Below are 576,716 nucleotides of genomic sequence, written 5' to 3' on the forward strand. Positions count from 1 at the left end.
GAAAAAGATACTGGTGTTAATAACAAGTCAGACACACCACAAATAGAATCTATTTTGGGGGGTTTATTTGATAAGAAGGGGGATGACGAAGTGTTTAATGGAGCCAAAGACTCAATTGCTGAGATTCAGATACATAGGGGGAAAACTGAAGATGGGGTTGTTGTGGAGGAGGAGGAAGAAGTAATAGAGGGACATTTAAATAATGATCCTAAATAAAGTGATGTTATTGATGAGAGTGTGGAGGAAGAAATAAAAGTATTTGTGGAATTGAAAAGTGATTATGTGGGAAAGGTAAGTGATGTGACAAACATGGGTAATAATGAGGTTAATTTAAGTGAAATGCAGACTAGGGAATGTGTATCTGAGGACAAGCTATTGCCTATTGGGAACTATGAAACACTAATCTATGAGAATGGTAATAATAATAATATTAAAGAAAATATAAAGGGATGGAATGTAAATGTGTGTTTTCAAGAAAAACGGAAAAAGTTTTTAGAAGTTTTGTGGAACAACTATGGAAACTGTATAAACAAAGATGCCTTTTGGAAAGAATTAGTAAAGGTAAGTGCAACCTTGTATCCTACATGGTGGACAAGAATCCGTAGTGGACTTTATAAAAAAGGGGGTGAAAACAGTAGTTTGTTAAGTGACAACACAGTGTTAAAAGGAACAGATGAAAACAAAGGATTATGTTTAAATGTCAATGCTTTGCAAACAGAGAGGGATGTGTCTAAGTGTAGGAAAGAGACATTAGACTTAGGAACTAAAGAAATTGAAAATGATCTATTGTTTGAAAATACTGAAATAGACAAAGATGTTGAGCTAGGTTGTCCATATGTTAAAGTAAGTATTTACATTGGTCCATTTGAAATAAAAGAAAGCCCACATCCTAATGCGTATAGACTTATCTTTCCCAGATCAAGAAGGTTATTTGGATTAAGAAACATCACTGAACTGAAACCATACAAACATGATTAAGCACATTTCCCTGTTTGAATACAGTTACTTACCCATTTTCCATAAAGCATGTTATCAACAAAGTTTTTACTGGGTGTGTCAAATAGCAACTACCACTCATCCTACAGACCCTGAAGAAGTTCCAGATCTCTGAGAGAATGTTTTTATATTTTTATTGTCACTATTGAATATTAAATTTTGAGACATCTTCTTTACTTGCAACGGGCAAGAAGGTGACAAACATTTATTACTTTCCTTTTGTATTGTTGAATATGGGACATACTTGCACCAAATAAAAGACAATGAAAAAATTGTTGTGCAAGACCCATCATTTTGTTACTATTGTGTTCTTAGGCATAAGATTTGTGTACAATTTTCTACAGCTAATCAGATGTTCACCAAGTTTGATGTTTGTGTTACGTTGTGACCAATTTAAGTGTTCAATTTTAGTATTAATATGTTCTTGTACTGTCTTGACTATGTGTCTCAATGGGAGACAAGTTTTTTAAATATTTCCTTTTTTTCAAATGCATATTATATTCATACATGTGACTTCTCTAGTGTTTGTGTTTATATATCATGTCCATACTTATAATTATGTTCTTTGTTTTCATTTCTTTTATGTGGCTCAAAAAGAGCAGACAGTTGCAATATTTTCCTATGGACATATGACCTGTCCATCTATGTAATATATTTATGTTCCTTCTATTATCTTGATTAATCTGTGACGCAATGAGAACTGACTTTGAAATAATTTTCATATATTTTTTTATATATCTTAAAATTGCTTGTGATATATTTGTGTCTGTTTTTGATCATTTTCCATGTGACTCACTGGGAGCAAAGATTAACATTTTTTTTTACTTTCATATATTACTAAATATTTTTATTATGCTGTCATACTGAGAGCCATAACACAAAGTGCATTTGAAACAACACAACTAAAATATTTGCAGGAAAAAGTCATTTTGAAACGGTGTAACGGTCATTGCATACATACACATTATGCATAGTAAAACAAAAAAAATATTGAAGTAGTACTTTTCCAAATTTTAACCATTTGACACATTTGTCCTAGTCGGCTAATATCATTAACGTTCTGTAAATGATATTACCCGAGGGGGGTATTGTAATGGAACATATTAAAGGCTTTACTTTACTGAAGTATACGATACCCTCCAAATTCAACTAGTTTAACGAGTTTTTATGATTATAGAAAAGTTATGGTGTATGTTAACAATGATTGCATAACATGTCTGCATAAACAGTCAACCCATTAAATTATACTGAGTAACTGACCCACACAAAAGTTTATATCACTTGATCACTGATACAGCAAGTGTCATCATGTAAAAACACTAAGATCATCTTAAATAATTAATATGAAGTACGAAAAATAGTGGCCAACTTAGGTATTTTGGATCTCCTTAAATAAAAATCACCCAGTGAAACCTATTTGTTCACTAGGAGCGTTTTCACTCAGTATTCACGTAAGCAATCCTATTTTAGACGAAAACCAATGTAATTCTTAATAATTCATGTATTTACTTATTTATGCAAATTAGAGAAGTCAATTGACAAACTTCTAAAAAACAGCCTTTTTGTAACAAAGAATTATTCTGTCAAGTCAACAAATCTGTCTGTCATTTTAATAACATGTTAAATTATGTCACTCGATGCAAATTAATAACTTTTCTGCACAAATTATGATAACAGATGTACATGTGACTTGTAAACTATATCTCTTTTTAGTAGTTCTTTGAAAATGTTATAAATACAAGCAGCAAGAATGGTCGGAGGCAGTCAGAATGTCACTTTGGTAAAGTGTGTTTGTGTGTTATTGTTTGAGGTGGATAAACAATGCAAAGAACATGTAACGGAAGTACTACTTTGTGTTGAGTCATTGTCTTTGGTGGGCAGTGGAATTAAGATGGCCACCAGAGTAATAAATATTTGAAGTTTACATATTTGTTGGTTTCGCTCGTTCTTTATCATCAAAAGCACATAAAAAACATGGGACCTCATGTTTTTAACCCTAGACAACCAGATGTACAGCCAGCATCAGCATCGAGAGACAGCAGCGATCCAGCAAGTAGCAGCGATTACTACAACACAATGCATTTTAATGGCGCCAACCTAACATCAAGTGCTAACAAGCTCCGTAAATGGGAGTGAAATAGTGCGATTATAGCAATTAGCAATATCTATGACCAGGCGACTATTACAGTATCCTATCCCAATCTGCAGAGTCTTTATTTTTTAAAGAGAGTAGACATTTTCAACCAAATTTGTTGAGACTGTGTTGAATTTTTTAAGACATTCATTGATATAGTCTTTCAACATAAAACTATTTACTTTACGCTCATAATTTGCTACATCTAAATCAGATTTTGTTACATTTATGAAGTACTCATTGAAGCACTCAGATATTTGAGCTGGATCTACAACAGATTTTTCCTCAAGTTTGATTTTTGAAATGTCTTGCTTGTAATTTTTCACACCTAATTCAGACTTAACTACAGAACATTTTGCCCTTGTTTTATTTTTTGCCCTAGAATGAATTTATTATTTGCCATTTGTCTTCAAGCATTTGCAATTATTTTAAAATAGTTTTATAGTTGCTAAAACATTTTAAAAAATCAGGATCTGATTGTGTAGCTTCCATTTCCTCTCACTAGAAATTTTTATTCCTGGTGTGATCCATCGTATATTACTTATTTTTGATTGTAATATGAAGTTTCATTAAAAACTTCAAGAAAACTGTTTAAGAATGTAGTAAAGTTTTCATTTGTTGAATCACCATCCCCAACAGACCAATTGACTTTACTTAGTTTCTCGTGGAATATTCCAGTATTTGTTTTATTGAAACTTCTTTTGATGTAAGTTTTACTTGCATTGTGTTTATTGGTTTTTAGCTGTGAGGCAAACAAAGCTGAGTAATCAGAAAGTCATCTGTCTAGACAGAATTTATGTATATTATCAAAGTAATAATTTGTTACAATGATATCAATGCATGTTGCTGAGTGAATATTTTCTCTGGTGATCTCCAAAAACTTTAGTTTAAAACAAGACTTTTTAACTGAGTGAATCAAGAAATTTTGTTGATTCTTTATTGTCATTTTCAGTGTTTATAATATAATCAGCTGCTATTACAACTTTTTTCTTCTTTGCTTTCTTTAGTTTATTTAGCAAGCACTGGAATTTAGAGAGGAATGGTGTGACGCCCCCTCTGGAGTTCTATAAATTGAAATGACTAACATGTTAAGGTATTTAAGCTCAACGTAACAGCTTTTGAATATACAATCTTCATTTAAACAATTAAAATCTGTTTTTCACTTCATAACTTATTGAAGAATCCAGGAGTATGCAGCAACTTCCGTAAGATTTTTTGTCCCCGCAATAGAGGCTTGCAACAATGAAATTTTCAACTGTATTTAAAATATTTATTGTATTAGGGCTAAGCCACTGTTCATTTAAACAAATAATTTTTATGTTTTTACATTCTGAGAGAAGAATTTGTAAGTCATCAAGTTTGTAGCTTTGGTTGCTGGAAGATTTCGAATTCAAGCAATTTATATTCCAGTATAGCAAATAAGAATTTTTATATCCAAAACCAAAGACGATGAGACTTACCAAACAAAAGCGCTGGCAGGTCGATAGACACACAAACAAACATAAACATACACACAAAATTCAAGCTTTCGCAACAAACGGTTGCTTCGTCAGGAAAGAGGGAAGGACTCTATTATATTCATATCATAAATAAGAATTTTTGTTTGTTTTAAGATTGTGGCTCCATCTACAAAGCCAAACATTTGCAGTGAGCATCTCAACAAAGTAGTCTCTAGTTGGGGGAAATGTGTTCATCACCAGGGTGACTGTGAGAAATAAATATGTAGACATGAAGAATAAAAATGTAGAATGTTTATAAAGTTTGTTTAAAAAATAAAAGTTTTAACAGTTTTCACATAAAAAATTCCGAGGCATTAGTTTTCAGCATGCCCATGTAGGATCTGGTTTGGACTTGTAAATTTTTTGCTAGCTTCACAAACTTTAGGTTGAAGTAAAAGCCGCTACCTGAGTAACAGAAACCTGCCAAATGGCTCTAGATCAGATTTTAGTCAAGAAGAGTTTACACAACACATCACTAAAAATTTACACTCCAGGTTTTAGTGACCATCTTGCTCAAATATTAAGCATAAAAGTACAAGGCAGTATTATTAACATGTCTTTCCTTCATGTAGAAGTTATAATTAGGATAATGTGAACTACGTCAACGACTCATTACAGAAAGAAAAATGGTCATAAGTGCACAAAATGAACAATGTAAATGAAAAATTCAACACTTTTATTGATACATTAACCCATTTCTTTGAAATTGCATTCCCGCTGAAAACATTAACAGTACAGGGGAACTCTAGAACAAACAGCTGGATCACAAAGGGAATAAGGGTGTCATGCCAGAAGAAAAGACTACTTCACGAAATATGTAATTTAAAAAATTCCTCACTTGTAGTATGCACATTATTATTATGTAGTATTCTGCCTAGTGGCAGGTCCATCTCTTTGTACGGAGAATTTCTGATTCCACTGTTCCCTATCTTCAGCTTCTTCCTTCAGTCTGTTGTATCTCCTTCCATCTTTCATGTCGTCCAGGTGTTGAATTCTTCTTCTTCCTCATCCTGTGTTTCCTCTGAGTTTCCCTTCAATGACATCATGAATGAATCCCTCGTGTCTAAGAACATGTCCAATCCAGTTGGCCTTTCTCTGAAGAATTGTACGCAGAATGCTTCTCTTCTTCCTACTCTTTGCAGTACATCATCATTTTTTATGCGATCTGTCCACTTTGTTCTTTTCCATTCTCGTCCAGCACCACATTTCAAAGCTCTCTAAGTATTTTTTCTCCTTCTTTCTCATGGTCAATGTCTCTGATCCATACAGTGCAATGCTCCAAATGTAGCACTTTATCAGTTTTTTCCTCAATGCCAAACTCAACTTGCTGGTCAGCAGAGTCCTCTTCTTATTGAAAGCAGCTTTGGCCATGACGATTCTTGCTCGGATTTCATTGGTGCAGTTGGCATCATTTGTGATAAAACTTCCCAGGTATTTGAACTGCTTCACATTTTCCAGTTCCCGATTGTCAACAGTTATCTTCAAGTGTTTCTCACATTTTGATATGTGCATCACATTTTGATTTTTCGATGTTGATTTCCATGCTGTATTTTCTTCCCATTTCCACCAAATTGTTCATCATGTGTTGCAGCTGTCTCTGATTTTTGGCGAGCACTACCAGGTATTCTGCATACTTGATGGTGTTGATGAGACTTCCTCCTACTTTGAAGTTTCTGCATCTTTCAGCACTTCTCTCGCCAGCATTTCTCCATACGGGTTGAAGAGACTTGGTGACAGACAACATCCTTGTCTCACTCCCCTTCCTATTTCCACACTGTTCGTTTCTCCATAGTCCAGTCGTACCTTTACCCTTTGCCCCAGGTACAAGTTCCTTATAAGTCTCCAATCTCTCCAGTTGATTCCTATTTCCTTAAGGATGTTCATCAATATATTCCAATCGACTCTGTTGAAGGCCTTCTGCCAGTCTATAAAACAACTGCAAACTTCTTTGTTAATGGCCAAAACTCTCTCTGACAATATCCTCATCATGCCAATGGCGTCTCTGGTCCCATTTCCTTTCCTGAAGCCAAACTGGTCTTCTCCCATCACTTCTTCAGTTTTGTTTTCCAACCGTCTATTCAGTATTCTTGCAATGATCTTTGCCACATGCAATATCAAACTAATTGTTCTATAATCACTACACTTCTTGGCTTGCTTTTTCTTCTCAAGAGTAACCATTGTGACATCCAAAAAGTCGTCAGGCCATTCTCCAGTTTCATAGGTTTTGTTTATGAGTTGTGTCAGAACTTTCAAACTTTCATTTCTGATTTCTTTAAGCAAATCCACTGGTATGTTGTCATCCCCTGTAGCTTTCCTACTCTTCATGTCCTTTATCGCCTTCTCAACTTCCCTTGTCAGTATACTGGGCCCTTTTTCATCTTTGTCAATAGCTTCCTCTGACTATGTCGATGTCATATGGGCAATGTTCTGTACCATATAGTTTCCTTTTATATTCTTCCCATGTTTTCAGCACTTCCACTTGTTCAGTAATCACTTGTCCTCTAGAATCTTCTATTCTGAATGTCCTTACACTTTTGTTCTCTACTTCTCCCAGTTCCTTCGTTTTCTGGTACATGAGGTTGTACCTTCCTCTTCTTTGTAGTTCTTCTATTTCATCACACATTTCTTCTAAGTACTTTTCCTTCGCTTTGTTTTCCTCCTGAGGGTGTTGTTAAGTCTTCTGCATTCTTCTTCATTAGCATTTTTACATTTCCTCCTTTCCTCCATCTTCTCCAGTATCTCATTGGTGATCCAGGGTTTTCTTGCTCTCTTTGTTTGCCTCCCAACTTCACTCTTCCTAGTATTTAACAAAACCATTTTAACATGTTTCCACTGATCTTCCGCACTTGCACTTGTAATTTTGTGTCTCACTTTGCTAAATTTTTTCTCTAATGATTCTCTTACTGCCACGTTATTCTCTCTTAGCTTTTCCAAGTCCCATCTCTGATTTCTCCTCCCATGCTGTCGGATCGTCTTCAGCCTTGTGCTGATATCTGCAACCAAAAGGTTGTGATCCGAGTTGATGTCGCCAGCCGGCATAGTCTTGGCGTCCCTCACACTGCCCCTAAACCTCTGTTTGACGAGTATGTAGTCTATCTGATATCTGTTCGTAGCTCCTGGGCTCTTCCATGTGTACAGTTTACTCTTCCTTTTCTTGAACCAAGTGCATCACCACCAAATTATTTCAGTGACAGAATTCCACTATCATTCCTCCTCTTTTGTTTCTTTTTCCTAATCCATATTGTCCAACAATGTTTGCTTCATTGCCTTGTCCAACCACACTATTCCAGTCACCCATGATTATGGTATTTACTTTTCCTGTTCCTTCAGACTGAATGATGTCTTATGTTTCATCATACATTTTCTCTGCTTCTTCATCATCATGATCTGATGTTGTCATGTACACTTGGACTATTAGAATGTCTACTGGTTTTGCACTTATTTCCACAAACATTAAATGGTCACTATGACACACAACTTTATTCACACTTTACACAAATTCATTTCCCATCACTATTGCTACACCACGTTCAAAACTTTTATCACTGGAATAAAACTTTGTGTAATTACCTGGTACTATTTCACCATTATCTGTCCACCTCACTTCATTTAAACCCATTATGTTCACTTCACATTTGTCCATTTCTCTCTTCAGATTTTCCAGTTTTCCTGCTCTTTGAAGTGTTCTCACATTCCATGTCCCAATCCTGAAATTAAAATGTTCATATCTTTTGATGACACCACCTGAAACACTCCCCACCCAGAGATCTGAACGGGGGAGTAGTTTATCTCTGGAATATTTTACTCCAGGAAACGCCATCATTATCCTCTGTCTTCCAACATCCAGGAAATATAATAATGTAGTAGTCTTTCCATTTCCTTTCCACACCGCAGTATCATGGCCGAAGAACCAGACTATTGTTGGTTTCGCCCATGAGTCTTCGATCTTGATCCATTTGAAGCATCATTTGCTCTGTGCATCAATTCGATACTGGTGCCCGCTGCTGCCTCGTACCAGAGGAAGTATAGGATTTGGAAAAGAAAGACCCCTAGTCCTCAAAACCGAATAGTGCCAGGGTTGGAAAAAAACAAGAGTTGGCTGAGGACGGCCAGACAGGAAAGATAAAAATGAGGAACCTGGCATAAGTAAGTGGAAGCAATGCCAGGACTCAGCTCGGGGCCCCATGGTTGCCAGCCACATACTCGCTAGGTGCGAGTCCCCTGGAGACAGTATGCATATACTATAAAAAAAATACTCCAAAATATTAATAAAAATAATAAAAGCAGCAAAAATAATGCATAATGATGAATACATTTATAATTCAGCTAATAAATCAAAGGCTATGTGGAGTGTTACATATATATATATATAAAATAATGTGAAGAATACAGACGATCTTGCAAAAAAATAACACTATCACAAAAAATAAAAAATGTAACAAACCCCTTAGAAGTAGCCAACACATTTAACAACTTTTTCACAGGTGTTGCTGATAATACGTTACAGTCATCCTTTAAGAGCACCCAGGAAAATGAATAGAAAATAAGTGCACGTAGAGGATCAATGTACATCAGTTCTGTTTCACAAGATTAAGTAGCTAAAGCAATGAAAGGACTAAAACCTTCCAATTCTCCAGGCAACGATACCTGCAATGATATTAAAGAAGAGTGCGGCAAACCTAATTGAAGTACTCACACACTTGATGTACTGAAAACATCAGGAGTTATTCATTTATATAAAAAAGATGAGAAAGTTAATGTAAATAACAAAAGACCCATCACAATTTCCTCCTACATCTCTGAAGTATTAGAAAAAGTTATGTATGACAAACTTATGAAATTTATAAATAAAAAGAGCATCCTATGTAATGAACAACATGGATTCAGAAATAAGAGGTCAATGATAACTGCTATTTATGACTGCATCAATTCCATCCTAAACCTGATGGACAAAAAACAGGAATCAGTGAGAGTATTTATTGACTCGTCAAAAGCTTTTGACATGGTGGATCATAAAATTCTCCTATCAAAGCTTGAAAGATATGCTATTCAAGGTCTGTCCAAAAACTGGATCAGTTTATTTCTGTCTAATCTAAGCATCAAGCACATAAATATTGGACTAAAAATTGTATCTGAACACTCACCTGACTCTAAACAAATTAAATGTGGTGTACCCCAAGGATTAATAATGGGACTCCTTCTGTTCCTTCTGTAGATAAATGATCTAAACTTAAATGGTGATGCACATAAAACACTCATATTTACAGATGACACCACAATTCTACTAAAAGGGGACAGCAGTGAACAGTTACAGCAGACAGTAAATGTGGCCATGAAACAACTTAGCAGCTGGGCACAGAATAATCAGCTCATAATAAACAGTAAAAAAACCTTTGCACTAAAATTCCACAATGCCCCTAACTAGGACATGTTTATCCTATCGGCCTCTATCAATGACGAACTAGTTGATAACAGTACTGAAACCAAATTCTTAGGACTCTGGCTCCAGAGCAACACCAGGTGGAATAAGCATATTGAATATCTCGATGCAGAACTGAGCAAAACATGTTACCTTATTTGCTCATGTCAGGTATGGGTTCACCTTCTGGGGAAACTCTGAAACAGCTAATCAGAATCTTGTTTGGGTACAAGCCTAGAGTCTCTTGTAAACCTCTGTTTAAGAAATCTGGTTTTCCTCTATTGCCATGTGTATACATTATGGAAACCCTTTTATTCTTTAAAATAAATGTAATAGGCAAGGACTGCAGACTGCAAAAAAACTGTGATTTACATGATCACTGTACCAGACAAAACAGAAACTTACATATAAATCAAATCAGCACAGCTCTGTGCCAAAAAGGTACTTTTCATATGGGAGTTAAGCTTTATAACAAACTTCCTGAAAACATTGAAGCTATTACTGAGGTCAATACCTCTGGAAAATCTCTAAAGTCATATTTACAGCATCACTGCTTTTACTCCATTGAAGAATATTTAAATTTATGAAGTTTAAGTGTATTCTTGTAACCTTAAACACATAAGCCTAGAAATGACTTTCAGCTGTATATTTATAACTTGAGTTGTCCTGTGTCCTATGAATTAGCTGCATTGTGGACAACAGGGGCAATATACAACAACAACAACAACATCATCATCATCATCATCATCAACAACAACAACAACAACCAACAACAACAACAACACTGAGCAGTAATGTGGTGTGCCACACTTATCACTTCCACAATAGTGACTGACCCTATCTGTTGTCGTCTTGCTCCCATGATAACAAAATTTTAATAAACAGTTTTATTTATAAATGTTAACCAGCTGGTGTTCAGAAAATTTTTATTTATACCACTGGCCATAAATCTGCTTGAAATTAATAATTATGAAGAAGTTAACAGAACTATTTATTGAGTAATGTGACAGGCCTGTGACCATCTCCTAGAGACCATTGTAGCCAATGAACATTAAATTAGTCATACAGTTAAATGTTTTTGCTTGCCAGAATACTGTGGGAATCTAGGGAGGCACACACATTTCAAAGGGGGCTGTTGTATATTCCTAGGTACCTTACTTCATATGTGTACTGAATCTCTGTAAGTAGCATTTCATGTGATAGTTGATGTTTACCTTCCACCACCTGACAATTCAGGTTTCACAGTGTTTCTGTGACACTCTCTTGTAAGTCTAAATAAAACTGTGGTCATTTCTTTGTATGTGTTTAGTATACACTTTTAGTACTGTCTGGTATATGTCCTCACACACTCAAGCAGTATTCTAGGATGGGTCGCACAGAGTTTTATAAGCAGTCTCTTTTGTTGACTGCCTGCATTTTTTCAGTGTCATAATAATTAAATTATGAATGAGCCTATATGATCATTTCATTTCATATCCCTATAAATTGTTACATCCAGATATCTCTATCTATAGTACTACGTTTTGTTTTACACCCACTGTCTAGCATTTGTATGTCAAGAATGATCCTTTCCATGATGAACAGTTCTGCTAGGTACATATCCATCAAGAGCTTAATAAGTTATTGTCCTACAGCTGAACCACAGTTTCTCTACATGCTTCTGCACCAAACAAAATGTTTCAGTCTCCTTTTTGAGATATCTCCATTATTACACCTGTATATTTTTCTACTTGCTGCTACAAATTCCTCATTGTCAATGCCGACAGTTTCATTCTGGACATCCTCAAATAGGACAGGTGTCTTTGTTGCCTGTGGATCTAATACACGAGTAGGTTTCTCAACTCTCTCTTATATGTAGTTTTCAGACTGTGAAGGCAAGAATGCATTTACAATTAATAAATATTCACAACAGAGTTGTTACGTATGTAACACAGATATTACTAAGTACCCAGTTAGTAATAATGGTTGCCACACACCAGTACACACACTACCAGCCACTCACTAAGCTACATCCAAGCAACTTCTTAAACTAGAGTGCTCACTTGTTGTTTGTTAACTTTAAAGACCAACAACAGCATTTACAACCATGCCAATAAGCATTTACCTTATGATATCACTCGAGTACCACTATCACCATCACTATCACTAACTGGCACTAGCCAAAGATTAATCTAGATTTTCAGTTTAGAGCAGGGACTTAGCCCGTTTATAACTAGACAGGAACTAGCCTGTTCAGCACTGACAGTAATGTAAAAGCTTACAGCAATAGCCCTTGATTGTAACTGAGCAACCAGATGAACCACAGCAACACTCCTTCATTGTTCCTTACAGCTGGTCTTAATGTCCAAACTCACGACAGCAATACATAAGCCAGACACTGGGGAACACAAGGCACAACATAAAATATATACACAAGTGTATGTCCAATAAACATAGCCAGAAAGATTAAGAAACAAGACATGCCACGAGAATATTAGAGACAAACACAAGCAGCACAAGGCAACAACATAACTAGATACCTACCAAGTTCATTCAGTACACAGAAAGCCAACAAGATTAAAATAATTCATAAAACACAACCAGCCGAACTCAACATTCATTCTGACACAACTATCGTAAACTGCACATCCTCAGGCAACACTGGGTCTGAGTAATAGTTCGAACGACAGTGGTGCAGTTGGTCTTAGTTATGACAACCACATCCAAGTAAACTTGCTCGAGCTTCTAAATGGCATACAGATGAGACTTATTAGTCATTTCCTCCTGAATGACATCCAAAATTCATTTCTCCATGAATAAACTCACTAATTGTATCACGTGACCACAGATACAGGGATCAACAGTAGTTTTCCATTGGATTCCACAAAGTCAGTGACCTCAAAACAAAATAGCTAGTACAAAATGCCAGACAGACATACTATTAGTGATCATCCTCCACTCGGTTTGCCTGGGAGGAAAAAGCAAGACATAACCATCCTGAATCACCATCAATGCATCATTGCTGGAACAGCTGCAAGATGTGATACACAACTGATCAGGAACACATATACACACCAAACTTAACATTGAATCCCTCACAGATCAGCTTATTGGTGCCTGCAGCTGGAAACGAACACTAACCTGCTACTCACAGAACATGATCGACACTATCGAGTATTTTCACAGTCCACATGTGAATTACAAAGCCATGTAACACAGAGAAACAACTCATAAACACTCCCAATAACACCCAGCAGATCACTAAACTCATGACATAAGTGGTGCAATCACTGATGTATGGAATCAGTACAAGAATTCAGTGAATTCCACCAAGTCAAAGAAGTCAATTGATGATGGTACAAGGCATCAGACAAATTAACTTTTGGCCCCTTATCTCACACATGGTTCATACACGCACAGAGAGAATATAAATGTCTCCATTAGCAACATGTCATTGTGGTAAAAGTTGCAAAGCAAGCCAGCCCCATCAAATATGATGAGTATAGCCAATGTTTTACCAATTTGCAAGTGTGTAACCACACCATTGGATAGCTGACCAAACTACACTAAGTACTTCCACTTCTTAGGAGAATCCTGGACAGCATGCAACACCATTCTGCTACACATGATGAGGTAATGGGAACCTGTCACAACTACATCTACATATCTGACTTTATGCCTCAGCCACTGAAGGAGGAAAACCTATCTCCACAGCTGCTAGAGCAGGTGTATATTACTGGCTAGTCCCACTCTACTGGAATTCACAAGAGGTAAACACTATATCCCTGGCCACTGCAAGCTGCAGGTCAAGAATACTGCCAGCAGAGTGAGTCACTTCAACAGAGCACAATGTGTGGGATTTTAAAATCTTCGGAAGCCAAGATCACTTTGCTCAAGAGAGAAAAAGAAAGTTTTTTTTTGTTTCACAGAATGTCTGCCATGCCCACCATTTATCAAACTGTAATTGTCTCAGTTGATTATTCCATGGTTAAAGAACCTTTAAATAAAGACAGTATGATTGTGGAACATCTGTATTAGCAAGCTAAGATTTCTCTAAATTTTCAGTTACAATGGGGAGTGAGTCTGATGCTTGAGAAGATCCACATACACTCCGTGATCAAAAGTATCCAGACACCTGGCTGAAAATGACTTACAAGTTCATGGTGCCCTCCATTGGTAATGCTGGAATCCAATATGGATGTGACCCACCCTTAGCCTTGACAATAGCTTCCACTCTTGCAGGCATACATTTAGTCGGGTGCTGGATGGTTTCTTGGGGAATGGCAGCCCATTCTTCACAGAGTGCTGCACTGAGGAGAAGTATCAATGTCAGTCACTGACGCCTGGCACAAAGTCGGCGTTCAAAAACATCCCAAAGGTGTTCTTTAGGATTCAGGTCAGGACTCATTGCAGACCAGTCCATTACAGGGATGTTACTGTTGTGTAACCACTCCGCCACAGCCCGTGCATTATGAACAGGTGCTTGAACATGTTGAAAGATGCAATCGCCATCCGCGAATTGCTTTTCAACAGTGGAATGCAAGAAGGTGCTTAAAACATCAATGTAGGCCTGTGCCGTAATAGTGTCACACAAAACGACCAGGGGTGCAAGCCCCCTCCATGGAAAACACAACAACACGATAACACCACCATCTCTGAATTTTACTTTTGGAACTATGGTGGTTCCACTTGGCATGATGTCCACAATGTTCCATCTTGGGTGTTTGAGTTTCTTGTCTCGTGACAAACACAACCCCCTTTTTTGATAATCCTATCCTTCAGACATACATTTATATTTACCTAAAAAAATCTCACTGGTGTCAATACAGATGGAACTTGAAGTTGTGTCGGAAACAATTTGGGCAAGACTCTGTATCAAGGGTGGACATAAACTTGTACACTATGTGACCAAAAGTATTTGGACACCCCCAAAAATATAAGTTTTTCATATCAGGTGCATTGTGCTCCCACCTACTGCCAGGTATTCCATATCAGCGACCTCAGCAGTCATTGGACATAGTGAGAGAGCAGAATGGGGTGCTCTGTGGAACTCATGGACTTCGAACATGGTCAGGTGATTGGGTGTCACTTGTGTCATACATCTGTATGTGAGATTTCCACACTCCTAAACATCCCTAGGTCTACTATTTCCAATGTGATAGTAAAGTGGAAACGTGAAGGATATGTACAGCACAAGAGGGTATAGGCCAACTTCATCTGTAGACTGACAAGACCACCAACAGTTGAAGAGGGTCGTAATGTGTAATAGGCAGACATCTATCCAGACCATCTCACAGGAATTCCAACTGTATCAGGATCCACTGCAAGTACTATGACAGTTAGGTAGGACGTGAGTAAACTTGGAGTTTCAAATTTCTCATCTACTGTGCACTTTCTTTGCAATTTATTAGATTCAACTGAGGTGGCATGATCTTAAATAGCATTAAGCAGACTAGTGATACTTTATCATTAATTCAGTGTATAGATAAGTTTCTATGATTTGTTTGTCATTTGTTAATGTGTATCACTGAATGTTCTCATTCTTCAATGCAATGTACAGAATGTGGTGAAGGAATGGATGAGTAAATGATTGTGCATCATTGGCACATTTCTTCTCATTGTTCATGCAGTAAATTCTCTCCAAATATAATGACTGTGGCAGTGTTTTTTTGATTTTGTGGAATTGTAAGTTTTCCATTTAGGTAACCGTGATTGATGGGTGTTTTATTATTGCTGCTGGTTTATCATCATGATCATACCAATAATTTATTTTTTTTATGTAAAATAAAGGTGGTACTTTTCACAAGTGCTGAGACTTAAACTGTGATGATTTATAGATATGATCCTTGAATCATTATTACTAAGTGCGAGACTATACTCTTCTTTATCAACATAGTAACACCAACTCAGCTCTTTAACATTTTGCTATTTGGGATGATATAACCATGCTATCTCATTGGGAATGCAATGTGTGCTTACTGGATGAATTCAGTGAATTACATATTGGTGAATCATTTACAACCTAAACTGTAAACAAAAAAAGAAAAAAAGAAAAGGTCACACTGTGAAGGAATTGTCCAAATGGGATGGAAATTGGTCGATGTGCTGTACTTTTACAGACTAATGATGATTATAATTTGAGAAAAGTTGTATGATTTATTCAACAGAAAGAGCATCATAACTTGAGTATGGCAGTAATGCATTGGTCCACCTCTGGTCCTTATGCAAGCAGTTATTCAGCTTGGCATTGATTGATAGTGCTGTTGGATGACCTCCTGAGGAACATCATGCCATATTCTGTCCAATTATCTAATTAAATCATCAAAATCTTGAGATGACAAGAATGCTTGCCCATAAAGCTCCAAACATTCTCAATTGGGTGAGGTCTGGCAATCTTACTGGTCAAGGTAGGATCTGACAAGCATGAAGTCAAGCATTGGAAACTCTCACTGGTTTGTGTGTGCAGGTGGAGGTCGGGAGGGGCATTACTTTTCTGAAGTGTAAGCCCAGGATGGTTTTCAATGAAGGATAACAAAACAGGGCATGGAATATAGTCAACATACTGCTGTGCTCTGAGGGTGCTGCGGATAACAACCACAAGGATTCTGCTATGAAAAGAAATGGCACCCAGACCATCACTCCTGAATGCCAGGCCATATGTTGGGCAACAGTCAGGTTGGTATCTCACCACTGTCCGGGGTGTCTTCAGACATGACTTCACTGGTCATGAGAACCCATTTTGAAGTGGGTGTCATAACTGAAGACAGCTCTACTTCAGTCAATGAGATTCCAGGCTAAAGCATCAATCAGAGAAAATTAACAAATATGTTTTCTCTTCATTAGAGGATAAAACAATATTTAAAAAAAGAAAAGATTTTTTAATGAAACTATGCATTACAGATTAATAAAAGTTTTCCATTTTTCAGAGTTCTTTCTGCACCAGAAGTGTTTTGATGTGTGACACATACTAAATAACAGAGTGAAAAAGAGAAGGATGGCTACAGATGTAGGTGACATCGCCTTTTTGGAGGACAGATGATGAAGAAAATAATTTAAAAATGTATTAAAATACGCAGTTACCTTGTAAAGTCAAATGGCAAAAAGTATACACGGACTTCTCTGTCGTCATAAAGCACATGGTGTACGCTTTGAACTGGAGGGCTATCCAGGGAAAAGATAAAAGATGATTGCTAGATGTGATATTCATTAATTCATGTATATGGAGGATACATACACAAAGAAAATATGAGTTTTGTATTTTTGAAAATAAATGATTTATTTAAATTTATTACAATAGTAGTTTAATTATTTTCTTCTTCTGTTTTGCATAACAGATAGTTATATTACTTGGGATTAAGTATTCAATTGCATTTTGCGTGAATTTTCTACTCTTTTTGGTGAAATACACAACATTCTAAGGCAAATTGCTTTACTGAAGTTTCTCTTGCTATTTGAACATTGACATGAAAAAAGATAATGCACTTAGTTACTTCTACGCAGTGAGAAAGTAGTGCAGATGGCTGGTGTCTTAATAAATGGTAATCACTGATAAGAAAGATTAACAGAAGTTTGTTTGACAAAAGCAGTAACTTATGGAAAAATACAGAGATTATATCTCTTTAAATTCTGTTTATCTACTGATCTACTCCACTTGAGTGGTTAAAAATCAACTTTTACAAAATACTGATTGCAGTAAATGCAGCATGTTATGCCTCATAACTTCTTGAAAAGAAGCTGATCCTAAGCTTTAGGTAAATATTCTGGCCCTTTCATGTGGGACTCTGAATTACTGAAGAACTGGGTTCATTTATGAAAATATCATTATATATTTCACTTCGACACTTCTGGAAATTTTCTTTTATTTCCTTTATATCTTGATTTGCATCCAGTACCTTAACCTGTAAACAGAAAGAAAGGACAACTTACTTTACATGGAACATAAATTGGGGAAAAGCTTTACAAGAAACAAGTTATGATTACACCACCCAGCCAACAACAATGTCTGTACACAAACAGTAAGGTTCTATCCTTGTTCACTAAGAAAGTGAAAGCATTCTTGTATTTTGTACAAAGTTCAAATAAATAAATACGAATCACCAAATACAGTGGAAACTCCAGAATGGAATAACAACAATCTGGAAAGGAGAGATTGCTAATCACAACATAGAGGAAGTATTGAGTCGCAGACAGGCACAATGATAAAGAATGCTATAGATATTTAAGCATTTGGTCAAAGTCTGTCTTCAGAAGTAGAAAACTCGCACACATTCACATAAGCACAACTCGCACAACCTAAAGATAATAGTGACCAAATGCAGTTTGACGTGAAAAAATTTACTGTGTCAAAATTACACCACAAACATGAATAAAATAATTTCTAATGGATTCTCTGATGACTTCTTATGAGGCCAAGTTCATATTTTTGAATGAAATGTAAATGATTTGCATTTTGTTCAACTAATATCTGTAAGTTACAAACTGATTTTCAGCTTATCATTATTTTCAGCTTATCATTACATATCAACTCACTTAACAATGGTCTAATATGTTGAAAAGCAGTTAGTAACAAACAAATATTTTCGAAACAAAATGAAATTAGCTTGCTCTCACCCTTAAAAACATGTTTTATAGTTCAGTGAAGCCTGCCATAATATTAAAAGATAAATATTCTTTTCAAGACTATACAGCTTTCTCCTGTTTTTATCAACTTGTTCTTGCTCATTATTAATACCTGCAAAAGCTTCTGGATGGAGAGTGGCAATGGCATTCAGCACAAAGCAGATGCTAAACATATTTTTATTGGGCCAGAATATTATGATTCTGACCATTGTCTTTGCTGATTCTAAGGGCTCTACAACAGCTGTCACACAGAAAATAAATATGTGCAGGATGATTGTTGACTGACTGTCTTTTATGAATATTTTTATATTGTGAAAAAGGTTATCTTCAATATGAGTTCACTCCAAGTTTTATGAAATAATCTGTTTCACTTTTATACTTTAAGACAATGCCGCTGCCCCCCCCCCCCCCCCCTCTCTCTCTCTCTCTCAGATGCGGGTAACCTTACAAGATGTTAAATGACAAGATATAGTGGTTTATTAATCAAAAGGTAGTTTATTCCTAAAGCAGGTAGTTCATGCCCTGGTTGGTTTGTTAGGCTACCAGCCAGACTTCTCTCCCTTGATCCCTATTGGCTACACACAGTGACTAGATATCTACATCTACATCCGTACTCTGCAAGCCACCCGACGGTGTGTGGCAGATTGTCAACAATTCAAGTTTCGCATGAACAGGCAACCCCTGCTGAAGTTATAACCTTACTTGGCACATGGGTCACACTGAATTACAATTGAATAATTCAAGAAAATAATTTAAGAACAATTTGATGAAATAATTAAATGCCTAGGTGACCTGTAAATTAATTACCTTCAGGCCATTTCAAAAAATGACAATTTCTTTAAAAAATTTTTAATTCCTCACGTTATATTTGATGCATATTAATAATACTATTACAAGCAGGAGAGAAGAAGAAGAAGAAGAAGAAGAAGAAGAAGAAGAAAGTGTGTCTTTAACTTATGAAAATGCTAATAACGTGCAATAGAAGAAGTCCATCTATCAACCAGCAAAGAGATTAGGACTTACACTGAAGCACCAAACTGGTCTAGGCATACATATTCAAATACAGAGATATGTAAACAGGCGGAATACAGTGCTGCGGTTGGCAACAGCTATATAAGACAACAAGTGTCTGGCACAGTTGTTGGTTACTGCTGCTACAGTGGCAGGTTAGCAAGATTTAAGTGAGTTTGAATGTGTTGTTATAGTGGTGTAGGAGCGATGGGACACAGCATGTCCGAGCTAGAGATGAAGTGGGAATTTTCCTGTACGCCCATTTCACAAGTGTACTGTGAAAATCAGGAATCTGGTAAAACATCAAATTTCCAACATCGCTGTGGGTGGAAAGACATCCTGCAAGAATGGGGCCAACGAAGACTGAAAAGAATTGTTCAGTTAAACAGAAGTGCAACCCTGCCACAGATTTCAGTGCTGCCTGCCACAGATTTCAGTGCTGGGCCATCAACAATTGTCAGCATGTGAACCGTTCAATGAAACATCATCGACGTGGGCTTACGGAGCCGAAGGCCCACTCGTGTACCCTTGACGAATGCATGACACAAAGCTTTACGCCTCGCATGGGCCTGTCAACAACCACATTGGACTGTTGATGACTGGAAACATGTTGCCTGGTCGAACAAGTCTTATTTCAAATTGTATTGAACGAAAACCTCATGAATCCATGGTCCCTGCATGTCAGCAGGGACTGTTTAAGTTGGTGGAGGCTCTGTAATGGTGTTGGGCATGTGCAGTTGGACTGATATGGAACCCCTGATATGTCTCGATATAACTCTGACAGGTGACACGTATGTAAGCATCCTGCTTGATCATCTGCATCCATTCATGTCCATTGTGCATTCTGACAGACTCTCATAATTCCAGCAGGATATTGTGACACTCCACACATCCAGAATTGCTACAGAATGGCTCCTGGAACACTCTTCTGATTTTAAGCACTTCCACTGGCCACCAAACTACCCAGACATGAACATTATTGAGCATATCTGGGATGCCATGCAACATGCTGTTCAGAAGAGATCTCCACCCCCTCGCACTCCTATGAATTTATGGGCAGCCCTGCAGGATTCATGGTGCCAGTTCCCTCCAGCACTACTTCAGACATTAGTCGAGTCCATGTCCCTTCATGCTGCAGCACTTCTGTGTGCTCCGAGGGGGGGGGGTCCTACATGATACTAGGCAGAGGTGCCAGTTTCTTCGGCTCTTCAGTGTATTTAATGTGAAATGTTAGAAATACAACAGCCAACCACAAAAAATGATTTAAAAGTTTGCATTGCCAGCAGTCTGAGAAGTACAATAAAATGGCTTAAACGTCTTAATTCCATATAAAGTACATAAAGAAATGAATAAATTCTTTCATCTTTACATGAAGAACCTTGGGAAGTAATTGAAATTCCCATCCCAAAGCATCACTGTTGCAAGACCCTTTAACAGACATCATAAAAGTATTATAGAATCAAGAGAATGCCAGAAAAATATTGGGAACTTCAGTATAAGCACCTAGTTTGAAAAACCAGAATACCCATGGACCTGAACCCAACAATCAGAACAATAGCAATTGTGACATTTTTTTTTTGGTACTTTTATAGCTCGATTAATGGCTAGTAGTTTTAAGAAGAAAAGGGAATATTATGTTGACAAATATCTGTTTGCTAGCGGTAGCTGACCTCATTATTATAATAATTCAAACACATTTAAAGTTCATGTGAAGAGAGTAATTACATACTAATAATATTATAAATGATGGTAGTATCTGTTCCCGAAAGAACAGTTACTGTGGATGACCATGCAGCTTTGCTAGAAATGAAATGATAATTAAATGGACACCCTAAGCTGCAAACAGGCGTTGATGTACTTCATTGGGGACATGTTGAAAATGTGTGCTCCGACCGGGACTCAAACCCGGGATCTCCCGCTTACATGGCAGACGCTCCATCGAGCTGATCCATCGCGGGCACAGACGATAGTGTGTCTGCAGGGACGTATCCCTTGCACGTTCCCTGTGAGATCCACATTCCCAACATGTCCACACCACTACATTCGTAGTGCGCCTAATAGATGTTTGCCCATCATACTCATTACTCGTGGCAGATTAATCTACCAAGTCCCGTACGAGTTCGGCCATAGCGTGTGCGTTCGCACAAGAAGGTCAATGGCCGGGAAGCCATATTTCAACTATAAATGACGGTAGTATCTGTTCCCAAAAGAACAGTTACTGTGGATGACCATGCAGCTTTGCTAGAAATGAAATGATAATTAAATGGACACCCTAGCTGCAAACAGGCGTTGATGTACTTCATTGGGGACATGTTGAAAATGAGTGCCCCGACCGGGACTCAAACCCGGGATCTCCCGCTTACATGGCAGACGCTCCATCCATCTGAGCCATCGCGGGCACAGAGGATAGTGCGTCTGCAGGGACGTATCCCTTGCACATTCCCCATGAGATCCACATTCCCAACATGTCCACACCACTACATTCGTAGTGCGCCTAATAGATGTTTGCCCATCATACTCATTACTCGTGGCAGATTAATCTAACAAGTCCCGTACGAGTTCGGGCATAGCGTGTGCATTCGCACAAGAAGGTCAACGGCCGGGAAGCCATATTTCAACTATAAATGACGGTAGTGTCTGTTCCCAAAAGAACAGTTACCGTGGATGACCATGCAGCTTTGCTAGAAATGAAATGATAATTAAATGGACACCCTAGCTGCAAACAGGCGTTGATGTACTTCATTGGGGATATGTTGAAAATGTGTGCCCCGACCGGTCTGTTCTTTCTGACATGTCTGAAAGAACAGATACCATCTTAGTATATATAATGTATTGCAACCAATCCAAAGCACACAGCCGACAGGCCCCTACTGAGGCAGCCATGTATTCTATTCAGAGAGAGAGATATGGAAGCCACATGATACTGGAGGAGGAGCAGTGACAGGACTCTTCAACATATTATGAAGTTGTGTGTGATGTTTTAGATTCCATATACCACCCTGGAATTTATTTTTGACAACCACCAGTTAAATAATTTTTGTGTACTGTTCTATCTGCACATAATCTTTACACTGATCTTTACATCAATATTTTGTTTTCTTTAATATGGATACACACCTACATTGTTTGTTTTTGGGTAAATACATATGGAAAAAGTAAAATCCAAAATATTGGTACAATATGATTTGAGACTTACCTTGGTGTTATTAGAGGTCACTCATCAAGGCTCACACATTCCCTCCTGTTTGTGATAGTGTAATGAATGTAAGGAGTAATCATCTGTTTGGCTCTAGATAAGACTCCTTTCTCATCTTGTAGAATGTGAGGAATTTCGAATCTGACCCTACAGTTCTTTTACAACAACTTGTAACCTACAATTTATATTATTCTCAGTGTAAGGATGACCCCACAACTTTCTCACTTTTCTCCTACTGTACCAGCAGTTATAATAATACAGTATTATAATATCATCATCACTACTAGAGTAACCAGACATTGTACTACTGGAAGCACGGTACACAAAGAAACATGCTACATACATCCTTTGCCCACAGCCAACGAAATTGACTTAATTTTCTGTTCACACTGCAAGTGATTTGGTAGTGTGGGAGATGGGTGTTGTGCCTGTGTGAATGTGATCGGCTACTTGAGTCATCCAGTCTCCCACTCTCTTGGGTATCAGGTAACTGCAGAGCTGATTTGAGTATCCCCATGTGAATAGGGCCTCAAGTTTTCCAGATCGGAATTGTGGAAATACTTCTCACTGTTCATTTCAAGATTTTCAGCATATAGGACAGCCTGTTAATTGAATTGAATGGCTTTCTTAGCTACTAGACAGTAAATTATCAGAACAAAATAAGAAAATGGGTCATAATTTTAAAAATGCTGATAAAAATATGGACCAAAAATGTTAAAGAATGGGTGTAAAGTTTGAACACTAAATAATAGCCTAAACTCAATTAAGTAGGATATTGTTGAAGTAATAAGTGAGTAGGTGATGTAGAATTAGAAATTGATTGAAGAAATTCACAGATATTGAATTAAACTTGGTTAACGATGAAGTGAATGTAGTTGAAGAGCAAGTAAAAGAGAATGAAAGTTAAACAAGAGTAAATCTGAGTTCTAAACAATGCAATTCTATATTGAGACTGAGAGTAATTATACTGAGAAAAAATTGAAATTAAATTCAGTGCTTGTTACCAAACAAATTTCTTTCATTAGCAATAAGGTTTACACTGTTGCTCGAAATGCTCAAACACTCAACTTCAAAGTAGACAATTTGGAAACAAACATGTTTAGTAGCACCTATAGCAGTGGCAGGATGTTTGTAAATAATTGTAATAATGTTACATTGAAATTTTTCTGGGGAGATTTTAAATTACATCCTGCGGATTTTATATACCAGTGCAAGGGCAGCTTTGAATCTGAATGCCAGAACTGCCTAAAATTAAATTAGAAAAGCATTATCTGGATGAACCTTTGTCCTGTGCTAACCAGCATGTTAACCCAGAAATGACTTTTGTCAGTTTTGAAAGATTATTTTTGAACAAATTTTGGTCAAAAAGCAAAAAGGCCAGAATTAAGACAGAATTTCTAAATAGTAACAGATGTTGTGAAGAAATATGAGGATGTATGAATTTTGTGAAAGACAGCTTAGGACAATAGTGCACCTTGACAAGCCATTACATGATCCCATACAAATTCACATACTGAAATGGCACTTGCCTAATCATGTTCAGTGGGGCCTGGTCTATAAACCAGATGATTTCGCAGAAGAATTTCTTAAATACTCATATGTTGACAAACTGGATCATGTCTGGGAAAATAGTGATAGGTCAAATAACAGCCGTGGTCATAGAGAGAATCAGTTCCAAGTTGGGGAGGTCCTCTCAACAACAGAAATAGGTATAATAATAATAATAATAGAGCAAAAACAATTAAGGTAATAACCATCACACTCAGAATAGGAATAATTACAGTATTAGTAATAACCACAGAAATAACCAAAGTAATAATTATGAGAGGAGAAACGATACTAGGTCAAATGAGAATAGGAAGAATAGTCAGGAAAACAGGTAACAACCTCATTCCTCATTCAGAGCCTGCCAGTTTGAGGTGAGAAGGATTGCTAGAAACCAGGCTAATAGTAGAAGAGGTAGCAGTAGTTCATGTTACAGACACCACACCAGTCACAGTAGTGATTATCAGATAAACACAGTTAATTTCAGGAGTGAGTTTTAGGATTTCATGCTACTAGAGATGAGCAGAGATGATACACCAGGAGAAAAGCAGTTTGAACTTTATTGTGATGAGTTGACTAGTATTTTTGATGATCTGTGTGTGTTTCTAATGATGTTATGTGTAATGATGTTGATGGATATGGTTTACCCAGTTTGTTATGTAAGGATGCAGTGTTAGTCTTATCTGAGGTAGATGTGGCAGAAGTTAATAATCTTGTGCTACGGAGGCTGAGGATTTGATAATTAATTATATCTGTATGTCTGCTTGCACAAACAAAAGTAGTACTGATGATGATTCACTTATAGAGAGTTTCGAATTAGAAGCAGATGTTTATATTGATGCTAGTGATACTACTGTTAATTTTGATAATGATTTTAATAAATGTGATAATATTCTTGATGTTGACGCTGATGCATTGCTCTGTGATGACTTAGATGGTATGATTTTTTGTAGAAGTGTTGGATGATGACGTAAGTCATAAGATTATAGGATTTGATGATGCTTTGATGTTGGTGGAGAAGGTACATGGGAGTCAATGAATCCCCACTGATGTCAGTGAGATTTTGACCAGGTGTAGCAATAAATATGAACAAACTAGGCAGATTAGTAACAATATACTTGAAGTTTTGAACAGATCAAATGATGTTGAAGTTAATTGTAACACAGTTTGTGATACAAATTTTAATTTTGATGAAAATTTTAAGCACACACAGACACTTTGTGATACTCTGAATACAGATAGACATAGTCTTTCACTTAATCAACTAATACCCACACGTGAGAGTGATTTGTCAGTTTTAGAAGGTACCTAGTCTAGTTGTAAGTTGCCATTGAGTGTGTTACAACCGACAGCAGCAAGTGACCTACAGTTGAACCCGATTTAAATTTTAAGGAGATTGAAGATGATTTACTAGCAGAAGATGAAAATATTGATAAGCATGAAATACTTGGTAGAATTGTAATATCTCTTTATATTCGATGAATTATTCTGATATAATTCTACCCTTGAATGACGTTTACTAATTTTCTATCTTCATACTCGCAGAATCCATGCGCAAAGTAGTTTCATACAATAGCTATGCCATGAGCGCATAATTATTCTTTGTAGTACTCTCTCTGGTGGTTGTTAAAAGGTGTGTAACAATTTACATTATTTGACATTTGAGAATTAATGATATTCATCGATATATTGCGTAGTTGTTAATCAGAAGGGCACTTCCGAGAGACTGGATACGAACCTGCATTTAATAATCCAAGAGCTCCATTAATTCTTCAGAAGGTTAAACTTCATCAAAGCCAAATATCCACTTGATCTGAGGTTTCCTAACTGATTATACAACGCTCCCAAAAATACGAGGCATTTTATTTGTACAGATTAGCAGACTGCCGCAAAGCACGAGCCTGCAGATAAGAAGCATCATCGCCTGATTTCATTCTAACAAGTAAAATTTCTGAATCATTTCAAGTGACTGAGTTATGACTGTGTTTCCTATCATGAATGACTGATTGCTCGAACGAATTGAGAATTACATATCAACGTAATTACATAGATAGGAGGAAAAATTACAGTGGTGACCGTGACAGGACTCTCTTGGATTGTTATATAATATATGTATTTTTTGTTTCATGAAAACCAACGAGAATGAGAGGTAACTAATCTGAAGAGAGATTTGGTGCCCATAGTAAAAGATTGCTGATACCAAGGAACGATTTCAACTATTGGACAAGATCTATACTGCAGAACAAGGCCAGATAATCCCAATTTTTACATTTTGTAGTTATAATAGTTTGAAATTAATTTAGAAAGAACTTTTTTCCAGATAGTAGTTAGATTGTAGAACTGTATATTATGTGATTTTCGTATCTGGACATTGAACTTTATACCATCTGTGAAGTAATTTGAAAGTTAAGTGTGTCTATGACAGCAAATTTGAAACTGTATTTAGTGAATAGAACCTGATATAGACTGTTATTTAATGGTATTGACTTGAGCGGCATTTAAAATGTCATTGAATCAGCAACGAGACATGCAACAGCCTTCAGCTGTTTGCGCAGAAGCTGAGGCCACGGATAGCAATTCTGAGACTGTTGTGACTAGCGGTAGCAATATAAATAATCCTGCTAGTTCAGCAAACATTCATACAACAGCTGATCAGACTGTTGTTGACCCATTAGTTGTTGTTATGCAACAGTTGTCTCTATTAGCCGAAAATGTGTCAAACCTTGCGAAGGCTCAAGTAGAAATTAAACGAGATTTTGCAGAAGCCCAATGGGAAGTAAAATGAGACTTATCCATTAAACAGTCTGAAGTAAAACGAGACTTGTCCGTTGTACAGTGAGATTTTGCAGAAGCCCAAGCGGAAGTAAAACGAGACTTATCCATTATACAGTACGAAGTAAAATGAGACTTGTCCGTTGTACAGTGAGATTTTGCAGAAGCCCAAGTGGAAGTAAAACGAGACTTGTCCGTTGTACAGCGATATTTTGCAGAAGGCCAAGCGGAGGTAAAATGAGACTTATCCGTTATACAATCTGAAGTAAAACGAGACTTATCAGCCATACAAAATGAACTCCAATATCAATTAGTCAAAAATCAAACGGAATTACAAAATCAATTAAGAGCAACCTTTTCCAAATTAGATCAGAGATTAAATACCCAGACACAGGAAATAAAAGAACAGGCAGAAAGGACCGAACAGAATCTTATTGCTCAAATTGAGCAGGTCCGCCAACAATGCCAAGAAAACAATAGTAAATTAAAAGCGGAACTAACCGAATATGTATCCGTCAAAATTGACACAATACAAAAACAAATAGAACTGTTTCCTCAAGTAATACATGCTCAAGAGCACATACAGTGTTCCGTACCTATGATTCCAGAAATTATAGAATCCCAAGATAATCTAAAGAAGCAATTTGACGAAGTGAAGGAAAAACAAATGACAGTGGAACATAGAATGAATGTACTTGTGGGAAAGTTTTCAGAAATGACATTAGAGCGGCAAAATTTTCCTTCGGAAACGATAGAAGAAACTGTGAATGTAGCTTTCCAGTCAATTTCAGAGAGTTCCGAAGATAATTTTTTCCACAAAGGGTTAAAGGAAGTTTGTGAACAACATGGCGAAGAATTCTCGTGTTGGAAAGAAAATATCGAAAGATCACTAAATTTCTTGCAGGAGGATTTAGAAACAGCGAGAAGTAGGAAACAAAATTCTCAGTCTGTGCGTGACATTCCGTCCACGTCAAGATCCGATGTAGACAGAACTGGAATGTCACAAGTTAGATTCGATATAACGGATAGCCACAGGGAAGAGTATGAACAGGATGGTTTTTGGAATTGTAGTACCGTTGAGGGAAAGATGATAAAACAGAGACAGTTTCAAATCTTTAACCCTGACAAAAAGAATGTTCATCCTGTAGTCTTTATTCGAAGTTTCAGAGGTCTATTTACACGATCTTGGACAGAATGGCAAAAGATTAGTTTTGTATCTGGATATATACAAGGATCAGGAGCATTGTGGGCATTCGAGCAAACATCATCTTGTAAATGTTATAAAGAATTTGAGCAGGCTTTTCTAGCAACATATTGGTCTGCTGGAATACAAGAAAGACTTAGGCAGGAAGTATTATATCCTGAGCCTTTCCCATTTTCTAGAGGATCTCTAAAGAGGTATTTTGAGAAATACATTAATAAATCTTTGTATTGGGATGTACCGATTCCTTTGCCGGATATACTTAGGATATTCAAGTCCAGACTACCCACCAGTATAAGGAATCAGCTGTTATATATAAATGATAAGGATATAGACTCATTTATGACTATGCTTGATCATATTGATATAATTGAGGAGGACAATAAAAGGTCAAGAGAAATGTCATATCAAAGAAGAGCAACAGAAGCGAATCCGAGCTGCAACTTGAGTGGGAATGGCAGTAATGGTAGCAGTAACAATAATCATAACCAACTACACTATCCGAGGAGACTTAGAAATGGACAAAATGCAAACAATAATTATTACCATAATGGAAACTTTAGTAATGGTGCAGCGAGGGGCTATTTTAGGAATAATAGGAATTTTAATCGATATAATCCAATGTATGGCAACACAAGACAGTTCTACCAACACCAGCAGAACAGCAACAATAATTAAATGAATCAAGCAAGACAATATACACCGAATTCACCACAACAACCGATAATCACTAAAGTACCTGAAGAGACAAATACCAATTGGACCAACAATCAGTCAAACTAAACATGACCGCATCATGCCCCGGAGGAGCGGTCAAGGGATCTGTTAGGGGTGAAACAGTAAAATTACAATTGTTAAGATATAATGATGGTGAGCTGTTGACTGAAGAGTTAACAAAAGATTTAATAATGTGTCATAATATCAGATCGAGTGTTCCGGTATTGGAAATATTTGTTGAAATAGAGGAAGTTCCCACAAATGTGATATTAGACACCGCCGTTTCCGCCAATGTCATCTCAGGCGCTCTTTTTAGGAGAATTATTAAGAAGAAGAAGGTACGAATTTTGCCGGTACAGAACTGCAAAATCATTGGAGCTGTTGGAGCATGCTCTCCCAATATCAAACTGCAAACACAATTAGAGATGAAAATGGGAAATGTAGCAATAAAATGCACATTCCTTGTAGTGGAGAAGTTATTAGTGGACTGTATTCTTGGTATTGGGAGTATGCAGGAGTACGATAGTCAGATTGATTTTTTGGAAGGAATAGTTAAATTAAGATTAAATGGAGAAGAGATAGCACTGGATTTAAATAGAAAGGAGACGGTGCATGAGAAATATTGTCGCGGTGCCATAATTCAATTAATTGACACTACAAACGGTCGTTGGAAGGAGCTTTCAAAGGATTTGATACAACATGAGGACTTTAAAAAAACAACAATGATGAAAGCTAGTGAATCAAATCAGCTTACCGGAGAACAAAGGCAGCAGCTTCATTATTTGTTAGAGGCATATGAAGAGATTTTTGATGAGAAACCAGGAATTATTAAAGGGTATATTTGTCACCTACAAGTGAAGCCACATCAGACTTACTGTTACACGCACTATCCAATCCCCTGGAGTTTAAAACAATCTGTTCAAAGGGAGATAAATAGAATGTTAGAATGGAACTTGATTGAGCCATCAACTAGTCCATATTGTTCTTCGCTCTTAGTCATTCACCGAGCGAGGTGGCGCAAAGGTTAGCACACTGGACTCGCATTCGGGAGAACGACGGTTCAATCCCGCGTCCGGCCATCCTGATTTAGGTTTTCTGTGATTTCCCTAAATCGTTCCAGGCAAATGCCGGGATGGTTCCTCTGAAAGGGCACGGCCGACTTCCTTCCCTGTCCTTCCCTAATCCAATGAGACCGCTGACCTCGATGTTTGGTCTCTTCCCCCAAACAACCCAACCCAACTCTTAGTCATTCCCAAACCTGGAGGCAATGTAAGATTAGTTATGGATGTGAGAGAGATTAATAAAATAATAGTACCTGTAAGAACTCATCCGGAAAATATAGATGAATTAATTCAAAATTTCCAGGATGTTTCATACTTAACTAGTGTTGATTTGAGAAGTTCGTACTGGCAGGTCCAAATGGATGAAGAATCTAGGAAATATACTGCATTTATCTATGCCGGGAGAAGTTACCAATTTAGAGTTGTCCCGTTTGGACTTAATATTAGTGCCGGAATATTTATTTCAGCGTTGGATTATGTTCTTGGACCAGAATTGCGTAGTCGTATAACTGTGTTTGTTGACAACTTATTAATAGCCACGAAAACATGGGAAGAGCATTTGCATATTTTGGAAAGGATTTTTGCTGTTTTCAAGAAAACCGGAATTACAGTAAACTTACAGAAGTCTCATTTTGCTTTACCACAAATTAAGTTCATAGGACATATGATAGATGCGAAAGGTATCCTGCCTACCGAGAAGAAGATAAGTGCAATTCGAAATTTTCTATCACCATGGAATAAAATACAGCTGAAGGGATTTATAGGTATGGCATTGTTCTTCCATCGTTTCATAAAGAATCAAGCCATAAATTCTGAGGCATTAAACTGGCTTCTATGGAAGGATGTGCCATGGCAATGGACTGAAGAATGTGAACTAGCTTTTCGAGACATTAAAGACCAACTCGTTAACGCATCCTTATTATATCACCCTGATATGAATTGTGAGTTCTGTCTGTCCACGGATTCGTCGGATGTTGGATTAGGTGCTTGTCTCTTCCAAATAAGGAAAATAAAAGGGGTACCAACATTCTGCCCGATAGCATTTGCTAGTCGAGTGTTATCGACCTGTGAAAGAGCCTATATGACTACAGAACTTGAAGCACTTGCAGTTATCTGGGCATTCAAGAAGTTTAACTATTATTTATATGGTTTGAAAACGATTGTGTATTGTGACCATCAATCACTAACCTTTTTGCAAACATGTAAATTATTAGATCCCAGACTGTCACGTTGGACAATGACACTACAACAGCACCAATTTAAAATTATTCATGTGTCTGGCAAAGAAAATATTATTGCGGATGCAGTGTCAAGATCCCCAGTAGGTTTAACACCAGAAATAGAATCAGTAAACACTTCGGATTTTCCAGTATTACTGTTGCAGGACAATATCTACAAAACTTATTACGTACACCTTTGTAGAGATATGAGAAATTTACAACGAAAAGACCCTCGATGGAAGAAGATAATTCAGCTAAAGGAACAACAAAATTTAAGGGCTAGTTTAGATCATTATAAATTAGTAAATGAAGTATTATTCTTCAGCTGTGGGAAGGACAACAATCCATGGTGGTGTGTGTGAATCCCGAAGGAATATGAGGAAAAATTAATTTGGTTTACCCACTTATCATGGGGACATTTTGGTGTGATCAAATGTGCCAATAAAATAGGAGCATACTGTTATTTTCCGAATATTCAGAGAAAAGTGCACCAAACAATACAAAACTGTTTACTCTGTCAAAAGGCAAAACCGGATAATAAAGGTAGTAAGCATGTTCTGCATTCAATTATTCCACGAGAGCCAAGGGCATTAATTTCGTGTAATATCTGCAGCCCTCTCCCACGATCAAGAGGAGGAGTCAAATTCATTGTTGGATTCTTTGACGTATTTACAAAATATTTAAAACTATATCCATTAAAGTGTGCTACTGCCAGAGCTGTTGTAGTGAGATTGGTGCATGACTATCTTCCGCATGTAGGTTTACCGAAATCCATAATTACAGATAATGCCAGAATTTTTACCGGACTTAAATGGAAGCAAACATTAACACAGCTTGGTATTCGACAAATTTTGACATCATGTTATCATCCACAAGGTAATCCAATAGCACGAGTTTTCCGAGAATTAAACCGATTCATGCGTACATACTGTCACATTAAACAAACATCATGGGCTGATTATTTGTCAGAATTTGAACAAATATTTAATAATCTGACACATACCTCAACTAACTTTACTCCAACGGAGCTTATGTTTAGTCAGATTGAAAAGAACTTCTGGATAAACCATCTGCCAAAGTATGAAGACCAGAATTAAAAATGGGAGGAAAAGATTCGACTCGCACTTGTCAATTTAACTAAAAAGGCAATACAATGGAAATTGACATAGAACATAAAGAAATGGAATCTTATTTATACCGGACCATATGTTATTGTAAATATACCAAATCCTGGATCATACTTGTTGGCATATCCCGAATCGAAAAGAATAAAGGGATTATTCCCACATAATGATATTAAGAAATTTTTTGAAGGATCGTAGATCTGTGATACCAAATATGGAGAAGAATTTAGAGTGGAATTTGACTATGAGTCGAGTGTGTGTATAAATATCAAGATGTTTATGTTGTTTAGAGGGTAGAGACAGTGAGATTACAGCTGTGATAGGTTAAGAGACAGTGAGATTACTCCTGTGATAGGTTAAGAGACAGTGAGATTACTCCTGTGATAGGTGAAGAGACAGTGAGATTACTCCTGTGATAGTTTAGCACAAAATTTTAAGATAGGTAGAAGAATTTGTTAATTACTAGTGTTTGTAAGTGTGGACTATGAGCAGAAGCCATAGTGTTATACAATGAAAGCGCATCTACATTTCCTCAAGACACGGCACTTATGTGAGAATTGCGTCTGAAACTTGAACAGTGTGGGATATGTAGGTAAATACGCTGTGTGTATGATGTGCACTGTTCGCGCAAGAAAACAAATGAACTGTGAAATGAAGCAACAGTCGATAATGTCACTGCTGCAAACAATTGAAGAAACTATAATTTTTAGATTTTTCATTATGCCGTCTCTACCAGGAGAATTAATTTAAGAATTTTAATTAACATTTTAAGAATAGCAATTTGTGTGTTTCATATTATGGACATAATTGTTGAAATATATTTTCACAAATGTTCCTGAGAGAATGAAGAAGATTCTGCGAGTAGATGATTTGTTAAATGAACATACGTCATCATTAACGATATTTATTGGCATGTGGATCTATAAATCAATTAATTATAAGAATAATGAAAATTTTTCAGAGAATTTTTTCTAGAAATTATTCCTTTTGTGGAGTCAGTGTCATATGCCTATGTTTAAAATTTTTCATCAGGTGTAAACTTAAATTTCATCCATAATTTCGTAATTGAAAGCAAACTTCAGGCAGATTCAATTCTCTACTTGCACCTGCACTATAACAAAGCGAAGATTAGATTAAAAAATTTTTTTTGAGAGGAATACATTCGATATGAGCTACAACAAAATTTAAATGCCCACAGTCTATTTGGCAATGTTTTGGACAATCAGCAGTTGTAATGCAAAACAACTTTGGTATTGAGGACTACAAAAAAATTTGCGATTGTCAGGACTGATGGATGTTCCAGTCTAGTACAGATGGAAGAATATAAGAATCCACTCCGATTTTGAGTTCAACGATGAAATATGGACTTCATTGCCTTAATCCACTCCCTTCCAGTTACTTATTCAGTCAGAACTTTTTCTTATTCCACTTTAAACCTGTTCCATGTTCACGTCCCTGACCATCTGTTCCTGAGATCATCTTGCTGTTTCTACGGCACACTACCAGCTTCTGTCCTGTGCCATAAGCCATCGCCTGTCCTCCGTACTGCCTCCACCAAACGCTGTACGTCGCCTACCTGCTGTCCATACCCAGTGTTCCTGTTCCATCGACTTCACAACAAGATCGCCGGCTACATCGTCGAAAGAAGAATTTTGCAAATTTTTTTGGAGCACTACTGTAAAATGTTTTTTGGCTATGAGGCACATTTCCGTCGATCTAATCTGTGGAGCTTCTATATATTTCAAAATTACTGGACTTAGGCTTTCCTATCTTCTTTAATACCCGAGCTGGGGTCTATTCTTCCGGGTTTTCCAGGGTTCCCCTGTGAAGGCCAGTTCCCAAATGGGTACACCTTTCTTGTAATTACACCAATCTACATCTTCCCTGGTTATGTACTCAGGATGCGGGTATACCCCAGTACATGTAAAAGCTACAGCTTAGGTATTCTCGTAACTTACTGTCTTAACATGTTACCCATACTCTCTATAGTAAAATTCTATTAATTCAAAATATTCCTCTTTTGAATAAACAACCCAACAAATTTATTCTGTTAGCTCGAAAAGTGTATTATCATTAACTTTGCTCGCTGCAAGGGGCAATTGTAATATCTCTTTATATTCTATGAATTATTCTGATACAATTCTACCCTTGAATGATGTTTACTAATTTTCTATCTTCATACTCGCAGAATCCGTGCGCAAAGTAGTTTCATACAATAACTATGCCATGAGCACATAATTATTCTTTGTAGTACTCTTTCTGGTGGTTGTTATGAAAAAGCTTCTGAGATTGTCTTCGTGCCGATTAGCCTGAGCTTGTTTGAAGAATTGTAATCTGAATATTGAGATTTATGACAAAAGATAACCTATTATGAATGATTGATTATATATATATATATGTGTCTGTGTATGTGTGGATGGATATGTGTGTGTGTGCGAGTGTATACCTGTCCTTTTTTCCCCCTAAGGTAAGTCTTTCCGCTCCCGGGATTGGAATGACTCCTTACCCTCTCCCTTAAAACCCATATCCTTTTGTCTTTCCTTCTCCTTCCCTCTTTCCTGACGAGGCAACCGTTGGTTGCGAAAGCTTGGATTTTGTGTGTATGTTTGTGTTTGTTTGTGTGTCTGTCGACCTGCCAGCACTTTCATTTGGTAAGTCACATCATCTTTGTTTTTAAATATATTTTTCCTTCGTGGAATGTTTCCTTCTATTATAACTATATATATATATATATATATATATATATATATATATAGTTCAAATGAATATAATAGAGGGAAACATTCCACGTGGGAAAAATATATTTAAAAAGAAAGATGATGAGACTTACCAAACAAAAGCGCTGGCAGGTCAATAGACACACAAACAAACACAAACATACACACAAAATTGTAGCTTTCGCAACCAACGGTTGCCTCGTCAGGAAAGAGGGAAGGAGAAGGAAAGACAAAAGGAAATGGGTTTTAAGGGAGAGGGTAAGGAGTCATTCCAATCCCGGGAAATTGCACCACAGCAGAATTACCAGGTGGGCAGTAAACTTGCAACAGTTTGAGTATATAGAAATTTCAGAATAATCTATATTCAGGGAATAAGGGACAAAGAGAACTTTAAAAAAATTGTGAACAGTTAAGATGAAATCAGAACCAAGACTATGAGTGGAATTTGGCATGTTATTTAGGAAAAAAAGGTCATTTCGATGACACTGTTTGGATTCTGATATCTGAGCAACAAAATGACACTTTGATGATATACAGAAACCAGTTTCAGACATTGTGGTACAGTGAAATGTATTCAAAAGATTCAGGACAATGTTTATTTCAACAAAATTGCTAGGAGAGTTAGAAAATGTTTAAGCAACAAGTGACAGATGCCAGAGTGTGAAGCTTACTAATCAAAAACACGATGGTTTTACGTAGAATATTATTCCAAAAGGTAAATCAGAATTAGTAGGCATTGATTTATCTGGACAACTACCCCACACTAAAGAAGAATACACCTATTTGTTTGTTGCTGTGGATTTATTTTCAAAACTTGTCAAACTATGTCCCATGAAGAAAGCTACAAGCAAAAAGATAATACGCTGTTTCACAAATGATTATTTTCAGAAAGTAGGTGAACCACATGCTACCTTATCTTTCAATGGAGTCAGTTTACATCAAATGTATGAAAAAGTTTGTTAGTGATGAAAAAATCCAACTGAAAGATATATGAGAGAGATGTTGAACATCTTTGTGTGTATGATTGTGTTCGTTTGTGTGTCTGTCGACCTGCCAGCACTTTCATTTGGTAAGTCACATCATCTTTGTTTTTAGGTATATTTTTCCTACGTGGAATGTTTCCTTCTATTATAACCATATCATTATTATGAATTAATTAGTTATCCAACATGACAGAATTATCTGCAGATGAAAGAAAGAGACGAGATTGTTAAGAAAACAATGGAATTGTATGATAATAAAAGAAAACAAAAACGTGATAGGAAACTGAAAGTTACTCAGTTCAAAGTAGGAGATCTTGTCTTAACTAAAAGCTATGAAATATCTAAAGCCATCACCAAAGAGAGAAATTTTTTGACATCTATATTGGACCATTTGAGATCATGGAGATTCCACATCCAAATGCATACAGAATGATATATCCTAAATCATGCAAATTATCTGGACTAAGAATATCACTCAGTTGAAGCCTTATTATCATTAATGACAAACCCTCAGGGGGTCCACACACTTTGTGTACCATGTGTGTGGCTTACACAAAGTTCCCCAGCCAATGTGAATTTGCTTCACAGGAACAATACCAATGTCATATTTTTTGTTCACTCTTTACTTACTCACCTATTTTAGCCTGCATCATATTTCATCACAAGTATCTAGCTGACTGACATTTATCTACACTTTGTCAGTTTACTTGTGAGAATTTTACCAACTAAATACCATTTCTACAAATGTTAGCATACAATTTTCAATATCAGACCCTTGCGGGGTTTTATGATTGTAAGATTTTCTACACGTTACAATTACACTATGCTTACATACATTCTGTGCTTCTCTGCAAACCAACAAAGAAGGGTTTTGCTATGAGAGGGTGGATCACAATTTTTAGAAGATACATTTGCAGGCGTGGTCCTGATATATGTACTTATCTGCACTGAATTCTCTGCTACACACATTGGTTGCTCGTGATGCTTACATATATTGCATACCTGTCTACAACAAAACAATACATACATACACTTTTATTTGAGATTTTCTGATATTACAATGATTTTGTAGAAGCTTGTGGAAGAATATTGATGACTGAAACTGAGGAATAAAGACACTATTATGCTTATGCTTTTATACACATATACTGTGATGGCATTATACTATGACGATGTATTGCATATTATCTTACACCATGCTGATGTGAGGTATGCTACAGTCAAATTGATGATTATAGGTTCTTAAGCTGAACTTGACTGAATGGAATGAGCTTGCATGAAGGCGTTAGAATGAGATACTGTAATGAGGAAACAGAAAGTTACACTCTTATGCTAGACATCAAAGACTGATTTTACACTGACATAAAATAATTATGAAACTTGATTGATTTGGGGAGAAATGAGTTACTCAGTTTTGTTTGTTGAAGAAGAGGATGTATAAAGAATTGATTACATGATTCCACTGCTTGCCTTTGAGCTTACACTTATATAAGAGGTTACATGACAGATAAAGATATTCTAACCAATAATTACTTTGAGATTGAATATTTTATACCAAGGATATTGCTTGTTTGCTTCAATGAAGTTTGAGAAGTAGTTTTCACAATTTTGCAGTTGGCATTGATCCAAGAAACTGAACTGGGTGTCTGGCATACTATGGTACATATCCTCACATATGAGAACACACTTTGTATTGTAAGTATGTAAATCCTCTTGAAATTTATGATATTATTCTTTCACACTGATGTTTACTTTAACAAAAGTTTATCCAGTGCTATAATTATTTGTGAGAAGCCCTCACATATTGGAAATTTTAGTATTAAGTTCAGATTTTCTTACACCTATATTATGTGACAATGTTTTGTATGATCCATATCATTTGAATTATCTTAGACACAAAATTTTGTATGTGTTATTTAAATATCAATTGTACTTTCATATGCTATACTGTGACTTTATAACATGATGATAATCTTACTAGTTTGTATGTCAAGCTGATTCAAGCTGTACATTCCAGAAAACTGAAAAAAACAACTTTCATAAATACAATATAATACACAGATGTAAATGAAATAGTTATTTAAAACTTTTACTTTAGTCATGTGCAAATTTTACATTTCTTTATTCTGTGTACCTAATGTATTAATATATTGAACAAATTAGTCTGTATGATTATTCCAGATTACAGTTTTCTTGTATTCCTACATTTATTTTATCCTTAATTAATTGTTTAATGAACAGTGCTACAGTGCACTCATACCAGTAATTAATCTGTCTGATGTAACTTACATAAAATCTCAGTTTGCTTTTGTATTTTGCACTCAGCAAACATGTTTATGAACATGGTAGGAATATTTTGGTTTCAATAATTACTAAGTAATTGATCTAAACCTGCCATGCCAATTAGTGCAAAATGTATTTTGCAGCTTACAATTTTATTTTTGGCAAATCAGCTGGCTATTTTTCATAAACATATTATCTGGAGTTCACACGCATGGTACGAATACTTTTCACTTTTTTCTTTTGACTGTAATTAACTGAAATGTAATATATTGTTATTTTCTGGAAACCTGTAAATTATTTCAGAATTATTAATGAAATCATGTCTGCATCCACACACAATTGTTAAGCATTATTTTTGTTATTTTTCTATGAATGTGAATTACTTTTGTTACCCACTTTTAATTGTCATTTCTTAAAATTTGTAAATTCTGATTGTCAACTATTGTCGTAAATCGTATAAATACCAGCAGTTTGTGAACAGCAGAAAGCCTGTTTTGTACCAACCGTCAACAGCACAGCACGTAGACTTTTGTACACGTTTTTCGCCACCAAACATCTTGTGTGCAAATAAACCAATTTTGTGGAAAACCTGTACCTGGAATTTATTTCTAGGTCTGCATCTACAAAGATATTCTGCAGGCCACTGAAAGGTGCATGGTGGAGAGTGCCAGTGCCACTACTTGTTATTTGCTTTCCTCTTTCATATATTACACAATGAGGTTTGTAGAGCAGCACAGAGAAGAACTCAGGAGTATATGCACCAAAGCTACACCTCAAGAATGAAGATCTAAAAGTTATGTAATTCCATGAACATTTCTGGTAACAAAATTTCATCTCTAAATTAATGAACAGTTCATTTTTCAGTTCAATCAATTTGTTGAGATAACTGCATATAAGCTGGTGGAGAGCGATTTTTTAAATTCCTACGGTTCACGTAGTTATTGTGGTCAAAAAACATTCGACATAAATGTTCAACTTTTGTAAGTTTTCAAATACTTCAGCAACTACTATGAGAAGAAAAATTGCTACTCACCATATAGCAGAGATGCTGAGTCGCAGATAGGCACAAGAAAAAGACTCTCACAATTAAAACTTTTGACCATTAAGGTCTTCGTCAACATTAGACAAACAGGCACACACACACACACACACACACACACACACACACACACACACACACGCAACTCATACACACGACTGCTGTCTCAGGCAACTAAAACCACTCTGCGCGCAGCAGCATCAGTACATGATGGGAGTGGTGACTGGGGTAAAGAGGAGGATGGGGCAGGGAGGGAGAAGGATAGCATGGTGGGGGTGGCGGACAGTGAAGTGCTACAGGTCAGACAGATGACAGATGGCAGGGGAAAGTTGGGGAGGTGGGGGGAGGGGGAAATAGTGGAAAAGGAGAGAAATAAAAAGAGTGGGTGTGGTGGTGGAATGATGGCTGTAGAGTGCTGGAATGGGAACAAGGACGGGGCTGGATGGGTGAGGAAAATTGCTAATGAAGTTTGAGACCAGGAAGGTTACGGGAACGTAGGGTGTACGGCAGGGAAAGTTCCCATGTGCACAATTCAGAAAAGCTGGTGTCAATGTGGAGGACCCATATGGCACAGGCTGTGAAGCAGTCACTGACATGAAGGATGTCATGTTTGGCAGCATATTCAGCAACAGGATGGTCCACTTGTTTCTTGGCCACAGTTAGTTGGTGGCCATTCATGTGGACAAACAGCTTGTTGAATCTTCCTGGCAGATAAAAACTGTGTGCCCGACCAAGACTTGAACTCGGGACCTTTGCCTTTCGCGGGCAAGTGCTCTACCATCTGAGCTACCGAAGCACGACTCACGCCCGGTCCTCACAGCTTTACTTCGGCCAGTATCTTGTCTCCTACCTTCCAAACACAGCTTTTGGCTGTCATGCCCACATAGAATGCAGCACAGTGGCTGCAGCTTATCTTGTGGGCCACATGACTGCTTTCACAGGTAGCCCTGCCAATGTTGCGATAGGTGATGTTAGTGAATGGACTGGAGTAGGTGGTGGTTGGACGATGTATGGGACAGGTCTTGCATGTAGGTCTATTATGTGGGTATGAGCCATGAAGTAAGGCATTGGGAGCAGGGGTTGTGTAAGGATGGGCAACGAGTACATTGTGTAGGTTCGGTGGATGGCAGAATACCACTGTGGGTGTGTGTGTGGGGAGGGGGGGGGGGGGGGGGTGGAAAAGATAGTTGGCATGACATTTTCCTCATTTCAAGACATGATGAGAGATAACCAAAACACTGTCAGAGAATGTAATTCAGTAACTCCAGTCCCGGGTGGAACTGAATTACGAAGGGAGTGCTTCCCACCTGCACAATTCAGAAAAGCTGGTGCTGGTGGGGAGGATCCATATGGCACAGGCTGTGCAGCAGTCATTAACATGAAGGAGGGTGTCCAGCAACAGGGTGGTCCACTTGTTTGTTGGCCACAATTTGTCGGTGGCCATTCATGCAGACAGACAGCTTGTTGGTTGTCATGCCTACATAGAATGCAGCACAATTGTTGCAGCTTATCTTGTAGACCACATAACTGGTTTCACAGGTAGCCCTGCCTGTGTTGCGATAGCTGATGTTAGTGACTGGACTGGAGTAGGTGGTGGTTGCACGGACTAAAGACTGTCAAGACGCATTTCAGAAACTCAAAAATGCTTTTCTTAGATGTTTAGTGCATTTTGACCCTGCCAAGCCGGTAGTTTTGCAAGTCAATGCTTCTTCCTAGAGAATTGGCGCTGTGCTTTCACACAAAATTGGTGCACAAGACAAACCTATTGCTTTTGCCTCAAAGTTGTTAACTCAAACTCAGTGCAATTATTCTCAAATTGAAAAAGAAGCTCTTGCTATTGTATATGGAGTGGCAAAATTCCACCACTATTTGTATAGTCGCAAGTTCTATTTAGTGACAGATCACAAGCCTTTGCAGTCCTTGTTTCATCTGTCAAAGCCAGTTCCTACCCACTCTGCTCAAAAATTGCAATGACAGACTTCACTGCTTTCACAGTATCAGTATGAAATTGTGTACAGACGTATGGCAAAGCATGGCAATGCAGATGCCCTGTCTCACCTTCCGATTGGCCCAGACTCCAATTTTGATGAATCTGCCACATCTTGTTGCCAAAAGGATACACAGGACTCTGAGTTGCTGGTAGTGTTTCTCTTGCACTACAGAAAAATTGCACAGGCCATGGAAGCAGATCCAGACCTCAAGATTTTGTTGCATTACATTCGTACATCTTGGCCTTGTTCATTGAACAGTATCCAGAAATCAGCTGTGAGCCAATACATTGTTTGTTGGCATAACCTTTCTGTACAACAAGGTGTGATTCTAGTTCAAAATGACAGTGGACAATTGCATGTGCTTATTCCAAAAGTATTGCAAAAGTATGTGTTGCAATTGCTCCACCAAGTACATTGATGATATGTTCACACTAAACAGTTAGCGTGATGGCACTGTACTTGGTAGGGCGTGGACATCCACATTGAACAGATGACATCACAGTGTCATGCATCTGCAAAAAACCAATCCGCTCCACCACAAACATTCTCAACTTGGCCTAAGACTCAATGCGCCATGACAGCAAGTGCACATAGACTTTGCAGGGCCATTCTGGAACACTCGTTGGCTCATAGTGGTAGACTCTTTTAGCAAGTTTCCAATTGCGATGCCTATGAACTCAAGTGTTGTCCTCCATATTTTACATAGAAGGTTTGCCAGAAGTACTTGTGTCAGACAATGGACACAGTTCACTTCATGTGATTTTGACCAATTTTGTGAACTAAATGGCATTCATCATCTAACAAGTGCTCTGTTTCACCCGCAGTCCATCGGAGAAGCAGAATACTTTGTACGCACTTTTAAGCAACAGATGGCCAAATGGCCAAGCTTTGCACCACCCACACAAGGGAACAGGTGCTGCAACCCTTTCTTGCCTCCTATCGATTCCACCCATGAGGCAGATTATCACGGGTGGAACTTCTGCATGACCACGGCCATTGGATGCTGTTACACTTGCTACATCATTCACAGCATCTGGCACCGCCAGTGGTCTACAAGTATTGCTTTGTGCTGCATGAGCTCGTTCTTTTCAGGGTTTATGGCAACTGTGGGTGCTGGGAAAGAGGCATGATCCAGGAATGCATTGGTTCTTTTATGTATTTGACTGCAGGTCCTGATGATTTTACAGCACCGCCACCATAACTAAATTTGTGCATGTCATTTGCCCAGTGATTCTTCTGCTTTTCTTTCCCCAGATTCATGGCCTCATGGGGCCACAAAGCCTTCGCAGCTGCCCACTGGTGCCACCACGGCACCCCAGGAAGAGCAGATGGATGCTGCATCCTCAGCTCCGCCATGTGAACTTGCCGACCCAATGGACCTGGACCCACCACTGCCGTTGCTGTCACTGTCATCATCATCCCAAGACATGCCTTCAGGCCTGAACATTTGCTCTGGGAGCAGTTTTCCAGAGGATGTTTCTGTTGCCTCGCAAGCCAGTAAGCCAAATGATGGGATATGGTTCCTGGCTCATCTCTATGTCCAGCATCCTGCCTTCCTCCCTGTTGTTGTTTGCACCCTCACTATGCGACGACAGTACAGCATTCTGGGGGGGGGGGCGGGGGGGGGGGGAGGAATGTGCAGGCATAAGCTGTCACCAGCACACCGGTTGGCAAAGAGGTTGCAAGATAATAGGTGCTGAATAAAGTCCGGCTATCAGGAGAGAGGCCAAAGACAGCCTTGCAAGCAATGCGTCACCAATGCCCTCTCGACCGCAAGCATTTAGATTACTGTCGCGGACCAGAGGGATCGGCCAGTTGCAGAGTCACAGTCTTTAGCTTAGAGTTAGTCAGTACATAGTGACCAGAGTAGTGTACATAGCAGGACTTGTACTTCACCAGCAGTGAGGCTAATGTGGACTATCACAGGAGAGCTTGTACCTCAACACTTGGACTAGCTTAAAGATAAGTAGCTTTCTGTTCTGGTTAATAAAGAACACTGTTAATACATGTGTGCAGTTGTGTTGTAGAAAGAGGATACAGGCAACCAAACAATATCCTCTCCCTGCTTCCCATGGTGCAAGATTCTACAGTGGCAACGATGACACAAAATGTCCATTGATGACTTCTCTAATCAGCGACCATGTAATTTGTGTTGAATGCCAGTGACATCATTTTTAAATGGTAATATGATGCCTGAAATAAAGGCAGAGTACAGTAATAATTGGATTGTCACTGACAATCTATTTGCTGAATCACAACATCAGACATTGGAATATGAACCAGCTGTAGAGTGGTGAATGTATACAGCGTAAATAATGACTTTAAAAAAAGTAGCAGCAATAAGAATGGCAAGATGTGAGACAACTGTAACTTATCTTCTTGTTGCAACTGTTAAGAGTTATGAAGAAGCTTATCGCTTAATGTGCATACAGTTGAATTGGTGATTTGTAATAAGACTGCAACTCATGTTGTTCTTGTAATTGTCAAAACAGTAAAGAAAACTTAGCATATCAGGTGCTGTAATTGATGTACAAAATTATTTAAAATAATAATCTTAAAGACGTGCATTGCTCAGTTAGGAAGGGGGATATTTTTAGAATTAGGGAGACTGTCAGTAACACTGCTGCCTTTTCCGTGATAACTTTCAATACAGTTACAATAAATACTTATTTATTCCAATGTCCTCATGCAAATGCGTTTTTTGCTGATGAGGAATTAACGGGGATCATGTCAACGTAGCATCATCTTTTTCACTTTATGCAGGTCTTTGCAGTACCAGTCACCACAATGAGATGATAATAAAATTATTTTTGCAATCAAGACTAGCGTTTTAACATTTAGTGGAAATATAGTCATCGATCTCCTTAGAGGTTTTTTGTCAAAGGCAATGACACCTAATACAACAGTGAAACTGAAGGAGATCCCTTGCTGGAATGATTCCGTTCAGTGCTACAAAAAAGGAACACAGCAGGTTAAGGAGAACCAGAGAGCTGCAGAAAAGAATGTGGCTGAGCTTTGAGAATTAGATAAAAATACAGAGACGTGACACTAAAGCTAAGAAAGGTATTAATTCTGAAAAAAAAAAAAATAATAATACTGGACAAAATTTTGTGAGAAACTGGAAGGAGACTGTAGAAACAACAATAAACTGCTGAAGCATCATATCGAGGTATGAGGGTATATGAAAATGGATGGAGAAATATTTTTTATGTTGGAATGGATCTAACAGAGAAAGAATCAGGAAAATCTGAAACTCAGGGAGGTGACATGCCACTGACTTGAAGTTGAAAAATACCCTGAAGAGCATGAAGAAAGGCAAATCATCAGACATATATGAAGTGAGAACAGACGTGATCAAAGCTGCTGGAATTCATGAGGTCCACTGGCTGTACAAAGTTATAAATACTGTTTGGAAAAAAGGAAAAATACCAGTAAATTGCACAAAAGATGTCTAACACTCATCTTCAAGAAAGGAAGCAGGCAGAAATGTGGCAACAATAGAGGAACCACACTCCTGTCTTGTGGACTTAGTTGAAAGAGAAAATTACTGAATGCTATATAAGAACCACTGTTGAACCATAGCTTGAGGGAGATCAGTATGGTTTTAGAGGTAAAAAAAATAATTTTTGCTGTTATAATAATAATTGAAATATACTGAGAGAAAGGACGATATACAATCTTTATCTTCCTAGTGTTAAGAAAGATGATAGTTTGCAAAGAAACAAATTACAGGAATGTCTGGCAAGGAGGAATGTACCAGACTCTTATCAACAAATGAGTAATGTTGTACAACCACTGCTAGAGCTACATTCAGATGATTTACCATAAACAAAGGAGTGCAACAGGGAGTTCGTTGTAACTTTTCATCACTGTCACTGATGAAAAATAATGAAGAGTGAAACAAAAAGCTGATAAGGAATTCAACACATTGCCTTTGATATGGGAAGCACAGAAGAAACTAATTATGTGGAATCACCAGCTGAAGCAGTTTGGTCTTAATAATCAGGCACACAAAAATAATTCTGATGACAGCCAACAAAGATTACATGTGACCATCAATCTGGATGGAAATAAGTTAGAAAATATTAACCTCTCCCAGTGCCTTGGTAGTATTGTAGCTAAAGAAGAAAAGTCTTCTGCAGAAATCATGAATAGAATTCAAAAAGCAGCTACTTTTACCACCAAGTTAAGTCCCTCCTTTGGGTTAACCTACTCCCTGTAAGACCAAAAAAAAGTCAGTATCAGACATATTGTTTAACACTATCTATGAATGGTCTTGGCAGCCAGAGACTGTGGTCACATGTGTTAGAGTTGCATTTGTGTGTGTGTATGTTTTTTGTTTAATTCTGATGAAGGCCTTTTCAGTCGAAAGCTTACGTGTTTGACAGTCTTTTTGTTGTGCCTACCTGTGGCTCAACATCTCCAGTATATAGTGAGTAGTAATCTGTCCCTTTCATAATATTATTGTTATGTCCTTGAAGTGAGTAACATCAACAGCAGAGAAAATGGTAGTTCCTGGCTATAGAAATGGAATTCCTAAGATCAGTGCTCCAAAAAATAAGAAAATCCAAGGGACAAAATGAATAGATCTGTCAAGAAACAAGCAAAGCAACCATTATGCAAAAACATAAGAAAATCAAGGTTGAAATTGTTTGTATGTGTAGAGACAATGGATCAAACAATTATAGTGAGAAAAATAACTCAAAAATAAACTTGGAGGCAAGAGACCTAAAGGTGGCCCAGGAAATGTTGGATCACTCAAATGAACCACAGATTTTGAAGGATAAGGAGTGGAATGGTACCAGGTTGAGACAGAAGTATACACGGACAGACAAAGATGGAAAATGATCTTATACCTCACCCATACAACTGGAGATGGTTAATGGATGGTGGTGGTGGTGGTGGTGGTGGTGGTGGTGACTTAATATACACATATTTAATGTGATCATAGATAAAGTTTGGAACTTTCATTTCTACTCAGATTCCACACTGATATATTGTACAATGTAATGATTTAATCTAACTGACAATGTGTTTTTTATTTATAACTGACACAAAAATGGTATCTCATTTCTTGTGACTTACTATTACTTTTGTTATATACCCATCAAAATAAGGCAAAAGAAATAAACATTACTATAATTCAAGTCATTGTTTGCTCAACTGCAGGGGAAAGGACAATTGTTCTTGAGAGACTGATTACACATTGGATATTTTCAGTTCATACTTCCAAAAGATCATTGGAGATGTTAATAATAATAATAATAAACCCCGTGGAGGCCCGGGAAAAGAATAGGCCTCCGGTATGTTCTGCTAGTCGTAAAAGGCGACGAAAAGAACAAACCACTAATAGGGCTAACCCCCCTTTTAGTGTGATTACTTGGTTCAGGACAGAACTAAAGGAGCCTCGGACAAGCGCCGTCATGGTCGGGGACGACGCTTGAACCCTATGCCCGCCCACAATGGTAACGACACTGCTAGCCAACTGGAAAATGATTTAAATCCAAATAGAGGTGTTTTGCAGGATATGCTTCCTGCAACCACCCTAGAAGGAAAACAAAGACAGAGGATGAGATGGTCAGATGAAGTTAATCGACACCTCATGTTCTGTTATTACCAAGCAACAAACCTAGGAACCAACACAACTGGATACAGATCACAGGTATACACAACATTTATTACCAGATACCCAGAATTAAAATTTTTAACAGAACAACGACTAGCTGATCAGATCCGTGTAATAATCAAAAATAACAGGATACCCCAGTCAGAATTAGAAAACATCAAACAACAAGTACAACAAATACTGGAACAAAATAATGTGCAATCAGAAGAAGAAGAAAATACAGTAATGGACTCAAACATCCCAGAGCAAACAAACAAAGACCAACGTGCATCAATTAAACAATCAGAGGAAAACGAAATCTTAAGACAGCCACCAGAACAAGCACAAATAGAACACGAAGTGACACACATGTTAGATATAGAAGAGAAATTTCAGCTGACATATATAGAATACAAACACACAAATACAGACATTAGATCATTCTTGCATAGACCGCCAAATAACCCACAAGTCGAAACAACAATAAAAACTATCAACACAATCATACACAACAAAATAAATGAAAACACAGCTATGGAAGAGTTACAACAACTGGTTTATATAGGAGCACTCACTACACTAAATATACATAGTAGGCAGAGATCAGAACCAACCAACACACAGAAGAAACCCACAAAACCAGCATGGCAACACAGGCTACAGATCAAAATAGAAAAACTGAGAAAAGACATCGGACAGCTAACACAATTTATAAGAAATGAAATGTCAGAAAAAAAAATGAAAAAGGTTAGGTAAAATCTCACAACAAGAGGCGATAGAGCAATTAGATGAAAAGAAGCAGAAATTACAAGCATTGGCCAAATGACTTAGAAGATACAAAAAAAGTGAAAATAGAAGGAAACAAAACCAAACATTCAACACAAACCAAAAGAAATTTTACCAGACAATAGATAACACACACATTAAAGTAGACAATCCACCAAGCATAACAGACATGGAACACTTCTGGAGCAACATATGGTCAAACCCAGTACAACATAACAGGCATGCACGGTGGATACGAGCAGAAACAGACACAAACAAGATGATACCGTGGATGCCTGAAGTGATAATTTTGCAACATGAAGTCACCCAAGCAATTAATTCTACTCATGATTGGAAAGCCCCTGGAAAAGATAAAATAGCAAATTTTTGGCTAAAGAAGTTCACCTCAACACATTCACATCTAACTAAATTACATTGCAGACCCATACACATTCCCTGATACACTTACACATGGAATAACTTATCTGAAACCTAAATATCAAGCAGACACAGCAAACCCAGCTAAATATAGCTAAATATTGCCCCATAACATGCCTACCAACAATATACAAAATATTAACTTCAGTCATTACACAGAAATTAATAACACATACAACACAGAACAAAATTATAAATGAAGAACAAAAAGTCTGTTGCAAAGGAGCACGAGGATGTAAAGAGCAACTGATAATAGATGCAGAGGTGACATATTAAGCTAAAACTAAGCAAAGCTCACTACACTACGCATACATTGATTACCAAAAAGCTTTTGGTTACTACAAAGCTCATGGTTACTACAAATATTAGAAATATACAAAGTAGATCCTAAATTGATACAGTTCCTAAACATAGTAATGAAAAATTGGAAAACCACACTTAATATACAAACAAATTCAAATAATATCACATCACAGCCAATACAGATTAAGCGTGGAATATACCAAGGAGACTCATTAAGTCCTTTCTGGTTCTACCTTGCTCTGAACCCACTATCCAACATGCTAAATAATACAAATTATGGATACAATATTACTGGAACATACCAACACAAAATCACACATTTGCTATACACGGATGATCTAAAACTACTGGCAGCAACAAATCAACAACTCAACCAATTACTAAAGATAACAGAAGTATTCAGCAATGATATAAATATGGCTTTTGGAACAGACAAATGTAAGAAAAATAGCACAGTCAAGGGAAAACACACTAAACAAGAAGATTACATATTGGATAACCACAGCGACTGCATAGAAGCGATGGAAAAAACAGACGCCTATAAATATCTAGGATACAGACAAAAAATAGGAATAGATAATACAAATATTAAAGAAGAACTAAAAGAAAAATATAGACACAAAGACTAACAAAAATACTGAAAACAGAATTGACAGCAAGAAACAAGACAAAAGCTATAAATACTTATGCTATACCAATATTGACCTACTCATTTGGAGTAGTGAAATGGACTAACACAGACCTAGAAGCACTCAATACACTTACACGATCACAATGCCACAAATATAGAATACATCACATACATTCAGCAACAGAAAGATTCACATTAAGCAGAAAGGAAGGGGGAAGGGGATTTATCGACATAAAAAACCTACATTATGGACAGGTAGACAATTTAAGAAAATTCTTTCTAGAACGAGCAGAAACTAGCAAAATACATAAAGCAATCACTCATATAAATACATCAGCTACACCACTGCAATTTCATAACCACTTCTACAACCCTCTAGATCACACAACATCAACAGATACAAAGAAAGTAAATTGGAAAAAGAAAACACTACATGGCAAGCACCCGTATCATCTAACACAGCCACACATCGATCAAGACGCATCCAACACATGGCTAAGAAAAGGCAATATATACAGCGAGATGGAAGGATTCATGATTGTAATACAGGATCAAACAATAAACACCAGATATTACAGTAAGCATATTATTAGAGATCCCAATACCACAACAGATAAATGCAGACTTTGCAAACAACAAATAGAAACAGTAGGTCACATCACAAGCGGATGTAAAATACTAGCAAATACAGAATACCCCAGAAGACATGACAATGTAGCAAAAATAATACATCAACAGCTTGCCTTACAACATAAACTTATAAAACAACACGTTCCCACATACAAGTATGCACCACAAAATGTACTGGAGAATGATGAATACAAATTATACTGGAACAGAACCATTATAACAGATAAAACAACACCACATAACAAACCTGACATCATACTCACCAATAAAAAGAAGAAATTAACACAACTAATCGAAATATCCATACCCAATACAACAAATATACAAAAGAAAACAGGAGAAAAAATTGAAAAATACATCCAACTGGCTGAGGAAGTCAAGGACATGTGGCATCAGGATAAAGTTGACATTATACCAATTATACTATCAACTACAGGAGTCATACCACACAATATCCACCAGTACATCAATGCAATACAGCTACATCCAAACTTATATATACAACTACAGAAATCCGTAATTACTGATACATGTTCAATCACCCGAAAGTTCCTAAATGCAATATAACATATACCGTACAGTTAAAAGGAAGTCACACTTGATCAAGGTCCGTGTCACTTTCCATTTTTGACCAGACATAACGTCTGAGAAAAGAAAGAAAGAATAATAATAATGATCACAAGTCTTTCAATTGGTGCCACATTGGCGACTTGAATATCATGAAAACCGACAGCACCCATTTTTTTCCTGGCAGTCACCCACCCAAGTATTGGCTGTGCACAATGTTGCTTAGCTTTGGTGATCTGGTGGGAACCAGTGACACCAATGTGGCACAGCTATTGGGTTCGTAAATGTTGAATGAATGAATGAACATATGGGTAATGAGCAAAGTATGAATTCCCTCTGAACGCTGAGAGTGATTTTTCCTGATTCATCCAACCACCCAACATTTAAAGTTGAAGCAAAATCTGTTTTTGAGATAAATTACTTTTACTTTGTGACATAATACTGTACTTCAACATTTTTTAATAAATTGTAGCCTAATCTACAAGTACTTCCCATTCTTCTCACATAAGTTTAATACTTACAGGAGCAGGACAAGAAAACGCACTTCTCTCATACAGCCATTTCTCATGCAACTGGTGAAGTTTCTCTAAATACTCCAATGAAATGTTGGCCTCTTCTTTACGACCTCTAGATACAATTCTTTTATGAACAACCTTTGGATCTGTTCTGAGATAAACTGCAATGATACACAACAAGAAATAAATTTAAAATAAATGAATACTTTCTGTAAATGCATGGTACATTTCCCAAACATGTTACAAACCAATCAGGTCACAGCGCAGATCTACTCTGGACATAAGCCACTTGAACCACTCATCCAGCACAACATACTCAGCATCAGCCAGATTCCCATTATTTTTTAAATTCTCAACAAAGCAATATCTGTTAAATGAATAAATAACACTGTTCATTCACTGTAAACATGGATAAAACTTCCAAGTATCCCTAAATTTGGATACTGCACTCATTAAAAAGCTGTTGTTAAAGTTACAGTTGATTAAAAGTTTAATTTCAGTGCATCTGCAGTTGAAAAAGTGTTAGCATAAATATATTTACAGTAACTAAGTGTGAAATAGTGATAGTAGTCAGAATTTTCAGGACAATGAAGCTAACGGCTACTTACTATAGTATTATTACAAACAATAGTCAATATTTTCTAACACATTATTTATAAAAAAGCATTTGCACTCTTTTTATTAATTAAGAGGATAAAAATAACAAACTGTGTTACTATATTTTAGTAAAAAGTTGTTTCACATTATATCTGTGCAGTAAATGCAACTTAACCTGATCTCAGTCTCCGGAATAGCCACAATTAAATCAAGTACAGGAAACATCTTTTATGGAAAATATTTAATAATACATGGTGTCCCACTCAAACCTCCCTGATTTCAAGGTCTCGGGAGAGAAAAAACACAGTAGATATGACAATGAGAAATGCACAACATTGTAGAGTGTATCAAAGAATTTATATTCCCACATCAGAAGTGCAAAGTATCGTCGGCAGAGTGCAGCAGGGTAGCATGAAGTAAAAATGGCAACTCCATAGCAGTGCGCGCAAGCAGTAATGTGGTTTGCAGAAACAAAATCGCCAATTACTGTGCAAAGAAATTATCATCGTGTGTGTGAATATGATCCACCTGATGTGAAAACAATTAAGGAATGGTATAGGAAGTTTCTGGTGACAGGAAGTGTTCTGAAACATTCTGGCAGTGCACATCACGAAGTTTCAGAAGCGAAAGTGGAGGACATCAGACAAACATTTCTCAGAAGCCCACGTAAGGCAATTTGTCAAGCATCTAGGCAACTTGATGTACCTTGATCAACATTGCATCATGTAGTTCACCAACGTCTTCATATGTGTGCTTACAAAGTGCAAATTCTGCAAATCTGATGCTGAACAACAAACCACACTGACAACAATTTTCTGCAGATATGCTGCAGCATATTGATATGGATACCAGCTTCCTGGAAAGATGTTTATTCTCAGATGAGGCAACTTTTCATCTATCAGGAAGAGTTAATAGGCATAATGTTTGGATTTGGGGTTTGCATAATCTGCACGTTGTCATTGAACATGTTCATGATAGCCGTAAACTAAATGTCTGGTTCAGGCTAATGCACGACACGACTGTAGGACCGTTCTTCTTTGTGGAACAAACAGTGAATGGGACAGTGTATCTGGACATGTTGGAGCAGTTTGTGTACCCTCAGATACGAAACTTGCCACCCAACATCAGTTTTCAACAAGATAGAGCTCTGCCGCATTGGTAAATGGCTGTTCGTAAGTTCCTGGATAGGAAATTTCCCAGTCGTTGGATCAGATGCGGAGGACCTGGCCACCAAATTCACCCAACATTATGCTGCTTGATTTCTTCATGTGGGGATTTGTGAAGGACCATGTGTATGTAACCAAAGTAGACAATATTCCTATGTTGCGACATCAATATCACTAATGTGATTGCAACAATAACAGAGGAAATGTTACTAAGAAATTGGCAAGAAATTGAATATAGACTTGATATTCTTCATACTACAAATGGTTTACATGTAGAGGTGTATTGATGATAAATAAATAAATTATTTGAGATGCTCTACAATGTGGTGCATTTTTCATTGTCATATCTACTGTGATTTTTGTTTCCTGGGTCTTTGAAAACAGGGAACTTTGAGTGGGACACCCTGTATAATATTTGGCTAGCTCAATGATGTGTGTATATCATATACACAAGCTTCTTGCATAAATGACATTTCATTATCATGTCAGTCATTCTTTAGTAAATAAAATTACAAGAAGTCATGTAATAAAATTTTTCATTGAACTGTTACCACACTGCAATCTTCTTAGACAAAAAACTACTTTCATAATGCACAAGTTTGGAAACTGCTGCAGAGTAGTGAGAAGTGGTCAGCTGTGGAGGTGTGAAGTATGTGAGTTTACAAGCCTAGCTGGCTCCTGGCTTGGCCTAGGAGGCTAATGCTTTGGCAGGGTAGATTTTAATAAGCTTGATCACAGCAGGGTATTGAGTACAAAGGTGGTCTAGCATAAGTAACAGCTGAAAATAAGTGAAAGGATACCGATACTCGAGCCAGCTATGAACGCATGCTCAACTGCCAGTGTCACTTTCCAGCTTTGAAATATTTCTCACCAAAATTACATACGAAAATACAGAACTGAATCCAGTGGACCTATGTAATAAATGAGGATACTAAAGTGTGTATATGAGTTCAGTGTAGCATAGCATGATGCTGCAAAAACTCTCATGTTTAATTAACTTCAAGTTTTATAAGCAATGGTAGCAAAACCACTTTAATTTACACTATTGGTAAATCAAAATTGTCACAAAGTAATGACAGCAAAAACACTTAAAATTACACAACTAGTGAATCAAAACTGCCACAATCATAAACATTATATCAAACAGAAGATGAGCTGTACAGTGAATACATACTGACATGGTTTGTTTGGCACTTAACTGGATCCAGAGTATCAATGATTTGATTAAAATAAACTAATTAAATTGAACAGAATGAAACATACTCAACAGTCACACATTTACTGATGTCAGCATGTGTTACCCTATACCTTTACCACTTTCCTAAACGAATTTGTGTTTAGATATGTAAGATATTTCTGTGTCAAATTAAGTATTTTGCAATTAGATTGTGCCTCCAGTTAAGTCGGCTATGATTCAAATTTAGTGTGTGCAGCATAAAAACCAATAGCAACACATAAACAAGCAGGGAATTGTGCTCTGTTTTAAGATGCCACAATTGTAAGTATAGAAATATTTACTTGTATTTGCTTATTTTAAAAGTTGTGCATATGGCACCATATAATGTTTTCATCAATAGTTAGTGTAATAAGTATGTTGGTTTTGTAAGGTCAGCAAGTGACCACCGTGAGCAGGTGGCCATTCCAATAAGTTTTAAGAGAAATTACATACTTCCAGTTATTAACATTTTGACATAATTTTGTAAGAAGTTGTAAACATGATTAGACTATATTATGCTTCTGCCTAATGTCAAGCAGATAGTTACCAAGAGAACAATCACCTGCCAAATGGTGATGGTGATATAAGCAGATGCACCACTTCATTTAGTCACTTAGTATCAACAATACCACAAGGCTGCATCAGGACAATGTGTACAGTTGCCACCCCAAAGAGCCCAAGTGGACATTATGGAGCCAATGTTCACGGATAGCTCAGTGCATGTGAACTTTCAAAAACATTGCCACAGATCATCTTCACACTCAACATACTTAATCAGGGTGTATACGCGGACAAGGAAAAAAAAAATTATCAGGTTTCTCCTGGATTTCCCAGTTAAAAATACACTTTCTCCTGGGTGAAAACATACTTTTTCCCTGTTAACTGACAGGATATTTTCTCTCGGAACTGTATAACTTATCAGTCCTTTGAATGATTATGGTTTTATACATGGGCATAGAATTTCCTGGCACTTTAGAAAACTAAACACAGGGGGAAAAAATGAGTTTTGGAAAGATCTTTGATGTGCAGCAACATGCACGCTACATATTTTCGTATTACGAAAGTATAAATTCGAATTCCACCAAACACCGCATATAACTTTCCGAAGCATTGAAATCGAGATTGCAATGCACTTTTGTACGCCAGTCATAGCTCATGTCACTTGATCTCACCAGCCGATGACGGCGGGTATACAGAGCATAGGACATGTGATGTAGTCAGCCAATAGCAACATCACTGTTAAGTAGTGCGAACACACAAATAGAAAAAGTTAATGGTTTAAATTAATATACATAGTGTTGCTACACAAAACGCAAAGCTTTCACATATAATATTGGTATATAAGATTAATATGCTGCAAGAGAAGGTAAGCTTTCACATATAAAGTTAGTCTTTTATGCACGTATTACACTTTAAGGTATATCACACAAATGTGCCAGTAAAATTTTTAATAACGGCATAAATGTCTGATCTTCTGGGCTCGAAATTCATCTAAATGGCTCATCATCAAAGAGTCAATTTTTAAATGAGAGTCAAACTCTCTGTGATTTAAGAAATTCATCATACATTCTCGCACAGGATACAGTAATATCCTTTGTTGGAGTATCGGTTCTTACCAGTCACAATTACAAAAATTTAACTGATAACAAAAACAATGGAAGATCCCCGGAATTCTAAAAAATTCCCAGGTTTTTCCAGTTTTCTCCCGGATGAAAAAATTCCCGGGTTTTTCCCAGATCTCTCTGTTGTCCCGGGTCATATACACCCTGATAATGTATATTTTCTCTAAATGAATTACTGCAAATTGTTGCTAATCTGCGTTTCCATAATTCTGCCGTAGTTTGTACAAACCTACTAGGCCCTTTGAGGAGGCTGTATAGCTGTTGCATGCAAGAAAGCTGCTTCATAATGGCAACCACATTTCTTGGTAAGGGGTTCTCTTCCTGCCACCTATTTATAATGGACACAAAGTATATTTGTGAATACAATACTATGGTTTCAATTGGTTTAAATAGGTGGGGCTGCTGTACCTCATGGTCTTTTGCACTTAATCACTATCACTTGATTGTGTCTGATGGACAGTCGGTTGTGAGTCTGGGTAGCTTTTGGCACGATTTTGAACCTGGTCTCTCAGAGAAATCCAGCATCACCATTTCGACACTTGAAAATTTTATGGGTGGTAGAATCTTTGAGCAGTGCATGGGGACTTAGGCATTTTCTAGCTGCTTTTGAATGTTGTATGTTGTTGCAACTGGAAGAGTTTAGCTTTGCACAATTGATAGTTCTGTTTTGTACTGAAGTTTAGTGCACTGTGAAGTAGCATCACTGATAACTTTAATATTGACTTGTAGTCAGGAAGAGGATTTTGGTTCAGCTTTTGTGATAGGTGATCAAACTGGGGAATCTGCCAAATCTTTTTCACTATTCACGCAATCTTAACTGCATTTAGCCATCATCTTAATTCTTTAACCTTGATGCAGAAGCCTATACATATTTGAGTAAAATTTGATATAAAATGAGAGTCTGGAGAGCACTCCTACATTTTACATAATATTTTATTTAACAGTCTCGATCGCAAAGTTTAGAACAAGATTACTGGTTTCAGCTAAGCAGTAGCCATCTTCAGAATCTACAATAAAACTCGAAGGAGAAAACATTACTCTCTGCTACATTAAAACATTACAAAACAAAACAGAAATTATAATAAAAACATGATATATCTCTCATTCTGCTGCACTGCAAGATGTCATAAACACGTAAAAATAACATGAGTTTAAGTTGCCATGCATGCTTCAAGTGTATATATACTGTAGGATGCAAATGCTGTTCTGGATGTCACTGATGCACGCAGATAATTGTACAATGTAATTAAAAGAAGGTCCATTTAGAGATACATTTCTTAAAAATATTTTCAGGTGTATATAAGTGAGCAAAAGAACTTTTATATTTCATTACATATAGCTGCCGTTGCAGTTTGTCGGTTGACGGGCAGTGCTATGGTTGTCGATTCACACATACAAATGTCCCTCACCCCATTACTGCCCCAACATGATATGTTGTCCAGATCATCCGGCAACAGGGCAATCCCACAGCCAATCGGAGCACATGGTGCCAAGTTTCCATAGTTCAAAAATTGTGCGTTGTCGACCTACAGAACATTAGTAATTCTTGTTCCTACTGGTATCAGCTATCCAGGGTTAATATATTGTGACACAATTTTTCTCCACCCTGTATATACTGGTTGAAGTATGCATGGTAACTTTCACTCATGTTTATTTTTACATGTTTATGATTTGTCGTAGTGTAGCAGCATGAGAGGTAGATTGTGTTTATATTATGATTTCTGTTTTGATTTGTAACCTTTCAATGTAATAGACAGTAATGCTTTCCTCTTCTACATCTGTTGTAGATTTTGAAGACAGCTATTACATAGCTGCAACCCATTATCTTGTTCAGAAAACTTTGCAATCAAGACATTTAAATAACAAAGTATCTTTACACATTTGATAATTTTATGTCTGTTTATCATATTTATTCTTGTGGTTTTAGTGAACAGTCTTCACTAAATTATTTATTATTTTGTTTCTACAATATTTTCATTCATTTATTTAAATTATTTCTTTGTTCATTAATTTCTACAGTATGTGCTAAACTTCATACATGTAAACCATGTGTGTGGAACAAATCTATTGTAGATTGCTGGTGCTGTTATTGGAGCATATACACAATGGTGGATGACCCACTCTTATGACTGTAGCACCATACTTTGTTGTCAGGGTCATTCACTAGTCCACACCTGAATAAATCCTAGCACCAATTCAAGAACATTGACACAACATGAATTGCACAATTTTCTTAACTAGATGGTTCAGCTTGCATGCAACCAGCTGAGATAGAGACATGGCTTTTGACACTGTAGTAGTTGCGACTGTCACACCATGATTATGGAGAATGAGCAGCTGATCTTGAAACTCAAATCTGAACTGGATGTAGCACATTTGGAATAAAAGAGTTGATAACTGTAGTTGGTAGCCATAAAGTTACATTAGGGGGGATGGTTGGACTCTGGCCAAACCTGCCAGAGCAGGGAAGGGATTCAACAGATGCTGCAAGTCTCCCTGTTTGAGTCTAGATCGCTTCAACAACTTCACTGTTTTGGAGACTGAAGACACAAGTGTGCATATAACCCATGGAGTCAGGAACACTGTGACACAACAGGGAACAAAGTGCGAGCTAAGGTTAGTAATAGTCAGAGGATTAAAACCAACGAGGAGCTCCTGCTAGCGAGTATTCATATCTTAACTAATACAGAACTTGTCAGGTAGTGATTATTGGATGACTACCATTTCTAAACTAAGTTCTAGGCTCAGTGATGTCACCTGTCATTTAGGCTCTCTGTGGGAAGATCATATACTGAACAATTGGAAGTCCAGGTAGGAATATCAACAATATTACAAAAAGGATAGATGTTGTAGGGAGGCACAATGTAAAGACTGATACACATTTTGGGCAGAGCCTTCTCCAGAAAGAAACTCTCTCTCTCTCTCTCTCTCTCTCTCACACACACACACACACACACACACACACACACACACACACACAAAATCATGTATTAGTCTTTTGCCAGGAACAGTTTGGAACATAGCCTCAACTACACTATGGGGGATGACATCAGGCACATCACTGGAAACGCTCCTCACACGAATGTGAAGATTCTGTCACTCCTTGAGCAGTATGACAAGCCTTGGATGAAGTGTTCTGTTTAACAAGTAAATGCAGAACTGATGCATCACAATTCACACAGTCATACCACACACCGCCTGGTCTATGTCTGAATGCTTTCCGGTAAGAGGTTACTTGGACGACTGGTTTCTAGAAGCATTCAATGTAACCAGAACACTCTCTGTCCAATCCTGTGATCTCCAATGTTTGCACTAGGACATTTTTAGGGTAAATATTTCCAAAAGGCAGAGCTGCTCAATGACTGGACTTAACTACAATAATAAATGGACATACAAAAAATGATAGCTTGGACAGGGCAAAAGTTAACAATCATAACACACTTGGACTATTGCACTGAAATATAGCAAACTTGTTCAATAAGAAAAATGAGCTTCTTAGTCAGTAAAAGACACTTAAAAATATTAAGGTATTTCTACTGATGTGCTACGTCTAATAGAACATCATACAAAAGTTACAGAAATTAAACACATCTACCTAGAAGGATACAAGTTGGTATCACATTAATTTCAATATAACTTGAGGATAGGGGGAGAGGGTGAGTATTTACACAAAAAAGGGAATAAAGTTCTAGGCAACAGACTTTACTGAATACTGCACTGAACAGCTTTCTAAGTGCTGTACTTCAGAAATAGACTTGTAGGAGGAGGAGGAGGAGGAGGAGGAGGAGGAGGTTAGTTTTTAACGTCTCGTCAACAATGAGATCATTGGAGATGGATCACAGGCTCGGATTAGTGAAGGATGGAGAAGGAAATCGGCCATTCTCTTTTGAAGGGACCATCCCAACATTTGCCTTGAGTGATTGAGGGAAATTATGAAAAATCTATATCAGAACCGTCGGACACGAGTTTGAACTGTAGTCCTCCTGAATAACAGACTCAGAAACATATAAGACAGCAGTTCTAATAGTCTGACTTAAAAGAAATAACTGGGAAGTTACTGTGTGTGGAGCTTTCAATGAAGATTTCATCTTATATAGTTATGATTGAGGGTACATGGAGTTACTGATGTCCAACTTTGGCTTGACTCACACAGTAACACTCCCATCAAGAACAGGACAATGTGCAACAGCTATTGATTTATATATAAATCCATCTGTCTTTAACAAAATAGATGTGAGCACCATAATAAATGGTTCATCTGACTATGGAGATTAAATGATAGTAATAAAGAACCCTGGTCAATCATGTTTAACCAAGAAAGGAAAAGGAAAATTTCACAGGCTGTAAATAATGACTCAGTAACACTATTCAGAGACTATTTACAGGAAGAAAAATAGAAAGAAGTTTTCCTAGAATCCACAGCAGATGAGAAATTTAACTCTTTCCCAAAAATATTCTCACAACATTATGTTTTCTTTCACAGTGGGTCAGGGATATTTACAATAGAAGCTGAGGAATAAGGTTGCCAATATCTGGGATCAAAATATCTACACTGGTGTCCAAACTTAGAGCAACAAACAGAAATTTTACAAGGTTACATTTATTTTGCCACAAAATAGTATAAGCAGGTAACAGTAAAGTAGAAACAATGGAAAAACACAGAAAATAAAAAACTACAACATGTGTAACAGCAGACAAAAATGTTCTTCATTTTTTTTAACTTAACGGATTTGCACATGTTCCGACAACAGGTTAATGTGCTCAGTATGGAGCACGACCACCTCTGGCACCAATACAGGCCTGACAACAATGGGGCATGCTGTGAATGATGTCATCCATTTCTTGCTGGAGCAATAACGCCCATTCTTTCTGCAGAACTGCTCACAGGTCTTGGAGAGTGGTTGGTGGATGCTGCAACTCATCTCCCTAATGCATCCCAGACATGCTCTGTGGGATTCATATCGAGAGAATGAGCAGACTACACCATGTAGGCAGTATCTTCTCTGTTTCCAGGGAAATATCAACCACCTGTGCTTTATGAGTTCGAGCATTATCACCCTTCAATACAAAGTCTGGGAGCACAGTACCACACAAAAACCGCACATGAGGTCCCAAGATCTCATCACGATACCTGACAGCAGTTAAAACTTGCCAATTCACCTTTACAAATTCATGAAGAGGTGTCTGAGTGGTCAATATAATCCCTGCCCACATCACAAGGGATTCTTCACAATACTGGTTTCTTTCCACAATGTTTGGATCCCAAAATTGTGTTCCACATTCCCTCCAGATGTGATCCATCGAGAATAACTCTCCAGACCAAATTGGGACTCATCTGTGAAAAGAACATTGGCCCACTGTTCGACTGTCCAGGTGGCATGTTGGCGACTCCACTTTTGATGTTCCCTTTTGTGGAGATGTGTCAGAGGTACACAGACAGTAGCTCTCCAGCAATAAAGGCCACTCTACCAAAGCCTTCTGTATACCATTTGCCTTGATGCAACATGTCCAGTAGATGCTGTGAAGTCAGATGCCAGTTGCTGTACAGTACTAGGTGGTACTCTTGTGCCCTTACAGCCAAATAATGGTCCTCTCTTTCTGATGTCACATGTGGTTGGCCTTGGAATGGTCTTTGGGGTACAGTTTCGGTCTCTATAAACTGTTGGGAAACAACAGAACAATTCATATTAAGCCATTGGGTCACATCAGTTTGTAAGCATCCAGCTTCCAGTCTTCCCATGGCCCTCCACTGCAGACAGTTGGGTAGGGATTTTCTCTGTGCCATACTGCACCGCATGTGACTGTGTACCCAATGACTGTGGATGTGGGACTATATGGCAAACGCTATCCCGTTTGATAGGTTCCCAGACGTCATCATTGGCATGGTTCTCCATTACCTGGGATACCATTTTCTGTGCAGAACGTGATTGTGTAGACATCTGTTGACAGTTTGTATTATTATATCATGAATTACGCACAGAATGGGGAAATAGCAGTTTGTTGCTTTAATTTTGGACACCAGTGTAGTATTAGTAAGAGAGAGCTGTTTTTCCTGCAAAGGACTAGCTCTATTCAAGACAAAAATGCACTACAAGTAGTAATGCAAAATTCTTCAGTCTGTCATGAAAAAGGTAAAACCCATGTACTATAAAAAAAAATTCAAAATTTCAAGAACAAGGCATGACCAGTTTGGGGCATTATTAGGTCTGAAGCAAATACATTTGAAATTGGTAACAAAAATGTTATTGAGCTCTCAGATGACAGTACCAATGAGATAGAGGAATGAAATTCAACACTTTGGATACTAAATTCAATTTATTCTTTCTAACAGTAACTGTATAATGGATAAAGAACTGGAGAAGAAAGAATCTGATGGGGAGCTGCATCCGATAGAATAATTAAAGTTGGGATAATGATGGAAGGAAATATCCTTGATGCAAAACAGGTTTACACTCCAGAAATAAGATGCACGACAGATGAAAAGGAAGAGATTACCATTAAACTGGATGATGCTGTAACATCCAACAAAGACTGTGATTGTTGGAGAATTTGATGCTAGAGTTGGGAAGGTGATATAAAATAGTCATAGCAAGCCACAGTGAAAAGCATGATATGATGAAGGGGAGGTATTATTATACATATTTGATAAATAAATGGATCATTGGTAATGGATGGTATAAGGAAAGAGATAGGAACAAGTTCACTAGATATGATTGAATTTTACAACAGAAATCTGTAGTAGAGTTTATAACAATAATTGCAGAAATCAGAAGATGCCAGACAGAAGTGAAAATAATACCAAGCATTAATTTTGGTGGGACCAAACTATTGCTAGGGCACTGAAGATATTCAGAGAGTGTAAATACAGTGAAAGAAGACAGGGAAAAATAAAATTCTGGAAACTGGAAGAAATAGAAACACAAGAGACATACAGAGAAACGATGGAAGGAAAGATGTAGAAGAAGAATGGAGGAGATTCAAACAGTCTGTTGTGCCACAAATAATTGACTGGGCACAAGTGAATACAATTAAGACAACTGTCAAAACTAATGCAAGAGGACACACAGGCAGGTCGGACCAGAGCTGACCAAATGTTGTTATGTCGGGGGCTGTCTGCTGGTACAACAGAAACTGCCATTACAATGCCAGGTAGTTACCACATTATCAGGTGCAGCTGAGGGACCAGAGTTGGAATATCACCAGCTCAGCAAGAATGTGGCACTGCTGTAGCATCAGTGACCCCGTTACTTCATATCTGAGGTACAGACTTGTTCTGGCTTATGTGATCAAAACTGATGCTGTGGCAAAACAAGGGCAAACCAAGTCTGTATAAATACTCATAACCATATTATGTAAAGGATAGTTGCTACCCACCATATAGTGCAGGTGCTGAGTTGCAGATAGGAATAATGATAAGACTTTCATAAAGTGAACTTTCAGCCAACAAGGCCTTCATCAAAAATAGACAACATATGCATAGACACTAACACAAACGCAACTCACACACATGACCACCGTCTCTGGCAGATGGGTACTAGTTCATCAGAGACTGTAATCATGTGTGTGTGAGGCGCGTCTGTGCGAGAGGCAGTGTCTATTTTTGATGAAGGCCTTGTTGGTTGAAAGCTCACCTTTGAAAGTCTTTTTGTTGTGCCTGTCTGCGACTTAGCATCTCCATTATATGGTAACAACTATCTTTTTCATAATATTGTTACATTCCATCCTGGATTATCCATTGTTTAAATACTCATAATCTTTAGTCAAAGCTATTGCAGTCTGCCAACCACCAGTACCGAGGAATTGGAGGGGGGGGGGGGGGGGGGAATTTTATGTCAGTCCACTTGTTTACAAGTCTACATGGCTCAACCAATTACCCTCTGTGTACTCTGCCACTGCTAGCTGTGGCAATGCTGCTAGTATCAATTCCAAAAGGTCTACAGCTCAATCCTGGGTCTGTGTAGCCTTTCAATTGCCATTGCCCGTGCAGGCAAACTCCTTGTCTGCCTCTGCTCAAGTGGGCAGACACTAGTGTTGTTAGATGCTCTTTCTACACTGGGTCCATGGTGTGATCCCACGTGCCATGACGCACTGCAAGAGCTGCTTGGTTGCCTCTAGGAAGAATGGCTGTCACTGTGGAGAGCCGTCTTGCTGGTGTCAGCAGCTTTGCCATCACTTCCCCATCTGTGTGGCACTGCCTGCTGCCTGTGACTAGGAGCCACATGTGACAGTAGCATCTTTCTCACCAGATGTGTATGGCTTGTGCTCTGCAAGAGCTGGCCTCTCTGGGCATCACTGTTGTAGTACTGCATAACAAATGAATGGTTTAACAATGCTGTTTTCTTGGTGACACATAAGACAAGTACCAGGTGTCACTCACCATTCCACCCAAGGTATTAACTATTGGCATCCCAATCTCCGACTACCCGTTCCACCACCCACTGTAGACACCTACTACTATGGCCTCTATAATGCCTTATCGAGCCAGCAGAAGGAACATGTGGGAGGGCATCAATAAAAGTCAGACAAAATAAACTCCTTGGTGAATTGAATTGAGGGAACTGCAGAAGCAGTCACAAAGAAGAATAACACATGTGGAGAATAGTTCAAAAATATAATTGAACATAAATGAGAAGTGGAAATCACTAAGCAGAGCAGCAAGGATAGTGACAGAATTGGCTATGATGATGTCCTGAGAAAAATTACAAAAAAAGGAATAGAAGAGAATTTCGAGGAAGACAAGAAGATATCATATTGCATTTTAGGTAACAGAAGGAAAAATGTGGACACCACTTCAAAAAACAACAACAAACAAGGAAAGCTTGCATAAGAGGAAGTAGTAGCTTTGAAGGTATGGAAAGAATACTTCCAAAATCTATATGATGGACAAGATGAAATAAATACACATAACAAAATGGTAGGAAATGGAAGAAATAGCACCATTATGGAGGAAAATATGTATAAACAACACGGTGAAACAGAACAAGAAGATCTACGGGTATCTGACATTGAGAAAACTGTAATAGAAATATGGCAAAGTTCCTGGAGTAGATGACATCACTGAGAAACTTGTCAAAGCTGCAGGACTTATTAGACTTCAGTGACTGTATAGAATAATGATGATAGAATGAACCTATGGAGAGATTCATGATGAATGGACACAGACAATTATTGTAACTATTTTTAAGAAGGGAAAATCAAATGCTCTGTGAGAACTACAGATGAACAGAATTAATATGCATTGCACAAAAATTGTGAAAAGCTATTTTTTTTTTTAATAGAAAATCAGGAACTAGATAGAATCGCAATTAAGAGAACAACAAAGATTTTAGCTTGGAAGATCAACTATAGCTGCCATGTTTACAGCTTGACAGGTAGCAGACAGAAATGGGAATTCAGGAAAGACACCATAGTTGGATTCAATGATATAAAAGAGGGGAAGAGATATGGGAAGGTCTGAATAGACTGGAGGTGCCAAATGGAATGAAACTCAGAATCAGAGACATTTATAACAAATACCTGAACTGTGTTCTAATAGTTGGCATGTTCTCACTATGGACATTATATGGAAAGTTTGCCAAGAGTCAACAGCACATTGTATAAAAATTATAGCATATGTAGATGATGTGATTATATGGGAAGGCAATGAGCAGAACAACTAAATACCTTCCAGAGGGTAATTGACAAAGCAAGCATAGAAGTAAACTTAACAGAAAGTGAGGTAATAAAATCAGCAGGGGGGAGGGGGGAAGAACAGAAGCAGCAATAGAAAAAATATTAAAGAAGTAGAAGGAAGTAAGCTAACCAAGAAAGGAAACATCAAGCAAGACATTTCAGAGGGGAAAGAAAATAGCTACAAATTTTATTACTGTATATTTGACACAATTAGGAATTGGAAAATACCAGCCAAAGCAAAGATCATGATATAAAAATTGTATAATCTATGAATTGTGACTAGTTGATCAGGATGTTGCACATGGGCAAAGAAAGATCTGAGTAGAATAAAAATGAAAGGGATGTGGTTTCTACAAGAGAGCCCGGTAAGATGAGAAGGGACAGGACAAGAAATGAAATAATACAAAACACACTTCAGATTAATCCCCTAAAAGAAACTATGGAGAGAAATAGGCTGAAATTGTTTGGCCATGTTAATAGAATTGGAAAAGAAAAACTACCATGAACAGATCTGGAATGGGCAGTAACTGGAAGAAGATCAACTGGAAGACCACGAACAAGATGGAGACACCAGGGCAAAGATGATGTGAATCACAGAGGACTACAAGGGGAGGAAATGGTGAACGGCAGACTCTGGAAAAAGAGAGAAGATTAGAAGAGGCTCTGTGAATGACCTACATAAGCAGAAATATTTCAAGAAGGAGGAGGAGGAGTAACTGAAAACATGGTGACAAAAATGGTCTATTGAAAGCAGACCCATAAACTTACCTAGAAGGACAGTACGTATCCCACCATCAGATTTCAGTTTTGAAAACTCATCTGTTAGAGGGATCTCAAAATCAATAGCTTACTGGCAACAATACACTGGCTATGGTGGTATCCCAGCCAAAGTACTACAACTGATAGTGCCACCCTTGAGTAACCTTTGTAATCAGTCAACAACTCAAGGAGTATTTTCTGAAAGACTGAAATAAGCAGCAGTACTTGGCAAAAAAAGCAAAGCATCCAGAAGTCATGTTTTGACATCAGTGTAACTTTGTGCACATACATACCATTGGCGACTATGCAAATGATTGGAGTTGCGCTCCTCTGTGATGTATAGAATGATCATCAAAATGCATTAGTGTTGTTCATGTTTAGTGTTGTTACCAGACCTGGTAGGTTATATAAGGAGCTTCAACAATGTCCGATACATGGTGAGCACTGTAAAGGTCATGGAAGTGCCCCATACTCCTGTGAGACAGCATTATCAGCATCTGATAGAGTTTGAAAGGGGTTTTGATAGTGGACCTCCATTTAGCCAGTTGGGTGAATCATGCAATATCCAGATTTGTCTGGCATTCAGATGTGACAGTAACCTGATCAAAGGTTCTGATCGACCACGTCTGAACACCACAAGATAGGATTGTCATATTGTGCACGAAGCACATCTTAACCTCTTACATAAGTGACTGTCACCTGAGAACAAGTAATGGACTTCCTGCAACATTCTGTGTCATCCTGAACCCTTGGTCAGAGATTAGCAACGGCAGGACTACGGAATTACTGTACCATGCACAGGCTGCTACTACCATCACAACACAAAAGGCTGCATCTGGAGTGTGCTGTGACCAGCACAGACTGATGATGAACGGTGTTTTACTGTGCACACTACTGAACCACAGTTCTGCGCTACCCTGATGACCAACATCTGTGAGTTTGGTGGTGATGTGGGGAGAGGTCCCATTCTTACAATGTTTTGGAGAGAGATAGCTGTGCTACTCTTGGTATCATGATGTGGTGAGCTGCCAGATATAACTTCAAGTTGTGACTGATAATGATTGAGGGAATTCTGACAGCACAATGGTCATGTGTTATCTCTCATGTGACAATATCATGATGCCATTTCACAAGATAGTGCTCACTCAAATATAGCATGTGTCTCTATGGACTGTCTTTCTGATGTTGAGGTATTGTTGTGGCTAGAAAGATGCCCATATCTCTCTACTATAGAACATGTGTTGGACCAGCTCAGATTTCAACTCTGTCCCAGTGTCAATAACCAAGATTTCAGGGATAGCTGCATCAGCTTTCCTCAGGAGAGGATACAATGGCTTTATGACACCCTTCCCAACCATGTCAGTGCCAGCATGCAGGCCACAGAGGGCACAATGTAATACTGATAAGTGGGCTCATCCTGCTGAGTTAATTGTATGTTTGGCTCAGTTTTGTAACCAGTGAAATACCATCACATAGCATCTCAAATTGTGAAGTTTCATTTCATACTCCACTTCTGAGAGCTTCATTTTTTTGTCAGGCCATTTATACAGGATGTTCAGAAATTCCCTTATGGAGTTCTATGATTTATAGAGGGGAGTGAATACAAAGTATTTTGAATAGAAACACATGTATAGAAAAATACAATTTCTGTTCCAAGATGGTTTTAATTTAGATGTTTAACCCATCCACTTCTGTTTGAGGAATTGAATTAGGTATGATGCAGTACAGTTATTATGTAACAGTTCAAAAGAAAACACAATGAAACATCCATATATCACTTAAGCCACTTGTTTGTATTATCACTTTAACATTACTTGTTCACATTATTCCAAAACAAAAAAAGAACCCAGAGTACTGTATATACAGAATGTAATGGTTGAGTTTTAATACAAACAAATGTGCTTAAGTGATATATGGATGCTTCATTGTGTTTCCTTCTGAACTGTTATCTAATAACTGTACTGTCATGATTAATCCAATTCCTCATGCAAAAGTGGATGAGTTGAGCACCTGAACTGAAACCATTGTAGAATGTAAACGGAAAATTTCCAGACATGATTTCCTATTCAAAATATTATGTACTCACTTCCCTCTACAAGTCCTGAAAGTTTGTAATGGGAATTTATGAACACCCTGTATAAGTGGATGGAAGCAATGGACCTGTAATTATTGGCCCACATACCTCCTTCCCATGTTCCCAAAAATTTTTGAGAAATTAGCTTAAAACAGAATACTGAACCACTTTTTAAGACTAACTTTTTGACAACAACTGAGTTGGGCTTCCGTAAAGGCTTCTCTAGCTTTGGATTGTGCAGATCATAAAACTCTGCCTGGCAAAGCTAAAAGGGTGACATTAAAGATCTTCTTTTGTGAATAAAGTCATATTATAACAACAGAAAACAGTGTGTTACATTAGCAAATGATGCAACAGGAACAAGATTAAATTCAGAGTTGAGAAATGTTAATACAGTGTGTTGCATAGTGTGGTTGCTCCTGTTCTTTTCCTATATAAATGATTTACTTGGGACATTCGAGGATGCTTCAAAAACTGTAATGTTTGCTGATGATGACACAAGTATATTGATAACAGGTTCAAACACATCCACACTAGGCACATTTTTGGGGTGTTTGGGTGCTCAACAGCAAGGTTATCAGCACCCTAACAAATATTAAAAGAAATAAATATAGTTAAAAGGGCTAAAAATGTTAGCACACCCACTCACCCACACACTCACAAAATCTTAAAACTTTGACCATATTCAGTGCCACTTAAAATAGAGGGCAGGTATGCTGGCAAATCTATTGCTGCCCTCTGATCAAAAAATAAGAGACAGTTTACTGAAATTTGATACACTGTGATCTGTATGCCACAAGCACCACACACTGGAAAGCCCTCTCACTGGTGCAAGAAGCTACATGTTAGAGGACTATGGCCCATGCAAAAGATGCGTAAGGAGGACCTCATCCCATCTTCGTGGCTGGAACGAGGTATGCCATAGCCGTGTAGTGTGCTTCACTAGTCACAGCTTATTACCTGTCACTTGCACTCACTCATCTTCCCATCAACATGCAACTCTGCACCTCAACAGTGAGGTGATAGCATGTCAAGGGATGACACGCAGAAATAACTGAGCATCATGACACACCACCTCGACTGCTACATATGCCCTTTCATTTCCTGCATTACCTGTGTGCCCTGGTAACCAACAGAAAAATATCTCCCTTCCCAGCAGCTGATGCCAGATATAGTTAGGCAAATAATGGTGCAGGCTTACAACTGGTTTTCAGCCAACAGATTAACCCTTAACCTTCCAAATACTCTTATAATGCATTTCTGAAATAATAAAATGACTTACAGGTATCAGAAGTAGAGATCAATGGGTACACACTGGCTGAGGGTCCACGTGTGAAGTTCCTAGGCATCCAGATGGATAATTAACTGAGGTGTCACCAGCATGTGGATAAGTTAACCAAAAAATCTCAATTCTGCCTGTTTTGACACTCCCACTGTGTTGATCTGCATACAGGAGCACTTTCATACTTTCATTCAGTTCGATCCTGTGGCATAATATTTTGGGACATGGCAACTAAGATGCAGAAAGTATTCATTTGATTGAAGTGTGTGATAAGAACATTGTAGAAAGTTGATAACCAAACATCTTGCACATGCCACTTCAGAATAAGCTTACATGCCAGTACATACTCTCCCTAATGATATTTGTGGTTAACAACAACACTGAATTTAGGATGAAACCAGTAATTCACAACTACAACATTAGAGGGAGCAATAATTTCCATATAGACTACACATTCCTCTTTACACTTCAGAATGGACCTTTACTCTGACGCAAAAAGTCTATAACAGGTTCCTAGTGGACATTCGGAAGGAAACTGAGCATTCGCAAATATTTCGATCAAAGTAAAATAATACTCCAGTAGCCTCTCCTCCCACAATTTATAAGAATAATTGGACTCAAGCATGTATATTCTGCATAACACTTAATATTTGTGCTAGATAGATTATGATTTTGCCAATATATATACAGCTGATAGTGCTTTTTGTGAAGTTACATATATGCTTTGTATGAAGTTTACGTATGAACTATGAGCAGCAACTAAGTAGTATAGTGAGTGGAGCACTGGCTTTTTTCAAAGCAGGTATTTTTCTCCTTATATACATATATAAATTAATATAGAAGTAATTACCATAATTAACAGTTGAGTGGATTAGCACTAGTTAGAATATATTGTTAGTGTACTTCAAAGAAGTGACTGCTTCTGCGTCTTGATGTATAACCCTTTACAGCACAGTGGTTTCAGTCTTAAATCATATTTTTACTTCACTTCCTTAACCAGCCCTCTGGTTTTATCTTGAAGCCTGCACCATACACTGATTGCCAATTAGCTGCATCAGCAAACTGATTGTTGAAGGTTAATCGCCTTTTCAGTATAGTGTTGTATGATTAGTTGGATGTATACTCAATTTGTGACATTTATACAGCAGATCTTCAAAATGTCATGTAGTGCTTTGTTCTCATACTTCACTTAATGATTTTTGAAGATGTTTTTTTATTTACAATTATAATAACCAGTTTTGTTTCTCACAAAATTACATGCAGTTTCATTCTGGACAGCGGGGATGTAACAGTCCTCATACGGTCAATATAGATGCAGAATCTTTTTTCTTTATAGATTGTTAATATAGATAATAGACCACTGCCAAGAGGAAACATAAAATTTAGACCTTGTGACCTCAGCACAAATATGCTAATGGAATACTTCCTGGAATTTCTAGTGCTCCAAAGTCAGTTGCTTCAGATATTGACACGGAATCAGATGGACTGATCAACAGCCACAACTTATTGCACATGGTGAGAACACAATTGAACTTGGAGGGGATGTTGAAACTGATTCTGTTCACATTAGTAACGGCATCAATGTCAATGCTGTGTGTAATGACAATGCAGAACTAATAGAGCAAATAGAATGAGTGCAAGAAATACTTGCTAAAGAAACTATCGAACTCACGTATAAATATGATTCAAATATACTTTCTGACAAAGCAAGCCCCACTAAAATACTTGGCTGCTTATTTGGTGATGATTTACTAGAACAACCAGTCTTCCAAACAGATATGTATGGAACTCAAAAGCTTGGAGGTTCAACAGCTTTCAAACCAACTGATATTGACAAAATAAAGAAATTTATTGTTATTAATTTATTAATTGGTATTGGGAAATATCCTTCATACAGGGATTATTGGTCTTCTGCCCCAGCATGCATGATACCAACATTTCAGTTCTCATGCCTCAGAATAGATTTTTGTGGTCGTTAGGCCATATACAGGGTGTTACAGAAAGGTACGGCCAAACTTTCAGGAAACATTCCTCACACACAAAAAAGAAAATATGTTATGTGGACATGTGTCCGGAAACGCTTACTTCCCATGTTAGAGCTCATTTTATTACTTTTCTTCAAATCACATTAATCATGGAATGGAAACACACAGCAACAGAACGTACCAGCGTGACTTCAAACACTTTGTTACAGGAAATGTTCAAAATGTCCTCCGTTAGCGAGGATACATGCATCCACCCTCCACTGCATGAAATCCCTGATGCACTGATGCAGCCCTGGAGAATGGCATATTGTATCACAGTCATCCACAATACGAGCACGAAGAGTCTCTACATTTGGTACCGGGGTTGCGTAGACAAGAGCTTTCAAATGCCCCCATAAATGAAAGTCAAGAGGGTTAAGGTCAGGAGAGCATGGAGGCCATGGAATTGGTCCGCCTCTACCAATCCATTGGTCACCAAATCTGTTGTTGAGAAGCGTACGAACACTTCGACTGAAATGTGCAGGAGCTCCATCGTGCATGAATCACATCTTGTGTCGTACTTGTAAAGGCACATGTTCTAGCAGCACAGGTAGAGTATCCTGTATGAAATCATGATAACATGCTCCATTGAGCATAGGTGGAAGAACATGGGGCCCAGTCAAGACATCACCAACAATGCCTGCCCAAACGTTCACAGAAAATCTGTGTTGATGATGTGATTGCACAATTGCATGCAGATTCTCGTCAGCCCACACGTGTTGATTGTGAAAATTTACTATTTGATCACATTGGAATGAAGCCTCACCCGTAAAGAGAACATTTGCACTGAAATGAGGATTGACACATTGTTGGATGAACCATTCGCAGAAGTGTACCCGTGGAGGCCAATCAGCTGCTGATAGCGCCTGCACACGCTGTACATGGTACGGAAACATCTGGTTCTCCCGTAGCACTCTCCATACAGTGACGTGGTCAATGTTACCTCGTACAGCAGCAACTTCTCTGACGCTGAGACTAGGGTTATCGTCAACTGCACGAAGAATTGCCTCGTCCATTGCAGGTGTCCTCGTCGATTTAGGTCTTCCCCAGTCGCGAGTCATAGGCTGGAATGTTCCGTGCTCCCTAAGACACCGATCAGTTGCTTTGAACGTCTTCCTGTCAGGACGCCTTCGTTCTGGAAATCTGTCTCGATACAAACGTACCATGCCACGGCTATTGCCCCGTGCTAATCCATACATCAAATGGGCATCTGCCAACTCCGCATTTGTAAACATTGCACTGACTGCAAAACCATGTTCGTGATGAACACTAACCCGTTGATGCTACGTACTGACGTGCTTGATGCTAGTACTGTAGAGCAATGAGTCGCATGTCAACACAAGCACAGAAGTCAACATTACCTTCCTTCAATTGGGCCAACTGGCGGTGAATCGAGGAAGTACAGTACATACTGACGAAACTAAAATGAGCTCTAACATGGAAATTAAGCGTTTCCAGACACATGTCCACTACCTTCTTTTCTTGATTTGTGTGTGAGAAATGTTTCCTGAAAGTTTGGCCGTACCTTTTTGTAACACCCTGTATACGAGGTCTGTTCAAAAAATTCCGGAACTTTGTCTACAAAACTTTTCTACACTTGCCTTTCACTTATTGTGCATGGTCTCTTTTGAAATACTCTCCTCCACAATTGGTACTCTGCTCCCAATGGCATTACCACATCAAGAAACAGTCTTGGTATGCCTCTTGCTGGATCACACAAAGTGCCACCTGCGAATTTTCTTTTATCTCATCTGTCGCTGGAAATCTTCATCCTTTCAATGGGATTTTCAACTTGGGGGGGGGGGGGGGGGGGTACAGCGGCCAGGTCTGGATAGTACAGGGGGGCTAAGGCAGCACAGTGATTTCGTTTTTTGTGCAATAGTCATGCACCTAAAGGGATGAACGTATGGGTGTATTAAGGTGATGCAAGAGCCATGAATTATCTCCCCACATTTCAGGCTGTTTCCTTCTCACATTTTCTCACCAGCTTTGCAACATGTCCCAATAATACCACTGATTAACGGTTCGTGCCTGCGGCATGAACTCATGATGAACTCATCCTTCAAAATCAAAGAAAACTATCAGCACGGCTTTAACATTTGACCTGACCTGATGAGCCTTTTTTGGTCTTGGAGAACCTTTCCCGACCCATTGCGAAGACTGAATCTTGGTCTCAGCATCATAACATTAGATCCACATTTCATCACCAGTTATGATTCTCTTAACGAACATCACATTCACATTTGGATGATCCAAAAGCTCTTCACAGAGTGCGAGGCAAAGTTCTTTCTGATTTTGACTCATGAGCTGTGGGATGAACTTGGCAGCAACATGATGCATTCCAAGATGCTGTGTCAGGATTCCATGACATGATCCAACTGAAATGTTATATTCTTCTGCAGTCTCTTGCACAGTCAGTCTTCAATCAGCATAAAAAATTTCATAGATGTTACCGACATGAGCATTGTTGGTAGACATTAAAGGGTGTCCTGAATGAGGGTCATCATTAACTTCTGTCTGGTCATTTTTAAACCGTGTGAATTATTTGTAATATTAGTATGGCTTAAGCACTCATCACCGTAGGCTTCCTGCATAATTTGGTGTGTCTCTGTAAAGGTTTTCTTGAGTTTCACCCACAATTTAAACCAGACACATTGCTCCTCTAACTCTGCCATCTCAGAATTTGCAAACTCTGTTACACAGTGTTCTGCTCAATACGGCACTGAACAGTAACTAATAGACATAAAACAATGAAAATCCTGGCAATTACACATTAAACAAAGGCATGTGCAAGGATGCAAAGCAAATTTTGCTCCAACACAGCATTGGCATGAAATTATGAATGTTCTGGAATTTTTGGACAGATCTCATAATCACATAACAATAACAGCCAAAAAAAGTGGGAGAAAGACTACGAAAAATGGTTCAAGATAGCCCATTGCTGGACTTTTTAGCAAGAGCTACTACGAAAGTTATAAACTAACAGATCACCTTATCAAGGATGAATCAATGATTTGTTTCAAAGGGAGGTGAAGCCTCAAGTAGTATATGTCACAGAAACATGTAAAATGTGGATAAAAAGTTTAGGCACTGTCAAATGAATCTGGCTTCTTTTCCAGATGTCAACTCTATGCAGGGAAAATTGGCCTGGAGACAGAAAAGTGCTTAAGTTCCCAAGTTATGAAACATCTTAGTTCAGAACCTACAGTAAAATATCACAAGCTGTAGTTTGATGATTATTTTACTTCTGTACCCTTTAAGCTTGATCTGAAGAAACAGGGAACATATGTCTGGGGGAAGTGAGGAAAGGGAGTTGGGTTTCCAAAATACTTTGAGAATGAAATGAATATGTCCTCAGGAGAATTTCGGTTTCAATGTAGTATCCAATGTATCACAACAATGGTTTGGAAAAGTCACAAACCAATATAGTTTCTTTTAAATTTCCATAATATTGAAAATGTATGCACAGCTTATCAGAAATGTAAAGATGGTTCCTATGTAGAAATTTCTTGCACAGATATTGTAATGTGGCTTGTAGGCAAATCCAACATGTTAAAATCAATTTATGAGATTTATAGAGAAAAATTAGCAGCACAGAATTTTCTGGCATTTTCTAGGTGTCACTGTTGTAAATGCCGTCACACATTTATAATGAACATTGCAATCATGGATAAATATCCTTGAAGTCATTCAGACACTTTTTACTGCTGCTGCAGTTGGAGTATCTTCATCAACTCCTAGTCACAAGAGGTATCAGATACAGCAGAACTGATTCAAACCATTCATTGCACAAGAAAAGCATTCTGACAATGCATCCAGTGTGCCGCAACAATGACTAGCTCGAAGATGTGTACACTGTAGTACTGCTAAAGTACCTCACTGCACACTCTCAGAGTGTAAAACATGCAATGTAAATTAGTGTATAATGAATACAAAGAACTGTTTCACTCACTTCCACAAAAAATGTAGGCATTAAAATCATCATAACGGCCCAGTGTTTTCACTTTAAGATCACCCAAAATATTAGGTTGGTGCCTAAGTTCATAGCGTTTCTCCATAAGCTGAATAGACAAAACAGATACACATAACAGAAATTTTAGTCATCAATAATATATTCTCCTTCACTATTTACACCAATCTGCCAATGCTGGGCTTAACTTTTCGATTCCGCAACTACAGAAATCAAGTGGTTTTGAGGCGAAACACTTGTCGAGCCATGTTCAGAGCACATTTTCATTCAGAAAGGAAGTTCCTTGAAGGTTGTTCAATAAAGAGTGGAAAAGATGAAAATCTGAATGTGGAAGATCAAGTGAATAAAGTGAAGGGAAAATGGCTTCCCAACCCAGCTCGTGTATACTCTGTTTTTTGTCAGTCTAGCAGAATGTGGGTGGGCATTATTGTGGAATAGCATCACTTCACACAGTCTTCCTGGTAGATGTTCATGGATTGTGTCTGCCAGACACCTCAGTTATTGGCAAGAAACGTCAGCAGTGACATTACACCTCAGGCAAGCAATTTTCAGCACACCACACTGTCGCCATTTCACCAGATGCACAATGTTATCTTTTGTGGAGGTGTGCAGGTCTTTGTACAGGGAGTTGCTGCTTCATTTGGGTTCAACCATTCCTTTCTTTGCCTTACATTAGTGTAAAGACACAATTTCTCATCACCAGTAATGATACAGGATAGGAATGGTCAGTGTTGTTCATGAGCCAATTGATGACGAGCAAGCTCGTATGGCCACCCATTGATTTGTATATTGTATTGTATTGTATTTTTATTGATCCAGGCAATCATAGTATTGTACAGCTGTGCATATGATATTGGACAGGTCAAGAGAGCTATTTACAAGTAATTTTTACAAATTGATTTTTACGTTATTTTGTAGCAAGGAAATTATCTATCTTAAACAAAACGGTTAATACAAATCATAGAATTGTAAGGTTGTACATATGATATTGGACAGGTCAAGAGAACAATGTGTGACTTTGGCTTAGAGCTCGTGGTATCCACACATCCACTTTTTGAACCCCCCTCACTGCATGCAAATACTGCATGATGGAGGAATGATCACAGTTCATCACATTTGCCAGTTCTTGAGTGGTGTGGATCGTTGTGTACTAATGTGTTAAAATGGCCTTCATCACACCCTACAGGTCTCCCTGAACGTGAAGAGTCACTAATGTCAAAGTGTTCCTATTTAAACTGAGAAAAAAATTTTCTTGCCATGCTCTGTCCAATGGCACTATTCCCATACACAGTGCAAATGTTTCTGGCTGCCTTCACTGCTGTCTCCCCTCTATTGAACTCAAACTGAAGAATATGTTAGAAATGTTCTTATTTTTCCACATGACACTCAATTTTATAGCATCCACAGCTCCAATCACTATCTCCAAATGACAAAATGGCAAATTGTAAACTCAAATAGCAACAGTGAACTACAAATAAAAAATGACAATTGATAACCTGAATATCAACAAACAATACAAAATGCTATGAACTTATGCACCAACTTAGTATTATGAAATTAAAATTCTATTGTTATTATATCATATTATTGCTTTTTGTGACAGTAAAGCTAGATTTTGAAATAAATTGTTATATTTTACTTCCTATGTTTATTCATGGGCTGCAAATGGGTAACTTGTGCTCATTCCTAAAAGCTCTTTCCCATGAAGGGATTTGCAGATCACAATGTGCGAATAAATATGGTACAGAAACACTTTCTTAGTGCAGGTTTTGTGTATCAGTCCTTACTAAAAATTATATAATCATTACAGGCATTTCACTTTCTTGATTGAAAATACCATCATCACTAGTAATTGTTGCATAGTATAGCTTTTTGCTTTTATTATCTCTGATTGTTCTTTTGTAAGTGTGTATATGTATTATCTTCGAGTGTATTTGAATATGTATCTTTGGTAATGCATTCAGTGTAGACAAAAAGTTCCTTAGTTATTGTCTATTTGTAGCACCATGTGAAGTGTCGAATGTAACTGGGTGCTCCAGCAATTAAACAATATGAATCATGTTTCAAAAATCTGTTACAATTTACTACCGCTTACACAACAGCAATTCTTATGTTTTTCTTGCCAGTGATATACAACAATATGCTTTGGGCATATTCTTACTTCACTAACATAATTTTTCTCTGGCCATGATTTCCTTGTCCAATATTCATTTTCAATACTCACTGACTCTACATTTTCCAAGTGCACACATCTGGATAAACATATAAAAAAAAAAATCTATATGTCAAGCAGATCCACAATTGGTTACAGGAGGAGGAGGAGGAGGAGGAGGATGAGGAGGAGGAGGATGAGGAGGAGATTAGTGTCCAACGCCCTGCTGCAATGAGTTTTTAGAGACAGAGCACGAGCTCAGATCGGGGAAGGATGGAGAAGGAAAGTGGCTGTGCCCTTTTGAAGAAACAATCCTGGCATTTGCCTTAAGTGACTTAGAGAAATCACAGGAAACCTAAATCAGGATGGCTGGATATGGGTTTGAGCCTGTCATCCCCCCCGAATACCAGTCCAGTGTGCTAACCACTGAACTACCCCACTCGGAACAAGTGGCTACACAGAGTCACAGACAAGGTTTCTTAACCATGGGTACTATGACTGGCAAAGGAGTGGAAGAGGAATAGGAAATGACAACAAACAGTCGAGGTCACTAAGGTCCTAAATTGGGGGAGACACTGTAAGATGGGAGAAGACATTAACTAAAAATGAAATACTAGTATACGAGATCTGGTAACATGACAAGTTAAAAGTGAAGAAGAGGGAAGTTAACAAGTCACAGAAGACTTGATTTCTGAGGTTTTCTCAGCAAGATTGATTGATGGTATAATTTTGGATCCAACAATGTTGCTGATGTCAAATTTCTGCACAGTTTTTTGACAATTGATATATCTTCATCAGGTTCTGTGATTGTGGTTGCCACATGTGCTTATCAAATGAAAATGTCTACTGTGCCAGCAATCGAAATACTGTCCATAAAATTTTTTGTCTACCTGAAAAGTACCACTGTACATCAGTCTAGATGTCCAGATTTGATTTATTGTTCTTATTTACCAATGAAGTAAGATATGGGGTAAACCTTAAAAGAATTTATCAAAAAATATGGAATCATCAGCCTGTCTAGTCACACAAAAACATCGTCTAAGAAAATATAAGAGAATATATATGTAACTCAGAAAGCTGCTTGCAATTGAATACTGATTCATTTGCCACAAATAACATTCTAATTGCCTTTCAGTTTAGGTTTTGCAGACGATTCTCTACAGATAAGGCTTGATATGATCTAACAAATGAAGTCCTAGCTGATGGGAACAACAAAAATCATCACACATATATTCTGCAGCTTTGCCAAGGAATTTGAGTGTGTGAACCATAAAATCCTGCTTTGGAAACCAGAATACTGTAGCTTTAACAGCATTCTTGTTGCACAGTTGGTATCATATAATCATAACTGAAAACAGAGGGTCAGATTGACTGTTTATACCATGTGAATAAAAATAAACTAAGAATGGGGGAATAAAAAATGTGAGGTCCCAAATGGTTCAGTGCTAAGTCCACTCTTGTACCTGACCTCAGTACAATAATGACCTTCTAGTAACTTAACCTGATTGTTTAAAAGTAGCAGACTAATCAAGTTCCCAAATACAAATACACAAAACGCAGTCCAGATTATATCCGAACAGCATCAGAGTTGGTTTGCGACTGACAGTCTTAATTTCACAAAGACCCATCTTATGCAACTTTAAATAAATTAAAATGACCTGCTGGTACCCAAAATAAACACAAATGGTGATGCAACACATGAAATGATACATGTTGAATTTCTGATAGTCTGGCTAGATAACAAGCAAAAATAGATTCAATATAAAAATCATCTGAGGTGGCACACTGATAAAACACTGGACACACATTCAGGACAGTAGTTCAAATCTCTGTCCAGCCACAGGTTTTCCATGCTATCCCTAAAATGTTTCATGTAAAGGCCAGAATGGTTCCTGTGAAAAGGACTCAGCTGATTTCCTTGCCAATCTTTCCTCAATCTGAAGTGCTCTCCACCTCTAATGGTCTCGTTGTTAATGGGTTGTTAAATGTTGATCTTCCTTTCTTTCTAAACAGAAAAGCAAACTAATCAACACTGCAGTCCAGAGTGTTCTGCACATAGAAGCACATTGTGAAATACAAGCGAATCCCATAACAACAGGGTCAAATGGCAGCATTAAATCATCCCCATCAGTCACATTCAGCTATGGGAAAAGTATAGTTTCACATAATCATAAATGCCAACTCATTCACATTATCCAAAGAAAATTTAGTAGAATACCAATAGAAATAATTTTGCAAAGAGTGTTTGTGAATGAATGTAATTTTCACTCTGTAATTGAGTCTGTACGGCTCTGACAATCTCTGGTATATTAAAACTGTGATGGACTGGTACCAACTGAACTATCCAGGCATGACATACAAGCCACTCTCACAACTTTACTTCTGCCAGTAGCTCTCTCCTGCCTTCCAAACTTCACAGATCTACCTCATATTTTGTGGGACTTGCACTCCTGGAAGAAAAGATACTGTGGAGAAATGCCTTAAGATCCATCTAAGGGAGTGTTTCCAGAATGGGTCTTTCATTCCAATAATTGCTTAGTTAATAATGCCATCCGAACAGCCCCCTCCCCCCTTTCCCCAAATACCAGCTACTATCAATTACGTAGATTAGATTTGTCCGTACAACACATTCTTCAATCTTACAGTCCTCCTGGCTTCAGTCTCTGGACGTACCTCTCCCTCACCTAAATCTAAATAAGCACCAAAACCAATCTTCCCTCTTCATTCCACTAGTCTACACCCACAACACTGCTTTCTCTCTCTTCCCATACACAATGTCCCCTGTCCGAGCCACTGGCACCACATTCCTGTTCTCTTTCTGCCTCTCCTCTCAGCCATCACTCCCTTCCAGTCACCCCTTTCTTCCTTCCCTTCCCTGTCTCCTTGTTCCTCTTACCCACTCCAGCTGACACCATCCATAACCCCAGTGGTCTTGTTTATGTGCCAGTGGACTACTCAAAGACTGACTTGTATTGCATATATTTTAAGAGCCAGACAAATGATGTGCAACTCTGTATTCCACCCACGACTTCACAACATGTTATGCTCTCTTTATGTGACAGCAGTATTTTACAATATTGTAATGGAGTTTTAACTTTCATTAGTAACTTTTAGTGATTTCTCTTTCTGATACAAGACACTTTAAATTATTAGTTATCAATTGTTTATCGTGCTTTGCTTTAATTTTACCTTTGTGTTATTGTACAGCTGGTCTAAACAAATACTTTTAAGATAGAGTTACTTTCTTCATCAAATCTGTCTGCTTTGTAAGCATCTTCCTAGTGTTCTTCCTGCAAGTTTTCTCTAAACATCTCAATCAAACCATTGATTTGGACATTGACAACTCTAGGTGTCTGTGATCAGAATTATCAGTTAGAATATCAAAAGTTACATCTCTATAAATAATGATTCTCTACTGAAGTTGACTTTACTTTATAAACATTACACAATTGAACTGTCTAATGGACATAATGCATTTCCTGCAAGTGGCCTCCAAACTTCCAGTACAGCCAGCCTGTTTTGTTTTGAATCTACTGTTGTTGCACAACACTGAAAGTGCTATTTAACACAATTTATTTAATTTATAGAGCTTAGAACTTAACATCAGTTTCTCTATACGTAGCCACTTCCCTTGTATAAGGTATTCTTTTATGAAGCTCAGCAATGTGTGGACTCATGCCAGAGGATGGATGACATATATCATTTAGCGTTTCATAAATAGACTACCAATCTTGAATGACACACAACCAACATTGGACAACAGAATCACCATAGTCATGATCATCATATCTCCTTGCTGTTCACAAGATTAAATGTCAAGCAGGTTAAAATATGCAGTGGATTTTCTTCTTCAATTATCCACTCTGAGCAGTTGAAGAGTGGGGTGGTAAGATTTGAACACAAGGTCCCCGAAGTGATATAGTTTGCATTCTATGAATGAGTGGCCGTAGTTGACTGTATGATGAGATAGGTTATTACAGCTGGTTGCTCATAAATACAGGTAAGTATGTGTTGGTTAACATGTCATGGCCCAAGGCAGTGGCAGATACAGAAAAACCTCAAGGAGGGGGCGCTAAAGATAACTTGAGCTAACTTTACTTTTACCAAACAAAAAATAATAAAGTCACATGCAAAGTTTAAGAAAGTTTTATGTAAACTGGTTGTACACATGTACAAGACAAAGCCATCTTATGATATAAAAAAGTTACAATTGTAGTTTTCTTCCTTAAATGATGATTTCTATACACCAACTGGCAGGGGTGGCAATGAAGCAAATGCGAAGAAACAATGAATTATAAGAATAAATATTGAAAGTGTGATCAGAACAGGTGACTGAAATGCTTTAACCTCAAATTCTTCCATAACAGGTCAGCTGTTATTGGAGACAAACAGCTATCTACAGTAACTTATCAGTTTGTTAAAAATGGATGTGGTTTTATAAAAAGTAGGTTTAAAGTGAGCAGTTTGCCCCCTCTGTTAACTGAAATCTAACAGAGATCCCTCGAACAAAAAGTTGTGCCCAGAACTTAGAAGAAAGCACAGGTCACACCCATTTACAGAAAGGATAGCAGAAGGGATACACAAAATAACTGTCCAATATCACTGACATCCATCATCATCTTCTTCTGCACTTTCCATATTGGGACAATTGTAGCCTGTGGTTCTGCATAATGAATAATGTTCACAAGAGATTAAGAAAAACAACAGGTTTCCTCAAATAACTAAATTACTACAGGGAGCTCTGAAATGATCTCAAAATTTAATAGCTCTAAGTGAACGTCACTTGTGATCTGTCAACATTAACTAAAAGGGTGGTGTGGTAAGAATAGCCTCCTCAGTGCTGACTTGCTAAGATAATAAATGCTTTATGAATTAATAGTCTCTTGTGGGAAAAATCGCCAGGACAAGATCCAAAGGAATGGAACAATGTTATCATGTGTATGTACTTCAGTGATGGGAGGATTTTGAATCTCTGTTAATACTCATGTTAGCACTAGCACTTGTTAGTCGGATTTAATGCCTTGCAGCACAAAGCAATGTTCTGCATTCGAAGTTGCAAGAAGCATCTCAGATATGAAGTGTGTCATCATTTGCTGTGTCCATCATGGTACATGTGTGGGGCCAAAATACAATTTTATCACCATGGAGGGGAGATTGTAACTGAAGACAACAACAGGCAGGTGGAAGCCTATCTATCTCCAGAACTATGGTCTTGGTCCCATAGCCAGCGACCATAGATGGGTGTCTGCTCACATGGCAGAATTGAGAGCTTTGGGTGGAAGTAGGCACACACAAAGAAAACTGGTGCCTTAACACATGGCCACCTTGAGACAGGCATGTATGGAATGGGGCAGGACTGCTAAGACTGATGGATGGTGAAAGGCAACCACACAGATCCCTCTTACAAGGGTGGAGGAGAAGAAAGGTGGTGATGAATGAGGGCAGTACCAGTGGGGTGGCCACGTGTCTGTAGTGTCAGGCCAGTGCATGATAGTAAGGGCTGGTGAGATGCCAGAAGCAAGTGCAAGTGATGTATCAGCTGATGGTGCAGCAAAGGGGGCTGGAGTCGCATTGGGGGGGAGGGGGGGCAATGGCACAGTTGGCTGTTGGTGACAGCAGAGGTGAAATCACTACATCAGATGTAGGCTGCAGTACAGGTCGAATGGCAAGGGTATGAGTGTTCCGTATGTTGGAGGTGCTGCCACCTACATTGTCAATGACCAGTGGGTCAGGATCGCATCATGGGGGCAATGCCAGGGTAGCTTGGTTGGTTTCTGGCTGCTTCCTCAGCAATGGTACAGTAGGCTGGTGGTTTTTTGGGGGAGGGAGGCAGTGAGGGAAAGGTGTGAGGGGGTGTACCGAGCAGAGTTGGCAATGACAGTGGTTGACAATGATGGTGGATGGGCTGAGTTGTTTCAGTTCAGGCAGCATATAGGTGGACTTCAGCCTGTCGATTGAGATGCTAGGAAGGGTGCTGTGAAGATGTAGGATGAACGTTTTGGAGTCCCACCGTAGGACCTAGTGGGACCAAGTGTCTGCTGCTAAGCATCGATGTGCAGCAAGACATAGGTTCATGAGGCGAGGCCACTGTGAATGAATGTGCTGCATTTGCTGTGGCGCTGGAGCTGGTTTGGGTTGCAGGCAAGCCATGCAGTACTGCAAGCTGGTGATGAGCTCAGGCATGGCCTCATCTGCTGGTAGGTGAGTGAGCTCCAGGAAGTTGTCCAGCAGGGTGAGCAGCCACAGAGAACATTAGTGGCCGACATCTCCAGGTCAGCCTTATGAGTGACATTGAGGCCAAGAAGTTCCAGAGTCGGGGCAGCAATCCACCTGCTGTTGAGGCATGCAAGGGCAGCCTTCAAGGCATGGTGGAGCTGTTCCACCATACCACTGGCAGCTGGATGAAAACTCTATGTCAAGTGCAAGTCAGCCACACAGAGGCTCCTCCTCAGTGTGCAAAAAAGGGAAGATGTTAATTGACAGTCATGGTCCGTTGTGATGTGACACTAGCAACTGAAATGGGTAATCCACATGGAGATGAAAGCAGTGGCTACTGTGAAGGTGGTGATGTTGGGTATTTGTGTTGCCTCAGGCCAGTGGACGAAACTTTCCACTATGGTGAGGATGCAGCGGCAGTTGTCAGATGAAGGTTGAGAGCTGACGACGTACATATGAACACGTGTGAAGTGCCACCGGATGACTGGGAATGCTGTGATGGGGATATGTATGCCATCAACCATGATGGCAAGTGGGGCAGTGGGGTGGGGGTGGGCAAGCAGGGTAGCATCTCCCAAACCAAACATGATGACAGCAAGGCTGTCTTCCATTTGTGCTGTCCTTGGCACTGGCTTCTACTGCTTTCTTTTGACGCCGTGAAGGACAGCAGTTGGTGGCTCCTGCATAGCAATGGCATTCCTCTGGTGGCAGCAGAAAATGTTTAATGTGCCAAGGAAATGCCATAGGTCTTTGAATGTCTCAGGATGCAGAAACTGAAGGCTGGCTTGTACCTTGCCAGGCAGGGAATGAGAAGTTGTGGAGGAGATGGTATAGCCTACGAATACCACTTCAATGACACCAAAAATTCACTTTGCTGTGTTGACAATGATGCTGGTGTCCTGGAGGCTTTCAAAGATTATGCAGAAGTGCTCACAGTGTTATTCAGGCGTTGAGGAGAAAATGAGGATATTGTAGGCAAAATACCAGGGCAAGCCTCACAAGACGCTGGCCAGGAAATTCTGCCACATTTGGGCATACAGGCTATAGGGCATGATGATGGTAGTCTTCTGGATGCCCTTGGGTGCAACAGTGGTCTAGGTGAAAGCCTGGGTGCAGTTGATCATGCCAAAGTGCTATAGTCAGTGTAGCTACATAGAGGTGACATTGGATACCAGTCAGGAATGGCACAGGAGTTTAGCACCTGGTAATTTCTGCATGGGTGGCAGGAGCCATCCTTGTTCTTGACAAGGTGAAGGACAGATACCCACGAGCTCTTCAAAGGATGCTGAATGCTGATGGCGATCAGCTCATCAAACTCCGTCTTTGCAATCTTGAGACTGTCTTCTGGTAGGGGTAGTGATCGGCAGAAGACAGGTGGTTCAGGGATGGTATAGATGTGATGGACAGTTGAATGACAGATATCTCGAGGAGGTGTGGGGATGGATATGTAAAAGCAGGAAACTACACCAAAAGATTGGCATGTGGGCCAAAGTATGCCACTTGCTTTATGGCTGGCGACATCACGGAGGAGATGATAGTGCCCGATGAAGTTCATTCTGATAATGAAGTCAGTGATGTCCGTGACAGGGAAGGCCCAGTGGAGATCCTGTAATAGGCAGAGGTCAAACACACAATGATGCATGCTGCAGGAAGCAATTGTAGAGTTGTTTGTTGTTAGGAGGATCACTGAGACAGTGCCAGGATTCTGTATGAGTCACTGTAGGATGACAGACAACTCTCTGCCACTGATGAACAGGCATGGAGTGGCAGAGTGGGGCCCAAGAGCAGTTAGTAGCATCTGGGCCAGGTGTTCACAGTAGTAGTAGAGACCAGCCACATCGTGGGAGGCATCAGCGAGGTGAGTGGAGCTGCGGTGGTGGTAGCAGTCATTGTACTGACAGATGACGCTGTGCAATTGGTGGTGGGCAGAATCCAGGCCGGCAACAATAGCCTGCAGCATTGCCATGTCAGTGCTGAGGCAGACAAGAATGTCATATACTTCCAGTTGCTAGGTGCTGTGCTGTGGTTTGGCAGAGATGGGAGCTGACAGTGACACCATCAGCACCATGTCAAGCAGGGAGTGCCACTCCGTGGTGGTGTCATCATCAGTGTTAATGACCAGTGGAAACGAGCAGGGCAGGAGCTGGTGCTTGGAGGTGTTGGCAGTCGTACGTAGGGAGGCCAGTGTCTCTTTTACCCTGTTAATGAGGCTGGTAATGCCAGTAAGGGGGAAATCGGCGTGCAACACCACAGCTGTCTGTATCAGGACACAAGGCGAGCTAGCCAGATGTTGTACAGGAAACAATTGGAGACTGTGTGTGACTTTGTTGGGCTTTGGAGGTGGCACAGGAATTGCAAGGGCTGCCAGTCCCCGCACTGCTTGAGGGAAAGAACGACCCAGATTCACTGCATCTCAGAGGACGTGAGTTGCACAAGAGTGTCTCTGGATTGTCTCACAGCGGTCAGTGATTGGGGGTGATGAGATGACACTGCAGATCTCCACTGTGTATGTCAGCTTGAGCTTGCTAATCACCATTGCAAACTTGGTGTCGTCATGGGTGATGTCACAGCCAGCAAAGATTGTCTCACAGCAATGCTGATGAAAGTCACAGGTGCAGATTCTGGGGACTGAAGGGCAGCAATGAGCTGTGGCATAGGTGGACGTAGTAGTGGCAGTGGGAGGAGGTCTTGGGTTTTGGCACTTCGAGACCTTGTGGAATACCAGAGATGCACAGGTAGGTGAGGGCATCAGTGTGGAGACTGGGCCGCCAGTCACTGTGTCACCGTGAGGTGCCTAAGCACGCTTATGTTGCAGTTCTGCGAGACATGCGCTAGGTCGCTGATGACATCAGGGGATACTGGAGTGCCAACTGTGGGCAGTGAGCTGCTGGTTGGGCCAGTGGTGGAAGTCTTATGGTCGTTAGGTTGTGTGGAGGTGAATACACAAAATGCACATGAGGGAAATAGCTTGTGGTATTAAGCACAAAATATGGGTCATGGTGCAATAGCATGCACAGCACAAAAATAATTCATCATGCAAACATTCTTAGTGTGACAGAGTTCATATGACAGAACTGGAATTTGCTCAAGGGGTGCACAGGAGTGGGAGTCTGAATGCATGTTTAAAGGAATGAGGCAACCAACAACATACCAAATTTGAAAACTAAGTCACCTGAGTTTAATGTCAGTCATCAGTGTAGGAAAATATTCCTTCCTAACTTAATAAAATAATGACAATAACTAGCTGAAGTTGAAGGCATGAGAAATGGCTTATTGGGTACTGCACAATGAATAATGATCATAAGAGGTTAAGAAAAACAAGTTCATTCAAATAACTAAATTATTACAGGAAGCAATGGAATGATATCAGAAAATTATCTCAGAATTTAACAGTTTTTAGCAAAAGTCACTTGGTGATATGTTAGCACTAAATAAAAGAGCAGCAGTAAGAATAGTATCTTTGTGCTGACTCATACAGAAAATAAATTTTCTGCAAAAATTTCACACAATTATGGGACACAAAACAAAGGCACTAACTTGTAGCCAAGTATTTACCAGCACAAACACGATTTTTACTGACACGAAGTGTGGAATTGATCGTCTCTCATGGGAAAAATGGCCAGGAAGATCCACAGGAACAGAATACAGTTATCACTCAAGTGCACCAGCTGTGATGGGTGGGAGCTCCAGTTTTGGCTAGTGTAATGTGCACACAAGCACTTGCAGGCTGGATTGAACATCTTACAGCATGAAACACCATTTTACACACTGAACTGTGGTGCATGTATGGAGAATGGTGTGGCACAGGTGAGTTGCAATACTTTGCTACAAGTGTCTTGGATGTGAAGTACATTCCCATGTGGCATGTGTGTGGTGCTGATATTCAGTGGTGTCACTGTGGAGGGAAAATCAGAAATGAGGATGATATTAAGGCAGTGGAAGCCTAGCTAGTTCAGCAGCTATTGTCTCAGACCTATTGCCCAGCAATTATAGTAGATGGGTATCAGGGTGCACAGCAAAATTGAGAGCTTTGGACAGAAATAGGCACATGAAGAAAGAGACTCGCTGCCTTAGCAGGCGGTTGTAGAGAGTTAAGCATGTATGGTATGAGGCCGTACTGCTAAGACTGATGTGGGGTGGCAGAATGTCACAAACTCCTTCAAACTAACCAATGTGGACTCCAAAAACATCAGTCCTTTGAAAACCAACTCTCACTTTTCTCATGTGGTATAATGAAAGCCATGATTCTAGGCAGTCAGTAAGGTGTAGCAATTATCGACTGAAGACGTAAGGTCTGTAAACAAGTCTGCAATAATGTGTGGCACTTTATTAATAAATGTCCATCTTGATCACATATACTACACAATTCACAATGACCTGTTTCAGCTTACTGCCACAAAACAGGTATCAGCATCAAAACATTGGTACATAACAAATGCTGGTGATGGCCATGGGGCATCCTATAGCCTACTTGTACAAACACAGCTATAGCCAGTAAAGGGTACTAGTGCTGAGGCACATAAGGAATCAGCATCATAAATTCAATAGCTTAAAACAGAATATGTATAGTCATTTTAATTAAAAAGATTTAACACAGCAAAATGTGTCTAACAATAAACCATAAAATGTACTATGTATAAAGCAAAAATCAAGACTGTGTAAAAACACACACACATGAGACCACTGCCTCTGGCTGCTGTGGTCGGGTTGCATATATGCTTGTGAGAATGTATGTATATTTTCTACTTCAGAAGAAGGCCAAAAGCTTAAACGTACAGTAGTCTTTTTGTTATGCCTCTCTGCATCTCAAAGTCTCCTCAACATGGTAAGCAGCACATGTCCGAAAGAACAGACACCACATGTTCATGTAACTGGTTCACCTTGATGGGCAATGAATCCACAACCTTCAGTGTGGATGCACATCTTTATATGACCTCCAGTGGGTGCCTAAAATTAGTGAACATGAAGGACATGGACGGAGGCTGCAGGTAGGTGGCACTGGGTGGGAATGTGAGTCGGCTGCCTGGGGAGCTTGCCGAGATGATCATCGCATTTCCAATAAATACTGTGTCTGGATAGCACAGTGGTTAATGCAACTGCCTAATAAGCAGGAGATGCTGGGTACGAGACTCAGTCTGGCATACATCACTGTTGATTCCATACAGAGTCTCCATGCAGCTGATATCATTAGTTCCCTACCATTTCCTTTCCTTTTGCTGCCCCCCCCCCCCCCCCCCTTCAATTTACATACTTTATGCCTTGCAGATGGGAATATATACAGTTCATTTCCTCTGAATGCCTATGATTTGAATTTAACGCATGCTTAGTTTAATCATGAAGCTATACATATGCTCAAACTTTTGGGATTGAAAACATCTCATATGGTTTGGTACACAGGGGAATGTTAATATAAATTCCAAATTCTGTTGTAGAGATCATTTACATTTTTCATGATGTCCTTTATGTCTGGACAAATGACCATTCTTATATCTCTGGGTAAATTTTCATTATATTATGAGAATTTCTTGCTGGAACTAAGGGTGTTATTCATATTAGTTGCTATAGGCGAATTGTCTGATTTCTAGACTCTAAACACTTAACCTAAGAACTGCACAGACCTCTATAAAGCCATTTCAAAGACATATTTCAAAGTTTCATAAGATGCTTTCAAAGACTGCAAAAACTAGGAGCTGATTTGAAATGATCCCTCCTCTCTCTTGATTACTGTACATGAAATTTGCCTTGTTGCTTGCATTACTGGAAGCTGTTCATAAAAAAGTTTGACTTCCTATTATGCTGTCTGTCAGACAAAAAGAAGAAGTTATTAATCTGTGGTGATTCCAATGTAAACTTTCTAAGTAATTCTGATAGGAAAAGTGAACTAGAAGTGTTATTAACAACATATAACTTAGGATAAGTGATCAGTTTCTGTTTATTGAGCTCCCAAAAGCAAATAACCTAAAGCCTCCAGAAGTGTGTATAAAAAGGGATCTCAGTAAAAGTAAAATGGATTTATTCCGCAGTAAATTAAGTATAATAAGCTGGCCTGTAGACTACAATAGTTCAAGCTCGATAAACTATGACAAATTCTTAAATTGTTTCTTAGAGGTGTTTAATGAATCATTTCCTCGTAGATATAAGCAAAAGAAAGTTAATGGTAAACTCAAATGGATTACAACAGGAATAAAGATCTCTAGTGCCAGAAAGAGAGAGCTCCGCAATGAGTTAAAATCAAACAGAAATCCAGATTTTGTTATTTATGTCAAACAGTATAAAGCTGTATTTAGGAAAGTTGTAGCGGCAGCTAAAAAAATGGCAAATAATAAATTCATACGAGAACACAGAAATAAGACAAAAGCAGTGTGGTCAGTTGTTCAGTCTGAACTAGGAGCCAAAGTAAATATTCATGAGATTTTGAAAATTAGACATGAAAATGAAATTATAGTAAACCCTGTTCAGATGTCAAGTAGTTTCAATGAATTCTTCCTACACGTAGTAAGATCGGATGTGGATGACATTCTACCAGGGCATCACAAATTTGGAAAACAGCCAGAACACATCTTTTAAACAATTTGAAAAAAAATAACCCAAAGGGATGTGGAAAAGGAAATATTGTCTCTAAAAAACAAAACCTCACATGGGTGGGATGAAATAACAACATCTGTAATCAAGTATGTTACGATATTATTTCCCAACCACTGTCAACTATTATAAATCAATCTTATGAACAGGGATGCTTTCCAGAGGTATTGAAATATGGTGAGATCAAACCTCTATTCAAGAAAGGATCGACAGAAGATAAGGGGAATTACTGCCCTATCTCTCTCTTGCCGGTCTTCTCTAAAGTGTTTGAAAAGATTGCAGTAAAACAAATTAATAACTTTCTTACTGTAAATGATATAATTTTTAAAAACCAGTTCGGATTCCTACAGGGTAAAAGCACTGCGAATGCTATAAATGAGTTTATCCAAAAAATATGCTCCACGTTAGATAAAGGTAGAAAGGTCACAGGTATATTCTGTGATCTGACTAAAGCTTTTGATTCAGTGAACCATGCATTACTCCTCCACAAATTACAGATGTATGGAATCAGACACACTGCTTTAAAATGGTTTAGCTCTTACCTGTCAGGTAGGAAACAAAGAGTAATTTTAACTTCAAATGGAACCAATTATTCATCAGACTGGAAAACAGTTCCCCAAGGAGTCCCACAAGGTTCGATATTGGGTCCCTATCTGTTTCTTTTTTACATAAATGACCTACCACTTGCTATTGATGTTCATTCAGTCTTATTTGCTGATGATACATCAGTTCTAATTGAAAATGAGGTATCTGAAAATATTCCAGAAAAAGCCAAAAATACTTTAGAAAAACTTGAATCTTGGTTCTATCAAAATGGACTAAAACTAAATGTAACTAAAACCAAAATGATGCTATTTGAAGCTAAATCAGAAGAAAGGAGTGAAATAAAGATAACTTGCAATGATCAGGATATCACAGAAGCAAACCACGTGAAGTTCTTAGGCCTAAATCTTGACAAAAATTTAAATTGGAAGGTACACATAAATTACTTAGCAAATAAACTGAACAACTTAGCATTTGCAATGTGTATTTTGTCAGGTGCCACAAACATGGATACCAGAAAGATAGTTTATCACTGCTACTTTGAGTCAGTTATTCGTTATGGCATAATCTTCTGGGGAAATTCAGCAAATGTCACTAGGCTCCTAGTATTATAAAAGAAAGTAATTAAAAACATGTTGTTGTTGTTGTTGTGGTCTTCAGTCCTGAAACTGGTTTGATGCAGCTCTCCATGCTACTCTATCCTGTGCAAGCTTCTTCATCTCCCAGTACCTACTGCAACCTACATCCTTCTGAATCTGCTTAGTGTATTCATCTCTTGGTCTCCCCCTACGATTTTTACCCTCCACGCTGCCCTCCAATACTAAATTGGTGATCCCTTGATGCCTCAGAACATGTCCTACCAACCGATCCCTTCTTCTGGTCAAGTTGTGCCACAAACTTCTCTTCTCCCCAATCCTATTCAATACTTCCTCATTAGTTATGTGATCTACCCATCTAATCTTCAGCATTCTTCTGTAGCACCACATTTCAAAAGCTTCTATTCTCTTCTTGTCCAAACTATTTACCGTCCATGTTTCACTTCCATACATGGCTACACTCCATACAAATACTTTCAGAAATGACTTCCTGATACTTAAATCCATACTCGATGTTAACAAATTTTTCTTCTTCAGAAACACTTTCCTTGCCATTGCCAGTCTACATTTTATATCCTCTCTACTTCGACCATCAGCAGTTATTTTGCTCCCCAAATTGCAAAACTCCTTTACTACTTTAAGTGTCTCATTTCCTAATCTAATTCCCTCAGCATCACCCGACTTAATTAGACTACATTCCATTATCCTCGTTTTGCTTTTGTTGATGTTCATCTTATATCCTCCCTTCAAGATACCATCCATTCCGTTCAACTGCTCTTCTAAGTCCTTTGCTGTCTCTGACAGAATTACAATGTCATCGGCGAACCTCAAAGTTTTTATTTCTTCTCCATGGATTTTAATACCTACTCAGAATTTTTCTTTTGTTTCCTTTACTGCTTGTTCAATATACAGATTGAATAACATCGGGGAGAGGCTACAACCCTGTCTTACTCCCTTCCCCACCGCTGCTTCCCTTTCATGTCCCTCGACTCTTATAACTGCCATCTGGTTTCTGTACAAATTGTAAATAGCCTTTCGCTCCCTGTATTTTACCCCTGCCACCTTTAGAATTTGAAAGAGAGTATTCCAGTCAACAATGTCAAAAGCTTTCTCTAAGTCTACAAATGCTAGAAACGTACGTTTACCTTTCCTTAATCTTTCTTCTAAGATAAGTCGTAAGGTCAGTATTGCCTCACGTGTTCCAGTATTTCTACGGAATCCAAACTGATCTTCCCCAAGGTCGGCTTCTACTAGTTTTTCCATTCGTCTGTAAAGAATTCGTGTTAGTATTTTGCAGCTGTGGCTTATTAAACTGATTGTTCGGTAATTTTCACATCTGTCAACACCTGCTTTCTTTGGGATTGGAATTATTATATTCTTCTTGAAGTTTGAGGGTATTTCACCTGTCTCATACATCTTGTTCACTAGATGGTAGAGTTTTGTCAGGACTGGCTCTCCCAAGGCCGTCAGAAGTTCCAATGGAATGTTGTCTACTCCGGGGGCCTTGTTTCGACTCAGGTCTTTCAGTGCTCTGTCAAACTCTTCACGCAGTATCGTATCTCCCATTTCATCTTCATCTACATCCTCATCCATTTCCATAATATTGTCCTCAAGTACATCGCCCTTGTATAGACCCTCTATATACTCCTTCCACATTTCTGCTTTTCCTTCTTTGCTTAGAACTGGGTTTCCATGTGAGCTCTTGATATTCATACAAGTGGTTCTCTTATCTCCAAAGGTCTCTTTAATTTTCCTGTAGGCAGTATCTATCTTACCCCTAGTGAGATAAGCCTCTACATCCTTGCATTTGTCCTCTAGCCATGCCTGCTTAGCCATTTTGCACTTCCTGTCGATCTCATTTTTGAGACGTTTGTATTCCTTTTTGCCTGCTTCATTTACTGAATTTTTATATTTTCTCCTTTCATCAATTAAATTCAATATTTCTTCTGTTACCCAAGGATTTCTACTAGCCCTCGTCTTTTTACCTACTTGATCCTCTGCTGCCTTCACTACTTCATCCCTCAAAGCTACCCATTCTTCTTCTACTGTATTTCTTGCCCCCATTCCTGTCAATTGTTCCCTTATGCTCTCCCTGAAACTCTGTACAACCTCTGGTTCTTTCAGTTTATCCAGGTCCCATCTCCTTAAATTCCCGCCTTTTTGCAGTTTCTTCAGTTTTAATCTACAGGTCATAACCAATAGATTGTGGTCAGAGTCCACATCTGCCCCTGGAAATGTCTTACAATTTAAAACCTGGTTCCTAAATCTCTGTCTTACCATGATATAATCTATCTGATACCTTTTAGTATCTCCAGGGTTCTTCCATGTATACAACCTTCTATCATGATTCTTAAACCAAGTGTTAGCTATGATTAAGTTGTGCTCTGTGCAAAATTCTACCAGGCGGCTTCCTCTTTCATTTCGTAGCCCCAATCCATATTCACCTACTACATTTCCTTCTCTTCCTTTTCCTACACTCGAATTCCAGTCACCCATGACTATTAAATTTTCGTCTCCCTTCACTATCTGAATAATTTCTTTTATCTCATCATACATTTAATCAATTTCTTCGTCATCTGCAGAGATAGTTGGCATATAAACTTGTACTACTGTAGTAGGTGTGGGCTTCGTATCTATCTTGGCCACAATAATGCGTTCACTATGCTGTTTGTAGTAGCTTACCCGCATTCCTATTTTCCTATTCATTATTAAACCTACTCCTGCATTACCCTTATTTGACTTTGTGTTTATAACCCTGTAGTCACCTGACCAGAAATCTTGTTCCTCCTGCCACCGAACTTCACTAATTCCCACTATATCTAACTTTAACCTATCCATTTCCCTTTTTAAATTTTCTAACCTACCTGCCCGATTAAGGGATCTGACATTCCACGCTCCGATCCGTAGAACGCCAGTTTTCTGTCTCCTGATAATGACATCCTCTTGAGTAGTCCCCGCCTGGAGATCCGAATGGGGGACTATTTTACCTCCGGAATATTTTACCCAAGAGGACGCCATCATCGTTTAATCATACAGTAAAGCTGCATGCCCTCGGGAAAAATTACGGCCGTAGTTTCCCCTTGCTTTCAGCCGTTCGCAGTACCAGCACAGCAAGGCCGTTTTGGTTATTATTACAAGGCCAGATCAGTCAATCATCCAGACTGTTGCCCTTGCAACTACTGAAAAGGCTGCTGCCCCTCTTCAGGAACCACACGTTTGTCTGGCCTCTCAACAGATACCCCTCCGTTGTGGTTGCACCTACGGTACGGCTATCTGTATCCCTGAGGCACGCAAGCCTCCCCACCAACGGCAAGGTCCATGGTTCATGTGTGTTGCAAAAAAACGGGAATCCTGTCGACCACTGTTAAAAAATTTAAAAGTACTGTCTATCCCCTCACTTTACATATATGAGATGGTGGTGTTCCTATATAGAAATCAACATACACTAGACAATTTCCGTTTTGACCACAACTACAGCACTCGCCACAGAGATAACTTCAAACTTCCAACACATTGTTTAAAACTTTATGCCCAAACGCCAGAGTATATGGGGTTAAAAATTTTCAATAAAATAATAGGCAGTAATATATTTAAAATGGAGATTGGTTCACTGAAAAGATTGCTCTTTACTCTCCTGGTGGAAAAGTGTTATTATTCTGTCGATGAATTCACTGAGGACAGCTTCACATTCTGAACACAGGGATTGTAATACATTTATTATTTTATGTACATGTGTAGCTGTAACTTAGAATTGTAAAATATAATGTAAACTTTTGTATTTCTCTTAAAAAAGTGAAAAAAGTTTCTTTTGTAAACCTTGACATGTCTCCTGTACATCAAATCAAATGATTTGAAAATTGTATGTAATGAGATGAATAAACCACATAACACATAACATAACATACACATAAAGCTCAGGACAGTAGCACTCTAATAGATAATGTATTTGTACAGAAAGAGGATGTAAAACAAACACATACTTTCCCTGTGGTAAATAGATTGTCAAGACCATGATGCACAACTGATTAACTTACAAAACCTAACAGGGCGTACAGTTCAGAAACCATTAAGTAAAAGTGTGAGGTTGCTCAAGCCGGTATCTATAGAGCACTTCAGAGAAAACTTAAGAAATGTTAGTTGGGGAGATGTATATAATGGGCCAAATGCTAATGATAAATGCAACATATTTCTTGGTAAATTTATATCCCTTTTTGAACATTGTTTCCCAAAGAAAATTAATAAATGTAACACCACACACTTTTCAAAGAAACCTTGGATTACTACAGGTATTAAAGTGTCTTCAGAAAGGAAAATAAAACTGTATGAGACAGCAAGAACTAGTAAAGATCCAGAAGTAGTTTTAGATTATAAAAATTATTGTAACATACTGAGAAAAGTTGTAAGAAAATCAAGAAATATGTATGTTAGAGAAGAAATTAACAATTCTGGCAATAAAATAAAATCAATACAGAATGTTGTTACGAGGGAGACAGGAAAAGTAACCACTGGGGTAGGTAGTATTACCATTAAAGAGAACAAGACCATCCTAACCAACAGTATACAAGTAGCTAATGTATTTAACAACCATCTCTTAAGTGTAGGAGAACAAATTGGTGAGAACAGTTCAAAAGAAAAAGCCAGTCTCTTTTGAAAAGATTTAGTCAGATTAACTTTCACCTAACAACCTCTTGCGAAATAAGTAAAATTATTAAAGCTTTGAAAAATAAATGTTCTGTTGGAATAGATGACATCTCTAATAAGATATTAAAACAATGTGGAGGAATTACAGCTGATGTTCTGACTCTGTACTGCTTCTGTTGATTGTGCTGCTGCTGACGGTGCTGTGTCTGCTGTTTCTGGTACTGCTGCTTTTAGTGCCACCAGTGTCACTAAAAGCAGCAGTACCAGAAACAGCAGACACAGCACCGTCAGCAGCAGCACAATCAACAGAAGCAGTACAGACAACAGGAGCAGCAGCAGTTCCAACATCAGCAGTGGCAGAAAAGTACACAACCTCACATGGAGCAACAAGCAGACGGAAGAGAGTGCCTCCCTCCCATCTGCAAGATTTTTTAGTCACAAGCATGATGAAAAAGAAACCTCCAAGATAAGTAACATTAAATCTCTAACAGTGCTTCACCACAACATTCAGAGTGTAAAAAGCAAAGTGCAACAGCTAGAAGTTGAGTTACAATCCTTAGACAGTCCAGTTATCTGCATCACAGAGCACTGGTGCAAAGTCAATGAAATTCAATACATAAATTTGCCCTCATATGTACTAGCTTGTTCTTATTGCAGAAACTCAATGAAAGGTGGAGGATCATGTATTTTTGTTAAGAGTGGTATTTCATTTAAAGTTAGGAATGATATTATCCTACTAAGTGTAGACAAGCATTTTGAAGTGTCAGCAGTAGAGATACCAGCTGTAGATATGCCCAAAAAACTAATTGTACTATGTGTATACCGTTCTCCCAGTGGTGTTTTAGAAACATTCTTTTCAAAACTTATGCAAAGCCTAGAACAAGTGTCATCCCTGAAAAGTAATATACTCTTGTGTGGTGACTTAAACATTAACACAGCTAAGGCAGGTGAAACCAGTAACACTTTTCTGAATATTCTGAATAGTTTTGGCATGTCCTCTTTAGTTAATTGTGCAACAAGAATAACCAAACACTCAACATCTACCATTGACCATGTAGCTACAGATATAGGTGGGGAAAACTGTGTCATAACTGTCAAAAATCTTGGACTGTCAGATCATTTATGCCAAATCATAAAAGTAAAAGCTTCTGTAGAAAAACCAGTAAACCTCCACATGTTTAAAAGAGTCTACTCAGACGCAGCAATACAAAAATTTTGCTTACAATTAAGACATGAAAGGTGGGAAGAAGTATATTCAGAAAATAATGTGAATCAGAAATTCTCCAAATTCATGTCGGAGTTTAAGATAATATTCGAAGAAGCCTTCCCCAAAGCACTAAGTTCTACTGGAACATCCACCAAAAATAAGTGGATTACCACAGGAATTAGAAAATCTGCCCAAACTTTTAAATACCTAAACTCTATAAAAAACAACAACAGTGATCCAGATTTTCTTCATTACTACAGAAACTACAAAAAAATCTATAGGAAGGTGCTCAATGTTGCAAAAAAAAGGCCAATGATAGACTAATAAATCTAGCTAAAAATAAAAGTAAAGCTACATGGACTATAGTGAAACAAGAGACAGGAACTGCAACACAAAGGCAAATAAACACCCAAATCAGGAACAAAGAAAACCTAACAAGTACCCCAAAAGAACTAGCAAACTTTGTTAATTCTTACTTTAGTAGTATAGCTACAAAGTTACAGGAAATTTTTTCAAAATCTCATAATCCACGAACACGGGAATATACATCAAATTCAATGGTATTGCTACCCACTACTGAGGAAGAAGTATGTAATGTGGTAAGGAAATTAAAGAGCAAAAATTCAGCAGGTTTAGATGAAATTCCAATGTCTGTGCTGAAAAAATGCATAAATAGTATCAAAGCCCCCCTAACCAATATCATAAATGAATCTTTCAAAGCCGGTTGTTTCCCTGATTATCTGAAACATGCAAAAATTTTACCTCTACACAAAAAAGATGATGTAGAAAACATTGAGAACTACAGGCCAATTGCCCTACTGTCATCATTTTCCAAAATAATAGAGTCCATAATGAAGAACAGACTTATGAGCTATCTAAACAAATACAACCTTCTTTCAAATGACCAATTTGGTTTCAGACCCGGCAGAGATACAGAAATGGCAATAGCACATTTCACTAAAGTGGTTTTAGAAGCACTGGATGAAGGCAACTATGTATCTGGCATATTCCTTGACCTGTCAAAGGCCTTTGATACAGTTGACCACCAGAATCTATTACTTAAGTTAGAAGCACTAGGAGTAAGAGGGGTAATCAACAAATGGTTCCATTCATACCTAAAAAATAGAGTACAGTGGGTAGAGATCTCGCATGTCTCCAGTAGATCAAAGTTCATAGAAAAACACCTGTCAGATCCACAACATATTAATATTGGGGTCCCTCAGGGAAGTGTGCTGGGTCCGGTGTTGTTCTTGATTTATATAAATGACTTTCCACAATATATCCGACATGGAGAGAAGATATTGTTTGCCGATGACAGCAATATTATAATCACCAGTGAGACATCAGCACAAATGTTGGAAAATTGTAATGAATCACTGAAAGATGTCTACAAATGGTCTACAGAGAATAAAGTGACCTTAAATATTAAGAAAACAAATAGCATACGCTTTAGAATAAACAGAAAAAACAGTCCCCTAAAGTTAAAGCTACATAACACCTCTGTAGACGAAGTGCCCACCACAAAATTCCTAGGGTTGCATATTGACAGCCAGCTTAGGTGGAGTGAACATGTTAAAAAACTCACAAAGAAGATATCTACAACGTGTTACGCACTTAGAGTTCTCTCGTCAGTATGCAGCGATGAATGTCTAAGAACTGTATATTTTAGCTATGTACATTCAGTCATAAGCTATGGGATAATTTTCTGGGGAAATAATGTACTCAACCTACAAACAGTTTTTAAAGTGCAGAAGAGAGCAGTGAGAATTATAACTAAAAGCAGTAAGTGGGCTCACTGCAGAGAACTATTCAAAATACTTGGTATTCTAACTGTTCCCTGTTTATTTATGTTCCACACTATAGTATAAAGAAAAATATAGTGAATTATAGTACAAACAGCACTTTACACAGCTATAGCACAAGAACAAGCCACTGCCTTCATCTAGATAGGAGAAATAAGCATAAGACCCAAAAAAGTTTCTTGTATCAGGGTGTAAAATTGTATAACAAGCTGCCACAGGAAATCAAAGAAATTAACAGCATGTACTGTTTCAGAAAAACTCTTAAACTGTATTTTCAGGAACACTGTTTTTACACAGTAAGTGAATATTTAAATGTTTGAATGTAATTTAAGTGACATAATGACATTGTATTGTATATTCTGTAAATGTATAACAAGCTGCACAGGACATCAAAGAAATTAACAACATGTACTGTTACAGAAAAACCCTTAAACTATATTTTCAGGAACACTGTTTCTAAACAATAAGTGAATATTTAATTGTTTGAATGTAATTTAAGTGATAAATGTCATTGTATTTGTATACTCTGTAAATGCATATGAAAGTGTCAATGTATCTGCAAAAATCACTGTATCCAAACTGACAACATCCATACATTGCAAAATGTCTACGGATGGCTAATCAAATAAATAAATAAATAAATCATATTAATGCATCACTAACTCAATGTATTTTCCCAGGCAGGTTAAAATAGGTCATTGTCAGGCCTCTCTACAAAAAGGAGGACACCACAGATGTCAATAATTATCGGCCAGTATCCTTGCTTACAGCATTTTCAAAAAGCTTCGAGAAAGTAATGAACTCGAGAGTGGTTAGCCATCTCAACAGTAATGGGATACTTAGTAAATCAAATTTCGGATTTCAAAAATGCTGTTCCACCGAGACAACAATATACAGTTTTACTGTCCACGTAATACAGTCTTTAAATAGTAAAATGTCACCCATAGGAATTTTCTGTGACTTGTCCAAAGCATTTGATTGTGTGAACCATGGCATTATGTTACAGAAATTACAATTCTATGGTATAAAGGGAATAGCATATGAGTGGTTTAAGTCATACCTACAGAACAGGAAGCCAAAAGTTTCCTTATATGGGTCAAGTGATTTAAATAAGTTTACCACTTCATCTAACTGGGGTGAAATTACATTAGGTGTTCCACAGGGTTCAGTCATGGGTCCCCTTCTGTTCTTGATATATGTGAATGACCTCCCTTCCTATCTGAAACAGGAAGGTGAACTGACACTGTTTGCTGATGATACAAGCATCATTATTAATCCAGTTCAAACTCCAATTGAAAATGATACAAATAAGGTCTTTGGAAAAGTCATTAATTGGTTTTCTGCGAATGGGCTTGCTCTAAACTTTGAAAAAACACAGTACATCCAATTCTCTGCTGCAAAAAGTACAGTTCCTTCAATAAATATAATACATCAACAGAAGTCAGTAAACAGGGTAGACATACTAAGTTTTTGGGTGTACATATAGATGAGAATCTTAAATGGAAAATTCGTATTATGGATCTTCTAAAGCGACTAGGTTCAGCAACTTTTGTAATCAGAATAATTGCCAATTTTGAGGATACAGAAATTAGTAAGCTAACATACTTTGCATACTTTCACTCTCTGATGTCATATGGAATAATATTTTGGGTTAACTCACCATTTAGACAAAAAGTATTCACTGCTTAACAGAAAGAGGTTAAAATAATGTTTGGGGTTCATAGTCGCACGTCTTGCTGGAATCTTTTTAAAAGACTGGGAATTCTTACAACAGCCTCACAGTACATTTACTCACTAATGAAATTTTTTCTCAACAACATGGACCAGTTTAAAAACAGTGACATTCATGATATAATAGCAGAAAAAAGGAAAACTTACACTATCCTTTACTCAACCTATCTTGATATGCATTGCTTGTGCACTTGACACGCCCATCATAACGACTACCGGTACCTTGCAATTGATCAACTGACCATCCAAGTTTTCTCTGTCTGTCTGGCATTATGGTTCACCCTTTTTCTTGTAACTTTGGCATAAAAAATAATTTTGTTCTTAAAAGATTCTAGGGAAATCAATGTCCTCTAAGATAAGAGTCCCAACTAGCCTGAATAAGCGTAGTTAGTTTCCCCTTCACACAGTCCCTTGAGGAAGACATAAATTTTCTATGGCCTGACTAGTCAAGTGTAGTTACTGATTGCAGTGAATAAAATTCTGCCTCTGCCACAATGTCCTTTAATAATAATTTTAGCAGTTTAGAGGATTAATCCTCCGTCCTGAGGCATCAGGAAGCTGAGCATGCTGTGCAACATGCCGAAATTCCTTTTGAAAATTAATCATGTTAATTTTGTTACACTACAGCTAGGTGTACAGGCTGGTTACGCCTTATGTTTGACATTGTGATGCCGGAAGATTATGGATCAAACCTTGGTAACTGGCTTATTAACAGAAGACCTCATGGCAAAACTGGAAGTTGATTCACTAACATTACAGTAGTTTTTACCATCCTCACAAGCCGGATAGTTAAACCAAGATTATTGCTTTCTGAAGCACGCTATTTTATACCATGATGCCCCTTGATGGTCACTGAAACATGCCCGGAGTATACAGTAATAGGAAACTGGCAACATTGAAGAGCCCACAATGTATGCACACCAGAATTGCTATGACCTTACACATTGATTACCAACTATGCCCCTATGGGAATACAACAGTCCGAGATTAGGCTTGCAGAATGGAGATAGTACTGCCAAGGCTGGGTGTCCTGTGTTTACCATACACATTCTCACTAAAGAGTTGTGAGACCCTCAAGAGGGAGTCACGGTATCGTAGCACGCATACGAATTTGCAGGCAGATGTTGTCTTTTTAAGCTCTTATGGCCTTTCAGTCACTGTATATTAACTAGCTTGACCCAAATTTTTGTCGCACAATTTCTGTTATGCTCATGCTAATAAAGTATACATACTCCACTGGTGACTTTCAGCAATGGGAACACACCATTAAAATGGATCTATGAGCATAAATGGCTGAGGAACTGACATGAACTGAAAAAGATGCGTATGATATTAAGCAATGCATTGTGATTCACTGAAGCAAAACAAACCTCTATGTATAAAAGGAAATGTTCTGACTGGTTTGACTCCTCACTGCCCATTCCAAACTACCATGTATAGGAACTTGAAATTTAGAGCGGGTGTTGATCTTACACTGTAGGCATTGATAAACAAGGGATCTTTCAAAATTTCACCCCTCATCCCTAACGGGCTGAAATAAAGGACAAAAGGTTTTTTTGAAAATATGTCACTATAACTGCAATTTTGAAGCTGGAACTACGAAAACTGGTATTGCATCTCATGCTAAAGAAATACATGTTTCAGCTTTTTTTTTTTTGGAAATTTAACCCCTAAGAGTAAAACAGTTGGTGATAGTTTTTTTGGAACGAAATCATTATTAAAGAACTACTGAAGCATTTTTAAAGCTACATCTATGAACATGGGTATTTCACTTCCCAGTCTTTTTAAAAGCTTTAGTAATTTTGGAAATTCAGCCAATAAGGGGGTAAAAAGTGAGTGAAACCTGTTTTGGAAAATATATCATCATTAAAGCACCAATTAAACATTTTTAAAGCAAGATATATGACAGTTAGTATTTGAAATAATAAAAAATGTGTTACAGTGTTTTTGGAAATTCAACCCCCAATGGAGCAAAATATGGGATGAAAATTTTAATAAAATCATTTCATTACGAAAGCATTTTAAGTTAAATCTAAGAAAACCGATATTTAGCTTCTTGTTTGGAAATAAACGAATTTGTTTCAGTGTTTTTCAGAAATTCTGCCTCTAAGGAGTCGAAATAGTGGATGACAATTATTATCATGTCACAAATTTTTAAAGTTAAATCTATGAAAATTTTTATTTGATTTCCATGGAAATATCAGCATAAAGACTGTAAAAGGCAAGATTAACGAAGACCTCTGACTATAGCTGCCAGAATCATTTTTTTTTGTCAGAAGTACAGCCCTGCTTCTATGACCTTAATTAGCATGCAAAGTTTAGATGTTGCCGTTTGTGAGCAATAAAAACATTCGACTAAAGGAAAACAAAAAAAATCTGCGCAGACCACACAGTGCGAGCGAAGCAACATGGGATAAGTGAGTATAAGATAAAAGAATGGCTGTATAATGAAACAGAGAAAAAATTGTCATAAGGAACAGAAAATTTTATATATTTAGAAGATATTATAATATGGGAAAACCGAGCTGATATGCAGATGATCTAAGTGTACAAAGAAGAAATAATTCTAAAATCTTGCACAGCTATTTCAAATCAGTGTAATTCCATAATGCAAAAGAATGACTGAGCATATATATTACGTGCAAGCAATGATATGAATTGAGTTGGAAACAAGTCTGGATGAAGCACTCGAATCAGAATAAAACTATAAGAAGATTTTGGGGCAGTTGCAAAACTTGTCATGTATGTCAGTATGGAGGTAAAAGCTTGAGAGAATGTCCTTTGGAAGCTTACTCATATACATATGAAGAGTGCACGAGTGAGAATATGGAATGTTGGTCTGTAGAAGACACGTCTTTTGCTTAGATATCAAGTTTGCAAAATGTGGAAATTCACAGATGTGCTATAGTGTTGTATGAACTGTATTCCAGACAGCTTTATTCAAAAGTGTTTGCTAATCTTGCTCAACCTCTTTCTCACATGTTGCCAACAGTTAGGACACTTAGGTTTTAATGTCAAGTTTTTGACAAGGTTATTAGAGATGAACATGTTGGATGGTGGGAGGATATCAGCCATGTTACTTGCCAGGGATCCAATCTGGCATTTGCCTAAAGTGATTTAGGGAAATTGTGGCTTATGTCTAGATGGTCAGATGGATATATGCAGCACCACATCCTCAAATGCGAGTCCCGTGTTTTAATTACTGCATCACCTTGCTTGGTGACCCCAACCATGTCATGTCAACAGTATTATTAATACACAGCCTTGTGTACAAAGCATTTCCTCCAAGCAACAAGTACAGATAAAGTTGAAATTCAATGTAACAGTTTTTATGATTTTTTACAACACATGAAGAAATTTTCACTATTCTAAGGAACTTAATAATTGGTTGATTTCATCCTAGTTGTGGTAACTCATTTTTTTCCATTAGCTTTTTAAAGGTTATTCTCTTGTAGTATGGCCGGATGGAGATATGCAGCACCACATCCTCAAATGGCAAAGAAGTGTACAGCAGTATTTCTGGCGACTAGAAATGAATGTTCTACAGAAGATTATTTCATGACTGTGCAAAATGAATTAGATGCCATATCAAATTTTGTCTAATAAATCTTGTCAAATATTTCCTACTGGGAAGTGAACAAATAATGGCAAATTATTAACCTCGCACTATATATGGATCTTTCCATTAATTTCAGACGATGATTCGAGCGTTGCATATGAAAATCCAACATAGTTAACTGCACATACGATTGGAAAGCGTGGGCCCACCGCGTTGGATTTTCGTACAACAGACCCTGAAACACAAATTCATCATCGTAGCTTTAACATTGCATCAGATTTTTTGTAAAGCAACTGACTCTGCCTGCGTCACACTAACAAGCAAATTATGTCCTCTTAAATTTCTCCATCTTTCCACTGGTTCTGAAAGGATTAAAGCATCATCATTCGCAAAATGGTTTAAAAATGTCGTTTTTCCACTCCCTATGTTCCCTTCCACGAGCACAGTAAATTGTGTTTGCTTCTCTTTTACTCCTGACATTTTTGCTTCCTGTATAGAAATTCCGACAAAACTGTTACGGAGACATAAAAGAAGCCTCAATCGCTTACGCATACTAGCACTCATGAAACATGTTATCACAACCACGGCGCCGTTTCGAACGCGATAAACGTCAAAATACCAAGTCACGTGCGTAAACAGCAGTCGCACCGCGCTCTCACAGAAAAAAGGGATAACGAAAAATTTCTTGAAAAGAAGCAAAATGATTTATTTTTACAGTAACAAAATTTTACACTAAGAAGCGCAACTCCGACTCCTCTACACTTCTATGACATGCAGTGCAGCAGTGCCATTCACGCATGACACATATTACGTTACTTGCCACACGACTAGCGTTTGGACACTTCACGAATGTTATCTTTGACGAATCAGCTGAGATACATCAAAGATAATGACACAAACCAACAAACACTGTAGATAGTTCAAATCTACGTTAATGTGAAACATGGGAGTAATGGGGGTTAGGGATAATATGAAAGTGTTAGTAGTGAAAGTGCAAAAAGAAAAGACATGCACCTGAACTATGGTGGGAAAGGCATGATCGAAGTAATACCATAACCTGTCATTTACCGGGACGACTGTCATTAACGCTACGAAATGGCTCAGTGCAAGTTGACACCCCATGAATTCATCCAGAATGCTTTTTCGCCACTTATAGCCGCTATGTGTAGCCCCTTGGTCGATCAGGCATGCCAGAAAAACAACTTATCTTTTACAGAAATGATTCAGCCGTTTTGCAAATTGAATACAGAAGGTTTGTGTTAATTACAGGTGTGATAGTGACAACGATAAAGTGTGCCCTCATCAGCTTACAGTTTAGCTGAATTAGTTTACAGTGATACTCAAGTTTCAATTGGCCGTATACAGGTTGTGTATGTTGTTAACTGTTATGTTGCAGCCCATTTCCGAGAACCATCAGGTGGTGTTATACCAGTGAGAAACTTAAGATTTACAGTGTTGGATGTTAACGCTCGTCCACCTCAGCCAACACTGGCAAGGAAGTTTCTTAATGAATCTGTAAGCTTTGCATCTAGTGAGCGAAACTACCCCATCAATATAGGTAATATGGTATTTATATTTTCGTTTTTTAACTCAACATTTTGCCAAATGAGACTCCTTACTTGGTTTCTTTTATGTCTAGAAATTCTTGCATGTATTTGGACATCAAACTAATGATCCACTCACATTTCGATAATTGTCATGTACTGTGATGTGACAGCCTATCCTGGAAGACCTTATCTGTACACTTCCAGCGTCAACATGCATAAGCTTATAAAGAATGGCAAATCTGTTGTTTTACTGACGGAAAGGACGAACATTATGTGGACCACAAGAAGTACCCCTGTTTTGCATCTAATGACAATGGGCAGTTACTGTGCAGTCCATTGTCAACTGATATTGTCACCACAGTTGTACATATAGCCGTACAAACACCATTAGTGTTGCCCAGTGGTAAGACTAATATTTGTGTTCTCTGCACAATTCTCCAAATTATAGGTAGTGTCTGATGTTTATTTGAGCTGCTTGACTTTTTTATGTATACTCCTTATGCTACTCTAGTCTCAACTGGAGATTAAATCTGTATATCAGATCTGTTGTATGGTGTACAAATTAGAAGATCTGGAAATAAATTAATTGCCTTCATTCCAATTAATAGGTATGATGTGTAAATAACACAAAAACACTACACTTTTGGTTTCACTTCAGAGTCTTCGAAATTATGGCACGTACTGAGTTTGATGTATTTGACAGTGAATCTTTAAACCTCATACAATGAACTCGGCTGCCAACATTTGATTTCCTGACAGCATTGTAAAAGCACAATAGTGCCTAAGTGTAATTCTAATTTATTGATCAAATGGTTAGCCTGTCATTAACCAAGCTCTTTACATAAAGTGAATGCTGTTCATGAATGGCTACACAACAGACTGAATCACTAAATTAATGTGCAAATTTTCTGTTAGTATGCACGGGATAACCACGAGAGTGCTCCTGCTGTCATATGAAATCACACCCCAGGCCATAACTCCAGGTGTAGGTCCAGTGCATCTAGCACACAGACAGGTTGCTTGCAGCCTCTCAAGTGGCGTCGTCCTAACCAAAACATGGTCATCACTGGCACTGAGACAGAACCGGCTTCCATCAGAAAACACAACAGACTTCCACCCTGCCCTCCATTGAGTTCTTGCTTGACATGACTGAAGACGCAAATGGTGGTGGTTTGGTGCTAGTGGAGTGAACACTATAGGGCATCTGGCTCTGCGCTGTCCTTGAAGTAGTAGATTTGTAACAGTTTGTTGTGTAACTGTATTGCCAACTGCTGCTCAGATTGCTGCTGCATATGCAATACAATGCACTGGAGCCATATGCCGAACATGGTGGTCTTCTCTCGATAGCACCATGTGGCCATTTAGAGCCCAGACTTCTTGTGACCGTACATTCATGTGACCACACTTCCCAGGAAATATGTGTAGTGACTACATTCCTGCCAAGTGTTTCTACTGTACCGCAAAAGGAACATTCAGCTTCTCAAAGTCAGTGAGGTGTTGATGATGGTGTCTTTGTCATCTTAAAGTCATTCTTGACTAACATCAGCTCGCCATGTCCAGTCTCAAAGATAAATGATGCTCGTGGCCATCACATCGTGTATTTAAAGCAAACCTGATTTGCACCCTCATAGTGGTGTATTTTTTTTCCATCGGTGTATAATACCAATAAGAGAAATTTTGTGTATGTCGCTCAGTCATATTATGACACAGAAATGAATGAGGTATTCAGCCATAAAATACATTTTAGCAGCTTTCCAGTGATATAAGGAATTTAATGGATATTTGCACAGTATGTCGTGTGTGTGTGTGTGTGTGTGTGTGTGTGTGTGTGTGTGTGTTTGTTTTTGTTTGTTTGAACATAGTAAGAGGTCACAATTTTGAAGACTATTTCCTCCTCCATCAGCAGTAAAATTAACTTAGACATTTGCTGTGCATGTCTCTCTAAATATACACTAGCTCTGCTGTCATTGGCTGACAACTCTTGCATGTTGGTAAGACAAGGATGGTATTTCCTTGCACAATACACAGGATCATTATGAGGTGAGGTCTGACCATAGTGCCACTTGCGGTGAACACAGGTTTATAACATGTGCATTATTTATGGCACTTTTCAGGTATTGTGATCACTGGATAATGCCCTGAACACTTGCAATACATAAATTTCAGAAACGTTGAGAAATCTGTTGTTACAGAACAGTTTGGCAAAAAGGGTACAAGATCTAAAAACAAAACCATAGAGTTACTGGTGTTTGAAATGGTGATAACAATTTGTTTGTGACAGTGATGTCAATAAAGTGAGAGAGATCCTATTGAGCACTGCTTGAGAGCAGTTGTGGATGTTGAATACTGCAGGTAGCAACTTTTTTGGGTCAATGGAGGCGTCCAATCCCACCCGTCGGCTTTGACCCATGACGTAAGGTTGTTGTGGCATGTGACGTCATGACTGCGCAGAGTTTAGTTTGAGTGTGTGGTATTTATAGTTGTTATTTTGTTGCGGTCGGTGGTGCCGCCTGGTGGTGTGTTTGCAGTTTGCGTGTTGTGTGGTGTATTGGCTTCATTCTGGTATTGCTGTTTGTCCTGCAAGGTATCAGTTTGAGTGTGTCTTGACAGGAATTGCTTTCAGTGAGTGACCAATTTAGTTTTTGTTGTGTCCAAGTTATTGTAGTGCTGTTTGCTGTATGCCATGTGTTACTTTGTTTAATTTAATTTGTGGCTGTTTTCGTTAAATATGGATATGATGGGTAAATTCAACAGCGCTCGTTTGCCTGCAGAAAGGGGGGTCAGTGCTTTTTCTCTTATAAAGTTTTTGCTATTGTATGGGCTGCTGGCAGAAGTGGTTAAGTGCAGCATGTGTCTGCATGAAATACGATTGGCAAAAGTTCCGGCGTCTCAGACCAGCGATGGCTACACGTGGCAGTGCCGTAGGGACAACCTATGACGCTCCATAAGGCGTGGTACCTGGTTCGAGAGGTCTAGGTTGGGCTTGCGAGAGATTGTGTTGATGACGTATTATTTTTTTTATAGATCCTCTCACAGTTTTTGTGCGCATGAGACTGGTGTGAGTGAGAGGACAGTTCTTGACTGGTTTTCATTTTGGAGGGAAGTGTGTTCTGAGTATATTAAGTACAGGGGTAAGTGGGGTGGGCCTGGGGTGGTGGTGGAGGTTGACGAGTCACGGTTTGGGAAGTAGTAGTATGGGAAGGCTAAGTCTCTGGTTGGTTTATGGGTGTGGGGGGCTGTCGTATCTGGGGGTGGTTTTTCAGAGTGCATTTTTAGGGTTTGGGAGGGGCGGATGAAAAGGGAATTGTGGAATTGAGGCGTTTATTGAAGAGGGCAGTACAGTAGTTTGACACTTTTTCGTTTTATAATGGGTTGGACGAGAGGGGGTATCAGCATTTAGTAGGTAACCATAGTTTGGAATTCAAAAATTATGAGACTGGGTCTTGTAAAAATATGATAGAGGGGTTTTGGGGGCGGTTAAGTCAGTTATTGGGAGGGGGAATAGAAGCTCTTCTAACCTTCAGTCTCATTTAGATGAGTGCTGTTGGCAGAAGAGCACCCTGAGAGCTACTGGTTGGGTAAGGTGGTGGTGTGAGGTTGGGTGTCTGTGGCTCGTAGGGGGTGGGGGTGGGGGGTAGGTGTAGTTGCTGGTAATGTTTGTGGAGGTAGGTGGGTAGGGGGTGGTGGTTGTTTTGTGATTATGTTGTGGAGGATCTATTTTGTTGCAGTTGTATCTATGTATTGGTATTGTGAGCTGCGGTTGAGCTATATGGGTGAAGTGAAGTGACTGATTCCAGAGGATATTGTGTGTAATAGAATTTGGGAATTTTATGTTGTTGATTTATTTCGTCATTTTGTGTCATTTGGTATGGTGGTCTGTGTTTGTGTGTGTTTAAATTTAGTTTGTCCCCACCCAAAAACCCCCAATTTCCCACACTTGTCCCATTGGTTTTTTTATATTTTTGGAGGAAGATGTGTGTATTGTTGGTTTTTTGATTTATTTTCGTCTTTGTTATGTTTATGTAATGACGTCATAGTTACCGTATCGGAGTTGTAGTGAATGGTCTTGTCCGCCATATTGGTCACGTCATGGGTCAGAGCAGACGGGTGGAATCGCATGCTTCTGTATTCCCAATTTTTTCTTTCTCTCTCTTTTTTATAGTGGTAGGATGAGGAATCTTCACCTATAGTGATCCTGGCCTGTAAGTACAGTGATTGTTGCAAAAAATGTTGATGTGTTATTTTCATAAAATATTGCCAGTTATATTTTCTTTCATAGTATTGATCCATTTTCCATTGGACACATCTGGAGGAGCATAATTTTACATGTTGATTTTTAAAAACACAAAGAAAATAATCAAATTTGTATGTTTTCAGGTGACCAGACTGTAGAAATTCCAGCATCTGCTCCGTGGTTTGAAGCATGGAGAGAAACGTTTCTTCAGGTTCAGTTTCCCTCTGACCATGAATTCACAAAACATTTCTTGGGCTGTATCCTTTGACAAAGAAATGTCAAAACTGTAATAATGCTTCTTTATTGACTTACTGAATTTCAGAGGTGAACAGAATCAGGTTTGCCTCTGTGTTTACAATACTGAGTACAGACAGGTGTTGAGCAATAAACTAGTGTTATCAGAAAGAGTTTTCTCTCTCCTTCTCCTCCTCACCCCCCTCACCCCCCCCCCCTCTCTCTCACTCTCTCTCTCTCTCTCTCTCTCTCTCTCTCTCTCTCTCTCTCTCTCTCTCTCTCTCTCTCACACACACACACACACACAGTGTGTCTGCCTCTTTCTTTACACTTTGTGCCTTGTTTTAAACTGAATCTTTTATGTCCGCTATGGTTTTGTTGTTGCAGATTATGTGAAGTAATTACTAAAAGGTTGTATCCACTTACATTCTCACCTGTTTCTCATAATTTTTCTTTCCATAATTTCCGTCTCCCTTTCCATCACCCTATGTATCTATATTTTTAATTTGGATCATTTTCTTTATTCCCACCCCTTTTACTTTTTCAACTACTACAAGCTGCTGATGCTTGCAGTAAACTATTTTTGTTCTGATTTTCTGTTGTAGTGTGGGAGATAAAATTATGACAGGGAGACATCAAAGCAAAATAATACTTCTGTTATGGTCCCATCTTTGGAGGGCTGTGACAGAGTTAGGCAAGTAGCAGCACTTTGTTGGCATTATTAGCTGTTACCGTTTATACAGAGGGGGCTAGTTGTTAAGTACAAAATGGAAAATGTACAGAATGGTGCAACAGTGTGCTTAATCATTTGTTAGTTTGTAAGTTAGCCGCTTTTGTTGCAAGATAAATTATGGCCGGTTTTCATAAAACACAAAATCCTATAAGTTTTCTTGCCCATACTGTTGCCACACCCTGCGGGTTCGGGGGTTAGAATAGGCCCGCGGTATTCCTGCCTGTCGTAAGAGGCGACTAAAAGGAGTCTCACATGTTTCGGCCTTATGTGATGGTCCCCTCTCGGGTTTGACCTCCATCTTTCTAAATTATTCCGAAGAGCGAGCCAATTGGGGAAGGGCGCCTTACGTGGTGCACTGTATCCGTCGAGCATTGAGACCTTTAGCCGGCTTTTTCGTCGTTGCAATGGTGTCCCGCTCGTTTTCCATCTCTTGGGCGAGGATACGTCCCTGGGTGCGATTCCCACGCTGCACTCTGCAGTGTTTCTTTTAACTGCGACGACGACCTTGGACAGTTTTGCACCTAAGATCCAGCACGGTAGCCAGTCCGTTGTGGTGGGGCCGCCATGTACCCTCTTGGTTGTAGCCCCCTGACAACACAGGGATCGCTCTACTGATGCCTGCGCCGTTAACTCCCCACGTATGCCAAGGAGTAGATGCCCGTCTCCCTGGGGCATCAGGACTCCCGGCAATGGCCATCCTGCCAGGTGGCTATTGCTGCGGCTGGGTGGCGCCCGTGGGGAGGGCCCTTGGTCGGAGTAGGTGGCATCAGGGCGGATGACCCGCAATGAAGCGTGGTACATCTTCTCTCGCTGGCGGCCAGCCGCCAGCAGTCTCTAAGCGTTCTCGGGCTCAATTTAATGCTGAAAAGTACAATCCGCAAACGTTCCCCTCTCTGGCCACGCCGTGGGAGGAGCGCAAGTCTCAGGATGGAGGTAATAGTTATTCGCCCCGATTTTTAGTTTGTACGAGAGCTGATGGGGAGTCTTTTCTCTCCACAAAGCCTCAGTTCTTCGTCGAGCATTTAGAGGACAAGTTTGGAGAGGTGGAGGGCTTGTCAAAAATGCGCTCTGGATCGGTCCTGATCCAAACGGCATCCTCTGCCCAGTCATGACGGTTGCTTGCTTGTGACAAGTTGGGGGATGTTGCTGTTACGATCACGCCGCATAAGAGTTTAAATATGGTTCAGGGAGTTATTTACCATAAGGACCTTCTTTTGCAGTCTGATGACGAGCTGCGCGCCAACTTAGAGCGCAGGGGTGTACATTTCGTCCGGCGCGTTCATCGGGGTCCGAAGGAAAATCAGATAGCTACCGGTGCCTTCATCTTGGCCTTCGAGGGAGATACGTTACCGGAAAAGGTCAAGGTGATGGTCTACCGATGTGACGTCAGGCCCTATATTCCTCCCCCGATGCGGTGCTTCAAGTGCTGGAAGTTCGGCCATATGTCTTCCCGCTGCACTTCCAGCCTCACATGTCGAGATTGCGGACGCCCGTCTCATCCCGATACTCCATGTGCCCCGCCTCCCATCTGTGTCAACTGCGGGGAGCACCATTCACCTTGCTCGCCTGACTGCAAAGTCTTTCAGAAAGAGCGCAAAATTATGGAATATAAGACCCTGGACCGGCTGACCTATACTGAGGCCAAAAGGAAATATGACAGACTCCATCCTGTGAGAATGACATCTTCTTATGCAGCTGCTACGACAACTGTGCTAGCCCCATCAGTTTCGAGACTTCCAGCCAGCTCGATAAGCAGTAAGACTCCTCCTGCCCCCTTGCCTGTGGGGGGCTCTACCCAACCGGTTGCTCCTGCACCACCTACCTCAGGAGCAACCTCCTCCCACCTGTCGGGGACGTCCGTCCCCGCTTCTCAGCCGGAGAAGCGTCTAACTTCTTCGGCTACTCTCGCCCGTAAGAGTTCCCTTGGGACCCTCCCTTCCCAGGGTTCCACCAGCGGGAAGGATGACGGCCGCCAGTGGCATAAGTCCTCACCAGCGGCCGGGTGTAGGGCTTCACGATCCTCCTCTGTCCCGTAGACTGAATCGGTGAAGCCTTCCCAGCCGGTGCAACCCAAGGTTCAGCGAGAGAAGTCCAAGAGAAAGACCTCTAAGGCCAAAGAACTTACGGTGGCGCCAACCCCACCGCACCTTTCGCGCTCTGCGTCTGAGGATGCAGTCGAGATTCTAGCGTCCGCTGAGGACCTTGATCTCGCTGGTCCCTCAGACGCCATGGATGCCTCTCGTACGGGTACTGAATCGGTGGCAGTGAGTGAACAAGCGGCGTAAATTGCCTTCCCAGTCCTTTCACGCCTTTCTCAGCCATGGACAATATCATCCTCCAGTGGAACTGCGGCGGTTTTTTCCACCATCTAGCTGAGCTCCAACAACTTATCAGCCTTCACCCTTTCTTCTGCATTGCTCTTCAGGAAACTTGGTTTCCAGCAATGCGAACCCCCGCCCTCCGTGGCTATCGGGGTTATTATAAGAACCGGGCAGCATATGAAAGGGTGTCGGGTGGCGTCTGCCTCTATGTCCTTCACACTCTGCACAGCGAGTCTGTCCCTCTCCACACACCTTTAGAGGCTGTCGCTGTTCGGGTGTGGACGCCACAGGCTGTTACCGTCTGCAGTCTTTACCTTCCACCGGATGGTGATGTCTCGCAGCATGTCCTGGCTGCGCTGATAGCCCAATTGCCGCCACCTTTCTTGCTATTGGGCGACTTCAACTCCCATAACCCTCTGTGGGGTGGGTCAGTGGCAACAGGTCGAGGCACCATCGTTGAGCATTTATTGTCGCAGCTCGATCTCTCGATTTTAAATGATGGTGCCTTCACACACTTCAGTGTGGCGCATGGCACATACTCCGCCATTGACCTTTCAATATGTAGCCCTAGCCTCTTACCGTCTGTCCAATGGAGTGTGCATGACGACCTGTGTGGTAGTGACCACTTTCCGATCTTTCTGTCACTACCACAGCGTCACTCTTCTGGGCGCCCTAGCAGATGGGCTATGAATAAGGCTGACTGGGACTTGTTCTCCTCCACTGCCGCTCTTGAGTCTCTCTCTAATGACGACATTGATGCGGTGGTTCAATCGGTCACCACCGGCATCGTTACTGCCGCCGAATCTGCCATTCCCCGTTCTTCTGGGTCCCCTCGGCGGAAGGCTGTGCCTTGGTGGTCGCCTGAGATCGCTGAAGCGATTAAAGATCGCCGGCGGGCACTCCAGCGTCACAAGCGACATCCCTCCTTAGACCACCTTATTGCCTTCAAACGGCTGCGTGCGCGGGCCCGCCTCCTTATCCGCCAAAGCAAGGAGGAGTGCTGGGAGCGGTATGTGTCCACCATTGGCCTCCATGTCACTCCTTCGCAGGTCTGGGCCAAGATTCGACGCGTCTACGGCTATCGGACCCCTGCCAGCGTCCCTGCGCTCTCACTGAATGGAGCAGTTTGTACTGACTCCGACGTCATTGCCAATCGCTTAGCAGAGCATTTTGCTATGAGTTCCGCTTCTGCGAATTACCCCCAGGCCTTCCGCTCCATTAAAGAGCGGATGGAACGTCGGAGCCTTTCGTTTCGCACCAACCACCCAGAATCTTACAATGCTCCATTCAGTGAGTGGGAATTTCGCAGTGCCCTAGCTGCTTGCCCTGATACCGCTCCTGGGCCAGATGGCATCCACTGTCAGATGCTGAAACACCTTTCAGTGGACTGCCAGCGGCGCCTTCTCGATCTTTACAACCGTCTTTGGGTCGAGGGGGTGTTTCCGTCGCAATGGCAGGAAGGCGTTGTCATCCCCATTTTGAAACCTGGAAAGACCCCTCTGGAGGTGGACAGCTACCGCCCCATTAGCCTCACCAACGTTCTTTGTAAGCTTCTCGAACGGATGGTGAGCCGGCGCTTAAATTGGGTACTGGAGTCTCGGGGCCTTCTGGCTCCGTCTCAGGATGGGTTCCGGAAAGGCCGCTCCGCCGCCGACAATCTGGTGAGCCTGGAGTCGGCCATCCGTACTGCCTTTGCCCGCCGTCAGCACCTGGTCGCTGTCTTTTTCGACATGCGGAAGGCGTACGATACGACATGGCGTCATCACATCCTTTCTACGCTTCATGGATGGGGTCTTCGGGGCCCTCTGCCGATCTTTATCCGCAATTTCCTGTCGTATCGTACCTTCCGCGTGCAAGTCGCAGCCTCCTATAGTTCCACCCATGTCCAGGAGAACGGTGTGCCACAGGGTTCTGTTTTAAGTGTCTGCCTGTTTTTAATAGCCATTAACGGGCTCGCTGCGGCCGTGGGAAATTCTGTCTCTGCTTCCCTGTATGCTGACGACTTCTGCCTTTATTACAGCTCTACTGGCATTGCAGCTGTTGAACGTCAGCTACAGGGCGCTATCTGTAAGGCGACAGTCTTGGGCTGTAGCGCATGGGTTTCAGTTTTCGGCAGCCAAGACCCGCGTTATGCATTTCTGCCGGCGCCGAACAGTCCATCCTGAGCCATGGCTTTATCTTGCCGACGAACTCCTTGCTGTGGTGGAGACCCACAGGTTTTTGGGGGTGGTTTTCGATGCCCGGTTGACTTGGCTGCCTCATATCCGGCAGCTTAAACAGACGTGTTGGCGGCATCTAAATGCTCTGAGATGCTTGAGCCACACCCGCTGGGGCGCCGACCGCTCTACCCTGTTGCGGCTCTACCAGGCGTTAATCCAGTCCCGTCTGGATTATGGGAGCCTGGCTTATGGCTCAGCATCCCCATCTGCGTTACGGGTGCTGGACCCAATTCTCCACAGCGGGATACGCCTTGCCACTGGTGCTTTCCGCACCAGCCCTGTGGACAGCGTACTAGTGGAGGCAGGTGTACCTCCACTGCGGTTCCGGCGCCAACGTTTGCTGGCCGCTTATGCTGCCCATGTTCTAAGCTTGCCCGGGCATCCAAATTATCGTGTCCTGTTCCCACAGTCAGTCGTCCATCTGCCAGACCGTAGGCCCCGGTCGGGTTGTCCGATCGCCGTACGCGTCAAGGAGCTTCTCTGCGGGCTTGGGTTTTTCCCTGTTCCACCTGCTTTCCGGGCGCCTCTGCGTACACCCCCGTGGTGTGTTCCTCGCCCTTGCCTTCGGCTCGACTTGGCACAGGGCTCGAAGGACTCGGTCCCTCCAGAGGCCTTCTGCCGCTGCTTTTATTCCATCCTGGCCACGTATCAGGGCTCTGGAATTGTTTACACCGACGATTCGATGGTTGCTGGTCGTGTCGGGTATGCGCTATCTCTAGGGGACCATTCAGAACAACGGTCCTTGGCGGCTGGCTGCAGCGTTTACACTGCTGAGCTAGTCGCCATCTTTCGAGCCCTAGAGTATATCCGCTCCTGCTCAGGTGAGTCCTTCGTTATCTGTAGCGATTCCCTGAGCGGTTTATGAGCTCTCGACCAGTGTTTTCCTCGTTCTCGTCTGGTGATGGCTATCCATGAGTCCCTGCATACTCTTGCGCGTTGCGGCCGCTCTGTGGTCTTTGTGTGGACCCCCGGTCATGTCGGTATCCCGGGCAATGAACATGTTGACCGCCTGGCGAAAGAGGCCACGAGTAAACCATCTCTGGATGTTGGCCTCCCAGAGGCTGATTTGCGGGCAGTCCTCCGCCAAAAAGTTTTTGCGCTTTGGGACGCTGAATGGCGCGATCGGATTACACCCAATAAACTCCGTGCCATTAAGGAGACGACAACTGTGTGGCGGTCCTCCATGCGAGCCAACTGCAGGGACTCTGTCGTCCTTTGTCGGCTCCGCATTGGCCTCTCCCGGCTAACACACAGTTATTTACTGCGCCGGGAGGACCCTCCTGTATGTCGCTGCGGGGCGGCTTTGACGGTGGCCCACATTCTGTTGGCCTGCCCCCTTTTAGCTGTGGTCAGGCAGACATTTGCGCTGCCTGATACGCTCCCTGCCGTTTTATCTGATGACCCTGTTATCGTTTTAGTTTTACGTTTTATTAGGGCAGGGAGTTTTTATTCTTTCATCTGAGTGTTTCTGTTTTATTTTATTTTTTGTGTTGATTCTGGCCCTTGGCCTATGATTTTAAACTGATCTTTTAATGTGTTTCTAAGTGGTTTGCTTTTCCTTTTTTATTTCTATGGTCGGCCAACCACTGTCACACTCTGTGTGGTTTTAGTTCGTTTTGTCTTGTCCTTGTCTCCGTTTCTCTTGTTCTGTATCGTCTGTGATCTATTCTGTTCCTCGTTTTTATTCTCTGTGGGTGTTCTTTGTATTTGGAAAAAGGGACCGATGACCGTAGCAGTCTGGTCCCTTTCATCCCCCAAACCAACCAACCATACTGTTGCCATCATCGGTGGGTGTTACTTCTGTGGTATATCAGAGATAATTTAATGTTTGGGCTCTAAGAATAATGTCTTACAGTTAAGCATCATCATTAATGGGTGTTGTTACTGTTGTGTTTTTTACCTTATTGCTACTTTGTTTGCTTTTTAGAACTTTCATTAGATTTGCCTGGGGATTGGTTACCTACAACAACATATTTATAGGAAAGTGTCAAAAAGTAATGAAAAACCATTTCAACTGTTTGCAAAGTGATTTTTTTTTCATGATTACTTATGAATTTTTTATGTTCTCCTCCACCTCATGTTAAAACAGACAGAACAACACTGTGCATGTCCTTTATCAATGATTCTCAAATTTCTTAGGCACTAAATGTATGAAATACAATGTTTGTGTAGGCATGTGGCTGAAAGCGATTTTAGATTGACAAAACTCTTCTCTTCCTCCCGTTCCTTGTTCATTTTTGTAAATCCTACTGCAAATGTTGATGAAATGTTGTTAAAATGTGTCCCTACCGATGCCTGGATCATTCTTTAAACTTATTTCTGTATCTTCTTATACATGTTTGAGTGTTTTGCAAATTTAGGAGGGGATATGCGAAATTGGTGTACTGCAGTCCTACAGTTGAGATGTGTGTGTGGGTCATGTATAATTCCTGTTATATATATTTCAAACAATGGAAAACTCCAGATTGGAATATCAACAATGTAAGGAAAAGGTAGATTGCTACTCACTGTAAAGGTGACATGTTGAGCTGCAGATAGGTACAATGAAAAGACACTTAGACTTTAGCTTTTGGCCACAGCCTTTTTCAGAAAAGGAAATGCATGCACTCATTCACACGAACAAGCACACCTCACGATGACATGACCACCATCTCGGGCATCTCAGACCAGAATGCAGCTGTCACATAGAGCGGAAGCAGCAATTGGATTGGGTGGGGAATTGGAAGGGACAGCAGTGTATAGATGGGGGAAGAGAAGAGCGTAGTCTGGCAGTGTGTGCAGGGACTAGACTGCCAATGGACGCGTATATTGGGAGGCTGTGGAGTGGGGAGGGGGGGGGGGGGAAGTAGAGTAGTGCGGAAGAGGAAAGAAATGGGGGTGCATTTACAGAGGGTGCTTACAAAGAAGGTGAGGGGACAGGGGTGGAAACTGTTGGGTGGATGGTGTGGGGACAGAATGTTACTGTAGGTAGAGGTCAAGATAAATACGGGAATGAAGAATGTGTTGTAAGGCTAACTCCCATCAGTGCAGTTCAGTAAAGCATGTGGTGGAGAGGAGGATCCAGATGGTTTGGGTAGTGAAGCAGCCATTGAAATGAAGCATGTTATGTTCAGTTGTGTGTTGTGCTATAGGGTGGTATATTTTGCTCTCGGCCACAGGTTGGCAGTGGCCATTCATCGTGGGGACAGGAGGTTAACAGTCATACTGATATAAAAAAGTGCAGTGATCATAACTGAACTGGTATATGACTTTGCAGCTTTCACAGGTTGCCTGGCCCCCTCAGAGGCTGGTAGAGCAGTGTCCTCATCAGCAGAGGAAGGCTGGCATGCTCTCAGCTTTGCAGTTTCCCCAGCGCAGTGAAGCATTGGGTGGCAGTTGTTACATCACAGGGTGACTGTTGACCCATGGATGCCAGTGGCCCCCCAGCTCTACATCCAAAGTGCTCTTGTTGACCTCTGAGATTTGCACTTGGGAGTCACACTCCCAAGTCCACATGAAGTACTTGCTTTCTCGCAGGAGTCAGCTCTCAGCCCCCAGTTAGGAGACAGAACCAGCAGCATCAGTGTCTGCCACAGGAATGGGATGAGCAACAGCAGTGGGCATCCCCCTCAAAGATAGATGACAGGTAATATCCAGGTCATGCAGGTCAAGCCTCCAGCAGACGTGTAGGGTGATGGCAGCCTCCGCACCCCATCAGCGTTGCCTCAGAAGTTGGCAGTGCAGCTGGCAGCAGCAGTGTCTTTCCAGCTGGAGTCATGGTTCCATAGGTGGTTGGAGGCAGCTAAATGTGCAGAGGGTCAACCTCCATAACCTGGGCTCTCACTGGATAGCTGCAACTGACACAAGGGCTGAGATTACACACTGGGAAGTTGGCAATGGGCACTCGGCAATCGGCCAATTGTTAAGAAGGGTGGGAAGTTTATTTGGTGCTTCCAGTGCACTCTGTGGTGACGGGAATGGCTATAATGACATACGTAAAGGTTTTCCCTCACTGTTAGGTCTCCTAGTGACTTCAGACTTTCGTAGCTTCACTTTTCAGAAGCTTTTTTCTGCTGGTTCACCACCTGAATACTTATTGTTGCGTTGTACTTAGCCTATCGTACGACACTTTGCTTTCCACTAGTGTGACGGTATCTCTCAGCTTCCATGATATTATTATGCTTCACTTGTGGACTTGGGTGCCCAGTCGTTACCCCGTGCTGTGATAACTTCCCTGTTTGCTGTAACTCGCTCAGCATTTCCCCATAGCTGGCAGTCTACTGATTCGGCTTCTGGGAACTGCCAAGGTAGAACTTGGATGAATTTTTAGTGTACCCCCAGTGATACTATCCTGGGGCATAACACTTATATTAGAAAAAGTATAATACAGAGCGAATTTTCAGAAGTATTTGCACAAAAGTCAGATCTAACACCTTCAGTGAACAAATAACTCTGAACACTATGCTTGAAACAATAGCTGTTAGAAAACAAGCATAATTATGACTATTTGTAATATACCAGTGACTTACCTTATCTTTGCACAGATAGCACAAAGTATTTAAGACTGGAAAACTTGTGTGGCATGACAGTAATTCTATTTATAGACCACTGTGTTGAGCTACGATTAAAGTTCAGAAAAAGCTTCCTTCAGGATGGAGCTTGTATGTTTACAAACACCAAAAGAGAGTTGCAGGCTTCCATCCTATGAGCTAAGTTGGAGATTTGGTCCCATTCACCTTGTATGCTGTGGCAGTCTTCATACCTTAACTGTGGCAAAAGGCCGTTACAAGATACTGGATGCTGAACCAGTTGGATCAAGGTATTTTTAAGGAAGTATTATTCTATAACCCCCCCCCCCCCTCCATCTTCCCCCACCTCCCTCCTCCACCCTTCCTCTTTATTCTGGCTTCTAACAAGAGCTTGGCCTCCTGAGAGAGGTTCATTAAGTTTTATAACGTGTAGCATTACTTTTGTTTTCAGGTACAGGATCGGACACTGGCCTAGTTTTTGTAAATGACTAGTGTGTGACTTATTTTGCCTGATGTCACACCACAGAAGTGAAAGAGCACAGTGTCAATCACTGCCTTCTAAAATAGTGTAATTACTACCTTTATTTAGCTTCATAGTAAGTTTGATAAGTTATGCACTTTTCTTCATGTGATTGATAGTGTTGTCACTAGTCTACATCCTGACATAAAGCTTATGATAAAAATTGCTGTACCAAACGAGAAGGCACAGTGGTTAACACCCTGGACTCGCATTTTGGAGGATGATAAATCAAACCATGTCCAACCATCCAGATTTGGGTTTTCCTAGATTTCCCTAAATCGTTCCAGGAAATGCCGGAGGGTTCTTTTGAGAGAGCACAGCAGATTTCCTTTCCCATCCTCAACACAATCTGAGCTTGTGCTCAATCTGTAATGACTTCAATGTCGAAGAGACATTAAAACCAATCTTCCTTCCTTCTTCCTATATAAATTGAGACAAAAGTCTTATTGAGAAGTTTTATAGGTACCACCCCTCTCCTTCCTCAGTTTGTTTTTTTAAAAATGACTTCATTTTCTTGTCAATTCTATGCTATACTAAATGTCACTCTTTCTTAAATCATAACCTCCTCCTCAATTGACCGTTCCCTTGTATTTGGCAGTCAAAGACTTCTCCTGTTAAACAACTTATGCTGAAAGGAAACGTAATTTAACAATTTCTACTCTTCTTCCATAATTGTTTAGACACCTTTCATTTGTGTACTCCATATATTGTTTGTAAGCATTTACTGTGTCCATCAGATAACAAAAGATTTCCTTCACACTGTCCAACTTGGAAACGCTGTGTCAAAGTTCCATTTACACAGCATCAAGGATTCAGAATTAACCACGACCATTTAGAATGACATATAAATACATAGTTTGTTTATTTCACTATCAGTACAGCAACTGCCATATTTTATGCATTAATTCTGGGAATGACATGCTGGCGAATCTCTGAGCCTCTATATCTCACCTGCACAGACACTTCCTCATGTGAAGTTACTGCGAATGCTGTCCCATCTAGCAGACACTTTGTCCATTGGCCTCGTTCTCCATATACAAATAAAAATAAATCTGCACAGTCGTTGTGCTCTCCTATACACTTGCCGACAGGGACTCAGAATTCGTTTGCTGGATACAGGCTTGGCAACCCTGGGTTTGCGAGCTGGGGGCTGGTTAGTGCTGCCAGTTCTCCATCGCCATAACCGCTGGGTGTGCTTCATCAAGCATTGTAAGGTGCATTGGTGGAATGTTGTGTGCCTTAGGGAAAGGTGATTTTGGGTTGACCACCTGGATTGTGAGAATGGTAAAACCCTTTATAAAAAAAAGAAAAAAACATCCCTCAATCTTAAGATGTGCTGCATGCTGGTGAGATGAGTGGCTGTTGAGATGTAACAGTTGGTAGGAGGCAACCTCTGGGGGAACTGTTGCACCTCAGTTGCGTAAGGCTTACCTAGGCATGTGGGGTTGTGTCTAGTTGGATGTTTATTTCCCCAGTGAGCAAGGTGACACATTGGTTAGCACACTGGACTTGCATTTGGGAGGACGACTGTTCAAATCTGTGTCTGTCCATCCTGATTTAGGTTTTCTGTGATTTCCCTAAATCGTTTCAGGCAAATGCCAGGATGGTTCCTTTGAAAGGGCTCAGGCGATTTCCTTCCCATCCTTCCCTAATCCGTGCTTGTGCTCCGTCTCTAATGACCTTGTTGATGGGATGTTAACTCAGAAATTAATTCCAAAAGTTTTGCATCTAGCAACAGAATGTATGCTGATAATCAGAATGTGTTTTTGGTAGTGAAAAGGGGAAAGGGCAGCTTCAGGAAAGTTTTGCCTTTCTATACTCAAAAAAGTGCATTGCTGGCACTTTAAAATTAGTCATGCAGTTGTGTGATAGGACACTGTTGGTAGAAACTTCTAGTTCCCAACAAGTTAAGAATGTACAAAACGCTCAATGCCTTGGGAAGGGCTGTATAAACTGAGCTTCACAACACCTCAACTACAGCAAAGCTGTTGTTATGCAGGGATCTGGTAGATATTCCCAAAGAGAAATTGAAAGTTGAGCGGACCCCAGGAGGCATTGTTGATGTGCAAAATATAATGAAAAGGGTGGATGATGATCTGCTCAAATCAGACTCATTTATACTTACATTTAAGATCATGAAACTTCTAGAGCATGTCAAAGTAGGTTTCCTTCTCCAAAGCTTGCAGCCTTATGTCTCCAACCCAACACATGGTTTTAAATGCCAACACATTACTCTAGGTTCTTAGGGAGAACCAACTTGTAGCAGATGTGGTCAGGCAGCTCACAAAGGGGCCTGTTGTTCGTCTCCTCCAAAGTGTGTGACTTGCTTTGGGAAACACTGTCTGGATTAGGGAATGCAGTGTCTTCCTTAAAGAAAGGAAGATACTAGAGCTTAAAACTACAAAGTGTATCCTGTATGGTGAAGCCAGAAAGATGTAAAAGACCATGCTTCCCCCCCAAATGTTCACTAGCTTCTTTGCTTCGGTTATTAAACAGCCAGTTTAGAAAGCTGATGCTGCTACACAAGCGGAGGTTGCTGTAGTCCGATCCACAAACAGTAGCAGTTCACCCATGTTGAGGCACGGACGGGAATGGCATTGTTGATGATTACAAGTGACAGCTACGGGCATGTGCATCCTTTCTGCTTAAAGGAAGCATATATCCTGCAAATTATGTCTCTCGCTTGTTTATTCAGAATTGATCATTTACCATCACCTTCTGCAATGACAACTCACAACAAATGAAATATAAATTCACAAAACAACTTTGCTAAAATCATGTTTAATGCTCGCATTAGCAACGGCATTCAGAGCAGAGCTCTCGGAACACTACTGAATGCTCACTGGCTGTTGGAGTACATATGATATAAGTGCACAGAACGAGCCTAAACCCGACCGCCATTGTTCATGACACCAACTACAGTGTCAGCACTAGTAACTGCATTTGTCAGTGCACTTGTGCTGCTGCAGTTATTTCAATGCCTGTATCTCTCTACAAAAATTCAGAAAAGGCTGCAGTTACCAATGTTACGGTGCTCCCTGCCCCCCCCCCCCCCCCCAAAGATTGTCTGGTCCAACATCCAGCTCTACCACCACCACCACCACCACCAATACTACTACTACTACTACTACTAATACTACTGTGGTTGTGGCTCCAAAGATTCCCCAGGCCAAAAAATTAAAGACAAAGCACCTACTGGTAATGGAGACGGGCAGTAAGCAATATGACGAATTGAACGCCTCTGTGATGTTTTTCATGCTTCATCTGTATAACAGATGGACCTTGATATCGGCCTGGGGCACTCGTCTTGCCTCAAAGAGTGAGCCTCTACCCATTCTGAGCTCACCTCCCCAGTGGAAAGACAGGGTGAAAGTGTTGCAGGAAATGCATTTTAAAGCATCTGATGCTTCTGTGATATGGGACTACAATCTTCATTGCAACATTGATATGACTGGGGAAAGGGCCATGGGAGGGTTTGATGTGTTTGTCAGCTATGCGCACCAATCCTCTGGACTCCCCCTGTCTACTGAAATGCAAGCAGTTGCAGTTGAAATTCAGTTGTGTCAGAGGATCACTGTTTGCTCATTGTACTAACCTCCACAAGAGGTGATAAGACTCCAAGGCTCTCACAGGCCTCGTAGCTCAACTCCTCCGGCCGCCTCGTAGCTCAACTCCTCCAGCCATATCTTGTACAGGGAGACTTCAGTGGCCATTATGTATTGTGAGGCAAGGCTTCTACTTGCCTCGGAGTCGGGTTTTGGAGAGCCTTATGAAATCTCACCTGTTGTGCATCCTGATCACAGAGACGTCCATTCATTTCTGTGCTGCTAAAGGATCATTTTCAGCCATCTTTCTGCTCTCCAGCCCTCACAGACTCCATCCAGTAGGAAGTCATTGATGACCTACATTCCAGTGACCACTTCCCACTCCGCATTCACCTACTGGATGCAGCTCTCCCTGAAAGGACGCAGCCACAAACGATGGATGATTAGCAGAGGTGAATGGATGCTGTTCACCAAGCTGACTGTGTTTGAATACTGCTACAGCATCCAGGAGTGTGTGAACTTCATCACATGAGTAATCTACCGTGCTGTTGCTTTCTCCAGATCATCGTGGAGGCAATCTGACCCTTCGTGAACTGCTGAATGCCATTCAGTAATCCAGGTGAGGCATGTCACTCTGCTGCAATTTAAGTGTTCCCCAACAGTGGAAAACCTTGCAGCCTTTTGCTTAGCAAGGGCAAAGGCTCAACACATCATCAAGGAGAGCAAGAAAAGGTCTTGATAAGTGTTTCTGGACTCTGTCAGCCATTGCACTTATTATACAATAGTATGGGAAGCCATGAGGAGAATTTTCAGTAAAGGCAGTTGATTACCTATAGCAACATTGTTGAAATGAGTGTTCCCAAGCAACCCCTGAAGACTTTGAACAGACATTTACAGAGCATTTTGCACTAATTACTGCCACTGCCAGCTGGGATCCAGTGTTCCATCGTTACTGTGCCACCATGGAAAGGGTTGAGTCGGACTTCAGGTCCACCGATTCTGAGTCCTGCAATTGTCCATTTGGGAGTTTGATTTGGCAATGTCTGATGCTTGGGATACGGAGCACAGTCACAGCCAAATACGTTACTGCATGCTGGAACACTTGCAAACTGTGTTCAAGGAAATCCTCTTATGATGTTTTAATTCAATATGGCTGACAGCCCAATTCCCTGACTTGTGGCAGGATACCTGTTCTCAAACCAGGAAAGGACCGAACATGTCTGAGTAGTTATCGAAGTCTCACCGTAACGAGCTGTGTAGGAAAGACCCTAGAGTGCATGTCAACTGTTGTCGGGTCTGGATATTAGAGACCAGGCAGCCCCTTAGCCGGTCTCAGTGTTAATTTAGGAGATGTTGATCCACTGTCAACCACCTGACACTGCTAGAAGTGGAAATCCAGCAGGATTTCCTATGTAAAAAATATTGTCTAAGAGTGTTTTTTGACTTCAGTAAAGTGTAAGACACCACTTGGAGGTATAATATTCTGTCAGCTACACCAATGAGGCTTCTACATCTACATCTGCATCCATACTCCGCAAGCCACCTGACGGTGTGTGGCGGAGCGTACCTTGAGTACCTCTATCGGTTCTCCCTTCTATTCCAGTCTCGTATTGTTCGTGGAAAGGAGGATTGTCGGTATGCTTCTGTGTGGGCTCTAATCTTTCTGATTTTATCCTCATGGTCTCTTCGCAAGATATACGTAGGAGGAAGCAATATACTGCTTGACTCTTTGGTGAAGGTATGTTCTCGAAACTTTAACAAAAGCCCGTACTGAGCTACTGAGCCTCTCTCCTGCAGAGTCTTCCACTGGAGTTTATCTATCAACTCTGTAACGCTTTCGCGATTACTAAATGATCCTGTAACGAAGCGCACTGCTCTCCATTGGATCTTCTCTATCTCTTCTATCAACCCTATCTGGTATGGATCCCACACTGCTGAGCAGTATTCAAGCAGTGGGCGAACAAGTGTACTGTAACCTACTTCCTTTGTTTTTGGATTGCATTTCCTTAGGATTCTTCCAATGAATCTGTCTGGCATCTGCTTTACCGACGATCAACTTTATATGATCATTCCATTTTAAATCGCTCCTAATGCGTACTCCCAGATAATTTATGGAATTGGCCACTTCCAGTTGCTGACCTGCTATTTTGTAGCTAAATGATAAGGGATCTATCTTTCTATGTATTCGCAGCACATTACACTTGTCTGCATTGAGATTCAATTGCCATTCCCTGCACCGTGCGTCAATTTGCTGCAGATCCTCCTGCATTTCAGTACAATTTTCCATTGTTACAACCTCTTGATACACCACAGCATCATCTGCAAAAAGCCTCAGTGAACTTCCAATGTCATCCACAAGGTCGTTTATGTATAATGTGAATAGCAATGGTTCTATGACACTCCCCTGCGGCACACCTGAAGTCACTCTTACTTTGGAAGACTTCTCTCCATTGAGAATGACATGCTGTGTTCTGTTATCTAGGAACTCTTCAATCCAATCACACAATTGGTCTGATAGTCCATATGCTCTTACTTTGTTCATTAAACGACTGTGGGGAACTGTATCGAACGCATTGCGGAAGTCAAGAAACACGGCATCTACCTGTGAACCCGTGTCTATGGCCCTCTGAGTCTCGTGGACAAATAGTGTGAGCTGGGTTTCACATGACCGTCTTTTGCGAAACCCATGCTGATTCCTACAGAGTAGATTTCTAGTCTCCAGAAAAGTCATTATACTCAAACATAATATGTGTTTCAAAATTCTACAACTGATCGACGTTAGAGATATAGGTCTATAGTTCTGCACATCTGTTCGACGTCCCTTCTTGAAAACGGGGATGACCTGTGCCCTTTTCCAATCCTTTGGAACACTACGCTCTTCTAGAGACCTACGGTACACCGCTGCAAGAAGGGGGGCAAGTTTCTTCGCGTACTCTGTGTAAAATCGAACTGGTATCCCATCAGATCCAGCGGCCTTTCCTCTTTTGAGCGATTTTAATTGTTTCTCTATCCCTCTGTCATCTATTTCGCTATCTACCATTTTGTCATCTGTGCGACAGTCTAGAGAAGGAACTACAGTGCAGTCTTCCTCTGTGAAACAGCTTTGGAAAAAAGACATTTAGTATTCCGGCATTTTGGTCTGTCATCCTCTGTTTCAGTACCATTTTGGTCACAGAGTGTCTGGACATTTTGTTTTGATCCAGCTACCGCTTTGTCATAAGACCGAAATTTCTTAAGATTTTCTGCCAAGTCAGTACATAGAACTTTACTTTTGAATTGATTGAAAGCCTCTCGCATAGCCCTCCTCACACTACATTTCGTTTCGCGTAATTTTTGTTTGTCTGCAAGGCTTTGGCTATGTTTATGTTTGCTGTGAAGTTCCCTTTGCTTCCGCGGCAGTTTTCTAACTCGGTTGTTGTACCACGGTGGCTCTTTTCCATCTCTTACAATCTTGCTTGGCACATACTCATCTAACGCTTATTGTATGATGGTTTTGAACTTTGTCCACTGATCCTCAACACTATCTGTACTTGAGACAAAACTTTTGTGTTAAGCTGTCAGGTACTCTGTAATCTGCTTTTTGTCACTTCTGCTAAACAGAAAAATCTTCCTACCTTTTTTAATATTTCTATTAACGGCTGAAATCATTGATGCAGTAACCGCTTTATGATCGCTGATTCCCTGTTCTGTGTTAACTGTTTCAAATAGTTCGGGTCTGTTTGTCACCAGAAGGTCTAATATGTTATAGCCATGAGTCGGTTCTCTGTTTAACTGCTCAAGGTAGTTTTCAGATAAAGCACTTAAAAAAATTCACTGGATTCTTTGTCCCTGCCACCCGTTACGAACATTTGAGTCTCCCAGTCTATATCCGGCAAATTAAAATCTCCACCCAGAACTATAACATGGTGGGGAAATCTACTTGAAATATTTTCCAAATTATCCTTCAGGTGCTCAGCTACAACAGCTGCTGAGCCAGGGGGCCTATAGAGACATCCAATTACCATGTCTGAGCCTGCTTTAACCGTGACCTTCACCCAAATCATTTCGCATTGTGGATCTCCGTCAATTTCCTTTGATACTATTGCACTTCTTATCACTATAAACACGCCTCCCCCTTCACTGTTCAGCCTGTCTCTGCAGTATACATTCCAATCTGAGTTTAGGATTTCATTACTGTTTACGTCTGGTTTCAGCCAACTTTCTGTCCCTAGTACTATATGGGCATTGTGACCGTTTATTAATGAGGTCAGTTCTGGGACCTTTCTATAGACGCTCCTGCAGTTTACTATTAGCACATTAATATTGTTATTCCCTGTTGCATTTTGCCTACTCCTACCTTGCCGCGTCTCAGGAGGCGTCTTGTCTGGCCTAGGGAGGGAATTCTCTAACCTTCTGGTTTAAGCCTTCGACTCAGCTCCAAACCAGAGGACCGCGATCGGTTCTGGGAACGATACTACAAATAGTTAGCTCAGATTCCACCCCACGAGCGAGGCTTTCCGCCTTCACCAATTCCACCAACCGCCTGTACGAACTGAGGATGACCTCTGAACCCAGACGGCAGGAGTCACTGGTGCCAACATGAGCAACAATTTGCAGTCGGGTACACCCAGTGCTCTCTATCGCCGCTGGCAGGGCCTCCTCCACATCTCAGATGAGACCCCCCCCCGGCAAGCAGACGGAGTGAACACTTCTTCCCCGACATTTCCGCTATTTGCCTAAGGGGCTCCATCACCTGCCTAACGTTGGAGCTCCCAATAACTAATAAACCCCTCCCCCCGTGTGCCTGCTCGGACCTTGCTGAAGGAGCGGCCACATGTCCACTCACAGGCAGAGCGGGCGATGCCACATGGCCAGCCTCCACATTGACCCTCCGCCTCGTGCGCCACGAACGCCGCTGAACCCGCCACTCCACTTGGGGAGAGGAAGGCCCAACCACGCCCGGTACCCGTGTAGGTGTCTTGACAGCAGGGACAGAGGGTGAAGCATGTGACGCCTGGGGTGTACCACCTCCCCACCTTCATTCAATCCTTCCTCACCAGATGCCTTTTTAGGCACAGTGTTGATGACATGCTGTCAGATAGTTTTGTGCTGGAGAATGATGTTTCCCAGGGCACTGTTTTAAGTGTCACACTCTTTGCCATAACCATTAACAGTATCCTGTTCATGGTAAGGTGTCCTGTCCAAAGCTCCTTATTTGTGGAAATTTTTGTGGTTCTGCTCTTCTTCTAGCACTGCAGCAGTGAGTCATCAGTTGTAACTTACAGTGAAGAGGTGGAAGGTGTGGGCTACAAAGATTGGTTTTACATTTTCTGCAGAAAGGTGTGTGTGTGTGTGTGTGTGTGTGTGTGTGTGTGTGTGTGTGTTTCAAAATGGTTCAAATGGCTCTGAGCACTATGGAACTTAACACCTATGGTCATCAGTCCCCTAGAACTTAGAACTACTTAAACTTAACTAACCTAAGGACATCACACAACACCCAGTCATCACGAGGCAGAGAAAATCCCTGACCCCGCCGGGAATCGAACCCGGGCGCGGGAAGCGAGAATGCTACCGCACGACCATGAGCTGCGGATGTGTGTGTTTCATTTTAACTGTTCTTGTCATATTTTTAATTTACCTGAATTGTGAATGTGGGACACCATTCTTCCATTTAAAGACTCTGAGATTTTTGGGCCCCATTTTTTACTCCAAAATGTTGTGATTACCATACCTACAAGATCTGAATGCAAGGGTCTAGAAGGCACTAAACATACTGAAGGGTGATAGCCACAGGTGTTGGGGAATGGACAGGTTGTGTCTGCTCCAGTTTTGTAGGGTCTTCTTATGATCAAGACTGAACTATGGGTGCAGAGTATAGGGGTTAGTGAGACCTTCTTACCTAAATATCATTGACACTATACACCACGAGGGGATCAGGCTGGCCACAGGTACTTATGAGACTAGCCCAATACCCAACCTCTTTGTGTAGGTTGGTGAATTGCCACTCACCATATGGTGGCAGCTCCTCATGCTGCAGGAGGTGTGTACATTCCTCACTGCTCCTACTTTCCCTACATACCATACCACTGCCTGTCCGGATATGGAATGCCCTGTTAACAATCGTCCATGGGCAACGAGGCTGTTAGGGATCTGTACAAAGTATGTGCTGGAGTCCCTTGGTACAGGGCATGTATAGGCTGAAATCAGAGGTTTTAAGTGACTGACACTCTAGTTACTGCAGAGTCCCAAGTAATTTTAGTTTTAGTGCAGTATGGGAGATTTTGCACTTCTGCATACATTTTTAATAATTTATTTACAGCCATCTTAGATAAGCATCACAACCCTGTAGCTGTATTTGTGGATGGTTTTAAATGGGGGGATTCTGCTGGTTACTCTATTGTTTTGCCTGATTGTGACCTCGGGATCATTAGCCTCGAGACCTTAGTGTCTACAATATGGTATTATATGCGATATTGTGGGCACTGGAGCAGGTGAGATGTTTGAGTGCTAAATTCCTTGTCCATTCAGATTACTTGAGTAGCCTTCATTCTCTCCAATAGTTGTATCTAGTAGATAAAGTAGCTCAAAATACCCAGGACATCCTCTTTTAACTACAAAGGCCGGGCAAGGAAGTGTCTTTCTGCTAGGTGCCAAGGCCCATGGATATTGCAGGGAATGAAAGGGTGGATGTAGCAACCAAGGAGGCATGTTGCGATCCTCGGTTAGTTTAGTATGCTATCCCCCTGCATGCTATCGTCTATCTGTTGAGATACAGAGTCAAGCGTTGATTGAGGGGGGGGGGGGGGGGGGGGTGAGTGGGTGGAAATGACGAACAATAAGCTCTAGATAGTTAAGTCTACAATAAGTTTGTGGGGTACCTCCTTCCAGCCACATAGATGGGATGAGGTCCTCCTTGCTCATCATTGCATGGGCCACTGCCCTATGGCGCATCGATTCTTACTTTGGTATGAGGACCCTCCAATGTGTGATTCTTATTGTGTGCAGATCAGTGCACCCCATTTTATTAGACTGACTTTTCAATACGGAGGGCAGCAGTAGATTTGCCAATAGACATGCCCTCTAGTGACTTTCAAATGGACATGATTAGAGTTTTAAAGTTTTGTGAATTATCCAACGTTTCCTAAGGTTTTAGGAAGACACTCTGAATATGTTAACAAGATGACTGGTTCACCCATGGTTTTTGTAAGTGGTCAGTCAATCACCTTCTCCTGTGTCTTTCTTTCAGCTACTCTGTCATTCTACATAATTTGCAGACGTGCCAACTCTCCCGATTTAAGCAGGAGACTCCAATTTTTCCTTCTTCCTCCCGATCTTCCTACCGTGAAGACCGATCTCCTGATTTTCAGAGCAGTTTCAATACTTTCCTTACAATTTGAAAACTGTGCGCCTTCGATATGTTGGTGGATGACAAGGTATGGCTGCTACTTGACTATGTTAACTAATATTCTGACTAGCGAAAGTGAACACTTAGATAAAGAAGTTGATATTCTCCACTCTCAGTTCTGTAACTTTCAGCTGGAAGAAACCAACTTGGCAACAGAGAGAATTGATGTTCAGTGGACGTTGGTAGGTCATATGAAATCGGCTGATGGCATTCTTCAATATGATAAACTTGCAAAGGTGATGCTGGCTATTTTGTCAATTCCACGTAGTAATGCGGAATGAGAGAGAATTTTTAACACAGTTACAAAGAGCAGAACTCAGTTCAGGTCCATGCTTCCAGAATGTCTTTGGAGAAATTTTTATTTTAAAATCAGTTCAAAAAGGCAAATGCTTTGAGTAGAAATTTAGTTCAGGGTTTTTGAAGAAGGCTAAGTCAGCTCCGGGTGTGCTGAATAAGTAATTACCGCAATCAAACAAATTCAGACTGAAAAACTATTCAGATTATTTGCTAAGCCTAACAGGTACATCCTGCATAAAATTGATTTAAATTAGGGAAAGATGCAAATATGGGTTGCATTATGAAATGAAAACATGTGATCATTTAACAGTGATTTATTCATGCAAAAGTGTGCTGTTGTCAAAACAGGAATCTAATAGATGTTAATTTGTTTTCTCGGATCGTAATTTCGAACCTTAGTTCTCTCGAGAGTGCTTCACTTGAATGTGTGTGAATCCAAAGAAGCCTGCAGAGCTCATCATTCATGTTGTTCAGCATGTTGAATGATAAATTATACAGTCTGAAGGCTCAGGTATGTCCATTATTTAGTACTTACATGTAAATAATAAAGCAAATGTAATTGAGTTGTTAGAGGTATTGAATTATTGCAACTTTAATCGTCAGGGATATGTTGTTATTCACAATAGTACACCACTAAAATTCTCCTGATTTTTCACTTTTGAAAGTTGGCATATCTGAATTTGTAATTCTTGGTATAGCACATTGCATTTCATCCTTTCTCTGTTGTCTTAACATGTGCAAGATAGAGTGATTGTGTGTGTCAGTGCAAGTGAGGTGGGAGTTAGGGGCATCAGTGTCTTTTTGTAGGGTTGATGCTCACTGTGTAACAATTTTAGTGATTTTATCCTCATTTGTTTTCTCTTAATATGTGTAAGGTCTCTGATCAAGACTGATGTATAACACCACAGACAGTTGTGATTATTACTTCAAATTTGTGAGTTTTTCTATCAGATTCTCTGTGTGTTATCTTTTTAAGTATTGTCATTAGTTGCATCTATCCTTGACACTGAAATACAGGTATATTGGTTGTCTCTTCTGCTGAAACTAACCCTCTGGACATGTTGGTGCACATGGGACAGCAACTCCAACAGCTGCAGAATGTTACTCCCGCAAAGCTGCCCAAGTGGTTTTGTCCTGATGTTCTTCGATATTATGTGCTGCTGCATGATGTATCAGGCTCTACCAGTGAAAGGGCGGAAGCCGTATTTGAGACAATGAAAACTACGTATGGAATAAATTCTTGCTATATGTTGCAGATAAATTCTAGAGTTGCAGGACATAAGGAGGATCTGAGTCACCTTCCAGACCCTTGGTGCCAGTTTCTCACCCGTCAGCATGATAGTCAGGTTCGTACTTTTTCATGCTAATAGTAGTTCTGATATATTTTATTGTGGAAGTTTCTTTGTGTCACTCAGCAGCAAGTCCCAGGAAAAATTGATAAGTAGATTTTTATAGGTGGTATGTATTATATAAGTTGATCTTTGCATTTTTAGTGCATGAAATTAGATTTTCTTCCATGTTTGCAAATATTGCACTTCATTGATTTACGTATGAATGAGCTTTGCATTACAGTTACATAGATTCATTTTTCAAGACATGAGTGCTGAATGCTGCCTTGTTTAATTAATTATATTTTTAATTTTTTCACCCTCCATCTAGTATCATTTCTGAATGTTTGTACAAGGAAAGAACAACATTTTGTGGTCTGTCCATGAGAGATAGTGTTTTACAGTTGAAAAATATTTTTTTACTTGATTCTCATTGTGGTCAATTATCTGTGTCTAAAGATTTTCCATCTCCAGAGTATGATTCTGGAAGATCTCAAAAATACCCTGCCTTCAGCTTTCATAATATTTTGATTGAGTTCAAAACATCTTCCAGCCACAAATTCCATGAGATGGAAATACATGGTAATCAGAGTGGTCAAAATGTGGTGAATATGGAGGATGTTCTAACGTTGCTTACTTAAAATCCCTTATTTTTCCATTTGTCAAAGCATCTTTGTGGACGTGTATGATGTCCTAAAGGAGGATTACTCTTTTTACATTTGCAATCATGACCACTTGAAATGTTTTGTAGCTATTTCATCTGCAAGACTTAGGTAATATTTGTAAGTTAGTGTTCATCAAAAGAATAATTGCTTCTCCATATCAGAAAATGTTGCCCATATATCTATCATTTCTGACTTGAAATAGTGAATCCTGTCTCATCCACAGTAGGAAATCAGCACACACTATCAGTAGGATTCTCTTAAAAATTGTCCTGACATTCATTTCACATCTAATTTTGGTCAATATTTGACTAATACTACTTTTCACAGATTTTATCAAAGCTGATTTTTCAAGGAAGATGCAAAATGGTGGTTATTCTGACATGCCTGTGACATCGTCTGTTTAATACAAATTGCTGATTGTCCAGCATCATGTTGCACACTTTTGTAATATTTTCATCTATGGTTGCAGTTTTGGGATGTCCTTCAAGTGGATTATATTTGTATTGTGCCAGCGATTTCTTAACTGTTCAGTGATAAAACAGCAGACAGGTTAAAAACCTACACAAACATTGAATGAATTTTCATCAACCAAAAAATCACCCTAAGCACATAATTTTGTGATAGCATGCAGTTTCAGTTTACCCATTTGGATGAAACACACACAGTTACTGTAAAATTCCACACAAACAATGATATTAAGTAGATCAAATTGACAGTTGATTTACGTTATTGTGCAACATGTTCAATAACAAAATTTTGTATGCAGCTTAACAACTAATGGAGTGGTCAGTGCTGCCATATATAACTAGAATGTACTAGTGTGCAGAAAACACAGTGCATATAATCTGTGTGTCAGTTATTCATGCTATATGCCTCTGTCCATTTGCATAAGTCAGTTAATAGGTACCATTGCCATCTCCATACCAGGTCAAGGAACATTGTACTTATCATGTTAGTTATGAGTGTACATAATTTTTTTAGATTCCATTCCCATTTTTGTGTCTTATTCCTTCACTTAGTTGACTAATTTTTCAAGTATCATGTATGTTAATTGATGCACAGTGTAATCTGAAGTCACTTTTGCATTGCGCTATTGATAAATTTTCCCCTTTGCAACAATATTAAAATAACACTTCAGTATTCTTACTAATTTCATTTAAAATATTCTCATATGTCACATAATTTCTGTGTCACTATTGAAGATTTGTAATTTTTAACTGAAATAACACATTTTTCAAATAACAGGAATCAGATGTGTTTCCTTGCCAAGTGATTGATATGGTCCCTGACATAATGTCATGTAATGTGATTATGCTGTTATAAAGCTCTGGTCGTTTTTTGATTTTGGATGGTATATCGTACAATTTTCCATGCGTTTAGAGTTTTCTCTCTCTAAAAATCCAGGTAATTTTCTACTTAGGTGTCACATTAAAATGTGGGTCTCTGTAATTAGTGGGTAATGTAATGGCAGCACATTGTCTATACATTCTTCCAGCCAGAAATTCGCAACTATGTTACATGCACTTGTATTATAATACGAACGGTGACAGTTATATTTTCATCATTGGCAAAGCCTTCTGAATAAGAAAAATCCAGGTCATGCATGGTTTGAATTCAGTGATAATGCTGAGTAAGGAAAATCTCAATTTGGAGAAAGGTAAAAGCTTACCGTATCTGACATCACCATCCTAGTAAAAACTGTGATATTAAAACTAAAACAGATATGTAAAAATGCATTACTCTGCATGTAATAAGACAACTGAAGTGAATGAAGCATGTGAAAATTTGTGCCTACAGATATGTAGTAGTTAGTGATTTGAGCAGCATTGAAAAGTAATATGTATCCTACCATTTTACAGTTTCTAAAAAATTAAATACAGCATGGCTGGAGATTGGAAGCAGCAGATTTGAGTAGGAGAATGGTTTCTCTCAACACAATTTTTTTATACATTAATCTTTGTCTTTGCCATTAATAATGTAAAATCTGTATTAATGTGTCCAGTAAAATTCTCCTTATTCTTGGACAACTTTTCAGTTTATTTTGTTCTTCCTTCAACTTTGCCACACCGACTTGACTGTTGTAGCCATGTTAGATGACTCTTTGTGTTGGTTTTAAATGTTCCCATCATGACATCTTGAGGTATCGTGTGTCCTGCCAGATATCAGTATTATCCAGGCACAATATTTCAACAATGTGACTCTTACCTTCATCAGGTGCTAACTGAGACTGCTCATGGAGCAGAATGGGTCCAGTATTTATATCTATTGACTTTACCTCCATTGCCTGTTCCAGGTGCTCCATCTACAGTCTCTTTCCCCTAGAAATGTCCTGAGATGTAGTGTCTTCAAACCAGTGCACATGGCCGTGAGCTGGCATTTCATTTCTGTCTGGTGCACCTGTTAGCAATCTGGTGTTCTAATCTCGGTATGGTGTATCTGGTGCTCTGTCTGAGACTTGTTCCCCATGTCCACATACTCAGTTCTTCACTATGCATAGTTGCATCTTTTAGCAGGATCCCAGACTCCACTGTGTTGGAATCCATTGTCATTATTCATGAGGTTTTCTTTGCAAGTCCTATACAACACCATCCCAGTATCTGGGGGTTGTACCAGAAGACTCGCTCCTCCATAGATTATGGTATGATTAAGTTCCAGAAGTGCTCGGCAGTGTGAAATTCAGTAGCCTGTCTCAGCCAGGTGTGCCTCTGGTACTCTTGGTATCTGATGTCCGCTGTCCTATTTTGGCCAATGTAGGACATGCTCCAATGCCAAGGTATATTATAAATTCCTGATGTTTGTAAACCGAAGTAATCTTTCACAATTCTTAGTAGCTGTTTTATTTTGATAGGTGGACAGAATGCATTCTCAAGTTATGCTTCTTGAGAATCCTGTTGATCTCTGCAGAAATAGATCCTGCATAGGACAAGTAAGCCACAGTGTTTACTTCATCTTGCTCTTCTTCTCTGTTGTGTGGTAGAGTGGCTGATTGAAAGACCTTCTGAATGTGCTTGACTGTAGATGCTCTATTTCTGGTGTCAAACAATCTTAGTCTGGCAAGATAGGTGCCCTGGGGACCAGTGTCTTCATAACTCCATTTTTCTGTGCTCGAGATTACACCTGCTAGCCTGCAGTTAAAAATCAGTGTTTGTTGGTTTGAGGTGCACACAATGGGCAAATGGCCCATCTGCACTCCTTTTGACTAGAACATCCAGAAATTTCAGCTGACCATTCTTTTCCCCCTGTGGGTCCGGGGTTAGAATAGACCTGAGGTATTCCTGCTTGTCGTACGAGGCAGCTAAAAGGAATTTCACACGTTTTGGTCTTTATGTGATGTTCCCCTGTAGGGTTTGACCTCCATTCTTCAAAATTTTCCTGAAGAGCGAGCCAATTGGAGAAGGGCGTCTTACAAGGTGCATCGTGTCCATCGTGCATTGAGATCTTTAGCCCACTTTCTTGTCGTTGCATTGCAGTCCTGCCCATTCTCCATCTCTTGGGCAAGGACACCTTCCTGGGTGCGTTTTCAACCATCCACTATGCAGAGTCAATTCCTGCATTGTTGATGACCATGGACATCTTTGCACCTGATATCCAGCACAGTAGCCAGTCCGTGGTGGAGCCGCCATGTGCCCTGTTGGTTATAGCCCCCTCACCACACAGGGATTGCTCTGCTGATGCCTGCGCCGTTAACTCCCCACTAATGCCAAGGTGTAGATGTCCATCCCCCTGGGGCATTGGGACTTCCGGCAATGGCCGTCCTGCCAGGTGGCCTTTGCTGCAGCTGGGTGGCACCCGTGGGGAGGGCCCCTGGTTGGAGTGGGTGGCATCAGGGCAGATGACATGCGATGAAGCGTAGTCCATCATCTCTTGCTGGTGTTGAAACACCGGCAGTCTCGAAGCAATCACGAGCTGATTTCAACGCACAGAAGTACAACCCCAAATTGTTCCCCTCCCTTGCCATACCATGGAAGGAACGTCAGGCTAAGGATGGCAGTGGATCTTATTCGTCCCGGTACCTTGTATGTTCAAGAGCTTATGGGGAATCTTTCATGATGATGAAGCCTCAGTTTTTTGTTGAGCATTTAGAGGACAAGCTCAGGGAGGTGGAGGCTTGTCCAAAATGAGATCTGGCTCTGTCTTGATCAAAACAGCATCCTCTGCCCAGTCACGGGAGTTACTCGCTTGTGACAAGCTGGGGGATGTTTCTGTAACCATCACGCCCCATAAGAACTTAAATATGGTCCAGTGTATCAAATTTCACAGAGACCTTCTTTTGCAGTTTGACGATGAGCTGCGGACCAGTTTAGAGCGGCAAGGTGTACATTTCATCCAGTGTGTCCACTGGGGTCCGAAGGATAATCAGGTTGCCACCAGTGCCTTCATCTTGGCCTTTGAGGGTGATAAATTGCCTGAGAAGGTCAAGGTGATGGTCTACCAGTGTGATGTAAAGCCCTATATCCCTCTCCCGATGCGGTGCTTTAAGTGTTGGAAGTTTGGCCATATGTCTTCCTGCTGTACATCCAGAGTCACATGCCGAGATTGCAGATGCCCATCACATCCCAATACTCCATGTGCCCCACCTCCCATTTGTGCCATCTGTGGAGAGCACCATTCGCCTTGCTCGCCTCACTGCAGGATTCTCCAGAAAGAAAGGAAAATCATGGAGTAAAAGACCCTGGACAGACTGACCTACACTGAGGCTAAGAGAAAATTTGAATGCCTGTATCCTGTGCGTATGACATCGTCTTATGCCGCCGCTACATCTGTTCTGGCACCATCAGCTCCGCCAGCCCAGGTCACCTCTCAGAGCTGGAAGACTACACCTACCCCCTTGATGGTGGGGGCCATTTCCCTCCCTGTTGCTTCTGCACCACCTACTTCGGGACCAACACTGCCCCAACCATTTAGGACATCCATCCCCACTTCTAAGCTGGAGAAGCCTAAGTCTTCTTTGTCTTCTTTTGCTAGGAAGGGCTCCCTTGGGTCACTCCCTTCCCAGGTTTCTTCTAGTGGTAAAGATGACACACGCCAGTGGCTGAAGAGGCAAAAAGCAGCTGGTTGTACGGCTTCACACTCATCCTCAGTCCCAGAGACTGAGCCAGTGAAGTTCTCCCAGCCAGGGAAACCTAAGGAGCAGCAAGAGAAATCCAAACAGAAAACCCTTAAGACCAACGAAACTGTGGTGGCACCCACACCACCGCTACGTACAAGCTCTGTGGCTGAGGATGGGGTGGAGATTTTGGCGTCCGCTGAGGATCTAGATCTCATCAGACCCTCAGACACAATGGTTATAGACTGCTCAGGCAATATATCTGTGGCAGCAGGTGACTGAGGTGTAAATTGCCTCACTGAATGTTCCACACCTCCCCAGTCTCAAGATGTCATCCTCCAGTGGAATTGCAGTGGTTTTTTCCACCGCCTGGCTGAGCTATGACAACTGTTAAGCTTTACACCTGCTATCTGCATTGCCCTCCAGGAAACCTGGTTCCCAGCAATGCGGACCCCTGCCCTCCGCGGCTGTAAGGGGTAGTACAGGAACCGTAGCGACTATAATCGAGTGTCAGGTGGAGTTTGCGTTTATGTCCTAAACTCGGTCTGTGGTGAACATGTGCCCCTTCAGACCCCTCTTGAAGCTGTGGCTGTCAGAATAAGGATGACACAGGAAATAACTGTCTGCAATGTATATCTTCCTCCAGATGGTGCAGTACCCCTGAATGTATTAACAGCACTGACTGTTCAACTCCCTAAACCTTTCCTACTTCTGGGAGATTTTAATGCCCATAACCCCTTGTGGGGTGGTGCTATGCTTACTGGCTGAGGCAGAGATGCTGAAGCTTTACTGGCGCAATTTGACCTCTGCCTGTTAAATACTGGGGCCGCCACACATTTCAGCGTGGCTCATGGTAGTTACTTGGCCATTGATTTATCAATTTGCAGCCCAGGACTTTTCCCATCTCTCTACTGGAGAGCACATGATGACCTTTGTGGTAGTAACCACTTCCCCATCTTCCTGTCACTGCCCCAGCATAAGGCACTCAAATGCCTGCCCAGATGGGTTTTGAACTAGGCGGACTGGGGAACTTTCACCTCTGCTGTCACTGCTGAATCTCCCCCACACAGTAACATCGATGTGATGGTTGAGCAGGTGACTAGCACAATTGTTTCTACTGCAGAAAACGTGATGCCTTGCTCTTTAGGGTGCCCGAGGCGTGAGGCAGTCCCTTGGTGGTCGCTGGAAGTCACTGAAGCAATTAAGGAGCATCAGCGAGCTCTACAGCGGCATAAGTGGCATCCTTCCCCGGAGCATGTCATAGCCTTTAAATGGCTCTGTGCCCGTGTTTGTTACCTTATCAAACAATGAAAGGAGGAGTGTTGGGAGAGTTATGTCTCCACCATTGGGTGCCACACGTCACCTTCCCAAGCCTGGGCAAAGATCAAACGTCTTTACGGGTACCAGGCCACAACAGCTGTCCCTGGTGTTACCATAAATAGCGAGTTATGTACTGATGCATGCACAGTTGCCGAGCACATTGCTGAGCACTGTGCTCGAGCCTCTGCATTGGAGAATTACCCCCCAGCTTTTCGCACAGTCAAACGGTGGCTGGAAGGAAACGTCCTCTCATTCACTACATGCTGCAGTGAATCCTATAATGCCCACATTTACAGAGTGGGAGCTCCTCAGCGCTCTTGCACATTGCCCCAACACAGCTCCTGGGCCTGATTGCATCCACAGCCAGATGATTAAACATCTCTCATCTGACTACAAGCGACATCTTCTTGTCATCTTCAACCAGATCTGGTGCGATGGCGTCTTTCCATCGCAGTGGCGGGAGAGCACCATCATTCCAGTGCTCGAACCTGGTAAAAATCTGCTTGATGTGGATAGCTATCAGCCTCACCAACATTCCTTGTGAGCAGCCGGCACGTATGGTATGTCGGCGGTTGGGTTGGTTCCTGGAGTCAAGTGGCTTGCTGGCTCCATGTCATTGCGGCTTCCGCCTGGGTCGCTCTACCACTGATAATCTTGTGTCCATCGAGTCTGCCATCTGAACGGCCTTTTCCAGATGGCAACACCTGATTGCCATCTGTTTTGACTTACGTAAAGCATACGACATGACTTGGCGACAGCATATCCTTGCCACATTATATGAGTGGGGTCTCCGAGGACCATTCCCGATTTTTATCCAAAACTTCCTGTCACTCCGTACTTTGCGTGTCCATGTTGGTGACTCCCATATTTCCTTCCGTATCCAGGAGAATGGAGTCCTGCAGGGCTCTGTATTGAGTGTCTCTCTCTTTTTAGTGGCCATTAACGGTCTAGCAGCAACTGTCAGGTCCTCCATCTCACCTTCTCTATATGCAGACTGACTTCTGTTGTACCGTTGTTGCTTAGCGGCGCATCCAGGGAGCCATCCACAAGGTGCAGTCATGGGCTCTAGCCCACGGCTTCCAGTTTTCAGCCGCAAAGTTGTGTGTTGTGCACTTCTGTCGGTGTCATACCGTTCATCCGGAACCCACACTTTACATTAATGACGATCCACTGACTGTAGTGGAGACATATCAATTCCTAGGACTGGTTTTTGATACTCAATTGACTTGGTTCCCTCATGTTCGTCAGCTTAAGCAGAAGTGCTGGCAGCACCTCAATGCCCTCCGTTGCCTGAGCAACACCAGTTGAGGTGCAGATCGCTGTATGCTGCTGCAGCTCTACACAGCCCTTGTCCAATCTTGAATTGACTATGGGAGTGTGGTTTATGGTTCGACAGTGCCTTTAGCATTGCATTTACTCGACCCTATGCACCATTGTGGGGTTCGATTAGTGACAGGAGCTTTTAAGACGAATCCGGTGACCAGTGTACTGGTGGAAGGTGGTGTCCCTCCACTGCAGATCAGACATGTGCAACTGCTCGCCAGTTACGCAGCACACATTCATAGTTCCCCTGAGCATCCGAATTACCGTCTCCTTTTCCCACCCGCGGCAGTCCATCTCTCGCATCGGCGACCCAGATCGGGGCTAACGATTGCGGTTTGCATGCGGTCCCTTCTCTTCGCACTGGAGTCCTTTCCTTTACCACCTCTACTTGCGGTCCATTCACATACGCCTCCATGGTGTACGCCTTGGTCGCAGCTTCGTCTGGACCTTTTGCATGGCCCTAAGGACTCTGTTAACCCTGCCGCTCTTCGCTGCCACTTCCTCTCGATTCATGATGTGTTCTGGGGTCCTGAAGTGGTTTACACAGACGGCTTTATGGCTGATGGTCACCTAGGCTTTGCTTATCTTCATGGAGGACATATTGAACAGCACTCCTTGCTGGTTGGCTGCAGTGTTTTCACTGCAGAGCTGGCGGCCGTATCTCATGCTCTTGAGTACATCCGCTCATGCCCTGGCAAGTCATTTCTCCTGTGTACTGACTCATTGAGCAGCCTACAAGCTATCAACCAGTGCTACCCTCGCCACCCTCTGTAGTGTCTGTGGTGTTTGTGTGGACCCCAGGACACGTTGGAATTCCTGGAAACGAACTTGCCGACAGGCTGGCCAAACAGGCTATGTGGAAACCGCTTCTGGAGATAGGCATCTCTGAAGCTGGCCTGCATTCTGTCTTACACCACAGGGTTTTCCGGCTTTGGGAGACGGAATGGGCTAACAGCACACACAACAAACTGTGTGTCATTAAGGAGACTATGATTGTGTGGAAGTCTTCCATGCAGGCCTCTCGCAGGGAATCAGTTGTCCTCTGCTGGCTCCGCATTGGCCATATGTGGCTAATGCATGGTTAGCTACTCCATCGTGAGGACCCACCTCAGTGTCGCTGTGGCTCCCAAATGATAGTCGTCCACCTCTTACTGTATTGCCCACTTTTAGCCGCTCTGCAGCAGACTTTTAACTTCCTCAGCATGCTGCCTTCGGAGTTGGGCGACAATGCCTCCACGGCAGCTTTAGTTTTGTTTTATCCGTGAGAGTGGGTTTTATACTTCTATGTAGGTTTCAGCACATGTCCTTTGTCCCTCTGTCCCCTCCATCCTAGTGCTTTTAGGGTGGAGATTTTAATGTGTTGCAGAGTGGCTGGTTTTCCCATTTTATTCTCGTGGCTGGCCAGCCACTGTAATCTGCTTTCATGTTTTACTCTCTTCTGTTTCTAGCATATCTCTGTTATTTTCTTGTCCTCTTTTGTTCCTTTTAGTGTTCGCTGCCTTCCTTTCATTCTTGTGGCTTTCCCTTTCTTTCCATTTTGTGTTATATGAATCGTCTGTTTTATTCTCACACTTGTGGTATTGTTTTATTAGGAACAAGGGACTGATGATCTCGTAGTTTGGTCCCTTCCTGCCTTTAAACCAACCAACCAACCAACCAACCTACCTGACCGTTATTTTCCACTTTCATAGTGAACTTTAGATTTGGGTAGTGTTCCAAAACTCTCCATGCCATGAGGACAGACCACAAATGTATCAGCCACATACCTGAAGAAGCATGTGGGGTTGTACCTAGCTGTCTCTAATGCTTCTTCCGAAAATTTCTCCACGAGCAGATTGGCAACCACTGAAGATGGGGAACTGCCCATGGCCATTCCTTTTTATCTGCTCATCTATTTATAACATTTTGAATCGGCTGAGCTTACAAAGCTATTCTAAGTTTTTGATTTGAATCAAAGCTATCGCAGTTATCCTAACTGAATGATTTGAACCCAACGTCCTTGAAGGCATTGACTGTCTTCAAGCACCTTAGTCACAACTCCTTGAAAGTAAACAGACAGAGTCTACTCCAGTTTCATGAAGCTGTTGTGTTAATCTGGCTGAATTATGGACCCACAGTATACAGATTGGAGATACATATATAAAGGCTATTGACTCAAACCTCCATGAAGATATTAGGCTGGTCTCTGTGCCAAGGCTGGAGGGCTGCAATGTGTCATACAGTGGCAGATCCTTGTGGTTGTAGAATCACTGGTATTGGCATACTGTTGGTTGCCATTCATTAGGATCTAATTTCAGGACTGTGAGTGTTCAGGGCATCCACACAAAGTACCACATAGTAGCATTAACAAGGGGACCACACCTACTCATCATCACCGATTTTGCCCAAATTTGTGGTGAATGTAAGGCTTGGTCAGAAATATAGGTACAGAAGTGGGAGTTCCAGATGGCTGGGCATTAAGAAAAAATAGCATATCTGGCATGTGTCAGGTCAGGCATGAACTATTTGTGTTACCACAGTTTCCAGGCAGTGCCTGGCGCAACAGAGACAGTATAACCTGATAATCTGAGGGTCGTGGGGTCGAGTCTCTGATTTTTTTTTTTTCCCCCAGTCCAGAGACTGGTTTGATGCAGCTCTCCATGCTACTCTATCCTGTGCAAGTGTCTTCATCTCTGAATAACTACTGCAATCTACATCCTTCTGAATCTGCTTACTTTATTCATCTCTTGGTCTCCCACTATGATTTTACGCTCCACACTTCCCTCCAGTACTAAGTTGGTGATCCCTTGATGCCTCAGAATGTGTCCTACCAACTGATCCCTTCTTCTAGTCAAGTAGTGCTACAAATTCCTGTTTTCCTCAATTCTATTCAGTACCTCCTCATTAGTTATGTGATCTACCCATCTAATCTTCAGCATTCTTCTGTAGCACACATTTCGAAAGCTTCTATTCTCTTCTTGTCTAAACTAATTATCGTCCATGTTTCAGTTTCATACATGGCTACGCTCCATACAAATACTTTCAGAAAAGATTTCCTGACACTTAAATCTGTAATTGATGTTAACAAATTTTCTTCTTGAGAAATGCTTTCCTTGCCATAGCTAATCTACATTTTATATCATCCATACTGCTCAGTATTTTTAAAATTAAGTGGTTCTCTAGGCATAGTCTCTTTTTTTTTTTTTTTTAATTTTTATGTTATGCTGCAAATAAATCAACATAATGCTCAGTATATTACATTTATTAATATTTTCATAAAAGGCGTGAAAAGGAAAGGCAGAGAAAAATTTGAAATCGCAAATAAATTTCCAGGAAAGTATTGTAAAGCATACATGAGAACTTCGTGTATAAAATTAAATTCTTTTGTTGTTTTGGTGTTGACTTACATGTGCTGGGATGATATTCATAGTAACTACAGTGGAAGCAATAATTTTCTCCATATTTGCACCCTTTTTAAGCACTATACTTTTAAAATTACATTGTTCTTTTTAAGTTTCTGTAGGGAAACAAACTTGGTTTACATTCATGAAACTGATGAAACATGAAGTCCTGCCTTTCCTGTAATTACAATCTTTCTTGGAACTTATTTGAAAAGTCTATGTGGAAGCTGTAAGTGTAATCCTTTCTTGAAAATTTGTTTGCAATCCCAAAATGTCCTCTGCCTTTCCATTTTATGCCCTTTATGAAAATATTAATAAATACACCATATGGACATTATAGCAGTTTATTTGCAGTGTGAATAATGTAAAAGTTGGAAAAAAAAAGAAAAGAAGTTTCTGCTTAGAGACTCAACCCCACGACCCCTGGATTACTGTTCGGTGCTCTTTCTACTGTGCCTGCTACTGCATAGAAACTACACAGCATAAGTGGCTTGTGCCTTGTCCGACACATGCCAGAAATGCTATTTTTTTCTAAATGCTTCATTATCTGGAGCTCCTGCTTCTGTCATTTTCATTTCTGGCCAAGCCCGCATGTACCATACATTTAAGCGAAATTGGTGATGATGAGGAGACATAGTCCCCTTGTAAGTGTCTAACAAATACCAACTCTACTCAACTCATGATTAGAGCCACGTAGAAACTGGGTGGCTCTAGCCCTGAGCTATGTAAAGAATTATTTTAGATTTAATGAATTGTAGGGGGCGTCACTCCTGGATTTGTTGTTATTAATGCATTGTTTTGTAGTTTTTTAATGTTTACCACAATTACATGACCATTTCCACAATCTGCCTAAACAGGGGGCTGTCATGGCTGCTCTGTGATTTACGCTATGACCTGTAGATCCATTTACCAATCAAATTTACTGTGTTTGATTCAGAATTATATAGGATTTTGATAACACTGGAGCAAGTGAGATATACCAGGACTGTGGAATTTTTCATCAGCTCTTACTCCTTGAGTCTACTGCTGTACAACAAATGTACTCAAGCAAACAAACAAATCTAAGCTATCCAGAATATCCTTGAATGTCTACAAAGGCATGGGTCAGTGGTTCAATTTCACTTGGTACCAGCCTGCATTGGCATTCAGGATGAAAAGCAGATGATATCCAGGAAAGCATACACTGAAAATCATTTTGTTGAATTTGTTGTGCCCCTAAATACACTCTCTTCACTATTAAGGTACTACGTTGTGCATAAGTGGGAAGAGAAGTGGCTGGAAATGAGAAACTATAGCTGATTTTACCAGCTGCTGCTTACTCAAATTTGGTGTGTCACCTTTTAAGTACGAAGCTGAGATAGTCTTCATCTACAAATAATAACTCCTCCAAAAGAAATTTTTTAATAAAAATGAGTTGTCAGTTACATACCTGAAATTACTATTTATATTGCAGTCGCTGTAGAAACAATATGGAGCAGTTGTAATATATTTCTAGATTTCTTACTAAATACTGGTTCTCAGAACTTCATAATGCTGGCTTTCATGGGATACTTGGTGTCCATTTTCAAACATTGGCCAGTTCAAATATTTCCCTGTCTCTGTGGGTCAAACAAACCTATTACCATATATGTGCTGCCCTTCTTTGTGTACATTTAAATATCCCATGTTTCTGTGGGTCCCACACACTTGAGCAATATTCTAGCGTCCTTTGTAGACCAAGTGCATGCTCCCCATATACTATCCATGAATCAAGGGTGATGATAACCTTGCCATTGAGTTCCCCTAAACCTAAATCTCCCCCCCCCCTCTCTCTCTCTCTCTCTCTCTCTGACACACACACACACACACACACACACACACACACACACACACACACACAGAGATTGAGTCTACCACACGCTTTATCTACAACTGAGTTTTTGTGATCATTTCATAACTGGCATTAACTATGGATACTAGATTTGTCATGTTATCCACTGAGTAATGTCTTTTTGTCATATTAATTGTCACATTTTCACTACTGATACTGTACATTTTGTTGCTCTGAAGTTCAGTAGTATGCTGCACCATTTTTGGTAAATTTAGTTGTAGCTTTGTGTGTGTCTTGTTTGTAGGATGCCAGTGATCACGATAGTAGTCCACGGACTCCTGCAGAGGTTGGCGGGGTGACGGGTATGCCGAGCTGTGTGAGTGCCGACGTTAGCTGTGACAGTGCCTCTCCAACTGAGGTAATAAAGTCTGGCAGTGCTCTTGAAGTGGCCCAGGAAGCGGGCGAGAACTCACCTGTCCCGGTCACCCACCACCCCCTCAGCCCTGATGCCGATGTCCGAGATTGTTTAGTAGTTAACTCAGACGAGGTATTACCTTGATAGTAAAATTTTTTTCTTCAAACTTGGTAAATATTGGGAAATATTGCATTAATTACCTAATCATTGTTTGTTTTTCTATTACTGCCCACATACTGCATATTGTTTATATTTGTTGTGAAAATCTAGCGGAAAACTATCATTGCTCAAGGTGTTAATAAAGAGGGAACTAGGTAGTTTCTTCGTCTTGTGAGAAATGCAGCTAGTTATTTACTTGGAATAAGTATAGAGAATTTAAAACATTTTTGAACTGATCTATTTTTAATACTTCTGTCTTGTATTTCCTTAAGTGTCACCTGCCTTGAAGTATAACAGAGGCTTGAGTTGTTTAGAACATGATACTTGTTTCATTGCCTGTTGCATTGGTGCATGGAGATAAGTTTTTGTTCATATTCTATACCACAGTAGGCTTCCATGACAGCTGCAGAAGTGCCCAAAGTTGAGTACAACATCCAAAGGTACAGTAACACTGTTTTTGAGGCAAATACTTCATTCAGTTATATTTGGAAATTTTATAACAACACATGCTTAGCCTTTAAATTAACGGACTGGAATATAAGGTCACTCGGATTTTGTTTCCTGTTACACTTAGTGGTAAGTCATTGTTGCTGACCTTTCTAGGCAGTACCTACATAAAAAGTATATTATTAAATATAAGTTCCAAGGTACACAGGCAACCCAGTAAGTAAGTCTGCAGTCCCAATTTTCTGAGCATACTCTTTCAAAAACAAATGTCAAATATTCTTGTTTATCTTTTTGCAAGAGTGCAATTCTGATTGAATTTATCCACAGTAAATAAACATTACCACCTAAAATTTGGTATCTGTCTTCTATATTAATAGTGAGCTTACTTTTGTTAATCTGACTTTAGGTATCTAAAGCTTTCTCTTGCTGGCATGACATTTTCTTTGTATAATCATCTTCCAATATTGTTTGCAATAAATATGTGCACTTTGCTTCGGGTATGCTTTAGGTGTGAAACAGTTATCCCACTTTCTGCTACAGAAAAGCAATTTTCTCTAAAGTAATGTCAATAGAAATATGCTATATGGGAGTCACTTCATCATTTTAATTTTCTTTACTCCTGTCATTAGCACATACTTACGTGATCCATAATAAAATGGAGACATCTAAAAGCCAAGGAGGTAAGTACAATTTTTGGGTACCTGGAGTTGATTACATCACTGAGTGGGTAAGAGTTCTTGTGTTGACATAACATGGGATATATGTTGTGATGAGAGGTTCAGAGATCTAGCAGAAGAAATAAGTAGCCCAGCCTGATTTAAAATGTATTCCTTGGTTGCTAAGGAAAATAAAACTGCATAGCCAAATTATTCTCAAAATGTTGTCCCCTTGGCAGTATGCTGTGGCTCAAAAGTGATAAATATATATGCTGATATGGACTTTGAAGTTGAAAATGTTCTAAGAGATAAGATTTTCAAGCTTAATTACAGGGAAAATTGCAAATATATTCGCTTAGGTAATGGTTATTAAGAGTATGGATGAATTTTATTTGGGCTGCCAAGAAATTATTTGTCACTTGTTGAAGTTGTTTTAAATTTTACCTCTTGTTGCAGGTATGAATTTCTACCTCTTGGTTGTGGATGATACAGTTTTTGAAACCGTAGTTGCTGAGTGGACTTTTTTTAACAAGATTTATTTTATCAGGAATTTGGCATCATTGGGAAAACTGTACATTATTGTCAGTGAGAAATTTTTATTCCAGAACACTAGTAACAGGTAGTGGCTACAGCTTCTGAAAGGTTTGTTGTTGAAAGGGTGAATGAGACAACTTCTAAACAGTTGACCTTCTGAAACAGCATATTAAGAACACTGTGGAAAGGCTTTCACAACAAGCAATGGATTTTTTTTAAATTTTTTAGGAAGGGTAACTAACACTACTGTTTTATGGTCAGTCATTGATCACTGTATTCTGTTGTCAAGAACTTGAACTGTAACCACCATCACTGGGGCAGCATAGACATGTGATTCCAAAGGAACCCCACTGAAATTGCCTTCAGCTGAAGATACACAAGAATCTTATGGACTAAACTGTGCTATATTTCACTAATCTGATATGGACTTCGAAGTTGAAAAATGTTAAATTTTCAAGCGTAATTGTGGGGAAAATTACTTTTGCATCTGTACTCTGTAAACCTCCATGAAGTACATGGCGGACGATAAGCCATATTGTACGTTATTAGGGTTTCTTCCCATCCCAGTCATGTATGGAGTGCAGGAAGTTCCATGTGTCAAGTTCTTCTAACAATGTATTGTCATCCTGTAGAGTGAAATTACCACACTGCACAAATTGAGCACTCCACATAGGAAGTGATGGAGATCTGGTGAGCAGCAAAATATCCACCACTCTTACACACGCTGTCCTTTCCTTTGATGGATAGTAATGGCTTCCAGCTTTTTGCTGGAGGCAAAATACTTTGTCATTTTCAAAGCTAAACTGCCACTTATTGGAGATGGTAATGTCGTTTGATTAAGCTGCAGTCTGCAGAAAGCACTTAATGAGAACTTACTTTCTTCGAGTGCATGCCAACACATATTGGCAGTATTATGAAAAGAATAGATTGCTACTCACCACATAGTGGAGATGTTGAACTGCAGACAGGCGCAACAAAAAGACTGCTACACACTGTCTATGGCTGCTGAGCCCAGACTTTGAGCAACAGTGCGTGATGTGAGAAGCAATACGGGTTGTGGGGTTAAGGAAGAGGCTGGGGTGGGGAGGGTAGGGGGTCAGTAAAGTGCTGCTTGTGGAAGCATAAAGTGGTGAGGAGGGGAGAGAGTAGGGCAGGTAGGTGCACTCAAGAGGTTAGACGGAAGGGGGCGGAAAAATGGAGTAAAAAGACTGTGGATTTGTTGGTGTAATAGAAGGCTTTGTAGTGCTGGAGTGGGAACAAGGAAGGGGATTGTGGATGAAGTGGCTAACAAAGGTTGAGGCCACAAGGGTTTGGGGAATGTCATACATATTGTAGGGAGGGTTCCCACCTGTGCAATTCAAAAAAGCTGATGCTGGTACGAAGGATCCAGATGGTATAGGCTGTGAAACAGCTTAACTTGTATATCACATGACTAGTTTCACAGGGAGCCCTGCCTTTCATGGGATAGGTGTTGCTTGTGACTGACAGGACTTGCATCTAGGTCTATTACAGGGATATGAGCCATGAGGCAATGGGTTGGGAGCAGGAGTTGAGTAGGAATGAAGGTGGATATTGAGTAGGTTTGGTGGGCAGTGGAATACCACTGTGAGAGGGGTGAGTAATACATTCCTCATTTCAGGGCATGACAAGACATAGTTGAAACCCTGGAGGAGAACGTGATTCAGTTGCTCCAGTCATGGGTTGTACCGAGTCGTGAGGGGAATGTGGCCAGACAGTGAGACTTTGGGAGGTATGGATGACTGGATAGGTAAGACACGGTAGATGTGTTTCTCTAAAAGTTTGGATGGGTAATTACAGTCTATGAAGGCCTAAGTGAGACGCTTGCTATATTTGGAGAGGGACTGTTTGTCACTGTAGATGCAGTAGCCACAGGTGGTTAGGCTTTATGTAAGGGACTTCTCGGTATGGAATGTGTGGCAGCTGTTGAATTGGAGGTATTGGTATTGGTTGGTAGGTTTGATATGGACAGAGGTACTAATGTAGCCATCTTTGAGGTGGAGGTCAATATTGAGGAAGGTGGTTTGTTTAGTTGAGAAGGATCAGATGTAGTGAATGGCGGAAGGTGTTGAGGTTCTGCAGGAATGTGGACAGGGTATCCTCACCCTTCATCCATATCATCAAAATGTCAGCAATGAATCTGAACTAGATGAGGGGCTGGAATTCTGGGAGGTTAGGAAGGATTCCTCTAGATGACCCATGAATAGGTTGGCATCGGATGGTGCCATGCAGGTGCCCATCGTTGCAGCATGTATAGGTTTGTATTTGATGCCTTCAAAGGAAAGTAATCGTGGGTAAGGGTATAGTTGATAGTGGTGAGCAGGAAGGAGGTTGTATGTTAGGAATCCATCAAGCATTGGGAAAGGTAGTGTTAAATAGCGGCAAGCTAATATCCTCTGCCAGCTCTTCACAGTTCCTGTTCCTCTACCACATGATGTCCTGCTTTTCAGTATTGATACTACTTCCCTTTACATTAACTTCCCTAGTGCCCATGGCCTTGCCATTATTGAAGAATACCTTTCTCAATACTCGATGCGTTCCAAACGTACAATGTCCTTCCTGCTCACCATGACCAACTATACCCTCACCCACAATTACTTCTCCTTTAAAGGCATCAACAACAAACCTATACATGGTACAGCAATGGGCACAGGCATTACACCATCCTATGCCAACCTATTTGTGTGCCATCTAGAGGAATCCTTCCTAACAATCCTGAATACCACCCTCTCCCCTGGGTCAGATTTGTTGTTGAAATTTTGGTGATGAGAGTGAGTATACCCTGTCCACACTCCTCCAGAACCTCAACACCTTCTCTTCCATTCACTTCACCTCTTCCTCCTCAACCTAACAAGCAACTTTCCTTGATGTTGACCTCCACCTCAAAAATGGCATCATCAGTACCTCTGTCCATATCAAACATAGCAACCAATACCACTATCTCCAATTCGACAGCTGCCACCCATTCCATACCAAGAAGTCCCTTCCAAACAGCTTAACCACGTGTGTCTGTCACAGCCAAAGTGACAAGCAGTCCCTTTGCAGATATACCAAGCATCTCATTGACACCTTCAAAGACTGTAATTACCCGCCCAACCTTGTAGAGAAGCAAATGTCCCATGCCTTATTTATCCAGTCACCTATACCTCCCAAAGTCTCACAGCCTGGCCACAGAGGAGCATTCCCCTTATAATTCAGTACCATTCAGGTCTGGAGCAACTGAATCATGTTTTCCACCTGGTTTTCAACTACCTCTTGTCATGCCCTAAAATGACCCTCCCGCAGTGGTATTCTGCTGCTCAACGAACCTACACAATATCCTTGTTCATCCCCACTCCCCCCCTGCGGGTCCGGGGATTAGAATAGGCCCGAGGTATTCCTGCCTGTCGTAAGAGGCGACTAAAAGGAGTCCATCCCCCTCACGGGGGTAGTTAGCGCCTGCGTCCGGATACGGACGGTTCCACCACCTATAATCGTGGTCTTTTTGGTTTTTCACTTCTCGTTTCTTCCTTCCTTTTGTTGGTTCCTTTCTTTGCTCTTCTCCACCTCACTGTCTTCCTTACTCTTTCCCTTGACTTCTCCTTGCCTTCTCATTGCCTTTTTCTCCTTGCCTTCTCATTGCCTTTTTCTCCTTGCCTTCTCATTGCCTTTTTCTCCTTGCCTTCTCATTGCCTTTTTCTCCTTGCCTTCTCATTGCCTTTTTCTCCTTGCCTTCTCATTGCCTTTTTCTCCTTGCCTTCTCATTGCCTTTTTCTCCTTGCCTTCTCATTGCCTTTTTCTCCTTGCCTTCTCATTGCCTTTTTCTCCTTGCCTTCTCATTGCCTTTTTCTCCTTGCCTTCTCATTGCCTTTTTCTCCTTGCCTTCTCATTGCCTTCTTCTCCTTGCCTTCTCATTGCCTTCTTCTCCTTGCCTTCTCATTGCCTTCTTCTCCTTGCCTTCTCATTGCCTTCTTCTCCTTTCCTTCTCATTGCCTTTTTCTCCTTGCCTTCGCATTGCCTTCTTCTCCTTGCCTTCTCATTGCCTTCTTCTCCTTGCCTTCTCATTGCCTTCTTCTCCTTGCCTTCTCATTGCCTTCTTCTCCTTGCCTTCTCATTGCCTTCTTCTCCTTGCCTTCTCTGGTCTCCGCCTTGGTGTTTGAGACAGTCTGTCCTCTTTCTCCCTCTCTCTCTTCTTTTTCCTCTTCTTCCTTCCTCCCTGTGCGTGCCTGAAGGCCGACCCACGCGTTCGCACGCGTAGCCGGTGACGGGGTAACGCGTAAGTCCCCGCCCTGGGTAGACATGTAAGGCACGCGCGTACCCCCTGGTAAAGGCCAGGCCCGGGGAGGGGTGATTGCCTGAGCTGATACCTTCTGACCATGCCGATTGGTCCCTCCGTCTGTTTCTCGGGAGGTGTGACCTGAGGTGTAAACATTCACCTAAGGTGGGAGTGCCCTCTGAGAGGGTCCCCACAAGGAAGGAGCGCGCCATCGGAGACGCTGGCAATCATGGGGGATTCCTCCGCAATGGATTCTACTCCATCTCTCTCGACTTCGACCCAAAAACGGAAACGTGACCAGCCAACAGTGACAAAAGTACTACCGCCTGCCCCACAGTTCCTCGTAGTTTCTCGATCTGAGGACGGAAAGGATTTTTCCTCTGTCAACCCTTTTGTTATTCAGAAGGGCGTAGATGCCATAGCCGGATCTGTCAAATCTTGTACCAGGTTGCGTAACGGCACCTTATTACTAGAAACTGAGAGTGCCTTTCAGGCACAAAAACTGCTTCGGGCCACCCTCCTGTACACGTTCCCTGTCCGGGTGGAGGCCCACCGAACTTTGAATTCGTCTCGTGGTGTAGTCTATACTAGCTCCCTCGACGGATTGACTGACGAGGAGCTTCAATCTTTCCTCGCTGAGCAGGGCGTGACGGCTGTCCATCGGGTCATGAAAAAGGTCAACAATGACCTTGTACCGACCCGGACACTTTTCTTGACCTTCGATAGTGTTAAGCTGCCATCGCGCATCAAGGCGGGCTACGAGGTTATTTCTGTTCGCCCCTATGTCCTGACACCTACGCGCTGCTACCAGTGTCAGCGTTTCAATCACACTCGACAGTCTTGTTCCAATGCGGCTAAATGTGTCACTTGTGGCAGGGATGCCCATGAGGGTGACTGTCCACCTCCGTCTCCTCGTTGTGTGAACTGTCAGGGTGACCATGCCGCATCCTCCCGCGACTGTCCTGTCTATAAGGAAGAACGCTGTATCCAAGAAATTCGGGTCAAAGAGAAAGTGTCCACCTCGGCTGCTCGCAAACTATTGGCTAGTAGGAAGCCCACGCTGCTCCCAGCGGGGAAATACAGTACTGTCCTCGCCTCTCCTCGGACTACCCGGGAGGTAGCAACCCAGACATGCGATCTGACCTTCAGCACCACAGTCGTCCGTTCGGCCAGTGCTAAGATCGCGCGGTCGACGTCTCCTCTTCCTCCCATCACCCCACAGACACCAGCCCCTTCCTCAGCTTCTGCTAAGTCGAAGACCCCGAAGTCAGATGCACGGGCCTTCAAGAAGGAACCATCCCGTGCAGACTTCCTCCGTCCCTCGACCTCCCAGCCTTCGACCGGTACTTCCACCAAACGTCCTTCCAAAAAGGCGCATAGGAAGCACAGTTCTCCTTCTCCGCCACGGCGCATTTCTTCTCCTGCGCCACCCAGCGGTTGCCGCCCCAGGCCGTCATCCGTTTCGCCTGGCCGCACCGCTGGTAGCCGTACATCTGGCCGTTCACCAGCGGAGGAAGCTCCCCCTCCCGGCCATCCTCCCGAGATGGCCGATGAACCTATGGACCCAATGGACGATGACTGTCCGCCTACTGATAGCGGCGGCGGTGCTCGCTCGAAGCCATGCCCTCAGCGGCCTTCGAGGTGACCCCTTTTTTCATCTTCCTTTTCTTACGATGGCACTTATTCACTGGAATATTCGCAGCATTCGCTCCAACCGAGAGGACTTGAAGTTGCTGCTCCGCTTGCATCGTCCGCTCGTTAGCCCTCCAGGAAACGAAGCTACGCCCATGCGATCAAATTGCCTTGGCACACTACACCTCTGTGCGTTTTGACCTACCCCCTATGGTAGGTACCCAGCTCATGGAGGGGTTATGTTGCTGGTCCGGGATGATATTTACTACGATCCCATCACGTTGCACACCGGCCTGCAGGCAGTTGCCATCCGCATTACTCTCCCCACTTTTACGTTTTCCTTTTGTACCGTTTACACTCCATCGTCATCTGCCGTTACCAGGGCAGACATGATGCAACTTATTGCTCAGCTACCTGCACCATTTTTGTTAACTGGAGACTTCAATGCCCACCATCCCCTTTGGGGCTCTCCAGCATCCTGCCCGAGGGGTTCCTTGTTAGCAGACCTTTTCAACCAGCTCAATCTTGTCTGCCTCAATACTGGCGCCCCTACTTTTCTTTCGGACACATCTCACACCTATTCCCATTTAGACCTCTCTATATGTACTCCCCAACTTGCACGCCGGTTTGAGTGGTATGCACTTGCTGATACATATTCGAGCGACCACTTCCCGTGTGTAATCCATCTCCTGCAGCATACTCCCTCTCCGTGCTCCTCTAGTTGGACCATCTCCAAGGCAGACTGGGGGCGCTTCTCTTCCAGGGCGACCTTTCAGGATCAAACCTTCACAAGCTGCGATCGTCAGGTCGCACACCTCACGGAAGTCATTCTCGCTGCTGCTGAATATTCCATCCCTCACCCTACTTCTTCTCCACGTCGCGTACCGGTCCCCTGGTGGACCGCAGCATGTAGAGACGCTTTACGTGCTCGTCGACGTGCTTTACGCACCTTTAAACGCCACCCTACAGTGGCGAATTGTATTAATTATTAACGATTACGTGCTCAGTGTCGTCGTATTATTAAAGAAAGCAAGAAAGCCAGCTGGGCTGCTTTCACAAGCACCTTCAACAGTTTTACTCCTTCTTCTGTTGTCTGGGGTAGCCTGCGCCGGCTATCTGGCACTAAGGTCCACTCCCCAGTTTCTGGCTTGAAGGTCGCGAATGAAGTCCTTGTGGCCCCTGAGGCTGTCTCCAATGCCTTCGGCCACTTTTTCGCAGAGGTTTCGAGCTCCGCTCATTACCACCCTGCCTTCCTCCCCTGCAAACAGGCAGAGGAGGCTAGGCCACCTGACTTCCGCTCCTCGAATTGTGAAAGTTATAATGCCCCATTCACCATGCGGGAACTCGAAACCGCACTTGGCCAATCACGGTCCTCCGCTCCAGGGCCTGATTCTATTCATATTCAGATGCTGAAGAACCTTTCTCCTGCGGGTAAAGGTTTTCTTCTTCGTACATACAATCGCATCTGGATTGAGGGACATGTTCCCGCATGCTGGCGCGAGTCTATTGTTGTCCCGATTCCTAAGCCGGGGAAGGCCAAGCACTTGCCTTCCAGTTATCGACCTATCTCGCTTACCAGCTGTGTCTGTAAAGTGATGGAGTGAATGGTTAACTCTCGATTGGTTTGGCTGCTCGAGTCTCGACGCCTACTTACCAATGTACAATGTGGATTTCGTAGGCGCCGCTCTGCTGTTGACCATCAGGTTACCTTGTCAACCTTCATTATGAATAACTTCTTGCGCAAGCGCCCGACCGCGGCTGTGTTCTTTGATTTGGAGAAGGCTTACGACACCTGTTGGAGGGCGGGCATTCTCCGCACCATGCATACATGGGGCCTTCGCGGTCGCCTCCCTCTTTTTATTCGTTCCTTTTTAATGGATCGACCGTTCAGGGTACGTGTGGGTTCTGTCCTGTCCGACACCTTTCGCCAGGAGAATGGGGTGCCACAGGGCTCAGTTTTGAGCGTCGCTCTCTTCGCCATCGCGATCAATCCAATAATGGATTGCCTCCCAGCTGATGTATCAGGCTCCCTTTTTGTGGACGATTTTACCGTCTATTGCAGCGCGCAGTGTACACGTGTCCTGGAGCGCTGTCTTCAGCGTTCTCTTGACCGTCTTTACTCCTGGAGTGTCGCCAATGGCTTCCGTTTTTCTGCCGAGAAGACGGTCTGTATTAACTTCTGGCGCTACAAAGAGTTTCTCCCACCGTCCTTACGACTCGGTCCCGTTGCTCTCCCAATCGTGGAGGCAACCAAATTTTTAGGCCTTACCTTTGACAGGAAACTTAGCTGGTCTCCACATGTGTCATATTTGGCCGCCCGTTGTACCCGTTCTTTAAATGTCCTCCGTGTTCTCAGTGGTATGTCGTGGGGAGCGGATCGAACCGTCCTACTTCGTCTATATCGGTCGATCGTCCGCTCCAAGCTGGATTATGGGAGCTTCGTTTACTCCTCTGCATGGCCATCCATCTTACGCCGCCTCAACTCCATACAACATCGGGGTCTACGACTTGCGATCGGAGCATTTTATACCAGTCCCGTAGAGAGTCTTCGTGCTGACGCTGGCGAATTGCCACTCACCTACCGGCGCGATATACTGCTTTGTCGGTATGCCTGTCGGTTACTGTCAATGCCCGACCATCCATCTTATCGTTCCTTTTTTGACGACTCTCTTGACCGTCAATACGGGTTGTATGTCTCTGCCCTGCTATCCCCTGGAGTTCGCTTTCATCGCCTCCTTCAACACCTTAATTTTTCACTCCCTGCAACCTTTCGGGTGGGCGAGAGCCGCACGCCACCTTGGCTCCAGGCTCAGGTCCGCGCTCACCTTGACCTCAGCTCGCTCCCAAAAGAGGTCACCCCCGGTTCGGTCTACCACTCCCGTTTTTTGGAACTTCGTTCGAAGTTCATCAACATGCCTTTAATTTATACAGATGGCTCTAAGACCAATGACGGGGTCGGGTGTTCCTTTATTGTCGGGGCACAAAGTTTCAAATACCGGCTCCATTGCCATTGTTCGGTCTTCACAGCTGAGCTCTTTGCCCTCTACCAGGCTGTTCTTTACATCTGCCGCCACCGAAATTCTGCTTATGTCATCTGCTCAGATTCCCTGAGCGCCATCCAGAGCCTCAGTCATCCGTACCCAGTTCACCCTTTTGTACACCGGATCCAACGCTCTCTTCAGCAGCTGGTGGACGTCGGTTCTCCGGTTAGCTTTATGTGGGTTCCTGGCCATGTCGGTATCCCTGGGAACGAAGCTGCAGATGCCGCGGGCAAGGCTGCGGTCCTCCAGCCTCGGACAGCTTCTTGTTGTGTCCCTTCGTCCGATTTTAGCAGGGTCATTTGTCGGCGAATCTTATCGCTGTGGCATGCCGATTGGGCTGCACTTACCGACAACAAGCTTCGGGCCTTAAAACCTCTTCCCGTGGCTTGGACGTCCTCCTCCCGCCCTTCTCGGCGGGAGGAGGTCGTTTTAGCCCGGTTAAGAATTGGACACTGCCGGTTCAGCCATCGCCATCTGCTGACGGCTGCGCCGGCGCCGTTCTGCCCATGTGGGCACTTGCTGACGGTTAGACACATTTTAATGTCCTGTCCAGATCTTAACACACTGCGCCTCGATCTTAACCTGCCTAATACTTTCGATGCCATTTTAGCGGATGACCCACGAGCAGCTGCTCGTGTTCTTTGTTTTATCAATTTGACAAACCTCGCTAAGGACATTTGATGATGTTGTTTTTTAATCCTATGCCTGTCAGTCTGTCTTTTATCGTGTTTTCCCTTTTAGTTGTTGTTGTCAACTTGTGCATCGCGGTGCATTCTTAGAGTAGTCAGGGCGCTAATGACCATTGAAGTTGTGCGCCCTAAAACCACAAAAAAAAAAAAAAAAAAAAAAAAAAAAAAATCATCCCCACTCAACCCCTGCTCCCAACCTCTTGCCTCATGGCTTATACCCCTGTAATAGACCTAGACACACATTCTGTCCCATATATCCTACCACCACCACCACCACCACCACCACCACCACCCTCACTTCAGGCAAGTGTCATGTAACCTATGAAAAGCATGGCTATCTGTGAAAACCAGTCATATGATATACAAGCTAAGCTGCAAGTACTGTGCTGGATTATATGTGGGCAGGATAACCAACAAGCTGTCTGTCCACATGAATGGTCACAAACAAACTGTGTCCAAGATATAGCTGGACCACCCAGTTGCTGAGCACACTGCCCAAAACAACATTCTTCATTTGAGTGGCTGCTTTACAACCTCTGCCATCTGGATCCTTCCTACCAACAACAGCTTTTCTGAATTGCAATGTTGTGAACTCTCTCTGCAATATATACGAGATTCCTGTAAACTTCTTGGTCTCAAGCTTTGTTTGTCACTGTCCTTCACCTGCCATCCCCTTCCCTAGTCCCACTCCAGCACTACAAAGCCTTCTATTCCACCAATGCACTCAGTCTTCCCACTCCCCTCTTCCACCTCACTCCCCCTCCCCACCCCCCCACCCCCCTGCACTCCATATAACCTCCTAAAGCACCTAGCTGTCCTACCTTCTTCCCACTTCATCCCTGTGTGCTCCCGCAAGCAGCTCTTTACCGTATCTCACTATCGAGACTGCTTCACTCATCATATATTGTTGCTTGCAGTCTGGCCTTGGCAGTTGAGACAGTGGTGATATGTCTATGAGTTGTAGTTGCATGAATGTGTGTGTATGTATGTTGTCTAAGTCAAGAGGAGGCCTTTTGGTCAAAAGCTTACTTGTTTAGCAATCTTTTTCATTGCACCTGGCTGCGACTCAACATCTTCTCTATATGGTGAGATGGTGAGTAGCAATCTATCATTTTCATAATATTGCCGTTATTCCATCCTGGATTTACCAATGAATCTTTTTATGTGTAGATGGACAATTTGGATGTCATATCTGTGGTTAGCAGTTTCTGCAGCCAACTTTGAAAATCAGGAGAGTAAACATTTAATTACCTTGACATCTCTGAATTTAGGTGTGCTTCGATCTGCCAAATTTCTACTATTGTAGTTCAGATACTACAGTCTGCAACAGTGTTGATGGCCTCTGGGCAGGGAATGCACAGTAGACACTGTGCAGCCAGCCAGTCGGTTTCTGCACTCTGTACTGTGTGAACTTCCATTATATTTGAATGTTCTATTGAGTTTTACAAGCACAAAACTAAGATTGGCTGATTTCTGTGGTATTCCGTGTGTTCTGTAAGTTTTCTTATGATGGGTAAAATATCTAGAAGGCATCAGGCACTTAAAACCAGGCAAGGGACCCTATTTTTAAAGTGTACTCGTTCTTCAAACATGAGATGAGCCAGTCTGTGCAGTCGCCAAGGTGCAGGAACACCCTGCAGTGGCCTGTGGTGATTTTGGTGAACATACTGCCAGATGAATTGAATTGTGCAAGAGGTCAAGCTGTGTCAGCAGACAACTGGAAATATGGAATTTTGATCTCCACGGAATAAACATAATGTGCCAAAGCAGGTAACAGGAATAGATGACTTCAATCAGGCTGTTTTGTGTAAAAAGGTTTTCAAATTTTATGAAATAGGCAAGTTCCCCATGACAATGAAATTGCTAATTGTTATGGGTCAAGCTACTGGGTTTGAAGTAAGTTCAAGATCTGTCCAAAGAATATTGAAGAACATCAGATTTAAATACGTAAAATCTAATGACAGGCAGAAATTTTTAATGACACGAGCTAAGAACAGTGCGTGACATCAGACCAAAATGAATGGCACCTGTGCGTTACTTGGACAAGACTTTGGTAAATCAAAACTGCACTAGAAATTTTATTTTGCAAACAACATAGGGACAAGGCATCTTGAAAGTTCCAATGGGAAAAGGAAAGCATCTTATGTCATACTGGTTCTGCTGCTACCAAATTTGTGCATCAAAGTTAACTTATATTCCAGTGAATTTCCAAAAGTGACTCTTATTTCGAAATGAATGGAGAAACATTTTGAGAATGGTTTCAGAGTCAGCTCTTCACTTATTTTAATCGAGGCACTGTTATTGTTATGGACAATGCAAGCTGTCACTGTTATTCTCGACAAGCATCCCACTACAAACACGAGAAAAAGTGATATTCTTTCACGTCTGTGTTGTAATAATATATGACATACTGAAACACAAGCAAGAACAGACCTCTTGAAGCTGATTAAGATTCCAAAAGTCAGTCTGGCACCCACTTGTACTTAGTATGTGCAGTACTTCGGTTCCTGATGTTACATTGCCCTTATAATTATTATGTATTAGCTTTTCTAATTAGTCTCTTAAGTATATTTCGCAACAGTTATCAGATGGTGACTCAAAACGCATCAGAAATAAATTTTTCTATGATATTTTGTTTCCATGGAATTACTACATGCCAGTTTGGATGGTCTCATACCTTACAAATGGAAGACTTCATCAGTGAAATGGAAGGGTAAAAAGTATGCAACTGGTTCCATAACACTGTAATGTGGTCACGGGGTGATAAGAGAACCTCCTTATCATTGTCAGTAGTAGTGATGTGGGCAACGATGAAGGGGTATGTAGCAGATAAAAAATAATGCATTTAGGGGAGTCAGCACTGAAAGGCTGATCCATGAAGCAATTGACAAAAATTGGTACTGTTGATTGGGAAGGTTGCTTACATCCCACTGACAAACTGAAAGAAGAAGATTACCAGAAAAGTCGTTAGAGGCAAAATAATGGATTTGGGAATTGTCAGTGTGGCATCCACATCCAGCGGTTTCAGTTCTGAAGGCAGTGACAGTGAAACATCTGAATAAATATGTATGTGAATGGGATGTAAATTTATTTTGTAATTTTCATAGAACATTTACTTTCTCGTCAAGCTGTCTGTGCAGTAAAAAGTAGTTCAGAGCATAATCTGTTCTGTAACTGACTTTTTATTTTACTTATCTCACTTTTCTGACTAAAATACAACACAGTTAAAAATGCTGTTCATCCTGCTGTGAGTGTTTTAGAATTGATTCTTTCATTTTGTTGATAAAGTAGGAGGCAACAGAGGGTGTAATCCATTCTTTAAGGTGCAGTTCATTATAAAATCCATTCTGCGGCATGAGAATCTGTATTACTGGTTTTTCTTCATGTTTTTATGGCTGGAAAAGCATGAATATGCATTACATTCTGTAATGTGTATCTCATACTTATTAGATACACTTCATTTATTATGAAATGGTTTGTAGTGCATAATGAACCAGATTGTAGGGAAGTAGATTACACTTCAACTATTGCAGCTGCCTGTAAAAGAAAAGGTAGCTGCTGTCTGTGCACATTCAACCAAGTTGATAACACAGCAGTCTTCATGAGCTGAACGACCAGAGGCCATTAATGTTGTTGCCTAGTGTTAATTTGACTGAGTTGACCAACTTATGTTGCCCTGCTAGCATTAGCTCCCATCTTAACTCCCAAAAGCACAGCTGCCTGCTATGTACAATGATGCAGGTGGATTCATGCAATGCTGATGTGCTTTTGATCATTTAGTGGTGTTATACTGTGATAATATACTCGACTTCCTGTCAGCTGTGTTGTTTTTCAGGGTTGGGTTACTGTTTTATGATTTTTCTCTGATGTAAACATGTGTAAATAATTTGCTTTGAAAGTTCATTATGATTTGTGTCCACCCAGAAAAGAAGTCCAATGGTGGATAAATTGGCAGATGTCTGCCACTGAACGAGGTTTATCAGCAAATAAAAATGGGTAACACATGCTTTCAAAGAGCAATTATAAATACTGTACACGTGCATTACACCATCACGTACTTCATAACCCTCAAATAAGAAATGTATGGTGTCGATATTCTCAAGTGAATAATGGAAATGGAAGGTGATCAGTATATGTGATGAACATGGAATCAAACCATCCATCTGGTATAGTCCTACTTCGTGTAGAAACAGTTAATTATAATAGTACGAGCATAGAGTATCACTACTTTCACAATGGATGTACTCAAATAAAAGTATCATTGCACTATATTCCAGTGTTATTAACATACGAAGTCAGGTGTATTTGGCCGGCACAATCTAGGGACACTTTTTGTGTGTGTGTGTGTGTGTGTGTGTGTGTGTGTGTGTGTGTGTGTGTGTGTGTGTGTAAAGGGGGGGGGGGCATGTTTGTACTCGGGTTTGTCAAAGAATCTCTTCCTAAAGCTTGCAATTCTTCATTGTCTTTTGTGTGTGCCTTTTGATGACTCAGTACTTCTGCTGTTTGGTGAGTGGTCTCCTTTACTGCTAAATTATGTAATGGGAAGCTTGGTTTGCACCTTAGAAGTATTGCATACTAGGATGAAGGTGGTTGGCTGTAATTTTCTGTTCTGGAAGTCTGTTTTTCCCCACATTAATTAACACACTAGTGTAATTAGCTACTGTGTAACATTTCCTTTATTTGCTTACAGAAACAGCACAGTGAAGTTCTCTCTGCTCCATGCCACATTAATGACAACGTTTGGGCTGGCCATTCTGCAGCTGGTGCCAACAACATTGTTATTCAGCATGGCAGCTGCTTGAGTGCAAGCGATTTGGAGCGGCTAAGATTATTTGCCCAAGATTTCTGCCTTAAATCTCTTCTCCCCTTTGTTGAAAAGCAAATTCAGCTATTAAGTGATATTGTAAGTATAAATATTAGAAGGTAGTGTTTTTTTAAGCTATGTTAGACATGCTAATTTATAGATTAAATGCACATTGGCAGCTTTCCACAACTTTGTAACAAAACTAATATTTCTCAGTAAGATTGGTACTCTCGCAGTCTGATTAGCAGTGCGTAATTCGCTTGCATATAAACTGGAGGTATAACAACAGTTTAAATCAATCAATTTGTGATGTGTTTCAGATTTCCAATAAGAAAGGAGTCAGTAGGTCTCTTTTTAGTGCAACAAAACGTTGGTTTGGAAGCAACAAACCAGGGACACCAGGTGCAAATAATCCAGTAAACGCAGTCATGTAAGTAGTGAATCACTGTTTCATTTTATCCGTGATGAATATGAGGTCAGTTATTTAACTCGATGTTAAAATGTAGGCTCAACCATCTTTCACCTTTAGCGGTAGAATTATTTTTGCAATAAAATTCTGATGATGAAAGCTTGCTCCTTCAAAATGTATCAGTTTTAGTGCTTTTGCATTCCACAAGAATAATTCTGATGACAAAAGCTTGCTCCTTCAAAACATTTCAATTTTAGTGCTTTTGTATTGTGAAAGGTGGCTAAGTGTACATTTTAAAACTGAATATGACAGTTGTATACACACCATTAACCCTTTGCACTCCATAAAATACTGTACACGTGCATTACACCATCACGTACTTCATAACTCTCAAATAAGAAATGTATGGTGTCGATATTCTCAAGTGAATAATGGAAATGGAAGATGATCAGTATATGTGATGAAGATGGAATCAAACCATCCATCTGGTATAGTCCTACTTCATGTAGAAACAGTTAATTATAATAGTACGAGCATAAAAAGACACAGTGTGACTCCACGCATTCTTATTTAAATCACCTTTGCCTGGGTGGCAATCACACCACAGAGAATTGCGCAGTTTCTCTATGGAAACAATGACGCCACTGACCAGCAGCTAGGGTATACATTAAAACAAAAAGTGCACTTTCATGCAAATATATTTCCAAAACATTACAGTACAAAACTTTTCAGTGTATGATATTTTTTCAAACACTCATCAGGGTGGAGAGCTGGGTTTCATGTGCATGATTCACAGTAATACACAATTTCATTCCTGCCACCTTTCTCTTTTTCTACCTGAACACACTGCACAATCCTTATGCTTGTTCCCAGGAACTTGTTGATAATGTGCAACTGTCCATTCAAGCATTCCTCATCATGAGAAGTTGAACGACATACTTGTTTCTGTCCTGGATTTTTTTCTTCACCAACTAAGTATCTTATAAGAGTTTTACGGAGTACTTTGTGAGACAGTTTTCAATTTTTCAAGTTCTTTTTCTCGCAGTGATTCTTGTGTAACGAATAGGTATTTACAAGTCCTACCTCCAACAAACAGAAGTACAGTTTTTGTCACCACTTCAGACTTTCATTAGAAAACCATAACTGGAATAAAATGGTGAGATTGATCAGCTCCACCCATCTTTGAAGTATAATCAATAATGACATTTGGTTTCATTATTTCTTTCCGTTCCTTTCTGTATCTGCTTTCTATAAGTGCCACTGAGTTATTTACTGTTGTAGAAAGCATGAGAACTGTTCATGTATCTTGCCATGCTAGAACCATCATTATTTTTATTGCGGATGCATTTTATTTTGTGCTTCTTCAGACACAGAACTTCCTTCTTGATTGGAGCTGGAACATTTTTGCTATTGTCTTGGACTGTTCTTATGAGGTGCACATTCTGTTTCAACAGTTCATCAGCTAATGCAACACCTATATAAAAACAGTCAGTGTACAAATGATACCCTGGCTGGCCTGTAGCATTTGTGATATTAGCCAGCAATTGAAGAACTATTCTTGGAAACATCTGAGTCTGGACAAATTGATGACTCTGTTGTCACAGCTCCAAAATAGGGTATCAAATTGCAAATATAACCATTTGATGAATCTGAAATCACATAAACACCGAGTCCTCATTTTCTTGTTTTTTTTGGGATTGTACATTTTGAATAGCACAAGGGACTTGAATGATACTGAAGATTCATCAGCAGCTAAATACCTTTGATAAATTTTGAGGAATGTGTGGGACAAGTAGCCCAACACATTCTTCACTTTACTCAGTTATGGATGAACCTGAGTGTTGACATGTGTAGCACTCTCTGGATTAGAAACATGAAGTGCCCAAAAAATTGGCATAAATCGCCTGTGTGTAAAACAGTCTGAAAAGAAGTCAGGTGATTATAACCACTCTCCTGAAAAAAAGTCCTGCAAGTTCTTACTCTTTTGTAATGCCGTATTCAGTAGCACACCACGGAAGTGTTTCATTTCTTCCTTGGTAACATTTCTCCAATCCCACCAAGCAGAATGTTGTGGAAGTGGTGTTACGTTACATATTTTTGCTGTAGCACATCTGTTTGTTTATTCTGGTATTTGTTGAAATAGGTTGTCTGTAAAAATTATCTGAAAGAAACAAACTGGCTATGATGGAACATTATATGTTTCAGGGATAAAACCACACTTTGAATTGTCGAAAGGAAAGTCTGTGAAGTCAATGTCATTTTCCCTCAACATCTGCTTTGACTCTTCTGGTGAATCACTAGAAAAATGTGCATTTCCTTGGTTTTCATCATCTTCTTCATTAGAATTGTTTAGAAATGGATCACACTAATCATCCAAATAACTCTCAATATCAGTGTCACTTAAAGATTCCTCTAAAAGCTGTAAATCTCTTCCTCAGAATGAACTGAATGTGAGGAATTAGCCACTGTGCATGCACAAACTTTAATGTAATAATTCCAACATTCCTTTCAACACAGCTGCAACAGTGTGACACCAGTTAAGGCAGGTTCCCCTAGATGGCAGCATTAAGCACCAGTGATGCCTAGTACTGTTGGAATTAAGAACTGATCATGTGAGAGCAGTAAAATCGTGTCTAATAAGGTTCGACATCGGAGCGGAAAACAAAATTCGCAATGTTGAGCGCCACTTGACGTTGGAGTGGAAAGGGTTAAACCATACAAAAATAGACTCAGTCTCATAGGCCTTACAAGCATTGAGTCCTTAAGAGGCATACTTGAACTGAAATATAATGTTCCAATGTCCCTATTAAACACTTCTGATGTCTGAAAAGTGCAATAAGCAATAATGTCGCAGGCATCAAAAGACTCAAGGCCAAACTGATATTTAACATTACCACACTGTACAATTGTGGCTGTTATCCACCCACATCCATGTTGAGCAGTATTATTCTTCATAAACTTAAAGTTCAAAACTCCTTCAGCAAAAACAGATAGCCCAGAAGGAAAGGTGGAGCTCCTAATTGGCCCTGTGTAGTAATTGATATATTGTCAACAGACTTATAAACAATACCACGGATTCGCCCTGTCCTGCTATAGTAATGCGGCATCTCTGTAAGTCGTAAAATGCTGTTGCATGAACACCTGGACGACAGCTGACTCCTTCCTTTCAGGTACATTACTTACGTAGGCGTCACTTATCGCTAACCACAACTTCTGGTCTGGCTTCCTTATCTACTTCCAATACGTCAGCAGTAGCAAGTGTGGTGCCTAGTAAAATTAGTGTTACGTCATTGGCCCCACCACCTCCCCTCATGTCCCTCCTTTCATACGGCTCAAAGTTGTGTGGCAAATCATGAGCTGTGACTCACAGAGAACAATGATACTGCTCAACATGGGTGTTGGTGAATAACAGCGACAATTGTATGTTGTGGTAATATTAAAGATAAGCTTGTCCTTGAATCTTTAGACACCTGTGACATTAATGCTTATTGCACAATTCATATATCAGAAGTAAACTTAATAGGGACATTTGAACATCATATTTCAGTTTAAGTATGCCTCTTGTTGTAAGTACTGGTAATGTTGACACCGAGTCAATTTTTGTATGGTTTAAAGTTGATGGCGTATGTGCACTTCACTTTTAGTGGTTTTGTATTGTGAAAGATGCCTGAGCATACATTTTAAAATTGAGTATGGCAGTATGCGCAGAATTGGAAGACAGTATGCTGCTTGGTATTTAAAAAGCTTGTTTCGGCTTCATTGCCTTCATCAGTACATGTCCTGTAGTAGATGGACATATGTCAGCTTTGAGTAAACCATTATTGCTGTCTGTAGTTGTTGGGTGTAATATTTTTTCAGCAATGTTTTTCCTGTTGCTCACATATATTAGAATGCATTTTATTATCTGAACGGTTGTAGAAATTTAAGCTTGACAGCTAGTTGTTTACTAAAAGATATGTGCTGCAGATCCCACAATAAAGAAAAAAGAATGACAGTGTTGCTGTTCATTTCAATTGAAGGGATTGAACAGTGAGTGGAATTGTACCATGAGCCCCACACACATCTTGTCATTAGTGATGAACTCAATAAAAAAGTGTATTTCAATTTGATGATAAAAATAATGGTTATTGTTGCTGCCATTGTCCTCTTCATGCTTTACTGACATGGAATGACAATGCATGTTACAGCACTATTTCTCAGTTTTAAATGGAACTTTTGATCGTATTATACAGCAGCTGAAGCTTAACAGTACCACTTCCAGCAATTTCCTTTAAATTTGAAAGAGTGAAAGAATATTTCCAGAATGAATTTTCACTTTACAATGGAGTGTGTGCTGATTTAAATCTTTCTGACTGATTAAAACTGTGTGGTAGACCAGGACCTGAATCTGGGACCTTTGCCTTACATGGACAAGTGCTCTACTGACTGAGCTAGCTGACCACAAGTCATGACCTGCTCTCATAGCTGTATTTCATCATTTCGTCATCTCCTCTATCTTCCAGATTTCACAGTTCTTCTCCACATCTGGCAGGACTCACACTCCAGTAAAGTAGGATGTTATGGAGAGAAGGTTGATAACTAGGAGATGAGGTAGTGATGGAAGTAAAGCCGTGAGTGAGTGTGGGTTGCGATTTGTGCTTGGATAGCTCAATTGGTGAAGTACTTGTGTGTGAAAGGCAAGGGTCCCAGGTCTGAGTGCCCTTGTGGCACACAGTTTCAATTTCCCAGGAAGTTTCAAATCGGCACAATCTGCTGCAGAGTGAAAATTCAGTCTGAATACTTTAGGCTGGTGCTATGATTACAAGCCGTGTATTTATAAGGAAGATGAGTTCATTTTTTCCTCTTAAGACAAATGTTTGAGATTATAAAATGGAAAGATAAAATATATGAAACAGGTGATTTCATGTACCTGATTGCCAGATCTATTCAGAAACCAACACATCACATTATTGTAGTCTGTCTTTTCACTAATATTGCTTGCATAATTTTCTAATCTTGATTTGATTTGAACCGCGAGGTAAAAACATAAGTGGTCCTAGCCCACTATTGGCCGGGCTGAAACAGGGTTATAGGGTGATTTTGCTCACTGTGATTCTAGTAAAGCCAATCTGTACTCTTAAAGAGTAGTAAGAGGCCTTTTACTAGTTCTTTGTTAGATGCAGTTTCTTCAGGATTTGATTACTCGAATATTCTCTGTCTTTTGGCCTGTAACACTTCACATTGGAAGATTAGGTGTGGAGCACTTTCATCACTCTCACCACACAGCTTCTTTGAAACGTGACTTTGACACCATTAACTTGCCAGCTTCTTGTTTTTGGATCATAGTCCGATATTATGCACATGCTTTCTGATCCAGTTTAATAGTTTTTGCTTAACCATAAACTTAGTGATGGTTAGGACAGGTTCTGGTCCAATAAATGGAGTGATGACACCTGTCCTGGCCAACCTATCAGCTTGTTCATTGCCACTGATTCCTGTGGGATCAGGGGCCCACAGCAGGTTTATCCTGTTTGCTTTTCCTTATTCTCAGAAGGGCTTTGTGACATTTTGCAATGATCTTTGATCTTTCTGCAGAGGCTGAAAAAATTACAGAGCTGATTGACTGTCTGAAAAAATGTAAATACTACGATCTTCTATTGCCTATGGAAATTCTCTTCTGCCCATCCCTGGTAACAGACATTTCCACCTGGAATACTCTGGCCAGCTTGGCTAGAGAAATTGCTCTCTGTAGTCTAAGCCGTACCCCACGTACCCCAGCCCCAGTGCCTTCATCTGTTTTCGACTGATTAGTAAACCAGACTACATGTCCTGCATGATGTCATGGTTCATACTTCCACTGCTATCTAGCTCCAGTTGTTGCATTTAACCCTTGAGCAGTTGCACCATTTTTTATGAGTAGTTATGCTGTGATCTTCTTTGTACACATGTATAAAGAATAGCAGCTTTGTTACCGAGGTATGCAGAATGAGCATAACCACAGTTTAACCATAGTTTAATTGAACAATGATAAAATAAACTTACATTATATTATCTAAATCGCTGTTTAATTAAACAATAATAAAATAAATTTTCACTATAGCTCTCTGTTGCCACATAAAAGTGCTACCCCACAGTAATGACCCACTCAAAGCATTAAACAGCACAGTTGCATCAGATCCCAGCCAACCACTTATTCAGTTACTAATTACCTCACTGACAAGTGCCTCATTTTGGGGTTGTGCTGCTAGCTCAGAATCTGGATCACTTTCTTGCATGTATCGTAATTTTTTTCTTACCGAGATCGCTGTTTATTTTATATTACTGCTGCTTATTTTGATGTATGACAGCGCAATTCATCACTGTGTTAGCTGAAGCAATAATGAAGGACTAGATATGTGATCCCTATTGTAAAACAGCAATGGAACAGTACAAGTCAATATTTTTTGGGGTTGACGCACTTTATTCATAGGTACACCCACTTGACGGTTAAAGTTTTACTGAACCAGCTGGAAGTTCTTGTATAGTCAGCCAGCGTTTCTTTGACCATTCCTGTTTTTACCATATTCACTGTATGGTGTGGGATTCAGGATATCCTGAAAGTATTTGGCTTTTATTAATCTTTTCTGCAGAGGCAGTCAATTTATTTGAAACGAAGTGTTTCATTCCACACCATTGGTTAATTCCAACTGTTTGCTGAATTTCAGGAGAATGTTTTCATCATCTGACATGTATGGCATTATGCCATAATAAAGAATCAAACATAAGATATTACAGTACTGAAACTGCTAGAAAATTTGCATCCTGAAAACCACATTGAAAAGCTTAATATCAGATTGGGGCCAACTTCATTGTAAATCTGGACATATGAATGTGCACTTTAAGCTGTATTCTGCATTTTAGTATGGTTTATGTAATTCTGCTGCTCTTGGAATATCCTTTGATGTCTTGTTTCTTCTACAATGTAATGTAAGATCTCTTAATGCTATATATGTATGAACAAACAGGCTTCCTATGTCATCGTAGCTGTGCATGCACAGTAATGCCTGTCTTCTGTCATTCTCTGGCAACTGCTGAAACAAACATATTTCTAACAGGTTGCAGGAAAATACTGTGAATGGTGGTTTGAAAAGCATTGCTTTTGAAGTAAATTTCATTTTTCGCAAAATTAATTATGTTACATGTGAGAATGTGCAATAAGTTTCTTAAATTGCAGAGCGTTTGACTCTCATGTAAAACTTAACATTTTAAGGACCTGCAACTTAGAAAGATTTTGAGCCCTGAAGACTAGAAATTTGTCATTAACTTCTGTAATACAAAAATATGCAGTGTTCATATTGCTGCTCATAAAAGATCTTTCCAAAACTCACTGTTCTAGTGCTGGAAAGTTCTCCATTGGTGTATAAAACCTTAACCATTCAAAGGATTGATCAGTTTTACAGTTCTGAGGGAAAGTATACTGTCACTTAACATGGAAAAAGTGTATTTTTAACCCAAAAATCAGGGATTTTTTTATTTATCTGCATATACAGCCTGTTACAAGAGTATGTTTCACCTTCAAACATGTATTGCTTATGTGAGGACTCCATGATAGTTTCTTACCCTGAGTTGCCCCTAGATACTTCACTATCCACTCCACTGGTAGTTTCATTGAGAATCCCAAGATTCCAGTTGGTAAGCTGGATATGCTTTCCTCATACATTGATGAGACAGAACATTATGACCACCTACCTAATAGCCAGGATAACAGTGGAGACTCATAGTAGCATGGAAGCAGTGAGGCCTTGGTAGGTTGCTGGAGGGAGTTGGCACCACTTCTGCACATATAAGTCACCTAATTCCCCTAAATTCCGGGGAGGTGGACAATGAGATCTGATGCCATATTCAGTCACATCCCAGATGTGTTTAATCGTGTTCGTATCTGGTGTATTGGGGGGCCAGCACATCAATTGGAACTTGCCCGAGTGTTCCTTGAGCCAATCCACCACACTCCTGGCTGTGATACATGGTGCATTATTTTGCTGAAAAATGCTACTGCCACCGGGAAAAATGATTGTCATGAAAGGGTATACATAGTCTGCAACCACTGTATGATACTCCTTGGCCATCGTGGTGCCTTGCACAAGCACCACTTGACCCATGGAAATGTTCCCCAGAGCATAATAGAGCCACCACCAGCTTTTGTCCATCCTGCAGTGCAGGTGTCAAGGAGCTGTTCCTCTGGAAGACAATGGACTTGTGCGCTCCCATCGGCATGATAAAGGTATCGGGATTCATCAGACCACGCTACTCTCTTCCACTGTGCCAATGTCCAGAGCTGATGGTCACGTGCCCATTTCAGTCATAGTTGCCGATGTCATGGTGTTAACATTGTCACATACACAGGTTGTCAGCTGTGGAGGCCCATCATTCAGTGTGTTCACTGCGCTGTGTGTTCACACACATTTTGCTGTGCTCAGCATTAAAGTCTGATGTTTGTTCCCTCACAGTTTGCCGCCTGTCCAGTTTACCAGTCTGCCCAGCCTCCGACGTCTGACTTCTGTAATGATGGGTGGCTGTCCAACCCCACAATGTCTGAATGTGGTTTCACCTTGGTTTTGCCATATACGGAAGACACCACAGCAATCACTGAACAAAATTTGTACAGTTTGCGAATTCTAACAGTACTATGTGCCATTGTTTTCCAAGTATTGCCCTGACTGTCATCTGTGTATCAGTGGCAAAATCAGCCTCTAGTATTGCACTGTTCAGTGAGTTCATTCATCACTAGGTTCCACAGTAGTGGTGACTAAACCCTCTTTGTGGGCACCCTCCAGTGGTGGTCGACCCAGTGAGAATGCTGGCACCTCTGTGGATCTCATGGAACTGGATCCTCCAGCCTGGATGCCCAGTTGCAGTGAGTCTTTAAAGGCTGCAGTTAGGCAGCTGCTGAGGTGACAACCTTTCATTTTTTCCCTCCTCTCCTTTCCCCATTGTGACTCCCCCAACAAAACATTTTCAGCATTAGAACCAACAATGAGGAATTGCAGATGCTCTTGGAATCCCAGCTTCCACTTGTTTTATGCCTCCAGGAAACAAAATTTCAGCCTTGTGACTGCTTTGATCTCTCACAATTCTTTCCAGTCCACTTCACCCCAATAATGGCATTCCATCTCATGGGGGAGTTGTGCTGCTCATCCAGAATGATGTTCATAGTCAAACCATCTTACTGAGCACCATGCTTTTAGTTGTTACAGTCTGCATTCTCCTACTTTGCTTTACCTTTTCTCTTTGTACCTTCTGCATCCCTCTGTCATACGGTGTCATCAGGACAGACTTCCACCAGCGTATTGGGCAACTCCCTCACCCCTTTCTGCTGCTCAGTGACTTTTAATGCATACCGTCCCCTTTGGGGCTCTTCGAGAACCTGTTGGCTTGCTTCTTTCATTTTCTCCTGCTGTGTTGTTACAGTTCTTTTTATGTACTTTTTTCCTTTCCACAATTTTAAGTGGTAGGATTCATTTGGGATATGGTTTTCATTTGAGACCTGTGTGACCTCAAAAATGGGGACTGATAATCCAGCAGTTTATCCCTTTACTCCCCAAACAAACCAACCAACCAGAACCTAATCTGAGAGGTGCCCTCTTGGCTTACCTTCTCAATCAACTCAGCCTCATCTGCCTTTACACTGGAGCACCCACATTTCTTTCAGGCTGCACGTACACCTGTTTCCATCTGGACCTTTCGTTCTGCACTGCCCACCTTGCCCATCAGCACATGTGGCCCATCTCTCTGACATCGACTTGAGTGACAATTTCCCTTGTGCTACCCATTTGCTGACTACTATCTCACTTACATGTAAATCCAATTGGCAGTTTCTAAGGCGAAGGCGGTAATTATTGATGGTACGTTTGTGTACACTGTTTGCTCTCAGACTGACAGAGGTGTGGGGCGTGCCATCGCCATTGGCACTGATGATTTTTGCTATCAGTTTCCTGAATGCTGCCCAGTATTTATAACAGAGCTCTTTGCCCAGTATCAGGCCTTACAGTACATCCAGTGGCACAGGCTTTTCAATTGTCATCTGCTCCGATTCTCACACTGCACTTCAGAGCCTGCAAGAAAGCTTTCACTTACTCACTCTTTGAGGGAGCTACTGTGATGTTTATGTGGGTTCCTCGTCACATAGGTCTGACAGGAAATGAAGCTGTTGAGCCTGCTGCCAAGGCTGCACTCCTCCTATCTCAGCCCAGTAGTTCACCTATTTCTTCTGATCTCCATGTTGCTGTCTATTAGCATGTGGTGTCACTTTGGCATCACCACTGGTCTTCCCTTCAAGGGAACAAGCTCCGGGGAATTAAATCTTACCCAGCAGCTTGGCCGACATCCCCTTGGTCCTCTCAACGTGAGATCATTTTAGTTAGGTTGCATATTGGGCACTGTCACTTTAGCCATTGCCATTTGTTAAGTGGTGATCCCCCACCACTTTTTGCTCATTTTCATCAACTTTTGAGTTATTCTTTATTTGTAACAGTGGGAAATGTTTGATCACATCAAGTTTTCCTGGATCAGGTATTATACCCTGTGGCAAGGTAGTGTGACCCAGAAATTTGACCTTCTCTATTCTAAATTTCGATTTTGTTAAATTAGCTGTGACCCCATATTCTCATAATTGGCATAATACATGTGCCAAAAACCTCAGATGTCCCACCCATGTGGGATTAATTATTAACCGGTCATCAACGTAGAGAGTGACTCGGCTGAGGAGTTCTGGTCCCAAAACTTTGTCCAATGTGGAAATGAAAACACCTGTGCTTACTTTCAAGCCAAACAATAAAACACAAAATTCTTAGCTCCTGTCCCCACACACAAAGGCTGTGTACTTCCCACTATTTTCATGTGCTGCTGTTCGCCAATATGACTCTTTTAAATCAATTATAGTGAGGTATTTAACATTGTGAAATTTCATTAACTATTCTTCAAGCTTGTCAGGCCATGTCCTGACAGGAACAATGATTTTGTTTGTACTTCAGGCGTCAAGTGCAAGCCTGATGCCACCTTTGGGGTTGGTGACAGCTAAAATAGAGCTACAATATGGGTATGGTAATAGGTGTTAATACCTGAAGTTTAATTGCTTTTGACTTGCTCCCCACTGCAATCAGAATACAACAATTCAGTACCGGAAAAGTTGGTTATATATCATCATCTTTGTAACTTGTTATACAGACCTTGTGATATTAGATTTGTTGATGCACCCATATCAAATACCACAGGTACATCTAGATCACATATCCCAGCATTAATTACAGCTTGCAGTGACTCCTCATTATCCTTGTCTAAGTTGTTTACATCTTCCTGAAACAGTTGGTCTTTCATATCTTCCACTCAGTCATATCTGGGAAAGTAATTTGGAATAAATTGCATGTCACCATCCCTTCTATTGGTTTGCAAGTGGAGGATTGTTGTGACCTGTTAGTTTTCCTGACCCGAGGGGTTAGCCTCTTCATTGTGAGTAACTTCAACAACTGGCACTTTGTAGGTTTGACCTCGCCAGTCTGTGTGCTGTATTGCCCTAGAATTAAATTATCTTTGATCTTGACGCACACTGGGTATATGATTGCTATTGTATTGATTGTAATTCCCAGGCAGAGGACTGCTGAATGGTCTGTTTGCAGTTGGTTCCTGCCAATTAGTGTATTGGTTATTGCCACCTGCTGTGTGCACATTGTGAACTTGTTGGTTATAGCTGTTCTGTTCAGTATAAGCTGGTCTGTTGTAGTTCTGTTTGTGATTTCCTTTGAAACCTTGTGTGTTCTTTCAGTTTCACCATTACTATAATTATTTCTTGTATTATTGTTGTTGCACAGGGCATGTGGGTGCCAACAGTGTTTGTTATTGCCACCGTCGCCATTCTGCTGTTGACTATTTGGCTAAGGTGCACACTGCACTGTGTATTAATGTTCTGTGGTTGTGACGGCCTCTCTTTATGAATTATGTCAACCGAGTTGAGTACGAATAAGAAGTACTCTATATCTTTCCAGGTGTTGTGATCAGCTTTTTCCTGATTTGGGCGGGCAGGCAGGCAACTTTTCAGTATTTTCATTACATCCATGTGGGAAACTGGGTTTGTCCAACACCTAGGTTTGTTTAAGTATTTTTCAAAATACTTCCTCAGTCTCCTATGTTTACTACTGAATGGTGGTGAGTTGAATGCCTCTCGATGTGGCCTCTCTTGGACTGCTGTGGACCAATATTTGTCCAAGAAAGCCCATTAAAATTGCTCATACATATGGCATCTCTGAGCCATATCTGTTGCCCGCAATAAAACATCACGTTGTGTGTAACCCACAATGAACCGGAATTTTTATGGTTTTGACCAGTTGCAGGGTAACATGTTGTGAAAAGCTCTGATAAACACTATGGATTTTGTTGTCTTACCCTCTGTTGAAACAAATCAAAAATTGCCCATGACGGAGCAGACCCCCATTCATTAATGAAGTAGACAAGCACACAGTATTGTCTGTTGCTGCCATGGCATTGTTCGGAGGCACATGATTGTACTCTGGATATATTTGCACAACTGGTATTGCATTGGCAGTGCCTGTTACATTTTTTAATTCCTTTCTTCTCCGTCTGAAGGGTTGGTAGCAAATGATTGATAAGTGTTACTACTATCTATCCTTTCTGACTGCACCTGATTGCTTACTATTGGCATCTCTCTTGTGACATCTGCAGCATTAATTATACTGCTCTGCAACTTCTCATCCACTGCCTCAAAGCTTAGCTCAATCCTAGCAGTCATTTCATTTTCCCTTTCCTTTACTACCTCTTCACCTGCTTTGATTTAAGTCTTATGCTCTTGTGCTCAGTTTTACTGACAGCTTCTGTACTGCTTCCAGCAACTTTTATGTGAAGATTGCAACTCATTAACAATACTCGTTTCAGTTTCTAAATTTCTGCGAATTTCTGACTGAGCCTTTTGTTTCTGAGTCTGCACTTCACTCACGATTTTTAGTTTACCTACCATTTCCTCTTGTGCCTCATCTATAGATGACACTGCTTGATCTAGGTTGTCAATTTCCTGAGACAAATCAGTGGATAATTCCACCTTTAATTTCTTCCCCATATCTGTAAGTTTGTATGTTAAATCATTAGAAATGTAGTGTGTAGATTTTGACGTAAATTGTTGAACCTCTGTGATAGGTCAGTCTTAAAACCATCAAACATTTGTTTTTGTTCATTTTTAAATCATTAAACTTTTGGTCAGTTTTTTGTGTAGCAAAATTGTTAAATAAATTCTTCATTAGGTCAGTGAGGCCTTTATACATGTCCTCCATTGAATGCACTATGATGCATTAGCATCTTGTGTACCTGTGTCTTGTTCTGTCACATTTGAGACAAATTCTCGTGACATGGGGAAATTGAAACTTACTGACTTCACACTAGCATGTCTTTCACTGGCTTCATGCGAGAAAATGTATCTCTGTGAGAATTGGGAATTAGTCTTGTGTACCGTGAGCATGGTAGATCATGAGGTAAGACATTATTGCCATTAGCATAAACTGAATTTATGTAGTATCCCCAGCTGTCGTTGATGTGATCAACGTTTCCGGTGTCACTATCATTTGTCATCACATTCATTGTGGCAACATTTTGTATCTCTACACTATTTTCATTAGTTGGCACAACCTTTTTAACTGGTTACATTTTGTAAATATGAAGTAAAATCAAATTTTGATCTTCAAACTGATTGCGAGAATTTTCCTGATCAGTACGTGATGTATGCTATACCAGTATTGCAGCTTATTGTTGCTGTTTACAATTTTTGTATCCACATTTCAAAAAATGAAAATAATTTAAACTCATATCTCTATTGTTTTACATAAAGACATGCTTCGTTTATGAATGGACAAGGTAAGATATTGATATTACTTTTGATAGAGGCATTATCAACAGCAGTGATTGGAGCTATAAGTTGGAGTTCTTTCTTACCATGTAGATAATCATCTTAAATGATGTTGGTACAATTCCTCTGGTTAACCATTTGTAATTTATGCATTCCATGTAGAGTTTGACCTTACTTTTCTCTCGGTGTTATTCCAATCATGAAACAAAGTAAATAAAAAACAATTACTACAATATAATGTTTCACAATATGTTTCATATCATTTAACTATTGGACCTGTGTAATCTATTTGGCCCCATCCAGAGAACAGTCACCAGTTATATATTAATAATTTTAAGAATAATAATTATGATGTGCAATCTGGAGTTTTTCCGGCGTATTTCCAATTTGAACAATTCTTGGGTATCCGACCAGGTAGCGTCGTAATTTCTCCACAATATTTCACCAGACATACACACTGCCATCTTCAGATGGTTCCTGCTGAATGCTGTGCCATTCCTCTCAGCGCCCTATATATACTAGCCGTTACCCCCTCCACCGTTCCTCTCCTGGTGTCTTTGGTGTGGCCGGCGTGGCGGCTACTGGAGGTGGTGAGGGAAGCGGCGCCTGGGTCTGAACTGGGGTCTGCAGTCTCCCTGCTGCCGCCATCAGGGGTGGTCCTCGATCTCTGGGACTGCATCTTTCTTTCCAGGCTGAGTGCAGGGTTCCAAGCCTGACTAAGTTGAAGGCCGCTGTCTTTATTAATTAGATCGTCCTGTAGATCTTTAGAAATGCAGTCCCAGAAGTGGGAGGATTGACAGAGTATTTTTGTTTTTTCATAGTCCATAGTATGGTCAGTCTTTATAAAATGGTCAGTCACAGCTGATTTAGTGGCCTGGCGTAATTCGGTATGGCGCTTGTGTTCGCGGCAGTGCAGACTGTCTCCCCACTGTATGATTTTCTGCGCTGACAGGGAATTTGATAAACGCCTGTTTTCGAAGGCCTAGGTCGTCTTTCACTGAACGCAGTAGTCAAGATTTTTGCAGGGGGTCGGAATACAAATTTCACATTGTGTTTCTCCAGGATTCTACCATTTTTTCTTGAGGTGTTTCCTACAAACAGAATGCACGCCAATGACTTGTGTTCTTCTGTTTCTTCTTGTTCTCTTGGCGCAGTCTGTCTGAGTGCATGTCTTATTTGCTTCTGGTTGTACCCATTTTTCCAAAATGTTGTCTCGAGGTGCTGCAGTTCTGCTGGTAGGCTGTCCTGATCGGAGATCGATCATGCCCTGTGAACAAGTGTGCGCAAAACACTTTCACGCTGGGAGTTGTGGCAACTGAAGGCATTTAGGTACAAATCGGTGTGTGTAGGTTTTCTGTATACACTGTGTCCCAGCTTGCCGTCAGGTTTCCGTTTCACCAGGACGTTAACAAATGGTAGGGCACCATCCTGCTCCACCTCCACTGTGAACTGTATGTTGAGGTGCAGCAAGTTGAGGTGTTCGAAAAATTCATTTAAGCTGTCCCATCCATGTGAACAAACAATGAACATGTCATCCACATAGTGGAACAAACAAGTTGGTTTTTGTTTGGCTTGTTCTAATGCCTTCTGTTCGAAATTCTCCATAAAAAAGTTGGCTACAACTGGTGAAAGCGGGCATCCCATGGCAACGCCATCTGTCTGTTCATAATAATTTCCGTCAAACAGGAAGTATGTTGAGGTGAGCACGAACTCGAAGAGCCTTGTTAGGTTGTTGTCGAATTTCTTGCTTATCAGATTGATGGAGTCTTTCAGTGGTACCCTAGTGAAGAGGGACACTACGTCGAAGCTCACTAACAAGTCGCTATTCTGGAGCCAAAGTTCTTGTATACGCTGCACAAAGTGGATGGAATTGCGAATGTGGTGTTCGCATTTTCCCAGAAATGGACTAAGGGCACACGTCACGTGTTGGGCCAGTTCATAGGTTGCTGCTCTTAATTTGTTGCATATTGGACACATAGGTGTCCCATCCTTGTGGACCTTCGGTACCCCATACAGCTGTGGCGGTGCAGCCGCTTGTGGTAGAAGTTTCTTGACAGTTTTTCCATCAAAGGTACTGTGAAGAAGTTCAACGGTTCTTCTCTGAAGGCGACTTGTCGTGTCTCCTTCTATCCTTCTGTACACTGCATCATCGAGAAATTCGTACATTTTTCTCTTATATTCTGAGTGCAGGAGCAGTACTGTAGCATTGCCTTTGTCAACAGGCAAGGCCACTAACTCAGGATTGCTGCGTAACTCGCGGATGGCCGCTCTCTCCTCCTTCGAGATGTTCTGTTTCAGTGGTATGGGCCTGGTGAGCGCACGGCACGTTTCTTGACGCATTTCTTCTGCTTCATTGGCTGGTAGAGTGTAGGTGGCCTGCTCCACACTGCTTATAATGTCCACAATCGGTAGAGGTGTCAGGGTTGGGGCGAAGTTGAGTCCTTTCTCGAGCACCGACATGCTGCGTCATTGATCGTTCTTCCTGTAAGGTTGATGACAGTACACTTAGGTGGTTCTTGCGTAGTCTTCTGTCCTGCTACAAGGCGTTCAAACTTCGATGTCTGCTTACTTGTAGCTTTTCTTCGTACGCCATCTCCTTGTGTCCAGGTGGCAGCGTCAGCCCTTTCCCATGATATGGGAGATAGAACTGAAGATATCTTGAGACGGACATCCGGCAATTTCTTCGAAGTGTCATCCAGGCAGCGGCGAGTACAATGAATTCTTTCTCTTACCAGCGCTAAGCTGGCTCATCTCGTGATGTGCCTGGCCGCTGCAGTCCTTATGTGGTGAGTTATCTTGGCGAAAGGCAGCACGACAGTACCGTCTCGGCATCTAAGCAGGAACGCAAGTGAGCACAGCAGTTGCTCCTTCTTGTTTCACAGCTTGTCCAGCATCTTCATCTGTTGAAGCATTTCCTCTCTGTAGAGGTACTGGATATGCGATCTGAAGTTTTCCCAGCATATTTCCAATTTGAACAGTTCTCGGGTATCCGACTGCGTGTCGTAATTTCTCCACAATATTTCTGCAGATGTACACCATCTTCAGGTGGTTCCTGATGAGTGCTGTGCCATTCCACTCGGCGCCATATATATACTAGCCGTTACCCCCTCCACCGATCCTCTCCTGGTGTCTTCGATGCGGACGGCGCAGCAGCTACTGGAGGTGGTGGGGGAAGCGGCGCCTGGGTCTGAACAGTCGTGTGAAGTTAGCACCCCTTTTTCAAGAAATATACATTTTTTTCACAGTTCTTGATAGATGTAGCATAGTTCTAGAGTTCTTTGTACAAAATTTCAATAGTTCTGCAGAATTTAGCGACGAAAACACCAATACTTGAAAAAATTTTTGTATCGAAAACATTCTTTGGCAATTTCCGCAAAATGTAAATAAGTACAAGAGTTCTGACCACAGTTCTGAACAGAGCTCCAAGAGTTCTTTCGAAATTCCAAGTAACATTTTTTTTGTGCAGCTAATAGTTTACGAGATAATTTCATTTTAATGAGAAAATCTTTTCACTTACTGTGAAGCTGGCACCCTTTTTTTTTTTTCAGAAATATAAATTTTTTTCAGAGTTCTTGATAGATATGGCATAGTTCTAGAGTTCTTTGTACAAAATTTGAATAGTTCTGCAGAATTTAACGAAGAAAACAACAATACTCGAAAAAAATTTCGTATAGCAAACATTCGCAATTTTCGCAAAAAGTAAATTCGGACAACAGTTCTGAGGGCAGTTCTGAACAGAACCTCAATAGTTCTATCGAATATCCTAATTACAATTTTTTGTGCAGCTAACACGTTACGAGATAATTGCAATTTAAGGAGGGAACCTCTTCACTTACTGTGAAGTTGGAATCCTTTTCTTCAGAAATATATATTTTGTTAGAGTTCTTGATAGAAATGTCACAGTTCTAGAGTTATTTGTACAAAATTTGAATAGTCCTGCAGAATTTAGCGAAAAAAACAACAATACTCGAAAAAATTGTCGTATCGAATACATTCTTTGTCAATTTTCGCAAAAAGTAAATTCGTACAACAGTTCTGAACAGAACACCAAGAGCCCTATCGAAAATCCTAATAATACTTTTTTGTGGCGATGAGAGTTTATACGGTAACTGCTTTGATGTTAGACCCACTTTCTCCACAGAAAAAGTACATTCGTTCAACAGTTTTGATGAACAGTTGTGGTTAACACCTCAAGACTTCTATCGATAATCATAATAAAATTTTTTGTGGTTATAATAGTTTGTATGGTAATTATTTAATTGTAGGGCACACTTACTTAAAAAAAAAAATTATGTCTGTTCGTATGTTCTGATGCCAGCTCTGGACAGCATTGTAAGAGTTCTATAGAAAATACTAGTAACATATTCTGTGCAGGTAATTGTTAACGTAGTAACTGCCTTTATTAAGGAATGCTTATGAGCATTTCCCGTGAAGTTTGAACCCATTTTACGATAAATATACATTTTTCATAGTTCTTGATATATATGCAATAGTTCTAGATTTCCCTGCTCAAAACACGAATAGTTCTGCAGAATTTCGGGAAGAAAACAATAACTCAGCAAAATTTTGGTATGGTAAAAAATTATTTGTCGGTTTGGAAAAAATAAATTTGTATAACAGTTCTGTTGGCAGTTCTGGATAGCACCGGAAGAGTTGCATTGAAAATGATAAGAACATTTATGTGGCGATAATAATTTATACAATAATTGTTTTAATCTGATACTCACTTTCTCTACTATAGCAAAATTCGTAGAATAGTTCTGATGACAGTTCTGAATACCACCCACAGAGTTCTACCAAAAACTATAACAACATTATTTGTGACGATGACATATGAGATAATTAATGTGGGACTCACTTTTGTCATGTAAGACTAATAAATTCGTACAAAAGGTGTGATGGCATTTCTTAATACGACCCTAAGAGTTCTACCGACAACTGTAATAACATTTTTTATGGGGATACAGTTAATGAGATAATAGTATTTTCGAGAGACCCACTTGGTCTACATTATAATAAATTGGCACAACCCTTTTGCTGACAGTTCTGGGTAGCACCGAAAGAGTTCTTTTAAAAACCCTCATAACATTTTTATGGTGCCAGTAGTTTATGAAATAGATTGTGTGTTCACTCTGCAGTGGGTGTGCACCGATGTGAAACTTACTGGCAGATAAAAACTGTGTGCCGGACAGGGTCTCTAACCCCAGGCTATGACGAAGGAATATAGTCACAATATCCTTTTGTCCAGGAGTGCTTCTTCTGCAATTTTCGTAGGACAACTTCTACGAAATTGGGAACGCAGGAGATGAAGTACTGCTGGAAGTACAGCTATGAGAACGATCGTAAATTCTCACTTTTATTTTGGAAAACCGAAAATCGAAAACCCGGATGTATATTCTACTAATTACAGAAAGTCTAAATGTTCAGCACTATACAAATGCCAGTACACCTTCTTAAGACTGACCGTAGTAACTGTAGATGGATGCGTGGGATGTGCACGCTTAGATGATTCAAGGAGAGAAGGCTCGTCAGTTCAAAACAAACAGATGGCTGAGAGAGCAGATACATTCACACGCGCCACTAACCAGATGGTGTCATACCTGTCGAGAATCGCACCAGAGGTACAATGACCTATGGTGGAGTGCTGTTGGAGTGCTTACTATGCAACTTAATTGATGGGCATCAATACACCGTTATATTAATGTACAATACTTGAGAAACAATGTCATTCACACACTCAGAGTTCCTTATCACTCAGTACTAGACTAAATTACCGGCCTAGTGATAAGCAGCCTATGTACCTCACCGACTACACATCTTCGTGATATTATAAAAAAGAGAAAAATACCAAGGGACACAAAATATGAATCCGGATAAACCGGAAATCCGGATTACTGAGGACCAAATAAACGAGGTTCTTATTTACAAATTTCGAACTTCTTATTAACTTTAATACTGTATCCCCTCAACATAATAACACCTCTATCAGTCATGCATTGAATTAGGATTTAAACATACTACTTAGTTCATTTGTACAATATATTCAATAAATATACTTACATTTCTATACATTGTAAAGACTTTTAACTCTCGCTGTAGTGTAACTCATCAAACTTCCACACTTTCTTTCTAACTAGAACAAATGTTTGCAACAATATTAACCACAGCAATTTCAAATTTATTCGTTACACACAGCACATGTTTTTATGTATCCTAGCGTCTGGTGATGTTGCCACATAACTTTCATCCATGAGTGTCCTGGGCATATTTTTAGCTGTTAGTGGGTCCTGGATGTCATGAGAGCTCAAAACAATTACTGTTTTACGTAATAAAATTCATCTGGTTTTTCCTGATTCTAAAAATATACACTTCATGTATGCCTTTCATTGTTGTATGATTCAGTATCAACGCTAATGCTCTCTTGATGAGATATGAGCCGATTGCTCGTTTTTATCCACTGTGCCCTTTCGTATTTCATTTCAGAGATTAATTTATTTGTTTATCAACGTAGTAAGTAGTACAAAGCTAATCCAGAATGTAAACTGCACTTAAATTCTGTTTGAACTGTTTAATCGTCAGTGTCCACTGTGTGAATGTCAAATATCAGATTAATACACTGCGCCTGGTTGCGTTATTTTATAGGAATTTTATTATTTTAAGTGGGAAGTACTAGATAATGTTGAAGAAATCCAAAGCATATTGTTCGAAGAGCATAATATTATTTGAAATTTACCTGTACCAATAGGTGCATCCAAATCAGCATTTGTGATGCTGTAATTACCTCATAGATAACGATATTTGTCTATCGTAGTTTTGTATTCCAATCAGAATTTTGAGAGCATCACAGCCTCATTTCAGCATGAGAGAGGGTTAAATCAATAGATGATATTGAATTGAAAGCCTTCATCAGTCTCTTGTTTTTAATTGTTGTTAACAAAAGTAACAGATAAAGCCTGGAAGATCTATGTGGAACTGATGGTGATGGCATTTAAAAATTACACCTCGCAAATGAACATAAAAAGTTTCAAATTTATTCTGGAGAGCCTTAGATTTTACAGTCGCGCTATTCGTGATGGAAGGAGACAATTAGACAAGCTAACAGCTATTCGGGAAATATTTACTGTGTTTGTACGCAACTACCACAAATCTTACACCCTTGGAGAAAATGTTACAGTAGACAAGAAGCTGGAAGGATTCTGTGGAAGGTACATTTTTCGCCAATATGTATCAATCAAAACAAACGAGTATGGATTCTTAAGTATTTTACCTGTACAATTTGGAAATGTACGCTGTGTTGCAACCAGAAGGATTTACCAACTGAGCAATAAACATTTTGATGTTGTTCTGTGACTGTGTAAACCTATATATCAGTCAGGTCGAAATGTGAAAGCGGACAACTGGTTTACTAGTACTGGAATGATAATAGAGCTATGAAGGGAGAATTTTTCTTTTGTTGGCGTGATGAAGAAAAACTAGCGTGGAGATTTCTCTAGAGTTTGCTATCAGTAAAAGAAGGGCTGCCCACATTTCCTTTTTTGGCTTCCACAAGACTGAACTCTAGTTTCCTCCGTACCTAAAAAGGGGAAGTGAGTGATCCAGGCATCACGTTTGCATGAAGATAATTCGATATATGCTGACATTGTAGATAAACGGAAGCCATCCACCATACATTTTACAATAGCGTTAAGTGTGGTATTTTCACAGCGGATAAGCCGAATGCTTTGTACAACGCTGCAAGAAATGTCCGCCGCTGGTCAATGGTTATATTTTTGTAATGATCAGTACAGTTGGAATCTATGCACAAGTGATTTATTGTGGCAACAGTAAGAATTGTATCAGAAGCAAAGGGTTCCTGAATCAGCTATGTTATACAATGTTGTTGTCTTCGCTAAATTCTGCAGAACTATTGAAATTTTGTACAGAAAACTCTATAACTATGACTTATCTATCAAGAACTCTGAAAAAAATATATATTTCTGAAAAAAAGGGCGCCAGCTTCACAGTAGGAGCTCTTATGGGGTTCTTAATTAATTAATTACCTCTTAAACTATCAGCTACACAAAAAAATTCTACTAGGAATTTCGATAGAACTCTTCACGTGGTGTCCAGAACTGTCATGAGAACTGTTGTACGAATATATTTTTTCCATAGACAAAGTGTGTCCCACATTAAATCAATTTATCACAAACTATTATCGCCATAGAAAAATGTTATTAGGATTTTCGATAGTGCTCTTGGGGTTCTGTTCAGAACTGTCCTCAGAACTGTTGTACAAGTTTAATTTTTGCGAAAATTGACAAAAAATGTTTTCGATACGAAAATTTTTTCGAATATTGTTGTTTTCTTCGCTAAATTCTGCAGAACTATTGAAATTTTTTACAAAGAACTCTAGAACTATGGCATACCTGTCAAGAACTGTGAAAAAAATATACATTTCTGAAAAAAAAAAGGGTGCCAACTTCACAGTAAGTGAAAAGATTTTCTCCTTAAATTGCAATTATCTCGTAAACTATTAGCTGCACAAAAAAATGCTACTTGGATTTTCGAAAGAACTCTGGGAGCTCTGTTCAGAACTGTGCTCAGAACTCTTGTACTTATTTACATTTTGCGGAAATTGCCAAAGAATGTTTTCGATACGAACATTTTTTCGAGTATTGTTGTTTTCTTCGTTACATTTTGCAGAACTATTGATATTTTGTGCAAAGAACTCTAGAACTATGGCACATCTAACAAGAACTGTGAAAAAAATGTATATTTCTCGAAAAAGGGGTGCTAACTTCACACGACTGGTCTGAACTGGGGTCTGCAGTCTCCCTGCTGCTGCCGTTGGGGCGGTCCTCGATCTCTGAGACTGCATCTTTCTCTCCAGGCTAAGTGCAGGGTTCCAAGCCTGTCCAATTTGAAGGCCACTGCCTTTATTAATTATATCGTCCTGTAGCGCGTTTTGCACGCACTTCTTCACAGGGCATGATCGATCTGCGATCAGGAGAGCCTTCCAGCAGAACTGCAGCACTTAGAGACATTTCGGACAAATGGGTACAACCAGAAGCAAATAAGACATGCACTCAGACAGACTGTGCCAAGAGAACAAGAAGAAGAAACAGAAGAAAACAAGTCATTGGCGTGCATTCCATTTGTCGGAAACACCTAAAAGAAAATTGGTAGAATACTGGGGAAACACAATGTGAAATGTGTATTCCAACCCCCTGCAGAAACCTTGACTCTACCGGGTTCAGTGAAAGATGGCCTAGGCCGTTGAAAACCAGGCGTTTATCAAATTCCCTGTCAGTGCGGAAAATCATACAGTGGGGAGACAGTACGCACTGTAGAAGAGAGGTGCTGCGAACACAAGCGCCATACCGAATTATGCCAGGCCACTAAATCAGCCATGGCTGACCATTGTATAAAGACTGGCCATACTATGGACTATGAAAAAACAAAAATACTGTGTCAATCCTCCCACTTCTGGGACTGCGTTACTAAAGAGGCCATCGAAATCCGACTACAGGATGATCTAATTAAAAGACAGCGGCCTTCAACTTAGTCAGGCTTGGAACCCTGCACTCAGCCTGGAGAGAAACATGCAGTCCCAGAGATCGAGGACCGCCCCAGACGGCGGTAGCAGGGAGACAGCAGACCCCAGTTCAGACCCAGGCACCGCTTCCTCCACAACCTCCAGTAGCTGCCACACTGGCCACACCAAAGACACCAGGAGAGGAACGGTGGATGGGATAACGGCTAGTATATATAGGGCGCAGAGAGGAATGGCACAGCATTCATCAGGAACCATCTGAAGATAGTAGCGTGTACGTCTGGTGAAATATTATGGAGAAATTACGACGCTACCCGGTTGGGGTGCCACCCAAGAAACGCAACAATAGTTAGTTCACTTGGGAGAATGTGTGTCAGCTAACTTATGCACAGCACTGCACACTCCAGACAGTCAGGCTTATGATTTTTCATATGCATGAAAAATATAATGTTATTATTTGATAGTTGTTTGAGCCTCAAAGCTATTTACCTACTCTTATTCTTTAAAGACAATGCTACAGTGTCCAGCTTTCTATGCTTAAATTTCTTGTTTCTCAGAAGTATCACGGGTACCTGTGACAGATAGATCAGGTGAAATAAGGAGCTAATAAGTGACATTAACTTTGTACCATAAGAATTAATATATTCCATATTATTAGTGAACTAAACAGAAATTTGCTTCATCTCTCTGTCATGGACGGCAAAAGGCACAGAACAAGATTGATGAAACATATGGCAGGAGTTTTTACAAACATATGAAAATTAATGTTCTTCATCTCTCTTCGCTAGCTTCATAGGCTTCATTGGTGTGGTCATTTTACTCTTTTTCATAAACTACTTAGGCGAATGAATGGATAAAATTAGATGGAAAAAATAAAACAGGATATGCCTCTCTGTCACAGGAGATGATGCCAGTAGCTGCAGTACCCTTGGCTTAGCCCTCAGCTTCTTGCAAACATACGAGCTTCTCCATCTGCATGGAGAAGGTGTTAAACACCGTGAGGATGTTCCTTTATCCTCAGGGTCTGCAGTGTACTTCCAGCATGATGGAGTCTCTTCACATTGTATTAGATGTGGCAGTAAACTTCTCAACCACACTTACTCCAATCATTAGATCGATCGTGATAGTACAGTTAACTGGCCACCAAGAACACTGGACTTGACACCATTAGATTTTTGTTTATGGGATTCAATGAAGTATAGAGTGTACAAATGAAAGATGAATAAATGAGATGAACTGCTTGAACATGACATGAAAATCACTTAAACTGAACTGATTCTTCTTGACGGAGACAAGCTAATGCCGTACAACTGTAAAACCAACAAGAAGAAAAAGGAGAGTGACTATATATGGTAAAAATAGAGCTGTGTGGTAGGCCCTTCAGTTTAGTGAATATTGTTTAACAACTTTGCTTGCTGTGCCACAATAGTATATCAAGAAACAAACCAAGCTTGTAGTACTGACAGTTTATAGGCCATTAACAGAGAGTATTGTGAGCTTTACAAAGCAGCTAGAAACAGTTTTAATGGGATTACACAAACTTAACAGGAGAATCATTGTTTGTAGAGGCTTCACTCTTGGTAAAAAGTTTTTGATAGTACTCAGGCATAGTCATGTAGAATTTTTTGAAGCAATAGACCACCATTTGACTGTTTATTACTGTATTTTTCTTCTGCACTATCTAAACTTTGGCTTTTACACCATTATCGAAGACAATGCTAAAAGTTCTTGTGCAATTAACGTGTCATATCTGATAGTCAGCCCAAATCAGATAAATGAGACTAGACATGCCTTCAAGATGTGATTACTTTTAGCATTGTACTCGATAATAGTGTAAAAGCTGAAATGTAGATTGTACAGAAGAAAAATACAGTAAAATACAGTCTGTCACAGAGCACTGACTGAGAGCACCTAGGGTTGATATCCAGCTTTGCATTATTTTCCACAATAAAATTCTGTATGAAGATGGAAGCATGTAGTGCAGCACCTATTTACATTTTGTTTAGAGCCAACAACTTGCAGTGATTTAGCTGTAAAACCAATAGTCAGTGGTACATCGGACCATGATGGTCGGAAGTTAACCATAAAATATGCTGGCCCGTTAGTTACAAATCAGATGGATTGTAATATAGAATCGACAACTATGGCTCAATTCCAGTACTTAGTGAGAAATTATGGGAAGAAATATTTGGGAGAAATTTACAAAGCCAGATAGAGTAGATAGAAAATTTCACTCTTTCTTAAACATATTCCAGTAGCACCTTGTCTTGTTTTCCTCTGGAACAAATAATTATAAAATCAAACAGAACAAAGATGAGGGATAGGTTACTACTGAGATTAAAGTATCTTGTTCTAGGAGGAGAATACTTCTACATACGAGGCATGTTCAGAAAGTAAGTGTACTGTTATCGTAACAAGCTGTGGTTTTTCAAGGGTTGGCAACACTGAGGGATAGAGGCGGTTCCTCTGAACAGAGCAAGCATCGCAGGAATGTGGTAGTACTTAAAATCACTTTGTAGTGTCCAGTTGCATGAAAGATGTCAGTAAGGATTTCCGCCAAGTGTGAGCCAGTTGCTGTGATCCGCTTCCTACTCATGGAAGGGGTGACACCTACCCACTTTTTTGTGTGAATCAGAATTGCTTATAGTGAAAGTGTGTTCTTAAGTGGTGTAGGGAGTTTAATGGTGGCAGAACAAATGTTCATACACAGTGACAATTATATACTGGTATATAAATAAACATAAATTCGTTACAAACTATGGCATGCACAAACATTATTCAACATTTAAATGTCACTATAGATATTGAAATTTTGATTATGACATGTTTGGTATGCCTGCCATTATTGGTGGTGATGTGGTGCAGATGAATAGCAAAATCCTGCATGACCCACTAAAGTGTCGGAACAGTGATGCTGTCAGTGACCCCCTGAATGGCTGTTTTCAGCTCAGCAATGGTTGTGGGGTTATTGCTGTACACCTTGTCTTTAATATAGCCCCACAAAATGGAGTCGCTTGTGTACAGATCTGGAGAATATGGCCACCAATAGAGGCCCATGCCAGTGGCCTCTGGAAACCCCAGAGCCAGAATGCAGTCCCCAAAGTGCTCCTCCATGTCATCAAACACTCTCCTGGTTCGATGGGGTCGAGTTCAGACTTGCATGAACCACATACCGTCGAAATTAGGGTCGCTTTGGCTAATGGGGATGAAACCATCTCCCAAAACCTTCGTGTACCGTTTGGTAGTCAGTGTGCCATCAAGGAGTATTGCACCAATTATTTCGTGACTGGACACCACACACCACAGTCACATGTTGAGGGTGAAGAGACTTCCTGATCATGAAGTGCGGGTTCTCAGTACCCCAAATGCGTCAATTTTGCTCATTGATGAACCCATCCAAATGAAAATGGGCTTCATCACTAAACCAAACCATATGCACATACTAATTCCCGTTATGCCCCACAGTCAACAGTGCAGTTTTAATGTCATAATGCAAACAGTTCATAAGTTATGACGATTTTATTTCACATAGTTGAATAATTGTCTCCCTGTAACAAGACAGAGGAGTGGAAGACCTTCCATTTTGACTGATTAGTTGGTGGCAGAAATCAAGGAAACTGTTCATGAAGGCCACCAGTTGACAGTGGATGAAATTTCTGTAATATTTCCAATACTCTCCAGAATTATCTTATACGAGACACTGACAGAAATGCTGGTATACTGGAAACTGTGTGCAAGAGGGATCCCAAAACAGGTGACAGAGGAGCACACGACAAATCGTGTCGGTAGTGCCTGCTAATTTCTTGGACAACTTGAATTAGAAAGTGAGGATTTTCTGAGTTCTATTGTGACTGGAGATGAAATGTGGTTGGCTCATTACAGCCAGAGACAACAAAGACAGTGGCGTCACAATAATTCCCCACTGTAGTGATAGTTTACTTTTAATTCAATGTACAGATTAAGTTTTTGTGATTTGCTTTTGTTTTGTTAATGTGTAACTTGACTAATTACACAGCCATGCAGGGTCTCATTGGTGGGCTCTACAGAACATGATTAATGAAAGACTATATGAATTACAATTCAGTGTTGTGTGTTTCTTTCAGCTATAGTACTGACTCACCAGAACTGCAACTGAGAAGACTCGGTGATTTGTGCTTCATGTTTGGCCACTACACATTGGCTTTCCAAGCATACCATTCTGCTAAGCGGGATTTCTCTGCTGACCAAGCGTGGCTTTACTATGCAGGAGCATTGGAAATGGCAGCACTGTCTGCCTTTATGCAAGGGGAGCCAACGAGAAAGGCACAGGAGTACATGGAGGAGAGCATATCGACTTACCTCAACTCGTGCAAGTATGTTCACAGAAGTTAATTCCTTCCCATCTCTAAATCTCAGTTGAAGAGTTATCTTCTGCTGATTTGAATATTTTTTTTATTTAGCATGACTTCATATGCAGGGCAGTTATAAAGTTCATGAAGCATTTCAAAAAATTGATACAGATAAATGCCCAAGAACGATATAACAGGTGATACATCATGTGAAAGACACACTAATTTTTTTTACAGTATTTATAAATGTTCTGTGTGTTCACCCACATGACACTCACCCACATGACACATATTTAATCGATAGTCAAATTCTCCCCATACCTGACCGAGCGTAATGGGAGTGATGGTAAGAACAGCCGCTGTGATGGCGTGTGATGAGGTGTTACAAGTCTTCGAGTTTCTGTGCTAGAGTTGGAGCATAAATGTTGTCCTTGATGTAACCCAGTTAATAAAAAAAAATAATTATAAGGCATAACGTCGCAGTGGCGGCCCCTTGAGTAGTGGCAGGTCAGTGGCCACAGCATGGCTTGTACAGCAGTATAGCAACGTGTCCCGCACACAACTGCCAAATGTAGTTGGGCAGCCTCTTGTTGAAAGATGAAATCCCTGTTACCAGCTTCATCTTGTTGCATGAGCGACAATTGCATCTTGTCGATATAGGTGATACCATGGATAGTCCTCTCAGTGAAGAAGGAAGGCCTGTGAGTGTTGTTGGATATGGCACAGAACACCTTAACTTTCTTGGCGCCCTTTACAAGTTTAACAGTTGCTTAAGGATTTACTGTCCCCCATACACATGTGTTGGGTTGGCTGACCTTGCCAGGAAGATGAAAAGACTTTCTCACTGAAGATTTTCAAGATGTTTTTGCATATCTGTGTGGAAATGCAGATGGCAAAATTTTATCATCGTGGCTTACGACTTGGAGTGTATGGCTTCACTCTAAATCACGTACAAAGGATATTCCACACTGTTTGCTGAGAGATGTTCAGTTTGTATACTAGCTCAATATGTAGATTTTGTGGGATATCACATCATCATGTCACTCACACTATCCATTATCTGTTCTGACATGTGCTGTTGGCTCCATTGTTTTACATCGCACAAACGACTTTCGTCCTCAATTTTCTTGTACAATTTCACTGTGCTGTTGTAAACTGGTGTTGTCTTGCCATGGAAGGCTCTCCGCACACTCACTCCCAATTGGTAACAAGTAAATTCTATCACACAAAATGCTTTCTCTATCTTATTCACTGTCTTTTTTTCTGCAGTCAGTGACACTCCCATCAGTGGATGATCGTTCTTTTGCACTAACTTGCTGATCCCACTTAAAAAAGTTAAGTTATGTTTAGTCCTTTACTTACACTGACAAAAGCTTCGTAGATTTATAATTACCTTTAAAACCTAATTTTGGGCTAATTGCTCAAGTTCACAAACTAAGACAAATGAAAGAAATTCTGTTAGTGTTTAAAATAATTTTTCTGTTTCCTCAGAGAATAGGGTAATTAGTGAAATCAAAGGAGCAGAGGAGGAGGAGGAGGAGGAGTGAAATTGTGCTTAGTAGTTTTGAGAAATACCCTTAATTAAATAGAGGTGGTGCATTTGAGTGTTGGTGATGGTATATGCTCCACGCTGTCTAATGCTCTTCGTTTCCCTTTAGAACACCGTACTTCTGTACCTTGTGTGAAAGGGAAATACTATATTACGTTTTCAGTTTCAGGGATGAGCACTGACAATCTTTCTTTAGAAAAATACAATGCATACTTTCTTTTAAAAAATAATTTTCAAAGTAGATGCCTATTTGTATGCTGTCAGTACATCTAAAACATCCTTGCTCAGAAACATTCTTATATGGATGTTGTAAAATGGTTGTTTATTTTATGGTTACATCCTTAACTTGTGGTCATAAAATTTAATTGTCTGCTCATTACTAGTATGTTTTTAGTGCTTGTTCACACAATTTCTTGAAGCTGCATCTAGATTTTGTTGAATCGTGCCAGTCCTACTACAGGCTTTGAACAATTCCTATGGATTTGTGATGTGTTTCCTACATTATCTTTACTTGACTGAAGCTATATTTATAATTCTAAACTACTACTGTTGATACGTGTGTGTGATACTGATACTGTGGCTCTTGTGGGCAAAACCTAATTGTCCCTACTGGAACTTGAATTTGCTGGTTCTATATGTGTGTGTCTAGTGGCCCAGAAATGAGGTTGTCGTATGTACTGCTTTCATCTTCCACACTGACCTTATATTTAACTGAGGGAATAGGTAGTCAACTCTAACCATTAGTGAACAGAAAATTGTGCAAGTGGGAACATTTTGTTAATATCTACTAATTTATTGACAACCATCTTAATTCATCTAAGCCTTCATATGATCTTGATGCAACAGATATTCAGATTATACAAACTGTAGATGAAAACAAGCCAAGTCTACACTGTGCACTACATAAACAAAGTCCAAACTGTCCTTAAAATATTCTGAGTCCAAAACCATATGGGAATTATTAAAAAAGTCTGAATTGTGCAGATGTAATGCTGCATGTGCTGATAATCCGATCACTAGGACGTTGTACAACAGATTTCCCCCTAGGAACTTTTGCAGAAGACTGACACCATGCTCACTGTCCACTGCCTTTTATTGTAGAGAAGGGAAATATTTCTTATTGACAGTTACAGAAGAAGGGAGTTAGATCAAATAATGAACTTGAAGCAGAGAATCATAGCATCACAAGAAGTAAGATGGACCAGATGTGGAATCCTAGAAAAGAAAGAAGCAAACATATTTTATAGCTGTAGTGAAAGGAACCATGAGTTTGGGACAGGATTTGTGGTGCATCATCAAGTAAAGCATTTAGTAATTGGGTTCAACCCCATAAACCCAAGACTATCAACACTTAGCATAAAAGGGAAAGTCTTCAATTACTCCATGATTAATGCTAATGCACAAACTGAAGAATCAGAGGATGAGAAGACAGATGATTTTGACGAATATCTGGAAAGAGCATATGATGAATGACCAGGACAAGATATAAAAATACCAGCTGGAGACCTAAATGCCTAGATGGGAAGAGAACAGATCTGTAGAGCAATAATTGGCATCTATAGTAAAAATGCCATAAGTAATGACAACACGACAAGATTGATATTATTTGCAACATCTAGAAACATGATGGTAGGCTCACCATTGTTACCACACAAATAAAAACATAAGGGAACATGGGCATCACCAGATGGAAATACAGTACATCAGATCGACCATGTACTAATTGACGTGAGGCACAAGTCAGACTTATTGGATGTAAGGAGTTCAAGAGGTCCAATCGACATGGATCACTTTCTAGTTTGGGCACGGGTGAAGGCAAGACCATCAAATGCAGTGAAAGGAACCTGGCCCAATACACAGAAATATAACATCACAGCTTTAGAATCAGAGGAAGCAAGGGAATGATACCAAGAGAGAATAATTCAAGCCATTGGAAGTTCTGTAGAATGTAATAACATTGAAGATCATTGGGAAAAGATAAAAAAGACAGTGCAAATAGCAGCAAGCGAGATACTTGGGAACAACATAAGGCAAACAAGAACCTCGTGGTTTGATACTGAATGTGAAGCAGTAACAAATTAGAAAAATGAAGCATAGAGAAGGACATTACAATCACGTTGTACCAGGAGGATAATGGAACAATACAAAGAAAAACGGAGAATTGAAAAAACGACCCATCAAAGGAAAAAGATGAGGTAGATGGAGGCAAATACTGAAGAAATGGGGTTCCTGGGAAGTGTGGACAAGGCAAGGAAATTTCATAGGGAGGTGAAAAAGGCACGGAAACGTTTTAAGGGTTGAACAAGTTTCATAAAAGATAATGACGAAATTATAAATGAAGGGAAGGAGATATGTGAGATGTGGCATCACTAATTTGATAAAATCCTGAATCTGAGACCAGTTTTACCAGGGAATCCAACAGGGATGCAGGAAGAAGAGGACTCAGATAGCAGTGTGGACCCACCTAACTTAGGAGAGGTGAGAACTGCAATGAGGAAATTAAAGAACAACAAGACAGCAGGAACTGACGGCATACCAGCAGAACTTTTCAAGCAAGGAAAGGCTCTGAATTGGAAATGAACATAATGAAACTGGTTAATTCAATATGGAAAGAAGAGGAAATGCCTCAAAACGTGAAAAGAAGAAATTATATGCCCTATATTTATGAAAGGAGACCAGATGGAATGTGGCAACTATAGAAGGATCACAGTGCTTAATCTGGGATATAAAATCCTCTATAACATACTGTACAACCGTCTCCTTCCAATAATAGTGAGGAAACAGGGCCATACCAGTACAGACTTATTCCCAGTACGTCAACTATCGACCAGCTATTTACCCTAAGACAAATTCTGGAAAACACATAGGAATATGGGGTCAAAACATACCTTTTTATTGATTTTAAAGCAGCTTATAATAGCATAGATAGATAGCAACTATATCAAGTTCTAGGTAAATTGTGTATTCCAAAAATACTGATAAGGGTAGTAAGAATGACACTGATAGAAATGCAAGCTTGCATAAAAACTGGAGGAATATTGTCCAATACTTTGGAAATTAAAAATGGAGTGTGGCAAGGTGAAGCAATGGCATGCCTCCTATTCAGTGCCGCTTTGGGAGAAGGTGATGAGAGAAGCAAATAGCTTGAATAGGGGAAACAGATTTTTCATAAATCTGTGCAGATGTGGATGACATTGACATAGTAGCAAGAACTATGATGACAATGGAAGAGACATTCACTGCACTTGAAAAGCCCGGCAGGAATGTAGGACTAAATATCAATGGGCAGAAAACAAAATACCTAGCTTCTGGGAAAGTGCACAGGGAGAATATACCGCCCAAAATAAGAATGGGTAGTTTTGCCATTGAAAGAGTCAATCATTTCAAGTACCTGGTTTAGATTGTAACCAGCCTAAATGATTCCTCATATTAAATAAAGAAAAGACTAATTGTTGCCAATAAAGCTTATTTTGTGTTCACAAAGCTTCTATGTTCAAGGCTCCTGACTAGGAGCATAAAACTAACCATTCGTAAAACACTGATTAGATCAGTGCGTACATACAGCCTCTGAGACCTGGGCTGTGGTAGCAAAGGATCCTGAATCTCTCGGTGCATTCAGGAGAAGGATACTCATGAGAATCATCGGCCCAATTTGCGAAAGGGAAAGATGAAGGAGGAGAGACAACCATGAATTGTACGCCCTCTACAAAGACCAGCTTGTTAGAAGAATTTTGAAGTCATCTAGGCTGAGGTGGGCTGGACACATGGCACAGATGAATGGTGCAGAAATACCAAAAAAAAAATTTACAAGGAAAGCCAGGTGGACAGAGAGAACATGGTCAACCAAAAACTAGATGGGAGGGTGGAGTCATGGAAGACCTTCAGAAGATAGGCTACAGGAACCGGAAAATGCTAACAAGGGACCGGGATAAGTGGGAGGAGATAGTTGAAGAGGCCAAGACTAATCATGAGTTGTAGAGCCACAGAAGAAGAAGAAGAAGAAGGTGACATGTTGAGCTCTGTCTGCAGGGCAGTCTTGAATCCAGTGGCAAATCTGGTCCAATACTCAATAAGTCTTATTTGTTTCACTAACTGGCTGTACAGGATGATGTCAAATGTCTTCCTGAAGTCAAGGAACATGGCCTCAGCATGAGCACTGTTGTCTACAGCACTGGGCATCTTGTGGAGGAAAAGAACAAGCTGAGTTTTGTAAGATCTCAGATTGCAGAATCCATGTTGATTTTTATAGAAGAGTTTTTCGTTCTTCAGAAATATTGTAATTCTTGAATATAAACCATGTTCTGTAACTCTACAACATGTTGACATAAATGACATAGACCTATAATTATGTGCATATGTCCTATGGCCCTTCTTGAAAACACGAACGACCTGTATTTTTTTTTCTAGTTGCTAGGTAGCCTTCGTTGCTTCAATGATCTAAGAAGTACAGCTGCTAGAAGGGAATCTTATAAGTATCTCATCTGGTCTTCATGCATTTCTACAACTAAGTGATTGGAGTTACTTTTCTATTCTGCAGTCTGTGGTATTGAACATTGGCAAGTATTATGCCCATGTTGCTAATGATAAATGGATGGAAGATGCCCGAAGGATCTGCAGCCATAGGAATCTGGACAGTCAAGCAAAAAGAGTAATTAATGCAAATGCAACGTGAATAAATATATTGTACTAAATGTAATCTGAAGAACTGCTCACTATTGCCAACTTGTTGCAGATGTGGCTAACAATGAGCAGGGCCCTGACATAGACATGTGTCTATAAACACCTAATGTTTGTCAATAGAGCTACTATCAGCAACCTGGAGTAATGTTTGGCACCAACTGGCGACATGGAACTCTCAGTAGAAGCAAGGAACTACAAACCGAAAAATAAGCAGAGACTGGTGCCCAAGTGGCTGCCACTTATAGCACCATCCTGGCATTCTTCATTGGTTGACAGACTAGAGGTTATTCATTGATGGCAATGTTCAAAGACTGCTAGCGGCACATGCAAGAATCTTCAAGATATTGGCTCTGGCAGTATCTATAACGTACTGATACTAAGCTATCATTTAACTCGGTATCTGCCGTTTTGGTGTTTGTTTGACAGTTGAAAGGAGGGACCGTGTTAGAATCTTTCATGGTGAAACAATTTTGGAAGACCAAATTCTGTATTTGAGCCTGCTCTCTGTTATCTTCCATTTCAGTGCCAGTATGGTCACAGTGAAAGAATAGAGGATTCCAAACCACTTACTGATTTTACCCAAGAGCAAAACAATTTATGATTTTTATGCAAGGTTGGTTGACAAAATTTTAGTTTCAAAGTCACTCATTGCTTCTCTCATTGCTTTCGTTATGCTCATTTTCACTTTTTAAAGCTAGGTTCAGGCTTCTCTTGAATCTCTAATGAAGCGCTCTATGTTTATGTAGCAGTTTTGACACAGCTATTAAAGCATGATGGCTGCTCAGCCTTACAATCATTGATCTCTTTACACACTATTTAAAAACTCTTTTCAATAATGTTTCCTTCTGTTTTGAGTGTATCCATCTTGCATGCAGATCATAAATGTACTATCACTCAGTTTAGAGTCATACTCTCCAAAATATGATTTCACACTTCTACTCAGCCTAAAATGCACTCATTACTCAATGGTATGAACAGTAAAGTTAATTTTAGTAGAAATTTCTCATACAAAATTATAAAGCGTAAGACACAAAATCTGTGTAAATAAAAACCAGTTGCTACATGATGAAAGATCACCACCTGATAACAGTTGACCACTTTGATTTTTTGTTGTTATTTATATTATTGCCAGGACAATTAACATCTAGTGCTGCATGTATGAAATATCATCAATTATGAATGGCCCAACAGACTTGGTTGATTTTTGTCTTCGTTGTGTTCGTAATTGTCAGGACAAGATTTGTACAAAAGAAAATCTTTGGCAAATCCACTTGAAAAGTCAGAAATTATAATCAGTTGTGAAAGATCATCACTTGAAAACTGCTCAACCAATTTGGTTGTTGCGTTTCTTCTCCTTATGTTAATGACATTCTTGGTATGCAAAAGAAAGTAAAAAAACGTTATGTTCAATTTGGCAGTTCTGCTGTCACATGTTTTCATTACAAGAAATGTTGTTACCAAAAATTTCTTCTTATTTACTACAAATTTTTCCATGTCACTCTAACGAATGCTGATTTAGGTTTTCCGTGATTTCCCTAAATCGCTTCAGGCAAATGCCGGGATGGTTCCTTTGAAAGGGCACGGCCGATTTCCTTCCCCATCCTTCCCTCACCTGAGCTTGCGCTCCGTCTCTAATGACCTCGTTGTTGACGGGACGTTAAACACTAATCTCCTCCTCCTCCTCTAACGAATGTTCTGATTGACTTGGGAAGCACAATTACCAAAGATCTTGAGAAGTTTTTGACTGATTTGCTTCAGGTTTTACATGGTACTCTAACATTGAAATAGGTAGTCTACATATTTTTGAAAAAAAAAAATATATATATATATATGTGTGTGTGTATATATGTGTATATATGTATGTATATATGTATATATATATATAATAGAGGGAAACATTCCACGTGGGAAAAATATATTTAAAAAGAAAGATGATGAGACTTACCAAACAAAAGCGCTGGCAGGTCGATAGACACACAAACATACACACAAAAATCTAGCTTTCGCAACCAACGGTTGCCTCGTCAGGAAAGAGGGAAGGAGAAGGGAAGACAAAAGGATATGGGTTTTAAGGGAGAGGGTAAGGAGTCATTCCAATCCCGGGAGCGGAAAGACTTACCTTAGGGGGAAAAAAGGACAGGTATACACTCGCACACACACACATATCCATCCGCATATACACAGACACAAAATTCTAGCTTTCGCAGCCAACGGTTGCCTCGTCAGGAGAGAGGGAAGAAGAGGGAAAGACAAAAGGATTTGGGTTTTAAGGGAGAGGGTAAGGAGTCATTCCAATCCCGGGAGCGGAAAGACTTACCTTAGGGGGAAAAAAGGACAGGTATACACTCGCGCGCACACACACATATCCATCCGCATATACACAGACACATATATGCGGATGGATGTGTGTGTGTGTGTGTGTGTGTGTGTGTGTGTGTGTGTGTGTGTGTGTGTATACCTGTCCTTTTTCCCCCCTAAGGTAAGTCTTTCCGCTCCCGGGATTGGAATGACTCCTTACCCTCTCCCTTAAAACCCAAATCCTTTTGTCTTTCCCTCTCCTTCCCTCTTTCCTGACGAGGCAACCGTTGGTTGCGAAAGCTAGAATTTTGTGTGTATGTTTGTGTTTGTAAACACAAAATTGCTTCAGATTTTCACAAAACTTTTTCTGCTTGTTACTTTCTACATGGCAATAGGCAATGCAAACTTTCTGTGCATATTTCACAAAGTTTGAGGGGAAAAATTTGACATTTTCTACAAACGTAAATGCTGTAACTGAAGTTTATCATTTGGATTGCATTACTTCAGACAAAAATAACAACAACAACAACAACAACAATAATAATAATAATAATAATAATAATAATAATAATAATAATAATAATAATAATAACAACAACAACAGACAGTATCTTATTTTCAACACATCACTGTCATATTTCCCCAGATGTCACAGAAGGGCTGTATCTTTATGGGAAAAAATTAATAACTGTACCTGATATATGGGAATATAGAAAATCAACTTAAGCTGTTGTGGTCCAAACAATGATTTTTAAATATGTAAAATACTTTCTGATAGCTGATACAAGATTTATTTTTATCAAAACTCTAATATTGTTAAAAAAGAAAAAAAAAGAAGCAGCACCCTGAGTTTTGATAGATATTGGATGTTTAATGAACATATATCACATCATTGTTCAGAACATCATTCAGATCAGTTTATGTAAACTGAGGACCTTAGTAAGGCTGCCTCTTGAAAGAACAGAGCCAAAAGTTATAAATTTAATTGAAAAATTTTCATTACACATTATTTAGTGTGTCAAATTATCATCTTTAAACAACAGTTATTCTAGCCTCGCTAATGTTAATTTAAAATGTACATGTTCAGCAGTGAATATCTGTGAAACCACCAATTAAACTTCTTAAAAGCATCTCTGTTTTTAATCCACTGTGACAAGTTAACTTTGTATCTTTTCATTAAAGTAATACATTCCATCTAATGATGTTGATTTAGGTACACCAACAGCACATAAAATGTTTTCCAAAGGCACAAAACAAGAGTCTTCCTTCTCAGGCCAAAAGAATGACACTGCTGGTTCAAGTGTGTGGAGAGAAAGTAGATCAATGTCTCCTCATTCATCACAGTAATTTCTGACTAAGGCAAAATACCACCTGTTATCATATAAACCTGCTACAAAAGAATTTTGTGGAGGACAAGTTCATGTCCATTGCTGCGCATTTTCATTGAATGAAAAAAATCAAGGTAGGCTTTTCAGAAGAAGCTACTCTTCTGATCTTTAAAAAAATCACAAAATAGTGGTTTGTTTGGTGAAAATTCCTGTTATCAGGTATTGTGCAGGTTGTCGAAAGTCTCTTCTTGAGTTTATTGCATAGGAAATCTACATAGATTTTCTCTGGGAAGTGAAAAAAGTATTAGCTTTGCAGAAATGGTAAACACCAGATACAGTTATGCGTGTGTCAGCTGCTAGTTGAAGGCTAGCTCTTCTCAATATACGTTTATAGTTCTTCCCCAACCATTGCACACAGATTTACCATGGCTAGTAGCAAAAAAGGAATGCTCAGCATCAATAGAAAAATCGTTTTTGTGCTCACACACATTTTTAAAGCTTTTTCTATTTTTATATTGAGCAGCGCACCCATCAGTGAAATAATGCACTTTCTTCGCATGTTGGTAATGCTCTGCCAGCCGCTTTACCATTACTTTGTGGACAGCATTTAAAAATCCTATATCATGTTCCATATCATCATTTATAAAGCAGTGGTTCACTTTTATCAATCTACTTTCTTCATTTGTCACATAAACACACACAGGAGGGATTGTACAGCTGCTTCTTATCCAGTGGTAACTCTGAATTTCATTCTGAATTACGGCAAGAGTTAGAGTCTCGGTCAGGCACAAAGTTTTAATCTGCCAGGAATTTTTCAAAACTGTAGTTTTCTGCAAAGTCCATTAACAGAATTGCTTTTTCCAGGATTAGATTTTCTTTATATACAGGGTTATTACAAATGATTGAAGCGATTTCACGGCTCTACAATAACTTTATTATTTGAGATATTTTCACAATGCTTTGCACGCACATACAAAAACTCAAAAAGTTTTTTTAGGCATTCACAAATGTTCGATATGTGCCTCTTTAGTGATTCGGCAGACATCAAGCCGATAATCAAGTTCCTCCCACACTCGGCGCAGCATGTCCCCCATCAATGAGTTCGAAAGCATCGTTGATGCGAGCTCGCAGTTCTGGCACGTTTCTTGGTAGAGGTGGTTTAAACATTGAATCTTTCACATAACCCCACAGAAAGAAATTGCATGGGGTTAAGTCGGGAGAGTGTGGAGGCCATGACTTGAATTGCTGATCATGATCTCCACCACGACCGATCCATCGGTTTTCCAATCTCCTGTTTAAGAAATGCCGAACATCATGATGGAAGTGCGGTGGAGCACCATCCTGTTGAAAGATGAAGTCGGCGCTGTCGGTCTCCAGTTGTGGCATGAGCCAATTTTCCAGCACGTCCAGATACACGTGTCCTGTAACGTTTTTTTCGCAGAAGAAAAAGGGGCCGTAAACTTTAAACCTTGAGATTGCACAAAACACGTTAACTTTTGGTGAATTGCGAATTTGCTGCACAAATGCGTGAGGATTCTCTACCGCCCAGATTCGCACATTGTGTCTGTTCACTTCACCATTAAGAAAAAAATGTTGCTTCATCACTGAAAACAAGTTTCGCACTGAACGCATCCACTTCCATGAGCTGTTGCAACCGCGCCGAAAATTCAAAGCGTTTGACTTTGTCATCGGGTGTCAGGGCTTGTAGCAATTGTAAACGGTAAGGCTTCTGCTTTAGCCTTTTCCATAAGATTTTCCAAACTGTCGGCTGTGGTACGTTGAGCTCCCTGCTTGCTTTATTCGTCGACTTCCGCGGGCTACGCGTGAAACTTGCCCGCACGCGTTCAACCGTTTCTTCGCTCACTGCAGGCCGACCCGTTGATTTCCCCTTACAGAGGCATCCAGAAGCTTTAAACTGCGCATACCATCGCCGAATGGAGTTAGCAGTTGGTGGATCTTTGTTGAACTTCGTCCTGAAGTGTCGTTGCACTGTTATGACTGACTGACTGACTGACTGATGTGAGTGCATTTCAAGCACGACATATGCTTTCTCGGCTCCTGTCGCCATTTTGTCTCACTGCACTCTCGAGCGCTCTGGCGGCAGAAACCTGAAGTGTGGCTTCAGCCGAACAAAACTTTACAAGTTTTTCTATGTATCTGTAGTGTGTCGTGACCAAATGTCAATGAATGGAGCTACAGTGAATTTATGAAATCGCTTCAATCATTTGTAATAGCCCTGTATTTTTCAATGATTTTGACGGACACTTAGATATAAATGAGTGGTGTTTAAGTGACTGTAATTTTGTTACCAATGAGACTGCATATTTACCAACAGTTGCAGACTACTTTACCAGTTCTGCCTAATGATTTGTGTTTATCTACTGGCTGAACTCAATTTCATCATCAGCATCTTTGTAAGCTAATTTCTGTTTTTAATTATTCTGACAGTTTGTCATCACTGGGACAATTACCACAATGATTAAGCATGCAGTCAGTGTTCAGAGTCACATACAAGAAATTTTGTAAGTTCTTTGTATGTTTCTTTAATGTGTTCTACATTCAAAAGCAGTTTTACATTTTCATGGAAACACCACACACACACACACACACACACACACACACACACACACACACACACACACACACACACACACACACTCTGAATGAGTACTGGCAGCACCAGCTGAAATACACGACTTTGGTCTTAGTGAACAAAATTTAGAAAGACCAGTGTTAATGTTTGGATTCTCCCATTTAAAACAAGAGAACAGTTCTCTTAAGTTGCAAAGGATGAGTCTTTTTTTGTGTATACACATTCTTCTGAATGCTAACTTTGTCTTTTCCTCCTGGTAACATTCGGATATATCCATCATTTTGGTAGAAACTACTGGCAACCTTAGCACTTCATCAGCAATAACTTCCCCTTTTTGCTTTAGGAATTGATGAAATACTTATGTTTCCAGTTTCCTTGCTTGTCAAGCCACATATTCACTAACACTGAATTCTGACATTGTTTTCTTTTGACCAAGAGAGTGGGGCTAAATTTAAAATTTGAGTTTTTTCAGGTCTCTTACACTAGCCACTTTTTCTTTCATTAACAATATCATGGAATCAAAATCTTTGGCTTTCTTAACAATTTCGTCATCAATTTTTTCTTCTCTATGGTCAGAATCTTCAATACTGCATTCTAATGCCCAGCATACTTTTCTTTCCGAAATATGCTTCACTTTTTCTAGATTTTTTTGTTATATGAAGTCTTGCTGTGATTTGGAATAGAGTGAAGTTTTAAGGGAGAGCACCCCAAACCATGTAAAGTTTTATTTGCATCCCCAATACTTAGATTTAATAGTACTGATTCGTGAAATGTCACCTCCGGGTCATCTGCATCACTTTCATATCTATCACTGATGTCAGTTTTCTGTTCACAAATCTTATGGCTTGTTGTGTACAGTTTTTGGCCTGGTTTTACATCAATTCTTTGAGCACTTAATGTTTTGGACAAAGACAAGCAAACTGACCACTAAGATCTTTTTAACTGTTTGTCTCTGTTTTTTGGAAGGATCACAAGAAGTTCTTTGATAACTTCCAGAAACTTTCAAGTAATGGTATCTGTGATGTCCACATATAGTAGCACTTCGTTGATCCTGTGGAAAGCTTATATTGGATCATAGCAATATCAAATCTCGTTGGTCTTAACTCAGCTCTTCTTTTGTTTGTAGAGTTTTTACTAAGGTATAGGTTATTAAATGACAGGGTGTTTTTAGTAATTTTCCAACAGTGCAAGAATTCACATTTTTCATTGCAATTAACTGAGCACTACTTCATTTAAAACATACTCTATACAAATCCCCCCCCCCCCCCCCCCCCCTCCCCCATGGTGGGGAGGCTTGCGTGCCTCAGCGATACAGGTGGCCGTACCGTAGGTGCAAACATAACATAGAGGTATCTGTTCAGAGGCCAGACAAACATGTGGTTCCTGAAGAGGAGCAGCAGCCTTTTCAGTAGTTGCAGGGCCAACAGTCTGGATGATTGACTGATCTGGCCTTGTAACACTAACCAAAACGACCTTGCTGTGCTGGTACAGCGAACGGCTGAAAGCAAGGAGAAACTACAGCCATAATTTTTCCCGAGGGCATGCAGCTTTACTGTGTGGTTAAATGATGGTGGCGTCCTCTTGGGTAAAATATTCTGGAGGTAAAATAGTCCCCCATTCAGATCTCCAGGCGGGGACTAATCAGGAGGACGTCATTATCAGGAGAAAGAAATCTGGCATTCTACAGATCAGAGCATGGAATGTCAGATCCCTTAATCAGGCAGGTAGGTTAGAAAATTTAAAAAGGGAAATGTATAGGTTAAAGTTAGATATAGTGGGAATTAGTCAAGTTCGGTGGCAGGAGGAACAAGACTTTTGGTCAGGTGAATACAGGGCTATAAATACAAAATCAAATAGGGGTAATGCAGGAGTAGGTTTAATAATGAATAAAAGAAATAGGAGTGCGGGTAAGTTACTACAAACAACATAGTGAACGCATTATTGTGGCCAAGATAGACATGAAGCCCATGCCTACTACAGTAGTAAAAGTTTTTATGCCAACTAGTTCTGCAGATGATGATGAAATTGATGAAATGTATGATGAGATAAAAGAAATTATTCAGGTAGTGAAGGGAGACGAAAATTTAATAGTCATGGGTGACTGGAATTCGAGAGTAGGAAAAGGGAGAGAAGGAAACATAGTGGGTGAATTTGGATTGGGGGAGAGAAATGAAAGAGGAAAGTGTCTGGTAGAATTTCGCACAGAGCATAACTTAATCATAGCTTAACACTTGGTTCAAGAATCATAAAAGAAGGTTGTATACATGGAAGAATCCTAGAGATACTAGAAGGTATCAGATAGATTATATAATGGCAAGACAGAGATTTAGGAACCAGGTTTTAAATTGTAAGGCGCCGGCCGCAGTGGCCATGAGGTTCTAGGCACTGTAGTCCGGAACCGCGCGACTGCTATGGTCGCAGGTTCGAATCCTGCCTCGGCCATGGATGTGTGTGATGTCCTTAGGTTAGTTAGGTTTAAGTAGTTCTAAGTTCTAGGGGACACTGATGACCCCATATGTCAAGTCCCATAGTGCTCAGAGCTATTTGAACCATTTTTTAAATTGTAATACATTTCCAGGGGCAGATGTGGACTCTGACCACAATCTATTGCTTATGACCTGTAGATTAAAACTGAAGAAACTGCAAAAAGGTGGGAATTTAAGGAGATGGGACCTGGATAAACTAAAAGAACCAGAGGTTGTTGAGAGTTTCAGGGAGAGTATAAGGGAACAATTGACAAGAATGGGGGCAAGAAATACAGTAGAAGGAGAATGGGTAGCTCTGAGGGATGAAGTAGTGAAGGCAGCAGAGGATCAAGTAGGTAAAAAGACGAGGGCTAGTAGATCCCCTTGGGTAACAGAAGAAATATTGAACTTAATTGATAAAAGGAGAAAATACAAAAATGCAGTAAATGAAGCAGGCAGAAAGGAATACAAACGTCTCAAAAATGAGATCGACAGGAAGTGCAAAATGGCTAAGCAGGTATGGCTAGAGGACAAATGTAAAGATGTAGAGACTTATCTCACTAGGGGCAAGATAAATACTGCCTACGGAAAATTAAAGAGACCTTTGGAGAAAAAGAGAGCCACTTGTATGAATATCAAGAGCTCAGATGGAAACCCAATTCTAAGCAAAGAAGGGAAAGCAGAAAGGTGGAAGGAGTATATAGAGGGTCTATACAAGGACAATGTACTTGAGGACAATATTATGGAAATGGAAGAGGATGTAGATGAAGATGAAATGGGAGATACGATACTGCGTGAAGAGTTTGACAGAGCACTGAAAGACCTGAGTCGAAACAAGGCCCCGGGAGTAGACAACATTCCATTAGAACTACTGACGGCCTTGGGAGAGCCAGTCCTGACAAAACTCTACCATCTGGTGAGCAAGATGTATGAGACAGGCAAAATACCCTCAAACTTCAAGAAGAATATAATAATTCCAATCCCAAAGAAAGCAGGCGTTGACAGATGTGAAAATTACCGAACTATCAGTTTAATAAGTCACAGCTGCAGAATACTAACACTAATTCTTTACAGACAAATGGAAAAACTGGTAGAAGCCGACCTCGGGGAAGATCAGTTTGGATTCCGTAGAAATGTTGGAACACGTGAGGCAATACTGACCTTACGACTTATCTTAGAAGAAAGATTAAGGAAAGGTAAACGTACGTTTCTAGCATTTGTAGACTTAGAGAAAGCTTTTGACATTGTTGACTGGAATACCCTCTTTCAAATTCTAAAGGTGGCAGGGGTAAAATACAGGGAGTGAAAGGCTATTTACAGTTTGTACAGAAACCAGATGGCAGTTATAAGAGTCAAGGGGCACAAAAGGGAAGCAGTGGTTGGGAAGGGAATGAGACAGGGTTGTAGCCTCTCCCCGATGTTATTCAATCTGTGTATTGAGCAAGCAACAAAAGAAAAATTCTGAGTAGGTATTAAAATCCATGGAAAAGAAATAAAAACTTTGAGGTTCGCCGATGACATTGCAATTCTGTCAGACACAGCAAAGGACTTGGAGGTGCAGTTGAATGGAATGGACAACATCTGGAAAGGAGGATATAAGATGAACATCAACAAAAGCAAAATGAGGATAATGGAATGTAGTCGAATTACGTCATGCGGTGCTGTGGAAATTAGATTAGGAAATGAGACACTTAAAGTAGTAAAGGAGTTTTGCTATTTGGGGAGCAAAATAACTGATGATGGTTGAAGTAGAGAGGATATAAAATGTAGACTGGCAATGGCAAGGAAAGCATTTCTGAATAAGAGAAATTTGTTAACATCAAGGATAGATTTAGGTGTCAGGAAGTCGTTTCTGAAAGTATTTGTATGGAGTGTAGGCATGTATGGAAGTGAAACATGGACGATAGATAGTTTGGACAAGAAGAGAATAGAAGCTTTCAAAATGTGGTGCTACAGAAGAATGCTGAAGATTAGGTGGGTAGATCACATAACTAATGAGGAAGTAGTGAATAGAATTGGGGAGAAGAGGTGTTTGTGGCACAACATGACAAGAAGAAGGGACCGATTGGTAGGACATGTTCTGAAGCATCAGGGGATCACAAATTTAGCACTGGAGTGTAGCGTGGAGGGTAAAAATTGTAGAGGGAGACCAAGAGATGAATACATAAGCATATTCAGAAGGATATAGGTTGCAGTAAGTACTGGGAGATGAAGCAGCTTGCACAGGATAGAGTAGCATGGAGAGCTGCATCAAACCAGTTTCAGGACTGAAGAGCACAACAACAACAGCAACAACATCATTACGCAAGTAGAATGATAGTGTCACATCACATACGGATATGACCTGTCTCACAGTAAGACAAAGAGCAACTTGCCAAATAGACTAATTGTTGCATTGTTTCCATGCCTATAAATGTTTCAAATGAGCTACTGCTGCCTAAGAACACTTTTTAATCAGTGTGAGCAGCTTATTTGGCTGATTTCATAAATCATATCGATTATAGTCTTTAAAAAATTACTGAACTGATCAAATCAGAGGAAATAAATGTTGACTCTTAAAGTTAACTTGCCTGCCTAGAATGAGTTATACATGAGTATGCTAATTTGACAACCTTGCATCTGAGGCAGTGAGACAGTGAGTGGATAAACTTATTTAAAATGACCCTTTTCCAACACAGCACAAGTATTTTGATTCCAGATGTGTTTGTCAATTAGCAGAAGTCACATTAAAATTTTATTTTATTAGGAAGCTTACAGTCAAGGAGATTATTTACCACCAAAATCAGGTTCCCAGCAGGTTGGAGAAATGTAATATAAGCATTTTTCCACATCCTTGCAATTTTTATGAAATCTAAAATTTACATATATTAATATTTTTTTAAAATTTTCTTTGTAACTTTACTGCTTCAATAACTGGATATCTGTTAACTATATGCCTTACTTCTGAAAAAATTCCAAATCAAAAGCTTCATAAACACCTGATTTATGGGCATTTACCATTTTGCATTGACGTTCTTGCAGAGCCCAGTTATCAGACTATCACTATATTTAAAATTATAAATAAAAAAAGTTTTAGTCTGAGACCAAAAAGATTTTGCAAAAGTTTCTATGTTATAAGTATAAGCAAATGTGCAAAATTTTGTGAAAATTTGAGATAAAGGGTTACAAAGCCTTGAGTGTTTTGACACGGAATGGCCCAGTTTCTGTTACCCAAAAATCACGGTTTTAGAGGGTTTTCTCAGGGACTGTCCATTAACCACATTTTCACATGTGGCTTTTTGGAACAAATGCGCACCATACACTGTCTTGCACACATAGATTACGATAACTACTATTCTGGCTACCCACGTAAGTCAAGTAAGTGCTCTTGCAAGGTTTGGACCAGCTTGTTACTCTGACCAGCACCAGATGGCATCATCCACGACACTCAACTGGTGCTGAGACTGTTCGTGTTTTCTAATGGTAGTTGTTTATTTCTTGGATTTTTTTTTTTTTTTTTTTTTGGGGGGGGGGGGGGGGCGTTTGTAAGCAAAACTGCCAATGAAAATTACGTATGGACATCAACTACACACCTTTGTTCCAACATGCGTGAAATAGGTGGCGTTGTAACCTGGTTTCCAATAATGGTGTGTGGCAATTGCAGGCCTTTCACGACAACATGGAGCAGTGGCCAGCTTTCTTTGTCCACTGGAACTGTTTTTAAGGCCTCTGTAAACTGTGAAGACTCTCATTACCAATTGTTTCTCTTCTTCTGGTCCAGCTATTTGGCATTTATTATCCTTTGATCTCTTAACCGAGGGGTCGATCTTTCCTCTGTTTTGGTAGTGCACCTGTGGGACCAGGTCACAGCCTACTATGCTGTCCTTTGTCTGTTCCATTTCCAGGGCACTCGGTGTCATCTGCTACCCCAGGATTTGTTGACACAAGTTCTGACACCCGTCAACACAGTAGTGTTGGTCTGGGGCAATTGTGGAGATACCTTCTCCTCTGCCACTCCTGACACTGGCTTCAGGTGTCAACAAGTTTACACCTGCCGTCTCCACCACTGTGGGGAGTGCCTCCAACGCTATTGATATATTTGTGCCCTCCCTAGTTACTGCATCAGTGTTAGCCTGGGTGACTGCAGAGACATCTTCACCTCCGCGTCTCCCAAAACCAGCTTTTGACAACTCACCACCTATTGCCACTTTAGTGGCCACATCTGCCTCCACTGTTGCTGCGGCCTCTTCCTGCTGTTTGGCATATATTATCCTTTGATCTCTTAACCCACCACCTGCACCACCAGCTCTCATCTTGAGCCCAGTTGACACTGGTCCTGTTCTGGACAGCCTTGTCTCAGCTGGTGCCGACCCGTCCTCCATCAGCTTGGTCATTGTCAAGCCTATTGCAGGTGGTCTTTGCCCCACCTTCTCAAGTTTTGTGGCCACAATCCCTGCCACCACTGCAGCCAACCCTGTGGCCGACTAGTCGCCCATTGCTTAGGCACTGTTGGCTTCTTCTCGCACCTCATTTCCTCTGCCTCTTGGGCCCACTTTGCACACACTCTCAGGGGACTTCTGCCTTACATTTAATGCTGCTCCTTTCTTTGGCTGTGCTGGTCACGGGCTTCTCCTCTCTGTCGCCGTGCTTTCGTTTTAGCATTCGTGGAAATTTCACTGCAAATCTGGACCGATGAAGGGCTGTGCCCTGTCATTACTCACCCCTCTCCTTTCACCCTACCCCCGGTGGCTGGATGATCTTTCCCTATGCTGTCTCCCTGTCTACATTTACATCTACATTTACATTGATGTATTTCACTGAATCTCTCCCCCCTATTTCGCTATAATACAAAACGTGCTACCCTTCTTTGAACTTTCCGATGTACTTCGTCACTCGTATCTGGGGCCCTATTCTATATCATTCATACCGATTGGTGCTGTAGGTTAGTCTTGGTAGTGACATCATTTTTGGTTCTTTATCCAAATTTCCTATTCAGCAAGTTTCTAAAGGCTGTTACCAAACGTTACTCTCTCTGATTTTTTGACAACTGTACCGAGAGTTTTTGGATTTCGGTATGGCCCTATCGTTCAGTTAGCTGTGATTTATTTAAACCTATAATTTGTTATTTTAAACATATTTGGCAGTTGTAGTTTTGGATTTAGTGATTGTGGTACTAAAGAATCACCACAGAACGCGCCTGGTTCGTGAGTGAGTTCATAATAGACCCTTTATTAGAAATATGGTTAGGTTAGGTTTTTACTGTGAATGATTACAACATAAAAAAAAGTTTTTGGTCAATTTTCTCTCAAAATACTTGTTATTTTTATGCAATTAAGAGTTTAAAGATCATTAAATACCAAGACATTGGCTCTGCTTATGTATATTACATGAGTGTTGGCTGAAATTACTAGTGACTTCACATACTCTCTTCCACAAATGGTTAACATATTAACTATCAAAACTTTTAAGTAACAGTGCAAAGAAATTTTGTGAAGTCTGATAGAGGAAACCTTCCATAATCTCATGCATTTACAGCTTACGGCCACATCATTTGGCAACAAAGTTAGCCTGCGTCTCTCACAAATGGAATTACATAGAATAAAGCACCGATGTCATGCAAATTGTAGTAGTGAAGTTGGTAAGGCGAAGAATTACTGTGGCAGGGTGTAGGTTCGTATACCACTGGGTACAAAAATATTTTTTTTCCTCTCCATGTTTGCAACTTATTCTGAGACTTCATTAATCATCAGAGTTAAGCATTTTTCTGAAATATTCATTGTAATTTACAAATAAGAGTGAACTTTCTCAGTAACGGATCGGTTTGGTACGTGAGTGCACCGAACAGTCTTGTTTCCGAAACAGAGCGCCAACTTTATTCAGTAAGCAATTTGAAAGTGATGCCAAACAGTCTTAGTGAACCGAAACACAGTTTTCAGTTCTCCTCGCGTCAACCAATGAAAAGCAATCTGCCTCAGATCCAAGCATGCGCACTGCAGCGCCACAGTGGCACGAACTCGAAGCAGCTAGCAGCCGACTCGGGCATACTATTCTTCACAGTACCAAAAAGTGTGGTTAGAGAATGTAATAATGTTCAGATTTCACTGACCGTTGGCTTCCATGAATGCATGATAATGATAGAAACTGACTGTGTTCTGGAAACTCGTAAATGTCACATTATGTCATTTTATTCTCATTCACATTGATGTCTTGTTTTGGATTTTACGTTTCGGAATGAGTGTTAGAAATGGAGTGTAGTACCACATTGTACAAATACATCTATAGAAACACTTAAAAATTCATCATTTTTTTTGTTTTCCGTCATTCCTTAGTTGCTTCAAAATTCATGGAGGTACATTCTGCCTATGCCACTAATTGAAGGCAGTTTGTTTATTGCCATACATATTTTGCTTCCTTTATTCATGATGATGCTTCACAAATAAAAGAAGCAAAATGTGTATGGGAATAAATTGCCTTCAATTAGTTGCATAGACGGAACACATCTCCATGAACCGAAAAATTGTTTGAGAGAGTGTCAAAGAATAAGACGATGCATAGAATATGGTTGAAGCTCACTCCTAGTATTCCAAATGATGAAGTAGCCTACTTCCCTATATGATACATCAACAATTTGGTTCATAAAAACAAAATTTAAAAAAATTGCCTTTTCAAGGGCGTGTGGCTAGTGCAGCTATAGAAGTTTGTAGTTTATAACATACATCTGATGAACCAAAATGTCTCATGTATGGTGGTGTAGTCTGAAAATAGCTGGCCGCTGTGGCCGAGCGGTTCTAGGCATTTCAGTCTGGAACTGTGCTGCTGCTACGGTCGCAGGTTCGAATCCTGCCTCGGGCATGGATGTGTGTGATGTCCTTGGGTTAGTTAGGTTTAAGTAGTTCTAAGTCTAGGGGACTGACGACCTCAGATGTTAAGTCCCATAGTGCTTAGAGCCATTTGAACCATTTTTTTAGTCTGAAAATATTATGGCATGAACCTTTTAGCTCTGTTTACTGTTGTCAACGATTCGATCACAAATAAGAGTATAAAGACGATTGCTGCTAGTTTCATTCACAGTAATTTACATTGTGCACTTATAGATTCCTGTCTGACCACACTCTCGGAAATAGCTACGTATTCCGAAAAAAATGGTCAATTATTTTTGGCATGAAGTAGTATAAATGTCACTGTCAGTTGTTTCACGCAGAGTAATTTCATCTTTCATTTCTTGAACGTATGGAAGTCACAAAATCGGAGATACTCGTTACTGAGAAAGGGCACTCTTATGTGTAAATTACAATGAATATTTCAGAAAAATGCTTAACTTTGATGATTAACGAAGTCTCATAATGCGTTGCAAACACAAGGAGGACAAAAAATATTTTCGTGTACAGCAGTATACGAACCTACGTCCTTTGCCACGGCAGTTCGTCACTTTACCAACTTCGCTACTACAGCTTGCGTGCTACTGATGCTATATTTTATGTAATTCCAGTCAAGAGAGACACAGGCTGACTTCGTTGCCAAATGATGTGGGTGTAAGCCATAAAGGCATAAAATTTTGGAAGGTTTCGTCCATCAGGGTTCACAAAATTCCTTTGCATTGTTACTTAAAAGCACTCAACACTTCATGCAAGTAAAGAGCTAGTTGTGTTTCACAAGAATGATGTTTTCTAAATCCGTGTTGCTGTGTGTCAATAGACCATTTTCTTCAAGGTAATTCATAATGTTTGAACACACTATATGTTTCAAAATCCTGCTACACATTGACTTTAATGATAAGGGCCTGTAATTTAGTGGATTACTCCTACTACCTTTCTTGGAGATTGCTGTGACCTGTGCAAATTTCCAGTCTTTGTATACAGATTTTTCTTGTTAAGTTTGGAGCTAACGCATCAGCATACTGTGAAAGGAACCTATTGGTATACAGTCTGTACCAGAAGACTTGCCTTTTGTTAGGTGATTTGTTGCTTCACTACTCCAAGGCTATCTACTTCTATGTTACTCATGTTGGCAGCTGTTCTTGATTCGAATTCTGGAATATTTACTTTGTCTTCTTTTGTGAAGGCATTTTGGAAGCCTGTGTTTAGTAACTCTGCTTTGGCAGCACTGTGTTTGATGGTATCTCCATAGCTATTGTGCAGAGAAGGCATTGATTGTGTCTTGCTGCTAGCATACTTCACATACGACCATAATCTCTTTGGATTTCCGCCAGCTTTTGAGACAAAGTTTCATTGTGGAAACTATTATAAGCATCTCGCATTGAAGTCCACACTAAATTTCGAGCTTCTGTAAAAGATGGCCAGTCTTGGAGATTTTGCATCTGTTAAAATTGGCATGTTTTTATTGTTGTTTCTGTAATGGTTTCTGACCCGTTTTGTGTACCATGGGGGATCAGCTCCACCATTTGTTAATTTATTTGGTATAAATCTCTCAATTTTTAAATTCAAGCCACATCTGATCTAAGCTTATTGTTAATTTGGAAGGAATGGAGATTCTCTCTCTGGAAGGCATCAAGTGAATTTTTAGCTGATTTTCTGAATAGGTGTATTTTTTGTTTATTTTTGGACGATTTGGGGGTTGCAATGTTCACTCTTACTATGGCAACCCGGTGTTCACTAATCCCTGTATCCATTTGATGCTCATTATTAACTCAGGATTATTTGTTGCCAAGAGGTCAAGTGTGTTTTTACAACCATTTACTGTTTGTATGGGCTCATTAACTAACTGCTTGAAATAATTTTCAGAGAATGCATTTAGCACAATTTTGGATGTTGTTTTATGCATACCTCTGGAATTAAACATGTATTTTTGCCAACACATTGAGATTAAATTAGTCACCACCAGCTATAGTTGTACTAGTCAGGTACATGTTTGAAATCAAACTCAAGTTCTCTTTGAACCATTCAGCAAATGTGTCATCTGAATTGGGAAGTCAGTAAAATGATCCAATTATTATTTTATTCCGGTTGCCAACAATCTCTGCCTGTACTAACTCACAGGAACTGTCTACTCCAGTTTCGCAACAAGACTAACTACTTCTAACACCAACAAACATGCTACCATCAGCCGTGTTTAGACTATCCTTTTGAAACAACATTAAGTTATTAGCAGAAATTTCAGCTGAGCTAATCTCTGGCTATGGCCAGCTTTCAGTGCCTATATCGATTTGAGCATCAGTGCTTTCTATTAGCACTTGGAGCTCTGATACTTTCCCAACACAGCTACGACAATTTACAACTGTTACATTGATGATTCCTATATGTACATTCTTCCTGTGTTCGGTCTACATCCTGTTTGTGTTTTCCTGAGACCCACTAACCTAAAAACCTGCCCAGTCCATGCCACACAGCCCCTGCTACCCGTGTAGCTGCCTCCTGCCTATAGTGGACTCCTGACCTATTCAGTGGAACCCGAAACCCAATCATACTGCAGCATAAGTTGAGGAGTCTGCAGCCTACATGCTCGAAGAACCATCTGAGCCTCTGATTGAGACCCTCCACTTGGCTGTGTACTGGAGGTCCAAAATTGGTCCTGTCAAATATGCTGCAAATTTTCAGCTCTGCTTTTATCTCACAAGCAAGACTGGCAGCCTTTACCACTCTTTTTAGCCACTTGAAACCAGATAGAATCTCTTCTGATCCAAAGTGACACACATCATTGGTACTGACGTGAGCCTCCACCAGCAGTTGGCTGCACTCTGTGTTCTTCATGGCATCCGAAAGGATCCTTTACACATCTGGAATGACTCCACCTGGTATGCACACGGAATGTACATTGGCTTTCTTCCCCTTCTTGGCAGCCATGTCCCTAAGGGGCCCCATAAGATGCCTAATGTTGGAGCTCCCAACTATCAATAATCCCATCCTCTGTGATTGACTGGATCTTGCAGGCTGAGAGTTTTCCTATGAAACAGGACAGGCAACGGCATCTGGCTGAGCAACAGTGTCAGTCACAGGCAGCACCTGGAACCTGTTTGTCAGACTAACCAGTGAGGTTCAAATAACTTATGGGTTTGCTGCCAGGTGATGTTTGATCTGCCTCTCACTATAACCATTCTGACGAAAGGTGACTTCGAGATGTGATAGCTCAGCTGCCAAACTTTCAGGGTCTGAGATAATGTGGGCCCTGTGAACCAAGGTGCGAAGTACTCCTGCATGCTGAGCTGGATGGTGACAACTATCAGCTTGCAGATAAGTCAGTGTGGGTAGGCTTCCTATAAACAGACTGTCCCAACGTACCATCAGTCTTCCTTTTGAGCAACACATCAAGGAAGGGAAGGCATCCATTCTTTTCCACCTCCATAGTGAACTGAATATTCGGGTGGATTGAATTCAGATGTTCCAAAAACCGGTTTAAATTCTCACTACCATGAGGCCAAACAACAAAAGTATTGTCTACATATCTGAAAAAACATGTAGGTTTCAAGGTTGCTGACTCCAATGCACGTTCCTCAAAGTCCTCCATAAACAAATTGGCCACAATAGGTGACAATGGGCTTCCCATTACAACTCCATCAGTCTGTTCGTAGTACTGACCATTGAATAAAAAGTAAGTGGAAGTCGGCACATGTTGAAACAAATTTGTTAACTCGACACCAAACTTAACCTCAATTAGCTGCAACGAATCAGAGAGGAACGCAAGTGAAAAGAGAAACCACATCAAAACTGACTAAAATATCAGAGTCATTCAAACGCAATCCCTGCAATCGACGTAAGAAATCTGCAGAGTTCTTAATGTGGTGTTCACACCTATCTACTAGTGGGCTCAACAAACTAGCATGATGTTTAGCTACACGATATGTCGGAGCACCAATATTAGAAACAATATGCCTCAACGGGTCAGCCTCTTTATGGACCATAGGGAGGCCATATAATCTAGGTGGTACAGCACAGTAAGAATTAAGACTCTTGATAGTCTCCTGTGACAAAGAACTTTTCTTCAGGAGGTTATTTGTCTTTCTCTCAACACACTTAGTAGGGTCAGCACCGATCGGAAGGTAGTTTATAAACAGCCTGTTCGATAAAATTAATAAATTCAACGACTGGCAAACTATTAGGCGTCAGTGCGAAGTTCAAACCTTTCGCCAGCACAGACAAAGCTGCGTCGTCAAACGTTTTCTCCGTGAGATTGATCACAGAACGTCGAGAATTAGAATTAGACACTGAGCCAAAGAAACGTTCAAACTTCGCCGAATGACAAGCAGTTACAGTTTGAAATTCCCAGTCAGACTGCGACCAAGAGGCACCGTCCACCCAATCCCAAGAAAATTCAGAAACATTAGACGCCATCATTAAATGAAGCTGAAATAAGTCCTTAAAACAAAATCTAATTGACGGCGAGTATAGTGCATACTTTCACGAACAAGAGCTAAACTAGCACGTTGCTTGATGCGATAGGCGGCAGGAGAATTAATATGATGCACAACCTTAGCAAACGTTGGAACCACTCTATTATTTCAACACTTCAATAAAAACGATAATGCACATTCCAACCTTACTCTACTGCTGCGAAGTTTATCCAGCCTCCGCAGGCAACAATACATTTCCTCCCTGTAGAGGTAAACAATGTGAGACCTTAACTTTTCCCGACGAATTGACTGTTCAAATAACTTACGGGTTTGCTGCCGGGTGACGTCGTCGAACACTGCCGATATTTCGACAGGAGCACATCCTGCCATTCTCAAGGCACAAATGCATGGAAGAAGAAATGTGCAAGCAAATTTAATACCTCGATTTGCAGAGGAGAAACAAGGAAGACACCACACACAGAACAAGTGTCAACACAAACAAAGATTACCAACATCAGAAATATCAATAGTTACTGTTAATCAACAGGTGAGGTAGCACTAATTCTGTCCCTCTGTTTTTTTATGAGAGACAGAGCTGAATTCCAAGCAGCATTTAAACAAAATCCACCATCTCTGTTAATAAGGTTGCTTGATAGTCTGATTTCAACAGCTTCCTTAATAACACTATCCCATTAGTTGGATGTGCAAGCCAGAATCTCCGTGCTGTTGTATTCCATAGGATGACCGGTGTCAAGGCAATGTTCTGCAATAGCGGATTTGCTCGGCTGTTGTAAGCGTGTGTGACGCCCCTGAAGTTTTTCACCGCCTGCTGTGCACCAAGGTGACCTGCCACTCGACCACAAGTGAGGGGGTCAACCTCAGTGCGAGCAGTATCTGGGCTGGCCACCAGTGAGGACCAAGTGGAGGACTCGGACATGCTGGACATCCATTGAATCCCCTCGGCCGGCCTGCAACAGTGGTGCCTATCCACTGCAGCTTCAAGCTGTTAGCTGACACCATCACAGCCTGGAGCTGAGACCGAAGTGTTACCAACTTGGCTCACATCTGCACACAACAATCACAGTCCCTGTCCATACAAAAAGACAGTGGAAAACTAAACTACCAAGATAGACTATCAGTACGTGCTACAGAACTCTACAGTAGATCCTGATGAAAATGCAGAAACTGTGTCTAATAAATTAGATTAATACACAGAGAATCAAAATCCTAGTTACTGAAGCACTCAGGTGAAACTAAATAATCCGCCCCTGATTAGGAACTTGTAATAAGTCACAAAATCAGTATACCTTCCGACACAAACAAAAACATGAGAACTGAGGCTATTAGATATTAAATTAACACACAGAAACTCGAGAAACTAAACTATTAATGCACATGGATATTATAGAATTCGCTCCTGGTTAGGAATTTGTAAAAGTCACAAAATTGGTTGCTTCCCTGTTACTGCGTCTGTCTTGGCTGGCTGCTGCTACCTAACTGGCTGACTAACACCAACAAGCAGTCACTAGCTTAAAAGAACAAACAAACAAACAAATGACTATTGACTCACACTATGGAACTCTACTACAGACTCTGATGAAAACGTAGGAACTGTGTCTAATAAATTAGATTAATACACAGATTCAAAAATGTAACTACCAAAGCACTCAGGTGAAATTAAATAATTTGCCCCTGATTAGGAACTTGTAATATGTCGCAAAATCAGTTTACTTCCCGACACAAACAAAAATATGAGAATGGTGACTATTAGATATTAAATTAACATGCAGAAACTAGAGAAATTAAGCTATTGAAGCACACAGGTGATATTATACAATTCATTCCAGGTTAGGAACTCTTAAAGGCACAGAATTAGTTACTTCCCTGTTGCAGTCCCCCCTATGAACCATGGACCTTGCCGTTGGTGGGGAGGCTTGCGTGCCTCAGCGATACAGATAGCCGTACCGTAGGTACAACCACAACGGAGGGGTATCTGTTGAGAGGCCAGACAAACGTGTGGTTCCTGAAGAGGGGCAGCAGCCTTTTCAGTAGTTGCAAGGGCAACAGTCTGGATGATTGACTGATCTGGCCTTGTAATAATAACCAAAACGGCCTTGCTGTGCTGGTACTGCGAACGGCTGAAAGCAAGGGGAAACTACGGCCGTAATTTTTCCCGAGGGCATGCAGCTTTACTGTATGATTAAATGATGATGGCGTCCTCTTGGGTAAAATATTCCGGAGGTAAAATAGTCCCCCATTCGGATCTCCGGGCGGAGACTACTCAGGAGGACGTCGTTATCAGGAGAAAGAAAACTGGCATTCTACGGATCGGAGCGTGGAATGTCAGATCCCTTAATCGGGCAGGTAGGTTAGAAAATTTAAAAAGGGAAATGGATAGGTTAAAGTTAGATATAGTGGGAATTAGTGAAGTTTGGTGGCAGGAGGAATTAGACTTCTGGTCAGGTGACTACAGGGTTATAAACACAAAGTCAAATAGGGGTAATGCAGGAGTAGGTTTAATAATGAATAGGAAAATAGGAGTGCGGGTAAGCTACTACAAACAGCATAGTGAACGCATTATTGTGGCCAAGATAGATACGAAGCCCACACCTACTACAGTAGTACAAGTTTATATGCCAACTAGCTCTGCAGATGACGAAGGAATTGAAGAAATGTATGATGAAATAAAAGATATTATTCAGATAGTGAAGGGAGACGAAAATTTAATAGTCATGGGTGACTGGAATTCGAGTGTAGGAAAAGGGAGAGAAGGAAATGTAGTAGGTGAATATGGATTGGGGCTAAGAAATGAAAGAGGGAGCCGCCTGGTAGAATTTTGCACAGAGCACAACTTAATCATAGCTAACACTTGGTTTAAGAATCATGATAGAAGGTTGTATACATGGAAGAACCCTGGAGATACTAAAAGGTATCAGATAGATTATATAATGGTAAGACAGAGATTTAGGAACCAGGTTTTAAATTGTAATACATTTCCAGGGGCAGATGTGGACTCTGACCACAATCTATTGCTTATGACCTGTAGATTAAAACTGAAGAAACTGCAAAAAGGTGGGAATTTAAGGAGATGGGACCTGGATAAACTGAAAGAACCAGAGGTTGTAGAGAGTTTCAGGGAGAGCATAAGGGAACAATTGACAGGAATGGGGGAAAGAAATACAGTAGAAGAAGAATGGGTAGCTTTGAGGGATGAAGTAGTGAAGGCAGCAGAGGATCAAGTAGGTAAAAAGACGAGGGCTAGTAGAAATCCTTGGGTAACAGAAGAAATATTGAATTTAATTGATGAAAGGAGAAAATATAAAAATGCAGTAAGTGAAGCAGGCAAAAAGGAATACAAACGTCTCAAAAATGAGATCGACAGGAAGTGCAAAATGGCTAAGCAGGGATGGCTAGAGGACAAATGTAAGGATGTAGAGGCTTATCTCACTAGGGGTAAGATAGATACTGCCTACAGGAAAATTAAAGAGACCTTTGGAGATAAGAGAACCACTTGTATGAACATCAAGAGCTCAGATGGAAACCCAGTTCTAAGCAAAGAAGGGAAAGCAGAAAGGTGGAAGGAGTATATAGAGGGTCTATACAAGGGCGATGAACTTGAGGACAATATTATGGAAATGGAAGAGGATGTAGATGAAGACGAAATGGGAGATACGATACTGCGTGAAGAGTTTGACAGAGCACTGAAAGACCTGAGTCGAAACAAGGCCCCCGGAGTAGACAACATTCCATTGGAACTACTGACAGCCTTGGGAGAGCCAGTCCTGACAAAACTCTACCATCTGGTGAGCAAGATGTATGAAACAGGCGAAATACCCTCAGACTTCAAGAAGAATATAATAATTCCAATCCCAAAGAAAGCAGGTGTTGACAGATGTGAAAATTACCGAACAATCAGTTTAATAAGCCACAGCTGCAGAATACTAACACGAATTCTTTACAGACGAATGGAAAAACTGGTAGAAGCCGACCTCGGGGAAGATCAGTTTGGATTCCGTAGAAATGTTGGAACACGTGAGGCAATACTGACCTTACGACTTATCATAGAAGAAAGATTAAGGAAAGGCAAACCTACGTTTCTAGCATTTGTAGACTTAGAGAAAGCTTTTGACAATGTTGACTGGAATACTCTCTTTCAAATTCTAAAGGTGGCAGGGGTAAAATACAGGGAGCGAAAGGCTATTTACAATTTGTACAGAAACCAGATGGCAGTTATAAGAGTCGAGGGACATGAAAGGGAAGCAGTGGTTAAGAAGGGAGTAAGACAGGGTTGTAGCCTCTCCCCGATGTTATTCAATCTGTATATTGAGCAAGCAGTGAAGGAAACAAAAGAAAAATTCGGAGTAGGTATTAAAATCCATGGAGAAGAAATAAAAACTTTGAGGTTCGCCGATGACATTGTAATTCTGTCAGAGACAGCAAAGGACTTGGAAGAGCAGTTGAATGGAATGTATGGTGTCTTGAAGGGAGGATATAAGATGAACATCAACAAAACCAAAACGAGGATAATGGAATGTAGTCAAATTAAGTCGGGTGATGTTGAGGGTATTAGATTAGGAAATGAGACACTTAAAGTAGTAAAGGAGTTTTGCTATTTGGGGAGCAAAATAACTGATGATGGTCGAAGTAGAGAGGATATAAAATGTAGACTGGCAATGGCAAGGAAAGCGTTTCTGAATAAGAGAAATTTGTTAACATCGAGTATAGATTTAAGTGTCAGGAAGTCATTTCTGAAAGTATTTGTATGGAGTGTAGCCATGTATGGAAGTGAAACATGGATGGTAAATAGTTTGGACAAGAAGAGAATAGAAGCTTTCGAAATGTGGTGCTACAGAAGAATGCTGAAGATTAGATGGGTAGATCACATAACTATTGAGGAAGTATTGAATAGGATTGGGGAGAAGAGAAGTTTGTGGCACAACTTGACCAGAAGAAGGGATCGGTTGGTAGGACATGTTTTGAGGCATCAAGGGATCACCAATTTAGTATTGGAGGGCAGCGTGGAGGGTAAAAATCGTAGGGGGAGACCAAGAGATGAATACACTAAGCAGATTCAGAAGGATGTAGGTTGCAGTAGGTACTGGGAGATGAAGAAGCTTGCACAGGATAGAGTAGCATGGAGAGCTGCATCAAAGCAGTCTCAGGACTGAAGACCATAACAACAACTGTTGCAGTGTCTGTCTTGGCCAGCTGCTGTTGCCAGTCTGTAATTTTACAGGTCCCTTATCGAGGTCGCCTTTTGTTGGGCACATCAGACGCTCGCTGGCCTCTTGACAGCATCACCCTCTGGCTGACTGCTGTTGGTTGAATGTTGTTCCCATGGGTCATAGACCCTTGTTGACACCGTTGCCAGCACATCACTTCCATGACGCCTTCGGACTGACTATACCTCCTCTTGTAAGGGGAGGGGGATATTGCAAACATCTATGTCTACACTGCATCATGTACCAGGCATGTATTGTGGGGTGTCACCTGTCGAGGGGGCATGAGTAAACGGTTCACATCAATGTAACCATTTACAAGCCCAACCTCCTGTGGGAACTGGCGGTGCCAACCTCACTGATAAGTGACATGCCTATTGCATTGAGCATGCTGTTGTCAAAGCACCACTTTCTTACGCCATATTGTGTACCCACTCTGTGCCACAGTGTTATCCCTTTGCTGGACAGTATTTAGGCCACTACTGGACATGCTACAGCCAGTACCCCTCTGGGCTTCCTGCTGGCCACACCAACATTCCTCGCCATAGGCATGTGCCACTGACACTACACCAGACAACTGTCTGCCAATCCCAGGTGTTGTGCCTCGCTGCACTTCATCCCACCAGTAACTGCCATTGTTGAGCCATTGCCTCTGACTTTTGTCGAGCTACACCTATGAGATCTGCTGATGCCCAACGTCCTTTAAGCACGCTCAGAGTAGGTTGGCTTGTACTGGCTATCATCCTGTTCTTCTCTGCTGTGCCACCTATTGTAACTCATGGATTCTGTTGTGTAGGTGCATCCCTGGGAAAGTGTTGGATTGACATTTTGTTTTGTACTTTCGTAATGTAGGCAGTCATTCATGAACTCTGTATTTGAGATCTGTTTCTTATACAGACAGTAAACAATTATTGCACGTTTCATTGTTAGTCCAAAGCATCTTTCTGCCAGAGGTAGATCCTATTGGATCACGTAGAGCTCGTATGTTTCAGTCTACGGAGTTTTCAAGCACCTCTAATTGTTTCTTGATGGACGCATTTTCCTTTTTCAGTACATTGTGTCACTGGTCTGCCACTGACTTTATTCTATGGTGGTACTTCCCATTTGCTGAGTTTTTGTCTGTATGACTTTCTGGTAATAATGTTTGTTGGACCTGTATGAGAATTTTCTAAATCCTTTTTGACCTGATCTATCCTGTGTGTGTGTGTGTGTGTGTGTGTGTGTGTGTGAGAGAGAGAGAGAGAGAGAGAGAGAGAGAGAGAGAGAGAGAGAGAGAGAGAGAGTATTTTTTATGTAATTTACAGGTATTTGTGTTTGTATGTATGTAGGTATGCACATCTATTAAAGGTTTTGGAAGACAGCTGTAAATTTATTTTAGTATTTAATGTCTAGTCCGCAACTCGTGGTATCACGGTAGCGTTCTTGTTCCCGAGCACAGGGTCCTGGGTTCGATTCCCTGCAGGGTAAGGGATTTTCACCTGCCCAAAGATTACTGGGTGTTGTTGTGTCATCTTCTTCATCATCATCATTCATCCCCATTACGGTAGGAGGAAGGCAATGGCAAACCACCTCCATTAGGACCTTGCATAGTACGGTGGTGCGAGTCTCCCGCATCTTTCCCCTATGCTCTGTCAAGTAGCATGGGGCTTCATTTCCATTCCATTTAATCTCTCTTCAGAGAACATCTAACAATTACACTGATATACACACACTTTTGACATGTTACGGAGTCTATGATGACAGTATAAGAAGAATGTTGTTGTGAAATATGAACCAAGCTGTTTGTAACATGTTAAGTGACCCTCACACAATTGCATTGCTATCCAAATCACGCAAGTGAGAGCACTGCATGTGTAAAGAATTCTTGGCCATTTCTGATTTATGTGATTCTCAACATTTCTTGTTTTACAAATATCTCACATTTGACTTCAGACTGTTTCTAAAACTTAACAATATAAGGAAAAGATAGATTGCTACTCGCTGTAAAGATTAGACACTGATTTGCAGACAGGCACAATGTGTGTGTGTGTGTGTGTGTGTGTGTGTGTGTGTTTTCCTTTCCTTTCCTCTCCTTTCCTTTCCTTTCCTGAAGAAGGCTTTGGCCAAAAGTTGTATGTGTTGCCTGTCTCCAATTTGTCATTTTTACAGAGTGTAGCAATCTATCTTTTCCTTATATTGTTGTTATTCCAATCTGTAGTTTCCATTGTATTTCTGAAACTTCATTTTCAAGTTTCTCAGTCTTTATTTATCCCTAATTTAGCCTCAGAAATTTTCTTTTCTAATGCAGAGTCCGATTCCTGTTTAAATTTGTCCAATTTTTGTTTGAATTTTTCATTTACCTTTTTTTCTCTCTTCACCAAGTTTTTGTGACTAACAGCTTCTCTTTTTCTCAATATTAACTGCAATGTGCTCACTGTTCCAAATTTTACACATTCTTCCTTTTCCATAACTGATTCTGGTTAAATAGATAACACTTGTTCCATCCTCTTTACAGGAAGCTCCTTTCCATTGTTTTGCACTTTTTTATCCCCCCAAACCTGAAAGCTGGTCACTCACTTCTTGTTTAATGGTAATTTTGAATTTTTTGTGCAAAATTTTCTTTTCTCTAAGTACAGACCTCTATTTCTAAACACTACAGGATTCTTAATAGGACAGTGTTCAGAAACAATACTGTCCTGCCAGGACATGGCGCCACTTCTAGTCTCTGCAGAAGTAAACTAATTTTGAAAAATATAAAATATCCCAAGTTTTTTGGTTCTGATAGTGATAGTTTGGTAATTTCACATCACAGTTCTTATAAAAAGTGTCGGAAAACTATTAATTTTATTCAGTAAAGAGATGATTTTCAGTGAATGCTCTCACTTGGTTTCTAAATAAGAACTTTGGAAAATCAGTATGTTGTTCTCATGTTGCCAAAGTACACTGAGCCAAAACATTATGAACAATGCCCACAACAGCATTGAATGCTGCCTGATGCCATTATGAGCAATGATGCAGCAACAGAAGTATGTATGTGGAGCAGACGTGGATGGGAGATCGCCTCAGCAAAGATATGGGCTGCAAATGGGGAAATCCATTGAAGTATGCAACTTTACAGAGGGCAGATTATTATTTCACAGAGCCTGTAAATGAGTATCTCGAAAACAGGGGAGCTGGTCGAATGTTCACTTGCAACTGTCATGAGAATCTATGGAAATAGGTAGGACACTGAAACTACCATTAGGCGCTAAATGGTGGACATGCACAACTCATCACAGAACATGGTATTTGGAGCCTTGTCTGCTCTGTAAAGTGGGACAGATGATAATTTGTGACATCTCTGCTGAAAGAGCACAGTGCTGGTGCATGTCCAAGTGTTTCAGAGCACACTGTTCATCATGTATTGTTGAACATGGAGCTTCACAGCAGACCACCCCAATGTGTTTACATGTTGACCCAATGACATTGTCGATTATGATTGCATTGGGCACAGGACCATCAGCATTCAACCGTTGATCAATGGAAACGTTTTGGCTCTTCATGTGAATCGCATTTTTGCCACACTAGGTCGATTGTCATCTCCTCTCATTGAGGTGAACCGTGGCTCAAAACGTGCAGCACACCATGAATGCTGGCTGGTGGAGCAGTATTATACTATGGGAGACATTCCCCTGCGCTTGCATGGGACCTGTGGTGGTAGCTGAAGACACACTGACAGCTGTGAACTACTTGCATCCCTTCATGCTTGAGGTTTTCCCCAATGGTGATGCCATCTTTCAGCAATATAATTGTCTGTGTCTCGGAGTCAGAAGCATACTACAGTGATTTGAGGAGCATTATACTGAACTCGTGTTGATGTCTCGGTGACCAAATTGTGGAAATGTAATTCCTATGGAATTCATCTGCATTACTTTTGGGCGCCATCACAATGTACACAAATCAACGGGCCACTATTTACGCGAATTACGTGACCTGGACATAGACAACTCATGCCACATACCTCCAAAAACCTACCAACAAACTGTTGGATTCCTGATATGCAGAATCAGGGATGTATTTCGTTCCAAAGATGGAGAAACAAGCTATTAAGCAGGTGGTCATAATATTTTGGCTCATCAGTGTACATTTATTTGGGACTGACTGTAAGGACCTACTTTGGAACTTTCATACATGCATAGACACACATGAAAATACACTAAAAATGACATAGAAAATCACTTTTAAAAACGTAATTTCCAGTGTTCTAGGAAAAAAAAAATTGTTAAAACTTGATGTAGCGATGATCAGAGTTACGTTGTTATTCATCTGATGAAAAGTAATGCACATTTTTACATATTTTTGATCTGCTTTAATATTAATGACTAATTTATGGACCTTGTTTTTGAGAAATAATTTGAATTTTGTTAAAATATTGCACAAACTTACATTGCAGGTTATGTAAGACTTTGTCACAGTTGTAGTCTCACTGCTCAAAATAAGAGGAATGAGGCGCAGTTATTGTTGCTGAATGTGTCCACTGTGTTAATAAGATCACTGTTACTTTCAAACAATGGAAAATCCGCATAGGAATATAACAATGTAGGCAAAGGTATATAACTACTTACCATAAAGAAGACATGTTAAGTTCCAGGCAGGCACAATTAAGACACTTACACAAAGCTTCCAGCCACAGCTTTCATCAGGGAAAGAGAAACACACACATGCAAGCATACTTGGCATAAACATGACCGCCAGCTCCGACAGCTCAGGCCAGAATGCAACTATCATATGTGATACCAGCAGTAATCTGGAGGGGGCAGGGAAGGAATAGGAGTGTTGTACATGTGGGGGACAGAGCAATATTGTCTGACAGAAAGTACAGGGACTAGAATGCTAACAGGTACGGTTTCAGGAGTTTGTGGGGTAGGGAGGTGGGGAAAAAAGAAGTGAAAAGGAGAGGAGCGGGGACGGAATGGCAGGTCCATTGACAGAGGTGGCAAACAAAGAGAATGCCAGATGAGAATCATCTCTTCCTCATTCTCGGCTCCCAGTCTCCTTGTCTGCTGCCTCTGCCAACACACCCACCCATCTTTTCCCGCTCCTCTCCTTTTTGCTCCTTTTTTCTCCACCTCCCCACCCCACAGCTTCCTAATGCCATACCCGTTAGCACTATAGTCTGTGCACACTCTGCCAGACAGTGTTCCTCTGTCCCTCCCACCTGTACACTACTATCCTTTCCAGATTGGTGCTGCCATCCCACATGATAGCTGGATTCTGGCCTGAGCTGCTGGAGATGGCAGTTATGTGTCTGAGGTGTGCTTGCTTGTGTGTGTGGCTGGTGTGTTTCTCTGTTTCCCTTTTGCAAATGAAGGCTGTGACTGAAAGCTCTGTGTAAGTGTCTTCTAATTGTGCCATCTGCAACTTAGGGTGTCTTCTGTATTGGTTACATTTATAATTGTTACTCTGTAGTTACTTCAAAACAATCGCTGAATAATTATGCGAAGCTGGTATCTGTATAGGTATCATTGGTAATCTTGCAGCTCTCGAAGAATGAAGTTATAATGCAATCTAAACCTTTTGCTGCTGACAGGCATTGATAAATGAAGTGCAATGCACCAAAGTGTTCATGATTTAATTATGTATAGTTATGATTATTTTCATAAAGTTGTGTAGTGTTATACCAGGTGGCATTTTATTGGTCAGTATATAAATGCCCTACTGTAGCCCCCCACCCCCTGGCCTACCTCTGTAGCAGAGTGGTTAGCATGGCTGACTGCCAGGCATAGGACCTGAGTTTGATTCCCAGTACTGTTAGGGAGTTTTCCTTGGTGGGAGGACTGGAACGAAATGTACTCAAACTCAGGGCACCAGTTGAGGATCTACTTCGCAGAGTAGTAGTGGCTCCAGGCCACATCAGCTGACAATAGCCAGGATAGTGGTGTGCTGACCCCATCTCCATCCATACCAGAGATGTACAAGTTCTCTTTCCAGCCCGTCTGCCCCTGTCTTCGCTGCAACCATTTAAGCAGCTCATTTTGTCACGATTGAGACAGAAGAGTACATGTGTACCGAACCATAGTGGGTAAAGTGGACCAACTTGGATTTCCGCAAGCCTGGCAAGATTCATGGGACCTGTTCAGCCTGCTACACCTGACAACAGGCTGCGCTATCAATCCATTGTGGCTAGTCAGGTATATGTTTGCATGGGTAGTTTCATTTCAGCTCATTTATCATATTGGTGGCAGTAGCAAAGTGAACAAACCAAACCTAAAATTGAAGAGAAATTAGGATTTTGGGAAAATATACCAGTTGCGAAACAGAACCCTAGTCCAGCAAGGGAAAGGTTTTCGTGTGTTTGAGGCAGCTTCAAATAAATTGGTATGGTCGTGCAGTGCAAATTGTATGAGGCATTACTAAACATTCAGTCAGAAACCTGGAGTATATCAAAGCATGTTTTAAATTTGATCAGCAGTTTCCTCACTTTAAATATTTTGAAACTGAACAAAGGCTTAGTGACTGACAAATGTGTGGAAATGTATGCTAAGGACTTAAGGCCATTTAGCAGTATATAGGCTTTATAAATTTAGGGCAAACATTGACTGAAACAGAAAAAAAAAAAATAGCTCACTGGACATAAAAAACTGCGTTTTGGTGGTATGCAATCTAGTGCAAAGAAAGCTTAGTGTGAAAGAAAAGCTTCTTCTTTCAGATATGTAGTTTTTTAATTTAAACTGAAAAACAAACTTCATGTTTGCTAAAATGCTTTTAGGGAATTTAGAATTAACTGTTTTTCAATGAGCTTGTAGTGCAAATACTGGAAAAAGTAATTAAAATTGTTATACCTGGGTCATATTTGGCCGAAACACGCTGAGGCTACAGAAACTAGACTTCCAAAACTTTACTTCAATTGGTGTTGCAGTGTAATAAACATCTTCAAGTTATTAGGTGCAAAGAACCTCGGCTTTCAGAGATAATTCTGCTTACTACAGGAAAGATGTACGGTATTGTGGTTGACCTGATAATGATTTGAATTCAGAACAGTCAGTAGCAATCAAAAGAGGGTGAAGCTACAGAGAAAACTGTTCATATCGAAATAACTAAGCAAGCACGAAATATGGTGAAAAGGAAGAAAAGGGTAAATAAAAACCACAATTTTCTGGCCTATACAATGACCCAAAATAAATATATACTTCATTGATCCTCATCTTGTGATACTCGGGTGAAAAAGACTTTCCATCAACTTCTGAACCCTATTTATAACACTGAAAAAATACAGGATAAACTGCTACATAGCATAGCACAAGCTTCCTTTAGCCTGATTGTGTTAGGCATAGTTAGGCTTAGGTGTGAGGAACATAATCTGCACATTCTGCTGCTATCATGAAGCAGCTTGCATGCCCGGCTAACAGGCAAGCATGGGTATGTCAAAACAGTAATGTGTACACCTCTGGTCCTTACCACTTCCAATGACTCCATTGGTAAAGGCAGACTTAGTGGCTGATCTGTATCGATGGGGCCATCTGGGCCTGTGTGCGGAGGTTTTATCCCCACTGAACAAAATTGAGGTAATACTCATAAAATTCTCATAGGCAACATGTTGTACCTTTAAAGGGTATGCACTATTTTACTACTAAAGAGACAAAATATACGGCTAGAAGTATGTTAGATTTAAATACTTACTGAAAAGAGGGATACAAGAAAGTGTTAAATGCAGGAGGAGAAATTCTAGATAATGTGAACTTAATGTTTCATTTTGCAACAACTCATCACACTACTACTCACAGCAATCAAGGTGCATTGTGTAAATATTAAGGAACAAGTACTGTTAATCCAATGTGAGAATTACTGTAATGGCATCAGCAATTAAAGGAGATGTTGGATTTTAATCTCAGTAATACTTTGAGAGTGAAAACATGTTTCAAGTAGGCTGTATTGTTTGTATCATCTGTGGAATTCGCCAATTTCAACTTTGTGTCATTTTCAAGCACGTGTAATACATTCAGAAATAGTGATCCTGGTTTATACCTAAATTTTCTTCAAGCTCTCGCATTTACGTATACTTTATAACTCAAGATACTTACATACCTTAAGCTTCCAGTTTCATTGTAATACGTTGCTGGTACATGTGGTCATGCATACATGATATTTCTGTGCATATATGGCATAAAAACAATACAGTAGTGCAGATGATTATGTTCATTAGCCAACACAACCTGAAAGCTGCTCTATTGTTGTATACAAATGTAACATTCATTGTCATGTTAACACCACTAAAAAAAAATGCCGGACATCCTTATGGTGCATATTAGTCAAATAAAATGTCTATTAGTAAATTATTAATGGGGGAACAGAATAACTTACATCAAGATAAACATATGTATATAATACACTAAGTTGAAGTTCTAGTACATTGTGCATGCGTAAAGTATTCAAATTCCATCTATCCCTTATATACTGCTACAGTGCTGTAAGATAAACAGTGTATAAATCTTTCTAGTGCACAAAGCACATAGGATTGGAAATCGAACAGAAGGGTATGAAAAGGTTATGGGTAAATTTGGAGAGGATATGGAGGCCAACAGGAACAGGAAACAACTCTTGGATTTTTGTGCCAGTATGGGCTTAGTAATCACAAACTCCTTTTTTAAACATAAGAACATCCACTTGGGATGGCAGGGGAACCAGATCTGTCATTGACTGTATAATAACAGATCAGGAATTCAGGAAGGCTGTGAGGGACACATGTGTATTCAGGGGATTCTTTGATGATACTGATCATTATTTAATCTGCAGTGAAATTGGGATTGTGAGGCCGAAAGTGCAGGAGGTCAGGTCCATATGTAGGAGGATAAGAGTGGAGAAACTTCAGGATAAGGAAATCAGGCACAAGTACATAACAGCGATCTCAGAAAGGTACCAGTTAGTTGAATGTAGTCAATTACAGTCATTGGAAAAGGAATGGACAAGGTACAGGGACACAGTACTAGAAGTGGCTGAAGAATGTCTTGGAATAGTAGTGTGTAAAAGTAGCAAGAAGCAAACAGCTTGGTGGAATGACACAGTCAAGGCAGCCTGTAAAAGGAAAAAGAAGGCGTATCAAAAATGGCTACATACTAGAACTCAGGTAGACAGAGAAAGTTATGTTGAAGAAAGAAACAAAGCCAAACAGATAATTGCAGCATCCAAGAAGAAATCTTGGGAAGACTTTGGAAACAGGTTGGAGACTATGGGTCAAGCTGCTGGAAAACCATTCTGGAGTGTAATTTGCAGTCTTCGAAAGGGAGGTAAGAAGGAAATGACAAGTATTTTGGACAGGTCAGGAAAACTGCTGATGAATCCTGTGGATGCCTTGGGCAGATGGAGGGAATATTTTGAAGAGTTGCTCAATGTAGGTGAAAATACGATCAGTAATGTTTCAGATTTCGAGGTAGAATAGGATAGGAATGATGATGGAAATAGGATCACATTTGAGGAAGTGGAAAAAATGGTCAATAGATTGCAGTGCAATAAAGCGGCTGGGGTGGATCAAATTAAGTCGGAACTCATCAAATACAGTGGAATGTCAGGTCTTAAATGGCTACACAGGATAATTGAAATGGCCTGGGAGTCGGGACAGGTTCCATCAGACTGGACAAAAGCAGTAATCACACCAATCTTTAAACATGGAAACAGAAAAGATTGTAACAACTACAGAGGTATCTCTTTAATCAGCGTTGTGGGTAAAATCTTCTCAGATATTGTTGAAAGGAAAGTGCGAGTATTAGTTGAGGACCAATTGGATGAAAATCAGTGTGGGTTTAGGCCTCTTAGAGGTTGTCAGGACCAGATCTTTAGCTTATGGCAAATAATGGAGAAGTGTTATGAGTGGAACAGGGAAATGTATCTATGCTTTATAGATCTAGAAAAGGCATATGACCCGGTTCCTAGGAGGAAGTTATTGTCTGTTCTACGAGATTATGGAATAGGAGGCAAACTTTTGCAAGCAATTAAAGGTCTTTACATGGATAGTCAAGCAGCAGTTAGAGTTGACGGTAAATTGAGTTCATGGTTCAGAGTAGTTTCAGGGGTAAGACAAGGCTGCAACCTGTCTCCACTGTTGTTCATAGTATTTATGGATCATATGTTGAAAACAATAGATTGGCTGGGTGAGATTAAGATATGTGAACACAAAATATGCAGTCTTGCATATGCGGATGACTTAGTTGTGATGGCAGATTCGATTGAAAGTTTGCAAAGCAATATTTCAGAGCTAGATCAGAAATGCAAGGACTATGGTATGAAGATTAGCATCTCCAAAACTAAAGTAATGTCAGTGGGAAAGAAATATAAACGGATTGAGTGCCAAATACGAGGAACTAAGTTAGAACAGGTGGACGGTTTCAAGTACTTAGGATGCATATTCTCACAGGATGGCAACATATTGAAAGAACTGGAAGCGAGGTAGCAAAGCTAATGCAGTGAGCGCTCAGGTACGATCTACTCTCTTCTGCAAGAAGGAAGTCAGTACCAAGACTAAGTTATCTGTGCACTGTTCAATCTTTCGACCAACTATGTTGTATGGGAGCGAAAGCTGGGTGGATTCAGGTTACCTTATCAACAAGGTTGAGGTTACGGATATGAAAGTAGCTAGGATGATTGCAGGTACTAGTAGATGGGAACAATGGCAGGAGGGTGTCCACAATGAGGAAATCAAAGAAAAACTGGGAATGAACTCTATAGATGTTGCAGTCAGGGCGAACAGGCTTAGATGGTGGGGGCATGTTACACGCATGGGAGAAGCAAGGTTACCCAAGAGACTCATGGGTTCAGCAGTAGAGGGTAGGAGGAGTCGGGGTAAACCAAGGAGAAGGTACCTGGATTCGGTTAAGAATGATTTTGAAGTAATAGGCTTAACATCAGAAGAGGCATCAATGTTAGCACTGAATAGGGGATCATGGAGGAATTTTATAAGGGGGACTATGCTCCAGACTGAATGCTGAAAGGCATAATCAGTCTTAAATGATGATGATGATGAGGAGGAGGAGGAGAAGGAGGAGGTAGGGAAGGTAAGTTGCTAAATTATTTACAATAAAAAAACAAGTAGACTGAAACAAATTGGAGGAATTGAGGGTAACCCTTATGGGATGTTCCAGAAAGGATGATCACTTCTAAAATTTATGCAAGTACCACACAGTTCTATCAAATTGAAAGATTGATGATCAGTAGTGATCTAATTCCAGTTAGGAGTAATCCACTTGATTAAGATTATAATATTAATAAACAAAAAAGTGCAGGCACCCAGAAGTTGAAATAGTTCGTAACTAATGCACAATTCTATAACATATATAAAACAGGCAAGTTTTGAAGGAATAGCTGTGTTATAATTCCAGGTAAAACAACATAGCTAAGTTGAGATAGTAAAATAACATTATGAGCTTACAGAAGTCACAGTATTATATATGGAAATCACCATTCTCTAAAGACTATGAACCAAATGAATGAATGAGGAATAGTAAATGTCATGATTACGGATAATAATAGTACAGGTAAATTAAGATTATAATCTTAATAAAAGTCCTGGCCTATGGACACAAAAGTATTATACAATTCAGAGTTCTTGAGGAATCAAAAATTAATAAATACTCTTTGGAAGGTGGGAATATAGTTACAGGTGAAGGAACAGTACATTTAAAATAATAATGTTATTGAAAGTATGGGTTTTATGTATTAGTATTACTCATTTATTACACACACACACACACACACACACACACACACACACACACACACGCGCGCCTGTGTGCATTTCTCATTAAAACTTTGAAAATTTTGCTGTCTCCAGAAACTAATGCCTTAAAATCTTTCTTTGAAAGACGTATGGAAAGTGCATGGAATTTTAGAATGAGACTGAATGAGAAATGGGATCATTATGAAATAACCACCAACAGTCTGTACCCTACTTAACTTATGTTAGCCATCGTAATTCTGTTCTGTACTGCTGGTAGTGTTAAACATTTCTTATGTACAATGTTTCTTGTTTTCCAGAATGCCTCAGTTTGCGACTCGAGCAACACTACTCAGTACTGAGTGTCTTAAGGGTCGAAGTTTGTATGGAGAAGCTGCAAAGCAGTTCATCAGAATGACAAGTGAAGATTCTGACTTGCGCAGTGCTTTACTATTGGAGCAAGCGTCTTACTGTTTCTTAAAGTCAACTCGACCTCGCATGGCAAGAAAATATGCATTTCATATTGTATTAGCTGGACATCGTTTCTCCAAAGCTGGACAGCGAAAACATTCACTCAGATGCTACAAGCAGGCATACCAAGTTAGTAACAAGATTCTGAAGATGCATGTTGTAACTAATTATGATGTATTAATGTTTTCCTATGTTACAGATATATGAAAACAGAAACTGGAGTTTGGCTGAAGATCATATCCATTTCACGATTGGCAGGCAAGCAGCATACCTCAAACAAATTTCAGATGCCTCACTGTCATTCTCCAAGCTTCTCACCCCAGCAAGCAAACAATCAGCTCCTCAGCAGTCAGCTTTTCTTCGTGAATATCTCACTATTCAGCAAGTAAATATACATTTTGAATAAGCAGTTCTAGAGTTGGTGTAATTTTAGGTTTTCTGTTTTCATTGATTCAATTTTTTAGAACAAAAATTGTACTGCTAAGTGGTTGTTCATATGTGTGTGCATTCTGTGAGTAACAACCTCTGAAGATTAGGGACAATAAATACAAAACATGCCATGTTGTACCATAGAATGTGACAGTATAAATAAATGCAAACCATGGTAATTGGACTAGTTCAGAAATCTGTTTCTATCCTAAGTTGCTGCTTCAAAAATTTTAATCTCTCAAAGTGTGGGTACAAAGAATCTTAGAATTTTGCACAGCTAAGGATGTAAGGTTAACAATCAGTTTCCTCTGTCTGCATAGTAATTATTAATGGTGTTCATGTTGTCCATTATTAGGTGGTGGTAAAGTCTTCATTCTTTGGTACTTATACAAACCAGTTACAGAGTTATATTACTCTAAATTTTATAACTGTGGAGGTAAATGTACTGTGCAGTGTTCATGGAAGACACTTCCTTTTGAGGCTATTAGGAAAATTTGAAGAATCTCACCAAGAACAATCTGCTTCTCACAAGATGTTCGTATGCCTTCAGTTTGAAGATGGTTTGTAGTTCTGAAACTTTGTCATCTGCTTCTTTTATCTCATAATTTCCCATTATGCCTAATGCCAGAAAAAAAGTTGTAAGTGAATTCGAACTAAGTTTATAAGTCTGCAATATTGATGATGATTGAGCAGCAGCCCACTAAATTCATTCATACACTCACTCACTCATTCATTCATTCATCAAGTTTTGTAGGTCCCATCAAGAAGGAGAACCTTCTGGGATGTGGAATCAGTCACTGTGTACACTAACAAAAGACAAACATATCATAGATACTTTGTTTCCACTGTATTGACAGTAAACTATCACTATACTACCAATTGATGTCTATGCTTATGGTAGTTATATTAAATCAGAAAATTAAACAGAAGGCTGCTACTTTGAAAGAAGCTGTTGCCTTCTTTAACTATATACAGGCAGTGCAAAAAAGAGATTTTCTGCAGCTCTAGTGACTACTTCCAACTGTTCTTGAGTAGCAGTAAGTTGTTAAAGCATTGGCTCAAAACTGATCAGATAGTTGGCAACTGTTAGAAGCAGTCCAAGGATAAATTTCTAGTGTTGTGCATGCAAAAACGTGCCACTTCATTTAATTCCTGGCATGTGTCTACCTCGAGTAGTTCAGTTTGTACATTAGGTAGCATCCTTCAAATTAAGTAATTCTGATTTTTTAAAATTCATCTTCGAATTTTATTTTCTCATTATTTTTAAGAAAAGTGTTTCCTTGAACTTTTTTTTAGCAGCCTAAAACAATTAAATATTCATGTTATTTAAGTGATGAATAAATAAGCTTAGCGACTGAAGTACAGGGTGTTCCAGAAAGTTTCATCTAATTTAATGAGGCTGCATCTTCTACATGAATGAGCATAGAAACTGGGGTGAATTTTAATGTATGCTATGTCTACAAATTTATTTACAAGAGAACTATGATTTTTTTGAGGGCATATGTTTTACATGTGTGCACATACAACTTCAGGTCACTTTGTACAGTTATGTTTAGGATGAGAGTTTCCATTTAACCCTCCACCAGACACAGGACAAATGTCCAGTAATAATCAAACTCCTCTGTTACTTTGCTGAGCATGTCCGGAGTTCCTGTATTCATGGCTGTTGCTATGTGGTGTTGCAGTTAACCTTAAGTTGTTGGAAGGGGAGACACATTGATGGAGTCTTCTATAAACCACCACCAAAGAAAATCACATATTGTGAGATCAGATGACCTCCGAAGCCAAAAGTGTAATATGACATCTCTATATCCCATACAGCTTGTCCATCACTGAGGAGTGTTGTGCCAGACTTTAGATGAAAATAACAATGCACAACTCTAATTGGATCGCACCTATTGAAACTGAGAACACAAAATGCTTTTTATTGCCATCTCAGTTGGATGCACATTTTTTGATTAGTTAGATTCCTCCTCCCCCCCCCCCCCCTCTCCCTCCCACTCCATTACCAGTTTTTAAGTAGAATTTCATCAATGCAATAGAAATTGCTCAGGAGTAATGATTTGGTTGGATTTAAAACTTGCTTCTATATCTGTCAGACATTTCTGAGCCACTGACAACTTTAATAATGAGTAACGAAGGTCATTTTTCCCTCTAGTGTTGTAGGTATGGACATCACTGTTCCTCTAAAATTGTGATGGATTATTGATGATCAATTTTGTTAGTGAATTTATGTATTGTGGTGATGCAATTAAAATGTGTAGCTTCTTGAAGAGGTACTTACGTGGCACCCAAGGGAGAACAACACATATTACTCTTACTGCTCACCTTTAAGCTATCAATACTTTCTTTCTAAGTGATGAATTACCCCAGAAAATTATTCCACAGCACATTATTGAGTGCAAAAGTGCAAAATATGTCAGGGGGTTGAGTTGTTTGATTCCAAGATTAGCAATTATACGAAGAGTAAAACTAGCTGGGGAGTGAACAAGTGTGTGAGCTAGCTACCTCTACAAAGGAGACCTTTGCTGGCAACCATGTGAACCAGCAACTTACACCTGATGCCAATGTAGACCTTCAGTTTCCATGCATAAGCTTATGTTCATCTCAAGTTTCTGTCTTCATTTGTATAGAAGATACAGGCTTATTAAATTAGATGAGTCTCTTTGAAATACCCTTACTTTACTTATAAGCAGAAAATTATTATTGAAAATTACAAATTTTCGTATATTTAAATTTATCTATTTCTGACAATTATACACAGGAGGTAGGGCTCAAAGTGCATCGAGACAAAACAGAGTTCACAGCAATTAGGAAGAAGACAAGAGCAGGAAGAATTTCTTGAGATAGATGGCAAGAGGTTCAAGAGATTACATCAGTTTAAGTACTTGGGATCTTGGTTTACCACAGACAACAACATAAAAATGGACATCAAGGAAAGAATGGCAGTGGGTATGAAATGCATGCATTCCCTTAGAAAGACGCCAGGCTCTAAATCGATCTCAGTGAACACTAAGATTAAAATCTACAACACAGCGATATGCCCAGCAGTAATGTACAGTTCAGAAACTTGGAGCATGACTAAGTGAGAAAGGAAAAAACTGTTAATATTTGAAAGAAAAGTAATGAGGAAGATATGGTGACAAGTTTTAGATAACAGAGAATGGAGGAGGAGGAAAAACGAGGAAATCTACATTCTGATGTGACAAACAACTATCCTACAGAAGATAAAAAGCAAAAAGAATACAGTGGGTGGGCCATGTAGCCTGTATGCCAGATGGAAGACAGGCGAAGGTGACACTAGCGGGGAAACCAAAAACCAAACGCCCCATTGGATGACCAAGGCAGCGCTGAGTGGACAACCTGGTGAAGGGCCTAGCAGCCCTGGGAATTGAAGACAGTAAAGTGCTGCTTGTGGGAGCATACAGGGATGTGGTGGGGACAGGATAGGGCAGCTAGGTGCATTCGGGAAGTTAGATGGTGGCATGATGGGGGGGGAGTGAAAAAGGAGAGAATTAAAAGGACTGTGGGTGTGTTGGTGGAATAGAAGGCTGTGTACTGCTGGAATGGAAGCAGGGAAGGAGATAAGTGGATGAAGGACAGTGACTAATGAAGGTCGAGTCCAGGAGGGGGGTTATGGGAACATAGAGTTCCCAAGTGCACAATTCAGAAAAGCTGGTGTTGGTTGGAAGGATCCAGATGGCGCAGACTGTGAAGCAGTCATAGAAGTGAAAAACATTGTGTTTGGCAGCATGCTCACCAACTAGTCCAGATGTTTTTTGGCCACAGTTTGTCGGCGGCCATTCATGCAGACAAACAGCTTGTTGGTTGGCATGCCCAAGTAGAATGCAACATAACAAAACTGACATAGTAAGTTGTTTCAATGACAGTTTTTATTTCTAGAGAGGAGTTTTTTACATGCAACAGCATGTCAAAGAAGACTATAATCAAACAAACATTTCCAAACTGTGTGATATCCTTCGTTGGCAAGGTGACATGGCCGTCTCATTCCCTAAATTTAGCATCTCCAGATTACTGGTGTTATGCGAAGGAAAGTGAGGTGTGTCAGTAGCTCATTACAACACTCTAGTGTCGCTTAACAGAGTGGAGTTACTGATTTGCAGTTAAATGACATGCTCCATTAGCCCAGCAGCCTTTTATGGTCTATTACTAGAAGTGAGACTTGACTTTTTATTATAAAATGACTTGAGCAAGATTTCACTTCTGTGCTCACTTATAGATATATATTATATTCGAGTCTGTGCAAAAATCATATGTAAGAAATGCCTTTTAATCTTCTTTAGTGAATCAATTTTGGAAGACAGTATTTAGTATTTCAGTCTTCATATTATCATCTGCCGTAATGACAAATAACCTTGTGGAAAAACTACTTTGATCCATTAGTTGGCTTAATGGGGTACGAGAACTGTTAAGCCTTATTTGACCATCCGACATTTAAAAGCTTGTTTTTCAAATTCATTGAACACTTGTCACACAGCCGTTCTTATGCTTGTTTTGACTTGATTAACCTGTGGTTAAATGATGATGGCATCCTCTTGCCTAAAATATTCTGGAGTTAAAGTAGTCCCCCCATTCGGATTTCCGGGTGGGGCTACTCAGGAGGATGTTGTTACTAAGAGAAACAAAACTGATGTTCTATGGATTGGAGTGTGGAATGTTAAATACCTTAGCAGGCAAAATAGAAAATTTATAAATGGAAATGGGTAGGTTAAAGTTAGATGTAGTGGGAGTTCAGTGGGAACAGGATTTTTGGTCAGGTGAATACAGGGTTATAAATACAAAATCAGTTAGGGGTAATGCAGGAGTAGGTTTAATAATGAAGAGAAAAAAAAGGAACGTGGATAAGCTGCTATGAACAGCACAGTGAATGCATTGTTGTAGCCAAGGTAGACACAAAACTCACACCCTCCACAGCAAAACAAGTTTATATCCTAACTAGCTTTGCAGATGATGAAGAGGCTGAAGAAATGTGTGATGAGATAAATGAAGTTATTCAGATAATTAAGGGAGACAAAAATTTAATAGTCATGGGAACTGGAAATCTATAGTAGGAAAAGGAGGAGGAGGAAAAATAATAGGTGAATATGGACTGTGGGAAAGGAATGAAAAAGAAAGCTGTCTCATAGAAGTTTGCACAGACCATAGCTAACTCTTGTTTTAAGAAACATGAAAGAAGGATGTGTACAAGGAAGAGACTTGGAGATACTTGAAGGTTTCAGATTGATTATATAATGGTAAGACAGAGATTTCAGAACCAAATTTTAAATTGTAAGACATTTCCAGGGGCAGATGTTAACTCTGACCACAATTTATTGGCCATGAACTGTAGATTAAAAGTGAAGAAACTGCAAAAAGGTAGGAATTTAAGGAGATGGGGCCTGTATAAACTGAAAGAACCAGATAATTGCAAAGGGAGCATTAGGGAACTATTGACGATAAGAGTAGAAGAAGAATGGGTAGCTTTGAGAGATGAAATAGTGAAGGCAGCAGTGGATCAAGTAGGTAAAAAGACAAGGGCTGGTAGAAATCCTTTGGTAGCACTAGAGATATTGAATTTAAATGATGAAAGGAGAAAATTAACATGCAGTAAATGAAGTGGTTGAAAAGGAATACAAATGTCTACAAAATGAGATTGACAGGAAGTGCAAAATGGCTAAGCAGGAATAGTTAGAGGACAAATCTAAGGATTTAGAAGCATATATCACTAGGGAAAAGATAGATGCTGTCTCCTGAAAAATTAAAGAGAACTTCAGAGAAAGAGAAACAGCTGTATTAATATCAAGAGCTAAGGTGGAAAACCAGACCTAAGCAAAGAAGTGAAAGCTGAAAGGTGAAAGGAGTGTGTAGAGATCTATACAAGGGAGAAGCACTTGATAATATTATGGAAATGGAAGAGGACTTACATGAAGATGAGATGGGAGATATGATACTATATGGAGCATTTGACAGAGCACTGAAAGACCTAAGATGAAACAAGGCCCAGGAGTAGACAACATTCCATTGGAATTACTGATAGCCTTGAGAGAGCCACCCATGACAAAATTCTTCCCTCTGGTGAACAAGATGTATGAGACAGGTGAAATGCCCTCAGACTTAGAGTATAATGTAATAATTCCAATTCCAAAGAAAGCAGGTGCTGACAGATGTGAAAATTACCAAACTATCATTGTAATAAGTCACAGTTGCAAAATACTAACACTGATTCTTTGCAGAAGAATGGAAAAACTGGCAGAAGCTGACCTTGGGGAAGATCAGTTTGGATTCCGGAGAAATGTTGGAACATGTGAGGCAATACTGATCCTGTGACTTCTTATAGAAGATAGGTTAAGGAAAGGCAAATCTATGTTTATAGCATTTGCAGACTTAGAGAAAGCTTTTACAATGTTGACTGGAATATCCTCTTTCAAATTCTAAAGATAGCAGGTGTAAAAGGGAAGCATTGGTTGAGAAGGGTCTGAGACGGGGTTGTAGCTTATCTCTGATGTTATTCAATCTGTATATTGAGCAAGCAGTAAAGGAAACCAAAGAAAAATTTGGAGCAGGGGTAAGAAATAAAAACTTTGAGGTTTGCCAGTGACATTGTCATTCTGTCAGAGACAGCACATGACCAACAAGAACAATTGAACAGAATGGACAGTGCCTTGAAAGGAGGATGTAAGATGAACATCAACAAAAACAAAACAAAGGATAATGGAATTAATCACATGATGCTGGGAGAATTAGATTAGGAAATGAGATACTAAAAGTAGACGAGTTTTCTATTTGGGGAGGAAAGTAATTGATGATGGCAAAAGTAGAGAGGACATAAAATGTAGAGTGACACTGGCAAGAAAAGGATTTCTGAACAGGACAAATTTGTTAACATCAAATACAGTTTTGAGTGTTGGGAAGTATTTTTTGAAAATATTTGTATGGAGTGTTGCAATGTGTGGAAGTGAAACATGGATGATAAACTCTTTAGACAAGATGGGAATAGAAGCTTTTGAAATGTGATGCTACAGAAGAATGCAGATCAGATGGGAAGATCACGCAACTGATTAGGAATACTGAATAGAAATGGGCAGAAAAGAAATTTGTCGCACAACCTGACTTGGAGGAAGGATTGGTTGGTAGGACACATTCTGGGACATCAGGGAATCACCAGTTTAGTACTGGAGGAAAGTGTGAAGGTAAAAATTGTAGAGGGAGACCAAGAGATGAATACAGTTAGCAGATTCATAGGAAGGGTTGATTTTCTTCAATCTTCTGTATTTTTACCTTCATTTGTGCATTAGTGTTCTGTAGACCATATCAACAAGGAAAGCCTCCAGGGGTACGACACAGGTCAAGTTACACATTAAGGAAACAGAAGGAAGTCATAGAAACTGAATCTGTGTAGTATATCAACAATAGTATCAGAATACTGCCTAATGCTATTTATGCTGATGTTGTCTTAATTTAATCATATAAATTAAAGGGAGGAGCTGTCAGACATTTCTAAAGATGGCTACAAAAAATGTTTTGAACAGTGGAAGCACCAGTGGGACAGATGTATTAGTTGTAATGCAGGGTATTTTGAAGGGGATAATGTTGTTTTGTAAACAATTTGAAAATATATAGCTTTTAAAAAATAATTCTTTTTTATCTGTGCACTTATCTATCAAGTGCATGGTCAACGGTTCTTTTAATCTTGAGCCAATGTTCTTATAGATGTTCCTGTCCAGAGCTAAATGTGTGTTTCCTCTTTGAGAAATGCCACTCGGCCTCTGTGTCTAGTTTGCTGTACACATAAATCTTTCTACCCGTTTTAGTTGTCCATTGTACTTTGACATCATTGTTACAACAATTATTTCATGTTCACTTGTGAGGGCATGCTGTAAGAGGATGTGTTGTTTGTTTTCATTAGAGATAATTTATTTTTATCTTGATTAAGGTTCTGAACTGTGTGTTGCCCACCGCTTACATAACTGTAATTATCCCATTTGATTATTGGATGATTAAGGCCTCATCCGATGATTTTGTTATTGTGGAACTTGTGTATTACTGAACTGAAGTTTTTCTCTAAAGTTTTTGTTTACATCTGGGAATGAGTCTGTTGGTTGTTAAAAATATCTAATTACAAGTTAATGCCCATCTTTCGTGTTAAATCTTGTCCAATCAATCTCCCATACAGCTTCAATTTCTATCTCAGAGGAATTGAGTTTCTTGTCCACTGTAAAAAATACATCACCTACATTTCCCATTAGATTACAATTTCAACCAGGTGTGGCTCATAATGAAAGGCTCTGAAGTGGAGCTGCCCCAGAATGTGCATTAAAATGTATTTTTAAATAATGTTTTACAGAATTTTTTAGGGCTTGGTATGTGATACTGAGAAATGTTTCTCGAATAAGTAGTAGCTACTCTTAAGACTGCACCTTGAAATGTTGCTTAGCTATATGTAGCAGAGGTTTGGGGGCATGACTGCCTCGGAGTACAGCTGTCATGGCCATCCAGAAGGCTCTGGTGTTCTAGCCTGAGGGTGTCCTACCAAACTGCACACAATTTTCACATTTCACTGCTTATACATCCAAAGGGAATGAACAGAGCTGCTGAAACTTCACTATCAAATCCCTGTCTCTATATATCTCTATTATGCTTTGATGTGCTTTGATAGTACTTTGGACAGTATTTTTGTTTCTGACAGTGGCTATAGTTTGCAAATGTCTCGCTAGAGTACACTGCAGTATGTAGCATAAGTATCACCACCTAAGAAGAGTTTCATGAATGATTAGAGAAAAAAGTATGCAAAACATACCCTGCGTGTGAAAGATCTTCCATTACTTGGTTTCTTTGCTTGCTGATTGCAGGTAATGTGCATTATTAGCAAGTTTCTTTTTGTGAGTGTATTATGCATGAGTTTCGTGAGTTTTGCTTTCTTACACATAACAGCAGCATACCCCGAGTTTGAAAACAACACAATATGAAGTCAGTGTGCAATTTATCTGGTAAATTTTTGGAACATGCAGTTAAGATGAAAGTGAAGAAACTTGGTATGTCCAGATCCGATGTAAACAAAAATAAAGAACAAAAACTGTATAAATCCAGACAGGGGTATAGTAGCACAAACCAATATACATTGCTGCTGAGTGATTTTGTGTGCTGTGTCACTTATGATGCATATTTTTATAATACACAACTGTAAATATGACGAATATGGTGTGTAAATGACATGGCAGTTACTTAGCCAAGACATGTCAGCCAATCACAGCACAAGATATGTGAAATCATGGAAACATCACTGTTTTGTCAGGCAAACTTATAGACTCCACAGTTTCAGCTTACATAACATTAAACGTCTGAAGTTTAAAAATGAAAAGCCCGCATCTCGTGGTCGTGCGGTAGCGTTCTCGCTTCCCACGCCCAGGTTCCCGGGTTCGATTCCCGGCGGGGTCAGGGATTTTCTCTGCCTCGTGATGGCTGGGTGTTGTGTGATGTCCTTAGGTTAGTTAGGTTTAAGTAGTTCTAAGTTCTAGGGGACTGATGACCATAGATGTTAAGTCCTATAGTGCTCAGAGCCATTTGAACCATTTTTTTTTTTTTTAATGAAAATACCAAAAACATCAAGCAAGCAGCAAAGCTAACATATGCCACATTAAATATTCCTCCAAAACATGTCTTTCAATACAATTTGTTGTGGTAAATTGTTGGGAAATGTGACATTGTGGGATAGATAACCCGCCTATAGATTTTATCTTGCAGTTAGCTTTTGATGTTATTTAGTAGTTGGTTATGAAACGGAAAAAAGATGCAGCATGTAAAAAAGTTTGGCCAGAGTGCAATATTGCCGTTCCCTTCCTCCCTCTCATCCCATCTCATTCCATGCCATCTATCCCTCCCATCCCATCCATCCCATCTATCCCTCCTATTCCATCCAATCTATCCCTCCTGGGTATGGTGACAGACTGATATGTAGAATAGCCTCAGGTCAAGGTTAGTTGCAACCTTCCCCAGTACGGAAATCACGAGCCACACCTCCTTTCATCATACATTTAAATTACCCCAAAAATCTCACTGCTGTCAATTTATAATGTTAAGAGGCTTTCTGTACTTAGTAGTATGTGAACACTTTAAATTCTAACGCTTTGTTGCAAATGCTTTAGTTGTTAATCATTAGGATTTTAATGCTCTCACCTGTGAGGACATTTCTTCTGATTGTATACTGATACTTTGGGGTCTCCTACAGTTATTGTAATCTGGAATGGCTGAAAAGTCACCTAATCTAGAAACAAAACCCTGGTGTGTACCCCACACAGTTAGCAATTTTTGTAGCAACCCCTTTTGTGTGGTACAGACCTGACCCATTTAATGCAATACTACAGTTCTCTGTCCTATGACAGATGTCTAGGGAGTTACAGCCTAGTTTCTCACAGAGTTATCAAAGTCTAATTCACATCCTCCACCTGACTCAGAACCAGGGGTCCACAATAAGTTCGGTTGACATTGCTACTGATTATGAGCTTCCGTAAAACTTCATCAAGGCTGTTCTTCTCAACCTACTCTGCTACTCACTGGAGTGATAAAAGTATGACCTCTGAATCCAGATGAGAGGCATTGTTACTTTCAATGTGCCCACAATCCGCAGTTAGTTGTAAGATGTTCCCACACCGGTTGCCAGAATAGCTCCTTCAACAAGTGCACCTTGTTTTCCTTTCCATTCCATGCTGCCATTTCCAAAGGGTACCACCATCCACCATACATTGGAACCGACAGTAATTTATAAACCACAGCTAGTTTGCATTTGCCTCATCTTCACATTGGAGATAGCAGGTTTCCTAACATGTTAAGTGAGTTTCACTGACTTAATTTCAGTTTCAGTGGAACACAGCACCTCAAATGTGTTTTCTTGAGAACAGCTGTGACACTCTTGAGTTCTCCATGGCCCCTGTCTTAACTGGACAGTACACATAACCTCACCAGTGACACGCCATTCACAGTCAAGTAGATGAGTGATAGGTCTTGTACTTCATGTAGAGCAGACAGTAAACAGAGGAGAGGAGGATAGCGCTTGAGGTTCACGAGCCTTGGTAGCCATCTCAACACACCCATTCACAGCAACTTCCATGACAAGAGTAAAATCAGGGAGACAATTGTTTTATTTATTTATTTATTTATTTTATTGTTTGCTCACGAACAAGCTAGACGTCAGCTTTAATTTACAATAAATACAGATAAAATACACTGATGAGCCAAAATATTATGATTCACTGCCTAATAGCTCGTCCATCTTTGAAATCAAATAAATCACTGATTCTACATAATCAAGGGTCTGACAGTTCGTTGGTAGGTTTGTGGAGTTGTGTGGCATTATATGTCTATGCACAGCTTGTGCAATTTGTGTAAATAAAGGGTCGCTGACTTGCGCATGTTCTGATGGCACTCAATAGTGACCCAAATGGATTTTGTAGAATTACATCAGGCGAATTTGGTCACTGAGACAACTACATGTGCTCACTGTGCTCCTCAAACCTGTCTGTGTGTCTTCGATTACTACTACAAATCTCATGCAAGCACAGGAGAAAGCATAAGGCTGCTCGCAACAGCCTGTGTTTGTTGCACACAGCACTTTCTGAGCTGCCATTCACCTTGATAACTGCATTTGTGAGGTTGACCATCGACCTAGTGTGATTCACTCAAAGAGCCAACATGTTTCCAGTGATCAAAGGTAAAATCCCAATAGTCCACTGCAGTCATAAGTGACGATACCATTGGATCAACACATGAACATGTAGAGGTGGTCTGGTGCAGAGCTCCATGCTCGACAATGTGTGATGAATGGTGTCATTATAATGACAGTAGCATGTGAACATTCGACCAGCTTTACCATTTTCGAGATACTCGCTCACAGGCCCTGTGTAATTATAATTAGCCCTTTGTCAAAGTTGCTTATCTCAATGTATTTCCCCACTTGCAGCCCATATCTTTGCTAGGGTGATCCCACATCCATGTCTGCTCCACTTACACTCATTTGTTATGGCATCACGTGCCTGCAATGCCACCAGACAGCATCAAATGTCGTGGCGGGCAGTGGTCATAATGTTTTGCTCATCAGTGTACGCTGTTGCTGAAATAGAAACTGTAAGTAACAAACACTGATACACTATGAAATATGTTACACACAACATTAAAAACTTCCAAAAATTCTCAGAAATATCTCTATATTTACATGGATACAAACTGAAATTTGTGATGAAAGATTATTTTTGAATGAAGATACTACTACTACTACTACTACTACTACTACTACTACTACTACTAAAGTTGTTTAAAGCATAAATGTATAATTCAGATGATGCCACAGCTGAAATTTCATTTTGCATAGCACTCAACATTCAAAACTACTCAGTATACCATGACAAGTTAATGATATAATTAGCATGGAAAACACATTTAAATTTTACATGAAGTTTTAGGACCCAGGTTTTCAAAGTGAACATACCTGACACATGTGATTTTATTTTGACACACAGGATATACCAGAAATCAGCTTATACACACAAATATAAGTAAATAAATGTCTGAAATGCATGGATTTTGCACTTAGCTGGTTTCTTCACACCTTCTGCATTAGCGTGCCAAAGATGAACACTATAGCGTCAGTATTCCTGTATATCATATTAAAACAATATAAAATGTGGAGTACAGAGAATGCCATCTTCCACATGAGGCGGGTAGGAATGCTGTTCTAACACTCTACTGAATTAGACCTTGTCGCATTGTGTGTGGTTTCTTTCTCAGGCACAAAGACGCACCATTGTGTGATGGTTGTGGTTTGCAAACATCATTACGCTATGTGATGGTAGAAAGGATATTGTTTAGTAATGAGAGGGCAGTCCAACACTTTATATGTGAATATACACTTTGTTTTAGGTGATCACAGGACACTTCTCAGGAGTATTATAGTTCTTCTTTCAGATTCTCTTTTTAACTTCAAAATTTTAGGACTAAGAATGTGGCTATCCTTAACTTGTAACATCCTTATTGTGGCAAACACATCCTTTAAGAATCATTTTTGTTATTTACTATACTGTTGTTTCATCGATGTTGAAATGTTTTTTGGAAAGCTGCAGTTGTTTGACAGAAACAAAGCAAAGCAAAACAGCTGCATGCCTCATATCTTTTTGGCCTCACTGTTTCTGGGCAAACAGATGAACACATTCTTAATATTTACAGAAAACTTAAACAGCAGCAGATACATTTGTGCACTGCGACCTACATGCTCACACGTTAGCAGCACATTGCTTTGTGCTGCGCAGGTCACTCAAAATGCCACTCACCAATAAGAGTACCAAACTGACTTCGAAACAGCAAGACAAATATCTACTGCAAATTAGTTCAAACCTTTTCTCATAGATAAGTTCAGTGGCTAGGTGGGAAAGTGTAAGACAACAAATCCAAACACCCATGATTCAGTCCTGCCACTGCTAGAACATTTTTGTCATTTCTTGCTTCCTTCACCTGTAGTCATGGATTGTTAGTGTGAAATATGCCAAACTGCACTGTGACTCTTGATTCAATTTTTTAAACAGTAGTTGCCCCTGTAACTGGCTGGGTTCAGATGTCAGAGAAAGCCAGTAGCATAATATATTGAAAAGTACAATGCCTACTAAACCATTATGGTGTTAACATCAACATTTAGCTTGAGGGTGGCATTGTCTTAGTATATTTCAGCAAGTATAAATTGATAATCAATAACAAAATTCAAGACGACAATGCACCTGACACCAGGAGAGTGTGCATTCCATATATTGGTGTTATTTAACAAAAAAAAATAAATAAATAAATAAAATAAATATCTGCTGATGTGTTTGTCATTCAATATAAAAAGTCTTTATCCTCCAACAACACATTATTTAGTAAGACACTGCACATCATAAAAACAAATACTAATAAATTCTCCAGCTGTACCATCTTTAAGATAAAGTGTAATGTGTGTCTACTACAATATGTAGGGCAGACAGGCCAAACTTAAAGACCAGATTCAAGGAATATATAATTGTGTTTTAATAAAACACACTGGGTAAATTTGCATTTGGTATCTACGTATGTGTCACATAACATGCTTTTGACAATACAGACAATAACCAGGTCAGTGACATAAATAAAGACTAAAAAGTGAACCTATATGAAGAACGCGAAATTTTCATACAAAAAGAACAAAACGATAAAATATAGTTGCAGTGAGCTTTCTAAAAGCTTCACTTACCCACTGGTTAATTATTGGTAACAAGGTACAGCTGTTTCTGCTGTAGCAATAAAAAGGATGAAAACCAGAAGTCACCTCCGACTCAGTTACATAATATGTTATAAAATAAATATAGTATTTAAGAATTTAAATTTACCATGTGTATGTAAAAACTGCAAAAATAGGAAATAAATACTAAGTACTTAATATCTGAATTGTGATTAATTATTTAATTTAGTTGTTTTCTTAGATTTGTCATCTGCACTCTGGAATTGTTTGGATGATTTTTTACTTACGATGCACTATCTATCCTTATTTATACACTGTTTGGGCTATTGATGTTTTGATACACAATTCAGTGTTACAAATTTATGTATGTAGTAACTGTATATTGTGTTCAGATAACTGGAAGCCTATCTAAGCAATTTTATCACCATTTATAAACTTCAGTAGTGTATCTGATAAACATGACATGTTGTAACTATTGGAGAGAAACAAAGAGATATAAAAGTGATTACTTTCATCCAGCTGCTACATCTGAAAAAACTCAACTATCTCTGCTTGAAGATCAGGTGTAAACACACCAATTATGCCTTCGATGTTAGTAATAAATGAGACTGACATAGATAACTGATGTTGGTATTTTTCTACTTTTCAAGATAAATTTCTATTTGTCACCTGCAGTGCTGTATTATCTATGTGTGTAAGGGTGCTAAAGTTGTGCACCATGCAAAGCTAATCATGGTGATGATGGGGGCAATGATGACAGTTAGAACTTGCAGCATTTTTCAAATAAATGAATAACTGGGAGTGGAGGGGTCATAGCACAATTATTATAAGTCCTTCCCAAGAACCGGAAGCAAATTTCAAACAATGTGTGCTTATCTTCTGATTTAAAGGTTAGTGATAGGAGTATAAGAACCTTTACACCAAATATACTTCGGTTCTTTTGGAGCTCGAATCTATAATAGACGTCCATCACAGATCATAGCCATCAAAACAGTAAAAACTTTTACACTTTTAGGTTCAAAAGATTTTACCTGAGATTTGTTTGTTATAGTCAGTATATTGATTTTGCTTTGTGTGTATATTCAAGTAGTAAGAATTGTGCTCACAATTGTCCTTAGTGTGTATGTGTGTGTCTAATTTTCCAGCAGTTAATGGCAGAGGAGCGCAGTGTGTCGGACAATTTAACTGTTCTTCCTCTACCAGTTGTGGACAATGACAGCATCAAAGTTTTACTCGGTTCGTTAACATCAACACCCTCAAGTGAAGCAGCCATAGTCTACGCAACTGGTGTTAAATTTGAAGATGATCAGTCTGACAGCAGAAGGTATGTTAAAATTTTAATTTTTATCTCTTTCACATACTTCATATATTATCCCAAAAGAATGATTGGAGACATGTGGCTGGTTGCCTCATATACATACTAACTGTGTGAAGGTTTCTGCACACAGTACTGATGATATTTCTATTTTAATGGCTGCAGTAATGGCCCCCAGCTGGGGGCACAGTTATATTCTTTTGAGTGCATAAGAAATAAAATCTATCAATAGATTCTGAATCTGTGATTAGAATTTGTTACTGCTTGACTGATAAGTGCAGATGATGTGGGCACCAATGTCATGGATATTACATTACATTACATTACGGTGCACAAGCTGTATTCCATGGATCTTTTACAGAGTAGTCGCTGGCGTATGGAAAGAAGCCAGTGTGTTCCACATTCTGTCTTTACATGCACCAGTCATGCCCAACTGATCACCATGTAATCCTCTGTTGGTGGTGTCATCAGATGCAGTAGGGAGGGGCGTGTCGTCAGTTCACTGTCCTACAATTTCTTGATCTTTGAACCAATACTAATGGGTTAAATAGCTCCTCAGTAGCCTCATGAGGCTGAGCACATCCAGTACCAGTCTTCCCACCAAGGAAAAAATCTCAGGCATACCAGGAATTGTACCTGGGTCCCCCACATGGCGGTCAGCTGTGCTGACCACTTAGCTATTAATGTGGATGAAAGAAGTTGAAGATTTAATTTAAGTGTAATACAGAGGAATTACTTTATTACAGGGCTAATTTTAAATATAAACTAAACCAAACTAAAATATTACATTTAAGAATTTGTGTGAAGAAAATCTTCAGTGGAATAGAAGAAGGTGCGGAAGTTCTTTCGTTCAGTAGCCGGCCGGAGTGGCCGAGCGGTTCTAGGCGCTACAGTCTGGAGCCGCGCAACTGCTACGGTCACAGGTTCGAATCCTGCCTCGGGCATGGGTGTGTGTGTGTTGTTGTTAGGTTAGTTAGGTTTAAGTAGTTCTAAGTTCTAGGGGACTGATGACCACAGCAGTTAAGTCCCATAGTGCTCAGAGCCATTTGAACCATTTCCTTCGTTCAGCTGTCAACTAGAATGAGTGGCCACTGCCAAACTGTTGCCAAAAACAAGGTGGACCACCCAGTGGCACAACATGCAGCAGAGCATAACATGCAATATTTCAATGGCTGCTTCACAATTCGTGCCATCTGTATCCTCCCCACCACCAACCTGCACAGATGGGAGCTATCCTTACAGCACATCCTTTGCTCCCATTGGCCTAACCTAATAATCTCACTGCCCCTCACCCACTACCCAAGTGTGTGTGCGTGTGCATGTGCGCACATATGTTTCTCCTGCAAGCCTGATAAAGGAAATTCATTTTGAAATCTAGCAAAGCTCTGTAGCTTTTGTTTGTGTGCCTGTTGATGACACGATGGTTCCACGTTTCGGTGAGTCATCTCCTTTATTCCTATATAATGCACAACACTTAAAAGGTTGACATGGTGGAAGAGCGCATGTGTACAGTTTGCGTCATGTGCTGAAAATTGTGTTTAGTGTTAACACTCTGCCATCCGGCGACACCACAGTGGTACCGTGCACGAAATAGCGGTCAACGGCCGCGACACCACAGTGGTGTCATATGCATAGTATCACTCAGTGGCCAGTGACACAACAGTGGTGTCATGAGCACAATATTGTGCAGTGGCCAGCGACAGCACTTTAGTATCTTTTGCATTCTGTGTGTGTTTTTTTTTTAGGTAACAAGAAGTTACAAACGACAACAAGTTTCTTGTTTTTATAAGTACTTGCGCCCTTTCATCATGGGAGACGAAAGAGACAATATGATTATTTACGATGCGTGGAGTAAAACTTGGAGGTTGCCACTACGTCGCATACTTCTCATCATGATACGGTTGACAGACTTTCCAGTCACATAAAGCAAGACCAACTAATAGGCCTACGTATTTCCAAAACAAATAAACAAAAATGAAGAAACTGTCATGTATGTTCCAAAAAAAAAACTTAATGTGCAGTCATGTGGAGTTGTGTTACATCTTGGAGACTGTTTTGCTGCATATCATATGAAAGAGAAATACTAAGTACCAAAGACAATGCAAATAAACAAATATATGAAACCAACAAATTTTCTATTTATTTACGTATTTATATCTTCAAAATTTCATGAAAGTAGGGGAACAGGGTTGAGATATTATGAGAAATAATGATGAGATTAGTAAAAGGTAACAATTTATAATCTCCCAATAATGTCAAGAACGGCTGGCGACAAGCCAAGTAATCCGAATTAGTGCTGCTGGCACCAAGCAAATAATTTTGTATGAGATGTGTGGATGGCAAAATTTTAAAAGCAGAATGACAGTGCTTCACCAGCATTGTGGCAAGAGCACAGGTAGAGCTATATCAGTACCCTCAGTGTCCGCCTCCGTACCGTAGCAGTAGCGTTACCGCCTACCACGCAGGGGACCCGGGTTCGATTCCCAGCAGAGGACTGGGTGTTGTGCGTCCTTCATCATCATTGACTCTCAAGTCGCCAATGTGGCGTCACCTAAAAAGGACTTGCAATACGGCGGCCAAACTCCCCCTAATGGGGCTTCCCAGCCAACAATGCCATACTATCATTTCATTTCATTTCATTTCATTTCAGTACCCTCAGTTATAAGAAATATATTCAGAGAAAAGTATCTAGGACAGAGTGTTCTGTCACTTATGTCTACAATACCACAACATATAAGTTGAATGTGATGCATACAAATGAAAATATATGTGTGTTTCAGGCCATTGATGATTCCTTAATAAATTGAAGTGGAATATGACCCCAAAAACACTTATTGCCTTTATTAGTTGCATACAGATAGCCCTAACCTAAAAATCATTGACTTAATAGTTCTTACACTACAAACATAGCTTAACTAAGGTGCTTCATTAGCAATAGACAATGAGTTTTCCAATTAAGGTGGTGATCTATCTGTAGTCCTGCAAACATAACACTTTCCACAAACCATCTGTTGATGTTATCAAATATTTCATTAGCTGCCATTTCAGTAAAGGGATAGGTACTATTATTTTTTTCATATGCTTGTACATACACAAAAAGGCCAAAAATTTGCATCTTCTGAAACTGCAAGTTGAAGATATTTATGTATATTAGAAACAACAAAACACCCAAAATAGAACCTTGTGGTATGCCACATATGATAACTTCAAATTCTGAATGCCCATTGTTATGTGATTGGCACAGAACTGATACACATTGCTTTCTGTAATTCATATAAGATAAAAATCATGAACTTGCTGCATATACTATTCCATAATATAGTCCGGCTTGCCACAGCAACCAGAGACAGGTTTTGTGTGTGTGTGTGTGTGTGTGTGTGTGTGTGTGTGTGTGTGTGTGTGTGTAGGGGGGCCCTTTGCCGAAAAATTTAAGTGTATAGCAGTACTTTCATCGTGTCTGTTAGTGACTCAGCACTTCTCTGTACAGTGAGTAGCAGTCTATCTTTTTCACAATATTATTGTTATTCCATCCTGGACTTACCATTGTTTGATCCCATATTGTTTTTAACTTTTTGATGACTCATATTATCAAAAATCTTAGCCAAGTTACAAAATATTCTCAGTGGGAGTAATTTTGCATTTGTTGATTCTGGTGCATCATCTGTCAAGCCTCTTCAAGTGACAGTCCATTTTGGAATACAGACTATGTACTATGTAGCACATTTTCCCATATAAAGTGATAGGGGCTGATATGATATTTCTATTGTTTCTGTAGTCCAGGATTTAGGTACATTTAATCTGCGTTCACAGTTTAATTTCTTTGGAAAACAGTTGTCATGGTAGTCTATGACTAAATATGGAATGCATTAGATTTTTTACTTACACCAGGGCTTAATAACACAAATTTCTGTATTTTTTATATTCTTTTTGAAGTTCTCAACTCCTTTTATATTTATTACCCTTGTAGTTTTCCCATTGTTTTTATGTGACATGCACTCTGCTACTGAACACCAGGAGTAAACGTTCGTGGTATGAGAAGCACTTAATTATAGAAATTACCATATGATTTTCCAGTCTCATTGCATCTATAAAAATGCTGTCAGTAGCTCCTCTAATTATTGCTGCAAATTGTATGAGTGGACCTAGATTATATGACATGGCAAGGGGCCCAAGTATACCTCTAGTATAAGAATGCTCTAAAAAAATTAAATTTCATTATTACTGACTCATTCTGCTTGGAAGTCAAGAAGTTTGATAATGCACAAATTGTGTCATAAGTAATTCAAAATTGCCAGCTGTAGCCCTGTTTATTGTGACTATTATTATTATTATTATTATTATTATTATTGTTATTAACCTTTTTGAAAATCTAGTTCTGCAGCACAAGCATCAAAATGCTGGTCACTGCAAAATCTGAGTATTATTATTATTATTATTATTATTATTATTAGTAGTAGTAGTAGTAGTAGTAGTAGTAGTGTCTCCTCTTAATGTACATCGCAGTTCCTACTTTCTCCATACTGGATTAACAGTAACTGGATGTTTATATCCACGTTTAACACAGACATATGTCATACTCCGGATTTTACTGTCTAACCGTTTAATGGAACTTGTAAAAAATAATTTAGAAACAGAAACTTCAATAGACACAATAAATTTTAGACCTATCTTTCACTAACAATTGTTATGATGAAACATCTTTTCTTCCTCTTCCAGATTGTCAGTAAAATAAGATCCACTGTTAATTGCACATATGTGCTAAAATATGCTTGAGAAAAAAACTAACATTGGTAAAAAGGTGGTGTAACTCAGTCCTATAATCTTAAAGCACACTAAGTTAATTTGCTCTCCCAGGTTTTGAATTTTAACATTGTGATCAAATAGATGTAAATACTTTTGGTTTGTTCTTTTTTGAATGTCAGTCTCTACTTGACATAGGTGGACAAAATTAGAAGAGACATTAGTAACTGAAGCACAAGGTACTTTGCCGATGATCTTCAGACCAACACTCCAACTTTTTTCCAATGAGACTGTGAATACCTCCAAACCCATTGCTATTGTGAGAGGTAAGATGATTTTGTGATTGATATTATGTTCATATAATGCTAAATTATCAATAGAATTAGCCTTGTAATTTGTTGATGTATAATGGGAAACTGTATACTGGTTCTCTTTCTCATTAACAGAGCCAATATATGTGAGAATAATTCTGAAGAATCCTTTACACATTCCACTGCCTCTTTTGAATGTTCATTTATTATGGAACTTTAAAAATGGTAAAAGTGAGATAAGTAATGAATCCAGCAAAAGTACAAAGAATGTTGAAATTGAAACACAATGCATAGATGCTGTTGTTGTTAAGCCGGACAGTGATGAAGAGGTAAGTGTGTGTTGTGAAACATTGAAATATTATATTATTTGTATTTTTGTGTGCTACATTGGCTTCCTAAATCCTCTTCTGGAGTGTTAAACACACTTTTCTTTTCATTCTGGTACATAAAAAATGATCTTCATCAGTTATATTGACTCAGTGTTATTTAAATACTCCCTCTTGTTTATTAATGAATTGACTCAGTTGATATTGGTCAAGAGTAACTCACCTATATCATTATAAATAGTAATCTGTCTGCAAACATCAATTATCTGTGTAACACAGCTAACATGTATGTTGAGATCTTTAATCAGTACAATGAGATAATTTGGAGGAGGCATGGTTAGTAAGAGAGGTCATTAATTTTGTTCAAATTTGTTGGCTTTCCCCATTTTATTGCCTTATATCAAATGGGAATGTTCGAATACTTTTGCACAAGAAAATAAACCTCCAATCAAGCAGGGAAAGTTTACTTTGAAGTAATTTTTGTCTTAGTGTTGTTGTGTAAATTGCACATTTGAAATTTATCTGAAGTGGAATTTTATTACTAGCAACAAATACCATTAAGTAAGAAATACACTGCAATTGATTGTAATGATTACAAATTCATAGAAGAGGGGTCTTCTGAGGTATGATTAATTGCTTTACACTAAGTTTTTATTGTTAGCTTTTGTTAGATGAATTCTTTGCTTCCTTAGCTGCAATGCATCTGGAAGATACTTCAGTAAAACAAAAGGGACTGAATGTGGAAATATGCCACCACCTGGGCCTTGATGTCAAAATGCTGAGAGAAACTTTTAAGTGAAGAATTGTTGAATTGAGCTTCTTGGTTAGTTTTTTGATGTCTTAAATCTATTTAATGGTTATCTAAATGGGCCCTACATAATTTCATATGTACTGTTTCATGTACTGTATGACCATTAATGTCTCTTTCTAGTACCAGCAAGTCATTGCACAGTGTAACTGAGGTGATGAAAGTCATGGAATAGCGATATCAGATGACAACAGTGTTTTGTGCACAATGTTTGAAAGGGTAGTGCTTTGGTGAAGCTGTCATTTGTACACAGGTAATTCATGTGAAAAGGTGCATGATGTGATTATGGCAGCACGATGGGAATTGAGACTTTGAAAGCGGAACGGTTGTTGGAACTAGACATGCTGTCCATTCCATTTTGGAAAGCGTTACGAAATTCAATATTCTGAGAGTCGCAGTGTCGAGTGTGCTGAGAATACCGTATTTCAAGTATTACCTCTCACCGCGCACGGACAACACAGTAACCAACAGCCTTCACTTAATGACTGAGAGCGTTTGCGTTTGCATAGTGTTGTCAGTGCTAACAGACAAGCAGCACTGCGTGAAATAACTACAGAAATCAATGTTGGACATATGATGAACATATCCGTTAGAACAGGGCAGTGAAATCTGCCATTAATGGACTATAGCAGCAGACGACCAATGCGAGTGCCTTTGCAAATAGCATGACATCACCTGCAGTGTCTCTCCTGTGCTCGTAACCATATCGGTTGGACCCTAGACAACTGGAAAAACGTGGCCTGATCAGTTAAGTCCCAGTTTCAGTTGGTAAGAGATGACGGTAGGGTTAGAGTGTGGAACAAACACTACAAACTCATACATCCAAGTTGTCAACAAGGCACTGTGCTAGCTGGTGGTGCTCCCTAATGGTATAAGATGTATGTCATAGATGTGACTGAAAGTCATGGTAAAGGCATCCGTTTTGGGCTCTCCCCATCTTCAAATGACCGAATGACAAATATATTTTGTTATAGTCTTTCAAAATTACACACATATATAAACAGAGCCCCTATACTAAACCACCACATAACAACAGGACATTTAAGAGGTATTACGTACTCTTTGATACAAAGTGAACATAAAACTTTGACAAAGTTGTCAAGTAAAGTCAAAAGTGATGCAAGTTTTACAATTACACACAGCAAAATGAGATTTCAACTAAACATGTGTTCTGCTAACAGCCAAGTGATGTGGCTGTCAGCTGTTCCTACTTAAGAGAACTAGATGGCACGAGGTGGCTTATGCCGTGCGGCACTGCCGTCATGGCTGATACTTCATTAAAAATAGAAATAACACTATCAATTACAAAATTCATACAGTTTTCAGTTTTTTATGCCAACCTTAGGCGAAGACAAATTTAAATCGTATAGGGTTTTATTTCATAGAGTGTGCTTGTTAACACTGGCTAGCTTAAGTGCTAAGGTGCTACCACATATGATGCACATGTAATTACAATTTATAATTTGCAATTTATAAGCACGTTAGATTGAACAATAGACTATACATAACTTTTCTTTCCTTGCCCCCTCTTAAGTTATACACACCACACTATGCCAACATGAGAATAGGCAGTTACAATCAAGTTACAGTTACTTGCAAAAAAACAGTTCAAAAAATATACTTTTAAACAGGAAAGACAGAGCCTGTGTCAATATGTAAAAGCTTTTATGTGCACCATAATGCATACAAAAAAGTGATGCCTAATCAAGTGAAACATGGAGTTACAGTTATTCATTGATTTATTTTTTATTTATTTATTTTTTTTCATAAATACCCTCTATTTTAATCAAGAACTCATGTGTGATGTATACAGGATTTTGTACTAAAACACATTTTTGTAGAATATTGGCTAATAGTTTTACCCTATGTTAAAAGTTGCTAGGTAAACCAACGGATATGTAGGAGAATCCCATTCTACCCACAGGGAGGTATCGAAAAAGGCCCTTGTTTTTTGCAGACTGAACTTTGTTAATGCCGACCACTTAGTGTTTTAATACAGAATCCTGTATACATCATAAATGAGATCTTAATTCATATAGAGGGTGTGAATGAAAAAATAAAATTAAATAAATAAATCAATTACTGCAGCTCCATGTTTCACATGGTTAGGCATTGCTTTTTTGCAAGCATTATGTTGCCTGTAAAAGCATTTACATATTGACACAAGCTCTGCCTTTGATTTTTATTGTATACTTTTTAGATGGCTTTATTGCAAATATCCATAAATTGTTTGTAACTACCTATTCTCATGTTGGCATAGTATTGTATGTATAATATAAAACAGAGGAAGGAAAGAAAAGTTCATGTATAGTCTATAATTTGATCTAACGTGCTTATAAATTGCAAATTGTAATTATGTGTGCGTCAAACACGGTAGCACCTTAGCACATAAGCTAGCCAGTGTTAACAAGCACACTCTATGAAATAAAACCATATATGACTTAAGTTTGCCTGCATGTAAGGGTGGCATAAAAAATTGAAAAATTGTACAAATTTTGTAATTGATAATATTATTTCTATTTGTAATGACTTATCAACGAGCTCCACAGGGCATATGCCAACTAGTATCAACTAGTTCTCTTGAGCATGAATGGCCACCAGTCACATCACCCCGCTGTTAGCAGCACACATGTGTAGCTGAAATCTCATTTTGCTGTATGGAACTGTTGCTTTTGACATTGCTTGACAACTTTGTCAAAGTTGTATGTTCACTTTGTATCAAAGACTATGTATTACATCGTAAATGTCTTGTTGTTATATGATGGTTTAGCACAGGGTCTCCATTTATATGTGTGTGTAAATTTTGCAAGATTGTAACAAAGTATATTTGTCACCAGGTCATCTGAAGATGGGCTGAGCTCAAAATGCATAATGAATGAAGAAATAGTCCAAAAACAGACTGTGATTATTATTTCATCACCAACCAGCTATTTTAAAGTCTGTTTTTATCTAGGTATGGGCTGTGTACATGGAATGGACTAGGACCTCTGATCCAACTGAACCAATCATTGGCTCTAAATGGTTATGTTCAGCTACTTGGAGACCGAAAGAAAGATGGAATTGTTATGAATGACAGTGCGCCGTATTACCGGGTTAAAATTGCTAACGATTTGCTTGAAGAACATTCTGGACAATTCAAGCAAATGATTTGGCCACTCGGCTTGGCCAACATGAATCCCATGGGACACTTATGAGACATAGTTGAGAGGTCAGTTTATGCACAAAATTCTCACCGGCAACACTTTCTTTGTTACGAATGGCTATAGAGGCAGCATATCTCAGTATTTCTGCAAGGGACTTCCGACGACTTGCTGACTCCATGCCATGTCAAGTTGCTGCACTACACTGCTGAAAAGGAAGTCCAACACAATATTAAAAGGTATCCCACGACTCGTGCCATATCATGTTGTTGCACTATGGCAGGCAAAAAGAGGTCTAACACAATATTAGAAGGTATCCCATGACTTTTCTCACCTGAGTGTAAGGTTTTGTGAAATTAAGACTATTCATGTTTGCTGTAGACCAGTTGTTGACTTGTTTAGTTATCAGTCATGTAATGGTTGAGTTTAAGCCCTTCATTGGGATGCATGTGTCTTCAGTAAACATTAGATTTCATGCAGTCCTTTGCACACATTGGAGAGCCTTTTTTTGTATATTACGAACAGAAATGGGCAGTACCAAACTTTGACAATCCATACTTTGCTTCTCCATTGTTTAGTTTTATTCCTGTGATGTTATTTCTCAATGTTGTCTGCTTTTCTGTTCTGAGAGAGGGCTATCATTAATCTCAGAATGTTTTCATGAGTGAAGTTTCATGGACCAGTCAATAAAAATCTTATCAAAGTCACAGTATATTAACCATTTGGCTGTTGCAGCTGCACATCCAGCTGGCCATGTCAGGCATGCCCTTGAGGTCACCTCAGTCATTTATCTGCACTAACAGCCATCTTCGTGGACTGCTATCTGTGCCAGAGCTCTTGGCACCACCGAGCTCGCAATGTGCTGAGTATTTCTGGAGCCAGGGCAGTCTGAGTGTCATCACCGACATTACAAATAACCACAGTGTATCTGGATACTTATTCCATACCTTTAAATCTGGAGGTGAACTGCTCGACAGGCATAATGCACACTGAAACTGCTTATGCTGCTAACATGTAACTCCTCATCAAAGGTTTTCTTTCATTTGCAATTAGTTCTTGTGAATCATCATAAGGCCTCTGTATACATCTGAGTTTTATTTGACATCTGGTACGTAATTATCAGGTTTTTAAACATAACTTACGATGTAAACTTGGGAGAACCGGTAACGATCAAACATTGACGTTCGCCTGTACTACCACAATAATTTGCCCACAGACAACTTTTGAAGGAAGTGTCAGATGCCGAGATATACTTTCAAAGCTATTTGCTATGTCTTGAGCTCATTAACCCAATAAATTATCCTCAGGGAATCTTAAAAATCAAAAAGTCAGCGTTTCTGAATTCTTTTTATACAGGACACAATTGTTACTGTACAATAGAAATATACTGTACGTGACATCTCTATATATACGTAACATAAATACATATATATTTTTTGTGCGTAACATCTCTATATATAAAAATGAACTGCTGTCCGCTAGTCTCACTAAAACTCAGAAATGGCTTAACCGATTTGGATGATTCTTTTTTTGTTGCATTCATAATTGTTAAGGCAAGGTTTGTGTGAAAGAAAAGTTTGGAAAAGTTGCCTAGAAAATTGGAAAGTTCTGGAAGTACTGAAAGGGCTATTTTCTGTGATTTTCAACGATATTTGTTATTCATGATTGAAACAATTGATATGAATAATTCTTTTTTTGTTTTGTTCATTATGGTCTTAGACTTGAAGCATCCAGTCTGTGTTTGTTAGCACAGACTGGATGTTTCACTTGTTCGTACGTCAGGTGTTTGTCAGCAGAGTAATTCATTTGGAGAGGCTCTTAAAGCTCAGATAATTTTGAAGTTTTACTTATTTACTTTCATTTTTATTTTTTTTTTCACTGTTATATTTCCCATCCTTCTTTCTGATGCAGGCTTTCAACCGGCAGTGGTGAAGTTAAAAGGATTTTTTATTTTTGTACTTATTTTTCAGTTTTTGCTTTTTTGTTTTTTAATTTTTAAATAATTTTTTTCAGAAGTGAGGGCTTAATTTCATCTTGCAGATGTAGAAACTAGGCTAAAACTTCTTTGTGTGGTATGTTTCACAACCATGGCACAACACACAAGGGCATGTTGCGTGTTTTGCATTCATATTTTGTTTCTCGGGGCACATTCTCTATCGAGCAGGCTGCACGCCTATTCTATAGTCCACGTTTCTTGGACTGGTCACTTATAATGACGTGTGGAAAGTGCCTTCCAGTAAAGCGCAGAGGATTCTCGTCATCAGAGCATCTTCCTTTCTTATCTCCTCTCTGTTCTGTAGTAAATTTTTCCAAGTTCTCGTACCAGACATAAATGAAAATTATCTGTAAAGAGTGTGAGCATTCAAAACACAATGGTCCACTACAAGAAAAAAACCTTTTTGCACCATTTTCAGGTTTACACAAAGATCCAACTGATTTTTAGGGCCTCCCTTCTACCCTCACAGCCCTTCCAAACGCTCACCTTGTTTTTCCTTCTTCGGCTAGCTTCTATGCTTTTGTCATTATTATTATTATTATTATTATTATTAAGAGTCCATCCTTCTACCAACATTTTTTACTTTTTTACTTTTTTATGTTTTTGAAGCCAAATCCTCATTTTTCTTACTTTTTTGCAAGTGCTCGGCCACTATTCTCTCTCTCTCTCTCTCTCTCTCTCTCTCTCTCTCTCTCTCTCTCACCTCTTCCCCCCTCCCCACCTCCCACCGCCCCCCCCTATCCGGCTTCCTATTTTTTTTATGTAAGCTGGATGCCTTAATTACCTTTGCTAACATAAACGAGAATAAATATTTCTTCTTAATATTAATCAAAGGAAATGAATCTTCCTCTTGATAATGGAAAGACAAATATATTAAAATAAACTGATTGTGAAGTCTCATATTCATAAGAAAACATAAAATCTTGTATACTTTTGAAAAACTTTTTTTAGAACTTAAAACTTCTCTGCTTATAGCATAAGATGATCAAAAAATAAAATACATAAAATTTATGTCTAATGTCTTCATGAGGATGTAGTCTGGTGCGTCTTGACATGGACTTGATTTCTTTTCTGTAGTGTCTCGCGAAAGGATCGAAGACATTATGGTACCAGTTATCTATAATCATGCAAGGCTGACATCTCTGAATTCTGTACCAATCTTAATCTATTATTGTTCTGTGTATAATTTTATTCCATGATTCTATTTAGGAAACATGCGTAATTTCTTTTGTAGTCTTTTGTCCGCATGATATGATGGTGCTGAGTCATTAGATACACCCAGTAATCTTCTTTGCTTTTATTTTCTGCCTTCAAGATACAGTGCAGCATGTGACCTTTTAGCCAGTTAACTGCATTTCTTTTCGTATTAGGATATGGCACTGCGTCTGGAGTCAGAAAATCTGCGGCGGTGAAAACTGTTGGAGATGTTCTGTTACTGGTCACTAATTTCTGCTAACTATATGCCATACGTCTCTTACTCTTTCACGCACGAATCAGTGTTCTTCAGTGTCAAGGAGGTTGCATAACGTGCACAAGGGCGAATTTGTGAGATGTATAGCATGCAATTTGGAATTAGTTGATATTTTCCTGTTGACTGCATTATACCAAGTTGCTTTCACCTTAGAGGGTAAGTTCCGATCGTGGATATTTTTCCAAATTGCAGACCAGTCGTTTCTGGGGTATTTTCATTCAATAATATTTCCTTCCTTATCTTCCATCAAATATGCACAGATGTCCTTTACTTTCGTCAACTGCTGCTCTGAGAGCCTTAATGAGATATAACTGTACTCAATGAGAAAAGTTTTTAGGTGACAAAGACCAGCTGGTATATGCTGCACATCTATTGGCGGCTGCATGCTTGCAGGAGCAATTTCATTCAGCAAGTGGGCTGTTAAGCTGCCCAGCAACTGTTTCCATTGCTTGTACATTCGACACACATATAATGCATGTGACCTGTAACTGACATCAACGTGGTTTAAACCTCCTTTCCTTGTTGGGACTGTTAGTGTATTGAACTTCACTTTGAAAATGTTGCCTTGGCTTATAAAGCTTCCTGTCGTGGACAAAATTCTTCTGGCTGTTTCTAATGACATCGGGAAAGCTTGTACAACTTAGTTAAGTTTGGATGTTATATACACATTTACTAGAGTGGTTTTCTGTATCTCGTCCAGTTGCCTCATACTGTTTCCTTGTACAGATGCTCATATACTTGCAAGTAGTTTTTTTTTTTTTAATAATTGACAGCAATGGTGTGTTGGATGTTGCTCCTAAATTCAATACTCAAACATTTCAATGTGGATACCTCCGTCAATTGTCCCTGATTTTGCATGCATATTCCTCTGCCTATGTTCAAGATGCCTGACTTCCTTTTATTTAGTTTGGCGCCAGAAGCAAGTTCATATGGGTGTACAATCTGAACAGCTTTCGCCACTTCATCTTCATTTATAACCAGGACGCCCAAGTCATCAGCGTAAGCGTTGCACACTATTGTCTTGCCGTTTCATGTAAGCGTTGCACACTATTTTCTTGCCGTTTATGCATAATCCTTGCAGGTGATGCGTGAGTGTCATGAGGAGAGGTTTTATTGCTATTGCGAAAAGGCCCATTGACATTGGGCAACCTTGTCGTATGGGTCCAGTCAGCTCAATCTAGTTACTTAGTTGTCCATTTATCATTATTTGTGCTATACTGTTTTTCAAAATTTGTTGAATAATCCTCATGAATCGTGGTGGGAATCCCATTACTTCCATGATTCCGAGGAGATACTTATCATCTATTCTGTCAAATGCCTTCTTGAAGTCTAATGACACAGCACATTTTATTCGGCATACATTTGCGGTTGATATTATATCCCTATATTCGCATATAGTCTGATAGATGTTTCTGTCTTTGCCTACACATGTTTGGTACGGCCCAGTACAGAGTTAACAACCATTTTTATTCTTCTTGCTAATACGCGGGCCATAATTTTGTAATCACTGTTGAGTTATGTTAAACCCACTCCACCACGTCGTCTTTGTTGCTGCATGAAGTCATTGGTGCAGGTGTCTGTGTGTCTCATTACTATCCTGTACACCTTCTGCCTCCTTCTGAAGTGTTGGGAACCCTCTCCAATCCCCCCTCCCACTTCCCACCTCCCTTCCTCCCTTGGCCATTTCACCAGACATGACGCCTTACTCCAGGCTACCTGCAGAACTGCATTCCCAGTATTCAAACACTACAATGTCACAATGTAGCTGTACAGGTCTGTGTTGGTAGAGGTCAACTATTTTAGGACCACCTCATGGATTTTAACTTTTCTCTAATGAACACAGGGCCCCAACTCATCATACTGCCATCCATGGTAGCTTTCCTGCAGTTGAATTAATATGTCAAAGTCATAGTCTCCCACCTACAAAAGAATGGCATGCCCACAGCTATTTTTGTGACAGTCACCATTATTTAATTGACAGCACATTCGAGGCTCGCTGACACTCCACCGAACATGTGTTACAATGTTGTTGATGAGATAGTGCAATAAACACTAAATGAATGCTTCTGGACCATCTTGATGAAAGTTATGTATCCTGATGGTCTCAAGAAATAGCTGAGGCAATCAGAAACAGATTAAAAGTATTACAGTGACAAAGGAGACTGACAACATGATTTACATAAACAAGTGCAATAAAAAGCATGTTATTCAGTCAAACAATAGATGGGGGGTTATTGGGAACAACATGTTGCTGCAATGAACACACTTAGAGGAGATGCCTAGGTGTAGGCAAAATTGCAGCGTAACAATGGACGTTCTTTCTCAGTTGGAATATCTGAAGTTTTAGACTGAGGAGTTCATAAGATCACTCATTTTGAAATAACTAATTAACTAGTGAAGCACTGTGCCAAAATATTGATTTCACAGAATTTTCGCCCAGATTTTACTTGACATTGAATATTAACAGAACAGATTATTGTCTTTTAATACTCAACAGATAGAGACGTAGAACACCCATTTTAAATTTAGGGAATCCAACAGTGCACTAGCACAGTGCCAAGGAAACACTCTTACAGCCAGATAATCCTGACAACCATTTGCTACAACACATTAGTGAATGTAACAAATTTGACATTACAATACAGGGCTGTTGCTACCACTGATGTGAGAAAGCACACCCTTTTGGATTTTAACATTTTTATTGTTTAGTTAGTTCTTCCATGCTTGGACTTTTAAGGGACACAACTTAACAACAAACTGTCTGACACAGAAACAAATTGTCTACCTGTCAGTCATGACATGTCAGTAATTAATTATCATCTACTGTATTTACTCGTATCTAAGCCGCACTTTTTTTCCGGTTTTTGTAATCCAAAAAACTGCCTGCGGCTTAGAATAGAGTGCAAAGTAAGCAGAAGTTCTGAAAAATGTTGGTAGGTGCCGCCACAACTAACGTCTGCCGTCGAATATATGTAGCGCTACACAGGCATACTTTGCAAGCACAAAGATAAATACTGGCGCCAAAACCTCTGTGCCAGTAAATAAATTAAAAAAGGTGGAAGACGAGATTTTTTCTCTGCCCCGAGTTTCGACCACTGTATTTTCATACATTATCCAACAAAGTAAATACAAATTGAGTATTGTTCATCTTCGAATGTAGCAGCATTTCAATGTACTACAAAAATCCGGCTGGCAAGACTGTTTGGGACGTTTGTCGATATGGCCAACTCTACATTCTGAATTTTTTCCTACCTGTGAGACGAGATGGTTGCTAATAGGAACTTTTATGAATTGTGAATCACATGCAGTATTCTCTTCACCACAAGATTAATATGAATATAAACATTTTGCCATGTATTGTTTCGTGTTTGCTGCTATCTCATTTAAATCCTGTCTGCCTAATAAACTACGAAACTAGAGTGAGACAACAGCAAACACAGAAGAATATACATATCATGTCATGTTTATATTCATATTGTTATGCCTAATAGTGATACAGTCAGAAATGAAGCACGGCAATTGACTAGAGTTTTAAACCTAAGATGACTCTAATTTCTGTGCAGAATGCAATGTACTAAAGAGGTGTCTGCAAAGATTTTCAAACGGAGAAAAATTTTCACTAAACTCTCGTTCAGAACATCTTCTATCATACGCAGACTATCATTTGGTTCTTGTTGATCATTATCAAAGAAAGCAGCAGTGTGAATAGCAACAAATAGCATTCTCTTGCCATTGTTTCACGAATGAGATGATTCCTCTCTCTTTTTTTTATTGTAAGCGGCGGTAGCATGCACAAAAAAAAAAGCCATGCCGCGAGTGGCGATAGGCTGTAAACACTCATTGTCAGAATGCGACAAACAGTGCATGACACAGTACAGTAATGCATTTTCAGCTTGGAGTGACGTAAACACCTATAACAAAGAGAACAGCACTTATCAGATCAAAGAAAAATAAGCAATCGATTCAAACCAGACGAAGCACGTGAAAAAGGAAGGATACCTGTATAAATATGGACGGAGCGCCTGACGCACAGCAATAGCTACCTGGTAAAGCTTAACTGCTAAGCTCACGACTCGAACGAAATTAGTGTAGCTGTATCGTCATTCATTCGAACTAAATTGTGTCTCACATTACAATGGAACAACATTGTTTCGATATGGAGGTGCGGCCTAAAATTTTTCTCTCCCCTTGAATTTCGAGCCTCAAATTTCAGGTGCGGCTTAGATTCGGGAAATTTTTTTTTCCTTGATATCGAGTCTCATTTTTCAGGTGCGGCTTAGATTCGAGTAAATACAGTACTTGGTAATTACAGATGATCAGGATATGCTATAAATGACAACACAATGTATGTCAACTTACTTTATTGGTTCTCAGCTATGAATGTTCCTAACTGTGCCTACCACACCCACACTTTTGTAATCCACACTGATAAATTTTCATTTGAGAGAAGTCTGTACTATAGTTCTGTGTCGTTACGCTCAGCAGAATATTGCCTTTAGCTGGCCATTCAGAAGACATACATGTGGGCCCAAAATCATGGGTGTAGTTTTCCATCCAAAAGATCAGAGATCATGCACTTGGGCAGAATTTGATTTGCCCACTCACACCCAAGTTTATCTAAATAACCAAAGGCTGGAAGTCATTCACAACTTTCACTTTTTAGAACATTAGTTCGAGGACAAACTAACATTGTTACCGCATACAAAGCAGCTGAAGACAATTTGTATATGGAAATTAAACTCTCTACACCTCCACAGAAACACTTCTTCAGGAGCAGATCAACAATCTTTAGTCTATGCATCTGTTACTTATGGATCTGCGATCCCTTCTATTGTAGACCTATTAGGTTGTGTACTTCCCAGCAGAAGCCAACAAAAATGTTTAAAAACTACTATGTCTTTCTACTGATGCAGTATGTATATGGAGCATTAATATCAATACATAAAGCTGTCACAGACCTACAACTTCAACCACATAGAAATATTCTCCTGTGCAGTGAATCCCTCAGTAATTGGGAGGCAATTTAAAATTACTCTTTGATACACCTGTTGCTCTCTGCCATTCACTACCTTTTATACAACATCCGCAATACAGGAACCTCTGTGACATATCTCCTGATGATCTCTCATCACCACGCACATCGTGCTGATACTGTAGCCAAGGAAATCTGCGCTGACCCGCCTCGGATGCTATATATTACAAAAATAGGGAGATAAATGGATGGACAACAATCAGCTCAACAAACTAAGTTTGATAAAAACCTACATCAAAGAGGAGAATAACACGTTGACACTCAGAGAGAGAAGTTGTAGTCTTACATTATATCCGTACTGGTATACTTATCTCATACGTGGCTACATAATGTGGAAGAGGAGCATCCTCAGTAGATCTGCAGAGTGATATTGACAGTCAGCCACATTGTGCAATGTAGATGATGTCTTAAAAGTCATTGCCACAGATTGTAGATGATGATGCAACAAAAGCAGCCCATGTTTTTACCTATGTATGGGTAAGTGAATATTGTCATTTGATTTAAAGCAATCATTTTAGTAGGAAAGTTCTGGTGGAATGTAAATACTTCATAACTATTGGAGACCGCTTACTGAGAAGCAGAAGCGTTGAGCTGATGACACACACACACACACACACACACACACACACACACACACACACACACTCTCTCTCACTCTCTCTCTCTCTCTCTCTCTCTCTCTCTCTCTCTTTGCTGGCCAGACACTCAGTACCAGGAATGCAGTTCGCAAGGTGGATTCGGGTGAGTGGAGGTAGAAAAACATGGGAGGCAGGAAGAAAGATTGTGGCTGGGTCAAAAATGGAGGCCAGGATCTTTGTGGGAGCCAAGGATAGTGTATCAAAAGGATAACTCCCATCTGTATGGTCTAGAAACGCTGGTGTTGGAGGAAAGAATCCTGATGGCCTGGGTCATGAAGGAGGCATTGAAATCGAGCATGTTGTGCTTAGCTGAATGTTGTGTTAACGTGTGGTTTGTTTGGTTCTTGGTCATAGTTGGCCAGTGGCTATTCATTCTGATGCACAGTGGGTCAGTTGTCATACCTATAAAAAGCTGTGTAGTGATTGCAACAGAGTTACTATATTGAAGAGCCAAAGAAACTGGTACACCTGCCTAATATTGTGTATAGCCCTCGCAAGCATGCAGAAGTGCCACTACACAAGAGTTGCACTTCGTCATGTTGAACGATTCTCTTCAGTTGTTGTTGGTCCCGTTCTTGCAGGATCTTTTTCCAGCCACAGCGATGTCAGAGATTTGATGTTTTACTGGATTCCTGATATTCACAGTACACTTGTAAAATGATTGTATGGGAAGATCCCCATTTCATCACTACCTCAGAGATGCTGTGTCCCATCACTCGTGGGCAGACTATAACACCACATTCAAACTCATTTAAATCTTGATAACTTTCATTGTAACAGCAGCAACGGATCTAACAGCTGTGCCAGACACTTGTTATCTTATATATACATTGCTGACTGCAGTGCCGTATTCTGCCTGTTGACATATCTCTGTATTTGAATACACATGCCTATACTGGTTTCTTTGGCACTTCTATGTATATGGCATGGCTGGTTTCACAGGTGGCCTCGCCTCTGATATCGTAGGAAAAGCTGGTGACAGGACTGAAATAGGAAGTGCTGGGTGGGTGGAGGGGGCCAGTCTTGCACCTGGGTATTCCACAGAGATATGATCCCTGGGGAAAGGGTTTTGGAATGGAAGTGGCATAGAGATGTGTTGGGTCTTGCCCACTTGTCTCCTATAGGGTGCCTGAGTGATGCTGCATTCTCGGAATGCTATATAACAATTCAAACAAATAACATTAGTAGTTTTATTTCAATAAAGCAGATTGACAATACTTAACTTTGGATTTAGAACGAGTGTTGCAAGCAATGGGTGACAGGCAGTATAAATCAGAGTCCTGTGATATATGCAATGTTCAGGCAAGTCTGTCACAGAGTTTGTGGATCATTACTAACTGTTCTCATAGCACTCTCCGCTAGACCGTGCCAATACTCCTTGAAAACTTCCCACTAATGTCCGCGAATGAGCCTATATAGAGGGCCAAGGCTAGCAGGAGTAGTGCTTATATTCTCTTCTTGCAGAGCTCACTTCTGGCACGGCACAGTCCTTGTCAGCGGGCTATTGGCTGACTTTTCCCCACCGCCTTCTCTGATCTTGCGTTCCTCCTCTTCGTTTTGGTGCTTGTGGTTATACCAGAGCATTCCTCCCCCCAAAGCAACAGATCGTCATCGTGTAGGGAGTGCAACCACGGTGGGGGTGCAGGAGTGTGGTCACAACATCGAGCTGGAAGCTGTGGCTGCAGGGGACACAAAGCTTCCGGCTGTACCTCGCCATCTGGCTTGCGCGCTGGCGGAAATGTGCCCCGGAAAATGACCAGAAGGGTACGCGTGCACCACTTGCTGCCATGAACCAGATGAAGAAAGCGGCGACTGCTGCAGTGTGGGCAGGTCCAGCTCCATCGTTAGGACGAGAGGAGGCGGAGGAGGCAGAGGCTCCGTCTCCATGGGGTCATCCCGTGGTGCCGTGATGATACCCTCTGGTGGCTGCTGTGGCTGTGCTGTCCTCTGGACCTGTGAATCTGGGGGAGAAGAGGGCCTGAAAGATCATCATGCACATGACAGATGCAAAGCTGATTTTGATGGTGGCTCTGCAAACCATCTGGATCTGAAAGAAGTTACATTCAAGTGCCAAGTCGACGGACAATTTTGCCTCTGTCTTTTCTGTTGCTGCTAAAAACCCTGTGAAAGACAATATCATGTAGCACGAGTGACACTTGCAGCCTTCCTTCGGTGCCAGATGCTGAGGAGGATGGAGCAGGTGGAGCAGTGTCCGATGGCGGCATCCATGAAGCAGTTCCTACAGTGATGGTCCATCTTGTGGGTGTGAACGATACGAAGCGAAAAACAGTTGCAATGCTTTATCCCTGGTGTGTGCGGAGTGAAGTTTGGCCATCTGTTGCTTAAAGGTTCTGACAACCATTCTGCTTTGTCGTTTCACTGTGGACAGAAGGGTGCACTAGTTAGATGCTGTATGCCATTGCACTCACAGAATGTTTCAAATTCATTTTACGTGAACTGAGGGTTGTTGCCTGACATTATTACTTCAGGTAAACTTTCTAGGCAATAAATCGATAAAACACCTGAATTGTGCTACATGACATTATCAAGTTCATTGGCACAGCACAATCAGTAAGTGTTCCAAAAAGGTTCTGCAAAGTCTCTGTGCACACAGTGCCATGGTGATTGCAACTTACACCAAGCAGAGAAGTTTTGTGGCTGAGCAGACTGAGTTTTCACACTTGTGTGACACTGTGACATCATCTGTTCGATTTGGGCCAAGTACAGTGTTGATGCACTAACTGTTTCGTACAAACAATACCCCAATGTCCTTGGTGAAGTAACTGCAACACTTCTTTCTGCAAAGCTTTAGGGGTCAACACATGTGACTGGCCACTGTTATTTTGAACAAGGATTACACCTTTCTGTAGATTGAGGATATGCTGACATGCAAAGTATAGGCGCACTACAGAGTTATTTATGCTGTTCATTGAGTGAGGCCATGATGTGTGAACATATATTAACAAAATGTTCAAATCTGGATCATATTCCATGCCCTGTGCAATTTTTCTATAGTTCAGCAGAAAAGACTGAAATGATTCAGAATCCTGAGCATTGATGTGACAAGAAGATGCAGCAGAAGCATCAAAGTCTGTGGCAGGGCCAATCGGAAGACATGAAACTGTGTCCACATTACCATGTTTAGCTGTCGGACGATACACAATCTTGTACTGGTATTGAGACAATGAAGCTCATCTTTGCAATTGTTGGGCAGTTCGTACAGGAACCAGTTTCGTTGGACGAAACAAGGACTGCAAAGGCTTGTGATCCGTTACTAAGTAGAATTTTCTGCCATACAAGTAGTGGTGGAATTTGGTGACATCATAAACTATAGCCAAAACCTCTTTTTCAATTTGTGAATAGTTACACTGAGCTTTGGACAATCCTTTTGATGCAAAAGCAATAGGCCTGTCTTTATCACCAATTCTGTTTGAAAGCACTGCACCGATTCTATAACAGGAAGCATCAACTTTCAATACAGCTGGTCTGTCAGTATCATAGTGAACTAAACATCCATCACTGAGCAATGCTTCTTTATGTTTTTTAAAAGCTACTTGGCACTCACCTGTCCAAACAATGGGGTCATTCTTACAATGCAAGTGATGCAATGAAGCTGCGATTTGTGCAACATTCGGTATGAACCAAATATAATAGTTCATTTTCCCTAAAACTGACTGCAATTCTGTGATACTGACAAGTCTCGTAAGACTAACAAATGCAACTGCAGAGGATCTACACTTTGACTGTTTGACATGACCAAGGTACTGCAACTCAGGTTTAAAGAAATTACACTTGTCCAGTCTACACTTTAGTCCTGCAGAAAACACGTGAACCAAAGCACTTAAATTTGCAATATGTTCTTTAGGTGTAGGATCTGCTATGATGATGTCATCCAAATAATTGAACAGTTTGGTACTTGAGCAGTCTGCTGTTCCAAATACCGTTGGAAAATGATGGGTGCAGAAGCACTGCCAAAAGGCAAATGCAAATATGTAAACAAGCCCAAATGAGTGTTTACTACACTCACTTTCTGAGATTCGTTGTTAAGCAGTATTTGAAGATAAGTGCTGCGCAAATCAATTTTTGAAAAATAGCGTCCAGCATCTAATTTGTCCACGAGATCCTCTGGGCATGGCTTGCCCATTGACTAGCTGAGGTGAGTGCAATAACTCTGTTATCTTGCAATTCTTTAAGTTCAGCAGTGACCCCGTAATGCAATGGGAACAGTATTGGCCTGGCAAAATTTTTGCTGAGCATTGTCTTTCAGAATAATATGTGCAACAAAACTGTTAGTTTTGCCTAAACCTTCAGAAAAAGAGTTCCAGGAATTCTCTTAGCAAAGTAGTGACACTGTCTTTTTCCTTGAATACAGGCACAACACATTGTCCTGAATGTTAAAGCCAAAAAAATCAAAATAATAAAGACCGTATATGTTCTCACACTCGTGTGATTGTAATACTGTAAAAGTCACTGTCTGAATATGCGAGCAATACAAGTCGGGCAAACTGCATGTTCTGAGAATCGGAATGTCTTGTCCATTGTAAGCTGTCAGTTGCATGCTAGTTTTAGACAAGTGTGGAGAGCCTAACAGTTCATATGTGTGACTATTGATCAATGGACAGAGGCAACCATGTCCAACTGAAATTTCACAAGTTTCCCACAAATAAGTAAATGAACAAAGAGTTTGTTTGACTGATGTATCACTGAAGAAACTGCACGCTTGCCTGTTGCAGACTTGGAGTATACTGCATTAATGACGTGGGCCTTGTGGCTAGATTTTTGTGATTGGGCCGGATTCTTATGTTTGTTCTGTTGCAAACATGCAGATTGTACATGTCCTTTCCTACCAGAAGCATAACACTGAGCTTGTCGGGAGGAGCAGTCTCGACGTTTGTGCGGTGTTTAACAGCGAGGGCGAGACTTAATTCTATTCGCCTGTGTAGCCACCTGTTTAGTGAACTGCTTATGCGGCGTGGAAGGTTGTTTACTTGGCAGGACTAGCACGCGCTCCTGATGCGGACTGGGGTGATCGCAAGCTAAGGACTCAACCCGACAAATAGTTGGCTGCTCAGATCTATGAGCCGACAAAGCACCAGAATCTTACTGATCTAGTATGTACACTACCTGCTGAAATGATGGATCGGACTGTTTCAAAATTTGTTCTCCGAGTTTGACATCAGGCACATTGTACACGATTGCAGCATGCAACATGACATCAGACTACAAAGCACCACAAGCACATTTGAATTTGCATTTCTTTGTCATACCTTGCAAATCTGTTATCTACTCGCGATAAGTTTGTTATGACAGTTTTTTGCAATGAAAGAATCGATACCTAGCTGCTACTACATTCACTTGTTGGTCATAATAGTCAGTCAGTGAAGAGAGATTGTAGAACAAAAGCCAACTGGTGCTTTCCATTTAAGATAACACTGTCATACACAAGTTCACTCATAGTGTCATTAGATAAGAGTTTTTGAGTTAATCTGAACACTACACTTCCTACCGTGGATAATAGATATGGAACTTTCACAGTACTTTGGACATTGTGAGCTAGCATATGAGCATCAGACTGGTGCAGCCACTTGAGCCATTCCAAATTGCAGAACCCATTTACTACTTTAAGTGTTTAATTTGCTAATCTAATTCGCTCAGCATAACATGATTTAATTTGACTGCATCCTCATTTTTCTTTTGTTGATGGTCATTTTATATTCTCCTTCAAGACACTGTCCATTCCATTCAGCTGCTCTTCCAGATCCTTTGCTGTCTCTGACGGAATTACAATGTCAATATTACAATTCATCTTTTTGGTGACTAAAACCTTAATGAATTGAAATCTTATTACAATTCTTTAAAGTTTTATTCATAAAAAAGATGAATAGGATATTTACATTACACTGCAAGAGGTATTGACATTTCATCTGACTGGGTATGGTGGTGTATTCCATATTTGGAATACTGATTTTCCTTATACATTCATTGATCTTGCCAGTCAATGTAATAAGGTTGCTGTTGACAAACTCAATAGCCCTTTATTCATTAAATTTATTTGGCATGATAGGTTGTGAGCCCCTCAAGAGGTATTATTCATCCATGTATTTGCAAGTTCTTTCAATTGGATGCCAGTTCAGTGACTTGTGGACCCCTAACCTGCCCTAGTAATCCTACCAAGGAGAGTAACCCTACAGTTGAACACGGAATTGATCCAGTTGTCGTTCCTGGTATTTCTTCATGTCAATGAGAGGTGAAGGGTAGCACAAAGCAAGATGGAAAAATTCCAATGTCTGACCAGGATTTTTGATCCTGTGACATTACGGTCTTCAGGCTCGCACTTTACCACTAGACCACCAAGCCTGATCTTTCATTCAGTGAGTATGTGAGAGAAATCTTGAAAGACAGAAATAGTCCCTCTCTTTCTCAGCATTTCAGACTCATGTTACATACAACTCAAACTAATAAAAAGTTGCATTTGAAATCAGTTTCATTTAATATTACGTGAATGAAGGAATTAACCCACTTGGCAGTTTTGATTGCAGGGTTTTGTGTACTGATTGAGTCCCTCTGTTTCAGGTGATACTCAGCGTTATACCCAAATGTGTTGGGGAATTGAACATTACTGGTGTTGCTTACCATTTAACAAACACAGCAATACAACAATTACCTGAACAAACAACTAACAATGCTCCTAGTATTATAACTATACCAGGGAAGCAAGTCTTCCGTGTAAGGTGCCCTCGTGCAAAAATAACAAAAGACAAAGGAAGTCAAGAAGTCAATGACAAAAGACTGGAAATAAATGTTGTAACATCAGCACCTTGTCTTCAGGTAAGTTTGTAACTGTTGGAATGTTATAGTTTAACACAAGCCATGGACATTCATTACACTTTATTCCGTGAGCTCATAGAAGTTCTCACCTTAATTAATGTTTAGAAATGAAGTAGTAAGATACAGTTGTATAACAGACTACATGTAAATTTAGTGAACTATGAGTACCGTTTTAACTGACACTAAATGTACGTACAAATTAGGAGAGGTTAGCACTCGGAATTTTTCATAATTGTGGGAATTAGTCTCGGACTCCTCTGGTAGTTTCTGCTTTTCATGAAACTATCTTGAATATCAGTAACTATCCCTTGCATGGTTCCATTGTAATGTTAGTACTGTAATGAGAGATTCATTTCATATTTTACGTGGTGTTCCAGGGGCCCCATTCTATCATTCTTGACCCTCTCGTCCATTCAGATGGCAGATTTTTGACAAGGCACCTATTTTTATCACCCCTTCATTTTTGTGGATCTGTCATGGCTTAACATCCCTGTATTCTTACCCAACTGGCCAGTTTTCTCCTCCATCTTCCCTGTAATTTAACCTCCTAAGTCATAGCCACCATTTATACCAGCTAAACTGTTATATTATAAGTGATATAAATAAAATAGAAAGAAACATTCCACATGGGGAAAATATATTAAAAACAAAGATTCCATGACTTACCAAACGGGAAAGTGCTGGTAGATAGGCACAATAAAAAACACACAAACACACACACAAAATTTCGAGCTTTCGCAACCCCTGGTTGCTTCGTCAGGAAAGAGGGAAGGCAAGGGAAAGATGAAAGGATGTGGGTTTTAAGGGAGAGGGTAAGGAGTCATTCCAATCCCGGGAGCGGAAAGACTAACCTTAGGGGGAAAAAAGGACAGGTATACACTCGCGCGCGCGCACACACACACATATCCATCCACACATATACAGACACAAGCAGACACATTTAAAGGCAAGGAGTTTGGGCAGAGATGTCAGTCGAGGCAGAAGTGCAGAGGCAAAGATGTTGTTGAATGACAGGTGAGGTATGAGTGGCGGCAACTTGAAATTAGCGGAGATTGAGGCCTGGTGGATAACGGGAAGAGAGGATATATTGAAGGGCAAGTTCCCATCTCCGAGTTCGGATAGGTTGGTGTTAGTGGGAAGTATCCAAATAACCCGGACGATGTAACACTGTGCCAAGATGTGCTGGCCGTGCACCAAGGCATGTTTAGCCACAGGGTGATCCTCATTACCAACAAACACTGTCTGCCTGTGTCCATTCATGCGAATGGACAGTTTGTTGCTGGTCATTCCCACATAGAAGGCTTCACAGTGTAGGCAGGTCAGTTGGTAAATCACGTGGGTGCTTTCACACGTGGCTCTGCCTTTGATCGTGTACACCTTCCGGGTTACAGGACTGGAGTAGGTGTTGGTGGGAGGGTGCATGGGACAGGTTTTACACCGGGGGCGGTTACAAGGGTAGGAGCCAGAGGGTAGGGAAGGTTAGGTGGACGGCGGAAAGACACTCTAGGTGGAGTGGGGAGGATTTCATGAAGGATGGATCTCATTTTGGGGCAGGATTTGAGGAAGTTGTATCCCTGCTGGAGAGCCACATTCAGAGTCTGGTCCAGTCCCGGGAAGTATCCTGTCACAAGTGGGGCACTTTTGGGGTTCTTCTGAGAGAGGTTCTTGGTTTGAGGGGATGAGGAAGTGGTTTCCCACCTCCGGAAAGGCAACTCGCTCACCCCCCCACAACCTTTCCAACAAACCTCAACCTCCTCTCATTGCACACAGACCCAGTCTCTCCCATCTACTCAATCTCCCACTTCCAGCTCCACTCCCCCCAACACCTCAAAATTCTAGCCAACACAATGTGGAACCACAACACCCCAATTCAGTAGTTAACCTTTCCTCCAAACCTATCTCCCAATCCGAAACCTCTGTCCTATCCAAAGGCCTCACCTTCAGCCCCACTCCCAGATTCAACCAAACTGTCCTTGTCAGAGATTTAGTGTCCTACACTCGTACTCTCTGCTGGAAATATCACTTTGCCACGAAGAAAAATAATCCTGATCCCACTCCTAATGATTCAACTCCCCAAGACAGTATCCAAATTGAACCCTACCTGGAACAGTTCCGTCCTCCATCACAACGGGACCCACCTCCTCTTCCTCAAAATCACCCTCTCCGAACCTTCCAGGAATTTCTCACTTCCAGCCTTGCCTCTCAATCTTTCTTGAAAAACCTTAATCCTACTCCCAACATCACCACAACCGAAGCCCAGGCTATCCGTGATCTGAAAGCTGACCGATCCATCATCATTCTTCTGGCTGACAAGGGTTCCACGACCGTGGTACTTGATCGTCGGGAGGTTGTGGCTGAGGGACTGCATCAGCTTTCAGACAACACTACATACAAAGTTTGCCAAGGTAATCCCATTCCTGATGTCCAGGCGGAGCTTCAAGGAATCCTCAGAACCTTAGGCCCCCTACAAAACCTTTCACCTGACTCCATCAACCCCCTGACCCCACCGACACCTCGCACTCCTACCATCTACCTACTTCCTAAAATTCACAAACCCAAACATCCCGGCCGCCCCATTGTAGCTGGTTACCAAGCCCCCACAGAATGTATCTCTGCCTACGTAGATCAACACCTTCAACCCATTACATGCAGTCTCCCATCTTTCATCAAAGACACCAACCACTTTCTCGAACGCCTGGAATCCTTACCCAGTCTGTTACCCCTGGAAACCGTCCTTGTAACCATTGATGCTACTTCCCTATACACAAATATCCCGCATGTCCAGGGCCTCGCTGCAATGGAGCACTTCCTTTCACACCGACCACCTGCCACCCTACCTAAAACCTCTTTCCTCATCACCTTAGCCAGCTTCATCCTGACTCACAACTTCTTCACTTTTGAAGGCCAGACATACCAACAATTAAAGGGAACAGCCATGGGTACCAGGATGGCCCCCTCGTATGCCAACCTATTTATGGGTCGCTTAGAGGAAGCCTTCTTGGTTACCCAAGCCTGCCAAGCCAAAGTTTGGTACAGATTTATTGATGACATCTTCATGATCTGGCCTCACAGTGAAGAAGAACTCCAGAATTTCCTCTCCAACCTCAACTCCTTTGGTTCCATCAGATTCACCTGGTCCTACTACAAATCCCATACCACTTTCCTTGACGTTGACCTCCATCTGTCCAATGGCCAGCTTCACACATCCGTCCACATCAAACCCACCAACAAGCAACAGTACCTCCATTATGACAGCTGCCACCCATTCCATATCAAACGGTCCCTTCCCTACAGCCTAGGCCTTCATGGCAAACGAATCTGCTCCAGTCCTGAATCCCTGAACCATTACACCAACAACCTGACAACAGCTTTCGCATCCCGCAACTACCCTCCCGACCTGGTACAGAAGCAAATAACCAGAGCCACTTCCTCATCCCCGCAAACCCAGAACCTCTCACAGAAGAACCCCAAAAGTGCCCCACTTGTGACAGGATACTTCCCGGGACTGGATCAGATTCTGAATGTGGCTCTCCAGCAGGGATACAACTTCCTCAAATCCTGCCCCAAAATGAGATCCATCCTTCAATGAAATCCTCCCCACTCCACCAAGAGTGTCTTTCCGCTTTCCACCTAACCTTCGTAACCTCTTGGTTCATCCCTATGAAATCCCCAAACCACCTTCCCTACCCTCTGGCTCCTACCCTTGTAACCGCCCCCGGTGTAAAACCTGTCCCATGTACCCTCCCACCACCACCTACTCCAACCCTGTAACCCAGAAGGTGTACACGATCAAAGGCAGAGCCATGTGTGAAAGCTCCCACGTGATTTACCAACTGACCTGCCTACACTGTGAAGCCTTCTATGTGGGAATGACCAGCAACAAACTGTCCATTTGCATGAACGGACACAGGCAGACAGTGTTTGTTGGTAATGAGGATCACCCTGTGGCTAAACATGCCTGGGTGCACGGCCAGCACATCTTGGCACAGTGTTACATCGTCCGGGTTATTTGGATACTTCCCACTAACACCAACCTATCCGAACTCCGGAGATGGGAACTTGCCCTTCAATATATCCTCTCTTCCCGTTATCCACCAGGCCTCAATCTCCGCTAATTTCAAGTTGCCGCCACTCATACCTCACCTGTCATTCAACAACATCTTTGCCTCTGCACTTCTGCCTCGACTGACATCTCTCCCCAAACTCCTTGCCTTTAAATGTGTCTGCTTGTGTCTATATATGTGTGGATGGATATGTGTGTGTGTGCGCGCGCGCGAGTGTATACCTGTCCTTTTTTCCCCCTAAGGTTAGTCTTTCTGCTCCCGGGATTGGAATGACTCCTTACCCTCTCCCTTAAAACCCACATCCTTTCATCTTTCCCTCTCCTTCCCTCTTTCCTGACAAAGCAACCGGGGGTTGCGAAAGCTCGAAATTTTGTGTGTGTGTGTGTGTGTTTGTGTGTTTTTTATTGTGCCTATCTACCAGCGCTTTCCCGTTTGGTAAGTCATGGAATCTTTGTTTTTAATATACTATAAGTGAGTATGATAACATCTTCTTGCTGTAAACTGTGAGACTTAGATGACTTAATATAGACATGTTTGTGTCATATACCAGAAAATACTTTAAAACTTTTTAGTGCAGTAAGATAACTAATCCCCTCACAGACCATGGACCTTGAGGTGGTGGGGTTGCTTGCACACCTTAGTCATACAGATAGGTGTACCATAGATGCAACTACCAACATGCTTGATGATTGACTGATATGGCCTAGTAACATTACTCATTATTGCCTTGGTATCATGGTACTGTGAACAGCTGAAAACAAGGGGAAACTACAACCTTTTAATTTCCTGAGGGCTTGTAGCTCTGCTGTAAGGTTAAATGATGGTGGCATCCTGTTGGATAAAACATTCCAGAGGTAAAATTGACTCCCGTTAGGAAGTTTGGACAGGGACTCTTCAGGAATATATTGTCTTCAGGAAAGGCAAATCTGCACAGGGTCAGAACGGCTCCTGGCCAAGATTGTCAGGGATATGGCCAGCTGAAAGGAGTTTTCACAATGAAAGAAGTAAACTTCAGTTCTCTTTATTCTTTTATACAGAATACGTATGGGCACACCTAAGTCAAACTGTGAGGCCTTCAGCCAGTCAAGATGGTCATAACAAACTGTTACGTTTGGCAGAAGACAGTGTGAGAAATAAGGGAAGACGAGATAGTTCACAACATTGTTAGGTGAAAGGAGACACCACAAAGTGTGTTCTGTCTGAATGTAATGCTCCAGATGACGCTCAGCAGCCAACATGTGGTTTCTTTCACATGATTCCTCTCATAGCAGTGCATAGTAGCTTGTTTGGCAGCACATTCCACAGGAACAAACAGCCTTTACTGAAACAATGATCCTACTCAGCACATAGGCCACAATGAACTGTACTTGTACATCACAGATGAAAATTTAAGTTGAAAAATTTGAAATAAAAATCTAAATTTATAATATCCCTTGGTCGACTAGGTGATCTGTTGCACAAATCTGACATTCTACAGGTTTAATCACAGACTGTTGTATACTTAGAGTAAGTAGGTTAGAGATTTTATAAAAGAGAAATGTTGAGTAGGTTAAAATTGGACACAGTGGGAATTAATGAAGTGCAGTAGCAGGAAGAACATGATGTCTGCACAAGTTAGTAAAAGTGTATGAATATAAAATCAAATAGGGGTTATGTGGAGTAGAACTAATAATGAATAAGAAAATAGGAGTACAGGTGAGGTATTATGAATAGCATAATGAACACATTATAGGTGCCACGATAGACACAAAGCAAATACCCAGCAACCCACCACAGTAGTATAAGTATGTCAGCCTAGTAGCTCTGCTGATGAATGAAGTAATGTATGATCAGAGAAAAGAAATCATTCAAATTATAAATGGAGACAAAAATTTATTATGATGATTGACTGAGATTTGATAGTAGGAAAAGGAAGAGTAGGAAAATTACTAGGAGAACATGGATTGGGAGAAAGGAATGAAAAGGGAAACTGCCTGGTAAAATTTAACAAAGAGCATAGTTTAATCATTGCAAATACTTGGTTGATGAAATTTATATATGTCAAACAATGGAAACCCCCAGATAGGAATAACAACAATGTGGGAAAAGGCAGATTGCTACTCCGTGTAAAAAAGACATGTCAAATTGCAGCGAGGCGCAATTAAGTCTCTCACATATACCTTTCTGCCACAGCCTTTGTCAGTAAAAGAGCAACACAGAGAGTGCGCACGCGCGCGCTCACACACACACACACACACACACACACACACACACACACACACACACACACACACACACACAAACTGCCAAAACCGGGTGGAAACTGTTGGGTGGAGGGTGTGCGGACAGTATGTTACCATAGGTTGAGGCCAGGATAGTTAGAGGTGCGAAGAAAGTGTTGTAACTATAACTCCCATCTCCACAGTTCAGAAAAGCTGGTGGTGGAGGGAAGGTTCCAAATGGCTCAGGTAGTGAAGCAGCCATTGAAATCAAGTGTGTTATGTTCAGCTGCATGTTGTGCCACAGGGTGGTCTGCTTTGCTCTTGGCCACAGTTTGGCGGTGTCTGTTCATCCTGGCAGACAGCTGATTGGTAGTCATACCAATATAAAAAGCTTTGCAATGATTGCAGCAGAGCTGGTAAATGACATAGCTGCTTTCACAGGCAGCCCATTCCCTGATAGGGTAGGATAAACCTGTGACAGGACTGGAGTAGGAAGTGCTGCATGGGTGGATTGGGCAGGTTTTGCACCTGGGTCGCCTGAGTCTTCTACAGGAATACAATGCTTGTGGCAAGGGGCTGGGACAGGGAGCAGCATAGGGATGGACTGGAACGTTGTGGAGGTTAGGTGGGCAAAGGAACACCACTTTAGGAGGGGTGGGAAGTATCTCAGGTAGGATGTCCCTCTTTTCAGGGTGTGATGATAGGTAATCAAAGCTCTGGCGAAGCGTGTGGTTCAGTTGTTCCAGTTGAAATATGGCATCCCGGCTACAGTCCCCAGTTGAAATATGGTATCCCGGCTAAGACACAAGTTGAAAATATGCTCACTATTTTTTATTTACTTAAATTTGCCATATTTCGTGACAGTACCTTTTCCGTTGATGTTTACACGGCGATATTAGTCTTGGCTTCAGTTGTCTAAGTATGATTCCACAATGCATCTTTGTCGGTTGCAGAATTGACGTGGTTCAACAGGTTTCCCTCATTTTGGTGTTTCAAATACCAATTCTTCAAATGTAGTTTCTTCTTATAGTTAATACAAAAAAAAAAACAGTAACATAATTCAGAATTATTTATGACGGCGACCTTCACATTGTTCTACCGTCAACACACACCAAGAGTTAACTGCCGACTGACTATAGTCAAAGACGACTCCAGCGTCAAAGATGTTTTACACAACACACAAGCTTCCATTTGTAATCAGTCTCTTTGCTATTCTTCGACACATTTTCTAATAGTAATCAATATGCTTTCACTCTCAAAAATATAGGTTAATTAACATATAATAAGGCAAATTATAATAAAAAATATTCTGACAAAAAATATAAGAAAACATTCAAAATTTGGTATCGACAAATACAGTAAAAAAAAAAAAAAAAAAAAAAAACATCTCCCAGATCCATTACAACTGCTCCCCAGGGCTTTTGTTGTTATGGACATATACAACAAAATCCCGACCACACTCAGTAATGGATCTGTATTACACAATTAGTACATTAATGATGCAGTCTGATAACCTCTTCCAAATTTGGACACTCTTTGAATCTGTGGACTTGTTACTGGCTGTTGTTGCAATGATACTTCCCCATCAATCTCATACAAAAAAAATTCAAGTAAAGAAATTATTTGACATGACAAATATACATGGTATAAAACATACATGAGAAACATACAGCATACAGATTGAAAATAATAGAAAGGTAAAACTCATTTCCTAGAATAAGATTTAAATTTTTTTTAATGTTAATTTCATTATGCTTCCATATTGTACAGTAAAAATGATACTGGACATATATAGTGTAGTTTTTTTAAATATATTTGCCTTTTATATATTTATATATTTTTTTTACTTTGATTTTTTAAATTTTTTTTACTCATGTTTTTTCTTTTGTATATTTTTTTTCCTTATGATTTTCTTCTTTTATTACAGCTAAAGATACATCAGTATTATCTAAATGTTTTTTTTGCAATTATTTATGTACACTTGCCTCTCTACTACAATATTACTACAAGTCACATTCTTGTGAAGAGTACTTTTGCTCCCCACAACATCATTATAAACAACAATAAATTGCTCATATATCATGAGGCTTTATCTAAAATTGGTTTTGAAACTTATACCTTTGCATGCATGTCCTCACATGCATGCCTTCACCCACAGGGAAGACTTAGCTTCCAAAAATTAGAAAAAAATTCATAAATGCTCACTAGGGAGACTTTTTTTTGTAAAAAAGTAAAAATAAATCTTTCTCTCATTTTTTGTTACAACAGTGTTTTTCATCAGTTTCAATTAACATGTGACTTCAAATGATTAATTTATACATGCAAATATACATACTTGGTTGTACAGGTAGTTTTGTTCTAACAAGCATATTCCAGTGGAGGACTTTTGTTTTAGATAATAATAGGTTATTTAAATTTTTGAAATTATGATTTCTGTTTATATAGTTTCAAAGAGACAATATTCCTGAGACCAAATAATTTCTTTGACTTAGGATACACCAAACGATAAGCATTAGGGTGTGGATTTTCTATGACTTCAAAAGGCCCAATATAGATATCAAAGAATTTTTTAATTTCTGAAGTTAACATTTTTGATTTTTCATGAGATTTGACCAGAACAAGATCCCCAATTTTGAAAGTGGTTAATTTTACCCTATTGTTATGTCTTTTATTCCTCTTTTCCCCTTGTTTCCTCATAGTTTCCCTGACAATATCTTCTCTCTCTTGCATAGTTAGAGGTGTACATTTAGGAAATTCAATAAGTTCTGATATAAGATTTTGAGGTCTAATATTGAACATAATCTCATACGGTGAAAATCCTGTGGAACTATGTTGTAGGCTATTCATAATATCTTCAAAATTTCGAATATGCTCAAACCAGGTTGGATGTTTATGGCTGCAATAGGTTCTACAAAGTCTCCCAATTTCCCTCATATATCTTTCTGCAGGATTGGTGGACGGAGAACAAACAGATATAAGTATATGCTTCAATTTTGATCTTTCAATAAACTTTTTCCAAATTTTAGAGGTGAACTGTGAACCATTATCTAATAATATAGCTTTTGGTTTACCCACCTGTGCGAAATACTCTTTCAATTTTTTTTATAATTTCATGGCTAGTAGCTTTTTTCACTGGATATAGTTTAATTAATTTTGAAAATACATTTACCATAACAAATATGTAACAGTGACCACCTTTACTTTTTGGTAACATTCCATATAAGTCCACTGCGATAAGATCTAAAGGTTTTTCCAGAATAATGTTTTGCATCTCTCCACCACATCTTTGATTGCTCACTTTAACACTCTGACATTTGTCACAGGTTGTCAATTCTTTTCTTACCTTCTTTCCAATATTGTAAAAATAAACATTTTCTTGTATCTTTTGAATGCACTTCTGTATCCCACAATGACCAAAACCTTCATGTATGTAAATGATCACCTTTTCAGCATCTGCCTCTGGCCAACACAGTTTCCAGTTGTCAGAATCTACATCTGTTCTCCGAAATAAAATCCCCTTATGTAATTTGTAAAATTTATCAAGTTTCTCATACCCCTTCTTGCCTAAACATTCTTTGATTAATTTCCAACTCTGATCCAAATTTTGATTTTTTTCTAATTTTGTTACACATAGCTCTAATTGTTTTCTCATTTTCCACCCCTTTCAAGTATCTAATTTTAAATTGCTTTTCCTCCTCTTGTTCAAAAATCTCCTTTTCTCCCCCAATTGGTAACCTTGAAAGTGAATCAGCTACTACATTATCAGAACCTTTTATGTGTTTGATTTCAAAGTCAAACTGTTGCAGAAATATTGCCCATCTGGTCAATCTACTGTGGTATAATTTGCACTCTTGTAAGTAACTCAAAGCTTTGTGATCCGAAAATACTATGGTTTTATGTCCAATAAGGTAAATTCTAAATTTTGTAAAAGCCCAATGAATTGCCAAAAGTTCCTTCTCTGTGACTGTATAATTTTTCTCATGCTTGAGCAACATTCTGCTTGCAAATGCTATGGTACAATGTATCTTAACTCCATTCTCTACTCTTTCTTGAAATAACTCTGCTCCAAGCCCATAATTACTGCTATCAGTGTTCAAACAAAATGGTAAATTAAAATCAGGTCTGTATAATAAGTGTTGCTTCCTCAACTCTTGCTTAATTTTATCAAACTCTTCCTGACAACTTTTATCCCAAACCCAAACAGTGTTTTTCTTAAGTAACTGACTTAAATATGGTGCATTCAGACTCTGATCACTTATATGTTTTCGGTAATAACCGCATAACCCAAAGAATGACTTTGTTTTTTAGTCTTAGGAATAGGAATTTCTGAAATTACTTTAATTTTTTCTGGATCTGCCAAAATTCCCTTGTCTGTGACAACATGACCCAAAAATTTTAATTCAGAAACTGCAAATTTACATTTCTCTAATTTCAGTGTCATCCCCCCTTTTCTAAGTTTTTCACAAACTGACTTCAAAATTGAAAAATGTTCCTCCCAATTTTGCCCTGTAACCAAAATGTCATCTACATAAATTATCAGTTTAGATGCAAGTTCTTGCCCCAGTACATGATCCAAAGCTCTTATAAATTCAGAAACAGAAGAATTTAACCCAAATGGCACAACACAATATTGGTAACTCTTACCATTGTACAAGAAAGCAGTATATTTCCTAGAATTAACCGAAAGTGGTACCTGATGAAAACCCGAAGTTAGATCCAAACTTGACATATATTTTATATCTGTAAATTTATAGAGTAACTCATCAATATTTTCGGGATGGTCTGTCTGTCTGAACAAAATTTTGTTTAAGTGTCTAGAGTCCAAAACCAATCTTACTCCACCATCTTTTTTCGAAACTACTACTAGAGGATTATTATATGCACTGATACTCCTTTCTATTATATTACATCCTTCCATCTTTTTCAGCTCTTTCTCAACAGCAGGTCTTTTTGATATTGCAATACTGTATGGTTTTATGAAAAATGGTTCATGAGGTTTTACCTGAAGCTCACACTGATAACCCTTTACCCTACCAGGTATGTCACTGAAAACATCACTGTATTCCCACAGCAGATTTTGTTTTTGCTCCCCAGATAAATTTTGTGTTTCTGAAATTTTCAAATTTACTAAATTCCCAAATTCAACTTCATCAGTATCAAATCTATGAGTTTCAATATTCTCCAATCTATTTTCTTTTAGTAAATTGATACTGTCAAAATTTCCATTACTCTGATCACCAAGTGTGTTCACAAAATTTGTCTGAATGTATTCCCTTTCACTAGTTTCTATCAAAAGTTTTCTTCCAACCCAATCAAATGCTGTATTTACTTTTACTATCCAATTCATACCCAAAAGAAAATCCTCATTAAATTCCTGAATTACAAAACATCCATGTGTGAACAACTTGTCTTCAATTAAAAATGTCACTAAAGCCTGGCTTTTTACCAATTTACTGCTCTTCCCAGTAGCACCTTTTATCTTTACCCCAACAACTGGCATTTCAACATAATCTTTCCCTGCTTTCAATTTCTTGCTTAACCTTTCAGATATTCCCGAGATCTCACTTCCTGTATCAATTAAACATTTACCAATCCATGACCCAATTTGAACTTTTATATAAGGACTGCAAAATTGATCACTTTTCTCAGAACCTGTATCCTCATGTAATAAATCACTTTCAATTTCCCCAAACCTATACTTATCAGAATCATATGGTATATAATTACATGTATTACTTGTCACAGTTATAAAATTTGCACAAGGTACAAAATTGTCATTAGTACTCTCTATTATCTCAAATAGCCAAGAATTTTCATCCAAACCACATTGTATACTATTGAAGTACTTATCCTTCAGCTTTTCAAAAATAAAATATCTCATCTTTTTCCACCATTCAGGACATACAGTTTCACATACATTAATAAGCATCTTTCTAAAGTTCTTGTCAAAAGAAATAGTTTCACTGTTCAGCCATAGATTCATAAGAAATGTGTGTGTGTCATTAGTATCTGTAAAAGTTTCACTTAGGCTAGAAGTTATACATGTGTCGTCATTATTTGTGTAGTCAGATTCTTTACCAACAACATCAAAATTTACACTTTCACCTATACCCAGCTTGTGAGCCTTATTCATCCTGGTAACATCCCTGGGAATTTCTATAATATTCTCACTATTTAATCCATTTTCAACCATGTGTATACCCAACTCCCTATTTAAACTAATGAAACACCTTTCCTCAACATCATCATCAATACCATTACTATCATTATCAACTTTATTATCAACCTCATTATCATTATACATATTCAGGTCATACACATTCAAATTATCCCCCAAAATATAATTTCCCCTTTCTAAAGTTACCAGATCCCTTTCACCAATATTTTCATTCTCACAGCATGCATTCTCTCTTTCATTCACACATGTCTCTAAACTACTACAAATTACATCATACGACAAAGTGTTGTTCTTTTCTGCCCAAGTGTAAAACTCTGTCAAATTAAATGAATCACAATTACTTTTATCTACTGTATGTTCTTGTGTACTGAAAATTTTATCTTTATCAATATCATCATTACTTTCCTCTTGAAATTTTTTCAATAAGTAACAACTAAGACCTCATGTGATAGCTTAGGTTTGGAACTGTCATGTTTGGGTTTATGATAGTCACATCCATTGGTCCTTTCATCATGCTCACCTTCTGCCTCAACCTTGCGGACCTTCAAGGGGGTGTCTACTCGTTTTTTGTTTCCTGAATTACAACTTGTTCCTGCTTGAACTGCTGATTGTGGTTCTGCCAATGTCTCTGATCAACATTTCTGTTGCCATTCCTATGCCAAACATTACCTGATTGTGGATAGTTTCTATTGTACTGATCTCTATCAAAATTTCTGTGATTTTGATCCCTAAAGTGTTCTCTATTTTGTTGATTATTTCCGCGAAAATCATGTTCTTGTTTTGGATAAAAATTATGATCCTTCTTCTGAAAATTTTTATATCTCCCTGAATTTTGACTGACACCATGATAATTGTTTTGTTCCCTTTTTTGAAAGTTATAATTTCCCCAATTTTGACCATTACCTTTCTGAGTAAACCCACTGTGTGTTCTTGTTGTTACCCTATCCAACTTTTCAATATGATTGAGAAACTGCTCTACATTACTGTCAGGACAATGAACTAAACTCAACTGCATTGCTGATGGCAATCTTCTCTTTAAGGTATCAATTTTGATCAAGTCATCCAAAGGTTTTGTTAAATGAATAAGTTTTTGAAGTTCACTTTTGCAAAATTGTTTCATGCTCCCATCTGATTCTCTATAGTTTCTCCCATTCAAAAATTCACTTTTGATTCTAGTTTGTTTAAGTTCATCCCAAAATTTTTCCAGAAATTTTGATTCAAATTCTGAAAAGGTCATCCCCAAAGTTACAATCTGGTTTGCCCAAGTCAAAGCTTCCCCTTCCAAGAATTTTTTCACAAATTTAATTTTTATTTCATCTGGTGAGTGAGGTAAAAAACAATCCTTACAATATTGTATAAAATCAACGGGATGTAAGGGTCCATCTACCGAAAAGTGCTTCACTGGAATATTAGATACAAGATTGCATGTGTTGACATTGTGATTTTTGCTTTGAAATTCAATGTCAAAACTTTCAATTTTTTTGCTAAGTTCTTTGACAGATTTTTTGTTTTCTAAATCATTGCACTCAACTTTTTTTTTCTAAAGTAACCAAACGATTGTCAGTTTTTTGTACTACATTTTTTACTAAAACTTTTGTGTTCTCATCCAAATTTTTAATTTCCCCTTTTATCTCGTTAAAATCAATTAAATTTATTTCCCTATCTGCCAGTAACTCATTTTTTACAGTATTAATTTCACCGCTCAATTTAGCATCAATTTCATTTACTTTTGCTTCCACAGATTCAATTTTTTCTTCAACACTGCCAACTCTGTTCGAAAGATCGCCCACTTGGGTATTGACTGCTTGGACTTGCAACAAAATGTTATCAATTTTTTCATCCCAGTAAGTCTTATTGTCGTCAACTGATTGTTTAATTTCTTTCGTGAAATTTACAAGAAAACTTTTTTTAATCAAATTGATCGGTTCTTTCAGTTTCATTTGACCTGTCCTGAATTTCGAAGTCTATTAAATTACTACTTTCTACTTTAGGCACAATACTCTCGAAAATCTCATAAGTCATTGTGAAGAACAAAAATTTATACACAACAATACAAAATAAGATAAAAATATTGCTTTAACAAAATACGAGGGTTTCGTGACTTATCTGGAACACTCTTCTACTGTTGCAAATCCACGTTTTCCATCCATGTGATTGTTGACCAAAATTCTTGAAGTATTTTCTTTTGTCGAAAATTATATTTTTTGCCGAAACATTTCTTCTCCAAAACTTTTACTTCCCGATGAACACAAATACTGTAACACACATTCTGAAGAAACTGGTATTAACGCACAAAAATTTTCTTCCTCGTAGCACTGTTGAAGATCTCGTGAACACAATATCCCGGACGAGCCCCCAATTGAAATATGGCATCCTGGCTACAGTCCCCAGTTGAAATATGGTATCCCGGCTAAGACACAAGTTGAAAATATGCTCACTATTTTTTATTTACTTAAATTTGCCATATTTCGTGACAGTACCTTTTCCGTTGATGTTTACACGGCGATATTAGTCTTGGCTTCAGTTGTCTAAGTATGATTCCACAATGCATCTTTGTCGGTTGCTGAATTGACGTGGTTCAACGTGTTTCCCTCATTTTGGTGTTTCAAATACCAATTCTTCAAATGTAGTTTCTTCTTATAGTTAATACAAAAAAAAAAACAGTAACATAATTCAGAATTATTTATGACGGCGACCTTCACATTGTTCTACTGTCAACACACACCAAGAGTTAACTGCCGACTGACTATAATCAAAGACGACTCCAGCGTCAAAGATGTTTTACACAACACACAAGCTTCCACTTGTAATCAATCTCTTTGCTATTCTTCGACACATTTTCTAATAGTAATCAATATGCTTTCACTCTCAAAAATATAGGTTAATTAACATATAATAAGGCAAATTCCTCCCCATGAACCATGGACCTTGCCGTTGGTGGGGAGGCTTGCGTGCCTCAGCGATACAGATAGCCGTACCATAGGTACAACCACAACGGAGGGGTACCTGTTGAGAGGCCAGACAAACGTGTGGTTCCTGAAGAGGGGCAGCAGCCTTTTCAGTAGCTGCAAGGGCAACAGTCTGGATGATTGACTGATCTGGCCTTGTAACAATAACCAAAACGGCCTTGCTGTGCTGGTACTGCGAACGGCTGAAAGCAAGGGGAAATTACGGCCATAATTTTTCCCGAGGGCATGCAGCTTTACTGTATGATTAAATGATGATGGCGTCCTCTTGGGTAAAATATTCCGGAGGTAAAATAGTCCCCCATTCGGATCTCCGGGCGGGGACTACTCAAGAGGATGTCGTTATCAGGAGAAAGAAAACTGGCATTCTACGGATTGGAGCGTGGAATGTCAGATCCCTTAATCGGGCAGGTAGGTTAGAAAATTTAAAAAGGGAAATGGATAGGTTAAAGTTAGATATAGTGGGAATTAGTGAAGTTCGGTGGCAGGAGGAACAAGATTTCTGGTCAGGTGACTACAGGGTTATAAACACAAAGTCAAATAAGGGTAATGCAGGAGTAGGTTTAATAATGAATAGGAAAATAGGAATGCGGGTAAGCTACTACAGACAGCATAGTGAACGCATTATTGTGGCCAAGATAGATACGAAGCCCACACCTACTACAGTAGTAAAAGTTTATATGCCAACTAGCTCTGCAGATGACGAAGAAATTGAAGAAATGTATGATGAAATAAAAGATATTATTCAGTTAGTGAAGGGAGACGAAAATTTAATAGTCATGGGTGACTGGAATTCGAGTGTAGGAAAAGGGAGAGAAGGAAACGTAGTAGGTGAATATGGATTGGGGCTAAGAAATGAAAGAGGAAGCCGCCTGGTAGAATTTCGCACAGAGCACAACTTAATCATAGCTAACACTTGGTTTAAGAATCATGATAGAAGGTTGTATAATGGTAAGACAGAGATTAAGGAACCAGGTTTGAAATTGTAAGACATTTCCAGGGGCAGATGTGGACTCTGACCACAAACTATTGGTTATGACCTGTAGATTAAAACTGAAGAAACTGCAAAAAGGTGGGAATTTAAGGAGATGGGACCTGGATAAACTGAAAGAACCAGAGGTTGTAGAGAGTTTCAGGGAGAGCATAAGGGAACAATTGACAGGAATGGGGGAAAGAAATACAGTAGAAGAAGAATGGGTAGCTTTGAGGGATGAAGTAGTGAAGGCAGCAGAGGATCAAGTAGGTAAAAAGACGAGGGCTAGTAGAAATCCTTGGGTAACAGAAGAAATATTGAATTTAATTGATGAAAGGAGAAAATATAAAAATGCAGTAAATGAAGCAGGAAAAAAGGAATACAAACGTCTCAAAAATGAGATCGACAGGAAGTGCAAAATTGCTAAGCAGGGATGGCTAGAGGACAAATGTAAGGATGTAGAGGCTTATCTCACTAGGGGTAAGATAGATACTGCCTACAGGAGAATTAAAGAGACCTTTGTAGATAAGAGAACCACTTGTATGAACATCGAGAGCTCAGATGGAAACCCAGTTCTAAGCAAAGAAGGGAAAGCAGAAAGGTGGAAGGAGTATATAGAGGGTCTATACAAGGGCGATGTACTTGAGGACAATATTCTGGAAATGGAAGAGGATGTAGATGAAGATGAAATGGGAGATATGATACTGCGTGAAGAGTTTGACAGAGCACTGAAAGACCTGAGTCAAAACAAGGCCCCCGGAGTAGACAACATTCCATTGGAACTACTGACGGCCTTGGGAGAGCCAGTCCTGACAGAACTCTACTATCTGGTGAGCAAGATGTATGAAACAGGCGAAATACCCTCAGACTTCAAGAAGAATATAATAATTCCAATCCCAAAGAAAGCAGGTGTTGACAGATGTGAAAATTACCGGACAATTAGCTTAATAAGCCACAGCTGCAGAGTACTAACACGAATTCTTTACAGACGAATGGAAAAACTAGTAGAAGCCGACCTCGGGGAATATCAGTTTGCATTCCGTAGAAATACTGGAACACGTGAGGCAATACTGACCTTACGACTAATCTTAGAAGAAAGATTAAGGAAAGGCAAACCTACGTTTCTAGCATTTGTAGACTTAGAGAAAGCTTTTGACAATGTTGACTGGAATACTCTCTTTCAAATTCTAAAGGTGGCAGGGGTAAAATACAGGGAGTGAAAGGCTATATACAATTTGTACAGAAACCAGATTGCAGTTATAAGAGTTGGGGGGCATGAAAGGGAAGCAGTGGTTGGGAAGGGAGTAAGACAGGGTTGTAGCCTCTCCCCGATGTTATTCAATCTGTATATTGAGCAAGCAGTAAAGGAAACAAAAGAAAAATTTGGAGTAGGTATTAAAATCCATGGAGAAGAAATAAAAACTTTGAGGTTCGCCGATGACATTGTAATTCTGTCAGAGACAGCAAAGGACTTGGAAGAGCAGTTGAACGGAATGGATGGTGTCTTGAAGGGAGGATATAAGATGAACATCAACAAAAGCAAAACGAGGATAATGGAATGTAGTCGAATTAAGTCGGGTGATGCTGAGGGAATTAGATTAGAAAATGAGACACTTAAAGTAGTAAAGGAGTTTTGCTATTTGGGGAGCAAAATAACTGATGATGGTCGAAGTAGAGAGGATATAAAATGTAGACTGGCAATGGCAAGGAAAGCGTTTCTGAAGAAGAGAAATTTGTTAACATCGAGTATAGATTTAAGTGTCAGGAAGTCATTTCTGAAAGTATTTGTGTGGAGTGTAGCCATGTATGGAAGTGAAACATGGACGGTAAATAGTTTGGACAAGAAGAGAATAGAAGCTTTCAAAATGTGGTGCTACAGAAGAATGCTGAAGATTAGATGGGTAGATCACGTAACTAATGAGGAAGTATTGAATAGGATTGGGGAGAAGAGAAGTTTGTGGCACAACTTGACCAGAAGAAGGGATCGGTTGGTAGGACATGTTCTGAGGCATCAAGGGATCACCAATTTAGTATTGGAGGGCAGCGTGGAGGGTAAAAATCGTAGGGGGAGACCAAGAGATGAATACACTAAGCAGATTCAGAAGGATGTAGGTTGCAGTAGGTACTGGGAGATGAAGAAGCTTGCACAGGATAGAGTAGCATGGAGAGCTGCATCAAACCAGTCTCAGGACTGAAGACCACAACAACAACAACAAGGCAAATTATAATAAAAAATATTCTGACAAAAAATATAAGAAAACATTCACAATTTGGTATCGACAAATACAGTAAAAAAAAAAAAAAAAAAAAATATCATCTCCCAGATCCATTACACAGTCTGGGGTAGCACTTGGTGATGAAGGCGACACTCCTTTGTGTCTGATTTTTGTGGGTGGTGGAAGTATTTGGGGTGTGAGGGGAAATGACACAGGAGATCTGTTTGCAGACTTGGTATGGGAGATAGTGTCAGTATGTGAAGGCCTGGGCGAGACCATCGGTATACTGAGCAAGGGAGTTTTTGTCACTGCAGATACTGTCCCGGCTGGCCATGCTGTATGGGAGGGATTTTTTGGTGTGAAAGGGATGAGAGCTGGCAAAGTGCAGGTTCTGTAGGTGGTTGGTGAGTTTAATGTGGACAGATATGCAGATGCAGAGAGGAGGATGTCAACATCTTGGAAGATGGCTGGTTTGAGGAGGACCATGTGAAGCGGATGGGAGAGATGATGTTGAGGTTAGCCCCTGCACACTCCACCAGATAGTGTTTGCCTCTTTCCCAACGTGTACATGGCTGTCCCTTCCCCTTCACTGCCCCCTTCAGATTGCTGCTTGCATTGCACATTATACTTGCACTCAGGCCTGAGATGCTGTAATTGGCAGGCGCAGGCACTTTTATTTGTGTGTTTTATTGATGAAAGCTGTGACTGAAAGCTTTGTGAAAGAGACTGAGTCTCTTTGCATTATGTAATGGTAAGATAGAGATTTTGCAACCAGTTTTTAAGATGCAAAATAGTACTGAGGCAGATGTAATAAAACTGAAGGAACTGCAGAATGCTTGGTAATTAAGATTATGGGGACTGGATAAATTGAAAGAATCCCTTAGTTGGCAGAGCTCCACAGAGAGCGTTAAGGAACGAGTGAATGGAACGAAAGATCAGAATACATAAGACACAAATCTTATGCCCAGGTGCAGTGGTGCACCATCCTATTGGATAATGCTTTCAGTTGATAGTCATCTAACGGAGGTGATAGATACAGCTTCAACATATTGTACCATTGGCTCTCATTGGTAAATAATGCATCCTTACCAATACATCAAGCATTTTCTAAGAACCGTATCTACTGGCTATGTTTATTTGCTGTTACACTTGTAAAAGTTGATTCATCACAATATCATTTTCCTTAAGAGATGTATATCCACCCATATACGAGGAAGAATGCCACTGATTTAATGCCACTGCTGCCAGGCACTCAGCTGGCCTGTCGTCGGCGGACGATGCTGCCCCTCCTGTGCAACCCAGGAATGTGGCCGCAGCTGGCGACGACTCGATGGAACAGGATCCGATTCCTGACGGTTGTAGCGATGTTCCCTCTTAACCTGGCCTTCCGCGGCCATCGAGTTGACCAGCTCTTCACCGGTTTGTTCCCCCTTACTCTGATTCGCGATGGCTCTGTTACATTGGAACATAAGAGGTATTTGATCTAATCGGGAGGAATTACAACTGCTCCTCTGCCTGCACTGTCCGCTCGTCATTGGTCTCCAGGAAACGAAGTTACGCCCAACTGACCATATTGTTTTTACCCACTATACCTCTGAGCGATCCGACCTATACCCTGTGGACAGTATTCCAGCTCATCGTGGGGTCATGTTGCTCGTTCGGGACAATATCTATTACCATCCCATCCCATCCCATTGACCACCCCACTCCAAGCAATAGCTGTCCGTATTACTCTTTCTGCCTTTACTTTTTCTGTTTGTACAGTCTACACTCCATCGTCATCCGCAGTTAGTCGGGCTGACATGACGCTCCTGATTGCTCAACTTCCTCCGCCGTTTTTATTGTTTGGCAACTTCAATGCCCATCATCCCATTTGGGGTTCTCCTACATCCTGTCAGAGGCGCTCCCTCTTGGTGGATGTTTTCAACCATCTCAATCTTGTCTGCCTCAATACTGGTGCCCCGACTTTCCTCCCTGGCTCTACTCATACTTTCTCCTACTTGGACCTCTCAATCTGTTCTACCACTCTTGCCCGTCGGTTCGAGTGGTATGTCCTTTCCGACACCTATTTGAGCGACCATTTTCCCTGTGTCGTTCATCTCCTGCACCACACCCCATCCCTATGTCCCTCGAGCTGGAACATACCAAAAGCTGACTGGGGACTTTACTCCTTCCTGGTGACATTTCCGGACCAAGATTTTCTCAGCTGTGACAGTCAGGTCGAATACCTCACCGCTGTTATCATCAATGCTGCCGAATGTTCCATTCCTTGTACTACCTCTTCTTCACATCGCATTTCAGTCCCCTGGTGGAATGAGGCTTGCAGAGACACTATCCATGCTCGACGACGTGCTATATGCACCTTTTGCCGCCATCCTAAGCTGGCGAATTGTATTAATTACAAATGACTCCGAGCGCAATGTCGTCGAGTCATCAAAGTCAGCAAAAAAGCTTGTTGGGCCTCTTTCACAACCTCCTTTAACAGTTTTACTCCCTCTTCTGTCGTCTGGGGTGGCCTGCGCCGGCTGTCGAGCATTAAGGCCCACTCCTCAATACCTGGCCTGACTTCAGGTAATGAGGTACTTGTGGACCCTGTGGATGTCTCCAATGCCTTCGGCCGCTTTTTCGCAGAGGTTTCAAGCTCCGCCCATTACCACCCTGCCTTCCTTCCCAGAAAAGAGGCAGAAGAGGCTCGGCGACCTTCCTTCCACTCGCTGAATCTGGAAGATTATAATGCTCCCTTTACCATGCGGGAACTCGACTGTGCACTTGCACTGTCCCGGTCCTCTGCTCCAGGGCCAGATGCCATTCACATTCAGATGCCGACACACCTTTCTCCGGCAGGCAAATGCTTTCTTCTTCGTACCTGTAATAGCGTCTGGACCGAAGGTCAGGTCCCCTTGCGTTGGCATGAGGCCGTCGTTGTTCCCATACCCAAACCCGGGAAGGATAGACACCTTCCTTCTAGTTACCGCCCCATTTCTCTTACAAGCTGTGTCTGTAAGGTGATAGAGCACATGGTTAACACTCGGTTGGTTTGGATTCTTGAATCTCAACGGCTACTTACCAATGTTCAATGCGGCTTTCATTGACGCCACTCCGCTGTTGACCACCTTGTGACCTTGTCGACATTCATCATGAACAACTTTTTGCGAAAGTGCCAAATGGTAGCTGTGTTCTTCGATTTGGAAAAGGCTTACGATACCTGTTGGAGAGGAGGTATCCTCCGCACTATGCACAGGTGGGGCCTACATGGTCACCTGCCCCTTTTTATTGATTCATTTTTAACAGATAAAATGTTTAGGGTACGTGTGGGTTCCGTGTTGTCCGACGTCTTCCTCCAGCAGAACGGAGTGCCTCAGGGCTTTGTTTTGAGTGTAGCCCTTTTTGCCATAGTGATCAATCCAGTTATGAATTGCATTCCACCTAACGTCTCCGGCTCTCTTTTCGACGATGACTTCGCGATCTACTGCAGTGCTCAGAGAACATGCCTCCTGGAGCGCTGCCTTCAGCGTTGTCTTGACAGCCTATACTCGTGGAGTGTGGCTAATGGCTTCCGGTCCTCTGAAGAGAAGACGGTTTGCATCAACTTTTGGCAATATAAAGCATTCCTTCCACCACCCTCACATCTCGATCCCATTGTTCTCCCATTCGTGGAGACAACGAAGTTTTTAGGGCTCACTCTGGACAGGAAACTTTGTTGGCCTTCGCATGTCTCTTATTTGGCTGCCCATTGTACACGTTCCCTTAATGTCCTCCGTGTTCTTAGTGGTTCATCTTGGGGAGCGGACCGCACTGTCCTGCTTCGCTTATATCGGTCCATAGTCCAATCAAAGCTGGATTATGGGAGCCTCATCTACTCGTCTGCTCGGCCATCCCTCTTACGCCGTCTCAAATCCATCCATCATCGGGTGTTACGTCTTGCGCCCGGAGCATTCTATACTAGTCCCTTCGAGAGTCTTTTTGCTGAAGCTGCCGAATTACAATTGACCTACCGACGCAGCATACTGCTTTGTTGGTATGCCTCCCGGCTGTTGTCAATGCCTGACCACCCCTTTTATCAGTCTTTCTTTGACGATTCTCTCGACCGTCAGTATGGGTTGTCTGTGTCTGCCCTGCTGCCCCCTGGAGTCCGCTTTCGTCGCCTGCTTCGACAATTTGATTTTGCCCTCCCTACCATCTTCAGAGAGGCTGAGAGCCCGACATCACCTTGGCTCCAGGCTCCGGTTCCCATTCATCTTGACCTCAGCTCGCTCCCAAAGGAGGGTACTCCGGATGCAGTGTATTGCTCATCGTTTGTCGAACTTGGTGCGCGACTCACCAGTAACACCTTTATTTACACTGACGGCTCCAAAACTGACGATGGTGTCGGATGTGCCTTTGTCGTCGGGGACGTCACCTTTAAATACCGGCTCCTCGACCAGTGTTCCAGCTTTACGGCAGAGCTTTTTGCTCTCTATCAGGCCGTTCAGTATGTCCGCCGCCACTGCCATTCTCTGTATGTACTCTGCTCTGATTCACTCAGTGCTCTTCAGAGCCATGGAGCTCCATATCCGGTCCATCCCTTGGTGCAATGGATCCAGCAATCCCTCCATTCTTTTGCTGATGATGGCTCTCCTGTTAGTTTTATGTGGGTTCCAGACCATATAGGAGTGCCTGGAAATGAGGCTGCTGATGCTGCGGCCAAGGCTGCAGTCCTCCTGCCTCGGCCAGCCTCCCTTTGTGTCCCATCGTCTGACATTAGTGGGGTTGTTTTTAAGAGGTTTCTGTCATTATGGTGGGATACTTGGTTGTCACTTCACGAAAATAAGCTCTGGGCCATAAAACCGTTCCCAACAGCTTGGACAACCTCCTCCCGACCATCTCAGCGAGAGGTTGCAGATTGGGCATTGCCAGTTTAGCCACCGCTACCTGCTATCCAGTGACCCCGCCCCACAGTGCCCTTGTGGTCATGCATTGACAGTGCACCATGTTTTATTGGCGTGTCCCCGTTTTAATCAATCTCGTGTTGTCCTGTCTCTGCCATCTACCTTACAGGAAATTTTAGCTGATGACGCTCGAGCAGCTGCTCGTGCTCTTCATTTTATTACTTTGACAGACTTGTCCAAAGACATCTAACTCTTTTAATTATTTTATCTGTGTCTTTTTAAGAACTTTCTGGTGTCCCCACTCCCCCCACCCCCCGCCCTCCCCTTGAGATTTACCAGATTATATGTACACCAATTTAGTATTGGAGGGCAGCGTGGAGGGTAAAAATCGTAGAGGGAGACCAAGAGATCAATACACTAAGCAGATTCAGAAGGATGTAGGTTGCAGTAGGTACTGGGAGATGAAGAAACTTGCACAGGATAGAGTAGCATGGAGAGCTGCATCAAACCAGTCTCAGGACTGAAGACCACAACAACAACAACAACAACAACAACATGTACACTTACATTTGTGAGTGGGCGCTAATGACCTTAACTGAGATGTCAGTTCATATACAAAATCCTTCACCACCAACACTCTTTCCCAATTATGGACGGTTATACACTCCTGGAAATGGAAAAAAGAACAATTTGACACCGGTGTGTCAGACCCACCATACTTGCTCCGGACACTGCGAGAGGGCTGTACAAGCAATGATCACACGCACGGCACAGCGGACACACCAGGAACCGCGGTGTTGGCCGTCGAATGGCGCTAGCTGCGCAGCATTTGTGCACCGCCGCCGTCAGTGTCAGCCAGTTTGCCGTGGCATACGGAGCTCCATCGCAGTCTTTAACACTGGTAGCATGCCGCGACAGCGTGGACGTGAACCGTATGTGCAGTTGACGGACTTTGAGCGAGGGCGTATAGTGGGCATGCGGGAGGCCGGGTGGACGTACCGCCGAATTGCTCAACACGTGGGGCGTGAGGTCTCCACAGTAAATCGATGTTGTCGCCAGTGGTCGGCGGAAGGTGCACGTGCCCGTCGACCTGGGACCGGACCGCAGCGACGCACGGATGCACGCCAAGACCGTAGGATCCTACGCAGTGCCGTAGGGGACCGCACTGCCACTTCCCAGCAAATTAGGGACACTGTTGCTCCTGGGGTATCGGCGAGGACCATTCGCAACCGTCTCCATGAAGCTGGGCTACGGTCCCGCACACCGTTAGGCCGTCTTCCGCTCACGCCCCAACATCGTGCAGCCCGCCTCCAGTGGTGTCGCGACAGGCGTGAATGGAGGGACGAATGGAGACGTGTCGTCTTCAGCGATGAGAGTCGCTTCTGCCTTGGTGCCAATGATGGTCGTATGCGTGTTTGGCGCCGTGCAGGTGAGCGCCACGATCAGGACTGCATACGACCGAGGCACACAGGGCCAACACCCGGCATCATGGTGTGGGAAGCGATCTCCTACACTGGCCGTACACCACTGGTGATCGTCGAGGGGACACTGAATAGTGCACGGTACATCCAAACCGTCATCGAACCCATCGTTCTACCATTCCTAGACCGGCAAGGGAACTTGCTGTTCCAACAGGACAATGCACGTCCGCATGTATCCCGTGCCACCCAACGTGCTCTAGAAGGTGTAAGTCAACTACCCTGTCCAGCAAGATCTCCGGATCTGTCCCCCATTGAGCATGTTTGGGACTGGATGAAGCGTCGTCTAACGCGGTCTGCACGACCAGCACGAACGCTGGTGCAACTGAGGCGCCAGGTGGAAATGGCATGGCAAGCCGTTCCACAGGACTACATCCAGCATCTCTACGATCGTCTCCATGGGAGAATAGCAGCCTGCATTGCTGCGAAAGGTGGATATACACTGTACTAGTGCCGACATTGTGCATGCTCTGTTGCCTGTGTCTATGTGCCTGTGTTTCTGTCAGTGTGATCATGTGATGTATCTGACCCCAGGAATGTGTCAATAAAGTTTCCCGTTCCTGGGACAATGAATTCACGGTGTTCTTATTTCAATTTCCAGGAGTGTAGATGCAGCATGGCTCAATATTTCTGCAGGGGACTTCCAATGACTTGTTGAGACTATACCACATCGAGTTACTGCACTATGCTGGTCAAAAGGACATGAGCGACAATATAGGAAGAGTTTCATGACTTCAGTCACTTCATTGTAATCACCAGTATACATCTACAGAAAATATTTAACTTGTTTTCAATAAGTTTTGTATTAACTGTGGTGTGTGTGTGTGGGGGGGGGGGGGGGGGGGGGGGGCATTTGTGTGGTCTTGACTCCCATCTAGGGCTTTGCCAGCTTGGGATACAGGTGTTGCAGTGTGTGAAACTGCAGACAGATACTGAACATAAACAATTATTTATCAGTACATTAAATTTTAACAGTCATTTGGGTGTATTCTTGGCTTGGAGATGGTCTGCAGTTATCTTATAATATTTCCTGGCATAGTGGTAGGCTAGAGATACATAGCATGTGGCGTGCGACAGGGGAGGTGGCATGCTGAGCTAACAGCAGTGGCATTCTGGCGTTGAGTCAGTGGTGGCGGCCACACACCGGACACGGCTGTCCTGAATGGCAGGTCCCAGTGTTGCCCAGGTGTAACACTGGACTGATGGCCAGTGAGCGGCAGCTGGCAGCTCGCAGATTCTGAAGGCACAGAGCTGCATGGTAGCCTGTCACGCCACATCCATGAGGTGGCAGCAGAATCCCGGTGACAAAGTCTCACGGAGGTGACCAATTGCAGAGCTGTGAAGTGCCTGAGCAAATGGGCAGTTGTCATTTGTTCAGAACCCAGCACTGGCACTGGTGGCTGCAGTGTAATTGCAGCATAGACACCAGGTCACTCAAATAAAACTCGTGGCGACAACTACACACAGCGGGTGCCATGCGTGATTCCACTGTGCTGATCTTTGCAAGCATCTGTCCAGGACTGACTTTGCAGAAGGGTTGTGTGTTTTCATGTAACATGGAAATGTCTGGAACAGGGTCAGTTACACAAGACATTGCTCCAACCAGTGTTGTTGTCATGAAGGATATATATGTCAGTTCAATAGCTTCTATTAGATTTCATCATATTATTGAGAAATTCAATACTGAAAGAAGAATCACCCTGGGAGATTGACTATCACCAAAATGTGAGGGGGAGGGGGGTTATGTAGAGATTTACATACGTTAGAATCGAATGAAGTGCGTCCAACCATTCTTCAGACTGAAGACTGCAACAACAGCCTCTAGTGTAATCAAACATGAACAATGAACGGAAGAATTTAATAAAGCAAGTTCAAAAATAGATATGAAGACACAGTGAATGGACAGGAACAAGAAAAATGAACAGAGTAAAATATGGCCTAGAATGCTTGTAGTAAAGCAGAGGTTTCAAAATCAAGCTTCCTATTCATCTGAAAAGGAAAGGTTAAAATTGTAAAATTGTACTATTTTTGTCTTTTAGCAGTGAGACATGGACTTTTAATAGAAAAACCATTCAAAAATTGCTCTGTAAGCACTGTAGAATTGCATACTGAGAATTATTTTGAGACACAAGTAAACGAAAAGATGGAGGAGGGAACATAACGAAGTAGTAGACATTACTGTGGCCATTGTGAAAATTGTATGGAGATAGAGAGGATGTGTAGCTGGCCTTTATTCCTTCATGGGGTTGGCATGTTAATTATTGGAGTTCGCAAAGTTAGAGATAAAGAGTGGCTGGATGCCCTTCTTGCACTCTCTCTCCACAGTGTGGAATTTGTGGTACAATTACTGTGTCTCTGTGTAGTGTTATCTCATGTGAAAGTATGTGGAGTTTTCTGTATGTTTGCAAATTGTGTATCTGAGACAATGCATTGGTACCAGCTTGGTATTCACCTAGTCAGATGTGAGGAAACTGCCTAAAAACCACATCCATGGTGGCCATCATACAGGCCCTTGCCGTTAATTTGCAGGACAGATTCAACCCAGGCCTGGTGCGTCTCCCCAAATCCTAGAATCCAGACGGGTCAAAGCATTTTATTAATTTTTTCTTCAAATCTTTGTTCATATTATTGCAGAAAATTCTCTTTTTCTTACAAAATACCACTTTTGCCATTGCTATCCTTGTTTCAGTTTCAGTGTTGCTCTTCCATTTGGTTTCTATCCTGCTTTGTAGGGATTTAAAACTTTGCACTTGTTGTACTATTCCACTATTCAGTGTTACCTTCACCCTTTTATTTCTTGTTAGTGGCATTACTTTTGTTTTATTTGTAGTGATTTTCATTCCATTAATCTTTTCCTGAACTTCAACTATATCCTGTAATTCTTTTTTGTCTGTTGCTAGAAAGACCTTGTCATCTTCAAATCTCAAACACCGTATTATTCTTATTCAAATTTTTACTCCCTTGTTACCTAAAATCTCTCTGTAGCCATCGACCACTGAGATCTAGGTTGAAATCCAGTTGTAGTTTCCCTAGTTCACTGTCAGCATTATGTCTTACCTTGCTGCCAGAGAACAAGTATGTCTAGGTAGAAGTGTCCAACTTCAGACGTGTATGAAATCTGCTGAGTGTCTACCACCTGGAGGTACTTTAGATAGGTTCTCCTGGAGATCATTGAGCAGACAAAGGTCAAGTGTTGTTAACTCCAAGGACAACCTTGTCAAATGGGCATTTTCCAAAGTACCAGCACAATGTGATTAAATAAGAGCACAGAAACTGGGTCACCTGTGCTACTGCCCTTGCAGCCATGTAGCAATGAAGAGCTGATGAAGGCCGAAGGGGGTGTAGTTGCTGTTGCTCAGTTCTGGGTGAAGATCATTTAGTTAATTATGTAATCTGTGTAAATTGTAAATAATGTTAATGTTGATTTACTAGTATCTCTTAATAGTGTACTGTCATGTGATTTAGAGTTTTGTATGGCTTCTGACCCAAATAAATAAATCTAGCGGCCAGTGGTCATTGTATTCTCTAAATACAGATTGAAAATGGTCCAAGATAGTGAATACTGTTGTTTACTATTTTTGTAGTTGTATCTAGCTGGTACTGTCCCCTCTCACCTTCATTCATGCTTTTTAATTTTAATATGATGAGTTTGTAAGTCATCTAGTTTTCATCATCATCCACACTGTACAATAATTCATGTTCCAAAGTTACTGGATTGTGATCTGTGCTATGTAGCTCTTTTTAAAAGTATTCCTATCTCGGGAGGATGTCCTTTACAATCTTTGTGCCCTTATGTCATGTGGGTTGAAAGAATCCATGAGAGATATAGCCCCAGAAAGTGTAAAATGTCAGTTATTGCCCGCATCTCGTGGTTGTGCGGTAGCGTTCTCGCTTCCCACGCCCGGGTTCCCCGGGTTCGATTCCTGGCGGGGTCAGGGATTTTCTCTGCCTCGTGATGGCTGGATGTTGTGTGTTGTCCTTAGGTTAGTTAGGTTTAAGTAGTTCTAAGTTCTAGGGGACTGATGACCATAGATGTTAAGTCCCATAGTGCTCAGAGCCTTTTTTGTCAGTTATTAAATCACAAGGTGGTCAAGGAAAAACTTATGTACACAGTTGATGTGTCTGTTTTATTCGTTAAGAGAATGTAAGTGACAAACCAGAAATGAAGAATGGCCACCACTTTCTTGCATGTGAGTGATGGATGGTGCATATGTAAACTTAAAAGGTCAGAAAACTGCTTTCTATCTCTCTTCTTGTGAGTGCTGGATGTATGTGGTGGGAGTTTAAAGGCTTGAGAAAGCTGTAGTGTGGGGAAAAGAAGCTGAAGAGGAGGAGATACGTGGCTGTCAGTGGCAATGGCAATGTGGATCAGTTCTGGTAACAGATGTCATTAGATGCTAAGTATGTTAATTTCCACTGACTCAGTTAACTACAATTTATGTTCTAGCAGTTTGTCCAAAAATAAATTTAAATTGATGTTAAGTTACAGATAATTGAAGGACAAAGGTAACATCTCACCATATAGTTAATACATTGAATGTTTTTAGGCACACAAACAAGACTGAAAATCATTTTCTTCGTACAAGGTACCACAGCAGTGAATTTATTGAAGCTTACACACATGGTTCTACCTTGCCTGTCATTGCAGTAGCAGACAAGGTGCAATCACATCTCATATACTCAAGACTGAAAACTTCACTAACTACAAAATACACATACCAACACATACTTACACCTGCATGGCTACATTGTCCTGATCAACTACATTTTACCATCACTGCAGCTCAAAACAGGATGTAGTGTGAAAGCTTATCAGTGTTTTCAGTCTTCTTTGTGTGGCTCTTGACTGCTCAACCCCTCAGTTTAACAGTGAGTTGTTACCACTGCTCCTTCAGTTATTTATATTCCACAAAGTGCTTTGTATTACAATATTTGTTAAGCTGTTGAGGTAGATAATGTAGTAGATACAGTATTGTGGCAGTAACTTGTTGTTTAGTCTCACTGTTATACTGTGAGAAATGCACATAATTTTGGTACAAAGTGAGCATAGGTGTAACTAAATAAATGTGTGTTAAAGTTTTAAATATAGCTTCATGGTCAGCGACCATTTGGAAAGTAAAATTAAAGCAATAACAGCCCTCGGTTGCAAAAATTAAGTCTTTTGACCCGGTTGCGGCACTCTTACGATTGCCTTCATCAGAGGTATCTGTATTGCTACCTGTGGCTTGACATGTGCGAGCAGTCCATGGTGGCTTGCCTCCCATGTATTCTTTTTTAAAATTTTGTGACTAAAGCTTTATCGCTTGATATTTATTTTATACGTGACATGCCAGTTTGAATCTTTTACTTCTGATGAAGGCTCTCATAGTAGTACCGAAACCAGGTCAGAAGACTTAATTTTTGCAGCCAAGGGCTGTTATGGCTTTAATTTTGTAAGAGTGTATCATGCACCAATAAACATCCTTCACCAACAGGGTCCACTCCTGTGTTGGAGAGAGCTGAGTGATGCCTCAGTTGAAGCTGTAAGCACTTGGCTCATTTCTGCAATTTATTGTCCTGTTACATAGGGTAACCTGTTTTCACAGTAAAAGTAATAAATATTAGCTCTCCCATTCTCATGTGTTGTAATTTCTTAAGATGTCACATGTTGAACTCTTTACTTGCAATTTTTAATTGTTTGTTGCAACTGTATCTTCATTATTAACAGTAGTAAGGAACGTAGTAATAAAAAAGCTTTTTCTGCATTGGTATTATCAGTTACAGGACTGAACCTCTAGCCTTAATTTGTACATACAATTCTGAACCATTATTGGAATTCTGAGCTATCTAACAATGAGCACCGTTTCGTCTTTCCATTTGTTCAGATGAAGTCAACTTTGAAATCATCCAGAACTCAATAATTTCTAAAGTGCTTTCAGGAAATGGATAGTTTTCAACACATAGTTTTCTGTAGTTGCCATAATATATTTAAAGTAGTATTATTAAAATGTATCTCATTTCACTTTTGCAGGTATCATTTCAAAATATGAGTTCAGAGATGCTTTGTGGTGAAATGCAGAATGTTAGCATACGTTTCAAGAACATTGGTAGTGCTCCATTGAGTAATTTATATCTTGCATCATCTGTACCAGAATTGATTTCATGTGCTGGTTACCCAGTTTGTGATACTGGACAGGGGACTATTCCAGAAGTCATAAAAATTTCCCTTCCGGGTGGGCAACTTGCACCCGGTCAGAAACACATGGAATCCATGTGGCTTCGTGCACCTGACTATAGAGGCATCACTAACTTAGAAATTATGTTTTACTACGAAAACAATAACACCAAATGCATTCCACGGTAAGTACAACAGTTCCTTATACTTCTGCATTCGAACATAATATTATGTGCCTCGCCCCTTCTCCCCATCACCACACATTCACAAATTGTGTATGTATTGTATTGTATTTTATTGGTCCAGTAAATCTTACATGTACAGTACAGCACATCAGATATTGGACAGGTCAAAGTATATCTTACAATTAAAACACTTTAGATACTAGAAAATTATGTTCACAAAATTTGACAGCAATTCATATACTGGGCAAGTCAATGTGTAAGTTATAATTAAACCACATTAGAAACTTGAAGTTTACAACTGAATACATGTATAAGCCAATATTAACGATTAAAGTATTTGCATGATCCTCTCTTAAGCTCTAAGGATTTTTGAGGAACTCTTCTACACTATGAACTGACATGTGCTGCACTCATATAAAATTTAGCCAACAGAATGCTACAATTTTTATAGTGAATGGAAGGGTTTTGAGAAATGATGTAATATTATTTCAGGAGAACAATGAGATCAGTCATGATAGTGCAATGAAGTAAAAACACTGAAAATCTAGGATTTCCATGGTTTCCCTGAATTTTTTGATGCAAATAATGCAATTGTGCCCTTGGTAAATCAGTAGAGAATTCTTTTACAGTTCCTTGGCCAGTTTAACCTAGTGCTCTGCATTGAAATTGTCATGAAGGCATGGGATTGTGATCTCCATTTTGTTAGAACCTGTAAGGACTTAAGTTATGATTCTTAAACAGTTTTTCCTGATAATTATTATTTTTCTAAAAGGACAAGTAATCAGTGGTTACTCTCTTAATGACTTTGGTTTTCTGGGAATCAGGCATAGACTTAGTCATGGTGTTCGTTCCTGATGTTTTGTCTGCTACTGTGGGAGACATCCTCTGAGCCAGTGGCGATGCAGGTAATTGATTCACCAATGTAATCAGCCTTAAATAAACAAATTGCTGTACACTACATGTGCTCAGCTAACTACAAAGGGAGGTGGTGAGGTGGTTAGCACACTGGACTCGCATCTGGGAGGACGAGGGCACAAACGTGTGTCTGGCCATCCTGATGTAAGTCTTCTATGATTTCCCTAAATTGCTTCAGGCAAATGCCAGGATGGTTCCTTTGAAATGGCATGGCTGGCTTCCTTCCCTGTCCTTCCCTAACCCGATGGGAACGGTGATCTTGCTGCTTGGTCCTTGGTCCCCTCCTCCATAGCGACCAACCAACCAATCTAAGGCCCAACTATAACTGTGTCTAACATGAGCAGCAGTCTAGCCGAGATGGGTAATGGGATAAGGAAGAGACATTGGCCGATAGGGAAAGAGGGAGGGGGGGGGGTGATAGCAGGTTAGGTTTGGGGGGGGGAAATGCTAGTGCTGCTTGTGGGAGCGTGGAGTGACATGGTGACAGGATAGAGCTGCTAGGTGCAAAACAGGAGGCTGTGGGAGGGGAGGGGGGTGGGGGGACGAGTAGGAGAGGAGATGGAGGGGAGGGGAGGGGAGGGGAGTCCCTAGTCCACCCCAGTTAGATTGCGCGGGCGCATGAACATGCGCGTGTTTTCTACATCTAAAGAAGAACTTTGCCCAAAAGCTGACATATTTCTAGCATTCTTTTTCACTGTGCCCATTGTTTTTCATTGTGCCTGTCTCCGATTTAGGCCTCCACTTTACGGTTAGTAGCAGTTTATCCTTTCCATATTGTTGTTCCATCCTGGACTTGGTGTTGTTTGAACTATTTATCTGTAACTTCACAATAGTTGAACCATGTACATCTGAATTACTAATAAAAGCTTCAGTGGATGTCGTGAGGAACGTGAGAGCAATTATCATCTGGATAGCATGAATGAATTAGCATGGATAAACTAGCAGAAGTGGTTCATGTATAGGAACAGGGAACCACCAAATTTGATGCTTCAATACTGAAATTTTGGCAGGGTCCAATCACCACATTGTTAGGGTATTTAGAGAGAACATATAAATTCAGAAACACAAAAACAACTTTTAACAGAAAAGGAGGGCTGAAATGAGGGAAGTTGTGGGCCTTAATGCCAAATAAAGTAAACATCACCAATCCTTCTGCTTTATAAATTCCTTAATATACATTGGTTTGAACCCATGATCTTTGGCAACAGTCAGAAGACATCACAACTCTACAGTTACAAATAAAAAAGTTTGGCTGCTTCAGGTAATTGAGCCATTGGTACACTGTTTAAGGCAGTGCATCTTGGAAAATCATCTATCTGCTCTCCATTGCCTCTAACAAATACTGCAAGGGGGGATGAAATATCAGGTACAAAAATTAGTCTAGGGCAGTGGCCCTAGGCCAAGAAAACTAGTGTTGCTACTGAAGCAGGAGTGAGTTTGATTTTGTGCTTCCAGGTATACAGCAAAGTTGCTGTTTCTACTTAAAGGCAAAATTCATAGTGCTTGAAGATGATGACTAGGTCGGTCATCAAAATAATATGGATATAATGGAAACAATAATTTTGCTGTGTACCTAGTAGCACACCATTAATCAATCACACCAAAGAAATCTGAGATAACATGTACACATTTTTTTTTTCAGATATGTAGTTGACAGTTGTTTGTTGCAATGTTTCATAGGTTGTTCGAAGTTTGAATAGTGTGTGTTAGATTCAGTATTGCCACAACTTATTTCTTGTACCACTGAAAAGAGGAGTGAAAAAGATATGAATGCAAGCAGCAATCTGGAGAAGGTGAGGAAGTGGAAGTGATAGTGATTGTGGTGTACAAGTTGGGGGAGGGGGGGGGGGGGGGGGAGAGAAATGCCATCTGATGGAGTATGCAAAGACTAGACTGCCAACAGGTGAAGTGTCAGGAGGTTGTGGGGCAGGGAGGTGGGGATGGGGAATGGGGAAAGACAGGTGGATGCATTGACAGAGGGCTGCAAATAAAAAGGATGGGAGATGAGAATGTGAGGAGATAATAGGACTGGGGGTGGAAACTGTTGGGTAGAGGGTGTGCAGACAGTATGTTTCCATAGGTTGAGGCCAGGATAGTTACAGGAGCGGAGAATGTGTTGTAAGGATAACTCCCATCTGCGCAGTTCAGGAAAGCTGATGGTAGAGGGAAGGATCCAGATGGCTCAAGTAGTGAATGAGCCATTAGTATCAAGTGTGTTATGTTCAGTTGAATGTTGTGCCACAGTTTGGTGGTTCCCTTTCCTCCCAGTGGACAGCTGGTTGGTGGTGGCCTTTCCTCCTGGTGGACAGCTAGTTGGTAGTCATTCCAATATAAAAAGATGTGCAATGATTGCAGCAGAGCTGATAAATGACATGGCTGCTTTCACATGTGCTCCGGCCCCTGATGGCATAGGATAAACCTGTGACAGGACTCGAATAGGAAGTGCTGGGTGGGTGGATTGGGCAGGTTTTGCACCTGGATCTTCGACAGGGATGTGATCCTTGTGGCGAGGGTCTGGGATTGGGAGTGGCACAGTGGTGGACTATGATGTGGAGGTTGGGTGGGCAATGGAACATGACTTTAAGTGGGCTGGGAAGAATCTCGAGTAGAATGTCCCTATTTCAGAGCACAACACTAGGTGATCAAAGCACTGGTGAAGGATGTGGTTCAGTTGTTACAGCCAGGGGTGTTACTGGGTGACGAAGGGGCACTCACTTGTAACTGGTTTTTGTGGGAGATGGGAGTATTGAGGGTGTGAGGGGAAATGGCATGGGAGAGCTGTTTGTGTACAGGGTCTGGGGGATAGTATCTGTATGTGAAGGCCTTGGTTAAACCCTCATCATACTTAGCAAGAGAGATTTTGTCACTGCAGATACCCTGTCCACAGGTAGCCAGGCTATAAGGGAGGGATTTTTTGGTGCAAAAGAGATGACAGCTGACAAAATGCAAGTACTGTTGGTGGTTGGTAGATTTAATGTGGACAGAGGTGCAGATGGAACCAGCAGAGAGGAGGAGATCAACATCTAGGAATGTGGAAACCTACTGCCAGTCTCAGGGCACCACCATCCAACCCCTATCGTACCCACAGTGTTCCTCTTTGTCCACACCCCATAGCAGCTAAACAGTCCCTAGTTGACCTTTTCAACTTGCAACATCCCCCAAAACTCACTACCAACCCTCCACCAAATCCAGAGCCAAAATATTCCTGTAACACAATTGTTAACCTTGCAACCAAAACCCTCAGCTCCACAGAAGTTTGTCCTATCCAAAGGCCTCACCTTTAGCCATACACCCAAATTTAACCATGCTGGACTTGTCAAACACCTACTCCCCTTCTCCCATACTTGCAATGGAAACACTTCATTGCCTCCAATCCCTCCAACCAAAACCACTTTAATTCCAACATTGAAGCCTGCCTCTTCCAATTCGTACCACCATCCAACTGTGATACTCCCCCCTCCCATCTAACAACCTGCCGATCACCTTCCAGGAATACTTTACTACAACTTAGCCTCACCATCCCTCCCAAGTCCCTTCCTCAGAACATTATCTTTTCAGTGGAAAGAAGTCCAACACAAACTCCAGTACCTGCTTAAAGCCTTAGGCCCTTCCCAGAACATCTCCCCTGATTCCATTTCCCTCCTCATCCTTATGACACCCCACACACCCATCTTCTACATGCTATCCAAAATCCTCAAACACAACAATTCTTGGGGCCCCATTGTGCCTGGTTATTGTGCCCCCATTGAAAGAATTTCAGCATTCATTCACCAACACCTCCAATGAATTGGCCATAATCTAGCCTTCCCCATCAAATACACCAACCACTTCCTTCCCTAACAGTCCACCATTCCCACCCTTTTACCTCCTGGATCCCTACTTGTCACTGTTGACACCCCTTCCCTATACGCAAACATCCCTCATGTCCTTGGTCTTGCTGCTATTGAACACTACCTTTCCCAGCATCCTTCAGACTCCAAACCCACTACCTCATTTCTCATACGCCTAACTTTATCCTAACCCACAGATACTTCTCATTTGAAGGAAAAGTAATAAACAAATCTGCAGCAGAGCCCTGGGCACCTCCATGGCACCCTCGTATGCTAACCTTTTTATGGGTCATATAAAACAGACCTTTCTTGCCTCCCAAAACACCATACCCCTAGTCTGGGTCAGGTTCATTGATATCTTCGTAGTCTGAACCCAGTGCCAAGACCCCCCCCCCCCCTCCCCCAACCCCCAACACTTTCTCTCCCATTCGCATCATGTGGTCCTTCTCAACTCGGTGTGCCACCTTCCTAGATGTTGATATCCTCCTCTCTCATGGCTCTATCTGCACCTCTGTCCACATTAAACCCACCAACAGTACCTGCATTTTGACAGTTGTCATCCCTTTCACACTAAAATGTCCCTCCTGTACAGTTGGATGGTGTACCTGCAATGACAAAAACTCTCTTGCTCGGTATACTGAGGATCTCACCGAGGCCTTCACAGACAGGTACTATCCCCCAGACCTAGTACACAAACAGATGTCCCATGCCATTTATCCTCACACCCAAAATCCTCCCACCACCGCCAAAAACCAGCCACAAAGGAATGTCCCCTTCATCACCAGGACTACCCCAGACAGGGACAACTGAACCACACCTTCGCCAGGGCTTTGATTATCTATCATAATGTCCTGAAATGAAGGACATCCTACCCGAGATACTTCCCACCCCTCTAAAGTAGTGTTCCATTGCTCACCTAATCTCCACAACATCCCAGTCCATCTCCATCTCTACGCCACTCCCAATCCCAGCCCCTTGCCACAAGGACCATATCTCTGTGGAAGACTTGGGTGCAAAACCTGACCAATCCACCCACCCAGCACTTCCTATTCCAGTCCTGTCCTACTCCATCAGGGGCCAGGCCATCTGTGAAAGCAGCTATGTCATTTACCAGCTCTGATGCAATCATTGTGCATCTTTTTACATTGGAATGACTACCAACCAGCTGTCCACCAGGAGGAAAGGCCACTACCAATCTGTGGCCAAGAGCAAAGTAGACCGACCACCCTGTGGCACAACATGCAGCTGAACATAACACATTTGATTTCAATGGCTGCTTCGCTACTTGAGCCATCTGGATCCTTCCCTCCACTACCAGCTTTTCTGAACTGCACAGATGGGAGTTATCCTTACAGCACGTTCTCCACTCCCGTAATCATCCCGGCCTCAACCTACAGTAGCATGCTGTCCTCACACCCTCCACCCAACAGTTTCCATCCCCCCCCCCTGTCATATCACCTCCTTCCATTCTCATCTGCCACCTTGTTTGTTTGCAGCCCTCTGCCAATGCATACACCTGTCTTTCCCCACTCCCTCCCCCTCCACCTCCCTGGCCCCCCCGACAACTGAGCTGCACTTGTTGGCAGTCTAGCCCTTGTAGACTCCACCAGACTGCATTCATCTCTCCCCCCACCCGTACACCACTATCCCTTCCCGTTCCCCTTCTCATCCCCTTCATATTGCTGCTTGCATCCCATGTGATGCTGCATTCCAGCCTGAGATGCTGGAGTTGGCAGTCGTGTGTGTGTGTGTGTGTGTGTGTGTGTGTGTGTGTTGCTCTTTTACTGTCAAAGGCTGTGGCTGTAAGCTATGTGTGAGTGTCTTTTAATTGTGCCTGTCTGCAATTTGACGTGTCTTCTTTACACTAAGTAGCAACTCTCTTTTCCTATATTGTTGATATTCCAACCTGGAATTTCCATTGTTTGAAGTAGATATTTCTGTGAGTGGTGTTGATAACCAGCTGAAATCATTAAAACTGAACAAAGCCCCAGGGTCCAGTCGAATGCCTATCAGACTATATACCTGATTCATGGCCGAGTTGGGCCCTCCGTTAACTCTAATCTGCCACAGTTCCCTTGAACAAGAAACAATGCCCAGTAGTTGGAAGAAAGTACAGGTCACATCTGTCAGTAAGAAGGTAAAATGAAACTGCGACGCAAAAACAAAAATTATTCATTAATTAACTTGTTTGACCTTTGACTTTTACACAGATGAGACAGGTACTAGATTTAAACTCTCTTTTAATTCATTTTCTTAGATGCATACATTCAAAAAAAAATTTTACCTGGCTAAGATAAAAAACCTGAAAAAAAAATTTGACTGTAGATGATTGTTTTCTTTGTGGCTGCTGTAAGGAGAGAACGTGTTAGGTACAGGATTAGTTGGCAGTCGGAGGTTTCTGCTTCTCCAGTTCTCAGAGAACTCCAGGCAAAACCAGAGAAAACTGCTACAACTCACGATGAAGACTCCATCTCTCTTGGCAGCAAAAATATTCACACTCACTGTAAGGTCTTCTGGAAAAAACTTTCAGAATGAGAAGGTTGGACAACAGTGGCATTATGATATCTTCTGACTAACAAACTGGTAGCTTAGGGAACGTCTTGAACACACAAGCTGACGCTGAAATATTGCTCATCATTCAGACCTTGATAGTAGGAGATTTGCCCAGTATTGTTAATTCGTGAACAAATATCCATGCACTGTATTGCTGAACACACTAACAGTTTTTATGAATGTCCGGGGATCCAACATTGAATAAAAGTTCGTAAATGATATTTACCTTCTTTTTTTTACAAATTCAATTTTTATTCTTGATAATTGCAATTACATGTTGACCTCTGCACTTCAGATTGCTTCCATATGCAAACTTATCTCCAACAATTACAAGAAAACAGCAGAGAGCGCTGTCGTCAGAGCAAAGAGCGTTGTCATATCAAATTACGGTAGCGCATCATTGCTTGTACTCGCAGCTGGAATATTACAGTCATATTACATTATGTATGGATATTACAAAGAGTAGCAGAAGTAATCCACAAAATGACTGTCCAATATCTGTGACATCCATTTGTTGTAGAATCTTAGAAACTATTCTGAGCTCAAACATAATGAGGTATATTGAACAGAACAGCCTCTTCCATGCCAGCTAGTATAAATTTTGAAAACATAGATCATGTGAAACCCAACCCACATTTATCTAACATGTCATCCTGAAAGCTGAACATCAAAGTGGTCAGGTAGATGTAGTATTTCTCGATTTCTGAAAAGCATTTCAGTCAGTACTACACCTACACTTATTATCAAAAGTGTGATCATATGGGGTATCGGACAAAATATGTGACTGGATTGAAGACATTTTGGTAGGGAGGCTGCAGCATGTTATCTTGGATGGAAGAAGAATCAACAGATGTAGAAGTAACTCTGGGTGTAACCCAGGAAAGTATTTTTGGTCCCCTGTTGTTCATGTTTTTTTTAATGATCTTGTCAATGTTATTAATAGTAGCCTCATAATTTGTACAGATGATGCAGTTATCTGTAATGAAGTACACTTTGACCTAAACTGTACAAATGTTCAGTCAGCCATTGATAAGATTTCAAAGTGGTGCATTGATTGGCTGCTTGCTTTAAATATTCAATAATGTAAAGTTGTGCACTTTGCAGAATGGAAAACATAGTAACCCATGAATATAATATTAGTGAGACCAAGTTCGAATCTGTAAACTCAAGCAAATACAGTACTTGCTGGGAGAAATGCATTTTTGAGCCATCAGCTGTGCAAATACACCTTTATTCAGTACCGGTTCCAGTTAAATAACAGTCTTCACAGGAGAAAAGCTGTAATTTTCAGTTGGGGACATTGATACAAAAGAAAGTTACCATTTGTGCCAGACCTCAAAATGTGATTGTGAATATTGTAAAGTAACTGTTTACAGCTGTCAGATACATGAAGAAATCCATCTCTGAGCCATCAGCTACACCTTTATTCTCTACCCGTTTCTGTTAAATAAACATCTACATCGAAGAAATATCCCCTGCTATACCAAATAGGTATAGCAGGGGATATTGAACTAATATGGAGATGGGCGGAACAGATGGTCACAGGTTTGTTTGACCTGTGGCTGAGTGTCAGTAAGATACTGAAAGAACTAAACTGGCAGACGTTGAAGGTAGACGGTAACTATCCTGAGAAAGCCTACTAACAAAGTTTCAAGAACCAGCTGTAAATGATGACACTAGGAATAAACAAGAAATATTGAATTTAATTGATGAAAGGAGAAAATATAAAAATGCAGTAAATGAAGCAGGCAAAAAGGAATACAAACGTCTCAAAAATGAGATCGACAGGAAGTGCAAAATGGCTAAGCAGGGATGGCTAGAGGACAAATGTAAGGATGTAGAGGCTTATCTCACTAGGGGTAAGATAGATACTGCCTACAGGAGAATTAAAGAGACCCTTGGAGATAAGAGAACCACTTGTATGAATATCAAGAGCTCAGATGGAAACCCAGTTCTAAGCAAAGAAGAGAAAGCAGAAAGGTGGAAGGAGTATATAGAGGGTCTATACAAGGGCGATGTACTTGAGGACAATATTATGGAAATGGAAGAGGATATAGATGAAGATGAAATGGGAGATACAATACTGCATGAAGAGTTCGACAGAGCACTGAAAGACCCGAGTCGAAACAAGGCCCCCGGAGTAGACAACATTCCATTGGAACTACTGACGGCCTTGGGAGAGCCAGTCCTGACAAAACTCTACCATCTGGTGAGCAAGATGTATGAAACAGGCGAAATACCCTCAGACTTCAAGAAGAATATAATAATTCCAATCCCAAAGAAAGCAGGTGTTGACAGATGTGAAAATTACCGAACAATCAGTTTAATAAGCCACAGCTGCAAAATATTAACACGTATTCTTTACAGACGAATGGAAAAACTAGTAGAAGCCGACCTTGGGGAAGATCAGTTTGGATTCCGTAGAAATACTGGAACACGTGAGGCAATACTGACCTTACGACTTATCTTAGAAGAAAGATTAAGGAAAGGCAAACCTACATTTCTAGCATTTGTAGACTTAGAGAAAGCTTTTGACAATGTTGACTGGAATAATCTCTTTCAAATTCTAAAGGTGGCAGGGGTAAAATACAGGGAGCGAAAGGCTATTTACAATTTGTACAGAAACCAGATGGCAGTTATAAGAGTCGAGGGGCATGAAAGGGAAGCAGTCGTTGGGAAGGGAGTGAGACAGAGTTGTAGTCTCTCCCCAATGTTATTCAATCTGTATATTGAGCAAGCAGTAAAGGAAACAAAAGAAAAATTCGGAGTAGGTATTAAAATCCATGGAGAAGAAATAAAAACTTTGAGGTTCGCCGATGACATGTAATTCTGTCAGAGACAGCAAAGGACTTGGAAGAGCAGTTGAACAGAATGGATGGTGTCTTGAAGGGAGGATATAAGATGAACATCAACAAAAGCAAAACAAGGATAATGGAATGTAGTCGAATTAAGTCGGGTGATGTTGAGGGTATTAGATTAGGAAATGAGACACTTAAAGTAGTAAAGGAGTTTTGCTATTTGGGGAGCAAAATAACTGATGATGGTCGAAGTAGAGAGGATATAAAATGTAGACTGGCAATGGCAAGGAAAGCGTTTCTGAAGAAGAGAAATTTGTTAACATCGAATATAGATTTAAGTGTCAGGAAGTCATTTCTGAAAGTATTTGTATGGAGTGTAGCCATGTATGGAAGTGAAACATGGACGGTAAATAGTTTGGACAAGAAGAGAATAGAAGCTTTCGAAATGTGGTGCTACAGAAGAATGCTGAAGATTAGATGGGTAGATCACATAACTAATGATGAAGTATTGAGTAGGATTGGGGAGAAAAGAAGTTTGTGGCACAACTTGACGAGAAGAAGGGATCGGTTGGTAGGACATGTTCTGAGGCATCAAGGGATCACCAATTTAGTATTGGAGGGCAGCGTGGAGGGTAAAAATCGTAGGGGGAGACCAAGAGATGAATACACTAAGCAGATTCAGAATGATGTAGGTTGCAGTAGGTACTGGGAGATGAAGCAGCTTGCACAGGTTAGAGTAGCATGGAGAGCTGCATCAAACCAGTCTCAGGACTGAAGACCACAACAACAACAACAACAACAGGAATAAACAACCACCTGCTACATATCACTCTTTTAGGTATCATAAGCGTAAGGTTAGCTTAATTACAGGACATGGAGACGTGTTTAAGCAGTCATTTTTTTCCCCTATGCTCCATATAGGAATGGAACAGGAAAAAGCTCTAATAACTCCCTAATAACTGGTACAATGGGACGTACACTCTGCCAAGCATTTCACAGTGGTAGACAGAGTGTAGATGTAGATGTAGATATTGTTTGGTAGTTCACTTAGAATGTTGAATAATGTTCTGTTGCAGAGCACTGTTTATCATTAATTACTTTTTCTTGTGTATGATAGCATTTTGCATGTGGTAATTTTCTTCTATTGTTAGTTGGTACAGATAATTACTTTGTTGTCTGCCTCTGTTAGTTGTGTGGTCAGTGTGACAGAATGTCAATCATAAGGGCCCGGGTTCGATTCCCGGCAAGGTCGGAGATGTACTCCACTCATGGACTGGTTGTTGGGTTGTCCTAATCATCATCATTTCATCCCCATCAATGCGCAAGCCACCGAAGCGGCGTCAAATCGAAAGACTTGCACCCGGCGAGCGGTCTACCCGACGGGAGGCCCTAGTCACTCGAAATTTACATTTTTTATTATTTTGTTTTAAGATTTGAAGGTCACTTTCTGGGCCACAAGAGTAATGGTTGTTTTCAATAAGCTGGTTGTCTAAAGTGGAAAAATCTCGTTTTGTCTCAGTAGATGAAATGGTTTGTTTACTGAGATGTTGTGCATTGTTACTGGTTGGGTGCAGCTGAGCACATGCGCCACTTCCCTACTCCCTCGTTACTACTTCTCCCCTTCCTGCCACTCCCTTCAGCTTGCAGTCAGTGCTGCCTTCACTTTTGGCCTCTAGCCTAGCAGCTACTTAAGAGAGGCAGGGAGGTGTGAGGAGTGGTTTGTTTGGATCCGATTCTCAGAGACAGTAGTCACAGTGACCGGGGATGGCGGTTATGTGAGCCTCAGTTGTGTGTGAGTGATTGTGTGAATGTGCATGTGCATGTGCTCTCATTTTCTGACAAAGGCTATGACCGAAAATTTAGTTCTGAGAGGGTGATTGTCTTTTCTATCTGCCTGTCTGCGGCCCAGCGATCATCTTTACAGTGAATTCTACCTATCTTCATTATTATTGATTCTCAGAGTATTTGCAGACGTTATCTGTTTCGTGGATTGATCACTGTGGTCACATTTCATCAACATGCTGTCCATCACTCACGAATATCTGGCCACAAGAGTGGATTTCCATGATAGGCCAAAACTGTGGGCCATTTCTGCCGGTATCTCTAATGGATGGGGCCTGCCAATCTGAAGCCCTTCGTTTTCCACTAATACAAGTCCTGCCCATCAGGCCCATCAGTCCCACTGAACTGTCCGCAGGCCTGGTCTGTTTGTATGTGGCGTAATGCAGTGGATTTTCGTGATATACCCACGGATCGAGGACTGCAGTGCTCCTCGGTAGGCTAGAGGCCACAGGCGATGGATTTCAAAAACTGCGACTGTTCATTGCAAATACATTGTGCAGTATGGCATTTTATAGATATTTTATTTACCGTATTCTAGTACATTTTGGCACTTTTAAAGTAATTTATACATTATAAAGTATGGACGATAAGAGGAAGAAAAGTGTGACAGTTGCTGGTAGTTTGTACACCATGTACTCAAATATTTCTTGAAAGAAAGCTTACATAACACCTGTAAAATAATAGATATAACACAGTGGATAATAACCAACAATAATTAACATAGTAGAATCAACATTTTATTGGCAGTCATCTATATTGTTGGTTTACACAAATCTTCCCCACCTTATACATTTCTTTCAACAGGTCTATTTCTTTCTGAGATTATTTCTGAAATTGGTGAAGGTATTTTAAATCTGTCTTGCGTCTCCAAGAAAATGTGTATTTTTATCACCAAGTGGGTTTAGTTTTATTGAAATAAAATAACTTCATTGGTCTTAAAGAAACACGCATACCATTTGGCTTGCTTTCTCCATCTAAATACAATTTATTACAAAAGATGTTGATGTTAGTACTTAAGGTTTTTTCTCACATTAGGAAATGCAATCTGCTTGCAAGTTCTATTTAGATATTTCCTCGTTTGGCTCTATTGTTTCTTGTACCATAGCTGCATAGACAGATCGTCAACTTCCATCTTTACTTACCCTTGAGATCTCAAAATTTGTCAGGGAAAAATGCTAAAACTTGTTTGGAAATCAGGGAATTTCACTTGGGGAAACTTGTGGCAACCCTGCATTATATTCCTAACCTTCATAAAACTAGTATGTATATATTTCAGGAACAATAAAAGAAAAATCCCTCTGAAGATGCCACAACTGTCATGAAATATGTTTGGGGATAAAACAACACAAATAATTGTGTTCTTGCAAGAAGATAGACTCTCTTTAATTCATTACTGTTATTTTCTCCAAGAACGGAATGGAGCTAAAAATTCCATTATGATAAACTCATTGTTGTTGTGGTCTTTAGTCCAAAGACTGCTTTGATGCAGCTCTCCATGCTGCTCTATCTGTGCAAGACTCTTCATCTCTGAATACTGCAACGTAAATCCTTCCTTGAGAATGTGCTGCTTACTGTATACATCTCTTGGTCTCCCTTGATGACTTTTACCCCCCGCCCTCACTGTGCTTCCCTCCAGTATTAAATTGGTGATGTCTTGATGCCTTACACTGTATACTATCATCAGAGTCATTCTTTTACTCAAGTTCTCCCACAAACTTCTTTTCTTCACAATTCTTTCAGTACCTCATTATTAGTTATGTGATCTACCCATATAATCTCCAACATTCTTCTGTAGCACCACATGTCAAAAGCTTCTGTTCTCTTCTTGTCCAAACTGTTTATTGCCCATGTTTCACTACGATACATGGCTACACTCCATACAAATACTTCCAGGAAAGACTTCGTGACACTCAAATCTATATTTGGTGTTAATAAAATAATCCTGTTCTTCAACCCTTTGCTTGCCAGTGCCAGTCTACATTTTATGTCGTCCCTACTTAGGCCTTCATCAATTATTTTGCTGCCCAAATAGCAAAAGTTATCTTCTTTTATCATCATATTTCCTAATCTAATTCTCTCAGCATCGCCAGATTAATTTGACTATGTTCCATTATCCTTGTTTTGCATTGGACGAGATATGAAAACCTTAGCTCAGGTTTTCAAATCTTGTCTGATGCAGTCCCCGACAATCAGTCTTTCCTTCTCATCCCGTATGGTGAGTCTCCCTTCATCCGCAGTTCTGTGTGACTTTCCGAAACTCTACCCCTCTCCCTAGACCTCTCCAGTCCTTTTCCTTCACCCTTCTTCCTTCCCCTTCAGCCCTTCTGCCTGAAGAAGGGGCCACTGGCTCTGAAAGCTTGCCAATCACAACAGTTTTGTGTGTGTGTGTGTGTTCTGCTGCCACTTGGTGAGTAGATTTTTTTTTTTAATCTATATTTTCATCACTTACAACAAACACAGATTTTGAGTTTCTTTCAGCAAGATTTCTGTCATAAATTGACTGGTACTGGCAAACTGTCTGGTCTGTATTAATCTCAAATTTTTGTCAAAATTAGGGATAAGTGCCTTCGTCTGCAGTTGAAACTTTCTTGTGACTTCCAGTGTTTCTTCCCAAGGCACAGACTCCCTGTTCCTCACATATGTCGCGATCTTCTTCTTCTGAATTCTGTGCCATTGTTTGAATTTTTTATCCCACGAAACATGCTTTGAAGATGAAGTTCTTGGACTGAAATTGGCCCACATCAGCCAAAGCCCACTGCTGTAAAATCCTTCTTGTTACCTGAAATGTGCAGTCTGAGTTACATATCACTGTCATAATCTGTTGTTAAAATACAGTTGTTGAAGATAAAAACAGAGCAGTTGACAAAATTGTAACTTCCTTGCTGGTGATTTTGTGAGGCTCCACGAAGCAGTCATTGGTCCATGAATCAATTAGTGCATATTTATCGATTGCTGATCCTCCAGTTTTTATGTTTTCTTCTCATCTCTTCAAATGGTCCTCTCTTTTTAAAATTTGAGATCCTTTTCTGTGGAGAGTTTATAGATTCCACATAGGGTGCTCTTTTTACCAGTGCTGCTACGTTTATTTTTGTCTCCAACACAATGTGTTCAGCTTTTGCGTTATTTTTGGCTGGTTGAAAATTCTCATTTCGGAAATATCGTCAACTTCATGAAATAGACCACCTCCATCTACTTTGTCGGAATGAGTGAGTTCCTCATAAGTAGTAAGTCTCTCTTCTCCTAACATTTTGACAATAGAATGATAAAGTACTTCTACAATTGCCATTGCATCTGCAGAAATTGTCAGTGATTGCTCTGTGTCAATAAGGTTCACTTCTTGAAAAAGACTTCCACAACAGACGTTTTTAGCTGCAGTATGCATTGAATTGTCATGACATTCATTACCTCCAATAGTCGAAAAACAGGGAGTCATCTTCATTTTTGTAGTACAAGTGTAAATTGTGTGATATTCAAAAAATTTGCATCTACACCATTTGTTCTTGCTGCTTGAGCAATGTCTCACAGCTACGCATGTTGACTGCCAAATGAGGCCTGCCTCTGTGCCTGCAGCATGAAATGTCCAGGTGCGAAATAGTTCTGGGTGCGTTACCAGATTGTATGTATAAGGGATTTCACAAATGATGAGAGGCATACATTTTCAGGAAAACTCTATGCATTTCTTTGTTTACTTGTTGATAGTTATAAATATGTTTGTTCTAATAATTAAATTTGATTAAAAATATTAAGTAATCAAATAACATGAAATTCACTAAAACTTCATGCAAATACACATTTTTTTCTCTCTTTTTAAAATTATATTATCTCTGAAATGTCATGTAAACTGAATAATATGACCAGTGATGAAAAAATATTAATAATTATTAATTATTGTTTGAGTGGGAGTCTAACCATCGCCTCATACAAGTTTGTCTTGCGAGGCTCAAATGCTAATCACTTGACCACCAAAACTCTAAGTGTCCAGCACCTATACACAAATACATAAACCATGTAATACTATTATGAAAAGGATGGTTGTAACTCACCATATAGTGGAGATGCTGAGTCGCAGATAGGCACAACAAAAAGACTGTCACCAAATAGGCTTCAGCTGCTAGAGACTGTGTGTGTGTGTGTGTGGGGGGGGGGGGGGGGGTGCTGTCTATTTTGTAACAGTCTTTTTTGTTGTGCCTATCTGAGACTCATCATCTCCATTGCGTGGTAATTAACAACTATCCTTTTCATAATATTGTTACATCCCATCCTGGATTTTCCATGGTTTGATTAAGCCAAGTCCGTATTCCCTGTTGCCTGCTTCATTTATTGCATTATTATATTTTCTCCTTTCATCAATCAAATTCCGTATCTCTTGTGTTATCAAACGTTTTCTACTAGCCCTCGTCTTTCTACCTGTTTGATCCTCTGCTGCCTTCACTATTTCATATCTTAAAGTTACTGATTCTTCTTCTTCTCTATTCCTTTGCCTTGTTCTTGTCAATGATTGTGTAATGTTCCCTCTGAAACTCTCAGCAACCTCTGGTTCTTTCAACTTATTCAAGTCTCATCTCCTTAATTTTCTACCTTTTTGCAATTTCTTCAGTTTTAACCTGCAGTCTGTAATCAACATACTATCATCAGAGCCCACACTTGCCCCTGATAATGTTTTACAATTCAAAATTTAGTATCAAAATCTCTTTCTTACCATTATATAACCAATCTAAACCTTCTGGTGTCTCCTGAACATATCACAAATGTAGTAAGCTCTGACACTGGAGTAACATAGTCAGACACAAGTAAAATAATCATTATTGTCAGTTGTTAGAGTACTGAAGCTCTCCTTTTTCAACAACTGAAAGGTTGAGTACAAACAGATTCTGATTGGTGCCAACATCAGCACCTTCAAAAATGAGCTAGCAGAGGAGAAGTTGGGCTCCATTTGTCAGGGTACAGGGTCTGGAAGCAAATGGGATTAATATTGGCATCTTCAACTTTTATAGTCCTGCCTTCCTCAGTTGCGTGTAATATTACGGTATACTGATAATTTTTACTTATGGACCGTCTGACAGCAACTGAATAAAACACAATTTTAGTGCCATACGCGTTTCGCCTTTATTTTCTGCAAGGCATCATCAGTGGCCTGGAATATGTACATATGTTAGCTATTTTATTTACATTTTTGTCATTGTACCTATAGGTTATAAACAGTTCTGGTGGTTGGTATTTCCTATTAAGTAGTAATGTTTTGAACTGTACTTACAGGTTGCGTGGACAATTTCTTACATATTACGCTCCTGTTGCATTTTTGGTGTTGTTGTTCTTCTTGTGAACGCCAATTTGCGGTTTTTTCCACATTCCACAGCACTATGCACTGAACACTTGTTTTAATGCAATGTTTTGGTTTCTGTTGCCGACTGTCAAATTATAGAACTGTGTTCTGCTATTTTGGCTACTACTGTTTCATAAAATGAATAGCCTGGGAACTAACACACTTTGACAGTGAGGGTAGTACTAAACTGAAACTTCCACCTAGCCTAATTAAGAAAAGGTATAATATTGTGATCTTGTCTGTTAAGAAACAAAGCAACCAACAATGGAATGTTGAGAATAGAATAACAAAAATAAGGAAAGGGTCAAAAAACAAAGCTAATATATTTAAGGAAAAGAACAATCAAGCTTTAAGGAAAAGAACAATCAAGCTAAAAAAAATATTTAAGACAGACCTCTTACATTTAAGGAAACAGACAAGCAGTGTAGCAACCGCGGCTAGCAGTACTGTACATTGCTTGCACCAGCTTTTCACATGTATGTTGTGCTGTGAACGTTAGATTTCACACTCTCAAATTAGTTCCATGCTGGATGCCAGGAGCATTGCATTTTGTCTATTACTTCTGTGCTGTTTACTCTTAGCTTATAGCAATGTATATGTTTGTGTTTATCTATGCTGAGTTCTTTGATTGTGCTCAGTCCACAGCAACCAGTTAACAAGAGTCTCACTTTATGTTGTCTCAAGAGTCTTGTCTTGGCGTACACTGTGTCTAAAAGACATTCTGTATTACTTGACCTGTGAACGAGTAATGTTATTGTCATTGTAGCAAAGGAGATATCGTTTGCGTGTTATTTACCATAAACTAAGCTGGCTAACCAATCAGATGGGCCAGTATTTGGCTCTGCAGCCAAATTGGTGCCCCCGATGTGGTTTACACCCTCCTGACACAGAAATTGGATGAAGTACTACTGCATCATGATGGGAAATTTAGCAATGACTAACCGTGCTGTGTTCAGGCTCACTGTATGATAACCATCCTTTTGGCCTCACAACCCAGTTTCTTGGTTTGCTCAAGTTGAAGCCAGATTCTTTTATTGAGGAATAACTACTGACGCCACCATGTTCACATTGGTTGTGAGCCATCTTGACCTTCAGTACGTGGCTGAAGTGAGAGATGTGTTAAATTCACTCCCAGAGTGTGGTTTGTATAACCGTCTCAAAGCAAAGATAATGCTTTGTGTATCTGCTTCACAAGAAGCACTCCTGTGCCATGTCCTGACACAGGACAACTTCAGGGATTGCAAACTATCCCAGCCCTTGCACCACTTGCAAAGCAAGATCAATGCTGGCACAGTAGCAGATAGCCTGCTAAGAACTATTTGGAATAGTCATTTGGCACCTGTCATTAAAGCAAATCAGTGCATTGCAATCTGAAATGCCTTTTAGACACAGTGGCAGAGCTAGCAGACAAGGTGCAAGACACTGTATTACCCCTGCTTATCAGTGTAACAACTGTTTAGTGTGAAGGGCGTCTGCCACAGTATCACGCGCTGACTACAGTGTTCTGACAGCAAAGATGGGTGTGCTGACACAGATCAGGCAGCTGTTATCTCGCCATATCACCAACAGCGGCCATGGCCAATGCTGATTCCTGAAGTGTTCATGCAGTATATCGTAGACTCTTCGAATGGAAATGCAGCAGGATGTATGTTGGTACCATAGCTGATTTTGGCAATCGAGCACATTGCTGTACCAGACTCTGTGCATCCCCAAATGCCACTGCCAGTTGGATGTAGATGCTTCATCCAATTGCTGATCTGAGTCACAGCATCTGTTTGTGAGTGATCGCTGAAAAGGTCATAAATGCCTAGTTGACACTGGTACCAATGAGTGTATCTTCCCATGAACAGTGCTGCATTATTGTAGGCTGTGTATGTCTTTCTTTCTAGCTGCCACTAACAATTATTCTATTGTGACATATGGCACACACCGATTTGAGCTGGATCAAGACCTATGGTGAGCATTTGTGTGGAAATTCACAATCACAGATGTCACAGAGCTAATAATTAGAGCAGACTTCCTGGCATATTACAACCTTCTGCCTGATATCACCAAAACATACCTTGGTCAACTGAACCACTGGACTAACGGCTGTGTTCTTCCAGCACCAGGCATTGACCCAATTTGACAAAATGATTAAAGCCACAGCTGGGGAGTACACTGCACCTACTTTGAACAATGTTTTCCTGCACTTACAAGACCGTCTGGTATGCCTAAAAATGTGAAGTACCTTGGTCAACTGAACCACCGGACTAACGGCTGTGTTCTTCCAGCACCAGGCATTGACCCAATTTGACAAAATGATTAAAGCCACAGCTGGGGAGTACACTGCAACTACTTTGAACAATGTTTTCCTGCAGTTACAAGACTGTCTGGTATGCCTAAAAATGTGAAGCCTAACACCAAGCACTATGTAAACACTCCTGAGGGATCCCCACTGGGGTGTAGGCTGTGAGGGTTAACTCCAGATCGCTTAGCAGTTGCAAAGACAGAATTTGACAGCATGATTCAAGAGGGCATCATGTGACCATCCAGTTGTCCTAGGTCGTCATTGCTGTATCTAGTACCAAGGAAGTAAGGTTCATGGTGCCCTTGCGGTGACTATAGAGTGCTTAACACCTGTACAGTGCCAGATTATTATCCAGTGCTGCTACTCCGCAGTTACAACTTTGAGTTGAGTGGTGCCTGCCTGTACAGTGTGTTGGACTGTGCAAAGGCATATATGCAGATACCATTTGCTAAGGAAGACATCCTGAAGATGGTCATAATTACACCATTTGGTCTGTTTGAAAGCAAATTCCTGATGTTTAGCCTCAGGAGTGCAGTGCAGACATGGCTAAGATTTATCAATTGCATGTTGCGAGACATGCCACTCTGTTTTGCTTACCTTGATGACATACTGGTATTCTAGCCTCAACAGAACAACATTGCCAGTCAGAAGTTTTAAAATGGCTGAACGAATATGGTGTTGTTCTGAACACAGCAAAATGTATTTTTGGTCAGCCAGAAATCGATTTTTCCTCTCCTTACCACTACCTACGAAGTGGAAGCCATTTTGAAGATCCCCACAGTTATGGAGCTGCAAGAATTGCTAGGGATTCTAATTTTGTTTCATCGGCATCTACCACGAGTAGCAGAAATTCAAGAATCATCGACAGCTGTGTTCGCAGGTCCAAAATGTAAAAGGAATGCAGCAGTAACTTGGACAGAGCATTAGTGGAAGATGTGAGCCAGACTGCCGTAGATGTTGTGTTGCAGCAACATAACAATGATGTGTGGCAGCCTCTAGCATTTTCTCGCAGAAACTGGCAACATATCAACAGAAGTGTACCACTTATGACCATGAACTGTTAGTGATATACGAGGCAGTCAAATACTTTAGAGTTCACAATCTTTACCGACTACAAGTGGCTCACACATGGATTTTGGCAAAACATCAACTGTTCACTGTGGCAGCATAGCCAGCTTCTGTTTATTACACAATTTAGCATCAACATTCGACACATCCAGGATTGAGAATGTAGTAGCAGACTGTCCCTCCTGGGTCAGCAGTGTCTCCACCCTACGCATTACAGAAGCACAACGTACTGACCAGGAACTGCAAGAGCTGTTGCGAGAAACAGTATCATCATTAGAGTTGCAGTTAGTCAACATTCCTGGCACAGGCATCTAGTTATATTGTGCGTGTCAACAGTAAAGCCATGGCAATTTTTACCAGCAGGATTTTGGAAGAAGGCCTTTGAATATTTCCACAACCTGTGTCACCTTGGTGTGTGATCTATGTTATGCCTCATCATAGATCACTTCTTGTGTCCAGGAATGAAGAAAGACTGCCATGAGTGCACATGATGTTGTGTACAGCGTCAGCGTTACGAGGTTAGCAGGCATATACATGCACTGATCAGCAACTTTCCCAACACTACCACATTTCACTCATGTGCACATGGACATCATGAGCCCCTACTATCATCAAATGATGGTCAACAGTACCTGCTGGCAATGACTGACCTGTTCATACATTGGCCAGAAGTAGCAACTGTGGACAAATCTATGCGGAAACTTTGGCACATGCCTGTATGCTGAACTGGTTATCATGTTTCAGCTGTCCTCAGCATATTACAGCAGATTGTGGCAAGCAGTTCAAAGCAGAATTGTTCACTAAAATCGCAGCATTCTGTAGCATGACTCATCACAAAACAACCAGCTACCACCAGGCCAGCAATGTAATGATAGAGTGTTGGCACTGAACACTAAAAGCAGCTCTAATGTGCCACACCACTGGGTGGACAGGAACTCTGCCAGTGGTTGTACCTAGCCTACAGAATGCATACAAACTGGTTCCTCTGCAGGAATCGTGTATGGAGAATCACTAATAGTACCTGGCGAATTTGTAGATGTGGCTTTGCAGCCTGATACAGAACCATCTACCTTCATTGGTTACCTTAGAGATCATGTCAAAAAGATCTGACCACCACAGGCATCCAGACAGGGAACTGTCACCACGTTTGTCCACAAAGATCACAGTATGTGCACACTCATGATGTTGCATACTGATGGTGTCAAACCAGCCCTGCAACATCCATACACAAGGCTGCATCATGTTGTCAAGAAGGGAGGTCGCACCATGGAACATTCTGGTCAATGGCAAACACACTGCCATCATAATAGACAGGTTCATCCTGGCATATGTTTTCAGTGAGCCACACCCCACTGAGACTTGACAGATGCAGCCTCTCCCAACACCTGGTCCAGCAACAGCAACTATGACACCAGCAATGGCCACCTCAGATCCAGGGGACCAGCACCCAGCTCCTCACACACTTCCTGGCTTCCTGGGTGGCACTCTGCTAAGGGGGCTGTTTTAGCAACCCAGCAGTTCTGTACACTGTAGTGTGCAAGTGTTTCACACAAGTATCGTGCCACAAGTGTTAGATTTCGTTATGTAAAATTAGTTCCATGCCAGCTGCCATGAGTACTGTGTTTTATCTATTAACTCAATACTGTTTACTCCTAGTTTATAGCAATTTATTTGTTAATCTTTACTCTGTGAGTTATGCTGGGATGGTTCTAATGAATTCTCTTACTGCTTTGGTTTTGATGAAAGTCTATGTGTGTGTGTGTTAATGCAGCTAGCCGCTAACTTGGTGTAATGTTTTGTCTGTACAGAAATGTATCTGTCGCCTTTATCGCTCTCTCACCCTCGCACACAATTCTGTACAATAAAGTCAAGGGCTTAGGTTTTCTTATCAGGCTTATCCGTGCAAAGACAGACAAAAAAATTATGCTAATGGGCGGATTCTGAGTAACTTCTAGAATTCCATTCGCTCTCTCTCTCTCTCTCTCTCTCTCTCTCTCTCTCTCTCTCTCTCTCTCTGTCCTTTATCTGTGTACAGTTCAAATATAAGTTACATGAAATCAGCCTAGTAGAATCTCTGGTGGAGCCCTTCATCTTAATATTCAGCGGCTGGCTTGCTAGAAAAGATCTTTATATACGTTATTATTATTAAGCGCTGCATTCAGTTGGGAAAATCGATCGTTTGAACACTTTGTTCAGTTTACGACAGATCTAAAATTTCAGATGTGGACGAAGCCTTTTTGGACGATTTCAATAAAACTCAGAGATTGCAGGCTCTCTTCGTCACAGCTGAAACTTCCCAATTAAGTACAGGGCCCAGACAATCATCAATGATACAGACAGAGAACGCATTCGTCATTCACTCTAGAATAAAATGGTCACAAACCTTATTTCTGAGGAAAATTGTATATTGAATCCATTTCCGTACATGTTCCGTTTCCGTGGATTTTAAGTCTCATGCAATTTACTTTTACAAGTCCTTCTTTCTCTTTATCTACCACGCTAGCGGCACAAACTTTCCTGTCTCGCTTTAGCGCGAAGAAGAGTAAATAAAATCTCCTTTAGCAATCCGAAAATCTTCCAGCCGATACTTTCCGAAGCTGTTCCTTTCCCTCTCTCTCTCTATAATGACCATGGAGCATACATCTCTGTACCTCTATTGTTCCAAAGAATAAACGTACTAGAAAAATACCTTGGCGTCGACGAGCTGTCGGCGCATATATTACTAGAAAATCTGCTCGGATACTTTTCAAACGTAAATAAATGTGGATGATTTGATTGACCATTATTAATTATTGCGTGGTAGAGGGTAATTTTCCGTGGGGAGATTACAATGTGACTAGTCATTAAGAGTCTTATTCACTTTTTCATGAGTCTTGTCTTGGCATACAGTGTGTTTAAAAGATTTTCTGTATTACTTGACCTACAAATGCAATCATTGGCATCCCAGCATAGGAGGTATCATTTGTGCATTTTATTATAAACTAAGCAGGCTAACCGGTTGGATGGGCCAGTATTTAGCCCTACGGCCAAAACAGCGATGCCATAGTGCATCCAAACATAAGTAAGACATCCTGGAGACTGATCAATAAACACTGAATAACTATCAGTAAGATGTGCAGTAAACCAGCCAACATTAGGCTTGAGGACAACTTAGTAAAAGGTGCAAATGGAATATGTAATTTGATCAATAAGTACTTGATCTCTCCTTTTGACCAATCAGCCCCATTATAGACTTGCAGGCTGAGACCATATAAAATTCCACATTGTGTCAGGCTCAAGCAACACAAAAATTAGAGCAAATACTCATCTGGATGGATGGTATCTCAAGTATGATGGTAAAGAAATGTGCAAATGAAATAACTGAACCCCTTACTTTCAGGTCCAGCTACATTCATTTGACACAGCATTACTACAAGGCGTCGCTAATAATGTAAAATCCCAATTCCGCAACCTCTGTGGATAATCTTTTCTTGGTTGGGTCAATTTTTGTCGAGGGTTGCAGGTCCACAGCTTCATTTAACTTTGGAATGTTAGTTGTGGTTGGTTCCCAAGCAAAACTAGCAATACAAATAAGATATAATTAAATATATTGCTGCAATCAGTGTTGCAACTTTCATACCAAGCAAAAAGAAGATGAAAATATCATGCTATCCTGAAAATATGCACATCTGTAGCTGTCAAAATGTTTGGTTGCTACTCATATTGTGCCAAAACTGCTGTCTCCAGCTGAGGGATGTGCTTTCGACATGGTGACTTGTGATGAAATTGTTCAGGCATACTTTGAGTTTTACATCAGAATTACAGTGGTCTTCTGATTCAAATTAAGATTCATATAATTCTAATTTTGCTGATGGTTTCTAAAAAGGAATTAAGCCCATCCAACTGACTGTTGGTAACATCTCAAAAATTGCCAGTTCTGTATACATGCAAATCATGTTTATAATATTTTGATTGAGCTGAATTAAAAAGCGGGGTGGAAGGTCTGAAAATATACAAAAACAAAAATTGCTAGAAAAATGTGAAGATAAAAATCAGACAATATTACTTGGGGCAGTTGAAAAGAGCCCTAGTTACCGTAATGTCTCACACAAACACCACCAGCTACATTTGTGGTGACCCTTTGTGGATGTGCAAGTCAAATTTGATGGCTCCATCTTCGTTACTTTTGCCTGTAGGATGCATTGTATACCACAGTGAAAGCAAAATGGTGAATATCAAGAGAATCAAGAACCATGCTCTTATTGAATATCTTCATTGGAAGGGAATGACACCAAAGGAAATTGCAGGGGACATGCGGAATACGCTTAAGGACAGTGCTGCGCCTTATGCAACAGTGAAAAACTGGGTGTTCAACATGGAAGAACAAGTGAGGAAGATGCGCCAAGGAGTGGAAGGCCTGTCACTGTTGCCACTGATGAAACAGTGACTGCAATTCACGATACGATTTTGCAGGGTCATCGAACGATGTTGCAGCACATTGGAACCACATTTGGAATCTCCCATGGTTGTGCTCATGACAGTGTTGTGGATATTTTGGGAATGTGGAAAGTTTCATCTCAGTGGGTCCCGAAAGACTTGAATGCAAATCAGACACGGGAGTGTGTGCGGTGTTGTGAAGAAATTGTCTGCCAATTTGAAATGGATGAAGACAGCTTTCTTGCAAGGTATGTGACAATGGACAAAACGTGGATTCACCACTTTGATCCTGAGACAAAACAAGTCACAAAACTGGAAACCACCTTCATCCCCTAACCCGTAAAAATTCCAGGTGCAAAAATCAGCTGGTAACGTGATATCATTGGTCTTCTGGGATGCAGAAAGGGTAATTATTGTGGGTTACTTGCAAAAGGGCATCTCTCTCAATGCATCATACTATTGCATCCTTCTGCGCCATTTGGGAGAAGAGAGAAAGAAAAAATGGCACAGAAAATTGGTATGTGGAGCTCTTTTGCATCGGGACAACGCACCGGTGCACAAAGCCCTCACAACACTTGAAACTCTGCATGACCATGGGTTCAAATCGTTGTCATCTGTCATGTTCTCCAGATTTGGCTCCATCAGACTTTTTTCTTTTCCCATACCTTAAAAGAAGATGATTTGACAATGATGATTCAGTGATTGATGCTGTGAATGCTTGGTTGGACTCGAAATCAAAGCCCTTTTATTTGAATAGTTTGCAGAAGTTATCTGAGTGTGCCTGCAAGTGTATTGAAAAATAAATTGGTATTATGAAATTTCTGTCATTCTTTATTTGTTAGGCTAGAATCTTTTTGACCACCCCACTTCCCCCCTCATATTGTGATATGCATCAAACAATTCTGGAGGATTACAAAACTGAAGTTGGATTTAGTCCAGGCAAAGTATTACAGGAATTATCAATCTATTCTTACAGATGGTTTAATTAATTGATAGTAATTAAAACACTGTCTTTTAAGCAAAACTAGTTACAGTCAAGGTATTTTGACCCCATGCTTAAATCAAAATACATAATTTGCGTCAAAGCTTTAAAGAAAGGGTATAAAAATTAAGGTGAACGTTTCTCTCCACCAGGCTTGGCGGGGTCAATTCATGGAAATTATTCCCACATAACTTACTATGCCCCTGTGGATAAGAGGTGGGTTTGACACTCAATAAATGTTTGTGGTCGTAGCATAATTTCTAAAACGGAAACCAAAAGTGAAAATTTGAATTGCACAATGAGAGCTGTATATAAGTAAAATGGCTAATATGAATAGAGCAATCTTATGTTGCCATCAAAAGTGTTTGTTATGTTACATCAGAAACAACTTATACATGTAAAATTTTAGGCTGTACTTTAAAAACGAGTTTTCATAAGAATCTCTCCAGCATATGTAGCCCAGGAGTTCAATACTGACAAACAGCATTGATAATTTAGTGGCAATTTATCAAAACCTATCCTATGAACAGCAGTATTAGAGAAAACTTATATCCAAATGTCTTAAAAATGAGTAAGATGTATGAAAAGGGAAGTAAGGAGAAAGTTTCAAATTATAGAACAATGTCACTAAGCCCACCTTCAGTAAAATAATAGCATCCTATCTCAGCTTGCTGCCTTCCACTCTAGACACAAAATGCTTACTGAATTTCAGTATAGATAGAAGAAATAGCCAAGTGCAACCACTGCTATTACCATATTCTTCCATGAAGCATACTGTTGTAGAGAACAGAGTACACATATTTTGTAATATTTCTTGACCTGAGAAAATCTTTTAATTATGTAAAACATTGGCTTATTCTAAGGAAAATGAGGCCATATGGTATCAATAATGTGTCAGTGATACTTCTAGCCAAGTAACTGATGAATCTGAAACATTATATTAAACTTAGATATCAAATTGATAATAAGATAGTAACTTTCAAATCCTCCAGTGAAGCAGTGATACAAAGAATTCCTCAGGGCTCAGTTCTTGGTCCTTTCCTTTTCCTGGGATGTGTTAATGACATTATGCATCCCTTCAACTTAAGTGTGAATTTTTGTCAGCTGGTGCTATTAGAATTAAGTACATCTTCCCATGATAAGAGACTAATCAATGAAAGTAAATCCTAGAAGCTAATATTTGCAACCAGAAGCTTACATCACTCATGTGTGAACGATGTCCATGGAATAATGGCAGATGAAGCAGACAGCTGTAAAGTCTTTGGTGTCAATCTGGACTCAGACCTCTGATGGTTAAACATATTAATGTTGTGCAGTATAAAATCAGTAATGATATGTAACTTCTTAGCCAGGTGCCCAAGCACACATTGAAAACTGTATATTGTGGGACAATCTATCCCTACAATAGCTACTGTGCGGAAATACAGAATTCTGGTGCAGAACAGAATATTGCTGCTACAAAAAAAAGAAATACTCAGGATTGAACGCAGACTAGGCTCTAGAGAATCTTGTCATGAAGCTTTTGTACAGCACAGATACTCCACAATCTATTCTTCATGCACCTATGAGTTAATTAGTTTTTTGCAACCTTAACTAAGTAAATGTATTGATATACATGACCAAAACACAAAGTGTAATTCAAGTACTTCAGACAAAAACAAAATTAAAAATGATTGATGGGAGCCTATGTACACTCATCTTCAGAAAAAAACAGAACATCTTGAATGACTGGAGACAGGACATTCATATTCACTGGATGTGTACATTACTATGTTCTGCAGAAACGATTAGCATTTGAACCAAGTCGGCCCACAGTTCAAGGACAACATAAAGATTGCAGCGTAACACCACCTGATGGTAAAATGTGTCTGTGGCTCCTGTTGTCGGAATAAACGGAAGGTAACGGACCAGTATGACTTCAGCAGATATGCATGATGCTTCACAGATGTGTGCGCGCACCGTATCATCAAATCAGTGAGTTTCAAAGAGGATGCATTATTGGCATGAGAGAATGTGTTCCATCCATCCAGGAAATTGCTGCTTGTGTGGGACAAAGTGTTTTGGCTGTGCAACGAGTATGTGCAGAATGGTTCACTGAAGGCCATAGAATACGACGAGATGCGTCAAGTCGCACCACTCGGAACACCCGCCAAGAAGATCGACATCTGGTGCAAATGGTATTGCAGGACAGATCTGCATCCTCCTTGGCTCTGGTGCAACAGTGGAACACATTGTACACTATCAGGGGTGGCAGTATGTCACCATTTATTACAACATTGCTTACTTGCGCATCGTCCACTTCTCCACCTATCTTTGACTAATGTGCAGAAACATGCCTGACAGTAGTGGAGTATGGAATGACATCACCAGGGACAGGAATGGTATCAGACATTGTTTTTGAATCAATCCAGGTTTTGTTTGTTTGAAAATGATGGCTGCATTTTGGTTCGCCACAAACGGGGAGTGGGTTCACTGTGACTGCATTTGCACAAGACATACAGTGCCAAATCAAGGCCTGATAGTGTGGCATGCTATTGGGTGTAACCACAAATCACAGTTGGTGCATGTCCAGGGTGTTGTGACCAGTGTGACCTACGTGAATGACATCCTGCAACCCATGGCCATATCCTTTATGCACAACACCCCAGATACAATTTTTCAGCAAGACAATGGACAACTGCATGTTGCTGCATTAGCACGTGCCTTCTTTGTGTCACAGGGTATCAGCATTTTGCCCTGTCCTGCCAGATCACCAGACTTGTCGCAAATCGAAAATGTGTGGGAGATGGTGAAATGGAGGTTGCAGTGATATGACCCAATGCCAACCACCACAGATGAACTTCAGAACCAGGTGAATGCAGCATGGATGGCTATATCACTGGACACCATTTGTACTTTATGCATGTTGATGCCATCATGCGTGGAACACGTTATCATGGCCATTGCAGATCCTATGCCTACTAGGCAACAGGACACATGCTGCATGAAAGTGACTGAAATGCTAATCCTGCAGAACATACTAAACATCCTATCTCTAATCATTCAAAGTGTTCTGTTTTAGCGGAACATGAGTGTATTAATGGAATGAAAAGGTATAACAAACTGCCAGAGCCACTGGAAACTTGTGACCAGGGGCTGTTTAAATGAAAGCTAATTTTTTTTTATTTTTTTACTATTTATAACTGAAACATGATTGTATCCACTCAGTGCATTTTAAAGTATCAAATAGAGCCCACTGAAGCATTTTAACATAAAGTATATGCAAACTTGGTGTATAATGTTTCCAATGTTATTTATAAATAAATAATAATGTTTTTACTATAAAAATTAGGCATGTGGTATTAAGTATGTGATAAATTAATGTTTCTTGTTATCCTAATACATGTGTGGATGTAATAAATTTTGATAAATATTATTAATTGCAATTACTATTAAGACTGCTGCCCATAAGTATGGTATTTGCAAAAGTCTTCATACCAGTAACTCTGTGCGGAGAAATGTAAATAAATAAATACTATTAGTTTCTTGTGGTACTAAATGACCATTTTCTTGTCTGTATGAAGTTGTGACATAATCATAGACTTTCTGCCAGCAGTAAAATATGTTTTTATATTATTATGTAAATATTTCATTATGTCTCTCATCCTTAAGACTTTTTACTGTAGTCATTTAAAACATCACATTTATTTGGGGACTTTTGAATGCAATGTTACTGTCACAGTTAAGATTACATCCTCATCTGTAATCACCATTTCATAATGAATTTGTAGTGACTAGTGGCAGACTACGGTATTGAAGTGTTCTTTCATTCACACACACACACACACACACACACACACACACACACACACACACACACACACAATTAACTAAGAATTTTTCTGAATCTCAGTAGTAGTAACTACGTACTTAATAATGTGGCAATTTTATGTCACAGCAATGGACTTGTATTCATTGCAGTTCGGGAGGATGTCTGTCTGTATCTGCATATGACCATCCTGATTTATGTTTTCTGTGATATCCCTAAATCACTCCAGGCAAATGTCGAATGATTTCTTTGAAATGGCATAGCCAATTTCCTTCCCAATTCTTGAAGCACATCAAGCTTGTTCTCCATCTACAATAACCATGATGTTAACAGGATGTTAAGTCCTAATCTACCTTCTTTCCTTCCTACCTTCTTAGCAATTAACATTGTGCATTTGCTACCTTTTTTCATTTAAGAAGTAATAGTTTATTTTATTTATAAAGATATGTTCATTATGTGTAGCTTGATTTAAAGTGATTTCTGTACCAAATTTGAGTTGGTATTACCACATGTTACAGGTATCGATTAGTAAGACATTCATGGGAGATAACCGTTTTGGGTTCAGTTCAGTGTACATCTATGGCAACAAACAGTTGTGTAGCCTCCACTGACGAGAGTAGCCAAGTTTTGAATCTGGCACTACAAGTTAAAAATGTTAATCAGGTGAGCTTGCTTCAAATTATTATTGAATTTTACATAGCAAAAGTGTTATTACTAGACCACAGATTTTTAGGTCGTAAAAAAGTGTGTTTTAGGCACCTAAAATAGGCTCCTTCAATAGTTCATTTAGGCTATATAAAACCTAAAATAGGCTCTAATAAAAATGATGCAGAGAAAATAAAAATAAATTAAAATACACAGTGTTGACAGTATGAACATCTTATTAGCCATTAAAACAAGGAAATGAATATTTACACAGTTACAGAGCACATCAATCTACAACATTAATGTTGAACATAACTCCAAATATTTTTGAGTTCCCGCAAGATAAATATCTCCGTAAAAAAGATGTGGCAATGGTTTAATTGATACATTCGTAGTTTCACATATTCTGACCATAGCTGGCTACACAATAAATAACCAAAATCTTTTCTAGGTTTTCTAGTGAAAAACTGTGGCACTTGTCAGTCAGAATCAATTTATACGCTGAAAAAGAACGTTCTACATCAACAGATATGACAGGGGCGTACTTCATTTTCGGCACATGTTGGACAGGAATGCTGCAGTCAGGAGTGCTGGATTTTCCACTAAGTATGTCGGCAGTTGCACACAACTGCTTCAGGCCAGTGTTCTTCTGCAAAACCATTTGCATTTTTGTCTGTACTTTTTCCCCCTACCTCACCTGGTAGTTGATTAATTTTGATTTTGACTTCTTCAAGCCTGAACGCTGAAAGGCATGTTGTTGTTGTAGTCTTCACTCCTGAGACTGGTTTGATGCAGCTCTCCATGCTACTCTATCCTGTGCAAGCTTCTTCATCTCCCAGTACTTACTGCAACCTACATACTTCTGAATCTGCTTAGTGTATTCATCTCTTGGTCTCCCTCTATGGTTTTTACCCTCCACACTGCCCTCCAATGCTAAATTTGTGATCCCTTGATGCCGCAGAACATGTCCTACCAACCGGTCCCTTCTTCTTGTCAAGTTGTGCCACAAACTCCTCTTCTCTCCAATTCTATTCAATACCTCCTCATTAGTTATGTGATCTACCCATCTAATCTTCAGCATTCTTCTGTAGCACCACATTTCGAAAGCTTCTATGCACTTCTTGTCCAAACTATTTATCGTCCATGTTTCACTTCCATACATGGCTACACTCCATACAAATGCTTTCAGAAATGACTTCCTGACACTTAAATCTATACTCGATGTTAACAAATTTCTCTTCTTCAGAAACTCTTTTCTTGCCATTGCCAGTCTACGTTTTATATCCTCTCTACTTCGACCATCATCAGTTATTTTGCACCCCAAATAGCAAAACTCATTTACTACTTTAAGTGTCTCATTTCCTAATCTAATTCCCTCAGCATCACCCAACTTGATTCGACTACATTCCATGATCATTGTTTTGCTTTTGTTGATGTTCATCTTATATCCTCCTTTCACCAAGACACTCTCCATTCCATTCAAATGCTCTTCCAAGTCCTTTGCTGTCTCTGACAGAATTACAATGTCATCGGCGAACCTTAAAGTTTTTATATCTTCTCCATGGATTTTAATACCTACTCCGAATTTTTCTTTTGTTTCCTTTACTGCTTGCTCAATATACAGATTGAACAACAACAGGGAGAGGCTACAACCCTATCTCACTCCCTTCCCAACCACTGCTTCCCTTTCATGTCCCTCGACTCTCTGCCATCTGGTTTCTGTACAAATTGTATATAGCCTTTCGCTCCCTGTATTTTACCCCTGCCACGTTTAGAATTTGAAATAGAGTATTCCAGTCAACATTGTCAAAAGCTTTCTCTAAGTCTACAAACGCTAGAAACGTAGGTTTGCCTTTCCTTAATCTTTCTTCTAAGATTAGTCGTAAGGTCAGTATTGCCTCACGTGTTCCAGTATTTCTACGGAATCCAAACTGATCTTCCCCGAGGTCGGCTTCTACTAGTTTTTCCATTCGTCTGTAAAGAATTCGTGTTAATACTTTGCAGCTGTGGCTTATTACGCTGATTGTCTGGTAATTTTCACATCTGTCAACACCTGCTTTCTTTGGGATTGGAATTATTATATTCTTCTTGAAGTCTGAGGATATTTCACCTGTTTCATACATCTTGCTCACCAGATGGTAGAGTTTTGTCAGGACTGGCTCTCCCAAGGCTGTCAGTAGTTCCAATGGAATGTTGTCTACTCCGGGGGCCTTGTTTCGACTCAGGTCTTTCAGTGCTCTGTCAAACTCTTCACGCAGTATTGTATCTCCCTTTTCGTCTTCATCTACATCCTCTTCCATTTCCAGAATATTGTTCTCAAGTACGTTGCCATTGTATAGACCCTCTATATACTCCTTCCACCTTTCTGCTTTCCCTTCTTTGCTTAGAACTGGGTTTCCATCTGAGCTCTTGATATTCGTACAAGTGGTTCTCTTACCTCCAAAGGTTTCTTTAATTTTCCTGTAGGCAGTATGTATCTTACCCCTCATGAGATAAGCCTCTACATCCTTACATTTGTCCTCTGGCCATCCCTGCTTAGCCATTTTGCACTTCCTGTCGATCTCATTTCTGAGACATTTGTATTCCTTTTTGCCTGCTTCATTTACTGCATTTTTATATTTTCTCCTTTCATCAATTAAATTCAATATTTCTTCTGTTGCCCAAGGATTTCTACTAGCTCTCTTCTTTTTACCTACTTGATCCTCTACTGCCTTCACTACTTCATCCCTCAAAGCTACCCATTCTTCTTCTACTGTATTTCTTTCCCCCATTCCTGTCAATTGTTCCCTTATGCTCTCCCTGAAACTCTGTACAACCTCTGGTTTAATCAGTTTGTCCAGGTCCCATCTCCTTAAATTCCCACCTTTTTGCAGTTTGTCCAGTTTTAATCTACAGCTCATAACCAATAGATTGTGGTCAGAGTCCACATCTGCCCCTGGAAATGTCTTACAATTTAATACCTGGTTCCTAAATCTCTGTCTTACCATTATATAATCTGTCTGATACCTTCTAGTATTTCCAGGATTCTTCCATGTGTACAACCTTCTTTTATGATTCTTAAACCAAGTGTTAGCTATGATTAAGTTATGCTCTGTGCAAAATTCTACCAGACGGCTTCCTCTTTCATTTCTTTCCCCCAATCCATATTCATCTACTATGTTTCCTTCTCTCCCTTTTCCTACTCTCGAATTCCAGTCACCCATGACTATTAAATTTTTGTCTCCCTTCACTACCTGAATAAGTTCTTTTATCTCATCATACATTTCATCAATTTCTTCATCATCTGCAGAGCTAGTTGGCATATAAACTTTTACTGTTGTAGTAGGTGTGGGCTTCGTGTCTATCTTGGCCACAATAATGCGTTCACTATGCTGTTTGTAGTAGCTTACCCGCACTCCTATTTTTTTATTCATTATTAAACCTACTCCTGCATTACCCCTATTTGATTTTGTATTTATAACCCTGTATTCACCTGACCCAAAGTCTTGTTCTTCCTGCCACCGAACTTCACTAATTCCCACTATATCTAACTTTAACCTATCCTTTTTCCTTTTTAAGTTTTCTAACCTACCTGCCCGATTAAGGGATCTGACATTCCACGCTCCGATCCGCAGAATGCCAGTTTTCTTTCTCCTGATAACGACATCCTCTTGAGTAGTCCCTGCCCGGACATCTGAATGGGGGACTATTTTACCTCCGGAATATTTTACCCAAGAGGACGCCATCATCATTTAACCATACAGTAAAGCTGCATGCCCTCGGGAAAAATTATGGCTGTAGTTTCCCCTTGCTTTCAGCCATTCGCAGTACCAGCACAGCAAGGCTGTTTCTGAAAGGCATAATCAGTCTTAGATGATGATGATGATGATGATGATGATGATGATGATGATGATGATGATGATGACTTCTTCAAGCAAAGAAATATTGTCGTAGATAGGTCTCCCTGAGCCTTCTAATTGTGAAATTATTCTTGCCATAAATGTGTAGTGGGCCCTAATGTAAGGTAAGTCCCGTTTTAAAGAAGAATCTGTGAGTAACTCCATTGCTGCAATTACGGATGCAGCATCCGCCGGTATATTTTCAACCACCTTCTGGACAGCGGAGAGTTGCTTGCTATAGTATTCTGCTGCTATCAGCCACGTGCCCCAGCGGGTGACAACAGGCTCTGGCGGCAATGGGACATCTGGAAGCTGTTCTTTGAATGCCTGTATTCTTGATGGTGCCTTAACAAAAATTTTTTTCACCATAGATATTACTTTATTTACTTTAGGAAATTGTAGCCTCACTTGCTCTGCTATGCGGTTGATCCCATGAACTACACAAGTTACATGCAGCATCAATGGGTAGAATACTTTTAATAGTTGAAATGCTGCTACCATATATGCAGCAGCATCAGTGACGGCCAGAAGCACCTTATCCACTCCATTTGGGTATAGCACCTTAAGTCCATTGTTCACAAGCAGTGCTATTGTTTGTTGGTTAGTTTTTGCAAGCTGTTTTGAGTCAATCAAGTGAGCCCTCGATGGAGCATCTGGATCTAGCTTGCCAATAATCAGGTTTGCAATGTAACGGCAAAGACTGTCAGTAGTTTCATCCGCAGAAATCCATATGCAAGATTCTCCAACATCTTCTCAGATTCTGTGCAATGCAGCATTGTAAGCTGAATCCACATAATTCTTACGTAAAGTTGACTCTGCAGGAATAGACCAATGGCAGTACTTCTCAAGAAAACCTCTAAAAATTGGGTTTTCTAGTTTCCGAAAGGGGATGTTTGCTGCCACAAGTGCATGACACAAATCACTGCAGAACTTGTTTTTTCGGAGGATTCACCAGATTTATTGGTTAAAAGAGTTTGCTTCAATTTTGACTTTCGTTCAACATTAGCTTTATGTGTGATTCCATCTGCATGCTGAGTTAAGTGAGATTTCTTAACACTCGAAACCTAATACGAGAGAAAAGGGAAATGCAGTTTAGAATCGCATATAAAGAGTATTTTGTATTACAAAAGGATAGCGATAAAAAGAAATCGTAAGTGACAGGAAAATAAGAAGTCTGAGAAAAACATCAACTAACCTCACCTGACAGATGGCCGCCCCTTCTGAACAAGCGAATGGAATCTACAAGTGCTTCAGATGAAAACATCTCACTACTGGCTAATTATTTTTCGAACCGGAAAATTCACATATAATACCTTTCACAAAACAGAGTAGTTTGATAGGACTGCCTGTAGACAGCAGCGAGAAAATGTGCGAAGGGCAGTAATTTAGCTATAGAGGGCATCTACTATTAACACTGTGATTTTTTTAATCCATGCTCAGCTTAAGGCCTATGAAACCGTTTCTTTGCGAAAATACAGAGCTGTCCAGAATCCTACGAACGAAACATTTTCAAATATAACATTTAGTACTCCCCTGTTCGATTCTAATGTGTAACTCAAATCTTTGACCGGTTCCCATTCGCTCACCAAAGTTAAGCACTGTCGCGCTCGGCGCGTACTTGGATGGATGACCATTCAACCGTGCCGAGTGCTGTTGGTAGTAAGGCAAGCAGAGGAGTTGTAAACAGTCTCTAACGACCTTCGCCTTCGATGAAACGTAAAGCCCTAAGTTTACTTCCTTTTTCTAATCTTTGAAAACACAAGAACTCTGTCAGATTAACGAAATAGATACTTTTTAGGATTTTGATGCCAAAATAGGCAAAATTTGGCGTCAACATTGAAATACTAAATTTTAGGTCCTATAGAAATAACGGTATTCAGTTTAGTCAGTCATGAAATGCATAAGTACCAACTGATATGCAAATTGGAGCTTAGGAAAAAAAATAGGTTTTAACCTAAAGATCCGTGATCTATTTTTTACATATGAATAATAAAACACGTATAAATAGTATTTGGTATTAACAGGGATAGCGATATAAAAAAAAATGAAAAAGACCTAAGTGTTAGGCAAATATGAAAGCATGAGCGCATATCAACTAGCCACCTTGCTGCACGCTGGGCAGAAAATATTTTTTTCCATCTGTCGTATAGTGTGGAAATACTTGGAGCCACTGTCTTATATGATGAAATAGGCACTTTTTAGGATATTAAAGCCGAAATAGGCAAAAATAGGCACTGATGTCGAAATAGGCTTTTTTAGGTACTATAGAATTAACGCTATTAAGTGTAAATAGTCATGAAACGCATAAGTACAAATTTTTATGCAAATAGGAACTCAGGAACAAAATAGGTTTTTACCTAAAACCCGTGGTCTTGTTATTACTTAGAAGCAGATATTTCACTACTTTCAGTGTGTGACACTGATCAAATGTAATTGGAAACTTTGGTATCAACATGTTGTTTTAATTCCCTTTTGTGTTGACCAGAAATTACCATATAAATCGAGATGATGACATTTTCATGACCGTAGGATCATGTGTGGACAGCAGGACATTACCCTATGACCTACTTGATATGCCAGTATTAGTTCATTGTGTTAGACAAAAAACTAAATAAAACCATAGGACATGTGAAAAGGATTGCAGAAACTGAAATAGACAAGATAAAATCTGATTTTTTGACATTATTGAATGAAATTGGACTGTAGCAAGTAAGAGAGCTAGTCACACTGTGACACCAGTTGGGCACTGCAATGTACATAAACACTAACAGTTGGATGCTGAAAAAGGTGTATGAAGTCCCATAGCAAAAAATGCCTAATTGCCTGATACTGAAAGTTTGCAGGTGAAAGAAGAAACCAAGTTCTGGGTTGAAGACAGCATGACATGAACAGATGATGGATGGCATGTATCTGAGGTACATACAGCTTTCTGCTAAAATGATCTTATAGAAAAATTTTATTTGATCAGTACACGGTTTACATAAAGTCCGGGAACACTTTCAGTTATTTATTGCACAAGAAGTAAACATTGTACAGGTGTCATACATATTGCCATTTTAAAGAGAAACTCTGAAAGTTGTTTGTAAAAAAAAAAAAAAACATTCAATATGCGAACCATGAGTGAGTGACCCGGCAGATGTCAATACGGTAATCAAATTCTTGCCATACCCATCCAAGCATGGCGTCGTCGACTGTAGTTCTGCTCTAGCTCCAATTTGAATGGTTTCATAGACAGCTTCTGTCGCAGGCTTTCCACGCTGCCATTGGAGCCATTTCAAGTTCATGGGATGCATGACGCACCAGTTTCTTTGGACTCCTTATGAATGTCTCTCTTACACACTCCACATTCACTCCACTCACACTGGGACATCCGCTTCTTTTTGCCGGGCACAAGCAACCTGTCATAGCAAATTTGTTGTGCCAGTGGTAAATGGCCTTCCTTGTTGGTGGCTTCCTACCATACTTGGTGCTAAACATCTGTCGAACAGCTGTAGCATATTTGTTTTTGTCAAAATCCAACACACAGAAAGCTCGCTCCGCACCTGAACTCGCCATGTTTGTGACTAGTGCTGACTATCGGCAAATTACCAAACTACGCTGTGTCAATATACATGAAGGGGAAAAAAAACGACTTTCTCTTCAAAATAACATATACGTTATATCTGTACAATGTTTGGTTCTTGTGCAATAAATAATTGAAAGTGTTCCCAGACTTTATGTACATGCTGTACTCAGATCCAACTGACCCCCTGTGTCATCCTCCGCCAGTGGCAACATTGGATATGGTGTGGAGGGGCATGTGGTCAGCACACTGCTCTCCCGATTGTTGTTGGGTTTCTTGACCTTAGAACTGCTGCTTATCTATCGAGTAGCTCCTCAATTGGCCTCATGATGCAGAATACACCCTGTACAAGTCTTCCCACCAAGGAAAAATCCCTAGCAATAAAAGGAATCAAATCTGGGTCCCCGTGGTAGCAGTCAGCTGTGCTGTACCACTCGGCTACATACATACACAAACCTAGTCGAAGCTATTATTAAAATTGAGCAAGTTAACAAGTAAGGAGAGCTTTTGCAAATACTTCAGTTTCTGTGTTCTTGTCAAATGGATGCAGACCACTGTAGACGAGTAGAATATTCAGTGATAAGAGTTTTTCTAATCAGTTAATGAAAATTTCTAACAGAAATGCAAATAATTGTATGAAAAAATATTACCGCTATATGGTATAGATTAACCTCCAGGAAGTTAATACACATGCAAAGAAGTTAACATTATAGCTTCCTTTCTGAACACGTCTCTGTATGAGCACACACAACATACAGCATGATCACAGGGTGTACATGTATGCAGCTACTCTCTCCCGTTGTCCCAGGCTTTCATAGGAAAAATGGTCATCATGGAAAGGCTGATGTTGTAACATACTCAACCCACTGAACTGGTTCAGATTCATTGAAGACATGTTCGAGATCTGGATTGGTGGTGAGGACACCTGATCCACATTCCTCCAGAAGCTCAACACCTTCTCCCCCAGTCATTCCACCTGGTCCTGTTCAGCCCAACAAGCCACCCACCTCAGTGTTGACCTCCACCTCAGTGTTGACCTCCACCTCAGTGTTGACCTCCACCTCAGTGTTGACCTCCACCTCAGTGTTGACCTCCACCTCAGTGTTGACCTCCACCTCAGTGTTGACCTCCACCTCAGTGTTGACCTCCACCTCAGTGTTGACCTCCACCTCAGTGTTGACCTCCACCTCAGTGTTGACCTCCACCTCAGTGTTGACCTCCACCTCAGTGTTGACCTCCACCTCAGTGTTGACCTCCACCTCAGTGTTGACCTCCACCTCAGTGTTGACCTCCACCTCAGTGTTGACCTCCACCTCAGTGTTGACCTCCACCTCAGTGTTGACCTCCACCTCAGTGTTGACCTCCACCTCAGTGTTGACCTCCACATCAGTGTTGACCTCCACATCAGTGTTGACCTCCACATCAGTGTTGACCTCCACCTCATAGATGACCACGTCAGTATTTCCATCCATATCAAGCCTACCAACCACCAATAATACCTCCTTTTCGACAGCTACCACCCATTCCATACCAAGAAGTCCCTTCCATACAACCTAGCCACGTGTGGCCGTCACGTTTGTAGTGACAGGCAATCTCTCAAAATACACCAAGGCTCTCACTGAGGCCTTCACAGATAATAATTACCTTCCCAAAACATATCACCCATGCCTTCTCTCTACAATCACCCACTACCTCCCATAACTCCATCATACAGTCAGAGACGAGCATTTCTCTCGTGACTCAGTACCACCCAGGACTATAGCAACTGAATCGCATTGTCTGCCAGGGTTTCGACTACCTCTTTGTGCCCTGAAATGAGGTATGTCCTACCTGCTATCTCACTATCCTTACCACCCCTCCCATGCTGGTATTCAGCCACCCATCAAACCTACACAATATCCTCATCCGTCCCTACATAACGCCTGCTCCCAATCCCGTGCCTCATGGCTCATGTCCCTTTAGTAGACCTAGATGCAAGACCTGTCCCATAAATCTTCCACCACCACCAATACCTACTTAAGTCCAGTCAAAAGCATCACCTATCCCATACATCTTCCACCAGTACCTACTTGAATCTGGTCACAAGCATCACGTATCTCATCAAAGGCTGGGCTATCTGTGAAACCAGTCATGTGAGCTACAAGCTAAGCTGCAACCACTGTGTTGCATTCTACATGAGCATGGCAACCACAAGCTGACTCTCTGCATTAATGGCCACCAACAAACTGTGTCCAAGAAACAGCTGGTCCAGTCTATTGCTGAGCACGCCACCCACCATGACTTTCTTCATTTCAATGACTGCTTCACAGCCTGTGGCATCTGGATCCTACCCACCAACACCAGCTTTTCTGTATTGTGCAGATGGCAACTCTCCATGCAATATATCCTGTGTTCCCGTAACCCTCCTGGCGTCAACCTTTGTTAGTCATTTCCTTACCCATATAGCCGCTTCCCCGTTCCCATCCGTGCACTACACAGCCCTCTATTCCACCAATGCACCCACAGTCTTTTTACTTCTCTCTTTTTCCACTACCTCCCTCCCCCCCCCCCCCCACCTTCTCTCCACCTCATCCCTGTATGCTCCTACATGCAAAACTTTCCGTTCCTCGTCCCTACCATGCTGTCCCTCCCTCTTCCTGCCTCAGCCTCCTCCTTACCTGCACCACCCACTTGCTTCTCTCATCATCCTCTGCTGCTCACAGTCTGGCCTCAGCAGCCATAGGCTGTGGTCATGTTTGCACGAGTTGCGTGTGAGTGTGTGTGTGGGGTGGGGGGGGGGGGGGGGGGGGTTATTTCTGACTAAAGCCGTGTAGGCCAAAAGCTCGCTTTCTGACAGTATTTTTGTTGTTTGTATCTGCGACTGTGTATCTGCTATATGGTGAGTAGCAACTATCTTTTTCATGATATTGTTACATGACACCTTGGTGAAGTGAAGTGCTCTTTAATGTTATCTTCTGCAGTATATGGCAACATTAAATTAGTTTGAAAGTTTCCTGTGTGTGTCACCTATGTATTTCACTCACTGAATTACTGAACAGATCATGTTCCAAAACTCATCCAATATTTTACTAGAAAAAGGAGATAAAATAAATTAAAGAATCTAATTAGTGGTGGGGTCCCATAGTAATAATGTTCCGCCTCTATTGGACACCTACATCTGCTCATTCCCTGGACACCTTGAGTATAATTGTGTTGTAAGAGTCCTTATTGTGTACTTCATATATGTGGAAAGTAGTAGCTTTCTCTGAACAACTCTTCCTGTGTTCAGGAAAATATAAGTGACTCTTAAACTGTCCAACATAAAAATACATTAAATTGTCAAACCTGTGAACTCCATTATCTGAAATTAATACTGAAGACCTATTTCAGATAATTCACAATCTTAAAAAAAATACAAAAAACAAAAATAACATCAATGTAGACTTTGCCTGCTACTCTAGAATTCTTAAAGGATTTCTAGAGCCTTGTGCAAATATATTTAACAGATTGCCTATTAAAAAATACTATCTCTCACTCTCACTCTTTGATTATCCTGCCTTAGGAGAGTGTGTGCACTTGAGCCAGTGACAGGTTCACTTCCTTGTCTTCAGTTTTAAAAGCCTCTTTATTAATTCACTGTGTTTTTTCTTTCTTTTCTCTCTGTTTTTTCGCCTGTTGTTTCTTTTCTTCATACTTGTACAATTTCTTGTTTCTGATGTTTATTTCTGAGTTGTTTTCTGCCCTTAATTTCTTCTGATATTTTCAGTTATTCCTGGTTGTCTTGTGTTTCTTTCATCCAAGTGGTCTTTAATTTAATTGCATTGTTGTTGTTGTTGTTGTTGTTGTTGTTGTTGTTGTTGTTGTTGTCTTCAGTCCTGAGACTGGTTTGATGCAGCTCTCCATGCTATTCTATCCTGTGCAAGCTTCTTCATCTCCCAGTACCTACTGCAACCTACATCCTTCTGAATCTGCTTAGTGTATTCATATCTTGGTCTCCCCCTAAGATTTTTACCCTCCACGCTGCCCTCCAATACTAAATTGGTGATCCCTCGATGTCTCAGAACATGTCCTACCAACCGATCCCTTCTTCTGGTCAAGTTGTGCCACAAACTTCTCTTCTCCCCAACCCTATTCAATACTTCCTCATTAGTTATGTGATCTACCCATCTAATCTTCAGCATTCTTCTGTAGCACCACATTTCAAAAGCTTCTATTCTCTTCTTGTCCAAACTATTTATCGTCCATGTTTCACTTCCATACATGGCTACACTCCATACAAATACTTTCAGAAATGACTTCCTGACACTTAAATCTATGCTCGATGTTAACAAATTTCTCTTCTTCAGAAACGCATTCCTTGCCATTGCCAGTCTACATTTTATATCCTCTCTACTTCGACCATCATCAGTTATTTTGCTCCCCAAATAGCAAAACTCCTTTACTACTTTAAGTGTCTCATTTCCTAATATAATACCCTCAACATCACCCGACTTAATTCGACTACATTCCATTATCCTCGTTTTGCTTTTGTTGATGTTCATCTTATATCCTCCCTTCAAGACACCATCCATTCCGTTCAACTGCTCTTCCAAGTCCTTTGCTGTCTCTGACAGAATTACAATGTCATCGGCGAACCTCAAAGTTTTTATTTCTTCTCCATGGATTTTAATACCTACTCCGAATTTTTCTTATGTTTCCTTTACTGCTTGCTCAATATACAGATTGAATAACATGGGGAAGAGGCTACAACCCTGTCTTACTCCCTTCCCAACCACTGCTTCCCTTTCATGCCCCTCCACTCTTATAACTGCCATCTGGTTTCTGTACAAATTGTAAATAGCCTTTCGCTCCCTGTATTTTACCCCTGCCACCCTTAGAATTTGAAAGAGAGTATTCCAGTCAACACTGTCAAAAGCTTTCTCTAAGTCTACAAATGCTAGAAACGTAGGTTTGCCTTTCCTTAATCTTTCTTCTAAGATGAGTCGTAAGGTCAGTGTTGCCTCACGTGTTCCAGTATTTCTACGGAATCCAAACTGATCTTCCCCGAGGTCGGCTTCTACTAGTTTTTCCATTCGTCTGTAAAGAATTCGTGTTAGTATTTTGCAGCTGTGACTTATTAAACTGATTGTTCGGTAATTTTCCCATGTGTCAACACCTGCTTTCTTTGGGATTGGAATTATTATATTCTTCTTGAAGTCTGAGGGTATTTCGCCTGTTTCATACATCTTGCTCACCAGATGGTAGAGTTTTGTCAGGACTGGCTCTCCCAAGGCCGTCAGTAGTTCCAATGGAATGTTGTCTACTCTGGGGGCCTTGTTTTGACTTGGGTCTTTCAGTGCTCTATCAAACTCTTCACGCAGTATCGTATCTCCCATTTCATCTTCATCTACATCCTCTTCCATTTCCATAATATTGTCCTCAAGTACATCGCCCTTGTATAGACCCTCTATATACTCCTTCCACCTTTCTGCTTTCCCTTCTTTGCTTAGAACTGGGATTCCATCTGAGCTCTTGATGTTCATACAAGTGGTTCTCTTATCTCCAAAGGTCTCTTTAATTTTCCTGTAGGCATTATCTATCTTACCCCTAGTGAGATAAGCCTCTACATCCTTACATTTGTCCTCTAGCCATCCCTGCTTAGCCATTTTGCACTTCCTGTCGATCTTATTTTTGAGACGTTTGCATTCCTTTTTGCCTGCTTCATTTACTGCATTTTTATATTTTCTCCTTTCATCAATTAAATTCAATATTTCTTCTGTTACCCAAGGATTTCTACTAGCCCTCGTCTTTTTACCTACTTGATCCTCTGCTGCCTTCACTACTTCATCCCTCAAAGCTACCCATTCTTCTTCTACTGTATTTCTTTCCCCCATTCCTGTCAATTGTTCCCTTATGCTCTCCCTGAAACTCTGTACAACCTCTGGTTCTTTCAGTTTATCCAGGTCCCATATCCTTAAATTCCCACCTTTTTGCAGTTTCTTCAGTTTTAATCTACAGGTCATAACCAATAGGTTGTGGTCAGAATCCACATCTGCCCCTGGAAATGTCTTACAATTTAAAACCTGGTTCCTAAATCTCTGTCTTACCATTATATAATCTATCTGATACCTTTTAGTATCTCCAGGGTTCTTCCATGTATACAACCTTCTATCATGATTCTTAAACCAAGTGTTAGCTATGATTAAGTTGTGCTATGTGCAAAATTCTACCAGGCGGCTCCCTCTTTCATTTCTTAGCCCCAATCCATATTCACCTACTACGTTTCCTTCTCTCCCTTTTCCTACACTCGAATTCCAGTCACCCATGACTATTAAATTTTCGTCTCCTTTCACTATCTGAATAATTTCTTTTATTTCGTCATACATTTCTTCTATTTCTTCGTCATCTGCAGAGCTAGTTGGCATATAAACTTGTACTACTGTAGTAGTTGTGGGCTTCGTATCTATCTTGACCACAATAATGCGTTCACTATGCTGTTTGTAGTAGCTTACCCGCATTCCTATATTCCTATTCATTATTAAACCTACTCCTGCATTACCCCTATTTGACTTTGTGTTTATAACCCTGTAGTCACCTGACCAGAAGTCTTGTTCCTCCTGCCACCGAACTTCACTAATTCCCACTATATCTAACTTTAACCTATCCATTTCCCTTTTTAAATTTTCTAACCTACCTGCCCGATTAAGGGATCTGACATTCCACGCTCCGATCCGTAGAATGCCAGTTTTCTTTCTCCTGATAACGACATCCTTTTGAGTAGTCCCCGCCCGGAGATCCGAATGGGGGACTATTTTACCTCCGGAATATTTTACCCAAGAGGACGCCATCATCATTTAACCATACAGTAAAGCTGCATGCCCTCGGGAAAAAGTACGGCTGTAGTTTCCCCTTGCTTTCAGCCGTTCGCAGTACCAGCACAGCAAGGCCGTTTTGGTTATTGTTACAAGGCCAGATCAGTCAATCATCCAGACTGTTGACCTTGCAACTACTGAAAAGGCTGCTGCCCCTCTTCAGGAACCACACGTTTGTCTGGCCTCTCAACAGATACCCCTCCGTTGTGGTTGCACCTACGGTACTGCTATCTGTATCGCTGAGGCACGCAAGCCTCCCCACCAACGGCAAGGTCCATGGTTCATGGGGGGGTTAATTGCATTAATTATGATAAATATTTTCTTAGTGAACATTTTTTCATCCATCACACATAGGTGCCAATACAAGTGTAGGCATCTTTTCCTAAATTGATCTGTGATGTTGTCTGTGTCTCAGAGAGCACCACTGTAGATTATTCAAAGAATTTTCCATTCATGTCTCAGTGTAACTGATTTTTATAATCCCTCTAGTTAATGTGGTTTCTGTCACATACAAGGCTTCTTGTACAACCACCATGGTGTAGTGTACTAGTTTTCCATTACAAGACACTTCTCTCTCAGTGTAGAGATTCCAATATCTTTAAGTGTGTGTTAGTAAGCATTCACTGTTGTCCACTACCACATATACACAGTTTTGATAGTAGATAGCTCTTGGTCTCCTTTTGCTAATAAGAAAATTTAATAACAGTGACTGTGTTGGATGCGACTGGCTGTGTAGTGAGATGTAATCTCTCTCATTCTAAAATATTATTCTTTCATGAAAAGACCTACAATGCTTGTAAATATTGAATGTACCAAGGATTCCAACTCATAACCTGACATGTGCCAAGTGAGCGAGGTTCAGTTTTAGGTAGGATACAAAAACAATACAAAAAAGAAACATTTCAAATTTAGTTTTCATAGTAATATAAATTTATATAGAAAAATTTTGTGCAAAGCACAAGTAATTATTGGTCAGGAGTAGCTTCATCACTAATTGCTTTATTAATGAATTCTGAACAGCTGTTCACCAACCATATGCGATGCCACAACTGTTGGAATGATGTTATTGGCACCAGTGCAAAACAGTGTGACATCATAGTCACAAAGATTACCGACTTACACCAGCATTGTCTATGCTTGAATCTGCAGTAGTGCACTCTTCAGTTAAAGCAGTCACTGTTGCTCTATGGGCACAGCAGCAGCACATTTTGAAGGGAAGAGTTTGCGAAACATCTGACAATCTCATTTTATATTCTTTGCATGTGTCATACAGTAGTCACCTACCAAAATATTCACTACTAGTCAGGTTTTGTGAGCCTACATGCAAGATGACACAATGTTTACATACTGTTATATTGGCAGGGGACTGCGAGTTTGATACCCGTGATGGATACAGAAGGGTGCTGGTAACAGAGATGTGTGGGCAAGACTGAAGATGTACCAGTGGAACCAAAGCTGTATGGGGGAGAGCCAAATGTTCTAGGTGCTTTTAGAAATGTTCTGAAACCATAAATCATAAATGCCTATGTTCTACAACTTTTCCCCCTTGAAGGTATATAACGGTTTGTGCTAATGCATTAATATTATTTTAGCAACAAATAAAAATTGTTTATATGTCACTAAAATGCCATATCATAAGAGCGAGTGTCATGCAAAATCTAAAAGATATAAGAGGGCATGGAGAAACAGTAAGGAAGAAAAAAGATGCCATACTGTAATTTGAAAAAAAAAAATGTGTAAGAGAAGGTTGAAGTGAAGAACTATGTGAAAATGTGAGAGAAGATGTGAGAATTAGAGAATGTTCATATGAAAACTGAGAATCAGGTGAACAAAAATAGCAGAAGGAAAAAAAATAGAAAGAAAATTCAGACACTTCGTGAAATTCGACTAGATGCAACATGCAATGTAGAATTTGTGGTCTTCCTTTATGATCCCACGAAATAATAGTCAGTTTCCAGTTGTTGTTGGGAAAGTAGGGTAGACATGTAGGTACTTTGGCACAAAAATAATTCAAGGGTGACACATAGGCATGTGATGTCTGAATCAGATTGCCAATATTAAAAGTACATAAGCAAGTGTTCCAATAAAATATAAAAAAGGAACAGTGACAAAAACAAAATATTTATTTGATAGTAACCAAAAAACAAGGTAACAGTAAATCTTTACTCTGACCAGCTGCAGTCAGGCAGTGCCTCTAGTACTACTATATTTCGTAAAATTAACTCAATATCATATGAAACACAGATCTGTGACAACTTCTCACACACCAGAGACTTCTCTCAAAGGAGCCAAATGTGTACGAGTAATCATTTTGCTGTACTCTGCAAGTGCATGAACAGTCTTCTTGTGCATGTAACTGTTAACAGACAATAATAATTACTATTTGATATGTCGTACTTTTTATTTATTTATCAGAGTCAAAAACAAATTAAAATAGTTAGCGTCTTCAGTGGTTGAAGATTCAGCCACATAGGTTTCCTCGATGTTGCCAAAGATACGCCTCATTGTTCCTCAAGCTTTGAGGAAGCATCTTCCTTGTACCCATTTGTGAATACTAAAACTACTCTTTATACGTTATCATGTAATACTGAAACAAGGAATAATTTCTATACACCCTTATCTTAATTTGCAGGTACACGATCCTATATTGACAGAGGTATCAGTCTCTCAGGTTTCACTCGTCAGCAAAACATGGCAGCTATGTGGAAAAATAGCTGTTCCTACAGGTAGTATGTAGTTATAGTTTGCAATTTATATTTGTTTTAACATCATTGTAGCTGTTAATAATTTGTTAATTCAACTGAGTTAAATATTATTTCATTTCAGGAGTGAAACTTCAGGCACAAGAGTCAATCCACTTTGTGTTTAGTGCACGCAGACAGAAACACAAAAGTAAGTTAATCGTATTTTGTGATACAGAACCACTGGATGGTGTAATAATTGTTTCAGATAATAGTGATTAAAAATTCTGTACATCAGGTGTATGGTAGTGTGTAAGGGGTTCATAGCAGATGAGAATTTTATATTAGCTGCTTATATATGACTGCTTATCACTCACAAACAGTGTTCGCTGTCCCTAAGATTAGTTATCTTCTGGCTATAAATTTCATTCCTTGCAGAAGCTGTTCCCCTCATTAATGACTTGACTATTTCTTTTTAATGTGACATTTTTCTTTAAGTGGTATTGGTTGTGTGTAGAATTGTAGATACTGTTATTGAACTTTAAGTTCCTTTTTTCCCTTGGGTGGTATTTATGATAAATGCAAGTAATCTTAGTGGCGCAAGGATGGATGAAACACTAATGGATGAGAGACCCCTCCTTTATAATTTTGTGGAGTATACATTGATTTTTATGTTATAACATTTATTTTGACACAAAGCTAGAGAAGCTTAGCTGTTGCATTCGTGTTATACAAGTCAACAATTTCATCTTTAGAAACTGCATAAATAATGTGTTCTTCTTCTTTTTTTTCTTTTTCCTCCTCCTCCTCCTCCTCTTCCTCCTCACCCTCACCATCTGTCCCTCTTGCTGGCGGGGTCCACTGTTTTAGTGTTCTGTTGCAATTTTATCTGATCTTGTGCCTAATGAATGTGCAGGACTGAGATCGTGAGATCTTTGTGTAGGGTGTCAAGCCATTGTTGCGTAAGTCATCCTACTGGCCAGTAACTATTTACTCTCAAACTAATACCAGTCTTTGCCACTGTTGTTGCAACTGCCCTACTGTTGCTCCATCTGCTCTACTGTTGTCAATACTTCATGTAACTTATGAACTTCATCATATGTGACGTGATCATGGAGCAGTGTCAATCCAGATGTCCTATTGAGCATCTTTGTTTCCATAAAACAGCAAGTCATTGTTCCAATTCTTTTGTCGAAGGCCAGCATTCAACTTAATAACAATAAAATTGCTTCACAATTACGCCTTTGTTAAATCTTGCGAGAATAACTCAAACATCATACAAGTTTTCCTTTAAATGATCATCAAGCTTACCTAGACACTAAATTCACTGATTAGCCAGAACATTATTACCATCAACCTGCTATTGATATAAACCCATCCAGGTGATGTCAGCTGGTGAGGAACCACTGCTAGTGAGACACACGGTTGTTGCACGTAGTATCAGTGAGCGTGCTTTCCGTGTGTAGAATCGGGAAGGCATGCAATCCATCTGAGTTTCACCAAGGGCAAATTGTGATGGTATGGAGGCTCGGCACGAGCATTTCAGAAACTGCATGACTTGTCGGGTGTTAGAGGAATGCTGCAATCAGTGTCTTCAACACGTGGTGAAACCTCATCCCAACATTGTAGGGCTGGGTGGCCACCCTTCATTACAGGTTTTAGACATCATAGGTTGAGCAGACTAGTAAAACAGGACAGGCCATGAACTGTGAAGGGACTAGCATTAGACTTTAATGCTGAGCAGAGTACTACTGTATCTGAACACACAATGTACCGAACACTCCTAATGATGGGCCTCCGCAGCCAACAACCCATGCATGTGCCAATGTTTACATCATGACATTGGCAACCATGACTGAAATGGGCATGTGACAATCGGCACTGGACTGTGGTGCAGTGGCAGTGTGTTGCATGATCTGATGAATCCCAATACCTTCTTCATCGTGCTGGTGTGAGGGAGTGAATCCATCATCTTCCAGAGGGAGCAGCTCTTTGACACCTTTAGTGTGAGATGAAGACAAGCTGGTGGCAGCTGCATTATGTTCAGGGGAACATTCATGTGGGCATCCATGGGTCCAGTGGAGCTTGTTTGAGGCATAATGATAGCCAAAGTGCATCATACATTGCTTGCAGACCATGTATGTCCCCTTCATGATGATTGTTTCCATATGGCAGCAGCATTTTTCAACAAGTTAATGGGTCACATCACAAGATGAGGAGTGTGATGGAGTGGTTTGAGGAACACAGTGACATGTTCCAATTGATGTGCTCTCCTCCCAACTTGCCGGATCTGAACCCGATCAAACACATCAGGGGATTAAATGAGGTGTCAGAGCTTATCGCCCCCTTCCTTTACAGGAATTGGATGACATGTGTGCAGATGTGGTGCCAACTCCTTCCAGCAACCTACCAAGGCCTCATTGCTTCCACACCATGATGCGTCACCACAGTTGTCTGGGCCAAAGGTGGACATACCAGCTATTATGCAGGTGCCCATAATGTTGTGACTGATCAGTGTATAGTGTATAAATAATAGAACGCAAGTTTTCTCCTCAGAGTAGCTGACTCTGCGGTTTTCTCTGTTGCCCATGTCACACGTCAGAACTCACCATCATTGCTTGTAGCAGTGTTATGATCCAACAGTGAATTCATAAAAGCCTTGCCAATTCTGAATCTTATTAACTGCAAAATTCATGCTGTAATGGACAAAATGATTTTCCTTTTCTGGATTGTGACATGCAATAAAACGTGTTTGCCTTATCACGCAACCTGAGGATACATGAAAATCAAAGTAATGGCACTCCACACACTTTACCATTGAAGAAAATATTCAGTTTAACTTCATTCAGAGTAAATATACAGTCTGTGTAGGGATTCCACAACAGCCCTATTCTCCTTTTACACATTAAAGTAGAAGTACCCGTAATACACCAGACTCATTCTGAGTCATAATTCCGAACTTATAAATTTTCTCATTTTACCAAAACCTCACATGCCCTTCCTTCACCTCCTTTCCATTAATATGCTTAGTGAGATGTTTCAGCAGCAGCATTGAAATTATATGCAGGGGAGTGAGAATTAAATCCCCATATTTAGGTTTTCCATTGTTTTACCTAAAATATTTGATGTTAATGCTGAGATCTATCATTTGAAAAGGCCTCAGCTGATCTCGTGTCATATCCTTGCTTATATTAAATAATGTTAATGACTTCATGGTCAGCAGAATGTTAAAACCTAATCTCCCTCCTTCCATTGGTCTTGGGTATTCATTACATTATCTTTATTATTATTATTATTATTATTATTATTATTATTATGCTGTGAATAGGCCACCTAAGGACCACATTCCAATTTCAGTTCTTCATTCTTTGTTCTATTCTTTTCTTCTAGCATGCTTTCATCTGTTCACTGTGTTTCTTCTTTCTGTCTTCAGACCATTTTGAACTAGTCTTGTTAGTTACCCTGCCTTGGAATCCTTCCATTTTCAATACTTTTTCCCGAAAGACTTCTCTGTTCTTTATATCTTCTGATTTTATATTGTTTCTTCCTAAATCTTATTTTACTTCGTTGACGTGGCTTGTTGGGACTTTTTACTTCACAAATATTTGAAAATCTTATTTATCTATCCACTGTCTTGCATTCAAAATAAATGTCCAAAAAACATGTTTTCTTTTTCTCATTATTTTCTATATTTCAGTATATTTAAGCATTACTTCATGGTTTCAACCTCCTCCTGTGTTTTGTGGTTCTACTTAATATTTTCTTTTGTGGTCCTAATATTTTCCTTATAATTCAGCTTTCTAGTACTTCTAATTTATCTAAATTTTAGTTTAATGCCAGACATTTGCTTGTATATAGGCATTCTGGCTTCACTACTGTGTTGTAATGCCTTGGTTTTGCATTTTTGGATAGACACTTTTTATTTTACAGCTCTTTGATAATACTACATGCTCTCCCAATTTTATTCAATCTTTCCGCTATGGCAGATTTTTCCAAAGCATTTTCTTGGATTATCTCCCCTAGATATTTGAATTTTTTTACCCTCTTTATTTGGCCAGTATCTGTTTTTCAAGAGTTTTGGAGCATCCATAATGTTTGTTACAAATTTTCTTTTTTTGTGCAGAAATTCTTAAGCCAGTTCTGCTGGGTGTTTTTTTTTTTTTTTTTTTTTTTTTTTTTCAAAGAGATTCACTTGTGTTATAGCAGATGCCACATTTTTGGAAAGTATAGCAAAATCATCTGAAAATGCAAGACAGTTAATTTCATTCTTTTTGCTCCCTCTTCCTAACCTTATAGGCGAGGTGTTGGGTTCAATAAATTTTTCATTCCAAATTCTTATTGTTTTCTCTAATCCACTATTAAAAAGAATTGGAGATAGGCCATCACCTTGTCATACACCTGTTTTTTATTTCGAAAGGCTGTGAAATTTTTCCCATAAATTTTACTTTACGGGCTGAATCTGTAAGTATTTCAAGGATCAGTTTTGCCAGTTTAGACTTTACACCAAATTCTCGGATTATTTTATCTATAGTTTCTCTGTCAACAGAATCAAAATCCTGTGTTGTTGTTGTTGTTGTTGTTGTTGTTGTTGTTATTATTATTATTATTATTATTATTAGTAGTAGTAGTAGTAGTAGTAGTAGTAGTATTACTGTCCTCATCTCCTACTGAACAGATTTCTGATTTGCTTGAATAACTCACAGAAACGATTGTTCATAAGCTCCAGCTTTATCCAGACATGCATAACATACTAGATATTTTGAAATCTGTACCTACTCCAGTCCTGCCTGACCTCCTTCCTTCCCATTTTGGATAATATTCAGAAATACCTCTTGTGTCCTTGTATACCGAATGCCTCAGACCTAACATATAGGCTTTCTTTCTCAGCAGTGTATAGGTGATCTTTTCCAAGTTAAATATGTTTTAAGAAAATAGTAAGGGCAATGGAGTGGTGAGGCTTACATTGCATGAAGCTGGTGGAAAAGGAGGAACTGAAATCAGCTGCAGAATATCAAATGGGAACATGAGGACAAAATTACAACCATTGTAAAAAGCTCTCACAACTATTTTTGTCTAAAAAGTATTTCCGTGTTTTGCAAAGTTTTGGTGATATAATCAAAAACTCATCCTGGATGAGCATGTCCTGTCATTCAATTGAAGTGAGTAGGGACGTTGGTGCGGAATTGTTGGGACAGTTCCTAGCTGTATTCGACATATGCTTGGAGAGGGATTTCATGCATTAATTCTCGTGCTGTTGTGAAATGTCCAGATATTACTGGCTTACTTATCCAGAGTATTTTTCCCCTCCTGGTGTCTTCTTTCTTCTTTTTGTGGACTTTGTCTCCTGTACAGTTTAGCTTGTGCTGGAAATGGAATTGAGCTTGTCTGTTTCCAATAAGTTACTAACTAATAGAAGTCACTCTTTTAAGACATACGTAGATTCTTTCAGCTCATACAATCTCAGAACATCCTATACAATAATTGTGTGCCTTTATTGTTTGGCAATTATATCAAGAAATACAAATTGATAGATAGTTCAATGCAAACTTTGTATCGTACTTCAGAGCAGACTATCTTCTCTTTCTTTCATGATGTAGTCCATTTTCATGGTGCCCCCCTGCGGGTTCGGGGGTTAGAATAGGCCTGCGGTATTCCTGCCTGTCGTAAGAGGCGACTAAAAGGAGTCTCAAATGTTTTGGCCTTATGTGATGGTCCCCTCTCGGGTTTGACCTCCATCTTTCTAAATTATTCCGAAGAGTGAGCCAATTGGGGAAGGGCGCCTTACGTGGTGCACTGTATCCATCATGCATTGAGACCTTTAGCCGGCTTTTTCGTCGTTGCAATGGTGTCCCGCTCATTTTCCATCTCTTGGGTGAGGATACGTCCCTGGGTGCGATTCCCATGCTGCACTCTGCAGTGTTTCTTTTAACTGCGACGACGACCTTGGACAGTTTTGCACCTAAGATCCAGCACGGTAGCCAGTCCGTTGTGGTGGGGCCGCCATGTACCCTCTTGGTTGTAGCCCCCTGACAACACAGGGATCGCTCTACTGATGCCTGCGCCGTTAACTCCCCACGTATGCCAAGGGGTAGATGCCCGTCTCCCTGGGGCATCAGGACTCCTGGCAATGGACATCCTGCCAGGTAGCTATTGCTGCGGCTGGTTGGCGCCCGTGGGGAGGGCCCTTGGTCAGAGTAGGTGGCATCAAGGTGGATGACGCGCAATGAAACGTGGTACATCATCTCTCGCTGGCGGCCAGCCGCCAGCAGTCTCTAAGCGTTCTTGGGCTCAATTTAATGCTGAAAAGTACAATCCGAAAACGTTCCCCTCTCTGGCCACGCCGTGGGAGGAGCGTAAGTCTCAGGATGGAGGTAATAGTTATTCGCCCCGATTCTTAGTTGGTACGAGAGCTGATGGGGAGTCTTTTCTCTCCACAAAGCCTCAGTTCTTCGTCGAGCATTTAGAGGACAAGTTTGGGGAGGTGGAGGGCTTGTCAAAAATGCGCTCTGGATCGGTCCTGATCCAAACGGCATCCTCTGCCCAGTCACGACGGTTGCTTGCTTGTGACAAGTTGGGGGATGTTGCTGTTACGATCACGCCACATAAGAGTTTAAATATGGTTCAGGGAGTTATTTACCATAACGACCTTCTTTTGCAGTCTGATGACGAGCTGCGTGCCATTTTAGAGCGCAGGGGTGTACATTTCGTCCGGCGCGTTCATCGGGGTCCGAAGGAAAATCAGATAGCTACCGGTGCCTTCATCTTGGCCTTCGAGGGTGATAAGTTACCGGAAAAGGTCAAGGTGATGGTCTACCGATGTGATGTCAGGCCCTATATTCCTCCCCCGATGCGGTGCTTCAAGTGCTGGAAGTTCGGCCATATGTCTTCCCGCTGCACTTCCAGCCTCACATGTCGAGATTGCGGACGCCCGTCTCATCCCGATACTCCATGTGCCCCGCCTCCCATCTGTGTCAACTGCGGGGAGCACCATTAACCTTGCTCGCCTGACTGCAAAGTCTTTCAGAAAGAGCGCAAAATCATGGAATATAAGACCCTGGACCGGCTGACCTATACTGAGGCCAAAAGGAAATATGACAGACTCCATCCTGTGAGAATGACATCTTCTTATGCAGCTGCTACCACAACTGTGCTAGCCCCATCAGTTTCGAGACTTCCAGCCAGCTCGATAAGCAGTAAGACTCCTCCTGCCCCCTTGCCCGTGGGGGGCTCTACCCAACCGGTTGCTCCAGCACCACCTACCTCAGGAGCAACCTCCTCCCAACCGGCGGGGACGTCCGTCCCCGCTTCTCAGCCGGAGAAGCGTCTAACTTCTTCGGCTACTCTCGCCCGTAAGAGTTCCCTTGGGACCCTCCCTTCCCAGGGTTCCACCAGCGGGAAGGATGACGGCCGCCAGTGGCATAAGTCCTCTCCAGCGGCCGGGCGTAGGGCTTCACGATCCTCCTCTGTCCCGGAGACAGAATCGGTGAAGCCTTCCCAGCCGGTGCAACCCAAGTTTCAGCGAGAGAAGTCCAAGAGAAAGACCTCTAAGGCCAAAGAACTTGCGGTGGCACCAACCCCACCGCACCTTTCGCGCTCTGCGTCTGAGGATGAAGTCGAGATTCTAGCATCCGCTGAGGACCTTGATCTCGCTGGTCCCTCAGACGCCATGGATGCCTCTCGTACGGGTACTGAATCGGTGGCAGTGATTGAACAAGCGGCGTAAATTGCCTTCCCAGTCCTTTCACGCCTTTCTCAGCCATGGACAATATCATCCTCCAGTGGAACTGCGGCAGTTTTTTCCACCATCTAGCTGAGCTCCAACAACTTATCAGCCTTCACCCTTTTTTCTGCATTGCTCTTCAGGAAACTTGGTTTCCAGCAATGCGAACCCCCGCCCTCCGTGGCTATCGGGGTTATTATAAGAACCGGGCAGCATATGAAAGGGTGTCGGGTGGCGTCTGCCTCTATGTCCTTCACACTCTGCACAGCGAGTCTGTCCCTCTCCAAACACCTTTAGAGGCTGTCGCTGTTCGGGTGTGGACGCCAAAGGCTGTTACCGTCTGCAGTCTTTACCTTCCACCGGATGGTGATGTCTTGCAGCATGTCCTGGCTGCGCTGATAGCCCAATTGCCGCCACCTTTCTTGCTATTGGGCGACTTCAACGCCCATAACCCTCTGTGGGGTGGGTCAGTGGCAACAGGTCGAGGCGCCATCGTTGAGCATTTATTGTCGCAGCTCGATCTCTCGATTTTAAATGATGGTGCCTTCACACACTTCAGTGTGGCGCATGGCACATACTCCGCCATTGACCTTTCAATCTGTAGCCCTAGCCTCTTACCGTCTGTCCAATGGAGTGTGCATGACGACCTGTGTGGTAGTGACCACTTTCCGATCTTTCTGTCACTACCACAGCGTCACTCTTCTGGGCGCCCTAGCAGATGGGCTATGAATAAGGCTGACTGGGACTTGTTCTGCTCCACTGCCGCTCTTGAATCTCTCTCTAATGACAACATTGATGCGGTGGTTCAATCGGTCACCACCAGCATCGTTACTGCCGCCGAATCTGCCATTCCCCGATCTTCTGGGTCCCCTCGGCGGAAGGCTGTGCCTTGGTGGTCGCCTGATATCGCTGAAGCGATTAAAGATCACCCGGGGGCGCTCCAGCGTCACAAGCAACATCCCTCCTTAGACCACCTTATCGCCTTCAAACGGCTGCGTGCGCGGGCCCGCCTCCTTATCCGCCAAGGCAAGGAGTGCTGGGAGCGGTATGTGTCCACCATTGGCCTCCATGTCACTCCTTCGCAGGTCTGGGCCAAGATTCGACGCGTCTACAGCTATTGGACCCCTGCCAGCGTCCCTGCGCTCTCACTGAATGGAGCAGTTTGTACTGACTCCGATCTCATTGCGAATCGCTTAGCAGAGCATTTTGCTATGAGTTCCGCTTCTGCAAATTACCCCCAGGCCTTCCGCTCCATTAAAGAGCGGATGGAACGTCGGAACATTTCGTTTCACACCAACCACCCAGGATCTTACAATGCTCCATTCAGTGAGTGGGAATTTCGCAGTGCCCTAGCTGCTTGCCCTGATACCGCTCCTGGGCCAGATGGCATCCACTGTCAGATGCTGAAACACCTTTCAGTGGACTGCCAGCGGCGCCTTCTCGATCTTTACAACCGTCTTTGGGTCGAGGGGGTGTTTCCGTCGCAATGGCGGGAAGGCGTTGTCATCCCCGTTTTGAAACCTGGAAAGACCCCTCTGGAGGTGGACAGCTACCGCCCCATTAGCCTCACCAACGTTCTTTGTAAGCTTCTCGAACGGATGGTGAGCCGGCGCTTGAATTGGGTACTGGAATCTCGGGGCCTTCTGGCTCCGTCTCAGGGTGGGTTCCGGAAAGGCCGCTCCGCCAACGACAATCTGGTGAGCCTGGAGTCGGCCATCCGTACTGCCTTTGCTTGCCGTCAGCACCTGGTCGCTGTCTTTTTCGACATGCGGAAGGCGTACGATACGACATGGCGTCATCACATCCTTTCTACGCTTCATGGATGGGGTCTTCGGGGTCCTCTGCCGCTTTTTATCCGCAATTTCCTGTCGTATCGTACCTTCCGCTTGCAAGTCGCAGCCTCCTATAGTTCCACCCACGTCCAGGAGAACGGTGTGCCACAGGGTTCTGTTTTAAGTGTCTGCCTGTTTTTAATAGCCATTAACGGGCTCGCTGCGGCCGTGGGAAATTCTGTCTCTGCTTCCCTGTATGCTGACAACTTCTGCCTTTATTACAGCTCTACTGGCATTGCAGCTGTTGAACGTCAGCTACAGGGCGCTATCCGTAAGGCACAGTCTTGGGCTGTAGCGCATGGGTTTCAGTTTTCGGCAGCCAAGACCCGCGTTATGCATTTCTGCCGGCGCCGAACAGTCCATCCTGAGCCGCGGCTTTATCTTGCCGACGAACTCCTTGCTGTGGTGGAGACCCACAGGTTTTTGGGGCTGGTTTTCGATGCCCGGTTGACTTGGCTGCCTCATATCCGGCAGCTTAAACAGACGTGTTGGCGGCATCTAAATGCTCTGAGATGCTTGAGCCACACCCGCTGGGGCGCCGACCGCTCTACCCTGTTGCGGCTCTACCAGGCGTTAATCCAGTCCTGTCTGGATTATGGGAGCCTGGCTTATGACTCAGCATCCCCATCTGCGTTACAGGTGCTGGACCCAATTCTCCACAGCGGGATACACCTTGCCACTGGTGCTTTCTGCACCAGCCCTGTGGACAGCGTACTAGTGGAGGCAGGTGTACCTCCACTGCGGTTCCGTGCTGGCTGCTTATGCTGCCCATGTTCTAAGCTTGCCCGGGCATCCAAATTATCGTGTCCTGTTCCCGCAGTCAGTCGTCCATCTGCCAGACCGTCGGCCCCGGTCGGGTTGTCCGATCGCCGTATGCGTCAAGGAGCTTCTCTGCGGGCTTGGGTTTTTCCCTGTTCCACCTCCTTTCCGGGCGCCTCTGCGTACACCCCCGTGGTGTGTTCCTCGCCCTTGCCTTCGGCTCGACTTGGTACAGGGCTCGAAGGACTCGGTCCCTCCAGAGGCCTTCCGCCGCCACATTTATTCCATCCTGGCCACGTATCAGGGCTCTGGAATTGTTTACACCGACGGTTCGATGGTTGGTGGTCATGTCGGGTATGCGCTAACTCTAGGGGACCATTCCGAACAACGGTCCTTGGCGGCTGGCTGCAGCGTTTACACTGCTGAGCTAGTCGCCATCTTTCGAGCCCTAGAGTATATCCGCTCCTGCTCAGGTGAGTCCTTCGTTATCTGTAGCGATTCCCTGAGTGGTTTACGAGCTCTCGACCAGTGTTTTCCTCGTTCTCGTCTGGTGATGGCTATCCATGAGTCCCTGCATACTCTTGCGCGTTGTGGCCGCTCTGTGGTCTTTGTGTGGACCCCGGGTCATGTCGGTATCCCGGGCAATGAACATGTTGACCGCCTGGCGAAAGAGGCCACGAGTAAACCATCTCTGGATGTTGGCCTCCCAGAGGCTGATTCGCGGGCAGTCCTCCGCCGAAAAGTTTTTGCGCTTTGGGACGCTGAATGGCGCGATCGGATTACACCCAATAAACTCCGTGCCATTAAGGAGACGACGACTGTGTGGCGGTCCTCCATGCGAGCCAACCGCAGAGACTCAGTCGTCCTTTGTCGGCTCCGCATTGGCCACTCCCGGCTAACACACAGTTATTTATTGCGCCGGGAGGACCCTCCTGTACGTCGCTGCGGGGCGGCTTTGACGGTGGCCCACATTCTGTTGGCCTGCCCCCTTTTAGCTGTGGTCAGGCAGACATTTGCGCTGCCTGATACGCTCCCTGCCGTTTTATCTGATGACCCTGTTATGGCTGCCTTAGTTTTACGTTTTATTAGGGCAGGGAGTTTTTATTCTTTAATCTGAGTGTTTCTGTTTTATTTTATTGTTTTGTGTTGATTCTGGCCTTTGGCCTATGATTTTAAACTGATCTTTTAATGTGTTTCTAAGTGGTTGGCTTTTCCTTTTTTATTTCTATGGTCGGCCAACCACTGTCACAATCTGTGTGGTTTTAGTTCGTTTTGTCTTGTCTTTGTCTCAGTTTCTCTTGTTCTGTATCGTCTGTGATCTATTCTGTTCCTCGTTTTTATTCTCTGTGGGTGTTCTTTGTATTTGGAAAAAGGGACCGATGACCGTAGCAGTCTGGTCCCTTCATCCCCCAAACCAACCAACCAACTTTTCATGGTGTGTGTGATTCCAAGGTGCGCAGTATGTCTCTGAGGCAAGGGCACAGCTGCATAGAATAACTGCCAAACTAGCAGGTGCCTTAAAGCCTGACCAAACTGCCAGCATCACCCCCTCTTATAGAAATACTGTCACCAACTGGACTCAGTTACTTGCACAGATAACGCAAAATTTCCAGGCAGTATGTGTGTCGAAACTTACTAAACCAATTGATAAAAATTAACTGCATGTTTGACAATCATTATTCATTGGTACTATAAATGTTCTGAAACACATCACTTCATTGTAGTGGTATGTTACACCTCATGGTGTAACTTGCATTTCCTCATTGCTAATGACTTTACTCATGCTTAACAACAATCATCTCACTGGTACTTTTCTGTGGTGATCTTCATTTTTTTGTAATTCTTTAGTGTTGCCTGAATTACCCACAAGAAGACTGAGTTTATGTAAACGTTTGTCAAGATTACTCACACTGGTCACAACATGTGTTTTAATGATTGGAAGCAGTAACTACACTAGTAGAGAGGTGCAACTGGCCCACAATCTACATCTATATACATATTCCACAGGTGACCATATGGTGTTTGGCTCAGGATACCTTATATCACTGCTAGACATTCTCTTTCCTGTTGCACTCAATTGGAATGAGAAAAAAATGACACTGCAGAAATGTACGTACAGTATTGTTACTAGAAATACTTTGGTGCCTAAGGATTAGTTTTAAATTTAGAATTTGTTCCAGACAAGATCCGTTTGGTCTAAAACCTGTTTGTTATTCACCAATTTTAGGTTCTAACTGTTCTTGGGCTCAATAAAAAAAAAAATGGCAGTAGAATTTTGTATGTGACCAGGAGAAGAAAGCAAGAGTCCTCAGCAATTATTAACATTGGTTTTACCCCCTTTTTTATGCAATGGATGAATTAGGCCAGTTTTCCAATCCTCAGATATTTTCTCAATTTGCCAGATATGTCCTATTAGTTGAGTGACCTTTTTTATGGTATTAGTGCCAGCTGATTTTATTAGTTCTGCAAGTATACTGTCTTCTCCAGATGCTTTATTGTTTTTAAGTCTCTTAATTTGTTTAGTTATTTCTATTTTGTGCGGTTCTTTAGAGTTAGGGTTGGTGTTACTAGTTTGCTGTGGTTGGAAGTTATTTGCTGATTACAGTTTGATAGTTTTTCTAATTAATTACCTTAATACCTTACAATTTTCCTGGTTGCTAAGAGCCAGACTGACATTTTCATCTTTGAAGCAAAGACTTTGAGGTTGGTAATCGGTTAATTTTGCTTTGAATGTTTTATAAAAGTTTCTTGTATTGTTTGTTTGGAAGTCTTTTTCAGTTTCAAAAAATTTGGCATTTTTGTAGTTTCTTTTAGTCTGTCAGATTAATTTAGATATTTCTTTACTTACTGTTTGAAAGGTGTTGTGCGTATTTTCAGCTTTGTTACTATTCCAATTTTTGAATGCCTCATGCGTAGACTTCACTGCTGTTTCACAATCTGCATTCCACCAAGGGTGTTTTGTTTCTTTCAAAGTGGAATTAAATTTTGTGCTGTTTTGATGAACTTTTCTTTTAGCTTTTGCTAATTACTGGACTGTTTTTTGTCAAGTTCGCTTGTTAGAGTTCAGGTTTTTTAGCAGTATCAAATTTTGGGATAACATTCAGTTTGATATATTATTTGGATTCTGGATTTGCAAATCTTGTAGCACTGTAAAGAAGTATTATTTATTACAGATAAATTTTATGTATATAATTAATAATTTTTATCTTTCAATAGCAATCAATATAACATAATTTTCAACATTGCTGTAGATAAAAATCAATTGTGAACAGTAACTGCTTTTCTGTTAATTATAGATGACACTAATGTGAGCCCATTTTGTGTGTGTGTGTGTGTGTGTGTGTGTGTGTGTGTGTGTAATAAAGCAAATATTGTTTACAAATAATACACTAATGACACTCATTAGTGTAGTTTACAGACTGTGTATTTTGAGACGTTACACATCTGTAGCGCCCCTTCTTGTGATGAGATCTGCAGAACATGCATAGATGAAGTCGCCCAACACTACAGCAACACTGGGCCGTTACCATGGTAACGTAAGCAAAAGCTCATGATCTGATTGGCCATCGTGGATGCGTTAAGCACGAATGCCAAGGCCGCATCAACTGTCAGAGCCCTTCTCTCACCATATGGAGTACACATTTCTTACTCGAAAGACTGGATACAACCATCGTGTACTGAATCTACTTCTCTCTCTCTCTCTCTCTCTCTCTCTCTCTCTCTCTCTCTCTCGGATTTCTTTCTCGTTCTCGAGGGTATAAATATAAAATAATTTATGCAAATAGCTCTTCAAAATGTTCCCCATGCTGTGCATTGAGAAATTTATTGCAGACATACCATTCAGCATTGAATTGTTTGAATCTGTTGGCAGTCAGCATAACACAAGTCCAACCTTGTCTTTGTGTCATATTTACTCCTGGTGGTACACAGTGATGTACTTACAATGCTGTGCTATATCATACCTAACTGCTTTTGACTACATTTCATAAAAAATTTAAGTATAAGAAAAATCAACAATAATTCTGTTTCAGAGGAGAGAGCTGATCCATTTTCTGATCTTCCCATTGAAGACCATGTAGAGAATGTAACTTCTGCTAGGGAGAGCCCGTATGTGGACTTCTATAACAGACACAGGGCAAGAGTCATCTCCAGTTCAGGGGCAGATGAAACTGCAGAAGTCTCAAGGAATTCTGTTGCTAATCAGCTAGAGAATGATGATACTACCGGCATGGAGGAGGCTCTCAATATTAATGCAACCTTAATTCTCAGGTGGCAGGTAAATCGTTTTGTGTATATTTGGTTCATGAGATTGTCTGTGAAGTATATTCTGAGATGTCTAGCAGGTTTGCCTGGTTGAAGATCTCATTGTTATGCACAGCATTTCAGTGACCATATTACTCATTGAAACTGTGTATGTTAAAATGGAGTTTCCATCACAGCAGTGCACAAAAAATACCTGAAGTACAAAGACAATATTTATTGTTGACATGTTAACTTCTTGTAATTTACAATGCAGCTATCTGTCATTGTCCCCACTCCTCTGCCTTTCATCCATGGAAATGGAGGAAACTGTTGGAATAAGAGTAAAAGATTTTAAAGCACTGAGTTTTTTGAGACAGTTTTGAATCAGGGAAACTTCAGCAGATCACTTTCTGGGAGAGAGAGGAAAAATTAAAACAGTAGTTGTGGGAGAAATGCGACATGAGAGTTAATATAGAACTTTGCATACAGTATCTAATAAGTGCTGCTGTGTTTGCTTTGTAGAAAATTCTGTTGTATTGAAATGTTATGATTTCCATCACCTCAAATTTCCTTTGTCTACTTCATCCCACTCTGCATGGCATGTTAATGGAAGGAAATGAACAATGATGTACCGTGGGATAAATAAGTGAAAATCGTTGTGCACTCTCAGTGTACAGTAATTTGTGTGAACTGTGATTGATTTATTCATATCATGACATACATTTGCAATCCATTTGGTTTGCGCACAGGAGAAATATCAGAAATTTGCATTATAGTTAAAGCAATTTTGATGCCAGTAAACAATAACATAACTGTAAAATGTTATTTTTATAAGATTAGATTAGATTAGATTAGATTAGATTTACTTTCATTCCAATTGATCCGTAGTGAACGTAATGTAGCTGGATAGATATTGTGTCTATTCACCAAGCAGCAGCAGGAGAGAATGCTAATAAAGATATTGAAATATGCAAGCTGTATACGTATTTTCTCCTACTGGCACATGTTGAGTAGATTTTTTTATCCATCCAGTTACATTAGATTATCAAAAATTATTTTCATTCATATATTTTTATAAATGATTATGTTTACTTAACTGGATATGTGACAAGTTGTATGCAACATCCTCTGAATAATAACATTTCAGTAGCAGTGCCTTATATAGCTTTCTTTCCAGTGGACCTAATTGTTCTCTTTCAATTTATTACAAATTTTTGTTTCCTTTACTGCAAAGCTAGGTATACGGTTTTACCCAGTGTGAAGCATCAAGTTTTTTTTGTTTCTTGTGTTTGTGTATGAACAAAAGGCTTCTCTCGAATATGGAACCTTGTGCAAAATCCAGAGACATTATTTCTCAATTGGAATAGTAATTTACCCTACTCTGTGTTTTCTGTTACAGAAATTGGATATAAGTCATTGTAGGTCACTGCTCCTAATGCAACATTTGATGAGTTTGTAAATAAGCAAGGCTTGGTTTACAGAATCAAAAGCCTTGATGAGATCAAAGAAGTTTCCTGTGATCTTATTGTCCTTGTTTAATTATGTGCTTATTTCACCAACAAAACTGTTTACTGCATCTATAGTGTTTTTCACTTGTTGATAACCAAACTGACTGTTTAGGATAATGTAATATATCCAATAAAGTTTTGGGTTTGCTAACTGCAGCTTCTTCAAATATTTTAGATGTGACTGAAATAACTGAGATAGGACAATAATGTCCCACAATATCTCTTGATCTCTTTATGAAAACTTGTTTAACTTTGGCATTCTTCAGTGACTGTGGGAAGCGACCAGGTTCAAAACATTAATTACTTTAGCTGGTGGGTGTGCAATTATGGTGTATGCTGTTTTAATAACTTTGGTGTGTATTCCATTCCAACCCAGAGAATTTTTGCTTTTTAATGCTAAATATTAATTTTCTATGTCCTTTATGGAAACACTTTGAAATTTTGTAAGATGTTGAAAATTTTCATTGAGACCAAAATTTACTCACTTTGTTATGGTAATCTGTTCCATTGACAACAGATTTTGCTACATTCATAAATAATTTTACTATGGCATGGACCTGATCAGCAAAATGATCACTTAATCCTTGGCATTGGCGGTAACTAGGTCCTATAGAGTAACCATGGTACACATGGATTACCATGATAGAGCCATTCAAATTGTTACCGAAAAACCCATCCCCTACCCCCCACGCCCCGTCAGAACTCTGGAGATGGGAACTTGCCCTTCAGTATATCCTCTCTTCCCGTTACCCACCAGGCCTCAATCTCCACTAATTTCAAGTTGCCGCCGCTCATACCTCACCTGTCATTCAACAACATCATTGCCTCTGTACTTCCGCCTCGACTGACATCTCTGCCCAAACTCTTTGGCTTTACAAATGTCTGCTTGTGTCTGTATATGTGCGGATGGATATGTGTGTGTGCGAGTGTATACCTGTCCTTTTTTCCCCCTAAGGTAAGTCTTCCTGCTCCCAGGATTGGGGTGACTCCTTGCCCTAAGGCAGAGGGTAAGGACTCATTCCAATCCCGGGAGCGGAAAGACTTACCTTAGGGGGGAAAAAAGGACAGGTATACACTCTCGCGCTCGCGCACACACACACATATCCATCCGCACATACACAGACACAAGCAGACATTTGTAAAGGCAAAGAGTTTGGGCAGAGATGTCAGTCGAGGCAGAAGTAAAGAGGCAAAGATGTTGTTGAAAGACAGGTGAGGTATGAGTGGCGGCAACTTGAAATTAGCGGAGGTTGAGGCCTCGCGGATAACGAGAGAGAGGATATACTGAAGGGCAAGTTCCCATCTCCGGAGTTCTGACAGGTTGGTGTTAGTGGGAAGTATCCAGATAACCCAGACGCTGTAACACTGTGCCAAGATGTGCTGGCCATGCACCAAGGCATGTTTAGCCACAGGGTGATCCTCATTACCAACAAACACTGTTGCTTGTGTCCATTCATGTGAATGGACAGTTTGTTGCTGGTCATTCCCACGTAGAAAGCTTCACAACGTAGGCAGGTCAGTTGGTAAATCACATGGGTGCTTTCACACGTGGCTCTGCCTTTGAACGTGTACACCTTCCGGGTTACAGGACTGGAGTAGGTGGTGGTGGTGGGAGGGTGCATGGGACAGGTTTTACACCGGGGGCGGTTACAAGGGTAGGAGCCAGAGGGTAGGGAAGGTGGTTTTGGGATTTCATAAGGATGAACCAAGAGGTTACGAAGGTTAGGCGGACGGCGGAAAGACATTCTTGGTGGAGTGGGGAGGATTTCATGAAGGATGGATCTCATTTAAGGGCAGGATTTGAGGAAGTCGTATACCTGCTGGAGAGCCACATGCAGAGTCTGATCCAGTCCCGGAAAGTATCCTGTCACAAGTGGGGCACTTTTGTGGTTCTTCTGTGGGAGGTTCTGGGTTTGAGGGGATGAGGAAGTGGCTCTGGTTATTTGCTTCTGTACCAGGTCGGGAGGGCAGTTGTGGGATGCGAAAGCTGTTTTCAGGTTGTTGGTGTAATGGTTCAGGGATTCCGGACTGGAGCAGATTTGTTTGCCACGAAGACTTAGGCTGTAGGGAAGGAACCGTTTGATGTGGAATGGGTGGCAGCTGTCATAATGGAGTTACTGTTGCTTGTTGGTGGGTTTGATGTGGACGGACGTGTGAAGCTGGCCATTGGACAGATGGAGGTCAACATCAAGGAAAGTGGCATGGGATTTAGAGTAGGACCAGGTGAATCTGATGGAACCAAAGGAGTTGAGGTTTGAGAGGAAATTCTGGAGTTCTTCTTCACTGTGAGTCCATATCATGAAGATGTCATCAATAAATCTGTACCAATATTTGGGTTGGCAGGCCTAGGAAACCAAGAAGGCTTCCTCTAAGCGACCCATGAATAGGTTGGCGTACAAGGGGGCCATCCTGGTACCCGTGGCTGTTCCCTTTAATTGTTGGTATGTCTGGTCTTCAAAAGTGAAGAAGTTGTGGGTCAGGATGAAGCTGGCTAAGGTAATGAGGAAAGAGGTTTTAGGTAGCGTGGCAGGTGATCGGCATGAAAGGAAGTGCTCCATCGCAGTGAGGCCCTGGACGTGCAGGATATTTGTGTATAAGGAAGTGGCATCAATGGTTACAAGGATGGTTTCCGGGGGTAACGGATTGGGTAAGGATTCCAGGCGTTCGAGAAAGTGGTTGGTGTCTTTGATGAAGGATGGGAGACTGCAGGTAATGGGTTGAAGGTGTTGATCTACGTAGGCAGAGATACGTTCTGTGGGGGCTTGGTAACCAGCTACAATGGGGCGGCCGGGATGATTGGGTTTGTGAATTTTAGGAAGAAGGTAGAAGGTAGGGGTGCGGGGTGTCGGTGGGGTCAGGAGGTTGATGGAGTCAGGTGAAAGGTTTTGTAGGGGGCCTAAGGTTCTGGGGATTCCTTGAAGCTCCGCCTCGTACGCCAACCTATTCATGGGTCGCTTAGAGTAAGCCTTTTTGGTTACCCAGGCCTGCCAATCCAAAGTTTGGTACAGATTTATTGATGACATCTTCATAATCTAGACTCACAGTGAAGAAGAACTCCAGAATTTCCTTTCCAACCTCAACTCCTTTGGTTCCATCAGATTTACCTGGTCCTACTGCAAATCCCATGCCACTTTCCTTGATGTTGACCTCCACCTGTCCAATGGCCAGCTTCACACGTCCGTCCACATCAAACCCACCAACAATCAACAGTACCTCCATTATGACAGCTGCCACCCATTCCACATCAAACGGTCCCTTCCCTACAGCCTAAGTCTTCGTGGCAAACGAATCTGCTCCAGTCCGGAATCCCTGAACCATTACACCAACAACCTGACAACAGCTTTCGCATCCCACAACTGCCCTCCCAACCTGGTACAGAAGCAAATAACCAGAGCCACTTCCTCATCCTCTCAAACCCAGAACCTGCCACAGAAGAACCACAAAAGTGCCCCACTTGTGACAGGATACTTTTCGGGACTGGATCAGACTCTGAATGTGGCTCTCCAGCAGGGATACGACTTCCTCAAATCCTGCCCTTAAATGAGATCCATCCTTCATGAAATCCTCCCCACTCCACCAAGAGTGTCTTTCCGCTTTCCACCTAACCTTCGTAACCTCTTAGTTCATCCTTATGAAATCCCCAAACCACCTTCTCTACCCTCTGGCTCCTACCCTTGTAACCGCCCCCGGTGTAAAACCTGTCCCATGCACCCTCCCACCACCACCTACTCCAGTCCTGTGTACACGATCAAAGGCACAGCCACGTGTGAAAGCACCCACGTGATCTACCAACTGACCTGCCTGCACTGTGACGCATTCTATGTGGAAATGACCAGCAACAAACTGTCCATTCACATGAATGGACACAAGCAGACAGTGTTTGTTGGTAATGAGGATCACCCTGTGGCTAAACATGCCTTGGTGCACGGCCAGCACATCTTGGCACAGTGTTACTCCATCCGGGTTATCTGGATACTTCCCACTAACACCAACCTATCCGAACTCCGGAGATGAGAACTTGCTCTTCAATATATCCTCTCTTCCCGTTATCCTCCAGGCCTCGATCTCCGCTAATTTCAAGTTGCCGCCACTCATACCTCACCTGTCATTCAGCAATATCTTTGCCTCTGCACTTCCGCCTCGACTGACATCTCTGGCCAAACTCTTTGCCTCTGTATATGTCTGCTTGTGTCTGTATATGTGTGGATGGATAAGTGTGTGTGTGCGAGTGTATGCCCATCCTTTTTTCCCCCTAAGGTAAGTCTTTCCGCTCCCGGGATTGGAATTACTCCTTACCCTCTCCCTTAAAACCCAAATCCTTTCGTCTTTCCCTCTCCTTCCCTCTTTCCTGACGAGGCAACCGTTGGTTGCAAAAGCTAGAATTTTGTGTGTATGTTTGTGTTTGTTTGTGTGTCTATCGACGTGCCAGCGCTTTCGTTTGGTAATATATGGAGGCATTCCACTTGGGAAGAATATATCTGGGAACAAGGATTCTGTAACTTGCCAGACAAGAGTGTTGGTACATTGATGGAAACAGTAACACACACACATACACACAAATTTTGAGCTTTCGCGGCCCATGGTTGCTTCTTCGGGAGGGGGGGGGGGGGGGGGGGGGGGGAATGTGGGTTTTGGGGGAGAGGATGGGGAGTCGTTCCAATCCCGGGAGTGGAAAGTCTGCTTGTGTCTGTTATGTACGGATGGATGTGTGTGTGTGTGTGTGTGTGTGTGTGTGTGTGTGCGCGCGCGCGCGAGTGTAAACATTTCCCTTTTCCCCCCAGGTAAGTCTTACCGCTCCCAGGATTGGAATGACTCCTTATCCTCTCCCTTAAAACCCACTTCCCTTCGTCTTTCCCTCTCCTTCCCTCTTTCCTGATGAAGCAACCGTGGGTTGCAAAAGCTTGAATTTTGTGTGTGTGTTTGTGTTTGTTTGTGTGTCTATCAACATGCCAACGCTTTCGTTTGGTAAGTTATATAAGTACTATTGTGCAGTGGTCTAGGGACATTTTGTGCCCTGGTTAGAAGGCAGCACTCATTAGAGTGAATTTTGATAGACTGACTGATAAGAAGATTCAAGAGGTATTGTAACATTAATGTTAGGTCAAGTAGCCGTTTTCTTTTTCCCTTTAAGGCATGACGAACTACGTGCAAGGAAAGTACCCTAAGTATCCTGTGCAGAGAAACAGTTTTTCTCTCCAACAGAGAATGACCAGTTTCTGGCTGAAATTAATTTAATTAAATAAAATTTATTAAAATGTTTGAGGGAAAGGAACATTCAGTAAGACTTTCAATGTGAGAGACCTGCTATAATTTAATGACGTCAATCCCCTAACAAGTTTAGATTAAGATTATTGTATTATCTGAATAAATGATTGTGTTTAGCCAACAACAAATTACAAGTGAACCTTCTATGGCATGTAGTGTAGTGCACTTTTGTATACTTAACCTATTAAATTACAAATTTGGCGAGGGCTTATACTGGGTGGTAGTAATGTTAATTGGTATAGGTTTGCATCAAGGAAGTAACTTAGCTTAGATTAACTAGTTAAATTAATTAAACTAAAAAGGACTTAATTTTAAGTCAAAAGTGCTAACATCCAATCAGACCTTATCATACTTTAGTTAACAAGTAGGATTGAAGGAACATTCAAGTAACTTCCCACATAGAAATGTGACAAGGGACTCAACGGAAGACCTTGTTACAATAATATTCTTTAAGATCGGTCCGTGCATTACAATACACAGAACCAATATGTTTCAAGAAGCCAAGTGCAAAAAAGTACCCACAATTGGTTCTTTTGGTACCCAAAAACATTATTTTTCAGGGTTTTCTGAGAACCACCCATGAAGAAATGGTGCTTTAATAAGTCACCTAAGGCTCACCCTAGTACATACCTAATGCAAAAGATTTGTTCAATTTGCCTGGGCTCGAGGAAATGTGCTATGTTTAAATTTTCATCCTGTACTGCAGTATAGCTACTGATAGATATACAAATTTTCATTAGGCGGAGGGCTGTCCAAAACAGTTGACATCCCTTATCTCTGTGATCAGTTGACCACCTCAGTCTAATGACTATTTGTACATCTATCGGAAAAGCAGGCATACAGTAGCTATACTTCAGTACAGAATGAAAATTTAAACATGGCACATTTCCTCCAGCACAGGCAAACAGAGCAAATCCTTTGCATTATGTGTGTACTAGGGTGGGCCATATGTGGCTTATAAAAGCACCATTTTTCAGGGACTGTTCTAAGAAAACCCTGAAAAACCATGATTTTTGGGTACCAAACGTACCAATTGTGGGGATGGCCACTTCTATATCATCCATTCATGGCAAATTGTCAAATTTGTTACCGTATGTTCTTTAGATGATGATCCCAGGAAGCCATGAAATTTTTTTGATATAATTATCCATTACAAAGTGCCACAGTTTTGAAGTTACTGTACTTATATATGTAAAATTAGCATTTAATATATGGTCTGGGGTGAAAATGGAGTTTTAACCAACATGTTTAACACATGGCCAGAGTTCTGGGGTCATCAAAAGGGTTCTGAGGTCACCAAACAATGTTTTTAGTTGCAGTTTTTTCAGCAATAGAATTTTGTGAAGCCCTGTCTCTGTATAATAAGCACTTCACACCTACACACGCTTTCATGACCTGGAAATTATTCGATGTTACCACCTGGCAGCATAAGCACCTCACAAAAAATAATTTTTGTCTTATGAATTTGTACTTGCAAATCCAACTCTGCATTTTTTGGTATACTATAGGCATAGCCTAAAAATGTTGTGCATTTTAATGTAGTGTTAAGTTAACTTGGGTTGGATGAGAGTCAATTTTGTGTTAGCTTTATATTGTGGATACTTATTTGTTGTTTATATGTGTCAAAGTATTTAAATGCAACAATGAAAACAATCAATTATTGATAAAATTATTTAATTGTATAGAAGATTAAAAAAATCTACTCATGAAGCGGCAGCAGAACACAAAAGACTGTTGTGATTGGCAAGCTTTTGGAGCCAGTGGCTCCTTCTTTCGGCAGAAGGGTTGAAGGGGAAGGACGAAATGTGAAAGAAAAGGATGGCTGAGGTCTAGGAAAAGGGGTAGATTTCAGGAAAGTCATCCAGAACCACAGGGCAGGGGAGACTTACCATAAGGGATGACTTGCAGTTCTGGGTGGCTTTCCCAAAATCTACCCCTTTTCCTAGACCTCTCCAGTCCTTTTCCTTCACCCTTCTTCCTTCACCTTCAACCCTTGTGCCTGAAGGAGGAGCGACTGGCTCTGAAAGATTGCCAATCACAACAGTCTTTTGTGTGTGTGTTCTGCCACCACTTGGTGAGTAGATTTTTTATTTATCCAATTAAAGTTTTTAAATGTGTTGAAATATAGAAATAAACTGTCAAAACTGTACTGACCTACAGAATTCATTTTATATAAGCAGCACACCCTGGTGTACAGGGAAAAGGAGGAAACCAGCTGAACATTGCTCCTTTCAGAGCAGAAAAAAGGGAATATGCTCCTCTTTAAAAGATTCTGACAGAAAAGTGAGGAACCAGCTGTCTCACTCCTCATTCCACCTTCCTCAACAAAAATTTTGCCGTGCAAACATATTCACACTTTTTGTACTGAAAAAGAGTAGTAAAAAGCAATGATGGTGGAAGAGAGAGGAGACAATGCCAGTTTGTTTGTTTTGTGTGTGTGTGTGTGTGTGTGTGTGTGTGTGTGTGTGTGTGTGTGTGTGAGAGAGAGAGAGAGAGAGAGAGAGAGAGAGAGAGAGAGAGAGAGAGGGGGGGGGGGGGGGTGAGAGTGTCAACAGGGAAAAAAGTACACAGTGGGAGGGAGACACATACAGTCAGTGACAGTGAGAGGGAGATGCTGAGCACGAAGGCTTCACTACAAGGAGAGAGCTGGTGAAAAGATTTAGAACATTCTTGTGTTAAAAGAACAAAAGTACGTCCGCACACCAAAATTTTTGATGATGAAGGCGGAATGAAGATTGATTCAGGTGGTTTCCCAATTTTCAAAAAAAAATGGCTCTGAGCACTATGGGACTTAACATCTGAGGTCATCAGTCCCCTAGAACTTAGAACTACTTAAACCTAACTAACCTAAGGACATCACACACATCCATGCCCGAGGCAGGATTCGAACCTGCGACTGAAGCGCCTTTCCAGACTGAAGCGCCTTTAACCGCCGGCCCCAATTTTCTGTCAGAATCTTTTAAAAAGGAACAGATTTGCATTTTTTGCACTCTGACACGAGCATTTTTCAGCTGCTTTAATGATGAAACTTCAGGAGTACTAAACAGATGAATATGTACATACATATTTCATTACAGCAGTTTCAATGTTTAGAAATATTATGTTAACCACAGTAATTCAGTTAACAGAACTGTTTTGTTGACACTGATATGGTTATGATTTTTTTTAGGAAAAAAATGGAATGTAGTCAAAATGTGTAGCTTCTAAAAACCAAATATAATTAACAAGACAGGATGTTTAAAGAAATTTGTTTAAGGTACTTTGTGTATGTGTATTCAGGTTAAATTATTTATGAAGCAATAACATGCTTTTTTTCTTTTTTTCATATATATGGGTCAGCATATGTGAGAGCATAGAATTTTGCATAATTATGTTCAGGTTTTTTCTCTTTTTAAATGTCAGAAGTGCAAAGTTTCGTGTACAATATTATCAGAAGGGTAGTTCCTACTCACCTTATAGCAGAGATGCTGAATTGCAGATAGGCAAAACAAAAAAGACTGTCATCAGCGTTTTTTGTTGGGCCTATCTGAACCGCGGGACTGCTACGGTTGCAGGTTCGAATCCTGTCTCGGGCATGGATGTGTGTGATGTCCTTAGGTTAGTTAGGTTTAAGTAGTTCTAAGTTCTAGGGGACTGATGACCACAGCAGTTAAGTCCCATAGTGCTCAGAGCCATTTGAACCATTTTGTGCCTATCTGCAACTTAGCATCTCCCTATTTCGTGGGTAGCAACTAGCCTTTTCGTAATAGTGTCAGCATTCCATCCTGGATTTTCCAAAGATTTTTTACCCTTGTCATCTTGCATAAATGACTAATTGTGCAGTTTATTATTAATATTGTGGAACATAAGTCCATGTTTTGCATATACTGATCAACCAGAACATCATGACCACCTACCTAATAGCTGGTATGTCCACCTTTGACATACATAAACAGTGGCAAGCATCATGGCATGGAAGCAGTGAGGCCTTGGTTGATCAGTGGAGGGAGATGGCACATTTGCACACACAAGTCATCCTATGAGCTCTAATGCCATGTTCAATCCGAGATGTATTCGACAGGGTTCACATCTGTTGAGTTGTGGGGCCAGCCCATCAATTGGAACTCACCAGTGTGTTCCTCGAACCACTCCATCACACCCTTGGTCTTGTGACATGGCGCATTATCTTGTTGAAAAATGCCACTGCTGTTGGGGAAACAGGATCATCATGAAGGGGTATCAGTGATCTGCAACCAGTTTACAGCACTGTTTGGCCAACATGGTGCCTTGAACGAACTCAACTAGACGCTTGGATGCCCTTGTGAATACTGCCCAGAACATAATGGAACCGCCACCAGCTTGTCCTTATCCCACATTATAGGTGTCAAGCAGCTGTTCCCCTGGAAGAAGACGGATTTGCTCCCTCTGACCAGCATGATCAAGAAGGTATCAGGATTCATCAGACCATGCATTGCTCTGCCACTGCGCCAATGTCCAGTGCAGGTAGTCACGTGCCTATTTCAGTCATAGTTGCCAATGTCATGGTATTAACATTGGTACATGCCTGGGTTGTTGGCTGTGGAGGCCTATTGTTAGGAGTGTGCACTATGTGCTCACACACACCTATTCTCTACTGATAATTAAAGTGTGATGTTAGTGCCAGCACAGTTCAGCACATTTCCTGTTTTACCAGTGTGTCAAGCCTTTAATATCCGACATCTGTAATGAGGGGTTGCCACCCAACCTCAGGATGCCTGGACATGGTTTAACCTTGGTTTCACCATGTTTTGAAGATGCTTACCACAGCACTCCTCGTCCACTCAAAAAGTCAAGCAGTTTCTGAAATGCTCATGCCCAACCTGTGGGCCATCACAATCTGCCCTCGGTCAAACTCTGATAGATCACATGCATCCCCCATTCTACGCACAGCAGCATGCTCACTGATATCACATGCACTGTATGTGTGTCTTACTAGCAGTCATTTCTCGCCAAGTGGCACTGCTATTGCCTGGATGGTTTTATATCGATAGTAGGTTGGTGGTAGTAAAGTTCTGGCTGATCAGTGTACAGTTTGTGTTGTATTAATATCTGTCTGAGGTACTCCTTGGGAGGCTTGCAGAATTTGAGGTTAGTCAGCAGGTGCCCATTATGTCGCAGCAAGTGTGGCTAAGAGCCTCCAACTTTGCGTGGATGTCATAGGGTGGACCTCAGAATAAGAGGTTTAATCTGTCAAGGAGCTATATATGACAGAATGTTTATGATACGAGGGAAGATCAAAAAGTATTGCACTATAATTTTAATACCAAAAAGTTTAATAGGTGAGAAAACAAAAAAATCACAAATGAAGTTACATCTTTTACGTACTTTTCTGCGTGGTCACCCCATTCTCAATACATTTCTTTCATTGTCGTACCAGTTTCAATATGCCCAGTGCATAGAAGGAGGGGAGTTACTGTGCATTACGTTCTGATCCTCCCTTATGTAACTCATACAAAAATGCTTAGAGTTTATTTTAGTATTAGAATTGATATTGAACTATCCACATATACAGTATGTTGTGTAAGTTTACATAATAAATGCACACTGTTATGTAATCCTGTGGATAATCATTTCAAGTGTATAGAAAAGAATAGCAATAATAAGGAATATACTTAAAGGCAAGATACAACAAGATTTATTACAGTTTCACCACCCACTGAACCCTCTCACTGTCTCTTTGTGTGGACATTGATTGTGGTTCTGGTGCAGTCATAGTGTGGCTAAGGGTGGGTGACATGGCATTGACCCTATTGTTGAGGTCTGCTTGGGCGTGTCAGAGTGGTATGTAACTGTGGTTTTCGGTGTGCTGCCCAAAGGTAGTGACAGTACCACACTGGTTTCAGTGCCTCGGCAGATACATTGCTCCATTTACCATTTTGCAAAATGTCTAACATGTGCTCCCGAATTCACGACACTTGAAAAGTCCTATGTATGGTGGCTGAAAAGGGGCTTGAATTAAATCCATGTGGAGCATGACATGGGAACAGTCCATCAAATGTTTTTGTACAAAAAACAGGTGTTTGCTGTGTCATGAAGTAGATGACTTTGCAACAGTTCCTGAATTGTTGTACCAATAATGGTAGTTCCAATCCCGGAATCCTTGGTGGCTCCCCATGTGCTATTTCAGCCAATAGTGCACTGGTATCAGATTTATAAGCTGTCTAGTCATAATAGGAGCAAAGGAAGAACTTTCATCTACTTCTGTTGGTGACATAAGAGTGACATTAAAAGTTCTATGCCATCTTTCAAAAATTCAATTGCTGCCAGAATGACAACTTCTAGTGTGGTGGCATTGGAAACCATGCAGAGAGGACAGCTGAAGTGCGCTAACCAATTTGTGATGAAAGTTTTTTTCAACAGTCTCAGTGATATATTAATGATTGCTATAGTTTCTGCCCATATAGTGAATCCAGTAGTTGCCATAAATAGGTACTTTAACCTTCTGAAGGCGGTATAGTTTCAACAAGATCGATATGTATGTGACTAAATCTCACTGGAGACATAGGGAAATACCTGATATCTGCATGAATGTGGCATTCCACCTTGCAGTGGTGCAGTGAAGGCACACATGAGGAAAGGGCTGAGCATCATTTTTATTGATAGCCTCATTAAATGGTTTGTTAATAATTTAGTCATGGCTTTTGTCTCTGAATGTACTGCTTTGTGAACACTGGCGAATGCCACATTGTGAAACTGTGGTGAAATTTAGGGCCCTTGCTTTGTTTGTGAGACATCACAGCATATTTTAGATTTGCCACCTGGCACCTCAACTTCCTTCAGTCTCAGTTGCATGAAAGGATAATTTCACTGGGGTCATGGTGAGAGCGTTGTAGTTCAAAACATCTATCAACGTGCAAATGCGGGAAAAGTAGTCAGTGAGTGTTTTCTGCACCTTTAATATGGCATACATCCATGGTAAATTGTCTGATAAATTCTATGTGCCAGAACTGTTGAGAGAAACATTTATCACTGACATTTTGAAAGGCCGGCACAATTGGCATATGGTCTGTATAGGTAATCACTGGCCAGGCTTCGATTTGAGGGCAAATGTGCCTCATGCTCTCGTATGTTGCCAACAGTTCTCTATCGTAAGCACTCCACTTTCTTTGCCCTGGCTGTAATTTGTCAACTTTCTGGTGCAAGATTGCACCAGTTGCACTTTGGCTGACCTCTACAAGAATAACCAGCAATATAAATTGTACAGCTTGGATGAGCAGAACTGCCTCCGCAAGGTTCCCTTGTAGATCATGGAAAGCCTTGTCCATTTCTGGAGTCCACTTGAATACTCATTTGCCCATGGTGTTATGACTGGAAATTGCTTTCATTGAGGTGCTTGAATGGAAGTTGTTGCCCAAAGGTGACAGCGATAGAAACAAAAAGTCACCATCCCCAGAAAAATCTCGGTTGTTGGTAATTCTTTGGCTTCGAAAGGCAATGTAAAACAGCTAACTTCCTTGGTAACTGGCAGATAAAATCAGCTGAGATCCTATGGCCAAGGTTGAGAAAAGCTGTTTCACTTTTAACAGTAACATCCAGTGCCGTGGCTCTATATTTCTGTCATACTTCGTGAACTTGCTTGTCTTGTAACTGAGTGTTGGAGTAGAATACCAGGATATCATCCAAATATATGGAACAAAATGCCAGTTCCTGAAAAATTTTGTCAATGAAATATTGCCAAGTTTGACCAGAATTTTTGAGTCTGAATGGCATGAATAAGAATTCAAAAAGACCAGAAGGTGTTTTTGGTATATCAGTAGGTGCTGTCAGAATTTGATATAAGCCTTGTGGTAGTCCAGAGCAGTGAAAACATTTACACCTGTCAAATCACATGTGACGTCTTTGATATTAGGCACAGGATACCCATCCAGGACAGTACTAGCAAGCAATCGGCAGTAATCACCAAAGGGTTGCCACACTTGTCTCGTGGAAAAGGTGTGGAGGAGATGCCCACCGACTGTTGGAATGATGTGTAACTACCAACTGAAGCATGTCTTCAAAGATTTCATTACTCTCTGTTAGGTGCTCCAGTGCAATCCTGTGGACATTGTGTGAAACAAGTGGGCCCAGAGTCATACATACCATATTTTACGGTCTGTAAGATGTACTTTTTTCTTCGAGAAAAAAATGGCCATATATTCTATGCTGCAGGAAACCTATCTCTAACTGGAAACATTGGATTCAACTGGCAACAGCAGTGCACTGATACAATTAACATAAGTTGTGGGATTCACAAGCTAGCTAACACCGTCTAGTCTTTGGTGTGTTATGCGTCATTTCAGTCTATAGTGCCAGTGAACTTGAATTGAAATTAAGTTTTGTTTTCGGTATCAGTACAGTATTTTTGTTGGTAGCTAGTTTTGAAAATGGAAAAAATAAAAAGTATTCATATGATGCAGGCTATAAATTAAAAGTAATAGCATGTGCAGAAGAACATGGCATCAAGGACACCATCAAAATGGATTTGAAATTAATACAAAAATGATTCAAATACACTCCTGGAAATTGAAATAAGAACACCGCGAATTCATTGTCCCAGGAAGGGGAAACTTTATTGACACATTCCTGGGGTCAGATACATCACATGATCACACTGACAGAACCACAGGCACATAGACACAGGCAACAGAGCATGCACAATGTCGGCACTAGTACAGTGTATATCCACCTTTCGCAGCAATGCAGGCTGTTATTCTCCCATGGAGACGATCGTAGAGATGCTGGATGTAGTCCTGTGGAACGGCTTGCCATGCCATTTCCACCTGGCGCCTCAGTTGGACCAGCGTTCGTGCTGGACATGCAGACCGCGTGAGACGACGCTTCATCCAGTCCCAAACATGCTCAATGGGGGACAGATCCGGAGATCTTGCTGGCCAGGGTAGTTGACTTACACCTTCTAGAGCACATTGGGTGGCACGGTATACATGCGGACGTGCATTTTCCTGTTGGAACAGCAAGTTCCCTTGCCGGTCTAGGAATGGTAGAACGATGGGTTCGATGACGGTTTGGATGTACCGTGCACTATTCAGTGTCCCCTCGACGATCACCAGTGGTGTACGGCCAGTGTAGGAGATCGCTCCCCACACCATGATGCCGGGTGTTGGCCCTGTGTGCCACGGTCGTATGCAGTCCTGATTGTGGCGCTCACCTGCACGGCGCCAAACACGCATACGACCATCATTGGCACCAAGGCAGAAGCGACTCTCATCGCTGAAGACGACACGTCTCCATTCGTCCCTCCATTCACGCCTGTCGCGACACCACTGGAGGCGGGCTGCACGATGTTGGGGCGTGAGCGGAAGACGGCCTAACGGTGTGCGGGACCGTAGCCCAGCTTCACGGAGACGGTTGCGATTGGTCCTCGCCCATACCCCAGGAGCAACAGTGTCCCTAATTTGCTGGGAAGTGGCGGTGCGGTCCCCTACGGCACTGCGTAGGATCCTACGGTCTTGGCGTGCATCCGTGCGTCGCTGCGGTCCGGTCCCAGGTCGACGGGCACGTGCACCTTCCGCCGACCACTGGCGACAACATCGATGTACTGTGGAGACCTCACGCCCCACGTGTTGAGCAATTCGGCGGTACGTCCTCCCGGCCTCTCGCATGCCCACTATACGCCCTCGCTCAAAGTCCGTCAACTGCACATACGGTTCACGTCCACGCTGTCGCGGCATGCTACCAGTGTTAAAGACTGCGATGGAGCTCCGTATGCCACGGCAAACTGGCTGACACTGACGGCGGCGGTGCACAAATGCTGCGCAGCTAGCGCCATTCGACGGCCAACACCGCGGTTCCTGGTGTGTCCGCTGTGCCGTGCGTGTGATCATTGCTTGTACAGCCCTCTCGCAGTGTCCGGAGCAAGTATGGTGGGTCAGACACACCGCTGTCAATGTGTTCTTTTTTCTATTTCCAGGAGTGTACATGTTGTAAACTAGTGCTACAGACTTTAAGGGGAGAGTTGGTTGGTGCTACAGGTTTATGAAGCATCACGGTCTTAGCATGCAAACCAAACCAAAATATCTCAGAAAATAACTACAAGAATATGAAGAGAGAATATTACCTTTCCGTCACTTTGTTATTCAACGACGAAAGAAAACCAGTGTGTAACTAAGCCAAATAGTGAGTATGGACAAAACTCCTTTGACATTTGATGTGCAGAGTAACAGAACTGTTGCCACAAAAGGTGCTAAGACTGTAACTACTCTGTTGTCCTTTCATGTTGTGCTGACTGTACTAAACTTAATCTAGTGATCAATTTCAATTGCAGAACAAGGCCAAAACGCTTTATTGTGAATAGCAGAGCAATTGTGTAGACGTAGACGTAGACGTGGACGTGGTGCATCTGTAATATCAGTTGCTGTTATTCTGCACAACTTTTTTCTGCACGCCTATCCTTTTCCATTGGCAACGGAAGCGTAAAATCTGTTATAACTTTATAATAATGTAATAAGGTGAATATAGATTATAGTTACAAAACTTAGCTGTAGCTGCTCAGAAAATTGGGAGCTGAATGTTGAGCTTTTGAAACAAGGGGTCCTTGAAAGAGCATTAAAAAAAGGACAGATAAAGAAATGTGTCAGTATTTTAAATGAACAGTTAACTGTGAAATCCACAGTTGAGAGATGGCCACTGAAATGCACAGTTGAGAGAAATCGAACATGTCACAAAATTTATGATCTGCTACTTTGTAGATGTCCAATATATCCGTAGCTTCTAGTATCTGTGTACCTGTAGTTGTTGTGTTGTAAGTCTTATCCGTCAACATTCTGTACTTCTTTTAATTATTTATGCTATCACAAGAGAACGTAGTGTGTGGCTAAATTATTTTGCTCTTTATTACAGACGGAGATTAGGAATGGGAAAGGAACAAAAAGGATGGCCCTAGGACAGCACCATTTAACACTGGATAAAATTGCAGTGTTGTCTGTTTCCTCAGCAGATGATGCTAAAGTACCAGTACCATCAGAGATTGAAGGTCCACTTAGGATATTTGGGCCAGATGACTCATCTTACAAGAGTGTCACTAGTGAAAAGTACCCCACTCTCGATGTTCTCCAGAGGCTAGTCATACATAACATTCGGCATTCGCCTAAGGTGTGCCACGACTTTAGTGTATCGAGGTAAGCTAAAAGTCACCGATTGTGCTTTATGTTTTGCAATTTCATTTGTTTTGTGCCTAGAGAGTAAAAAAGTAGAGTACATAAGTTTCAGGAAGAGAGATCTTCATTCACATAGTAGTATACATAATTACACTATAGTGCAGTTGAGTATATTTAGTTTGTGCTTTCAAATTCTACTCTGTTGATTACTTTTGACACCTTACCTCACTCTCTGGCTTTTTTTCTATCCACGGTATGGACCTGCTTTGCTTCTGTTCTTCAAATGTTTTTACATTTATGTACTTGTGAAGACAACTGCAGCTGTTAGTTTTCACATCTGATAGTGACTGGTTCTTCCAGAATGCATCTTCCAGTCTTAGTAGTATGTGCACTGGGCTGAGCTTTCCAAACAGATTACAACTGTATGGTGGGCTGGGATTTGGAATTTGGAATGCTGAACCGTAACTTTCTGAGGCAATGCCAAGGCATAGCTCCTGATCTGCCATCACAGCATCAATTCTGACAGTTCCTCTCTCATACTTTACAAAGTTTACAGATGCTCTCGTGCGTACCTTGCTGGACTAGTGCTTTTGGAAGAATGATTCTTTTGTCACACACATTCTCAATTTTTTCTGCCACATTTTGACTTCAGATTCCCCATTCCCTCAGTGATGTACAGTTCCTCAGTAATACCTATTTTTTTCAAAAATGATAACGTTTTGCTGCACAAACTGTGACTGTTTGGATTAAAAAATATGTTCATTTTGCGTTCAGCACTGCATAATTTTGTCTGTGTATCCATTTTCAAATGATTGTCCGAAATACAAAATTTAAAATAGCTATAGGTTGTTTATCCAAAATATCAAAAGCAGGACTTAATATAGTGTGTAGTGATGGTTCTTGAGAAAAGAATGAACAGCATTGCACTAGTTTTTCACATTATTAAATAACTTCTTTGCAAGAATGTGAAAACAAAACAGTACTTTACTCTAGGAACTGACTGAATGAGGTTGTGCCACTTCAGACAAACTGACCTTGTAGTCAGGAGGGTAGACATTCTAATCTCCATCTGTCAATATTGCTTTTGATTTTTTGTTATACCTAAATTACTGCAGGCTATGGCAGACTGCCTGCCCCACCTTCTCAAACTAAGCCTGGAGGTATGTAAATGCATGCGTACAGGTGAAGAGAAACAACCTAATAATAGCTGTAGCAAGTTAGGGGTCATCAAATTGAGCAAAAATAATCATAGATCATAGGTGCATCATTATGGAGCTACGACTATAAAATAACAGCCAAGCAGTGACAAGCATACAAAAATGTGTGTGCTTAAACTAACTTGCCCCATTTAATGTCTGTTATGTTAAAGAATGCAGCTACTAGTTAATGCCGTTACTAATTAAATTAGTTGAAGATAATGGTTACAGCTGAAGAGTCAAAGCTAGGCACCTGTCCGTGACTGTAACATTAGACAAGAATTTTCTGTGGTGGCAACCTTGACTATTAAATCAGATACACTAGAAGTACCGTAACACCATGTAGATAATAAACTGTATTGGAGAAACAGCTCTCCAGCGGAATAGTTGACGTGTGGTTCTGGAAGGTGGAATATTATGATGTTTTTGAAAAATACCTTTGTAGTCAAATAAACACTAAGCCAGCAATGGCACATAAATACCAGCCACCTAGTACAACTGAGAGTGGAGCAGCTTTATTTATTTATTTGATTTCATTCGGACTAGCAGATTTCTTTTTTATTTACTTGAGCAAATTTAGCTGGAATGATCATAAAATAGCTTGAAGCAGAATTGTAACAGTTTCTTCATCTTCTTCTTTTGTTATGGCCTCCAAAGGACCTTGGGTAGTCCTTTCAGAGATAGCATTTGCTCCTGTGCCTCCTCCCAGAGCCTCTTCATCTTTTATGCTCTTTTCTCACATTCTTCTTCTAATGTCTTCAGTATTTTCTTCTATTATCTTCTCCACTGGTGAATGTGCATCATTTTGTTGTGTTCTTCTCTGTGTTTGACCTCTGGTGTACTAGTTCATGTGTACTTCCACCTTGATCCCCAGTTCAGAACAGTCCTCCTAGAGATCTACATCCCACTTGGTTCCTGTCTTTCACCTTGTTTTACTCACTGTTTCCCATACTATTTTGGTCATTTTATCCATATTCATTCTTATCACACGTCCCATAAATCTTGTCTTTTCAGTCTGATTTCTCCTGATATTGCCCTCATGTCCCTATACATATCTGTCTTAGAGTTTCACAATCATCTTACACTGTCTCTTTCAGGGCCCAATATTTATATCGGTACTTTTCTCTCTTCTTCTTGTAGTTGTTCTGCCTGATGTCTTCCTAGTGTTATTGTCTCTGCCGTCTATTATACTACAGTCCTCATTGTTGCCTTGTAGTGTCTGGTCATTGTGTATTTATGTATGTTCTTTCTACTCTATCTCTGGCCATATAAAAGGCTGACTTCATTTTCGTCACCCTCCCTATTCTTCCACAATTACTATTGTTCATTTGTTTTATCAAGTCTCCCACATATTCATATTAATCTACCTTTTATTTTTGTTTTCTGGTGATTCTGATGCAGAGTGGTATTCAGTCTGTTGACCTTGTTGTAGTTGATTTTCATTCCCATCCTTCTGGAAATTTTGCTTAAGTTGTAGGGTTGTGTATCTTCTTTTGCATCACTATTGCGGTGTTGGGTGTTGCTCACAAAGGGAAGGCAACACTTTTTTCCCCTGTTGTTTGTTTTTTATTTTTTTCCCCTCATGTAAATCTTTTTTATTTCTGTTTCCTCATTTATTGCTGTCCATTGTCTGACAACTTGATTCAACACTGTGTTGACCATAATTGGTGACAGTCCCTTTGCCTGGCTACGAAGCCTTTTGTTTTCAAAGAAGGGATTTAGTAATGTTTTACAAGATGTATTATTATCCCACCACTAACAAAACTGTAATTTTCACAGTTAATTGTTGGATGACTAAAGTATGATGGGGAACTTACATACAAGTGAACAAAGGTTTTCTCTAAAGTTTTCAGTTACATTGGGAGATGAGGCTTGTGGGCAGTAGAAGGATCCAATTATCATTTTATGCTCATCTGTGATTCTGAGTCTTGCCCAAACAGTCTCACATACAGCTTTAATTTCTATCTCAGAGGATTTGAATTTTTTTTCTACTGTAACAAATACCTCAACTGCACTTCCCGTTTGCCTATCCTTTTGATACACACTTAAATTTTCCCCAAAAATCTCCTTGCTATAAATTTCAGGTTTCAACCAGCTTCCTGTACCTAGTATTATGTGAGCTTCACTGCTTTTCATGAGTGCTTCAAACTCTGGCACTTTGTTGCAAATGCTTCGAGAGTTACCATTAGAATTTTGTGGAAGCTGTGGAAGGCATTTATTTCAATCTTACAGTGATACATCTGGGTTTTCTACAGCTATCGTTATCTGCATTGGCTGGAGAGTCACCTAAAAAAAAAAACCTCGTGTGCACACCACGCTCAGCTACCTGAGTAGTAATCTTTAATCTTTGATGTGTAATGAAACCCTATGGCACAAGCCCAGGAAGTCACAGCCTAGCTTATCACACAAACATTCCTTCAGTCCTTATATTCGATTCAGAACCACGAGGCCAGGATTAGTTCTTAGGACAATACTGCAAAGTGTGAGCTTTATTGAAATGCCATGCACAAGGCTGGTCTTCTCAACCTTCTTTGCCAGAGGCAGGAGTGATCCAAGTATTCACTCAGAGCCCAGAAGACAGGCATAATTTTCCAATGCATGCCACAATCTGCAGCTGGTTGCAACCTGTTCCCTCAGTGGCTGCTGGAATAGCCTCTTAAACATGAATGAGGTCTCCAGGCATACACACTGAGTGCATCTGGTGTCTTTGTTTGTCCCTTGCTGCCATTTCCCTTAGGGGTACCGTTATTCACCATACATTTGAACTGCCAGCGATTAATTTTTGCATTTGCCACCTCTTGACACCGGATAAAATATGTTCCCCCAAAACAGGTGAAGTGAGTCCCACTGGGTCAGTTTCATTGAAAGACAGCACCTCAGACTTGTTGGTTAGGGGGATCAGTAAAACATCCTGAGTCCTCCCTGACCCCATCCACCCTGTACAGGATTCCTATATCTACCATTGCCACACCACTCACAATGAAGTGGGCAAATAATGACAGATCTTGTACATTCTGCAGACGAGACAGGATCCACAGGAGAGTATAATACTTAAGATACCTCTTATACTGTTATCACAGGTACATGACTCTCAGGAGCTCATCCAACACGCTGATTCGCAGCAGCTGCCAGTCATTTGACAGTAGTCAGGGCGATTTCGAACTGCTTATGAATATCAACCATGTTAGAGAGCAGCATTCACAGTGGGGCTGCATTTTGGCTGATGCAGTGTTTTACAGGGCAATGAACAAACAACTTTAAATTAAGTGTGCTGATTATCTTTTAATCTGTTGAGCTAAAAAATTGCTAATACCTTATGCAAATCCCAGTAGGACTCACTTCACATGTTTTGGTGGAACATGTTTTATCTAGTACCAAGAGGAGGCAAATGCAAAAGGGTAGGGGTCTATTAGCTGTTGGCAGTTCAAATGTATGGTGAAAACAGAGTAAATTTATGATAACTGTAGGTTATGTGTAGCACTGCTACTCTTTAAGGGAAAACTAGATGTAACATAATATGTTAGGTAGAATATCTGTTACAGTTACTAAATCACAAATGCTGAGATACTACATAATTACTTGTAGATTGTGGTACCTTCAAAAAATACTCAAAAATGCTCATTTATTTGCAATGATATATGATGGAATTCAGGGGTGATGTATTCTTTGGCAGTAACTGTGAACCACAAATGTTGATTGAGTGCAAAGCAAGTTACGTGTCCAAAACACTCGTACCGGTAACTCACAAAAAACTAGTTTTGTAAGTATCTGAAAATTCTAAAAAATAACATGTTTCTCACATAATTATACAATGAAATTTGAGAACAGTTTTTTGAGGATAGGCCTACTGTTCTCAAACAATTTAAAAGAGCACATTTAAGCTTAAGCTTACAATTGACAAGAACACTTAGAGTTTGTCATGACATGCGCAAATGACCAGAATTTCATGCTATATCACAATATAAATGGGTACTGATACAATCAGTGAAAGATTGTGCAGAACCAGTGCAAACTGTAAAATATGCTGATCTAGAACTTCAAATCGGCACACGAATCTTGTACACGCAGTCTCACACAAAGGAAAATTCCGAAGTCACCATTGCTGTATAAATAAATGTGCATATTTCACAGATCTGTCACTTACCTTATTTCTGTGCACACTTCTACACTGGCGTGCCAAAGAACAACACTGCAGTGTGAGCTTACTTCAGTCAAAATCACCAAGATTCGCAACACCAACAAAGCAAGTTTTCTGCCTACTGCCACTAACAATCGCAGGAGTTTGAGTCTTTAGTCTTTGTCGGGACTGTTATGGCTCAATTTGGATTTCACAAATGTTGGTATATATGTTTGCCCTTGTCTTTTTCTTAATGATTAATGGAAAATCTCATTTATAGATATGAAACATCTCATTTATAGATGTGAAACAAATACTAACAAAGAGATAGAGAGGCTGGCCAGTACTTACCTCAGTACAGCCGATAGATACACAAAACAGAACAGAAAATTTACATTCCTAGCTTTTGGAACTTTGTTCCTTCATCAGGGAGGGGATAGGGGAAAAAAGGGAGGAAGGGAAAGTGGATTCAGTTACTCACAACCCAGGCTATGAAGCAATGGGGGAAGGTAAACAGGGAGGGTAGTAAGGATGAAGGCATGGTTGTCAGAGGGAAGCCAAAGGTATTCTGCTGTAAGTACTGTGCCAGCTTCAAACCAAAGAGGATGCATACAGAAGTAAAGAGGTATATAGTATAAAGATAAACACAACTATGTAGGAAGAAAAGATGCGCGAATGGCTAAAGAGGAGAGGGAAAAATGAGAAGACTGAAGAGTAAATGGGAGTGAGGTTGGTTAACGTAGGTTCAGTCCAAGGGGAAGGGATGAAAGGATGTGTGGGAGTGCAAGTTCCCATCTCTGCAGTTCCGAGGGACAGGTGTTGGGTGTGAGAGAAGCCTAATGGCACGTACAGTGTAGTATGTTCCTAGGTCCCTAGAATTATGCTGGAGAGCATGCTCTGCTACTGGGTATTGGACATCTCCTAGGCGGACAGTTTGTCTGTGCCCGTTCATGCGATCAGCCATTAGTTGTCGTCATACCGATGTAAAAGGCTGTGCAGTGCAGTCATGTCAGCTGATAAATGACATGTGTTGTTTCACATGTGGCCCTGCCTTGAATTGTGTATGTTTTACCAGTAGCGGAGCTGGAGTCGGTGGTTGTGGGTGGGAACACCACCCAGAGTTGCCTTTCGTCGCCCCCCAACCTCCGTAATATCCTTGTCAATCCCTACAATATTCCCAGACCACCTTCTCTACCCAGCAGTTCCTTCCCCTGTGACCAACCCCGCTGCAAAACCTGTCCCATGCATCCCCCCACAACCGACGACTCCAGCCCCGCTCCTGGTAAAACATACACAATTCAAGGCAGGGCCACATGTGAAACAACACATATCATTTATCAGCTAACATGACTGCATTGCACAGCCTTTTACATCGGTATGACGACAACTAATGGCTGAGCGCATGAACAGGCACAGACGAACTGTCCGACTAGGAGATGTCCAATACCTAGTAGCAGACCATGCCTTCCAGCATAATTCTAGGGACCTAGGCACCTGCTACACTGTATGTGCCATTTGGCTTCTCCCACCCAACATCAGTCTCTCAGAACTGCAGAGATGGGAACTTGCACTCCAACACACCCTTTCATCCCGCCATCCCCCTGGACTGAACCTATGTTAACCAACCTCACTCTCATTTACTCTTCAGTCTTCTCATTTTTCCCTCTTCTCTTTAGCCATTCACACATCTTTTCTTCCTACATAGTTGTGTTTATCTTTATACTATATACCTCTTTACTTCTGTATGCATCCTCTTTGGTTTGAAGCTGGCACAGTACTTACAGTAGAATATCTTTGGCTTCCCTCTGACAACCATGCCTCCATCCTTACTAGCCTCCCTGTTTACCTTCCCCCTGTTGCTTCATAGCCTGGGTTGTGAGTAACTGAATCCACTTTCCCTTCTTCCCTTTTTTCCCCTCTCTCCTCCCTGATGAAGCAACAAAGTTCGGAAAGCTAGGAATGTAAATTTTCTGTTTTGTTTTGTGTATCTATTGGCTGTACTGAGCTAAGTACTGGCCAGCCCCTCTATCTCTTTGTTAGTACATGTCTTTTTCTTACTCAGTCTAGCCCTGCTGTTTCTTTTGTTCTCATAAGTCTCATTTTGTTTTCTCAACACTGCACAGCTAAACATTCCTCTTTTTGTTTATTAACTTGTGTGTTAGGTACTGCCCTGCCATTCCTTTTTGCTAGTTTGCCTTTCCAGTCTATAATCACCTATAAGTGTGTTCACATGTCAGTGTAGCATGCTATTCAGACTATCATTTAGCTCCCCCCAGAAACAGTGTACCACTTTCAGGTCCTTCCTCTTCTTGTCATTAGTTGGTGTGTGTGTGTGTGGGGGGGGGGGGGGCACATAAGATACAAACTTTAAACTAAAATTGTACAGCACTGCTAAACAGATTATCTTAAGTGAGATAATACTAAAGACTGAGACCAGCACAGTTCATCAGACTAGATTTGCAGTTAAAAACTTAAATCAAAAATTATAATAAAAAATTATAGTGCCACAAATCAGACTAGCTCTATACTATTCCATTAAACTTGTGCAATATTTTGATAAGAACAGATTGCAACTCACCATAATAGTGGAGATGTTGAGTCACAGGCAGGCACAACGAGGGTAGGGGTGGGGGACAGAAAGTGCCGCTTGTGGGAGCATGCATACAGGGACATGGTGGCGACAGGGTATGGCAGCCAGGTGCAGTTGAAACGTAAAAAATAGAAACATTCTACATGGGAAAAATATATTAAAAACAAATACCATGACTTACCAAATGGAAAAGCGCTGGTAGATAGGCACAATAAAAAACACACAAACACACACACAAAATTTCAAGCTTTCGCAACCAACGGTTGCTTCGTCAGGAAAGAGGGAAGGAGAGGGAAAGATGAAAGGATGTGGGTTTTAAGGGAGAGGGTAAGGAGTCCTTCCAATCCCGGGAGCGGAAAGACTTACCTTAGGGGGAAAAAAAGGCAGGTATACACTCGCACACACACCCATATCCAACCGCACATACACAGACACAAGCAGACCTTTACGTCTGCTTGTGTCTGTGTATGTGCGGTTGGATATGGGTGTGTGTGCGAGTGTATACCTGCCTTTTTTTCCCCCTAAGGTAAGTCTTTCCGCTCCCGGGATTGGAGTGACTCCTTACCCTCTCCCTTAAAACCCACATCCTTTCGTCTTTTCCTCTCCTTCCCTCTTTCCTGACGAAGCAGCCGTTGGTTGCGAAAGCTTGAATTTTGTGTGTGTGTTTGTGTTTGTTTGTGTGTCTATCGACCTGCCAGCGCTTTCATTTGGTAAGTCACATCATCTTTGTTTTTAGATATATTTTTCCCACGTGGAATGTTTCTCTCTATTATATCCATATATATATTTATTTATTTGGGGGGGGGGGGGGTGATGGATCAGAAAAAGGGAGAAGTAAGAAGACTGTGGGTGCATTGGTGGAACAGAAGGCTGTGTAGTCCTAGGGTAGGAACAGGGAAGGGATGAAGGACAGTGACTAATGAAGATTGGGGTTCCCACCTGCACAGTTCAGAAAAACTGATGTTGGTAGGAAGGATCCAGATGGCACAGGCTGTGAAGCAGTCATTGGAGTGAAGAATGTTGCGTTGGGCAGTGTGCTCAGCAACTGGGTGATCCAGATCTTTCTTGGCCACAGTTTGCCGGTGGCCATTCGTGCATACAGACAGCTTGTTGATTGTCATGCCCACACATAATGCAGCACAGTGATGGTAGGTTAGCTTGTAGATCGCATGACTGGTTTCACAGGTAGCCCTGCCTTTGATGGGATAGGTGATACCTGTGACTGGAATGGAGTAGGTGGTGGTGGTGGTGGTGGTGGTGGTGGTGGTGGTGGTGGTGGTGGTGGTGGGAGGTTTTACAGGACAGGTCTATTACAGGGATATGAGCCATATGGCAAGGGCTTTGGAGCAGGGATGCATGAGGATACTGTGTAGGTTCAGTGGGCAGCGGAATACCTCTTGGGGAGAGGTGGGAATGATAGTGGGTAAGATGTTTCTCATTTCATGTCATGGCAAGAGGTAGTTGAAATCTTGGCAGAGAATAAGACACAGTTGATGGGTGGTACTGAGTCACAAAGGGAATGCTGCTTTGTGGCCAGAAGGTGGGACTTTGGGAGGTGGTGGATGACTAGAGGGACTAGACATTGGAGATCTATTTCTGTACAAAGTTGGAAGGGTAATTTTGGCCCATGAAGTCATCAGTGACACCTTTGGTAAATTTTGAGATTTCACATTGATCACTCTTCCTGTACTCTCGCACATTTTTGCATGTTATTTTCAGTACCTTCCTGTGCCACAAGAACTTCTACCTTGTACTACCAACTTCAACCTTCAACCTTTCTCCTCTCTTATTCCAATTTGCATTTACTAACCTCACCTTATCTAATCACATCTTCTGCCTCCCTTCTTCATACATATCCACCCACCTACTTGCAACCTACATTATAGTCTTTTTATTTTTTTTACCTTTAGTCTCAAAGTATTTTCACATCAATTTCATTTGGTTTGTATCTCTCACTATCAGTTTATTCCCTCAGGATTCTCTTGTTTCCCCTTACTTCATCCATCCTGTCATTTTTGTGATTTTCCCCATGTATTTTTTCATATTTTTGTGACTCTTTTTCATGCATTATTTATGTATTTTTATGCATTTTTATCTTTGAGAATGGATCCTTGCTCCTTCCATCTGCACCAATACAGAGAAGTTTCCTTAACGTATGCCGGAACCCAGTCTCACATACTGTTCCTTTGTTGTTGCCTGTCTCTTGAAATCCCCCCCCCCAACAGTCTGTACTATCATATTTCTGACCTCCTGCTGCAACCCCTCCTTTCACAGTGACCTCCATCTTTTCAGATTCCACCAGTACTTAGCGCTCACCAATCTAGTCTTGCAAAACCATGTAAATCAGGCCCAAACCTTCTTGTTATATTTCCTCTCCATCCGTAAAATTCTCCTCCTGTGCAGTCCCAAATTTCTATATCCCACTTTCACATGGAAACTCTTGTCCTCCAGGAACTAGAGCAGCATGCTCAACACCACTTCAGACACCCCAACCTGTTCCTCCTGCTTCCACCTTGGACTATTACTATCCACCACCTCTACAACAGCCTCCGAACCTCCCCCACATCCCCTCATAGCTGATAAACACTGCCTCACAGACCTACTACATTTATCCTGCCCTCAAAAACTCCCTCCCACCACCACTTAGAATCCAGAACCTAAACAGGCCGAAGACACGGTCATAAAACTTTCCTCCAAAAGTGTTAGTTCCACAGAAGTATTAGTCTTTTCCAAAGGCCTTACATTCTGTCCTGCTCCCAAATTCAATCATGCTGGACTTGTTAAAGACCTCTCCTCCTCCCAGTCTATACAGAGGAAACACTTTTTCATTACCAAACCTACCAATCATTCTTAAGCCAAAACAAATGTTAAATCATACCTGATTTGATGCACTCCTCCATCCAACTGTGAGCCACCCTTATTGCCCTCAAATCACCCCGTTACCCTCGAAACTTTCCTTGCCATCATTCCTTAAATCCCTCAACATGCACAATAACCTTACATCTGCAGAACAAACCACACTCATCCTCAACTTGTAAGCCTATCTGCTGACAAAGGCTCCACCACTGTGCTTTTGAACCACAGGGGTTACCTGCAGAAGGACTCCGCCAGCTGTTAGACTCGTCCACCTACAAACACTGCCACAGTGATTCCTTCCAGAAACCCAAGAGAATCTCCAGTGTCTCCTCAAATCCTCAGGCCCTCTTAGAGCCTTTCCCCTGAGTCTCTCTCTTTCCTCGCCTGTACCACTCCTAGCATACATACCTTCTACATGCTTCTTAAAGTCCATAAGCCCAACCACCCAGGATGCTCTATTGTGGTTGGTGACTGTGCCCCCCCTCCCCCCCTGGAAGAATCTCTGCTCTTGGAGACCAAAACCTGCAGCCTGTTACCTGAACCTACTCTCCTATATAAAAGACACCAACCATTTCCTCCAACGACTCTCCACAATTTTTTTCTCTCCACCATACTGTGCCTTGGAAGTCGCCATACTGTGCCCTTTACACGAACATCCCTAATGCCCATGGGCCTGTCTGCGTTAGAACACTACCCGTGCCACTGCCTGATTGATTACAAACCTACGACCACATTTTTGCTCAGTATGACCAACTATACCCTCACCTACAATTACTTCTCCTTTGAAGGCATCACCTTGGTATGGCCAATTAATGGGCCATCTAGAGGAATTCTTTCTAGCCATGACTGATGACATCTTTGTGATCTGTCTCAGGGGTGAGGACACCCTATCCATATTCCTCCAGAACCTCAAAACCTCCCCCCCCCTCCCCCCCCCCCCCAAATTCACTGCACCTGGTCATCCTCATCCCAGCAAGCCACCTTCCTCATTGTCGACCTCCACCTCAAATATGGCTACATCAGTACTTCCGTCCATATGAAACCTACCGATTGCTAGCAATACCTCGACTTCAATAGCTGCCACCCATTACATACCAAGAAGTCCCTTCCATTCAGCCTAGCCACTCATGGCCATTGCATCTGTCAGTGCTGAACAGTCCCTCTTGAAATATACTGAGGATCTCACCGAGGCCATCACTTATGTGATTACCCTCCAACCTGGTACAGGAACAGGTCTCCAATGTCTTATCTCTCCAAAGTCTCACTGCCTGCCCACAGAGGAGAATTCCCCTCATGATTCAATATTACTCAGGACTGGAGCAACTGACTCACATTCTCTGCCAGAGTTCAGATTACCTTTCATCATGCCCTGAAATGAGGAATTTTCTGTCTACTATACTACCAACCACTCCCGCAGTGATATTCCACCACACATTGAACCTATGCTACTATGCTGTATCCTTGTCCATCCCTACTCCAACCCTGCCCCCAACCTCTTGCCTCATGGCTCATATCCCTGTATTAGACCTAGGTGCAAGATCTGTCCCATACGTCGTCCTGCCACCACCTACTCCAGCCACTCACAAGCATCACCTATCTCATCAAAGATGGAGATACCTGTGAAAGCAGTCATGTAATCTACAACCTAAGCTGCAACCACTGTGCTGTATTCCACTTGGGAATGCCAATCAACAAGGTGTCTGCCCACATGAATGGTCACTGTCAAACTGTAGCCAAGAAACAACTAGACCAGTTGCTGAGCACACAATGTTCTTTGCATCAACGGCAGATTCACAACCTATGCCGCCTGGATCCTTCCTACCAACACCAACTTCCCTGAAATGCGCAGATGGTAACTCTGCCTACAAAATAAACTACATTACCATAGTTCACCTGGCCTCAACCTTCATTTGTCACTGTCCTCACCTATGTGTCCCCATCCTTGTTCCCACTCCAGCATTATATAGCCTTCTGTTCCACCAGTGCCCCCACAGTTCCTTTACTTCTTTTCCACTCCCACCCCCACCTTCACTCTAACCACCTGAATGCACCTAACTTCCCTACCTGTTCCCCACCATGACCCTGTATGCTCCCACAACCAGATCTTTACTGTCCCCCACCCCTATGCTGTTATACCTCTCCATCCCCAGCCCAGCCTCATCCTTCCCCAATCACACGGATTACTTCTCCCATCATGCGCAGTTGCTCGCAGTCTGGCCTCGGTGGCCAGAGACAGTGGTCATGTGTGAGTAAACTTTTAGATTTAGACACACTATAGACCAAATGCAAAAGAACTATTAGAAACTAATTGGATTTTAGGTAGTCACAAACAGGTGAAAAACAGGGTGTAACTAAGATATTTTTTACTTTATTCCTAAATGCATTTCTGTTTTCCTTAACAGATAGGGGTAATTTACTGCAAAGCACACTGCCCATATTTCTTATACCAAGTAAACTGTAAGTCTTCAACTATTAACATGAATTTCTTCACTAGAATGAATACTATGATTGCGAATAGATGTATTGTTCACAAACAAATGCAAATTCTTATTACGAAAATCCTATTTTCTAAGATCTAATTGGCTGTTTTCTTCAGTTCCCTAAAAGTAGGCTTAGTGGAGGTACGCAGAGAGGCTGGCCTTATTATCTTTAAAAGCATTTCTCACACAAAAATTGTACTAAATGCTGACCCCCAAAATCGGATTCCATAAGAGAGAACTGAGTCTTCTAAAGCAAAATAAACTGTTTTTAGGGTTGAGGTATCATAAGACTGACTAAAAATCTGAGAAGTGTAGCACAGACTGCTCAGTTTCTTTAGCAGCTTTCCTCTGTGAATATTCCATTGTAAGTTATCGTCCATCCACACCCCAAGAAATGTAATCTCATTGACTTGTTCCGTTGCTTCATAGTTGATCAGAATGGGCTCCGTGTAGGTAGGATGATCTTTGGTGGCAGTGAAAAGCAAATGAACACTTTTTGTTTAATGATAGTTTGTTTATGTGTATGTAGAAAATTATGCTGTTGATAGAATCTATTATTACATCCTTTACAATCTGACGAGATGAATTTTGGAAAAGGAAATCCATGTTGTCTGCAAAAAGTACAGGTAAGGCCTTAGGCAGATTCCGATACAGGTCATTTATGAATAAGAGGAAAAGGGTCCTAGAACTGAACCTTTGAGGGATACCATAACACCATAACTGATTATATGAGTAGTTTCATTGGACAGAACTTTAATAGGATCTTTGTTTGAGAATTCAACCATCTGCCTCATTGGCATTCTTTAGTATTTTTCTTCCTGTGAATTCCAGTGTTTTCCTCATCACCTTTTTGTTTAATCATTGTGCTACATAAAGCACTTCTAGGCAAATTACTGTAGAATAGTGTCTAAGTTCACCATTGAGGGATACTGATGTCTTATCTTACGTTACTTATTACCTTCAAAAGGTTGTTACTGAAATAGGCAAAACACACACACCAGTGATTCTGGCCACTAAGGCCAGACTGCGAGCAACAGCGATCAATAGCGGAAGCAATCTGGGTGGTGGAGATAAGGCGTAGTCTGGGGCAGGGATGGGGAGGCATAGCTGGGTAGGAGTGGGGGAAAGTAAAGTGCTGCTTATGGGAATATACAGGGATGCAGCGAGGACAGAGTAGGGCAAATGGAAAAAGTAAAAAGACTGTCGGTGCATTGGTGCAATAAAGGTTGTGTACTGCTGCAGTTGGATTGGGGAAGGCGACAGGTGCATGATAGACAGTTACTTAGTAAGGGCAAGGCCAGGGGAGTTACAGGAACATAGGATATGTCACAGGCAGAGTTCCCACCTGTGCAATTCAGAAAATCTGGTGTTGGTAGGATGGATCCAGAAGACACAGGCTGTGAAGCAGTCATTGAAGTGAAGAATGTTGTTGAGCAGTGTACTCAGCAACTGGGTTGTCCAGCTGTTTCTTGGTCACAGTGTGCTGCTAGCCTTTCATACGGACAGACAACTTGTTGGTTTTCATGCCCATGTAGAATACAGCACAGTGGTTGCAGCTTATCGTGTAGGTCACATGACTGCTCTCATGGATAGTCGCCACCACCTACTCCAGTGAAATCACAAGCATTGCCTGTCCCATCATAGGCAGGGCTACTTGTGAAACCAGTCATATGATCTACAGGCTAAGCTGCAACCTTTGTGCTGTGTTCTATTTGGGTGTGACAACCAAAAAACTGTCTGTACATATGAATGGACACCAACAAACTAGCCAAGAAACAGTTAGACCAACCAGTTGCAGAACATCTGTCCAATATGACATTCTTCTCTTCAATGACTGCTTCACAAGCTGCACCATCTGGATCCTTCCTACCACAACCAGCTTTTCTGAACTGTCCTGGTGGGAAGCCTGCCTGCAATATATACTACATTCCCGTAATCACCCTGTCCTCAGCCTTCATTAGTCACTGTTCTTCAGCCAACTGTCCCTTTCCTTGTTCCCACTCCAGCACCACACAAACTTTTATTTCAGTACTACCCACAGTCTTTATACTTTCCTTCCTTCCCACTCCTGCTCTCACTCTCACCTTCCATCTAATCTCGTGATTGTACTTAGCTGCCCTACCCTTTCTCCACTATGACTTTTTATGCACCCACAACCAGCACTTCAATATCCACCACCCCTATCATGCTATCCCTTCCCCTCCCTGCCACAGTCTCCTGCTTACCCCCCCCCCCCCCCTCCCGCCGCCACCCAGACTGTTTCACCCATTATGCGCAGTTGTTTGTAGGGCAGCCAGAGACAGTAGTTTTTTTTTGTGTGGGGGTTGGGGGAGGGTGGGGGGGTATATCGCAGGCCATTTGGCCGAAAGCTTACTCATTTAGCTGTATTTCGTGGTGCCTGTCTGTGACACACATTTTCTGATTCAGTTACTTCTCGTAGTACTTGAATTAGTCAGTTCTCTCAGTTTTTCCATATTTACTTAGTATTATCTTGTGGGCTCCCCTATGTTGTTGTTGTTGTTGTTGTTGTTGTTGTCTTCAGTCCAGAGACTGGTTTGACACAGCTCTCCATGCTACTCGATCCTGTACAAGCTTCTTCATCTCGCAGTACCTACTGCAACCTACATCCTTCTGAACCTGCTTAGAGTATTCATCTCTTGGTCTCCCTCTACGATTTTTACCCTCCACACTGCCCTCCAATATTAAATTGGTGATCTCTTGATGCCTCAGAACATGCCCTACCAACCGATCCCTTCTCCTAGTCAAGTTGTGCCACAAATTTCTCTTCTCCCCAATTCTGTTCGACACCACCTCATTAGTTATGTGATCTACCCATCTAAAGTTAGTCTTTTTTTTCTCAAAGAAGATTTGTAAGCCTGCTTTTCAGCTTGTTCTTTCAGTAATTCCCTCTGTCTAGTTGCTGTTTTCATCAGACTGAAAAAAGAACTAGGTCATCTGCAAACGCTAGACAGTGGGCAGAGACCATCTCCCTGTCTGACTCAAGTCTTAATCGCACACCTAAATTTCAGTTTAGAATGGATGTTTGTTTGTGTTTGCTTAGTAAGAGCTGCAGTTTTATTACCTAAGCCCATATTTTTGAGAATTTCAAACAATAACTTCATATTGACCAAGTCATAGGCTTTTAATAAGTCAACAAAAGAGGTTATGAATATTTTAGTGTGTCTTTTCACATACATTATTATTGACTTGTAAGTTGAGAATCTGTTGTTGTTGTGGTGGTCTTCAGTCCTGAGACTGGTTTGATGCAGCTCTCCATGCTACTCTATCCTGTGCAAGCTTCTTCATTTCCCAGTACCTACTGCAACCTACATCCTTCTGAATCTGCTTAGTGTATTCATCTCTTGGTCTCCCTCTACGATTTTTACCCTCCACGCTGCCCTCCAATACTAAATTGGTGATCCCTTGATGCCTCAGAACATGTCCTACCAACCGATCCCTTCTTCTCGTCAAGTTGTGCCACAAACTTCTCTTCTCCCCAATCCTATGCAATACTTCCTCATTAGTTATGTGATCTACCCATCTAATCTTCAGCATTCTTCTGTAGCACCACATTTCGAAAGCTTCTATTCTCTTCTTGTCCAAACTATTTATTGTCCATGTTTCACTTCCATACATGGCTACACTCCATACAAATACTTTCAGAAATGACTTCCTGATACTTAAATCTATACTCGATGTTAACAAATTTCTCTTCTTCAGAAATGCTTTCCTTCCCATTGCCAGTCTACATTTTATATCCTCTCTACTTCGACCATCATCAGTTATTTTGCTCCCCAAATAGCAAAACTCCTTTACTACTTTAAGTGTCTCATTTCCTAATCTAATTCCCTCGGCATCACCCGACTTAATTCGACTACATTCCATTATCCTCGTTTTGCTTTTGTTGATGTTTATCTTATATCCTCCTTTCAAGACACTGTCCATTCCATTCAACTGCTCTTCCAAGTCCTTTACTGTCTCTGACAGAATTACAATGCCATCAGAGAACCTCAAAGTTTTTATTTCTTCTCCATGGATTTTAATACCTACTCCAAATTTTTCTTTTGTTTCCTTTACTGCTTGCTCAATATACAGATTGAATAACATCGGGGAGAGGCTACAACCCTGTCTTACTCCCTTCCCAACCACTGCTTCCCTTTCATGTTCCTCAACTCTTATAACTGCCATCTGATTTCTGTACAAATTGTAAATAGCCTTTCGCTCCCTGTATTTTACCCCTGCCACATTTAGAATTTGAAAGAGAGTATTCCAGTCAACATACTCTGAACATTATCTATTTTTTTCTTAAAACCACATTGATATTCACCAGTTAGCAAGTTTTATCATAGTTGCCTAACAAGTGTAGCTTATTGTCCAGAGACTGTAATTTCTGTAGAGGTGCTTACATGTTCTCTTCAGTTGTACTTATTTGAATGCTTAATTGTGAATATCCACTGTATTGTCCTTTAGTGCACTTTTTCAGTAGCCTTGTGACTAATATTTTTGTGGCTTCATGATACTAAAAATGTCTGCTTTGTCTTTTCTGTTGCTGAATCTTTTTTATTTTGTAACAAGTTTAGCCACCTTGTCTACTACCTTTTCTTTCAGTTTTTTTAAGTAAATAAATTCTGTTGTTTTCTCTTTTTCACAACAATTCCTTTATGTGATTGTGTCTGTTTTCATGTACCTTTGTTCTTGCTCAATGTGCATGGATACATGATAATATTATCAGCAGTTTTAAACCACTGGTACTTCAACATACCTTTACACATTTACATTCCATTACTGGAGGGTTTCATGTTAACAATATCTGTACAGAAAAAGTTAAAAAATACTCATAATCTGTCCTGGAATTTTGCTCATGTACATGGGGTGGTTCCAAATAGAACTTGCAGTGAATGTTAAACATATACAAAGAAGGGTACCACAAATGCTTGCAAGTTCATTTGATTCATGGAAATGATGAAAAATTTGAACTGCCAGGTCCCCGAAGAAAGAACTCAACCATCCTGTGGAAGCCAACTTAGAGTTTCAGAAACAGTTATTAAGTGAGAAATCGAGCAATATACTACAGATTCATATGCATTGCTCCCGTAGGGACAGCAAATAAAGGCATTCTTCCTGTGACAAATACACAAACAGAATGAGAAGAAAATCTAATACAGAGTATAGTGGGAAGTACTCTTTTCCAAGAACTTCACAGGGACTTGCAGAGTATGAACATTGGTGTAAATATTGATGGTCAGTTATTTTCTGCAGGAGTGGACGTTTGAAATCTCAGGTTGTGAGTACACTCTGTATTGTCTTTCTGACTCTTTCATTGGGCAATTGTGTCTAGTTTATGAATCATTATTGTAGCTTCTTGACTTTGGAGATGATGTCACATCTGACCTTAAATAATATGTCTATAAGGACATACATATCTCTAAGCACCAAATAGTAGTAATGTGGGAAAAAAACACACACACACACACACACACACACACACACACACACACACAGAGAGAGAGAGAGAGAGAGAGAGAGAGAGAGAGAGAGAGAGAGAGAGAGGGGGGGGGGGGGGGGGGAGGGATTCTTCACTGGCTGATATTCGTAGCAGACTTGTCTGTGGTGGGTTGTAGGGAACTAGAGGGTACATTGTGTGAGAAGCGGGAGGAGGATTAGCTGATCAGTCTGAATCAGTTCAACATTATTTTTAACTGAGTGATTTAGTTGATCTAGAACCATTTGGCAGTGCTCATTCAACTGGGAGATTAGTTTTCTCATGTTCATATCCACATAGAAATTTGATCAGTTATTGCAGTAAGATGACGCACAATGTGACTGATATAAAATTTGGCTCTGCACTTGACAGAGTAAGGAATCCCAGTGACATGGCTGGAATAAGCAATGGTTGGTAGATGTTTGAGAAAGGTCGAGTCTTTCACAGGTATATGAGCCAAGGGTGCAGGGTCGATTGAGAAGTGGCATACAGATGAATAAGGATATTGCATACATTGGGTGAGCAGTAGAATACCACTTTAGGAGGGAACAGAGGCATATTCCTTATTCGATGATGTGTGAAATGTGACAAATGATTGGTGGAGAATGTGGTTCATTTGCCAGTCATTGGTGAAACTAGTTATGAAAGGGGAGAGGACTTTCCTTATGGCTGGTTGACAATGTACAAGGAGTGCTGTGTGTGTGGTATGGAGGTGGATCACTGGGATCTATTTTTGAACCACACAGTAAGGTTAGTTTTGGTGTACAGAAAGCTCACCTGAAGATGTAGCTTTTAGTGCCCTCCAATAATAAAGGACTAATTACAGCTGAAACGGTTATTAATACCCAAGATGACTACTCATAGCTGTGGTTCCCCCATCTACAAGGTTGTCTAACACTTTATCATTTTGGGAGACTAGGAAGGTCTGCTCTAGATGGCCCACAAACAGGAAGGTGCCATGTGGGTGCCTGTGGCTGTGCTGCAGATTTGTTTGTGTACCTTTTCTTCGAAGGAGAAGTAGTGGTGGGTTAGGAAAAAGTTAGTAAGGTTTATGAGGAATGAGGAAGTGGGTTAGGAGACTGAAGGATGTTGGAAAAGGTAGTATATAAAAACCCCTATGTAAGAGGTATATCGGTGTATAGGGAGGTGGCGTCGAGAGTGACGAGTAGGGAGCGAGGAGATAAAGGGGTGGGAATGGTGGACGTTGGTATCTTTGACATGGGAGACTAGATTACATGCAATTGGTTGGGGTGTTGGGCATTGAGGACTGAAATTGTTTCAGTGGGCGCACAATAACTAGCCACAATGGTGCCTCCAGGATTTTTGGGTCTGTAGTTTTGGGGAGCATGTAGAAGGTGGGTGCACACGGTGTTATTGGGGTGAAAATGGAAGAAGGGCCTGAGGCTTTAAGCAGGTATTAGAAGTTGTGTTGGACGTCTGGGATGGGATCGCTATGGCAGAGCTTGTAGGTGGAGGAGAAAGATAATTAACAGAGGCCTTTCTGCCAGATAATCATTGCGATTCAGAACAAAAGTAGTGGCATCTGTGCCTGCAGGTAGGATGATTAGATCAGGATTTGTTTTGAGGTTACATATGGCTATTCATTCTTCTGCTGAACGGTTGCTGTTCTGAGGAAAGGAACTAGGGAAGGATGGTGAGGCCAAGTTTGAGGTAATGAATTTTTGGAAGATGACCAGTGGGTGGTTAGGGGGAAGGGGGAGGAGTATGGTTGGGATGGTGTATGAATTGGGAGAGGTGGGGTTCAGTGTTGGAATTAGGTTGGCTTTGGCTGGAGGGATTTGCAGCAAAGAAGGGTTTTCATTGCAGAGGTTGAGGGACAGAGAGCAGGTCTGACAAGTCTAGCATGGTTAAATTTGAGTGTAAGGCTAAAGGTCAGGCCTTTGGATATGACTGAAACTTCTGTGGAGCTGAGGGGCTCACTACCCAACCTGTATCCTAATCACAGTGTTCCTCCTCTTCCAACTCTCATAACACCTAAACTCTGCCTAACTGACCTTTTCAACTTGCCACATCCCCTAAAACTGCCTACCAACACTTCACCAAATCCAGAGCCAAAATATTGGTGTTATACTGTTGTTAATCTTTCCACCAAGAGAGAGAGAAAGAGAGAGAGAGAGAGAGAGATAATATTTTTCTTTAAAATTGCTACATTGTTGGGAAGAAAGGTAAGGATTTAGGATTGGCATAGATAGTTGTACTATAAAATTATTTATAGTATAATGTTTTATTTAATCAAGCCTAACAATTGCTCAGTCAGTCAAAGTATGTTTGTCTGCCACTTATCACATCTTTCAACTATGGCAATGTTAATATGAAAAATGCTGATTTGCACTATGGTTTGGTGTCCTTGTGAAACTGTTGATTCATTTATAATTGGCTGAGTAAGACGGTCCAAATGTGAGAGGAAGGTAGTGGCATTTCACCTCCAATCGGACCACATGTAGGGGTTGATGACACCTTGACATTTAATGATAATTTAATATATTGTTGAAACTTGGTGGAAAATTAAAACTGTGTGCCAGATCAGTATACAAACCCATAACCTAGGTTGAGAGTCACACCTGGAAAGTTTCATCAGTAAGAGCATTGGACGTGAAAGGTTCTGAACTTAAGCACCAGTTGAGGACACTGTTTTAGTCTGGCAGGAAGTTTCAAGATGGCACACACTTCACTGCAGATTGATAGATTCATACTGGTAACATAATTTTGTTTCCTTACAGGCTCTGCTTTGTACCCGTTCAGCTTCAGTTGCAGAACTGTTCAGATACCAGTCTTGTTGTCAGGGTGAATGCGTCAGACAGTGGAAGGTAAGTATAAGTGTATAAGTGTATTGAATTGTACATGAAGACCTTGATAACAGTATGGGAAACTGGCCTGTACTTCATAACTATTTCAGGTAAAACATCTTACTGCACATAACTCACAGACATTGTACTTCTAAAGATACATAAACATGCTTGCCTTTCTTCCCCTATTATTCATATTTCGGGTGTTTTGGATGCTGTTAAATACAGACTCCTGTGCTCTCAGAAATATTGCCAGTATTCATTTTTAATGAATACTGGCAAACTAGTTTAAACCTATTTTGGAGCTGATTAGATTAATAGTTACTTTAAATAGTGTGTTGAACATCTATACCATGTCCATAGATTTCTACATTAATTTGCCTACTCGGTTCCAAGATGGCCGCCGAGTAAGTGACGCCAGAAACCAATTCCAGAAAGTTAAGTGATTTAGACAGGAATATAATTTAGTTTAACGCTGACAACAAATTAAATACATGCATTAGTGTATCATTTAGTCTTGCCGTTAAAGGTTTGACTTTCCTTTGCGTATTTTTTCAGAAAACACGAAAAGATCGTAACTTCGCGAAGTCGCGCTTAGGCTTAAATTTTGTAAACGTGTTTGTTTCTTGTTTCACGGTAATTTAACTAATTTCTCGGTAACAAATAAGTAAACTACCGTAAATAACGTATAACTTTATTGTTTTAAAACAGATTTCAGAAAAACAGCGTAACTCTATATCAGAAACTTGCTTATATACATTTGTTTATAGGCCTAATTCTCGTAACGTTTTTGGAGAATCAAAGTTAAAGTATCTCGTTTAATTGTCCATTTTTTCATTCCATCGAGTGAAATACAAAATAAATAGCGTATACCTTCATTGTTTTAATACAGATCTCAGAAAAACAGCGGAATTTTAAATCAGAAACTTGCTTATATACATTTGTGAATAGGCTTAATTCTTGTAACGTCTTTTTTGATTTTCGATAATTTAATTGATTTATTCTAGCTAACATATTATTTTTGCCATGAGTGAGAAGTGCCTGACTTGCCGTAGAATTGTTAGTTCCGGGATTTGGTGTGATGGATGTAGTAGTTTTTTTCACTGGGGGGACTGCAGTGGCGTGGGTGTCGGGAAAGTGGATCAGGCTCATCAGTGGTTATGTAGGATTTGCAGCAGAGATAGGAAGATAGTGGAACAGGAGGGGAAAATTGCTGCCCTTCAGGCTGAGCTAGATCAGGCTAGGGAAGATCTGGACAGGTTAAGGAGGGAGAAGGGCAAAGAGAGGTGGGAAGTGGCAACAGGTAGTAGAAGGAACAGGCCTAGAACTAAGTCTGACAGTTTTGTGGTGAATGTCAAAAATAAGTTTGACCTGTTGCTTCAATTAGAAACTGATGAGCCTCAAGCAGAGGTAGGTGTAGACAGGACAAAACAAACTTTCAATAGGAAATTGAAAAAGAATGTAGGAAAGCCATCGAAAAGGAAGAAAGTTTTGTTGTTAGGTAGTTCTCATGCCAGAGGTGTAGGCCAACTTCTGCAGGAGGAATTAGGACCAGAATACCAGGTCACAAATTTTTTCAAACCAAGTGCTAGTCTGGATCAGGTGACAGAGGATTTAGGTTCACTCTGTAAAGAATTTACCAGGGAAGACACCGTGGTTATTGTGGGAGGGCCAGGGAACAGCATCGACAGAGATCCTGGGTACAGTATAGAGTGTGACCTGGCAAAGATTGCGTCGGCATCGAGACACACCAATGTTGAGTTTGTATCTGTCCTGAGACGCCATGACCGGCCCCATTTGAACTCTTCTGTTGGGAGAGTTAATTTGGAGTTGGAACGGCTGCTTGGGTCGGGTACGGGGGCTCATATTGGTGTGGTTCCTGTTGACTCTCTCAGTAGGTGGGACTATACCAGGCATGGCCTACATCTCAACAGGAAAGGGAAGGGGAAACTGGCTGGGGTAATAGCAGGAAATTTAAGGGGGGAGGCACTGCCATGAATGGTAAAATACCAGTGGTTACAGGTGTTGGAGCAGCACCTTTTTTAGGATAGGTAAGACAGAAAGATGTCAAGTTCTACGAGAGGTCAGGATTGAAACAAATCTTCACTTTAGGAAAGAAATTAAACAGCACAATTCTAGCACATTGGATCACCAATCACAGCTGTCAATTATAAATTTTCACCAATCACCAGAAATTTTATCTCCACCAAGTTGTATCTCAGTCCTAGGTAAATGCATTGATGAATTAAAGTCACCCAACCCAGTTGACATAATCTGCCTCTCTGAACACCATGTGACCACTGGTATAGCAACTAGGCCTAAGCACAATGAGAAACTCAGACAGGAGAGTACTGCAAATGTTAGAATAAGGAAAGGTTCTCATGAAAGTATAATTAAAAATAATGTAAGTATATTTCATCAAAATATCGGGAGTTTAAAGAATAAAATAGATGAGCTTCTGGTTTGTTTAGAAGATTTAGAAGCTGAGGATGAAATAGATATACTATGCCTGTCTGAGCATCACATTGTTACTGATATGGATAAGGTAAATGTAAGTGGATATAAGCTCTCTGCACATGTAATGAGAGAAAATATGGAGAAAGGAGGAGTTGCCATATATGTCAAAAGTTATCATTGTGCAAAAAGTATAGAAACAAAAAAGTTTTGTGTAGAGAAACATATAGAAGCATGTGCCTGTGAGCTTAAATTAAATAAAGGCACATTTATAATTGTAACTATATATAGGTCCCCATCAGGAAATTTTCATCTATTTCTGAAAAATTTGGACTCCTTGTTGTGCTATCTGTCAGACAGGGGGAAGCAAATTATTATTTGTGGGGACTTCAATGTAGATTCTATGAAAGAGGGGAATAGGAAAAATGACCTCGAAGTATTACTCGGTTCTTTCAATTTGACACCCGTTATTGATTTTCCTACTCGGGTGGTAAAGGATAGCAGCTCACTGATAGATAACTTCTTTATAGACCAAGATAAGTTTAACCAGATAAATGCTCAGCCTGTTGAGAATGGTCTTTCTGATCATGGTGCACAGCTAGTTACAATATATGACATAGCTCCATTCAGCAATACTAAACAGTCCTCCAAAGTAGTACGTTCAGTCAACGATTTAACAATTGCAAATTTCAGGGAAAGCCTACAGCAGTTAGACTGGGATGAGGTGTACCGTGAACCTGATGCCAATTTAAAATATAATTTATTTCATGACATTTTTGTAAATGCATTTGAAAACTGCTTCCCCAAGAAAATAGTTAAATATACTCGTAAGAAACCTCGTAACAAACCATGGCTTACTAAGGGTATAAAAATATCTTGTAACCGGAAAAGGGAAATGTATCTGACAGCAAGAAAGAGTAGTGACCCAGAAACTATCAAACATTATAAAAACTACTGTGTTATATTAAGAAAAGTTATTAAAAAATCCAGAAGTATGTGTATCATGTCTGAAATCAGCAACTCTGATAATCAAATTAAAACAATTTGGAATATTATTAAAAGAGAAACAGGTCAACCAAGAACACAGGAAGACAGTATTACCATCAAATTGAATGAAAACTTTACGAACAAAAAGTCAGAAGTTGAAAATATTTTTAATAATCATTTTCTAAATGTTGTGGATATAGTAGGATCCAGGTGTTCATTAGAAGATGCTAGGCTGTTAATGGAAGAGGCCATACCTATGCAATTTGATACAATTGAAATCTCACCCACTTCTCCCTCTGAAATTAGGAAAATAATAAAGTTGCTTAAAAGCAAAAACTCACATGGAATTGATGGTATTTCCAGCAAAATACTAAAAGCTTGTTCTCAACAGATAAGTAAGATTCTCAGCCACCTGTGTAATAGCTCTCTGGAACAGGGCATTTTCCCTGATAGACTGAAATATGCTATTGTTATACCTTTTCATAAAAAGGGGGATAGATCTGATGTCAACAATTACCGTCCAATCTCCCTTCTAACAGCTTTATCCAAAGTTTTTGAGAAAGTAATGTATTCAAGAGTAGCTTCACATATCTGTAACAATGAAGTACTAACAAAATGTCAGTTTGGTTTCCAGAAAGGTTTATCAACAGAAAATGCCATATATGCTTTCACCAATCAAATTTTGAATGATCTGAATAACCGAACACCACCCATTGGGATTTTTTGTGACCTCTCAAAGGCTTTTGATTGTGTAAATCATGAAATTCTGCTAGACAAGCTCAAGTATTGTGGCATGAGTGGGACAGTGCACAAATGGTTTAATTCGTACCTAACTGGAAGAGTGCAGAAAGTTGAAATAAGTAGTCCTCATAATATGCAAAGATCAGCACATTCCTCAAACTGGGGAACTATCAAGAATGGGGTTCCACAAGGGTCAGTCTTGGGTCCTTTGTTGTTCTTAATATATATTAATGACTTGCCATTCTATATTCATGAAGAGGCAAAGTTAGTTCTCTTTGCTGATGATACAAGTATAGTAATCACACCTGAAAAACAAGAATTAACTGATGAAATTGTCAATACTGTCTTTCAGAAAATTACTAAGTGGTTCCTTGTAAACGGACTCTCACTGAATTTTGATAAGACACAGTACATACAGTTCCGTACAGTGAATGGTATGATGCCATTAATAAATATAGACCTTAATCAGAAGCATATAGCTAAGGTAGAATATTCCAAATTTTTAGGTGTGTCCATTGATGAGAGATTAAATTGGAAGAAACACATTGATGATCTGCTGAAACGTTTGAGTTCAGCTACTTATGCAATAAGGGTCATTGCAAATTTTGGTGATAAACATCTTAGTAAATTAGCTTACTACGCCTATTTTCACTCGTTGCTTTCATATGGCATCATATTTTGGGGTAATTCATCACTGAGGAATAAAGTATTTATTGCACAAAAGCGTGTAATCAGAATAATAGCTGGAGTCCACCCAAGATCATCCTGCAGACATTTATTTAAGGATCTAGGGATATTCACAGTAGCTTCTCAGTATATATACTCTCTTATGAAATTTGTTATTAACAACCAAACCCAATTCAAAAGTAATAGCAGTGTGCATAACTACAATACTAGGAGAAAGGATGATCTTCACTATTCAAGATTAAATCTAACTTTGGCACAGAAAGGGGTGAATTATACTGGCACTAAAGTCTTTGGTCACTTACCAAATAATATCAAAAGTCTGACAGATAACCAACAAGTATTTAAGAAGAAATTAAAAGAGTTTCTGAATGACAACTCCTTCTACTCCATAGAGGAATTTTTAGATATAAATTTAAAAAAAAAAATATTAAAAAAAATAAAAAATAAAAAAATAAAATAAAAAACACAAAAAAATGAAAGAGTTGTTATATTAACTTAAGTATGTTGTTAAATTAACTTAATTATGTCATGTATTGGAAAATTTGACTCGTTCCACATCATTACGAAATATCGTATTCATGATCCATGGAACTAGTATTAATCTAATCTATCTAATCTAATCTCCCCTGGTGTCCCAAGAAAAGTTATTTTTTTTATGACTGAAGACAAATAGAAGGCCAGTTTGTGTAATTTCAGATCATAATTTTTGTTAAATGCACTTTTGATTTGCATTTCATGAACAATATGTAGTGAGATTAAATCTCATAATCATCATATATTCCCAAAGTGAAAATGAAAAGATCCAACTAATTGTAAAAGTTTACATCAGCCGTTACAACTGATGAGTCTCAAGTTATTGTATCTTTCATTCAAATATAGCACTGTCTGAATACTCATGCATGAACAACACACTTGTTGTTTCAAGTTGTATTTGATAAAGTATTTTGGCAGTGATATGCATATGTTGTGCTTTATCTGCAAAGTTTTGATGTGCCTTATGCAGAACTGAAGTGATTGAAACAGCTTGAAAACCATTAGCACACAAAACTCTTCAATGCTGTCTTAAGCAGTAATGAGCGGAATCTCTGGCAGGTACCTCGTGACTAGGACTTGGATTTTCAGCTTTTTATAAAATGGATTTTAGCTCTTTATTTTCTGTTTAATTTTAAACTATTTTAGCGTTTTTGGAGACTTTTAATGAGTAATATAATGAACACTAATGTTTAAATAGAAAATTTTATTATAATTTTGACACAGTTATTGTAGTTATTTTCTAAAAATAAACTATTAACTATTCCTTATATTGGCACTAAAAGAAAGCATAAAATGTTGAGATACTTACATGTGCTACAGTTATTTTCTCCTTTTATAATGTTTTAATGGAAAGTCTTTTATTGAAAAATTGATGTGACACACACACACACACACACACTCACACACACACACACACACACACACACACACACACACACACACACACACACACTTGAGATGTGTACCAGCATATGGCGACAATCCTAGCCTAATATAGCAACTAACAAGAAATTTTATTTACTCACATGTCTGAAAGAAAAGAAATTCCTACCTGTTGATGGTTGTATGAAATTATTTCGGAACAATTTCGCTGAGTATGTATATATTTATTATGTCATTTCTTAAAAATATGCAGATTCACGTCATCAATTTTCCTTAGTATTAATTCAAGAAAGCTATTTAAAAACCATGTTTTTTCTCCAAAACTTCTCTTTAGTCCTTCTTTTTCTGTTGAAATCCTGTGTAGCCCCTCTTAGGCCTTTAAGTATGATTTAGCCTTTTTTTAGGTTCTATCTTCATGCCATGATGATCATCCAGTCACATTTCCATGTGTCGTTATTTTAGTTTTCCTCTTGTCTTACACATGTTTTAATAGCCAGTATATATAAATCTACACAGCTCAGTTAAATTTAGTTTTCATTCTCTTCACATGTATTGACACAAAACACAGTTTCAATGACCAGCTTGCTTGTAATATACAAACATCAATTTTGTAATACACACCAGTAAGCGACATAGATTGCGACTGGTCTTACAAAATTTCATAAATGGCACAGATTACCATAGTAACTGCACTACTGACTTGGAATCATAAGTACTGACTGCCAACTGACTATATGAATAAAATGGATAGCATAGTGTCGGAACTGGTTGAATGCTTGCCCACAACTTTGTGCATTGAGGCCTATATAGAGAGGCATGCAGTACAGTAATGATGAAATGGGAAAATATAGGACTATTACATTTTAGATATTGGCATAAAACACAGTAAAAGTAAAAACTGCAGAAACAAATTAGGCAGTAAAGTTATTGAGATTAAGAATGAGCTATATAATCAAAATATCGCAAAAACATCAGTAAAACCAAACAGTGGAAAGTCCAGGTTGGAATACCACAATATTATGGAAAGGATAGACTGCTACTCACTGTAGAGATGACATGTTAGTATTCACACAAGCAAGCACACCTCATGCACACATGACTGACGTCTCCCGTCATGTCAAAAATTTTGACGGAAGTTTTTAATGTACACTGGGAATTACAAAGCCTACGATAATTTTCTGGAAATTAATAGTTTATATTTTGGATTTTTCATAAACTAACATGTTAATTCTGGGAAGTTATACATTTTTGTGATCAGAATAACCATGGCTAGAAAACTATAATAGTAGAAATGTGATAGGATTGCATTTTCAAATTGGAACAGTCTGGAATATGGTAATCTTGAATGTGAATTACATTTTAAATACAAAGTTTTTTTTAAAAAAGGAAAATGTTTGTTTGAAAGAGTAAAATGAGGGCTTTCAAATAACCTGTGTTTATCTTGAAACAAACATTTATTATTGGGGTAACATTTTGAAGAGAATTTGGTTTGCATAACTTCAAAATTGTTAATATTCCCTTAAATAAAATGTTTTTCCTGTACAAACTAAGTGTGCCATTGTCATCAGTAGCTTGTAAAATACCCTGTGAATAAAAAAAAGTTTACTGAAATACTGCAGCAGTAAGAATTTAACAGTTTTGTGCAATCATGGTATGTGCATTGTTTGTATAATGAATAACAGAAAAGACTAAGAAAATTAGAAGTGGAATTATAGAAAATGGAACCATTCTACCTTGCCACATCTCAGTCTGTCTAATTTCCTACAATTTTCAACCAATATTTGTCAAACATGTATATATTTTTTATCCTGCAGTTCATCATCAAGTAAAAACAAGCTGTATTCTCCACATTCTTCAAGTACGTTCCACTGGGTTGGCTTGGCAGGCTCGTGCTCAGAACTAAGTCCTCACGACAGTACTTCCGTGTCACTGTGTGCAGTTACGACGGGTCCAGGTACCTTCGACCTCGGTTCTTCTCTGGAAGTGTGGTGTCGTGCCCGTGGTGCTCCAGAAGCAGATAGTGTGGCTCAGGTGTGGCATGTTGAATCAGCACTGGTAGTAGACAATACGCCAGTTGTTCCTGTTTCTGATACAAAAATTGTGTAGTTTATGAACTACAGTGGGAGTTCCTTATTTTAGAGGTACTCAGGTCATAAATGATGGTATAGTGCCTAGTTTTCCATTTGAGATGTTTTATGTGAAAGTATTTATCTTAATCATGCATGGAAGTGTGTGCGTATCTCTTACAAAGTGGTCCTTAAAAACTTTTTTATTGTTTGCTAATTTATACAGTAATGTATGGAATCAGATATTGAAAATCAGAAAGATTATATTCCATTGAGCTGGACCCTGAGCAGCCTGCATAATATTGCATTCCTCTGTTGCTAAAAATAATAAGTGCTAGTATATGCAGTACAAATAAGCAACTGCAGAGGAATATGTTAAAACCACTTCATTATTGGTAAAATAAACAAGTTTAAAGAGAAACATGAAGATTTAATTCTAAAAACAAAAAAAAACACAATGTGGACTCTGCATATTAGTTGGACATATATTGCATTACTTTCTTGTTGAAGTTGCCATTATATTTTTATTTTTGTATATTGTTATATTGTACATGCTCATATCTCATTGAGATATTATCAATGTCATCTTTTGTGATATAACTGAAGAATCGGAATATTTTATTTATTTTTGATTAATTAGGATCAGGTATGTATTTGCACTCCAGTGTTTTAGATTTGCCAAGTATGATCACTAAAATTCTTGTTATCCTAACGTTGTTTGTTTGGCACATACTTTCAGAATATTCCTATTAGTGTAATTCAGATTAATATTTATGTGAGTAATATTTTGTGAAAATGAGGATTTCATTGACAGCTCTTTTACATGTATTTAAACACACATTGTAAAACATAGAAAGGAATGCAATTATAAGAATTGGTGGGACATGGTAAGATTGAAATACTGCAGGAAAATAAATATACGGTGTCTTAAAAAAAAAAAAAAGGATAGTTAGAGTTGCATCATCTTCTGTGTTGCTACATTTGTTGTTTTTTCTCATTTTCATTTGATTTTGCCATTCTTATTGGTAAAGTTTGTACATAAACCATTTTATTTTCTGCCCTCTGGGCACAATATTTTTGGCATTGCATGTATTACTGCAGGAAAGATGTATGTATGTATGTATGTATGTATATAATAGAAGGAAACATTCCATGAAGGAAAAATATACCTAAAAACAAAGATGATGTGACTTACCAAATGAAAGTGCTGGCAGGTCGACAGACACACAAACGAACACAAACATACACACAAAATTCAAGCTTTCGCAACAAACTGTTGCCTCATCAGGAAAGAGGGAAGGAGAGGGAAAGACGAAAGGATGTGGGTTTTAAGGGAGAGGGTAAGGAGTCATTCCAGTCCCGGGAGCGGAAAGACTTACCTTAGGGGGAAAAAAGGACGGGTATACACTCGCACACACACACATATCCATCCACACATATACCTATGTATGTATATGTGTGGATGGATATGTGTGTGTGTGCGAGTGTATACCCGTCCTTTTTTCCCCCTAAGGTAAGTCTTTCCGCTCCCGGGACTGGAATGACTCCTTACCCTCTCCCTTAAAACCCACATCCTTTCGTCTTTCCCTCTCCTTCCCTCTTTCCTGATGAGGCAACAGTTTGTTGCGAAAGCTTGAATTTTGTGTGTATGTTTGTGTTCGTTTGTGTGTCTGTCGACCTGCCAGCACTTTCATTTGGTAAGTCACATCATCTTTGTTTTTAGGTGTATGTATGTATGTATGTATGTATGTCATAACCAAAAGTTTCTAGTGCACAGGAAGGCTCCAGCATTAATAACTGTAAAAATGTAAACTTTGGTTTATTAACTGCAAGTTACATTCCCAGAGGTTTCTAATTTTTCCTGCTTTCTCAGTTGCTTAGAATACATCATGAATCTGAGTTCATCCTTACCTTGTCTGCTTTGATGATTTCGCTGGATATGGTTACTTACTTTATAAAGCATAACATAAAGCATTAGGCCTTGGGCCTGTTCCGACTGGATGACTGGTGCGTACAAGGCAATACGAGGAGCTATCCGTGATCGTGGGATGTGACTGGCGTGTCGCCAATCCATCCAGCTGTTATTGCCAGTAGATGAATCTTAATGGTGCACTGCTTCTTTATCCAAGCTCCATAGCTGAATGATTAGCATCACTGCCTTCGGTACAGATGGACCTGGGTTCCATTCCCAGTACAACCTCAGAAAAAAATATCTGAGGTGGGAGATCTGGAACGAGGTCCACTCGGCCTTATGAAGCCAAATGAGGAACTTACCTTATACTACGAACAAACAAAAATTCCTTTGTCTAAATTATAGCCATTTTGTTCAGCTGAACTAATATAATCAAGCCAATTATGTGAAGCCAGGTTTGTAGTTTCACTTCATGTTTATGCGTTTAAGAGGGAAGATGGTAAAAAAATTGTTAGTTGGTTTTGTTGATTGCTTTTCTTTATCTAGGTTTCTGATGACATAACAAAGGCACAGTAGTCAATGAATGGCCCATCTAGTCTATTACAGTTCAGACTCTGCTGTTCATTCTTTCAATAACTGTACTTTAAAGCATTGTTATTTTAGTCGACATAATGAGTTTGTCAACTGAAAGTTGGGAGATTCTCATGAAATAAATTGCCACATTGTACGAAATGCAAGCCATTTACAATGTCATATTTTTATGACAGTGAAAACAACCAAAAGAGGAACAAACTGTGTTAAAAACAGATAAAATGGTGAATTAATTTGAATCATAGAAGCCTGCCAACAGAATGAAAAGTCTTGCCTTGAATCTATAATTTTATGTTACTTGCATATTTATTCTCAGTTCTGCTCCCCAAATACCTCTGTCATTGTTTCTGTCTCCAGTTTCAAACATTATTCTCAGAATAGATGGCCGATTCCTGTCTGACTTTGCTTTAGCAGTGTCTCAGGAATGCAGTTTGTATCTTATGTTCTACAGATTGACGTCATTCTGTACTTTGTGTGTTCATTTCAATTTAAGTTCTGTTTGCTGCCTTTCTATTTATTCCATTGTCGGCTCATTTTTCTTGGGGAAACCTTAGTTTGTGAGCTTCCAATTCTGTATCAACCATCACTTTTTCCTGCTGGGTCTTAAACAGTTTGTAATGCTTGTGTAAATGCTTTACTTTTTAACATTGTATATAATAAGTGGTGTTTGGCTGAAAATGTAAGATAAAAGAGTGGCGTGGACAATTCTTGAGTGTACGATAAATGAAATAATACCTGGTGGCATGAAGGGACACGATATGTTATTGAAATGCCACCTGGCACATATTTTTACATAACTGAATAAAGTAAGTTATTTTTTGCTTTGTTACTGTGCTTCAAAAATGCAAACTTAGGTGTGATGAATAATATTATATTATTTTTTGGCATTATTCTACAAGAACAAAAGATAAAAAAACAAATATTATTGTGAAAAACTGGAGATGGAATTGAAACAGATTGAGAGGACAGGTCACCAGTAGTTATGGCATAGCAGCATCAAGTCTGAGGAGGGGGACCCATGTGGTGAGAGGGAGCTTTTTGCCATACTATTAATAAATGAAGACAGAAGGCAGCTGAAATGAACCTGTCCTCTGCTTTCTCAGTACAATAGCGTATCATCTAAAGTAATTAGGAGGTAAGAATGTACCTCTGATTAACTTTGTTATGTGGATATAAGAATTGATTGAGCCCTGTCCTTAACATCTAAATTCATAATTTATCGGAAGTCTGCAAGAAACACACATAGGACAAAATAACAGTCCAAACAAGGATTAAGTGTAAATGAAGGTTCTTGTAACATGTCAGTGCAATAAATTTTTCACCCATTTCTTGTCATCAATTCGGTGTGTCTGCAACATGTCAGAAGGCATAAACTCTCCTTCCATGTTCTGGTGAAGTGTAAGTATTGCAAAGTCTCTCTCTTTACATAGTCTTCTGTGATGGTGAACATTTAATTCCCTGCAACAGCCACTCTATAACCAATTTAACCTCCAACCAGGCCTGTGATTATATGGCCAGCAGTTCACACTCACTTCTCACATCTGCGCCACAAAATGCAGCATTTTGTTGCTCCATCTTATTACTTTCTTTGCAGGTTGTGAAGCTCCTCTGAGAGCAAAACCTGTAGAACAATTCACAAGATTTGGTGTCACACTCATTTTGATGGTCTCTGTAGTAATACTGTCCCAAAAAACACTCACTGGACAGATAATATGTATTATTGAAATTCCATACATTTTCCTCCACTAAGCTGTGCTCATTGTAATGATTTACCTTCTTGGATGAATCTTAAATTGTGTAGCTGTCTAGTGCAACATATGGTGGTATAGCTCTGTTTCTGTCCAAAGTAAGGTGCAGACAGGCACTACACTGTTTGCAATATAGTGCACTGAAAATATATGCAATAACACAACTGAACAGAGGCTAGGTGGGAGTTAAATGGCCACGGAGCAGCTGGGTGTTTAAAGATGGAAAGAGGGTACATACCTTTCATAATGTCATGGCCACACTGACAATATAAACAGCAAGAAACTCAAAGATTTTATTGCAAACATTAAGAGTTCTGTCATTTGCAAACTACTTCTCTTACAGAAAATACATTTTTCATTGGGAGAAATGTGTGAAATATTGCCTTCTTTCAAAACGGAAATAGTTGACTTAGTTTTCTTACGCATACGTTTGAGATGTTTTTATTTTATTGATCACTTGTAGCTTCGACATAGTAGTACTTTCAGCTTGTTATCCACCCCACTAAATTTTGCTATCACATGCTATTTGTTTTAATGTAATATCTATTTCATACGTTCTGCTTTCTATTCTGATTTTACTGTTTGTTTATTAAGCATATTCATAATACATAATCATTTATAAAATTGAGTCATATTTGAATAAGTTTTTTTAGTTGCTCACAGATATCTTTTATTCACACTATTCAGAAAATTAAGTTTGCCACAGTGCAAGAACAATTTGTCAATGGTTGCCATGCAGTGATATGATATAAGCCTCATGCTGCTTTCACAGATGAATGTGAGACACTTACAACTGCATTTGTCTATTACTGAAAAGAATTGAAGCATGTTTTTGTACTGTGGCCACTGCTACAAACAGAGTTGTTAGCCTTACATGTTTCCCTTCATTCCAACACCTAATAGACACACTATGACCTTGTATGTTCCCCTTCATTTTCCCCATCTCTTTTTGAAATCACATCTGAAAAGATAAGTGAAATCTAGGGCTTCTTGACAAGCCTTTTTGCTGCTGTTACAGTAATTTAACATTGCTTAATGAATGTGTGTACTTTCTCTGTTAACCATGCCAAAATGTATAAAGATGGTTAGGTAGGAAATCAGTATAATTACTACTTGTTAATTAACTTGTGCAGTAACTATTCAGTTTTTTATGAGCCTAGTCTTTAAAGGAAAACAAAATAAAATTTTCACTTATTCTGATATCTTATGGTCTTAACAAACAAACAAAAATCTGTTTTGTTGGACACATGATAGGTGTAATGTTTCATGTACTATTCACTCATTTTCAGCCAGACCAGTTTTACTGTTGAATGCATAAAAATGCAACATAAAATATGACTGACAGAAAGCATCATTACACAGTTTAATGTTGGTATAGTGACAGAGTATATATACTGAAATATTTTGTAATTGTCTTTTAGCACACAAGAGTGACTGGTAAAGTTTTTGCAGTTTTATCGCTTATCCTGAAACTAAAATTACAATCAAGAGAACCTCTTATCATTGACAAGGATTAAAGGGAGAAAGTCAGTGTTGACAGTTGTCTTTATACCTCTTTTAGTTAAGAAAAAAAATTAAGTAGATACAAAGTACGTGTTCTGCAATCAACAGCACAGGTCCTTGTTCTGCTGTTGAACCTGTATCTCACAGTAAACATCTAGTTGAATTTCTTGTAAAATTTTACAAAGTCATGATATAGAGAGAAAGTTTATTGAACAGATTAAATCACTCATGGTTGTAACCAATATTTCTATGACAATTATTAAAACAGACCATGGTGACATAAAGCAATATACAAAACTATAATCTGGTGTACATGTGAACAGATACTGATTGTACCAGTTTCTCTTGATCTGTTTTCCTTTCATAATGGATTATATTTTGTTCGTGGCTATTCTTCTTGCTGCAGGTTTAACTCTTTGGGTACCAGCTAATTATACTTCATTGCAAGATTGTGATAATGTCTCTTAAATCCCACTTTTTATTAAAAAGTTATTCTTGTTCAGTTTCTGATATCTGTATCAATATGCACTCAGCAATGTTTTCCTTGCGTTTCTATGTGTTGAAAAAATGTGTATGAAGTATAGTAGTGTAAATATGTAAAAATATGAGATTCAGAGTATTGCAAAACAAATGGCAGTTTTTCTGTGTTTGTAGGTTTGTACTTTGTTTCTGTGCATTATACTGTTTTAGTATTTGTTTAGTAAGTTGTTATTGTCTGAGGAGCATTTTATTAGATATTTACAGAATAAAATAAGTCGTCGTCTGAATGCTGAGATGCCACTCAATATATAGTTTTTTCTTATTTTTATTGTTGTTGTTTGGTTGACAGCACAAGCAATGTCAAAAAGGGAGTCATACTAAAAGAATGACAAGAATTTCTTTGATACAAATGAAGAAATAAATAGATTTTTAAAAATTTCCTGTATTGTTATTTCACAATAAATTATTAATAAAACAAGTTAAAAATCCATGAACAGAGAGTTGTAACAAAGCAGCCATAAATGGAGCTATAGGCTGAAGACCTGTGTGCTGACAAATGTCGGTCCACAGAAGGGGAGGTGGAAACTAAAACCTTCACAGGTTGAGAGAGTATGTGATATTATTGGATTTTATTGCACTGACTGCAAAACTGAGTCAAATGTATAAAGAACTTGGACTATAGATCCTCTTATTAGCATGCCACTGTATCCCCTTGGGAAAGGTGGCATAAACCCATTTTATCTTCTCCTTAGGCAAACTAGCTGCGCAAACTGTTATAACTGGTCCTCAATATCCTGGGGCTTAGGACTTGGACGGAATTGACGTCCGGCTAGTTCCACACTTGTACCAGGACACATCGGGGAACCCTGCTGGCCATGGGAGTATCGCAACATCGTGCAAACAGTTCAGAGTGGCAAGTGCCGCATGTAGACAGTCATTGGCCTGTTGAAAAATGGGTATCACAATACTGTCACATGAGAGGTAACACAAGAGGATGCAGAATGTCCACAATGTATTGTAGAGCTATTAGAGTTTTCTCAATCACTATGAGCCCTGTCCTGAATTAATACCTGATGGTTACTCACACCGTGAAGCCAGGAGTAACACCATAGTATCTTCTTGCAATGTTGGAGAAATGAGACCAGGTTACTGACGCTGGTCATCTGGGGTAATGCAGAACTGATTGCAAATAATTTTCAATACATTGACTTAGGTTTTGACACCTCTTCATCCTTCATCAGACTGAAATTTTAATGACACTATAAAATACACAGAAAAATAAATTTCACAGGAATATTAACAAAGATGAAAATGTCATTACCTAAAGGTTACTTAGGCCAAGTTACATTGCGAGCACACAATAGTCAAAATACAAGCAGACGTGCTCAAGTCAAAAATTAAAACTGTTCCAGTGTTTGGTATGTACACCTGGCAATGAAAATCATCTGACTGATCAGTACAGTGCCTTACATTGTTGGCACAAAAACAGGATACAAGTTGCTCCATCTATCGGGCATGGACCATGACATATGCCAATTTGAGACATTACAACAGAAACAATTTAATTAAACAACATTTAATCATAAAAACAAAAATTCAAAGGATGAGAGGTTAATGAAATTTTTAAACTACAAAGTAGTCGACTAAATTAAGTACTACAGAGAGCCATCAATTAGGCTTTACAGAAATGACCATTACATAAAGTGCAGAGTATTGTAGAATATTTACGCAAACAGCTGCACAGTCAAAAAGAAAAAGTGCATGAAGGAAACTTTAGTAGCACATACCTATATGAGATGCGAAGGAAAAGACGTTTCAGAAATAGAGGCAGGAGAACATAATAAAAAAATCAAGGAATCAAAATTTTGCAAGCAGTAGATTAAAGACATTAAAAAAATTTTTGTTACATATTTATAACTGTTGACTATGAGGCCATAGTTCATAGAAATACCGAGCGGGGTGGCGCAGTGGTTAGACACTGGACTCGCATTCGGGAGGACGACGGTTCAATCCCGCGTCCGGCCATCCTGATTTAGGTTTTCCGTGATTTCCCTAAATCACTCCAGGCAAATGCCGGGATGGTTCCTCTGAAAGGGCACGGCCGACTTCCTTCCCAATCCTTCCCTAATCCGATGAGACCGATGACCACGCTGTCTGGTCTCCTTCCCCAAACCAACCAACCAATCATAGAAATATGCTTGAAAATCTCCAACTCTTCGAGTACATTGAGCCTGTGGTCTTCCTTCCCTCTATGTAAAATGGAAATTTCTTCACCACTTTTTGGTTTGTGACTAGAAATAAACAGATGATCAGCAAAAGTGGAATTATGTACATCAGTGTCTCTTCTTCTTCTTTTTACCACTAACTCTTCCTTGTACCTGACACTGAAAGATATTCCAGTTTGTCCTGTATAGTAAACATGACAAATATAGCAAGTGATTTTATAAACTCCTGAGCTGCATGTAGGAGCAACTGTGGACTTGATATTGTAAATGAGATTTTCTGCAAGCTATTGTTAGTAGAAAAGACACTTTGGCATCTGCATTTTTTAACTAGAAGATGACAGATTCTATAAGCAATAGAGACTAAAAATGGAATTGAGAAAGCTTTTTTTATACTCATTACTGTCAGACACGGCACTGGTGCCTAAAGTCTATATCTACACCTACTCTCCGCAAACCACCATGAGTTGCATGACAGAGGGTACATCTCATTGTACCAGTTATTAGGGTTTCTTCTTATTGCATTCATCTTTGGACCATGGGAAGAATGATTGTTTGAATGCCTTTGTACATGCAGTAATTATTGCAATCTTATCCTCATGATCCCTGTGTGAGTGATACGTCGGGGATTGTGGTATACCCCTAGAGTAATCACTTAAAGCTGGTTCTTGAATCTTTCTTAATAGACTGTCTCAGAATAGTTTATGTCTGTCTTCAAGAGGCTGCAGTTTCGGTTTCTTCAGTATCTCTGTGATACTCTCCCACGGATTAACCAAACATTGACCATTCGTGCTGCCCTCCTTCTCTGTATATGTCCAATATCTTCTCTTAGTCCTGTCTGGTAGGTGTCCCACACACTTGAGCAATATTCTAGGATGGGTTACACTAGTGGCTCGTAAGCAATGTCTTTTGTAGACTGATTGCATTCCCCAGTATCCTACCAATAAGTGACTGAACATTTATTCAGCTTCTCTCACGCAGTACTTCATTATAGATAACTGCATCACCTGCAAAAGGCCTGATTTTACTATTAATATTGTCTGTGAAGCCGTTAATATACAACATGAACAGCAAGGCTCCCAACACACTTCCCTGGAGCACACCCGAAGTTACTTCTACATCTGGCAATGACTCGTCATCCACAGTAACATGCTGTATCTTCCCTACCAAAAAGTCCTCAGTCCAGTCACAAATTTCAGTTGATACCCCATGTGATCACACTTTTGACAATTGGCTTAAGTGCAGAACTGAGTCAAATGCTTTTTGGAAATCTATAAACACTGCGTCTACCTGGTTCACTTGAGCCAAAGCTTTTACTATGTATTGAGAAAAGTGCTTGATCGATGTTTTTGAAAACCATACTGGTTGTCATGGAGTAGTCACTTTAGCATCAGTTTTCATTCTCAAGATGTTTTCAACTAATGAAGGATCTTAACCATTATTGAATGCAATAGTTTGTATTCAGTTCATCCCATCACTAAGATGCATCAGTTCACCCCATCAATAAGATGCACGATGAATAGCTGAATGCAATTTTTTTTATTTATTTATTTATTTTTTTTTTTTTGGAGGGGGGGGGGGGGGGGAGGAGGATGGGGAATGAGGATGCACTGAACTAGCGGGCACAGTCTCTTCTGTATTAATGGCTTTTCAGAAAATATCAAAGGAAAATCTGTTGCTGTCCATGGCAATACTAAGGTCCAAGCAATGTAGCTGGCAATCATTATTTTCGAATTCACAAGTGAAGCTGATTTTTTTCATTAAGAGTATTAAAAATTCCAAGCAATTGCTCGAAGCCTTCTGGGGAACCACTGTTGATGATGAAAATGTCATCAGATTTATTTTGATGCTGTTCTTAGCAATTGTATTAGGTCGGTGATTTGCTCATTAGAAATATCTTTTTAAAAAGTACAAACGTATTTTTCAATTATGTCAGTAATTGTTTGAACAGGTACATTAGTGTATAGGTTCGTAATGTCTAGTGAAAGCAATTTAGTATCCTGATCACACTGCAAATCTTTGATTTTACTGACTAGCTTTTGACTATTGATGACAGAATAATTATTTTGAAAAACAAAAGACTTTTTTATTTTATCATTATATTTCTGATAAGCAAATCACTGACCTAATTCATTGATATTTCTGATGGGCAAAACACTGACCTAATTTGTGTGCTAAGAATAGTTGTAAAATACCACAATTTTGCTGTCAGTGGCAAACTGTACCATCAGCCTCACATCCTGGCAATGGGTAATCTACAGGCAGGTGTCTTGGCCAGCATATTCATTAATTTGCTGAAAGAAAAATTCTTTAATAATTTTTCAGCTACTGACCTGGGTATTTTGTCATATTCTTGATATGCAGATGACATTTTGATCATATACAGTTGGTTCCCAGGAAGATATTAAGCAATTGCCCAGAATTTTTAATAGTCTTCATGAAAATATCAACTTCATTTGTGATAATAAAGTACATTACTTGGACCTTAGTATTTTGATATACGACGACAAACTTTCATTCAATATTTCCTGAGAAACCACTTACACAGATCAGACTGTGCCCACTAGTTCATTGCATCCTCATTCCCATAAAAAGTATTTTTACATTCAGCAATTCATAGTACACCTTAATGCTGAGGTGAATTTATAAAAACTATTGCAGTCAGTAACAGTTGTAATCCCATGTTAGTTGGAAACATTTTCAGAGTGAAAACTGATGCTAAAGTTACTTCTTTAGGCATATATTTATTGGGAAAAAAGAGACAGTAATGTGCATAATTGCACTTTTGCTGATCATATGTTAATTTCTGGTCGCAAACCAAAAAGTGTGGAACAAATTTCCATTTTATGTAGCGAAAAGAAAGATCACAGGCTTGACATACTCAAAGAGCTGTTCATTTTCAAACATATTTCTATGAACAATGGCCTCTTTCTTGACAAACAGTCACTATTATGTAACAAAAATGTTTTAAATGGCTTTAATTCACTGCTTGCAAAATTTTTATTCCTTCAATTTTTTACTATATTTTTCTGCCCCTAGTTGCACTATTAAAGTTTTCTTCATGCACACACTTTTTTTTTCTACTATGCAGCTGTTTGTGTAAATATTCTGCACTTTATGTAATAGATGGCACTCAGTTGTACTTAATTTAATTGACTACTTTGTACTTTTAAAAATTCATTAAGCTCACATTCTTTGAATTTTTGTTTTTTATGTTTTACTGTTGTTTAATTCAATTATTTCTGTTGTAATAAATCAATTGGCATATATCACTTTCCACACCTAACAGGTAGTGAACTTCCCCCAGGGGGTCCACAACTCTTTTGTGGATACGTGCGTAGCGAGCCCGGGACCCCGAGCTAATGTGGCCTTCCTTCCTTTCCGGGCTGCATATCTTCCCTTTCCGCATCCTTCCCCATGCCCCATCTTCGCCCCACCTCCCCTCACCTCTGGCTCTTTCCTTCCCTTTCTCCCCATCTGGGAGTATGGTTTGTGCCTACGTCCGGAGACGGACGCTCGTAAATGTACCGCATTCCTCGCCTTCTCTGCTTGTATGTCTTCATCCTTCCTTTGTCCTTCCTTTTTCCTTACCTCTTCTCTTTACCCTTTTCTCCGCTGCGGCGTTTGAGACCTCTCCTCTTTCCTTTCCCTTTCTTTGTTTTTCCCTTTCTCTTTCTTCCTCCCTGTGCGTGTCTGAAGGCTGACCCACGCATGTTTGTGCGTAGCCGGTGACGGGGTAACGCGTAATTCCCCGCCCTGGTTAGACAGGTAGGACACATACGTACCCCCTGGTAACAGCCAGGCCCAGGGAGGGGTGATTACCCGAGCTGATACCTTCCGAAAGTGCCAATTGGTCCCTCCGTCCGTTTGTCGGGAGGTGTGACCTGAGGTGTTGAACAATCACCTAAGGCGGGAGTGCCCTCAGAGAGGGCCCCCACAAGGGAGGAGCGCGCCATCGGAGACGCCGGTAATCATGGGGGATTCTTCTGCAATGGTTTCCTCACTTTCCACTATGTCTGCTCACAAGCGTAAGTTCACTGAGTCTCAGCCACAGACGGTTCTTCCATCGTTGCCACAGTTCCTTGTTGTTTCTCGGTCTGACGAAGGTCACGACTTCTCCACAGTCAACCCTTTCATTATTCAGAAAGGTGTCGACGCAATTGCAGGTCCTGTAAAGTCTTGTTCCAGATTACGGAATGGCACCTTGTTGTTAGAAACAGTCAGTGCCCTCCAGGCACAAAAATTGCTGCGTACTTCACTGCTCCACACCTTCCCTGTCCGGATTGAACCGCACCGCACTTTAAATTCCTCGCGTGGAGTCGTTTATACACGCTACCTCGATGGATTGTCTGACGAAGAAATTCAGCACTACCTGTCTGACCAGGGCATAACGGCTGTTCATAGAGTTATGAAAAGGGTTGACACGAACATCATTCCAACCCGCACTGTCTTCTTGACATTTGACAAAGTTCAACTTCCATCGAAAATCAAAGCTGGCTATGAGATCATTTCCGTTCGCCCTTACGTCCCAAACCCTACGCGTTGCTATCGGTGTCAGTGGTTCAATCACACCAGCCATTCCTGTTCCAATCCGGCCAAATGTGTTACGTGTGGCAAGGATGCCCATGAGGGTGCTTGTCCACCTCCATCCCCTCGCTGCATCAACTGTATGGGTGACCACGCTGCTTCCTCTCGAGATTGCCCCGTTTTTAAGGACGAAAAGCTCATCCAGGAAATCAGAGTGAAGGAAAAGGTGTCGACCTTTGCTGCTCGAAAATTATTCGCCAGTCGACAGCCCACCGTGCCTCAGACAGGAAAATACAGGACTGTCCTTGCTTCTCCTCGGCCAACAAAGGAGGTGGCCACGCAGACTTGCGACCTCACCTTTAGTGCCACGGTCGTCAGATCGGCCAGTGCAAAGATCGCCCATTCAACCTCACCACTTTCGCCTGCCCACTCTATGGCTCACCCTTCATCGGGTTCTGCTAAATCTTGAGCCCAAAAGTCAGACACCAAGACTTCGAAAAAAGAGCATACTCGTGCAGATTTTTTACGTACCCCAACTTCACAACCATCGGTTCCTCCTTCATCTAAACATCATAATTCCAAGAAGGCTACAAAGAAACCCAGTTCATCTCCTTCTCTGCCAAGGCGTGTCCCATCTACAGCACCACCTGGCGGAAATCGCCCTCGGCCGATCGCTAGTGGCAGGAGCTGCTCCTGAACAACCTATGGATCAGGATCTTCTGCCTTCGGCTGAATGCCATTCCATGCTGTCGGTCGCAAGCTCTGAGCAATCGTTGAGTTGACAGCAAACTTGGTCACATTCCTCCATTTTCTGTTCACCTTATATCCATTATCCACTGGAATATCCGCGGCATTCGAGCCAATCGGGATGAATTGTTGCTCCTCTTACGATCCTACTCGCCAGTCATCTTCTGTCTTCAGGAAACAAAGCTGCGTCCCCATGACCGCTTCGTTCTCCCTCATTTTCAGTCCGTCCGATATGATCTCCCCTCTGTTGAAGGCACTCCAGCCCATGGAGGACTCATGATTCTTCTCCATGATACTCTCCATTATCGCCCAATTCACTTAAACACTTCCTTCCAAGCTGTCGCTGTCCGACTTTCCCTTTCTGGATACACGTTCTTTCTTTGTACTGTATACATTCCATCGTCCACACCAATGGCACGAGCTGATCTCCTTCATCTTCTTGGTCAGCTTCCACCCCCCTATTTGCTGGTTGGGGACTTCAATGCCCACCACCCGCTTTGGGGATCTCCACATGGCTCACCAAGTGGATCTAGTTTGCCTCAACACTGGGGTCCCTACATTTTTGTCTGCCTCCATGACAAATTTATCCCATTTGGACCTTGCGGTCGGTACTGTTCCGCTAGCTCGGCGCTTCGAATGGTTCGCCCTTGATGACACACACTCGAGTGACCACTTTCCATGTGTCCTTAGACTGCAGCCTCAACTGCCATGTATGCGCCCACGACGCTGGAAGTTTGCCCAAGCCGATTGGACACTTTTTTCGTCTCTAGCGACATTCGATGACCGTCACTTTCCCAGCGTCGACGATGAGGTCACACATATTACTGACGTTATTCTTATAGCTGCGGAACGTTCAATACCAGGCACCTCCGAACTGACCTAGCGCCCCCCAGTTCCTTGGTGGAACGAGGCATGCCGTGACGCAATACGTGAGCGGCGACGTGCTCTTCGCGTTTTCCGCCACCATCCTACTTTGGCCAACTGTATCCGCTATAAGCAGTTCCGTGCGCGATGCCGCTGTGTCATCCGCGATAGCAAGAAGGCAACCTGGAAATTCTTTATTAGCTCATTTAACACCTTCACTCCCTCCTCGGAAGTTTGGAGTCGGCTTCGACAGTTCTCTGGCGCGCCTAGTTTCTCCCCGATCTCTGGGCTCACTGTCGCGCATGATACATTAGTGGACCCCGTCGCAATTTCTAACTCACTGGGTCAGCACATTGCTGAGATTTCGAGCTCTTCAAATTACCTGCCAATGTTTCTCCCAAAGAAACGTGCGGCGGAAGTGCGACCTCTTGCTTTCTCCTCTCCAAATCGCGAAAGCTACAATACTGTTTTCTCCATGCGGGAACTCCAACATGCACTCCCTTCTTCTCGCTCCTCCGCCCCAGGACCGGATGGTATCCACGTCCAAATGTTGCTGCATTTATCAACCCATAGTCTGCGTTACCTCCTTCGCCTTTATAATCGAATTTGGACCGACAGTACTTTTCCCAGACGATGGCGGGAAGCTATCGTCGTTCCTATTCTGAAACCTGGAAAGGACAAACATCTCCCCTCCAGCTATCGCCCCATTTCTCTCACGAGTAGTGTCTGTAAGATTTTGGAGTGTATGGTGAATTACCGTTTAGCTTGGTGGCTGGAATCCCGCAGTCTTTTAACACCTGCCCAATGCGGATTCCGAAAACATCGTTCTGCAGTTGACCATCTTGTTGCTCTCTCCACTTATATCATGAACAATTTTCTCCGGAAACGCCAAATGGTAGCAATATTTTTTGATCTTGAGAGAGCATACGATACCTGTTGGAGGACAGGCATCCTCCGCACACTGTTCTCTTGGGGCTTTCAAGGTCGGCTGCCCCTTTTTCTTCGCGAATTTATGGCAGAGCGCACATTTAGGGTGCGGGTGAACACTACTCTCTCCCATACTTTCTCCCAAGAAAATGGGGTACCCCAGGACTCCGTGCTGAGTGTTGTACTGTTTGCCATTGCCATAAATCCAGTTATGGATTGTCTCCTTCCTGATGTCTCGGGCTCCCTCTTTGTGGACAATTTTGCGATCTACTGCAGCTCTCAACGGACCAGCCTTCTTGAACGACGTCTTCAAGGATGTCTCGATCACCTCCACTCTTGGAGCATCGAAACCGGCTTCCATTTTTCTCCCAGTAAGACCGTTTGTGTTAATTTTTGGCGACGTAAGGAGTTTCTTCCACCCTCCTTACATCTAGGACCTGTCAACCTTCCATTTTCAGACACCGCTAAATTCTTGGGTCTTATGTTTGACAGAAAACTATGCTGGTCCTACCACATTTCGTATCTTTCGGCTCGCTGTCTGCGATCCCTCAACACCCTCCGTGTCCTGAATGGTACCTCCTGGGGAGCGGACCGAGTGGTCCTTGTCCGCCTCTATGGCGCCTTAGTGCGCTCGAAATTGGACTATGGAAGCATAGTCTACTCCTCTGCTCGGCCGTCTATTCTTCGGCGTCTCGACTCTATCCACCACCGTGGATTACGTTTAGTGCCTGGAGCTTTTTACACCAGCCCTGTGGAAAGCCTTTATGCTGAGACTGCTGAACCTCCGCTGTCCAATCGGCGAGCAGTCCTTCTGAGTCGTTATGCTAGCCATCTGTCTTCCATGCCTGCTAATCCAGCCCATGACATTTTTTTCGACGCCTCCTTTGATGTAGGGTAAGCAGGCCGCCCCTCCTCCCTACTACCACCGGGAGTCCGCCTCCGTCAACTGCTCCATTCTCTTTCCTTCCGCTTTCCTAAAACCTTCTTGACAACTTGGGGTACAGCACCGCCTTGGCTCCGTCTCCGGATCTGCCTGCTCTGTGACCTTTGTCGATTTCCCAAGGATGGTACCCCTTCACTTGTTTATCGTCGGGCATTTGCTGCTCTATGTGCACAAATGACGGAAGCCACATTTATTTACACCGATGGCTCGAAAACATCGTTAGGTGTAGGGGAGTGCCTATGTTGTTGGCGACACCCCAAATCACTTTCGGCTTCCCGACCAGTGTTCGGTCTATACTGCAGAGCTTTATGCTGTTCTCCAGGCTGTCCACTATATCCGCCGCCATCAGCGGATACAGTACGTTATCTGCTCAGATTCTCTCAGCTCTCTCCTCAGTCTCCAAGCTCTTTACCCTGTGCACCCTCTGGTCCACCGGATTCAGGACTGTCTGCGCTTGCTCCACTTGGGGGGCGTCTCGGTGGCGTTCCTCTGGCTCCCGGGACACGTTGGTATCTGTGGAAATGAGGCGGCCGATATTGCGGCCAAGGCTGCAGCCTCTCTTCTCCGGCCAGCTATTCAATCGATTCCCGTCGCCGATCTACGGAGCGTTTTACGTCGTCGTGTTGTTCTTTTATGGCACACACATTGGTCGACACTTCCCTGTAATAAATTGCGGGACGTGAAAGCTCTTCCTTGTGCTTGGACCTCTTCCTCCCGAACGCGTCGTCAGGAGGAGGTAATTTTAACTAGACTCAGGATAGGGCACTGTCTTTTTAGCCATCGACATCTTTTAAGCGGCGATCCTCCCCCACTCTGTCCCCACTGCTCTCAGCTGTGGACGGTTAGACACCTTTTAATTGAGTGCCCCTATTTTAATCCGTTACGCTCCCGTCTACAGCTGTCGCCTGATATATCGTCGATTTTAGCAGATGACACGCGCTCAGCCGATCGCGTTCTCGAATTTATTAGTGCCAGTGAAATGACGTCAGTCATTTGAAGCTTTTTTTTTTTTGGGGACAACCAACCCCTTTCTGTAGAGGATTTTTAAGCCTTCCTTCTGCTTTTAGTTTCTCCAATTTTATGACTTTCGTTCCCATTGCTGGTGATTTCCATTTTCAGTTTTTTACTGTTTCCTAAGTCACGGACCGGGCGCTAATGACCATAGCAGTTTTGGGTCCTAAAAAAAAAATTAAAAAAAAAAACAAAAAGTTGGGAACTTGTATTCTGTTTTTGTGGCAGCAATGTATACCACTGGGCCGATCAGTCTAATGTTCAGTACAAGGTATACATACCAAAAGCTGGAACTTTTTTTAATTTTTGATCTAAGTATGTCTGCTCATAATTTTGACTATGGGCAGCTCGCAAGTAACCTTTAAGTTACCAACATTTTCATCTTTGTTAATGTTTCTGTCAAACTTATTTTTCTATGTGCCATATTTTATTGGGTTGTTAAAATTTCATTCTGGTGAAGACATCCTTAGAGGTGTTGAAACCTAGGTCAATGTATTAAAAATTATTTGATATTGGTTGGTTTTGTTAGTTCTCCAATGAAACTTGTATCTGCTGCTGAGAGACAGCCGTGTTCTAAACTAATGCAGAACCATAATTCATCATTAAACACAGTCAGATGCCATTCATCACCAGTTCATGCTCCAATGTCACAGCACCCCTCCAAATTCAGCCACTTGGGTTGTGTTAACAGTGTCTTAAACATGGAATTGTAATTCCCTGTTGCTGATCCACCAATGATGCAGTACGACACAGAATGTTCCATGGAGTCTGTTATTTGTTCTCGGATGGCAGGTGCAGATATGAAGGGATTGCAATGTGCTTGGTGTACAATAGGATGATCCTCCCTTGTGGTGGCCAGATTTCATAGACCAGATTCTTGAACAATATGTCTGCCCTCATGTTCCCATTCAATCCAACATTGGGCTACTGACACTTCTGAATGCCCCACAAACCTGGATATTGCACAATTTTACCAGATGGCTGAATGGAGACCCACATTGAGGCATATTTCAAACTTTGTCAGGTGCGGATAACACTGTCACACGAGTACACAGTGTCTCTCTGTCCTTTATATTGATCATTCAAGGACTGACACTTTTCACACCTGTCGTATAGCCTATCAGAGCTGGAAACAACATGTGATGTTTTCTGTCAATGTGTAAAATAAATAAATGCTACTTTGCAGCTATAAGTATTATATAATCTCATTTAATTTAGCAAAACTATTAGTGACACACAATACTGCCTTGAGCTGTGGTGCTCGGAGTGTGGCAGCTGATGTTGCTGGCTGGTGTCCTGCAGCTTGTCAGTTCACAACTGAGCCGGCCGGAGTGGCCGAGCGGTTCTAGGCGCTACAGCTACGGTCACAGGTTTGAATCCTGCCTCGGGCATGGTTGTGTGTGATGTCCTTAGGTTAGTTAGGTTTAAGTAGTTCTAAGTTCTAGGGGACTGATGACCTTAGAAGTTAAGTCCCATAGTGGTCAGAGCCACTTGAAGTTCAGAACTGACTTGGTATTTAGTATTTATCATTTCTGAAAAATACTTGAAATGTCTTATTTTTTGTATTTTTGGAGTGTTAAATGTCTGTACAAAGAACGGCACTCTCCATCCAGGGATTCAAATCAGATCTGGCTGTACATTGGTGTTTATGATATACATGCATTCACTGCGAAGTGTAGTACTTCATGGATGATCCTGCTTTTGGATGTGGTTACAGTGTGACATTGTTTGGTGGAGATGTTGGGTACTTCAAAACATATACAGTACCATGCATCCATTTAAGCAATGTAAAAGCCATCTTTTACATGAACAGAAACCAGAATACAAGTAATATATCATTCCCAATATCCATAACTTCAGGTGTACCCCTGGAAAGTGTGTTGCATCCCTTGTTGTTCGTGTTATATAGTAACGATCTTGTGGACAATATGAATGGTAACCTCAGACTTTTTGCAGACAATACTGTTATCTGTAATAAAGTACAGTCACAATGATACTGTACAAATGTTCAGTAAGACCTTGATAAGATTTCAAAGTGGTGCAGTGATTGGCAGTGTGCTTCTAATGTTCAAAAAATGTAAATGCAAAATAGGAAAAAAATATAGTTTTCTATGAATATTATAACAGTGAGTCACTTGAACTCTATAAACTTGATCAAATATTTGTGTGTAACACTTTGTAGGGATGTGAAATGGAATGATCGCATAGGCTCAGAGTAGCATGTGTTGGTTTATTGGAAGAACACAAGCGAAATGAAGTTAGTCCACAAAGGAGATAGCTTACAAATCACTCACATTACCCCTCCCAGAATACTGCTAAAGTGTGTGGGACCTGTACGAATTAGGACTAGCAGGATATATTGAACATGCACAGGGGAGGGCAGCACAAATGGTAACATGTTTGTTTGAGCCACAGGAGAGTGTCACAGAGATGTGGGAAGAATGAACAAGCAGACTGTTGAAGACTGATTGAAATTATCCCGAGGTAGTTCACTAACAAACTTTAAAGAAGCGGCTTTAAATAATGGCTCTAAGAATGTACTATGGTCCACTGCATATGGTTCCCACAGGTACTATGAGGATAACATTAGATTAATTACAGCATGCACAGAGGCACTTAAATAACCATTTTTCCTGTGCTTCGTAATGTACGGAACGGGAAAAAGACCTAATAACTGGCACAATGGTATGTGCCACTTCACGGTGATTCGCAGAATATGATGTAGGTGTAAACACTGACCTCTTCTGGTAAAGGGGGTCACAAAAACTGAGGAATTCATCAAGTGGTGCCATCACGTCCTTACATCTCCAATATGACTTGTAGAGAGAGAAGATATACAGTATTTTATTGCAGTCAGAACTGTTTGACCAAGTGGTGCAAGAGGTAGCAGCCATGAATAGGCTAGGAGGTAATAGGCTGTGTTGAAGAGGTGGTGTACTAATCCTTAGCTCCAATCTCAAACACTAGCCGAATGCATCAGGAAGAATGGGCTGGGGCAACTTCGATGTACACCACAGCTGTCAGACAGTCTAGCACCCAACTAATGCAGGTACAACCAATCCCTCAGCCAAGTGCAATGGCCCAGAGAGCAACAGAAATTTGGAGACAGAGGACAATATGCTCCTGTGTTTCCACTGTGGAAGCCCGGGACACGTACCATAAGAGAGAAAGACGGTGACTCTTCGATGACTACTATGGTCCACATATCACCCATCACAACAATCATCTGCAGATGATCACAGTTGACATATAAAACAAGGCCATCAAGAAGGTACCCTAAAGGAGGCCACTCTCCGGTGCACCATAGCACAGTAGAGAAAGGATAGACCAAGTGGTCCATGGTGAAACATCATATTGATGCTGGAGATCATCCACTAATTAGCCAGCACTTACTTTGGACATTGCTAGCTCAATGAGGAATAATCTGGGGGAAGTGGAGATGCTGTAAGATGACATCACTGAACAATCAGAGTGTCCTTGGTTCTCTCCTATGATCCTTGTGGAAAAGAAGGATGGTTCAAGGTATTTCTGCTTAGACTACTGATGACTGAACAAAGTGACAAAAAAATGATGTCTGTCCATTATTGTGCATTGAAGACATCGTAAACGGCTTGAAAAGAAGAAGGTATTTCGCAACTAAGGACATGTGGCCAGGTTACAGGCAAATCAATTTTGATGAAGCTGACTAGGAAGAGACTGCCTCCACAACATCTGACAGCATCTATAAATTCAAAGTTATGTCTTTTGGACTGTTTAATGCTCCAGCCAACTTGCTTCGACTCTTTAAACAGCAGTCAGCCATTTAAGCACACTCGCTACTTCATGTGATGTACATAGATAACAGGTGGATGACAATGAGGAAAAGTACACGGATTTTATAGCTACGAATATACAATCATATTCCAGACAAGTGCCGAATTTCGCTTCAGCTATTCATCTATCATTGCAGCCAAGTATGTACAGCAGCTAGAGGCAAAATGCCGGTGTCCGGTTCAAAACGTCAATGCAACCACATGATTTACTGAGACGAGACACTCCAAGTATTGTGCTTGCCTCGTTTTAGTATGTCTATGGTGGTTGTTAGTGATCTCTATAGTATATATTTCAAAGATATACTTTGGTTGAAGTACCTGGGTGAGGTCATACTGGATTTTGTCAAGCTCATATTTTGTGTGATTTGGATTATAAATTATGCCCTATAAATAAATGCTGTTCCAAAATGCACATACGTAGAGGAGATCTCTCGAAAAAGTAAAATTTATTGATATTAAATGTCAGATAATTTGTTATTGGCGTTCAAAGGTTGCAGGAGACAGTAACAGAAGACAGTTGTTCACCATCATTGTGGTGTAGTGGGTAGGAGATTCCATAGTGGATGAAGAGATGTAACTGGGCATATGGTATCTTTCCTGTCTTGCCACTGGAAAAAATTTATTATTCACATTCAGTTTCTGAGAGCTACTGGGGCTTGTCAGTGTCAATAATTTGCAAATTAAGCATGAAACATCGAGATTAGAGTGAATATTCAAAACATATTGTTTCTAAAAACAAACCACCCGTTACTGTCAGAACAAAATACATAAAAAACACTGACATATGTGAGACAGAATTAAAATGTGACTTAGCATCACCGTCATCGTCTTAGAAAGTATAAAAGGAAATTTGCGAACTAGTTATTTCAGCCCCTCCATGAACCATGGACCTTGCCATTGGTGGGGAGGCTTGCGTGCCTCAACGATACAGATAGCTGTACCGTAGGTGCAACCACAACGGAGAGGTATCTGTTGAGAGGCCAGACAAACGTGTGGTACCTGAAAAGCGGCAGCAGCCTTTTCAGTAGTTGCAGGGGCAACAGTCTGGATGATTGACTGATCTGGCCTTGTAATGCTAACCAAAACGGCCTTGCTGTGCTGGTACTGCGAACGGTTGAAGCAAGGGGAAACTACAGCCACAATTTTTCCAGAGGGCATGCAGCTTTACTGTATGGTTAAAGATGATGGCATCTTCTTGGGCAAAATATTCCGGAGCTATAATAGTCCCCCATTCGGATCTCCGGGCGGGGCTACTCAAGAGGACGTCGTTATCAGGAGAAAGAAAACTGATGTTCTATGGATCAAAGCATGGAATGTCAGATCCCTTAATCGGGCAGTTAGGTTAGAAAATTTAAAAAGGGAAATAGATAGGTTAAAGTTAGATATAGTGGGAATTAGTGAAGTTCAGTGGCAGGAGGAACAAGACTTTAGGTTAGGCTAATACAGGGTTATGAATACAAAGTCAAATAGGGGTAATGCAGGAGTAGGTTTAATAATGAATAAAAAAATAGGAATGCAGGAAAGCTACTACAAACAGCATAGTGAGCGCATTATTGTGGCCAAGATAGACACGAAGCCGATGCCTACTACAGTAGTACAAGTTTATATGCCAACTAGCTCTGCAGATGATGAAGAAATTGAAGAAATGTACGACGAAATAAAAGAAATTATTCAGATAGTGAAGGGAGATGAAAATTTAATAGTCATGGGTGGCTGGAATTTGGTAGTAGGAAAAGGGAGAGAAGGAAACGTAGTAGGTGAATATGGATTGGGGCTAAGAAATGAAAGAGGAAGCTGCCTGATAGAATTTTGCACAGAGCAGATTTAGGAACCAGGTTTTAAATTGTAAGACATTTCCAGGGGCAGATGTGGACTCTGACCACAATCTATTGGTTATGACCTGTAGATTAAATCTGAAGAAACTGCAAAAAGGTGGGAATTTAAGGAGGTGGGACCTGGATAAACTGAATGAACCAGAGGTTGTACAGAGTTTCAGGGAGAGCATAAGGAAACAATTGACAGGAGTGGGGGGAAGAAATACAGTAGAAGAAGAATGGGTAGCTTTGAGGAATGAAGTAGTGAAGGCAGCAAAGGATCAAGTAGGTAAAAAGACGAGGGCTAGTAGAAATCCTTGGATAACAGAAGAAATATTGAATTTTATTGACAAAAGGAGAAAATATAAAAATGCAGTAAATGAAGCAGGCAAAAAGGGATACAAACGCCTCAAAAATGTGATCGACAGGAAGTGAAAAATGGCTAAGCAGGGATGGCTAGAGGACAAATGTAAGGATGTAGAGGCTTATCTCACCAGGGGTAAGATAGATACTGCCTACAGGAAAATTAAAGATACTTTTGGAGAAAAGAGAACCACTTTATGAATATCAAGAGCTCAGATGGAAATCCAGTTCTAAGCAAAGAAGGGAAAGCAGAAAGGTGGAAGGAGTATATAGAGGGTCTATACAAGGGCAATGTACTTGAGGACAATATTATGGAAATGGAAGTGAATGTGGATGAAGATGAAATGGGAGGTACGATACTGCGTGAAGAGTTTGACAGAGCACTGAAAGACCTGAGTTGAAGCAAGGCCCCGGGAGTAAATAACATTCCATTAGAACTACTGACAGCCTTGGGAGATCCAGTCCTGACAAAACTCTACAATCTGGTGAGCAAGATGTATGAAACAGGCGAAATACCCTCAGACTTCAAGAAGAATATAATAATTCCAATCCCAAAGAAAGCAGGTGCTGACAGATGTGAAAATTACTGAACTATCAGTTTAATAAGTCACGGCTCCAAGATACTAACGCAAATTCTTTACAGACAAATGGAAAAACTAGTAGAAGCCGACCTCTGGGAAGATCAGTTTGGATTCCATAGAAATATTGGAACACGTGAGGCAATACTGACCCTATGACTTATCTTGGAAGCTAGATTAAGGAAAGGCAAACCTACGTTTCTAGCATTTGTAGACTTAGAGAAAGCTTTTGACAATGTTGACTGGAATACTCTCTTTCAAATTCTAAGGGTGGCAGGGGTAAAATACAGGGAGCGAGAGGCTATTTACAATTTGTACAGAATCCAGATGGCAGTTATAAGAGTTCAGGGGCATGAGAGGGAGGGAGTGGTTGGGAAGGGAGTGAGACAGGGTTGTAGCCTCTCCACGATGTTATTCAATCTGTATATTGAGCAAGCAGTGAAGGAAACAAAAGAAAAGTTCGGAGTAGGTATTAAAATCCATGGAGAAGAAAGAAACACCTTGAGGTTCACCGATGACATTGTAATTCTGTCAGAGACAGCAAAGGACTTGGAAGAGCAGCTGAACGGAATGTATAGCATCTTGAAAGGAGGATATAAGATGAACATCAACAAAAGCAAAACGAGGATAATGGAATGTAGTCGAATTAAGTCGGGTGATTCTGAAGGAATTAGATTAGGAAATGAGTCACTTAAAGTAGTAAAGGAGTTTTGCTATTTGGGGAGCAAAATAACTGATGATGGTCGAAGCAGAGAGGATATAAAATGTAGATTGGCAATGGCAAGGAAAGCATTTCTGAAGAAGAGAAATTTGTTAACATCGAGTATAGATTTAAGTGTCAGGAAGTCGTTTCTGAAAGTATTTGTATGGAGCGTAGCCATGTATGGAAGTGAAACATGGACGATAAATAGTTTGGACAAGAAGATAATAGAAGCTTTCGAAATGTGGTGCTACAGAAGAATGCTGAAGATTAGATGGGTAGATCACACAACTAATGACGAGGTACTGAATAGGATTGGGGAGAAGAGAAGTTTGTGGCCGAACTTGACTAGAAGAAGGGATCGATTGGTAGGACATGTTCTGAGGCATCAAGGGATCACCAGTTTAGTATTTGATGGCAGGGTGGAGGGTAAAAATCGTAGGGGGAGAGCAAGAGATGAATACACCAAGCAGATTCAGAAGGCTGTAGGTTGCAGTAAGTACTGGGAGATGAAGAAGCTTGCACAGGATAGCGTAGCATGGAGAGCTGCATCAAACCAGTCTCAGGACCGAAGACCACAACAACAACAACAGTTATTTCAGGGGACATCGTTTTCAAATAAAGCACATACGCAGACGAAATAAAATTCTTATACTGGTACAGGCATACTCCTGATTTCCTGTTGGTGTCTTTTCTCGTTTTTTTTTCAGTTACTTACAAGAACAAAGATATGATTTGTAATTTTTCGCAGAAATTAGAACATACATCACACAACCAGCACATTTATTTAGCAGTGGGGAAGCTTCTCCTTAAGTGCGCTATGTAATACATACCACTATGTAAATAACGAGTACTACACGCGCAAAGTTGACACTGGACGCTTTGGCATATGGGAGCAACAGTAAAGACATTTCCCATTTACAGTCGCTCCCATCAGCAATCGCGCCGAATGTCAACTTTGTTTGCGCGATTAATACACTCCTGGAAATGGAAAAAAGAACACATTGACACCGGTGTGTCAGACCCACCATACTTGCTCCGGACACTGCGAGAGGGCTGTACAAGCAATGATCACACGCACGGCACAGCGGACACACCAGGAACCGCGGTGTTGGCCGTCGAATGGCGCTAGCTGCGCAGCATTTGTGCACCGCCGCCGTCAGTGTCAGCCAGTTTGCCGTGGCATACGGAGCTCCATCGCAGTCTTTAACACTGGTAGCATGCCGCGACAGCGTGGACGTGAACCGTATGTGCAGTTGACGGACTTTGAGCGAGGGCATATAGTGGGCATGCGGGAGGCCGGGTGGACGTACTGCCGAATTGCTCAACACATGGGGCGTGAGGTCTCCACAGTACATCGATGTTGTCGCCAGTGGTCGGCGGACGGTGCACGTGCCCGTCGACCTGGGACCGGACCGCAGCGACGCACGGATGCACGCAAAGACCGTAGGATCCTACGCAGTGCCGTAGGGGACCGCACCGCCACTTCCCAGCAAATTAGGGACACTGTTGCTCCTGGGGTATCGGCGAGGACCATTCGCAACCGTCTCCATGAAGCTGGGCTACGGTCCCGCACACCGTTAGGCCGTCTTCCGCTCACGCCCCAACATCGTGCAGCCCGCCTCCAGTGGTGTCGCGACAGGCGTGAATGGAGGGACAAATGGAGACGTGTCGTCTTCAGCGATGAGAGTCGCTTCTGCCTTGGTGCCAATGATGGTCGTATGCGTGTTTGGCGCCGTGCAGGTGAGCGCCACAATCAGGACTGCATACGACCAAGGCACACAGGGCCAATACCCGGCATCATGGTGTGGGGAGCGATCTCCTACACTGGCCGTACACCACTGGTGATCGTCGAGGGGACATTGAATAGCGCACAGTACATCCAAACCGTCATCGAACCCATCGTTCTACCATTCCTAGACCGGCAAGGGAACTTGCTGTTCCAACAGGACAACGCACGTCCGCATGTATCCCGTGCCACCCAACGTGCTCTAGAAGATGTAAGTCAACTACCCTGGCCAGCAAGATCTCCGGATCTGTCCCCCATTGAGCATGTTTGGGACTGGATGAAGCGTCGTCTCACGCGGTCTGCACGTCCAGCACGAACGCTGGTCCAACTGAAGTGCCAGGTGGAAATGGCATGGCAAGCCGTTCCACAGGACTACATCCAGAGTCTCTACAATCGTCTCCATGGGAGAATAGCAGCCTGCATTGCTGCGAAAGGTGGATATACACTGTACTAGGGCCGACATTGTGCATGCTCTGTTGCCTGTGTCTATGTGCCTGTGGTTCTGTCAGTGTGATCATGTGATGTATCTGACCCCAGGAATGTGTCAATAAAGTTTCCCCTTCCTGGGACAATGAATTCACGGTGTTCTTATTTCAATTTCCAGGAGTGTAATTGAATGTTAATCTAAAAGCGATTTCACGTTAACGATATCGCGCGTTTGTATCTTAGCATTTCTCCGCAAAATACAATGGAAAGAAATGAATGAAATTACTAGCAAAGAATACATCATGTTACATGTACGTCAGTTGTATCTCGAAAGTCTTTCGAACTGTATTGCTTAAGTGCAGTACGGGATACAAGTTCACGTAGTCGATTTCTTACTTTCAACTAGCATTGCTGTCCTGTTGTTCACTTGAACTATGTATCCCCTGCTTCACTAAAACGCAAATGAAACCCGATACAAATTAAAAGCTCATTCAAAGTGTTTTGCTTAAGTACAGTCGGGAATACGAGTTTGTCGTAAGGTGATTTCTTCGTTTTCACTAGCATTACTGTCCTGTTCTTCACCTCAACGATGTATCCTCCGCTTCAGTAAGCCGTAAGTGGAACACGGGATACAAATTGTAGATGTGCTGTTTATTTCGTCTCCGCTATTATGAACATGAAGTGGGATCAGTTTATTCTATCTCGTAAGATTTTTTTTTTAAGCCAAAAAACACTTATCAGCTACTGAAGCATCTGTATCTTAGGATCACTTTATTCTATCTCGTGAGATTTTTTTTTTAAAGCCAAAAAACACTTATCAGCTACTGAAGCATCTGTATCTTCTAATGGGTGCAGGAGTTCCGACTCCTGGGGAGGTGGGTGGGTGTGAGTCCCGCACCCATTAGAAGATACAGATGCTTCAGTAGCTGATAAGTGTTTTTTGGCTTTTTTAAAAAAAAATCTCACGAGATAGAATAAAGTGATCCTAAGATACAGATGCTTCAGTAGTTAAGTGTTTTTGGCTTTTTAAAAAAAATCTCACGAGATAGAATAAAGTGATCCTACTTTATTAAGCAATCAGTAAAAAAACGAAACTGAAACATAACAGCTTTTGCTTAATAAAGTAGGATCACTTTATTCTATCTCGTGAGATTTTTTTTTAAAGCCAAAAAACACTTACCAGTTACTGAAGGGAGCTACAACACTAAGAAGAATCGCTTCTCGGCTTTTGACAAAATATTGCTTAATAAAGTAGGATTGGTTTATTCTATCTCATGGGCTTCTTTTTAAAAAAGCCAAAAACACTATTGCTTAATAAAGTAGGATCAGTTTATTCTATCTCGTGAGATTTTTTTTTAAGTCAAAAAACACTTATTAGCTAGTGAAGGGAGCTACAACACTAAGAAGAATCGCTTATCGGCTTTTGACAAGATCAATGTTTATCTCTCTCGCGTTCCTTTGTTTCTCAACATTCTCCTCAGCTCTTTCATCTTTCTAATACATGGTCTCTGGCGACTTGTGACGTCATTGTTCAAAGCCGACGGGTTGTATCCCCTGCTGCACTAGACCCACAAAATCAAATTAGAGCTACATACACAAAATATAAAATTTTTGTGGTGGCATAAATACTCTCTTCGTATTTCACTGGTGCACAGTGTTTACGCTGCCATAGACTTTATATTCACAGATTCAACGAATTCCACATTATAACATTGCAATAAATTGCAATAAATAGCAAATCAAGTGTAGTCTTAGAAAGATCAGCCAATAAAATATTTGTGGACATTAATCACTGGTTCCTAGCCAATTCTTTGTCGCTAAATTTTGAAAAAACACACTACATGCAGTTCAGAACTTGTAAGGGGTGTCCCAAGAGTATATGTCTAACATACGATGACAAGAAGATAGAAGAAGTGGACAGTGTTAAATTCTTGGGATTACAGCTTGATAATAAATTCAACTGGGAGGAGCACACCACAGAACTGCTGAAGCGTCTTAACAAATCTCTGTTTGCAATGCGAATTTTGTCAGACATAGGGGATATAAAAATGAAAAAGCTGGCATACTATGCTTACTTTCATTCCATAATGTCATATGGGATTATTTTTTGGGGTAATTCATCAAGCCAAGCTAAAGTTTTCCGGGCACAAAAACGTGCAGTAAGAATTATATGTGGTGTGAACTCAAGAACATCCCGCAGAAGCCTGTTTAGGGAACTAGGGATACTGACTACAGCTTCCCAATATATTTATTCCTTAATGAAATTTGTCATTAAAAATATATCACTTTTTCAAACCAACAGCTCAATTCATGGAATCAATACTAGAAATAAGAATAATCTTTACAAGGATTTAAAGTCACTTAGTCTTGTACAAAAAGGTGTGCATTATTCAGGAACACACATTTTCAATAACTTGCCAGCAGCCATAAAAAGCTTAACAACCAATGAAATTCAGTTTAAGAGAAGCCTAAAGGATTTATTGGTGGCCAACTCCTTCTACTCTATTGATGAATTTCTTAGTAAAACCAACTGATTTGTATATAAGTACAACATAACTTCTGCACAATTTCAGTGCAGTAATGTATTCACTGAAAATGTGTGTGTGTGTGTGTGTGTGTGTGTGTGTGTGTGTGTGTGTGTGTGTGTGTATATAATCTAACTTCTGCACCATTCCAGTGCAGTAATGTGTTCATTGTAAATAAGTATTACAGTAGTTGTATTACATGTTTATTACCTTATAAATAAATAAAAAACTTTTTTATTTTAAATTCAGTGCATTAGTATTTGTAAAATGACTATTTCATTAAAAAATGACGATCATTCCACTTGGGACCTGTGGAATGGTACATTAGCTTATTTGTTTTAGTTGTAAATATTTGTCATGTGTTGTTGTTTTTCTGACATGTTCCACATCCTGGAGGACCTCCTCACTACGGATCAATTGGAATGAAAGTAAATCTAATCTAATCTAAAAAAAAAAAAACATTTAACAAACCCGAAACATTAAAATGTCAAGGTGAACCATGACTCTATGGCGATGAAAAGAGGTAACACACCTTCGACCATAGATATTTATGGTCGAAGTAACACACACAGTTTCATGGTTGGCCAAACTGGTACGATTTGCGTCTTTTGCAACACCAAGCCGTTTCGTAGCGAATATTTTTTTTTTTTTTTCTCTAATCGTTTACTGACACACAAAAATATTTTGCATGGGATACAACCCGTCAGCTTTGACCAATGACGTCAGAATTGACCAGAGAGCATGTATTACAAAGATGAAAGAGCTGAGAAAAATGTTCAGAAACAAAGGAATGCAAGAGAGAAAAACCGTACTTCACATATGTAAGGGCCAGAAGCATTTTCACGTTAACGATATCGCATGTTTGTATCTTAGTATTTCTCCGCAAAATACAGTGGAAAGAAATGAATGAAATATATTACTAGCAAAGAATACATCACGTTACATGTATGTCAGTTGTATTTCGAAACACTTTAGAACTGTATTGCTTAAGTGCAGTACGGGATACAAGTTCAGCGTATGTCGATTTCTTAGTTTTGTCGGGTTCAGCTAAACTGGTGGCTGTCCGACCTTTGCTTAACGTGATTCAGAAGAATGAAGACCATCAGTTGAGCAACAATAACTTTATTGCGAGCGCGTATCTGACGGCCCCCGGCATGCATGGACAGATCGGAGCTATAAAATTTGCTTCCGGCCTATACAGAGGATCCTTAATCCTCGGAAAACTTCCGTAGTTAGGAGAGAAAATAGTACTCGTCCACACAAGTCAGGAGGCACGGAACTACTTACTAACTCAAAAAACAAGGAATAATAATAAACAGAACGTATATAAAAGCTAGAAAACACAGCGCCTCTAGAGGCTGGGCGCGGAACTACACAAACGTCGCGTAAAGTAATTACGACGGCACACACACTGGCGAGCTTGAATTAGCGCGCGGCAGCGTCACTACAGTTTCAACCATCATTGCTGTTCTGTTGTTCACTTAAACTGTGTATCCCCTGTTTCACTAAACCGTAAATGAAACACCGGATACAAATTAAAAGCTCACTCGAAGTGTGTTGCTTAGGTACAGTACGGAATACGAGTTTGTCGTAAGTGGATTTCTTCGTTTTCACTAGCTTTACTGTCCTGTTCTTCACTTGAACGATGTATCCTCCGCTTCAGTAAACTGTAAGTGGGACACGGGATACAAATTGTAGATGTGTTGTTTATTTCGTCTCCGCTATTACTAACAGTCCTTTCTTACGTACATATCAGTACTATTGATGACAGAAGAACCTACGTATGTAATATATGTATACCAAACTTCCGTTGACCTCTATATATGTACACTGGAAACGAAAAGGTGGAAATAGACGTAAGTTACATTTGCAACCTGTACCATAACTGAACTACACGGAGACAAGAAGACAACACGTGTAGAATTTGTATCCCATACTTCACTATGGGGTACAGTCTTCTTGTTGCCTTGGACGCTAACGGTATCCCATTCGTTACTTGAGCTATATAGCTATACGCAACATTTGTATCTTGCTCGCCAATTGACACATATAGAGTCGGTGTAAAGGCGAAGTGAAGGACGGGATACAAATTTTAGTTGTGTCGTCAGTGTAAAGGCGAAGTGAAGGACGGGATACAAATTTCAGTTGTGTCAGGGGTTTCGCCTGTGATATAGCAAGTACACATTCGAAAAATGATACTAGTGCTGGGAAACGAAAGAAGATCGACAGCTGAGAAATTTCTGTTATGTACTTCACAACACGAAAATGCTCGCCTAGACAGACAAACGAAAATTACATGCCCACAAACAGACAAATCCATTCTTATAAACATATTACCTCAAGACTACGGTCGTGTTCCATCAGCGGTATGAATAAAATGATATTAATAATAACAGTAATAATCGAGTTATCCGGCAACTTCACACTTCACAGTGGATTTTCTCGAACTAAGAAATTTGCTGAATTTGTGAAAAATCAAAATGGCTTCACATCCAGCCTATGATGCCTAGAAGAGTCTTTACATCCTGCTGACATGAGAATAGCATAATCTCTGCGTCAGAAGCTTGCTTCTACTTGACCATTTAATAGACTCGCATTTTTTCCACCGTGACTAATTTTGTAAGCTAAGCACATCATCCGTTACAGCACACTCCTGGGGCTGGGTAATGTGGCCACAATGGTCTGGTGGAACGAGCTATCACAGGTTCAATGCGTGGGTTCAGGCATTTACTTTTAAGAGGCACGAACAGATTTATTTTACCTCTGGTAACCTCAAGAGAAAGACGTTATAATCCAGAATCCGCATTAAACATCACGTTCCTTCATTACCAACTGGGCAGAGCCGGTTTACGTTGGGAAATGACACAGCGGAAGTCATGGTAAAAAGAAATACAGTCGCCAGTAAGCTTACTTACATTAGAAAATTTTATTTTATTTGATGAACCGATAGCCATTTAAAGGGACAGGGCTCTTATTTTACTTGTACTTGATTGAACTAGAGACGTTTAAAAATTTGGTGCTGGACTGTGATTCGAATTCGTATCTCCTCTTTCGAGGATCTGAATCTCTCGGAACAGTATAGTTCAGTCATTTCGTTCCTTTTCCCAAGACTGAAATCTTCTCTAGGTCTCCTCCAAAGGTAAGTATGTGGGTCTGAAACCTGATTCAGTACAAAAATATTCATAATTTCATTTCTAGCTTTATCAAGTGCACACCCACCTGCTAGTGAAAATTAACGCGCAGTTTCAATGTCTGTTCATGTGTTGCCAACAATCGCAACAGGTGTCGTTATTTCTGGTCAAACACGCACACATCTTACTGTTCATGAGTAAGCAACTGATACTTAAGCTATATTCGTGGATGCACGGTAGGTGTGCAGTTCGATTGTCGCTTAGGCACAAAAGTTTGTATCCTTATTTTAGATTCAGACACCTAGCGGCTCGTAAGAAAAACCGATACGGAACATTTGATTTTTCTTAGTTAACAATCGGATTACATGTTGGGTTCGTATCTCCGTCACAGAACGTCACATCATGCACTTCATCTTTAAATGCATGCACACTTTGTTACTTCAGAATGGAGGTATATCAGACATCTTTCGTGGTTAGATAAAAGGGATGAAGGGTCTTGATAGGAGTCATGGTTTATTACAAAAATTGTCGTCTTTTATTTTCAAGTTTAGATTTGGTTACTGGTATTGGCAAAACTTTCGGTAATTCATGACTCTTCATGGCTAATCATCAATATGATGTGATTAGATTAGATTACATTAGATTAACTCTTGTTCCATAGATCATGAATACGACATTTCGTAATGATGTGGAATGTGTCATTTTAATGAAAGATTTCTTTAAATACCATGATTCAATTTCTTTACAACAATTTTTTACACTCTCTCACATTGCTTTTTATTTCTCTCTCTCTCTCTCTCTCTCTCTCTCTCTCTCTCTCTCTCTCTCTCTCACACACACACACACACACACACACACACACACACACACACACACACACGTTCTTTTTTATTTTTATTTGTATGTTGTGCTCGACTATCGGCGAGGCACGAAAACGCCTGTGAATGACTTTCTTAGTTTTGAGTGCACTTCCGAAAGAAATATAAAAACAACAATGAGAGTTACTGATTTATGATGCCCAGTTTGCAATCAGTTCTGAGTATTATTAGTAACTACGCTCCAGTCCCTAAACCTAGTTACAGAAAGCGAATCAGACGCATTACGTATTCCAGGCCGTAGCAGCCGGGACTTGGAGACACCAGCTATGGTCACTTCCCAGACCGCTGTAGGATCACATCGGTTCGTCTTCTTCCTGCTGGTACTGTAACTGAGATTTGGCAACAAGGCAACGTATGTTTGGCAACTCTGTGATCGACGAGTTACTTCCTGGTGTGCACGGAATTAAGCCTCAAAGTTCACTTGATTTTACCTGTCATTTCCATTGAATAATCTGAGTTATTATAGCTTGAAGGGTAACAAAAGATTGAAAATTTACGGTTTTCAGCCCAGGAAAGTCGTGGCAGGTGGAAATCGCAACTAATTTCGACCTTTAAATAGCGGTTTACGAGTTCTAGTTCCTATTGCCGTCGTAATAGGAAGCTGAGACCCATACCTCTTCGCCAGCTCTGTGGTAACGTGCTGACCTGTAAAACAGCGTCTGTTACAGTTCGCAGTTCCAGTCTCACTGATTGAAACGTTTTTATCCCTTCTGTGAAAGAGCTACAAGCAGTCAGATCAAACATCAATAAGGAAATCGCAAGAAAATGCTTTCAGCTCATAGTGCAATGTTGAAAAACTTACAATGCTGCACAACAGGTAACGCCTGTTTCCGCTGCTGACAAGCGAATTTTGGGTTTCTAGGAATACGTAACTATATTTATGAAATGCCACATTTGCATACCTCTTGAGTATGACACAGCATACCAATTAAACACAAACCCAATCAAAATCTAAGTGAGTAGTATTTTACTAATTCGTGTCGATAGAGGCATGCTTGTGTACAGATACTTTCGTCGTAAGGTTATCATGGGTAGTTTTATTTCATTTCTTATAATACAGTGCACAATTTTCGTAAGGTTTCCTTTAGTGTTGTTAAAACAATAGTAAACATGAGAGAGAAATTAATCATCAACGATATATGCGAATTCTCTGATGTTACCAATGACAGTCTGACAATGCACATGCAGTTTATTGATTACATACATGTAGAAAATTTGTTCTGAGTTAAAGCTGTCAATCAAAGTTTGAAGAAGAATAAAATATCACTACCACACGACGGCTAATGTAGAAAATACTTTTCTGACATATTATGGCATGATGCACTCTCCCTGCACATCTTCGAGATGCATCTGCTGCCTGCTGTCTATTAAACCTGAATAGAACAAAATGTCACAGTAGTTAGTCCTTTTTCCACATGCGACTACTTTGGGTTGAGAAGTGAAGGGAATTATGTTCAAAGTTCCATTAGATTGATAACTTCAGCAGAGAGCAGAATTGCGTTTTAAAAAATGTAGCACTGAATGTATTCGAACTCGCGACATCTTATCTATGCTACAAGCTGACACGTAGCTACAACAGCTCCAGAGCTCGGCAACTATTCCTCCAGAACTTTTGGATTCCACAGCACTGTGAGATTATGCACATGGCCAGGTCTTGACTTCTGAGAGACAAACAGTTACAGCTTTTCTTTTGGACTGAACGACGTTTTCTAGTAACAGATAGCGCAATAGAATAGCTCAAGTGGAAAGGAACACTTCCTATTTAAACTTCTGCATCCTACAATGTTGGCAGTTGTGTGTAGGTGGCAGTAACGTGATTTTATTTCTGTGATTACAAAATAGTCGAATGTATGCACTGGGTAGCCGAGGCAGCTAGTTCATGGTGATTCGGTCAACCAAGTAAATGAATTTACTGAACATGCTGCAAATTACTACAGGGAGCCTGTGTGTCAGAATTCTCATCCAGTGTGGCGCAACTGCGTTACGATAGAAAAATGACTCGCAGAGAAGAGGATTTCGTGGTCTGTTGGACGGCTGGTAGGTTGTTATACCTATGGTCTGGGTTCGATTCCCACTTCTGTCAATGATTTTAGATAGGAAGAGACAGATTCCATTCTCTCCTGGCTACACCAAGTGAAGGAGATATAATGGCTGCGTGGTCTGAAAATTCACATTAAAGATGATATTCCTTCTTTACCAAGTAGACGGTAGGTTGAACCACAATAAAGTCTGGAGTGGCGACATGTAGAAACTCTATCACCAGTAACCTTTCTTATACTAGTTATTTATTTCAAGTGACGACACAAACGCTATGTATGGTCACAGGACACTTATTCCATCTTTTATTTGATCTTCTGTATGTCGATAGAATTGGTTCTGAACTGGGAATGCAACTCAGACCGCCCTTAACGCGGAATTTGATCCCTTCGTGGCAATACAGCTCGGCTACAATTTGTTGTTTGTTCAAAACTGCAGATTCCTCAACACCTTCACATATTATGCGTGAATGGGATCGAATCCTGGCCCGGCACTAAAGATTTAATTATGTATTATCAAGCTCTAGCATGAGAACACCTATCTGCTGGTGGATAATAATTTTGATTTTTAATGTATTTTCATTCGCTGTCAACACTAACGATATCCGACGTTTTTAACTCACAGTGAGACACAGAACTATTTGCGAGATGACTGTAAGTTCAAGATGCTATTCTGAGCAGCTGGTGGAGAAAACTTCGGTAGCTGACGTCTCTTTGTGTGTAGTCAACAACGATATGTGTGGGGCTCTATTCCCAGTGAGCGCTGAACTCTTCGTCATATTATTTCAGTTCAAACATGCTCACATGTCACTGCTGGTGCAACAAACCGATATTTAACGTTAGTTTTCTCTAGAATATAACAGCGATAGGTGCCGGGTTGGAGTCCTGGGAAGGAAAAAACTAATGTTTCGTCTCGTCATTTCAGTTAATACATCTAGTTACTGCCGCGAAATTCCGATATGTCACATTTGACTGTGCTTCGATAGCAATCCGATTAGGTTCCGGATTCGAATCCGTGTCCAACACACAGCTTTACCTCACGGCATTTCAAGTAAGTTACTTGTGAAGAAGCAATATTTAACATCTCTCGTAGTTCGTTAACAGGGACAATAGATGCTGGGTAGGAATTCACGTCTGTTAAAAATGTTTGCGTTATGCAATTTAAAGTTGATATTTGCTAACTGATACTGTCTAAAATCGAGGTATATCACTCTCTGTATGCCTAATCAGGAATGACTGTTAGTTTCCGTCAGTCACGAAATCTTTGCTTAGTCTGCATGAGCTGGGTTTGAATCCATATGCAGAACAAGACGGTTCGTCGTGTCATTTAATGTTCATACATATTCTCAACTACCTGCTCGTGAATAACTTAAATTTTTAATGTCTATGGTTCAAATGGCTCTGAGCACTATGGGACTTAACTTCTAAGGTCATCAGTCCCCTAGAACTTAGAACTACTTAAACCTAACTAACCTAAGGACATCACACACATCCATGCCCGAGGCAGGATTCGAACCTGCGACCGTAGCGGTCACGCGGTTCCAGACTGAAACGCTTAGAACCGCACGGCCACATCGGCCGGCCCCCACCATCTGGTATCAATGCATTACCTTATAATCCATTATATATAATCATTTTCATAGTTTACTTGATATTATAGACGAGTAGGACACAAGACAGGACATAGATAATGTCCGTTTGACGTCAACAGTGTGTAACATTTTACTTTTTTTGAATAGGACAATGTTCCTCTCCAATAATTTTTAGATTAGTTACAATAAGCTTACGCTGCAAGAGAATTCGCTTGTATTTTTCAATATGTGGTCTGTTGTCGGTTTGAAGGCCTTCCATAACATCGGCAACGTAGTGCAACTCCACCGAGAGCTGTCTGGAGTAGGGTCGAGATAGCAATGTGAAAGTTGCGAGCTGTCGAAGACGATCTTCATATTCCTAATGCGATTAGGACATCGTATACTCTTGACGACGTTTAGCACCTGTGCGGTCAGTCACCCAATTTCAGAATTCATTTTGAGTAATCCTGCTAAATTCCCAAAATATTGTCTTTCTATATTGATGAGTAATATGGATAGTCGTCACGTTCATGTGCCGTCTACAACGCAAATTTAATGTTACTATCCTAGGAACTAACCTGCAATACGTTTTGTATTTCATAATCGGAACTATCTGCATTAACCGTCATCAGAGCAATGTCAGGGAAGAGAATGCAGCAGTGCCTACTTGAGGACCTGCTTGAGTCGTGTTCTAAGGAAAGGGTAGTTGCTGGTTCACATTATATTACACTAGCGAGAAGTACCGACTTTTCCTTTTCTCTGCAAACATCCAGAACTAAATTCAGTAACTAAATGCTAAGAATATATTTGCATTGTGCCAACTCAAAGATCAATAGATATGGATATAGATATAGATTTTTATATTTAAAGCCATTCTCGTTCTGCGTTGGAATAAACATCATTCATTATTTGCTTGTTCTTGTTACGATTGTTATTGTCATTCTCTCACTCGCAAGAGTCTTATGCTGATGCTGTATGAATAAATTATGCCATTGGATACAAAGCAGTTTAGTTTTGAGACCTAACCCACGAGGGGGGAAGGCACAGTGGTCTGCTTCAGGAATTCCAAGCAATAAAACACAAATAACAACCCAGGAAGGGTTCGAACAACTACTTTCACGCAGAGACATGCATTTGGAATCTGTTCATCGTTACGGGGTCAAACAAGAGGGTAACATTACTGAAACAATGATCGGGCTACTTAGTATATAATAGAGCATACAGATTTCAAGGAGGAAACGTATGAAGACGCAGACTTCCTCGTTATCAATATGTGCGGCATATCTTTCGTGTTAACGAAAGTAAATTCCCGCTTTACCTCTTCTTACGTGTCAAATGAAATGAATGCCATGAGGAATAAAATATTTGTTGACCGCGTCTCTTCTTGCTTCCATCCTTACCAACATATTTCTTCATTCTCGTGGTAATCATGACATTCTATGTGCATGCTGCAAACGATTGCAAGTGGACAAATTCGACATCGAGGTGCAAAGCGTTTGGTATCTTACATTATATTCAATTCGAATAAGCTTCCGGTGTATTTTTACTTCGTTTGTATTTTTAGATGATTATGAACGTTACGGAAATTTATCTCACATGCTTTATGTTGAGTGAGAAACATTGAATGATCCGTTTTGCTTTCCCTACGTTGAAATGATATAATGTCGGCGTCAACAGCCTTCTTCCACGCCGGAAGCTGAAACTTGTATCATTCTGGATTAATGATAATTGAATGTCTCATATGTATACATAGCCCACAAGGCGACGTCAGAAACCATCAGGGGAGAACGCCGCATAAAAACCAAACGTGCGCGCGCGTCTCCACTCTGAAGAACCGTATCGGAGAATCACGGCAAGCATTTCGCTGAAGAGCTGCCTCGTCAGAGAGCCGAGAAATGGCAGCGTCGTAGCAAGTATTTGTCAACACTCTGATAGTGCATTTACTTCCGGGTGTAGGTCGGCGTTACCTCGCTAAATTCACTTGACATTCGTTTTCCACATCGAAGACTCGTACGATATAATCCACTGCAAGATGACACAATTAGAAAGTATATTTAATTTCTGGACTCCAAGAACGGCGTTCTTCACATAAGTAACACCTGTTTGTGTGTGCATTCGGGAGGACGACGGTGCAATCCCGCGCCCGGCCATCCTGATTTAGGTTTTCAATGATTTCCCTAAATCGCTTCAGGCAAATGCCGGGATGGTTCCTTAGGAAGGGCACGGCCGATTTCCTTCCCCATCCTTCCCTAATCCGAGCTTGTGCTCCGTCTCTAATGACATCGTTGTCGACGGGACGTTAAAACAGTAATCTCCACCTCCTCTGTTTGTGTGTTTAAGGTTGCGTTTTGAGGCTCAGGCAACATCGCAGTGACTATAGTCCGCCTCTGGCCGCCAGTGTGTCGTTAGCTCGAAGGTTCCCTTGTGCGTTGCTTTGCTTGTACTATAAGTTCGAATCACGGTAGAAGCCGCTGACTACAACCTTTTATTTTCCATTTCAATTAATGGAGTTGCAAACTGCTAGTAAAAATTTCTTATGCGAAATCTGAAGAATGCCTTTAAACATCAATCTTCGTCCGATTTCGACTTAGTAAATTAAGTTAATATCATGGATTTCTGCTTTGCAAATTCCAAGGTGCTTCACTGTAAAATAGGTCCTGAAAAGATTCAAACCGACTGTCAACGATATAAATTTGAGCTTTGTTCGTCATGTAGGTCTAACATGTCAGAAGGTTGTTTATGAAGTGCACATGTTCATTAATATAGTTCCCATCTTCTAAATTTTTGCAATAGCATTTAACTGTAGACGTTTTCTAACACCGGCGTTAGCAATTCCTTTCCGTTCTCTGAAACCTTCAAAACGACAAATTTTTCTGGTTTAAATCTGATGACCTTAACTATCACTTCCGATCAACAATAAATACTTCATGAACCCATACATGGAATTCCAAATGTGCAGTGTGCCTGCACTGCTACAGAGCATGCATTGCAAGGTACTCACAGTTTATCGCATAGACTTACCATAAGGAATGAAACAAGAACTGTAATACACTTTACACCACAGACGCTCACTCTGGCTTGACGAAAACATCCAAACATTGACCAAAAGTTGCACAAATAATTAAGTTTGAAAGGAAAAGAAACGAGGTCTGAAGCATTTATAAATTCATCGAATATAGTGAGGTGGTTTAATTTCGTCCCAGTCTATAAAATTAATTTCGGGCCATACTCAGCTCTTGCCGATTACCCGCCTACTAATCAGGGCGTCTGTCTCCGTTGCTTTTGAGCGTGAATGGAAATTGTAGAAATTTTCTCTGGAGCAACATTTAATAATAAAGCGTTTTAAATCATCAAAAGCGATGAGCGGTAGCAGGCGCTTTCGATAAAGAACGGGGGAGTGCAGCGCCGCTGCTGTCGCCACAGCCACTGCCAGTAGCCAGCAAATGGATCCAGGAGCTTTGCCGCATACGGCGTCCAGAGGAGGACAGTCTGCAGGAAATCTGCCGCAAAATCGTTACTAGATAAAATTTTGATATCGGTGTGTCACAAAGCGAAATAGATTGAATCTGCGCTACCATTACATTCACGTCTTCAGCATTCAGACAGAAGAGGCTATAAAAATATTTTATGCCAGCTGCTCTCGATCCACTGACATTATGAACAGAAACAACGCACGCTACCGCTAGACCACAGGCGTAATCAGACTAGAGTCTCTCTATCTTGGGACAAGTTTTCCTCCAGGAAGTGCCGCAGTCTACAGTGTTGCCAGATTGTGCAGATAACCGGACTTGGAGAATTAGCGAGTTGGCCAGTTTTTTTGTCCCATGTCGCGATCGGCACGGACTTAGCCTCTGAAGCGGCCGGCCGCCGGTCGAGTTTTATGTCAAAGAGTGTACATACTGTTCATTTGCCCCTATCCTTGACAGCTGTAAAACGTTTTATTTTCACGTACCGTAATTTTCATTTGTTAAGATTTCATACTTTACTATTTAAATGGAAGTAGTGTTACTGTTTCTTTCATGTGCACATGCCCTAATCGTAGCATTGTGCTCATCTATGTGCATATGACATGTTTTGCCATATACTGCCATCTGTACTTAGGTCCATTTTTGTGTTCAATAGCTTTTGGGGGCTTGTTAAAATTCCATTTCTTGCTATGTGAAGGGAAAGATATCAGTGAGCCATTCTTATGTGCATGTGTTAAACGTACAAGTGCATGCATTAGAGAGTGAAACAGCTGTATTTTTAATGTGCAATGAGAGATCCATTCTGGAAGTCTGGCGTCTATTTGGCAGCTACACAGTGTTGTCATATGGAAGGCTACAGCTTGTGTAGAGTAGGCTATGGTAGGGATCTAGACCTAGGTTTCCATGTATAACAAAAGTGACGCCACTTTGCTGCCACTCGAGCGGCGTCAACTTGTTTGTGTGTGAATGCACTCAGATCCCCTTTGCGCCACTCAAGCGACGGCACTTCTAACCACGCAAAAAAAGTTAAAGTCGTCTTAACTTCGTGACGCCACTTTCATTCCCCCATCACCGATTAGCGTCGTTCTACTTAGCTCTCGTTGCTGAATTTCGAAGGACAGGAGCAATGTTTTGGTTTTCACATAAACAACTTTTCTGTGTGTATGTGTTGCGTAGTACTGTACTCCAAAATGTCTACAAACTGGTTGTTAACATCCTCAGTTTATTGAACTGCGTGAGGAGTGATCTTGTGTACAGAATCGCAAAAACGAGTGCTCCAACAAATACAGTAGTTCGAGTATTGCCTGAAATTGTGGATCATATGTCAGAACATGTGCCCACTTGAGATGTATTTATTGCAGATGCCAGGTTCCTACATGCATGAATTTCTTTCATGTGTCCTTCACCTACCTCTTGCACAAGTGAGCTTAAATGTGGAACCACACTACAAAGTGATGCAGCGTAAGATTTTATTCTATACGATGATTACTGACATGAGATGTGTGTTTTTATTGTAAATGATATTTACCCAGGTCCACGACAACATGGTGTGTATTTTAACAGGTGTATTATACTAACTTTCTACAATTAAGGATGCTGGTAGCTTAGGTTTTGCTATTGCAGTTATTAGCTTATTCATTTATGTGGTGAAAGTGCGTAATATATCTGTTTTCTGATCCATGAATATTCTTTGTGTATGAGTAAGCAAGTACTACTCAGAAATTAATTAAGGTTGAATGCAACGATGGAATTCTATTTTTGGGATCGTGGTGTATGTAGAGAGGTGACAGCTAATTACCAGATGTCAAATATATCAGTTTTATTTGTAGTTTCACTCGAGCAAGTACTGCATCGCTGATGTCAGTATTGTATTTTTTTTTAACAGAGCTCGATATACATCTCAATAAGCACTCGGAATTTACTGTTGTTGTTCGAAAGCGAGTCTCAAATGGCTGTTCGTTTTCGAGGACTACTTCATTTATAAGTGTGTTTGATACCTCTGAGTTATTTCTGCAAAAAACCCACTTCTAAGTTCAGCATTTATGCTTTTTCTTATTGGATTATTAACTCAAATCTAATGCCATAACCTGGATGACAACACCAATGTCTGAATTGAATTGAATGAAATTTTACTGTCGTTTAGCTATTACAGCAATTGACAAAGTCAAGTTACATATATACAAGTTATACACCATATATACATGGGTTGAATATCAATATGTCACTATTGGTTTTCCATAAAATACAATATTTAAAATCAAATAATATGAAAAGCATTGCATCATAAATTACTCAGCTAAAGAAATTATGCTGTACTCTCCAAACCAGTACCACTACGATATTTTACAGTTATAAAATTCCTGAAGTGAGTTGCATAGATTTGCAGCTAACCAACTGAATAATTTGTCTTTAAATAAATCAAATGGAGCTTCTACCCATTGTAGTGGTAGTTTGTTAAACATCTTTATACCTACTACTTCGTATCTGTTCAGTGCTGCTGCTTCACACTTGAATTCCTCTTATTGAGGATGGTAAGGAGGAGTTAGTTGTCGTTAGAAATTTACTCCACTTAGGGGGTTGAAGTTTGCTGGGACATTTAGGAATAACTGGGACAGTAGTGCATAGTGGGTACTAATGATTGCCAGTCAAGGACAGGCGGTATGTTTCGTGAATAACAGCGATGCGTCGGCTAGGGTCCTTTACTTGACTGGCCCTGTTGACGCCTGGGACTGTCAGTCAACGACTGACAGGGCGAATTGTTGATGATGGTGATGATGATGGTGATGGGTGTTGGGTGCGGTAAGGAGGAGAGTCTTCTAAGTCCTCCTGGCGTCTGGGTACCTCTTCTTATCCTTGTTCTTCTTCTTGTATGTGTCTTCTTGTGACACTTCAGGATCTGTCACATCCTCCCAGCTGGCGGCTTCGGCGTCTTCGGCGGTCCTCGCCCCTTGTTCTTTCCTTGCATACTGGGCTTGTTCTATTGAGGCAACAAGAACTTCCCACTCGACAGACGTGAGAGGAGTGTGAGCTTTGTAGGACTTGAGAGTGTCCAAGTGAATGGAGACTATCTTCTGCAGCTGCGTCTTGTAGAGGGGGCAAGGGGCCTCCTGCATGATGACCTATGTTGCCTTGTTCTTCGCCACGACGATTGTCTATGCAGCTGCGTCTTGTGTTTCCACCCTCGTGGCTTCCTTCATTACTACAGGTTCCACGGGGATGGCAGTCTGCGTGTCAGCATCCTTCTTCTGTGCTGGGTGGGGCTGGCTGGCCAGTGCATCACGGAGACTGTGCACCAGCTACCGAGCCTCGGCTAGTGCGGGTTGGAGTGTTGCCCTCTCTTCCGCCATTGCGGCTTTGTGAGCAGCAATTTCTTCGTCGGCGGCGGCGCGGACCCTGGCGCACGCCTCGCTGACTGCGTCCGATGGAACAGCCACGTGATCACCCACCACGGATCCGCCAAAGGCGGGGGGGTGGCAAGGACGCAACGGCCTCGGCTGTATCCGCCTTCTTGGAGGTCTTGTGTCTCTGTCTAGCTTTATCACCGCGAGTCCAATTCTTGATGTAGCTGTAGCCGCGGTAATTCGCCGTATGAGTGCCACCACAATTGGTGCAGCATCGTGTGGCGTCCTTCTTCGTGCAGTGGTGCGAATCGTGTGCTTGTGCACACCGAAGGCACACCACTAGATCACGACAGTACTTGGCAACATGTCCAAGTTTTTGGCAGCGATAGCACTCCTCCTTTCGCTCCGCCGTCTTCTTGCATCCTCCATCTTCTGAAGCGCCGAGCACGAGGCCCAGCAATTGCAGCAGGCTGGCGCCTTTGCCTCCCTTTCCGTGACGTCCAAGCATGCTGGAGAGCGAGCACTTAACGTGCAGCGATCAGCTCACCTCTGCAGCCTGAGCGGGAATGCCATAGCTGTTCATGACTTGGATAATCTGTAGTAAGGTATGTCAAGATGGCTACTATTTCTGGTTCCATGAAAGTGTACATCTCTTCTACGCTGGCATTCTGATAAGTTGCTCTTTATATGCAATAGGGTAGTGTAAATACATATGTTTATAACAATTAATATTTTTAAGTTGATAAACAGTGGTTTGCAGTGGGCCAGTTTATCACTGTTTGTGATAACTCGAATTACTTTCTTCTTAAGTACCAAAATGTCCTGAAGGTGTGAGCTATTGCCGCATATTAAAGCCCAAGATATAATGCTTTGAAAAAAAGCAAAGTAGGCTGATCTTACCTAGGCCTTAGGTACATGGTTTTTTAAATTCCTTAACAAATACACTACTCTAGACAGCCTTGCACTAATGTATTTAGTATGTGGCTCCCAAGTCAATTTACTATTTATAACAATACCTAAGAACTTAACACTATCCATGAAGTCTGCTACTGGCAGATCTCTTCAACTAAATAAAATCTTTTGAGTTTTACTCGCATTAAGCAGGAACCCATTAGCTCGAAACCAGGCTGATGCTTGTGATATTGTGTCATTTGTCACAGTTTGGAGCATATCCATATCTGAGCTTATATTGAAAAAAAATGGTATCTGCATAGAGAATGGAGTGAGTATTTATGTTAGATGGTAGATCGATTGTCATTAAGATAAATAGCAGAGGTCCTAATACTGAGCCTTGTGACACACCATACTTAACTTCAGCTAGCTGTAATCTCTGTTTACCAATACAAACAATTTGTTTACGGTTGCTGAGGAAAGATTCGAAAATGTTGTCAAATTCACTGTTTGTGATTCCATAATAAACTAGTTTGTTGAGGAGTGAAATATGCTCCACACATTCGAAGGCTTTGCTAAGATCACAAAAGGTAGCCTGAGCAAAATTTTTTCCTTCATAAGCATTAAGCACTTTTTTAATTAGGGAGTCAATGGCATGGACTGCGGATTGCCCTTCCTAAAGCCAAATTGTACCGCAGTAATAATGTTATTACATGTCAGATAATCACACAACTGGGAGTTCATGATGGATTCCAAAACTTTAGATAAAATAGGTGTCAGAGATATTGGGCGATAGTTAGATGGGCAATTTTTGTCTCCTTTCTTGTAAATGGGCACTACCCTGGATAATTTTAATAGATCTGGGATGACTCCTTCAATTAGACATCTGTTTATACATTTAGTAAGAGGATATGCTATGGGCCCAATTATCTTTTTTAACATATTACAAGAAATAACATATATATCTGCAATATCAGAGGGCCTAAAATTATTTACAATAGTTAAAACAACATCTGGTGTGACCTCTGTTAAAAGGAATTTATCTTTCAGGGAATAGTCTACGTTATGATATTTAATGAGATCAGCTTAAGTTTCTTGCGACCTCCCAATGCTTTCCCTAATTTGGTTAACAGATTTTATACAGTAGTTATTAAATTCATCTGCTGAATTTTCTACCTCAGCTTTCTGCTTGCTTTTGGCCACTGAATTTATCATAGGCCATGCTTTTTTTTGCATTTATTTTTTAATGACTCAATGCTGACAAGGTTATGTTGTTTTTTGGCTTCATTTAAAGCATACTTATATATATTTAGCCATATCAGTTTTCTGAAGTCTGTAAGAATTTCTATACAACAACCACCTCCTTTTCATTTTGACTAGTTGAGCGGTGTACCATGGATTCTTATCCCTATGTCTATTACTGTTACTTTTAGGGTTAACTTTAAATTTGTATTGAGGGCAGTTGGTCTCGAATATATTTAAGAAAGAATGAAAAAATCTATGGAACAATGTATTGGCAGAGCCCTGGGCATTAATGTTAAACATATGTGATCAGTCGCATTTTTCTTGCGTTACTGGTCTTCTGATGACTATTTTAGACTCTCTAAACTCCTTATAGTCCATATTAGGCCTATCTGTACGTATTTTTACCCAAACTAAGTCATGGTCCAGAATAATCTCAGTTGAGGCAGTGTTGACAGACGTGCAACTAGAATGTTAAAAGGAACGTGTGAAAACAGCAGCGTACGGGCGTCACTGGCGTTTTAATTGTCATGCAACTTGCTGTGGCGTCTTTTTAGTTGAATGTGGAAACCCAACGTAACTAGAATGCATGATTGCTAAACTTGTAACTGCAAATTTCGAATGAGAAACATCATAATATGGTATCCTGAAGTAGGTGTATGTTTCCGAGAAGCTTATCAGAAAAGTTAGTAATCGTTGCGACATATAATAAAATGTGTAGTGGCAACAAAATGTTGCATAACACTGCAACAAATTAGGTTCTCTAAGTTACTGTGTTATTTGTTAAAATCATAGCAACAAAACGAAACTGATTACAAATTTATAATATCTGTCCTGCCGTCTGCACTCGACGAAATCTAAATTTCAATATTAATTGAATATAATCTCGACATAGTTTGGCCGCTGACGTTACGTGCTACGGCGTTGTCAGCTAATAGAGGGCGCTTTCGATTGACTCAGGCGTTTAGTAATCAACTTTTGCTGTATTTACATGCCTTCCGCGTTTTTTATAATCTTTGAAATGGATTTGTTTTCCCCGCGAAAAGTACTTATTTTGAGTGTCGTGTATTCAGTGTATTGAAATGTAATTTTTTTGGTTGTAATGGCATTTCAATGCGATGCGGAATCCGGAGTTCAGTTTCTATCCAGATGTGGTGCCAATTTGAGCCTTAAAGGGATAGATACGGTGATATTTGAAACTGGCCCCGAATTAAATGATGTGATTGAAATTACTGGCGATCCATCGTGTGGAAAGACGTTACTTGTGACGAAGTTTTTAGTGAAATGCGTATTACCGAAAGAATGGGGAAAATTCCATATTGGCGGGCTGAATGTTGGGGCTATATTGATGGATACAGACCATCACTTTCATTTGCTAAAACTTGTAAATTTGATGGAGCTACATCTTATGAAATGTAGGACACATAGTGAAGATGTTGAGGACAACAAAACAGTGTTAGATTCGGCGACGGTGGAGAAAATAATCAAGGAATCTCTAAGAAAACTTATAATTCTTAAATGCTACGACAGTGCACAGTATCAAATTACATTGCATTCTTTAGAAAGGCTGTTAAGCGTCAACCGATATGTTAGTCTGCTGGTGCTAGATAGCATAACGGCGTACTATTGGCAGGATGTAGCCCAAGGTGGCGTTCGTAAAATGGATCTTTACGTGAAGAAAATGCTTCAGACGATAAAGGAGTGCCTAATGGAGTATAAACTAGTGCTAATGTATACCAAGCAAACATATTTCCAATCAACAAAATCTTCCACAGACGGTCATGATGATAAGACCACACCTACATACAGAATTCATCTCCAGCAGTGTCAGGGCCAATTGAATAATAATCTGTTCTATGCACAGATTAGTGGACAAGGCAAAACTAAATGTATTTTGTATAAAATTGATAACAGTGGTTTAATATGGAATCCTTAAAGCAGCCATAGTCTTATATTAAAGTTGAGTTCTGATACCATCAATTTACTATTCTTCGTTTGCTATTTGTTAGAATATATTCAGCCATGTTTTTTTTTACAGTGTATCAAGTGTGAATTATCTGTATTATGTGTTATAGTTAGTTTATGAATGAAATTTAATTTCACATCGTGAGTACTTCTTTTATTATGATCTTGAAAGACCTCGGATTGTTAATTTTGATAGCCAACACTTGGAAGAATTTATTTTTCTGTTTTAAGCATAATTTTTGTGATAGTTGCACTATGGGAGGAAGGGAAAAAAACGTTTCTTTTCGAAGTATAGTTTTTGTAGGAGAGTAGAAAATTTAAAGTTCTAAGGGATGAAGCAGAAAGGATGAGTCATTTCTGGGAAAAATTGTAGAAACATTCTGGCAATGGTAGGCCCTAATTGGGTAATATGTAAGAAAGCAATCTGAATCCTTAAAGATCAAATTTTGATGCCATGAAATTAGTTGATGTGGAAGATAATGGTGGTAGATATGCAGGAAGAGCTTCTAGAGGAAGATTACATTTTAATAATATTTCAACAAGCTGCTAGATATTGTGGAATTCAAAGAACAAGGGAGTAGCCAGGAATATGTAGCAGATGGACAGGTTAGTGAAAGAGAGGTACTGTTGGAATGACTCAAATACATGTTGTGGGCAAAGTCGCCGTTTGTGATATTGTAAAATGCTTACATTGGCAAATATAAACAATTAGACCAGTACAGCTATGATGCAGTGACACATTCCATTAGTACACTATTTGTTAGTACATACTGTTATACATAATTAAAGAGTTTTGACAAAAGCTTTGTGGCTGTTGTACTAGTATGGCGCAAACAATCTACTGTTAGTATGAAGTACCATATGACACACGAAATTTTCATTGTTGTGAGTAGTATATTTTGCTCTGTGGTAATTTGGATGTTATCTATCCTCTTTTCCTCTCTCTTGCTCCTGCTGTGCTTTTAAGGATTTCTTAATTTCTGAGTCAGTGGATATAATGGCATAAAATGCTCCTGCGTAAGAAGTATTTACGTTGTAGTTAGTGCCAGAGAGTTCCCATGCAATTCTTGATGCAAGTGTACATGGTAAGGATGGAATCGGTAACATGTAAGAATATGATGTACTCTGGTTTTAGGAATGCTAATCTTGTGTTCAAGCTGTCGTGTGCTCACATGTGGATTCATAGCAATGGAAGCAGTAACTTCGGCAGCTTTGTCTGTGCGAGTGCTACGACGATTGCGTTGTCGTGGGTTGAAACTTCCCGTTTCCTGAAGCTTCATAACAAGACGAGAAAACATCCGTCGGGAAGGTGGGTTCTTGTCAGGATATTGCTCTCTGTACAGTTCCGCTGCCTGCGCAGCATTTCGCCTACCTTCAACAACAGCAACAATAATAAAATTAACGTTATGTCAATGCAGTTTGTGGAAAGGATAGCCTTTACTGTATGCTTACTCTACACAATAGTATTTAAAAAGGACTAAAATACTCTACTAAATGTACCCATACGTAAGAAAACAGTAGGCCTATTGCAATTACTGCTCTGCTAACTTACATCCCCCATAGATGAATAGCATTTCTACCTTCTCTTCGTTGCTGTTCATTCTACTCACACAACTCTTCAACTGACAATGGTTGATGGCATGATGGGTGTGCATTCTACTTATGTTTACATTTGTCATCGTCATCGCGTGGATGCGTTTCATTACCCCGAGTTCCTGCACTAAGCGCTGGGAATATCAACATCAATGTTGCTATGTAATTAATAACATTGTGTTTCAGTGAATGGTATACTGTGATATATTTTTGAATAGATCTTTAGGAGAGGAAATGAATTACTGAATAAAAAATACAGGGTGCCATTTAAAAAAGTCATAGTGCTGTTCATATCTTTGCAAAAAACAAAGCTACAATGAAGGCAATCATTCCGTTTGATGTCCTCTTGACAGCTAAAGAACATTTGCTTGAAACATTTTGTAATTTGCACCTGGACAAACAGTTATTTAGGAGGTCAAGGTAAATGGGACACCCTGTACAGATTTATCACCGAGGCTTAAAACTGTTTTCTCTCTGTAAGCTAAAATTTATGCTGATTGTTTTCTTTATGTATTATGTTAATTTTTACATATATCTCAGTTGTACTCATTAAAGAGGGTTCCAGTTGTCTTCTCAACTAGGAGTTCTGGCATTTTATCAGTGACTATATATGTTGCTGCTATGAGGAAAGAGAACTCTTCCTTCATCTAATTTTTGAGCACATTTCTCTTGCAGTACAGCAGTTTTTTATTACTTAAAAGTGAACATGAACAGTCACAACTGCAAGAAACTTCTTTTTTATGATGTTACCAGTTTTGGACCATTTTCAGACCTGACTCTGTAATGGTACACATTGGCTGTGAACAGATGGCTCAATGAACGCTAACCTCATAAAAAAAAAGACGTTTCCTATGGTTGTGACTGTTCTAGTTCATCTTTCTCCATGTATTGTTTAGGAAGTCATTGACATATATTAAGATCAGAGTTCAAAATACTGTGAGTACATTAACATTAATCATAAAATTTGTTCATATGACCAGGCGATGGTATTATCCTCTTCTCATTAACGATGTAGGTACATTCCTGTGTCTATATATCACTTAACTCTTACTTGTATTACACTGATAAATTCTATATCATTGTAAATTGTAATTTACAGACACAGCATACAAATTCTGCTCGTGAATGTATAACTTGACTTGTTCCATATTTGTGAAGGCTGTCCTCGATGATGAGATTTATGGAACAAGACATGTGAATGAATGCATGAATTCAGGAAGTACACACTGTACTGTAATAAATCACATGTGATACATGACAACCAGTGGTGAAAATTTACTACACAGGCCAGCATATGGTTTTGGGAAATCATTTCTACTAAGTTGCTTTCTGCTTCTTAAAACAATCTTATTAGATATAATGCTTAACCACAATTTGGTACAACTCTTATCACTGCAAGGCATGCATTTCATTTTAGAATACAGTTTTTACCCTCTGCGGCTCCCTCTATTACCACAGAAGTCATCCCTGCTGCCTTAATACAAATCCTGTCATTGTGTCTCATCTTCTCAACGTTTTCCACATATTTCTATCCTTCCTGATTCCATGGATAACCTCATTTCTTATCTTATCGGTCCAGCTAATTTTCAGCTTCCTTTTATACCTCCATATCTCAACACTTCAATTCTCTTCTTCTTAGCTTCTTCCACAGTCCATGCTTCACCTCCATACGATGCTGTGGTCCAGACATTCATTATCAGAAATTTCTTCCTAAAATTAAGGCCAGTGTTTAATTCTGGTAGGCTACTTTTGGCCTGGAATGCTCTTATTCAACCTGCTAATCTGCTTCTTATTTTGTTCTTGGTTTGTTTGGCACATGTTATTTTGCTTCCAAGGCAGCAGATGTTCTTCAGTTTGTCTGCTGTGTTGATGGTATTAATTTTGACACTAATCCCAAAACTCATTGCTTCTAATCCTCGTCACTTTCATATACCTTCTGTTTACTCTCAGTCCATGTCCTGAGCCTGATAAGAGTGTTTCAAGTCTTTCCCACATCCACTGTGTATGTTAATCTTATCAACAGATCTTATCATTGATATTTTCTCACCCTGAATTTTAATTGCACTCCTGAAATTAGCTTCTATTTCTGTCATTGCTTCTTCAGTCTACAGATTGAACAGTAGTGGAGAAAGGATGCATCCTTGTATTATACCCTTTTTAGTACAAGCATTTCATTTGTGCTCTCCATTGATATTGTTCCTTATTGGATCTTATGAAGGTGTCTTGATTTTTCTTAATTCTTGCTTCAGTTATCAAGAGCAATGTCAGAGATGCCTCTCCAGTGCCTTTACCTTTTCTAAAGCCAAACTAATTGTCATGTATAAAATCCTAATTTTTTTTACATTCTGCGTATTATTCTTGTCAGCTGTTTTGTAAGTGAATTCCACCACAGTTTTTGTACTTGTCTACTTATCTGCCCTTGCTATCTTCAGGAATGTGTGGATGATATTTTTCCAAAAGTCAGATTGTATGTCTCCATTCTCTTATATTCTACACATCAACTCGAATAGGCGTTTTGTTGCCATTTCCTCCAGTGAGTTGAGAAATTCCAAAGGAATGTTATCTATGCCTTTCGTATTTGATGGCAAATTTTGAAAATTTCTTGAAATTGACTGTGTCATCCAATTGACTGCAAATTCTTCTTTTGTCACAACATCAGGCATTTCCTCCCTTTCTTTGTAAAAGACTTCAGTGTACTTCTTCCACCCACCTCTGTTCTCTCCTTTGTCTTCTTTACTATGAAGTTCACTGAAGGTTGTTTTAACTTTAGTATATGCTGAATCTGTCTTTATGATCATTTCTCTTTTGATTTCATCATATTTTTCCTGCCACTATCACCTTAGCTTCTTCCACTACGTGTTCATTAGTGTAGTCCTGCCTTTGCTGGAAAATGTTTGTATTTCATTCTTTTGTCAAAAAACTGAAGTATTTCTTCTGTTACCAAAGGTTTCTTTGCAGTTATCTTCCTTGCATTTAAAACTGTTCATCCACATCCTGTGACAGCCCTTTTTAGAGATGTCCATTCCTGTTCAACTGAACTGTGTGCTACGTTATTCGTTATCACAGGATCTACAGTTTTATGGAACTTCTAACATACATAATCATTTCTCAGTACTTTCAGTATCTCATTTCTTCATCATTATGAAATGTCTGTGTCTGTAATTGCTTCTGGGTATATCTTACAATCCGATGTCTAATTTCAGAATCACTGTTTGACCTTGATGTAATCCAGCTGATATCTCTCCATGTCTACAAGCATTTTCCAAGTATACTGCCTCTTGTGATTTTTGAACAATGTATTCGGTATTACCAATTGAAGTTTTCCAAAGAACTTTTTTAGTTTTTCTCTGTGCTCTAGGCTACAGTGCCCATATTCTCGTCTAACCACCTCTTCTGTTTTTTCCTCCACATTTGTGTTCCAATCATCCACAATTATTAAATTTTCATCCCCCTTTTTGTACTGATAAACTTGTACTTATAAATGTTCTCTCTCTTTATCATTTACTTCCGATGTCGACATGTACACTTGAACTATTGTTGTTGGCATTGGGTCATTGTTGATTCAGATGAGAGCAGTCCTACCACTCAATTTTCAAAGTAACTCACTCTCACCTTATTTTCCTATTCATAATGAATTCTACTCTATGAAGTTATAGATATTACCCTATATGCAACTTCATTGATTCCCACTGTATCTAGGTTGAGCCTTTGCATTTCCCTTTTCAGATTTTCTAGCTTCCCTATCTCATTGAGACTTCTTACATTTCACACTCCATCTCGTAGAATACTAGTCTTTCTTGGTTATTCAGTCCTTTAATCACAGTCACTTCCATATTGATGATTCTCTCCTGGAGATGTGAGTGAGGAACTAATCTAGAATCTTTAGTCAATGCAGAGATCATCATGACACTTTTTCAATTACAGGACACATGTCCTGTGGATCATCCTCATGCTGTTGGTCAAAACTGATTCTTCTGTCTTTGGGCACTGTTTCTTACCACAAGGTTGCCCGGAGCCTCTTTCCACTCCTCTGCTCTCTTTGACAAGATTGTTAGCGGAATTAGGGTGACTCCTTATGCCAGAAGTCTCTCGCTGCCACTACTGCCAAAACCAAATAAGTTTCAAACAGAACCATCAGCGGGGAAGGTTATGCTGACTCTCTTCTGGGACGAAAAATGTGTCATTTTGGAGCATTACATGCCTAGAGGGACCACTATCACCGGTGTATCATACACAGGTCTCCTAAAAAAATCATCTGTCCTTTTTCAACATGACAATGCAAGGCCCCACACTGCCCGTACAACAGTTGCAACAATCACAGACCTGCATTTTGAGTGTCTTCCTCGTCCACCATACCTTGCCCCCAAGTGATTTCCATATGTTTGGACCACTCAAAGACGCAATGGGAGGAAAGAAGTTCTGTTCTGATGAAGAGGTATGCCACGCGGTGCATGAGTGGTTGCATGGACTACCAAAAGAATTTTTCTCTAAAGGAATTTATGCACTTTGTAAGAACTGGAGGACCTGCATTGAGCATGGGGGAGATTATGTTGAAAAGTGGTACAGCTTTGTACCACTTCACAATAAATAATATTTAAAAAATATTTAAGGTTTTCATTTGACTCACCCTCGTAGCAAGTGTACTGTGTACATATCGTGCATAAACTGTCCTGCGTTATTCTGTTTCCAGTCAGAAACAAATTATTTACAGAAACACAGTTGTATGAGGTCCCATGTAAGCACAGACCTTCCAGGGATACCAGCAGTAATAAAAAAAAATAGTATAACAGCAAAATATGCTTAAGATATGAGACCTTTTAATGCTATTTCTGGTGTAGGTTTCAAAGAACTAACATGAGAGTTAACAGATATAAATACACATTATTTAGAAGTCATGCCACATTCATCTACTGTAAATAGACGTGTCAACAAACAGGCTGACACTGCTGAAACAGTGTAATGCCTTCTGTGATCGTGTAACTTATTAATGAAACATGTATTGTGACAGTCAATATGTAGACTGATCAGATACATTGTTTGATACTTGCAGCACATTACGGAAACACAGACTGGTCCTTTGTGACTGATGTATTATTTAAAACCAAATTTACAGACATTAAGAAGACATGAGTAAATGTTGTATAACAGAGGGAAACATTCCACGTGGGAAAAATATATCTAAAAACAAAGATGATGAGACTTACCAAACAAAAGCGCTGGCAGGTTGATAGACACACAAGCATACACACAAAATTCGAGTTTTCACAACAAACAGTTGCTTCATCAGGAAAGAGGGAAGGAGAGGGAAAGACGAAAGGATGTGGGTTTTAAGGGAGAGGGTAAGGAGTCATTCCAATCCCGGGAGTGGAAAGACTTACCTTAGGGGGAAGAAAGGACAGGTATACACTCGCACACACACACATATCCATCCGCACATACACAGACACAAGCAGACATTTTCTTTGTATTTTGTAAATTTTGTGTGTATGTTTGTGTTTGTTTGTGTGTCTATCGACCTGCCAGCGCTTTTGTTTGGTAAGTATCATCATCTTTGTTTTGAGTAAATGTTATGAAAGAAATAATAGATAGAATGACTGATTGATTGGAACGTTTTGCCTGACATATTGCATTATTTTGTTTTTATCTTCGACCAGGCTGCCGATTAATAAAAGCACGAAAAATCATAAAAGACTTCCTTGTGCTGCTTATTGTATAAGCAGAAAAGTTAGGTGCACTTTTGATGAAGATATCTTATCATTAAATCACGTCCTGAACATCATAGCAACAACACATATTGCATAATATTTTGTACAGAACATGAAGAAAATTGGCCTCTGCAAATCTTTGAAACAAGAGGACAGCACATTCTGGAACAGTTAGAGTAAACTATGCTAGAGTCCTTACACAGTTGATATCACAAAATTACTGTTTTACTAAGGGAAAAGAATTTCATTTACAGGTTAAAGGGATATGATAATGAGCTTGCAGGAAGAATAGTGGATTTCCTGAAACCATTTAAAGAGGTCACAGGTGAATTATTAGATGAAAAAGAACCTACAATCCAGTCAGCTGTTGTTTGGTTTCACAAATTTATCAAATATACAGTGTCAATGACAATGATTGTGAGGTGAACTTACTTGCTACAGTTACAAGTACTGTTTCATTATAATAAAAGAAAATTGTAGATTTGAAGTTTGACAAGGTTATAATTACTTCCAAACATAGAGTTGTTACTGTTTCTATGGCCATCTTTCCTTGATCTCAATATGCTCGACATAAATGAAAAGCAGAAAATTCCTAGTTGTGTGTGACAAATGTGCGTAAGTTGTTCAGGTACAACATGCAGTTTTTAACATAATCATTGTTGTACAGTTAGTGTATAGTGTCTTATAGCCATACAGAAGTAGTATAATTTGTATAATGTTTTCTCACATAAAACCATTTTTTGCTCTCCAGGTGTCACCTTCATGCTTTTCACACCATGCTGCATTACTGCTCACGTTTTGTTTATTAACATATGGCCTTCAGCAAGTACAATGTCATAGTTACCCAGAAGGAGAGATGGTTTTAGGAACCAGAAGAATAACAAAACATATTCATGTCCTAGATCTCTACATTTTAATTCACCCTGGTGATGAATAATGATATCTCAAAGTGGTGAAGCAGACCTGAAAAGCATCTACCAAGACTGGTTGCAGCATGAAGTATCTTACTTATCCTAGTAATAAGCTCACCTAGGGAATGGTGCTTTATTAAAACTGGCGTATTATTAACACATCATGGCAGACAATTAAATCCAGAACACTGATCAGAGTGATCTACTGATGATCAACAGTAACTATAAATTGTCTTCTGTATAAGCAAATGAAAAAGTGGAAAGTTACAGCAGTATGTATTTAATGTTCTTAGGATGTTTTCCTTATAAAGGCAGTAGTCTTCTGAATTTCAGGGACAGTATTCAGTAATGTGTACATAGTTTTTTCTGTTACTGATAGGCAGAATAAGGTTGCCTTTTAGAAATGAGTTGTTTTTTTTTTTCTGTGAATATACTGAAATATCAAATTATTTTCCACATGCTGTATGAAGTTAACTGTGTCATGTAAACTTTCTTGGAGACATTGCTTTTGTATACTCCATTTTGGATATTCCAGTGTTTAATTACCTATAAAGGATAGATAATCATTAGTCGTCTATAATAAGTTTGTTTGAAGAACAACACACAACAGAGTTTTCTATTTTTTGGATATGTAGGTGATCTTCACTTTTCCATTATACAAGGAACATGCCACACACATTTTGAAGTTGTTTTCTGCCATCCGTTTTTTGTTATTAAGGAAATACATGAAATTTTTTATTTGTGTTACAAATTTCTTGTTCTGTTGAATGATGAAGCAGTATTATCAAACAAAAGCATATTGATATACGAGAGATCTGCTACTGGCAACAGAGAATATGTGCTGTCCCCAGAAAGATATTCAGCAAACAAAACATGAAATGGCTGCTACAGAGAATTTTAATTTTATATTGTTCTATTACTTTCAAATAATCCAGTAGCATTTGAGATAAAAGAGCTTAATTTATATGAGAGAAAGTCTTCTACAATCTGTTAGTATGCTGATGTTCAGGATTAACTGGGTGAGAAGTGTGGCATAATGTTGCACTGCCAGTAACAGAGTTGACACGGAAATGATATGATGTAGAGAGGGAGTTTGTGGGACAACATTCAGCCCAGTCTTAGATATTACAGTCAGTTAAAATACATTAGTTTCTCTGTATGCACGTAAGTCATTACATAGTTACGAAGGCAATGACAGATATGAGTGCTTTAGAGTGTGGAGAACAGGGATTCAATGCTGGCCTCTTCTTAATAACAACACATTGAAAAACTGCTTTAATGCAATATTTGAACCAAAAGAGACCCTTTAGCTACCTAATTTACTTTTCGGATTTGCACTTGGCAGTTGCTCCCAGACTATTGGGCAGTTTTTTATTGCTATGACACTGTATAGACCGTTGGTCTTACTGTAGTGGTAACACGGTTCCCATCAGATCACCAAAGTTAAGTGCTGTTGAGCTGGGCTAGCACTTGGATGGGTGACCATCTGGTCTGCCAAGCACTTTTGACAACAGGATGCATTCAGTATTTGTGAGGCAAACTGAGGAGCTACTTGATTGAGAAGTAGCAGCTCTGTTCTTGAAAACTGACATACAGCAGGGAGAGTGGTGTGCAGAACACATGCCTCTCCATATCCGCATCCAGTGATACCCGAGGGCTGAGGATGACATGGCGGCTGGTCGGTACTGTTGCACCTTCATGGTATGTTCGGACGGAGTTTAGTTTAGTTTATGATACTGTCTGTATCCCAATAAAGGCTGAGGTTAGGAGGGAATTACAAATATTTGTAATAGCTGCCTATAAGCAGTATTAAATATTCCACCTCCTGAAGTTAAGTCTGGCTCTGGTAGTCCGGCCCAGCATTTTGAAAATCCATTGGAGAGCTGGGAACTTGATAACAGCCACTAGATGGCACTGCTACTCCTACAAATACCAGTAATCACCTCATCAGCACTGGATGTGCAGTGCCATGAGCCAAGCCCACCATTCCAGCCAATTAGTGCTCATGGCTTATGTTAAACCTAACCATGCAGCAACTCTGTCCTGATTTGTGTATTTGCTGCAGTGTCATATCATTTGTTTGGACCTTGTTATTCTGCAATGATGTCTCCACTGTGCGTTCCTCTTGTTCTTGTCCTTGGGTTCACACTTGACAGACCACTCTTGACAACCCTGTCTGCTCAGTCCAGTCTCAGCAGGTTCTTTCATTATTCCCAACTTTCTGCTGAATCTCGGTCACCATAATTGATGATAGAATAAAACATTGGCAGCATCCCATGGGCACAAAGCTTGTGCAACTTGTGGAACAGCAGCAGTTCCAATAGCAGTTTCACCACAACAGTGACAACAACAACAACAAGAACAACAACAACAACTACTACTACTACTACTACTACTGTAGGTTCAGGATACCCACCCCATACAGGAGGATGTCACCTCCGAGGCGGAGAGTCGCACACCTACATTTCCACCTTTTAACAATGAGGAAGAAAATTGGGGCATGTCTTCACAGCAGATGAAACGGCACTTCACCATCTTTTGGGTCTCTGATGACTCTCTCCAGTGATCACTGTTCCTTTCTCAGGCGCTTCTTGAGACCTTTTCACACTATAGAAGTAGGCTTCCCTATTTAATGCAGTTGCGCTTACTTTTGAGGAAACGTGCATGTTGCTTTCGAATTATTATTCACAAACATTTCATCTAGACACATCGTGACTTGAATATCATCAATATCACAAGCAAGCTGGTCAGTTGTATTGCTCTTGGGTGATTGAATTGCAAAGATTTAATCGCCAATGCTATTTCACTTGTGTGAACACAGCATGCAAAACCTCTTACGCTGACACCCTAGTATGAGACTTGGTTGTGTGATCGGCTCTCTACATCTACATGGATACTCTGCAAATCACATTTAAGTGCCTGGCAGAGGGTTCATCGAACCACCCTCACAATTCTCTATTATTCCAATCTCGTATAGCGCGCGGAAAGAATGAACACCTATATTGTTCCGTACGAGTTCTGATTTCCCTTATTTTATTGTGGTGATCGTTCCGCCCTATGTAGGTTGGTGTTAACAAAATATTTTCACATTCAGAGGAGAAAGTTGGTGATTGGAATTTCGTAAGAAGATTCCGTCGCAATGAAAAACGCCTTTCTTTTAATGATGTTCCGCTCAAATCCTGTATCATTTCTGTGACTCTCTCTCCCATATTTCGCGATATTACAAAATGTGCTGCCTTTCTTTGAACTATTTCAATGTACTCTGTCAGTCCTATCTGGTAAGGATCCCACACCACGCAGCAGTATTCGAAAAGAAGTTGGTCAAGCGTAGTGTAGGCAGTCTCCTTAGTAGATCTGTTACATTTTCTAAGTGTCCTGTCAATAAAACGCAGTCTTTGGTTAGCCTACCCTACAACATTATCTATGTGTTCCTTCCAATTTAAGTTGTTTGTAGTTGTAATACCTAGGTATTTAGTTGAATTTATTGCTTTTAGATTAGAATGATTTATTGTGTAACAGAAGTTTAACGAGTTCCTTTTAGCACTCGTGTGGATGACCTCACACTTTTCATTATTTAGGGTCAACTGCCACTTTTCGAACCATTCAGATATCTTTTCTAAATAGTTTTGCAGTTTGTTTTGGTCTTCTGATGACTTTATTAGTCAATAAACGACAGCGTTATCTGCAAACAACCGAAGACGGCTGCTCAGATTGTCTCCAAAATCGTTAATATAGATAAGGAACAGCAAAGGTCATAACACTACCTAGGGGAGTGCCAGAAATCACTTCTGTTTTACTTGATGACTTTCTGTCAGTTACTATGAACTGTGACCTCTGTCAGGAAATCACAAATCTAGTCTCATAACTGAGACAATATTTCATAAGCACCCAATTTCACTACAAGCCGCTTGGGTGGTACAGTGTCAAAAGCCTTTCGGAAATCCAGAAATACGGAATTGATCTGAAATTCCTTGTCAATAGCACTCAACACTTCATGTGAATAAGGAGATAGTTGTGTTTCACAGGAATGATGTTTTCTAAATCCATATTGACTGTGTGTCAATAGACTGTTTTCTTCGAGGTAATTCATAATGTTCGAACACATATGTTCTAAAATCCTGCTGCATATCGACGTTAACGATATGGGCCTGTAATTTGGTGGATTACTCCTACTACCTTTCTTGAATATTGGTGTGACCTGTGCAACTTCCCAGTCTTTGGGTACGGATCTTTCGTCAAGCGAACGTTTGTATATGATTGTTAAGTATGGAGCTAATGCATCAGCATACTCCGAAAGGAACCTAATTGGTATACAGTCTGGACTAGAAGACTTGCTTTTATTAAGTGGTTTAAGTTGCTCCACTACTCCGAGGATATGTACTTCTACGTTACTCATGCTGGCAGCATTTCTTTTTTCGAATTCTGGAATATTTACTTCGTCGTCTTTTGTGAAGGCATTTTGGAAGGCTGTGTTTAGTAACTCTGCTTTGGCAGCACTGTCTTCGATAGTATCTCCAGTGCTATCATGCAGAGAAGGCATTGATTGTTTCTTGTCGCTAACATACTTCACATATGACCAGAATTTCTTTGGATTTTCTGCCAGGTTTCGAGACATAGTTTCGTTGTGGAAACTGTTATAGGCATCTCGCATTGAAGTCCGCACTAAATTTCGAGTTTCTGTAAAAGATCGCCAATCTTGGGGATTTTGCGTCTGTGTAAATTTGGCATGTTTGTTTCGTTGTTTCTGCAACAGTGCTCTAACACGTTTTGTGTACCAAGGAGGATCAGCTCCATCGTTTGTTAATTTATTTGGTATAAACCTATCAATTGCTGCCGATACTATTTCTTTGAATGTAAGCCACATCTGGTCTACAATTATATTATTAATTTGGAATGAGTGGAGATTGTCTCTCAAGAAGGAGTCAAGTGAATTTTTATCTGCTTTTTTGAATAGGTATCTTTTTCGCTTATTTTTCGAGGAATTGGGGATTACGGTATTCAATCTCACTGCAACAACCCTGTGTTCACTAATCTCTGAATCGGTTTTGATGCTTGTTATTAACTCAGGATTATTTGTTGCTAAGAGGTCAAGTGTGTTTTCACAACCGTTTACTATTCGCGTGGGCTCATGAACTAACTGCTCGAAATAATTTTCAGAGAATGCGTTTAGCAAAATTTGGGATGATATTTTATGCGTACCTCCAGAATTAAACATGTATTTTCTCCAACATATCGAGGGTAAATTAAAGTCACCACCAACTATTATCGCATGAGTTGGGTGCGTGTTTGAAATCAGATGCAAGTTTTCTTTGAACCTTTCAGCAACTGTATCATCTGAATTGGGAAGTCGGTAAAAGGATCCAATTATTATTTTATTCCGGTTGCCAACAATGACATCTGCCCATACTAACTGACAGGAAGTACTTACTTCAATTCCACAACAAGCTAAACTTCTGACAGCAATAAACACGCCACCGCCAACCATGTTTAGCCTGTCCTTTCGGAACACCGTTAGGTTCTTCGCAAAAATTTCGGCTGAGCTTATATCCGGCTTTAGCCAGCTGATTTGACCATCAGTGCTTTCTATTAGCGCTTGGAGCTCTGGTACTTTCCCAACACAGCTACGACAATTTACAACTGTTACACCAATGGTTTCTGTTTCTATGTTTTTCCTGTGTTCAGCCTGCACTCTTTGTGACTGAAGCCCTTCTTGTGTTTTCCCAAGACCCTCTACCCTAAAAAACCACCCATTCCACGCCACACAGCTCCTGCTACCTGTGTAGCCGCCTCCTGAGTATAGTGGACACCTGACCTATTCAGCGGAACCTGAAACTCAACCACCCTTTGACGCAAGTCGAGGAATCTGCAGCCTACACGGTCGCAGAACCGTCTGAGCCTCTGATCCAGACCCTCTACTCGGCTCTGTACCAGAGGTCCACAATCGGTCCTGTCGACTATGCTGCAAATGGTCAGCTGTGCTTTCATCTTGCTCGAAACCATAGAGAATCTCTTCTGATCCAAAGTGACACACATCCTTGGTACCGATGTGAACCACCACCCGCAGCTGGCTGCACCCTGCACTCTTCATGGCATCTGAGAGGACCCTTTCCACATCTGGAATGACTCCACCCGGTATGCACACGGAGTGCACATTGGATTTCTTACCCTCCTTGTCGGCCAAGTCCCTAAGGGGCCCCATAACACGCCTAACGTTGGATCTCCCAACTACCAATAATCCCACCCTCTGCAATTGCCCGGATCTTGCAGGCTGAGTGGTTTCCTCTGGAACAGGACAGGCAATAGCATCTGGCTCAGCTACAGTGTTAGCCACAGACAACACCTGGAACCTGTTTGTCAGACAAACTGGGGAGGCCTTAAGTACAGCCGCCTGGGAAATCTTTCGCTGCCTGCTTCCCCCCCAGGGCGACCTCCCACTCTACCCCAGGTGAGGGGTCAACGTCAGTGCCAGTAATAACTGGGTTGGCCACCGGTGAGGACAGATCGGAGGACTCTGCTGGAAGTACGATGGATCCCCATGGCCGGCCCACAACAGTGGCACCCATGCACTGCAGCCTCAAGCTGTGTAACAGAAACCATCACAGCCTGAAGCTGAGAGCGATGTGTCACCAACTCGGCTCACATCTGCACACAACAATTGCAGTCCCTGTTCATACTAAAGGCCGTGGAAAACTAAACTATGCAGATAAACGGACTATTGGCACTTGCTGCGCAACTCTACTGTAGACCCTGACGAAAACGCAGCAGCAGTTATATATATATGGAGGTATACATGGACAATTGTTTCTTGGACAAAATTTTGAAATTGTCATGTTCTTTTGAAATTGCATGGGCAGAAAATGAGCACCTCATGGCTTGTCTACAGGTTGCAGCTATCCAAATGCCATACTTTGTCGACTGCCTCTCAACAGCCACTCACATCCCATCAGTGTGGGCAGTGGGGTCTTACGTCACGTCCAGACTGTCTCACAGCACTCTCCAGTGTAGTCAGTCTGAATCATTGGGTGCACTGCACACATTGTGTGAAAGAAGGGCATCTTCGAACTGTCTGTTGTAAACTGTCAGGACAATTGAACCCCATTCCTTTCTTCCGTCAAGCGGCAGTGAATGAACATAAGGAATTTGTTCCCCAGGGTGATCCTTTCGAATACCAAGTTACTTATCAACCTCACAATTATGAATCAGGATATCTGTGTGTCCAGGTGGACACGAGAGCTTTTCTTTTCTTAGTAAACCTCCAAATGTGTGATTGTGTGGGTTCCTCCAAAATGACCCAGCCCTCCTGAACATTGATCACATATGGTGACTTCAGTTCCACACTGGGGTCAGTTCACAGTCATTGTGTTTTACAAATGGGTCACGCAACTGATACTGTTTGTTGTCAATAGTCCTTGATGACCTTCAACCCTGGCTTGGGTTGTGTCAGAGATTTCCAGGCTCATATCTCCTTGTATCTGATGCAGTGCCCGGTTTCTGCTGGGCAAAACCAGTTCCAATCTCTTTACAGACATCTGTTAGGCAAGAACACGACTGCCTTCATGAGGTTTTGATGACTGAACTTGTTACAACCAGCACTTCGGCTACGCCCCTGGTAGTGGCCAAGAAACTTAATGGCTCCATCCAGCTATGTGATGACTGGCAGTCAATACCCAGGCATAAGTGCAAACCTACCCCATACCCCATCTAGAGGGCCTCTTCATAAAGCTTGTCAGATATGACTATTTTTTCAAGCTAGACCTGGATGACTCATACTTTGCAGATTCTGCCGGACAAGGAGTTGCAATGCATAATTGTTATTTCATCTACCTATGTGATTACTCTGCTATTCACAATAAACTGCCTAGCAGAGGGTTCAATGAACCACCTTCAAGCTGTCTCTCTACCATTCCACTCTTGAAGGGCACGTGGGAAAAACAAGCACTTAAATTTTTCTGTGCAAGCCCTGATTTCTCTTGTTATATCGTGATGCTCATTTCTCCCTATGTAGGTGGGTGCCAATAGAATGTTTTCGCAATCGGAGGATACAACTGGTGATTGAAATTTCATGAGAAGATCCCGTCGCAACGTAAAACATCTTTGATTTAATGATTGCCACTCCAATTCACGTATCATGTCTGTGACACTATCTCCTCTATTACGTGAAAATACAAAACGAGCTGCCCTTCTTTGTACTTTTCCGACGTCATCCATCAGTCCCACCCGATGCGGATGCCACACTGCACAGCAATACTCCAAAATAGGGCAGACAAGTGTAGTGTAAGCAGTCTCTTTAGTAGACCCGTTGCACCTTCTAAGTGTTCTGCCAATGAATCACAGACTTTGGTTTGCTCTACCGACAATATTGTCTGTGTGATCATTCCAATTTAGGTTAATTGTAATTGTAATCCCTAAGTATATAGCTGAATTTACAGTCTTCAGATTTGTATGACTTATCGCGTAATCGAAATTTAACTGATTTATTTTAGTACTCATGTGAATAACTTCACACTTTTCTTTATTCAGGGTCAATTGCTACTTTTCACACCATACAGATATCTTATATAAATCATTTTTCAAGTCATTTTGATAATCTGATGACTTTACAAGACGGTAATTGACAGCATCATCTACAGACAATCTAAGACTGCTACTCAGATTGCCTCCTATGTCGTTAATATAGTTCAGGAACAATAGAGGGCCTCTAATACTTCCTTGGTGAACGCCAGATATTACTTCTGTTGCACTCGATGACTTTCCTTCTATTACTACAAACTATGACCTTTCTGACAGGAAATCACGAATCCATTCGCACAACTGAGGCGATACTCCGTAGGCATGCGGTTTGGTTAGAAGATGCTTGTGAGGAATGGTGTCAAAAGCCTTCTGGAAATCTAAAAATATGGAATCAATTTGACATCCCCTGCCAATAGCAATTATTACATCATGAGTATAAAGAGCTAGTTGTGTTTCACAAGAACGATATTTTCTGAATCCGTGCTGACTATGTGTCAATAAATCATTTTCTTTGAGGTACTTCATGATGTTCGAAACCAGTATCTCTTCCAAAACCCAACTGCAAATCGAAGTTAGTGATATAGGACTGTAATTCAGCGGATTACTCCTACTTCCCTTTTTGGGTGTTGGTGCAACTTGAGCAATTTTCCAGTCTTTAGGTATGGATCTTTCTGTGAGCGAGTAGTTGTATATAATTGCTAAATATGGAGCTATTTTATCAGCATACTCTGAGAGGAACCTGACTGGTATACAACTGGACCAGAGGCCTTGCCTTTATTAAGTGGTTTAAGCTGCTTTGTTACATCGAGGGTATCTTCTTCTATGTTTTTCATCTTGGCAGTTGTTCTTGATTGGAATTCAGGAATATTTACTTAGTCTTCTTTGGTGAAGGAGTTTCGGAAAACAGTGTTTAATAACTCTGCTTTAGTGGCACTGTCATCAGTGACTTCACCGTTATTATCGCGCAGTGAAGGTATTAATTGCATCTTGCTACTGGTGTGCTTTATGTATGACCAGAATCTCTTTGGGTTTTCTGCCAGATTTCGAGACAGAATTTCGTTGTGGAAATTGTTAAAAGCATCTCGCATTGAAGCACGCACTATATTTTGAACTTCTGTAAAACTTTGCCAGTCTCGGGGATGTTGCGTTCTTTTAAATTTGGCATTCTTTTTTCGTTGCTTCTGCAACAACAATCTGACCCATTTTGTGTACCGTGGGGGATCAGTACCATCACTTATTAATTTATGTGGTATGTATCTCTCAATTGCTGTCGATACTATCTTTTTGAAAAAATTCCACAACTTTTCTACACTTACATGATCTGATCGGAAGGAGTGAAGACTGTCTCTTAAAAAAGCATTAAGAGCATTTGTATCAGATTTTTTAAATAGATATACTTTGCGTTTCTTTTTGGTGGTTGTAGGTGTTATGGTATTCATCCTAGCAGCAACTGCCTTGTGGTCACTAATCCCTGTATTCATCACAATACTCGCTATTTGTCCAGGATTATTTGTTGCTAAAAGGTCAAGTACGCTTTTGCAACCATTTGTGCTTCGAGTGGGTTCATGAACTAATTGTTCAAAATAATTTTCTGAGAAAGCATTCAGTACAATTTCGGATGACGTTTTATGCCTGCTGCCGGCTTTAAACGTATAATTTTTCCAGCATATCGAGGGTAGATTGAAGTCACCACCGACTATAATTGTATGAGCGGGGTACTTATTTGAAATGAGACTCAAGTTTTCTTTGAACTGTTCAGCAACTATATCTTCTGAGTCAGGGGATTGGTAAAACTATCCAATTAATAGTTTAGTCCAATTGTCAGGTATAATCTCTACCCATACTATTTCACACAAACTGTCTCCTTCAATTTCGCCACAAGGTAAACTACCTCTGACAGCAATAGATACTCTACCATCAACTGTATTTAATCTATCCTTTCTGAACGCTGTTAGATCGTTTGAAAAAGTTTCGGCTGAAGTTATTTCCGGCTTTAGGCAGCTCTCTGTACCTACAACTATCTGAGCTTTAGTGCTTTCTATTAGGGCTTGGAGGTCTGGTTCTTTCCCAACACAGCTACGACAATTTACAACTACAATACCAATCGTTTCTACAACTACCTTACTGTGTTTTACCTGCCCACTTTTAGATGGATGTCCCTTCTGTGGTTCTCTGAGACCCTCTAACCTAAAAAACCACCCACACCCTTCCACACAGCCTCCGCTACCCGTGTAGCCACTTCCTGTGTGTAGTGGTCTCCTGACCTGTTAAGCGGAACCCGGAAACGTACCACCCGATGGCGCAAGTCAAGGAATCTGCAGCCTACACAGTCACAGAACTGCCTGAGCCTCTGATTCAGACCCTCCACTCAGCTCTGCACCAAAGGACCACAGTCGCTTCTATTGACGATGCTGCAGATGGTGAGCTCTGCCTTAATCTCGGAAGCAAGACTGGCAGTCTTTACCATTCCCGCTAGCCGCCAAAACCCAGACAGATTCTGCTCTGATCCAAAGCGACACACGTCATTGGTACCGACATGAGTCACCACCTGCAGTTGGCTGCACCCTGTACTCTTCATGGCATCCAGAAGCACCCCTTCCTTATCCGGAATGACTCCCTCCGGAATGCACACTGATTTCCTTCCCCTCCTTGGCAGCCATGTTCCTAAGGGCCCCCATTACGCACCTCGCTTTGGAGCTCCCAACAAGTCTCCATTTGGCTTAAACAAAAACAAGTGCTTACGTTTTGGGATCTCTTCCACTCTGGCAATCATATTGAGATACCAGGAGCAGTCACAATTGTTAGTCAGTATAGTGTCCAATTTTTGGCAGAAATTCGGGAACAATAAAAGAGCCCACTGAGACTGAACTGACTGGTAACGGGTTGTCAGCAGCAGTTCATGTCTAATACCAAAACAACTAGCTCCCAACATCATACCTTTTATTTTTTTCTCATTATTAATTTCTAGGAATGTTTTCTTTTCCTCATTAGTAATAAAAAATTTGTACATTGCTGCAGAAGAAGGCAAGAATAGGCTTTTAAAATTATCTTTGTAACAAAAGGGCAATGTCCCGGGAATATTCAATTTTTTTAACAACTTTTCTTTCAATCCTGCTTGAGAGTACTTATGTTTTAGATCTCACACAAAAAGCACGTGTGATTTTTACTCATCCATCAACAATATGTGTAGTAAATGTTATGCATGATGAAAATGCAAGTGTGTGTGTGTGTGTGTGTGTGTGTGTGTGTGTGTGTGTGTGTGTGTGGCGCGCGCGCGCGCTTGTGTGTGTGCGCGCGTGCTTGTGTGTGTGCGCGCGCGCTTGTGTGTGTTTGCGTATAAAGAATTATCACACATGCAGGAATATTTTTATTTGTTACACCAATATTTCTTCACAAGCATGTCTTTTGCCTGCAATCATTAGAAGAGACAGTAATTTCTTCCATCCATCAAGACATCTTAAAATACTATATGTGCTAATCATCAAGATTTAGGGGACGGACTCTTATTATCGGCAACCACGGAAAATTCAAGGTAAATTAATGATGTCAGCATAACTCAATAGTGACTTCTATTAAATATATATGTGTGTAATAATCAAACACTTGACTTTTTGTTAAGCACCAAGTTTACTGAAAAATACAATTTATGTGACTTCAGTATTGGTATGTTACAATATATTTTTCTTATGCTGTGAGGAAGACTATTCATGGCACCAATTTAGTTTCAACAGGAATTCATGCTTTAATTCCAGTACTTCCAGTAGTAATGATCCCTCATTACATAAATTTCATGCTGATTCATATTCTTTGTGTTGGCTGTTGGGCTTCCTCCCAGCACGGTTATTCCAAAATCGACCAATAGTCGGGCGCTCATAACCGCGCAGTTGAGCGCCCCACAAAAAACCAATCATCATCATCATCGACCAATAGACCTAACGCATTCACCAAATGTGAACTCAACGATTTCAAAAAGAGGAACACACAGCACATTCCATAGTCCAAACGAGTGTAACAAGACCAAAACCTAAGACATAACAAAAGTCTGTAATGAAAGTGATATGAGGGTACAGTGAATACGCAACTGAAGATAGGAGAGCCCCTGTGCAACTAGTATCATAGCACGGCTGCAGGCACTGATTGACTTGCAAGGTGGGCTTGGACCTGTGGCATCGCGCAGCCAGCACTTCACAGGTGATACTAGTGCTTACTGACGTAGCAGTGTTATCTAGTGGCTGTCATCAACTCATGTGCCCTCCAGTGGTTTGGTCCAGTAAACTGGATCTCTCCCCCAGAAGTATCCATGATGATGCTTTGGAGGGGTGAACTGGCAGCATGGTTGGTGTCCTGGACTTAAACCCATTGGCTGGTGGGTGGAACTGGGGCCCATTCAACAAAGTACTGGGGTGTGATGATTTCGTGATGGTAGCTGAGATTGCAGGAGCCATGTTCAGATGTCCATTTCTATACCCAGGTTGTACCCATGCTATTGTGGTATCAGCAAAAGTGAGCCATCTAAGTCCAATTATGCCACTAACAGTGGTGCAGTCAGAAGGTGAGGACTTGGTTGGTAGGTATGATGGCACTCCAAACCCCTTGGAGTGTCAACTGTTGTAAGATGCCACCTGTGGGTGGTAAGCATTGTAGCCAGCATCCATGCTTCTTTTGCCCTGTATGAGCATGCCCACACTGTTGTGACCGGTGGGTAGCTTCCAGTGTGCTGGGTCTGGAATTTTCAGGGTTGTGGGGCTAGGAGATGGAGGAGAGTGTGTGGCTGCCACCCATGAAGGAGCTCTCCTGGGATATGACTGGCTGCTAGTGGTCATCAAGAACATTATGAGTGCAGTTGTGGTGGTGCAGGTGGTGGTGATGGTGGTTCCCACTGATTTAACACTTGCTTTTTAAATGTCTGCACCATACGGTGTATTTCGCCATTGGACTAAACGTGTGCTTGATGCCATTTGAGGTGCATGATTGTTGCCACAAATTGGGGCCCTCTGTCTGAAATGGTTCGAGGAAGCCCTTTGATGTTGAGATTCTGGACGAGTGTGCTTATTGCGGCATCTGTTGTACTTGTCACTGTCCTGACCATGTGTGTAGTTAGAGTAAGTGTCCATGGCAATGAGTCACATAAACCCCACAAAGGGACCCACTAAGACAGAAGCGATGTGGGTGGGACAGGTGACAAAAGATTGGGGTGGAGAGCCATAACACTAGCTGCAAGTGGAACAGCTGTGCACCATGGCTGCCACATCCTTGGTCACTGCTAGTCAGTAGGCATGCCACAGCGCGAGGGCTTGCACGCATTACACACCACAGTGCCCACGATGGAAGAGTTGTGAGACTTGATGTCGCAGGGCAATTGGGATGATGATACTGCTTAACGTCATTGGTGATGATTGCCAGACAGTGGGAGACACAATGCACGACACTCTGTAAGACAGGGCCATAGCTGTGTGTACAGTGATTTGAGCAGCTGTAATGAGAAACTCATCCAAGATGTATCGCCATTCCTCATCTGTGTGGAAACATAAGATTTCCTGCTGGTCAAAGGTCAGGTCAGGTCATATGGGTAGACAAGATAATGTGTCCACATTTTCATGTGCTGTGGGCTTTTATTTAATGGTATAATTTTAGGAGCTGCAGAGACACATCCAGTGTCACAGGCATTGTGCTGTCTGCTCTGGAAGGCAAGAGTGCTGCCGGAATAGTGCATTGTGGTGTTTTGAGTGTAAACTTAGTCACAAATAGGTAAATATGGAGCTTTTTAATTGCAGTGATAATGTGAAAGCTTCCTTTCCTACCTGTGAGCTGTGAGTGGTTCTTTTGAGTGAGTGTCAACAACACCTTTGCTGCACAGGCAATCGGTTCCTCAGTACCATCATTGTTCCTATGCGCCAGCACTGCACCAGTGCCACATGGAGAGGCACCCACGCCCAAAACTAGTGGACATTATGGGGAAAGGAACGTAAATTAAAGTGTTGAGTGCAGCATATGCTTCAACTGCCTGAAAACTTGTTCACAGGCAGCTGTTCACCTGTACTGAATGCCTTTCTTCTGCAACTGATTTAGAGATGTATAAAGTGAGCCAATTGTGGGAGAGACTTAGAATAACAATTCACCTTTTCCCAAAAGGCCTGAATCTCCTGTAAGTTGTGGGAGGGTGGGATAGAGAATCAATGAGTGCAATATTGCAGTCAGTAGGCTGAACCTCTTCTTTATTGTACAAGTGTCCATGGTATCCCACTTGTTCCTGAAAAAACTGGCATTTGTGTGACACTTGAGCCCTGTGTCACACAACATAGTAAATAGGGTGCAAAGGTTGCACAGGTGGTCCTGACCTCATAGTGCCCATGAAAATTAAATCATCAAGATAGTGGAAGCGAGGATGGAGAAGGTTAAGTATTCCCGTATCACTGGAAGATTGCCGCAGAGAGAGAAATACCCAAAGGCGAGTATTTTTATTTTTATAAACCAAAGGGTGTGTTAATAACTGTGATGCATTGCAACTCCTTATCCAATGGGATATGCAAATTATGTGTCAGCGATTTTCACCTCTGACAAGTTTCGTGAAGAGGCCCTCTAGATGAAGTATAGGATACATTTCCACCTGTGTCTCGGCACTGATTGTCAATTTAAAATCTGCACATAGCCAGAGGGAGCCATTAGGTTTTTTTATCACTCCCACGGGCGTAGCCAAAGCACTGATTTCAACAGGTTCACTCACCCCAGCCTCATGGACATGATTGACTTCCTGTGTAAAGTCCATGTGCTAGGAGGATGGAGTGGGTTTAACCTGGCAGAAACAGGGCACTACATCAGGACACAAGTAGATATGAGCCTGGATATCTGTGGTGCATCATAGGCCAGACTCAAAGATTTGTGGGAATGCGGCTCAAATGTTTGAAAGTTCCTGGAAGAGACATATCTGATACAGCCTGAACATCATCGGTGATGGAGAATCCAGATGAGAAGACATCTAGAAGTCGAAAATGTTTCCAGCCAGGTGGTTATATTGACAACAGTGTTATCAGCCATGTGGCTTGTTTGTAGGTGGCATTGACAGTGAACTGACCACAGAGGGGAATTGAACAGTCACCAAATGTGACCAATGTATGGGAGGGCCAGGCCATTTTGAGGGAACCCATACAATCATATATTTGGAGGTTTACCCTGGAAACGGAACCTCCTATGTCTGCCTGGATACAGACACCTTGTTCACAGATATGAGGTTGATAAGCAACTTGATTGTGAAAGGAATGCCCAGCAGAACAGTTGCCTTTATGTTCATGCACTACCCCTTGACACATTCAGGGAACATAGTTCAATTAGCTTGACATTTTACAACAGACAGTTTGAAGAAATCCATATTTTCTGCAATGGATGCGGTGCACCCAGTGATCCAGACAGTTCACGTGTGTGTGCGCTGTGAAACAGTCTGAATGTGATGGAAGATCTCACTGGCAGGGTGTGACTGTGTATTCAGAGGGCACTGACATCAGAAATCAATTAATAATGCCACTGCCATCTGGGAAGTGGTATACTAGTATTCTGGTCCCATGTGGGGCAGAACTGCTGCTACTTGTAGTCATGAATGTGATTTTCAAATTGTCAAAGAAATGATTGTCCGGTTTGAAGGTTGCTATGTGTACTTCTAGACTGAGAGCAAACTGGACAACAAAATCTCAAATTAAAAGGGTCAGCATATGAGGTATTGCCTGCTGTGTTCACACAAGTGGAATAGCATCAGCAACTAGATCTCTGTAATTCGGTCATCTAGGAGCACTGCAACTGACCAAATTGCTTGTGAGACTGATGAAATTTGAGACATGATGTGACTAAATGAAGTTGTTGCGAATAATAATTTGAAAGAAACATGCATTTCTCTTCAGATGTTAGTGCGACTGGATTTGAGAAGGGAGACAGCTTCTACAGTAAGGAAACGTCTCTAGGGAAGCCCATGAAAGGAAAAGTGGCCACTGAAGAGTCATAAGAGAACGAAAAGGTGGTGAAGCACTGTTTCAGCTGCTGTGAATACATGTCCCAATCTTCTTTGGCATTGTTAAACGGTGGAAACATGGGTGTGTGCCTCTCCGCCTTGGAGGTGATCTTTGCCTTTAGGCAGTGGGTATTCTGAACATAGAGTTGATCCTTTTGTAGTCAGACTTTCCTAATGGAGCAACTCAGTTTGCTGCTGCTGTAGTAGTAGTTGTAGTTGTTGTTGCTGGAACTGCTGTTACATCTGCAGCAGCTGGAGCAGATGTTGTTTCTGTTCCATGAATTGCATGAACTTTTTGTGTCCATGGGGCACTGCTAACCTTTTACCTTGTTGCCAGTTATAGTGACAGGGATTCAGCAGAAAGTTAGGAACAGCCAAAGAAACTGCACAGACTGTCAACAGCGATTTACTGAGTGTGGACACAAGGACAACAACAAAAAGAACAAACAATGGAGCAGCACCACAGAATGATAGTCCAAGCAAGTGATCCAAGATCAAAAACGAAAAAAATTGAATAATCTAAAACCACACCAATGATGTGTAATGAGAATGATATGAGACTGAAGATGCAGCCACAAGCACTAATTGGCTGGCAAGATGGACATGTCCTGGTGGCAATGTGCAGCCAGTGCTGCAAAGGCGATTACAGGCATTAGCAGGTTTAGCAGTGCCATCTAGAGGCTGTCATCAAGTTCCATACACTCCAGTGGGATTTCAAAATCACCATGCTGGACTATCAGAGCCACGAGGCAAAATATTTAGTACTTCTCAATTTCAGATACAAATATTTATTATTCTCTTTAAACCCTAACCTATATTTATGTATAGACAGTGTCCTAACAGTACAAAATTGTCCAAAAGTTTGAGTTGAATAAGTGTACTGTGCATTTTATATAATGTGTTGCAACAGCCGCCAAGTGCCGATGCCATAAGGCAACACACCGCTGTCTGGCTGGCTGCCATCTCAGCTCTTGTGACTACACGATGTTCCGACTCAGTGATTCGCAGCGCAACCTGCAGAGGACCTTCATGTACCTTGAGTACCTCTACCGGTTCTCCCTTCTATTCCAGTCTCGTATTGTTCGTGGAAAGAAGGATTGTCGGTATGCCTCTGTGTGGGCTCTAATCTCTCTGATTTTATCCTCATGGTCTCTTCACGAGATATACGTAGGAGGGAGCAATATACTGCTTGACTCTTCGGTGAAGGTATGTTCTCGAAACTTTGACAAAAGCCCGTACCGAGCTACTGAGCGTCTCTCCTGCAGAGTCTTCCACTGGAGTTTATTTATCATCTCCGTAACGCTTTCGTAATTACTAAATGATCCTGTAACGAAGTGCGGTGCTCTCCGTTGGATCTTCTCTATATCTTCTATCAACCCTATCTGGTACAGATCCCACACTGCTGAGCAGTATTCAAGCAGTGGGCGAACAAGCGTACTGTAACCTACTTCCTTTGTTTTCGGATTGCATTTCCTTAGGATTCTTCCAATGAATCTCAGTCTGGCATCTGCTTTACCGACGATCAACATTATATGATCATTCCATTTTAAATCACTCCTAATGCGTACTCCCAGATAATTTATGGTATTAACTGCTTCCAGTTGCTGACCTGCTATTTTGTAGCCAAATGATAAAGAATCTATCTTTCTGTGTATTCGCAGCACATTACACTTGTCTACATTGAGATTCAATTGCCATTCCCTGCACCATGCGTGTATTCGCTGCAGATCCTCCTGCATTTCAGTACAATTTTCCATTGTTACAACCTCTCGATACACCACAGCATCATCTGCAAAAAGCCTCAGTGAACTTCCGATGTCATCCACCAGGTCATTTATGTATATTGTGAATAGCAACGGTCCTATGACACTCCCCTGCGGCACACCTGAAATCACTCTTACTTCGGAGGACTTCTCTCCATTGAGAATGACATGCTGCGTCCTGTTATCTAGGAACTCCTCAATCCAATCACACAATTGGTCTGATAGTCCATATGCTCTTACTTTGTTCATTAAACGACTGTGGGGAACTGTATCGAACGCCTTGCGGAAGTCAAGAAACACGGCATCTACCTGTGAACCCGTGTCTATGGCCCTCTGAGTCTCGTGGACGAATAGCACGAGCCGGGTTTCACATGACCGTCTTTTTCGAAACCCATGTTGATTCGTACAGAGTAGATTTCTAGTCTCCAGAAAAGTCATTATACTCGAACACAATACGTGTTCCAAAATTCTACAACTGATCGACATTAGAGATATAGGTCTATAGTTCTGCACATCTGTTCGACGTCCCTTCTTGAAAACGGGGATGACCTGTGCCCTTTTCCAATCCTTTGGAACGCTACGCTCTTCTAGAGACCTACGGTACACCGCTGCAAGAAGGGGGGCAAGTTCCTTCGCGTACTCTGTGTAAAATTGAACTGGTATCCCATCAGGTCCAGAGGCCTTTCCTCTTTTGAGCGATTTTAATTGTTTCTCTATCCCTCTGTCGTCTATTTCGATATCTACCATTTTGTCATCTGTGCGACAATCTAGAGAAGGAACTACAGTGCAATCTTCCTCTGTGAAACAACTTTGGAAAAAGACATTTAGTATTTCGGCCTTTAGTCTGTCATCCTCTGTTTCAGTACCATTTTGGTCACAGAGTGTCTGGACATTTTGTTTTGATCCACCTACTGCTTTGACATAAGACCAAAATTTCTTAGGATTTTCTGCTAAGTCAGTACATAGAACTTTACTTTCGAATTCATTGAAGGCCTCTCGCATAGCCCTCCTCACACTACATTTCGCTTCGCGTAATTTTTGTTTGTCTGCAAGGCTTTGGCTATGTTTATGTTTGCTGTGAAGTTCCCTTTGCTTCCGCAGCAGTTTTCTAACTCGGTTTATGTACCACGGTGGCTCTTTTCCATCTCTTACGATCTTGCTTGGCACATACTCATCTAACGCATAATGTACGACGGTTTTGAACTTTGTCCACTGATCCTCAACACTATCTGTACTTGAGACAAAACTTTTGTGTTGAGCCAACAGGTACTCTGAAATCTGCTTTTTGTCACTTTTTCTAAACAGAAAAATCTTCCTACCCTTTTTAATATTTCTATTTACGGCTGAAATCATCGATGCCGTAACCGCTTTATGATCGCTGATTCCTTGTTCATTATGACATTAGCAACAGAGGTCGCTCATATCATGAACCTTTTGACCACTAGTGCCATGGGCAGCCAATCAGGAAGAAGTGTAACCCCCCCCCCTGTGCAGGTATTTAGGACCGTGTCCAAGACACTCACAGCAGCACAGCAGTTACAATGCAGCCAGCCAAAAGAGGAAGTCTGCTGCAGGTCCAGAGCCACTGTCTGCAGGCCACCATTGCTGCTGAGACCTTGGAACCTGCTTGCAGTTCTGTTGGTATTCTGTCAGTTTCGCTTGGCAAGACTGTAGAAACTGTGTACTCATATAGACTGTAAGTGTTAATTTGTTCCAAAGTGCTCTGCTCAAGGACAACGAAGTCTTAAATATTGGATAGTCAACTTATAGTGAACCAACTCTAACTGTGAAAGTCTTCCCTTTGTTGTTCCAAGTACTTGCATTTGATTGTGAACTTATTTCCCTGTTAAGAAAGAGTTAAAAAGTTGGTTACTTGTTTCTTTTGATAGTGAACAAAGACCATTTGTGTTGAATTCACTGTATTGTTAAATAAAGAGTAAGAACTACATGCTTGTGCGTTTCTTGTAGGTGTGTTCAAAGTTCAGGATACTTTATTATACCTGTGGCGCACCTCTCCAGAGATGTTGCAAGGACTTTTACAAAAAAAAAAAAATATATGCAGAACTTAATAATGATGCAATAAGCTTGGGGAATTGTAAGTAACTGCTAAGTGCAAATCCGAAAAGTAAATTAGATGGCTAAGGGCCTCTTTTGGTTAAGATATTTTGAATGTATACAAACATAAGGAAAGAAAAAAAGTCATATTTTTCTGTTTTGTTTTGACTATAAACTTTATTATCTTTAAACAACTTGTGGTAAACTGTACAGTGTAATGATAACCAAGAAATAAAATATCTGTGAAGCAGAAAATGAAAGTAGAATTCATCCAAATTTTTTTTAATGAGCTTCTTCCGTTGGTCTGATGATATGTTGAGAGCGATGCCTGTACTGAACATACACAACAGTACTCTGTAATAAAAATGCTTAAATGGAAAATATGATTGCCAAAGTTGTTGAACGCAAAATTTTTACTTATTTGTATGTGAAAATGTGAAAGAAGAAATATCGGTGGAAAAAGAATCTCTGCACGATGAAACGCAAAACCATGTCAGATTGCTGAGTCTATGCTACACAGAAACAATAAAGGACATGTTGGGTGGGCCACAGTTAACTCAGAGGAACTGAAATACAATGAACTCCCGAGGTAAAAGGTGATCACAATTTCATACCCATTGGTAGCAACATGTATAAAAAAAAATGACAAACATTTAACACAGTGTCTACAAAAGGTCATTGTAAAATCTTTTATCTAATGTTTCTTTTAGTTTCTGTGAGGGACACATTAAAACAATATAATTACACATGTTATTATTATTATTAGCTTTCTTTCTTTTCTCAGACGTTATGTCTGGTCAAAAATGGAAAGTGACGCGGACCTTGATCAAGCGTGACTTCCTTTTAACTGTACGGTATATGTTACATTGCATTTAGGAACTTTCGGGTAATTGAACGTGTATCAATAATTACAGATTTCTGTAGTTGTATATATATGTTTGGATGTAGCTGTATTGCATTGATGTACTGGTGGATATTGTGTGGTATGACTCCTGTAGTTGATAGTATAATCGGTACATTTTGTGGTGCATACTTGTATGTGGGAACGTGTTGTTTTATTAGTTTATGTTTTATGGCAAGTTGTTGGTGTATTATTTTTGCTACATTGTCATGTCTTCTGGGGTACTCTGTATTTGCTAGTATTGTACATCCACTTGTGATGTGATCTACTGTTTCTATTTGTTGTTTGCAAAGTCTGCATTTATCTGTTGTGTCATTGGGATCTTTAATAATATGCTTGCTGTAATATCTGGTGTTTATTGTTTGATCCTGTATTGCAATCATGAATCCTTCCATCTCACTGTATATATTGCCTTTTCTTAGCCATGTGTTGGATGCGTCTTGATCGATGTGTGGCTGTGTTAGATGATACGGGTGCTTGCCATGTAGTGTTTTCTTTTTCCAATTTACTTCCTTCGTATCTGTTGATGTTATGTGATCTAGAGGGTTGTAGAAGTGGTTATGAAATTGCAGTGGTGTAGCCGATGTATTTATATGAGTGATTGCTTTGTGTATTTTGCTAGTTTCTGCTCGTTCTAGAAAGAATTTTCTTAAATTGTCTACCTGTCCATAATGTAGGTTTTTTATGTCGATGAATCCCCTTCCTCCTTCCTTTCTGCTTAATGTGAATCTTTCTGTTGCTGAATGTATGTGATGTATTCTATATTTGTGGCATTGTGAACGTGTAAGTGTATTGAGTGCTTCTAGGTCTGTGTTACTCCATTTCACTACTCCAAATGAGTAGGTCAATATTTGTATGGCATAAGTATTTATAGCTTTTGTCTTGTTTCTTGCTGTCAATTCTGTTTTCAGTATTTTTGTTAGTCTTTGTGTCTATATTTTTCTTTTAGTTCTTCTTTAATATTTGTATTATCTATTCCTATTTTTTGTCTGTATCCTAGATATTTATAGGCATCTGTTTTTTCCATCGCTTCTATGCAGTCGCTGTGGTTACCCAATATGTAATGTTCTTGTTTAGTGTGTTTTCCCTTGACTATGCTATTTTTCTTACATTTGTCTGTTCCAAAAGCCATATTTATATCATTGCTGAATACTTCTGTTATCTTTAGTAATTGGTTGAGTTGTTGATTGGTTGCTGCCAGTAGTTTTAGATCGTCCATGTATAGCAAATGTGTGATTTTGTGTGGGTATGTTCCAGTAATATTATATCCGTAATTTGTATTATTTAGCATGTTGGATAGTGGGTTCAGAGCAAGACAGAACCAGAAAGGACTTAATGAGTCTCCTTGGTATATTCCACGCTTGATCTGTATTGGCTGTGATGTGATATTATCTGAATTTGTTTGGATATTAAGTGTGGTTTTCCAGTTTTTCATTACTATGTTCAGGAACTGTATCAATTTAGGATCTACTTTGTATATTTCCAATATCTGTAGTAACCATGAGTGTGGTACACTATCAAAAGCTTTTTGGTAATCAATGTATGCGTAGTGTAGCGACCTTTGTTTAGTTTTAGCTTGATATATCACCTCTGTATCCATTATCAGTTGCTCTTTACATCCTCGTGCTCCTTTGCAGCAGCCTTTTTGTTCTTCATTTATAATTTTGTTCTGTGTTGTATGTGTCATTAATTTCTGTGTAATGACTGAAGTTAATATTTTGTAGATTGTTGGTAGGCATGTTATGGGGCGATATTTAGCTGGGTTTGCTGTGTCTGCTTGATCTTTAGGTTTCAGATAGGTTATTCCATGTGTAAGTGTATCAGGGAATGTGTATGGGTCTGCAATGTAACTGTTAAATAATTTATACTTAAAAACAAAGATGATGTGACTTACCAAATGAAAGTGCTGGCAGGTCGACAGACACACAAACGAACACAAACATACACACAAAATTCAAGCTTTCGCAACAAACTGTTGCCTCATCAGGAAAGAGGGAAGGAGAGGGAAAGACGAAAGGATGTGGGTTTTAAGGGAGAGGGTAAGGAGTCATTCCAGTCCCGGGAGCGGAAAGACTTACCTTAGGGGGAAAAAAGGACGGGTATACACTCGCGCACACACACACATATCCATCCACACATATACAGACACAAGCAGACATATTTAAAGACAAAGAGTTTGGGCAGAGATGTCAGTCGAGGCAGAAGTGCAGAGGCAAAGATGTTGTTGAATGACAGGTGAGGTATGAGTGGCGGCAACTTGAAATTAGCGGAGATTGAGGCCTGGTGGATAACGGGAAGAGAGGATATATTGAAGAGCAAGTTCCCATCTCCGGAGTTCGGATAGGTTGGTGTTAGTAGGAAGTATCCAGATAACCCGGACGGTGTAACACTGCGCCAAGATGTGCTGGTCGTGCACCAAGGCATGTTTAGCCACAGGGTGATCCTCATTACCAACAAACACTGTCTGCCTGTGTCCATTCATGCGAATGGACAGTTTGTTGCTGGTCATTCCCACATAGAATGCATCACAGTGTAGGCAGGTCAGTTGGTAGATCACGTGGGTGCTTTCACACGTGGCTCTGCCTTTGATTGTGTACACCTTCCGGGTTACAGGACTGGAGTAGGTGGTGGTGGGAGGGTGCATGGGACAGGTTTTACACCGGGGGCGGTTACAAGGGCAGGAGCCAGAGGGTAGGGAAGGTGGTTTGGGGATTTCATAGGGATGAACTAAGAGGTTACGAAGGTTAGGTGGACGGCGGAAAGACACTCTTGGTGGAGTGGGGAGGATTTCATGAAGGATGGATCTCATTTCAGGGCAGGATTTGAGGAAGTCGTATCCCTGCTGGAGAGCCACATTCAGAATCTGATCCAGTCCCGGAAAGTATCCTGTCACAAGTGAGGCACTTTTGTGGTTCTTCTGTGGGAGGTTCTGGGTTTGAGAGGATGAGGAAGTGGCTCTGGTTATTTGCTTCTGTACCAGGTCGGGAGGGTAGTTGCGGGATGCGAAAGCTGTTGTCAGGTTGTTGGTGTAATGCTTCAGGGATTCCGGACTGGAGCAGATTCGTTTGCCACGAAGACCTAGGCTGTAGGGAAGGGACCGTTTGATGTGGAATGGGTGGCAGCTGTCGTAATGGAGGTACTGTTGCTTGTTGGTGGGTTTGATGTGGACGGATGTGTGAAGCTGGCCATTGGACAGGTGAAGGTCAACATCAAGGAAAGTGGCATGGGATTTGGAGTAGGACCAGGTGAATCTGATGGAACCAAAGGAGTTGAGGTTGGAGAGGAAATTCTGGAGTTCTTCTTCACTGTGAGTCCAGATCATGAAGATGTCATCAATAAATCTGTACCAAACTTTGGGTTGGCAGGCCTGGGTAACCAAGAAGGCTTCCTCTAAGCGACCCATGAATAGGTTGGCGTACGAGGGGGCCATCCTGGTACCCATGGCTGTTCCCTTTAATTGTTGGTATGTCTGGTTTTCAAAAGTGAAGAAGTTGTGGGTCAGGATGAAGCTGGCTAAGGTAATGAGGAAAGAGGTTTTAGGTAGGGTGGCAGGTGATCGGCGTGAAAGGAACTGCTCCATCGCAGCGAGGCCCTGGACGTGCGGGATATTTGTGTATAAGGAAGTGGCATCAATGGTTACAAGGATGGTTTCTGGGGGTAACGCCTGGAATCCGTTACCCCCAGAAACCATCCTTGTAACCATTGATGCCACTTCCTTATACACAAATATCCCGCACGTCCAGGGCCTCGCTGCGATGGAGCACTTCCTTTCACGCCGATCACCTGCCACCCTACCTAAAACCTCTTTCCTCATTACCTTAGCCAGCTTCATCCTGACCCACAACTTCTTCACTTTTGAAAACCAGACATACCAACAATTAAAGGGAACAGCCATGGGTACCAGGATGGCCCCCTCGTACGCCAACCTATTCATGGGTCGCTTAGAGGAAGCCTTCTTGGTTACCCAGGCCTGCCAACCCAAAGTTTGGTACAGATTTATTGATGACATCTTCATGATCTGGACTCACAGTGAAGAAGAACTCCAGAATTTCCTCTCCAACCTCAACTCCTTTGGTTCCATCAGATTCACCTGGTCCTACTCCAAATCCCATGCCACTTTCCTTGATGTTGACCTTCACCTGTCCAATGGCCAGCTTCATACATCCGTCCACATCAAACCCACCAACAAGCAACAGTACCTCCATTACGACAGCTGCCACCCATTCCACATCAAACGGTCCCTTCCCTACAGCCTAGGTCTTCGTGGCAAATGAATCTGCTCCAGTCCGGAATCCCTGAAGCATTACACCAACAACCTGACAACAGCTTTCGCATCCCGCAACTACCCTCCCAACCTGGTACAGAAGCAAATAACCAGAGCCACTTCCTCATCCTCTCAAACCCAGAACCTCCCACAGAAGAACCACAAAAGTGCCCCACTTGTGACAGGATACTTTCCGGGACTGGATCAGATTCTGAATGTGGCTCTCCAGCAGGGATACGACTTCCTCAAATCCTGCCCTGAAATGAGATCCATCCTTCATGAAATCCTCCCCACTCCACCAAGAGTGTCTTTCCGCCGTCCACCTAACCTTCGTAACCTCTTAGTTCATCCCTATGAAATCCCCAAACCACCTTCCCTACCCTCTGGCTCCTACCCTTGTAACCGCCCCCGGTGTAAAACCTGTCCCATGCACCCTCCCACCACCACCTACTCCAGTCCTGTAACCCGGAAGGTGTACACAATCAAAGGCAGAGCCACGTGTGAAAGCACCCACGTGATCTACCAACTGACCTGCCTACACTGTGATGCATTCTATGTGGGAATGACCAGCAACAAACTGTCCATTCGCATGAATGGACACAGGCAGACAGTGTTTGTTGGTAATGAGGATCACCCTGTGGCTAAACATGCCTTGGTGCACGACCAGCACATCTTGGCGCAGTGTTACACCGTCCGGGTTATCTGGATACTTCCTACTAACACCAACCTATCCGAACTCCGGAGATGGGAACTTGCTCTTCAATATATCCTCTCTTCCCGTTATCCACCAGGCCTCAATCTCCGCTAATTTCAAGTTGCCGCCACTCATACCTCACCTGTCATTCAACAACATCTTTGCCTCTGCACTTCTGCCTCGACTGACATCTCTGCCCAAACTCTTTGTCTTTAAATATGTCTGCTTGTGTCTGTATATGTGTGGATGGATATGTGTGTGTGTGCGAGTGTATACCCGTCCATTTTTCCCCCTAAGGTAAGTCTTTCCGCTCCCGGGACTGGAATGACTCCTTACCCTCTCCCTTAAAACCCACATCCTTTCGTCTTTCCCTCTCCTTCCCTCTTTCCTGATGAGGCAACAGTTTGTTGCGAAAGCTTGAATTTTGTGTGTATGTTTGTGTTCGTTTGTGTGTCTGTCGACCTGCCAGCACTTTCATTTGGTAAGTCACATCATCTTTGTTTTTAAGTATATTTTTCCTTCGTGGAATGTTTCCTTCTATTATAACCATATCATTAATTGTTAAATAATTTAGTTAGATGTGAATGTGTTGAGGTGAACTTCTTTAGCCAGAAATTTGCTATTTTATCTTTTCCAGGGGCTTTCCAATTGTGAGTAGAATTAATTGCTTGGGTGACTTCCTGTTGCAAAATTATCACTTCAGGCATTTTTGGTATCATCTTGTATGTTTGTGTTTCTGCTTGTATCCATCGTGCATGCCTGTTATGTTGTACCGGGTTTGACCATACGTTGCTCCAGAAGTGCTCCATGTCTGTTATGTTTGGTGGATTGTCTATTTTAATGTCCATGTTATCTAATGTCTGGTAAAATGTCTTTTGGTCTGTGTTGAATGTTTGGTTCTGTTTCCTTCTATTTTCACTTTTTTTGTATCTTCTAAGTCGTTTGGCCAATGCTTGTAATTTCTGCTTCTTTTCATCTAATTGCTCTATTGCTTCTTGTTGTGAGATTTTACCTAACCTTTTTCGTTTTTTGTCTGATATTTGATTTCTTATAAATTGTGTTAGCTGTCCGATGTCTTTTCTCAGTTTTTCTATTTTGATCTGTAGCCTGTGTTGCCATGCTGGTTTTGTGGGTTTCTTCTGTGTGTTGGTTGGTTCTGATCTCTACCTAGTGTGTATATTTAGTGTAGTGAGTGCTCCTACATAAACCAGTAGTTGTAACTCTTCCATAGTTGTGTTTTCATTTATTTTGTTGTGTATGATTGTGTTGATAGTTTTTATTGTTGTTTCAACTTGTGGGTTATTTGGTGGTCTATGCAAGAATGGTCTAATGTCTGTATTTGTGTCTTTGTATTCTATATATGTCAGCTGAAATTTCTCTTCTATATCTAACATGTGTGTCACTTCGTGTTCTATTTGTGCTTGTTCTGGTGGCTGTCTTAAGATTTCGTTTTCCTCTGATTGTTTAATTGATGCGTGTTGGTCTTTGTTTGTTTGCTCTGGGATGTTTGAGTCCATTACTTTATTTTCTTCTTCTTCTTCTAATTGCACATTATTTTGTTCCAGTATTTGTTGTACTTGTTGTTTGATGTTTTCTAATTCTGTTATTTTTTATTATAACACGGATCTGATCAGCTAGTCATTGTTCTGTTAAAAATTTTAATTCCGGGTATCTGGTAATAAATGTTGTGTATACTTGTGATCTGTATCCAGTTGTGTTGGTTCCTAGGTTTGTTGCTTGGTAATAACAGAACATGAGGTGTCGATTAACTTCATCTGACCATCTCATCCTCTGTCTTTGTTTTCCTTCTAGGGTGGTTGCAGGAAGCATATCCTGCAAAACACCTCTATTTGGATTTAAATCATTTTCCAGTTGGCTAGCAGTGTCGTTACCATTGTGGGCAGGCATAGGGTTCAAGCATCGTCCCCGACCATGACGGCGCTTGTCCGAGGCTTCTTTAGTTCTGTCCTGAACCAAGTAATCACACTAAAAGGGGGGTTAGCCCTATTAGTGGTTTGTTCTTTTCGTCGCCTTTTACGACTGGCAGAACATAGCGGAGGCCTATTCTTTTCCCGGGCCTCCACAGGGTTTATTATTATTAGTAGTAGTAATAGTAGTAGTTTCATTGGACTGTCGACCTTACAGGTACTGTGCCTTATCAGATGTAAATACTATTGTTGATACTATGTCAAGAATTTTATTTTTCACATAATAATAATGAACATTTTCTTTGTTGCATGATATGAGATTGGCAAGAAAACAATAACAATTAAAGCCGAGAGGGAAATTTGCAAAGCTACAATGCGAGGTGGAATCCAAAATTTTCAGGACTGATGATGCCATCTGGAAAGTAGGAGTAGTAGATCTTTGCACTGGTGGTGAGAGCTGCATATCTGATGAGTCAGTGCGCGGAGTGGCATTCAGCTGGGAGGATGTGTCGTGTGTCCACAGTGATTTCCGTAATACTTTTGTGTTTGGTGTGTGGCGATTTTATGATGGATCCGTGAACAGAACAGCGCGTGTGTATCAAATTCTGTGCGAATCTTGGGAAAAGTGCTACAGAGACCGTTGCAATGATTCAACAAGTGTTTGGGGGACAGAGCATGAGCCGTACGCGTTTGTTTGTGTGGCATGCTCTGTTCAGGGCTGGCAGTATGGATGTCGAAGACGATGCTCACACTGGAAGGCCCATTAGCCGCAGAATGCCAGACATTGTTGCCAAACTTGAACAATTGGTTCATGTGGATCGATGTCAAACCATTTAAGCCCTTGCGGATGAAGTGGGTATTGGTTATGGGACATGTCAATGGATGTTGACCGATGAATTGGGCATGCTTCATGTCGGTGCAAAATTTGTGCCAAGGATCTTGTCTGCTGATCAGAAGGCACAGTGTTGAAGTGTGCATGGATCTCCGTCAGATTGCATCTGATGACCCAACCTTGTTGTCGCGGGTTATCACTGGCGATGAGAGCTGAATTTATGGTTATGACCCAGAGACAAAGCAACAATCATCCCAGTGGAAGAGCCCGGGCTCTCCAAGACCCAAAAAAGGGACACAGGTGAAGAGCAAAGTGGTGAATTCTGCATACTACTGTGATGTTTTGTGACAGCTCCATGAAGATGTGTGGTGACAACAGCCCAAACTTTGACTTCAAGGGAACTGGCTGCTGCATCATGACAACATGCGCTGTCACACATCCTTGCTCACCAGGACCATTTTGGCAAAAAAAAACATGGCGTTTGTGCCCCACGCACCAAACTTGCCAGATGTGGCACCTTGCGAATTCATGCTATTCCCAAAACTGAAACTCAAGTTGAAAGGCCGTTGGTTCGACACACTAGAGAGGATTCAAGAAGAGTTGTTGGCAGTGATAAACACCCTCAAAGAACAAGACTTCCAGAAAATGTTTGGCCAGTGCAGAAGTGCTGGGACCGGTGTGTACTTTCGGATGGGAACCATTTTGACGGTGATGGTGACCATTAGTCCAAAGGTAAGGTTTTCAACAGATGGCAGCACCAGTCTCGAAAATTTTGTATAGCACCTTATAAAAGGAAATACAAAATCAACATTGAAAAGAAAATTTATATAAATGAGCACATCAGCGGAAGGTAAGAACCAATTATCATAATGACTAGTGTTCTGTAGTTCGATTCAATAGTAGTAGACCCTTGCTTTCCTTCCTTTTAGCAATTTAACAAAAACTACAGACAAACACATTTTATTAGGAAATATTTCAGTGCAAGCAGTTGATGCACTGCCAACAAAGTTGTCAACAGAGAGTGATTTTTCACCCATTAGTTTTGGAAGAGGCGTTGTAGGTGACTGAAATTTCTGACAGTCTGCTATTGCATGAACACAAAATGCTTATGAGCAAAAGGGTACCCCAAATATAAGAAAAAGAAACACCTCACTGAAGCCAAGTACAATGATTGAGACAGTAGAAATTTTCAAACGGATGATTACAAATATGTCACATGATCTCAGTCAAGATTTTACAAATATGTCAAGCAAACTTGATCAAAAATTTGAAGATGCATCAAAAAATTTTGACAAAAAATTTTCACAATTACTTGTTGAACTTAAGAAAACAATTGGTAGGTTAGGTGAACTCACTGAAAAGCAAAACAATCTCAAAGCAGCACATGATGAGATAGCTTAGGCTGTAGATACATTCAGAGAGAGATTTCAGAAATACAGGCTGGTTGTAATGAATATCCCAACAAAGTGAAAAAACCATCAGAAGATGAAGTGTTTATAAAAATAGGACAAAAGTGCATTGACAAAGACGTAATGTAGTTGACCAATCACATGGATGTGGGGGCATTCGACAATATCACACTAATTCAAATGTTTGTATTGCAGCATCAAACCTATGTAACTGACACCGAAAAATTGATGCTCAAAAAGTAAAATAAAATCAATGCTACTATACAGCAAATACATTCTGAACTGACTCTTTGCAGAGTTAGCTTGAACAAAACTGTTAAAAGACCAGAAACATGCAAAACAGTATTCCAAATGAAAGAGAAAATACATTTTCACCTCTCCAGTTTCTCAGAGACAATGAAAAGGGTTTTAGCTTGTAGAGCAAACTGCCAATACTGTAGACAAAATTACCCCATTCACTGCCATACTTCACTACAACATTCACTGGAAATAGGACTCAGTGCTTCGTCAATACTGATGGATGGAAGTTTATTAAATATTGCCAAATGCAGGTGTTTTCCACAGAGACAAAAAAGGTTTGTCATCTCACTTTTACAAGAGTGTTCTGTAACATACTGCCATGAAGCTGGACCAACAACAAAAAATACACTACATTGAAAGATTCACCGTAAGAGGTGCACTGCTCTCGGTAGCAGATGTTGCAGGACATTGTCAAACATATGAACAGTTTGAGCAAGCCTTTTTAGACAAGTTTTGGTTCACTGGTGTTCAACAATGATTGCAGTGAGAAATGTTTGACCTTCAAAGGTTCAACAGCAAAGATGGAGGATTGCAAAAATAATCAAAAAATATATACAAAAGATGATATATAAGGGAGTGAGACAGGGTTGTAGCCTCTCACAGTGAAGGAAGCAAAAGAAAAATTTGGAGTAGGTATTAAAATCCATGGAGAAGAAATAAAAACTTTGAGGTTCGCCGATGATGTAATTCTGTCAGAGACAGCAAAGGACTTGGAAGAGCAGTGGAACGGAATGGACAGTGTCTTGAAAGGAGGATGTAAGATGAACATCAACAAAAGCAAAAAGAGGATAACGGGATGTAGTCGAATTAAGTCGGGTGATGCTTAGGGAATTAGATTAGGAAATGAGACACTTAAAGTAGTAAAGGAGTTTTGCTATTTGAGGAGCAAAATAACTGATGATGGTCGAAATAGAGAGGATATAAATGTAAACTGGCAATGGCGAGGAAAGTGTTTCTGAAGAAGAAAAATTTGTTAACATCGAGTATAGATTTAAGTGTCAGGAAATCATTGCTGAAAGTATTTGTATGGAGTGTAGCCATGTATGGAAGTGAAACATGGACGATAAATAGTTTGGACAAGAAGAGAATAGAAGCTTTCGAAATGTGGTGCTACAGAAGAATGATGGGTAGATCACATAACTAATGAGGAGGTATTGAATAGGATTGGAGAGAAGAGGAGTTTGTGGCAAAACTTGACTAGAAGAAGGGATCGGTTGGTAGGACATGTTCTGAGGCATCAAGGGATCACTAATTTAGTATTGGAGGGCAGCGTGGAGAGTATAAATTGTAGAGGGAGACCAAGAGATGAATACACTAAGCAGATTCAGAAAGATGTAGGTTGCAGTAGGTACTGGGAGATGAAGAAGCTTGCACAGGATAGAGTAGCATGGAGAGCTGCATCAAACTAGTCTCAGGACTGAAGATCACAACAACAACAACAACAACAACAACATATCTTTCACATGTAGATGTGTTAAAAATCTTGAAAAGTAGATTGCTTCCGAATTTGTGAGAAAATTTATTACTGTACCTGAACTGACTTTGTGTATTTTCTCTCGGTACTGGATTCCATAGCTCTCATACATGAGGATGACCGAGGGCAAGGAGACAATTGAAATGTATGGTCATGTGTCCAAAGCAATAGATACAACCATTATAGTAACAAGAACAACAGCCACCATTGGCAACCATATGTGTCACCACCAGATAATAAGCAGAGAAATTTCAGTTATTGGGGAAACAATGGTTATCAAAAAACAGGTGGCCATGGCTAGGAACCAAGCTACCAGAACCAACCAAATCCAAACAACAGATGCAGATATAATGATTGGCAAGGTGATATATATCATAGGAGACAAAATAATATGAACTGTAATGAGTACAGACGGGTGACTTATTCCTTGACAAGGTAGTGAAACTAGGCAAGGAGAACAGGGTTTACATAATAACCAAGACACAAATCTCAGTAGATGAGTTATGTACAACACTTCTATAATATACACAGATGTTTTAGAAGTGACCTGGGGTTATCAAAGATTATGTTTATAAAATGGTTGTTTACCCACACGGAATACTTTGTCATTCATCGTACGTCATAAAATATTTCATGTATTTCTTCAATAATGAAAAACACGGATGGCAGAAAACAACTTTAGAATGTGTGTGACTTGTTTCTGGCATAATGGGAAAATGAATATCACTTGCATATTTATAAAATGGAAAACTCTGCTATGTGTTATTCTTGAAATAAGCTTATTAAAGAAGAGTAATGATTACCTGTCTGTTATAGATAACCAAACAATGGAAAATCCAGTATGGAATAACAATATAAATTATGATAAATTGTGTGTCACCACATAGTGGAGGCACTGAACAGCAGACAGGCACATTTAAAAGCAGGCTAATCTCCGGCACTGAGGCTTAACTGGCAGAAGTGCATGAAATATTTTTATTTGTGTTACAGATTTCTTGCTCTGTTTACTGGCAGTGGGGTGTCAGTGCCAGCGGATATGAGCTCCTAGATGTTTTCTAATCTTGCCTGTCCCTCTTTCATTAAGTCATCTTCTTGGCCTCTTATTGTGTCTTGAAAACTAGCATAGATATTCCTTAGTCCATCTCCTATTGATTTGCCAGATTTTATGACCAAAACAGTCGCCTTTCATTTAAATTATGGTCACAGTTTTGTCCTAATGAGCAACATAAGATAAATTAAGAGGCTTGTGACACTCAAATGTCGCTGAATGCATTATTTATAAAAACTGAAAAAATATTTTGAACAAGTAAGTCCTAGAAATTGCCTTATGCTTTTCAACCATTCACTCGTTCATTCTCACAGCATTCTGTGAATTCCACCATTAATTCGGGAATGAGGAGTGAGTGAGATTACATCTTAACTTGTAGAAGCAGCTACTTCTGCCTGCTTCTTTATAGTATACTAACAACAAATTAAGTATGATAATCTATTCACACTAATAATTTAGGGAATTGCCACTTGATTATTGCCTGTATATTCATGTGTATTAGGAGGAAACTTCTTCTTCTCCCACTCACCTGGCATTTTTATCTAATACTTGAAACAGTATATTTATGCAACTTTACACATAAGCAGGTAAAGGGGTAAAATACAGGGAGCATAAGGCTATTTGCAACTTGTACAGAATCTAGATGCCTTTTGTTAGAGTTGAGGGGCATGGAAGGGAAGCAGTGATTGAGAAGGGAGTGAGACATGGTTGTAGCGTATCCCTGATGTTATTCAAGATGTACAGTGAGCAAGCAGTAAAGGAAACAAAACAAAACAAAACTTTAGAGGTGGAATTAACGTTCAGAGAGAAGAAATAAAAACTTTGATGTTTGCCAATAACATTTTAGTTCTGCAAAGGACTTGGAAAAGCAATTGAACGGAATGGATAGTGTCTTGAAAAGTGGATATAAGATGAAGAACAACAACAATAGTGAAACAAGGGAAATGGAATGTAGTTGAAGTATATCAGGAAATAACGGGGAATTATATTAGGAAATGGGTTATGAGAAGTAGCAGATGAGTTTTGCTATTTGTGCAGCAAAATGAAGATGGCCGAAGTAGAGAGGATATAAAATGTATACTGGCAATGCAAAGAAAAGCATTTCTGAAGAAAAAAAAATTCTAATATATTTAAGTGTTAGGAAGCCTTTTCTGAAGGCATTTGTCAGGTGTGTGGCCATTTATGAAAGTGAGGCAGTTCAGGCAAGATGAGAATAGAAGCTTTTGAAATGTAGCTCTACAGAAGAATGCTGTAAGTCAGAGGGGATAGACCATATAACTAAAGATGAGGTACTGAATTGAACTGGAGAGAAAAGAAATCTGCCTCAAAACTTGACTGAAAGAGGGGATCAGTTAAAAAGAGACTAGCTGAAACAAGTGATCATCAGTTTAGTATTGGAAGAAATTGTGGGAGGTAAAACTTATAGAGGGAGATCAAGAGATGAATACAGTACTTAGTTTCAGATGGATGTAGGTTGCAGTAGTTATTCAGTGAAGAAGAGGCGTGCACAGGATAGAGTTGCATGGAGAGCTGCATCAAACCAGTATTCGGACTGAAGACGATGATGATGACAATAACAACACCAAATGTAACATTATCAGTAGAATATTTAATAGTTAAAACAAGATTTGTTGAATACCAATGTTAGAGTTAATGTAAATTTACACCTCTGAGTGCAAATATTATAAGGAATATTAAGAGTAGCTAATGACGTGTTCTTTTACTTTATTTTCAAATATTGGGGATTTTCAATCTCTTGTGTCATTTCTGCTGGCAGCCTGTCACAGACTTTTGCACCAAGGTATAAAACTGCATTTCAAGCCCAAGACTGTCTATGTGGAGATTATGATAATTTTAGATTTTTGGTTGTGACTTCCGCAGTTCATCCTAAATTCAGTATTTGTTAGAGAAGGCACTGTTCATTGATTTGCTTACAGGAACATGACTGTCACTCTCACTATACACTAGGGACATGTAGTGTCATAGGAGCAGATTGCATTTGAAGGAGCAAACTACATTTGCTGACAAAGTGTGGAGCCAGGGCTGAGTCCAACTGATGTCTACAAGCTGCAGTGGTTTGGGGACCCACATCCTTCCTTTAGAGCCTCTGTGACTGACCTCCTGTCGTCAAGTGATACCTTGGGGTGAACATGAGGGCCCACTTGGTTGTAACAAGATAATGTGAAGCTTTCTTTCTGAGTCGGCAAATTATGTACTCTCCTCAAAAATAGCCGAGACAATCAGAAAAAAAAATCAAATACCACACAGTGATATATGTGCCTTTCATGTCACAGTTTCAACTGGTAATAGCAAATTCACTGTTCAAAAATCACAAGAGTTGATAGTATACTTGGAAAATGCTTGGGAGGATACCAGCTGGATTACATCTGGGTCAGAAAGTGATTCTGGTATTAAATATTGGATTATAAGGCATACCCAGAAGCAGATATAGACACAGACTAGAATTTGGTAATTATGAAGCAGTGGGATACTGAAATACTGAGGAATGATTATGTACATTTTAATTCTCTAAGGCTATAGATACTGTTGTAATGAGTACAGCAGTATACAGTTCAGTTGAAGAGGCATCTCCAAGAAGGGCAGTCATAGAAGTTGGAAGGACAATACAATTTCAAGGAAGATAACAGTGGAGAAATATTTCAATTTATTGATGAAAGAAGGAAGTACAACAATGCTCAGGAAAAGAAAGGAATACAGCTATATAAGTTGCTTAGGAATGAAATAAATAAGTATCACAGGAAGCTATGGCGAAAGGGCAGCAGGAAAAATGTGAAGTAATCAAAAGAGAAATGGTCATCAGAAGGACAGATTCAGCATGCAGAAAAATCAAAACAACCGTGAATGAAATTCAAAGCAAAGGAGTCAACATTAAGACTGCAAGAGGAATTCCACTGTTAAGTGTGGTGGAGAGAACAGATAGATGGAAAGAGTATACTAAAGTCCTCTGTGACTGTGAGGTACTGTCTGATGATGAGATAGAAGAATTGAGAATCAGTATGGAATGACATACGTGGTCCAGTATTACAGTCAGATTTTAACAAAGATATAGAAGAACTGCAATTAAATAAGATGAAAGTAATAGCTAACATTCTTTCGGAATTTCTAAACGGCCTGGAGGATGTGGCAATCAAACAATTTGTGGGATTTCTGTTGGGTTGTAGCCCAAAGAAACACACTCATTTCTGTAAGAATTGTATATTTCCGACAGACATCCACATTACAACAAATGATACAGTGAACTTAACAAGGAAGTTGGTGTGGGCCGTTAGGTTCAGAGTCAAAGAACTTGCAATGCTGGAAATATATCATTCATACTTCTCAATGCCACAAAACCGCCCTCTGCAGTGTGGAGCACAGTTTGAGTGCAGTGGAAGGGGGGCGTGTCCGGTGGTGATTGCGGTGATGGAGACGGCAGTGATCTGATGGAGATGTTCATCTCCAGAGGTTGTTTTGGCAGGGACCATGCTGGGAGGTAGATGTGTAACTCCTGTAGGTGATGTGGATGGAAGAGGCGTAGGCCCACATGTGAAGATGAAGTTGTGTAGGGAAGGACTGTGTCCCCCGCGTGACTGGCTGGCAGCATTCACACAGTGACCCTCCCTAGGTGGTTTACCATAGCTCGGAGGAGCATGTAATCGACCCCAAGTGGGAGCAGACGGAAGCCAGCTATCGACTGACAAACCAGATCCCCTGTCGGGTGGGGTGAGTTGTCTTGCAGCAGGATGAAGATGTGATTGTCATCAATGAGGAAGGTGACATCCTTCACAAATTCGTTTGGGATGTCGGTTTGGAGAACCAATAGAGGGGGGCAGGGGGGAGGAGGTAGAGAGAACCTGAGGAACGGCATTGATGGTGATACAGATGCATGTTCAGGTGAGGGCTGCAGTGGCAGCTTTGAGGGGGCATAGCTTGAATGTGAGTCCTCAGTGCTGGGAGGCTGCATAATGTTGTCAGGCTTGAAAGACATGCCAGTTTCACACAATGGACAGAAACAGTGAGTGGCAAATCTTTAATCTGGATGTCCATCGTGTTAGCTGGGTGGCTTATGACCTCGTATGGGCCTTTATATGGTGGGACAAATGGTGGGGCCCAGACACTGTCATCACAGAGAAAAACGATCTTGCATGAAAGGAGATCGGGGGGGGGGGGGGGGGGGGAAGTATGGCTAGACGGGGGTCATGGAAATTTTCGCAAAATGCGTTTGTATCTGGCTTATGAAGTCGGGAAGGGGGGGGGGGGGTGGGATTGTCGGGGGAGGTAGGTTGTAACAGCTCCCCAGGGATGGCCTCTACCCACTGAGATAAATGCTCAATACAAGGAAGAACATGACAGAAGCCCTCTGTGGGGGGAAAGGGGGCGATGAGGTCTAGGTGTACATGCCACCGTTCTACCAGTTCGTCTGCTTGGAGGTGGTAGGCAGTTGTTGATACCACACAGCTGGCATAGTTGGGCAAAGAGTGCTGATTCAAACTGCTGGCCCTCGTCAGTGGTGATGGTAGTGGGGCAGCCAAAGCAGGAAATCCAGGAAGAAACAAAAGCCTAAGCCATAGTTTTGATGGCTATGTTGGTGAGAGGTATGGCCTCTACCCACTGAGATAAATGCTCGATGCAAGAAAGAACATGACAGAAGCCCTCTGTGGGGGGAAAGGGGGCGATGTGGTCTAGGTGTACATGGTGAAAGCAGCCAGGTGGAATGCCGAATTTTCGAAGAGGTGGAACAGTGTGCCTGGTGACTTTATTGCGCTGGCAGGTGATGCAGTTCTGGGGCCAGGTCTGACAATCGCACTTAATGTCTCGCCACAAGAATCATTTGGACACAATGTGTGTCGATAACTTAATTCTGGGGTGTGCTAGAGAATGTAGTTTGTCAAAAACTGGAAGGTGGAGGGGGTTGGGGATGAGGGGTTCTAGGGTGTTAGTGGAGGAGTCACACCAGACTTCCTCTTGGATGCCGGCGAATTTTGCTTTGGTGAAAGACAGCATAGTGGAGGTGCTGTGGAGAAGTTGCTGTGTATCCTCGTCCTGGTTCTGTAGGGATGCAAGGTAGGAAAGGTTGCACCATTGAGATGGTGCTAATGTGGGAAAGGAAATCTGCAATGATGTTGTCGGTGTCTTTGATATGGTGGATGTCTGTAGAGAACTGAGAGATGAAATCAAAATGCCAAAAGTGACGGGGGCGGGGGGGGGGGGGTGTCGAGAGGGGGTTGCATATGGCATCTAATACTGGTTTATGGTCAGTCAGGATGTGGAAAGGTCGGCCCATGACATTGGCGTGGAAGTGTTTCACTGGCTCATAAGCCGCTAAAAGTTCGCAGCCGAAGGCTGAGTATTTCTGTTGGGTGTGTGAAAGTTTCTTTGAATAGAACTGAAGTGGCATGACCACATTGTTGCGGCATTGTTGTAGGACCACACCTACCACAGAGTCACTGACATCCGTGGTGATGAAGAGTTCAGCATCCAAGATTGGATGAGCGAGGGTAATGGCTCGTGCGAGAGAGTCTTGTTTGCTTGCCGGCGATGGCGTTAGTGAGGGCGGCCTGGGTGTTGGCTGCTGCAGTCAAATGGCGACATTAGTAGTTTATGGTTCCCAGGAACCAACGTAACTCTTTGTATGTGATAGGGCATGGCATGGATAAGATTGGTTGTACCTTTGATTCAGGGGTCTGATTATTGGCGGCCGAGACTGTGTTCCCCAAGAATTGGGCAGATTGTTGGCGCGGTTGCAGTTTGTCGGTGTTGATCTCAACTCTGTTTGAAGAGAGAATGTCCTTTACTATAGTTATGTGACGTTTGTGATTTTGCGCTGATTTGCTGAAGATCAGGATATCATCGAAATATACGAAAGAGAAGTCAAACTGAATTAAGAGTGAGTCAATAAAGCAATGCCTTTTAACCTGAGTAGCATGAAATTGTACTTGTACAACCCAATGGGGGTGATTATCACTGTTTTTGGAATGTCTTCTGGTGCGATTGGGATTTGGTGATAAGTGCTTTTACAATGCAGTTCACTGAAAATTGTAGCATCCACGAGAAGATGAGTGACGTCGGAAATGTTTGGTATTGGGTAATTGTCCATCACAATTCCAGCATTAAAGCGTCTGTAATCACCACACATACGAAAGGAGCCGTCTTGTTTAGGAGTGAGGTGTACGGGTGATGTACAGCTACTATTGGAGGGCTGTAAAATTCTCACCTCATAAAGCTCCTGTATTTGCTGGTGACCCTAGCGTAACTCAAGTGGGTTAAGACAGCAAGCCTTGTGGCGAAAAGGTGGGCCCTTGGACATGACGATGTGATGAACAGTTCCATTCGTGATGGGGGAAACTGAATGTTCAATGACTGTGTGCAGGTGGGGTGTGGTATTGATCGATTTATTAGGGGCGCATGGCTTGGAGGCAGCGTAGTTGTCTTTTCGAGAGAGGAATGGCAGTGAAAAAGTTACATTTTTTTATGTTTACGCCGGTGCAGATGGCAGTCTGCGAGTGCTGAGCATGAGGCGGGTGTCAGTGATGTACGTAGAGGCTGTCTATTGCCCATAGTGCGTAACACAGGCACGCTCGGCAGTAGCGGCGCTGCTAGCTTGTTTGGAGCTATGGAGCGAGCCGTGTGAGAGTGGGGGAATTTTTATCAACACTGGGCAGGCGCGCATGCAGCGGCAGGGGGCGTGGTCAGAGCCCAGACAGGTGGATTGTTGTAAGGTGCACGAGTGTCAGTTTGTGAAAGAGGTGAGAGAGATGTTGAGCAGAACACACTTGATGGGGTGGTAACACTGTGTGGTTGAGACTGGAGTCACTGAGTCACATCAGATAGGTGCTGTTGTCAGCAGGGCTGTCGGGTGCGGCGGATGAAGGCTTGGGTGTCGATGCTGCTGAGCGGTGTCAATTGATGCGGGCAGTGATCGCAGCAAGCTCATCCTCAGCGCATGCAATGGGATATTTCAAAATGGCGTTCTCACAGTGGAGAGCGCATGTCTTGGCACTTTCTGCCATGACGTGATTCACAGTTGCACAAGTCCTTCTCACAAGAGCCATGCACTGATTCACAAAACAGTTAATGGCGTTTACACTTCAAGCAGTTGGCCGAGCATGGTCACATGGGATGTGAGAGTTAGAGGTGTGGTGAAATAGAGAACCTCGAACAATGTTTGGAGACAGGTGATGGTGCGATAAGTTGATTTCCGGGATCAGTTCTGCAATGTCCGCCACGTGGAAGATCCAGGGGAGGGAAAGGCCGTTAGAGAGAGAGAGTTGAAGCTTGATAGAGCTGCAGGTCTGGAGGGTAGATGAGATCACAGCTTGCAGGAGTGTGTGTGTGTGTGTGTGTGTGTGTGTGTGTGTGTGTGTGTGAGGGGGGATGTAACCATCGATTTAGGTACGACTGAGATGTCAGCGCCGGTGTCCATGAGGAAGCTGTGACTCAAAGAATAACACACTACTGACCATTAAAATTGTTACACCAAGAAGAAATGCAGATGATAAACGGGTATTCATTGGACAAATATATTATGCTAGAACTGACATGTGATTACATTTTCACGCAATTTGTGTGCATAGATCCTGAGAAATCAGTACCCAGAACAACCACCCCTGGCCGTAATAATGGCCTTGATGCGCCTGGGCATTGAGTCAAACAGAGCTTGCATGGCGTGAAGAGGTACACCTGCTCATGCAGCTTCAACACGATACCACAGTTCATCAAGAGTAGTGACTGGCATATTGTGACGAGCCAGTTGCTCGGCCTCCATTGACCAGACGTTTTCTATTGGTGAGAGATCTGGAGAATGTGCTGGCCAGGGCAGCAGTCGAACATTTTCTGTATCCAGAAAGGCCTGTACAGGACCTGCAATATGCTGTCATGCATTATCCTGCTGAAATGTAGGGTTGCGCAGGGATCAAATGAAGGGTAGAGGCACGGGTCGTAACACATCTGAAATGTAATGTCCACTGTTCAAAGTGCCGTCAATGCGAACAAGAGGTGACCGAGACGTGTAACCAATGGCACCCCATACCATCACGCTGGGTGATATGCCAGTATGGCGATGACGAATACATGCTTCCAATGTGCATTCACCGCGATGTCGCATAACACGGATGCGACCATCATGATGCTGTAAATGGAACCTGGATTCATCCGAAAAAATGACGTTTCGCCATTCGTGCACCCAGGTTCATTGTTGGGTACACCATCGCAGGCACTCCTGTCTGTGATGCAGCGTCAAGGGTAACCACAGCCACGGTCTCTGAGCTGATAGTCCATGCTGCTGCAAACGTCATCAAACTTTTCGTGCAGATGGTTGTTGTGTTGCAAACGTCCCCATCTGTTGACTCAGGGATTGAGACGGGGCTGCACGATCCATTACAGCCATGCGGATAAGATGCCTTTCATCTCGACTGCTAGTGATACGAGGCCGTTGGGATCCAGCACGGCATTCTGTATTATCCTCCTGAACCCACCGATTCCATATTCTGCTAACAGTCATTGGATCTCGACGAGCGCGAGCAGCGATGTCGCGATACGATAAACCGCAATCGCGATAGGCTACAATCCGACGTTTATCAAGTCGGAAACGTGATGGTACGCATTTCTCCTCCTTACAAGAGGCATCACAACAACATTTCACCAGGCAATGCCAGTCAACTGCTGTTTGTGTACGAGAAATCAGTTGGAAACTTTTCTCATGTCAGCGCGTTGTAGGTGTCGTCCCCGGTGCCAACCTTGTGTGAATGCTCTGAAAAGCTAATCATTTGCATATCACAGCATCTTCTTCCTGTTGATTAAATTTCTCGTCTGTAGCATTTCATCTTCGTGGTGTTAGCAATTTTAATGTCCAGTAATGTATTTGACGTTAAGGCAGCCACTCAATAGGATGGAAGTGTGGATGTAGCATGTAGCATGGGTTGCCACTTATCAGACGATCGGCTTTTTGGATGCTTGCATGGGGGTGGCATTTTTTTTGCATAGTAGCTGAATACTGTGTGGTACCAACAGTGAGAGTATGTTTGGAGAGGAGGTGGCCAATCTTCCTCTGTGTGTTTGGGTTCGTACACTAGAGTGGTCGGTGCAGGCACAATATGCAGCGGCTCGGTGGGCAGAGAGGGCACGTGCAGGGTGCCATGTGGCGCAGCAGTCTGGGGGGCAGAACGTGGCCTGCCCATGCCTGTGGCCGGGTGAGCTACTGGTACAGGAGTGCCAACCTGTTGCTTGTGCTCCAGCTGGTGGCACTGGTGAGTAAGTGAATTCCTGGTCAGCCATCTGCAAATGCGAATCGATGGATTCCAGGGTATTTCCGAGAAGATGAACCTGGAGATCTGTAGGCAGTTTTGACAACCACACCAACCACAGAGTTTTGTCCAGCATCATCTGCTTACTGATCAGAAGGCATAGCCGGCGCCAAAGCTGGGATGGGGTGCGGTCGCTGAGATGTTCCTCACACAGTATTCACGGAATAACCTCTTGTGGGGAACTTGAGAGCACTCGATGATAGTCTGTTTTGTGAAATTGTCCTTTGAAATTAGCAGCGGTGTCAGAAATAGGTCACAGATCAGGTCTGTGTGCCCGTGCAGTTGAGTCGTGAAGCACAGGAATTTTGAATTGTCATGGGTTACGTGGTACAGTTAGAACAAGGTCTCCGCCAGTGCAAACCGGATTGCTGGGTTGTCCTCAGATAGCGTAGGCAGGCTCAGTAAGCGGCCTAGTGGTGGTGATGAAGGTGCAGCTAGTTCTGTATCTGATTCCCTCGTATCACTTGTATGACGTGGATGCTGGACCGGCGTGATAGACGCAGATGGCAGGCACTGCGTAGGGTGCGATCGAGCAGTCTGTCAGAGGAGATGAGAATGGCATTGAAGTACCAGGAAATGATGCTGTACAACTTTCCACTGCAATGTTCGCAGCATGGTAGTCCCGCTGCAGATGGCACAGCCAGTGCCATGTGAAAAGCAAGTGGAGGAATGGCTGCAGCTGAAATCCCCTGCAAGTTTACTTTGGGTGTGGTGGTGGGGGGGTTGAATAACGGACGTGTACAGAGCAGCACAGTAAAATGTTCCCACCGGGTTGTTGACATGACGAGCTAGGGCATGTTTGGAGGGGCAGAAACCACGGTTAGTATCACTACACGGAACACTGTTCACACCAGGTGGGGGCCAGTAAAGTGCACTGAGGGGCCGAATGGTCACGGGGCACGGAAACTGTCTTTCAATTGTTCGTGACATACACTGGGCATTGTCCACTTTGTAAACTGGTGAAGTGGTGAAGCACTCGGACATCATGGGAGCTCTATCAGTACACATCGTCTGTCCTAACAAAGGTGATATTGCACACGACACAGTTGTAACAGCCTCCCGGGCAGCAACCGTCTGATACATAGTTTGTGCACGAAATTGCAGAATCCACGTCAGCATGATGAAATGCAGGAACTTTGCTCTCCTCATTAATGTTTTTGAAATGCACATGTCGATGCACAATCGCTAGAGAGGCAAAGCCTGAGTCTGCAGTCACATGTCACATTATCGAATGGCGAAAGTGTTGAGGTGTCGAAACTGCAGGAAACGTGTTGTAGAATCCAGGTGGTGGTGAAGCAACAAAATGTCCCGTTTTAGGTGCAGGAGCTTCGATATCCATGTGCTGCATGGCAGGATACATGACCAAGTGGAACGAATGAAGGCATCAACAAAGCTGGCATGGTAGACATGAAAATAGTTGCACTACGAGGAAACGACGTGCAAATTCTTACTTGGGGTCACCACTGTGGGATTTCTGTTGGGTTGTAGCCCAAAGAAACACACTGATTTCCGTAAGGATCAGTATATTTCCTACAGATGTCCACATTACAACAAATCAAACAGCAAACTGAACAAACAAGATGGCCTGGGTCGTTAGGTTTAGACTCAAAGAACTTACGATGACAGATATCTTGTTTGAACTTGTCAGTGCTGCATAATATTCAAGTTGGTGTGTAGAATATGTGAGAATGGAAACATACCATCCGAATTTTTTAAAGTTATCACCCACACAGTCTCCAAAATAGCATGGGCAGAAAAGCACAAAAACTATAGTAGAATCTGCTTAACTGCTCTTGCCTCAAAGTTGCTGATGAGAATAATATGCAAAAGAATGGAAAATGAAATCGAGAATCATTTAGGTGACAATCAATTTGGCTTTAGGAAAGGCAAATGCACCAAAAAGGCAATACTGACATTGCACTTGATAAATGAAGCAAGAATGAAGAAAAATGAAGACACCTTCATAGGATCTGCCAACCTACAAAAAGTGTTCAGCAACGTGAGATGGTGCAAGATGTTCAAAATTCTCAGAGAAAATGGGTGGAAACTAGGGAAAGATGGGTAATACACAATATGTATAAGAACCAATAAGGAACAATAAGAATGGTGACCAAGAATGAAGTGTTTAGGTTATTGTTCAGTCTGTAGATCAATGAAGCAATGATGGAAATAAAAGATAGACTGAGAATTGGGATTAAAATTCAAGGTGAAACAATATCAGTGATAAGACTTGCTGATGACATTTTTATTCTCAGTGGAAGTGAGAAAGACTTACAGGACATACAGAATGAAATGAACGGTCTACAAAGCACAGAGTATGCACTGAGAGTTAACAGAAGGAAGATGAAACTGACGAGGAGTAGCAGAAATGTGTTTGGGGTTTAGTGACAAAATTATTAAAACTGGGACGTTCAAAGTAGATGAAGTGAAGGGCTTCTTGTACCGTGGGAGCAAAATAACATATGACAGGTGAAGCAAGAATAACATGAAATGCAGATTAGCACAGGAGAAAGGGGCATTCCTGGTCAAAAGACGACTACTAGAATTAAACACTGTCCTTAGTTTGCATACGAAATTTCTGATAATGTACGTCTGGAGCACAGCATTATGTGGAAGTGAGTCGCAGACTGTGGAGGAAGCTGAAAAGAAGAGAATCAAAGTGTCTGAGATGTGGAGCTATAGAAGGGTGCTGTACATTAGGTGGACTGGTCAGATAAGAAATGATGTTCTCCACACAATCAGCAAGGACAGAAATATGTGGAAAACATTAACAAGAAGTTACAGGGTGAGAAAACTTGTGTTCAGACATCAGGGAGTAACTTCTGTGATACTAGAGGGAACCGTAGACGTAAAAACTATATTCGCAAATGAAAAGCTTGCCTTGCAGTGACAAAATTGTTGCCAAATTGTGGTTATGTGTTGTAACTAGTAAGATTGTGTCAAGAAAAGGCGACTTAATAAAAATGAACTCCATAAATCATCTGATGCCCTTTATAGTAAATTTTCACCACTGAATACAGTGTGTCATATGTGATAAATTACTGTACAATGCATACTTCTTGAATTAATGCATTCATTCACACATTGTTTTCTGTAAATATCATCAAGGAGAGCTTTCATGAATGTGGAAAAAATCAGGTTACACATTCACAAGCAGAAGTAGTTACTGTATGCTATGTCTCTAAATTACAGTGACAAATTATGATTAATGTTAATGTACTCTCATTATGACCAGTTATGTTATTAATATAGACCATAGACCCTTTAAACAGTGTAATACATGAAGGAAGAATTCTCTTTCCTGATGGCAAGAACATTATTGTTTCCAATAAAACACTAGAACTTCTAGATGAGAAGGAAAATGAAACCATCAATAAGGTGTACAATTGGACAGTTTGAAATAAGTTAACGTTAAATGTAATGAAGCTGTCGTTAATGAGTACAGTTTGGTGGTATGTAATAAATTAAAGCTAAACATAAAGAAAACAATTAGCGTAACTTTTAGTTTAGAGAGAGAAAGCACCATAGCATAAATGATAAATCTATATACTGTGTAGCAAACACAAAGTTTTTAGGGATGAATGTTGATTGTTAACTGATGTAGGTGACACTTCAAGATACTGCCAAGGAGAATATCAGCAGCATATTATGTCCTTAGTGTAATGTCAGCAGTGTGTAATAGCTAGTGTCTTGTGGTGACAATATATCCATGTACATTCAGTTCATAGCAATGGAGTTTTGTTATGCACATAAAATGAGCAAAGCATGAACACAATTTTCAAACTACAGAAAAGGGCTGTAAGGATAGTAATTAAAAGTAGTAGTTGGTGTCATTGCAAAGAAAAATAAAAAAAGAGCCTTGGGTATCTTAATGCAACCAATCAAATTGTGTTGTGAACATACATTTGCAAAGGGGAAAAAAACCCTCTAAACAGCATTTTCTATTAGGTGTTAAAATTGTATATTCAAATTCAGTTGGCATTTCCTCAACTGCTTCTACCTATATAGCTTGTTCCAAAATGGCTGCGCTGACAATTGATTTTGTGATTCACTCGTGCTGCCTACTTTCATTGACAGTTCTTTTGTGACTCAACCATAGTTGCAATGGCCATGATCAGGCTACTAAATTTTTCTGTTAACTGATTTATCTGCTCCAACAAATCCATGTAGCATGAAATCATTTAACTTACGACAGGACCAAATTCCTTCACTATATATTGTTCCAAACCAATCAAAAAAATTAATTTTGCACCAAACTGGAAATTAAAATTAAATGTAGTGGCAATTAAAATATATTCATTGTAGCATAGTGTGCACAGTCACAATAGTGTCTCAAACAAAACAGCTTCCATCATTACATGAAATGTGTCAGCTAACTGCACCAAATCAGTCACTAGAAAACACAAAATGTTTCAGGAAAGACATTGTTATCACTTGACCTGTTACAAACTTAATGCTGATTTTATTACAGATACAAAGTGTAATGTGTGTTTATTCCAGTAACCATTGCCTCTTTTTCCTCCAGGCTGTTTCTTCCATTCCTTTAACTTGAATTCTGGTTTTTAATACACTCATATTAGCATATTTGTCCATGAAATGAAATTTACAGAAATTAATTTAATGTAAAATAACATATAGCACAATTCAAAATTTTTGAAACTAAGACTAAGATTGAGACTACACTGCCAATAATGGAATTTTACTTATTGTTCTTGTACAATATATTACAAAAATACGCAATTAAATTTGTCACCAATCTGTGGGTATACGGGATGTGAAACTCTTTGCCACCACAGTTAAGTGGGCAACATGTCTGATTCCTGTGCAGACGACGTGGGTTCCATTCCTTGTACTGCCAGAGATTTTGCCTTGGTGGGAGAACTCAAATGGGCTGCATTCAGCTTTGTGTCGCCAGTTGAGGAGCTTCCTGTGTGAGAAGTAGCCGCTCCAAGGTCTGGGAAATTGACAATGGCTGGGAGAATGATATTACTACCCCATACCCCTGCATACAGAATATGAACGATGCCAGTGGCAAAGGCTGGCACAGTGGACCGGTGGTACTGAATGACCAGTTGGGACCAGTATGAAGTGCTGGTGTGGGTGTGAAATTTAATACATAGAACTGCCACCTCTGGCAACAACAATCCCTCTAACCCAGCTGGATATCAAGTCAAAGTGAATTTGGATAACAGATTCATTACATCACTCCACGGTGCTTCATCTGTATGCTATATTTCATCAATCACAGTGCTGGCAAGTGGTGCCCTGCTGGTCCACGACAACCCATGACTGTAGGTTTTCACTGGGTGAGATTTCTGGAGAAAGATCTATCCAAGGCAGTAGTTGCATGCCCTCTGTGTCAAGGTGGGTAAGGACAACACAGGTCATATGCAGTCTTGCAATGTCTTATTGAAAAATAACATCGTTGAAACTTCAAATATATGGCACATCCACTGACCTTAAAATGTCAGAAATGGCACACTATCCAAATTGGTTTGATTAGCACAGGGAGACAAAAACAACAGTGGTCTCACCCCACTGTTGCCCACACTGAAACTGAGTTTATTGTGTGGATTTGCTTCCTGAATTACCAGATATGTTTACCAGAAGTATACCATTTTGTACCCAATGGTACCCCATAGAATCTTACAGGTGGTAGCCCCTTATGAAAATGATGAATGTAATCTAACAACATTAGTTCTCCTTAGGTACACCCACTGTGCTGCTATAACAAGAAGCAGGACTCCTCTGAAAGTAGAGTGTGGTGCCACTTGGTCATCTTGGTGCTCTGGATGTCATTATACTGCGTGTGTGGATACTTATCTTGCTCTAAGCAGGCTTATTTCTTGATTCAGAACATGACCTGGCTCTGTGATGTTACACAGACTTTAGATGGCGTGATTTCTACCTACTTTGTGTGGTTGTGCTGAAATACAAAGCATTTGCAATCCCACCATGTAGTAAACTTCATGCCATTTTGACGTTTTTTGCATGCTCACCTCAGAAAATTGTCATCTTGATCAACAATCACAATTTTTATAATCTTATTTTTGTTTGAATTACTTTCTATGACTTCCCTCTTAATAACAAAAATGTTTTACCATGAAAAGCAGTGAATAGAAACAGTGGGGTGAATAGAGACAAAACTTCATATACATAATTACTTTGGATACAATATGTTTGTGCTGTTATTTTTAACTATTAATATTTTTGAGTTGGCAACACTTTGCACCAACAAGGATATTATGTTTTGTTTGTTTGGCAGCACAGTAGGTTGACATTTATCCTAGTGTCTGCCTCAAAAGTTTTCAAGCCTACCTACTTCGAACTTCTCTGGTAAGTAAACGTATATTATACATATGAAGGTTGATGGCATAAATACTACCTATAACATTAATATAAAACAGTAGGGGTTGATTTTTCTTTTACTTTTAATGAAATCAGCTCTGAGAATTTTCATATTTCTTAGGTTTGGTTTTTAGAGTTTGTGGGACAAATAGAAACATAACAATTCTGGTGTTCCTATTCACATCACAAAAAAGGTCCTATTATCCCATATTAATATTACATAGAAGCCTATTATTCATTCTATAATTATGTTATATGCATAACCAACATATCTTTCTTGTTTCAGAGTTGGTGCTCAAATATGCCATGGAGATACAAACTCATCGCTGGAGGCGGTTACAGAAAACACAGACCTGATCATACATATAAAAAAAATGCCCTCTCTGACATTGAATTTGGTGTTAACATGTGGAAAGCAGCTAAAAAACATGGGATTCATTGTAATGTACTACACAGGCACCTGAAATGAGACCTCAACATTAAATATCAGGATGGATAAACTACCATGTATTTTGAAGAAGAGAAGCTGTTTGGAGATAGATTGAAAATATGCAGCAAATAAGGCTATCCTATCGACTCTACAACCTTAAGATTTTTACTAAAGGATTTTTTGGTCAGAAAGGGGGAGGAGGTGAAAAGGTTTAAGGATAATCTCCCTGGTAGTGATTTTGTGGAAGAGGCAATAAAAAGATCAATTGGCAGCGTGAATGTGTCACAACATAAAACACTCCAGAGCCGGTGTAACACCAGAAACCACCAACAGTTACTTCAATGAACTATCGAATGAAATAGAGAATGTGCCACCATCTAATATAAGACGGCAGAAATTTCTTGTAGGAGACAATTGATCTTGATTGGTTGATTAACTGCGAGGGGTTATGGGAAGAGACAGTGATGTCATCAGTTCCGCAATTCCAAAGTTAATCACAGAAGAAAGAGGGTCCACTAAAAGTGTATGGATCCAGTCAGGGGAGTCAAATTATAAAATAATGAACATTAAACACACACAGTAAGAGGCATAAAAGATGAGACCGAATCTAAAAACTGGAAAAAAGGGGCAGTCATGGGGTCACAGACCGAGAAGACTGGAAAAGAAGTCCCAAACACAGCCAACCTGCCCCTGCTCCAAGAGTAAGGTGGAGCCTTATATCTGGAAATAAAACACACTTTCACAGAGGAAACTGAGAACCAATTCAACCAACTGAGGATCGTCTGGTAATATTAAATTTAGGGAATCAGGAAGACTATACTTAATATGAAGGGCCAATAGAAAGGGACATTCCACCAATATGTCAGATATCATCAGTCTGGCTCCACAACCACATTGTGGGGATGCGTCGTTATGTAGGAGGAAACAATGAGTCAGCTGGCTATGAGCAAAGTGTAAATGGCACAAAACAGTGGACTCCTTCTGAGAGGAGCTGAAGGAGGAATGCCAAACTGCAGTGGACTCCTTGGTTGTACGGAGTTTATTACTATGAGCAGTAGCACTCCAGATGGCATTCCACTTTTTGGGCAATGAGAGATTCGACGTAGATTTGCATATCTGCAGCTGGAAGCCAAACGGTCAGCCAGTTCAGTCCCTGGGATGCCCACATGACTTGGGACCCAGAGAAAGAACCAAACAGGTGGCACACTCAAGGGCAGAGAGGAGGTCATGGATAGCAGAGACCAAAGGCCAGAACCAAGACAAGAGTAGCATTGGTTGATAGCCTGCAGGCTGCTCATTGAGTCTGAACAAATTAAAAAACTGTGGAGTGAGGCCTGAGAAACAAAAAAGAGGGCCCTATGAATGGCTAGAAGCTCTGCTGTGAACACACCACATGATCCTGGCAATAAATGGTGTTCGAAGCCAGTAGGAGATGTGAAAGCGTATACCGCCTTATCGATTGTCTTAGAACCATCAGTGTAGAAGATGGTGGCACCTTGGAACTCTGCAAGGATGGCACATACAAGATGCTGGAAAACCATAGGAGTGACAGAGATCTTAGGACACTGGAACAGATCAGTCCTAATCTGTGGAGTAGAAACAGGGGGGGGGGGGGGGGGTTATGGGAGGAAAGACACGAGGTGCAGTCCAGTGAGTGGGGATGGAGATCCCGACAGTAGGATGTGAGATGCATGCCAACTGGCATGGAGGGAGACATCTCTCATTGGCAAAGAGCACAGGACAGTCAGGGAATTGGCGAATGGTGGTTGTGTAAGAAACAGGACAGTCAGGGAATTGGCGAATGGTGGTTGTGTAAGAAACAAGGAGTTGGCTCCGTTGTATATGTAGAGGGGGAATCCCCACTTCTGTGAGGAGACTATCAATGGAACTAGTGCAAAAGGCACCAATATCCAGATGCACCCCACATTGATGGACAGGGTCAAGCAGTTTCAAAGTGGAAGGAGCTGCTGAGCCATAAACCTCATTACCATAATCTAGTCTGGACAAGACCAGAGCAAGACAGAGAAGAGTGGAATGGTCTGCACCCCATGATGTGTGGGCCAGGAGACAGAGAGCATCAAGCTTCTGTATACATGTAGTGGCAAATGTGAGGCAGCCATGTCAGCTTTTTATCAAAAATAAGGCCTAAGAAACGTGACTGTCCTACAACAGCGAGGAGCTGGTACTCTAAATAAAGTCCTGGATCAGGGTGTACTGTTGGTCGATGACAAAAATGAATAACCCACGTTTTGGAGCAAGAAAAATGGAAGCCATTGGAGATGGTTCACGCAGAGGCCTGTTGGATGGCACCTCGAAGCCAGCACTCAGCAGATGCCACTGAGAGGGAGCTGCACCAGATGTAAAAATTGTCGATGTACAATGTAAGGGTAACCAGAGCCCCAACATAGACCACAAATGGCAATGAGGAAGAGGGTGACACTTAGCACAGAAGCCTGCAGGATACTGTTCTGAATCCAAGGGGCACTGAGTGAAGTGCCAACTCGAACCTGGAAGAGCTGGTGAGATAAAAACTCTTGGATAAAAATCGGAAGGGGACCATGGAAGTCCCAGTCATGGTGGGTAACTAAAATATGATGGGACCAAGCCATGTCATATGCCTTATGTAGGTCAAAGAAGGTTGCGACAAGGTGCAGGCAGTGAAATAAAAGCCTGTCGGATGGGTGTTTTCAATCTGAGTAAATGGCCAGTTGGAGATTGTCCTATCCAGAAGCCACACTAATACAGGGACAAAAGGCCCCGAGATTCGAGTACCCAGCATAATCTGAAGCTGGCTATCCTGTTGAGCAGTTTACAAAGTACATTCATCAGGCTAATTGGGCAGTAGCTGTCAATTGGTGTTGGGTTCATCCTGGGCTTAAGGATGGGGATAACTATACTGTCTCACCATTGTGACGTAAAATCACCCATGAGCCAAATGCAGTTGAAGACCCTGTGGAGATGTTGCCTATGGGGAATGTCCAAGTGTTGGATCATCTGGTTGTGGGTGGAATCCGTGCCTGGGGCCATGTCTCGGGAAGAGGTAAGAACCTGCAAGAATTCCTATTCAGTGAAGGGTGCATTATAGGGCTCAGCATGGTGTGGGATGAAACAGAGGGGGCAGTACAGATGTCTGCAAGATATGAAACCAAAAGAGAGCAGGCGACCTTGGGGTACACAGGTGGTGCATGACATGGACAAGTTGTGTTAACCTGAGAGACACCAGGGAGAGGGGTCTTGGGAGGGAGCCCAATCACTAGCAGGTGCTGAAGAAGGGGGCACTTCTTTGGCCAGAGAGGGGGAGTGGCTCCCAGTTGGGATGTCGTGGGAACTACAGAGGAGGGTGAGGGAAGAGGGAATGGGGCTGGAGTAAGGAAAGGATAGGAGGAGGAAATGAAGTAACACAGGAAAAAGTTGAAGATAGTGACACTGGATGGAGTTTCTCATACTTGAGGCCAGCCTCAGCATAAAACCGGTGATCTAGGGACTTGTATTCTTGGATCTTCTTTTCTCTCTTGTAAGCCAGGCAGTCTGGCAAGCGAGGGCAGTGGCGGTCAGCACAACTGACAAACACAGGTGGTGAAACACAGGGGGTTCCTTCATGGAGTGGGTGTCCACAGTCACCAGACAAAGGGTCTGCCGTACAGCGGGAAGACATATGCCCAAAATGCAGTGCATAGGTGGAGTGATGTAAGGCTTCATGTCATATCTGTAGCACATAACCTTGACCATCTCTGGGATGGTATCCCCCTCGAAAGCCAGAATGAAGGCGCCAGTATCAGTGCAGTTGTCTTTATGACCCTTCTGCACACATCAAACAGAAAGAATGCCGCGCCACTCCAGATTAGCTTGGAGTTTCTCATCAGTTTGCAGGATGAGGTCCCTATGAAAAATCACTTTCTGGACCATATACGGAGATTGGTGAGGAGTAATAGATGCCGGTGCATTGCCAAGACAATCACAGGCATGATCAGCTGTGCATTTCGTGGCAGAAGAAGCTTTGATCAACAGGGAGCCCGACCGGATCTTACTAAGAGACTTCACTTCACCAAACTTGTACTCGATATTTACCACAAAAAACAATGGATTTGTGGTGTGTCCCCCATTTGTATTAGTGCAGACGAGGTAATGGGGAAAGGGTTTCATCCCAAGATGGCCCTCCTCCCATGGTATAGCCAGGGACGGGAAGGTTGCTGGGTTGTACAAAGCAGCATTCAATGATGCTTCACCATTTGAAGAAACAGCCTTTTGAGAATGGCCAGATTTTTGCAGTTTGATAAACTTTATGTGCCAAGCATCCACCCTGATACCACCCACTCTGACCAGCTACCCTCCCCCCTGCGCATAGGTGCCACCCAGCCACAGCAAGGGCCCTCTGGCACAGTGGCCATTGCCAGGAGTTCCGATGTTCCAAGAAGATAAACAACCACTACTTGGCATATATGGGGAGGGAACAGCTCAGGTATATGTAGTGTGATCCCTGTGTTGTCAGGGGGCTCAGCCATATGAGCACATAACAGCCCTACCACATGGACTACCTACACATGCTGGTGACCTAGCAGGGTGCAAGGGGGCTACAGTGGGGAACGGAGAGGGGAAGGAAGTGGGGAGAGGAATGCACACCATAGATGCTAGGGAGGGAGTTCTTCCGCAAATGGCTCACACTAAAAACAGGAAATTTTGGAGGTCAAACCTCAAGTGGGGGGACCTAAACACCCAAAAATATGAAAGAACAGGCAAAAGGAACTAAATTGCAACCAATACAGGAAACCAGGTGGATAGCCAGGTTGATATAAATCAGAACACTGAGAGAGGGGAAGGAGGGGGCAACAGGGAAGGAGCTAGGATAGGGAGGGAGGGCAGGGTGAAGGAAATGCAGCCAGGGAAGAAAGAATTGACTACTATAGCTCAGGGCCTCGCGTGCGCCATGCACAAACTCACTAAAGAACCATGAGCCTACTGGGGGGACAATTTGTCTTCAAAACTGTCCATAGAATTAGTTAAGCTGTGTCAAGACAATGACATAAGACTTACATTCCTACCAGCAAATTCAACATACCTCACACAACTGCTGAACGTGGTATTTTTTAAGCCTCGTAAAACTACTTGGTGCCAAATATTAGAATAATGGAAGAAAGTCCCAGGAAGAAATAAGGCAACAGTACTTAAGGTGAAAAGGTTCACGATTCCTTGAAGCAAGACAATGTTACTGTAGATTTTAGGGAAATGTGGGATTGCCCCTCTAGACTGCAATAACGTGTTGCCAGTGTTCCCAGGTACTGTTAGACAACACCCAGAATATGAAGAACCCTGAAGAATCCACTAATGCTGTTGACAATAGCTTTAAAGAACTATTTCAAAGACTTACATAAGAGTATACTCTTAAACATAGGAAAAAAGATGAAAGTAAATGTCCAACCTGGCAGACATGTTAATGTTAATCACTTTGAGTACGTGGCTGGGGAGGATATAACCCCATACACACACGATCTGATTTTGTACTCTGCAGAGTCTTCCAATCTAGAAGAAAATTCTAATGTCTCCACAAGCCAAGGTGACAATATGGTGGTCAAAGTGCATGGAAAAAAAAAATCTCTGTTAGATGTTATGTATGCAAAGTTAGTTACCTTGTTGACAATTATTTTGTTGCAATATTTCTAAAAAGAGTTCCTAAAACCAAAAAGCTGACAATGACTGGACAAGAATCTTTTGTCTCAAGAAATGATGTCATCATAAAACTGTCATTGCCAGTTCTCAGTTCAAGTGGTCATTTCAAAGACATGCTATGATTTGAGGATGATCTGTGTGATTTAGAAGTTTATTAATTATAAAGTACCAGAGTCATGGTAAAGAGTTGTGTTCTGTTTGTTCACCATAAGTAGAGATGCATTGACCCTGTGAGATAAACATTTTTGTATATTTTACTTATTTTTTATATATAAAACAAAGATACTGTGAATTACCAAATGGGAAAGTGCTGGTAGATAGACACAATAAAAAACACACACACAAATTTCAAGCTTTCACAACCCAAGGTTGCTTCATCAGGAAAGAGGGAAGGAGAGGGAAAGACGAAAGGATGTGGGTTTTAAGGGAGAGGGTAAGGAGTCATTCCAGTCCCGGGAGCGGAAAGACTTAACTTAGGGGGAAAAAGGACAGGTACACACACACACACACACACACACACACACACACACACACACACACACATTCTTCCGCACATATACAGACACAGGCAGACATATGTAAAGGCAAAGAGGTTGGGCAGAGATGTCAGTCGAGGTAGAAGTACAGAGGCAAAGATGTTGAATGACAAGTGATGTATGAGGGGCGGCAACTTGAAATTAGCGGAGGTTGAGGCCTGGTGGGTAGGGGGAAGAGAGAATATATTGAAGGGCAAGTTCCCATCTCCGGAGTTCTGATAGGCTGGTGTCAGTGGGAAGTATCCAGCCAAATTGAACCCTGCCTGGAACAGTTCCATCCTCCATCACAGTGGGACCCACCTCCTCTTCATCAAAATCACCCTCTCCAAACCTTCCAGGAATTTCTCACTTCCAGCCTTGCCTCTCAATTTTTCTTTAAAAACCTTAATCCTACTCCCAACATCACCACAGCTGAAGCCCAGGCTATCCGTGATCTGAAGGCTGACCGATCCATCGTCATTCTTGTGGTTGACAAGGGTTCCACGACCGTGGTACTTGATCGTCGGGAGTATGTGGCTGCGGGACTGTGTCAGCTTTCAGACAACACTACATACAAAGTTTTCCAAGGTAATCCCATTCCTGATGTCCAGGTGGAGCTTCAAGGAATCCTCAGAACCTTAGGCCCCCTACAAAACCTTTCACCTGACTCCATCAACCTCCTGACCCCACCAACACCCTGCACCCCTACCTTCTACCTACTTCCTAAAATTCACAAATCCAAACATCCCAGCTGCCCCATTATAGCTGGTTACCAAGCCTCCACCGAACGTATCTCTGCCTAAGTAGATCAACACCTTCAACATGCAGTCTCCCATCCTTCATCAAAGACACCAACCACTTTCTCGAACGCCTGGAATCCTTACCCAATCTGTTACCCCTGGAAACCATCCTTGTAACCATTGATGCCACTTCCTTATACACAAATATCCCACACGTCCAGGGCCTCGCTGCGATGGAGCACTTCCTTTCACACTGATCAGCTGCCACCCCACCTAAAACCTCTTTCCTCATTACCTTAGCCAGCTTTATCCTAACCCACAACTTTTTCTCTTTTGAAGGCCAGACATACCAATAATTAAAGGGAACAGCCATGGGTACCAGGATGGCCCCCTCATACGCCAACCTATTTATGGGTCCCTTAGAGGAAGCCTTCTTGGTTACCCAGGCCTGCCAACCCAAAGTTTGGTACAGATTTATTGATGACATCTTCATGATCTGGACTCACAGTGAAGAAGAACTCCAGAATTTCCTCTCCAACCTCAACTCCTTTGGTTCCATCAGATTCACCTGGTCCTACTCCAAATCCCATGCCACTTTCCTTGACGTTGACCTCCATCTGTCCAATGGCCAGCTTCACACATCCATCCACATCAAACCCACCAACAAGCAACAGTACCTCCATTATGACAGCTGCCACCCATTCCATATCAAACGGTCCCTTCCCTACAGCTTAAGTCTTAGTGGCAAATGAATCTGCTCCAGTCCTGAATCCCTAAACCATTACACCAATAACCTGAAAACAGCTTTCACATCCCGCAACTACCCTCCCGACCTGGTACAGAAGCAAATAACCAGAGCCACTTCCTCATCCCCTCAAACCCAGAACCTCCCACAGAAGAACCCCAAAAGTGCCCCACTTGTGGCAGGATACTTTCTGGGCCTGGATCAGACTCTGAATGTGGCTCTCCAGCAGGGATATGACTTCCTCAAATCCTGCCCTGAAATGACATCCATCCTTCATGAAATCCTCCCCACTCCACCAAGAGTGTCTTTCCGCCGTCCACCTAACCTTCGTAACCTCTTGGTTCATCCTTATGAAATCCCCAAACCACCTTCCCTACCGTCTGGCTCCTACCCTTGTAACTGCCCCCGATGCAAAACCTGTCCCATTGTAATGGATCTGGGAGATGTGTTATTTTCTACTAGATTTGTCGATACAAAATTTAATGAGGGAAGTTGTAAATGTTTTATTATATTTTTGTCAGAATTTTTTAAAAATTGTAATTTGCCTTATTTTATGCTAATTTACTTATATTTTTGAGAGTGACAGCATATTGGTTACTATTAGTAGGTGTGACAAAGAATATCAAAGAGACTGATTACAAGTGGTAGCTTGTGTGTTGTGTAAAATGTCTTTGACGCTGGAGTCATCTTTGACTGTAGTCAGTCAACAGTGAACTCTTGGTGTGTGTTGACGGTAGAACAATGTGCAGGTCGCCGTTATAAATATTTACTAGTGAACAGGAAAAAAAATGAATTGTGTTATTACTTTTTTTATATAAACTTTAAGAAGAAACCACATTCGAAGAAATGGTATTTGAAGCACCAAAAATGAGGCAAACACATTGAACTAGGTCATTTCTACAGCTGACGAAACTGCATTGTGGAATCATACTTCCACTAGACGACTGAAGCCAAGACAAATATCATCTTGTAAACATTTCACGGAAAAGGTACTGTCACGAAATATGCCAAATTTAGGTAAATAAAAATAGTGAGCATATTTCACCATGCACCCTCCCACCACAACCTACTCCAGTACTGTAACTCGGAAAGTGTACATGATCAAAAGCAGAGCCACGTGTGATAGCACCCACGTGATTTACCAACTGACCGGCCTACACTGTGAAGCCTTCTGTGTGGGAATGACCAGCAACAAACTGTCCATTCGCATGAATGGACACAGGCAGACAGTGTTTGTTGGTAATGAGGATCACCCTGGGGCTAAACATGCCTTGGTGCACGGCCAGCACATCTTGGCACAGTGTTACACCATCCGGGTTATCTGGATACTTCCCACTGACACCAACCTATCAGAACTCCGGAGATGGGAACTTGCCCTTCAATATATTCTCTCTTCCCACTACCCACCAGGCCTCAACCTCCGCTAATTTCAAGTTGCCACCCCTCGTACATCACTTGTCATTCAACAACATCTTTGCCTCTGTACTTCCTCCTCGACTGACATCTCTGCCCAACCTCTTTGCCTTTACATATGTCTGCCTGTGTCTGTATATGTGTGGAAGAGAGAGAGAGAGAGAGAGAGAGAGAGAGAGAGAGAGAGAGAGAGTGTGTGTGTGTGTGTGTGTGTGTGTGTGTGTACCTGTATTTTTTCCCCTAAGGTAAGTCTTTCCGCTCCCAGGACTGGAATGACTCCTTACCCTCTCCGTTAAACCTACATCCTGTCGTCTTTCCCTCTCTATCCCTCTTTCCTGATGAAGCAACCTTGGTTTGCGAAAACTTAAAATTTGTGTGTGTGTGTTTGTGTGGTTTTTATTGTCTCTATCTACCAGCACTTTCCTGTTTGGTAAGTCACAGCATCTTTGTTTTGTATATATTTTTCCATGTGGAATGTTTCTTTCTATTATATTCATTACTTATTTTTTACATTAACAAGACATTTTATTGTGAAATGAATGTTTAACTGTTTGTTTCCTAATACAAATATTTCATAGTTTCTATCCACATCTCTTTTCTTTTAAAAGAAACAGCGATGGTTTTAAAACACTTTCTATTCTCCCCTATCTGTGGGATGATTAAAAACACCATGTTTACATTTTTGAAAATTTTATGAAATAAAATAATTTAATAATACTATCATAAGCTGACAGGCGCAATACAGACCTGCATTTTGGGTATTATTTTCTTGTTTTAACTTAACAAACCATAGATAAATTTTTAATCTAAAGTTCAAATTTGTTTCTATTCACCCCGCTTTATGGCATACCTACATTTTTAACAGCCACACGTATTGAACCCTGTGTTGCTGCATGCCAATGTGGATCTAACAAAACTACATTGAGAATATTAAATACTTTCATGAAATATTATAGGTGCGTCAGAGAAGCTTTCATTAATTCACTGTTTATTTGCTCTTCCGGATCATCTCATGAACATACACAAATTTGTACAATGCTGTCAGTCCTATCCCTGCAGTAACGCCATCCTAAGGGTGCAGTTCAATTTCTTTCATCAATTTTATATGTCGTTTTCCTTCTTTTGATGACAAATGAATCTGAGATGGCAGCAGTTATGTAAATGCCCAAGTGAGCTACTTATCGGTAGCAAAATCATCAAGATAAAAACAAAAACATTCCTGTAAATCACAAAACTAAAAAAAATCAGTTATTTATTTTATTTATTTAGCATTTGGCAATGCACATCACTTTATACCTCTTACAAACGTTTAAAGAAAGATATACACAAAACCACAATAAAATATGCTATATAAGAAGTATAAAACATACAGATAGAGGGAAATACAATTAAATACAAACACCAAGATTATATATGGTCAATACAATTAAATACTAACATCAAGATTATGTATAAAGTCTTTTGTGGTGTCTGTTACCATCAGAAAATTCATGAACTTGCCAATGTATGCTCTTGTGTTGCACTCTTGGACAATGTGGTGGATGGCCTGTCTGTTAGCGCCACAGTCACATTTGGGAGTTAGTGTTTTTCCCCATCCGTAAAGAGTATCTGCATATATTCTGTGATTTGTGCATATTCTGTTAAGGAATGACCGTATTTTACATGGTAGTTCATATCTGGGTGGTCTCTTGGTGATGCAGGGGAGGGCTTGACAATGCTCAGGGGTGTAAAGCTAGTTCGTGTCTGTAATAGAATACTACATCTGCACCCTGGATAGCATCTAATTATAGATATGAACTAAATGAACAAGTGCTACCTGGCAGCCAGACAATCATATTGATGAAACTTCCTGGCAGATTAAAACTGTGTGCCCGACCGAGACTCGAACTCAGGACCTTTGCCTTTCGCGGGTAAGTGCTCTACCAACTGAGCTACCGAAGCACAACTCACACCCGGTCCTCACAGCTTCACTTCTGCCAGTATCTCCTATGTTCCAAAGGTCCTGAGTTTGAGTCTCGGTCGAGCACACAGTTTTAATCTGCCAGGAAGTTTCATATCAGCGCACACTCCGCTGCAGAGTGAAAATATCTCATTCTGGAATCATATTGATCTCCTGGCTGTTTAATAGCATCTCCTAATCGAAATGGCACAGATGAAACCCATTGGCCATTCTCATGGCCAGCTGACAAGAAAACTTGGACCTTTCCTCAGGATTTGCAGCTGAATATAGAAGGAATAAGCAGGGCAAAGAGTGATGTCTTGCAAAATGTTCTAAACAATAATGACATTGACGTTGCTGCCATTCAGGAAACACACATGGAGAACGAATCATTTTATGTAGCAGGATACACAACCAGTGTCAATCATGATGATAAAAAACAAAACAGGGAATTTTGCCCTAAAGCGCACAGTTATTTGAGGAGATCAGAGTATCCTTTGTTTAGGCATTCAACATTTCAAATGTTGGCAATGCAACTAGAGACTAGTCTGGTGACTTCAAAAGATGTTACAAAATTAAATCTATTACTAAAATGGCATTGCTTAAATCCTGTGAAATGGTGTCTGTCCTCAAAATCAGTGAAATATATTATCTAGAAAAATGTATTCCTGAAATTTTATTATTCTACATTAATTTCTTTTTTTTTTTTTTTTTGGTGTTGTGATTTTTTTCCCATGAGTGTATTTGCTTGTGCTTAGGGTTGATGATATCAGAAACGTTGAGAAACACTGTATTAGATGGACACGTGTAGCCTGATGGAACAATAATGTGAAAGAAGATGATACGAGATCTGCTTGCCCATCAGAAAACTAATCTCTCAATTGCGTACCCTGTTTCGGAGACACACCTGAATGTTACTGAGTGTGCACATAAAATAGGGAGCATAGATGTACAACTATTTTTATGCCTTGCTGAACATGTTGTAAAATTCATACTGAAAAAATTAACATTCTATTAGTACACAGCAGCAGGAGGCATGGGGTGGAGAGAACAGCGACTGCTAGAACTGGAGCCACTCGCTTTGCATCCACCCGTGGCACAGACTTCTTCTGCCTCCCTCCTACAGCAGGCATTCTCCAGCAGCAGCAGCCATAGGGCTATCACTCCAGCAGCTGCCAGAACCACAAGTGCTGGGGCGATTTGCCTCACAGCTACCATAGGCGTGGACTGCTGCTGGTGGTGCTGTGTGCTGCCCACTTTCCACAAGTTCCACAGCAGATGATCGAGCACCCCCTCATTCCTCAAGCGCAGCAGGCTGTAAACAGTGATAACCGTGACACTCAACAAGGCTTCTGTTTGTACTTAACATGCTGGCTGCTTCATTACACTGGCTTATGAATAGGCAATGGAGTCAAACGATAACAGAGGGAAACACTTAAATGTGAAACAAAATAATGAGGAGAAAAAGCCTGCAGTTTCACCAGACTTCTGTTGCAACACACAGCAATCAATTAATTTTTCATCCTGTAGCGAACAAATGTCTGCTTTGAAACATGATGATAGATTAAAACTGTGTGTCAGACTTGGAAAGACTTGCCTGTCATGGTCAGTGTTCTTTCCAATTGAGCTATCCAAAAAGATATACTATCTGTTCGAGTGGAGATGTGACTATTTATTCTCGTGCTCACAAAACCAATCCTTGACCATGCGAGCTGTGTTAACAGAAGGCCTTTCATCTTGGTACACAGCACCACAACTGGGGAACAAACATTGTATATGGGATGGACTTGATCAGCTAAAATGATCACTTCTCGCAAGATTCAGATGGAAGGAAGTACTTGCACCATGCAGTGGTCCACTGGAAAGACGGAGGGTTGTCCATGCTGAAAGGAGGTGATGGAACTAAAACTCTACTTCCGGCAAGCAGGACTACTTAAGGTGTATTCAGCGTACAATAACACAATAGTGGCTGAGAACTGCTCTGAGCAAGGGAAGCTCATGGGAGCCAGACACTTAGAATTAAGAGGTAATAGGTTGTTGATAAACGGAACTATGTGTGATATTATGGGGCCAACTTTCCATTTACTGACTGCAGTGATGGGAGTTCTTCAGTTAAATATAACAGACTGCAGCTACATTGGCCAGATGATGCCTTGGAGCTTCTTGAATGATACCTGGAGACAAAGAGTAGTCCATTCAATAAGCCAGACGTTAGCTGCACAGGGGAGACAGATCACTGTTAATGCAGCACGTGGAGCAGAAATGGGATGGTAGACAACTAGCAGCTGTGACCTTGAGTGTCATAACTCCTAATGCTGTGGTGACTCTGATTTAGCTCTGCATAGCTTTTGTTTATCTGTGACAGTGAGCCATAAAGAAATCTCATTTCATGAGTGATCCAGGTTCCAGTGGATTGGATCCCAAAAGCAGGAGAGTAAGAGGATAGGAGGTAGCCATAAAATTTTAAGATGATGAATATACAGTATCTGAAGTTGTCAGTTTAGTATAAAGGTGGAAGTGGTCATGGTGGGAAACCAGTACTAAGGAAGACTCGAGGGGACAGGTCTCCAGCAGGAGGTAATACAGTGTCAGTATCTACACACATCAAAAAAAAGTTTTGCTGCGCCTCGGTTCCGAGAGTTCTGGAACCTGTACAGAAAATTGGACTAGAGATCAGCATAAACATTGTTTCAGCCCTTTTTATTTGTCATGAAACCCACACATTGCATGTTGTACCACCATACAAGGAGACCTCCAGATTGCTGTACCTCTAATACCCAGTAGCACATCCTCTTTCATTGATGCAAGCCTGTATTCATCGTGGCATACCATCCTAAAGTTCATCAAGGCACTGTTGGTCCAGACTGCCCACTTCTCAATGACGATTCGGCATAGATCCCTCAGAGTGGTTGGTGGGTCACATCGTCCATAAACAGCCCTTTTCAATCTAAATGGTTCAAACGGCTCCAAGCACTATGGGACTTAACATCTGAGGTCATCAGTCCCCTAGACTTAGAACTACTTAAACCTAACTAACCTAAGGACATCACACACATCCATGCCCAAGGCAGGATTCGAACCTGTGACTGTAGCAGCAGCGCAGTTCCAGACTGAAACACCTGGAACCGCTCGGCCACAGCGGCCGACTTTTCAATCTATCTTAGGGATGTTTGATAGAGTTCATGTCTGGCGAACATGCTGGCCACTCTTGTCAAGTGATGTCGTTATCCTGAAGAAAGTCATTCACAAGACGTGCATGATGGGAGCGCGAATTATCGTCCATGAAGACGAATGCCTCACCAATATGCTGCCAATATGGTTGCACTATCGGTCGGAGGATGGTATTCACGTATCAATCATCCATTACGGTGCCTTCCATGGCCACCAGCGGCATACGTCGGCCCCACATAATGCCACCCCAAAACAGCAGGGAACCTCCATCTTGCTGCACTCACTGGACAGTGTGCCTAAGGCTTTCAGCCTGACCGGGTTGCCTCCAAACGTGTCTCTGACGGTTGTCTGGTTGATGGCATATGGGACACTCATTGGTGAAGAGAATGTGATGCCAGTCCTGAGCGGTCCATTTGACATGTTGTTGGGCCCCGAGACGCCTGGACAGTTCCCTTGTTGAGAGCCCTTCCCTGCACAAAGTAACAATGCGGATGCAATCGAACCGCAGTATTGACCATCTAGGCATGGTTGAACTACAGACAACATGAGCTGTTTACCTCCTTCCTGGTGGAATGACTGGAACTGATCGGCTGTTGGACCCCCTCCGTCTAATAGGCGCTGCTCATGCGTGGTTGTTTACATTTTTGGGCGGGTTTAGTGACATAGCTGAACAGTCAAAGGGAATGTGTCTGTGATACAATATCCACAGTCAACGTCCATCTTCAGGAGTTCTGGGAACCGGAGTGATGTGTGTAGTTTCAGTAAAACCTGGAATAATTTATGAGGAGCCACAGTGTAGCATTGCATCGAACTAGCACTGGTCAGTAAGTGCAGTGTATCGACATGTGGGATAGAATAACATCTGCGTAAAAGGGCTATGAGACAGATTAGTTGTACTCAGCAGAAAAATGCACTGTGCAGTGCTAATAGCTGTAGCAGGCAGGATGACGTCATCACACCAGGGCAGGACTTGTTGTAAGCTATGTGACTGGATGCAGAGTTTTAGTGTAACAAATGTGCATCAGAGCCATATAAACAGTAGCGGATTTTGAGGTAGAGAGCTCAGCAGCATCAACACAACACCAGGTGCACTCTGGACGTCTGTAGCCTTGGGTTTGGTACAAGGTCGGGCTAGCTGCTGCCATTACTGAGCCTCCTTGTAGGGCTTAGTGCCACGGCACTGCTGTCCTGCCATCTGCACATTCCCTTGTCTGGCTCCTGCCACAAGACAATGAGTTGTGTCCTGTGCACAGCAGTCCTTATTTGACTGTGTGATGGACATTGCCGTATGTGAGTCACCTAAGTGCGGGTACCCGGCTCTGCAGGATGCTGTCGCAGCGTAACATGGAGGGCCGTTGATGCTGAGGCCGTGGCCCACTCTCGGCCATTGGCTATCACTCTGCCAACGTCAGCGCTGTGGGACTCTGACGTTGTTCCTTCTCGCTGGGGTGGAAACCGACGCCTGTGAGGCTTCAGCAACCTAGATCACTGAAATGGTGCATGCCTGCCTCACATGTATTGCATATCTAAAGTTAATAAATTATTGTTTCTTTTTTTTTCAGAGTGTCTACTGGGACCCACCTGCCCACAACCATGCTACTCTCCTCACTACTTGACACCGGTACTCATCAGTACATTGCTATGGCTGAAAACTAAATGATCCGAACACAGACGTTGAAAATAACTAAAACAGTATCTTCACAATGTTCACACAAATACTTCATTGTTAAGTAATCATACTGACAATTCAATTAACGTCTTTGTGTATCTTAGAGATTAGTGTATTGTGTCCGCAAAGCCAGTACTGTGAAAGAGCGTCTAAGTCTGTAAAAGTCTGGTACGTCTGACAACATTTACCCATACTGTTAACAGACTTGTTACTTTAAGATATATGTTATGCAATAATCTTGTTACAAAAATGCCAGTGCCTTTTTACCTTTTAGTGTACATTAAAAAGAAAATTCGATTCAGGTACAGTTCTCCACACTGTATACATTATGTACTTAACGTTTACAACAGTTCTTTCCGAGCAAGTATTAGTGTAGCGATTTCTCCCCTGTTTCAGTCTTAGCAACACAAAATGAGTTACACTATAGATCTTTCCTGCATGTTTTTGGATGTAAAAATATAGTTTGAAACAGAAGGAACTGAGCAAAGGTGTTGCGCACAATACCATTTCCATGGGACAGAATAATCAAGAATAAATGTTTGGTTGTTATAATTACTGCATCACGGGCGTATGTACTTACTGGTAATTAATGGCTTCCCGGTAAGGACTTTTCTTTGGGAACGCGAAAGCTTCCTGCATTCCATTGGACTCGTGCACACATGTGACTGAGCACCGCATGTAGTTAGTGCTGTGGATGAACCAAGTCTTGGATACCATCACGGCGTACTTCTGTGAGCTGCACAGCCTCCCAGAGAGGTCTTCTGATGTACGAGGCATATCTTTGCCCTCAATGTACTTCTTGTAAATCGTCCTGTCGACTGGATTATTTGAATCCTGAAAATCGGCAAGTAAAAGGTCATTTTACTACATTATTGTAATATGATTATTGTAGTATTTCCAACGTGCAATTTTCATTTTTATTTGATTTTTTGCCTAGTAAAAACTAATTTACTGATAAAGTGATCCTACAAGGGCCCTGTTTTTTACCGACTGAGGTACAGAACGGTAAAACGCAACGGTATGCCCATGCTTTTCTTTAACTTCTGTTTTGCAGTACGCGCATATAGCTACTCATTGCTTGACAAGAGGTGGATTTCCTGAAGTTAAAACAATATGTGGCCTTGACGGAAGTCACTGTTCACATCAGTTCTAATCGTTGTTTCACATTGGTCGCTCGAGCCCTCGACATAATGTAGGAGTGTAACAGAGGGACGGTTGCACACCATACCGATGTCATAGTACAATGGCGCAACTGTTTCCACTGTTTAAGAAAATGGGAAACAAAATATGTCATTCAGGTCCCACAGTATACTGGAAAGGCTTCTCCAATTTGAAAATATTTCAATATAATAGTAATAAAGAGAAATCACGCACAGTGTTGGTGGACAGTGCCGTTGATATGGACAGCAGTGGGTTTTCCTGAGAGTATTATACGGATAATGCGTCCAGAAACCTTCTCTTATTGGTGCATAAAAATCTGAAAGTTTATGGCAGCTAAAGAACTGCAACAGAGTGCAGTTTATCTGTTTCCTTATGTGGAAAATTTTAGAAGTATTGAATTCCAGCAACAGATATAATATGAAGAAGCCACAGTAACAGTCGGCATCATGCGCCTAATAGTCAATCAGAACGATTGATCAAGCTATTTAATTGCCTGTCAGAAACCTTGAATGTGGGTGAAAAGTTCTGGTCATTGAGAAGAGTGGTATAATAAGATCTTCCAGCGCTGTTGCGTGACGGGTACACGGAATGTGAGATGACAGACAGGCGTGGGTGACATGAGAGATTTGACAGACGGTGCGATTAGTCTGTAGATAGGCGGGAGTATCGCTGCATGGCGGCGTGGTTGGAGCTGTCACTAACAGCTGACGTCACTTGAGCTCTGCTCGGGGCCCACGATAAATATGGGGCCTGCAAGGAACTTGTGACGTCACACTAAACGCCTATTCCGCCATACGCCACGAACATTCAGCTCCGTGTAGGGCCCATAGGAAATCGATATTTCAATGAAAAGATACCCAAGCAAAGTCTCGACTTTGTCATGTGATATTGAGAGCTTGTATGCATGTAAACATGCTGTTAAGAATTGTTAAAATAGTCTGAAATAGTTACTCGTTCCCTGTCAGAGATGGCTCCTGGCACTTGTATCACGTGCTGTGACGTACGTGACACGGCCTGTCTTTCTCGTGGCCCCCGAGCTTTGCTGTTGGTGGGATGTATCACCCATGAAGTAAACCGCAGGTGTTAGAAGGGCAATGGTCAGACAAGGTGGTCACTGTCAGTGGTCTTCCTTGGGTGAGTGGCTGTTGCAAGACAGTGAGTGGTGTGAGGGAGTAAACTCAAAGACCGCACATTATTTTGTAGCTGGTGCACGAGTACAACCAGCATTAATAAATCTACGCAGTATCCCAAATCACGTAACGGATCACATTAAAGAGAAAAACGATGCGAGGAAGCACATTTAAAGACCCATTCTGTAGATGCAGTAATATATTAGGTACAGAAAATCAAAAATGTTGATGTGCCTTGAAGATTATTCAAAGATTAAGAACTTGAAAATATCTTAAATTATTGCATGAAACAAAGTTTCTTCTGATAGAACTTTAACATGACTGTCGAAAGTCCGTATCAGATTTTTTTATTAATGCAATTTGAATAAAGAGCTAGAATATTAATTCCGATCACAAAAACACATTTAAGAAAAAATACGTTGGGAACTAGAATACTAGCAGTATAACATAATAAATCAGAATAGCTGTCTGTAGAGATGTATGCTTCTTAGGTTTAGTTTGTTAATGGTGAGAGGTGCTAATTTTTATCAGTTCATCATAATGAATGGAAATCACTCATAAACTTAGTACCCTGGCAGAAAACCAATGTCACCAGCACACATGTTAAAATTCTAGCATTATATGATGTGTAATCTTGTGGTAGCAGTAAGTTTACTGCAGTTTTTATTCATGAAAAGTTGTGCATGTGATTGGCGAGACACATATTAACCTACACTGATGTGCAAAACTTGGAGGATAGCAATTTTCATATGATGTGTCGCTGCGAGTAACATTGCTCTATGGAACTTGGACCGTATATATAAAGAACGACTGGCAACTGAAAGAAATACTCAATGAGACGTACAGAAATTACACTTTTATTCAAAGACAATAATTATGCTGGGGCCGGCCGCAGTGGTCTAGCGGTTCTAGGCGCTCAGTCCGGAACCGTGCAACTGCTACGGTCGCAGGTTCGAATCCTGCCTCGGGCATGGATGTGTGTGATGTCCTTAGGTTAGTTAGGTTTAAGTAGTTCTAAGTTCTAGGGGACTGATGACCACAGATGTTAAGTCCCATAGTGCTCAGAGCCATTTGAACCATTTTGAATTATGCTGGAGTTACCGCATTACATGATGATCCTCAAAGCATTACAAAGGACGAGAAATAGTTCTTGACACTTGGCAGGGTCTGTGATCGCCAGGGATGGCAGTGCATGCTCTTAACATTCACCTTTACTGGCCAAAACATTGGCAAGAGTTCTTATGGTAGAGCGCTCCATTCATTTACCCGACAAGTACTGGATGATCTTTGGCACATGTGGACCTGCTGAAACACACCTCTCCAATGCATCCCACTCGTGTTTGATGGGATTTAAGTCGGGAGTGGTCTGGCCAATCAGTTCACTGAATATCTTTACATCCCAAGAGCTCATGCACCTGCACTGTTCCATGTGATCGCGTATTTTCATCCGTAAAACGAAGTCATGGCCAAATGCACCTCTGAAAAGACGCGCGTGGGGAAGGAGTACTGTGTCACGTTGACCAGTGAATGTATCGGATTCTAAGACTTGGAGGTCAGTATTCCCATGCAACATAATACCAAAGCCACCTAAGGGATGATGTTCGACAATGTTCCTGGACGCATTACGCATTCCCACCTCTCTCCATATGAAGGTACATCATGCATTGTCCAACATGATCGTTTTGGTAGTTCAGGTGTTGTGGTGTGGCGTGATATAATGTTGCATGGACGTGCTGACCTCCAAATCTTTTGAGCTCAGCACACTCACCGGCAATGGTGGTCCGTTATCGTGTGCTAATGTGCTACAGCGCACTGTAGACATCACCCAAAAATTACGTCATTTCTCTGCAAATGAGAGGTTTTACGTAAATAAAATGGATGAAAACATGTTTTGTCCGCCATAACTAGAAATCAGTGTCGAACGCTGAAATGATGGTCAGCTGGACTGCCATCAATTCTGAGAAAGGAGACGACTGTCAGTTTTCGATTGTAGATACTCTGATGCGACGTCATCCCTTCCAACATTATGAATTCTACGTTATTTACAGCATCAAGTCAGTATTTTTCTTTGAAAATATGTGTAACATGTAATACAAGCATTTATGAGGGATTTTTGAGGAGCAGTTGCCGTAACGGTGCTGTGACAGAGGGGGTCAAGCACACTGATTGGCAATTCGAAGGCTCAGGTTTGATACCTGCTCTTATCTTTTTTCCATTTTATTTTATTCAGAATAATGTTAAACTACTAAATATAAAATTTAGATATATTTAAACAGTTTAATTTATATACGTGACATTAATATTTTCAATTTAGTTGCGATTACTGCCCTTGTTTGTCAAATGGCCATAGGGAACCTTATTGCGGCCCACTAGCAAAATTGTGCACGAGGCACCGCTGCTCACCAGTCAACAGTGTTGTGATGCTGTACTAATTTCCCATTGTTTCAGTGGTACATTTGTCTCTGACTTCATTTTTATGGATGAAAATACACGATCGCTTTGAAAAGCGCTGGTGGAGGTGCTCTTGTAACAAGACGATATTTGGCGAATGGACTGTCCTGCCCGTTCCCTCGACTTAAAAACCGTAAAGCACATGTGGAATGCGTTATGCGGACGTATTGCAGGATGTCCACGTGGAACAAAGACCAGCCAGCTGTTGTCAACACCCTGGTCGAAGAACAGAATGCATTTCTACAAGAAGTGTTTACCAGCCTTGTGGCCAGCATGAGAGCAACTTGCAGAGTGTGCATTGCCGTCTGAGGTGATCACACACCCTGTTAAAAACCACCCACCTTGTCTAATGTCCAGCGAACCATAATGAATTGTGGTTCATATATCTGCCGAGGGCAGTGCAGGAAAAATACCCAGGTATAAATTACTATGAAGTTTATTTTAGGGCACACAAACAATCTACTCCAGCAGGAGATAATTTTGAACACAATAACTGAAAACAAATCACTTCTTGAATACTGAAAGAACAATAATGATATCAGGAAGCTGAAAGCCTGAAAACGTAACAGTAAATTGAAAGTTTTAAAACCCAATGTCCATGCACTAGGCACGCCACAGTCAAAGTCCAGAAGGGACATGCAAAAAGTTAAAGTCCTGAAATAATGAGCCAAAGTTAAAAGTCCCAAAGGCACACTCAAAGGTAGAAGTCAGAAGTATTGCTGACGAGAAACAAAGATAAATATTATAAAATGCAACTGCTGGTCACAGTGTTGGAGGGCACGGTTTGTGTGGATCCACAGCTGCCAGCTCCTGGAGGCGAAGGCCGATGTGGACTGTGGTGTCGTCGTCGTGGCAGCTGCAGAGTCAGATTCTGATTGTGAGAATGCTTTCGCAATCGGCACCAGGCCCGGGAAACTCACTTGGAGCAAACTGCTCGAGCATAACCCAGGAGCCATCCGAAATATTGCCTGAGCACCACGAAACTGCAGGTACTACTTCTAGTTACAATGCTTGCAGAGGAGAAAAGTTCTGTGCGACCAGTGACCTCTGGTGGCGCACATTGAGTCAGAATCCCAAAAAACTGGTCAAAATATAAGGAGTTGCTGAGTTTGTACCAAACTTAGTATGTAAGGGTTAACGAAGTTTCTGATTAAGAATACAGTATCAAAAAGTGAAAAAAAAAAAAAAAAAAAAAAAAGAAAATGACGGATCCAAGATGGCGGGCTCTATGTACACTACACAATATTTTATTCATATAAAAGTAATTTTTAGGGAATTATCGAGGTTGCTGATGTAGGCCGAGTTCAAAAATAAAAAAAAAATGTGGATCCAAGATGGTGGTCAAAATTGATAAGTCTTTATTTATATTTATTTCTATAAAAGTCAGTATTTAAGGGTTATTGTGTTTTTAATGGCTAAAAAAGTTGTTGTTGTTGTTGTTGTGGTCTTCAGTTCTGAGACTGGTTTGATGCAGCTCTCCATGCTACTCTATCCTGTGCAAGCTTCTTCATCTCCCAGTACCTACTGCAACCTACATCCTTCTGAATCTGCTTAGTGTATTCATCTCTGTGCTGCCCTCCAATACTAAATTGGTGATCCCTTGATGCCTTAGAACATGTCCTACCAACCAATCTCTTCTTCTAGTCAAGTTGTGCCACATTTTTCTCTTCTCCCCAATTCTATTCAATACCTCCTCATTAGTTATGTGATCTACCCACCTAATCTTCAGCATTCTTCTGTAGCATCACATTTCGAAAGCTTCTGTGCTCTTCTTGTCCAAACTATTTATCGCCCATGTTTCACTTCCATACATGGCTACACTCCATACAAATACTTTCAGAAACGACTTCCTGATGCTTAAATCTATACTCGATGTTAACAAATTTATCTTCTTCAGAAACGCTTTCCTTGCCATTGCCAGTCTACATTTTATATCCTCTCTACTTCGAGCATCATCAGTTATTTTGCTCCCCAAATAGCAAAACTCCTTTACTACTTTAAGTGTATCATTTCCTAATCTAATTCCTTCAGCATCACCGACTTAATTCGACTACATTCCATTATCCTCGTTTTGCTTTTGTTGATGTTCATCTTACATCTTCCTTTCAAGACACTGTCCATTCCATTCAACTGTTCTTCCAAGTCCTTTGCTGCCTCTGGCAGAATTACAATGTCATCGGCGAACCTCAAAGTTCTTATTTCTTCTCCATGGATTTTAATTCCTACTCTGAATTTTTCCTTCATTTCCTTTACTGCTTGCTCAATATACAGATTGAATAACATCGGGGATTTCTTCTCTCGCTTTTCCTACTATTGAATTCCCGTCACCCATGAGTATTAAATTCTCGTATCCCTTCACTATCTGAATAATTTCTTTTATCTCATCATACATTTCATCAATTTCTTTGTCATGTGAAGAGGTAGTTGGCATATAAACTTGTACTACTGTAGCTGGCATGGGCTACATGTCTATATTGGCCACAATAATGCGTTCACTATGCTGTTTGTAGTAGCTTACCCGCACTCCTATTTTTTTTAATTCAATATTAAACCTACTCCTGCATTACCCCTATTTGATTTTGTATTTGTAACCCTGTATTTGCCTTACCAAAAGTCTTGTTCCTCCTGCCACCTAACTTCACTAATTTCCACTATATCTAACTTTAACCTATCCATTTCCCATTTTTGAATTTTTTAACCTACCTGACATTCCACACTCTGATCCGTAGAACGCCAGTTTTCTTTCTCCTGATAATGACGTCCTCTTGAGTAGTCCCCACCCAGAGATCCGAATGGGGGACTGTTTTACCTCCAGAATATTTACCCAAGAGGACGCCATCATCATTTAACCATACAGTAAAGCTGCATGCACTCGGGAAAAATTACGGCTGTAGTTTCCCCTTGCTTTCAGCTGTTCGCAGTACCAGCACAGCAAGGCCATTTTGGTTATGTTAGAAGGCCAGATCAGTCAATCATTCAGACTGTTGCCCTGCAACTACTGAAAAGGTGCTGCCCTCTTCAGGAACCACATGTTTGTCTGGCCTTTCAACAGATATCCCCCTCTTGTGGTTGCACCTATGGTACGGCTATCTGTATCGCTGAGGCATGCAAGCCTTCCCAACAACGGCAAGGTCCATGGTTCATGGGGGGGGGGGGGGGGGGGGGGGGATGGCTAAAAATATAAACCAAGAAAATGGAAAGCTCGAAGAAAGGACCAAATAGAGGATAGAAGATGGTGTAAAATACTACAAAAATTATTTCATTTCAATTACAATTATTTATTTTGTAAATTTTTTATAACTAAATTACAAGTTTTTGTTTTCTTATTCCTTTTCACCTTCATCATCTTCTTTTTCTGCTTCAGCTGAATGATCATCATCTTCAAACAATGTTTCCTCATCATCGGCATCTGCATCTTCATAATCCTCCACCACAGGAACTAAGAGGGCAACGGCTTCTGGCGACAAACTCTTCAGTTTCTTTGGCGAAGATTTGCGTAAGGAAGGAAGAAATGCAGGGGTCTGTCGTTGCCAACAATCTTCTGAACACGTCTTACAGTCTTAACTCTTGAAAAATTTCGAGAAAAACTCAGGCAATATTGCTTTATCAACTTATCGGTTGATTCCCGAGTATCCTCCAACTGTTGACCGATGGGTAAAATGGCCGAAGATACAATGTCTGGACCGCGGATCAACAATCTATGCACTGCTGCTGACATGTTGTACCAGGGGTCTTCTTTCTTGTAGTGCCTAGCAGTTGCTAAGGTGTATGTTCAAAACTTCTCAATGTCGATCTGACGTCCGCTCGAAATCGTCTGGAAAATTATGTGAAAACAGTAGATTAGTTCTTCGGAAACTCAATTATCAGTGCTGATGTTAGAGTGTTTTCAAAAAAACATCAAGCAATGTTTTTGTCGTTCATACTGCCAGACCCTTGTTTTGGCATATCGATTAAAATTCCAAGTCTCTCTTTGAAAGCTTTTTGAATGTTGGCTTTCAGTATTGCTTTTTCTTCTGCTTTACGAGCTTGCCACTTTTTTGTTTTCATGTGGTATGCCAAATGAATACAGCATTCAAAATATCGAATCCAGATGTGAAGAGTTGACAGTCCATAATACAGATAATTGGCGGTAACTTGTCTTTTCAAAACATCGTCAATGTTATTAAATTGAGCGGACGTGGCCTGGCAGAGATAACAACGTTGCTCAGATTTTGTGTTGGTCACAGCATTGCACACTTTATCATCTACCATGGTCATGCTTAAATTGTATTTAATGGAAATGTCTTTCGCATGAATGACTGTTTCGAATGCCTGGAGTTGTGTCGATCTGTTTGTCGTAATATGCTTTCCCATTTAAAGACGTTTGCCTTGTTTCCTTTGTAAGTTCTAACTTGAGTGGTCTGCAAAATAGGCTTGAAGACGGCTTCGAATTAATCCATAATATCTTTTGTTCTTTCGTTTCTTCATTTACACCTGCAAGTTTCAGTGGAACAAACGAAGTGAAAAATAAACTTGCATCTGAAATACTCGAATCTGAAAACTTCATTTTTACATGTTTTCCCCGGAAGTTCCGCGGAAGCCCCACTTACAAATAAAAACCATATTAGACATTTCTGAATCACTCATATGTACAATATCGTACTCATTTCAGCAGTAGAGCACGTTGAACGGTGTGGTCTAACAAAGCTTGCAAACGTGCCTCAGCTTTTGATTCGTTAAAAGTGAGGGTTTCGTCTGGAGGGCAGCAAGCTTGTTTTGCTGCTGAAACAGGTGAGTACGGTGGATAAAGTGTGTTTAAGCCTTTTCCTTTAGCCTCATTTCTCAAATGCTGGTAAGATTCTTTTGACAATTTCACGTCTAAAAGAAGTGTTAGACCTTCATTTGCATCATACGAGGATGGCGATGATGTTGACACTTGCAAGCCTTCCTTGTATTTTTTCACCTTGGATGGACTTGAGAGTGTGCCGTCTTTTACAATCTTCACAGCGTCTGGGTGCCCCGAAGATTGAAGACTCATTTGCGCAGCGAACGATAATTCAGCAATACTGAACTTCGTACGAATCTCCTCAGTTCTCCTTCCTTTGGACCTATCAGATAATGTTTCAAATTTTGTAGCAGGTCGGCCTGTGGATTTAGTCACACTTGAACCAATCGGAATATATACTATTGTATTTAACCAGCTTTCGTTCTTCTTGAAAAAATAATCTTGTCGCCGAGTTTCTGCCTTATATTTGCATCTTAACTTTGTAAACAAAATCGAAATGGTAGGCCTCATATCATCGGGAGTTATAAATGTATGTCCACATTTTTCTGTCAAAGAATTTTCCAAATGTTCTATGACCGCAAATCATTTGACAAATACTCTTTTGTTATTAGAAAAATATCTTTCCTTGAAAATCCGATTCTGGAATATGCTGGAGCGGATGAAACTGAAATAAAAAAAAAGTTCTGCGTTACACTATCCGTTATTTTTCTAATTATTTTATTCTTTACAATGCTTCTACCCTTCGATTATAATTTAAATTGTACCAATGCAGCTCATAGTCAATTAATTCTATTGTCATTTTTGAAGATGTCTCAACAATGACATTTTACAAGTGTCGTTTGAAACTTGGCTCAAAGCCAGAGTAGTGACTAGTATCAGGATTTGAAGCTTAATTTACAAAGGTAATAATATATACTTGCGGACACAGTGCAAAAGAAAGCGGAATGTCGTGCAATTCATAACGTATCTCTATTTTTTAAGAGCATTTAAAATTTTCTCGTCCTTTTTCCTGTAGTATGTTAATTGAAAAATAAACATGCATAATTGATGATTTAATAGTGACATAAATGTTTTTCATTAGTACATACCTCCTGGAATACCTTCCATATTGGAAATATTAGCTTCACTTGCACAAAACACAGATAACTATCTTTAACAACAAGGCTGTTTCTGTAGCCCGGCCAGCTGCATGTAGGCTAACAATGAACTGCCGCATTTGACCTGAGATATAACCACAAAAAATGAACATGTGGTCGTCCGCACAGCCAGCATTCAGTTGTTCCAGCATTGCTGAAGTCTACCCGATAGCCCAAACTTCCCACCTATAAACTCTTTTTTTTTTTCCTTTTTGGCCACCTTTTCAAGATTCTAGCCCACTGTGTGGCGCCTGGGTTGCCACCTAGTGGCCAAGCGGAGCATGACCATTCCTTACTGTCATCTGAAGATATATCTCTTGCAAGGTCTGAGCATAAACTCTGTGTTGTTGGTTGCTGGCTGAGTAGGTGCAAGGCCTCGACACAGCAGCGGTGACTTCAGTTTAATTATTGCCTTTGACTAAGAGTGTCGTTTCTGTTAGTCTTATTGTGTATTTCTTTCAGGAACGTTCTTTAGTGTACTGTAACAGTTATTTCTACAACTGGTCCAACTTCCATCAAGCTATGTTATTTGGCAGTGACATGTCATGTGAAAGTTATTTTCTCCAATGTATAGAAAAAATCCAGTTGGCATCATGTTGAATGTATGAATATGTATGCATGAGTTATATAAAATGTTTAGATGTGCAGTTTTTGTAATAACTGTATAGTAAATGCATTTTTAGAGTTTTGCAACGACAGATGGAAGACAGATTTGGGGGCAGCGAACATGTTGGCCTAGGACAGTTGGTTGTACGGACATGTCGAAGCAAGATTTGTGCGGATGTGCAGTGTACCAGTTGCAATCAAAAGTGTTTGGAGATATTCACGTAACAAGTCCATGACTTTGTAAAATAGCTGCACAAGTTCTTGGACATAGAAAAATTTTCCACAGTCAACAAAAGTCTGTTGTTCCACTTACAGCAGGCACAAAGTATAAGACAAACATATTTATTTACTGAACTGTACCACTCTGTATTAAGGACAGTTTTATTTCGCCAACCACATCCTGCTTGCATTTTTGTAAGCTATGTAGAAGTTAGAAGAACGGTAATCATGCAGTTCCCGAGAAGCCAATATTAATTATTGAGTTTTCAAATTGGTCACACATTTTGTTAATCCCTTTTACGCGAATTGTATGTAATGAGAGAGAGGGAAGTAAGGTTGTAGGGACAATCCATCACACTTCTGAATACATTATTTTTCTGGAACTTGAATGAAAATAGGTAGTGTGAAAAAAGAACAGTGCCATGACAGCAAAAAAGCTATAAAAACAACTGCAATTAATACAACTTTGGTTTAGCATTTTCTCCTCAAATATGCGTACATAATGCAAGTGTGTTTCCCCAAATGGACACACAATTCCTGCCCTAGGCTTTTTTTGTTTTGTTAAGTGATCTATATTGACATTGTTGCTACAGTGACATATGGCAGACCACAAGAAGAAAGCATATCAATATGAGGTTGAAGTTATGTTTCAACAGATAGAATGGGCATGGACGAAACAAATCTATCGATACCTTTTTCAACCACAGTTTATGGTACCCATTGTCACATATTGTATTCATTCACAGTGAACAACCTACCGTTTTGTATAGATGCATGTGAGTTGCAGAAAAATATTTGTAATCTTCAGAAATTGTTTTTAACTATTTTATTGTCAAACAGCTAAAATATTCAGAAAAGTATCCAACTGCAAAACGTTTCGTCATTCTCACAACATAGACAGACTCCAGAATCTAGATTTCACGACCTTACTAAATAAAAACTATTAGCTCAGTAAAAACTACTTGATGTAAAATTGCTGAAAACATATTAGTAATCTGCAATTCACCTAAGCGTCATTGTAATTCATGTTTCTTTAGCTGTCGTTTTGTTTATTTGTTTACGATGTGCTCCTATACATTATTTGTAATATTACCTGTATGTATTGAATGTGTGAGTGGAGTGTAGTGCAATGTTTGTGTTCTGTGATGGTGGTGATAGAAGGGTGAGGGTGAAACCCAGTGCCGGCACGTAACCTACTCCTCGCAAATAGAACCAAGGCGATGCCAAGGTTAACATCCCCATCTGACAGACAGATCTCCATCAATAGCGTCACATGCCTTCACTTCATGAGACACTGTGGAGAGGTTTGGTATTTAAAACAGGACATTGGTGCAAAGTTGGGTGGTCAGAAAATTTACACCGGCACCTGAAGGCCTTGACGGCCAAATACCGGCAGTGAAATTTTTTACCACTGCCAGAATTCGAAATAGGTTATCCTCGAATCAATTGTCACCGCACAAACGTTTGCTACGACCTCGGCCACAGAGGCAGGTGTGTTATTGTTATTGTATTTACTTTATGTAACTGCACATTTTCATGTTAGTGGATTTGTAAAATCATTATCTTGTGGAAAGCTTTGGGTTATGTCATAGTTTAATTCACCACTAAACTGATTACATTAGCAAGAGTTTCATTACAATTTGTCAAAAAAACAAGTAATTAGCAATGCTATAAAATATATTAATTGTTGGTGTATATTTATACCATGGCGTTTGTGCACATGGGGGCAGTGTGGAATGGTGTGAGTTCAGTGTCTGCTGAAACTCAGTCTTAATCCGTCGGCACACGGACCGTGCATCCAGACGTTGAGCGTGCCGAGTGTCTGACGTCATAGCGTGGAACAGCACGTTCGGGAGACTTTCCGAACGTGCAGAGCAGTATCTGGTATGTCAGATATTCTGAGCATGCGACTGAGCGTTGACCAATGAGATGGCACAACGCCACCTACGTCACACGCATGCCTGATACAAGAGTTCTTTGTTGAGGTGGTGGTTCACATCTAAGTATTTTCAAATTTTTTTCCTAACATTCGCGTTTTTATTAGGTTCTGATACTTTATTATTAGTTTAATGTAAGTATATGCTATAATATTTGATGTTATGTAAATATAAGTTCACCTTCTTTTGAGGGGTGACTTTGTTCGATTGACTTAATCTACAGGACAGCTTGCGCAACTTGTATAAAGATATTTTGCTCCTTTTTTTTTTACGCTTCATAATTCACATGTTGCAAAGATTCTTCTACTGGGTAGGAACAGTGATCAAGTAAGACTGACCTTGGGATTTTATTAAAATGTAGGAATGATTAAATAATGTTTATCTTATGTGGAGAAGTATTCCAAATTTGTACCGCACTGTTTGTAATGGAACTTTTATAAGCCTGTGTCCTTATTGATTGGACATGGTACTTTCCTTTTCGTGGACGATGGAGAAAATGTGCGTTTTAATAGAGCTAAAACATGGTAATTTCAAAATGGCTCTGAGCACTATGGGACTTAACATCTGAGGTCATTAATCCCCTAGACTTAGAACTACTTAAACCTAACTAGCCTAAGGACATCACACACATCCATGCCCGAGGCAGGATTCGAACTTGCGACCATAGTGGTCGCGTGGTTCCAGACTGAAGCGCCTAGAACCGCTCGGCCACTTCGGCCGGCTAACATGGGAATTTTACCCGTTGAGTAAACAGTGTGACTTACGAACTAGAAACGTCCCTCAACTGTGTGCCTTCTGATCGCGTATATCATGTTGGGGCCCACCTACTGTATGCACATGTCGCATCGTTCCTGAGTGTTCAGCAGGACGTTGAACTTGGCACACTCAACGTTAACGGTCGACAGCATGTTCCGTGTGTCGACGGCTTTATACATACCTATAAAATAGTATAAGAATATTTTTTACTTAAAAATTACTGCATCGAGCCCGATTTAAAAAGTAGGTAGACACCTTGCAACAGCAATAATAATCTAAGGAAATCAGCAAGAAGACTGAGTTACATCTACACACACACGTACACAAGACATCACCCAGTAACTTACATCTATTACTTGTGGTCGCGTTTTAAAGTTAACTCTTAGACACAAACCTACTTCTTGTTGTGTAGCCTGCTCGGCAAAAGAAAGAAATAAAACTGTGGATTACTAACGCTTAAGGTGTTCATTGGAGAAGAATCTGCGATTGTAATGAGAGTGTACGAGCCATCGTGCAGCAGTCCTGACATGTCTTGGAAAGGCAGCCGTGGCCGCCCCGACGCCGTCATAGCTGTGATAACACCGCAGTAGGCTGTGTACAGCAGGAGCGCAGACAAAGATGCCACCGCCAGCGACGCCCGCACGCAGTCACGTGATGTCGTATCCTGTCCGGTGCCGACACCTGTACACAACAGCAGCGCGCGAGGGCGCCGTAAGACAGCGTAGCTGCCACTGCCGACGCTAGTAACACAAAACGAACACAGCACACCGTTACAGAGTTAAGCAAGCTCATTCGGCATTCACATGCCCATTCATTATCTGCGTTATCCAGTCACCTCTACATTTGGGGGTCGTTTGCTCTGTTTTCTGTATGTCTGTGTATTTGCATGCTTCATGGAAGGCAGAAAACAGAGAAAACGCTCTCCAAATGTGGAGGTGACTGGATACAGTCGAGTACAGCACTGTACGCCTCCCAAGCAGTGCATTTGGGCTAGGTGTTGGCAGCTGTGATGCATTTACAAGCAATTTTAGAACACAGAATGAGAGGCTATGTCATGACCGCATGGACAGATCTGACATAAAATCGAGAGCATTGCGGACGAGGGAATGGACAGGTCTGACATAAAATCGAGAGCATTGCAGACGAGGGAATAGGTATAAATTGACCGAATATACACTACTGGCCATTAAAATTGCTACACCACGAAGATGACGTGCTACAGACGCGAAATTTAACCGATAGGAAGAAGATGCTGTGATATGCAAATGATTAGCTTGTCAGAGCATTCACACAAGGTTGGCGCTGGTGGCGACACTGTCAACGTGCTGACATGACGAAAGTTTCCAACTGATTTCTCATATACAAACAGCAGTTGACCGGCATTGCCTAGTGAAACGTTGTTGTGATGCCTCGTGTAAGGAGGAGAAATGCGTACCATCACGTTTACGACTTTGATAAAGGTCGGATTGTAGCCTATCGCGATTGCGGTTTATCGTATCGCGACATTGCTGCTCGCGTTGGTCGAGATCCAATGACTGTTAGCAGAATATGGAACCGGTGGGTTCAGGAGGGTAATACGGAACGCCGTACTGGGTTCCAGTGGCCTCATATCACTAGCTGTTGAGATGACAGGCATCTTATCCGCATGGCTGTAACGGATCGTGCAGCCACGTCTCGATCCCTGAGTCAACAGATGGGGACGTTTGCAAGACAACAACCATCTGCATGAACAGTTCGACGACGTTTGCAGCAGCATGGACTATCAGCTCGGAGTGTGATTACCCTTGACGCTGCATCACAGACAGGAGCGCCTGCGATGGTGTACTCAACGACTAACCTGGGTGCACGAATGGCGAAACGTCATTTTTTCGGATGAATCCAGGTTCTGTTTGCAGCATCATGATGGTCGCATCCGTGTTCGGCGACATCGTGGCGAACGCACATTGGAAGCATGTATTCGTCATCACCATACTGGTGTATCACCCGGCGTGATGGTATGGGGTGCCATTGGTTACACATCTCAGTCACCTCTTGTTCGCATTGACAGCACTTTGAACAGTGGACATTACATTTCAAATGTGTTATGACCCGTGGCTCTACCCTTCATTTGATCCCTGCGAAACCCTACATTTCAGCAGGATAATGCACAACCGCATGTTGCAGGTCCTGTACGGGCCTTTCAGGATACAGAAAATGTTCGACTGCTGCCCTGGCCACCACATTCTCCAGATCTCTCACCAATTGAAAACGTCTGGTCAATGGTGGCCGAGCAACTGGCTCGTCACAATACGCCAGTCACTACTCTTGATGACCTGTGGCATCGTGTTGAAGCTGCATGGGCAGCTGTACCTGTACACGCCATCCAAGCTGTGTTTGACTGAATGCGCAGGCGTACCAAGGCCGTTATTATGGCCAGAGATGGTTGTTCTGGGTACTGATTTCTTAGGATTGCGTGAAAATGTAATCACATGTCAGTTCTAGTGTAATATATTTGTCCAATGAATACCCGTTTATTATCTGCATTTCTTCTTGGTGCAGCAATTTTAATGGCCAGTAGTGCACATCGAAATGCGGGGCAATTGAGGAAGTACTTCTGTATCTCCTGGTTCTCGCCATACAATTTATACATGAGAACAAGTATGCAGCAGCAAGAGGAATCCGAGAAAACACCGACATCGAAACGAAGGGAATCAGGGAGGCAGTCAATTGTCCTCCGCCGAGGCAGCGTTATACAGTATGGCTTGAGGTACCAGTGATACACACGAGCTGACTACTGTATTTGATGCTTTTCAGGAAGACAGAGAACCATCCGCCTCTAAACTTACTTGCATCTGTTTTAAAAGATAACAGAGAGTGGACGGGGTGATCGATTGATATGGAGATGTAATGAGGTACGATTTGATGGTTGACAATGCATTCTAGAGAAGGAGAAGTTGCTGCAGGTCAATTTTTCCGCAGTTCTGTCAGGATGCATCAGTCGCGTGATATAGCCTGCGTTCTACTCGTATACAGCGAACGTGTTCTGTATGTAGTTTAAAGCACTGTCTACTTGCGAATGTTAACGGTAAACCTATCGGTCATCAGAGAACTTCCATCTCATGCGTGATGAAACGTGACATATTCCTCTAAACGAACTTTGATTTATGTGATGTACTCCATCCCCTCTGTCGCATCTTGGGTGTAAAATCTGGACTTCAGCGTCAAACTAAGTTAGTGATAGGTGTTATGAGGCACTGCATTCACGATGTACACATTTACCTGACAGGTTTGCTGTTTACAGAGGTAGTGTCGGAATAACTTGTAATTTTCACATGTCGGACGCTGCTGCTATGGATTTATCTGTTTCCTTGTAAGAGGTATTCGCCGTTACTAACGATCATTTTATAGAGGGCTGATGTAGGCACAGTATAATTTCCAAACCGTGATCGGATATGAACAGTGGGCGCTATACATCTCTGGAAAGCTATATTGTACTCGTATCGCACAGAGCCAATGTTTTAAGGAAGTAATTGTTTTGTTTTATGGTTCAATAACATAGTTTATCGTAGAGAAACCGGGAAGAAGGATGTATCTCCTGCACTTGAAGTATATTTCTTACATTGGAATATTAACAGCGCTACATTCCATATGACTGAGAGGTTGGAAATGCAGGCGATCTAAAATTGTAGCCCATTATAAGTGCAGAACGTTGTAGCCCTAGGAGTGCATGTGCTTATGTTTTCTCTTACCAATACCTTCCAGGTACCGATCCTAGTCTCTAGAAAAATACTTTAGAGTATGCTCTGTGACTCTCATATGCAGAGAGACAGAACGTAAATTAAGCACTGTGCTCAAGGTGTTAGAAATATGTAGAGCTCTGTCTGGTACACTTTGATGATTTATGTGTTTGAGAATTAACACTGAATGGACGTACTGCGTAGTCATCTATCTACATTCGCAATGATACTCGCAAAGTAGAGAAGGGACAGTTTAGCTGTGATACTGAAATTGGGGAAACACATGCTGTCACATGCTGGGGTTGAAATTACTGTAAGATTGCTAAAATTGTTTGCACTATCAACTGTGATGCTTATTATTACAGTACATCGGCAGTGTCTTTCCATCCCATTCGTGCATTGGCGCACTGTTGGTTACCACATAATGATTGACTGACAGCTCTTGTTTGAGTTGGGGAATGAATTTCGTGGATGGGTGACACCTTCTGGGGGTTGCTAGCACCGAAACAGTGATTGCGTACGAGAGTGCAATATGAGGAATCAGTCGAAAGGGAACACAGAGCCATCATCTATTCCGTCACTGGGGCAGATTACTTTAAATAGAGGTCGTCAATCACTTTCGGATGTCAGTTTGCAAACTCTCCTCAACACAGCCAAACTCTTCTAGTTTCCTTGTGTTGTAACTGTCTTTTATTTAAAAGTATCCACTGTGTGTCGCGTGTTATGGTAGCCGCAGTAACAAAATGATTTACACTGTGCGATGTCTAGCTTTCTGCGAGAGGCCGTGGATCAGAGCATCTTAATGTCAGTTTAGGACCTGACACAGACCTCAAAGTCGTGGCAGAAAAATAAAATGTATGGCAGTGTACAAAGCATATGTTTCAAACAACGACACAGGGTCACAGGGAGTGTCTCTTGCGACATACAGTATAGTCTGTGGGATAAGGTCATCATCCTACAGTACGGATTATGAAACCTTAAACTTGTCTGTGCAGTTGATCAATACCAGTATATTAAATAGGATCGTCACATGTGCTTGATGCCTGCACACATGTGGTATTTGGTTTCGATATATGGGAGGAGAGAGATGCGTTAAAAATCTTATCCTGTTCTCTATCAGATGAAGTTATTTGAGCTTTAATAGTTCATAATTTTTCTCTGGTGGATGATATAGAATAAGGAGGACAGAATGTTGGGGTGACAGACGTGAATGGACCCTGAGGGAAGTGGATCTGTTGTACTCGCTTGTAGTTTGCAGAAGCACCACAATGCAGTAGCAAAATCCATGTCCTTACCCCAGCTCCCGTACTGTCTTTTATACTAACTCGTCTTGCAGGATCAGGCTTCGTCTTCGTCAAATGATCCAAACACAGTTCTGTCTCAGTAACTAAGCTTCGACTGTTTCTACACGGGTTGCCGAAGGTGGTAGATGTAGCTTTCTCTGACTTCTACTCAGTTCCGACTTACATTGGGACAATCACATGTGCAAAGCTGTAGGAACGGTAGTGCAGAGTCTGAGGGGTAGTTGCAAGGTACACAGGGGTTATCTAAAACCACGTTGCAATTTTACTGTAGCAGATAGGTTCGAGAAAGGTGGCTCGTTTTCGAGATATGTGAGTGCCAGATATATGATATGGCATCAAGACAGAATGTGTTACAAATACTGGAGAAATATCTAGTGGCGGCAGCGTGAGGGTGCTGCACATATCTGTTTCATACCACGCTACTTAGCCGAATCACTTTAAAAATTGAATAATTTTATTACAAGGGTGCACTGTCGGCGACATGTAACTGCACTGCTGGTGTGATAATATAAACTCTGGCGCTCACCGTCTATGTTCAGTGTCATGGTAATTGTCTGGAAAAACCACGTCATTCATAGCTATTGCCATATGTGGATTTATTAAGTCGGTATAGCTTTTAACATGGATACTTGTGTGCATCTGTAGAACTAAGACCGCTTATGGCAGTAACATACAGTAGTTGTTGGGATCGGGTTTTTTAACATCTGGCGGTTTGTAAGACGATCACCGTCTCGGTATTTGTCTGGAAAACCCACGTGATTCGTAGGTAACGCCATACGTGGATTTATAAAGCAAGTATAGCTTGTTTGTACCTGTAGAACCAAGACCGCTAGTGACAGTAACATACAGTAGTTGTTGCGATTGGGTTTTGTGCATTCGATGTTATTCTGTGCTATTTTCGTAAACAGGTTCTGTTAGTTCAAGAATTTTCGTGCATACAAGCTGAGACATCACGAAAACTACTACAAAAGTGCACGTTAAATATTTCTGGGACACTATGCAATTTACTAGAATTCAACTTCGTTATTATTTTAGGTAGCCATGTGGCTTCAATATAACATTGAGAACGTTGCTAGATGCACTTGTGATGGTATGTAGCTAAGCATGACCATGCGTCAGCCACATGTCACGTATGGTCCGTTAGAATCACTAGGGAGAAAGCAGCTCGTGCTATTCTGGAATAGATTTCTGCAGCATCACCCGGCAATTAGCTCTTCGCTGGACCGCAGGTAGAGGGAGTATTCACACCAGTAGCGGTGAACAAAGGGGCGCGCGGCCCACCTTGGAACATCTGCGATTTGTAAATAGGTCTTTGCTCCCATATAGTCGCGTCATCAATGGCGCCTGGGTGATCACGTATTTTGACAGGAATTTCTCGGGTGTTGGGTATGAAATGGATGCCTTCGCCTCATGCATGCGGGACCTGAACAGGTGCCTGTGTGTGGTTTGACAACTGACGGCCGCGTCACTTTGCAGTGGTGTCGGTAGTTTGCTGTGCGGTCTAGTGGACAGGGGGCGGAGGTCGGTGTCTGCGCGTGCCTGTTACATTATTTTGCGTGCTGGTCTGTAGGCTGGGCTATGGGCTATTTGGACAGTTTATGAGTGCTGAGCGTGTCTACACATCACTGTGCTGCATTATTTAGGAGCAGTTTGCAGGTATATACTGAAATTATTTCAGTAAGTTAGGAGTTATTTGCGTGTCTGCAGAGCATTATTTAAGAGTAGTTTACAGATCTGTAGGCTGTGTGTTGTGACCCTAAGCATATCTGAGCGTGTGTTTTGTATCAGTATGATAAATATACTCCATCCCTAAATAAATTGTTCCAAAATAAATAAAGTACACTCCTTCCTCAGTCTCTCCACCAGCCCAGCGCAGGCTGAATCACAGAAGAGATGACAGCACCCTTTGGTGGTAGTACTGTGTACTAGGCCAGTTGGACTCTAGATCTCATGGCGGAGACACTATCTGCAAACTAAAGACTTTTGTCCAGCACAGGCAGAGTCCTTTTCCCGCCATTTCCCCCGCCCCAGACTGTCATGTTGGATTACATCACAGAATGGATGACATCGCTCTCTGGTGGTGGTACTGTGTATTAGACCTAGACCTCGTGGCGAACGCAGTTTCCCGCCATCTTGGATAACGGTACTCGCGTCATGGTGGCCATCTTGGATTACTTCACAGATGAGAGCACCTTTTGGTGGTGGTACTTGTACTAGGTCAGCTGGGGTACGTACCCCACGGCGACCACACTTGATGGTGTTAGTGCCTCTAATTGTATAGATAAAATAGTGCATGCAAAATAACAAAGACTTATGTCTAGCACTGGTTGTGTTCTTTTCCCACAAATCCTTAGGTGGAGGTGGCGGTTGGGTGACTTAGGCTTGTGGAGGTCAGCTATCTTTCCCACCATCTTCTTAGGTTGGTAGAGAAACCCCAATTGACCTATTTCACAGCCAAAATTCAAACTTGGCGCCAGTTCATAAGACGAGGTGGCGGTCGGATGACTTGGGTTAGTGGGGGTTGCCCAATTAAACAATTTTCCCCTCATTTTCTTAGGTTAGTGGAGGTAACTGTGGTGTGATGCATTATCCTGTAGGAATTTGAACTTCCTGCCATTTTTCTGGTGGAGGGGAGGGGATGGGGGTTAGGTTAGTGGAGGTAGCCCAATTGACCTACTTCCCGCCAAAATTCAAATTTCCCCCCAAAATCCGCCATCTTGGATACATCTGGCATCAATGCAGAGTTGTTCAGAACACAGGTTGCCCCAATACTTACATGACCGCAACCTCTCTCTCTCTCTCTCTCTCTCTCTCTCTCTCTCTCTCTCTCTCTCTCTATATATATATATATATATATATATATATATATATATATATATATATATATATCGTTTAGTGCGTTCTATGAGAATGTAGGGTCTCTGTAATTTGCTTACATTCTGCAAAGCTGGTATGATTATTCAGACTCAGTTAAAAGTGTATAATCTGCCACTTAACACGACAGATGACACTTGTACAATACCTGTCACAGCACACACTGAGGAAAAACACAGTGCATAACAACACGTGTGCTAACTTTTCAGCGGAGATATCCGAGCAGGTTGCTGTAATATGTCATTGTATGTCATCAGTTATAGTTGGTATGTCCTAGTAGACAGCCTCTTTCGGCTTTCTCCACAGAAAAAAGTCTATTGGTGTCCAAGCCGGGGAACAGGCAGCAGAGGTACATGTCCTTTTCGTCAAATACAACGATATGGAAACAATTCGTGAAGACGTGCTGTAGTGCTTTGTGCACTATTTGCTGGACAGCCATCATATTGGTACCACAGTGTCCTCCAGATCTGCAGAGGAATGTCTTCTAGCATCCACAGAAGACGGTCTGTTAGGAGGCGGTAAAACTTGTGCGCTTTCAGTGTTCTGTCTGTGATAAATGGATCTACGAGCTGATGGTTCGCTATCCCACACAACACGTTTACACTCCTTGGAAGCTGACGTTCCACTAGTCGAAGCCAACGGGGATTGTCAACAGACCAAAAGTGCATGTTTTGTCGGTTTATGTGGCCATGATTAGCCATGATTAGTAAATATGGCTTCGTCCTAAACAAGGCATATGGCATATCTAGAGTAACCTGCCTTAATACGCATGTTCAGAAATTAGCACGAGTCTCGTAATCATTTGCATGCAGCTGTTGATGAAGAGAGATGTGATAGGGATGGAACCTATGTTGATATGGACGCCTGCCTGACCCATGCCACGTACTCCTGCGACAGTGCGGAAGCTGAGGTACAGAGCAACTGCAACTTCACTAAGGATATTAACTTCGCCCTCTTTTGGCACCACTTGTTTCGTTCTTTTACGTTGTCTGAGTGTTACATTACCACTTTCACGTAAGTGGTTGAAGAGGATGATAAATAACTGCCGAGATGGTTGACGTCTATTGGGATATCATGCCGCATAGACCGTACTGGAACTGCATTATTCTTCCACTCTCCACACACCATGAGCATGTCAGTTTTTCTGCATTGGTAAATCCCAACGTTCACTCGCCACGTACTACTTCGACTGTCACACACCAACTGACTAGCGAGGTACAATGCACTGAAGGACCACAAAAGCACAATGTAAGCGAACGTAACAATCGTACCCAGCAGGTACGCAGGTTGAATGGCCCAAATGTCAGTGTGGAACCTTTTCAAACTAGGATATCCCTTGAACGAATCGCACTAGACTCCTGCGGCAAACACCACCGGCATCCTAATTTACCCCACCTTTAGTTTGTTAATGCCAATAGGTATTGTTCCGTTTAAAAAAATGTATGTTTGAAGAAAAAATACACTTTCTAAGTATTATTACAATCTGTTGATTGGCTAACAATACTACTAATCAATTCTGTGAAAACTGCACATCAATAGCACTTTCCATTTACGCAATATTTGCGGTCCAAGTTTTAGGCAATTCACCCTTTACACAAATACAGGCAAAAATGGTCACAAGTTTGTAAAATGTAAACTTCCACGTCCGGAATTGTCACAATTAATAAAATATTCCGGACTCTTATGCTGTGGTCTAAGGGATTTCACTTCAAAACCCGACGTTTCGTCCCTATCTGCGGAGGACATTTTCAAGTGACATCGTAGCTTTGTTCAACTTCCGATTCACAGCCTGGTTCGCTGAATCGGACCTTCAACAAAGCTACGATCCCCCTTGAAAATTTGTCGGCAGATGGGGACGAAACGTCGGAAGAGCAAGGGTGTGTGAATCGGACGTTCAACAAAGCTACGATCCCCCTTGAAACTGTCCTCTACAGATGGGGACGAAGCGTCGGGTTTTGAAGTGAAATCCCTTAGACCACGGCATAACAGCCCAGAATATTTTATTAATTGTGGTCACAAGTTTGTCTGACCTATGGAAGACCATACCGGAGGCGCTACGAAAATGAACTGACAAGCAAATGGTGTGCTTCCGGGTGTTCTGCCGAGATGTTGTTTTCATTTGCAGAAACGCTGAGAGAATTTGCGTTTCATTGAATATCAGTACGTGCCCTGAGAAAACAGAGGAGGGAGTGTCCGGAATCGTACTTGGCTATAGACAGCGGTGCGAGACCAAGAATATGTTACAGGGTGGTTGGACTCCAGGCAGCGAGTACGCCCAACGGCAGAACAGCTGGGTCGGTCGTCGGAATATTGAGCACAAAATGAGAAGAAGAAGAAAATGGGAAGAAGAATTCGGCAGAACACCCAGAAATGCCTCATTAATCAACTGCAATGAGAAAACCTGAGAGATCAGAGATCATGGAAATAGCAGATACACAAAAGACTGCTTGTACAAAATAATATAATAATAATAATAATAATAATAATAATAATAATAATAATAATAATAAGACACCCAGGGGACGAGGTCGGATGTCAGCGTAACTGTGTACATGTACACACCGTTAGTCGGTATAATGAGTTGCAGTTCGCTCTGACAGTGGTCGTGCGGTAGCGTTCTCGCTTCCCACGCCCGGGTTCCCGGGTTCGATTCCCGGCGGGGTCAGGGATTTTCTCTGCCTCGTGATGACTGGGTGTTGTGTGCTGTCCTTAGGTTAGTTAGGTTTAAGTAGTTCTAAGTTCTAGGGGACTGATGACCATAGATGTTAAGTCCCATAGTGCTCAGAGTCATTGAACCTCGCTCTGACAGTTAGAACTTCCACCAGAGGGCATTAGTGTTGTTCGTGTTTTGTGTTGTTAACAGGTCTGGTAAGGTAAAGAAGGGACGCGAAAAGCTTCAGATGTTGAGTGATCACTGAGGGAAACAGACATGCTGCGTACTTATGTAAGTCAGCATTCTCAGCACCTAATTGGACGGCAGGTCGAATTGTGCAATATCCAGATTTGTGCGGCGTTCGGTTGTGACAGTGATCCGAGATTGGATCATGCGGCAATCTGAGGGCAGGCATTTTCGTCGCTAAGGTTCTGGTCGATCACGTCTTATCACAACAAGGGACGATTGCAATAGTGTCCACCAAGCGCATTATAATCCCTTCACATCTTCGCCTGCCGTCCGAGAGCAAGTATTGGACTGCCTGCAACATTCTGTGTGATCTCGCACCTTTGGCCAGCGACTAGCAGCAGCCGCACTAGGGAATCACCGTCCGATGCGTAGTCTGTCGTTAACACTATAACACACACGGCTGCGTTTAGAGTGGCCGCGTGACCGAGAAGCGCGGACTGCTGTTGAATGGCGTCGTACTGTTTTGATCAACGAGTAATGTTTTCGCAATAACCCCTACGACTATCGTTGGCGACTATGGTTGCGACCTGGTAAGATGACCCGTTCGGCAAGTGTTTTGGAGAGGTACAGCAGCGTTTATTCTGGCATCATGGTGTCGCGAACCATCGAGTATGAATTTAGGTTACGGCTGGTAGTGATTGAAGGAACTCTGATGGCGCAATGGCACGTCACAGTCACCCTGCATTCTCATGTAACAGTATCATCGTGCCATTTTTCGACAGGACAATTGTCCGCACATGGCACGTATCTCAATAAACGATTTGCGTGCTGTTGAGGTACTCGCGAGGCCAGCAGAATCCCTAGATCGGTCCTCAACAGAACATATGTTGGTTCAGCTGGGACATCAGCTCTGTCCCAGTGCCATTGCCCAGGATACCACGGAAGACTTATAACTGTTGTGGGCCATCTTGCCTCAGGAGAGGACACCACAGCTTTATGACATCCTTCCCAACAGAATTAGTGGATGTATGAGGCCAAAGGCGATGCGTCATCATACCGACAACTAGCACCCCATTTCTCTGCGCAGGGTCGTGGCAGCTATCCACTTGCAAATACAGTTGGGTTTGCGTTTTCTTCCTGTATACCCCGTGGCCCACGGCGCCATCCGCTCTTCTTTTGACCATGACGTCCAGGAATGGTAATTTTGCTTCTGCTTCGGTCTCCATAGTGAATTTGATGTTCAGATGTATTGAGTTCAGGTGTGTAGGGAAGTCTAGGAGCTTGTCCCTTCCATGGGGCGAGATCACGAACGTGTCATCCACATAACGTAGAAAACAAGTAGGTTTCCATTTGGATGACGCGAAAGCTTCCTCCTCGAAGTGCTAAAAACACTGGTGCACAGGGCGCACACCATCTCTGACGCAGAGAGTCTGCCCCAAGAGCTGGAACACCTCAAAACTGTATTCCGGGAAAACGAGTACTCGGAATGGCAGATCAGACGCGCTTTCCGCCCCACCTCTACAGTACAGCGTGTGGAGACGGAAGAAGTCACGGAGAAAGATATAGCCACTGCCTATATACCGTATACTGGTGCACTATCGGGGAAAATAGGACGAATGCTGAGGAAACACCGAGTAGGAACTGTCTTTCGTCCACCAAATAAAACGCGAGCATTATTGGGAAGTGTCAAAGACGATCTCGGTTTGCGGAAGGCCGGTATATACCAGATTCCGTGTCAATGTTGGAAGACTCATATTGGGCAGACAGTGCGCACCATCGAAGATCGTTGCCGAGAATATCAGAGGCACACTCGACTTGGGTACCCCAACAAGTCGGCGATCGCAGACCACTGTTTGTCCGAAAATCACGAAATTCCAGGGTCCTGGCACAGACATCTAAATACTGGGACAGCGTCGTTGAAGAGGCTATCGAAATTCGTACCAGGGACGGACTCATCATCCGAGATTGCGGCTACAACCTCAGCAGGGCATGGGAACCAGCATTGAGTCTAATTAAAAAGACGCTCAGCAAAGGAAACGAACGGGCGACTAGGGCGGACGAGGCAGTTACACCGACGCCACCACAGACGCCGACGCCAGCGTCTCACCAATGGCTGATGCGCGGGCGCGGACCGAGGAGAGAACGCCTCGCTAGGGGAGGGGATTTAAGTCGGCCACCTGCCCTCAGGAGCTCACGCCGTCGTGTTCCAGCGCTTGCTGGTTGCGCTCTGCTTTATTCAGAAATAAAACCCTGCGCACCTAGGGACCTATAGTGAGGGATTTCGCGAGTTATGGTCCCCTTCGCATGGGAGCAGCCCGCGCTCGCAGAGGCCAAGGCTAGCTTTCCTTCTTCTATGTCCAAATCTCGTCGTTTTTACTGGCGCTATGTCTACACACGAAACGCACCTCGCTCGCCCGAGGCTACGAAGAAGAAGCAAGAACTCAACGCCAAGAGAGACACTGACCTTCATCAGACAGGCACTTCAACGTCCAGCAATGCCGAACAGGATCCAAATGAAAGCCTGAAGCTTCTTACTGGCTTAATGCCAACCACTACCAAGTGTTCTACGCCAACAGAAGTACCTCCTGGGCCTGCCAAGAGGAAAAAGACGGACGAGACAACCCCGAACTAGTCAGCTATCGAAAATCGACACAAGAAGTCCCGCCCCATCTCCGATGAGGAGGGATTCATCTCAGCCACTCGGTCGGCTCCTTCCCACAAGATCACGAGTGCTGTTCCGATATCAACAAACAACTCTTCCGCGGCTATGGACGCCGACACAACCGACCAAAACGACACCTTAGCCACCATGGCCCAGACTACTACAAAAGCACAGAAACCTCCTCCCATCATTATAGAATTCAAGGAGGCGTACAAAATCCTTCTGCAAACTATTAAGGGCCTTCTCAGTAACCCTTTCCACTTCAGAACAGCTGGTAAAGATCTCTACAAGCTTCAAACCATAACCACCGCGGATTTTATGAAAGTCACGGAGGAAATATCGAAAAGGCAATGGGGATTCTATACCTATTCGCCAGCAAACCCATCGCCTTTGATTGCGTGTGGCACGAGGGACTCCTGTATAAACTCCTAGATATAGGGGTCTCCGTGTCACACGCAACACTCCTGAAGAACTATCTCGAAAACCGGACATTTCATGTCCGCACTCAAGATGGTACATCGTCCACCAGACCCATCAAAGCAGGAGCACCTGAGGGCAGTGTACTGGGACCACTGTTATACATCTTGTATACATCTGACCTACCATCGACGGCCAGAACACACCTATCTCTATATGCCGATGACACAGCCATCTACTCTCGTAGTAGAGGAAAGACTGCAATAAGCATGTAATAAGCTGAGGGAATGGGCGACGAAATGGCGATTGTCTTTCAACGCCACGAAGACGCAGGCAATAGCTATTTGCAGAAGACCTCTTCCACCTGGGTATGACCCTTGACAGGCATTGACATGGCAACCTCATATAGAAAACATTTGAGAGAAAGCTAGAAGAAGAATGGTACAGCTTTACCCACTACTAAATCCATCGTCAACACTACCATCAAGACTGGGGGTGATATTGTACCTCGCATTGGTGCGACCAATCTTGGAATAAGCCGCTGTTGTGTGGGGAAATGCTGCTCCAGCCCACATACAACGGCTACAAAGAATTCAGAACCGTGCTCTGAAAAGGGCACTCCACCTGCCATACCGGTTCCCAACGAACGAACTTCATCAACTCGCAGGGTTTCCCTATTTGAGGGACCGATTCAGAACCACTGCCAAAGCCTTCTACGAAAGCACACAACAGTCAGATAACAACCTTGTACGAGAACTTGGACACAGGGTGCACTACCTGGCCTCCAGCAGACGGCCCGACGACCTACGCAAATAACAAGACTATACATCTTGTGTATATATATTTTAAAATCTTTAAAATTAATTTAATTTAATTTAATTTTATTTATTTATATTTTTTAAAGAGAATGCATGTGTGTAGAAGTGTGTACAATGTATATATCGTGTGAATGTGTGAGCGAATGGGAAAAAAATAAAAATAAATAAAAATAAAAATATAAAAATATAAAAATTAAAAAATTAAAAAACAAAAACAAAAAATTAAAAAACAACATTCAGCCAATGTCTTTTTAAATCATTTAAATGCAGAAAAAAACAAGACAACCAAAAAGCTATTATTTTATTGTCAGTTTTTATTATTGAAGGCGTAGCCGCATGGCTTGAACTTCTATTTTCAGACTGGGCAATCCTAGATGCACCAATATATTCTGCAGCGGCTCAGGAGCTCAGTCCGTCAGCGCACCTGACGATGGCAACATGTATGATCGCCGAAATATTGTGCCCGTTGGACACTATGGACCGGCAGTACACCCGTCGAGCAAGAAATACGCCGGGAGAAACTGAAGAATCACTTTATGTATGTTTGTTGTAAATGAGGTGGAAAACACTTATGGTAGACAAAGCGGTAGACAAGTTTACTTCATCTCCCTAAGCTGACTTCTCCGACCACAAGCTTCCTACCTCAAATTGTTCAGTGGAACATTCTCTATGTCCTGTTACACTTTTGCACCCTATTACGTGAACGACCTGTATAACGTTAGGGAAGTGACGTCGGTATTTTTCAAGTAATACAAAAATGTTTATGTGCTCATCGTAAGTTTCCATGCAGATTTAAGCCACATATCTTCATTTATCCAAAAGTTATGCCCTTACCTTGCATAAGGAATATTCCCATGACCTGCAGGAAATCGCTGTATGTTCCCTTGTCATCTCCTTCTTTCTCGGAAGCTTGTACAAACTTCCTCTGCATTCTGAGCACCACCCAAGTAGTGACTACCAACGTCATGGCGCACAGCCAGAGGCGACTCTCGAAGGGTCGTAGAAAGTGGCTCCATGTGAACTCTTGCTCATTCGGTTGCTGTATGTACACGTTATACCTGCAGACAAAATAGCAGAAGTGTGGGCTTAGAAGTACGTTTTCTAAGCTAATAACACTAGCACAAACAAAGAAGTTGTGTAAATGTGCTTGTGTGATAACTTTCTCGAAGTTCACCGGTTGATAAGCTACAAGGAAAAAAGTTAGTTTAATAGTACGCAACTACTGGATTTGAATTCCAGTTTTTTGAACAAAGCAGTTTGGGGAGACATCTCAGTGCAGACGTGAAACAGGAAACGTTAAACTCGCTCCTATAAGAATACAACTTGCATACTCTGACACTCCACACCGTTTCCATTCGAAATGACAGCAGTAACAAACCAAGCTTGAAAGGTAATGTGAGTCTCGTAGTGATAAATTAAATTTTGAATGTAATGAGTTCGATTAAAGGCTTAGTGTTACTAAATTCTAGTCTTCTAAAATGTCTTGCCTGGTGTTAATGTCGCGATTACTGTTAACTATAGCCGATTATCGACAAATAAGGCATTACTCGCACTGAAAAACGTCCTTACTTACAGAATTTATGATCGTATTTTCATGAGCGTCCAGATGACAGGCGGACTGAAACGTGTTTATAAAATATTGTCAAAGACTTTAAAATATGCATCTCATACAAACTCACTGTGATCCTTTTGTTTAGATAGATAATGCCTTATAGTATCACATCACTGCATTTTACTTTTGCATTTACTTTTGATGTAATCTATACAGCTTCACTTTTAAATTTGTCTTGTGGATCTGAATATGGCCGAAGACGGAATTTGTTTCTTAAGTTGTACGTGATTCTTCCAGAAAATGAACTGTTTTCAAATAAAGCATTCGACAAGTCATGGAAGTCTCCTGTACAATCGAAATGTCGTTCTTTCGTTATTTTATTGCAGTTTTTTTATCTATCGGGACCGCAAAGGAGACCCAGACAGCTAAAAAATTGTAATTTAGATGATTCGTGAATCCCAAGTCACAGCTTAAAAAATAATTATTTAGTAGGTCCCATGTATGGCGGGAAATGCGCTGAAAGTTAAGTACCCGACGGTGACTCGGATTCGCCCCCCCAGCCAGAGTATCATTAGGGAGAAGGCCCCAGAGGCAATTGGGCTGCATGCTAGACACGGGAGAAACCGACCGGGTAAAGCCGATATCGGTATTTTAGTTCTCAATAACCGAGTTATTTAATTATTTATACTAATAAGCGGGTATAAAACCGGTATATCAACTTGACATGGTAGTGAGCCAAAATTTTGGTTTTTATATAAAACTTTTTTAAAAATGAGTAATGGCTTTTTCGTAAAATTGCCATTACTTTGAAATATTCGGTTATTATAGAGAATGGAATAACAAGGCCGACATATAGAAACGAACAACAAGCATATTACAGAAGATTCGGTACGGGATTGCTAAGACAACAATGTACCTTTTGCCCTTTTCTGCCAAGAACTAACGATCTTTTGGTTTTTTATAGAAAGTAGAGGGTGTACGCAAGGCTTGTCATCTCCAGCCCAAAAATATTTATCGTTGGTATGATGTTCTGTGACTTCTGAAGGATTGTTGTCGTCTTTGAATGACATTGTTTCTGATGCAAGCAGTCGACTCACAGATCCATACATTACAGATCGAATATTTATTAACAGAGTGGACAATAAATATTGACCAATGGATGCCTTTATCTGTTTGCAGCCTTTGGAAACGGACAGCATAACACGAAATCTTCTCCAACCTCAGGTTTCATCTTTTTGCACTGACTATTCGTAAGAGCTGTATGATCCTCGATTTAAACCAGGGCCGTTTCTACCATCTACATCTATCTACCTCTACATGGATACTCTGAAAATCACATTTAAGTGCCTGGCAGAGGGTTCATCGAACCACCTTCACAATTATCTATTATTCCAATCTCGTATAGCGCGCGGAAAGAATTAACGCCCATATCTTTCCGTACGAGCTCTGATTTCCCTTATTTCCTTATTTTATCGTGGTGATCGTTCCGCCCTATGTAGGTCGGTCTCAACAAAATATTTTCGCATTCGGAGGAGAAAGTTGGTGATTGGAATTTCGTGAGAAGATTCCGTCACAACGAAAAACGCCTTTCTTTGAATAATTTCCAGCCCAAATCCTGTATCATTTCTGTGACACTCTCTCCCATATTTCGCGATAATACAAAACGTGCTGCCTTTCTTTGAACTTTTTCGATGTACTCCGTCAGTCCTACCTGGTAAGGATACCACACCACGCAGCTGTATTCTAAAAGAGGACGGACAAACGTGGTGTAGGTAGTCTCCTTAGCAGGTCTGTTACATTTTCTAAGTGTCCTGCCAATAAAGCGCAGCCTTTGGTTAGCCTTCCCCACAACATTTTCTATGTGTTCTTTTCAATTTAAGTTGTTCGTAATTGTAATACTTAGGTATTTAGTTGAATTTACGGCTTTTAGATTAGACTGATTTATCGTGTAAACGAAGTTTAACGAGTTACTTTTAGTGCTCATGTGGATGACCTTTTTCGTTATTTAGGGTCAACTGCCACTTTTCGCACCATTCAGATATTTTTTTTAAATCGTTTTGCAGTTTGTTTTTATCTTCTGATGACTTTATTAGTCGATAAACGACAGCGTCATCTGCAAACAACCGAAGACGGCTGCTCTCCCAAATCGTTTATATAGGTAAGGAACAGCAAAGGGCCTATAACACTACTTTGGGGAACGCCTGAAATCACTTCTGGTTTACTCGATGACTCTCCGTCAATTACTACGAACTGTGACCTCTCTAACAGGAAATCGCAGATCCAGTCACATAACTGAGACGATATTCCATAAACATGCAATTTTACTACGAGCCGCTTGTGCGGTACAGTGTCAAAAGCCTTCCGGAAATCCAGGAATGCGGAATCGATCTGAAATCCCTTGTCAGTAGCACTCATCACTTCATGTGATAAAGTTCTAATTTCGAGGTAATTCATAATGTTCGAAGACAATATATGTCCTAAAATCCTGCAAGGCAAAACTAGGCGGCCGTCCAGGGCGTCAAAATTTTAGGAGCGGTAAAGGGCGGAAAAAGTTCATTTCAAATAAAATAGCGACAAAACTGAGCAAATGAGAAAAAATTAAAAAGAGGAAAAATTAAACAGCGACTTGTTTTCAAAAGCGTCTGGAACAGTTACTCTTTACTTATTTTGACGCGGGCAAACATATTGCCTCTATCTACCTCAAAACGAAAGCAGCCGCCCCAGCTTACCAAACGGAAGAAACATAACCCTGATTCATCTCTGCCGAGCGCTGCGCCGGGACACGAGCGCTGGCTTGCAATCATTTTGCTACTTGATACCATACCTCCTTCTGTCACTCTTTTGTTTTTGTCTGTGCAGTCCATTTGCCGTGCTTCAGGTGAAAATGAGGACGTCTGATCATCTTAGATTAATGATTAAAAGTATTACAGGAGCATTGCCGTTGTGACTTGGTAGTGGTGGAGGGGACGATATTGGGGAGACTGATAGTAGTAAAATAGAGGGGGCGTCATTTTTCAGTTGTTGCCTAGGGTGGCAAAACAAGCAACGGCCCTGATTGCAACATAATTTATGAGCAGAGCTTCAAAAAATTAGAATCAATAGTAGAATACTGGTGATTTTTTTGTGGTATTCAGTCCCTCTTTACGTTTCGAGAAAAGCAGAGAACGCCGGCCAGTGTGGCCACGCGGTTAAAGGAGCTTCAGTCTGGAACCGCGCGACCGCTACGGTCGCAGGTTCGAATCCTGCCTCGGGAATGGATGTGTGTGATGTCCTTAGGTTAGTTAGGTTTAAGTAGTTCTAAGTTCTAGGGGACTGATGACCTCAGATGTTAAGTCCCATAGTGCTCAGAGCCATTTGAACCATTTGAAAGCAGAGAACAGTAGCCTATAGGGATTAAGTTTTCTTTCATGTACCTACTTTATTTAAAATCACCAAATATGCAGCAACCAGTCGCAAAATCGTGTTTTATTTATTCATTTTTGCAAATCGAGTTCAACTGATTAACAGCCATCATCGGTGCTTTCAACCAATATGTGCCCTGACTAGTAATACTGTCTTAAGCAGAGGTCATATTTGCTAATTTTATGGTTTACAGTCGCTGCAACGACTTGGGAACCACATGGAGCCCACCATTCCTACTTTATTTGATTTTTGTTTCTAGGTATCCTGGAACGTATAATGTAAAAGTCTGAGGGAGTCCCAGAATTTTTCAGTTTTTATTCGACATCTACGTTTACTACTAGAAATAACAGTACTTGTTGTTGTTGTTGTGGTCTTCAGTCCTGAGACTGGTTTGATGCAGCTCTCCATGCTACTCTATCCTGTGCAAGCTGCTTCATCTCCCAGTACCTACTGCAACCTACATCCTTCTGAATCTGCTTAGTGTATTCATCTCTTGGTCTCCCTCTACGATTTTTACCCTCCACGCTGCCCTCCAATACTAAATTGGTGATCCCTTGATGCCTCAGAACATGTCCTACCAACCGCTCCCTTCTTCTGGTCAAGTTGTGCCACAAACTTATCTTCTCCCCAATCCTATTCAATACTTCCTCATTAGTTATGTGATCTACCCATCTAGTCTTCAGCATTCTTCTGTAGCACCACATTTCGAAAGCTTCTATTCTCTTCTTGTCCAAACTATTTATCGTCCATGTTTCACTTCCATACATGGCTACACTCCATACAAATACTTTCAGAAACGACTTCCTGACACATAAATCTATACTCGATGTTAACAAATTTCTCTTCTTCAGAAACGCTTTTCTTGCTATTGCCAGTCTACATTTTATATCCTCTCTACTTCGACCATCATCAGTTATTTTGCTCCCCAAATAGCAGAACTCCTTTACTACTTTAAATGTCTCATTTCCTAATCTAATACCCTCAGCATCACCCGACTTAATTCGACTACATTCCATTATCCTCGTTTTTAATAAAACGAAATCTGGCTGCTTTAGAAACCGGTCATTTTGCGCGGTTTTAGCAGGCAGGTTAAACTGGAGATGAAAAAAAAACGGTATAACCAAAAACCTCCTGTTTCAGCCATAACCACCATCCCTACTAAAACTGCAGCTTGTGTCCGCGCGAGACAATGCAGCCGCACCGAGCACTACACCTGCAGCCACGAGCTGACTCGACGCGGGTATGCCGGTAAATACTCACGGCCCGGCTCGCAGTCAGTCTCTTGCTGTACTCTGTTTAAAATTACGCGACAGTTGACGTCTTTCACTTGCCGTTACGGTGTTGCCACATCGGCCGCCGGCTACCGCTGGCACACAAACAGGAAAATCACTTGACAAAGGCTGTTAATGTGTAGCGCGAAGCTATTTTGTAAGTGGTCACGACGTATGTCGGAAATGCGAATGCCCTGTTTACAGTAAGCTACCTCAGTCAAAGGAAGAGGCTCATGTAGATGTAAGTGTAGTCAGCACTCAACAGACTTTCACTAGGAAACCAACTGTTGCAAAAAAAAAATAAATAAAGTGGAAAGTAGGAGGAAAGTTCTGTTGTTAGGTAGTAGTCACAGAAGAGGTGTGGGCCAGATTTTGCAGGAAAAATTAACTGTCAGGTACCAGGTCACAAGTATTTTCAAGCCCAGTGCATGTCTTAGCCAAGTGATACAGGATGTAGGATCATTGTGCAAAGGTTTTACAAAGCAGGATCATGTTGTGGTAGTGGGTGGAGCGGGAAACAGTGTTGATAGGGATCTGGGCTACAATATTAAGAGTGATCTGGTAAAAATAGCATCTGCAACGAACCATACAAATTTTGGCTTGGTTCCTGCTTTCATGCCGTATGACTGGCCCCAACTGAACAGCTCCATCAGGTGGGTCAATATGGATCTAGATCAGCTGCTTCGGGCAGCTACTTTGTCAAGCATAGGTTTGGTTCCTGTTGGTGGTATTGATAGGTGGGACTTCACAAGACATGGTCTGCATCTCACTAGGAAAGGGAAGGGTAAACTGGCTGGGATGATAGCAAAATCTTTAAGGGAGGGGGGGGGGGTACTGAAACTCATGGGAGAACTTTTTTAGGCTAATGTCAGTATCTAATCATCCTACACTGATTGCAATTAAGCTTAATGAAATGTCCAGACAGTCAGATACTAGAGATGTGAAAATATTACAAGATTGTTACAACAGTACAGTGAAAAATAATGTTAGTATGTCACAAGATTCACATAGAAGCACAGTAAAAATTAATGTTAATATATTGAATATAAATAGAAATAACATAACAGATCACCTGAAATTTATTCTTGTAGTAGTTTATTATTATTTTCTCTAGTGCTCTCATGTTATCAACATTGTAATGAAAAAACTTGCCCTTATATCGACTTTAACACATGTAAAGAACAACAAAATTACATCTCTGTACAAAGTAGGCTTATGCCATATCTCTCTGTCAAGATCTTTGTTATAAGCAACAGTTGTAAAGCGCATGCTGGATGCTGGTAAAGTGTCACTGTTAAAGTGTGATCTAATATAGTTCGTGTGAAAGTGTTCTGGACATCAAAATGGAGGCAGACAGATACGAAAAAAGCCGCCTATACTGTCGCAGTAAGTAAAAACTAAATTTACATCGATATCGAAAGATAAGGTATAGTCACGGCGATACATTGAAGTGTGACCCATCTTTCTGCCATAGAACCAGCACCCAGCATTATGCTACTACCAGTAATGATGTAACTTCCCGGATTCTGCCGAAATCATCTGAAGATGAACCTGAAAGGGTTCGAAAACCGGTTAATGTAATAAAGCATTATTAATGAAAAAGTGACTGGTTGCAGTTGTGTATAATTTATTTACAAAAACTTTTCCTGTTGAGAATGGTCTGTCTGATCATGATACACAGCTAGTTACAGTATATGATATAGCTCCATACAGTCCTCCAAAATAGTGCGTTCCATTAACGATTTAACACTTCAAAATTTTGGGGAAAGCTTGTAACAGTTAGACTGGGATGAGGTGTACAGGGAACATGATGCTTATTTAACATTTAACCTATTTCATGAGACCTTTGTGAGTACATTTGAAAACAGCTCCCCTAAGAAAAGAGTGAAATATAATTGTAAGAAACCATGTAAAAAGCCATAGCTTACTAAAGGGATAAAAATATATTGTAAACAGAAAACGGAAATGTACCTTATAGCTAGGAGCAGTAATGATTCCGAAAACGAAACATTATAGAAACTACTGCACTGTATTAAGAAAAGTTATTGAAAGTCCAGAAGTATGTGCGTTATGTCTGAGATTTGCACATCTGATAATGAAATTAAAAGAATTTGGAATATTGCAAAAAGAGACACAGGGCAACCGAGAGCACAGGAAGACTGTATTTCTATCAAACACAATGAAAAGTTTGTTAGCAAGAAGCCAGAGGTAGAAAACATTTTTAATGATCATTTTTTAAGTGTTGTAGAGAAAATAGGTTCCAGCTATCCATTAGAAAATGCAAGGCAGTATATGGAAGAGGCAGTACCTATGCAATTTGATAAAATTGAAATTGAACCCACCTCTCCTACTGAAATTAGGAAAATAACAAATTCACTCAAAAGTAAAAATTCACATGGAACTGATGGCATTTTCAACAGAATACTAAAAGCTTGTTCCCAACAAATAAGTTCGATTCTCGGCCACATATGTAGTAGCTCACTGAAACAGGGAATTTTTCCACCTAGACTGAAATATGCTATTGTTAAATCATTGCATAAGAAAGAGTATAGATCTGATGCTAACAACTACCATCCAATGTCACTTCTGGCAGCTTTATCCAAAATTATTGAAAAAGTAATGTATTCAACAGTAGCACCATGTATTTGTAAAAATGAAGTACTAACAAAATGTCAGTTTGGTTTTCAGAAAGGCTTTTCAACAGAAAATGTTACATATGCTTTCACTGATCAAATATTAAATGAAATGAATAACTGAACATCACCCATTGGCATATTTTGTGATCTCTCAAAGGCTTTTGATTGTGTGAATCATGAAATTCTTCTAGATAAGCTTAAGTATTGTGGTATGAGTGGGACAGTGCACAAATGGTTTAATTCATACTTAACTGAAAGAATGTAGAAGGTGGAAATTAACAGTACAGATAGTCTACAAATACCAGCAGAGTCCTCTAACTGGGGAGGTATCAAGAATGGTGTCCCACGGGGTTCAG

At 40.8% G+C, this 576,716-nt stretch overlaps 3 protein-coding genes across 6 annotated transcripts; 2 read left to right on the forward strand and 1 right to left on the reverse strand.

Moving 5' to 3' along the window:
* Positions 1-17,327: 17,327 nt before the first annotated feature.
* Positions 17,328-105,083, reverse strand: LOC126191355 (deoxynucleoside kinase-like). Its single transcript, XM_049932195.1, has 5 exons — positions 104,690-105,083; positions 104,473-104,606; positions 51,209-51,327; positions 50,967-51,121; positions 17,328-17,925 (listed from the first exon to the last, which is right to left on the reverse strand). Exons 1-5 carry the CDS (start codon positions 104,933-104,935, stop codon positions 17,797-17,799), a joined length of 783 nt encoding a protein of 260 aa, XP_049788152.1. The 5' UTR covers positions 104,936-105,083; the 3' UTR covers positions 17,328-17,796.
* Positions 105,084-105,258: 175 nt separating this feature from the next.
* On the forward strand, positions 105,259-418,582 carry LOC126191356 (trafficking protein particle complex subunit 8). Of its 3 annotated transcripts, none has more exons than XM_049932196.1 (22): positions 105,259-105,623; positions 105,768-105,929; positions 110,296-110,409; positions 132,931-133,259; positions 147,091-147,333; positions 163,323-163,535; positions 163,757-163,866; positions 191,342-191,590; positions 234,944-235,223; positions 235,294-235,479; positions 250,902-251,080; positions 256,010-256,137; positions 256,258-256,451; positions 276,107-276,361; positions 307,316-307,644; positions 337,988-338,132; positions 355,017-355,110; positions 355,211-355,276; positions 369,408-369,652; positions 387,246-387,523; positions 408,965-409,051; positions 417,130-418,582. In XM_049932196.1, the coding sequence occupies exons 1-22, from the start codon at positions 105,467-105,469 to the stop codon at positions 417,419-417,421; spliced, it is 4,335 nt and encodes a 1,444-aa protein (XP_049788153.1). In that variant the 5' UTR covers positions 105,259-105,466; the 3' UTR covers positions 417,422-418,582. The 3 variants fall into 3 exon arrangements, with proteins under 3 accessions (XP_049788153.1, XP_049788154.1, XP_049788156.1); XM_049932197.1 differs by having other exon boundaries at positions 250,905-251,080; XM_049932199.1 differs by lacking the exon at positions 147,091-147,333.
* A 45,807-nt stretch (positions 418,583-464,389) lies between these two features.
* On the forward strand, positions 464,390-474,285 carry LOC126191357 (DNA repair protein XRCC2-like). Of its 2 annotated transcripts, none has more exons than XM_049932200.1 (2): positions 464,390-466,694; positions 473,435-474,285. In XM_049932200.1, exon 1 carries the CDS (start codon positions 464,523-464,525, stop codon positions 465,354-465,356), a length of 834 nt encoding a protein of 277 aa, XP_049788157.1. In that variant the 5' UTR covers positions 464,390-464,522; the 3' UTR covers positions 465,357-466,694; positions 473,435-474,285. The 2 variants fall into 2 exon arrangements, with proteins under 2 accessions (XP_049788157.1, XP_049788158.1); XM_049932201.1 differs by having other exon boundaries at positions 464,390-465,991.
* The last annotated feature ends 102,431 nt before the right edge of the window (positions 474,286-576,716 follow it).

This window comes from Schistocerca cancellata, chromosome 6 (genome assembly GCF_023864275.1).
Source record: "Schistocerca cancellata isolate TAMUIC-IGC-003103 chromosome 6, iqSchCanc2.1, whole genome shotgun sequence".
Taxonomy (NCBI): domain Eukaryota; kingdom Metazoa; phylum Arthropoda; class Insecta; order Orthoptera; family Acrididae; genus Schistocerca; species Schistocerca cancellata.

Excerpts from the sequence above, each read along its gene's own strand:
- LOC126191355 (XM_049932195.1), bottom strand. The coding sequence starts at position 104,935 with ATGAGTGCTAGTATGCGTAAGCGATTGAGGCTTCTTTTATGTCTCCGT. Across the intron at positions 104,607-104,689 it reads TAAGAGGACATAATTTGCTT|GGTCTGTTGTACGAAAATCC; the intron begins GTTAGTGTGACG and ends TTTGTGTTTCAG. Across the intron at positions 17,926-50,966 it reads CGTTTTCTTGTCCTGCTCCT|GTTAAGGTACTGGATGCAAA; the intron begins GTAAGTATTAAA and ends TTCTGTTTACAG.
- LOC126191357 (XM_049932200.1), top strand. The coding sequence starts at position 464,523 with ATGGCATTTCAATGCGATGCGGAATCCGGAGTTCAGTTTCTATCCAGA.
- LOC126191356 (XM_049932196.1), top strand. The coding sequence starts at position 105,467 with ATGGCTCAGTGCAAGTTGACACCCCATGAATTCATCCAGAATGCTTTT. Across the intron at positions 235,480-250,901 it reads AATATCTCACTATTCAGCAA|CAGTTAATGGCAGAGGAGCG; the intron begins GTAAATATACAT and ends CTAATTTTCCAG. Across the intron at positions 256,138-256,257 it reads ACCCATTGCTATTGTGAGAG|AGCCAATATATGTGAGAATA; the intron begins GTAAGATGATTT and ends TCTCATTAACAG.